This window comes from Haliotis asinina, chromosome 6, assembly GCF_037392515.1.
Source record: "Haliotis asinina isolate JCU_RB_2024 chromosome 6, JCU_Hal_asi_v2, whole genome shotgun sequence".
Lineage (NCBI taxonomy): Eukaryota > Metazoa > Mollusca > Gastropoda > Lepetellida > Haliotidae > Haliotis > Haliotis asinina.
The window spans coordinates 43,090,981-43,629,528 of NC_090285.1; the positions used below are offsets into that span (position 1 = coordinate 43,090,981).

At 39.3% G+C, this 538,548-nt stretch overlaps 13 protein-coding genes and 2 pseudogenes across 22 annotated transcripts in view; 7 read left to right on the forward strand and 8 right to left on the reverse strand.

Moving 5' to 3' along the window:
- Positions 1–695, forward strand: part of LOC137287429 (mitochondrial transcription rescue factor 1-like) — a 6,011-nt gene extending 5,316 nt beyond the window's left edge. The window contains exon 4 of the mRNA XM_067819699.1: positions 1–695. This exon is cut by the window's left edge and continues 684 nt beyond it. The gene's annotated coding sequence lies outside the window, so the exon portion shown is untranslated.
- Positions 696–5,122: 4,427 nt separating this feature from the next.
- Positions 5,123–54,317, reverse strand: LOC137286399 (transient receptor potential cation channel subfamily A member 1 homolog). Of its 2 annotated transcripts, XM_067818243.1 has the most exons (26): positions 54,195–54,317; positions 44,510–44,548; positions 29,811–29,958; positions 26,931–27,099; positions 24,500–24,621; positions 23,603–23,809; positions 23,157–23,378; positions 22,529–22,622; positions 21,755–21,950; positions 21,016–21,199; positions 20,663–20,770; positions 20,012–20,100; positions 19,553–19,699; positions 18,317–18,428; positions 17,111–17,247; positions 16,477–16,598; positions 15,810–15,974; positions 14,101–14,201; positions 13,443–13,612; positions 12,689–12,821; positions 10,328–10,459; positions 7,659–7,859; positions 7,053–7,253; positions 6,714–6,782; positions 5,684–5,860; positions 5,123–5,428 (listed from the first exon to the last, which is right to left on the reverse strand). In XM_067818243.1, exons 1-26 carry the CDS (start codon positions 54,305–54,307, stop codon positions 5,210–5,212), a joined length of 3,777 nt encoding a protein of 1,258 aa, XP_067674344.1. In that variant the 5' UTR covers positions 54,308–54,317; the 3' UTR covers positions 5,123–5,209. The 2 variants fall into 2 exon arrangements, with proteins under 2 accessions (XP_067674344.1, XP_067674345.1); XM_067818244.1 differs by lacking the exons at positions 44,510–44,548; positions 54,195–54,317 and adding an exon at positions 39,575–39,888.
- Positions 54,318–68,939: 14,622 nt separating this feature from the next.
- On the reverse strand, positions 68,940–78,501 carry LOC137286785 (histone deacetylase 8-like). Its single transcript, XM_067818779.1, has 11 exons — positions 77,137–78,501; positions 76,785–76,837; positions 76,556–76,692; positions 75,403–75,544; positions 74,694–74,806; positions 73,593–73,670; positions 73,010–73,118; positions 72,415–72,587; positions 71,766–71,860; positions 71,348–71,453; positions 68,940–70,925 (listed from the first exon to the last, which is right to left on the reverse strand). The coding sequence occupies exons 1-11, from the start codon at positions 78,103–78,105 to the stop codon at positions 70,900–70,902; spliced, it is 2,001 nt and encodes a 666-aa protein (XP_067674880.1). The 5' UTR covers positions 78,106–78,501; the 3' UTR covers positions 68,940–70,899.
- Positions 78,502–78,713: 212 nt separating this feature from the next.
- Positions 78,714–85,846, forward strand: LOC137286899 (uncharacterized). Of its 3 annotated transcripts, none has more exons than XM_067818918.1 (3): positions 78,714–78,770; positions 82,921–83,364; positions 83,691–85,846. In XM_067818918.1, exons 2-3 carry the CDS (start codon positions 83,059–83,061, stop codon positions 85,500–85,502), a joined length of 2,118 nt encoding a protein of 705 aa, XP_067675019.1. In that variant the 5' UTR covers positions 78,714–78,770; positions 82,921–83,058; the 3' UTR covers positions 85,503–85,846. The 3 variants fall into 3 exon arrangements, with proteins under 3 accessions (XP_067675019.1, XP_067675020.1, XP_067675021.1); XM_067818919.1 differs by having other exon boundaries at positions 78,758–79,464; XM_067818920.1 differs by lacking the exon at positions 78,714–78,770 and adding an exon at positions 82,185–82,272.
- A 3,134-nt stretch (positions 85,847–88,980) lies between these two features.
- Positions 88,981–133,748, reverse strand: LOC137286408 (activating molecule in BECN1-regulated autophagy protein 1-like). Its single transcript, XM_067818261.1, has 17 exons — positions 133,418–133,748; positions 127,627–127,868; positions 126,203–126,339; positions 125,311–125,369; positions 111,878–112,061; positions 110,567–110,742; positions 109,987–110,085; positions 109,363–109,490; positions 106,785–108,545; positions 106,253–106,358; positions 101,878–102,041; positions 98,951–99,061; positions 98,476–98,661; positions 98,262–98,359; positions 98,025–98,081; positions 96,083–96,222; positions 88,981–95,426 (listed from the first exon to the last, which is right to left on the reverse strand). Exons 3-17 carry the CDS (start codon positions 126,326–126,328, stop codon positions 95,192–95,194), a joined length of 3,630 nt encoding a protein of 1,209 aa, XP_067674362.1. The 5' UTR covers positions 126,329–126,339; positions 127,627–127,868; positions 133,418–133,748; the 3' UTR covers positions 88,981–95,191.
- Positions 133,749–136,102: 2,354 nt separating this feature from the next.
- On the forward strand, positions 136,103–190,792 carry LOC137286487 (ATP-dependent RNA helicase DHX33-like). Of its 3 annotated transcripts, none has more exons than XM_067818382.1 (21): positions 136,103–136,189; positions 139,879–139,946; positions 140,368–140,531; positions 143,356–143,406; positions 144,609–144,680; positions 145,590–145,699; positions 146,448–146,565; positions 147,284–147,382; positions 148,837–148,922; positions 149,313–149,484; positions 150,317–150,414; positions 151,040–151,213; positions 154,125–154,215; positions 154,428–154,493; positions 155,561–155,649; positions 156,562–156,628; positions 170,689–170,793; positions 176,681–176,814; positions 186,178–186,244; positions 186,814–186,923; positions 190,124–190,792. In XM_067818382.1, exons 2-21 carry the CDS (start codon positions 139,898–139,900, stop codon positions 190,215–190,217), a joined length of 2,016 nt encoding a protein of 671 aa, XP_067674483.1. In that variant the 5' UTR covers positions 136,103–136,189; positions 139,879–139,897; the 3' UTR covers positions 190,218–190,792. The 3 variants fall into 3 exon arrangements, with proteins under 3 accessions (XP_067674483.1, XP_067674482.1, XP_067674484.1); XM_067818381.1 differs by having other exon boundaries at positions 136,103–136,175; XM_067818383.1 differs by having other exon boundaries at positions 136,106–136,145.
- A 3,103-nt stretch (positions 190,793–193,895) lies between these two features.
- On the reverse strand, positions 193,896–344,747 carry LOC137288283 (four and a half LIM domains protein 2-like). Of its 5 annotated transcripts, none has more exons than XM_067820774.1 (11): positions 344,673–344,747; positions 276,450–276,535; positions 268,632–268,812; positions 254,539–254,772; positions 252,584–252,799; positions 216,213–216,413; positions 208,761–208,772; positions 200,166–200,340; positions 198,494–198,663; positions 197,375–197,561; positions 193,896–196,494 (listed from the first exon to the last, which is right to left on the reverse strand). In XM_067820774.1, the coding sequence occupies exons 1-11, from the start codon at positions 344,706–344,708 to the stop codon at positions 196,349–196,351; spliced, it is 1,644 nt and encodes a 547-aa protein (XP_067676875.1). In that variant the 5' UTR covers positions 344,709–344,747; the 3' UTR covers positions 193,896–196,348. The 5 variants fall into 5 exon arrangements, with proteins under 5 accessions (XP_067676875.1, XP_067676871.1, XP_067676874.1 ...); XM_067820770.1 differs by lacking the exon at positions 344,673–344,747 and adding an exon at positions 321,873–321,973; XM_067820773.1 differs by lacking the exon at positions 344,673–344,747 and adding an exon at positions 291,274–291,489.
- Positions 344,748–369,924: 25,177 nt separating this feature from the next.
- Positions 369,925–380,164, forward strand: LOC137288284 (T-complex protein 1 subunit beta-like). Its single transcript, XM_067820776.1, has 15 exons — positions 369,925–370,166; positions 370,899–370,967; positions 371,479–371,647; positions 373,286–373,362; positions 373,856–373,968; positions 374,733–374,859; positions 375,161–375,236; positions 375,716–375,816; positions 376,383–376,510; positions 376,841–376,944; positions 377,250–377,357; positions 377,733–377,873; positions 378,116–378,219; positions 378,696–378,795; positions 379,674–380,164. Exons 1-15 carry the CDS (start codon positions 370,164–370,166, stop codon positions 379,844–379,846), a joined length of 1,593 nt encoding a protein of 530 aa, XP_067676877.1. The 5' UTR covers positions 369,925–370,163; the 3' UTR covers positions 379,847–380,164.
- A 280-nt stretch (positions 380,165–380,444) lies between these two features.
- Positions 380,445–429,775, reverse strand: LOC137288282 (centrosomal protein of 290 kDa-like). Its single transcript, XM_067820769.1, has 57 exons — positions 429,715–429,775; positions 424,592–424,714; positions 423,440–423,581; positions 421,842–421,897; positions 420,838–420,996; positions 420,531–420,584; positions 419,698–419,850; positions 419,234–419,347; positions 419,058–419,126; positions 418,600–418,689; positions 418,048–418,170; positions 417,650–417,767; positions 416,253–416,359; positions 416,036–416,107; positions 415,261–415,328; positions 414,660–414,852; positions 414,143–414,216; positions 413,420–413,567; positions 412,958–413,123; positions 412,669–412,733; positions 411,757–412,071; positions 410,999–411,124; positions 410,745–410,837; positions 410,360–410,509; positions 409,770–409,850; positions 408,746–408,919; positions 408,175–408,286; positions 406,724–406,920; positions 405,866–405,926; positions 402,846–402,943; positions 402,345–402,477; positions 401,262–401,578; positions 400,516–400,710; positions 399,767–399,847; positions 399,524–399,631; positions 398,843–398,977; positions 398,027–398,257; positions 397,215–397,436; positions 396,619–396,773; positions 396,255–396,468; positions 395,199–395,336; positions 394,631–394,745; positions 394,364–394,473; positions 393,820–393,948; positions 393,503–393,642; positions 388,153–388,297; positions 387,131–387,256; positions 386,495–386,638; positions 385,890–386,000; positions 385,459–385,623; positions 384,986–385,108; positions 384,558–384,779; positions 383,703–383,795; positions 383,284–383,366; positions 382,958–383,045; positions 382,249–382,374; positions 380,445–381,513 (listed from the first exon to the last, which is right to left on the reverse strand). The coding sequence occupies exons 2-57, from the start codon at positions 424,682–424,684 to the stop codon at positions 381,352–381,354; spliced, it is 7,482 nt and encodes a 2,493-aa protein (XP_067676870.1). The 5' UTR covers positions 424,685–424,714; positions 429,715–429,775; the 3' UTR covers positions 380,445–381,351.
- A 6,316-nt stretch (positions 429,776–436,091) lies between these two features.
- On the reverse strand, positions 436,092–440,314 carry LOC137287892 (toll-like receptor 4). The gene is made up of 3 exons (XM_067820270.1): positions 440,074–440,314; positions 438,068–439,047; positions 436,092–436,409 (listed from the first exon to the last, which is right to left on the reverse strand). Exons 1-3 carry the CDS (start codon positions 440,312–440,314, stop codon positions 436,092–436,094), a joined length of 1,539 nt encoding a protein of 512 aa, XP_067676371.1.
- A 12,048-nt stretch (positions 440,315–452,362) lies between these two features.
- On the reverse strand, positions 452,363–454,907 carry LOC137286330 (toll-like receptor 4). Its single transcript, XM_067818120.1, has one exon. The coding sequence runs from the start codon at positions 454,905–454,907 to the stop codon at positions 452,397–452,399; it is 2,511 nt and encodes an 836-aa protein (XP_067674221.1). The 3' UTR covers positions 452,363–452,396.
- Positions 454,908–499,699: 44,792 nt separating this feature from the next.
- Positions 499,700–502,168, forward strand: LOC137287893 (toll-like receptor 4; annotated as a pseudogene).
- Positions 502,169–503,688: 1,520 nt separating this feature from the next.
- LOC137286489 (zinc finger MYM-type protein 4-like) lies at positions 503,689–505,381 on the forward strand. Its single transcript, XM_067818384.1, has 4 exons — positions 503,689–503,959; positions 504,191–504,440; positions 504,685–504,920; positions 505,167–505,381. The coding sequence occupies exons 1-4, from the start codon at positions 503,761–503,763 to the stop codon at positions 505,364–505,366; spliced, it is 885 nt and encodes a 294-aa protein (XP_067674485.1). The 5' UTR covers positions 503,689–503,760; the 3' UTR covers positions 505,367–505,381.
- Positions 505,382–513,754: 8,373 nt separating this feature from the next.
- On the reverse strand, positions 513,755–514,536 carry LOC137287894 (integrase/recombinase xerD homolog; annotated as a pseudogene).
- Positions 514,537–522,723: 8,187 nt separating this feature from the next.
- On the forward strand, positions 522,724–523,737 carry LOC137287895 (uncharacterized). Its single transcript, XM_067820272.1, has one exon. It carries the CDS (start codon positions 522,724–522,726, stop codon positions 523,735–523,737), a length of 1,014 nt encoding a protein of 337 aa, XP_067676373.1.
- The last annotated feature ends 14,811 nt before the right edge of the window (positions 523,738–538,548 follow it).

Genomic DNA, 538,548 nt, shown 5'->3' on the forward strand with positions numbered 1-538,548 from the left:
CTGACTGACTGTGTGAGGTTTGACATTGCTTTTAACAGTGGTTCAAGAATATCATGGTAGGGAACACCATTAATGGGCGTGTGAGGAATTGAACCTGGGTCCTTGGAGAGTGAGTTACACTGCTTTTAGCACTATTCCTACAATATCATGGCAGGGGACCCAGAAATGGGCTTCACACATTTTATGCATGTAGGGAATTGAACATTAGTCTTTGGCATGACAAGCAAACACTTCAACCACTGGGCTACCCCCAACATGTCTTTGTCACTTGTATATAGGACTGGCTGCTTTATGTTATGCTGGTCACTTGCATCTAGGACTGATCATCTGGATGTGCAACCTCACAGGAAGTGTTGACCCACTGTCTCAGCTGTGATGACATTAATTTCAAATCTGTTCATGGGGATCCAAACATTTCTTGTTGAGTGATTCCGTTTTAGAGCCATTTTGAAAGCATTGCAGTTTGTCTGCATACCTGCTAATAGGTAGCACTGTGCATGTGTGTGTTACATACAGTCTCGCATGTGCTTTTGGAGCTGCTGTTGTATCATTACTGCTAGTACTGATCTGACACACATGAAATCATACATTATGGGCATTTACAGTGTTAATGTGAATTTATTCCAGTATTATGCAGGAAATTTGAGATTTTTGTTAATTTTATAGAACTTTTATTAATAAAATACTCATTGTTCTGTTAATTTTTTTTTTCACAAGTATGTGATATGCTTGTATCAATGGATGTAGATGTACCATAGTACTTTTAATAAGTGGTAAGGGGCTATTAAATGGGTGTCTATATACTGGATGTTTATCATATGGCCAAGGAAGATCTGAGTTAGGGTCTTTTATGTTTCATGAAAGATGCTTGTAAGAAGCCACTAACAGGATCGGGTGGTCAGGCTTGCTGATTTGGTTAACATGTCATCCCAGTTGCATTGACTGATGCTCACATTGATCACTGGAACGTCTGGTCCAGACTCAATTATTTACAGACCACTACCATATAGCTGGAATATTGCTGAGTGCAGCATAAAATGAAGCTTGTTCACTTTTATCATATACATCCTGGGACAGACTAGCAGGTCTTCATCATTGCTAAGGTCAATAAAACCTGTGTTGGGCCAAAACCTTACCTGTGTAATGTGAAAACACCAATGTACAAACATAACATTATAAAACACCACAACAAATGATGAGAGTATGTAAACAGACTTTAATAATATATGATTAGTAGTAAAATCAATATTAACACAATCAAAAACAGACATAACAAATATCTTGTTCTGAATGCAAAATGGGCATTCTCAATAAATTTAGATGAAAATATGCAGTACTTAAAAATAATAGTACTAACAATTACCATATTATACGTTACAAACGTCTTCCTTGAAATGTATGATTACCCTACTCTCAGTATAGCAATATGACAACTCTCATTTCAGATTTTTAACAACTGACAACAAAACCTTCAATATTATGATCGGGTCATCTAACAAACTACTTTCAGATCCTGCCACATCTATTCTGTTTTCAAGAATAGATATATATTCAAAATAATTGTGTAGCCTCACTTTTATAGACATAATAAATACCTTCAAGTACTCTGATCAGAAATATTTCAAGTCGTATAAAAATTTAAGGCCCCAAAGTATATTACATAGCCTGGTGGCACTTATGATGAATATGTTTGTCATGATTTGAATGTAAGTGCTGCAACAACATATACCTGCAGTTCGAATCTTAACACAAAGTTTCTTTACATTTCTTAAGTACAATGTGATGATCATAAAATAACTTCATATTCCAGAAATGTTTAGTATGTAAAAGATGCACATGTCAAAATCACACGTGCAAGGAATATATACTTCCAAATGGTCTAAAGGTTCAAAACAAAACTAAAACACTTCATTTGCTTACCCTTGACGAGAGAAAACACAATTTCTTCAAGAGGTAGTAGGGTTTTGACCCTTGACCCTATGGTGAAAAGTTCACATACATATATAGTTTTGACAAGGATCATGCATGTGAAAATACTGACTGATGACAAGTGATTGTTGAATATGCTTAGAGCTGTGACAATTGTTAGTGATAACATTTCTCAAAGTAATTACTTAGGAAAATTCAGGTTAAGGTTGTGCCAAGGCATGAGGAAGGGTTAAAAAAAGAGGTAAGATCGAGGTCACCTTCCAAATGTTAAGTGTAAACGTTGATAACTTCATCAATATTAATCCCAAAGGTAAACATTTCTGGCCAATTACAACATTATTTTTTAACTGAACTCAAAGAAAGACTGATCCCATGTGTCACAATGAACTTGTTCATTTCTTTTACCTTGCATCCAACTAACAAATCCTGAAGGACCTCACATGGATGATTTCCACATGTCATTTTCATTTCAATATGTTTTGTATTTTATAAGTTGTTCACTGGTCACGAGGGAGGCATGGGTTGAGGTACCTGTGATGCTTGGATACATTGTAAACAACAGGACAGTGTTCAGCCAATCAGAAAACAACATTTATGTGTGAGGTAAGATAAATAATTCTCTAAACCTCATGAAAACAATATCTTGGATAAATCAATTACTAACTGCTGAATACAAGTCAACATATCTAGAGAAATATTCTGTGTACATGTCCTACCAAGATTATCAGCAGTTTACAAGTTGAGTGTATAAAAGTCTGAATTAAATCGACTAATTGTAAAAATGCAAAACCTTGTCATATTACCCTATTAATCGAATGCAAAAGACATAAATTGTATGACAGTTAATAGGACATGATCACAGACATATAAAACAGCGTAATGGGGGGTTACTTGTCGTATTTTCACACAGCACTGTAAACAAGGGTAGCCTTTATCACTGGTTCATGTTATATATATATACAAATACATGCAAGTAAAATCTGAGCAAATCAGGCCTCTACTTATTAGATACCAGCTGACAATGTGTCAGTATTATTTTTTATACAAAAATACACGAGCTATTTACAGATGAAAACATCAGCAAATGACGGCCAAGTGTTAAACCTTAATCAGCAGTTATTCAACTCCACTAAATAGATCCACTGAAAGTAGAAAGGTCTTAAGACTGCTGTATTACCCTTTTCATCAAATGCTGAAGACGTACAATGTGTGACACTTTCTGATCACAGACATGTATAAACAGTATAATGGGGTTAGGTTATGGCCACTGCACATGCCCACCCTCACACTGGCCAGTCCTGAATGTTCCATATCTTGTTTGTGGGATCAGAACCATGTGCTTCTCATCTGAACTCACATGACCAAGGGGGGTTAATCCTATGAGCAAGCTGACAAGGCAAGGGCTTCATCTGAAGGATGACTCGCATCCTTATGCAACAGTAATAAGATAACTCAGTCCCTTGCAGAGAATCATGGTAACTAGTAATGTTATCCATATACACATGACCACAGAGGGTCAAGAAGCTAACAACATGCTATCATAAAAATCAACAAGCCTACCTACCTGAACCATTTTGACACCTGACTATCAGTAGACTGCAGGGGAACCATTCTTACTCGAAATCCCCATGAATTACATACCGGTAATTCAAGTGTATCCATTTGCCATAGCCTGCATGGCACAGAACTAGAGTGTACCTGAAGTGATCTCCAATGACATAGCATATGGTCCCTGTGAGTGTCAAAGGAGGACTATATTATCCTTCAAAAGTATGATTTTATCAACTCAATGTAAAACTGAATCCTGAGTTGCAAACTCAACAACCATGAAAAAAAAAGCACATTTCAAACTGATTTTCACAACTTGTAAATTATACAAATTCCTTTCTTGATAGGCATTTAAGAAGTTCAGGTGATTAAAAATAATGATACTTTTTTAAGGATTACAACTTCTTTACCGTGAAAGGTGATGTTTTTACATAGATTCCCATAGAATTCATAGAAACTAAATCAGAATGTCACCTTTCACAATAAAAGAGTATATATCAACATATCAACATTATCAACATTAGGATCTATGTTGAAACAATGCTTTTCATGATATCCATAAAAAGCATCATTCTTTTGACAAATCCATCCTGAAGAACTAAATGGGTATTACAGTTTCCTTACTGAAGGATAGCATTCAGTTGTATGATACCTGAATATTGAATATTTACAAGGCATTCAGTTGTATGATACCTGAATATTGAATATTTACAAGTGAACACAGGTGACTGCCTGTCGACAGGTAGACATCAGTAACATGCATGTACAAAGGTAGGTTATGGGTTATCAGTATATCAGCAAATATAAGTAAACATAAGTAATCACTATCAACTCCCCACAACATGTAAGTAGTTCTGGAGGGCATCAGTACACATGAATGTAACACAAGAACAGTTTCAGGGTTAATCAGTTGACAACAAGTATAAACAGATCTTCCAAATCAGCTAATTCAGTCCAGTGCAACTAATGAAATGAGAATAGTCTTCTGAGGTGGTGTGTGTATGAATGTATATTTACACTATGATTTGTTTGTTTTCTTGCCAAGAAACAGCTTCAACTGGATGCAAATCCAAAGTTATCACTAAAAAATATTGACAGTTTCCTCATCAGACACACAGTAATATTGTACACTTTTTCAAGTGGTTACATAACCATACCAAGTGCACAACTTATTATATATTGCTGTGTCCAAATAATACCAGTCATGTGCATATCATAACAATATTTCACAGGATTACCATTCAAAACAATTCAAGCATATCCTGCAGTATATCACTGGATTATTAATCAGAACTATTCATTAAGCAACCAAGATGAGAGCATAATCTTCACTGATATTCCTGCAGCTGAATGCAGAATAGCTTGAGATCTTGATACATGCGATCAAATAAAGTCTCTAAAGTATATTTACATTAATGAGACCTATGCTACCTTATACACAGGTGGGATTCTCATATTAAGGTACATGTACATGTATTTACAAAACTGTAAAGTGCCAAGTACACTGGTCAGATCTGAGAAGCAGTATTGTGGTCTGAGTTTTCTAAACAGTCAAACATTAATCCTGGATAATGTAAATTTGACTTCAACATGGGTTACTTCCAACCAATGCACAAAAGAATGATTGTTGTGTATCCATATTTGGTCAAAACTGATTATCTAGCAAATAGAGAGAAAGAGGAGGTTAATCTAGCGAAGAGAGATAACCCAGCAAAGGGGGCAATCCTGCTGTCTAGGAGAGCGAGTTCTCAATATTCTGGTGATCCAGTTCATCCTCATCCTCCTGATAATCCTCCTCCTGCCAGTGGATGTTTTCAGTCTGAGTCACAATGGCTCGCAACATGCTCTCAATGCGAGAGTTCTGTTCCCGAAGCTCTTTCACAATTCTCTTCATCTTCTTCATGTCTCCATGCAGCTTTTCCTGACTCTCCTGAACCTTCTCAATCTCATCCTGGGGAGGAATATTTAATATCAAGGAGTGACAATTCTTTTCACATGTCTTTGTTATTACAAAACGTTTTTTGAAGCACATACCAAAAGAATCTGGTTATTCTTTATAAGAAGGTCTAAAAAGTGGTATTAAAGACCTTGGTGTTTATTGAGTGATGTTAAATAATGTTGTCAAACACCTCATAAATTTGGTAACTAGTTCTCCAAAGAGTATTCCTCTGTCAGTATATTTTTCTACATCCCTCTCTCTACTCACCAGCTCTGGATTGAGTGCCTTTTGAATGGCCTGAGCTGACATAGAAGACTGGTAGTTCAACAGTCTCCTGATAGGGTTCGACAGCCACTGGTTTGGTCTGAATGTTTTTCGTCGGACATATGACTTTCGTCTGATGAAGTCAGGCAGGATTCTCTCCACATCTAATGCCAACTCAACCTAAACAAAGCATGCAGGATAAATTTTCAATATGAAGGTTGCTTTACCTGGATCATGTAAAGTACATTTTTTATTTCCAGGTATGCATTGTAGTCTGTATCAGATGCTGTTTCATATATTTACACCAGACCAGTTTTGTTTCTTGTTTCACAGATTTTTATCCTCAGAAAACATAAAGCAAGGAGGAGGGTTTAAAGTCTCTGAGAACAGATACCAGTGTTCTAGTGTTCAATAAACTCAAGTGTATAGTCAAAGTCTCACTTCTGTGTACTTTGACACTAGGGGTTTCATTCATATTCTTGAACAAATATTACTAACGGATCCGTAAAACAAGAAATAAAATTGGTATGGCCTGAAAAACAAAATTGTGAAATGTGACTCTGATGCAGACTTGATACCATCATAAAATCCCTAAACCCCAATCACAAATACGTTTCTCTGATAATCCTACGAAAATGATTGATCCAAAGTAGTGACAGACAAGGAATCTCGCCTCTTTGTCTGAGACAAATAACAATCTTGATGGGCTGGCTGTTTTAACATAAATTTTCATAATCTCCAGTCCAAGATAATGGTATATTACATAAGCTGATTTAAAAAATAAGCTTCACCTATAAGATCTATCCAAATGGCAAGCCTCGTATTTTGGAATTATCAATGGTACCTATCCTGATCCACCTGGTTGTTAATATTAAATTTTCATAATCTCCAGTCCAAGATAATGGTATATTACATAAGCTGATTTAAAAAATAAGCTTCACCTATAAGATCTATCCAAATGGCAAGCCTCCTATTTTGGAATTATCAATGGTACCTATCCTGATCCACCTGGTTGATAATATTCACCACCTACCTGCATAGCCATCCTCTTGAGGGCAGCCTGGTCCTGCACAGCCTTGATGTCATCTACAGCCAAACCAACCTGTTGGCAGACACCATTAAAATTTGCATCACTTGTAAATTTCAAATTTTAAAGTCCAAAATGTTTCCATGGAAACCAAGAAAAATAAAAATGACAATAAAAATCTGTAAACAGCAAAAACCACTACTTAAGGTTCTGGTTAATATATCAACTAATTTCTGTTGAATAATTTTGAATGTTTTTTTAGTTATTCTCCAGAAACAAAATGAGGCATAAACTTAATCGATTATAAAAATCATAAGCACATGAAGTATTATCATAGTTACTCACAAGCAAGTTCATGACGATGATTGACATGAGGATGAGGAAGATAACAAAGAGAAGGTAGGAAACTTCTGGAAACAACACTCGATCCTTTGGGTCTGGAGTTGGTGACTTGAATTGTTCATTGAATATATTATCAAACTCAAACTCTCCAATCATCATTACTCCTGTTTTGATCATTGCACTTGGGACATTTTGGAAGGCAATCTGAAACAAAATCAAACATCATCAGGTTATAGTACTCTAACAACACATAGTGGGTGTTTGTAAATAACATCAAATGTCATAAGGTTATACATCTTTAACAATACAAAGGGGATGTTTGTAAATGACATCAAACATCGTAAGCTTATGGTCTTTTAATAATACAAAGTGGGTGTTTGTGAATGAGATCAAACATTGTTAGTTTACAGAATTTATTAATACATACAGGATGTTTGTGAATGACATCAAACATAATTAGGTCGTAGTATTTTAATTGCATGTCAGGAATCTTTGTATTTCCTTGTTGAGAAACACAATCTCTAAACATCATTGTGTTGATGGGGAAAGCTGGTTCAAACATAAAGTGATGTCTGATATTTTACTAGGGAAAAGAGATTATTTGCAAACCTGGTTCTGGAACAAAGTGTAGAAGCCAAGTGAGAAGGCAACGATGAAGAGGAAGAAGACGACAAAGAACTGTGCGACGGTCGTGAGGATCTCTGTGAACATGACGACGTAGATGCCAAACCTGGGGAACTTCTGGATGAACAGCACCAGCACCATCCATGCCAGGAACACAGACACAGCTCCCAGTGACCACTGCCAGTCCTAGAACACAAACATACCCTGTTAGAAATGCAATTAAAATTGTGCTTCAGAATAAATATGCTTATCGGACGCCTCATTACCATTGCCACTTTACGTGCTGTTATAGACGATTCTATTCCATGAATACAGTTAATTCTTGCTGGCATGAACAGTCTGCCCAGGCCACTGCTGCTTGGAGTGAGTGAGTGAGTGAATGAGCGAGTGAGTGGGTGGGTGAGTGAGTGAGTGAGTGAGTGAGCGAGCGAGCGAGCGAAAGAGCCAACCCTGTCTTAGGCATGCAGAGCGAATGCTTTAACCACTAGGCTACCCCACCCAACCACTGCTGCTTGGAAAGACTACCTATTTACACAAGACATTTTGCTGAACATGACTGGGTAGCTTTGTGGTTCATGTGTTCACTTGTCATGTCAAAGGCCCAGGTTCGATTCCCCATATGGGTACAATGTGTGAAGCAAATTTCTGGTGTACTCTGAAGTGATATTGCTGGAATATTGATTTAAGTGGCACAGAACCCACTCACTCAATGAACATGGTGAGTGAGTGAGTTTAGTTTTACACTGCACTCAGCAATATTCTAGCCATATGGCGGCGGTCTAAATAATCAAGTCTGGACCAAACAATCCAGTGATCAACAACAAAAGCATCGATCTGCGCAATTGGGAACCGATGACATTTGTCAACCAAGTCAGCGAACCTGACCACCTGATCCCGTTAGTCACCTCGTACGACAAGCACAGTCACCTTTTATGGCAAGCATGGGTTGCTGAAGGCCTATTCTACCCGGGGACCTTCACGGGTCTCAATGAACATGGCACCATATAGATCAAAATATGGATCAACATTGTAACAGTACATACCATACATCATACAATAAATGTGCCACCAAAATAAATGTCAGTATTGAACCCATGTTTTACAGATGTGACGGGAAAGTGATGTGAGTAACCCTGCCTTTGCTTATAAAACCTTATCAGCAAACAATAACACAAAAAGCCTGTAGATCTGCCTTAGTGCAATATGGAGAATACCAGTTCATTTTAATCATGTCATTTGCAATATTCATTGATTGTTTCACATGTGATCCGATGTCCACTACACCAAATGGAGGAAATTTTACATACACATTGAAAAGAGACCAATGGTGAATGTACACTTTCAAAGCGTTGTTATATGAGTCTGCCATTCGTTAAACATATGACCAGTGTGGAGCATTCACGTGGCTGCTGGTGTCACTCATAATAATTAATAATATAATAATAATAAGTTTTTATCATCGTTTTGTTTATAATTATATGAACATTATCTTTCAATGCCAAAAAGAAGAAAGGTGACTTCTATTTGTTTACATCAGTTCATCATACTTTTATGACAGTCATCAATTGTGCAAGTTAATTAATGTCATAAAAGTTTGAACTCAGCGCAAACAAACTGTCCACACTAGATGCAAACTGTTGTGTAAAGCACTCAATATGCACCAAAATATCCAAAACCAAAAGAAGCGATTTTATCAATTATTTGAAGGGATACTCATATTCTTCCTTTTACTTTTATCAAGTTTTTCAAACATCTACAAGTACAAAAGTATGTGGGAATGAATGACATTTTAAAAATAATTTCAGCTTAAATTGTGAAGAAAGTCTGAAGCGTTACATAGTCTTGAAACTAATGAGTGAAACCCACAAGCTAAGTCCAGCACTGACACAACACAGTCTAAGTAAACTTAGTCTCAGTATATTTCGTTACACTCCACCACTAAGTCTAACAAAACCTAGTAGAAGGTCACGTCAGACAACCTCTGAGCGACCAATGACCATCCAATCAAACACAAGACGGTTAAATAGATTTAACCAATCAGACAACGGCTACTATTTCGGATCAGAGGGACTTTCAAAATATTCAGGTCACTGACACCGATCTCTCCACAAATAAAAATCTGCATATAACACAATTATTTGACCTGCAGAATATATACGCTTTGGGGTTTCTGTTGACATGGTTACCATTAGCTAATATTTCCACAAGATGACATCCTTGAATACTGCCAAAAACACCATTTTCAGCGACTGTTTACTCACCGTTGTCATGGTTGTATGTAAGCAATGTGCATCACCTGGAAGCTAGCGTAAGCTAAACAGCATTCGGAATCGTTTGGGTACGAACCTTTTTGAGATAAAAAGTTGAAAAGGTATGTGCTAAAATCCACTTTCGCGATTTGGTAAGCTGTGATCTGATTGGTCAATCTCAAAGGTTACCTGACGCGACATCCCATAAGGTTTTGTTAGACTCAGTAGTGGAGTGTAACGAAAGGTATTGAGACTAAGCTCACTTAGACTTTGACAGAACAGGAAGTCATAATCACACATATGTTAAATTTAGAAACCAGCAATTTCAGCATATATTCATAGATGCGTATTTGCAAATCAAATGTGTAAAGAATTCTGGGTCAAGAATAATGACTGTGTCCTCACCATTCTATAGCCTGTGTCCTTCTGACAATCATTGAAGTCAATCACAAGGAGTAGAGCTGAGACATAGGTAATCCACTCAATCAGATTTGTCCAGCCAAGGTATGACAGCTTGGCTTGATAGATTTGTAGAAGCTGAAGCAAACATGCTTACATTATGGCATTACACAATATATACAGAATACAAGTCAAAAACTATATGTAGGATTTGTGTCTGTGAATGTGCCTTAACATAACAATGATAACAGACACAAATAACAGTGTTTTATAAATATGTGTGCTGAGTTGCACCCTATGTGTCTGCCGGAGCTGTTCCACCAGGCGTTTGTCACTCACCTCGGTGTGAAGAGTGAAAATAGGACAATGTTACATATAATCCAGTGAAAGATCTTAACAGGGTTAATGCAGCCCTGGGACAAAGAGTATTCTGGGTCACGTTTAATAAAAAAAATAGTAATGCCGAGATTTCAAAGAAATACTTCTATATATACCTCAATAACAGAGGGAATTTAAGGTAATATTTCCTAATATTTCATAACTAGAGCATATACTATTGAGCATATATACATATGGAAATTAATTAAGCAACACCAAATTCAAAGACACATAAAAACTTAACAAAGTTTAACGAAGTAATTTTGATGATTGATTATTCAATTTTGATGTATTGACATACAGCATGAGCTTTTCATGGGTTGATATGACGCGCGTGAAGCTTGCACAGCGCACGTGCATTGCTTTAACCTCAACTTTCGAAAAATGCACTTTTTCCCTGGGGTGTTTACAAGCGCAGGTTGTCGATTGCATTCGGTTTTTCATTCATTTCAATGTCATGGCACGTAGGAAATTATCAGAGGCCACTCGTTGGCAAATAATCGGCATGAGGAATGCTGGTATGTCTCTAAGACAAATCGGGACTCAAATCGGACGACATCATTCCATAATTTCAAAACTTTTGAAAAAATACCGGGCCACTAATGAAGTTAAAGACCTGCCTAGACCAGGAAGACCCAGGAAGACCACAGTCCGGGAGGACAGAGCTTTACTGAGACTTGTACGGCGCAGGTCCTTCGACTCGAGCTCTCGGTTGAGACAGGAGTGGCTTCCAGGGAGACCCATCTCGAACAGGACTGTTCGGAATCGTCTGAAAGCTGCAGGATACCGGGCAAGGAGGCCAATCAAGCGACCCAGACTGTCTCCAGCCCATAAGGCAGCCCGACTGGCCTGGTGTAATGACCGTTTGCACTGGAACATTGCCTCTTGGAGGAAGGTCCATTTCTCAGATGAGAGCCGGTTCTTGCTGCACATGGTGGACGGTCGTACTCGGGTCTGGAGGCAGAGGAACACAGCAATGGCTCCACGGAACATCCAGGAGACTGTGGCCTTTGGGGGAGGTTCCGTTATGGTATGGGGGTGCATTTCCATGAACTGCAAGTTGGATATCATTACCATCCGTGGCAACCTTAACGGTGTTCGTTACCAACAGCAGGTTCTTGACAGGGCTGTGGTACCTCATTTTGAGAACCATCCTCTGGCAACGAGACCCATATTTATGGACGACAATGCTAGACCTCACAGGGCGCATGCTGTAAATGATTTTTTGCGGCAAAATGCAATTGACAGAATTCCATGGCCTGCCATGAGCCCTGACCTCAACCCCATTGAACATTTGTGGGACTTTATTGGCCGTCGTGTGAGGCAGAGAGACCCACCAGTCCATAATCTCAACGAATTGACGGCTGCCCTGCATGAGGAGTGGAACAGGATCCCCCAGAATCAGATCCGGAGACTCATCCAAGGAATGAGGAGGCGTCTGGAATCGGTGGTGCGTGCGCAGGGAGGACACACTAGATATTGATGAAAGTCGGTGTGCAGACTCTCAGATGACTGTTCTTTCTTTCCATGTGACATTTGTGTTAATACACCTGACAACAACGTCTGTGGATGAATAGTAAATTGTGTCCATTTTTTCATGAATTTAAGACAGTTTTAAGAATTTGGATTTCGTTGCAATAAAGCAAAGTCTTGATACTTTTTCCCTTTAAGTTGTTTGTCAGAGATCGTCTGTTGAATAAAAAAGTGTCAAACTATATCAACCCGGCATATTTTGATTGTCAGAACACTTCAAAGTTGCTCCAATAGAAAAAATTGGGGTGTTGCTTGATTAATTTCCAGGTGTATATATAAAGAAAGTGATGAGAATACCAAGCCTACAGTTGTAGATATATAAGAAGTAGTTTCACTTCTCCCTGAAGATACACGATTGAAACATGCAGGAGAAGATCTGTGTTGCGTTATTATTTCGGAAACTATTTCTTTATATAATATATATGATAATAATATAGTATGTCAACATAACATTACCTCTTTCAACAAGTTGAAGGCTGCTAATCCTATTATGACATATTTAGCTATGACAGTAACCAATGGCTGTTGATATGATGTTGTCAGCTGGTCACATGATCCTGAGGCAATGGCAACGGCATCAGTTTTGTTACTGGAACAGAAAACAATTGGTCAGTGTAGAACAGGAGCCATGTCATCACATCAACCATGGCAGGTACTTCCATTCCTGTTTACAGTCATCTGTTCTGCTGAACATCATAACGCAAGAACACAACAGTCTGAAGATACTCACACATGTATTAAACATATGCATGATGTATTAAACATATCAAAAGCTACCTTTTTAAAAGGTCTAGTTTGGTGAAATGGGTCCCAAAACTTTGACAAAGTTCTACTTTCATGCTTCACACCAAGGGGTGACAGACAGCTGGTGGAACAGGGCTGGAAATTTCCTGACTAGATGGGGGGTGTGCTGAGTTGCACCCTAAGTGTGTACCGGAGCTGTTCCACCAGCCATTTGTCACCCCTGCAGTGTGAAGAGTGAAAACAGAAAACGTAACATGATAGCTTCCTTAACAACTTTTTCTTTGATTGACCATAAAACATCAGATTTCAGATCCTGTTGGGTACAGTGGTTTCTCGAACATGTGTACTATTTATGTTTTGTGTACTTATTCCTATTTTGAGTTATTAAACCAGTCATCATTCCCATTAGAACCAAAGTGGACTGTAGGTCATGGTTAACAGAGGATACTTTGTTGTCTGGACTTACAAGGTATAGGGTGGTTTGGTCTCGATGATGTACGCTGTGAGGAACGTTAAGAACACCAGGTAGAGGAGGAAGAAGAGGTAGTAGAACACACTGCCAAATGTGTTCCACTTGTGGTTCAACATCGACATGACAAGAGGGTGAGCCAGTAGGTCTTCTCGACTTGATGTCACCTGAAGATACAATACCAGTGTTAAATGCACCTGAATGTTAGCTTAGATAATACACAAATTTTTTCCATCTGTTTTTGTTATAGAGCTTTCAGTGTGAGCTAACCAAGGTTTTGGTGACTCATGTATGCATCCCATTCAGTTGGACACTCCCCCCCCATTCAGTGGGTCACTCACCCCCTTTTAGGGGCTCACTTACCCCCATTCAGTGAGTCACTTACCCCCATTCAGTGGGTCACATACCCCCTTTCAGGGGGTCATTTGCCCCCTTCAGTGTGTCACTTAACCCCCTTCAGTGGGTCATTTACCCCCATTCAGTGGGTCATTTATTCCCATATCTCCATTCAAAATGGTATTCATTTCAGTTTCAGCTTATACAAATCCCATTCAGTGAGTGCATTCACATCTAATAAGTCGGTCAGTCAATGCAGTTAAATTGTACATTCACAAACATTCAGTGTAAGGCTTCCACATCCAACATGCCTGCCTACCATTATCATGAGAGGGTGGTTCTTCTTGAGCATGTTGGAGTCCGAAGTGTAGGGCGTGGCACCTGACAGTAACCTGTCATCTTCATCATACACACCAAAACCTGCAAATCACATTTTGAGTAAGAATCATCATATTTTAGTCAAATATCAGTATTCTGGTTAGTTGAAGTCCTTACTCTTAGACAGACCATGCAAAAATAAATTTAAAGCCATGTCTAGTAAGTCTGCAGAACCAATGTAAGCAATTATTTTGAAAGTCATGCGACATGGCCATATGTGCACTATACAATTTTACTCAATTTTACAAAATGAAATGTGCAAGTATGGATGATACAAGTGTTGTGAGATAATGTTTAGTATGAACAAGTCATCATGAACACATGTTAGATGGGACATCAGTGATCCAAGGCTCAACATGCTCAAAGTGACAGTAAACAAACTGTGAACATGGTTACAAATTAAGAAAAAAAAAAACTGGTAAAAACAGGGAATTATTGTTGTGCATTCACATTTACCGACAAGCTTTGAGAAGTTTTACAAAAAAGTTAATATGCTTTAGACACTTTATTAGGAATCTACTGAACTGGGAACTAATGATGAACTGCAACTGACAAAAACTATATAAATAACAAGTGTAGATCTAGATCTACAGGAATAAACAATGTTATGCTACTGCTTTCTCCATATTTCTACAAACTGAATTAAATTTTGGCCATTATTTCTCCATAGAACTTGGAATTAGCTTGTATATAGTAATCAGTGCCACTGGCAAAAACATTGCAAAGTTATTAAACTCTGACTACAGTACACTAATGAACTAGAAGACTTGTGTGATGCACTTCTACAAAACAAATCTCACTTGATTGTGAAGCGGGACCTCCTTCAAAAAAATTCATCATAAGGTGAAAAAGTTAATGAAAACAATTGTACTACATTCATTGCAAGGATCATAATGGGTATCACTGAAAAAAGATTATACTGAGATGGAGGTGTAGGCAGCTCCACACCTGCTGCCGACCTCATGGCCCCAGCGAGATCAATTCCATGTAACTGCGGATACGCGGAAAACACTCATCCCCGTTGATGAACTGAATACTCCAATTAAAGGTGTCCAGCCATCCAGTACAAACACAGTATTTAGCATTGGAACATTATCAAACACTATGCCTAACATGGTGATGTCCAAACAAATGGAAAGTAACACCTTGTCTCCTGATGATATGGTGCAGAATGTGATCTGTGATAAAATGGAAGTGTAGTGTAAGTTTTAACAGCAGTGTTGCCATTTACAATGTTGGTTGTTTAAGGGCACACTAAATAATTCTGGTCCAGACAATCCAGTGATCAACACTATGAGTATCGAACTACGTGACTGCAATATGATGATCATTTACAATGACATGTGAACTTAGGTTATGGTCGGTAGTATTAACACCCTTCCATATCATGTCAGTATATATTTTTTTAACTAAACCTTACACAATGACCAAATTAATAAGTCAGAAGGTCAATGTGGCCAGTCATGTATTTTGGGGGAAATGGTGCTTATGATTGTAAAGATCTTTCCCAGATTACCAATTTGGTAGAGCATATGAGGCCAGTTCTGTCCAGGTTGATCTGCAAACTCTCTTGTTAAGATTTATATCACACTTGGTTCATCTCCCAGCTCACACACACATCATCCTCTGAATCAAAGATACATTACACACCTGAACTTGATCCAGATTCGCTGGAGGACTCTCTCTTTGTGTCCAGCCAATTTGCATAAACATCATCCAAGAACTCATAGTTGAATGTGATTTCATATTCAGGTCGCTCAGGATTCTTCTCAGCTCCATAGCTCAGGCATCGATCGAACACCCGCTCAGCCACATCTGGTTTATGAAAAATAACTGCTGATCAGCTGGAAAAGTCACTATCAGAAGGGCACAGTCAGAGTTATGAACCTTCCATAGTTTCTGGCTATGGGGCATGATGATGGTGCTGAAGTTGGTTCACTCATTTCGTTCTGGGGAAGTGTGTACGCGTGTAGTCATCAATTTTGCACATGCAGATGTTGATTAATTATACTTTCCAATTATGAGGGGGATGGAGGTCTATATACTTTGTACAAGACATGAAGTGTGATTCACTTACTTTGTACATATATTTTTGGGGGTGGGGTTGGGGGGTGGGGACTCACATTGTACACGCCCCCCATAAAATCATCACCATCACTTCTAGCAAAAAGTTATGAATAGTCCCTAAAAACGCCTACTCCTAATAACCAAATATCTAACCAACTTCATTTACAGTCTGCTCCAAACACAGTTAAACAAGCTCAGATAGCCTTGGTCTTGTGCACATGAAGCAAGATAGAAATGGAATGAGCCATACCTGGCATCTTCCGGATGAGTTTCCTCATGGGCGTGTCCAGTTGTCCTGTGACTAGGTCTAGTGATGCGTGCCGCAAGGCATCCTCCCACACGTCAGAGTTGATGATCACCATGGCAACATCACTGACAAAAACAACAGAACTTTACACCAAACTTAACAAAATAAAATAAAATGGAAAACAAATTCCATATAACAATAACTCTTAAATGAGGTTGCTAGCCCATTCTGGATTCCATTATTTCAGGGGGATTTAGAAAATATTCAGGACCATGGTCCCATGTCTTATGTATATATAAAACTGTATTTCTTATGCAAATTCAACATAATTTCAACACGGATGTGCATAAATATAATTTTTTCTTAATTTCATCTTATTTTATAAAATTTCATAGCATCAACAGTAACACTGTCAATGCAGTCATCAGAGCTACTGCACCAAGTCAGTTCCACCTAAAGTATGTGTTCTTTTAATAGCAAAATTTTAACAGGCATTTGATAAATTCTGACACAAGCTGTGTAATTTGTGTAAAGTAATAACTGGGATTCAGCAAGGGAAATTCAGACCGAAACATTTGATGGACCTAGAACTTATCATCATTCAAAACTAATAAGCAAATTAGTAGGGTGAACTCACATGTTGTGGTTTTCAATGGCAATATCAAGACTGTTCAGACCATCAGCGTCTGGCAAAGTCACATTTGCATCCCACTCAAGGAGTAGGCTTACCACAGCAGGGTGACCATTGCGACATGCAAGATGAAGAGGTGTGGTCTGCAATAAACAAAGAGAGTGAGAGAGTGAGTGAGTGAGTGAGTGAGTGAGTGAGTGAGCGTGTCAGCCAGCCAGCCAGCCAGCCAGCCAGCGAGTTAGCAACAAATGCTGCTGGGTTGTCCCAGCAGGGACACCTTAAATATAATGTATTACTTGTAGATGACTGCACAATTTTATGTGATGTCTAACTGTAACCGTTCCAAGAAATCTTTACATGCAACAAAGCTTGAAATACATTGATACTTTATCCAAGTCAGGTGTTTCTTGACTGAAACAGTGTTCAACCCTCTGAATCAAATGAGTTAATGATACCAAATCATTAATGAGTTTAATAAAAATGATATTTCACGGAAGCGAGTTTAGTATTCCGTTTATTACTTGCCAACATAAATTGACAGAAACTGCCGTGAAATTCCCTACAGTGTGAAGAGTCTCAGCTTTCTGCGAGTCAAGCAAGGTCTCGTAAAATTGCAACATCGGCATTAGCATTGTGATGTCACAACAATGAACCATTTTGATGTCATACGTCAAGCGGTATTACACCAGTGCAATATTGCTGTAAAAATATCACACTGCAGTATCTTCAACAGGCGAGTAATAATAGACATGAGCTTACACCCACGCACTTAAACCAAAGGGCTACACCAGTGACCCAAATCATATCCTGAACCAGATTCATTGATTACATCCTAATTACATTTGTGTCTGAACTGCATTTTTCAGAGTGTCAAATGTTTTGCTGAGTGATTTTTATTTCTTGCAAAAATTCATAGCAATAACACCAATGATGCAGTACTGTAATTCAACACCACACTGTTAAAATATTATGCTACTTTCAGATTTTTACATAACCTTCCAACTGATCTTACAGCTAACAAGATGAATCCTTAAGGAGCAACAGTATCCCACAGTACCCCTCAGACAAGTTTTTTTAGACCTGACCCATATTTCACAAAGAAATTGTAGCCCTTAGGTGATAACTTCCAGTTTTAACAGTCTTGGTACACCACTATAGCACTAAGACCACTTTGGGGCCCTGATCCTTGTACATGAACATGCTTGGACTGACCTGATTTTTGTCCATGGGGTCAATGGGAGCATCATCTTCCAGTAGGATTCGACATGTCTTCAGCCATCCCTTGGATGCAGCCAGATCCAGAGGGGTCCACTGACTGTAATTCCTGGAAACAAGTGAAAGAGGTATGTCAGAGGAAGTCTCTCACAAAAGAGTTACCAAAAGTAATTTCTCAGAAAGGGGAGAATTAAAGTAGTTTAAAAAAAACTAGTTTCTCAAAGGGGTGTTCAATATGTCTGTTTCCAAGAAAAGTGTTAAAATGGTTTATGGAAAATAGTCTCTATAAGAGCCAACAAACTGGAGGTATGTGACAAATGGGTTACAGAGGACAGGGAGCAGAAATATATATGCAGAACACTTATCCGGACCCTCGGATGTAAGCTTTTCATGAGTGCATGAAAAAGACACACCATAATCTTTTCCACTGGCCATTGTCAAATTCATTCACTGCAATCTTTTGCATGTCATTAAATTTGTTTCCTGAAATTTGAATGATTAAAAAGAAAACCTGACCACCAAAAACATTATTGGCCTTACATTAAATCTTTGACAGGCAGGTGATTTTTAGAAAAGAGAGACTGCTAATTAACACTTTTGACTGTAAGGACACAGGATGTCATATACATAGTGTATGAAATAATTTTTCAGGATCACTAGCAAACTGGCCTAAGGAGTTTAAAAGATTACCAGCCTGAATGAAAATGTACTAGCCAAACTAAATAAGGATACAAAAATCAAAAAAGTAGTCAATTAGTACATCTTTCATAAAGTTCAAACATCGACGTTACAAATTGTCAGGACCAGATAATGCAGCACAGGTTTATAACTATTCCAACAGTGACAGTCCAGTTAGCACTCAGTCAGTCAGGATGGAAATAACATCATGGTGCCATTTGCAAACGATGAAGGAGGAGTCGGCAATTTTGATTATCTCTTAACACTTCTTATCACGACATGTCTTAGAAAGGATTTCAGCTTCATGTGTAGTTTCAAGAAGCTCTAAGGATTTCAGTTTCATGTGTAGTTTCAAGAAGCTCAGAGTTGTCGGTTTGAATTCAACACAAAAAATACTAAAAGAATGAGGTCATTTTTATTGAAAAAAGGCCATGAAGAGAATTTTCCAGTCTGAATATTTACACTGGTAAACCGGGCTACCACCATACTAGCCCAAGGATGTTTTACCTAGCATCAGGGTACCAGTCGAGTGGTTACTGTGAATGCTGCATATACCTGCTGGCAACATCTGCTCCAAACTCTAGGAGGAGTGCTACTGCCTTGTCATGTCCCTGCATGGCTGCCAGATGAAGAGGAGTGTTGGAGTTCTCATCCTCGTCATTGATTGATGACTTGTCACGTTTCACCAACTCTCTCACATTGCTGAAACAAGGAAACAACTCGCTGGTCAGAAATGGCAAAAAGCAAATGGGTACCTAATTCATTGAACAGGATACTACAGTTTTTCCTGATTTCACTGAAGTCAGTTCTTTGAATGGCACTCAGAAGTGATACACGAAAACAGTTTCATGGATGTCAACTTCTTTATTATGAGGAACACAATGTTTTGGCGTATTATAAATCATCAGGTGAGGGACTTTTTCTAAAGTCATATCAGTGAAACCTTGAGTCTAACCAACAATAAAATGGCTTAGTACTTAAACCATCTCTTTCCTGCAGATGTCAAAAACTTACTTTGTTCTCCCGAATTTGGCAGCGAGATGTAATGGCGTCTGCTCTTCCTCATTCTTGCTGTCAAGATCAGCTCCATTATCCAGCAATGTCTAGAGAATATGAATAAAATGAATTGTTTGCTCAAAAGGATTTTGAGAAAATAATTCCAACAAATCTGGGATATACATATAGATAATATACTAATTTCTAGTGACATTCTATAACAAAAGCAACATGATACAGAGTTAGGTCCCTTCCTCTCATGTGATGACTACACACACCTGCCTGCTTATTTTGACCTTTTTTCACATTAGTTGGAAAACTTGAAATTAGTCACTTTCAAATTTTTTTGTCTTGTTCCCAAAATTCAGTGTCATGACAGCTAACCTGAACATGAACAGCAAGTTAAAACTGCTATCATTGTGATTTTAGTATCTTGTGGGAGTATTTACATGACAACAACTTGTGGCTGTGAATGTATTGCCAACTGAGGTTTCCAGACATGACAGTAATACATAAAGCTCTCCTGGTCTGCACAGTCAGCAAATGAGCAAACCAAATAATCATAAAATGGAAAAATACACCCAAGGGCTATTAATGTTCTTTCCTTATTCTCCCATTCTACAGTCTTATTTGATAAATTCTGAGAAGAAGAAGGGCAAGATATCTCACCACTAAGATCTCGCTGTAACCACTTTGGGCCGCAATATGAAGAGGATCGTTGTCATAGCGATCACTTTGATTGATCAGGCGCTTCACTTGTGGGTAAGACAACAGTTTCTGACAAACAAAAACATAATGACCTGCAGAATGTACACCACACATTGTAAGCTAATGTACTTTCAAGTTTTATTGATAAACCAATCAAGATCTTAGTGTAACATGAAACAATGAAACCAGATATAAAATCGCAGTTCTAATTTGAGGCATGATTGTTTATGAGTTCTAATAATATTATTGCAAGAATATTTGAAAGTCAGTTGGAATTTTACCTAAAAGTAAATCACCATGAATAGCCATTTTACCTTCAACACAGGAGCTTTGTTTTCCTCAGCTGCAAGGAAGATGATGGTTTTGTCATTTTTGTCGACAGCAGTGTAATCTGCACCTTTCTGCAGCAAGAGCTCCACAGTTTCCACGTGACCATATGTTACAGCCAGCAGAAGGGGCGTGTAGTTGTCTTTGTCTCGTCGATTAATCTTTGCTCCCCTGTTACCATGGAAACATAATTGTTTTCCAGCAAAATGCACAGAAACTTGCACTTCCTGCACTACAGTGATCCAAGAAATGGATAATCAACAGAAAGCCAAACCTACACTATCATTACTGGCCTCATTAATACTGGAGTCCCACAACAACACTACATTGTATACCAATAGCATGGTGCTATTTAAATCATAAACAATCAACAGTCTATTGGACACTATCCTGATGGCATGCGGCTAGTTAAAATACACAAGGACCAGCCCTTTGTTGTGGGACACTATCCTAACTATCATAACCAACTTATGTTGCACAATACGGATAATTCATTCATTGTCAATCTTTCCATTAATGTACTTTTGCAAACTACATAAACAAGCCATATGTTCAAGTAGGCTATTTTGCAATATTCTTTAATCAGCGTAAAGTTGAGTGGTCACCTAGCAACTATTTCATGGAAAAGGCCAACTGACACTTTTATGCACCTATTTACAAGAAACTCCCTTGATGTATCACTGGTAGGGTGATCCTAGCAATACAAGAAGGATAACTCTTACTTACTGATCAACGAGATACTTCACAACATCCAGATGATTTAACTGGGCAGCTTTGTGTAGAGGTGTTGCCTGCTCGTCATTCAACACGTCAATACGAGCATTGTTTTCCACCAGTAACTTGACAATGCGGATGTCTCCTGACATGGCAGCCAGATGGAGAGGATGCATATAGTGTTTCCGTGGGACATTCACATCAGCACCTGCAGCACATCAGAGTACTCATAAAATGGTGTTTAAGAGCAAAATAAAAATCAGCAAGTTCCAACACTTTGTTTGGAGTTGAACCTCTTACTTTTGATAAGTAACCTCAAAGGTGATTGTCACTGACAGTATCATTAGTGAGTGAATGTTGTTTTACTCAAATGTCAGCAATAATCCATCTCATATCACAGCAGTCAGCAATATTCCAGCTCATATCACACCGATCAGTAATATTCCAGCTCGTATCACACCAATCAGTAATATTCCAGCTCGTATCCCACCAATCAGTAATATTCCAGCTCGTGTCACACCAATCAGTAATATTCCAGCTCGTATCCCACCAATCAGTAATATTCCAGCTCGTATCCCACCAATCAGTAATATTCCAGCTCGTGTCACACCAATCAGTAATATTCCAGCTCGTATCACACCAATCAGTAATATTCCGGCTCGTATCACACCAATCAGTAATATTCCAGCTACCAGTGGAGATTTATCATAATGTATACCCTTGAGATAATTGAGGATGCTTGTTCAGAGAGAGGTTATATCAGATATGTGTTAATAGCCAACTCACGTTTCTCCAAACAGAGTTTAGCCACATCAAAATGTCCATTGTCTACAGCCAGATGGAGGCATGTGCTCTCCTCCACATCGCGATCAGTCAGCATCTGGATAAGGAAAGAAGCACATTAACATAATACATCATCATCATTAACTTCACACATGAACAAAGTCAATATGTCTTACTAAAGGCAACATTTTTCAGCACTTTGATGGCTAATCAGCTCTACAGTGTGAAAACTGGCTACATCTGTACATAAGGCTATGTGTTGTGAACCAAGATCTAAATCTTCAGTTCACCTTGGTAATAACAATTATATTTCTCAGTTTGCCAAACCCATATCTGGGATTGCAAGAATTTATGCCCATAAATAAAGAGATTGGGTTGTTAGACATATTTATCATCCTATATGTGACATGATATGTAAAGATGTGATCATGCTTTCTTTCATTACAAATACACTATTGTGTATAATAGAGTACAAGTCTTAGACCTAGATTTTCAATAGCTCTCTTAGCTCTAGTTGTAAGTTGATGTTAATGTATGGCACTTACAACTATTGCAGCGCTAAGAGTGCTTCAAAATGAAGGAATGAAGGCATTATTTCTGGGGACTGAAATGACTTTGATGAGAGACTCACACTTGAAACCATGACCCAGCCTTCTGGACTACGGGCACCAGCATCAAACAACATCTGCACAAAGGCAACATTTCCCTCTGAACATGCATGATGCAATGGGGTGGACTGTTCATGGTCCACACACCGCAAGTTGGCACCCGCCTCGATCAACATGGCTGCCACACCCTCCTGGTTGTGAATAGCTGCCATATGGATGGCTGTGATACCTTGCTTGTCTTGAGCCTGAAAACAAAAAGTTGAAATTTAAAAAAAAAACAGAAGTAACATTAATGTAAGATTGTGAATTGAGTTCATGACTAGCACATCAATATTAGAAATATGTAATCCATCTTCAAACACTGACCTCAGTTAAGCCTTTGCCCACACTGACACTAAATTGTACAGGAGAGCTGAAAATTACCACGTTCCCAAATATTAAAATGCTGATATATCAATAGTGAACTCACTTCGACATTTATTTCACTAAAACTGAGCAGATCCCTGGCTGCAATTTCATTTCCCCTCATGGCAGCAAAGTGTAGAGGTGTTTGTCCATAGATATCCACAACATTGACTTTGGCACCATGCTTGACAAGATATGATATGCAGCTGTCTCCAGCGTTCTCAACAGATTCCAGGTACTCCACAAGTTGAGGGAGGCCATTGGCTGCAATCTGACAACAATCAAAGACAAACATTAATGTAAGTTTCAACACACTTCTCAATATGCTTTGTAAATGATAGGTGAATGAGTATGGTTTTACACTGATTTTAGCAATATAATGGCATTGAATATCAGAAAAGGGATTCACACATTGTACCCATGTGGGGAATGGAACCCAGGTCTTTGGTGTGACTAGTGCATGCTTTAACCACTAGGCTACCCCACTACCCTTGTAAATGATGAAAACAATACAAGACTAGACAGAAGTATCGAACAATGCATGCATTGGAAAACTTTTATGTTCAGGCTATTGATACACACTTCAAAAACTATATATTGAAAGAAGTTTTGAACCTTTTTTGTGTTTTGCTTGTTGTTTAACACTGCACTCGGCAATGTTTCAGCTTTATGGTTCGTAAATAGTGGAATCTGACCAGACAAGCATGGGTCGCTAAAAACTAATATCTACCCCGACGATCACAGGTAAGGTTTGTCTTGTACACAGGGACAATGTGGATTTTGTTTGATCCACAAACAAATCATCACTGCTAATGTCAACAAATCTATAGTGAAGCATGCCAGTTCAGTAATTACAACATTTTACATTACAAATGTTTAGTGTTTTTGAGGCATTTGATTAAAACTAATAATTTGCAAAGTGACATGTGAATTGCAGATCCATAAGAAATCTGGTACACACATTTAAATCAGCTGTATCATCCTCCTCTGGGCTGTTGGTATCTTTCCTCTTGTTCTTCTCTCGGCGATATCGGGCCGCCGTGTGGAGAGGGGTGACCTCATCCTCACCTTTCGCATTTGGGTCTGACAAAAACGACAGCTGAGTTAGCTAACAAAGTTTAAGTTTAAACACTGCCAATGCATTTAACATCATGATAATCAAACTTTGCACACTTTAAGAATATTGAGTGTAAGGTAACCCGAGACAGCAGCTTAATTGGCAGGTCATTGGTGAAAATAGCTATACCACATGATTTTTTCATATTGCAGATAACTGAATATAAATAACATTGATAGCTTGCATTCTACTGATTTCAGGACACTTTTCCTTTTGAAAATTGGACCATGAATAAATATTTGAAAAGGAACCCACATGATATTTTCAAAATTGGACCTTTTTACTGTTCTCATTTTTGTCAATTTGGAGGCATTAGGAAATCTGAAATTCAAACAGTGATTTACACCTGTATTACAGTAGAAATTTGAGGCAAATATCCATCTGTGAGCAGGTCTGGATACATCCCTTGGAATCCTTATCCTATAACATTTATTCACCAGTTAATAATCACACCCTGAGACTTGTTGGAGGACCAACTCTGTCATTTGATTATCAAAGATACATCACTCGGTGCCATGTGTAAAGATAACCTCAAGATGTGAATAAGGTGTACCGTTCAGCTTGGATATCACCATGATACACCTCTGACACACTAGCTCATACCAATAGTCATGTGATTACTGATAAAAGTCTTTTATCCAATAAGCGTGCTAAGGACACACACTGACATCCAACAACAGTGTAATGTTTTGTGTAACCACATCAAATTCTAGCAAGACTTTTAATAAAATCCCACTGGTTAAGGGACCTTTAAAAAGTGTAGAAACCTACATAAAACACCAGAGTGAATTTGGTAAATAATTCATTACACTGCTATACTCAGTCTAAAAAATATGGTAGAAGGTAGTGTAAGCTAACCTTTTAAATTGATCATTCAGAACACAGCTTACTGAATCATGAAGTTAACATTCGCTTGTATGGTGTAAATGTTTTCCTCAAATATGTATGTACATGAATGATTCTGAATGATATTTTCTGGACGATCGCTACTGAATAATACACGTGGAGGACCTTACTATTCACAACAGTGAGTAAACAGTCGCTGGAAACAGTGTTTTATCAAACTGACGTTTCCAGGGTGTCATCTTGAAGAAATATAAGCTAATAGTAACCATGTCATCAAAAATCCCTAAATGTAAATACTGCAGGTCAGATGTCTGTGTTTTTAACAGATTTTCGTTTATTGAGAGACCTTGTCAGCAACTGGGGGAGAGACAATCAAAAAACATTTTTAAGCCCCACCTAACCCTAAACAATAGCTGTTATCTGATTGGTTAAATCCATTTGGCCATCTCATTTCACTGGATGGTCATAGGTCGCTCGACAGTTTGCTGACACGACCTTCTACTAGGGTTTGTTAGAGTCAGTATAGCAGTGTAAGTGTAACCAATAATACTGAGACTTGATGAGGCTTACTGAGCTTAACACAGTCAAGTCTTATCAGTCTAAGTAAACTTAGTCTCAGTGTATATCGTTACACTCCACCACTGAGTCTAACAAAACCTAGTAGAAGGTGGCATCAGGTAACCTTTGAGTGAGAAATGGCCGTCCAATCAAACGCGAGACAGTTAAATAGATTTAACCAATCAGACAACGACTACTATTTAGGGATCGGAGGGACTTTCAAAATATTCAGGTCACTGACACAGATCTCTCCAGACACAAAAATCCGCATATAACACAGTTATTTGACCTGCAGTATATACGCATTGTTGTTTCTGTTGACATGGTTACCATTAGCTAATATTTCTGCAAGATAACATCCTTGAATATGGCCAAAAACACTATTTTCAGCGACCGTTTACTCTCCGTTGTCATGGTTGTACATACGCCATGTGCATCATCTGGAAGCGAGCGTATGCTAAATAGCATTTGGAATCGTTCGGGTATGAACCTTTTCGAGATAAAAAGTTCAGAAGGTATATGCGAATGTCCACTTTTGCGATTTGGTTTGCTATGTTCTGATTGGTCAGTCTCAAAGGTTACCTGACGCGACCTCCCATAAGGTTTTGTTAAACTCAGTGGTTGAGTGTAACGAAATGCACTGAGGCTAAGTTTACTTAGACTGAAGTCTCATTAACCTGATATCATTCCTTTGAACAGCAAATTGTCGAATTAACATTATAACAAGGATGTCGGATTAAATAAATGAGACTAAGATACGTTTACTCAATTTGTTACCATCAAAAGCGTCAGACAAAGGTAACTGTCGGAAAAACAGAGGCTGGATAAAGGAGACTTGCCCATACTAGGTTTACTTGGTCTGTAACAATACCTGCTCCAGCCTCCACTAGCAGCTTGACAACACTGAGATGGTTGTAGCGAGCTGCGTAGTGCAATGGGGTCAGGTCTTCATCATCTAGTGCATTCACTTTCTTCTTGAGATTGCCGCTGATGTTCTTCAGCACAATCTTCATGTTTGTCTCGTCTCCATCACGGGCACACTGGTTTGAAGAAGAACAGGATGGATATTTATCATTCAGTATGTATTAGTCAGTATTGCTTTGAGTCCACATTAATAACTGGTTTGAGAAAATCAAATAGGGACTGATTCTTAATCAACATTGTTTTTCAACACTGCATTAAGTAGGATTCCAACTGAACGGAAGTCTGTAAACAAGTGTGGCTCAGAGAAGACGGCTATTAAAACAAGGAATGCTGATAAATATAGCTGTGGTATAACAACATGCATCTACCAAGTCTGCAGGTGGACCTTCGTCCTTATTTTAATTAGTACATTGCTGAAGATAAATTCAAGAATATCCTTCATTTCCTGCTGTTTCTATCAGCAGTATCCTGATATTCAGTAATAACTGCTCATATATAAGAATAAAATTGCAAAACCCCTATACATTTGCGGTAATTTAATCTCAGTTTCCTTCACTTGAATCAAAATATATAGATACACACATGTATGCCATTATGATCTTTTACACACCAAACACTGAGACATATTATGTTTTATATCTACATCATACCTTTATTTAAAAATGACCAATAGTAATACCCTCACATAATCCCCAAATACAGAAATGAACACAAAATCTAAAACTTCTTTTATGCCTAAGACCCTTACCATGAGGCTATAATACTATGTGTGCACTAAGTGTTACCTTTAGTCAACCTATCAGTCCATTTTATATTTATCATGTTTAATATTCAATTAAGAGATTAGTAAGTGAGCCTGTAGTTTTGAGCTATTCTGAAGAAATTCTGCAAGTTACTCCCATAGAATAACTCCTTGTCACTGGAATTTGATCTAAGTACTAGTGTTAAAACCTTTACGCAAGGACAAGCTACAAATAGTTTGGGGCTGAATAAAAACTCTTAATGAAGACGTTAGATCCTAAACTGCAGTCTAAATTCTAAGGAGAGAGATGGATCCAAGTCATCCAGAAAAGGAACTTGCCTTATGAATAGCTAGGTGACTGAAGGAAGCAAGCCCAAATTGGGCCTCTTTTCTAAAGCACTTTAACTCACTTGAATAAAACCAGTTAAATCTATATTCACTAACTATATATATACAACTCTTGCAGTTGTCATGCTTGCTTTTGCATCTACTGTAAAGATTTTCCATAGAAAGTTGGCAGACACATAGTAACAGATGCCAGCTTACATTTCCACTGGCAATAACTGCATCAGAACTAAAATGTTATTAAAATTTCAAACTTACTGTCAATAAACGTCTCCCAATATTGTCTATTATCAATGGCATTTATTTAATATCCACATGATCAGTGTAGGACCCACTCAGTATACATTATTTTGAACCATTATTTCGCAGTCTTCATATAACAAGATCTTTTGAATGTCAGTGGTATAACTTTAACATGTTTACATTCTAAAAACAACAATAATCTCTTCTTTACCACTGCTATCCTGGAAATAAGATTCTTTCACAAACTGAGTGATTGTGGATGACATCTCAAATAAACCTCTCATATAATTTCCCTTATGAATTATAGTAATTATACCATTACGGTAAAGTGCATTACGCCCAGTAGCGTCGCCATAAACATGCTAACTATTGTACACAGAATCAATATGAAATGCACACAGCGTAGGCTCTAAGTAGGTCAGCTGAACTGGGCAGTCAGATTTAGATTTATGATATTTTGAAGTATGATATTGCATTCCGTTCCGTATTCACTGTGTAATAATGTATTCACTGTGTAATAATATCCGGTGCTCATGCTACTGGATTTATATTCATTTTTCTGACAAATCTAGCACTGATGTTTACAACTTCATTCACACCTAGAGTGTAAACCAGAGACGCTTTATCATGTTAATCAAATCCTGTTCCTTGTCAGTTACATGGGGTAGCACTGTACTGTTTGTCTTAAGTCACCAGGACAAAATGTACCGCTAATTATAACAGTTGTTACGGGTGACTATCGAGAGGGAAACCACTATTGCAACATAGATAGTCTATTGCTGCATACTACTGTGATAGTGATAGTCTCTTGTAACCAATCAGTTTTTCTCTCCTTGAATTATCTCATTTGAAGTCATTTCCCAAATTAATGTATAGTTTATACGAAATAATAACAAGCTGATATTGTTAAGTATCTAGTTAACAGTTAAAACATAAACTCAGTGAAGCGTCAAATCTGCACCCAAACAATAAAAAATACAAAACATGAATATTTCAAGGTGAACAAATCCAGTAATTTCATGTAATTTGCGCTGTACATTTATGAGATACAAAACTATAGTTTGAGGTATCGTCACAGCCTGAACGATTATACTGTGAGCTGAGCATATACTACTGTATGAAGAGATGTTTTGTGAAAATGTACAAATTATTAATAATAGTGAAGTTAAGAACATTAATCATTTTTCAAATTTTCAAATTTAATTTTAAACTAATTCCAAAACTGTGAATTTCTCATAAGAAACAAAGTGTGTACACTGCTGTAAATATTTAATGAGTAGTTGTAGGATCTATAAATGATATTTTCTGTTGTTGCCATTGAATTATGAACACTAGTGAACAAGCATAAGAAAGTAATGTGAAACACCTACATTTTCGTACAATCATTTAAGCAGTATTCAAACGGGAAACAAAACATTAAAAGTGGATGCTGACATTTTCCTAGGCTACTAAACGAGCGGTCCCTAAGTTTGAGCAGACGACAAAATGTATACTCACTTGGTGTAGGGTAAGATTGAGTGCCTCGGAACTGTCGGCGCGCTTCATACCCGAGGCTGGGAGGGTCGCCCCCGGTACATCGCCGGGGTTTGTGATCAGGTTTGCCATTTCCATAACAGCCTTGTCTGCAGAACTATCTGACAACCGTCTGAAATGACCGAGAGCAAGGCTGTCAGCCATTCTGTTTTCACGGTTATCCAAGTGTACCACGTTTCCAATCCCGACCTTGAATGGTTTGCAATTAGACACTGTTCACATTCCAAGGCTTATTACGAGGTTGATGTGTTCCATGTTTGGGCGTGTTAGATTAGTGTTGATGATCCAGTTTGCAACAGGTCCCTCCTGGTATCAGTGATTGTCATAACAGAACACGAGGGGCCGAACACGAAACACGTAATGTGACGAACCCACGACCAACCATTTGTTTACTAAAAATGTCGCTAACTCCTGATGGCCGCTTGTCACGTCCATCCACTGTACGGAGTTCAAAGCGAAGCACCCAAAATGACCTAAAAATACACGTTAACATTGATTGGCCAGATTGAGTCACGTGGATTTTCTCTTTCACAACATGCACCCTTTCCGCTTTCGATTTATTCATGAATTAGTGACATGTGTTCTAAACGACTTGCGTAAGAGTTCGGTGGTTCACAGACGTGAAATACTGACCGACCATCCCAGTGTATAAAAGTTGTTATTAGGCAACAAATAAATACTATTTATAACACTGCCTCTAGAATATTAAAACACTAAACTGGCATATAGGTAGACCAGGGGGCTGGTGTCCCCTGGATTTTGTGTACAAATTACTTATATATGTAACAAAGTATTGATATAGGGTTCCTCTAACGTTGATATTTCCCCCCTCCTTTTTTAAGTAAAGTTAACTACGACCCCGCACAATGTTCAACAAAGTATTATCCCTTCTTTATCCATACTTTGAGTGGCATTTAGAAATTGGTGTGATGAACAGGACACTTCTGTGGATATAGAACTTCTATATTCTCAGTGTAAGCGACGTTTCGGTGTAGCTACTAACACCATAATTTGCATGCTACACCGAAAAGCGGCTTACGTTGATAATAAAGTAAGAAGATGTACATGTATATCCATAGACCTTTCCTCGTAGATCAATTTCATCTCTATTGCACCAGTAAAGATATAAACAACAATAAAATTAAAATGATGTTACAAGTCGTTATGAAATGAGTCGACATGGATGGGAGGTGAGAGCATGTACAGCAGGATGTTGCCCGTCGATTAATGAGTCATGCATAGAAATGCTTCTGATATCCGGCCTAATTGTGATTACCATAACTACTGCCTTTCAAACTGGTTCGTTTCCTTCCAGCTAAGGCGTTTACCGTGAGGTTCGCATGTACTAACACTGCATGAACAATGTACAACGGTGTAACCTCGTACGACCTATCCGTACAGAAACCAGACATCGTGTTGGAAAGTATCTATCAGAAACCTTTTTTCCATTGTCGATTGTCGTAACATGCGACTAACGGGATTGGGTCTGAAGGATCGCTTACTTGGTTGACAAATGTCATCGTATCTCAGTTGCGCAGATCGATGTTCATGTTGTTGATCAATGGATTGTTTGGCCCAAACCCGATATTTACACACACCGCAGGAGTATTGTTGAGTGCGATGTAAAGCTAAACCCACTCACTCACGCCACGCGTAAGAGGCGACTAACGGGATCGGGTGGTCAGTCTCGCTGACTTGGTTGACACATGTCATCGGTTCCCAATTGCGCAGATCGATGCTCATGTTGTTGGTCACTGGATTGTCTGGTCCAGACTCGACTATTTACAGACCGCCCCCATATAGCTGGAATATTGCTGGGTGCGGCGTAAAACTAAACTCACTCACTCACTCACGCCATGCAGCTAAACCTCGTTTATCCAGGTATACTCCCCAGGGAGTTGAGATTGATAATATGATGTGATATTGAGAATGACATCGAATGATCGAGGGAAACAAATACCAGCGCATTGAGCAAGCACTAGTTGCATGCATGTGGGCTATAAGAATATCATATAATAATAATAATGCTACATCTCCATTCTGTAAGAAAAACACTAATGGAGAACTAAGAAGACCGGTGATCGAGGACCACTGTCTATACTTGGTGACATCTCTAGTCAAGTACTACTGTCACTAAGCGATAGGCAGTCAGGGGTAATATATTAGCTTATGTAGGGCATACTGAGACGCATTTCAAACGTTTACTTTCAATACAAGTACACCTGTTTGCTTTCGCTCTATTGGAGCTGAGGCTAATAAGGAAGGGTGCATCTGTGCATAAGGGTGGCGTATACTGTTCACGTAACACCGTAACCACTCACTCACTGACTCATTCCCCAGATCACTCACAAATCGTGGTCTGTGCACAGGTAAACACACGATTAGACGAATTAAGGGACACAATTGGAGAGATGCCAAGTCAGGTTAGAGCATGTCATCATGGCCTTGCTACGTCTCAAGTCAACAGGCCTATACCTCACCAACCTTGCATAAAGGGGTTAGCTAGGAGATTACCGTAAAACCCCTAATGCAAAGGTAAAGTGTAATGATTTCATGAAATAATATTTTCTATATTTTTAGATGATAATGTTCCTGTACAATTCTAGCGTCCTTAGACGGTAAACGTAAGCTAAAATTACCTGTTATATTGGGAGGGAAAAAAATTCACATGTTTGGATTTTTCAGTCTGTAGAGACAGGCTTGACATACATTACAATTACATGAATACGGTACGTCCTACTTTAAATCATTCATATACATGCTCCGTTTTCAAACATAACGAACCAGTGTTTTTGAAGTAATGTAGAAGTTCCGAGCAGTAATCGGGAAATTCGGATAAAGAGGGCTTCTTTGCACAGTAGATCAAGAAGATTTTTAACAAAACCAACATATCACTTGGGAAACACGGTATTCGATGTTTGGTGAAACATATTCATGAACACTGGCAAATGTCATTTGTATACACAACAGTGTTTTTTGTAAGAACATCTGACTTGCGTTGTTGTCATGTGTCCACATAAACATCACTACCGCATACATGACTTGTTTACACCCTTGGGAAATCCTGGTAAGACCTATGTCTGTCCAAGGGAACTCGAGCTTGTCGAAAACAACTAATTAGATAGAGATTCCTTTTTGGTGACTTAGTTGTTGCATCCAAAATGCGTGCATCGATACTCAAGATGCCAATCACTGGACTATCTGGTCCAGTTCATAACACGAAGATGATCGTACCTCAAATAACTCTTACATGGACGTACCACAGTCGCAGCGCCATATGGCTGGAATATTGCTGAGTGCTGAGTTAACACAATTTGTGCTGTTTCATGACCCAAGCTTCATGAAGTTGTCTTCCTCGTTAAAGAAAAGAGGTATTTTAACTGGTTACATAATGTGTATATTCATGTATGTCCGACTATTCTTATACAAGCAAGGGAAACTGGCGTAACAGCCACAGGTTACCTATTCCATAAACAGGTTGTACATTGCTCCTGCAGTGGTGATCAGCATGCGAGTGAATGAGTGAGTGAGTTTAGGTTTAAGCCGCACTCAGCAATATTCCAGTTATAGGGCGGCGGCCTGTAAATTATCGAGTCTGAATGGGACAATCCAGGCCTAGATTTTTGAAGCTATCAGCGCTAAGATAGTCGTAAGTGCCATACATTAAAGGTCGCATGCAACGTAAAACACAACTTTGCAGATTCTGATACCTTTCGGTACGCATTTACCGGAACAAATCATCAAACATGCCAATTCAGCCTTAAAGCGTTCAAACAATTCACTAATTTACCCCTAGCGCTGGGGGAAAGTGGTTTCAACAGCTATGCGCTCATAACGCATGCGCAGTGATTAGGTTCGCGGAACTTGAGACAGTATGCCTGTCCGGAGGATGTGGTCGTGAGGAGTTGTGTGCACAAACAAGTAAATCATGTACTCATTACATAAACAACATGTTGACTGTGATAAGCAGACTCTGTCACAGAGGAAACTCAATGTCTGGTTTACTGACACCTATATGTCTGTCTGTCTGTCTGTCTGCTAATGACAATATGCAAAGCACGACTTCAGTCACTGTCTACGTACAATTTGGATTTGACACCTATCGGACTTATAAGCCATAAACAAAGAGCCGGCTTAGCATGTTGGCAAATGAACCAGTGGCCAATGAAAAGGCTTCGTTACACTTGAGTGCACACCCACAAGCTCTGACTGGGTTCGACATAGCGGCAGCATCGTTTCGATCGAGGTGAACTCAAGTACAAAATATTGCGCTTTGATTTGCGATTATATGCTTATAAATTTGTTTATAACTGTGCTATAATTATGTTTGTTTTTTGGTTGCATGCATGTGACCTTTAACATCAGCTTACGTCTATCTTAACGCTTTGACAGCTTCGAAAATTAAGGCCCAGTGATCAACATCAAGAGTATCAATCTATGCAACTTGGATACGATGACATGTGTCAACCAAGTCAGCGAGTCTGACCACCCGATCCCGTTAGTTGCATCTTAGGACAAGCACGGGTTACTGAAGATCAATTCTAACACATATCTTCACGCGGGTTGATCAACATGTACATTCCTTCGACACTTCGATGTAACACTGACTCAGGTTTATCTTTGCTTTGTGTGTAAATCCAGTGTCACAGAATAGAGCTGTGTAATCCTGCATTAATTAACAATGGCATCAGATAATGTACTCATCGGAACCTGACAGCTGGAAAACGTTTACAAAATAACACATGTGTGTTGCCATGGTAATCTGCGTCATTAGTGTAATAATATCAGTACCAGCTTCTCACAGTGACGCAGGGGACAGTCCACTAACTATCTTCATATCACTTAAAACAGTATGTGATTCCTACTACACGACGCACAATAGCATTTTAGAAACATCACGGCGTTTTACACTTAAATAAACGAGGCTTGTCATATTATATTTTAAACATTAAAGCTGATTGGTAGTTGAAAAGACTATCTATTTGTTTTCCTATCATATTACTAGTAATTGTATATAATCCTGTCATGATACTCGCCCAGCGGCTTGTCGGCCGCATGTGTCTGGTCACCTTTTAAAGCATAGGTCCATTTACCATCACATCAGTACGCGGTATAGTATGGCGAATGATTAGTTTAATATTGGCTGAACAATGAGATCATATTCAGATCGTAATGAATAGATCCATACGCCGTAAATCAGCCATGCTACGTGTAGATCGGATCGGCTACCCCATGGGCGTTGTCGTCCGCTATTTACAGCTATTCACGTGATCTTTACCATTCGGCGACCTACGTGGACTGTCGGTCTAAGGAATTCGGCCACACGTTGGGATTAACAGTTCCGTGTTGTAGTTAACTACGGATGTCAACGGATGTTTGTCAAATCCGATTAGATTAAATTCGTTAAATGTTAACCAAATGATTGTATCTTTATAACTTCAACTGGACGAAGATATTGACAATTTTCTTTTTCAAAACACACTCGGCAGACGTGTATAACCTAGCGCATTACGCTCATTTGATATTAACACGAGAAAGGCTAAGTTGGTACCCAACAATTTATCCGTATAAAAAACAGGAGATTATCGCGGTGAGGGAAGGATAACCAACCTGTTCTTCTTGAACGTCCCAACAACGGTGACGACATCGTGGCTGAACCGGTAAAAACCTTTCTTGGACATGATTATCCAGTGATCCTGGTGGTACTAATCCGCACGTTAATCCCTTAATCGCTCAAGCTTCCATCACAAATGTTGCGGGCAATCACACAGACAACAGCATCCCATCTGAGTAAGTGTCCACGACAGAGCCACAACGAACTCACGTACGAGCGACGTGGAGCGAATTCTTAATCAGAGTTACCATGCGGCTTACGACGTGTCCTTTGCTTAAATAGGCAGCTCAAACTGAGGTCTGAACTCAGCATGTTATAAAAAGAACGCTGCAAGTCTCAAGAGGTTGTAAACGTCAAGCCTTTCAGTTTTATTGAGTTGCATAATGATAGTTTCATGGCCCCCCTGTAAATTGAACCGTGCGCCATGCTGATTGTAAAACTGTAGCACCATGCCTGGAAACTGGATGGATGATATCATCGTTACATTATGATATCTACCGAACACAACTAACACCTGCTGCTTGACATGCCATGAGTAATAACACACCGTGACTGAAGGCGGTTGTTGGAGATTGACATTAGCTCTTTGAAGACGGGCACCTGCTGAGGCAGAGATTAGCGCGATGGATGTTGATGATCTGGCTAATTTTGTCACAAAACTGCATGATCGGATTTTTCTAAAAAGGTTAAAAAGGTCATTGACCAACAATTTTTAATTTAAATTTATTATTTCCGCAATACAACTAAAATACAATTCTTCGTTCTTATCAGAAAATGTTGCATTTAAAGGCAGGTACTGAGACAGTTTCACATGTTTACATAGTCCGATATACATTGTATATCAGACCATACTACATGTATGTATGTATGTACATCAGTAAGCGAGGGAATACGGTTTTAAGAAAAGACGCAGGTTCTAGCAATATTCCCGTAATATCACGGCGGGAGACACTAGATACGGGCTTCACACCTACGAATCGAACCCGCATTATACATAATCTGCCTTGGGGTATATGTTGATCAGTCGTCAAATTCGTCGCTGCTTGCTGTGTAGAGTTACGTCCCTTCACTTTGATAGAAATCTGCCATAGTTGGCCGAATCTTCTATATTGGTCAGTACATATCTGTGCCCGGTATATAATATCACCATAGCAATAAACTTCGGCCTTTCCCAACACGTTGCTTTCACACGCCACGAAGAAAATATAAACTTTCAAAGGACGCAAACTCACTCACTAGCGGATGTGGGGAACGGGTGCTCAAGGGTGTACACCTCGAACCCCTCCTATTTTCAAACAGACAACTCACACGTTAAGCGCCACTTAGGTATAATGCATACAAAGTCCACACACACCCAGCCCCACTTGTTTCTAGTCCTTGGACTCGCCTGTTTGTATACTTTCATCAGTCTTGTGAAAACAATTCAACAATGTTGCGTAATCAAAGGTTTGTTCACGAAGCGGTTATGTACTTTCCGTGTACTGCTAAAAGATAATATCATGACTCATTACATATATCTTCCTTTCTGTGCCCATAGTCCAGAAAGCTGTTTGTTAATTAAAGTGAATGAGTTTAGTATTACGCCGCACTATGCAATATTTATTCCAGCTACAGCCAAACCCCTATGTGTCGAACTCGTCGGGACCAAGGGAAAAGTTCGTCTTATCCTAACATCCGTTAGCATGGTCATGATAGGTCGAGGAAAAAAGGTAAATTTGTACTCTTAGGGTTTGTGAGGACCAGAAAATGAGATAAACAAGACCGGGAATTCGACACATGTAGTTCGTGGCTTTAGGATAAAATTGTGATTAACACAGAATCAGCAAGGAACTAGATATCAGTTCGACACGAGCGAGAATTCGTCTCAACCTAGTTCGAGACACTGAGGTTAGACTGTATATGGCGGACACATATAATTCAAATAATCGAGTCTGGACCAGACAACCCAGTGATCAACATCATGAGCATCCATCTACACAATTGGGATGTTAATTGATGAAACAGATCGCAGTGACGTGTAAAGATTTCATTCATATAACACTTGTAACGACAACATCAATATCATATCTATGACTACGTAATACAAAGTTCATATTCAAGAATCGTGAGTTTCTTCACCAAATATATGGGGGCAGACAGTGGCGAATCTGTTTATCGGATCACCATCTTTCAGTTTTTTTCCTGTGGAAGTAATGCGTTCACTACTTTGACGATAGTAGAATCGACAAAACCCTCACCACAAATGTTAGAAATCTCTGGTAACAGCCGAGTCGATTGTACCATTCCGACTGTACCATGGGTGTGTGTTTGTATGACGCTGTATTTTAGTTTTAGTAGTGATGCGGCTGCATGACGTCTGAAAACAACTACAAATGAACCAGTCAATCCAGTGACTGATACCATCAAATGGGTTGACAGAGCTTGTGTTTATGATTCACTATCAAGTGCAAGCAGTGACGATAACAGGTGTTCGCGGAAACGTGAACTCATCCAGCCCAACGGGGGCACCCGGCATAAACATGCAAATACAAAGAAACTGATCACCTGAAACAAATCCGGAACGTACATGTCAAAATATGGAATTCCTTCGGACATCGTTTTGGTCACTGTTGCATCACATTTGGAACTGTCTTTCACATGTCTACCAAAAAACGTTTTGAGCACAAGTATGGCGGTAACCAAGAAACAGTACCAGGCGAACACGGGATTAGAACTCACGATTCGCGGATCCGGGCATGGAGACGGGGTGTAACTTGTCACCATACAATTGAACGAGCTAGATGCCAGTTTCAGTCATGAAGGGGGCGATGGGGTAGCCTAGTTGTTAAAGCGTTTGCTCGTCACGCCGAAGACCCGGGTTCGATTCCCAGGGTACAATATGTGAAGCCCATTTCCGATGTCCCTCAGAAATTTGATATTGCTCTAATATTGCTAAAAGCGGCGTAAAAATTATGAAGAAGAGCACGCGAGTTCTTACCTTAGTTAATTTCATTCAGCGATGATGGATTATCTGGTTCAATCGTTCAGTCTTGTGCAGTAAAATGCTAATATTGGACTAAAATTATCAATTTATCATCAGCATGTATATAAAGAAACATTTATCTATGACGTTTGTACGCTGATCGTATATGTTCGTTTTGGCTTTAAATGCTTGATTAAACTAAACTGTTCAAACCCATGGCCATTGACATTTGAGCGTGTCCTTAATACTAATAATCACTCAAGTTACTGAAATATAGATGTACAAATGAATTCTTAAATACAAAAATGAATCTGGTGAACTGATCTAGCTTATAACAGGAACATCTGTACAATAAGACCAAAGCATTTACTAATAACATATCAATGTTTAATAGAACTTCTTTATTCTCCCTCAGTCAGCGGTGGTACAAGAGTACAAACTATCGGACTGCATAGAAAATGACAAGATAGAGCACAGTTAGCGTTTCAAGCGTGATAGTATACTATTAATAACATCGAGAGCTTTTTTCAATTCAGCTGTTTCCTAGAACACATTAGCTGCGTGAAGGTAGCCAGACTTTTCCATTAGGGTACTGTGAAGGAATACATTTTATACGATTGGTCGTTGACATCGTTCGAGTACATCGCAGTAAATAATGAAGTTCATTGGCTACTGCAGGGGAGTCGCAACAGCCGGTCTCAATAGGTAGAAGGTGGTTAGTTGTTCTGTGTTTCGGAATTGGCTTGTAAACGTTGGTTGGAAGAAAAACGTAATGAAAGACTCATTCTAGCTGTCTTATTTTTGCCCCACCCTTACTGTGGGTTTTAAAGTACAGCGTGACGGTTGAGCGACCACAGCAACGAGCCATTTCTTACAGCAATGCATCAAGTCACGTACAGAATGGCTTCTCAAGTGACGATTTAGCAGCAAACAGTTGTTGCCTATTACATCAGCCCAATAACAATATAATACTCGAACCCAATATAACAGAACAGTATTCTCATAAATATTTCACATTAAGACGTCGCTTGTCAGACAAGTGTACTTGTTTCGCGGTATCCCCGTGACTGCAATTGGGTCAAGACATGTATCTAGGCGTTAGCAAATGACATGCAGAAAAGCACATCGATAATCTATAATCGATCGACTCACCCGTCGAAACTCCAAATTTCCGGGTTAACCGCTGACAGATGTCCGGTCGACGATGAATCAGGTCGCTGGAGTGTCCAGTTCGGACGGTCTACTTCGTCGGACATTGTCTAGCGAACATTGCCGAGTTTGTACTGACTTGGATTATATCCGAGCCCCCAGTACAAACACAACGACCCCCGTGACACATCTACGCAGATGTAAGCCTATATTGTACACACATACACACAGGTATTCCTTAAGGTAGCTGGAATTTCACAATAACCGATTCGCTTGGCTGTATGTCGTGTACAGTCCGACCAAACTCAAACGGATGTCACATCCCAACCTGTTTGACCAGGTATATAAGGTCAAGGTCGCTTGGTCATTCGGCTTTGATATCACACCCGCAACAGCTATTCAAGCAGTTCGATGAATCCATATGACAGCTTGGGTTAAACACAAGGCCATTAGCGTCCATTGTTAAATGGTTTAAGTGTACATGGAGAACAGACAGTGTTTAAGACGTTTAAATACATTTAATGCCTCGGCTTTGTACGACACGCATGGATGAGATATATGTAAACGAGGAATTTTGCGGTTGAGTAACTTCAGCTTTTACAACGACCGGCCACACCCATGCAAGGTGACACGGAGGTATAATAGGCCAAGGCAGTAGGTCCCCTTAGAAAAAGCTACGGTGGTGTTCTTGTTCTTTATGAGAATAAGTGTACCAAGAACAGATACAGGCCCTCCTGTTCGCGTCTCTTCAGTATTACGTACACACAGGGGCAATGCTCGAACATATTGCAACAGACTTGATTCTAGTTTCGTAAGTGTCACTTTTCGTTGCTGACATTCTCTGAGTGTTATCAGGGAGTTCAAACACACTGACAGTGATAACGCTAAACTACAACGCAGTAATGGTTATGTGTCACAGAGCGCCAACCTCGGGAAAATATGATCGTCGATGTCGAATGGAAATTAGTGAGGGGGTTTAGTTCTACGTCACGCTCAGCAATGTTCCAGATATATGGCGGCGGACTGTTAATAATCGATTCTGGACCAAACAATCCAGTGATCGACAACATGAACACCGATCCTCGCAAAGGGAATATGATGCCAAATGTCAGCCAAATCAGCCAACCCTTTAGTAGCCTCTTACGTATTGGGTTACTGAAGATCAACTCTAACCCCGGATCTTCACTGTGATGGAAATGAGATTGATACAAGGCACAAATACAACGTCGTGATCATCACAGCGTGGACAACAGACTATGTCTTCTGAACTGAGAGAGAGAGAGAGAGACACCATGAATGGGCGTCACACATTGTAGCCATGAACTGGGAATTGAACCCAGGTCTTCGGCGTGACAAATGAAGCTTTCACCACTTAGCCACCCCCATCACACCTTAAGACTGAGTTCAGATTTCCCCCGCTTTTATCAATATTCCAGCAATATCATGGCGAGGGGCAAAAGAAATGGTTCCACACATTGCACTTATGTAGGGAATCGAATCCTTCCATCCCTTCACCATGTTTTTATGTTTAACCTTAGTATGTCAGTTGTGTTGTGGCATGTCTCAGTTGTACATGGATAGTACGACCTGGTAGATGAATCTTAAATTCGATGGTAGACTTCGTTAAGAAATATATCATTACCAATAATTAACTTCTTTTTTTTCATTCATTCAAATGTAGAAGTGTGGAGTTTTCCTACTTTAAGATTGAGGAAAACATAGCGTAGTTATTCAGTCTAAGTAAACTTGGTCTCAGTGTATTTCGTTACACTACACCACTGAGTCTAACAAAACCTAGTAGAAGGTCGCGTCAGGTAATCTTTGAGCAATCAATGACAGTCCAATCAAATGCGAGACGGTTAAATAGATTCAACCAATCAGACAATGGCTACTATTTAGGGATCGGAGGGGTGGGGGGGGGGGGGGGGGGGCTTTTAAAATATTCAGGTCACCGACACAGATCTCACAACGAACAAAAATCCGCATATAACACAGTTATTTGACCTGCAGTATATACGCTTTTGGGTTTCTGTTGACATGGTTACCATTAGCTAATATTTCCGCAAGATGACATCCTTGAATATTGTCAAAAACACCATTTTCATCGACTGTTTACTCACCGTTGTCATGGCAGTACGTACGCCATGTGCACCAATCGGAAGCGATCGTACGCTAAATAGCATTCGGAATCGTTCGGGTACGAAACCTTTTCGAGATAAAAAGTTCATAAGGGATGTGTGAATGTCCACTTTCGTGATTTGGTAAGCTGTGTTCTGATTGGTCAGTCTCAAAGGTTACCTGACGCGACCTCCCATAAGGTTTTGATAGACTCAGTGGTGGAGTGTAAAGAAAAGTACTGAGGATAAGTTTACTTAGAGTGCGTAGTTATTTTAATGGTGAGGTGATGTCACATTACTCGTTCGTCACAACTCATTCGATATTTGGCCTCTTGTAACAATTGACTGACAAAATGACCTTTTCACAAGCAACGACAAATATTCTTTGTACATATATTTATTCCCTTTTAATTTACACAGTCGTGCTGTGTTATTTAAACTGTATGACAATACTTACTTCACTTGAGTGTAATGTGTTATTTGTCAACTAAATGCATTGTGAAAAGAATAATTATTTACAGGGTACAGTGAAAATATTTTGTCAATTCTTCACGAACAGTGTGAATTCTGCTTATTGCAGATTTGCTAATTTACGCTAATTTCGACATCATTTCGTTGTTTGAAAAGAGGCCCGTATGAGCGTGACGCCACACCAGCAAGGCCGTTGCAGATAGGCCGATTGTGTTATCGTGTTTGTTTAGGACTTTATACACCATAGCAGGTGAAGTCATTTTAAGAGTAATTGAGTCTAGTTGTACGCCGCATGTAGCAATATTCCAGAGACACAACGACCGGGCACACCAGAAACAAGCTTCACACATTGTTTCATGTGAGGAATCGAAACCGGGTCTTCGGCGTGACCTGCGAAGTGCTTTAGCCACTGGTCTACCTCACCGCCTCGTCTCTTTAAGAGGGACAGTGGGGTGGCCTGGTGCATAAAGTGTTCGTACTATCCCCAAATAGGTACAATGTGTGTAACCCGGTTCTTTTTCTGGTGATATAGCTGAAATATTGTTAAAGGCACCGCAAAACGTAAAGAAAAATACCGACCGTACACTGGACGCAGTTTTACATCTTGGTAGTCGTCTGCCATTTTGTTGGATGTTGCTATGGTCACAGAGCATGCGTGACCGACAGTTCATATACCGAACGCGGTCGAAAAATTCTTTCGTGCGAACGAGCAACGTAACATTACGGGTTAACAGGATTTGTGTTAATTCCGATCCTATGGCACAAGGCTTTCAGCATACTTTCACGAAGGACAGATACTCTGTGTGCCAAATAACCACTTGTCCGCTAACCCGTGACTAGTAAAAATCCAGTCGGGCCAGTAAATCCCGACAGTCACTGGCCCGACTGGTAAGTGAATTTTCATGGGGTCATTTTGCAAATATATCACACTCTCCGTCATGTCAAGTTACAATACACTCTCCGTCATGTCAAGTTACAATACACTTATATATCATGCAAGATTATTGTCTGATAAAAATATTCATTATATTACTGCATCTGTATGATGAAACCTGTGCCTACATTCAGATTTCGGGCTAGTGAAGTATTTTGTGGGCTAGTAACTTTCAGGCATAGCTAGCCCGACTGGATAGCATGTGGAAATGTAGAATGTAGAAACAACAGTAATACTCTGCTGAGATACTCCTAACTTACGTTTTTCCAGTGGACCACTCTTTACATTACAAGCTGACATTTTAAGAAAGAAATTAATACATACACTATATATAGGTGGATCCAGAGGGGGAGAGGACGTGGGGTAATACAATAAAATTGCCATTGAAACTCTCCAGAACACTGATGAAAATGAATTGATGAATTGGTCATACCCCCTCCCACCTTTCTCAAGCTGCATCCACTCCTGTACACGCTCGCGTAGACTAACATTATTGAGTTTGGTCTGCTGTTGTGAACATTATTAGCCTTGCGTTATAGTGGTCTGTTGTGTGTGGGAGGGAAGCCTGACATTGGTGCAGGTCTCAGACACTTACACCATGGTAAAACCTACGACCATGGGTATGGTATTGACAAACGTAGAAACACTTCGGGGCAAACCGGGATTCGAACCCACGATCATAAGTTCTCGGATCTAATTTCGTGAACTTTGTATATTATTGTCTTTCAGCCTTGTAGACGACCTCTCTCTTACCCAGGGACTGACAGAGCCTTTGTCGGCAATATCCGAGTCTCGAACGACGTGTATGACGTCGATGGCCGACCAGATTTTGTATAACGAAGTTATTAAGTCAGAGCTCCAGATAAGCCGCGTATTTGCATATTCTACTCAGTAAAATCACAATTACTTAATCAGTTACAAATCTGAGTGTACACACACACAAAAAAACGCTTTGGAGTCACTTAAAACCCAGTAGGTCTATAATACCTTGCGTTGTTTACTCATTTAACTAAATTAAATCGACTTGCGTATGATTCGTCGTGGCGCACAGACTCTACAACAGCATTAGTTGATGGCAGGCGATGCCTACACATACATATCCTGTTATAGCTCTAGTCACTGTCCGGGGTTTACTCTAATAGACACATGACTTAAATTTAGAGTATGACAATAACTAAAAACCTTTAGTCTATTGAGAGGCATTGATATTTATATATTTAGAAGAGTTAAGTACTCAATAAGAATAAGAAGGTCTATGTAAAAGTACTCAATTCTCTTAACTAGTGGGGGTATACAAAATGCTAGTTACTTCTCAAAAAATGAAAATATTCATACATAAACACACATGGGAGTAAAAACTCAATTGCTTGAAAAATTATCTGGAGCTCTGTTAAGTATTGAAAAATGAATACTTACGTTTCCTCCGGTTCCTCTTGTGAGAAGTTTTTCAGAGCGCTGAAACACAGTTGACGGTTATACATGAACCAAGGACATGGAAACACAAGGTAACTGATATTGATAATTCATTAACACCACCATCAAACCGGCCTTCCTCATTGCTGTGTTTGATGCGCCTTGTAACGAGAACAACCAACAAACAGACCCACGCTTCGACCGTGTACAGTTATTCCGGTTTTCCTATTGAGATCCCGATCAACGAAGTGTTCGTAGTGTTACGAGCTATCGTAAATACACATTGTATCTCAGGTTTACGGATATCGTAGAGCTACAAACCTTCTACCGACCCTCTGTCAATCGATTAATTAAATTCTGGTTTTCAATAAGTTGCCATACCGGCATGTATAACATGATTTTGGTTGAAAAATGTAAAACGTGACAACTACTATAGTATTTATTAACTTTCGTTAATTATTTCGTCAAAATACGGGTATTTTCTTATTTAAAGATGGACAAGAACTGTAATGAAATTCATTTATATTTGTAAGGATACATATGTCAATTATTTCGCGTGTCGTTTCGTTTACGAAACACATTTCAAGTTTTATGGAAGTTATAGTTTGCGACCAAAGATGACAAATAATTTAGTACTCAGAAAGCATATAAACATCAAGGTGACTTTGACAGACGAACCCAAGAGACAACTAGTTTACGCCGCGTAAAGTTGCAGGAACACACTCAAAAATTCCTGGGGAAGGTGTTTGGGAGGGATAGAGTAGGTTAAGAACTATTTTCATTCTCAGAATTCAAGGTCAAATTTACGAATATGAAATAAAATAAGTTTGCCGTGTTGATGAGTTCATTTGCGCCAGAAAGACGCGTGCGTGCGTGCGTGCGTGCGCGCGCGCGCGTGTGTGTAGGGCGGAGAACGAAATTTAAAGCCTTATGTCAAATTATGCACCACAGTATTCCTTTAGCATAAATAATAATATAATAATAATAAATAATATAGTCAAGTCGATTACGTTTACATTTTTTCAGCCGCCATAGATGAGCAGATCAAAACAATATTATATTTTTGACAGGGTTTTTACATATTCTTGTTCATCAAGCAACAAGAAACGTCAACCGTTTGTAACAGAGAAGATGTAAAACTGGAGATGCCGCGTTTCAAAGGAAGTAGGTATCCAACTGTGATGATATAACGCATTCTCACGTGAGATTAATGTATCATGCAGTCAGTGTAATTTCCTTGTTATATTTCATAATTTAAAAACATATTTTACATATTTCAAATGACGATAAACGATCAACGGATGACGCTGAAATGTGTTGCTGTCGTTTGTTGTTTGCCGCCGGTATCAGTAGAATTCTAGCAATGTGACGTGGCCTGTTAATAATCCAGTGTCGACCAGATAATCCTGTGACTGACTGATATACACTATCATGTAGGGTGACAGATGTCAAATAAGTCAATCTAACCACTCAATCCATTTGGCCACTTCTTACAAACAATTAAGGGGTGGCGGGGTAACCTTGATGTTTAAAACGTCCGCCCGTCATGCTTAAGGCCCGAGTTCGATTCCCCACATGGATGCAATGTGTGAACCCAATTTCTGGTGATCCCCACTGTGATGTTGCTGGAGTATTGTTAAGAGAGGCGTAAAACCACCCTCACTCTCTACAAGCACCTCCGGTTGCCGTGGTGACCTCATTAAACAAAGAACACATTCGCACCGAAACGAATCCCCCGTGAGTGGGATATTCCGACCCTCTAGACATATACACTTACGTGTATAGATCTGAAACATTACAGTAAGGGCTGGGTGTGAGAGAAACTATGTGTGATACTTCATTATCACTGATGTACAATATATATACGGCCATTTAAAAGGGACGGAAACAGCCGTCTTAACAACATGGCGTTTGCCCTGACCGTGCATGCGCACTGGTGTGTTATGACATGACAATACAGAAAATGCAACGTGGTTACCAGGCAAAGCTGATATACAAATGAAAACCAGATTACAAAGTAATCAAAGCACTACCAGGCTCAAAACAGTCCCAAGAAACACTACAGACATAAGGTGAAGGACGATACTATGATACTCTTTCACATGCAGTTAGTTGTTTAAAGTCAGTCTCGTGAATATTCCCGCTATATGGAAGCGATCTGTAAATAATCGATAATGGACTAGGCAATCCAGTGATCATCCGATCACTCGATCCCGTTAGCCTCCTACCACAAGCATGAGTCGCTGAAGATCAATTCTAACCCAGATCGTTACGGATTTATCAATTACACCACTATGGACACAACATTTCTAATAGGTTTCTTGTCTAATCCTCATTAACCATGGGCGTGTACTTCCCCTTTTATACATCATACATATAAACTTACCCGTTATCGTCATCAACATCCGTGGATGTGGCCAGATTGGGCTCGAAGTTAATAGATCCCTGCGTGTCCCTGAAATGATACTTCACTGATAACTACATAACGCATTAAACTGCGACATATAGTCACAGAGATCTTCTCAAAGTGTTTTGTGAACACAGACAAAGCTCAATTGCATTTTCACTGGTGCCGAGAAGTAACCGGGCGTATTGTCAGTGTTTATATATAGCTCCCCACAGGCACCGGGCGCGGCATCAAACGACATTGTAATTGTGGTCAATATTTTCACAAGACGGAAGCACAGACTAGCATGACTATAAGCTTTAATTAACGTAAGAAATGTGATACTACTAATGTGCATGGGGTTTCTGACCGATATCTTATAACCATGTGGTTAAATAAGTTGCATATTCATGTTGTTTCTTTCATAGATACACAATACATCAATGACATGATGCTGACAGTGAGTGCGAGTAAAAAATATTTTAATTTCTCTATAAATTAAATCATTTTTACAGTTTGCGAGTTAATCTTCACACTTCTTCTTGTTCGGAATATATTGTTCTTTTGTTACCTAATTATATTTTAATATTTACTTTTGAAGAGGTGGAGGAGCAGTTTCGCGATTATTATTTTTTTCTTGCTACCTTGGTTGATTCACTATGTGTGAAATACATTGGTGTCATCCATCGTGATAATGGCTGACGTATGTTTAAAACGACCACTAACTTAACGCACTCACTCCATATAAATTGGAAACCTTTAATTGATTGCCCTCGAAATCATATCAGTATTTTTTCAATCTCACAATCTCGGTAACTGTTATGTGATCCATTTTAAAATACTGATACTTTCAGTCTGCCGAAGAAAAGGTGTATATTGGATATAGCCATGTCCAAATGGTTGTATAATAACAATACAAAACATCTAGGGCAAACCCGCGAAGACCTGGGTTAGAATCGATCTCCAGTAGCCCAAGCTTGTGGTAAGGGGCAACTAACGGGATCGGTGACCTGGTTGACACATGTCATCGGGCCTCAGATGCGTTGGTCGATGCTCATGTTGTTGATTACTGGATTGCCTTATGCAGATTCGATTATTTTACAGACCGCAGCCATACAGCTGTTGATCACTGGATTGTCTGGTCCAGATTCGATTATTTTACAGACCGCAGCCATACAGCTGTTGATCACTGGATTGTCTGGTCCAGATTCGATTATTTTACAGACCGCAGCCATACAGCTGTTGATCACTGGATTGTCTGGTCCAGATTCGATTATTTTACAGACCGCAGCCATACAGCTGTTGATCACTGGATTGTCTGGTCCAGATTCGATTATTTTACAGACCGCAGCCATACAGCTGTTGATCACTGGATTGTCTGGTCCAGATTCGATTATTTTACAGACCGCAGCCATACAGCTGTTGATCACTGGATTGTCTGGTCCAGATTCCATTATTTTACAGACCGCAGCCATACAGCTGTTGATCACTGGATTGTCTGGTCCAGATTCCATTGTATACAGACCGCCGCCATAGAGCTGGAATATTGATGAGTGCGGTGTAAAACTAAACTCAGTCTCTCTGTCTGCGGCTTCTCCCCCATGCGTTTACTTCTTGGTCATAAAGCCGTTTTTCACAGTATTATACTTACGTAAGGTTCTGTCACCTTGATACAGGAGGTACAATATAGAGCATGGCTCTTACTATTCATTGTGAAACCAAAGCGTTTTTGTGAAACTGTTGTCAAACTGTCAAACCTTGATACATAATCAGGTGGATCGGAATTCGAACCCGAAATATGGCGTGCTAAGCGAACAAAGTACCAGAGACCATGCATTAGTGGTCTATTATATGTTCTCTGCGGAAGCCAAGGGTGGGGTACTTAATGGCATATTACACACTGCCAAATCAAAACAGAAATCAATAGCCGTATATGGAATTACGCCCCAAACATTGATCTGGTTTTTCACATTAACAGAACGGTGGCAGCGCTCGGTTAATATAACTGTACGCGAATCAGCTCGATAATACTTAACATACTGTCCAGGGAATACTGGTCACCTGGGACGTTAAACGTGTAAAGCAATAGCATGACATTATATATTCAGCTTGTTGTCAACTTGGCAAAATGTCAGCATCGTGCATACGATCTACATTTTCTCCTCATCTAAGCCCTGTGTGTACACAGCTCACACTCGCTAGTGTGTTAAGTTTTAGCAATAATTGTTTTAGAATGTAGCATATAGAACTAATCGATGAAAGGGAGATAACTTCATGCTGCCAGTTTCATGTGGATCCCATTTTTACACAAAGATAAACCCTTGCATCACGATGCCCGTACACTTCCGATCATAAGGCAATATAGAATGACCGACTCAGTACACCTTTCAGTAGGTATTGATTAATGCGGTATTTCCTGAAAAATATATTTATGGAACATAAATTAGATATAATATCAACGAATCTCTCTCTAAATGGAATACAATATCTGTTTTGAGCTGAGGAGTACAATATGCTTTATTTACTGTGGTCCTGAATTAACACCGATCGCTGGTGGCAAAAAATCATCGATGTTTCATAGTTTAAATCATGCAGGTGGTTCTTTTTTATCCACCGGTACATTCATATAGATACAACGATAGAGTATTATCAAGTGATGTCAAGTTTGAAATTTTGCAAATTTGTAAACAACACAATTAGAGAAAAAAAATTTTTGAATATTTTGTTGGTTTGCGTTTGGGATGACAACTAACATACCGATGGCCAGAAATTGAACGGAATATCTGCAAAATGACGTTGTTTTTTCTCTATTTACACAACAGGACATGAAAACATATTGTTCCATCGGCGTGTACAGAGCACAATATGCAAGCCTGTGGGGTTTGTTTTCACACAATAAGCTCGTATGCATGATCCCCCATGTAGTCAAGGTGTTTCATCAATAACTACATGTATATTGGCCGATATCGCTAGTGTGCTTTTCCAGTGTAGATTTCATCAGAAAACAGTTTGTTATTAAAAGGTAAGGCTTGCACTACATATAATCGATCACACCAGATTCTACATTTTTATATGAACATTATGAACAAGTAAGTATTTCAATAAACGAGGAAATTGATTAAAAAACATTCCGTGTGCATATTGTTTCGAATCAAAACTAACCTGGAAAAACGCAAACATGAAAACTAAAAGTGATGGTAGTCCGTTGTGATTACAAGAAATTATACCTATATGTTTAATGGAAAAGTATGTCATGTACAGATCTGATTGACATCCCTTTTATACATCTGTATAAAACTGATGCACCCCACCCCCATCTACTTCCTCAGGACAACGTAGGTGACACGTACACCTATGCCCACGACCACTACCCACCCCCACGCTCCAATGTGTTGAGTGTATAAATACCAGATATTTATTTTTTATGATTTTGTTAGTATAAATATTCACAAAAACAGTTCATGTTCTTCAAGAATTAAATTTATACTTCCTCAAACGCTTTGAGTCAAAATGAAGATTTATACCATATTAGATGAGGTTGAATTAAAAGCTAAACTTCATCAAGAGCATAATATACAGACCTTTGAAGCAGCAATTACAAGTGAAAACGAAAGGAATTAGCCAATTATAAAATAGAACCATCCAGTTTTTTTTTCTTCTCATAACAGACAGTTTATTTCCTCTTCACAGACATAAACATGTTTTCAACAGGAAAAATATGGTGGCATACATCATATTCGTGCCAGTTAGTTGTGTTTTTAACAACGCCGCTGTTAATCATACCCCGTTATATCACGATGTGTCAGCTTTATATCGCGCATAGCTCAGAGTTATATAGGTCTCTGACGTTTACCGGAGCAGGTTCGTTGGTTGTTTAACACTGCAATATTCCAGCTATATGGGGGCGGTCTGTAAATAATCGAGTCTGGGACAGAAAATCAAGCAGTCAACAGCATGAGCATCGATCTGCCCAACTGGGATAAGATGACATGTGTCAACCAAGTCAACGGGTCTGACCACCCCATCCCGTTAGTCGCTTCTTACGACAAGCATGGCTTGCTCAAGACCAGTTCTAGCCTCGGATCTTCACGGGTACGTTAAAAGAGTAGCTCTTGAACACGGATGTGGGGGGTTAACGGTACATTGTCATTGTAATATTACAGGCAAGAGGAATGAGGTGCAACTCCTAAACGTTAATTTCTACTTCAAAAAATGATTAATGAAGTCACCCCAGTTTGTACTAAAGCAATCTATTTCATATTTCTCACAGATTATGCGCAACAATATTGCTATCATTTACAAGGTATATGTATTATATTTAAGCATATAATTGATATAAACTTCTAATCAGATACACAAGTAATTCTTTCATCCTGGTTGTACAATAGGACCTACAAACTTCGTCTTTTTATTTTTGTACATATTTCTGCCATCTTTGAATGCATCATCATCACCTATCATTAAATATCTAATATCTGATATTTTCCCAGTTACTTTTCTGTCGCACTATTGTGTCGCAACTTGGCAAGGGTGGCAATGAACTTCATATTGGAAAGGCCAGGGATTTGGTTTGCCTATTGTGATACATGGTAGATGATGGTGATGAAACCTGAAACATTGGTCAATGTATAGCATGACATTAAACCCATGAAAATAATTTAATCATGTGTTGAGAGACTTACATTTACATACATATACACTAAGTCATCGGGGTTGTTCTGGTATTTGACGCGTTTAACCAAATATTACTTAGCTTCTTAGACGTCGAGACAGGACACTGTGTGGCTGTATTCCGTTTATATGGTTCATTCGTCGTGGTTGATGAGTATTTAGAACAGTTAGAATATGCAATCACAGCGGTTTTAGTTAAGCTATTAAGCACACTTTCTCATTTATTTGTACATGTAAGCGTCCATTCTCCTCCCACTGAGGTCACTTGTCATATGTTACTTCTGTGTCATGACAAGTAACCTTTGTAGGAACAGAATGGTAAGCGCCAGGCCTTGGCAGCTTTGTCACTGGGGTATGAGACTGTCGTCAAAGTTCAATAATACATTATTTCTGTAACTACCTCATAAAGCTACGTCAAAAGTTTACCCAATCTCCATTATATAACCTTAACAACTTGATTTGGGGAATCGGTGCCATCTCTTGCAACAAAAAAGCAGGTTAGCATTACGGCTCAAACAGTTAGTAAGTTAAAATGTATTGTCGCACGGGCGATTTTAGCCATACAGGGACCAGATAAAGTTAGCACATCTACAAAAGCGAAACATAAACACAGTGTTATATATTGACAGCCAATTATCAAATTCAAACGAAATAATATGTTTAAAATGTTTAGTCTCCGAAACGACTTCCAGGTAAAGGATTATTAAGGTATCTCTTTGGAGAATTTAACGCCATAGAAACGAAATATTGTAAAAAAAAATCGAATGAATTTGTCAGTCCCCTTATAATTACTCTACATTACAACAAATACTGTCTTGAGATATTTTGTTCAAATAATCGGTCCTGTATGGGTATGTGTAAGCAGGACAGTCCCTTCAATATAAAATATAAGAAAGTGTACGCTTCAAATGTGTGGAACCAGTCCGACTGTATATCACTACGGACGTTACCTAACCTGGTGCGAAATCGGCATTGCTGGAGGCGAACTGGTTAATCTTTAACAGAACACACGTCACCATTCGACACCACTCGTCCGTTTTCGTTAACTAAAGGTCGGAAGGAGACAAGTGATGACAAACGGTTCTGGTAGTAACAAAGAACAAAACTGTGTTCAAACCTGTGGGAGATCGGCGGGAGTCGAGCTGGCAAGACAACGTTTGGAAGAGGCCTGGTGTAAATAATCAGAAAAAAACAAAACTGCAAAATAAACAATAGTAAACAGGCAAAAGATGAACATAAAATAGTAAACAGAGCAGAGAAAATATCTTTCCGTAATTAGTAAACGTATCAGTTCCTACACCACGAACCTTAGGACTCGGGGACAGCAACCATAATGACGGGTGCACTGACCCGTGTCTCCCTCGAGACCAGTGGCCAATTATATAGATATATACATAAGTGCCTGGCATGAGAAAACTCAGACCTTATTTAAGATGGGTCTTTTTCACATTGCAAGGTTTTTCGTCGACTATTTCAGCCAAGTAACGTTTAGATAACGTGTATAGTGTTTATATATATTTCTCTCTCTCTCTCTCTCTCTCTCTCATACACACACATTTCCAAATCCAGGCGTGAAACAAACAAACAAACAAACAGCATGTGCTTAATGTGCTAGCAACATTTCAGTGATTACCTAGGGTTATTTGTTTCAGGTTGACTAGAGACGGTTTGGCTAGGTTTCAGTCTGGACGACCTGTGAAGGGTGATAACCAAATATGCAAAATAATGAAAGGGAAAAAGAAATACAGGTGAGAAAATAAAGAGATAAAACATAAAGAGAAAAATGAAGACCATTACAGCCACGGTTAATTCAAATGACGAACTCGGCGATTGCATGGGTGCTGATTGTTTTTATTTACACTTTCCGAAATCCTTCCCGAAATCTACTTCTAGGAAGTTAAAGAACAACCTTCACGGCACATTAACTTATACCCACATAAAAGCATCGGGAGTCATGACGAAGTAACTATTGTCATATGACAAAATTGGATGTTCTTGAATTTATTTTCACATGTGATCTTGATGATGGTAATGATTCAATTCACGAATGATTCATGTGTTTCTCGACAGCTTAGCACTGATACAGCCTCAAATCTGAATCCGTAATTACCGACAAGCAGTTTTTCGAGGGACCGTCAGTGCAGATTGAATAATCTGACAGTTTTAATTGGATGTTTGCGTGTCTTTTGTAACAAAATTGCATTCATGGCGTGATGAAAACTTTAGACTGGTCATATTTTAAGATATTTAGTGCTGTCATTTTTAACATGATGACTTGTGCTGAATGTAACTACACATATTTTCAAGAGGGTAACATTTTGTGTAGAACAGTGATTTGTGCAGAACTGTGATTGGTGTTAAATTTGGCTTCCTGTTCTAAGGAAAAGGAGCTGCCTGAGATGGTAAATATTGACCAGACTAGACACACAGGTATACATATGTCATAGCTGTTGGTGGCTCAATTCGGTTGTTTTTGTTTGTTTTTTTAAATATAACATTGCTATAGTCAATGGAAATGGGAAAATATTTGTGTTCGTGAAACCTACATAAGCTTAAACTCCTCTCATCTCAATCGACAACAAGAGACGAGTCTTCTAGACTGATAGATAAAATAAATGAAGATAAACTCACTCATTGTCGTCCATCTTCTCGTACAGTTCCCCTGATTCCGGTGCTGGTTCAGGAGAAACGCTGTTCCTGTTAAGTAACCGTTGAACAGGAGAACTAGACTGGGGCCGGAACATCACATACGGCAAGCTGAAAACACATGTTAGAATTAAAGTATCCAAGACTGGTATATAAGTACAACGATAAAAGTACCAGTGCAGGAGAAATACATTTGCGAACACCGCAACTCCACGCGGCTGGAAACGATGTTCATTGTCTAACTTGAAAATCGGGCGTAGGTGGTTGTTGAAAGTCGAACGTCGAAGTGAGTGAGTGAGTTTAGTTTTACGCCTCACTCAGCAATATTTGGCCTGTAAATAATAAAGACTGGACCAAATAATTCAGAGTTCAACATCATGAGAATCGATCTGAGCGATGCTTTGGAGAAACGCGTTCATTTATTATAGCTAATAATTACCAATACTCGCTAGAAAAATATCTTAAAACATAAACGGTATCGAAACGTAGATAATATCGGTTTCAGAGCATCTGATTGTAAAGATTTTCTGGTGTGTGGTCGAGGGTTGGTATCTATCGCGCCCTCACACACTGACTTGCAGTTCAAAATCATGTTTCACGACGTCACTCCTTGTACAAGTTTAAATTCATCCTCACTGAGTCTTGAATTGGGACGTTCAAGGTACTGAACATGTGATTAGCAGCTACCGCTGCATCACTCATCAACTCATCACCATGGTTACGTGGTCCATGTCATGGCACCGGCAGGATTGAAGATAAAACGAAACGTGAATTCAACCTCGACGAAATCTACTGAACCTATACTGCCCCCGCACACGGAACATCGTCATTGAAAGAATGCTTGCTGGAGATTACCAATCTTCTTTGCCAGGCGTCATGCTGCCACGATATCATGGCTTGCAGCTCGTTGCAACCAAACACATATAACAAATGGTCGTGCTACGTCGTCACCATCACGCTCAGCGTGTCCCTTATGTAAACGTCACCACTTATATAGTAGTATAGACATTACCTTCTTCTAAACTGGTGTAAAACACCATGCACTAACGTCTATCTGTGTACGAGTTATACATGTTTGAAAATGCTACAGATTTCTCGTCTATGCGTTTCCTTTTTGGGGGGATGGTATATTAATGTCGAATTTAAATATAGTTTTCGGAAATCGCTGCCTTTCGCTAAAACATACACCAGAATCGCCATTTGTGATTGCCTTCTATGGTGCATCTGTATGTGTATGGTAAGTGTTATGGCAACGTCCGCGTGATCCCAAACTGGTATGTTCTGTATGCTGCGCTTCCGAGGCTGCTGCCACAATGAGATCCATTAGAGGCTAAACAGTCCTCAGATGTAGAATAATACTAGTTTGAGTGGTAAGGCAACTTAGGTTATATTGACTCCCTGGCAACAGCGATCGATCGATTAAGACTGTTACACAGGCAATTCCACATTTGTCACCACAGGATGACTGTCGGGGATTCCATCCATGTAGGTCAATATTCAAGTTTCCATCTTAAATGTCATACAGTTCGATACGTGTCAAATATTTACTATCAGCTTCTGTCGCTACTTACTGGAATGGTTGTTGAAACTCGCCGCAAAATGTTTATCTGTATATAGGCGGCTCCTTAAGTCAATTATATGGAACTCAGACTGATTTCACGTTATGGGGATTTGAGGATTTACATATATCGCCACTTAGTCGAAGGGGAAAACATACTAAACTGGCAAATATTGAAAAGTCCAGATCAAGTCAGTTTAACTTAACGGCGTTGGCGCTAAGAAGGTTGTGATACCAATATTTACGCATCTGTAACAGGTGCGTGTGGCGTTTTGAGGAAGAGGTGCAGTTTCTGTAACTGTAATATATATTCGGTAAAGCAAGCGAAAATATAGAGACAAAATAAAAATACATAAACCACATAATTTTTCGGAACTTGCATCAACTTCTGAAAACATACATTGTTTACAAAAACGGAGGTGGAAAAGACTACAGAATATGACCTAACAACATTGTGGATCGCTTAGTTTCAAGTAGATCATTGTAGATGGACACGAAAAGCCCGTTTCACACTGGCCCTTGTTTTCATGACTTCGTGTTTCATTTCGCTAATGGAGACTAGACAAAGTGTATTAAATAAGCTAGACAATATGACGTCCCGGGCTCTCATATTAGACATTATTTAGTCCCGTTATCGTTCCCAATGGTACTGATAAAACGCACAAGCACTTACACTATTATCGCTCTGCAAAACACTGAACTGTCATTACTGCCATCGTGAAACATTATCTAGTTAAACAGGAATTATTCTAACAAGGTTAGGTGCAACCGACCACGGGAGCTACTATACAATAAAACACTCAAACACTAAAATCCTTGAATTAATTGTGAACGAGCACGCTTTAATGTTTACTCTGTTTCGTTGTGTGGATAGGTAAAAACGCGCAGTATTGTATGTAGTGGGTTATGCTATGTTTGGAAATGAGACTGAAATTCGCCGAGCTGAATATGATATTCAACCATTTGTCAAATCATGAGCTAAACGATTCTTTCAAGTTGAATTTATCCTGGATAGTCTCGGGATTTAATGCACACACACGCACAAACACACTAATGTATGTATTATTGTTAGCTCATCTGACCTGATGCCAAAAGAGCTTAAGGCGTGGCTTGTTTGTCTACTGTTTATTGAGGATAGTTCATTTTCTCAAAACCGTAAGTAATGAAGGTGTTAGACTTGCTTGTCGTGAAAGGCAACTAAAGGCATCGGATGATCAGACTTGGTCGATACATGTAATCACATCCCGATTGTGTAGATCGATGCTCATGCTGTTGATCACTGAATTGACGCCCCCCATGTAGCTATAATATTGCTGAGAGCGACGTTAAACCAACCAACCGTTACAGATTTGAAACCATGAAATGATTTAGAGCTTTGAATCCAATTCAATTTCTGATGCTGCTGCTATTAACAGGCCATGGTTTTGTGGGTTTTGTTTTGCCAATTTGTAATGACTGAAGATTTGTTGGAAAATAACTTGATGTAATACATGCATTACATTCACACATCAGTCGCACCATGTCTATGACATTAATGCATCAGTGTCATATCACATACATGCCGTTAATACGGCAGTGTCATATAACATCAAGACATTATTACATATGTCATACCACATTATCACTTCTGATACATCACGCATACAACATTATCACATGTATGACACCGGGTGCAGGACATTATTACATCCCTGAAACCACATCCAAATAACACCTCCATTTCTCATCCCATCTGTGATACCACGCACACAACATTATTACATCCGTAATGCCAAACACGTTATCATGTTAAATATCACATCTACATCTACATCCACAACATCTGTACATCCGATAAACCACATCCGACACATTATGCATGAGTTCAACACACCCATTTCCTTATCCCATCTGTGATACCATACACACAACATTATCACATCCGTAATGCCAAACGCGTTATCATGTTAAATATCACATCTACATCTACATCCACAACATCCGTACATCCGATAAACCACATCCGCCACATTATGCATGAGTTCAACACACCCATTTCCTTATCACATCTGTGATACCACGCACACAACATTATCACATCCGTAATGCCAAACGCGTTATCATGTTAAATATCACATCTACATCTACATACACAACATCCGTACATCCGATAAACCACATCCGCCACATTATGCATGAGTACAACACACCCATTTCATTATCAAATCTGTGATACCACGCACACAACATTATTACATCCGTAATGCCAAACGCGTTATCATGTTAAATATCACATCTACATCTACATACACAACATCCGTACATCCGATAAACCACATCCGCCACATTATGCATGAGTACAACACACCCATTTCATTATCAAATCTGTGATACCACGCACACAACATTATCACATCCGTAATGCCAAACGCGTTATCATGTTAAATATCACATCTACATCTACATACACAACATCCGTACATCCGATAAACCACATCCGCCACATTATGCATGAGTACAACACACCCATTTCATTATCAAATCTGTGATACCACGCACACAACATTATTACATCCGTAATGCCAAACGCGTTATCATGTTAAATATCACATCTACATCTACATACACAACATCCGTACATCCGATAAACCACATCCGACACATTATGCATGAGTTCAACACACCCATTTCCTTATCACATCTGTGATACCATACACACAACATTATCACATCCGTAATGCCAAACGCGTTATCATGTTAAATATCACATCTACATCTACATACACAACATCCGTACATCCGATAAACCACATCCGCCACATTATGCATGAGTACAACACACCCATTTCATTATCAAATCTGTGATACCACGCACACAACATTATCACATCCGTAATGCCAAACGCGTTATCATGTTAAATATCACATCTACATCTACATACACAACATCCGTACATCCGATAAACCACATCCGCCACATTATGCATGAGTACAACACACCCATTTCATTATCAAATCTGTGATAGGTACCACGCAAACAACATTATCATATCCGTAATGCCAAACGCGTTATCATGTTAAATATCACATCTACATACACAACATCCGTACATCCGATAAACCACATTAGCAACATCATGCATCATGCATCATTATCACATCTGTGATACCTTGCACATGGACAAGATTATCAGATCAGTAATATTATCACGTTTATACCACATCCCATAAACTACATCTGCGACACTATACATCCATATCACACGCCTGTTCATCCCAACACGTTGTATTGTGGTTGAGATTAAGCGTGAGGATCGCGGACAGATGAAGATACGGGGTGTTGATTAGGACTTAACTTTTATGAGCGTTCTTATGTGTCTTCCTGCTAGTTAAAAGCAGAGATCCACCGACCCAGTATATCAATAACATTGAATAAACACAGATACATTACAAATCACAATGACATTTTGCCTAATCAGATCAGTATTGATCAGGGAGTCTGGTAAAATCCCCAACCAGTTTGTAAATGCGTTATATAAGGGTATATGGCCTGGGTTCTTTGTGTAATTCTAATATAAAACTCACAACGCATGTAACCATAGTTTTTTTGTAAACAACAATGTAACTAGTATAGCAAATTTATGTTTCCAGAATTAAAAAAAAAACTTTTCACACAATTAAACATTTATGTTTAAAGCCTCCAACATGCGGTCACCCTGTAGATTAGTCTGTCTCGCAGTGCCTGAACCACATGCATCTGCAGTGATAAAGCCCTAAATGAAGCAAGCTTTCCTCGGTCCGCCATCGGACTCATGTCGTCATCAGTAGCGACGCAATGGCTACTCAGCTCTGTCTGTTCTTGTACTGATAGTATTGATCGTCGACAAAGGATGAGGCCAACAGTGAATTAGACATGTATGTCTTCTCCAGTCTCCCTCATAAACTGGGCACAAAATTGGCAGCCTCAGTGAAACGTCACCACTGGGAGATACGTGACTTATCAGATACATATGCTACTTGGTCTGGGTGGGTGGGGTTAATTAACATCACAGATTCAGACAAGTCCTCCAAAATGGCCTTTGACCCTTGGTAATCTTATATACGTCCACGTATAACAACTGACCAGAGCATTACTCGGCATATGCATTTCTACATTTATATAGGGTTCTTACAGAAACACCTGCAAAGGGAGCGTAGTATGACAGGGACCTGAGCTACAAACGATGAAAAATGAAGTATGTCTTACTACTATCATGAAGTTACATTTCACAAATGAAGCGGTCATGTTATAAATAGGACAATACGATCCACTCCCTTGTGACTACCATACGTCTTCCAACTGAACCCACCACAAAAACAGCTAACAACCCGTTGTACACACAGCTACTGATCATCTTTCACCCGCAGTACCCACCAGTCTTAAACTCAGACTACCACCTATAGCACGCCCAGTCACAACACCCATCCTCTTTTGCACCTACAACCCAAACTCCCAACCTTCAGTTGTTTCATCCCAACCTTCAATCGCCTACAACCCAAACTCCCAGCCTTCACCCACCCAAAACCCACATCCCTTATCCACCAACAACCCAACCTCCACCCACCCACAACCCAAACCCCCTTCCCTTATCCACCCACAACCAAAACTCTCACCGATCACCCACCCCCAACGCAAACTTCCACCCTCAATCCACCCACAACCCAACTCCCCATCTTTCACGCAACCAAAATCCAAAGCACTCTCCTTGACCCACCAACAACCCTATCCTTGACCCACCCACAACCCAAACTCCCATCTCCCATCCACTCACAACTCCCATCCACCTTGCACTACCAGAGTATGAAAAATGTGTTCGGTAATTCAAACACGTATCATAATCAGCGGTGCTGTACGTCTCAGATCAGACATGTATAAACTTGTAAGTCTACCAAATACGTAAGACATACAAGCAACTTTCTAGAGGTGATGGACAGGAGAGGTGAATCTGTTTTACATCGGCAATACATTTGCCATACAGCCGTACGCTATTTAACAAAACAGGATCTACATATAACCCTTGCCATCATTACTGACGTTTTTCAACGAGACGGGGATTTTGGCGTTACAGTCGGTGTTACGATTACACCAATGGTAACATTGTACTAGATACTCAGGGACATACAGATGATGGTTACATCACAGAAGGTGCACCGGCGGTGATAAATGATCTATAACTCACCACCATCTTGTGATATTGCCTGACCACTGACCACTCAGAGCAGGATGGACAAGTGCTGCCTCTCTGTGATGTTACTATCGATCCACGGCTACAGTTGGACCGCCTCCCATCACGTGGTAAAAATTCCTTCATCAGCTAATCTTTTCCTCGTTTACTGTTATACGAGGAGATACAGTCTGTGTGCAGTGAAAACGTAGCGGTGAGGTTTACTTTAAGCAAAAAAGTAAACAAAATCAAAGTGAAAGTAAGATTGCGAATTGTCTTATTTATACCTTGCCAATTGATTATTTAAGTCTCAGAACTTTATTCAACTCGGACTAAACGTTGTGACACCATAGATTCAAATCGCTATTATTGGTTGTATGACAAGGAGGTAAGCGCAGCAGTCAGAACACTGAAACAAATGCACGCACGTTACGTGATGAACGTTAATTTAGACAAACCCCGTTCTCATTGTTTCATTTAATGTACATACCCCCTTTGTAATACAAACCTATACTCTTAATTTCACTCTATCAGATTAACTTTTTCGTTTAAAGTGGAAATCATCGATACGGTTTCACTGCGAACAGACCACACCGGATTGCTTGGTGTACACCTTCCGAGATATATTCAAGCGGATACATGGCGTACAGCTAACTGAGGGAGTGAACTGTACTCCGAATTGTGGTTCTGCTCATTAGATTTGTAGTATACGAAATTGCATCACTTTGGTGATCAACACTAATCGATACAAGCTGCATGAACTGGGTCATGGTTGAGAAGAGTACTAGAAAGGCATGGATGCCGCATACAGAGTCGGTACAAAGCCCTAGCTGTGCATGCTTTAGTGAGTTGGTATATACCTCCAAGTTACATGTTTACAACTGTGTCGTATACACAGTTATGGGATGCACAGTTGTCTGGTATGCAGCATTAGAAGTAATAGAACTATTTGCTACATTCTGTTAGAAACATTCAACATATTTATCATATACCATTACGAAATAAAGTTTTAATATGCTCATGTTGTTGATCACTGAATCGATTATTTACAGACCGCTACCATATAGCTTGAATATAGTTGAGTGCGGCGTTAAACAATATACAAAAAACAAAGTTATTAAGAACTGATCCGTTGTTACACAGACAGTTTATAAATTGACGCATTTACCATCTTAAATATGATCTGATAATGCTGAAATGAATGTGTGATTTAGCAACCAGGCAACAGAAAGAATACTCTTGAAAATGAGATTTGACCTAAAACGTATGTACGTTATCAAAGCGTTGCAGGGGTGGAAACAGTATTTAAAAAATTAAAAAAGCTGGAATATTGCTCAGTGCGACGTAAAACAACCAAGCAGCCAAAACACTTCAGACTTAATGGACCAAAAATACCGGTGTAATTCCAGGGCTCGATTTAAGAGATGTTAAACGAAATGCATCAGGTGCAATCTAAGACAAAAAACCCAAACAAACCAAACTAGTTGCACCAGACAAATTCAAGATCTTTATTGCAATGTGCAATGAAAGAAATATGCTTTTGAAATATTTAGATGTTTTATTCAAACGTTTACCCACACAAAAACTGACCTGCACCTGGTGCAAGTTTGACTAATAAGTGGTTGGCATTATTTAATATTGGGTTGCACCAGTGCAAGAAACAGCACTAAATCTAGCCCGGAATACTCATACCAAATACTTCAAAATCGACAATCGTTTCTGCTCTTTTGTATTTTATGATACCATCAGACATGTGTCTTTACTATCAGTTGCACGTGACTCCGTGTGATTAAACCACTTGAGGGTTACACACGCGTGCAATATTAATGGATATACACCGCGTGAACTGGGTGTTCAAGTGTTGATGGTGCAGCTTGGCGGGTCTCTCAGTAATATCGCGTCCTTGTAGGAGGAATGCCCAGGTGATGCAAATTTGAAACGTTTACCCTTAAAGTGAAACTGATGATATTCTAAACAAGGAAGTATGTGTGAGTGAGTATTGTTTTACGTCGCTTTTAGCAATATTCCGCTAACGTCACGGCGGTTGACACCAGAAATGGTCTTCACGCATTGTACCCATTTGAGGAATTGAACCTGGATCTTCGACGTGACGAGCGGACGCCTTAACCACTAGGCTGCCCCACTGCCCATGGGGTTCGAACCAAGACAATGCCTTTCTTCACGCTTAACGGGCCCCACCTGTACCAAAGCGTCTCATGTGACTAAACCGCCACTCTATGGGCTTTAAGTTGTTTTTGTTTAAAAAAAGGCGTCTTAGGGTATACGTTCCGTCAAATCGACACGACACTGTACAGGCAGACACAGCGCAATGTATGTAACGGGTATATGAACGGGTACAGATGGCAATACACAACAGGATTAAATGAACTAGTAATAACGAAGGCAGTCACAGTTTCCGATCAAAATTTGACAATTTAAGCACATTTACAAACACTTCCCCACATATTACAACCAACGATGATTAGTATAAACAACTGGTGGCATATAGAGATAGTAATATATCACAGCATTAAATGAACGAGTCAAGACCTGGCTATAGTCACAGTCCGATCAAAGTTTGATAATACCCTCATATTTACAAACACTTCCCCACACACGACAACCAACGGTGATTAGCATAGACAAGCTAGCGGCGTGACAAGACTCCATGTCAGGTATCAGCGTCTCGTGTAGCGGTTCAGTGAGTCCGCCTTCCTGAACAGGTCTTGCAGTAATGCCGACAGAACTTCGATCAGATACCGATTCGCCTGCCCTATGTACATTTGTAACAACAACACCACATGTCACAGCCGTACACACTGCAACATACAGTCTCACCTGTAAGTCAAGGTAAATCCACAGCTGTCATCTCCACGTTCATCCTCACCGAGTGTCGTTTGTTTTTACGTTCTCTGCTATGGCGATGCCGTGTTTACGTTCTCCTAGCCGGTTCAGTGAACGATCTCACTCCCCTATTCTTTCATACAATGAAAGAATCGATCAGTAATGGAAATGAACGAAAAGACAGGTAAATCGAACATTCTCGGCATGATGAAGTTCATCTCAGTTGCCAGGTTAGTGATGCAGTGTCATTTCAATATTGGTTTCGGTAACCCTCACCCCCTTCGTCACTTTACTGTATTGGTTTTCCATATCTTTTGTTACCAGTTATTTCAGCGTGTACGCACATTACGAGTGCTGCGCAAGTCTATGCAGGTTGTCCCGGGTGATATCTTCAATGGCTCACACTGACTTGTGTTTATATTCGAGTGGTCAGATATAGGTGTGTGTCATAGGGTCATTACCATAATAAATGATAGTACAAATAAACTGCCGCTATACCCGTCTGACGAAACTGCACCAAACTCTAAACAACACGTATGTGAAATCACGGTATGGTATTGATTGTGTAAAACTTATGCTCTTGCGAAATCTTGCGAACAGAATATTTGACAAGAGTCTGTTTGAATAGATATACCAATGTACACCGTTATGGACAAAGTCAGTGTGTCCTCTTGGCGACAGAGATTTATGGTTTGCTATTCAAGGCTAAATGTTTCCACACAGTATATCGAAACAAAAGTCGTTTCTGTGCTGTGTTACTCTCACGATCACCCGATTATAGCTTAATGTCTGTAGAAATCCTGGCCATGACCGCGAATAAGCTCATTAGATATTTGGGTAGCTGTTTTCATGTGAACAAACAATAACAATACAAATTTTAGTGAGCCTTGATGTTAAGCGCCATTTCTGGTAGAAGTATTGTATGGTGGTGGGAAGGCACGTGGCAAACGTTAGCCTCTTTGATGAACCCACGAATACAAGCGTAGAACTATAATAAGACAAACAGGGATTCGAACTCGTGCCCAAGGGGCGCAACTCTTTACAGCAAATTATGGTGCCTTCGAAACTGGCCTGTCATGGCTCTCACAGGGAAAAAGTGTTAAGGAAACATTAAGTTCCCTTTTAATGTAAATATCCTATTTCAAAACAATTTTCTAAACCGTCCGCGTCATGCTGAGATTTACAAAATATTATTCAAAATGCAATACACCGCCATTGTTATAGTTATTGTGTTTTATTACAGTTTGTCTATGCATTACACGGTCCTGTCTTATATGTCCCAGAGAGGCGAATATACATGTGCAGTTCACGAACACAACAGTATCCATGATGCTGAGGAGACTCAGACGTGTCACTGATATATAATCCATAAGGCAATACATATACAATGATAGCGTGAATGAGTCGCAAGTCGATAATCCAATGTTCAGTTACCCAATATATGCATGAACAGCAGAAGGCGGATTCAGTCCTGGATTCTCTGGGGGACTGTTATGGAATACTTTCCATATCCACCATGCACGGCGAGTATTAAATGTTGGACTTTACCGGTCTATAAGAAGTATACGCTTGATGGTGGCTAGAAATTAAACGAAAACGGAATGTTTAGTCCATGGTTATATATTTGATACGGGTACAGCATTATGGGTCCTAAGTTTGTGGTGTTTCGAGGAGAGGTTTCAGTCTAATGTCGCTTTAAGTTTTTAGCTGAATCCAATTTTCCAGCGTCCATATACTTTTGCTGGATCTGCGTGTATCAGTGTTCGTAGTCAGACGACTTACAGTGAGGGAGTGACACCGATACTGACAATATATGTGTGAGTGAATGAGTGGGTGAGTTTAATTTAAACGTCGCTTTTAGCAATATTCCAGTAATATTCCGGCGGGGGCACCAGATATGGGCCACACACATTGTAACCATGAGGGATCTAACACGGGTCTCCGGCATGACAAGGGGGGCGCTTTAAGCGTTAGGCTACACCACCGCCCCACCTATTTCAACGGTATAACCGTGCTTCGACGATATCAAAAGTAGCTCGTGGTATTGACCATTCGTTTGTTGTCAACTTGATGATATTAGCAGGGCAGTGGGGGTAGCCCGGTGGTTAAATCATTCTCTCATCAGGCCGAAGACCCGGGTTCGATTCCCCACATGGTAAACTATGTGAAGCCCAAGTCTGGTCCCCCGCCGTGATACTGCTGGAATATTGCTGTATGAGGCGTAGATCTACACTAGCTGACTGATCATGTTAGCCACGTTTCGCGATATTCTAGCCCCATTCTTTCTATGAACGTCGAAATAATATAATTAATCAAATATAGATCTCGTTTTACGTCTATATTTAGGAACAAACCTGTCCAAAACAACTACAAACTGTCTGTTGCTACTACAACCGCATATTAAGAGCAATGTAAACACAATCTACTTCATAGCAGCTCTGTTCAATGTATGTAATATGACTGAGGTGTGCTTGCTTTCTGAGCAGATCAAGACATCGTGTGAACTTAAGGAACCAAGCAATATTGGCAAATGCTGCTAACTAAAACACACTGGTTCTGAAAAATAAAACAAACTGAATAGCAAAAGAAACGCAAGTTTCGTAATAAAATGAAATCTCATAAAAGTAAACGTCCATGTTTATGTCTTCTATTTAATAAAGAGACAAAAAACAAAAAAACAAACGAGAGTTGCGTTTATTTTGCTGTTCAGTATTTTCAGCGAAAGAAGGTATACACTTTACAACCGAACCTCATGTGCCTTGTGTTGCCATTTGCACGTCACCTGTTGATAGGAACATTTTGTCGCAACTGACACCTAGACTGAATACATAAAATCAGGGTTTAGTTAGTTACAAAGACTTTTTAACCACCATCACGAGTGTATCACTCACTGACTAAACACCATAATTAGGGTGAATCCGTGATCGCGAATAAACGATTATACCACCCTGGCGCATAATACAGCGACTGCTTTAGACATCCGTGGGCCTGTAACAACTTTGGGACAAAACGGGTGATAAAACAAATCGAAAACAGACAGAAAGAGCAAATGCCGAAACTTAAAGGAACTCGGACATAATGAAAGATAGAAAGCAGGCACAGAAGTATAGAAGAAGAAAAGATCTAATGAGAGTGTGAAAGAGTTCCGTTTTACGCCGCACTCACCAATATTCAAGCTATATGACGGTGGTCTGTAAATAATCAAGTCTGGACCAGACAATCCAGTGATCAACAACAGGAGCATCGATTTGCACAACTGGGAACCAATGACATGTGTCAACCAGGTAAGCTAGCCAGTTAGTCGCCTCTCACGACAAGCATAGTCACATTTTCTGGTTTGCTGAAGGCCTGTTCTACCCCGTACCTTCACGGGTCAGATCTATAGAGAAGGCAGAAATTTAAATAGAGCAGCAGAACGAAACTGAAACAGAAAACAGTAACGGATATTTAGAAACGGAAAAAAGATCGAAAGATATGTGTCATAGACAGAAAAATATTGTTAAATATTTCTCTCTCACTCACTGTCTCACACACACGCGCGCGCACGACAAAAGACTGAACATCCTTAGCACAGATAATTTCTTGTATTAATATTCGAATCTAAGGAGAAGGAAGAAACGGATATGTAGAAACAGAAAAAGAACACTGACAAAGAGATTTCAGTAACTGATAGGCGAAAAAGGAAAGAGATTGAATCTGAATACAGTAACGGGTGTATACTAATAGAAACAGAACTACATCACAGAAATGGATATTTAGAAACGGAAAGAGACTGAATCTGAAAGCAGTAACGAGTATGTAGAACGGAAAGAGATTGAACCGGTAGGTAGGAGCTGAGAGGGGTAGAAACCAAAGACAGGAAAAGATCTAATAAACAAGACTGGAAATAAATGACACATTCGACTGCTAAACAGATTTCATCACTGCCAACTGCCTGCTAACAATACATTTCCTCACTCACACATTTCAGCCGAGCAAACTCAGAGACCCTGCACAACACAGTGAAAATCTAGCATGCTTAATATTTGATAATTCACATTTTAACAACCACACTTAACCCCTTAACCATGATGACACGTGAAGAGTACTGAAGGACTAAACGCCCTTTTCTTGGCATTTCTAAGTTCTTGCACTATTTCAACTCAAAACTCAAAATAAAATCGAAGATTCAACGGAGCTCGGAAGAACCCAAAGGCCATTCATTATTGACTACCTGAAAGACAAACTAGATGACTGTCTGAATGTCTTTATTGTCTTAGTCCCAAGGACTACATTTAACCTGTCACACGCCATTCTTCTTTCCGTTTTGTTTTTAGTGTGTATGTTTAGTCAACTGCAGTGCAGTGACGTATTTTTCTCTTTCCAGGTCAGCAAGCAGGAACTTGAGAGAAAGAGAAAAAGAGATCCCCTCGATGGCATATGTGCGTTTTACAGCATAGTCTCCTATATTCACCCAGTCTAAACCAGCCTAAAGAACTTACTTGAATGTGTATTATACGCGTTGCCAAAATATTTCTATGCAGGAACAGTCGCTGAAACACAGCAGACTTAAGGTTCAAAACACACAGATGATACAGTATCAAATATATCATTACAGAGTAAGGCAGTGGGGTAGCCTAACGGTTAAAGCGTTCGCTCGTTGAAGACCCGGGTTCGATTCCCAACATGGATACAGTGTGTGAAACCCATTTTTGGTTGTCTAACAGCCATATTGTGGAAAACAGATAAAAGGGGCTAAGCGAAATACTGTTACTCAGAGAGAAACCACATCTTTAAATCCACCATTATGCAAGGTACATGCCAGTTTGTTTGATAGATAGTTAGACGAGTGGGAGGACACTGTCGCCATTGTGACCACCTGAGCTACGTGGATATATAGTCGACCTTCAGCATACAGCAGATAGTGATGGCCTAACCAGTGCCACAAAACCATCCTTTAAACAATTGTTATAGGGTATGTTATTTAAATATTTAAACCTATAACAAATCCATCCCACTTGTGGCATTGTTTTTCAAACCATGGTGATATAGATCTGTTTGTACAGAATACTCTTGGCTTTAGGTCTTCATGTGTACCTTGCAACAATGCACTTCCAAGGCTTGCCATTTGAATAGTGCAGTAAAATCGAACAGAGATGGTGGCTCCATGCATCAAAAACAAAGAGTTTATTTCTTAATGAGTTCCTTCTTCTTGAAGAGGGGGAAAAGGACGATTCATCTATTGGAACTCCCATGATTCAGAGTGTATAATCTGAACATAGCCTGTAGACATAACACCAGTGAAACCAGTATGACCAGTTTTCATATTTAGAACTATACACATGATTCAGATTTCAGAAGGACGACTTCATCTTACAACATGGCAACTTAACTTAAATTGATTTAACTTGTCTGGTGTGGAACAATGGTCTCACTAACAGTCACTAATATTCCTAATATTCCAGGGCAAGATTACAGAATACTGGACACCTTCTACCATCTTTGAAAGCAAGCGAGTTTACATTTGGTAAGGATTAGGGTAAGATGTAGGGTTTGCGTTAGGGTTAGGGTTGGGGTGATGTGAAACAAGGCATCTAGTATTCTGTAACTGGTCTGGTGTGGTGTGGAACAATGTTTTCACTAACAGCCACTGATCTTTCTTGTCTGGTGTGGAACAATGGTCTCACTAACAGCCACTGATCTTTCTTGTCTGGTGTGGAACAATGGTCTCAGTAACAGCCACACATCTTCCTTGTCTGGTGTGGAACAATGGTCTCACTAACAGCCACAGATCTTTCTTGTCTGGTGTGGAACAATGGTCTCACTAACAGCCAGTGATCTTTCTTGTCTGGTGTGGAACAATGGTCTCAGTAACAGCCAGTGATCTTTCTTGTCTGGTGTGGAACAATGGTCTCGCTAACAGCCACTGATCTTCCTTGACTGGTGTGGAACAATGGTCTCACTAACAGCCACTGATCTTTCTTGTCTGGTGTGGAACAATGGTCTCCCTAACAGCCAGTGATCTTTCTTGTCTGGTGTGGAACAATGGTCTCACTAACAGCCACTGATCTTCCTTGACTGGTGTGGAACAATGGTCTCAATAACAGCCACTGATCTTCCTTGACTGGTGTGGAACAATGGTCTCAATAACAGCCAGTGATCTTCCTTGTCTGGTGAGGAACAATGGTCTCAATAACAGCCAGTGATCTTCCTTGACTGGTGTGGAACAATGGTCTCAATAACAGCCAGTGATCTTCCTTGACTGGTGTGGAACAATGGTCTCAATAACAGCCCCTTATCTTCCTTGTCTAGTGTGGATCAATGGTCTCACTAACAGCCCCTTATCTTCCTTGTCTAGTGTGGATCAATGGTCAAACAGCCATTTATCCTCCTTATCTGATGTAGATCAATGATTTCACTAAGGTACTCATCTACCTAACTTATTTAATGTTCACAATGAAAACAAAATATCAGCATCATTAAATTGTTATAATAATGCAATATCTTAAGACTGTACAAAATGCATCATTTGTAATTGAAAACTGAACATCTTGAAATACTCCAAACACTAAGGCACTCCAAACTCATAATCACAGAAACTGATCAATAATCAGAATATTGTCAGTGATGTGAATCATTGTTGATTCAAGATGAAACATCAGTCATCGATAATATCATACATAAACTGCGATGAGATTTTAATTTTAATTTACTCACACAATGCACACAGTCCATTGACTTCAGGATGATGTTTTGTTTGTAATCCATGCATAATTATGTCCTATCTCATGAGTGATGTTGATTCCTTCCATACATTTTGGGCACGTTTGCTTTGAGTTTCTTCTCTGATAAGTAACCATGAGCCAGTCAGACACTACTGATTGCATCTTATTGGTATACATGAATCTGATATCACTTCCACACTGAGATTCTCTAATTACTAATTTGAGAATCATTGAGTACGCATGTATGTTAATCCATTGGCACCACACTGAAGAAACTATCCCAGCAACGGACATAAATAATGGATGCTGCCTGGATGTGGCAGTGTGGTAGCAGTTGTCTCCCTTCAGCTGAGGTCACATTACGCACATTCATGCACAAGAGGCAAACAAGGACAAGTTAATCAACTTGTGAGATGATTCAAATTCTCTGAAAAAACAATGTTTTCTGATATTAAAAACTGCAAGAGTATGTAATGTGGTGTTGATGAGGCTGACTACAGCACATAAGAAGATTGGTCTGTCACATGTTTATCAAAAATGAAACCTACAACTTCATGGATGACAACTCCACTCCTTATTTATTGCATAGAACGACGTTTTGCTGCAGATTCTTCCATCGTTATCAAGCCAAAAATAATGTAAAAATCTACATTGAAATGTCACTCTGTACAATAAATAAGAAGTTGTCGTCTATAAGCTGTATGTTTCATTTTTGAGTCACCACCTCCTAAAATGCTGATCATACAATTAGTACATAGTCATAGATTAGTACCCATAAGTTGAGTTTATATCTTTGGAGCAATCAGTGACAGAAGTGAAACAATACAACAAAATGTCCATCTTACTGACCCATGATCTGTCTGTAGACCTTGGATAGGTAGTCACGAGAATTGTTGTCTTTCCTGTTGCCAACAGAGACACTCAGATCATAGTCAGGGCCATATTTCATGAAGAACTGCAAATACAGTCATACAGAGTTAAGGATCACTGCCCAAAACAGCAGATTAGTCTCGGTAGAATTCAGTGTTATTTTAAGGGGGTCTTGGTATGATTAAAATGTTGAACACAATTTTACACGAGCCTTGTGGCAGGAGTCACAGATGTAAGGTACGAACCAATGACAAGTTCTCAACTTGACAGACAATAAAAATATATAAGGGAGGCAACTCAAGTTACAAAGTTCACATGGCAAGGATCCACATAAACTTCAACACATGCCATACCAAATTTTGAGTAAATAACAAGAATTTTCACGTGATGAGACTACCTTGTGATCAGGAACATCTTGAGGTAGTTTCTTCCCAATTGCCAGGGAGGTGAGGAACGCCCAGCACTTGGCAGTGTTCACATGGTTGTAGCCCCCTGGTGGCAGTCAGTGCAGACGATGGATGAAGTGATTCATAAACAACATGGATTCATCAAAGACTTCAGCATCACTGCTCTTGGCAGGCAATTTGGAAAAATTATTGCTGTGTTCAAAATTTGGTTTGAGTTTAGGTTTTTATTTCCCCAAAATCATGAATATTTTAACAAGGAGTTGTAACATTAGACACAATGCAAACATGTTACACTATGGCGTTTTGTTATCTGTGTAAACAAATCTGTCAGTCTACAGAACCACAGCATTAGTTAGAACAAATAGCAAGAACGAGGGAACTGGGACCCAGTATTGGCCACTGAGTAGACCTAGGAAAGTCCCAGAAGACTGAACAAAAACACTCAGGTTCCTGAGAGAGAGTTTTGCACTACACCTTGGATACACGAGTTACGATGCAGTGATATTTGTTAGTGTCAGTCATCAAAGAGGTGCAAAGTGTGGACATAAATGAAAGAGCAGGTGTTTATGTTTTTCTTGGTAATATCCCAGCAGCACCACATCAGCAGAACCAAAGTCCCTTTTCTGGGTGAGCACTTACCTCCACCTAGAAGCAGTAATGGAACCTTCCAGCTTTGCAAGGTATACACACATCTCCCAAGTCCAAGGGGTGTGAGGTTAAAGGACTCCATTGGGTCTCCTGCAATCCCATCTGCCCCACACTGACACACAACAGCCTCGGGTCGGAACTTCTCCTTCACTTTGGTCATTACTCTGAATAAAGATCAAATTCTTTTCAGAATCTTTAAGAATGATATTGTGAGTAATATTAAACTGCTGACAAGTCTAACATTGGGGCCCATTGGGGTAGCCTAGTGGTTAAAGCAGCCGCTCGTCATGTTGAGGACCCAGTTTTCCGTTCCATTTCTTTTGTCCTTTGCGATAACTTACTGGAATATTGCTAAAAGCTGTGTAAAACTAAATTCACTTACTCAGTGTAACCAATTGTAACAGGAAATCAGACTCCAACAGGCTGACCATGCAATGTTATTCCATAGCAAGGAGGCAAAATCAAAGGATCTGACTGTCCATATTGTCGCCATGTCGGCAGACAGAACTGTTCTCTGCCACAAGAAGCAATGAAATAACCACCAGGTTTCTCTCCTGCCCATGTTTACAACTTCACAACAAGTTACCTGTTAAAGAGAGCTGTGAATTCTGTGTCCTTGATCCCATCCAACAGGGGAACATTGACAGAGTAGTACTTGCCTTTACTGATTCCCACATCCCTGAGAGACCCCGTACCTGGCAGGACATGCAACAGAAGTAACCAAACTTTGTGACATCTCAAGACATGTCAGAATCTTAGGCTTTAACTACGTCAAACCTCATTACCAGTTATTTGTGTCCCTTATCTGTACTATCAGTTATAACCAGTGCTCACAGGTAAATATGATGGAGGCATCAGCAGTGTTGCTATGCGAAAAAGACATTCTTCTCCAAACAATTTTGTTATTAAACGCTTGCATATGACAAAGTCTTGAGCAACTGACACTGACAGTTTGATGCTTATCAGTGAAACTATAATCATGTTTATGGTGTAGACATACAAAGGATCATCATCAGAATCATAAATACTGAGATTCAAAACATGAACACTTAACTGAACTCAAAGACCATTGGGCCATCTGTGCACCCAAGTTTGAACTGTCGTAAGTATTTCATCCTCTGCATCACGTGCCAAATAAACGTTACTATGCACATCCTAGAAACACTCACCTGGGAAGAATCCAGACAGGTACTTATGGAAGGACACTGTGAGGACCTTGGAGGTTGTACAGAAGGCATCTTCCACTCCTAGTGGCAAAGAGTGTCACGTCAAAAAATGTTCAAACACTGCCATATTTCAAACAATATTACATGTCAAACTGCGTCAAACGTCAAACAGCGGTATGAGTCACAAGTGTCACATGTGAAACTTTGCCACTTGACAGAAGAACAAACAGCAGTGTCACAAGGCCGTTGACAATTCAGGTTTGAATTGATCTAAAGTAACCCATGCTTGCCGTAAGAGACAACTAACAGGTCGACACATGGCATTGTGTCCCAATTGCACAGATCAAAGCTCATGCTGTTGATCACTTGATTGTCAGGTCCAGACTCGATTATTTACAGAAGGCCGACAAACAGCTGTAATATTGCTAAGTGTAGCATAAACTAATAAACACTATCAATTAATCAATCTGTCAATCACAGTGTCACAAGTCAAACAGTGGTACGTTTTTCTCAGCAAGTCGACTAAATCAAGTAGAAATGGCAGGAATACCTAATGTGATGCATCATCACTGTATATGTTTACCTCTATCAGTGTCCATAGGTACACTACATACCTGCGATTATTACCAAGGACCATAACTGAGCAGAGATTTGTACAAGTGGCTTGCATCTAGAAATACTGTGATGGCAAGGTCAGGAAAACACATTTGCCCCAAGAAATGGGGTCTCTCAGATGACATAGCTATCCTACCTTGCAACCCCGCAATTACAGAGGCCTATCCCCTCATCTTGAGTGCATGTGAATGTGGGAATGTTTGCATGTGTTATCTAGAAAGTGATGCACATAGCATTTGCAGGGGCGGTGGGGTAGCCTAGTGGTTAAAGCGTTCGCTCGTCACCCCGAAGACCCGGGTTCAATTCCCCACATGGGTACAATGTGTGAAGCTCATTTTCTGGTGTCCCCGGACGTGATATTGGTGGAATGTTGCTAAAAGCGGAGTTAAACTAAACTCACTGACTCACTAGTATTTGCATTTCACTGGGCTTATCTCCCCTTACTACACCCTTCAGAGAAATATGACAATATCAAGCACCCACACCTACCATCGCCATGGTGAAGGTCAATATCAACATAGAGGACACGTTCAAAGCATTGTCTCAGCTTCAGGATGCCCAGGACGATGTCATTGACATAGCAGAAACCTGAGGCGCTGTCTCTGTAAGAAACGACATCTTACACATAGAGATATTCATGTGATATCTGTATTGTGACAACACAGTGCACATTCCTTCTGTATAATGCTCTGTGCATAGACAATATCATTTTGTTCATTTATTAGCATTTAGTATATGCTAAATGCTACAAAATTGCACACTATTAACTTTTATCAAATGAATAAATAAACATACAAATGTTAAACTTCCTCAGTCTGGTAAGTTCATAGGAAAAGAAGTCATTTACAGTGCAAGGAACTTTGGGAAGATTTATCTAAACAAGTCAAAATAAGGTAAAAATATTAAATAATAACATTTTGTAAACACTGGTATACATCTAATACACCAATGAAGACAGGTCTGCTTATAATCAGAGGTGACTACTTGGATTGGGTGGTCAGGCTAGCTGACTTGATTGATATATTGACCTGATTGACATATCCAAATTATGTAGATCAATTCTCATGCTGTTGATCACTGGATTATCTGGTTCAGACTCAACTATTTATCATTTAGTTGGAACATTGCTGAGCAATGAGTTAAACAACAAACAAATTTAGTAATGCTGAGGCACTGCCTGCTCATCAGTGCTCATCACCTCTTGGCATGATGCCATCCCCCACACCAGTTCATGGCAATGTCACAAGATCCATCAACCAGTAACTCTGCAGCACAGACTGTTGCCCCGGCAACCAGTACAGCATACTCATACACTCCCACATGGACAGGGCAATCATATGCTGAAACATACAATCAGACATATTCCCAGATAAAATAACACTGAAACACACAAAGTGAGGTATACATTACATCATACTGAACTCAAAATGTACACATCAGTACACTAAACCTTAAATAATCTGAGACCAAGCAATATATGACTCTCAACTGTCAAAGGTCTTGGTGAATACAATGTATAGTAAATCTCATTAAATAGCCATATAAAACAGAGCCATCTGTATTCCAATCTGATACCTTGGAGAAAACCAAGTTTCCCATTTTTCAAAAGTGAAGCATTTTACTATATAGCATTAATCATGCATTCAAATGAAGATCCACCTTCAGTTTGTTTCAAAGACCCCTGAAGGTCCTGGGGTAGAATAGGCCTTCAGCAACCCATTGCTTGCCATAGAAGGCGACTATGTTTGTCGTAAGAAGCGATGAACGGGATCGGGTTGTCAGACTTGCTGACTTGGTTGGCACATGCCATCAGTTCCCAACTGCACAGATTGATGCTCATGTTGTTGGTCACTGGATTGTCTAGTCCAGACTCAACTATATACAGACCGCCACCATATGGCTGGAATATTGCTGAGTGCAGCGGAAAACTAAACTCACTCACTCACTCAGTATGTTTCAAGGTTTGTGAATTTCAAGGTTTCATATAAATCATCCATCATCAAAATCTTCCATCATAACCATTCATATTTTAAAGGCTTCTATCCTCTTTAGTTTTATGCCGCACTCAGCAATATTCCAGCTACATGGTGGCGATCTGTAAATAATCGAGTCTGGACCAGACAATCCAGGGACCAACAACATGAGAATCAATCTGCACAATTGGCATCTGATGACATGTGGCAACCAAGTCTGAGTCAAGCGAGTCTGACCACCCGATCCCGTTAGTCGCCTCTTACGACAAACATAGTCTTTTATGGTAAGCATGGGTTGCTGAAGGCCTATTCTACCCCAGGACCTTCACGGGTCTCATATTCAAGATGCACACAGCATAGAATACAGAAAACACTGACTGAGGCCAAACTGTTCTGCTTCTTGGTCATATTTCTCTTCATCCTCTTGGTCACTGATCTTTTCCAGAAACTGGATGTACTCCGGTGAGTGGAACTGAAGCAATTCAGATGCAGTTGCCTCCCTTGGTGGTATCAGTCTGAAAGACATGCATATGTAAAGGAACAGTCTCTTGTTCACTGTACAGTTGTTTGATTTTAAAGGCCTGTGTGGTAAACAACAGTTACTCACTTCATATACTTGACAAGACCATATGCTTCTATCAACCTGTGAACCATACTTGCCTGAAACAAAAAAAAGACAAAAAATGAAAATTGGATATAAAAATAATAACTTATAACGGTACATATGAGTCAGTGTTACCCAGTTCCCATCTTAGCGTCAACTTTTGAGCATTAGTTCTATAGTTCAAGGAGTGACTACTTACATAAAATTTATAATGCATCATATATACTTAGCAAAACAAATAAGGAAACACATCAAAGTTCAAATGTCCCTTTATCCTTTCCAGGTTTCTTCCAAGCTTTGTACTGCAGTGTGGGTGAAAATCTGAATACATAAAGGAAAATGAAGCATGACCTACCCTCTGTTCAACCCTAGGCATCTTGTCACAGACGTCAAGATAAGCCTCACTGTAAATATAGCCTATTCTCGACGGCCCATTTCTCGAGCCAACTATTGCAGCCTCTTTGCTGTCATCACAGGCAGAATCTTTCATTTTGGAGGGGCTGTTGGGTTTAGAAACATCCTCATTCCTAGCTTGCAATACCCTCTTCCTCTTGTGCAGGGGAGTCAGGGGCTGGCTGTGCTCATCACAGTCTGTGATCTCATAAACATCAACACTGTTTGAAACGTCCTGTGGTTCTGAATTGCCCTTGCTGGCATACATTTTATCACAGTTATTGACTTCTAGTACTTTGGATGTCTGATTTATGATGCTCCCACCTTCATATCCATCCATATTCCTCACATCAGCTTGAAGTCTTAGATTACTTTGTGAGTTACTGAGATGGCCTTGATGCTCTTGGTCCTTGGTATGCACTAAGTAAGCTCCATCATGTCTCACTCTTTGAATGTCTGGTCTGTTCTCATCATTATCTTTATCACACACATGAGACAACAATTTTGAAGGATGTAATATTTCTGATTCTACCCTGTCTTCAGAGGCAGTAATAACACTAGCATTTTGTCCCTGGCTCATTTTATCCTCTGAAAAACAACAGTTCCCTTTCACATCTGTCAAAGACAGTGGACTTGTTTGATTAGATACACAAGTCACTGTACCACAGAGTCTGCGTTTCTTTGAAGGATTTTTCGTTACATCTGGATTATCATTTACTGAATCATTTTGTTTTACTGAGACCATATCATGACAATAGTTTCCTGTCAAATCAACAGAATTCTGAGAGTCATCATTATCGATGTCATAAATGTCTATATTGTTACTTCCTTGTGGTGGATTAGCAGATATCTTAGCCATGTTTGGGAAATGATCACTTTGATCTGTACCACTTTTCCTTTTCGTCTCTACCTCTTGCGCAGTTCCATTCATCTTATTTTTCTACAATAAATGCATCAATCGGACATGAATCTTGCCTTTGAATGTTTTCAGTTTCATTCTATTGCTGTTCCTGTTAAAATGATAGTTCTTGGTGAGTGGTTCAGAAATAACTGCCACCATTCTCCCTTGATGGAATGAACATTTTCAACACTGATTCTGAGAGATGTGTAATGCAATAGATAAAATTTGTATTTCCCGCCAGACAAAATCACATTCTGACTGTTGTTTACCTAAAGAGAATATTGCAAGGACTGATTCATCCTCCTTACTACGAAGTGGCAAATTTACACACGGCAAAGCATCGTGATTAGTTCTGGCTAATTTTATGACTATATCTATGACTATTTCTGAGGCTGGGCTTGTTTTCATCTCGGATATTGGTAGTACAAAAATAGAGGTTTAGAAACTCCGAAAATATGAATACATGTATCGCCATTAAAACAAAATCCGTTCTGGTTAATATCACACTCACCAGTGTTTGATTAAAATAACTTCATTTTATTTTCATGTATCATAAATTTTTTTGCAGATTCTATCAAATGAAGTTTGTGAAAAACAAGGTAGGTTTAATGTTCGTTTAAAATTCCTCTCAGCTTTTAGTGCTTTCATATTTTTCCTCCGATCCTAAAGAGTCGGCTCGAGTAATTCTACTTCCGGTAAGGAAGCACCCTTTTTGATGAATAATTTGATCTTTGTAAGACGAATAAGTTCTGTTTTAAACATTGCACGTAGTGTGCAGGAAGATAATTGATTTAACTTTCGAGTTTCCTTAGAATTTGCACCAAACGTGGCTTACTTTTCTGTCAAGTATGATGTCCCGATTTGTCATTATTGAAAATAGAACCACGACGGATTAACCCCCTGGATGCCGAGTTTTTTTTTCAGGCGCACATCTTCATAAAGTTTGAAAAGTGAACGTTGTGCGAGATTTGCTCTCGCGTGGTCCTGGATCTGCGTACGGCTATGAAATTGCACAGACATGTAGAATATTTGATTTCCTATCCGTTGGTATGAATATAATTGCGGCTACCTCAGGGGTTTGAGAAATAGACACTGCTAAAAGTTGTCCAAAACTTTTGTGTGTGTTCAAAAACAGTAAATTTCTCAGTTTTTTATCGTGCACCAAGAGAAGCACTCTGCTACGAGTTTTTTAATTTGGCATCTTTACGGAAAGTGTGAGCGAAGAAAATACAGCTTGATATCTGCACGACATAAGTGTATATGAAATGGATGTATGTGCTAATGCATAACGTCATACTCACAAAATCAAAAATGACCCGCAATAAATGTCAAAAATCGATTTTCTACTATGACGCCAAACGTCGACAGAGAGGTCATGCACGTATAAAGGTAAGGGGGCATAACTCAGCTATGGTTTACATTTGGTCAATGTAACTCCGATCACATGGAAAGAATTTGCTGTGGATATGGACAGTATATTTTCGTGATGTTTTGTTCACAGTGAACCAAACTATTCCAATACAAATTTCCCCAATGTGAGAGGATACCTTTTGGTAGTTTCACAATTTGTAAGAAAAGATGCAAGTGTACTACATCAAAATTCAGGCTATAGCGATTTGGATGTCCCTATCCGATACATATTTTAGTTCTTAGATTCCAATATTCTCCTGTTTGTGTATATGTATTTTTATTAATTTTCCATCATTATTAACGGAGTAACAGCCACATTTTCAAACGTAATGAAATAACTGAAAATAATGCGACGTTTTAGTTGACGTCACAGCATGTTTTGTGCATTTTGTGACGTCGGAAAAAGACTACTCTGGTTGCTGATTAGTTTATATCTAACCTAATTTCCACTCAATGTGTAAAAGATATCGGCTTCTGCGTCAGAATTCAACACTTTTTTGCCAAAATATAAAATGAATGGTTTTATCACTGAAATAGTGTCCTGAATATATCAACAATTACACGGTTTTACTACATATCTTATTGTGAGCAACACGCGCACCTGCCTAGCATCAATTTAGCTTAAATGAAAATTTCACAACACCTGAATATTCATTGAGTATTCATTTAGGAAAAAGACTTTTCTTCTCATGATTATGAAATCAATTCCCTTCATAAGAATGCAATGAGAGGTACAAAGAGATCGCTTTTTCAGTAAAGAAGTATTAGAAAATGGACGTAAGGCTTGTCCAAATTAAGACTTGACCTGATGTATATATTTTTAACAATTTCCGTATAAATATTGTTTGAGTTAGACATTCTGCCATCAGATATATTTTAGATATATTTTAATCGCATTTGAATTGACTTTATTATCGAAAAACAATGATAATGAATCATGAAACGTTTTGACAAACTCGCACCTGGTCAATTAATATTCATAATAGTTTTGTCTATAAAAACGACACAAACCAATACAATGAACAAGACAATTCCTTTAAATGGTAGTATGTGTGCCCCTACATTTGATAAAATGTACAAATCATTTTCATTAATACTATCCGTTTTACTTATAAGTTGGAATTAAATCGCTGTTTATTAACCAGTTCATATGTAACTGCAATATTTGTCCCAACGTATTGAATATTGCACATCACGGGAACTAAAGCACATGTTGCAGTAATGGCTACGTGTGATCTTCCAACACTTGTGCAGAGGCTTAAAATGTGGTATAATACACTTACTGAGTCAATTTCCCATGTAAATATTATTCAAACAATCAAAAGCTTTCAAGGAATAAAAACGGATACCTTATATCCACACATGCTATGGTGTTGAACATGGATATATGTAGATACTGAAATCAGTTTCATGAAAAAATATCTGAACGATGCGCAAAATATACGTCACAATACTACAAGTGCAATCAGAATGGTATGGGCATTGTGTTTACTCTTGTTCAACCGACCTTCTCCTCAAAGAAATTGCCTAATATGTGCAACAATGTTGACGTATGACATCACTACCGATGACCGATTTCTTTCAAAATGGCGGCTTCGCTGAGAAGGGTACACAGGATTTTGCGATGACTTTTTGCTTGATTCAGGGATCTTTTGTATATAAATGTGAGATGTAAGTAATCAGAATTATTCTGACTATCTGTGTATTGTAATATGTTCTTATCGTTTACATTGTAAATGACGGAAGAAGCCAGAAATGCCGATAAGTACCTTTGTCGTTCTGCGTGATTTTGCGTCAGTCATGGCGTCACGCTACACTCAAAGTTTGACAGTTTCTTATGAATTACCAAATTATTTCATTGTATCTATTTTCAATTTGCAATTTTTTGCCACGATACTCTTCCCCTGAATATACTAAGCGTATTGAGCCATTGTAAGCAATGATTAGAGGGCTGGATGTTGGGAAATTTCCGAAAATGCTAGGCAGTGTAAAATTGGAATTTTTCTTTGTTTACATTCCAGTCAAGCGCTGTCTTTCGAGCACAGCGTTCGTTTTCGTACAAAATATATTTCGTTTCGTTTTGTCTAGACAGTTGGTATTGGTGACAAAGACCATTTGTAATTTGATTCTAAGATATATGGGGAATTCAATGATGCATTTGTCGCAGCTAACTATGAAGTATACATGATGTAATGGGCTTCTCAATACCGGCCTTCTCGAAACGTGATTTTGTAAACACTATCCAATATGGCGGAAAGCGCGCTTCGGCGTTCGTGTATGTGTATTTTCGAAAACATCCCAACCGATTCTGGGTACATCGGTGACGTTACAGAATTATCATTCCTGGTTACATGAAAACTTGATATCAGTGATCATTAATATGCTAATTTTGAAATTCATTACTCCCAGTAATTATCCGATTTTCACATTTCAAAACATACTGCAAATAACGCTGTGAATCTCGATTTTGTACAGTTTGAAAAATGGCGACATTTACGAAGAAGCCTATTTTGAAAGGCAATTTTCAACAGTTTAGCTTGGTCTGAGATGATAGTGGATGGTATGGAGAAACTGGGAATTTTCCGCAGAATTCAAAACTGTGAAGTATTTATATATGCGTGGTATATTTAGAATTTTATTGGACTTCCAAGTGAGGTATGTAGAGGAAGGACATATATGTCCCTGTGGCATCCAGGGGGTTAAGCTAGTCCTTATTTCGATCATAATCATCTGCTTCTCGAGAAGAATACTTGAAGAAGGGAACGGTACAGTGCAATTGTGCCAAATGTAATTACTATATGCTGCTTAATAAGAGGATACAGTGAAAATAACAATTTTGTTGTCTTTTGCAATTTTCATCATCAGTTCATTTCGACCATGATTCGTACAGTCCACCTCTGGAATACAGCACCACAAACTTTTAAAAAAAACCACACGTAATAATATACTCTTTTACGTAATTGTAGGTGGTTAGGGTTAGGTTAACCTAAGGTTACGTTAACCAAACCCTAACGTCCTCAAGAGAAGCTGTGGTGCTGTATTCCAAAGGTCACCCATTCGTGCAACTGCAGTATAACTTTGAATCACCGTTTGTACATATAAATTGTACTGTCTGGTTGAACTGTAAATAAGTCAGCTATTTTGAGTTGAGTACTGTCTAATTTACAGACTTAATAGTACTTTTGATGTGAGCTTGGTCCCATCTTGTCAACACTGAATACAGGACTCGTAGTTTGCATCAGTTTGAGTTTTCCACGTGAACTTGATCCTGCTGATCTGTATTCTTGTTGTGTATTTTCATAGTGGCTAAATCCTATGACTAGATGAATTACTGGTTGCAAAACGGTAGATGAAGCAAATACATAAAGGCACCATCTGGTTGGCAATGATATACTTCATTTCATGTTGCATTTGACTAATATTGTGTTCTTTCAGATGTGCATTGAGACAAGTGACTAAAGTTTGGAAATTATGGAAGTGAAATCAGCTGCTACGACATATAGTATCTTCAGATGATATTGATATTTACTGTGATGTAATAGTCAAGGCCATTCAGAGGTTGCAACAATAGCCATGTCTTCACCAACCTCTCCAAAGCCCTCAAGAAAGAGGGGTAACAAACGACCTCCTGTAAAATTAACTGTGAAAATTCCTAGCCCTGAGAAGAAGAGGAAGAAGATGAAACGTGAAAGTTTGGACTGTGATGATCATGATTACACTTGTACAGTGTGCGACTTTTGTTCCAAATCATTTGGAGATGGAGCCAAATTGTTAAGTCATATGAGGAAGAGTCACCGCCAGGGATCGCATATCTGTATGTGTCACGGCAAGCTCTTCAAGACTCGCAGAAGCATGCAAAGTCATGAAGAGAAGATGCAGGTGAAATGTTACCAACATTTCTTAAAAACACATTCATGTACCATTATTCTTGTCTGTTTAAAACTAAAGAAATTCATGAAGTTCATATCATACACTACATTCAGAAGTTTTTTCAGGTCACTTGATTCAAATACTGTAAGAAAAAAATAAAATTGATAGAGCATCACAAAATTTTTCCATACACTGTATAGTAATGGTGTAACACCTACCATTATGATTCAAGTCAATTTTGAGCAGTCAGGTTTACTACCTGTTAAACAAGATCAAGTGAAGTAGACAAAAGTAGACATCTTTACTGCACTGTAACGCATACTGTGTGTTTTCAGGACGGTACAATGGGTCAGAGAAAGAACTATCGTAAGTACACTCAAGAGGCCTTGCTCAATGCCTACAATGCTGTAAAAGAAGGGAAAATGTCAACAAGAAAAGCTGCTAAGAAGTTCAGCATCCCTTTCACCACCCTCCTTGACAGAGTTGCTGGTCGGTTTGAAGTCAACACATATATGGCTACTTCAGGGCCAAGACCTCTCATAAGCCGAGAGGACGAACAAAAACTCTGCCTTCATGTACAGTTCATGGCTGCCATCGGCTACACATACCTTCGGACCACCGTCACACAGCTGGCAACAGAACTCGCTACTTTTAAGTGTGTCCTTGATGAAGGCAAGTCTTTATCTGACAACTGGTACAGAAAGTTTGTGAATCGTTGGCCTGAACTGGCAAAAAAATCCAAAGGAGCTAATGTTGTGTCTTCTGCAAGTACAGAAGTTGTGAAGAAGTATTACCAAGAGTATGTTCAAACACTGACCACTCATGGTATAAAAGATAAACCTGAGAACATCTATTGTTTGACTGTGTATGAACTTAACATCCAGAAGTATGATCAGAGTGGTGGAAAGAAGAAATCATCTGGCAATAAAGTTTCTGATATGGTGTCCATCATCTTTTGTAGTAATGCTGCAGGGTCATCCATTGCTCCTTTCTTTGTGTTCAGTGGTGGTGTTTACAGTGACAAGCTCATGGAGGGTGCCCTGCCAAACTCCCAAGCTCGTGTGTCACCTTCAGGGGTGATGGATAGCTCAATGTTCAAGGACTACTTCAAGAACCATCTTCTGAAACTTCTGAAGGCAGACGCAGATGTTAAAGATGGGCCTGTGTTGGTAACATACAATGGCCACCTTATACACTTTGAAATAGAGCGTATTGAATGGGCAAGAAAGCATGGAGTCTTACTTTTTGCACTGCCACCAGTAACTGACCATCTCAAGACATCACTGGACTCAGAAATGAAGGACATGTTCCACCAGTTGTTCAAACAAGAGGCCAAGAAGTACCAAAAGAAACATTTTGGTGATCCACTCACAAAGTATAATGTCTGGAGCGTTGTTAAGAAGGTGTTTCCCCAAGTCTTCACAAAAAGAATCCTCATCCGATTCTTCAAGAATGCTGGAATTTATCCTGTTGTTCCTGAGCTTGTGGACCCGGAAGTCACCTTTGCAGATGTTGAAGATGTGGACGAGTCTGTGTATGATGATCTAGAGAGTACTGATGCTTTCCTTCAAGTTCGGCTTCCATTTCCAAATGTAGCAAACAGAGTCCTTTTGAGGAGAAATGGGTTGCCACTTCAAACCTCCAACAAGATGCTTGAGAGGTTTGGTCGACCTTCAAAGAAGGATGAGAAGGCACCTTTGAAGTTGGCCACCACTGAACATTCTTATGTACATGGAGTAGTGTTGAAGAGTGATCCAGATGATAATGTATCAGTGGAACCAGTCATTGATGTGCCTCATTCAAGCGTGTCTCCCTGTGTACCTGATCCATCCACAAGAGGGGTACAAATAGACACTGTAGAAAATATGATGAGTGAGGTCACTGCTGTCAGTGAAGTGGATGTTGAGGACACTCTCTATGTCATTGAGACACAAGTCGTATCATCAGTGGTGGAGGTGGGAACCACGGAGCTCATCCCAATGGGTGCTGATGCAGGTGAAAGTCAAGTACAAGAGGTCACATTGAGAACCTCGAGTCAGGAAACTGCATCAGAAATAGATCATGATCAGCCAGTCAGCTTACCTCAGTATGCTTATGTTGTAGATCCAGCCACAAAGATCAAATACAAAATAATGTTTGCCGAATAACTCGACTAGCATCACAAATCCTGGCATGAGTCTCAGCGAATTTTGTTTCTCCTGACATCTGATTTTGTGAAAAGTGTGATGGGTGTGCATATATTTTTGGTATGACTGCATTAACCTATTGATAAGAAATAACTAACCCTTTATCCAAAAGGAAACATACAATAGAACGTGGAGGGTCACAAATGTAAGCTGTTGATTCTCTGTGTGCAGGCCTACTCGTAGTTCATAAGGGCTATGTGTATGTGAACTCTGATGTACAGTCAGCCCATTGTGTCCCTTGTGCTCCTTGGCCGCATCTCATCATCAGCTTGCATAAGTTCACTTGTAATAAAATGATAACAAAACATTTTCTTGGGGTTACTAGTTTTTATTGCACTCATTGCCCTTTTTTTTTCGTCCTCAAAAAATTTCTTTATGTTTTCAAAGGTGTATTTAGGAATGGAACATTAATTACACTCACTTCCAGTGGAGAAAAGTGCACAAGGTCTGTTTTCAACCTTGTACTGGCTGACCAAGTTTGGTTTTACACCTCTTTTAGCAATATACCAGCAACAACACGACTGTGGGAGACCAAAGTTCACACTTTTTACTCACACCAAGAATCAAACCCAGGCCTTCGGTGTGACGAGTGAACACTTTACCTTAAGGCTACCCTGTCACCCTGCTGACAGATTAATTCCAACTCAAGTCATATTGCAGCGATTAGTTGTCAGTGTTATTTTTTAACAATTGGGGATATGGCATCCTCAATATCTCACGAGATAGTGGAGAATACTGGAAAGTATAGCCTGGAGATGGACATGGGTGTCAACAAGATGTTAGATGTCTCAGGTGACGCAGTTTGACTTGCAGAGTTGTGTTCCTATGGTAAACCAGAATCTGATGTTTTGGGTATGGCTCCAGATTGCTATACTGATTGGCAATGATTATGAACCTTAGTTTTTCAACATAATCATGATAATAGAAATGAAAAAATATTCATAGATTCATACTTGCTGCCACTGGAATCAAACCTGTGTGACAAACCAATGCTTTGTCTGGTTTTGAAGTTATACCTCCTTATTAAACTGGAGAGAGTGTTTGACAACAGCTAGGGAATAAAACTGTCAGACAACAGCCAGTAAATAAGAGTCCTGATGATCCAGAGACTGATAATAAAAGCAGACCATGTCATCACATCACAAAAATGACACAGTTTCTAGCATGTTTTTGTTTTATTCATAGGACTGAGCAAAATAATTACCCACATAAATTGAACATATTTTATGTAGGTTTAACAATTTCCTTCAGGTGGACTTTCTTTCGGCAATCTTCCCCCTGCAAGGAACGTTTTCAATAGGCAAATCTACAAATATCTTCAAAAACTGAAAATGCTCCTCATTATGCTCACAGTCAAACCACCCTACCACCCCCCTTTCACTCTATCACACTCAACACAAAGCATACATTCTTTAAAATTATTCAATATTTACATCAAAATTCAAATTGTAAATACATTCTAAAAAAAGGTGAATGTACAAGGTTTTTACATATAGTGCACAGGTACCCTGAAGCTCTGAATTCTCTCTTAAAATTGACAATGTACTGAAACACATATTTCATGATGTTTATTAAAATTTGCCTGGCAGATTCAATTAAAGATTCAATGAAGTACCAATCAGGTATCGCTTGTGACAATAATATTGTATTCTATATCCTTCTAATAAGACATGTCACATACTTGGACACAAGTTATAATAAATATTGTTTTGAAATAAGCACCTCATATTACTAACTTCTCCAACCAAGAATATATCCATGATTCCTTAAGAAACTTTCTTCCTCTGCTATTTCTAAAATATAGCTAAAGAAGAATTCACATACATCACTGAGTACAAAGTTTTTGTATTTTAGGTTCATATCTTCATAAGTGTTCTATCCTACTCACTGCTGGTGATATCCTGTTTATAAATTGTAATCTCAGATAAGCACACATTGATTGCTAAAAGCAGACCATGTCATCACATCACCATCACCATCACCATCACTTGTTTCAAAGTGTTACAGCCTGAACACCTGATCTGTTTCGTTGCTGTTTGACAAATAAAGGTTGTTGGGGAGTTGTTCTAACCAAGAATTACCTGCATTCCATACCAGAGAATGACCAGATGTGTATCTTGACAATATGTGTGCCATATGCTTCGTAGACAGATTCAGTACATTCTGTTTCGTATGTTCAGTCTCTCGTTTTCTGTAGGTATATGTCAACCCTGAATAGTTTATTTTCTTAAATCTCAGACAGAAAAGATATGATTTTGTAGAAGAGGAACATAAGCTTGAGGTAATATGAAGATTCTGTTTATTTCCAACCAGAAAACACAAGAGAAATACCTTAAATAACTTTTTGAACACAATCCACTGTTCACATTTGTACACCTACATAACTTGCAATGTTCTGGATCTAAAGTATTAAGTAGTGTTAGCCTTGAACATTCTCCATTATTATTTGCATCTTTGCACCAATGTAACTTGCAGTGTTATTATATAAGTATTGCAATAAAGGGGTTAAGGTATACTGTAGTAGTACCAGTCTTCAATTATTAGGTCAGGTGGTATATCACAACTAACATTACTTCTATGTGTGCAGGTAGTCACCCACTGATGTACTTGACGTGTGGGCACCATCACAACGTCTGTACTGTGTAAAACACTTATTCCAAATTGCCATACATCAGGGGTAGAAAATACTATCAGCTGTTCGACATGGGAGCGTGAATATACTAATAAAAACACTGAACCTTCACTGGAGTTACATAAAAAAAATCATGGAAGTTCTGAGTTCTGTAAAAATATTGACAGGTGTTGATCTGCTCTTGTCCTGCATAAACTTGGTATATGTAATCCCAAGTATAATGTTAGATTTGACCACTTTCTAGTATTGGACACTGTGAATTCACTGGGACCTGGGAGCCAGGCCAGCTTCCATTTCCAGCAGTTTACTGTAAACAAGTGACGATTCTGGAACTTCAGCCTGATGAATATCCTGGAACTGTATGTTTCTTGTTTACTGTAGCATCAGTACTTAGCTATATGAGGCAGCCAGTAAATCATCATTTCACCAGATGAAGCAGACAGTCCAGGCACTGAAGCAATGCGAACACAAGAACAGACTGTAGCTGAGCTTTGATTGTTGTTTAATGCTGCACGCTGCAGTGCTGCAGCTATATGATGGCAGTCTGCAAATAATCAAGTCTGGAACAGACAGTCCAGCGATTGGCAATGTGATCACTGCTTTAAGTAATTGAGGATATGATGACATGCACAGTCAAGCTGATGAGCATGACCACCCTATTTTGTTAGTTGCCTCTTATGACAAGCATATTTTGCTGCAGACCAATTCTTAAACTGATCTTCACATGACATCTTACTGACATCAGTTCAAATCCAGTGTTCCCATGATTACAGCATGCAGAATGTTCCTGACACAAAAATGACACAGTTTCTAGCATGTTTTTGTTTTATTCATAGGACTGAGCAAAATAATGACCCACATAAAGTGAACATATTTTATGTAGGTTTAACAATTTCCTTCAGGTGGACTTTCTTTCGGCAATCTTCCCCCTGCAAAGAACGTTTTCAATAGGCAAATCTACAAATATCTTCAAAAACTAAAAATGCTCCTCATTATGCTCACAGTCAAACCACCCAACCACCCCCCTTTCACTCTATCACACTCAACACAAAGCATACATTCTTTAAAATTATTCAATATTTACATCAAAATTCAAATTGTAAATACATTCTAAAAAAAGGTGAATGTACAAGGTTTTTAAATATAGTGCACAGGTACCCTGAAGCTCTGAATTCTCTCTTAAAATTGACAATGTACTGAAACACATATTTCATGATGTTTATTAAAATTTGCCTGGCAGATTCAATTAAAGATTCAATGAAGTACCAATCAGGTATCACTTGTGACAATAATATTGTATTCTATATCCTTCTAATAAGACATGTCACATACTTGGACACAAGTTATAATAAATATTGTTTTGAAATAAGCACCTCATATTACTAACTTCTCCAACCAAGAATATATCCATGATTCCTTAAGAAACTTTCTTCCTCTGCTATTTCTAAAATATAGCTAAAGAAGAATTCACATACATCACTAAGTACAAAGTTTTTGTATTTTAGGTTCATATCTTCATAAGTGTTCTATCCTACTCACTGCTGGTGATATCCTGTTTATAAATTGTAATCTCAGATAAGCACACATTGATTGCTAAATTGCTAAGTGTCTCAAAAAGCATGATGTACCTGCTGTGTTTAGTAACGCTATTATCATCACTCACTCAAAATCTGAACTGCCAAATAATCTTAAAATCCAAGGTCAAATACTTAAAAAAATACACACCACAGAGCCCAGTAATCACACACACCAAGAGCAGTCCTTCAAAGCTGAAATTCACTTCAACCATATTCACATAATATTGACTGAAAAATACAAATAATAGGACTCCCTTTATCGAACACTTGCTTTTGGGCCTGTATAATACGTTCTCAATCTGTCATAAACCTGTACACTCTCAAGCACTCTTCTGACAGAATTGTTGGTGTACAAGGATCACTCCTTCACAACAAGCAGATTGTTTAGAGATCATTTTCACACTCCAACACACTCTCAAGAGCAGGGCACTCTCAGTACACTCAACAAACCAGTCTATAGAGCGCAATTCATTTCACCCATCGAAAACAATTGGAGAATCAGCTGGCATAATGCATTTATTAAGCACACATTGAATGCCAGCGCAATGGCTTCAAATTGCTTGTGTGATGATGGTACCAGACCCCAAAATAAGATTCCAAGAGGAACCACAACCACCTGGTGACCATTGTGAATAATGTCAACCATGCTTGTCAAAAGCAAAAACATAATCCTGATCTGAAATGGTTCCTTTGATACATACTGACAAACCCAAATGGGAAAGAAAACGTCCGTCACATAAGACCTTACAATCCCATCAACTACACCCAAAGCCTTCTACATCCAAAACCAAGAAACACTGTCAAAGCATCAACAACAGTATTATTCTCAAATTACAGATTACACCTTCACCTTTAAGGTTAACTCATGATTAAACAAAACATTCCAGTATGTACACATTGGTGACCTACGAGTTGATTTACAGCCATCTTTTCATACATAATTGTTTAGAGCAAGTTTGGTTTTGTTACAGTGGAACGCAAGAATGTGTGGCACACTGTACCTAATACTTTCAAACCATGGCATTCTGTACTTTTCACATACCACTAAGGTATCCACCTTAGTTTCTTGGAGTTTAAAGGACCTCCTGCACACCTTATGTAAAGGCAGTAAATATCATGCCCACATAAGAAAATGAGTTTAGTTTTACACCACACTCAGCAATATTCCTGCTTCATGGTGGCAATCTGTAAATAATCAAGTCTGGACAAGACAATCCAGTGATCAACAGCATGAGCATTGACCTACACAACTGGGATACAATGACAAGTGTCAACCAAGTCAGTGATCCTGACCACCCCATCAAGTTTGTCATCTATCATGATAAGCAAGGGTTTCTGAAGATACGGGTATGCAACTACACAAGGTATCTTCAGTTGTATTGTACCTGAACATACACATCAAGTAAGTGTCAAGTTTGGTGGTGAACCAGACTACAACATGTCTTTATCAAGAGGCCACACAAGTCTCCATAGTAACATAGGCAAACAGGGCAATGAGGTCAGTAAGTACGCCATACAAGAATAGTATATTTAAGTGACAATATCCAAAGCTGTATTTGATTAACAATACAAAATGTACAGCTGCACAACATGGACTTGGTGTAGTACAGTATGATTTGCTGCAGCAGGTATTCTGTAGACTTCTGCATTTCCTGCAGTGTTGCACAGGCCCCATGGTTCTGTTTACAATCTTAACCTTAATGTTCACTTACTTGAGTATTATTTATTATCTCTATAAAAGAATATGCAACAAGTGCAGGACCAACAAAAGCCTGAAGTACATGAGTTCAGCAAACAAGGACAACATGCTTGACAAGAAGATTACTATCAAGAAATTCAAAAGGTATTACATAATACTGTATTCATCATAAGTGCTAGGATAGGTTAGAAAGTTAGAAAAGTCATAAAGCTACTCATTAAAACCACACATAGTACAATTTGCTCTCGGGGATTGAAAAAAAAGTGGGAAAAAATATATCAAATATTGATGAACTTTTAACATTTTCAGCAATATCTCTTCTTTGCTTCTGTTGTATGTAAACATAGCTATAATCTATTGAAATTCACACCAGTTCTCTTTGAAGAAAGAACTTACAAGGATAAACTGCAGCTTCGGTTGTTTACTTGACCAGGTGCTCATTACATCTAACGCTGCATGTGTCACATTTCATCCCATGTGGCAGTGAAGTAAAACATGGTACCAAACTTATTTAGCACAAGTTAACACCCTGTGACAGTTATCTGTTTCACATATACATATAGCATACAATAAGTAGTGTGTGTTGATGGCTCATGCAGAACAGGTCCTCTAAGTCTAGCTTTCCGAAGAACAGAGATCAGTTGCATTTAAAAACACTAGAAGACTTCATGACAACATACAGGGAGCTAGCTACATGCTGTGTGTGAGGTGGGATACTGACAAAGATATTGCCTAGTATTTCACTTTCCATACTTCTGTATATTTCAGCAAGCCAAGATGTATTCCCTAACTTAATGGTCTGCTTAATCAATGAATAGTCAATAATGCAGTTAGCTCATTGATATGCAGAAGTGATATCAACTCTCCCTGAAGAGCGAGTCTTCTTAAGTCGATCCCCCTCACTGATACCCTGGACATGTACACAGAGGACAAACACTTAAATACATTTACACAGTAATACCAAGTAAATGCAGAATGGTACTTAAAGAAAAATGACAATATCAAGCAAGCTTTGAAAAGGAAACCAAGGTAAAATGAATACACTTGAAACAAAATATACAATCATATGCAAAAGCATAAAAATTCTCAATGTCAGAGCTGTTGCATCTTGTGATTAGTTTGGGCTTACCTGCTGCCAGAGATGATGAATGACAAAATTTAATATATATTAGCATGATACCACCATTCACATAAAAACCTGACGTTTTCTCACGAAGAATGGAAGTGTATCTGATGTCTATATTGGTAAGAGGCGTAAGAACCAGTCTGTTCCATTTAGTGACTACAACAGTTTTTACTCTGAGCTCAGATTGGGAGTTCCAACTGATGTAACCCTACAACCATTCAAGAACATTGCATGAAGTCAAACTGGCAAGTGTCTGGATAGGAGAAACAATGATCAAGACTGGATTATTGCAAGTATTTTGTTAAAGTAAAGTCTGCAATATTATAAGAATGAAAAGCAATGTAGATTAAAAAGGAACTGAAATTGTGAACTTGAACCTCTGTACAATGTTCACACAAAGAGTAGAACTAAGTCTTCTGTAGCTTGTTTAATCAAACAAGTTCTACAATTTAAAGCGAGAGGAAGACTATTGTTGGACAAAGGTAAAAACAGGTATTCACTTTGTAAACTAGTGTTTTAACAAGGTTTTACAAAGACATGATAACAAGAAGACAAAGTCATCAAATATCCCTTGCAATGGCAAAATACATTTCATGAATATGTCTTCTTGTTATGGACTTATGTCAGTTGTTTTGGCATGTATAGAGCGAAGTGGAAGGAGAATATTGAAAGGTTTCTAAGTTCTGCTAAAGAAAGGCGCAATACCACCAATGTTAGTTGAAGCCTACCTTGTTGCCAAGGAAACACAAAAAAATATTTTAATCAGAATTCAAAAACCAGTTCACCACTAGATATGTGTATGTACAAAACTTGGTGACCAAACAGTGAATGGTTTTAAAGTTCTGCTTAAGAAAAGTACACTACCACCAATTTGAGTGAAAGTCAAACTTGTTGCCTTAAGAATGCCAAAATTATTTAATTCAGGATTCCCGAACTATCAAAAGGCACAAGTACACCAGAGGACATCTATGTGCCAAGTTCAGTGAAGAAATACTAAATGGTTTTAAAGACCTGCTCTGGAATAGACAAATGTGCATGGATGCACACCTTTAAGGAGTCCATTTTAATATCCCACCACCAACAAGAACCAACCCCCCTCCCTGCAAAACATGTTGTGGGCGATAAAAATGGGCATAATTGTTACTCACAGTTCATGCCATTTTAAAATTTGTGAGAAATGAAAACATTTTTTTTACTTAAATAACTCCATTATTAATTCTAAATAAATAAAGAGCTGAAAAATCATATCTTGTGATAAGATATCCTTTGCTGTGAGTTATCTGATCCAGCACATGGATACTGTATTTGGTGAAGTTATTTCGATACACTTAACACATATTTGAAAAAAATAAGCCAGCTGTGACTAGTATGCAAATATTTTGGGACTATTTGTCAAAAACTACTGAGTCAAACACACAGGAATTGACAGCACGTAAAGCCTTGGTTTTCACTAGGTAGGAAAACGAACAGTCCTTCTCATAACCATAACATTACAATTGTCATTCCATTCCAATACTTCAGTTGTGAATCTAAGCCACTCCTGTTTTTGGAACACTGGTTTGAATGAGAGGGTGAGTATGGTTTTAAGCAATATTGCCACAATATCATGACTGGAACCACCAGAAGAGGCCTTCACACATTGTACCCACAGGTCATACCAAACCCAGGTCATTGGTATGACAAGCCAACGCTTTTACCACTACGGTACCCTACTCCCTGTTATAGTTTGACAAGACAACGGCTGTCGTACCATCTGGGAGGTGACCTCTGGATAGTGTTGATTATAATTCAACCTTAAAACTACTGAATTCAGGTTTGGCAGCTGTATATGCATAGTGCAGTCTTGTATGAACCTGCCATGAAAAAGTTACTCATTTGTCCATGCAACCAGTACACCATCACAATGACTAGTAATTCTGCCCTATTTCAGTGTGAATATACAAGATATCATTTTCAAATTTTAGCAGTCCAATTATATTTTCATGCACTGTCTCAAACAGACAAAGGATCAACATGTTAGGATGTCATGTACGTATGAACACACGCCAAAAGCAAAGAGTCAATTGTTTTTCATGGTGGCATTAAAATCACATCATATGAATATTCTCTCCTCTGATATGGCTTTATACACATGGACATTTATCTCTGCTACAACAAAGACACATCTTTGACACACCAAGAAAATATCTCTGACATACCTGATATTTCTTTGATATGTCATGGACATATCTCTAATATATCAACACACTTGATATACCAAAGACACATCTTTGACACACCAGATACATCTTTGATACACCATGAAAATTTCTCTGAAACATCAGAGATTTGATACACCAAAGACTCTTCTTTGACACACCAAATACACCTTTGATACATCATAGATATATCTCTAATACATCATATTTTGCCTTTTGATGTATACAGAATGTATTTTGACACCTCATGGACACATCCTAGACAGGTTATGGCGTATCTTTGATAACCACATACTTTTGATACACCATGAACAAAACTTCACTGTACCACAGACATATCTTTGATTCATCAATGTCATACTGTAAATGGGTATGATAAAGAAAATGTGGTAACTACAAAATAATTGCTACAAAAATATTATTCATTTTCGTCTTCTGAGGGCTCACTGTTTCCATCAGTCTGTGTGCCGGCAGTGCGGCGTATCCCACGGGTAAGAGTCTGTGTGGCAATGCTGCTGGTGCGAGACTGTGGAAGACCCAACATTGACATGAGATTCATTCTTATTGATGAACCCTCTCGACCTGCACCACTGTTGCTATTGTCAGAGTTTTCTGGAAACTCCTCAGAAGCTCTAAGAGTTGCCTTCTTCACTCTGAAAAGAAACATTGTTATTCTATTCAATTCAATCTGCATAAGATTGTATTCAACCATCCCCTGATAATATCTTGTGGGCATAGAATGGTTATGATAATGTCACTGAACCAGCATGCTCTCACCCAGACAGCCTAAGAGTCATGGTTAGCATTTACTTCTATTGTTACACAAGTTAAAAAAAAGTTTTGAAAGGCGAATTAAAACAACTTGTCCTCACCCGGAGAGCCCACGGAACATGGCTAGCATTTCCTTCTATCGTTAGAAATGGTTTTCTGAGGGTCATTTGATCCGCTTGGCCTCACCCAGAAAGCCAGTGGGCCATGGTTAGCACTTACTTTAATGTTAGCAATGGTTATGAGGGGGTCATTTGATCAGCCTGCCTTCATCCGGAAAGCCAATGGGCCATTGTCAGCATTCCTATATTCAGTTACCAAACAGGCCTAACACTGTGATCTGTATATTACACATGTAGGAATAACAAGTTATTACAAGTTACAAGGATACTGGATCGTGGTTTGAACTGAACACAGTATCAAAAACTGAGGTTTCCAAGAGACTAACAATCCATAACAAATTGTTTCAAATACTTGACTTAGATGATTAAAAAGGTTGATACTGATATAGTCAACTTCCTGACTGATAGTCTCCACTTACCCATGTCTACAGATGTGCAGGTCTCCCCTGTTGGTACCATACACCAAGCCTTCCCCAACTCCACGTAGCCATCGGGCCGAGTTGACACTCACATGAGTACGGATGTCCATATCACACGGGTGAAATACATCACTGACATGCTGAAATATGTTGTAAAAAAAGTCACTAAGATGCTGAAATATACTACAAATTATAGGTTTAGACTCACTAGTGTAAATGTAACCTCTTACTCCTGTCTAAACAAACATTGTCACTGAGGTGACATAATCCCCTGCAGCAACATGATGAAATCATCAAAGGGTCTCCGTGACCTTGAACATTAAGTGAAGGTCACCAAAATCTACTGGGCCCTGCACCTTCCCTAGATGAAGCTTGATATCGAATGTGAATAAAATCCAGGGAAGAGTTCTTGAGATATCTTGCTGACAAGGTTAACATGTAGCTTAACATGCTGAAATCTTCAAAGTGTAGCCATGACCTTGAAAACTAAGTGAAGGTCACCAAAATCGACTGGTCCCCGCACCTTCGATAGAATAAACTTGGTTTTGAATATGCAGAAAATTCTGGGAATGAAATTTCTAGCTGACAAGGTTAAAAGGTTAAAGTCCCCTTGTGTCCTAGAAATGAAGGTCTAGGTCACCAAACCTGACTGAGACCTGTCTTTCACTATGATGAACCTAGGTACCTACGTATATGAAAAGAATCGAGTGAATGGTTCCTTTTATATTCCAATATGTACCTACGGATGGACAGACGGAGCCTAATACTATATCCCCATTTGTAACTACTTGTCTCTTTACGTGACCTACAAGAAGACTCGTACCCTTCTCGTAAGCCATCTTTGCCAAGAATCGTTGCAAACCAGTCAAATCATGTGTAGTAAAGCGCATTTCAAACCATGAAAATGGCGGGATCATTAAACTTTTAAACTTCACTAAACTATACCAAGCACAATTTAAACATAAACTTTGAGCTTAAGGATGAACAACTTTCAACACTAAAACATATATGTACAAGTAATGACCGTATTGCTGTTCTGTCCACAGGATGTTGGATATTCTAAGAGCCATGTTTGGAAATTCAGAATTATCTTTCCTTGAAATAGTACTAGACAATTTTTATCTCCATGCCCGTTTGCGCTTAGACAGGACCCAGTCTTAAACATGGCCACGAGAGGGGTATGAGACGCCATCCAGCTCGCCGGAATGACACAAGTAGTTACGAATGACTACTGTAAACACCCATTTTCGCAACCGTTTAATTTCCGCGAACTTCATGACGCGAGAATAAAAACATGCGATAATATAGATACATCATACACTCTGTTCAGGTAAGTCAAAAACACAAAAACAATACAGGTGTCATTGCTCAATCACGTGTCACCGCTGGGCTAATCTGGATTAACACGGCTCAATCACGTTCTATTTTCATTGTTCTAGCACTTAATTAAAAAGGATTGATTCTGAAATCAATTACATTAATTTGTTGTCAGATTACTAGGCAAATCTGTTTACAGATCAAAGGCCACGCACCTGCATGTTGTGTAAAAACATTCAGAGACGCCCCTGTAACAAGATCACCTCATGAAAAAAAGAAGGCGCGAAAAGGTTTAGTGACCATTACTCGCGAAAATTTAAAGGCGCAGAAATAAGACAGTTTACAGTATATCTCCTGCTTTGCAAGAAACACACAGTGGGGGGATAACTAGATTTTGCAAAATATTCCATACAGTGAAAGGTACTGTTTACATTTGAACTGATCAGGAGACATAGTTTTACTTCATTGTTCAGAGAGAGTATGAAGAGTATGTGTGATATAAGGAATAACTCACTCAACTCAGATTAATGGCTTATCTGTCGTTTCTAAAATAACAATAAAAGTCAGACTCACATAACAATATACACAATAACATGTATGTGAGTAAACTTAGCGGAAGTCTTACCCTCATTGAGTTCTCCCCGGCACTCTTCTTATCAAGTTTGTACACTTGGGCAACGAGCTGAAACAGACCAGAATAGTGCACAAAGTCAGGGAGTATCTTTATGTGTTTATTGTTTAATGTATTTACATTTAACCTATCAGATTCATAACAGATGGTCAGATTCCTTTTAATGGTCATTTTAACAGAATGGAAACACAGTCTGATTAAGTTCCAAGTGAGTTAGTTGCTGTGCCATACCTGGTTTGATGTGAACACCCATGAAAGTCTCTTGGCAGCAAGTCCCACCATTACACACTGGTTACGAGGAGACATGCTCACAGATATAGCATTGGGCCCTGGAACATTTCAGAACATATTGCAAACTTCATCATTTCTGGTTTCAGGTAATAGCTGGAGTCTGCACAGAAGTCAAGTTTATTCAAAGCATTTTGCAACTGACACTCTTACTCACCAAAACTTTTAGTAAAAAGACACTGAGCAAAGGAGTCAGGATGTAATGAGAAGACAGCAAGGATGTTGTCATCAGGGAAACCACGGTGACTGGGGACGAAGGTTGCAAGGAAGGTTGCATCCTGAGATATATCACAACTGGCATCATTATGAAGCTTGCAGTGAGGCACCACAATGTTGGCTTTCGCTGAAATCAGAAGAAAATACAGGCATCAGTGAAAATATAATGAATCACAAAAATAGGGACCATGACTTTCTAACTTTTCCAATAATATCAGAAAAATCAAAATGTTTTCTTTTCTACTGTGTTTGGATTTAGCAGCACTTTATTCAAATGATACATACTGACGCTTGATTCTTCAGAAAATATTCATAATATTAGGATTTCATAGTCTTAACAGTATTGTGAAGAGAGTCATGAGGATATGTACAGTATGGTTGACACAATGTCCGTGGAGGAGTTGTGATGTACTCACACTGACTTATGTCAGGGATCTCACACTTGGTGAAGTCCCATCGCTGTATGCGATGTGTCTGTGGGATGATGTTACTTGCTACTGCAGGCTCCCCTGTTCCCATGAAAGCTCCTGAAATGTTCATTCCATGTCCCATGAATTATGAAACATAGAAGCAGCTAAATACACTGAATGTCTTAATATAATCTGCTGATGATGAAAATACCATGATGTAAGCTTACATCACGGATGATTTAAACTATATGATAATCTGAACTGATTTCAGTTTAACAGTTTAACTGCTGTTGCTTTTAAGGCCAGACACTGCACCTCAAATATGACAAAATGCTTATGAAGTATTTCTTAGGTTTAATTAGTTTCAACTTAGAGGTATACATGTTAACAATTGATAAAGAGTCTTTTCCAGGTAATGATGCCACTGGTTGCCATGGAAACGTCCAAGATGGCCGCCGAAAGCCTGAAAAATGATGAAAATTAGTGAAAGTTTTTCTCTAAAACTAGTAAAGATATCTAAACAATTTCAACTTTACATCATAGCTTTGGGTGTGTAGGGTGCAATGACAGAGAGAAAATATTTTAAAAAGACTGTTATGTTATTTAAAATTTTGTTTTAAAAACATCACTTTTTGGAGTTGATTTTTCACTCATATTTTATTTCTTAAAAAGAAATCGGGGAAGAAAATTTAAAAAGTCTCTCTGTTATTGCATAAAGTAATCAACTGCCTATATGTATACAAAATTTCATTCAAATTGGGTGACTAACAACCGAGAACTATGTGCACTAAGATCGCTAATGACGTATAAGGAGAAAATGAGGAAATAAGTTTGGTCATGGTTTTTTCTACTTTGACACCAGACAAACACATTCAAAATCTCACTTTACTGAAGGGATGTATTCCAAATACATGAAACAATTCATATACAAAAAAAATAAAATAAAAAAAAATTAAAATCCAATTCACATTACAAAAATTACTTAGTTGCCTCAACACAAACTCGGTCCCTTCGCACCCATTGGTATGATCGATCAGTTTGACGTACATTGTCACAGAAATGAGATCGAAGGTTTTCAAAAGATTTAAATTTTGAAAGTTTTATACGTGAATATCCATTCTTACCTTCAAAGGCTCCAGTGGAATATCTTCCTCAAAGGCGTGGTCCCTACATGTTTCCAATGCATCGAAAATGTCAAAGCTGTCAGAATCTAACACAAGCTTGATCGCGCTGTCAACCACTGACACTGTATTTGAAGCATGTCTGCAGCAACTGCGCCTCGTATTCTTCACGTAGCCGTGCTTTGACTTTGTTAATCTCATTTTTACAGAATACAACAACCGTTAGTCAAGAATATCTCAAATACGACGTTTCTCGGTCAATATTTTCGCTAAGCAGACGCCATTTTGAATGCTACCGGGAAAGGGCGAAGTTTTGTTGATTTGCCGAATGGTGCATTGTGGGATACGTTCTGCCATATAAGGAAGTAACGAAGATTGCCGAATGGTGCATTGTGGGACATTTCGCCTTGCCGAATGCTGCACTGTGGGATACTTTGCCTTATAAGGATGTTTTCGTACAGAATACCTATCGCGGGAAAGTGAAGATATCCACACGTGGAATGTCTATTTTTAGAATGTTTTTGACCAGCAACATGGCGGAAGCGATCAGCTTTCTAGCGATGTATAACATGAATGGGTTCGTTTACGCTAGAGGGGCATGGTTACGGGTGAAAGATCAGTGTTTTCAGAGTTTGATTACACACATATTTAACTATTTCCACAGATATGATGACGTTTTTAGAGGTTTATGTCAAATTTAAAGACATTATATCGAAAACAGCATGTTGTATCGCGAAGTACATGTGTTGAATAAATGAAAAATATCAAAATCTCGATTTTGATAGATTGAAACAAAAATGTCAATTTAAGGTGCCGTGTCTGGCCTTAACAAAATGTAAACAGTCACAGTATTTACAAAGAGAGCAAACTCGGAAATTCTATAGGAAACTATAAGAGAATTCAGTCTAAGTAAACTTATCCTCGGTACTTTTCGTTACACTCCACCACTGAGACTAACAAAACCTTATGGGAGGTCGCGTCAGGTAACCTTTGAGATTGACCAATCAGAACACAGCTTACCAAATCGTGAAAGTGCACATTCGCACATCCCTTATAAACTTTCTTTCTTGAAAAGGTTTGCACCCGAACGATTCCGAATGCTATTTAGCACACGATCGCTTCTGGGTGATGCACATGGCGTATGTACTGCCATGACAATGATTCGTAGAAACATATTAGACCCTGTGACTTCTTCAGATTTGCCCTTGCAGTATTTGAATCTAGGTATCCCATACACTATCATGTCTTACAATTAAGGCTACAACAAGGATGATTTGATGGTCCTGTTAATTTCCTATCACTGACGGATGAGGAGGAACAGGGTATTAAACCCACATCCAGCTGATCTTATCAACTTGACTTGGGGCTATAATGTCACATTCAATGTGCATGGATATGATTGTGTGAATGGCTGCTTCTACTAGCCCCAGACATATGTTGGCTTTGTGTTAGTTCACTGAAATACCATACCACAGCATAACTGAATACATACAGCATAAAGTTGGTGCATTGGTTTTTGTTTAATGCCACTCTCAGAAATATTCCAGCTAAATGGCAGTAGTCTGATCCAGTGATCAACAGCATGAGCATTAATCTACCCAATTAGGATGTGATATGTCAAAGAAGTCAGCAAGCCTTAACACTAAATCACATTCGTTGCTTCTTGCAGCAAGCATTTGGTTGCTGCAGACCGGATCTTCCCAGGTTTTCAGTATAAAGACTTCATAGTCCTGGCAACTAGGAATACCACAGAAGAAGACATTCTTAAATGTAAGCTTCAGGAAAGTGCAACCAGTGTGTTGTACCACACACCTGCTATAGCTCTGTTGATGGCAGCATGAAGGGCATCATTTGGTCTGTTGAGGGTGTCATCCAAGATGCTGACAGAGTAGTGTGGGTGTAGGTGGCGCTGCTGTAGGGCATGCCAGCTCCTGTCTTCCTGGTAAGCATCCTCTCGTGATGGAGTCACACGAACACTGTAGAGACAATAATTAAGTTAGTTCACACTAGCAACTGAATGCAGGGCTGAACAAATTTTGAAAACTTCAGTCACCCTGCAGGGCAAGTATTTTTTTTTTTTGTACTCGTCCTGCAAGATTTTCACTCGTCCTACTTTTTAACTGAAATAATCTGCAATCTCACCATGATCATGATGTGTTTTCTTGAACAAAAGATATTGATTCCTATAGATTGTGTTATTGTCTTTTATATAGTCAGTGAACAAACATTATTCTATACCTTCTGGCTAGGATCCAAATGGAATTTCAAGTATTAAAAATGACAACAGATGTGTGAGGTAACTGGTTTTTAATTGTCATGAAATTACATCACTGTAGTGACAATGGGATTGAACCAACATAAAACTAGAGCAGATGTAAATTAAAAATAAATATAAATTAAAATACTTGAATAAACTCAACAAAAAGCACTGAGAATGTTCCACTTGAAGTTGTGTACTTAAATGGCACTGACTAGAAAAATGGACTGAACTTGAGTACTAACTAATAACTTTCATTTTCCTCAGTTATTCAATTTCAATCGTGAATCTCATCAACAGGGGTGACGGTCTCTTCAGACACACTGACGTTTTCTGGCTTTGGTTCTGGACATTTATGTCCATGTACATGTCTAATGCCTTTTCCACAATGAAGCCAGTTGATTATTGACTTCTGGGGTTCAAATTCTTCAAATGATGGCCCATCTATGTTTATCCGCAACAAGTTACTCAATGTATCTTGGTTCATGGAAGTTTTCAGATTTGTTTTCAGCCTATTCATGCGACTAAAGCCTCTCTCACAGTCAGCTGTGCTTGGTGATACTGTCAACATGATGTTAACTAGAGGAAAGATGTTGGTAAGGTTGCTTTCTCTATCAGGACCACTGCAAACTAAAAATTCATAAGCATCAATAAGTGATTGGTTCACTAAGTCCTTCATGTACATCTTGAGGTCAAGCCACTCATCCACAGCCTTTGTTTTTTCTTCATCTGTCAGGAGAGGGCTGTAGACCTCGTCCTGCAAGATTTTCACTCGTCCTACTTTTTAACTGAAATAATCTGCAATCTCACCATGATCATGATGTGTTTTCTTGAACAAAAGATATTGATTCCTATAGATTGTGTTATTGTCTTTTATATAGTCAGTGAACAAACATTATTCTATACCTTCTGGCTAGGATCCAAATGGAATTTCAAGTATTAAAAATGACAACAGATGTGTGAGGTAACTGGTTTTTAATTGTCATGAAATTACATCACTGTAGTGACAATGGGATTGAACCAACATAAAACTAGAGCAGATGTAAATTAAAAATAAATATAAATTAAAATACTTGAATAAACTCAACAAAAAGCACTGAGAATGTTCCACTTGAAGTTGTGTACTTAAATGGCACTGACTAGAAAAATGGACTGAACTTGAGTACTAACTAATAACTTTCATTTTCCTCAGTTATTCAATTTCAATCGTGAATCTCATCAACAGGGGTGACGGTCTCTTCAGACACACTGACGTTTTCTGGCTTTGGTTCTGGACATTTATGTCCATGTACATGTCTAATGCCTTTTCCACAATGAAGCCAGTTGATTATTGACTTCTGGGGTTCAAATTCTTCAAATGATGGCCCATCTATGTTTATCCGCAACAAGTTACTCAATGTATCTTGGTTCATGGAAGTTTTCAGATTTGTTTTCAGCCTATTCATGCGACTAAAGCCTCTCTCACAGTCAGCTGTGCTTGGTGATACTGTCAACATGATGTTAACTAGAGGAAAGATGTTGGTAAGGTTGCTTTCTCTATCAGGACCACTGCAAACTAAAAATTCATAAGCATCAATAAGTGATTGGTTCACTAAGTCCTTCATGTACATCTTGAGGTCAAGCCACTCATCCACAGCCTTTGTTTTTTCTTCATCTGTCAGGAGAGGGCTGTAGACCTTCACAAGCTTCTGAATCTCAGCATCTCCATATTCCCTGAATTCATCAGGCTGTTTCATAGTTTGGCCACTTCCTGAAATCAAACACAGTGAAGAGAGAGTGTGGTTCTCCACCAAGGTGTTTGATGAACCTCTCCTGAAGATCAATATAAATTGAGTCAAGAACACAGTCTATATCCTTGTTGAAGTTATCATCATCATCACCATGTTGTGTCTGTTTTGGTCTTCCTCTTTTCTCAGTTCTGATCTCTTCACCTCTGAACTTTCCTTCCTTGCTTTCTTCAAGAAACTTTTCAAACATTGGTCCTTTCTTTGACTTCATTTTCAGAAATTTCTCCCTTAGTGTCTCTATTCTTCTTTTAACTTCAGAAATGAGTGACTTTTTCATTTGAAAAGCCTTGGAAACTTCACTTACAAGATCAGTCAAATCAACCATGAAATGTAACATCTTCAGAAATCTTCTACTTTACAACTCTGCTAAGTAGTTTCTGGCTTTTGGTGAAGATTCATCCTTTCCAGAAGCAATCTCACCCAGATGTACAACAGTTACTTCAAAATTGTCAAGCAGAGATTTCAAAGCTCTGTGCTGACTTGCTACCCACCTCACTTCTTTGATTCCTCCATAATGTTTCAGTTCCTTGTCAAGATTTTCTGCAATAACATAGAGTTCTCTTCTTCTTTTGGGAGAATAATAGTACAACTTGAAAATTCCTTTCAGAACATCTTCAAAATTCTTCAAATAATTGCACTCCTTCTTTGTGTCACAAACTGCCAGCTCCAAATTATGAGCAATACAATGCACAACCGTAATATACTGCTCACAACCAACAGCGTTATACTCCTCTTTCAGCTCATCAATAATCAGTTTTACTGCTCCTCCTTTCTTTCCAAGATTAACTGAAGCACCATCTGTGTTGATTCCGACTAACTTTCTCGAAAGATCTTCTTTTGACAGTCCCACAGAACTAAGCCCCTGAAAAATTCCATCTTTTACACCTTTTGCATGTCCATGTTCAAGGTCAACAATATCTGCAAGCCTAGTCTTCAGTACACCATCATAAGTGACGTACCTCACATATACAATCTCTTGTTCAGTTATAGCACTGTCAGTTGAGCCATCTGATAAGACACTGACAAATCTACACTTCTCAAGTTCACTAGCTGTATTTTCCTTCACTACATTTGCTATGGATTGTACAAAAGTCGCACAAGCATTTCTATTCAAATCGTTTGTGCCAAGGGAGAGGCCATTCTTGGACTGTAATTGGCAAAAACTCGCAAATTTTGAAAAAGGTTCCCCTTCCATGGCAACATAATAAGCTGTTGTAAAAAGGTTGTTATAGATCACGCTGTTTTTTTCGTCAACTTTCTGCATTGACTTAGTGTATTGTGCTGTTTGTGATTTTCAACGACTTTCTCATGTTAACAACACTGAATGTGCTTCCTACTTTTGTCGTGGAATTTCAGTGTCTCCCTCCTAAATTTATCTCTAAGACCTATCACAAGTCCACATTTTGGATCTGACAGTTTGGGGTATTTTCGGCATGGAATACAAAATAATTCATCTTCCGACTTAGCCGAGAGCCGCGATGCGGTCCTATACAGTCAAGACATGACCCTGCATTGTCATGTCTTGACTGTATAGGACTGCATCGCGGCTCTCGGCTACTCCCGACTCGCTAAATTTCGCCCACTTACATTCCTTAAACCACGTTGGTTGTACTAAACGTTTTCGTTTTTCTCTGTTATATTTCTTTTGACTTAGCTTTCTTTGTTGAATTTGTTTTTCTTCCGTTTTCTTTTCCCCATCTCCTGCCCCTCCCACATACTTTCGAATGTCCATGCTGGCGTTTGTTAATGCTAGCAAAAAGCCCTTTACATCCACGACAATAGCAATAGTAGAATTACCTCCCCTCCTTATGTATTTAACACTGTTATTGATTTATTATTGGCATAAGCGACACGATCAATATTAGTACGCTGTTGTTGATCAGTGCACATTTTCGATTCTTAAATGGCTTGTAAAATACTTTGTTTAATAAATTGAAGATGTTATATGCTTTATTTGACAGCAAAAAAATGGTACTCGCCCGATAGGACGAGTAGTTTGTATTTTTAACTTGCCCGACATGAGGTACCACTCGTAAATACGAGCGGACGAGTGGATTTGTTCAGCCCTGTGAATGTATTACTGAGAGACCAACAGAGAAAAAGTATGGTATAATTGGGAATACTGTTTTTGTCAAAAAGTTACCTTGAAACACTTGGAGGTGGTAGTGGGGGTTGAGTGACAGTAGATTGCTGGCTGTCTCCTCTCAGGAACATCTCAAGAAGGTGTGTGTTTTGGCCACTTCCTCGAGCTACACAAACACAAATCGCTCTAACATTTACAGTTATCAGTTTTAAGGAATTCCGCAGCCTTAACCAAAAGACATGACAAAATAATCACACGAAGTCATTGTGCTTATTACAGTACAAATAAAATGGTATGATACTTTTCTCAGAGTGTCTCAATATGAGATTAGAGAACACCAACCCAACCATGTGGTTATATGCACTTTATATTTGGCAGATTTCTAACCAAGGGCAGGTAACTATATTACTCAAATCTCTATTTCAATGAATGTACAAACTGCATTTGACACATTATCACAATATTACAGGTGAAACCAAAAGGCATTTTTCCTGGTACTAGCAGCTTTTTCTAATGAGTGATAGCACAAAAGTAAGAAGAAGCCTTAACAGCTGAACTTAATAAAGTGGACATGTTTCTAAGGTGTACTAACCTGGTGTAGAGTTATTATAAGCAGACGGTGTATGAGAGAAATCTCCCTGGTCTCGTGGCCTGGTGATGGTGATAAGAGGAACATGCTGTGATGCCTGCCCTGATGTCACTGTTGGTGTTGACTCTGCACCTTCAGGAGAAGACTGGTTGGAGATTCTACCTCGAAGGTTGAGAATCCTCTCTCGATCTTGATGCAAAGCTCGCAGTCTTTCTGTGAACCTCTCCCTCAAGGCAGTGATCCTTCGATCCAGTTCAGTCACTTGTCTTTCTAATCTTATTGTAAGGGAGGTTAAATCTTCTCTCCGAGAACCATCTGCAGGAAGGTCACGAGTGATTCTAGAAAGAACACTTGATGTGGTTTGAGACGGGTTGTTGTTTTGATCACTATCTTCCAATACATTTCCTATATCATCATGTCCTGTAGCACCAACAGGTGACTCCACACCAGCAGCCTGGTCAGACTCATCCTCCACTAAACCTTCTACACTCTCCATAACAGAGTCCTGCTCGGTCATAGCTTCATCCTCATCATGTGGCGAGTCCTCTATTCCTGGCAAATCAACAGGTCTCCGAGCATCTTCACTGAGACCAATGACATCTGTGCCCTGGTCAGAACACTCAGGGAGCTCCATGGTTCCACTGGTCTGACTAGTGCCATCTGTGGTGAGGGTCCTCTCCTGGTTGCGAGAATTAGAGTTACGAGAAGACAGAGAAGTTTGATCGGCAGTGGAATCAGATGAGTTGCGATTGTGTTGAAACATCATCATATTAAGCAGCCTACTAGTGGAGGCCACACTAGGCCTACTTCTGGGAATGGCAAGTCCTGCTGAGGTCGGCACTGCAGTAGGCAAAGACCAGGTTGTCTGATGACCTGGTGCAGAAGAACTAGTTATTGTTACTGGTTGGCTGTTGCTGTTCGCTATGCTGGGATTCAGTGTTCTACATATTGCACAAGGGGGATGGGAAGAAGAGTATGAGGAAGGGGTAGTGTTTGTCTCAGTCATTCGGCTAGTGCGAGGGACTTCACGGAATGCACTGCCAGAAGGTCTTGAGCGAAGTCTGTTCAAAGAAGACACATAAGGGGAAGACACAATACTATTAGGTCCTGAGACTGGTCTTAAGGAGCTTGAAGATAAGTGTTCAAATCTTAGACCAGATCTCAGATTAGCACCAAAACTCATTGTTCGAGAGCCAGCTCCAGATGTAGGGGGGTTAGAATCTGCAGAACCAATCCTTCTCAGATTCATCCAGTTACTCCCACCAGAATTTCTTATAGAGTTCAAAGACATGGCACTGTTGTCTTGGGTGTAATCATGTGGGAATAACTGAGGACGTACAGCACTAGCACTAGTAGTAGTAGGTCGCACTAACAAGGGCCGTTGAGCACCAACTTCAGCCATCTCAGACAGCTGTGGAGGAGTTGTTGACCCTGATGTTCCCAATCGTATGTCCATATCCTCCTCTTCAACTGAAGGCCATACTCTGGGTGGAGGACTCCATGTCCCAGGCTGCAGACTATGCATTGTTGTGAACCTTCGCAGCTCATGAAGGGGATAGGGGTTATTTCGTCGTCTACTGGAAATGCTGGATACAATGTCCCGAGCATGCCTGGTGGTTTCAGTGATGGAGGAAGCATAGTTTCCTGCCCGCCGGAGTCTCTGTTCGACCTGTGAGGAATAGTGCCTCCCCAGTAAGGAGCTGCTCTCTGTGGAAGAAGAAGGACCCTGGCTCCCACTGGAGCTGTCAACATCCATGCTGCTTTCTGGAATGACAAAGAAAACCATTGCTTATTTATGCAGATATATCTCTATTACCAAGTACATAGTTAAAGTTCATAATTTGTATTGACTGTACTCAGAGAATGTCTAACTGCAGTCCATTAGTTTAACCATTGGAAACCTGAGCCAAGCCCCTTTAATTCTTGTCCACAAAGTAAGTTGAAAATCATCCAAGATGATGCTATGCCCTATACTCTGGAAGAGACAAAAGTTTTGATATTTTGTGTTTTAATACCTGCGCACATCTTACTCAGTGTGTATGTATGTCAATCATCATCGTACTTTATTTTCTTAAAACTGATGAATAAGAGAAATGTATGATTCTTCTGTTTGCTGATAAACAGCTAGAGCAACAATCTTTGTCACTGGGATACAATGACGTGTCAACCATGTCAGCGAGCTTGACCACTTGACCCATTAGTTGACTCTTACAACATACATGGGTTGCAGAAGATCAATTCTAACCCAGATCATCAGCGATGAAAAAGAGAAATGGTATAGGTAGTAGGTACAGAACCACTACTATTTTATTAAAACAGCCATACAAATAAGTGAATGCGTAACATTAAAACATTCTTACAACCAAGGGATTGATGAACTTAAATGATCAGAACAACTGTCTCTCTTCCATGGTGTTCGTCCTTCAGAAAATAGCTCCACATAAACTAACAATGCCTTGTAAACAATAATACATTCTCAAGATTGGAAGTCTTCTTCAATAAAAGCAGCTTGACAAAGAAAACGTATCTTATGGACAAAGAAACATGTAGAAGTACATTAAACATAGTTCTTCTTGTTTACCTTCATCGCCCCTGTGGGCATTACGTAGCCTTTCCTGCTGGTAGTCATGAAAACGCTGAATAACCTGCTGATACCGCCTCCTATTGGCATATTGTTGAAGTCTGTTGGGATGTGGACCATTTGTTTCACTGCAGAAAAAGTTACATTTTTGATAATTCACACTGTTTTATGCAACCATTTTCACAACATCAGACATAATGATGCTGACTTCAACCCAAAATCAAAGACTTATTACTATGATGATATGAAGATGCTACGGCAGCTCTTGCAATACACTCATTGTATTTGAGCATTAAAACATGATCAAATATTGAAATCAATTGGTCAAAAGTCGCCATTCCACAACATGCTTATGTTCAAGTACCACAGTTACTATGGTCTTTGTGCTGTTCTTTGTGGAACAGGGCCAAATACCCATGTTCATCCAAAAGACTGGTGATCTAATCATCAAGACACGTTTACAGGCTGACATGAGACGGCTCTGGCATTGCTGACTGGGCCCCATACCCATGTTCATCCAAAAGACTGGTGATCTAATCATCAAGACGTATTTACAGGCCGACATGAGACAGCTGTGATATTGCTGACTGGTGTTTACAACAATAACCCCTTCTCCACTCTTACTTGATGTGCAGGACATTGCCTGGCTCCTCTCGGTGCACCGTGGTGTTATTTGCAATGCCTGTATACAGGTAGTGGCCCAGAGGATCAAACCGAAGCCATCTGCAAACACAGATGCCATCTAAGTTAGAATGTCAAGAAAGACAACCATTATTGAACAGTTTGCTTCAATTCAAAAACAAAACTTAAGCTTTATTCAGTTTGCAAAGATCCAAAGGTTTCTTCATTTTCAGCTACTTCAATATTTTGACATGCTGAAGTATTCTGATGTTAACAAAGGAGTGACTTGTTCCAACCTTGGATCTCTATCCACTATGAGCAGTATTTAGTAACTGTTTCGCTTTTTCATCTCTTTTCACCTGATTCCAGTATATATTCTGATTTCGATTAGAATGAGAGTTCAAACAACCTACAAATCGGTTACCAGCAGAATACCTATTCATTTAATCAAACTTACGCTGAGTTGACCTGTAGACATCTAAAGTAAAAGAGCTAGTTTGGGTGCCCATCAAGATAAGTGCCTATCACGATCTTCCAGTCAAAACAAAATGCAGACTCAAGTAAATGGGTACATTATACCCACCTTATTCTTTCAAATTCATAGTTTGTCCTTGAGAATGCAAATGGTTCTGGCTGGCTCCAGTCCCAGAAATACACAGTGTTGCCAGTAGCAAACACCAGCACATGGTCCATGGGGTGGAATGCTAATGATGCTATCACCCCATTGGTGGGGGAATGCCAGACCTCACTGCCCCCTCCCTGAAACACAACACAAAACACACTGGCCACCTGGGACACTTGAAGGAAATCTAATACACACGACTAAAAGAAGAATATTGACAAACTTGATGGAGGTTTCAGAAGAGGTTTCTGAAAGCCATGTATGCAACAAAACAGTCACATCTTTCATTATCTTACCTCACACATATATGTTATTTTCTGATCGGCTAAGCCAGTCAATGTACCCTGGTTATAAGTGAGAAAAAGTTTCTATGTTACCCATTGGGAATGCCTAACTGATGGAATTTGTTAGTAGTGTTGGGCTGTTGCCTAACTCTGGTTCTCCTTATCTGGTGATCCCACTGACCGGCTTCAAACAGTTAAAGTATTAACACTTAGGTTTTCGTTACGATAAATACGTTGTTCACTGGTCCCTCAGGGCCAATGGGTTGATGCATCTTCTATGTCACAGAGGGTACCTCAATCCATGTCAACCTTGAGTCCATTCAACAACTTATATATACCTAAAGTGTGCTTCTCACTATATATTAGGTCATCTCTTCTTTTCCCAGAACCACGTTTGAGGTTTTTGTTTTAGAGGGTTTCACTTTTCATTAGTAAGACCACTCCCCAAGTTTTACTTCTGGAGTAAGACCGCTTCCCAGGTTTTACTTTTCCTACCTTTATATGAACATTTAACATTCAAATGGTACATGAGTGTTTGAAATCAACTGAAAAATATCTTTCAACTCACAATGCAAATGTTTTCCCAAACAAGATTGGAACCACAGTTCTCTCATCCGTAGGCAGACACTCTACCGTATGACCGCATGGCCACCGGGTCGACGAAAGTGTGTGGGGTAACTTATCTATTTATAGTTACTGTCAATAAATTGATTTTACGAGCGCCTCAGTCATTGTTATGACTACGTTGTAATTGATCATCATTCACAGCCTGTATGTTAGAGAAACCACTTCTCCTTGGTTTTGGTATACAATGTAAACCCTCAGAGGAGTGTTTTCTCCTCTATTACATCAACTACTTGCCTGGAAATATCCTCCCAAAGTTTTTTGCAAAAAAAATCAGAATCAGTTTGGTTCTTGAATAATATCAAGGTCATAGTACCCGCAGTTTTTCAAATAATGAGCCTTGGTTTTGTTCTCCAATACTTACATGCAAGTCCCAGATTCGGACCTCTCCCCCAAGACAGCCTGATGCCAGGATCTCATTGGATGAGGGATGGAAGGCCACACACCAGGGTGTCCGGGGATGGCCAGTGAGCACGTGTGTACACTTCCCTGATGCGATGTCTGTCACACGCACTGTATGGTCACCATGAGTTGAAGCCACCTTTGTGCTGAAATAAACACAATATCAGTCAAACACCTGATACTACTGTATGAGAGAGATTAATGGTGACACTTCTCAAACAAGCTTGATTTTAAAAACAAAACACACACAAAAACAGCAAAATTTTCTCATTACTGTAATTATTCAGTTCTTTTACCGCCAAATATGTTTTTGCATGTTTTATTTTTATCCCCATATTTTAAATATCAAATTTCTTCTTGTTAGAGTTATTATTTTCTCAAAATTTCCATTATTTTTCCAGTCATTCAGTTACTTGCTCACCCACTGCTCATGACATCAACTGATCACACTGTCATATAAGCAACTGGCTGCCTACAATGGCAGTTCTCAACAGGGTTGATATCACAAAAATGTAATTTTCAGAATAAAATTGATATTTTATACTTATCCTGACTCATGCTTAATTGCTTACTCTCATCTTCCTGGCAAAGGTAGTGGAACACCTGAAATCCCTTCAAGTGACCTTCTAAAAGAAGGGAACGTAAAATCACACTCACCCAAGTATTACCTCCCTTTTCGTTCCACATGGTCAGCTGACCTCAATGATACTTCACTCTCTCCTGTAATCGTCCGACATGAGAATGCGAGAATTCAGCGTGCCTGGGAGGGGCAGCTGGGAGGGCATTCGCCACGAGTCAGGATAAGCAAAATATCAATTTTATTCAGAAGATTACATATTTTTCCTTATCGTGACTCATGCTTACAGAATCCAATGAAAACGGCGGTGAGTCAGGCCACGCTGGATTCTGCTGTCTGTTGTTAATTACATCCAATAATTCCCCACCTAACGGGAACTTGTAACAGCGATAATTCATTCTTCTCATATTCATTGTTAATTTTGGGGAGAATCACATCCAGTCGGAAAAAAGTTTTGTTGACTGGTACGTGATGACACTAATATACCTAGTGTCTTGCTAATTTCTAGCAACTAAAAATCACGATACAACAATCGAAACTAGTTGCGAACTTTATTCATGTTCAAATATCTTCATAATGAATATAAGGTCATAATCACTTATGCTAGTCTGTTCAAGACGTGTGCATAGACTTTCCACCAAAATACTCTGCAGCATCTGGCTTCCGTATGTCACGTGATTAATCGCGTGAGTTAAGTCAGCGTTGTCGGGAACTGTTAGTTGCTGAGCAACGACAAGTGGTCCAAACTAATGAATGCCAGTGACATCCTCCTTGGCTATGTCTTGCAGATAATGTTTTCAAACATGTCTTAATATGGTCCATACGTGAAGACGGAATATTGATGGTTGGCCGTGCACTTGTTTTGTGTAGGGATGAATGTGAAGATTCTTCCACTCTGGTAACTGTAGTGTTGGTTGTCCTAGCTCTTCTATAAGTGTTGGAAACCAAGTGTTGTGTTGGCCAGTAAGGCGCGACCAAAATCAGTAGTAACCTCTTTGTTCGTCTGATTTTCTTGATGACTTTTGGTAACAGTACTGGAGGGGGAAACGCATACGCGTTTATTCCTTCCCATGGAATGCTGAAAGCGTCTTTTGCCCAGGCGAAGGGATCTGGTACTGGCAACACAAAGGTTGTTGTCTGTTTGTTGAATCTCGTTGCAAATAGGTCTATTTGCGGAGATCCGAAAGTTTGACTGATTAGTTGAAACACTTCCCAATGCAGCATCCATTCTGTTGGAGATGGACGCAGGGGACGAGATGAAGTGTCTGCCATGATCTTGCAGGCTCCTGGTATGTGACATGCTTTTACTTGAAGATTCAGACATTAGGCGTTGCAGAGATAGTGATCTTGGTGACCTTTGTTTGTTTATGTAAAACGCTACTGTTGACTTGTCCATGTGGATCATTAATAACTTGTTTCTCAATGCTGTCAACCAGTGTTGGATGGCATGAATGACCGCTTTCATTTCCAGCTGGTTGATGTGAAGAGTCTGTTTCTCTTTGTTCCGGATTCCTGATGCTACCTCGTTTTCCAGATGAGTTCCCCATCCTTAGAGATGCGTCTACGTAAAGGTGGTTGTTGAATACCGGCTCTAACATATAGGTTCCTGAGCAGACATTCGATCGGCGAGTCCACCACATCAGAAAAGGCTTCAGACTGGAAACGGAATCTGTCCTGTAGATTAAAAAATCATTGTAAGGGACGCAACTGCAGTCTTCCTCTTCTGGTCATATCTTGTGCTGACGTGAGGAGGCCTAGTAGACACTGCCATTGTCGAAATGTTCGCGGAGAGAGTAGAGCTTGCGTTATTATTTCTTGAATCTTGACCCACCAGTCCATTCAACAAGAATCTGATGCAACATAGTGATGAAACGAATCCCGAGGAATTTGATATCTTGTTGAGGTTCCAATTCCAACTTAAGGTGATTTACTAACCAACCCCGTTGTGTTAGTAGCCTGATTGTGAAGTCTAATTGTAGTCTGAGGTGACTTTTCCGTTGATGCGTTTGTATCCCCTCATCCAGATAAAAAGCACTGCGTAGCCCCAAGGTGTAGCTAATTGACGATGGGCTTGGTTATCCATATAAATAGCCATGGGCCAAAGATATTCCAAACGGCAGGACTGTCCACTGATAATGCTGGCCATTGATAAGGAAACGTAGATATTTTCTGGATTCTTGATGTATCGGGATATGCAGGTATGCATCTTGTAGATCTATGCTGGCTAGATAGTCTGCTGGTCTGATGAAGAGTCTTAGTTGAGGAAGATGTACCATCTTGAAATGTTCTGGCTTCAGTAGAAAGTTTTTGTTGAATTCCTTCATGTTGTAAATGAGACGGAATTTCTCTCTGGAATTCTTTGGTACTAGGAAAATTGGAGAGTAAAATCCGGCCATTAGATTCTGTGGCTGTATTACTTCTACTGCTCCCTTCTGCAAACAGTGTTGATATAGCATCGGCCAACTTGTCTAGTTGATTGTTTGCGTAGATGATGGGAGTTGGTTGTTTTGTGAGTGGTGGTCTTGTAGAATATTTATGACATAGTTGTCGTTGAGGATCCCCAATTTTCCCAGTAGCATTAAAGACGTCCACCCACTTGAGATGGTTTTATGGCAACGACTGGGAGTGGAAGACTCCAGTCGTTCTGAAACGTGTAACGTGTAACGTTGATTTGTCTGTTTAAGGACAGAAGTCAAAGTGTCGGTGGATTTTATCATCATAACTTCCCTTGAATCTTGGGTAACTGATCTTGCTAGCCCTTCAATCCTTCTGTCGAATACTGTAGGTGCAGACCATGGGGCTTGATACAAGGGCTTTGTGAAGTTCTCACTCCATAAGGTGGTGGACAGGAGAACCGGACTACGAAGTAGATTAATTCCCGTGGTGGTAGAAGCTACATGTTCAGACATAAACTGCTGATCCTTCCTCTGTGTAATGAGTGCCGACATGATCATCCTCTCTTCCTCATTTACTGGATTGCTAAACTTAGCGATGAATCTCATTGATGGCTCTAGATCGAGCTAATCGGGAAAAGGTTCACCTTGTAGTAACTTGATTGCTGTCTTGAACGCTGTAGACAAAGTCTAAGGTATCGTAGATACAGGAGGTATCGGTGGAAATGTTAACATATCAATGTCGTCATTCTTCATCTTGTATGTGTTGAGCTCGTTGGTATCCTTAGATGGGGAAGCCAGGTTTAAAGCATCTGTGATCCATGATGTGATTTCCGAATCCGAAAATAAGACTAACTCTGGTGACAATTCATGTTCATGTCTAACTTCATTCTTCCTAGAGAAAGACAAATTCATAGATCGCCGACAATCCCGACTGCGCGAGTCTAAGTCCGAAGGGGAGGATGACTGCATACGACGTCTTCTATGAATAGGGGAGACTGATGGAGACCTTCTGTGCTGACAAGTCCATCCACGAGTGCACTCACGCGAGCATGTCACGTCACTCACCCGAGTATAGCTACTCGTGTGAGTGCACTCACTTGGCAGGTATATCCTTCTCTGTGCTGCAATCTGATGATGGGGACCTGGGTCTTCTGGAGTGCGTGCATGCATGCACCTCCTCTTCATCCTGAGACGTGAGTGCATGTCTAGATGAATGCTCTTGCTGATTCACAGTCAACATCGTTGATGAGTGCAGTCGTCTTTCCTTTTCCAATCTTTGTTCCATAAAGTTCATCATCTGCGTTGTAAATTGCTGCATGAAGATGCCTGTGTCGAATGCATGCAGTGCGTGCATTGACGACTGTGTTGAAGAGTTGTCTGCGATGCCTGTGAATGCAGTCGACATCTGCGATGTCTGTTGCAGCTGAGATGTGTTCTGAGGTGTTGAAGATGTCGTTGGTGATGCATGGTGTCTTCACTCATTAATGGAGACTCGTCAAAATATTGACGTTCCTCTAATGGGACTATCTCCTCCCCAAATGACTTCTTTACCATTACTTCTTAATTTTCTTAGTCTGAGATGGTCCTGTCTAAACAGATGATCTCCTCCGAGTCTTGGGAGAAGACTCGCCCGACCTCGGACACAACCTTCGTCAGGCAATAGGGAGAGAGTGAAGTATCATGGCAGTCAGCTGAGCATGTGGAGGTAAAAGGGAGGTAATACTTGGGTGAGTGTGATTTTACGCCTGCTTCTTTCAGAAGGGAACTTCAAGGGACTTCAGGTGTTCCACTACCTTCGCCAGGAAGATGAGAGTAAGCAATTAAGCATGAGTCAGGGTAAAGAAAAATTTTTATCTTCATTTTCTCTATCCAAATGTCATCAAAACAGTGGTGAGTGAGTTTAGTTTTATGTCGCTTTAAGCAACATTCTAGCAATATCACAGCAGGGTAAAATGAGCTTCACACATATATCATTATACCCATGTAGGGAATGGAAGGACGGTCTACAGCGTGACAAGCAAATTCTATTCCCAGTGGACAACCTCCAATCCTCAAAGTCATCAAGTAATACAAATGAAACAGAAACTGGAATTATGGATTTCCCATCCCTTGTGATGGACTGTGACGGACTGTGACTGACTGTGACTGACTGTGATGGACTGTGATGGACTGTGATTGACTAAAGGTTCAGAATCAACACCATTCATTTATTTGGGACAGAAATTATGTAATCTCTCAGAACTCATAGGTTATTCTCAAAGCACAGATGGCAGTTATGAGTTTATGTGATGTGTTAGTTACACATCAACAAATACAAGTTTGAAATGAATAGAAACAACATGTAAGCAGAATTCTCCAACAAGGTCTACTCATGGGTGTAAATGAGTCCAGACAAAAGGGAATAAACTATACTGAAAACACTAAGATATTCATTAAAGAGCAATGTGAATGAAAACATATATCCAGTGTACATGGATAGCGTCAGACCCTGGGATTCGCACACTGTAGATGGAAGTCGACAGCCTGCCAGCCCCAGTGTCAAACTGTAGTTCACTGAAGTTATTACACATGACATGTCACATTTGTGTGCTGTTCATAAATTTTATGTATGATTATAATTTCAATGGCAATTATAAGAAATATTAAATGTGTGTTTTTGATTATTATCCCGTGGGTCCTTGGAATTTTCAGTGGGTCAGCCAGACAGGACCCAATGTCCTGTTACTTTGAAACACCATTCATAAACACTGGTACACAAATGAGAATCTGGTGCACTATGTTAATAGTCAAAATGAACTTCACTGTATGTGAAACACAATGTTTCAAGTCTTAAGGGGTCACTACATCAAATTAACTACCCTGCTAATAGCATAGAATATGAGACCCCCCATAATTCTAAACACAGCTTATGCAAGTTTCATCTTGTGACACCTTTAAGTTCACCAACATCCTCCCTTGAATGAATTCTTGTTCAAATGAATTCTTGTTCGACAAGCTCCTGTTACTTTTGACAAGGTCATGTCAAATCAAATAAAGATAACAATCACTGTCCTATACCTCCTGGCTAACAGACACCGGCAGACTAATTATTCCCCGTCTTATATTAATGTCCCCTGACTTGAGTTGGATTAACAGGACCCTGCCACCATTCATCAGGGTGTTACTTGGCCAATGTTCCTGTACAACTTGTCACTCTGTCAATATTGCACCTCAAATTTGACACTGAACCATGGAAAAAAGGACAAAGTATTAAATACAGTAACTCAAGTAAATGTTGGGGTTATTTGGTCATTTGATCAGTTTCACATAACGATAGAAGTGATGCCAGTTGAGTGTCACCTTGTGATAATATCTTTCCATTTTCAATAAATTAAACATGATGTTACACAGCCATTGATATGATGAGGTTTGGAGCATAATGAGTTGGTTGCTTTCATACAGTGAGTAAATTTGCTTTAATGCCACTTTTAGCAATATTCCTGCAATATCACAAAGGGGGACACCAGAAATGCTCTTCACACATTGCACCCATGTGGAGACTGAATCAGGTTCCTCAGTGTGATAAGTCAACATTTTAACCAGTAAGCTGCCCATTGCCACTTGCTTTCCTACAAACTATGATAAACAAGTCAACATGACACAATTCTTTACTCTAGGATATATCGTCAGCCCTGCAAATCCCAGCTGAAGCTGTTACAAAGGAAAACCAAGCTCCCATTCATACAGGTGTGTGACCTGTTACCATTCGGTACAGAGAACAATGCCTGGTCAATCTCTCACACCCTGGACATAGTCCACCATCAAAAGTTTGTCCTGACCTCTGACTGGACAGGGAAGACATCTGTTGCTAGCCACACATCAACATCCTGTTAGAAAGATGTTTACAGTAATGCAGATAGTTTTACACTGCTTGTAGCAACATTCCAGTCATGTCTTGCCAAGGGTCACCACCCAGGTCCCAATAGATCTGACATATTACATCTCTGAGGGGAAGGTCACTTCATTCCCAGTACAGAAAACATAATCTTTGCACTGATCCACTTAAGTTCAATTTAATTTCAATAATTTTAAAGTCCAGTTAGGTATACTGTAGATTTCAGCATACTGAGTGAGTGAGTGAGTGAGTGAGTGAGTGAGTGAGTGAGTGAGTGAGTGAGGTTTAACGGTGCTACCATCAATATTCCAACACAATCACCACAGAAAAAGGCTTCATACATTGTACCCATGTGGGGAATCTAACCCAGATCTCAGATGCTTTGACCATAAGGCTACCCTTCCAACTCCATACATGAAGTGGATTGTTATCAGTGTTCACAAAAACCTGCATGTTTCACACATATAAATATACATTTCACACACTATATTTTCTACCTGCATGTTCTGCATGCAAAGGATTTTGTGTTTGGGTAGTTACATCTCTAAATTACTTCTTGAATTCCATGATACTAAAATGTAACACTATCTGTTTTAACATGGCGAGATTACCTGAACTTGGAATTTCCATTCCTTATGCAGTAATGTGTCTGTGTACGTGCATCCTGTTCTAACTGTTCGTAAGTATATTTCTACTTCACACTGGATCACCAAATCTCTACTTCTATCAATTTATCTATATGGAAGGACAATTACACTGAAAATATAAGCCTGGGGCTAACTGTCAGATACAAGGTCACTGTGACATAGGTCGATGACCTGGAATCCCTAAATGGATACTGAAATTTTTTATGCGCTTAATCACATTACTCTCCTATGGCGTTTTTCAAAACTATATTTTCATTAACATGTTTTTAATGATTTATCTTGATTGGAACTGCAAAATTTAAACATCATTCACTTTAACATTTAAGCAAATTATGTTTTGGTAATATGGCCAAATATCACAACCCTTCTTGCCTAGAACAAGAGATGTTCGTATTTATTTTCGATGAAAAATGGCTTTAACAATTTTTTTCAGCATGTACATAGTAAGCAATATGTGTATGGTTGTGTTAATTGTTACCAATGTCAAAAAATGCCTAGATGAGGTATCAGAAGAGGCAAGCAGGGCTTTAAGCTTCATTTGATACAAAATGTTATCAAATTTTAAAAATAAACATAAAATCCTGGAGAAAGAAACAAAATTTAAAATTGCTAAGTTTATCATCAAAACTGTAACCATGACAAAACCATATTATATACAATAAATGTCCATCATCAGAATTTCTGCCATACCAGGCAATGGTGCTGATGACATAGCTCCCAGCTGCATACTTTGCCTTTTATCTACAGTAAGCAGAATCAATATGGCTTGTGTCGTGACCCCGTCGCAGATGCTGGCACAGATAAATGTTGGGCAGATTGAGTACTTATCCACATGGAATCATTTCTCTCTGGATATCTAATATATTCTCATTCCTTTATGCCAGTACGGTTTGTATTTAAGCAGTGTAAGAGATGTAATGAAAATAATTTGACTTAAATTGGACCTTCAAGTAAATTATTTACCAGTGTTTAGATGCAACGATAAACAATTCTTTTCATACTTTCACCTCACTTTCAGCAATATTCCATCAATATCACAACACCAGAAATGGGGTTCAAACATTGTGCCTATGCAGGGAATCAAACCTGGGTCTTCAGCAAGACCAGCCAATGCTTTAACCACTAGGCTACCCCACTGCCCCTTCTGTGCTAATCTAACCTTGTACCAAGATGTACATTTTATGATTCAAGCCGTTTACTACTACTAGCCCACTTGTGAAATGTATGTATGGTTCGTATTAGTCAAATCACTGAACTAAAACCAACATCATGAATCAGCAACACACATATTGACCCCCAAACAATGTTTAGCTGCCATTTTGTTTCTTATTGACCAATGCTGTGATTCTCACTTTTACCTTGTGTACAAGTATCACAAGTATCACACCTGCCTAATTACATAATATGGCAGAGACAGGACTTGGGTGCATGAGTCATAAATCAGTTTATTTTGTTTATGGTGTATAGCCTGATACGTGTTAAGTTCAAATTGCATGTGGTCAATGATTGAAGCTGTGTATTGCATATTGTCTTTAGACAGGCAGGCAGACATATAGGTTTCAATAAACCAAACATTGTTTCTCTGCAACAGAGGCTGCTTACCACAATCAACAAATATTTTTTTAATGTAACGAGTAGATTATTTACTTGTTTGTGTACACAACCAAGATTAGACCACTGCTCACGACCTCATACTCTGGGCATGCATACTGTTTCAAGCTCCGCGAACCTTTTCACTGCGCATGCATTACGGGTGCAGAGCAGCACAGCTGTTAAAACCACTTTCCCCCCCAGCACTGGGTGAAATTTAGTGAATCGTCTGCACTCCAATTTCACAGACTTTTTTTTTCATCACATTTTGTTTCAACTTGATAGGTTGCACTGACATTTTTTATGATTTGTTTCGGCATATACATACCAAAAGGTATCAGAATCTGCAAAGTTGTGTTTTACGTTGCATGTGATCTTTAAAGTTGCAGTAAGTAAGAAGGGTTCATAAACGCACTATGTTCTATTATGTTCTATATCCTGCCTTCATCAATCAGTAACGTAATAGAACATATGAGAAGACACAGCCACACTGGGTAATTACATTCGGTAATTACAACATTCAAATTATACCACTGCTCCTTCCTTTTTAATACCAGTATCTGAGCAACAGGAAAATTACAATGCAATTTTTTACTACTTTTGTCATCTTATACAGATGCTCGGCTGATAATGACTTAAGAAGCTCATGGCAGAAGTTTACACTGAAACTGCTGCCCCTAATACTTCAACATATCCTAATGTGTAGGACACTGGCCATATTCCTTGAGTCTTAGTGAAAATAATGGTCTACCATGATCATAACCTCAAGCATACTCAGCATATATTCAGCATATACTCAGCATATATTCAACATATACTCAGCATATAATACGCAAGTTCATATACAAGACTATGTCACTTTCTTCTTCCTAATGATACCATGTACAAGAGAAGCGTACCTCAATCTAAAATGGGAAGCTTGTCAAGAGTTTGAAACTCACTTTCCCCAAGCAAAATTACTCATAAGAAAAAGGTTCTCTCACAATCTCAAGAAAAGGAAAACCTTTTGTACTTCAGCTATGAAAGTCTTCACATTTGGCTAAAAAGTACTGTAAGTCATATAACATTAAATTATTTTTTTTTAAACCAAAAGGTACTTCAAACATGAATATCAATATCATACTTAGTTTCAAATTATAATATTTAAACTGCATCATTATTTCATACATAATATGGTTTCATTTTGCCAGGTTGTATCTAAATGATTTCTTTAACATTTGACTCCACTTCACCACTAGTGACCACCAACATGTCACTTTAAATTCTTTCCCACTGCAGTTAAGTCCCACAATCCGGCTTCACTGCTTGCTGTGTTATTAAATGGCATTAACCCCAGGCTCCTAATCATTCCAAACTTCTCTTAATTTGAGCAAAGTCTAGACATGGGACAGCGTGACACAGCAGCAGCGCCTCAGGCTGGTGACAGCCGACCGTTGACTGGCCACTGACTATCAGCAAGAGGACTGGCCTTGACCATGTTCATCAGTGAGTGACTGGGCCACAATGGTTCTCATTGAAAGCAGGAAAGTCAGAAGTTCATGGACTCAATACAATGCATGTAATTTCATGTGCTTTGGGAACTTATCAGCATTCATTTTGGAAAAGTTAGTCATGAGACCTGTTGCTAAAATACAAATACAAACTAGTTCTGTTACGATTCATCTGCGTATTAAAAGAATCAAACTATATCCTTTCATGAGCTCAACTCAATCATGGTTCCTAGAATCAAATATTTATCAAAATTTTTAAGAGAGTGTTTTTAATTGGAACTAGTAAGCTGTTAATTTAAATGAGATATGCCAAAACAAAATATCCATGCAATGCAGTTGTGTAACGTGTGACATTTTGCCAAGGCTGCCTTACAGCACTGTCATATGTTTTTTTTTGTTTCAACCTAGGTGACTTACATGACATGTTTGTTATTTTTACTACTTGATAGTAAACTAAGTATTTATGGACATATACTGAAAACCAGGAAATTTTTGCGTCAATAAAATTTTGCGATTGAACAGTCAATACCATAAATGTGACGATAAAATTTTGCTGTTTTATGCTATGGAAGTAACAACACCGAAGCGTCACTTCACATACGGTGATTCCTTCCTGTTGTGTTGTAATGCCACGCTAGCGATACACAAGTACTGTTAATAGTGGGCCCGATAGCTATTGTTTTGTTGTTTGCACAAGAACTTCCAAGAAGTGGGCGATTATTGGAGTAGGGGCATTCATTTGTAACATGTCATTATATTCCCCAGCTGAGAGCCAAGAAGACTCGTACCCCATTCGTACGCCATCATTGCCAAGAATCGTGGCAAACCAGTCAAATCGCGAGTAGTAAAACGCATTTCAAACTATGAAAATGACGGGACCATTGAACTTTGAAACTTCGCTAAACTATACTAAGTACAAATTAAACATAAACTCTGAGCTTTAGGATGAACAACTTTCAACACTATGCAAAAGTAATGACCGTATTGCTGTTTTGTCCACAGGATGTTGGATATTCTAAGAGCCATGTTTGGAAATTCAGAGTTATCTTTCCGTGATCATAGTACTAGACAATTTTTATCTCCATGCCCGTTTGTGCTTAGACAGGACTCAGTCATGAACATGGCCACGAAAGGGCTACGAGATGCCATCCGGCTTGCCAGAATGACACGAGTAGTTACAAATGTCTGCTATAAGGATTGTGAGTGGTCAAAATCAAACATGTGACCTAAGGCAGTCAATCAGCAAAGGATAATGTTCCTGTAAACATAGATTCAGACGAAAGTTTTGGGTAAAATTATTTTATTCTGAACATGTTACACAACACACCACCACCTATACTTACTTTATGGACCTTACGGCACACTATCGCCCAAAAAGATGGAAGTAGTAAGTTAATATGTTCATTTGACAATTTTTACAAGTACTGTTGTTGATTGTATTCTTCAGCTTATTCACTTGGATTAATCATCTCCCCGAAACATCACTACACTGCTCTTTGACAACTTGATGATATGGACCTGTTTATGATAAAAGCATGTGTACGAGAAACATACATCCTGCTTGTTTGAATCACCAAAACTAATGATCGTCGGCATGAGAAAGCAGCGTTAAATAATTGCAACGATTTATTAATGCGACACAATAAACATCGCATTTTTTGCATTGATTTATCGCTTGCCAAAATTTCCTGGTTTACAGTATTGCTTAAATCAATAAAACATATCATGTGACATTAAATTTTAACTCACTCATAAAACACATCATATTATCCTCATGTATTTGCTGAATCTGTGAAACAATTCCCTTTTCAGAGTTGGTATCAACGAACAGCATCACAAAAGAAAGATAACCATAGTGATATGCCCTATGCCTGTATCTAACATCAATGAGTTGGAGTTGCTCATGTAATAAATATTCTAATAACCTGATAATGACAACAAGAATATGTGATACTATGTACTTCAAACATCAGTGGCATATATATATATATATCTGTTTCAGAACCTGAATGACTGTCATTAACGGTGAATTGTAATGTTTCAGTATAAAACACTTCAATGATTACAACCTGTGAAGGTACTGGTTAGAACTGATCTTAAGTAACCCATGCTTGTCATAAGAGGCAACTAAACGGATCAGGTGGCCAGGGACACTGAGTATGGCATAAGACTAAACACATTCACTCAATGATTATATGAAAAATCAAGGGAGTGTGTGATATAGTATCATGCCTTACCAACCAAACTATTTTGGAACTTCAAATTATATCACAGAATGGGCTCCACGGTGTCAACAAAATACTATTTATCCAATCACTAGACTTCTTCGTTTGTGATAAATTTTAGGAATGATCAATATTTTAAAAACTCATTCATTCAGCAACATTCCAGCCATATGGCGGAGGTCTGTAAACAGTCAAGTTTAGCACAGACAATACACTGATCAACAGCATGAGCATCAATCTACAAAACTGGGATATGATGGCGTGTCCACCAAGTCAGCAAGCCTGACCAGCCAATCCTGTTACCTGGCTCTTACAAGCGTGAGTTACTGAAGATTAAATCTCATACAGATTTTCACAGGTCATGGATTACAACTACAAGGAGGTCCAAGTAGAGAGACCACACCCTGCTATTCCATGTGACCTGGACCCATTCCATGAAACAAAAATAGCACTACAGCTGTCATGAGTCGTGTTAAAGAATGGCAGTTCTAGCTACAATCACTTCATGGGACAGGATTTCTGTTAGATTTGGTCCCCAGGATCTATAAATCAAAACCAAAATTATGTAGGAAGAAATATCACAAAAATACACTTACCCATCCGGACTGAAGTCCATGAGGAAAGTAGCTCGAGGTAATCCTGAGAGCTCACAAGCCTGGAAACAACAGACAATTTCAACTGATTTTCTTCATTTCATATATGTACCACAACATTGCTTCTCTTGTAAGAGTCAACAGGACAATAAACAATAAAGCAATACTTTTTCAGATAAATACGTCCATAAATGATTCTAAGACCTTACAACATTGTTGTGGTGTGTATCTGTTACGTTTTCTGAATTTTCCCTACCATATCATGCATATTTTTCATCCGTACATACCCCAATATGGCCCTTATCTGGTGCCCTGCAACTCATTCTATTTAACAGTCTGTGATAACAGTATCTCCAGTGTTGGCTCAAGAGAGGGTTTTGGAGTGTTTTGACTCATCAAATTCAGTGAGGACCCCCTCTATTTTACATCTGCTAATCTATTTAACATTGGAGGGGGTGCAGAAACATTATTTTCATCAATTTGGACCCACTCAAAATTTCACCCAAATCTAACCCTGTATCTCTTACATTTACTGGTATAAGTCATAAAGACTCTGGACTCAACACAGAGAGTAAGTCTAGCATTATATAACACCTACTCTCAATATATGAATAACCAGTTAAACATCTACTCAAATTCAATAAACAATCACACTGGCGACATACAAACAACTGGCAACATACAGACAACAGGCAACACACTGATAATCACACAGGCAACACACTGATACTCACACAGGCAACACACTGATACTCACACAGGCAACACAGGCAACACACTGATACTCACACAGGCAACACACTGATACTCACACAGGCAACACATGGGCAGCATGGACAACACTCATTAGACAGACACATGGGAAACACACTGACAACACTCAGTCTATATATACCTGGTTCTTGGTGAGTGTAGATGTCCGGTCTTCAACCAGCGTACCCAGGTTTTCACCGCCACTAGCTTTGGACTTCCTCTTGGAACACCCATGCTCACGGCTTTGAAGAAACTGGATGACATTCATGGTTCTGTCACCTGGATCAAAATACCACTTTCTGTGAATTTACTCCAGCAGTACATTCCAGCAATATCTGACTCTACACACTGTACAATGAGGGGAAACGACTGTGATTCAGATATTCAGAAGGCTTCTTAAGCCATGACATACTGGACTATTAGACTGATATCATTCTTAATGATACTCATATCAAATTTGGACACACAGACAGTCACATGAATTTGTTGACAGCACAGCAGTTTTTGATTATAGCCACTAGTCCAAACCGTTAGTAACAGGCTACTAATTTCTCTTCAGGTCAGGTAAGAGCAGCTTATTCCATACATATATTGAGACTGAAATACACTGAAAATAATGGGGGAAAATATGTTCTCTTTGTAGATTCAAAAGTATCTGGCACAGACTGGAACAGGAAGGTAGAGTTAATATCTGTGCTGGAGTGAATATACATTTGGTCAATAATATTGCTGCTATTTCCCCATCACCATAGTAACCATCATTCCATGTCTTCAGTAATGTTACGTCAGCCAATATTATGGTAGCTTCTAAACGGTAAATCGGCCTTAAACCTTTTAAATTTGTTCTTGAAACCTAAAAACTCATTGCAATTTATTATGTTTGACGTAAGAGCTCCAATTATCACTTGGCCTGATTCTAAATCTAGCAGTGGCGTGATTGGCCCAATCGCCGTAGGCACTTCAATTATCAGCTCTGAGTTGCACTCCTTAGTCAAGGCAGAATCCGGTAAGATATGATCATGACTTCAACACCAGATCTGCTCTAATTGAGATTCCTCTTACCGCCGTGATAGTCAAGAGGCTCAGCAAAGCAATTTAACATTAGAATTACAACAAATACAGTTAATTTTGATACTTACTACAAATATTGGATCATGGGATTTCATAACAAGAGTCATCAGAAGATAACATACCCCCAGCAGCTTCCCTATATTTCAAAGAACAAACCATCTGACAGCTTGATTTTTTTTGGACAAAGTCCAAATCAATTTCATGGAAATAATGAAAAATATGAATACCATAACTCTGTAAATAGCAAAAGGCACCATTTCAAGATCTGCTTCATAAATCTGCTAAGTACTGTTGAAAGATATTTAAAGATTTTCAAGTAGTGCTCCAGAAACGAAGCCCACCCCATGCTTTTGAGACTAAATCTGAACCGTTTCAATGTAAACCAGGAAAAATAAAAATGACAAAATGCTGGGGGGATAAAATCTGATAATCACAAAAATTATATCAATATAATAATACAAGTTACATCCCCAATATATACATGACGTAACATACCTCACTCCAACTGTGCATACAGACGTAGGGGGGCAGTTCCCGCTGCACCCGATGGTGCAAACAGCGACAGACACAGGAGATTCATGGACAGCCTATGTCCTGTCTTCCAGGCACACCATCATGTAGACGTGTATATACAGAAATCAATCAACAAAGTTCTGATTAATTCCTCATAATGGGCTAACAAGTCCAGGTAATCACATCCAGTTTCTGATGACTCATCTCTTTTCTTCTTCCACAGTCTGTGAAAATAATTGGTTTAGCTTTAATACAAGATTAGTTTCATCAGAGTATATCAGGTACAGCATCTCACCTTTATTCAAACATATAAAATCAAAGGGTTGAGGAAATGCAAAAAATGTTCCTTTACACTAAAGACCTACAATCATAAACTTGAAATGCTTTACGCGAACTTGTTTCACTGACTTCATAATTTGATATCAAAAGGTATTGTCTAAGTACATTATAATTATATCACATCAACACAAGATGAAATATAATATTATCGACGACAGAAGTTTCATATCAATAACCATAAATAATATTTCTTATTGGCAGTATTTCTGATTATGTATCAGATATCGATGCTGATAAGAGCTACAAGGTAAGTAAGTATTTACTCAAAGTTAAAATTCCTTGATTTCTCTGATTTTAGTCAACTTCATGTACACAGATATGTATCAACATTAATACTAAAAGTCCACAGAGTATTAATTACAGTATTAAGTACTGCTTAACATTCTTTCACATTAAACATCTTATATTTTTATCCATCTGATTTCTGTTCAAATTTAAACAACAAAGTCTCAAATGGTCTACCAATGAAAACATCATTCTGTGCACTATATTACTTAACATGAACATATTCCTATCAGATTTGTTGCTATCTGTTAAAGTGACATTTCTTAAAACAGAATGATTTTACACTTAGACATGATTTCAACACATTCAATGTCCAGCATTTACCGGTTAAAACCACCAAGTGATAACTTAACACATCCAAATGGCATTTCTTGAAAACTGTCATTAAGATTATCATAAAGCATGCCAAATGTCATACCTTATCATTTGAGTGAGTGAGTGAGTTTAGTTTTACCCCACACTCAGCAATATTCCAGCTATATAGTGGCGGCCTTGTCATATGCATAATTTAATTAATATGTTTTGATTGATAATGTTGCGCAAGCTAACGGTATACGTGAAAAACCTGTTTTTCACATATAGAAGGTGATATTGATGGGCTCAGAGATGTAGGGAAGGAAGACATCTTTAGTTTCAGTGCCAACAGGTAGACAGACAATAGCTCAAGGCCTGTAATCAAGCTCACGCTGACAGTGTCACAATTACAATGGTGTAGAAATTATGTACAATTTGCATGTGCCAAATATAAATGTATTGAATACCACTGCCTAATTCAGGTTATTAAGACATGGTTATGACTTTTCTGAAAAAGAAAAATGTAATGACTGTGAACTCAACACCTGAAGCACTGTGATTAAAGCCACAGTGTACAAATTCAGGATGCTTATTAGGTACGTCTTAAAAAAAGGAGAACACAGCACAAGTTTCTCTTGAACATGCTAAAAATGGTTTAAAAATTGCATGGTATGTGGAAGTTTAAGTTCATTAGGACAGGTACATTTTTCTACTTGTACCAGTTACTGGCCAACATGGCTCTGTTTCTGTACATGCTCATTTCTCCCACCACAGGACATTGTTATCATGGGAACAGTTTAGCATAAGAGTGTTTCTTTAACATCGTGAGCCTGTTCAGCTTTGTTTCCTGTGCATGCTGAGTAATTGATGACAAGTATGCACTTGGAAGTGTGCCTGCTCAGATACTCCACATGCTACACAGCCTAAACAAAGCTAAACACGAAAACATAACAATATAACCTACCACTCACCACTAAAATCTGTTTTGTCTCTTTCACAAGAAAGCTAGTCTAAACAAGCTGTATCAATTTCAATACAAATTATTGTCACTAATCAGATCATAATAAAATGTGATTACTTCATCTAATCATGCTAACAGATTCCAGACTTATGACTTACAGTTAAAGATGCAGATTATTGTCTAATAATCTAATTACCTTATTGAGGTAATCCTAAACTGTCTATATAACTCTGGGGTGGTGGCAACCTAGCGGTTAAAGTGTCATGTCGCTTATGGTGTTGCTCGTCATGCCGAAGACCTGGGTTCGATTCCCCACATGGGTACAATGTTTGAAGCCTATTTCTGGAGTCCCCTGCAGTGATATTGCTGGACTATTGCCAAAATTTGCATGAAGCTAAACTCACTCAGTCTCTATGTATCCTTTAGGATCTATGTTAACACTGGTCCTCAACAACCAATACTTCTTGTAAGAGGCGACTAACAGGACCAAGTGGTCAGACTTGATGGCTAGGTTGATGCATATTATCATACTGCAATAGTGTGGATCCATGTTTATGATGTCTATAACTGGATTGTCCGTTCCAGCTTGATTAATTACAACCTGCCATCACATAGCTGGACCACTGTTGCTTGTGTCATTAAACATCAAACCATCAGTGTTTATGTGCATGTAATTTCTATATCCTTTAAGTCCAAAAACATGCCAAATCTTGTTACATGGAATTTAACTGCCAGTACTATTTAACTGTCTATGAAACATCATGTGTGCATTGGCATATGACTGCTTCTTCACATGCTACTTGTGTGAGCATCTCAGTAGATAGTCTTTTGTCAGCATATGTCATGTTCTATTGATTATTCTGTCAGAGCTATTAACCTATTAGTAGGCCCTTGTAACATTATCCCAAATTCTAAATTTTAGAATGTTATTGTTGTGTAACAGCACTAGCTACATGTGGATAGCTAGTTGATAATGCTGTCATTATATATGACATCATAACATGACATCACTTACAACGTCACCGCTCCCTCTGTGCTGCGTTTTACCTCAGTGAATTAATGGTTGTCTATCTGAGATGTGTTTATGCTGATATGCTTTTAAAGTCCAAGTTTGGACACAACAGTTACCATGTTAACAATTATGATGTGATATATAGGTCATTGACAGCAGACAAAAGAGACCTGGATTTGACAGCACCAGGGTTCGTGATTAACACTTTGAGGTAGCAAAACTGCTATTCATCATCATATTTTGTTACCTGAATAAAACACATAGTAGCAACAACTTGCTACATGGGCTTTTTGGTGTGAAACCGCTTACATTCATTAATTAGCCTTCATTTTCAAAGGAACGATCTCCACTTTACACTTTCACTAGTGAACTTACCAATACTGGTATTTTAATTTTAAAAAATGCTCATTGTAGCTTTTCTTGTTCAGTTACGCATCACAGTACTCGCACAACTGCATCAGCTCAGTGCACATGTGCAGAAGTATACCATACAAGAAAAGGTAATATTTTTGTACAACATGAAAATGTGAGTATGCAGAGCTACTTAACACACTATGAACTGATTATATGATGTATTGTACTCAACAGGAAAACTTTGACCAACAAACTCTGATAAATAGCCAAACAGCCTGTGATTAACAACATGATCATCAAACCTGTGACTGACACCATGATCAGTGTACTGTGTCTTTCCAAACCAAACTCTATACACAATTATGCATGGTGGCTAATGAGTCCAGAACCTTCATTACAATAGAAAGAATAATCAATACTACATACCACCCTGGATAATCTATGATGCAGATCATATTACTGCTTTCACTATTGACTATGTCTGAACAGACATTGCAAGATACCCCATTTAAGTCATCACATATCACAAAATCATAAAAATTATGGCCTTATAATCTATTCATAGGGTTTCCATATGATTTTCACAATTCGGTGAGGAAGGAATTAAGGTACCTCTTTCCAATAGACGATTTCTTTAGGATCATCAAAAAGCAAGCTTAGGCACACCCTTTAGCTCTACATGTTACCATGGCTAGCCATGATATACATGATATACGGTTCATGAGTGACCAATTTTAACAAATAAGTTCTTTCAATATGGGGAATCTCTGTCCATTTTTAACAAGTAAATGGCCTTTGCATATGTGCAGAAAGGTAAACAATCACTGATTATTTGTGATAATACCTGAGGTCCTTTGGAAAGATGGATGTGTGCTAATTTTGCTTACCTTTAGAATTCAGCAGCACAAATTTACCCTGTGACATGATTAGTGAAATACTGGCAAAACAATGCCTCATGACAAAAGACTGCTGCTGGGTCATCAAGTTGCATAAGCTCCTCTCAGACAGCTCAGTGATCTACCATCTCTACATGTTCTGTCATTGTATAAAAATTACAATGTTGAGAGTTTTCAATATTTGTTTACTAAATATAGAGTATGCTATACATTTCATATCAGGACTTATTTATGATGCCAGATGGCATTCCATTTTAAACAAATTTAACATTTCTGTCTCATCAAATTGGAGCTAATATATATATATCCTTTTTCTGATTCAGTAATTTCAATTTACACAAGATGTTAACAGTTATGTATTTTCTTCTGTAAGTAATATTAGAGCTTCACATCTCTTAACACTGATGTCTTTTGCAGTAAATAGGTTCTCTTTATACATCCTGGTTTTGTGAAGAATGTGCTTGGGGTTTAACTTCAAGGTTTCATACATATTAAATTAATAAACAAACCTCTCTGTCCAGTACTGCTCTTAAGTTTTCCCATTAATTGACTATATGTTTCACACAAAAAGACTGAAGAGAAAAAGATGTTAATATTTTGTGCCAAATATTTTGGTTACTTTCCCCAAGCCACTTTCAACCTTAGAATTGTTCAGAAATGAATTAAAAGCCGACTTACCCTCATGATGAACCTTCCTGGTTGTTAGTCTGATCAACATTATCCTAATTGTGTTCTCTACTCATTTCTGTCACAAAAAAATCATCTGACAAATTACTGAACGTTGTCTCATTTATACACACCTGGGTACGGGATACTTGATGTCCAACAGCTGTTATACATTTACGCAATACAATCTAATCCCAGACCACTCAGCATCTTGAAGCTTACTGGATGGAAGAAACAGGTCAAATGGCATTGAGATCCCTTGTAGGAGTATGTAGAATTAAGTGGAACAGTGGATAGCACTTGGTTAGCTCTCAGGCTACCAATCTGAAGGTCACAAGTTCATGTCAGTCAAAATTCACACAAACCTGGTTGCTAATCTCAGTGACATGTATCCTACAGCAGAGATCCTCCTCAAAAGACATTGTAACACTGTATTTCAAAGTTGCTCCAACAATTAGATAACTCATTAACAAGTTAGTCTGCAAGCTGCTAAGGTGGGTTTGATCTTCCATGCAGCAGTAATCAGAAAAAAGTGTCCCTAATAACACCCTACTCACACACAGCACCCTATGTTTGTGACAGGAAATCAGTGACACTTTGAAGAGGAGCTGTTTTAACTTGCACATAGCATTTGGGTCCAAATATTTAATGACATTCATTCTATCATTTCTCTCTGAAGATATTATGTAAGATGACGAATGCATTCACCAAAGGATGCATGACAACATAACTATGATCGACATAAAATTAAGCCCTAGATTATTGTCTTCAAATTTCTGTACATGAAGAGAAAACATGAATTGACTGACAAAAGCACTAAGCATGGTATTTTCCACAGACATCAGTTGATTCACTTCGGTTTCTATGGTTAACAACTCGTTAACATGGTAAAGCAATCAAAATGCACTCCCAGTTGTGACGCAAACAAAGAGACAGTAGACATGTATATTCACGTTGAACACTCACCAGAGTACGTCGCATGACTTCTTAAATGTTAACTTCTTGCATCCGTACTCGTTCTATCATTCACCAGACAAGATCAACACAGGGTCCAGTCACACTGACTGAGATGAAGCACAGGTCTGCTGGTTCGCGACAGAATGTTGCACACAAAATATGTCACTAAGTGCAAACACAAAAGTTTAGATTTTTCGCAGGTAGTAATGTTTGAGATATGGTCATTCGATTCCCGTCAAATAATCCGTAAATTAGCGAACACAACTTGAACCATTTCTGATTATATTTCAACGCGATGCAAGGTCTGCACTTTTGACCCCGAGCGCCGCCATTGTGAAAGGACCCGTATGAAGTATGTTCGTGACGACTGCTTTTTACTACAATCAGGGATAATCTACATCATATATAGGCTCCCTGCTACAATCAACGATAGTTTGGTGTGAGATGGTGAGAAATATCACGAAATGAGGCCGATCGCCCCCAGGTGTATCGTCCAGATGACCGTCGACGGGAAATCTCTCAGGATTAACAATTAAAATGGTTATCAGGTCAGCATTTTTGTGATATCTGACAATACATTATGAAATAGATTGCTCCAAGACGAACATCAAGGGTCTGAAATGAACACTGGAAGATACATCGTCTAAATTATCTTTATGAACAGCAAAAGAAACACAGATGTGAAATATCATAAAGTATGCGTTCATGTTTATGTCTTCTATTTAAAAGTTTGACAAGAAACCCAGATTTGGGTTTCTTTTGCTGTTCAGTATATCATAAAGAAAAGTTCAGAGACTTTCTTCGTTTTCAGGAACTGTAACTGTGGTAATCTAGACCTGTCACGTGGACTGAACATACATAGGTTGTGTTGGGAGTATTTCTTTCGGGGTCTGTCTGAGTACGAGTGCTCATTCTACATGAAATTTCACGGAAGTCCATTTCAACCAAAAACGTTGCCTTCAGTAATCCACGAATAAAAGACTATGGTCTGTTATTCAATCAGTGGTCCGTAGGGCGAAGTTATGGACGTCGGTGTGTGAAGGAGCAAGAATCAACTCTGAAACGAAGTGTCCTTCGTATTACAGAAGCTGGTATTCATAATTTCCCAACTTACTATGCGTCACTTCTAAATGCCGTTAAAGCCGGGAATGATTTGGCAAGTCTAGATTGCCCCTGCTCAGAAATTGTGCAATATGGTCTCTTTTCAGTGTGTAACTTATGTCAAGATAATGGTTTGAGTAAATGCTTGTTAACAGGTCCGTGTAGTACCGATTTCCAGTGAAACTTACCGTGAAGATCCGGGTTAGAATTGATCTTTAGCATCCCATGCTCGTCTTAGGAGGGGACAACAGGGATCGGGTGATAAGGCTCGTTGACTTGGTGACACAATGCCATGTTATCGTATCCCAATTGCGTTTATCGATGCACAGGCCCTCGTGTCTTTTCTAGAGTTAAAGATTCGTTTAACATATATATATAAATGTTTCACAGTACCATTGCACTGTGAAGCATTTCGTGTCGGGGGTCATCGCAACGCATCCCAACAGCCGTGAACCTTGCTTGCAGTCTTACAGTGTCAATAAGGGGTCATAGTACGAGGGTAGACTAGACTTTATTGATTACAGGTCACGATAGAGAGATCATCGTGATTAATTATCTAAAGACAGATGGACGTAACTTTGTGATACCGTGTTTCTCTTTTAATTTCTTTCTATTTTTACAATCAATTGTATAAACATCTCACTCTCCATTGTAAATCATTTCTCTGTCCAGTTATTATCAAACCAGAACTCATGGACTCACCGATACAATGTGAGGACTATCCTCTAAGATTAACTGCAAACAGATATAGTAGTAAAGTGGTACAATTGTAACTATCAGTTTGGGTTCGAATGTAGATTTGTTTCAAGTTTAAGACAACACTGTCTACGAAATGGACAATTCCCGTTATGAATTTGGTATGCATCATGTCAGTATACGGAGAAAACAACTCTATTTCCTCAGTACTTGCCCAAATAAAGATAAGTTAGCGCCAAAACAATTAAACAAGCGAGGAACGATAACTTCTAAAAGAAAAGTGCTCACATATAAACTTCAAGATCTTCTCTCCGTTCCCCATGTTCATCTCAAACACTTTGGCTATAGGTCATTCAAATTTGCAGCACCAACCCCGTGGATCATCCTTAGAGGCATTAAAATTGTGAATCGAAATCTTTCCCTAACAACATGTACAACCTATAACTGCCAAATATTCTCACGATCATTTTAACGAACTGTCACATTTTCCTCATAAACTCTAGTGATTATTTCGATATGTAGCGCATTGGGAATGTCCAGGGCGCACAAGAATATCCATTTATTATTATAAACCATTGGCGTCCTGTCACGGTCGAGGAGTAAACGGTCTATTATTTCCCGCGAGATACACTCTCCTTAATACATATAAGCGGAATCTGCTTTGTTGATATACTCAATACAATTTTAGTTGGTAGACAGTGGCAGTGAGATGTGACTGTTGTGACATATTTGATTCAGCAGCGAACCGAGTAAGGGTTTTGTCGGCGATTGAGCAACTGAGAAATACCTTCACTGAAAAATCACAAAATCGTGAATACGTTGTCATTGTTTTCACTGAGGCAGATGCTTTGTGTCGACAGATGCCTGCACAACTATTTAATCATAATACTTTGTTTTATGGAAAGCAGTATGTTTACCAATATGGCGTAAACGTGAACACGTGCGTTTGTTTTGGAACAGTTCATGGGGTGTATGCTACATTTGGTAACATGTAATTCATTCGTCATTAATGACAAAACACACCATTATACACTTTTCAAACGCGTAACTGCTAACAGTTAGATCAAAGTTGATTGAAAAGACATTTTGGACATGAGTAGCTTATACAGTGCTCAGTACTCATATCATTTCCGACATTGGAAACGATTTGTCCTGATTTGACAATCTTCACACTATGTGTTGTTGCATGCTCGTGCTGTTTACACAATGATTGGTAGTAGTACAGTTTAACCTAAAGTAGTTTGGCTGGGAGCTTTGAAACAGTATTGCGGGCGTTAGATACTAGCTACTGTTACAGTGGTTATTTTGGACATCATAGAAAATGCAAAGGGATTTGTCAAGTATCCCAGTGTTAGGGGTTTTCGACGGTATAAGACAAAAACGTAATTTTTATCCTTAATATCATTGTAAGTTTTGATTTGGCTAGAGTGCAGTTTACCGGGCGCGCGACCCGGGACTGCTGAGCGTTCGCTAATGAGCGCGCTATAGCGCGCTGTAGAGCTACTGAACTGTCTCACTTTACCGCGCTGATGTATCCTTAGGGTTAGGGACCCCCCTTCTAGATCCTTAGGGTTAGGGACCCCCCGTCTAGATCCTTAGGGTTAGGGACCCCCGCTTCTAGATCCTTAGGGTTAGGGACACCCCCCTTCTAGATCCTTAGGGTTAGGGATCCCCCCTTCTAGTTCCTTAGGGTTAGGGACCCCCCTTCTAGATCTTTAGGGTTAGGGACCCCCCTTCTAGATCCTTAGGGTTAGTGAGTAAAGGTTAGAGTTGGCAAACCTTAGATGCGATTATATCCATCCACGAATCGAAAGTCAAACGATAAACGTCATCATATATCATAGCTTCGCTGGATTGGCTGCACAACATCTTGAAAACAATGCCTAGGTGTGGCTTCTCGCTTTGATGAATGGGTAGGCGGGGCCTAGCTCTGCGCATGCGCAGTAAATGAAAACAAACCATAATAGCTTGTTTTCATTCACTGCGCATGCGCAGAGCTAGTGGGGTAATGACCCGTTAAACAAGCACTAACAAATTGTGATCGCACCGGTGGTCCCGAGGTAGCGTGTCCGCTAATTAGTCTAATTAGTCTAATTAGAATCCCACGACCCCTGCTGAGAGCGTTCGAGCCCCGCCAGCACAGCGAAAAAAATCGGAAAAAGCGCGCCCGGTAAAGTGCACTACTCCCTTTGATTTTGGTAACCTTGAGTGATAAAGGTATATTCATCTATTTCACAAAAAAGTTTCATGTGTTTCCAACAAAAATAGCGTTTTTACATCGTATCAGCGAAACTGCAGTCGCTTGTCACCTCCGGGTATTTTTGCATGTGTTTTCGACGGTGAGCCATACTTTTCCCTCCGCACTGCGAGAGAGTGTTTTGATCACGTGGCTTCCTGTTTCATACATAACCTGTCACTTGCAGACAACTGATCTTGTTGAATTTTGCTCGCTCTTTTTTGCTATATAGGCAATTGATTTTGCATCTGAAGTGGTATTAACGATCGAGGGTAAATAATGTTGTTTATTTGCTCTTTACATAACTTAATTTCTTGATTTCAATTGTCAATAAAACGTCTCATGACAGGAACTGATCATTCGCCCAACCGATGAAACTGTTTGTGCACTCCGATCGTGCACGTACTTCCTCGATATAATGCTAGCAATGCAATTGTCGAAATCACCAGAACGTCGAATTCAGCTCGCTTTGGGATATTATACATGATTTGTATTCTTATGGCGGGAACCATAGCAAGTCGGGACCACCAAAGTGGTTAATGTCATATTTTATCTTGCATTCATGTAAAATGCTTAATTTTCATGGTCAATGACGCTTTAACTTGCTTCCATGTCGCCCCAAGAACAAATATTACCTGCTATGACAGTAGCACAGTATATTGCTAGTAATTGTTTGATGTCATAATATGATGCATGCAGTGCACAAAAGTTTGAAAACCCTTCAGTTAGCTATTTCTGCGTTCACTATGTACGCATTTATTTTACCGACGTTCACTGATTTAGTTTAGCTGCTTTATACATTGAATTGTTTGTACATTCAACTTGTACATTAGTAACCATTTTTATAGCAGTTCGAAGCTTGTCAAAGTATGTTTCACTGATTTTAAAAATCCAGTCAAGAAACAGATGTCATTTTTTTACATTTCATATAGTCCAAAGAGATCTTCGGAAGAGAATCAAATCATATTCTGTACATTTAACATGGCAGTAAGGTAATTAAGTTGTATGCTTCTCCCATGGGAGGTGTACACCTGACTGAATTACCCATGAGAGAAGCATACAGCTTATATTCATATTCATAATACAGAAACACACAAGGGAAATAATGGATGTTTAAGACATACCTTACCTCAAATCTGTACCTCTAGAAACTGCATATAAATCAGTGCTCAACTTCAAAACTGCCCTGTTTATAATATGGCCCCACGACATAAATGGATTTTGAAAATAGTTCCTGCTGAAACTGATCTGTGTATTTATCCAATCATGATACAAAATGTTTCAGAATATTTTATCGATAACTCTGTATATTAGAGAGTCAGTACATAATAATAATGATGATAATTTCTGAGGTTATACATGGCTGAATATTTTAACAATTACAATAGCCCTTAGAGAGGCAGTTACCAATAATAAATACTGAGATCATGTATGGCTGAATATTTTCATGTGTGACTGTATCATAACCAGAGGTTTATTAATGATTATAAACTAAATAACCCTGGCAGGCCAGTTGGGGGAAAAACTGTTTGAAAATGGGTTTTCTAATTTTCTTAACATCTGCTGGATACATAATATTGAAGTTCCAGCTTGTATTTTCATCATGGAACTTTGCTAATATGACATAAGTATTACATTGCTTAACAACCGATTGCTATACTCCATATACAAAAGCAGCCCAGTCTTTTCAGGGTCCAAAATGTTTCCCATGCAGAATTGCTTCCCTTTGGTGTTCTATTATATGGTCTCTGGTGTTCCAGAGTCTTATGGCTACAGATCCCTGATTCATTATTATATGACTTTTAGTTTGTGGGCACCATAGCAAGTCTGGACAACCAAAGTGGTTAATATCATAAAGCCTGCATAATTTCTGGCTTTCTTCCTCTATCAAGGTAACAGGCCATGATGTGACCAAAATATTGGGCTGAAGCAATTGACTCACCTGCCTAAATGTAGATCCCTGCAGAGAGACCCACCAACACACCAACCAAAGACCAGACCAAGTTTATTTCTTGTTTTACAGATCTGCCAGTCATATGTTTTCAAGAAAAAGACCAAAAAAATATCCCTGCTCCCAAAAAATGAATCCTTGCGTGGTTACTGTAAACTTACAAGAAATTTGTTTTGGACTGTGTTTTGCCTCATTTTTGCTTCATAAAGGCCAGAAATAAAAATTAAAATGCTTGAATATTGAGATGGAAAATTACTTTGACTTGTGATTTTGTTTTTGTCCTTTGTCTCTCATTCCTTTAAGCCTAAGCTTCAAGATCTGTAGTTCGAGGAATGGATGTCACACCATTGAAACACAGGGAGGGACTTACAGAAGTTTCATGTGTAGCCTCTAGTGATCATGTTCATTGAGATCACATGTATTTTCTCTTGTCCTGACCAGCTAGGACATGCTAGGACCAGCTCATGTTTACATGTGTATTTTCAGGTGAGACCCTCTTAAAGGTATGAGGATGATGGATGAACACCCGCCAAGCAAGAGGCGAAAGTTTAACTGTAAATATGATTATTTGATACAAGTTCTCTAAAAGGAAGGGGTAGCCTAGTGGTCAAGGCATTGGATCATTGCGCTGGACCTGGGTTTGATTCTCCACATGGGAACAATGTGTGAAGCTCCTTTCTTGTGTCACCTGCCATCATATTGCTGGAATATTGCTAGCAATCACACTCACTCACTTAAGATCTCAGATCATCATATTTCTGGATTATTGCAGACTGCAGCATGAAACAACAAACATTTAGTTCTGGTAACTACAGAATGAATGAGGTGATCACAGTTTGCATTGTAGTGTCATGCTTTATATTTTTTAAGATGCAGTATTCAGAATGAAACATACAAATCATAGTCATCATTCTTGTATTGTACCCTCTGGTTTGATTGCAGGAAGTGTACTAACCCACCTTTTTTCACTGACAGTTACGAGTGTCCCGTTCAAAGATAAAGTGAACAAGCTACGAGAAGAACGAAAAAAACTCCCAATTTTTCCTGCACGTTCCCGCCTTGTACAGGAAGTGAGGAAACATGATAGTGTCATAGTTATCGGTGAAACAGGAAGTGGCAAAACAACACAAATACCTCAGGTACTTCGTGATTTTGTACTGTGTCAGTTAGGGATGTGGTGGTAGACTTTGTTATTATGATAACACCATACATACAGACTGACATACACATTACCATACACACCTCACTAGTCAGGTTAGAATCCAATAAACATGTCATTTATAACATATCAAACCAGTACACACTCAATAGTTAAGTTGCTGTCCAATACACTTCTAAAAAAGTCAGGGTTAAATCTGATACATATATTGGTGATAAGGTTATTATCTAATGCATTGTTACTGTCTAACATATACTGAACAGCAGAAGAAATGCAAGTTTATAAAAAATAAAATCTCATAAATGTAGACATTCTTACTTATGTCTTCTATTTAAAGACTTGACGAAACAGTTGCGTGTCTTTTGCTGATCAGTATATATCTCAGTAGTGAGGTTAATAAGTTGCATATCTCACTACACAGTTTAAGATACCATGTAGGTCTCAGTAATGTGGCTGTGATATGATGCATCACTCTGTATCAAACAAGTTAGGTCCCAGTATGATACATGTGGTTCAAAACTTGATAGTGTGGCTGTGATATGATGCATCACTCTGTATCAAACAAGTTAGGTCCCAGTGTAGTACATGTGGTTCAAAACTTGATAGTGTGACTGTGATATGATGCATCACTCTGTATCAAACAAGTGAGGTCCCAGTATGATACATGTGGTTCAAAACTTGATAGTGTGACTGTGATATGATGCATCACTCTGTATCAAACAAGTTAGGTCCCAGTGTAGTACATGTGGTTCAAAACTTGATAGTGTGACTGTGATATGATGCATCACTCTGTATCAAACAAGTGAGGTCCCAGTATGATACATGTGGTTCAAAACTTGATAGTGTGACTGTGATATGATGCATCACTCTGTATCAAACAAGTTAGGTCCCAGTATGATACATGTGGTTCAAAACTTGATAGTGTGACTGTGATATGATGCATCACTCTGTATCAAACAAGTTAGGTCCCAGTATGATACATGTGGTTCAAAACTTGATAGTGTGGCTGTGATATGATGCATCACTCTGTATCAAACAAGTGAGGTCCCAGTATGATACATGTGGTTCAAAACTTGATAGTGTGACTGTGATGTGATGCATCACTCTGTATCAAACAAGTTAGGTCCCAGTATGATACATGTGGTTCAAAACTTGTTAGTGTGGCTGTGATATGATGCATCACTCTGTATCAAACAAGTTAGGTCCCAGTATGATACATGTGGTTCAAAACTTGATAGTGTGGCTGTGATATGATGCATCACTCTGTATCAAACAAGTTAGGTCCCAGTATGATACATGTGGTTCAAAACTTGATAGTGTGGCTGTGATATGATGCATCACTCTGTATTAAACAAGTTAGGTCCCAGTATGATACATGTGGTTCAAAACTTGATAGTGTGGCTGTGATATGATGCATCACTCTGTATCAAACAAGTTAGGTCCCAGTATGATACATGTGGTTCAAAACTTGATAGTGTGGCTGTGATATGATGCATCACTCTGTATTAAACAAGTTAGGTCCCAGTATGATACATGTGGTTCAAAACTTGATAGTGTGGCTGTGATATGATGCATCACTCTGTATCAAACAAGTTAGGTCCCAGTGTAGTACATGTGGTTCAAAACATGATAGCAAGATGCCAGTGCATTACACAGTATATAATTGCAATTATGCTCTTGGTGTGAAGTCTATATGTTACATTTCTCAATTGTCTATGCATGATATGATTCAGCTCTCCATAGTATGTTGGAATATGATACATGTTAAAATACAATATATGAAAACTTGATTTTTGGTTGTGATATGTCATTATAAAATACAAATGATGAAGCCAAAGAAGAAACATGGTGAAGAGAAATTACGGAAAATGTGACCATTCCATTTCTATGGAAATGTTTCGTCTGTTTATGCATTGACATTGGCTAGTGGTATGCCTGCAAAACAGAATATCCCTAATTTTATTATCCCCCACAACACATTATGCAGGGGGTATTAAATTGCCCTCCGTCCATCCATCCATCCGTCTGTCCATGCACATTTGTCTTTTCACTTAAAAGTACCGTTCACTATTTGTTCACAAAACTTGGCACATAGATACATCTGGTGTGTACTGGTGCCTTTAGGTAGTGTTGGATTTCTTGCTTTTCTGTGGTAACAAGTTTGACTTTGACTAAATATGATGGTGTGTTCAATTCAGAACCAGAACTTCAAAACTGTTCACTATTTCTTCACCAAACTTGGCACATAGATAGATCTGGCAGCTGTGAACTGATGACTTTTGGTAGTGTTGGATTTCTGAATTAAATATTTTGGCATTTCCATGGCAACAGGTTTGACTTGGACGGAAGTTGGTGGTTGTGCTCCTTTCAGGGGCAGAACTTTTAAATACCTTTCAAGTGCAAACTTTATGCAGATGAATTTGTTTTACAATACGTCAGTTCATGTGGAACAGTACCTCCAGACAAAATGGAATATTTTGTAAAATCTTGAAATTAAGAACTTTTGACTGAAGTAAGTGACTATTTTCACTAGTGAAACTACACTTTTGATGGGTAGTATCCTCAGTTATGTGTATCTGGGTTAAGTAGCAGAAGTTTTGCTAGAGAACCCTAGTGTATACTGATATATTTAATGACTCCTTATTCAGTTATATGAGACATGTCCCTGGAATATCATGATATTGTCTATATGTTAAGTTCAGTACATATCCTTACAATGAGATACTGTTATTGTGGCATCGAGTATCATAATGTTTGAAAATGTTGTTATAGCACTAGTCACTAATGGCAGTATATATTTGCAGTATCTCCTGGAGTGTGGTGTACAAAATGGAAAGCTCATTGCAGTTACTCAGGTAGGTGTTCTTTGGTGGATCAATACATTCATCGCCCATGGGTTTTTTCAAATAGAATATTGGTCCTGATTACCTATGTTGGTCCGTCATCTGTTTGGTTAGATTCTGGGACGTAGGTTATAGTATTTCATCTTAACCAGACTGTGGGGATCAGGTGGTCAGGTTCACTGACTTCATTGACACAGGTCATCATATCCCCATTGAGCCAATTTATTCTCATGACAAATCACAAGATTGTCCAGTCTAGGCTTGAAACTATTGCCATATAGCTGGCATATTGCTGAGTGCAGTGTTAAACAATAAACAAACAAATGTCTGAGGAAATCTGTGTTTGATTTTGTATATTTTAGCACTTAATTTAAACTCACACATTTCTTGCTCAAGCTCTCACCTCTGGCATAAAGCTTTATATCACTGAACAGGAACTGTATGCCAACCTTACAAAAGAATAGGCAGATTACTGTGGTGGCCCACATAAAACCTTGCATTGACAAGTCGAGCCGAACAATACCCGATACTTACGACTACACTGATGATTTCACTCAACAGATAATTGTCAACTAAGAGAACTTTCTTGTGTCCAGTGAGAAGCTGAAGTGAGAAGCTGCAATCATCAGATTTTACTTATAGGTCACTGTGCCCCTAGTGTGTCTCAAAGTCCTTGAGCCACATTATTTTCCTTGCTTCCAAGCCCTCTCCAGACCCGTGAAGGTCCCGGGGTAGAATAGGCCTTCAGCAACCCATGCTTGCCATAAAAGGCGACTCAGCTTGTCGTAAGAGGCGACTAACGGGATCGGGTGGTCAGACTCACTGACTTGGTTGACACATGTCATCGGTTCCCAATTGTGCAGATCGATGCTCATGTTGTTGATCACTGGATTGTCTGGTCCAGACTCGATTATTTACAGACCGCCACCATATAGCTGTAATATTGCTGAGTGCGGCGTAAAACTAAACTCACTCACTCACTCCAAGCCCTCTCTGCAATGCTGAAGCCTTAAATGAAGCAAGTCTACATTTCCTCAGGCTCTGAATCAGTGGTCCCCAGGGGCTTCTTTTCAGTTTATATGGATTAGTGTTAGTTAGTGTCAAAATTATATCAATTCAGAGACTATGCATCAGTCCATGTTTGTCATAATATAGTGAAGAAATGGAGCCATACAGTTTTCTATACAGAAGCATTACTTGTACACTGACTTCAGCCTCGCCGAGTGGCCGCCATCACAGTGTCTCAGAGGGTCGCGGAGGAGAAGAATTGTGACGTAGGAAAGTTGGTATGTATCATCGTCTCAGTGTCTGTTGAATGTAGAAATGTGGTTTCATTATTCTCAGTGTGTGTTGAATGTGAAATGTGAGTGTAAGGAAGGATTGTTTTCGTTTGGAAAAATGGATGTTATCCAGACACCTGTTCCAGCCCTTTTGAATTTGGTTTATGATATACGGTGGAAGCTGTCAAAACTGGCAGCTGTCCAATATAGCAGGTTGTCAACACTAGCATAAAATCTCAATTCCCTCCATGGCTAGTACATTTGTCATCGTTTAATAGCTCTGCAATCCGGTAGCTGTCAATTCTAGATATTGGTATGAAATGAACTGTCTGAATATGTGTTTATACAGTAATCACGGCTGTCTCTAATCTGGTGTGTGGTAAGGAGTCAGCTAGATGTGTATTGTCATCAGTTAATTCTGTGTTGAAATATGACAGGATTGTGAATGTGCAGCAGCCATAACATGTTAATTATCTACATTGTTGTCAACAAAGATAAGTTTATATTATTTCAGTACGGGCATACATCTATATGTAATTAGTAACCTGACATGTATCAAGGGATGTTAAATAGAACTTAGAAGGAGTTGTCAATAAAATTGCTCTTGAATTGTCCATTGAGAAAAAACAAACCAAAATGTCTGATTTTTTGTGTTGATTTATCATGTTTATGCTATTAAGTGAATAAAAACGAATATGTGTGTGCTCAGTACTAATCACAGGTATTTATGTTAGCTCTACAATATGGCATGCTGTTAAAACTGGATTATCTCTGCAGTCCAGATGAGTGCTGGTTTTGACAATTTCCACTGTATTTCTCTGGTCAAACTGATTGGTCATATCTATTGAGACGTTTGCCTCCCTACACGCCCTGTTTCTGCCCTACTCTGATGTATGTCTTCCCTTTACCCAATAGGTTGGCTACTGTGTCAGGTTTGATGATATGACGACAGATAGCACAAAGATCAAGTACATGACAGATGGCATGCTACTGAGGGAGGCCATCTTGGATCCACTCATGAACAGGTAACCAGTTTGGAGATAAACAGTTCATCTTCGTAGTGATGCATATTTGGAATGAAACAGTACCCAGATGTATCTCTTGTAATGTGGAGCTTATGCTCTTTCAAACGACTTCTTTTGGGGATTGATGGACCGTGTAAGTGTTTCGTGACAGAAAATATTGTGTCTTTAAGTTCTTATTTATGTAATTTATACCCAAACTGTACCTTTACTACACTCGATATCCAGGGGTTTATACTGATATAAAGAAACCATATGATGATGTCACTGAATGTTTACAGCCCTCATTTCTAGTATGGGCAGTGGGGTTGCCTAGTGTTTAAAGTGTTCAGTCAACATGCCAAAGACTTGGATTGGATTCCCTACGTGGTTACAGCGTGTGAAGCCCATTTCTAATGTTCCCTGTCATGATATTTCTGGAATATTGCTAAATGCAGAGTAAAAACATCCTCACTCATTCCAGGGATGAGAAATGTTTTTTTACATCCCCAGGGTCATTTTTCTGAAACGTCTAAATATATATACAGTGTTAATATTGATTTTAGAAGCCATATTTAGTGTGTAAAGTGCCAAAATCCCAGGAGCTTCCGGGGGGCTTCGCCCCCCTGGGCCCCCGACTAGGCTCCGCCCTGGACCTGGCTGGGGGCCGGTGGCCCGCAGACCCCCGACTACTTTTAAGCTGTAAATGAAAATTTCCATTCTCATCCCTGTCATTCAACTTCTCTTGTATGTAAATGGTTTGACTGGTCAGGTACTCTGTTGTGATCCTGGATGAGGCGCACGAGAGAACAATACACACAGATGTATTGTTTGGTGTAGTGAAAGCTGCTCAGAGAGACAGAAAGAAGAAGGGGATGAAGCCATTAAAGGTAGGTTTTTGTGATACAGCTGTGTTTGATGCCTATGTTGGCATTGATATCTGTATTATAATGTATTGTTAGGAAACACTGTGCATGGTACATGTCTTTGATTCTTTTATGTTTTTGGCATTGTTCCAGTTATATCTTTGCTTGGGACACCAAAAATTATCTGTTCACACTGTATCTATTATGCTGAAATGTTGCTATAGTTAAAATAAAGAAGTTGATCATCTATAAAGTTGTGTGATCTCATGAAGACTGGGCACTCAGACATGCTTACAGTGTGGAGCACTGCCCCAAGATTTGTTTTCATACGAAAGTTTCACAGATATAGTCTATTGGATTTTGGAATATGCTTTCTCCTAACTATTCTTTAGAACTGACTCATGAGGACTGGGCACACAGACATGGTGACAGTATATAGCAATGCCCCAAGGTTTGTTTCATATAGTTAGCAAGTTGAGATTCCCAGCTGTACCTTAGAACCGAATCATGAGGACTATGCAGTCAGACACAGTGACAGTATGGGTCTCAGCTCATGCTTTCCTCCCAGTGTTCTGTTCTGGTGCAGATTAAATTACATGAGTTCGTCTGTGACATTCATGGAATATTTCTGACTGTGGCGTTAAACATCATTTCCTTGCTTTTGGAGAAGAATGGTTGTTTGCTGTATACAAGAGATATCACCTGTAAGATAACCAAGCTGCACCATTGATTTTGTTTTCAGATAATAGTGATGTCAGCCACAATGGATGTGGACCACTTCTCTGCCTACTTCAACCAAGCACCTGTTCTGTACTTGGAGGGTCGGCAGTTTCCAGTCCAGGTACACAAGTAGAACTCAAGAGTGTCTCATCTCATGCTCTGGGGTTGAGGCATATTTAGCCTGTATTTCCCTTGTAATTGAAGACTGGGTTGCACTGTTTAAATGTCCTTGAATATAGATTCTACCTTCAAAAGGACTTGAAGATTTTTCTGGAAATGTCTTGAACTTTCCTGTATGATGTTGATCAGAAGAATACTATCACAAACTGCTCATGGAGTTTGATCTTGTTGTTGCTGAAACTGTTTTTCAAATTTAAACTAAATGTTAAACATGTTTTTCAAATTTAGTGGAAACAATTTTGTGAGATCTATGTTTAATGAGTAAATGAGTAATAAGAGTTATGGCCCTTTGAATGATGTCTTCTTGGTTTAGAACTGACTATGCTCTTTTCAACAACAAAACATATTTTCTTGTGTAAATGGTTGGATGGCTTTTGAGTTTACACAGCTTACTATACTGAAGAATAATGGGTGTGTATCAAGAGAGCGGCTAGTAACAGGATGGTCCACTTTGGTTGTAGGCCGTCTAGAGTTATGTAATATCATTATGTATTGTGTGAAGATACTTACTGTTATACCATTTAGAATTGAGGGGTATTAGGTCACAAGTACTCTTCTAGAGGTAGTTATTGACATTTAGTGGATATGTTCCATAACTGACAACAGTACTGACTCAACAAGGACGAGGTCGCACAGCAGGGGTTCAAAATGTTTTTTAAAAGCTACATGCCACAGGGCAAGTGACTTCAAGAAAGTGACCTGTCCTGACTAATTTTCCACTTGCCCTGATTTTATGTTACATTCTTATACTGGACTGTTTACTGAAGAATGATAAATTTCAAAGAGTGATAGCTCTAAATTATGATTATTGGAAATTGTCTAGTACTCCACGGACAAGTAAGATACCATTATTTGATTGCCTGAAATGAAAACTGACTTGTCCCAGGTGTTGGGCAATGGGATTGTTGAACTCCTGCACAGATAAACAGCTTCTCCCCTATATGTGATGTGCTTCATGAACATGCACTGAAAGATCGCTTTAATTGGGTTACAATACAGAATACCAGATAACTTATTGGTATAGATTGTACACAAGCTTCTTTAGCAACAGTTTACAATTTTTTCACTTCCATTTTGAAACATGTGGTAAATAGGGTTGCACAACAAAGAGAAAAATGACTGCTCTTCTTATATGCTAAGCAGGCAAAGGTTGGAAAAGTACTTTGGTTTGAAAAATATTTTTAATGTCCAAAGAAAATGTCATCACCATGAAAGGAAGACACCCATTTCCTGCCAGAGTTGTGATTTTGGATTTCTAATCTCATATTTAATAATCATGTACATAAAATATTCAAATTCAAGGGAAAATATCTGATTCTACTGTTGGCAAATAAGAAAGTGATTTCATGAAGGGATAAGGTTGGAGTCATTGAATACATGTGTAATTCATGGCAGGTGCTGTACTGCTGCGAGCCCCAGAGTGACTACCTGTTTACGTCCCTTGTTACACTCTTCCAGATCCATAGGGAGCAACCCACAGGGTGAGATAACATCACCAAGCATTATTATTTAATACTATATGTATAAAGTATCAGTTAAAGAATTTCATGTTTTTTGTTGCGTCATTTTATACATTTCTGCTGAAATCTTTTTTTTTTTAATAAGTATAAACTTGTTTTTAAAATATTTCTGACACAATCTTAATTGCAAATTTATTCTCTTCTCACATGTTCAATGAATAGCGTCCAGGTTCTTTTCAAACTGACCATTTAATATCCAATTTAAAATGTTATTATTTAATTTGGCGAATAAATGCCAAATGTTTGCTCATCATAAGATTGGAGATGGCACGCAAAAAATATTCTTAATTCTTTAAGGATTTCTGGTTCTGTGTTAAAGATTCCTTACACATTCCTTGCTTTTCTCTATAGTGAGGATGTTCTGATGTTCTTGACGGGTCAAGAGGAGATTGAATCTACTGTGAAGTCAATACATGACATCTCAAGGGATATGGTTGGCGAGGCCCCACCTCTGGTTGTCTGTCCTTTGTATGCAGCGCTGCCAGCACCTCAACAGCTCAAGGTTTTCCAGCCAACATCAAAGGTAAGCTTCTATTTAATGCAATCAAGAGATGTATTTTCTGCAATTTTTTCAAGTGCCCCACATGTTGTGGACTACTGAGTTGTACCCCTTTGCATTTCATGAGATATTTCTAGATTCTTGTGAGGAACATGGTTCAAAACAATCCCTGATTTCATTCTGTCTTTATTTTGTATGTGTATATATTTTGTTGTATTGTGATGTAATTAAATGACTGTAGGTAGCAGTAATTATGGGGAAACAAGCACTGAAATTAAGGGGGTTCCCTTCATTGACCTAATTTTGTCTTTATGCATGTATCTAAATGTGTGGATGTTCCTTGGTACTGTTAGCACAACAGATCTGTGAAAATCCAGGTTAGTATAGGTCTTCAGCTCAGTAAGAGGTGACTAATGAATAAAGTGGTCAGACTCACTGACCTGGTTGACACATGTCAAAGTTTGAATCAAAGTTGCAAGGATTGATGCTTATGCTGTTGATCACTGGATTGTCTGGTCCAGACTTGGTTATTTAAAGATAACTGCCATATGGCTGGAATATTGCTTAGTGCAGTGATAAACAGCAAACAAACATAATCGCATAATAAACATATCCTGTCTGAATGGATGGCAAGAAAGGATCATACCCAGTTTGTCTTCTTCAGAACTGCAGGAGGTGATAACGTCTTCGAAAATATCTGAATATGTTGCATTCTTTCAGTTTAGCTCATGTAGTTTCAGGTATTCCCGAAAAGAGCTCTGATATCTTGAAGACCTTGCTTGTGGCTGTTTTCTCAGTACTTATTAGCTGAATTATGATAATGAAGCAGATATTATTACCTTTTTTTATTTAACAGGGGTCAAGAAAAGTGATTGTATCCACCAATATTGCAGAGACATCTGTCACCATCCATGGGGTGAAGTTTGTCATCGATTGTGGTATGGTGAAGGCTAAGTAAGTCGAACTGTGAAATCTGTATTAGTTTATAACTTGGAGAAGTACGGATCAGTGTTCTCTTGACCACAGACATATCGATGTTGTGATGATGATATCAGAATATTGTATCATGATGTAGAGAAGCCTTGCCCTCTTGGATTCCAGGGCAGAATGGCCGTCAGTAACTCAATCTAGTTTAAGAAGTCGAAGTGGATTGATGGTCCTGCCTAGGGATTTAGCCATTGTTCCCGGCTAATAACTTAACAATGACTACAAGAACTATGTTGTTAAGCACAGATTCATTTATGTCCACACTGTCACTGGAAAATTGCTGACTCTAGCACATAACAACATACAAAGAAAACACCAAACATGTTCTTTTTTTTTTTTTTTTTTTTAAAGAAATCTGTTCATATTGTATACACATTCATTTAATCAGCAACTCTGTGTATAACATGTACACATACACAGCAAACTAAATGCCGGTGAGTAATCAAACTGGGTATCATACCGACATAATAACCTTTGAATGTGTTGATACTCATTGGACTTTGGGGTTAAATAGAGCTACAGATGGCTCAATTGTTTCATGTACTGCATTTTGTGTACGAAGTGTGACTACAGTTTGTTCTTGTTGCTCCAGAGTGTTCAATCCCAGCAGCGGTCTGGATCTGTTGAGGGTGGTGCGGGTGTCTAAAGCACAGGCACTACAGCGGACAGGCCGGGCTGGTCGAGAGGCTGCTGGGTCATGCTACCGCATCTTCACAGAAAAACAGTTCGAGTCCCTGAAAGACAACACAGTACCAGAGATCCAGAGGTAGATGGTGGTTTGGGGATTGGGTGCTCAGACTTGCTGACTTGGTTGACATGTTGTCGTATCCCAATTGTGTACTGCTTACATGATGTTGTTCAGAGGATTGCCAAATCCCAAATTAATTGCTGGCTGACTGATGCCCTTATTCCTGGAATATTATGGACAGGTGTGTCAAACAACAAACATTCAAACTATCATGTCCAGTGATTAACATGTGACAGTCTGTTCCAGGTGTAACCTGTCCCGTATTTAACATGTGGCAATCTCTTCCAGGTGTAACCTGTCCAGTGTTTATCATGTGACAATCTCTTCCAGGTGTAACCTGTCCAGTGTTTAAAGAATGAATAAACTAAATTTTTTGGTACTCTTTTTTACCACTGCATATGAAAGACTTCTGGTTAGTCATAAATGGAACACCATTTTTTTAAAGAAAAAAACCTTGTGGTTAATTAATACCAAGTGCTGAAAAGTTGTTAAAAAGCCGTCTGCTTCTATCTCGCCTGCCAACGAAACCACAGACCGTTTACGTAACTCTATCGCCAGAGCCCTGCAGTGACGTCTTAGAAGAAACGATTTTCAGTTAGCTGTATAGAAAACGTGTATGAAGCTCATCATATTGCTGATTTCTCGATGTCATCAAAGACATCTGAGTTACAACCCTTCCAATGGTAACCTGTCCAGTGTTTAACATGTGACAATCTCTTCCAGGTGTAACCTGTCCCGTGTTTTACATGTGGCAATCTCTTCCAGGTGTAACCTGTCCAGTGTTTAACATGTGACAATCTCTTCCAAGTGTAACCTGTCAAGTGTTTAACATGTGACAATCTCTTCCAGGTGTAACCTGTCCAGTGTTTAACATGTAACAATCTCCTCCAGGTGTAACCTGTCCAGTGTTTAACATGTGGCAATCTCTTCCAGGTGTAACCTGTCCAGTGTTTAACATGTGACAATTTCTTCCAGGTGTAACCTATGTTTTAACATGTGACAATCTCTTCCAGGTGTAACCTATCCAGTGTTTATCATGTGACAATCTTTTCCAGCTGTAACCTGTCCAGTGTTTAACATGTGACAGTCTCTTCCAAGTGTAACCTGTCAAGTTTTTAACATGTGACAATCTCTTCCAGGTGTAACCTGTCCAGTGTTTAACATGTGACAGTCTCTTCCAGGTGTAGCCTGTCCAGTGTTTAACATGTGGCAATCTCTTCCAGGTGTAACCTGTCCAGTGTTTAACATGTGACAATTTCTTCCAGGTGTAACCTATGTTTTAACATGTGACAATCTCTTCCAGGTGTAACATATCCAGTGTTTATCATGTGACAATCTCTTCCAGCTGTAACCTGTCCAGTGTTTAACATGTGACAGTCTCTTCCAGGTGTAACCTGTCCAGTGTTTAACATGTGACAATCTCTTCCAGGTGTAACCTGTCCAGTGTTTAACATGTGACAGTCTCTTCCAGGTGTAGCCTGTCCAGTGTTTAACATGTGACAATCTCTTCCAAGTGTAACCTGTCAAGTGTTTAACATGTGACAATCTCTTCCAGGTGTAACCTGTCCAGTGTTTAACATGTAACAATCTCCTCCAGGTGTAACCTGTCAAGTGTTTAACATGTAACAATCTCTTCCAGGTGTAACCTGTCCAGTGTTTAACATGTGACAGTCTCTTCCAGCTGTAGGCTGTCCAGTGTTTAACATGTGGCAATCTCTTCCAGGTGTAACCTGTCCAGTGTTTAACATGTGACAATCTCTTCCAGGTGTAACCTGTCCAGTGTTTAACATGTGACAATTTCTTCCAGGTGTAACCTATGTTTTAACATGTGACAATCTCTTCCAGGTGTAACCTATCCAGTGTTTATCATGTGACAATCTCTTCCAGGTGTAACCTGTCCAGTGTTTAACATGTAACAATCTCCTCCAGGTGTAACCTGTCAAGTGTTTAACATGTAACAATCTCTTCCAGGTGTAACCTGTCCAGTGTTTAACATGTGACAGTCTCTTCCAGCTGTAGGCTGTCCAGTGTTTAACATGTGGCAATCTCTTCCAGGTGTAACCTGTCCAGTGTTTAACATGTGACAATCTCTTCCAGGTGTAACCTGTCCAGTGTTTAACATGTGACAATTTCTTCCAGGTGTAACCTATGTTTTAACATGTGACAATCTCTTCCAGGTGTAACCTATCCAGTGTTTATCATGTGACAATCTCTTCCAGGTGTAACCTGTCCAGTGTTTAACATGTGACAGTCTCTTCCAGGTGTAACCTGTCAAGTGTTTAACATGTGACAATCTCTTCCAGGTGTAACCTGTCCAGTGTTTAACATGTGACAGTCTCTTCCAGGTGTAGCCTGTCCAGTGTTTAACATGTGGCAATCTCTTCCAGGTGTAACCTGTCCAGTGTTTAACATGTGACAATTTCTTCCAGGTGTAACCTATGTTTTAACATGTGACAATCTCTTCCAGGTGTAACCTGTCCAGTGTTTAACATGTGACAGTCTCTTCCAGGTGTAACCTGTCAAGTGTTTAACATGTGACAATCTCTTCCAGGTGTAACCTGTCCAGTGTTTAACATGTGACAGTCTCTTCCAGGTGTAACCTGTCCAGTGTTTAACATGTGGCAATCTCTTCCAGGTGTAACCTGTCCAGTGTTTAACATGTGACAATCTCCTCCAGGTGTAACCTGTCCAGTGTTTAACATGTAACAATCTCTTCCAGGTGTAACCTGTCCAGTGTTTAACATGTAACAATCTCTTCCAGGTGTAACCTGTCCAGTGTTTAACATTTGACAATCTTTTCCAGGTGTAACCTGTCCAGTGTTTAACATGTGGCAATCTCTTCCAGGTGTAACCTGTCCAGTGTTTAACATGTGGCAATCTCTTCCAGGTGTAACCTGTCCAGTGTTTAACATGTGACCATCTCTTCCAGGTGTAACCTGTCCAGTGTTGTGCTCCAGATGCTGGCTCTTGGTATATCAGACATTATCAAGTTTGACTTCTTGGATAAACCATCCACTGAAGTATGTATGATATGTATCCTCACTTTCTGTTGTAAATAAGTCATCTTTGTTTTGGTAACTTTTGTGGTAATGATACAAATTCTGTCATTGCTTCAAATCAAATACGTCAAAACCATCTTCAAATTTACAAGTTTGACACATTCTTAAACATGTACACATACACATGAAGTTGCCTACCGTTGGTAAACTATATTTGCTTCTACTGTTTTCAGTCAATAATCTGTGCCTTAGACAACCTTATTTTACTGGGAGCTATTGAGAAGAAAGACAAAATACAGGTAATGTTTCTTCACAATTCACATGTAGACAGTTGCCATTTAAGCAAATGCTAAGTTTAGTTCAGTCCGTCCCTGAGTACTTGAAATGTCATATTACCAATGGGAATCAAGGAAGAGTAGCTCGCCCTCAGTCAGTGAAAATTGAGTGTTGTATTACGTAACCACTAGTCCAAAATGAGCAGCATGGTAGCTGGATTATGGGCAATAGCTGAAACCCTTCCAGGACCCACCCTAGCATGTTGTACCTTGCTTGGACCAGATTCCAGAAATATACTGGCTATACAGTCACACCTGTAACAAAACAGCAAAATATGTGCAAATTTGACTTCTTTGATTGGCACCAAGGTTGTCATTGACCAGAAATGTGATGTTTGCCGCTCTTCAACAGTACTCACTGCATTGACCTTTGACCTGTATCAAAATCTAAGGTCTGTTGTCGGTGATGTATCTAAACACAAAGTCTATCATGTCTACCGCTTATTAAAACATTTTACTGACTGCTAGTTAATTCATTATTTCTTGAATATTTGTCACAGAGCATATAGGTTAATCAGAGAAGAAACAATAAAAGCTTGACACTGAGTTGCTTTGTTTTCACTTGTAGCCGACCACCTAAGTCCTGATTCAGATATCTGAATGATTCGTTTGTCAATCAATTCAATAAAAAAACAAAGTGTTTGGATAAACGAGGTCTGACTGTATTCACTCACTTACCCTTAGGTCTTGTGTCTTTTAGCTGCGTTACAATTGCAGGAAATTTGAAAAAGGATTCAAATATGGATTTGCTCAGATTATGATTCTTGGTTTACATAGTATTCTTCAAGTGTATATATTGCGTATATTCCATCTCTTAAGTTAGCTATCATGCATGTAAACATGACAGTTCTTGAAAACTCTGTAGTTAAAGAAAATGCTAGAGTTTGATCAATGGAAGGTTTCAAGTGACAGAGATAGCTTGTGATTCAAACAGCTGATTTGAAATTTACCCTAAATGTGATGTCTCAAATTTTTTATAAGGAGTGTGTCAGTCCTTTGACTCTCTGACATGTTATACAAACTTCGAACAGCTGACCCCGGTTGGGAAGAAGATGTCTGCCTTCCCTCTGGAACCACGCCTGTCCAAGGTCATCCTCATGGCAAAGGAATATCACTGTCTGTGAGTAGTTTTCAGGAGAATATCTGTAATCATCTTTGTGAGTAGTTGTCAGGATAATATCAGTGATTATGTGTGTGAGTAGTTGTCAAGAAAATATCTGATTATGTCTGTGAGTAGTTTTCAGGAGAATATTAGTGATTATCTCTGCAGAGTTGTCAAGAGAATATCAGTGATTATCTCTGTTAATAGTCTCGAAGGTTACTAGTATTAATGCATATAGCTGTCTGGATAAACAGCTGAGAACACATGTCAGTAAAATGTTGTATTCAAAACAGCAAGACTATCACCATTTGTGCTAAAACTGTTGTCTGGATAATTACAGAGAACATCATTATCTGTAAACAGTTTAAGTTAAAATCCAAATATCTGTGAGTCCTCACAAATGGAAGCCACACTTTTTTTTATCTGCATCAGTTTGACAGGATGTGTCATTATCCCAGAGTGTGCAATTTCTTCATGCTGTCTTTGGTTCAGATTGGATTTTTAACAATTAGGGGTGACTTAGAATATCGCTGAGTGCACCATGCACTTATTGTTGAAGTCAGATTATTCATATCCTGCAAATTGCAATAATGTCTATTCTGCAGGATTATGTAAAAGTGAAGTGTTTATTGATCTTTTTTTTTCTGAAGTTTCTGTCTCTAAAGTTTGGTTTCACCCAACCTCTGCCATTGTATGCCTAACCTCCTACTGACTGTGACCACTTTCATAGGCTAGATGTTTGGGGAATTTGAAGTATTAGGTTTGGCAAATTCTATTCTGTGTTCAGAAATAATGGGAATTTATTATGTTGTCTTTATTTCCAGTTTTTCTTTTATTGAAATATTATGTTTTGTTTGCTCTGGAATACTTGTCCAGAATAAAGATTATACAATTCATGGCTACAAACTGACTGTCCTCTGTATGTTGCAGGGAGGAGATACTGAGTATTGTGTCTTTGCTGTCTGTGGACTCCATCTTGTTTACCCCACATAGCAAGGTATGTTCACTGCTGTATCTCCTGGCTTTATGTCTCACAATATGATGCAGCATATAAGTACCAATTGCTGTTAGAAACAGGTCTCAGGCTACCATCTTGTTTTGCTGAAGAGAAATATGTCTTACACAATTTTCCTTAGTTGTTTGATGCCAGTCAACATTACTCATGCCGTGTGACTGTAGTCTTTTCAACTGAGTATACCGCAACTAAAAACTGTAAGTTATTGTTGAGTGTATCGACTTTGTTCAGGGGTGATGGGGGAAGCCTTGTGGTTAAAGTGTTGGCTCGTCACGGCAAAGACTCGAGTTTGAATCCCCACATGGGCATAATGTGTGAAGCCCATTTCTAGTGTTCCCTGCCGTGATGTAGCTGGAAGATTTGCTACAAACTGAACTCAGTCAGTACATTTTGTTCAAGTGGAGAGATTCCATCGCTAAAGAGTAAATCAGCACGAACATTTCAGGGGTAGTTGATCCAGCTCTAATGTACAGGATAATCTATAATATTTACCCTCTGTACATATATTTACTATCGACAACGTAGTATTGGTATACTAATTCCCGCGGAATCAGTTACACTGTCCATGCTCTGTTGTTCCATGCCAGTGCACAGCAACATATGGTTTACCATGATCTTTGTGTGGGAATTATTATGTAAAACAGAGCCAAACCTTCTGTACACCTCTGATGTGTCATAATTTATTGAGCGTCTTTGCTCTTGATTTATGCCACATCAAGTTTGTTATGTCTTGACATGGGCGGCACCATGGTGTGATGTTATAGAAGGTGTTTAGAATGTTTCTTATGTAGGTTTTACATCACAAAAAAAATCACAAAGATTAGGTATTCTTCAGTTACTGTTGAAGAAAAAGTACCCACTTTTGAGATTTGGACAGTGGCACTTTCATTGATCGGAAAAGAACTATGAGTAACCTGTTAGTTACACCTAACTTGCTGGAGGCTTGCTACTCAATGAAGCGCCTGTAAAATCTTGCCTTTTTAGCTGTTTATCGATGTAGCTGTACAGTTAATTTATTAGCTGGCATACCACTTTGGAAAATGTAATTGTAAATGGTAATTACTGTTAGAAGTTCTATTGTATATAATAAATTTTAATATTGGTAACTTTATTACTTGTGAAATTATTTACTAGTGAAAACTGTTGTGTTGCTGTGATTGGATGAGAGAGGTCCTCATTATCCAAATGTCTTAGAATCCATACCTCTCCAATCACACCGCCTACCGTTACACAGCATTGCTTATAAATGCTTCAAAGTGTGTTAGCACTTCTTTGAGTCCACACACTGAAACATCTACCAAGTTCAAGTAAACATAGAACATTTATGCCTGAAAAAGTACCCAATCATCCCCAGAAACAGATTCTCTTCTGCATAAAATTTGAAATGGCATCCACTACAGATGACCCTCATGTTTGTAGGTTTGTCACAAAGGTTTCTGTAAACTTGTAAGTCCACATTAAGGCGTTGGCGTTATGGTCATTTTGTGAAATAGGTTTCATGACTTCATCTTGCATTGCTCGACAGGAAAGTATGTATATTTATTTGAAGAAACTATCATCTCGGTTGTTGATCGTTGATTTGCTTGATTAATGCTACTGAGGTCATTATGAAACTAGGGGACTTTACAGAATCCATCTCCAGGCTCAAGTTTATTTGTAACATGAATGCCAGAGAATTGCCAGTCTAAGTTGTCTGCTGAAACAGTTTTCTTTCTTGAAATGAAAAATAATGAAAAGAAGCTATGTTTCCCTTCTGAAGACTATTTTGTGTGATCCAACTGTGTTGCCACCAGTGTTGCTTGTTTTATATGGCTTGTGTTTGTCACTTTGCTGGCAAAAATCAGATGGCCCAATCACTTAAATGTTTTACAATATCATTGTGCAGAGTTCTGTGTTTGGTGTGACAGAAACTGATTATTATGGCTTGTAACTCTGGTTCTCCCTGATTGTACAGTAAGTTGACATACACTACTCATGCCCATGAGTTTGACCAGTATCGACCTGGGTCACTTCGCTCTTTACAGCTGATCTTACACTGTGATCATACTTCAGAGCTTACAGTGATGATTTGCTTTCACTTGGGACATATCTCACTGATCTTGCTATGACATTGAGGTCATGTAGCTGTTACATTGCTGTGACAGTAAGCTCACATGTCCTTCATTACCTTCAAGACCTTCTTTTTTGACAATGAAGTCATATTGCTGTCAAATGCTGGGAGTTTGCTGGGACATTGAAGCAATGCTGTCACTTTGACATGAAGGCTACATTGCTGGTAAACCCCAGGTCACATCCACCAATAACTGGTTTTGTCTAAAGTGACCTAGAAACCTACCCTCTGCCTGTAAGAAAGTAGTCATATTTTATCCCTTACTCTGAAGCACACCTAAAATCATTCATAGGTCATGTATAAGCAGCTGAAGATTAGTAGCACACGGCTACCATTTTCTCTACAGAAAGTTGTCAGTAATTTTTCAGCGGCTTTTCCCTCATGTTGTTTGTTGCAAAGGACATCTATGATTTAGAAAGAATCAAATGGGGTTTTGAAGAATATCTAAAGATTGTTTACAACTTAAACCCTTTTGTCACTAAACAGGCATGGAAAAACACAATATTTAGATCTAATTAGCAAGCAAGAATTTCAAGATCGATTTACGAAAGAATGTATTGAAGAAAATGTTATGAATTACCATTCCTGCAATAAAACTACTCTAAACTTATACTGACAGTTGGATACATCATCATCCATGAATGTCACAGGTTCAGTCACCTGCCGTTTTCATAAAAATAGACATCAAAATATGGTACTTGTTGGTCCCTGCCTGGCGCCCAGCATTATTGGGAAAAATAAGAACTGGTTGGCACTATAAAATCAGCTTCAGTCTGGGCTACTACAAGCAGCCCCATATACACGTGCATCCATTTTGTCATATGAGGTAAATATTCTTAAGTACGATGTTAAACCCCATTTCAACATTGCATAACACTACTGCTATAACTTTATAACTCCCAACTCTCTTCCAGTATCAGTAAACTGCAGTATTGCAGTCATTGCACAATGAGAACTTGCCAAGGATAACATGACATATGGTAAACCTGTTGTACCTGAGTAGCGTGCTGTGACAAGCGGGTCTGGTCTGTTCCCAGTAGAACCTCATCCTCTGCTGTTTACGGTGTCACTTAACTGCAGCAACAGAAATAACCAAGAATTACAAATACGATCTTCTTTGTCCTTCATCTTACTTTAGATGTAGTTGTTGGTGTAATACAGTGCTGTCTTGGTAAAGGTGCACTGTTGATCACAGGATTTTTGGTCCAGACTCAGTTATTAAACAGAAGCTGACATGTAGCTTTAATTTTGCTGAATGTAGCAATTATCTACAAGCAAACAAAACTGTTCCCTTTACTCTAATTGAATTATTGCATCAAATACAAAATGATCTAATATTTGTAGAGTTAGCCATATTGTCTGTGCTTTTGCCAACAGGGTGTAATATTTATTCTACTTATGACTTGTGATGTTTTCATTCCCAATAAGATGGACTATTAGATAAACAGACTGAGAAGCCTGACCCTTTCTGCTCAACATGATAGGCAGATGAAGCAAAGGTACCCTTTTAACACTTTAGTTGTGTTTACTTGCGGCATGATCGTCCACCATCCGATACCTGTGTGTATGTCCCAGAGCTGTGTTTGTGTGCATTTGTCGGTGACGTAGTGCAGGGAAGCTTCACATATCCTGCTGATAACAGGATATTGCTGTTCTTTGTAATATTAATAGAATTTCATCGCTGTATGTGAATGTGTTTGATCTTTGTTGATATTTGACTTTACCATCTTGAGTCTGTTGAGATGACAGGGGAAATGTTTGACTGAGATGAATCATGTCAGGGTATCCTGTCTGGTGAATTAAACACTGAATGGATAATGGCTATATATTTCTTGTCCAAAGAGGTTCCAGTCGAAAACCCACGGTTAATAAAGGCAGCAATCGGATTTTCCAGATAACTGCCCCTGTGGTGTCAATTAAACATCCTATGAATAGCTGTTACTTGGCCATTATTGTGTAAGATTGCATAAGGTATGATATTTGATCAATGTCCTATATGGGATTCCAGACATTTTCCTTTGACACCAGTCTTTTAAAGTTGAACCTTTTCATGGCCTTTCTTTTGTGTTGTGTTCGGATGTTTTTTAATTTTGTATATTTTTTAATATTGAATACACAATGCCATTTAGAAAGTGCCAACATTTGTTACATTTTGGTTTACAATTTCTCAGTAAGGACCAGATTCAAGTACTTCTTAGGGTTCCGACCCATGTGGGATTTGAACCCAGACTCTCAGGCACCTATAATAGCAAGGAGACAAAGTCAGTGGTCCACTGTGACAAATAGTAGTCTTGATCCCATACTTTGTGTATCCATCTGACAAGGGTTTATTGGCACAGCTGCCAGTGCTAAAACCATGAATATACCATACCATTTAGAAAGTGATAAAAATCACGTATCTTATAGTATTGATTATAATTTCTCAGTAAAGGGCAAATTCTAGTGCTAGTACTCAATCTCCAAATGGCCTAGAAGTGTATTTTACTGGGAAAGTGTAATCCACAATATGTCGTATGTTGTTTGAAATTGAATGACTGCAGAAAGTGAACTTTTGCTTGTATATTGCTCAATGACATCTAGTTCATACAATTTTGTATCCTCAAAATTTACCGATGTGTAGAAACATTTTATTTCAGCAGTGACTGAATTTGTATTATTGCTGTCTTTGGGGACTTTTTAAAAGGATGATTTTGTATGCAGGTGAGCTACAGTCAAATCCCTATCTTGTCTAAGTCATAACAGTCTAGCGGTTCACGATTCCGACATTACTGGACAGTGTGTTCCACACAATAACATCTGTGCCAAGATTTGAAGTAGGGTTCAGATCATGCTTAATGAACACGCATACACTCAGTATAGAAAATACTGTACCCTCTAAAGTGTTGTGTTCATGCTTAGATGAATGCAACTACTATTCAAATCACTTATGATGCTCATGCTGCAGATCCGGGTTTTATTTCCACTTGCATTCGGTGTGTGGAGTTGATTTCTGGGGTGCCCTTCAGATGATATTGCTAGAATATTGTAATGAGCAGAGTATAAAACCATTCTCTCCCTCTCACTCACTCACTCACTCACTCACTCACTCACTCACTCACTCACTCACTCACTTACTCATTGAGTGGCTATTGAATCTAGACTCATGAAGATTTGCTTAACAGTTTATCTTCAGTAACCCATGTTTGTCGTAGGAGGTGGGTAATGGTTGGTCTGACTTGGTTGACACCAATCATTGTATGCCAGTTGCATAGATTGATGCTCATTCTGTTGATCACTGGAATATCTGGTCCAGATCAAATTTTATTGAAGACTGCCACCATACACCTGGAATACAGCTGAATGTGTCCCAAAATAAACTCACTCACATGCTCGTGGAATGGGGAAAATAATTAACCATTACATTTTGCATGTAACTTAACAAAACAACATTTCTTTCATGTAACATTCTTTGGCCTAAATATGGACTTAGCTGGTTTGACTCAAGCAAGAAACTTGCTGTTTCCATCAGATTACATAATCACTGAAAATGATGTCAGTTTGGGGGTTTGGAAATTCCGTTGAACATTTCAGTGAATTCAAATCTGGATAAGATCAAATGAGCCATGTTTTACTGAAAGTTTACTTTCCACAGCTGGCTACTTGGATGAATGTTTACAAGAAGTCATATTGTGGCAGGTGTATACACTTTGTCCTCTACGGATACTGCAACTTACTGGATACAAAATATGATGTATTGACGATCATGTATATACAATAAAAAATACTAAAATGGAATAATTGATCTAGAAGGTAATGTGAAACTGATGTGAGTGTGTCGGCCATGTTTTTCCAGTGACACCCAACACAAGTTGTAAACACATTATTGAACTAGCCATGTGCTAAACCTGGTGCATGAGTGAGTGTATTATGACATCAATAGAAAACAGATGGTAGGGAGTTGTCCGCCCATAGCTTGCTTCCTTCTCAGAAGTCGTGACCAAATTTCTCGAGTGTTTATCTGTTTTGACAGGTTCATGGGTAGAATTAGATGAAGCATTTTATGACCATTTTAGATGTTTAGGTTTATTCTTCATAGAGATGTTTTTTAATTGCTATATCTGTTTACAAAAGATGAATCAAGTTCTGAATAGTGTTGTGACTTGCTGATATTCAGACACAGCAGAAAACTGCATTTGTTGTAGGGAAATGTATCTTTCGAGCTGAAATTGTCTGTTGTGGTGAAGACTACATGAGGGGTTTTGGAGCTGGTTACAACCTCAAGAAAGTGGTTTTGTTGAAACGTAGATCATGCAGGAGTTTCTTGTGTGGAGTTTGGTTGTTGTAGCTGACAGACTGAAGGGTCTCAGTTGGCATACCACTATGATCACAGGTACATTGTGCGACTATGCTTGTCGTAAGAGGGATTGGGTGGTCAGGCTCGCTGACTTGGTTGACACATCGTCGGTCACTCATTCATTCACTAACTCACTAACTGCTTTAACAGTATTTGCAATACTTTAATTTGCCAGTTGTCCTTCAGGGCCTGCTGCCACCTACAGGTTTTAAAATCTACAGGCCCTAAAATCTACAGGCCAATTTGGTTAAAGTCAAACCAATAAAAACAAAATAGACTGCAATCAATTCGCAAACCCTATGGCCCAGAGAGAGGACTTTATTTGTTAAAGACTTGTATTGACATTCCTTTGAAATTCCACTAAAATACCAGGAAGTGAAATTGTAAGTTATTGTAACGTTATGGATTATTCCTGAACATTAATAAAGAAAACAATATGGGCAATATTCCAGCTGAAAAGACAGGTAATTTACTGAAGACCACAAGGGCTTGCTAATATTTGAAACTGCCAGCCGGATACAATAACCTTCGGGCCAGCGATTATTTCTAAAGCTGTCCTCTGTCCACCCAAATGCCTCTTTCAATCACCCATCAACACACAAAAAAGACCACCCATCCACACACTTTCACTAACCAGCCCTTCACCCACTCGCACACTCCCATAATCTCACCCTGATCTAAATCCCACCATCCCTATACAGACTCTTGCTCATTTGCTTACTTGGTATCAATAATAACAACTGGTCTAATACAGAACACCTGAAAACACTCGCATGCTATTGCAGCTTACATGTTTACTGTTAGTTACTTCATGTACTTGAACATGGTTGAACTTGTACAATACATGGTTGAATGGACACCGATTGACTCTGACTTATCTGAGAGATGTCATGACTTTACATGACTGATCATATGCAGATCTGAGTTCACTTGTGCCACTTGTTGTTAGTTCATTTGACTGATATTACTGGTGAACATCTACTCATGCAGATTTTTACAGACAATCATTAGGACTATTGCTATGTCCAAGCAGGAAACATTAAGTGTTGTTGATGTTCAAGCAGGAAGCATTAAAGGTCACGTGCAACGTAAAACACAACTTTGCGGATTCTGGTACCTTTCGGTATGCATTTACCGAAACAAATCATAAAAAATGCCAATTCAACCTATAAAGTTGAAAAAAACGCTATGAAAAAAAAGCCCGCGAAATCGGAGTTCAAACGTTTCACTAAATTCCCCCCAGCGTTGGGGGGAAAACTGGTTTCAACAGCTGTGCTGCGCTGCGCCGGTGACGCATGCGCAGTGAATAGGTTCGCGGAGCTCGAAACAGTATGCATGCCCAGCGTCTGAGGTTGTGAGCAGTAGTCTAATCTTGGTTGTGTACACAAACAATTAAATAATCCTCTCGCGTAAAAAAAACTTGTTGATTGTGGTAAGCAGTCTCTGTCACAGAGAAAGCTCAGTGTCTGGTTTATTCACACCTATATGTCTGCCTGCCTGTCTGCTAAAGACAATATGCAATACACAGCTTCAATCATTGACCACGTGCAATTTGAACTTAACACCTATCAGACTATACGACATAAAGAAAATAAGTTGATTTATGACTCGTGCACCCGAGTCCCATGTCTGCCACATTATGTAATTAGGCACGTGTGATACACATGACAGGTTTTTATGTCTTTGGGTTGCAAACATACTAAATTCATTTTTTTCGGATGACTGGATCTGACGGAAACTGGTGCAAACTCTTGTCAGTTTCAAGTCCTGCTTTGTACTTGGACGAATGACAGATTCCAGTCACGCAGTAGTTGACCATCTCTACTGACATGATTTTTAATTGGATCGAGCGCAAATTCAGAGAACATGTATTTTCCAAACCCAACATCTTTATATACATTCTTCATGGATAACGACTTCTTTTCGTGTATATGATTTTGTTTGACAACAGTATATGAATCCACACTGAAACGACGCATCAAGTACACAAAAAGAAGTTGTTATCCATACAGAATCTTACTTTCCTGTGACTCGCTATACTATAATGCCCATCAAACAGATCATCTTTCTGTACACACAATGAACCCTCAGCGTATCAGCAAATGAAACATCCAATCGGAAGCCGTCATTACACTTGAGTGCATATCCACCTGGTATGACTGGGTTCGGTCTCCCGCAGGCTTCGTTTCGAGGGAAATAAGCCCAAGTACAAAATATTGCACTTTTGAATCGCGATTGTACGCTTATAATTTTGTTTATTCGTTTTTTTAAAAGCAGCAATGTATATTATGTGTCATGAATAAGTGATAAATGTGTTTTATTAATGTTTGATTTTTTGGTTGCATGTGACCTTTAAGTGTTGGTTATGTCAGTCAGGAAGCATTAAGTGTTGCTTATGTTCAAGCAGGAATCTTTAAGTGTTGCTTATGTCCAAGCAGGAATCATGAAGTGTTCCTTATGTCAAGCAGGAATCATTAAGTGTTGCTTTATGTCCTAGCAGGAATCATTAAGTGTTCCTTATGTCAAGCAGGAATCATTAAGTGTTCATTAAGTGTTCCTTATGTCAAGCAGGAATCATTAAGTGTTCCTTATGTCCAGCAGGAATCATTAAGTGTTGCTTATGTCCAAGCAGGAATCATTAAGTGTTCCTTATGTCAAGCAGGAATCATTAAGTGTTCCTTATGTCCAGCAGGAATCATTAAGTGTTGCTTATGTCCAAGCAGGAATCATTAAGTGTTCCTTATGTCAAGCAGGAATCATTAAGTGTTGCTTTATGTCCTAGCAGGAATCATTAAGTGTTCCTTATGTCAAGCAGGAATCATTAAGTGTTCATTAAGTGTTCCTTATGTCAAGCAGGAATCATTAAGTGTTCCTTATGTCAAGCAGGAATCATTAAGTGTTGCGTATGTCCAAGCAGGAATCATTAAGTGTTTATATCCAAGCGCATGTCACAAAGTGCATCTTCTAAGCCAGATATCACAAAGTATTTGTCTTTAAGCCAGTTAGGTCACCATGAAGCATTGTCGACTATTTTTGTGTCATGTCACCACCAGATCTCTTAAATGATTGTTGATCTTCAATAAAACTATGATTCTTGTGGCATCAAAGATGTTCACTTTGACTTTTTTCAAATGCATGTCTTAACCTTGTCTGTCTAACTTGAAAAAACAGTTCACTTCAGTAATTTTGTCTGTAATGTTGTTGACTGTAAAAGGAAAAGAAAAACTTCTTGAAGGAGTGAAAGTGTGGGCGTACATAGTTAAACAATCAACTGATGGTGATCCACAGATAAGCAATAGGCAACAGTGTGCTGCGTGTTACATAAACACAGTGCTGTGCTGCACTGTAAAGAATTCAGTTAGACGTACATCGTGTATTATCGCAATGCCAGTGCAGACAGCTCCAGAACAACCACGAATGTGCCAAGATAAAACAGACCACTTGTGAATGTTTACAGTCCTTGTTGCAGAATAGAGGTCTAGGACATTCATCAAGGTGATCTGACTTTTTTTCAAAATACTGGTAGGCAAACATTGGACTGAGACTGTTGTTGATAAATCAACAGATGCTGATGAATCAGGGTGGGCAATAATGGTGAATAGCATTCCAACAAAATATCTACATTGAATGTTCAATGGTGCCTCGACTTTTATGTGAAAATACCACAAATGTCAGTTTTTGTACGTGAGCAGTTCTAGCCAGTGGAAATGTATGTTGCACTTTCATCTAGGATTTGTTTGCACTGTGGTGAGACAGGGATTTTGCAAGGTCCTCATTATCCCATGGGGCCTGTTTTGAGTGTCCCTAAGTATATCTAACTCACAAACCCTACTAAGAAACTATCTACCACCCTTGTGTGGGACTCTGAATCATTACCTCATGTTTTGTAATGGAAAAGGAGGCTGGAGGTTGATGCTTTGTGACCATACAGATCTCTTTTCCTCATACGCTGTGGTGTGAATCTGTGCTCATGCTTTCAGTCACTGGATTGCCTTGACATAGAGCAAATATGATAATGATTTAATGATTTTACATGGTCATTCAGATGTTTCACACAAGGCCATTTAGTTTTTGATAGAAAGGGAGGTGATTATGACAGGACACATTAATTATGGATTGAATGAATTCAAGTCAGCTTGTTATCCCCCACTGCACATTTATCTCAAAGCAGGGGATATAGTATTACGTAAGTACGTAAGTACGTACATGCGAATTGGAATATCTTAAGAACCAGTCGTTAGATTCTTTTCATATTTGGTACCTAGGTTCATCATAGAAAAAGACATATCTCAGTCAGGTTTGGTGACCTTTACCTTCATTTCAAGGTCACAAGGGGACTTTAACATTTTACCCTTTTCAGCAAGATATCTCAAGAACCATTCCCAGAATTTTCTTCATGTTCAGCACCAAGCTTATTCTAGAAAAGGTGCAAGTCCCAGTCATTTTTGGTTACCTTCACATAATGTTCAAGGTCATAGCAACGCTTTGAAGACTTCAGCATGTTCCCTTGCATGTTAAGCTTGTCAACACGATCTTAAGAACTGGTCACTGGATTTTCTTATTCATCACCAAGCTTTATCTTGGGAAGGCGCATTTAACTTCATCTTAAACTGCTACCTACATTTTCAATACTTTTTAAGTTTAACTTGATAATTTGCGGTGGGGGATTATGTCACAATGCATGGCCGTAATTGTAATGCAGTCAGTAATATGACATAGAACTCACTACATTTTTCCCCTGTATTTAACAGATGTTAATGATTTCCCTGACTTGAACCATCTTGTGAATGATATTTAATTTGTATTTGCATATTTTTTCATCTGTATTTTGTATAAAGAAGTACAAAAGACACACAGGCAAAATAGCCTGGGTAGCTTCAATATTTGTTATGTTACTCTATCTCAGTAAAGCACAGCTTCTAGAACGTTTTTGGCTTTCTGTGTTCGTAACAGTGGCTTGAGATCATATTAAGGCATATATTTCATGAATGTATTGTTTTAAACCTGGAGGGTTAGGTTTACCATCTTAGGAGGGAGACATGTTTACAACTGCAGCCATGTTACTTGTCAGGAACCAAGTAAGGCCTTAAGAGTCCAAAATGTTTCTCTGTAGCAGGTGCAGCAGCTATGTAATAAATGTTCCAGTCCATTATTTGAGAAGAGATTCGTTTCCGAGCTGCCATGATGACTTGTGCTGTGAATGTTTTGATGTGTGCTAATATTGCCGCTTGCAGACAGGGACAGCATCTCAGTCTGGGTCTCTATTTATCTCCTATTGTAGTGTCAGAATTCAGAACACCAGCCTCCATCTCACATCCCACATTCATTGGCCAGGCAGAAAGGTTCCCAGTTCCTTAGTGATAGCCAATAAGGATTGGATGGTTACTTTGACTACAACTAGTTCACTTTGAGGCGAATATGATGCAGATATTAATCATTGATTAATGAATAATGAATATCAAATCTAATAACAAATCATTTGTTATTAATGTATCTTTCCCTATATTCAGTGGAACAAGAAGAAAATATATTCTTTGTTTTGACTGTGTATGAAGTGTTATGTGTTCACAATGACCAGTTGATTACATAGATGTCATATTCTAATATCAAGAACATCAATTATCCTGCTTGGATTTATCCATTTTTGTGTTTTCACTGTGACAAATAATACCCAAAATCAGATGAAAACCCACTTTTTTAGAATGCATGAATAATAGGTTCTAGTGTTTGTGTGTTAGTGAATGAATTTAGATTTACACCGCACTCAGCTATATTCCACCTATGTGGTGTAGGTCTGTACATAATCAAGTCTGGACCAGGCAGTCCAGTGATCAACAGCATGAGCATCAGTCTACACAATTGGGATGTGATGACATGTTAACACATCAAATACACACATGGTAACTTGATTAATGGTGTGACACAGTGGAGCATTCTCATGTCACACAGGGTTTATAGTCCAGACTCCTCTACCTACAGGACACATTAATTACCATATGGAGACACAGTGGAACATTCTCATGTCACAGGGTTTATAGCCCAGACTCCTCTACCTACAGGACACATTAATTACCATATGGAGACACAGTGGAACATTCTCATGTCACAGGGTTTATAGCCCAGACTCCTCTACCTACAGGACACATTAATTACCATATGGAGACACAGTGGAACATTCTCATGTCACACAGGGTTTATAATCCAGACTCCTCTACCTACAGGACACATTAATTACCATATGGAGGCAGGAATTGTGCAGGCTTCTGTGTAATATATCCTCTCAAACCTAGGAATCTCTCAGCCTCATGCATTTCTGGCCATAGTTTAGGGTGGAAAGTTTTTTGGGCCTCGTGTCAAAACCATTTGGTTGTTCGAACTTCAGATGCTGCTAGTCTCAGTGTTAGGTGCCATGCATATCTGTCAGTGAGTTTGAATGTTGCCCTGTCTGGATGCCTCATGAAGCAGTATTATATAACCAACTGGTAATTAAATAAAGTGCTTCTGTGGATGTTGGCTAATGGACATCAACTGTAAAGTTAAGGCATGTTTTCTTTCAAGATGACTCATGTTACATTTATGCTCACCTCAGTTAAGATGCTAATTCAAAACACATTCTCAAACTATGATGGACTTTAATCTCGACGCAGAGATGTTTTGTTTTTGCTGTGATACACACCCACTTTTGAATTGTACGATTGTTGCACTCTGTAATATTATAGCTACAGAATTGTTTTGTTTAATGCTTAAAACATACATATAGATAATGCTAATATTAACTGAATAAATACTTCTGCTCCCAAACAGTGCCTCGTCTGTGGAGAAGCCAGTGTTCCTACTTCAAAACAAAATATTAATGCAGACTTTTAGGGAAAATCCCATAACTCACAAATAGTTTTTGTTTTACAGTTTTTATTTCTTAGACTTACCTGGTTTGTGAAACAAGTGGGGAAACTACATAGCATATGAATGTGTACTTTTTAAATTTAATTTTTAAAAAATTTAATTTTTTTAAATTAAATAAACACTTGTATGTTGATGATCTACCACAAAACAAATCCACAATGTCATGAAGAAAGTGTTCAGATATGACATGTTATGTTTGAGATTAGTCTTTCTCAGGAGAGTACAGGTTCTAATACATTTTAGGAGTTGAATCTTGTCAGGATTTTAACCCATATTCTCAAATTGAAATACATGTTGCCACCTAATCTCTTTAAAAGTCATCTGTACTAAACTGAGAAAGTGTAACCCCAAATTCCCATTATTGAATAGCACTGAACCCTACAATTTTTCAGATTTGTACTTTACAGAGAGTTCCATCTGGATCCACCAGAGTCTTTCATGTTAATGTAGTTCAAAACAGATTAACTATGGCAGTACTGAATGATCTGGTGTCCTTCATGCCTTTGGTGAACTGTCAGGCTGGAGAGTTTCAGTAGCACCTTGACAATCATTCATGATATCTTTAACACTGTTGCTGATTTGACTTTACAATGCACCAGTACTCCACTAATTGTATAGTTTTTCTTTAACATAGAGTGGAGAAATGGAATTTTCATTTGTGATGTTATTGTACATCCCTGTTATTTTCCCTGACAGAGAGAAGAAGCTCTTGCAGCAAGGAAGAAGTTTATCTCAAGTGAAGGAGACACCATCACTTTGCTCAACATCTACAAGGCATACAAAGGTGTCAGTGGAAACAAGGTACGAGAATATTGTGGCTTTTGCAAGTGCATCTTAATCATATCCAGTGTTATGAACTAAATTGAACTGACTGATGTCAGTAAGGCATCTGAGATGAGTGTTGATTGACTTTGTAAAACAAATGCTAGTATCATGAGTGCTGGCATTGTCAGTGCTAAGCTGCTGTCTTGACCAGAGGTTTTGTAATCATGCTTTATGTGCTGGTGACATCTGTACTGTACGGGTGGCATGGTGGCTTTCCTGTATCAGTGGATAGGGAACATGGTTGCGAGTCTTGTGAAATGATAAATGATTATTTGAATCATTTACCTAATTTAGTTTTGTTATTATTATAGTAAGTAGGAAATACAATCAGCAGTCAGACCTTCCATTTTCCTGTTTTCTTCACTCAATCCTCGTTTAGTTACTTACATGGAAATATTATGAGTCCCAGATTTTGGCTGTAGATGTGTGTCGTGATCAGCTCCTGATGTGTGGAATAGCTAAACATAGTATATGCAGACTATCAGGTAGACCATGTAAATATTAGACTGAGGAACAGTACACAAGAGACACACAAGAGAAGTCGGTGAAACAGGTGTTAGCTTCTTGATTTATCAGTGTTTGGGGGGTTTGGTTCATTCTGTATGTGTTCCGGTTCAGACAGTGATCAGTGGAGAGTAAGGTGATAACGACGTACATTTTATTGCTGTAGCAGTCGTTGGAAGGAAATCTAATCAGTAGTGATTAGAAGAGAATTAATTCAGGCTTTGTTTGCCTTGTGATGTTCACATAACAGTACGTGTGACATTTTGTGAAAGGTTGTGCACGTGGTGTTGATTTTGTTGTGATCTGCGATAAGTCATGGAGAGCCAGTATGATAAAGGTAATGGTGGTGTTGACAGTGAAGGTACAGAGAAACGCACAGGTGTGAATCCAAGTGTAAAAAGTCAAATAGAACTCAATTGGTGGTGAAGTTTCCTGATGATCGAAAAACTGTATTCCAGATTCATAGAAATTTCATGCATGCTGTGCAGTGGGGGTAGCCTGATGGTTAAAGCATCCACTTATCACACTGAAGACCCGGGTTTGATTTCTCTTGTGGGTACAATTTCAGTTGTCTCCCGCCATGATATTGCTGGAATATTGCTAAAAGTCTAGAAAAATCACTCCCCCTCTCCCTCCTTCACTCACTCACTTACTCACTCAGGCCTGGAAAGAACCACTTGGCTCAATGTCAAACTCTGGAAGTTAATCCAGACATCACTTTCATAGGGAAAATAACACCAGACCACCAGACACCACTTGTTGATAAACAAGGGGGCTGGGGGGTAGTCTAGTGCTTAAAGCATTTGTTCATCACGCTTAGAGACCTGATTTTGATATCCCACATTTTAGAATGTGTGAAGCCCATGTGTCCAATTTCTGGTGTCCCTCACCATGATACTGTTGGAATGTTTCTAGAAGCGGTGTCATAAAACCAAGCTCATTCACTCACTAAGTCAATCAGTCGCTCACTCACTCTAGCCAATGCTTCAGTTCTCACTGATTCCATGAGACTGGCTGCCATAACTGATGAAACTGATGAGCCACTCACTCACTCATTCAGTCAGTCCATACAAGAGGCCAGCTTATGTAACGAGGCTGATGTTTCTGTGTTAACTCACTAATAATATATGATATTTGAAAGACAAGGGCAGCTGAAAAGAGGGGGATGGCGTTTCAGTATTTCTTCTTTTTGTGTGAGAGGCACAAAGAAAAGCAAGAAGGTTTTATCTTGAGGAACAGAATGCTGAAAGTATCTATGAATGCTGATAGCCATGTTTATTTGTTATAGCTTCTGACTAACACATATGAGACACTGACACTCGTATCATGGCAGAGGTAACATCATAAACTAATGCTTAGTCCCTGGATATATCTAATATTGATGGTAACAAGTAAACCCATTTGGATAAAATAGGAGCCCCAGTGAGGTGGGAAATGGAAAAATCTAGATTTGCCTCATTTAGCACTTTAGCATTGCAGGGAGGGTTAGGTATTAGGGAAAATGATGTGGTTCAGTGACAGTGACACAAACTAGTAAAATCAGTATTGTGTGTTATTGGTCACACGCACAAAACAAGATGGCCACCATCTGTATAGTTGAGGTATGATGACACTAATCACATGGTGGTAACATACATGGCCAGAGCATGTTGCTCACAGACAGGTAACTGCCCAGCTGGCCCTTGTAGCCATGGCAACTGTTGTCCCTGGCGCTACAGTGTTATTGAGATGGTGGATGTGTGTGGTGGCGATCAGTTTCAGAGCAGAGTAACTGCTTTCAGACAGGAGGAGATGTTTTGCTTGGCTTGCCACCAACAGGCCAGGTTTGAATCCCAGCAGATGTCGAGTCATGGGGATCTCTACAAAGTGATTGAGTTAGCAATAATAGATTAAATGTGCTGTAGCCACTGTAGACACAGGTCTGTCAGTAGGAAAATAATGTCAGCAGCTGCTGGCTGATATAAGCCTGGCAGGTAAATGAGTTCACTGTCAGGAATATCAGTTACAGTCTGATGAATTCTGCTTTTGTTGAAGTTATGTTCTGAAGGTCACGACTACATATAAGTTGTAACTTAAGATAGTACACATGTATTTTACTGGATTTAATAAATTTATACATAATATTTTGTACAACTTCAGTAATGAAACATTACACTTGTTTATGTATACTTTCTTTCCCTGAAAATATATTCATGTTTATTGATAAAAATTCAATAAAATATAGAAATTCAGCCAATGGTTTGTTTCACGGAACATTTCTTTAGGACTGCTTGGATATGAAACAGTGTATGACACTCCGGACACCAAAATGTTCCCAGCCCAAAATGGATTTAACTAGACTAGACACAAGATATCATGAATTTACTTGGATGTATGGAACATCTAACTTTTGTGCCAGACCATTGGATTGGCTGTCTGTAAATTTGGACAATCCATCAGAAATCTAGCCTATCTCAGGCGGTCAGAAGGTCTTACACACTGATATGAAGTCACACAGAGACATGGCCCCATGATTGCACTGGGGTGATCACATGATCTGGTTGTAATGGTCTCTCCTGCACATGTAGTTCCACCCATGCATGGCCCCATGATTGCACTGGGATTACCACATGTTCTAGTCTTAGTGGACTCCCCTGGAGATGTAGTTCCACCCATTTATGGCCCCATGATTGCATTGGGATGACCACATGATCTGGTCTTAGTGGACTCCCCTGGAGATGTAGTTCCACCCATTTATGGCCCCATGACCGGTGTTTGATGACCACGTGCGCTGGTTGTAGTGGACTCTCCAGCACATTATCTGTGTATCATGCTTGCCAGTACTATACAATCACTACATTGTCCTGTGCCCATACCTCAAGCTGAAATAATGTACCCAGTAAATGTGATTAGTTCATCAAGGTCTGTTTCTATGTAAACTTGTACTTAAAGCTGTTGTGTTTCTGTCTTCAGTATTTTAGCCCAGTGGTACCTGTTTACAATCCTTTGTGCAGATTTAGCTGTAGTTATAAGATGATACAGTAAGAAAACATACCTCAATATCTATTTTTGCATCACAGCAGGTTTAATTTTATATTTCACATACACAAAGGCATTTAACAGTTTCTTTTTTTAATCAATGAAGTTTATGTGTATGCTTACCACATCTGCATTTCTGGGATATTAAAACAAATATGAACTGCTACATGATTGTAAGATCTAGCAATGCACAAAGTATGGAACAGAATCTACAGGAGTAATACTAAGAAACTGAATCTTCCGTGCATTGTTGGTTGGATATATACCATCTTGTTGACAGCCAGCTTGTGTGTTGTCCTTTGTAGCCTGCAGACCTTCTTCTGTGTAAACGTGTGTGGCACTTACATTTTGCAGATCCATCAACAGACGTCACATTTTTTATCTATGGCATAAGAATACATGGAAAACACATGTACAGGACACTGAATATATCATAGGCATTTAGCTATTACAAGTTTTTGGTGGAGCTCTTGTTGCACAGTTGTCTCCCTTAATTGATTTCTTATACTTTTGTCATAAGTCTCATTACTGGGTATGTGCTGTTAGTTTAGCAGATAGTGTTTCCTGACACTTTCCATTGATTCACGTGTCAGGTGGTTGTGATCAGAACCTGCTTCCCTCAAGCTATCTTTCGGGATACTTTGATTTCTGCAAGACGTGTGGAAACAGAGCCTGTGATACTTTGATTCCTACAACATGTGTGAAAACAGAGCCTGTTCATAGCAGTTTTTTGGCCATAAAATCTATGATGTTAACATTTTTTAATACATAAACAGTTGTCAACTATTAGCAGAGACCGTCTGCTGTACGTCAGAACACACAAGACTGTTTGCATCAATCTGTTCCTTCAGCCCACATGTCCATTATAGATCCTACCTGATGTTGCTCCTTGATGTTACTATCAGTGGAGGTTTAAGGTGTAATCAGAGACCATATCTATTATATGGTCTCTGGTGTAATTAAGAGCCGTGGTCATCGTTTAGCCTGGTCCATGTGCTGTTTATCCACAAGATGAGAGCTGGCATGCATTGCCTCTCTGGGGTGAAGTCTTGATGGAGCTTGTTACATGCTGGGTGAAGGTTTCCATCACCACTCAGTATGGTTACCTAGGTAGTTAGTTTCAAGACACTACCGAAATATCAGATAAACTGTTACATTGCTGTACATAGTAAACACAGTATGTCTACTCCATTTTACACAATTTGGGGAGAGCATTTTGATGAACGAACATATATTGAGTTAACTGGATTGGTTGAGTGTAAGGATTTCAGCTTGATGAAATGGTATAAGCACTGACTTAAGGATGGCACAACAACCAGCAAGTAGTAAATCGACGTGGTGTTTGTACATTATACTTTTTCAGCCAAATCCAATGAGTGTTATCTGTGACTTATGATCCATATGAATGCAAGAAATACTAGAAAATATCAGAAGACATTATTGTTTCGATAGAGCACTGGGTAGTTGTGGAACAGAACAAGCTTGATGACTGGTTCAGAGGCAGACTCTATACAGCATGCAAGTTGTAGAATGTAATATTGAACGCCCTTTCATCATCTGATGCAGTGGTGAACAGGGAAATCAGTGGCCATTCTACATTGCTTCTAAACATGACATGCAAGGTTGTAGGTTGGCTTCTCTTGACTTCGCATGTGAAAGAAATTGTGAATTTAAGCCAGAGCAAAATCAAAATTAGATCAAGATCAAAATCCTGTTTATGAAACTCAACTGTAAAACTGCCACAAATCTTTCAAATTAACAACACCTCAGCAGGCCTGTTTTGAAAGAAAGTTGCATGGTTACCGAAAAATAGCAAGATGCCAGTTATTTGTATGGGCAAGGGTGGCAGTAGGTTATATTGTCGTTTATTGTCTTGTAAAGAGTTTTGCAAAATGTTGACTGGCCAGTCACATAGCCAGTGTTGTGACAGAGCAACAGTAAATGGTAATTTATATCATTCAGTGTGCCCTGTGTTGATCCCACTACTGTTTGTTGGTGTTAGGATTTCAACATCTGCAGGAAATCCATTTCCTTCAGATTTAAGTAACAAATACAAAAATGACTTTCAACAGATAAGATCAAAGGACATCCACCCTGGTGCTTATGCGAGCATGTGAACGTATTGTGCTGATTTGAACTGTTTGTTGTGAATGATTGCAGAGTTTGCTTGCCTATTCTCACACTGCCCTGGGTGCCTGCTGAAGAGCGTTTGAAGAATTTTGATATCTGCTTTGTACAAACATTTAAAAAACATAAGTGCACTTGATGCTGGATTCTGCTGGCTATTTATGCAACAGATGTGGACTCAGTGTTTTCATTCTTCAACTGTCTTCTGCTACAGGATTGGTGCCGGGAGAACTTCATCAACATGCGAAACATGAAGACAGCGCTGGAGGTGCGTAGGCAGCTGCGGGACATCGTGCTGCGTCAACAACTACCGATACAGTCGTGTGGACAGGACACCACTGCCATTAGGTGAGGGAGTTTAATTCCTTCATAATGATGATGTATTTCCTGTGTAAGATATGCTTATTATTGCCTGACTCTTCGACTGGATAATGAACAGGGAACCTGCACCTGTAAGACAGATGGAAAAGGTGTCAGCACAGCATATCCGAAGACTGCATGTGACACGTAAATGTCAAGTGCTTTCCCTTATGGAATTGCTGGGATATATTCAAGGAATGGGTACCCAGGGTACCAGTGGATACTTAGTAGAACCCAGATCCCATAGACAGTCAGACATTAGTCACGTGGTATTTGTTTTGTGGCAATAACCATAAAACTCCAGATGCATCTACTCATTTTTTTTCTGTTAGTATTCAGGCATTCCTTGTGATTTTTACATGTAGTGAAGATGAAACTTCCATCAGATTCAATGTATGCAAGATCAGATCGTTTCACGTGTATCTAAACAGTTTTTTGAGGGCGCTGGTAAAACAATTCCCAGTCTGAAATACCGACTGTACAGAGGGTAACTGGGCAGTATCTTTGGACTTACTTACTTACTTACTTACTTACTTACTTACTTACTTACTTACTTACTTACTTACTTACTTACTTACTTACTTACTTACTTACTTACTTACTTACTTACTTACTTACTTACTTACTTACTTACTTACTTACTTACTTACTTACTTACAAGACAGTAAAACTGACCCATTACAAGAGGATTACTATCCTCTATGTCAGTAAGATAATAATGTCATTAGAAACCTGTTATATCAGGACATGTTGTCAGATTGCAGTGTATTGTACTTCAAAGTGTATTACCCTCGAACCCCATTTATCCACATGTTTTTGTTTCACTCGAAAATCGTCCGGATAGCGAGACTTCCAGTTAACCTGTTCAAACAAGCAAAATGTGAAAATTTAGCAAACATTTTTCATGTACGTATATCAATAAATCAATAGTCAATAGTAATAACAGTAAATCATCATAACATATAAGTGTACTGATAATACATGGTAGGCGGAATGCAGGTTACCATTTGTCAGGTTGTCTCGGACGCAATCATGTAGCATGTGGAGCTTCAGGTGGTAAGTTAGATGAAAAATGTAAATCAATGACAAAAAATCTCTATTTTGTCAATTGCATATTCTTTTTTCAATTTTAAATGTCCTAAAATCATATGTCGAACTTAAGCTGTCCACAGAAAGTAAACTTTTCATGAGTTAGATCATGTGTCAGGCTATTTTTAACTTGCATCGTGACAGATAGTAGGGATCGTTTTATAAGTGTTATATACAGTACAATTACAGTGTATTTTACCGTAACCCTACTTAGCATGTCTTTTCATTACTAATGAGATGTCCTCACACCTGCCAAATCCTAATGAAGAGTGTTATGCATCCCTAGTGTTTTGATGGCTAATTAATCAATTCACATCAAATGCCTTCTGATAGATTAAGAATGAAATCACATAGTCATGCTCTAAACGGTATTGATGTGACACATACGCATGCATGTTGCACAGATCTCTCTTTCTGGGTAACAGGATAATTTTTCAATGGAAGTCTATGGGAATGATTTGAAAATTCACCGTATGGGTCCAGAAGCGCAGGGTCCGGTTAAGTGAGTACAATTAAAAACGTAAGTTTTGATGCACATAAAAATCATCTGGGAAGCGGAGTTTCCAGATATATGGGGTCCGAGTAAACAGGGTTCGACTGTACTTTATAACCTACTACAGACAAGGTCTAGTTTGGTTCATTTAGGCATGACATATACTCAAAAGTTTGGAGATTAGAATTAAGAGGATATCTGTCATCATCACGTCAATTATGAGAATTGTTCATGGAACACATGGAATTTTACTTATGTCCTCCTTTGCATAAAAGTAAGGTGAGCTGTGACATATACTTATGCATTAACAAAACTAACTATTTGAATCAAGTTTGTTTATGTCCATTATTTATTTTTGTAAACTTTTGATATCAAACTTTTTTTCAAGATGTCATACAATTCAGAAAATGTACTGAATTATTTAAGTAATAATTTATGTATTCTTCAGAAATGAAAATTAATAAACTGTAAAAATATGTAAAGCCATATCTGATATTTTACCATTAACATTAGGTGTAAAAAGCTAAATGAAAAAGTATGTATGAAACTTCCCACAAATTAGTACTACGTTGAAAAGAGGATTCATTGCAAAGAGCAACATGATATAGTGGCTGATGTGTGTAGTGGTGAAAACCAATATGGGTTTATTCCCTCCTGTATGACAGATGGTTGTGTGGCTATCTAGACAGGAAAATAGCAGCATACATGTCTCGTGAGTGTGCTTGAGGGGTTTAGATTCAGGAAATTTGAAAATTTTATAAGAAAACTTCTATTTTGACTGCCAACATGTCGCTTTGAAGAAAAGAAAGGTTCAAGCTACCAATATTGTCTCACCAAAACAAGTTCCATTGACCAGTGTATATATAGCCTTACAATGGTTGATACAATGTAAACCTACAACAACTAAAACAAATTTACTGAGGTTTATCTTAATTCTCACATAAGACAGATCAGATTGAACATCTACTTTCACCTTTCTTCATGTCAATGTATGTACCATTTATCTCCCTGTAAGTGTTGCAGGTGAGCACCAGTGCCTTGGCAGTGTCATGTTAAACTATTGTGCTGATACCCTAGATTTTCAGGTGATAGATTGAGCTGTAAGTCTGTCTTGAAAATAACGGCAAAATAACCTGATCATTTTATCAAGCACAAGAAAGAGTTGTCTGTTTACATACATCTTTCACGGGTTGTTACCCTTTGAAAAGTTTGTACAAATATTTCCGTGTGTCTCAACACCAGTTAAACTTAGCACGGTAGATATATACTTCAGTTAATATGAGGATAATGTATAAAAGTTTCCTTATGACTAACAGACTAACTGCAATATCATGACAACTGTCTAGAGAGATATAGCTGGTGATAGTACAGTGCTGATACATGACGGATAACCAGTTTTGTACCTTTGGATTTTTCAGTAAACTGGTCTGTTTTTCTAACCAACACCATAACATACTCTGTCAATGTGGATTATACAAGTAATGAATCATTGTATCATAGGTTCTTTTTTCACGGGATTCCCCTAGTAGATAATGCTTGCTGGCTTTACCATCCTTGGATAGTGTTATCACCCACCTAGATGTAATGTATTGTTGGTATATCATCACCCAGGTAATGTTCTCCCTGTCTCTGATTTATATATATTTATCTTATCAAGTCTTTATTTCCACATGCTTGTTAGTATTCCTTATGGCAGTGAGCTCCTTTTATTCAGTAGCCTGTTCCTGTTAATGCTGTGATTACCGTAGATATTCTGAAAATGAAGTCCACTTAAAGGGGCACTGATGCGGAGCGAATAATGTTTCTCACCAACAGTCTAATTACGAAACCAAGCAACAAATTGGTCAGCACCCGCTCCCTCGACCGTGACGGACACAGGGACTTTTCTCCTGTCGACATTAGCAGAATTTCTTTACCCTAAAATGTGAGGAGGCCGGATGCCCATTACATGCCGTTATTTGAAAATATACATGGTATTCCTTGTCTTATTGTAACAAAATATCCCAGCAGTGTAGTTTTTTTCTGATGCCTGGATGGTATAGTGACTGATCCAATTTGATCCTATTTCTGTGTTTTTTACCTCGATATTTCATCATATCATGTGAAAATATGATGTCTACATACACGTAGCAAGCTATTTGTATCATATAAAGTCTGAAAGATTGCAAAGCTTTATATTTATATAGTTTTGAGGGTTGGCCCAGCTGTCATAGCAAACATCATACGTAAATTTTGGTAGCTATGACCCTGGTTTATTATCTATGATAATAAAAACACACAGTTGATGTATCTGAATTTGTACACTAATAGCGACTTAGCCATTGGTAGAGAAATCTGAAAATTCTGCTTACGTAAACAATTGATTATACCCATTTACCCAAGTACAAAGCAAATGCCTCTGTCTATTTCTTATGTAACAACGAATTTCTGTTGGTATCCTCAAAACAGTTTCATCCCATAAGTGTTTTCAGACTGCATGCGAGTCAGAGATTACATCTTCCTTGCTGTAACTCGCGTTTGATGGTGTAAACCTACATGTGTCATTTGTCTTCATTCACTTGATATTCAGTTAATGAATTTATAACGGGTATGATTAGTGGTAACACCACTAAAATTACTTGACATATGTTCCCATTTGGCATTTGGACTAAATAATACTCAACTGTATAAATTAAGGTCTGTAGTGGCAAATGTATTGTATGTTATGTAATATGTGCATGTAAGTGATGAAAGAGGGATTATCAGCTGAGTTACAAAAACAAACATCGATCAAAGGATTAACCGCTAACACACTGATTGATTAATTAGTTCCACAGCAGATTTGTCAAAAAGGCAGTGTTTATGAGTGTAGATTTACTAATCTATACTGAATGCACCCTGTCATAAAGTACGAGTGTAAAAATAACATCCTTCCTACAAAGAATTAATCACCACTGCCTTGATATTGTTGCTCATTATTGGCTAACTAATCATACATCATACAGATAGTTGCCAGGTGTGCTGTCCTGTGTGACCAATGAGATTAGGCATACACCAGTGTGGAAACTACCGAAATGATGTGTCACCTTTTCGCATATTAGACTGTTGAAAGACACAAGACATAGAGCAGGATTATTTAGGATGCAGATAAATGGAATATCATTCTTTTATATGGATATTGATGGATACATTCCTGAACGAGGTGATAGCCTGACATTGTTGCTATAACTTTTGTCTGTCTTAACTTTAATATATGTATTTTGTTTTAATTTATATCTTGTAGCATTCAGCAGAATCTGTATTGCAGAAAATATGCACTAGGTAGCGAATAGGGTGTGTATGAAATATGATTCATGTTGGCAATCTATGCAATGTTTAGATATTAAAATAATGTTAGGAATTCACTGTAAGTATAAGCAGACCATGTGGTTTTTTTTTATTAACTTTCAAGATACATACAATTGTGACAAGGAACTAATGAGGTTTACAAGACAAAATATAAAGATGCACACTGACTTCGTTATTTTTCAGTCCCAACATTTTTTATACTACTGGCAGATGATTAAACTTCAAGGTGTTTCATTTGTTTTTGTAATAACGAAGTAAAATGACTTAATCTTTGTTGATCAGTCTACACATAAACTATCAATATAGCATATGGGTGGTGCAGCAGAAATCACAAACCAGTCACAAATTCTGGGATATCATCCGGGTACTCATGGGAGGAAAACAATAACAAAAGAAACAACCAGTCCACAGAAATTGCTCAGCATCAGTGCCCCTTTAACAAGTTCTTATGGTATTGGAAAAGTCGCCTAGTAGCTAAAGTGTTTGCTCATCACACCTGATGACCAAGGTTCTATTCCCAATATAATTGCAGTTTGTGAGTCCCATTTTTGGTGTCCCAACACACCTTCATACTGCTAAAAGTCTTGGGAAACAAATTTTCTTTTCGAATTTGTAAGTATTTTTTTTTCAGAAACATATTTTGCAATATATGACGTAATTAATAGAAAAAGGATGTTAAGTTCACTTTATGTCAGTAAGAGGGGTAGTAGTGTTTTTGAGGTTTCTTGCTTTCGCATTGAACCTCTAAACATTAATCTTGACATGGGTTCTGCTTATGGCCCTGGGACCTTCATATATCATTTTGATGACTGGCTTTCATGTCCAGGGTTGTTTTTTTTTTAAGTTTACGGTACAGGAGTCAGCATTCTTGCAATGGATGTCAGGTTGTTGGGCAAGTGGTGATGATTAGCCAGCATCCACATTGCTCCTGTTGTACCTTTGTTGCCAATGGGGAAAACAAACGAGGACCTTCTGATAGAGAAATGTGCAACTTGTACCGTACAGCATGGAAATTCATTCTCTCACCAGACTTCTGCTTACAGTCATGAGTGCGTGACGCAAGATTCAACCTTTCTGTCTTTATTTTGAGCATGTTATTTTGGCGGGTGTTGTTGTGATGGATGGCAAGCCGCCAATTCGACCAACTGTTGGATGTCCTAAAGGTCAGAGTTGATGAGCATGCTCTTTACAATGGTATCAAGTTCGGAGTGTGTTTGGTAAGGAGTGAGGTGTGTTTTAGGTATGTGAAAACACACCTCACAGCAAAGTGCACTGTTGACCACAATCAGAAAAAGTGATGGTCTCCAAGGTACATTAAAAAGATTAGTGTAAGGTTTAGAAGTTACAGCCTTTTCTCTCATGCCTTTCTGTTTTCTGCTATCATTAAGATTATTTTTGTTTTTAGGAACTGTTTAAGAAAAGATTAAAAAAAAACATCTGTCATTTAAGATCGTCATCATTTGTAATTGCCAAAATAGCTATGTTGTGTTTAGGTATTAAGATTATGTATTGATTGCATTCTATTCTTTGATGGGGGTTTGAGGTGACTTGGGAGAGTGAGAGTGACAATAGTTTTACACCACACTCACCAATATTCCAGCTGTGGAATTCAAGACAACTACACAGGTATGTGCAGGCAGGTGTCAATGTGTAGCTGCTTGGAGTGGTCAATACCCACTGAGATACCAGGCCACAGTTTAACATAGGTTCTACTCTCATATAGTCTGTATTGACGTTATGAGCATAAGGAGCAGAGGAGCTGCCTGAGAGTTAGTGTTTGCTTGTCATGTCGAAGACCCTTGTTTGATTCCCAAAATGGGTACAAGGTGTGTCGTCCATTTCCAGTGTCCCCAGTTAAATATGTGTACGTATGGGTGGCTGGAGTACTGGAGAGGAAATGAGAATAACTTTGCGTGAGAGGAATGCACATGTGCAACGGTGTCCATGAGGAATCATGTGCCGGCTGACATGGTTATGATGGTGTACACTCAAGGGAGAGCAATCAAGTACACTTCTTTGTAACCATGACTTTGTGTTTCATCACCACAAGTCATAATTAAACATACCCTGCTGTGATATTGCAGGAATACTGCTTAAAGGTGTAAAACCATTCTCACCAACTGAGCTATTAAACTGGATCCATGTCAGGTTAGGTTTCGGGAATCGATGCTTTGTTATAGGAAGCCATTGCCTTATCACACTAAAGACCTAGGTTTGAATCTCTTTGTTTGTAATATGTGTTTAAGTTTGTTTGAATATTGCTGCTATGCTGGAGCAGATATTCTGAAAGGGTTTTGAATGAATTGACTGATTTGCCTGCTGTTATCTGAAATAGTTTCAAGGTCGCAGTCATGTTTTCAACTTCAGTTCAAGTATGATTGACAGCAAATGTCAATTCTCAGCAGAAGTGACCTAAAGAATGTGACACTTGAAATCTTTCACACGTATGGCGGTTGTTAATCTATACCACTTCAAATAAGTTCATACAAGTGTACATGAAGTGCTGGCGTGCAAACCTAGCACCTTCCTTTCGTAAATACACATAAGTTTCTCATCATGTGTACACCCACACACATCAACACAGACAAATGTCACCTACATGCAGTGTTGCTCAGCTCTTGTATAAATGAAGTTTGTAGTGTATGAAATTCTGGATGTATTTCACTCACTGTAGCCATGCAAAGCCATGACATATCTGCAAGGTTTAATAAAACTTTCTTCATTGAGCATTTTAGTCCCCTAACTCACCATACAGAGTTACTTCCCTTGGTCAGGATCCTACCCGATCTTGGGTTTGAATCATGAAATCACTGTGAGTCTACTCTTGGTCTGTCATCACGGTATCCATGTTTTTAGGTTTCACAAAAATTGCCAAAATCACTTTTTCTAGTTTCTAGAAAGAAATACTTTAGGACTATTTAAACCTGGGTTAGAATTGGTCTTTAGTAACCCATGCTTGTTGTAAGAAGCAACAAATGGGAATGGCTAGTCAGACTTGCGGATTTGGTTGACACAGGTCATTATGTACCAGTTGTGTAGATTGATGCTTGTGTTGTTGATGACTGGTTGGTCTGGTCCAGACTTGATTATTTACCGACCACAGACATGTAGCTGGAATATTGCAGTGTGCAGTGTGTACCATATATTACCGTGTATAAGACGGCCCAATAACTTGACCCCTAAAATCAGTGTCAAAATGTTTCATGCATAAGGTGACCCCCACGATCGGTCGTGGTTCAACTCACACCAAGAGACATCAGGCAGTTACAGTCTAGGATGTAAAACGTAAGTATGGTCGCGGTCAACTCACACCACAACTATAATCGCTTGCTCACTCACTCACTCACTCTTGTAATGTCTGGCATTATGGTATATACTGCTGATTGCAACCAACCAACCAACCAACCAACCAACCAGTCATTACTATTTAAATCATCTTTACCACATAAGTAAATAAACAATGATAAATGTTTTTCCTGCTTGAATAAGTATCCGAGGTTAGTTGGAGTGATACATCAATCCAGGAGGTGTGTTCCAGCAGGCCACATGTCTTGTGAGCACCTCTGTAAACATGAAGTAGCCAGTAAGGCATGTTTATGTTGTGTGGGGTCAACTGCAGCACCCATGTAGGTAGAAGTGATGGTAAGGTAGTGTGGGATCTGCACATTCTCTTGTCTGTATGTCAGCTGGAAATAGACCATAGTAAAGGCAACAGGAAAGATGATCAGGTGCCAGGTGTTGCTGAAGAGTCAGACGTGGAAAAAACAGTCTTGACTGATGTTTTTATTTCAATGTGGTTTAGTAGCACTTGGAAGAATTCAAGAGACTCAATAGTGATAGCTTCCATAGGCTTTTGGGATTAAGGGTTTTGGTCTGATTTTTCTCGAGATTTTGCTGATGATAGGAGCATTCATTTTCCCGCCAAATAATATTTTTTCACTGACCCTGAATGTTGGAGGAATTTTATTGGATTCTATGCAAAGGTATTTAGGGAACAGTGCTAAGGGTTGTGATTATTTTCAAAACACTTGTTACAACTGTGAAAGCTATGCTTTCATTTTGTTGCGCATTTTGTTAAACAACGTCAGCCATTGTTCATGACAGTGTTCATGACATTGGTCTACATTTACTGAGTGATGTATTGTGTTGTATGTACATGTGCAGTGTTCTTGTTAGTACTATAATGATATTCCTGACAGAATTATACAGTTTGAATATTGCATAAAACAATGTTGACTCATTCCCAGTGACTGCTTGTCAGGCTGAATCAGATCCTGGACCTAGATTTTCGAAGCTCTCTTTGTGCTAAGATAGTCATAAGTTAATGTATGACACTTACAACTGTGTAAGCGCTAAGAGAGCTTCGAAAATCTAAGCCCTGTCCACGACCATGTTGGATGTGTACTGTCCTGGTGAACAGTTACAACTCTTGTACTCCACAGACGTTGCCTGTCCACGGGGTTCTTCATGAATGCTGCAGAACTGCAGAAAACAGGAGACTACATCACTGTAAGTGTATCAAGAATCCACTAAATGGAGACCAATGTCCACTGTACACAGCTCCACAGTATCTTCACTCGTCACAGTTTTCACTGTATGTATAGCACCTGTATTCACAATGAGGAACGAGTGGGTGGGCTTTAGGCTTATGCTACTTTTAGCAATATTTCAGCGATATCATGACATCCGGCACCAGAAGTGAACTTCAAACATGGTACCCATGTGGGGGAATTGAACCCAGTTTTTCAGGAGATGCCTAGTTTTTAAGGCATTTGCTTGTTACACCAAAGATGGGTTTGATTTCCCCACATGGCTACAATGTGTAAATCTGATTTCTGGTGTCTCTTGTGCTGATACTGCTGGAATATTGCTAAAACCATACCAACTCACTGACAGTCTCACTCGCAGTTCGGACTGATGAGCAAATATGGTGTTCAACCCATTGCGTTCTCTCACTCATGATGACAACAAGTTGGCATGTTGATTCCAGAACTATGAGATTCTGCACAAATCCATTCTCTTTGTCATTTTGTATGAAAGATGTTTCCTGGAGCCCTGATGGTCCAACTATATTCCAGCTTTCAGTGAGGAAGACTGTATCAATCCATCCGTCCTCTGCACTGTTCCAGTGCAAGCCTGCGTATGTTCTGTATAATGAACTGGTTCAGACATCCAAGTGCTACATGAGGTAGGTAGAGACACTGACTATATCACATACTTTGAAGATGAGGCAACATTGCTAGACAAGTGGACACACTGACGTTCTGACCTATTGACATCACTAACATTAAATGTTTCATTATATATTTCAGTAAGTGTATGGTTTGTGGGAGGTTTGGGGGTAAATGTGTTGTTTCACTACAAACCATGGTTCTGCAATATTTGATGCCAACTCGTCTTGGGTTTCCACTGCAGTGGTTTGACTAGATGTTTCTGAAGACAGCATGTTCGTCCACACTCACCAAAACAAAACAGTATATAGTGTGAAGATTGTCATCAGAATGGTTAATTCCTTTGCTTGTCACATCAGGGATGCACATTTGATTTTGGCCATGAGGGTCATGTTTAGTACTATACTACCCATCAACAGTCTAGACTCACTGAAGGTACTCACTATGTGTTATGTATATATACATGGTTACATATCAAGACAATTACTGCATGAGGATCATGTTTAGTACTATACTACCCATCAACAGTCTAGACTCACTGAAGGTACTCACCATGTGTTATGTATATATACATGGTTACATATCAAGACAATTACTGCATGAGGATCATGTTTAGTACTATACTACCCATCAACAGTCTAGACTCACTGAAGGTACTCACCATGTGTTATGTATATATACATGGTTACATATCAAGACAATTACTGCATGAGGATCATGTTTAGTACTATACTACCCATCAACAGTCTAGACTCACTGAAGGTACTCACCATGTGTTATGTATATATACATGGTTACATATCAAGACAATTACTGCATGAGGATCATGTTTAGTACTATACTACCCATCAACAGTCTAGACTCACTGAAGGTACTCACTATGTGTTATGTATATATACATGGTTACATATCAAGACAATTACTGCATGAGGATCATGTTTAGTACTATACTACCCATCAACAGTCTAGACTCACTGAAGGTACTCACTATGTGTTATGTATATATACATGGTTACATATCAAGACAATTACTGCATGAGGATCATGAATCAAATTTGCTGAAAAAGTATATGAAAATATGGTGCATATGAAAAGCTGGTGTACATATTTGTTAAGAATTTGCCAGCTTCATGACAATAATCATTTCAACATTACAATTTTTTTACAATACATCAGTTCATATGTAAACAGTACCTTTAAACAGTATGGAATATTTTGCAAAATCTAGTTTAGAACTGACTGGAGTTAGTGGCTATATTTGTACTAGACTGTTTATAGAAGGTACAGTTAGTTCCACCATTTGAGCCTTGTCTACAGGCAATCACAGCCTCTCATCATGAAACAGTCAAATGTTGCCTCATGTTTACAGTGAATGTAAGATATGAGATGTCCGGGAGCGTCAAGACAGAGACTAATCTGAAGAATATAAGCAGGATGGCCTCTTGGATCTGTATTGAAATGATATTCTACTAAATAATACATATGAATGTAAACTGGAAAAGTTTTTCTACTAATTAACTAATATGAATATAAATATGAGAAGATTTTCTTCTAATTAATTGAAATGGCTGTAGATATGGAAACACCCCAAAAATTACAGACATGCACCTAGCTAATGTATAGGAGGTGGGTGTCAGGAAGTGTAAACACATGTTTATGTCGGTGGCAGGTAGAGGTGTGTAGTCAACCAGTCAGCCACACCTCTCCTGAGTCGCTCCTTGGCATAGATCTCCGACCTCCACACAACCCTACCACATTTAGACAGACAGGAGCTGGGTTATTGGCTGTACCATATGCCAGGATACACTCTTGTGTGGGTTGAACCAGCTTACCCAGATGTCCCTTGTATATGTATGATACGAAAAAAATTTTTTGTGTTTTTTAAATTATGTGTGTATTTATTATTTATTTGAATTTTGTCAGTGCAGCTTAAGGCTCAGATAAAATGAGAATTCTGGAGTCCTGGTGAAAGATTTTCACATGAAAATGTTGTGTATTTTATTTGCACTCAGTGCCTGACAATCTTGTTTGAAAATGTTTTCATGCTGGAAATAATGTTTTGATTAATTCTCAAGCTTTAAAAATTGACATGATACCTCACTAAATCAGGAGCTGATAGCAGTCTGTACATATATTACGTCCCTCACAAGTAGATGATCGCAGAAATAAGGCACTTGTACATGATGAATGTTGACATATAGTTTCCAAGCCATGTGCTAGACCAACCACATTTCTCTTCTTATGTAGCTTTTTTGAGACAGGTCTATCTCTGACTTCAGCATTCCCAGGTCTGTATCTCTTGTCAAGACATCTTGAACTCACCATGATAGTCTGCCTGATTGGCAGCAGTACCTTCGAAGTCGGTAGTACCATGGGAAAGTGACTGTGACTAACTAGCTTCTGGTATCTGTGATAAGACACACCTTGATCAGATCTGACAGGCCCTTGCAGACATTGCATTACATTTCACAAGGAAAGGATGTATTTCACATGTTTTTGTATGATAATCACGATAACTGAACTTTCATCTTGGCACATGTTTAGGTGATGGGTGATAGTTGTGTGAATTAGATCCGTAGCATCTGAAGATGTGTGTTATTACATAGAACAACAACATCATTGTATGTTCTTGGAGGAGAGTGGTCTTTGATTTCAGAAACTGTGGTTGCATGTACAGGCAGGACAAGACTCTAACATCTGCAGGAACTTACTACGCAATAACTTTCTTGATTTAAGACTATAATCTGCTTTATTTTTCATATAGTGGAATCCAACTAGACATACCTATTTTAGGGGTGGTGTTGTAGACTAATGGTAAAAGCTTTCCCTTGTCATTCCGAAGACCCAGGTTCGATTCCCCACATTTGTATTATATGTAAAGCCCATTTCTGGTGTTGTATGATGATCATTGTGCTTGTCCACTGTCATTACATTGTTGCTACATTGCAAAAAGATGTGTGTGAAACGCCTACTCATATATGGGTACAATATCATTGACTTTAATACCTTTTATTGACAAATTTGTTTTTTGGGTTTGAAAAGGTTTTTAAAGCAATTCTAACTCACAATCCAATTGAATGAACTGTGATTGAGTTCATTCTGACAGTAAATATCATATATTGAATTTAAATAGTTATTGTAACTTTTGAGCATATTCCTAACATTTTATGACCTCCTTGCAATCAGAAAGGTAACATTTGTGCCTGTTTGTTTCCAGAGATCTGACAGTAGTTGATCCTGATTGGCTGTCCGAGGCAGCACCTGCCCTCTTCAAGAAGAAAGCTGCGGCTGTTGCTGCCTCCGTAACATAATACATCCCATGTGGGGGATACAAAGATGTGATACGATGTGTCAGGGTGGTACACCAGTGACTGGCTGATAATACTGAAAGAGATTGAGATGGGATAGGGTGAGGGTAGGCTTTGTGGGGTGGCAGAGAAAATAGGTGATGCCATCTGTGGGTTTGATTATCATGAAAGATATATGCTTGATGATGTCAAGAGTGGAGAGAGATAGAGGGAATGACCAATACATCCAGCCCTAGTGGGACTGATATCTCATGTTACATGATACACACTTAAAGTCATCTAGAGAAAGTGAAGAAATATATTTGTGGGAATTCTTAATCATCTTGTAAATATTTTCTCAATGCAAAAGAGTAAAATGTTTGTTGTGACAAGATTTTTCTTAAGATAAATAATCAAGTTGGAATGACTTGAATGTAGGTGGAAATGTTATTCAGGGAAATCTCTGCTTTATGAAACATATGTTTGGGTAATATGTTCTACAAGAGATAAAACACACTACTAGAAAGGTCATTGTTTTAGATATCAGAGTTGTCAGAATGAGTATAATAAAAATGTAAATAAAACATGTACATATGAAATGTTTCTATTTTGATAATTTGTTTCTTTTTTGTCTGTGTTACGTCATATTTTGTTATGTGCAATGTCACAAGTAGCAAAAGGTGTTTTGTAAATTATTTGCACAATTTAGCAACCATATTTTATGTTTCGGTTGTAAAAAATCACGTACCAACCGGAAGCTAGTAGATGAAATAGCATTGCTGTAACCTTTAATCTGAAGGTTGGCCTCAGATGTGTTGTGTTACAGTATTACAGACAGTGTTTCCTGGTTTGAGGAGTACATGCTGAAATGATCATTGCCGAGACGCTTTGTACATGTGAGCCCAACTCTTAACGGCACATCTGGGCACGGAAGCTGTTTTACAGACATGTAGATTCTGTAACCATAATTGTTAACTGATGCAGGAATATTGGCCTCAAGATAAACAGATTATTGCTCAGTGTGCATGGGATAGATTGTGGGTTTGATTGGACAACGATACAGTATAAGCTACATTTTCAAGAGAGATAAATTGTGTAGTGTGTAGTAGAAAGTAAGAGGGGTCCTTAAGGTTTTCTTTAGTAGCTATTACATCTAGAGGGCCCCATTCGTTTTTTATTTCCTGAGCTGTTACATTTACTACTTAATATGCCTTTGAAAATGTGGGTTAGAATTGATCTTAAGTAACCCATGCTTTTGTAACCGGCAACTATTTGGCTTTGGGTAGTCAGACTTGCTGGTTGACACATGCCATCATATTCCATTGGTGTAGATTGATGCGTGCAGTTGATCATTGGATTATCTGATTCAGACTTGATTATTTAGCAGTTGCTGCCATATAACTGGTATTTTGCTGAGTGTGGTGTCTAACAGCAAACCAAACCATCCACTACTGTACTGCCCTCTGTTCACAATGTTTGAAATTACTACAATGCAGGTACGTTGTCATTTGTAAATTGAGAGAGTTAAGGTGGTGCTTTGCCTTGCTCCAAGGCTGTACTGAATGCTGAGCCCATGGATGTACAGTAATTCTATCCCTTGAAGAGGCAAATCTAGATAAGTGGACAGTACATCAAGGAAGCCAGTCTGTTGTGTATTTTTTTTCAGAAATTACCATTTAACCTATTATATAATATTTACTTTAGAGACTTGTGCAAGTCTAAGGCGGTACTTTGTTCCACTAGATACAGTATGTATGCACCACAACCGATGTGCACTGAAGAGCCTTCTGGAGGAATCTACAGTCATGTGACTGAGATCCATGCCAAATCTTGATTCTTAATGTAAGTTCCAGACGTTAGTCGACAGTTTTGCTTCATATTTTCATACTCAAGATTCACATTTTAACCAAAACGTTTATCTTTTTGAATTAGACATCTGTGACATATAACAGCAGACACTAAGAAATTGGCATCACTTTTGTTCTCCAGATCCTGTTGTGTAATCACTAGAGAAAAAGGTTGCCAGCAGTTCTACCCACAGATCCAAGATAGGACTTTTTTTTGCATGGCTGTTCACATTCTGAGGTTGTTGCTGACTGGAAGCTCTCTTCGAGGAGATAAGATCTGTTACACATCTCCTGCAGATGTTGTGCCAATGTCATCAACATGGCTGACCCAAGCAGTTTTCCAGCAGTTGGCAAATTGAAAATTTCAAGGGAGTGACATCACTGGTCTATATGTTACAGGGAAAGACATTCCTTAGTTGACTTAACGGAAACAGCATTAACACTACTACGTTTGATCTCATGTTGTTGGGTGATAAACATATGTTATTTATGTCATTTTTAGGAGCCATGCAATAACAATCTGTATCTACAGGTGTAGAGAGTGATTTTAAACCAGAGATCATAGTATCTATAAATATTTAAAGGAAGACTTTTGCATGCAGGAAGGTGATTTTCTTCAGTGGCTGAAAGTCTTTGAACAATGTTGAGGAGGAATACACTTAAAAGGGTGGGAATTATGCTTGTCAAATTCTTTTACAAGCTCTTTAAGAGTATATTTCTATTCCTTCACCAGGCCATTCACCTGATTGAGGAGGAAGAATAAACTACATAATGTTACGTTACTCTTAATATAGAAGTTGACATCCTAAATTCTAACCATTTAAGTAAAGTGTTTGTAAGTACAGTCTTTAAAAGTGCCTCAAATCTTGTAATTCGTTTCAAATGTGAAAAAATTATATGCAAATGTGTTGTTTTGAATGGCATTGGTAGTTGTTGGAGACACTCCAACTGTTGTATTAGAAGTTCATGCTCAACTGAGTGTTGTTTTTGTAGGTCATGACAATCAGAATACAAATTAATATCTCTAGAGAATCAAAGGTAGGAGGTCAGAGTTGCCCCATTCATATTTGTAGTTTGGGTTAATTATTCTAATAGTTTGGGGTTAATTATTCTAACCTTTGTTTCATACCATTTCTGTAAAAATACACTGTCATATGTGTGAGGGTGCACAATTGGAAAAAACTAGCTATTTCATCTAAAGGATTTCTAGCTCAACTGGCCAACAATTCTTTTTGTCATTTGCATGAGTTAGTTCATCATAGTGCAGTATGCAGTACTCCAGCAATATAAATGCTCATGGACAGGCAAACCAATAGTTGATAGTATAGGGACTGGGCAGTTATCACTGTACTATGTTATTATACTTGTTACAGCAATACCCTTGTGTGTACTGATGTGGAAAACCAAGCAAACATTTGATTCACAGACACCTTAAGTATTTTCATTTAAATTTGAAGGAGTGGGTGAGTGAGTATGGTTTAACATCGTTTTCATGAATGTTCAAGCAATATCACGGTGGGGGACACCCGAAATGAGCTTCACAAATATGAAGAATCAACCCACATTTGCAGTTTAACAAACGGACGCTTTAACACAAGGCCCAGAAATTTGAAGGAAAACAACATATATATGTACTTCTCATCCTATATTTCACTCTGACATATCAGTTCAAGTGTGAGGCTAAATATTTGTCCATTTGGTTTGTCATTTAACGCTGTACCTAGAAGTATTCCATATGTACGGTGGTGGTCAGTATGAATCCTCTGACAAACACTCTGTCCATCAGAAGTTTCGAAGGTTACTTACTTTTCCATCTAACTATAGAATACATCAATGATAAACAATACAAATCATATTCCAATAATAAAAAGTTTATTGACTAAGATTTATCTGCATGTACAAGATATTGTAGCTAATGGGATCACATTGGTGGGCCTTCAAGCCACAGGACATGATTGCATATATTCTACAGTCATTCTGTTGTGTTACAGTACACATAGAAGCACACAGGCAAAAACAGTCCAGAATCATGCGCAGACAAAAATACCTAACCCCACTGGAAGACGTGGCCACTCACTCGAGTTCTAATTTATGATATTTATATGATTTCAATTCCTTAACAGATTCTAAAATAACTTTGGTATCTGGTCGTGTCTGATCTGTGAAAGAAGCCCTTTCAGCCCAAGTTAGGGGGGAACGTGTATCGGACACTGACCTATGATTAATACGACATTCAATGCCTGATTATTCTTTTACTGTGTTAAATATGTTTCATAATGACTGAGAACAGTGGTTTGTAAAATATGCAAACAATACACATCAAGGCAAATAAATAAGACATGACAATCTGTAACAAAACAAGCTAGAAGAAAGAACGGCAACAGATTTCCAAGTATTTCAAAGACTTTAGTTTTGCTGATACAACAAAGAAACCATGGCTCTTGTATGTCCAGGAAACCAGGTATCAGTAGACTTAAAAATACACATAAGACAAGCAGATACATTACTTGGCTGTGAATAGCACCAGAGAAATATAAGGAAATGATGTCTATATAATAGACTAAGTTATTCAACAATATATACTTGTACTACTTTATAGCACTGTAACAAGGTAGGGGGGTTGCGATACCATCTGAACTGCCCTACAAAGATTGTGATATGGTACATATTGCCCTACAAAGATAACTGCACTACATTTATCATGACATATCCTACTGACAACTCTGGTTTGCAAAATGAAAGAATATGCCTAACTTAGGGCATCATTCTAACCAATCACAATGGTGTTCTCACAATATTCCTTGTGCAGCAGGTATGTAGTACATGCCATATCAGTACACCCCTATTCATTCACTATTGGCTGAGAAGAAAATTAGTACATGTATATACATTACCAACCTTGTGCAGTGTTAACATTTGCAACCAACTCATAACAATGCAAGGTAATTACGTAGGCTGTCTATATATGTTTATAGAAAGGGCATAGCAAGTTGGACAACTTTTACCCAAACCTTTAGACTTTTCAATGTCAATTCAACATGTTTAAAAACAAAACTGATCACTATGTACAGGTTGAACAGATATGAAGACAAAGCTTTAATATTTACTACCAGCATCTGGAAATAGAAATAATATTTTCAGATTTGATTCTTTACTCTGAGCAGTCAACTTCTTGTTCCAAGTAAAACATTTATTATGAAATTTTACGCACTAATACTGAATCTGACCTCTGCTTTGTCTTCAGATCAGTTGTGTAGCAGATAGTATTCAGCCCTGAATCCATATATGGAATATATAATACAGGCATAACAGACAGGTTATATATACAGCATTTAAGACTAGAATTGAAGACATAACATACAGACATATGTAATCATATGATTAACACTTTATGAAAAAATGAAATATGAATTTTCCTTCCCTATATTTGATTAACCGTTTCCCTAATCATTGACAATTCCAATAATATGGAAACAAAATGGTGAACAAAAAATCAAACATTTGTTATTCTAAGTAGGGCATCACTCTACCTAAACATCAGCCTCTTAAAAGTTTCAGTCCTTGATACTATCCTGTTGATATGTATAAAATTTGAACCCACAACGAAAAAGTGTAAAATATTCGATAAAGACTTTTCAGTGAAAGCAAATCCATGACTTTCCAAAAAAGTAAAACTGTTAAAACCAAGTATTTTACACAACTGGCACACAAAATATGTTGCCTTCAACTGACTGGCACAGATAAATAAAATATAAATATATTTCTGTCATCCGGTCTCCTTTTCACACCTCTCGCACCTCACTAAAGCAACATCAAGCCAGTTGAGAGATTCCTAGGCCACCTACTGTCTAATTATGCATTCCCCTTGCATCCATAAGGGATAGGTAACAATGTAGCAAGTTGGTTATCATTATGTTTTAGGAAAACATTACTGAATGCAGCTGCACCAACCTTACAGTCTTGATAACATCACAAGGTATTCACCATCCTCCTAATTGGTAATGTATTGAGAAGTTGGACATCCACATGTTTGGCAGAGGGGATTTGACACTAGTAAATTTGCCTATGCAGATCGCAATGTCAGATATTGGTGTTGCTGCCTGTTGGATGGAATAGTGTTCTATTTGGCTATGTTTTGATAAAATCTGCACAATTATTGAAATTGGTGACATCCCATAAGATCTGTGGAGTTGAGAGGTGAAGCAGATGGTGTAAACATCCTTGGGACACCGATACAGTGCGTGTTCTCCTCGAGAGGTGTCTTCTCCCTTGTCACATTGTTACCCATCCCTCAATTATGGTATGTAGTTAGCGTCCACACTCTGGGCACACAATGTCGTCTCCGTTCATCAAGAAGCCACGGCCCACCATGGAGGCGTTGCACTTGTAGCATACAAAGCAGTCACTGTGCCAGTGACGTTCCTCGAAAGAAATGAACTTTGTGCCACCAATACCTGCAACACAAGTTTCTACTGTCAACACCGGAAAATGAAATATAGTTTCACTTCATGCAAATATTTTGCTTGGCACATTAAATGCTGTTAAATGCAGGTCTGTTCTTAATCTGATCATGTTAAGTCTTCATTTACTTTGATTTTTCTGACTGAAATGTCTCGTATGTATCCAACAATAAGATATTCATGCATACGTCAGGGCTGGAAACGTTTCAGTGGAAATGCAAATGGATTTCCAATGTGCAATGTGAAATTAATCTGCAAATATCTGAGAGTCTTAATGGGTGAGTGAGTGGTTTTACGCCACTTTAATCAATATTCCAGCAACATCATGGTGGGGGACACCATAAATGGCCATGGGCTTCACACATTATACTCAGCTTGGGATTCAAACCTGGGTTTTCGGCATGACGAGCCATTGCTTTAACATTATGCTAACCCACTGCCCAGATCTTAATGGATCTTGATATTGAGGTTGTGGAGGTGAAATGGGGTTTTACATCATATTTAAGATTATTTTGCTCATATGACGACATGCATCCTGAAGTATATGTGGCTGCTTGTACTACCCCTGACTTCAGATGGTTTTATGGTGCTATCTCTAGCATTACTATGGAAATGCTCTGTTGCTATGGAACAACTATCACAAATGAAGCAATTTACACAAATAGATTCCTTCAAAACATTACACATCCACAGTGGAAATACTTGTCAAAGGAGGTTGGGGTAAACAAAAATGGCCTCCTTGTTTCCACAGAAAGTTGAAATATGAGTTTATTGGTTGCTTTGAATATCAGTCAGTGAATACGACAGTTTTATAACAGTTTATAGACATAAACTCTGTAACTTTCATCCTGAACAAGTTGCATTATAAGCCCACCTGTGATGGGCTGTGTGCAACGACAACACTTCTTGGCGAAAAGTTCACCATAGCAGTCTCCACAGAATGGTTTCTCGTCCCTGGATGTGAACTTCTCTCCAGAGAGCATCTTGTCACAGTTGGAGCAGGTGAAGCACTCCTTGTGCCATGGTGTGCTCTTGTAGGCAATTCCACCCTTGTTGATCACCTGGCCACATAAAACATGAGTGAGTGAGTATAGGTATACACCACTTTTGGCAATATTCCAGCAATATCAGTGGGGAACACCAGAAATGGGCTTCACAGACTGTACCCATGTAGAGAACTGAACCCAGATCTTCAGCATGACAAGCATGAGATTCTATTCTTTTCTTTTGTGCATCTCTGAAGACGGTTGCCATTAGACTTGCAGTGCAGCAATGTCATAGCATTGTGACATCGTCAAGTTCATGATACCATAGCATTGTCAGGCCACTGTACAAAATCTACTGTCGAAATGATATCTCCTAGGACATATCATTTCTTCTCACACAAGCATTATCTCCTATAGAACACAGTTTTTGATGATATATTTGTTTCAGGGTCTGTACGACTACAGCACCCTTTGTGCCCATGTAGGCAACCCATCCTTACTCATCACCCCGCGACAGGACTGGTCAACACAGGTTCATGGGATGAACTGCTCTATGCCAACATCGACATAAAAACACTATCAGAACTATGTTAGGTACCATTGCCTGCTGTTGAAAGTCTTAGAAGTCAGTTGTAAAGTGCCAAGTTTAAGTCCGTGATTGCCTTCATTAAATAAAGATAACTGTTCGCAGAAGCTGGCAGGTCCAAGACCTTGGTCAAAATAGGGCAAAGACATTTCAGACATATCAGTCAAATTCCTGAAATTCCTCTTCATGGCATTATTGTTTGTAGTTCTTATGTTTATCAAGTCCTGATGTCACCATGTTCAGTAAATTGGTAGCAAAAAAGCTATATGACCTTGACATAGTTTTACATATGGGTAATTACTGCTGATTTCTTGATCAAGGTAATCTCAGAACAACATCTGGCTAACTGCAACAGCTGTGGAACCAAGACTGCTTTGACACACAAGGCTTATTAGTTGAGGTTGAGGTCTGACCAACTTACCCCAGCACATTTTGTACACCTCTGTGCATAGTTGGCCTCGTAGCATGGGACGCAGATGACGAGTTCGTCCCGAGGGATGAAGCTCATGTTGCCGATTGGCTGTTGACACTCACTGCAGGTGAAACAGTTGTCATGCCACTGCTTGCCCTTGTACTCAAACTTCTTCATGCCTGGAACATGAGCAAAGCCATGTGAGTCAACAATGCACATGTCAACAATGCTTTTCACTGGAGACAAAATTAGTAATGTTTGTGTCAAAAACCTCCGGATTGCTAACCAAGGGCAGTTACAAGATTGACTAAGTCTCAAAATATATTCATTTAAACTCCTGTTTCAGCCAATGGCGATATGGAAAATTCCAAACATCAGGCACTGTCACAACACATCCAACCCTGAAAAAGCAATGGTTATATTCTGACTGTTTCTAATGAAGGATCCTCTTGAGGGCTATCAGTTTTGCCTTCAAAATATAGGTAAGAACTACTACTTGTACCTGGACAGCTACAGCTACCATATCAACCATTTTGTCATGATACATCAACTAGCCTTCACATTTGGGGCTTCAAGTATATTAGGAACTACCATCTCATCGTCCAAACCTGATATTATTTTCGCTCTTATAAGGACCCTTCAAATGTCATTTCAGAGAAATAATATAGACATATGGCAATGTCGAGATTTTAGACAGACAAGGTTATGCAAACTAATGGAAGTGTTAACCTTGTATACAGGGATTTAAGAATGTGGTGCAAATTCTACAGTACACACTGGCAGCATCTACCCAGATGTGACATACAGAACAGCTAATGAATGTTGCCTGATGTTAAGGGCAACTATCTAACGTTGCACCACATCAACAATTTGACACCAGTGACAGAGTTCTTTCTGGGATAAAACACAGAAAGAACCCCAAAGACAAACATTATTTTAAACTCTGCAGCCTCTGCCAGTGTTTGTTGGTTGCAGTAGGTTGCAGTAGGCTGCAGTAGGCTGCAGTATAGACGAGGTACATAAATTCTGTTGAGTTGTATAAAAGGTCCATACAATAACAGATACATAGACTCTAGATCTGTCAACATTCCGCCCCAAATTTGATGCAACTGTTTTAAGTGATGGTACCTTTGCTGAGTTAATTTTGCATTTAACAGATAACAGGGCCAAAAGATGAATGGGTGGATTGTTTAGTTTCTTATTTTGGCATTGAATAATAAGTTTAAATACCCATTAATTTATGAGGAAGGATGCACTAGAGAACGTATATGACATTTAACAAGCTTTGTAAGAAACATGCTCTGTCAGTGAATCATGATCATGGAACCATGAGACTACAAATACAAGTTAAACATTCTTCTAAATTTATTATCTTTCAAGGTGTAGGAGATCATCTTTACATGCACTGTTCATCCTCTACAGAAATGTTGTTGACATTTCTCTGTGAACAATGAATAAATAATGACAACAGGCAAACCAGACAGTTATAATATAAAACCGCCATCTCTTGAACCAAACAATATCACTGACTCTCATAAATGCGCTCATACATAGAGCAGGTACAAGTTTAATTAATTCATGATAACTAGGATAATGATGATAAAAAATCATATGAAAGTGAGATAAAGTATGACAAGTTTTTAATGAAATGATTGCACTTTTTTCTTAACTGTCTTGTTACCTCCTCTAAAGGGCTGTTGGCAGCCGTCACACCGAGCGGCAAAGTTCTCATCATGGCAGTCTGCACAGTAGATGGCATTGTTCTTGGGGGCAAATGGCTGATCTACCAGTGACTTCTGACAGCTCACACATTTGAAACATTCCTCGTGCCAGTGGTAGTCCTTATATGACAGATCCTGGAACAATACTACAGAAACTTGTCATTCTTGTTACCCCAACATGGAATGTCAAATGACGTCAGAAACTAGTTATTCACTGCTGTTTTCGGTTCCCAAGGACCGGGTTCTAATAGCTGTTCACTAACAAATGCATGCATCTATATGATGGACATTTGCTGCTAATTTAATGATATCTATTGATATCTCATGTGATGCATTTGCCTTAGGTGCCCTGGACACTCCCAAAAATTGACAAAGGGACTGGTCTCGGCAAAGACAACTATTAAAATCTCATAAATTGTTTTTGTAAAGAACAAACCAAGTAAACAGAACCTTTGGCACGGGGGTATTTATGCAGCAGAGCGCTATATACAATATATACCACACTTGTATTTTGTGTGCATCCTATTGGTTGCATCATTGCTGTCTGCTCTTCCCAGGTTATATGTCCATAAATCTTAGAAGTACTGTAACTCCATTATGTTATACAGTTATTTCCGAATCCATGGCAGCAGTCCAGGCCTTGATGCATGTATTAACAGTATTATTTAACATATCCTTGAACAGAGGTAATGCTGTATTCAACCATGACTTGATAGGAACTAATTATCGATAATGATCAGAAATGAGTGAGTTGAGTATAAGTAAAAATGAATGAGTAAGGTCTTCAAATAAATTAGATTGAGTGAGTGAGTTTAGTTTTACGCCGCACTCAGTAATATTCCAGCTATATGGCAGCTGTCTGCAAGTAATCGAATCTGGAACAGATAATCCAGTGATCAACAACATGAGCATCGATCTGCGCAGTTGGGAACCGATGACATGTGTTAACCAAGTCAGCAAGCCTGACCACCCGATCTCATTAGTCGCCTTTTGTGGCAAGCATGGGTTGCTGAAGGCCTATTCTACCCCGGGACCTTCATCGGTCAAATAAATTGGATGATGTTGCAGAAATGTCAAACCAAAGTAGTACTAAAGGCAATGATATGTTATAAAATAACAACTGAAACAACTGAACTCAGTAAGTCTGGGGAGAACTTCAATACTGATTCTTTATTAATACACTGCAAAGAGCATGCTCAAGACAACAAATATTTCATGAAAGAAAACACTTACCAGTATTACCAATCGCTATTCAAATTATGATCTATCTGTTAAAAATGTCAGAGGTAATTATCACAAGCTGTACATTTTTTCTACAGTAAATAGTTTATGTGCAACAGTGCGCTTACCCTGAAACAAAGTCTGTACACTGTACTGTTTATAATATAACAGATCTGCATGGGCAAAAGGAATTTTCATTTTCTGACTTCTTAACCCAAAATTGTTTGGCTTTGTTTGGGAAAAGGGTAAAGGAATCATTTCCTTCCTGAAAAAAACACCTCAGCAATTTATAACGCATTACATTTTAAGAAACCGCAAAGCTGAAGGCATTATGGCTTGTCATTTCCCAAGCTTTCCACATAATCACTGCAACACACTCGTGTCCCTGCTCACTCACAACACATGTTGGCAATGTCACAGACTGGCTGCAGCCTCTGCCTACAAGTCTGCCACTGTGTGTTGTGGTGAAGTACCTCTGTTGTAACGGATAACAGAAACATCTGAGTTTAGGCAATCGTTCACTCTAGGGCTATTAAACACATGAGATGTATGTTAATAATATAGACAGGGCTTAAACCCTCAGAAGATGGGAAAAGAATAGACAGGAGAAACACTGGCTTTACTGAGTTTCATGGTGTTACCATGTGGGAACTGCGCATACCAGTTTAAACCAAGGTCAGCAATTTTCTGTAACTATAGATAACTAAATAACAAACTTGTACATATTTCAAAACAGTTTCCACTGTACAATAGATCTCATTTGTTTGTTGTTTGACAGTGAGGTATTAGATATTCACTCTTGCTCTGTTGCAAAGGTTTGTAAATAATCTGGGCCAGACAAACCTGTGATTGCTATCATGTACAGCCTCCCTGTGCTATAAGGTGATAATGACAGTCAAACATTCAACAGGTTAATGTCATGGACAACCAGTAATCAAGTTGTCAACCAAGAAATCAATGATATGAGTTAGACTGACGAAATGAGCTAGATGACCAAGTTGTTGTAGACAGTGGGATGATATGAACTAGAAAACTATTTTGTTGTAGACAGGGTAATGATATGAACTGGATGAGTATTTTATTGTAAACAGTAGGATGATATGAACTAGATGACTACTTTGTTGCAGGCAGTGGGATGATACGAACTAGATGACTACTTTGTTGTAGGCAGTGGGATGATATGTACTAGATAACTACTTTGTTGCAGGCAGTGGGATGATAAGAACTAGATGACTGCTTTGTTGTAGGTAGTGGGATGATAAGAACTGGATGAGTACTTTGTTGTAGGCAGTGGGATGATATGAACTAGATTCCTACTTTGTTGTAGGCAGTGGGATGATACAAGGTTACGGATTAATTTAGGACATACAGTACATAGTTTAGAATATGGGTACCTGGAAGGATGCACTAGAGAACGTATATGACATTTAACAAGCCTTGTAAGAAACATGCTCTGTCAGTGAATCATGATCATGGAACCATGAGACTACAAATACAAGTTAAACATTCTTCTAAATTTATTATCTTTCAAGGTGTAGGAGATCATCTTTACATGCACTGTTCATCCTCTACAGAAATGTTGTAGACATTTCTCTGTGAACAATGAATAAATAATGACAACAGGCAAACCAGACAGTATAAAACCGCCATCTCTTGAACCAAACAATATCACTGACTCTCATAAATGCGCTCATATATAGAGCAGGTACAAATTCCCAGCAAGACAGTTTGAAAACTGTCAGTACTCGTGCAAACTTCCTCATGCAATTTGGAAGTTTTTAGTTTATTAACGACAACTCCTGGCATCAAGCTGAGAAATTTCAAGATAAACCATATGTGAATCTGAGGTATTTTGACACAAAATGCTGAGAAGGAGAGTCCCAGGGTAATGATATTAGGAATTATGTGTCTGAATATTGTCAGACCTCCATAAACACAGAGAACTGTGAGTGTGTACAGTTATACATTTCCCCAGAAACATAGGTTTTTTTTATGTTGATTCCCTTTTTTTAGATGTTTAGCAAGAGTAGACAAAGACGCAACAAACATGTTCTGAAAACCTAGGTACCTGACAATTGAAATGAATAGTTTCATAGACCTAAATAACATTTTAGACAAGGTAACAACATGACCTTAACAAATTTCTGTATTGCTGTGCTGTCCTTGACTTTAGCCAGCCTGAGTCTTGTTTGATGTTTGGTAAAACTACAATTCCTTGAAAATCTGGATAAACTGCAAGTTTGATTGCAGACTTATAGATTATGTCATAGAACTACTATAGTCTAATCTTGACGCTGGTTTGTCTTAAACTACAGAAGACTTAAACAGCATCAATAGTATGATGATGATGGTAAAGTTACAGAGATCTCATTGTACCGTTTATCTACCGGTATGTCTTTTTTTACCAATTCTGTAGTGATGTTCAATTTGTTACTATCTTAATTGAAAAAAAAGAGAATTCCTTGTACCTGATAAAATTCCAGTTCATAGGTCACATTAGCTAGCTATGTGGTCAAAGGTCAGAGGTGATAGAGGTCATCCTAAACAAACATGGAGAATGTAACTAGTGTGAGTTGTTACATTTCACACCAAAGATCCGCATCCAAGTGCTGGCTAGTGATTGCCAACACATTAGGCTTATAAGTCGGACACACAACCTACAATTAGCAGGGAGGAAGTGAATACTGACTTGATTCAGTGTTGAATTAATCAAGGACTGCCAATAACGTTGTGACACAAGATCTCCCATTTAAGCTTATTATGGTAAGTCTGCCCTAGACAAAATTAGGTCTGTTTACACTGAAGTCAGCAATAGTCTACCTACACGAGTCCTGAAACAATCTAGTTTGGGAAAACATGTAGCTGTTGACAAAGCAGTGGTTGATATAATGAGCACCATACCACAGGACCTGCCCTGCCACACACTGTAAACATAGGATCTTTGTCAGGTCTCCCAGTAATAAGGCACAACTGAACCAAGCATGCAGTGATGCCAGACACAGTCCTGTGGCACCTTTGTCTGCCTGAACTCCTCTGGGGTAGCAGAGCATGTGGCAAGGTCAGTGCAGCCATTTCCACCAACATCTTGCTTTACATCATTCCCACTTCCTCCAAGAGACAGGTTTGCTCCCTGTGAGACATACCCTGACCACTGATGCCAAAGATGGACAAGATCTGTCAGTGGAACAATCCAGACAAGACTCTGTGAAGTATCAGTGTTACTTACATCGATAACATGCATAATATTTGGCTGAAGACTCATCCACTTACAGAGCCAACTGAATGAACAAATGAGGAGTGTAGGATCAAACACAGTGGATTGGGGTCCAAATTCAGGTACCCTGGATTGGATAGTCCACAACTCTCCTACTTTAATGCCCATCAACATCTTTATGATGTATTTTCCTATTCTGGAAGGACTAGAAAATCACTTGTGTGCAATATTTATCAGGGACTGTGGGGAGAATTCTGTTCTTATGGAAATTGTTGGTTGAGTGGGTTAGATCACTGACTGTGTGCAGGCAGTTACCAGGAGGTTAATCTATCTGAAGTTCGACTCCTAGATGGGATTCGATCCCATAAGTACTTGATTCTGTGCTGAGAATGTGTATTCCTGACTATAACATGTTACATTTAACCTCTTTCTGAGAGAGACACCAGATACAGGCTTCACACATTGTGCCATGTGGGAATTGAACTCAGATTTTTGGCATGATTAGTGGGTGCACTAACCACTAGGCTACACCACGGGCCTATACACATCGATGATACCAGGATCTCTACAAGAGACAGCCAAGCAATATCTCCTAATAGATAGACTTGTTCTTGGGGCCCCCAAACCATGACTGGCTCACATGTAGGGTACAACAGCCTTAACACTCCAATACTATACTGGCATCAAATACAATACTCCTCAAATAAGGTCACTGTACAAAACCCTTTCATGTGTCTACATAATTAATATTCCCAGCACCAAACTCTGACCGGAGGGCCAACCAGACAGGTGTTCTCATCATTCTTTTCCACTTAGCAGAAGAGGTCTCTGTCATGAAAATCGGCTCCTAGGTTTGTAATTGTATATACATATACGTGCAGACAACACTGTCTCAAGGACTTGTACCTCATAGTTTAAGGTGTCGGTCTGCACCCAGTGACATGGAACTGAATCTGGCCTCAAGAACTGTTTGTGTTGAAGTCCTGTGATGGGGTATCCATGTGTTAATCGGCACAATTTCAGATCTTTTAAAACTGGAATCAATTACCTTGTGTTTCAAAGAAATGTTACACTGCAAGGAAATCCCTTAAGAATAGACATGTAAACATTGTAAGTGACAAAAGGGAAGCCAGTGACGATACTCCGTTAAAATCTACACATGGTTTCAATTTCTCAAAAAGTGCTACATTATTTTCTAAGCTTCTTTGAATGAGTTTGACCTCAAACCATATGAAAACGTTTCATTTGTAAATTGTTATGAATGATCCAGCCTTTCTGAAATGAAGAAGCCATATGGAAGTTAATAACATACTTCCAGCGCTAAAATCTGTTTTAATGTTTCCTGCTTTGTGAATCATGTGGAATAGAAACATATTTCTATCTTTTTACATATGAGTCACACCTTGATTTAGTAAATGAACCCAATTCTGCAGATGAGTGGAACAATGTGAGTCAATCCACAATACACACCCAAAAGACTCTTAAAGAATTATTGTATTCATCAGTGACTTGTCCAGTTAACAAATAATACATTCTTTCTTCACATTTTGGTCCTTTTCATGAAAATATGTAAGATATTATACCTAATGCTAGTATACCCAGTTTATTATAGTTTATGACCTTTTCAACACAAATTAATGTTTTTCTAGAAATACGCTTCTCAGTTCTCATAGCGTACAGTGTTTCCATTATGTGATCAAAACAAAAATGCCAGTAAAACCAAACTAACTCAATGAACAATGCTAACATACTTCCAAAACTAATGTTTTAACACTTATAGCCAAGTTTAAGTCAAATTGCACTCTTAATTACTGACTTTGACTTAATTAATTGGTCATTATCTCACAGGAACACTAATAACTTAACCATTCTTCCCTCTCCTTGAAGCTCAGTTTTAAGTTGGAGTAAGGAATGACAAAGATAAGTTATCTACATTCCAGCAGTTTTCAAGTAAACAGATTAGCAGTCCCACAGCAAGTGCCTATGTTTGGACTATACATGTAAACTGATAGTGATCTGTTTCAACAGTGTAGACAAGCTGTTGTCATGTTGGAGTATTTCCTTCTGTGACACGGTTACATTGCCAGCATAACAAGGCTGATCGGGCATGTTCAAGTACCCATTGCTTCAATGCAGTTGTGACATGGGGAATGTAGTGTCATCGCTGATGCCATCTTTTGGCATTTATGGATAGAAATCAATTCCAGATTTTTTTTTTCCCTGATTTTTTAAAAAAAGATTACTTAGCTGAAATGTTTTACATGTACTGAGATTCATGTGTTGTATGTTCATATTCATAAGTTAAATAACCAATATAGGAATATAGATGTTTTATTCCATGATAGGAAATATATCACACTCTTGTACACAATCAAGCCTGTATGAAGTTACTGTTACATGCCAAGCCTAACTACCAGGACAGGACAACAAACTGAACATTTTAGTTGACAAGTTACCAAGTTGCTGTTTCATCTCTTTACCTTGAAAGTGTGTGAGGAAGTGTGGTTTTAAGGCACTTTTAGAAATATTCCAGCAATATTATGAGCATGGTGGGGACACCAGAAACTGGGTTCACAAATTGTACCCATGTGAGGAATCGAACCTGGGTCTTCGGCGTAATGAGCAAATGCCCTAACCACTGAGCTACCTCACCGCCCCTGAAGGTTCAGAACTGAAACGAACTCTAGGTATACTGTGGTATTATTGCCACTGCTATGTGCTGAGTCTATTTTGTTCGTCAGTATTTTAATTACATCATTTAATTAGGTATATTATTTTCATGTTTTGTTTCTATTTATTCAACATTTATGAAGCATAAAGTTATCGTCTCATCAACATAATCATCTGAAACTATAACCATATTCAAACAATTGAACTACTTCAAGTTAAGCACAATGTAGACAGATTGCCAGGTGACTCTTAGACTGTCACATGCACTCGCAGCAGTGACTCAGACATAGACAGGCATGTACTGAGGGTTAATAAACCTAATGGAACTAACTTCCGTCCACTGTATATCTCTACTTCTCAGCTGTCACTTGAGAGTCCTTGACATAAATAGTCATGGAAATATTTATGCAGACACAATGAAGAACTGATGGCTTAAGCCGTATGATACTTGAAATTGTTTGTGCAGCTACATTGCATAATTCCTGTTTCTTTGTACATTAAAAAAACAAAAACTCATAATATGGGATACTGTTCATTATGAGCCTCTCACAGGAAGTACGTAGTACATTATCAACCTTTCTTTGTGGACCACTGTCACCTGTACAAATATAGTCAAGTATCTTACAAAATAATCTAATTTACCAAATATCCCACAAACTATTACTAATGGACATTACTAGGCTACACTAAAGATATTTTAAGTCAGAAAAACACTTCATTCAAAAGTTAATAAAATTAGTGTTTAAATCAACACTCAATCTTGTCAATATAATTATTGTGTGAGTATATATACATGACATGGGTAAATTGCAACCACAACATAATGACCTCATTAGCCATATGGTTATATACACAGTTGCTGTATTCCATGACTGTCAATAGATTACATGTATAATGACTGGAACCTGTAAGCAGCTAGCTACCATACAAGGGTATGGTGAACTGCCTGCAGCATGCTGGAGGTTAATGAATCACTGTCAGTTTGCCATATGTTATGGAGATATATCACACGTCTGCACAGGACACTAGCTGGTGTAAGCTAATAATTAAGTATGTTGATGACTTCAAAAACTCCCGTGTCACTTCTAAGCAAACTGTTTGTCGATCATAAAACGATTTTGCTTACATTCAGATGTGAATAACTGGCAGTTACATTCAAAATATTTTGACAGCTAAAGTGAATTTATATTTTCAGAGAGCAAAAATTCTTATTTCCGGTATATGTATTGAGATATATATGTTATGAGTTTACACACATTCATATTTGAAATAAACGGATACAGGTGTTAAATACCGATGCATATTAGTCTTCATTTAGTCTTTAATAACATTTATTTCCATGATGTATTCAAGATGCAAATACTTGACATGTATACATATATGTATATCACTTCCCTGTGTCATGCCTACCTAAGCTAAAATTGTCAGTGTAGATATAAACTTTACTTACATGAGTCTCCCCCTAAAATATGAAAACACAAATTATGAAAAATATTAAAACAAGCATAAATATCTCTACCTTACTGATGTAGCTGTAAGGGAAGCTGGGCTAAAAGCATCAGTATGACTGTAATCATAAGTGACCAATCAAAAAAAGTATGTGTGAACAGTATACTTCATATCATCCTGGGTACTCTAGTGAGGTATACGTATCCATATGTAATGAATTGCGTGATACTAACAAGCAGTTGGAAAAGCATCTATGATCAAAACAGGCAAAACACTGTTCACCACTTAATGTGATGAGGTCCAACAGGGGCTGGCTTTTCCAAAGATGAATCATTCTTTTCAAACCATTTTGAAAAACTCCGAAGGCAAATGCATGTTTGTTAATACATACTTATGGTTTCTGAATGAACATTTACAGATACTGTGTTTGTTTGTTCATTTGAACATAATACTCAAAGACATGTGAGATCCCAAGCTTTCAGACACCAGGCCTTCATTAGGTACACTGTTCTTTACTGGAGATGTTTCTTCAACCATTGCTGATGAAATGAATTAATTCTTGACATGTGACGAAGGCTGGGAGATCGAAAGCTCAGGACTACACATGTAAGCTCAACTATTTCAATGAACACATCAAAAAAAGAAATTACTCAATGGTGAACTTAGGTATCCTGAAGTTTGGATTGTACATAGATTGAACCATTGGTGCCAACAATGCTCTTCATGCAATACACGTAATATATAGCAGCCTCAGTAATAAGCACAATCTGTCTGTGAATCAAATTGTCAAATACCATGGGTGCAATTGCATTACTGACAGATAGAGAGAAGTGCAATCTATTATGTGCTGCAATGTTCTGCATCATTACCAAAGCCTATAACCTTGTTGGAGCAGTGTGAGGAAGAAATGCTGAACGATCTATTAGTTATTCATCGTTTGTTGTGGCAGAAGCTGTGTTTCATGCATATGGCTTCGGTTTGTATCGGAAACACATTCATTTCACTTGGAGCCAGAAGCATCACTACTGGGACATTTTCTAGGAGTGAGTTTAGTTTTATGCCGCTTGTAGCTATATTCCACATATCACGCCAGGGAACACCAGAAATGAGTTTCACACAGTGTCCATCGAGTGGGGAATTGAACTTGGGTCTTCGGTATGACAAGTGAATGCTTTAACTACTAGGCTACTCCACCGCGCCCAGTTTCTTTGGCTTTCAATGACATACTTTTACCGCAGAGCATGTTGACTTATCTTAGTTATTTGTAGCTGAAAAGAAAATTCATGTAAACACCAATCTATTATTTCTGATTAAATTTACCAAAGGTAAAATCTGTGACACATTGCAGGACACTCATCCATGATTGCATGAGATAGCTGAGATATACCACACTACCCAGCTTTGCAATGTGATAACTGAAACAAAAATATTATCAACAATACACCATATGAAACAAAAGTATTACAGCAGTTTTATAACACAAAGTTATGAAACAAGTTCATTCTTGTAGTAAGTGATTCCATTATCCTCTTCACACTCTTACCAATCAGACATAATCAGCTGCAATTCTAGAAGGACATTATGAAAGAACATTGAGCTCAAAAAGCTCCTTAATACTTAATATCCTCCACAACCCAGAGGTAATGCCATGGAGGTAGCCAGGTTAGCTGTCCTGATGCACGCTCCTCACTATACCTTGGTGCTACCATTTATGGCTGATCCGTTCAGCAGACAACACAAGCTGAGTAAGCATGCAGGTATTCTGTTACTGTAGACAGAGCGCTTGGATTAGGCATACTGTGTGATAAGAGTTTATATCTCCCGACTACATGTGTGCTGACATCACCACAGGGGTGAACATAACCTGTAAATTAAACAATGTTACTCAACTTAAGAGGACACAGTGTCCTGGTATGATATTCAGGTAATACTGTTCAGTATGATTCTTTCAACAGCTATGTGGTATATCATGTCGTTGTCATCAAATAATTCAGACTTGAATCAAACCTTTTGTATCAAGGTGCACTGGTACAGATTTTCAGCGACTGAGGCCACTGAACCTTCATGAAAATATTGGAACTCTTTTTCTGAGCAATACATTTCTATTTCTCATGCCTGACATCAATTTCTCTGGTAATGGGTGATTTAACCCATTCAGTATGTAAGTCAGTTTGCAACGCTGAAAACTCAAGAAAGTTTTTGTTAAGATGAAAATGCATAAAATACCCACAATTCATAACTACTTTCACAATGGACAAGCACATCAGGAGACCTAGCACACCAATAGTACTATCACTGCTAGACACAGAGAAATGCAGTGATCAGAAAGGAGTCTATGACATAGGGAACAAATTGATGACTTGAAAGTAGGGAGCTAAAAGGCAGAGTGTCATGAAACATTCCTTCAGCATTACACTGGGTATTTAAACCAAGAGGACACAGAGGTATGGGATATAGGCTGTAACACAATGCAAGCAGGTACCAAGAAGATTTTGAACAATGTTTCTGCCAGTATATACCATACTTAACTATGACACTGGGTTGAGTTGATGGAGATGAAATGCATAGGAGACATGGTAAGGCTTAACACGGTGAGCACCAATGGAAGTCATGTCTTCAGTATGAACCATTCCTTGCCATAACATAGGGGCATAGCTAACAAAGAAGTACAGATGGATGCAGAAAGGCATACCACACACAGTATACACCAATGGATGTCATACTTCAGTATAAACCACTCCTAGCTATAACAAAGGAACATTTAGACTGAGTTGGTGGATACGTCAAGACAGATATGGCAAGGCCCTTCGCACACAGTGAGTATCAAGGATATAAAACTTTGGTACGAACTACCTGTGGCGCTAGAACGGGGGTATTCAGGTTGTTGGAACTAAGCATTGCTAATAGACACAAAGGATTGTCACCTAAATGTTTCTCCCAATATGAAATGACAACTGTGAGTGTTCTCCTTAAGAAAGAATATTCCCTTATGTTACAGAAAATGTTTCAGTTTCGGCTGCTGCACATGTATTGTTTTCCTAGTGGTATGTCCTACATTGTTACACTTGAAAGCTTCTTGGTTATGAAGACCTGCTCTGCTGGCATCAGCTCAATGTCTGATTACGTGACATAATCAGGCAACTCTGTAATTTATAAATGGTTACCCATAAAGGGTATAGAGCTTCCTAATGTACACTATCGTTGATGTTGATGCTTCATAAAGTTCTAAGATTTGCAACAAACATTCCTCTGACACAATGCCAAGTTCTGACTGTGAACTGTTTACATTCATTTCCTCTCCAATTGAAAACCAGAACTATCTAACAAGCTTGAGTCACAGAAAAGGCAAGATATTTGACTATTCCATATGGCCAGTTTACTTAGTGAAGGAAATAACTGTTGTTAGTTTTGATACAGTACAGGCACCTCAAATGCATCATTTATCAAAGTATTGCTAATGCTCACAGCCAGAACTAAGAAAATAACAATTTGAAATTATTATCCAAGAGGATTCAATTCTGCTTTAGTTTAAACCAAACTATCTGTAAAACATCATTTTTCAAATATAATTATTTGCTATGTAACTTCTATTCCTTGGCTGTCATTTTAGATTGGGAGAAACAAGGATGCTATTCTGTTGACAGTAGAGTGACAACAGGTGCTTGTTCTGGTATTCCAGTGCATCACAGCACATAATGCTACTGTATTCTCCACACAGGGCAGCAGTAATCACTTGTGAAGAGAAAGGACTTTTTGGGTCTGCAAGTTTTACTCACTGGTTTTGCAATCCGGAGAGACTGAAAAGTGCAAATGCAAACAAAACCAAAATGAAACAAATTTGAAATTTGTACAGAAGGGCTGCCATGAAATAAACAGGAAAGAGACAGAATTCACTACAGAAATTATAAACAACTAAAACAAAAACATAAGAACATTAAGGTTTTAGTCCCAGGAAATGTTGTATTCCAAACCTTTCACCTGTGTCATGAAGACCTAGACGCATGTTTAGAGAATGAGGCCGACCTTGATGCAAACACTTCTCCAGCAAAATAGTAGTACACTATATAACATTACCCCCTAGCTGAGTTATGTCCCCTTTGGTCGCCATCCAATGATGATCCAATTATAATATAATTATATGCAAAAACAGTTTTATTATACACCTACAAAGTGGGAATCATAGGCTGTACAAAAAAACAATGGTTAAATGGTTAAATGAGCTTGTAAAGGTGAAGTGAATTTGGCAATTCATTGCTTCAAAGATAAACATGGCCTTCAAATGGTATTTACCAATGTAATGTTTTTAACAGGAAACACTCTCATTTCAACTGAAAGTTCAAATACTGTGACCAAAATAATTTGAAAAGATTTTAAATTTTCATTTCAACTTGGAGGTAACATTTTTACATCTTCATTCAAAAGTTCATTTTTGTTTGTGCTTGTAAACATATTATATTTGCACTTGAAAACATAAATTATCTGACATGTCTACATAGGACTTCGGGCAGTGAGAAAAATATGTGAAAATGTGGAAATACATGCATATACTTCACATACTGAACTTCTAAACCTTAATTTACTGAGAATAATATTAACAAATGTAATACTAATGCGGGTACTTATACTGAGCTATTCTCTGCACCACAAAGGGGAATGCTCAAAGCGCGCACTAACATTCAAAAACATCCACATCACAAGTCACATGAATCAGTAAGGTAAAAGATAGTCGTAAACATGAGCTTGGAGAGAGTTACTGTTTGTATCAGCTGAAAAGTGTGTTTTGAGGTTAAGCTTGAACACTTGAAGAGATGGAGCTGTACATAGTTTAAGTGGAAGTAAGTTCCATAGTGCAGCTGAAGCAAAAGAGTGGGCATCAAATGTCTTGAGGATGAATGGTGGAGGATGCAGCAGGTGTTGGTTACTGGATCTGAGGGGGCTAGCAAGAATGCATTGCGTGATCACACAGGTATGAGGGAGCCATGGAGTTAACACAGTGGTTGGCGAGAGTGAGTACCTTGTACCTTAAAATTGTTTCTTTCATGGATCTGTAACCTGTTTCGTATTTTCATTCATTGATTTTACAGGATGCTGTAGATCCAAATAATTCTTCATTTTCTTTTGGATGCTTACCAACAGAAAGTCCACTTCATGCAATTGTAGCAAACACAGTGTAACATGTAGCCTTTGACATTCAAAACTGCGAACGTGCCCTCTCAACAGAATTAAGACCAAGTCTGAAAGACAGTCTGATGATCTGTGATGAGGTGTTTAAAGTTCGACCTACAGCCTATACAGATCACTGTTGTTATTTGCAACATCACACAGTTTTAAGGTCAGACCTAGGTGTTTCGGGGTGACACCTCTCTGTGAAGTTTGCTTGCAGTTTACTTACATACTGACTGGAAGACAGGTGTGAGGAGGCTAGGGCTTAGCACATGCAGGTGAAAACGTGATGTATTTTTAGTTCATGTTCTCAGGCTTGGGCATGTGTTTACAAACTCTTCTACTACAAAACGTTTGGTATATCTAACTTTGAAGGTTTGCTTTTTCTGCTCACCATTCCAAGTATAAAGGCGAATGTTCTTTAAGTTCTTAAAGTATGTTCTGTAACAATATCAGAGCAACTTCACGACAGGGGCTTTATACAATGTATCCATGTGGAGAGTGAACACTTTAACCACTAGGCCACCTTGCCACCCCACCATCCCTTCATCAACCCTAACAAACTAAATTTACTTTTTCTCCCCAAATCAAGGGCAATGCAAATATGTAAATAAATATGTAAATAAGTGAGTGAGTGAGTTTAGTTTTATGCCATACACAGAAATTCCAGCCATATGGTGGCAGTCTGTAAATAATCGAGTCTGGACCAGACACATGAGCATCAATCTGCACAATTGGGAATCAATGACATGTGTCAACCAAGTCAGCGAGCCTGACCACCTGATCCTGTTAGTCACCTCTTATGACAAGCGTAGTCACCTTTTATGGCAAGCATGGGTTGCTGAAGGCCTATTCTACCCCGCGACCTTCACAAATAAATAAAGCTCTACAGTGATGTGCATATGTATGTTCATTTTTGGCAATAAGACAAACCTAATCCAAACTGCGTATGGTAATGCAATATTAGTGTGCATCAACAATTCAGGTCTATCGTGCTGTGTAGGACTAAAACATGCTGAATGTGCAATCCTTGTGCAGTGTTGGAACCTGCATGGCAAATCTCCTCAATCTCCACTGAGCATTCCTGATTTATCATTACGTCTGAGTTAAATATATACATTCAGTGTGACCTTGCCTAGCTACATCTGACTGTTTTTAGGCCTAAGGTTATACAATTTTACAATCTCAGTGCCCACTATCCATGTCATATTTAAGGCTTAAGTGATGCAACTTTACGACAACATTCGGATCCAGATGAAACGATACCACACTTTTGAATTAGCAATCAACCAAAAATATACTTGATAATATTTTTTCTCTCAAAAATAACAATCACACCACAATACACATCTGGGTAAAACACGAACACAGTTCTTTAATACCATGTCAAACATTTGAGTTTACATATTTCCCTTCATGGGGCACTGGAAATCAAAATCAATTTTGTTTGTTGTCAGTAACTTGCATGAGGAACATTTTCAACTTTTAAGCAGTTGCTTATGTTGAGCAAGTAGTGCTTCCTGATTGTTTAGCCACAGAAGGGAACAAAGACTCAGAATTTGGGTCTTTGTCATGGGACAAAACCTTAAACAATACACTACCAAAATGCACCATTAACATCCGTCTACATTTCTGTGCTTATCTATCACAATGAATGCATTATGTCAATCTATGTCCTGGTCCAAACTTACACTGTTGAATATGCTTATATATGCATTGTGTCAATAATTGTCTTAGTTACAACCTATGCTGTTGAACAGAAAGCCTCTATGAGCACTATGTCAGTATATGTCCTTGTCAGCCCAATGCTTCTGCATAGATGGTCTCCATGTGCACTGTGTCAGTCTGTGTCCTTGTAGATGGCCTCCATATGCCTTGTGTCAATCTGATATTGTCCTATTCAGCCTATGCTGTATAATAGATGGCCTGTACATGCATTGTGTCAATCTGATATTGTCCTAATCAGCCTATGCTGTTGAGCAGATGGTCTGTATATTCATTGTGTCAATCCTACATATGCAGTTGAAAATAAAGCATCAAAATCCATTGTGTCAATCTGGCCACAATGAATGATACTGAATATAAAGCCTTTACATGAACTGTCTACTTCTATGTCCTCCATCACAACCAGTGCTGTTGAAAAGGAAGTTTCATCATGCACTGTTTCAATTTACATCCTGTGCAGCTGCATAACAAATTATGATATTGATACCACTGATCTATCTCCAAGTACCTCTCCATTTGACAAATATACAGGCCCATCTGTTATAAGCTGGGCCTTGCTGCCTACCTTGTAGTCGGGCCCAATGGGCTTGCTGCACTCCACACAGTTGTGTGCGAAGAGCTGCTGGTAGCAGGGGATGCAATAGGGGTGCTCCTCCTTGAGGATGTAGCGACAAGCCACTAGCTGCTTGTCACAGTTCCAGCAGGCCAGATGGTCAGTGTGGTAGTTCTGATCCATGGCCTTGGTGTATTCACCAGAAAATATCAACTGAAAGAAGAGGAAGAAACATCTCATTATTCTTCGATATCAACAAAGTTTTCAGGATAAGACTTTCTTATAACAGAAACTGGTTCACCCAGTTAGCATTTCTTCTTAAATATTTTGTTAAACCTTTGAAAACATCTAGTTTTCGACAAACACATTCTGGTTGTCCATAATACAGAGGTGACTATTTCTGGGGTTTATGTGAATGTAATTATCATTTCCACACAGTTCTCTCCTACTTCATGACGTCTGAGGCTATAATGCTTCCCCGAAATGCGTTTCAATGCTGTGGTCTGTACTGCAAGACGTTTGTGCTGTACAAGTACCTGTTCCTAACATGGCCACCAGTACATATGTATTTATATCCTTCTAAGGCTGCATATGCATCATGGTAGCATGTTGAACAGATCTGTCAAACTATTCCTTTCAGAATGTAAATGACACTTACAACAGGTTGGTCCTGTAGAAACTGGCACAACTTTCAGACAAAATCAGACCTTCAATATGACGTGTGATTCAGTAATCTTGTAAATATCCTTCAGTATGTCAAATAGGAATCACTTATGAAGTTTGCTGTAAGCACTGAAAATGGTTGCTCTCCATTATCACCAATGTCTTAAGCAATGTTCAAAGGTGGCCCAGATGACATGTTTTGTTGTGCAGAGTAATGTTTCTTGGGCATATCAGGAACCTTTGTCTGTGGGTTCAAACCTTGGTGCAACCTACGTTTCTAGGCTTGTTTGCACCATACTCATGTTCACAGGCTTTGCCAAGGTGGTAAACATCTCAGAACTTCATCACTCTACTCCCACACAAAGCTTATTGCTGAGACCAAACTGGAACACCGTTAATCCCAATTCTCTCCTTGTTTAATACAACTCCCATCCTCCAGAGCTCAACATTTCATGTCATGAACACCACTGCACGACTCCATTTAGACTGTGAACATCCAGCCTTTGATGTAACACTCAATCCATCATGCACATCTTATTGGATATAATCCACCATATGCCCCTCTGAGAGATTAGGGAAATGTCATCGCCAAGATCATAAAATGTTCCCATTACATAATGCAGAGGCAAATCAATCCTTGGATGGGATATATTGATTCAGAGCCTAGCAACTCTTTCCTTATCGCCCACATGGTATGATATTTATGATATTGCATGTTTGTGGTATACATAAGAAAAATACCTCAACAGTTCTTAAAGGCACACTTTGCCAAGCTATGTCTTCTTTTATTTAAACATAAATATATAATGAATCTATATATACCACCAGCCAATGACTCTTTCGTGACAAATGGTGTATAAGTCACTCATAAAAACATTCTTTGAAAGTAATAATATATAACTTTCATCCCTTTATGAAAAGTGATACTTTTTCAAGTCATTTTTCACCTAAGCAGAGTTAGTCACAATGGATAATGTAAGCCAAGATTCCCTTTGAAATCAATCATACTTAAACATAAAAGTCACAGATGTGCAACAACAGTCATAACACCAATATGCTTCACGGAAGCTTCACAGACATAATACCCTTGAATGATGGTACGTAAAACCACTACTTTAATGTCATTAGAAAGCGCTCATCAGTTCTAATAGCAGTTTGGTAGTTACATCCTGCAGAGTTGTATTAATGTATCAGTTACATTCATATGTTGCATACATGCATTATTTGTTGAATTCATGTGTAGCATACACATTGGATGATATCAGAGCCATATGTTTTTAAGTGAACTGATATGGGCAAAAAATCAGCTAGATTGTCACAACAATCAGCTCCTAATTACAGGGCTCTTACAAGAAGCCTGGTGTACTATGAACCAATTCTGTGTCCTATAAGAACTTTGTCTGCATGTTATGACTTACTATACCAACATAGAGCCAGCTTCATCTTCCACAGAGAAGTGACTGATTAACCCTGATGCAAGTACACATAAACAACACAAATCCATGATATCAGAGTCCCAAACACTGAAACAGATTCAAGAGCTGATTACTTGCCTCCATGGATCATGACATCATCTACATTGACTAACATACTTCTTGAATAGATGCAGGACCTCCTACACACTCTGATCTCTAATTGATGCTGGGCCATCACCCCTTCCCCTAAAAAGAAACCACCCTGGTGTTTCAGATGCTGGGTGAGTGATAGTGACTGTTTCTTCCAAATACACCATTCTAAAGATTGTAGAATTGTGTTATTCTGTTAGGTAATGAGTGGCCACTGTGCCAGCACTAAAGAAAATATGTGCCAGCACTCACGAAAATATGTGCCAGCACTAAAGAGACAGATCCTGCCTGTCAAATCTAAAGCACATGTCAGGTGAGCCAGAAAGTAGCCCCTACCGTGTAAATCTACCACAGTAAAGAGTGAGTAAGTGAGTTTAGTTTTACGCCACACTCAGCAACATTCCATCTATATGGAAGCAGTCTGTGAATAATCCAGTCTGGACCAGACAATCCAATGATCAACAGCATGAGCACTGATCTGCACAATTTCCAACCAATGACATGTGTCATCTAAGTCAGTGGGTCTGACCACCTGATCCTGTTAGTTGCCTCTTACGACAAGCATGGGAAATATTCCAACCTGGACCATCAAGGGTTCCTAACACTATAAAGTGCAGCAATCAATAACTGCAAGAAGTAACTGTAGAAGATTGTTTCAGGTCTGTCGGACACATCAGGTGAAGGGAATATTGATGAAACATATGAAAATTGGCTTTCAGAACTTGTGTGACTCACATCAGAAGATCAATGAGAATTGAATCTTCTGCTCAAAACAGTTTGCTTGTAACTTGATGTGAAAAACAGCAATATTCCAGCTGTATGACAAACCAGGACCACAAATCCAGTGATTAACATCATGAGCACCAACTGACACATAATGAAATATGACTTCATATATCAAGCAAGTCAGCCTTATCCTGTTGGTCACTTCTTACAACAAGCCATGATGACCAGTTCAGAGCTAGTGCCTTGAGTATGCTAACCCGTCTGTCTCACAGTCCCTGAACCACATTATTTTCCCTACTTTCTAGATTCACTTAGATTCACTTAGATTCAGAATCCCCAGTCTCCCTGGGGTTCCTTTTCAGTTTAAATGTGCTGGATTGTTACCACCAAAATTATAGATATTCAGAGACCAAGCATTAGTCTTACCAGGCTGATCACCTGTGCACACAATCTGCAAGTGAGCTTTGGAACTTACAGTGTATAGAGATCCCTGTAAACAATGGACCAGGACCACTACATTGTGCCTGATACATGCACACACCTTATGTCAGCAATCAATCCCTTAGATCAATTGTGGGACAGTGGGGTAGCCAAGTAGTTAAGGCAATCACTCATTACCCTGAAAACCCTGGTTCAATTCCCCAAATATGTACAATGTGTGAAGCCTGTTTCTGGTGTCCTCTGCTGTGATATTGCTGGAATACAGCTCACTCACTTCCTCACCCTCACACACCCACAGTGTGTTACTACTCTTAAGTGATGATGGCAGACCATGGTCAATATAGCTGGCTTCATTCATTTCAAGTTAGCTCTCTGTAAACTTTGATATAAGTAGAAGTCTTGACCACAGCAATGGCGTGTGCAATTTCCAGTGTTTGAATGTTAAAACTGGTGCTAAAAATGAGAGAGAGTTGTTTGTTTTTATATTTCAGTTGTTATTTCTGCTATTCAAAGAGATATCAAGCTATCAAAGACCACTTGCATTTTTGCACTTAATTCACTCTTGTAATAGTGTCAAGACTGAATGCTTTCAGCCAATTGCTTTTCAAAACACTACCTTGACTGGCTCCTTGGTACCCATGCTGTATTAGGGACATATCTGGAAGACTATAGAGTGTGACTGAAGAGATTAGACCTATTATTTATAACCTGATACATACCAGTGCATCAAATTAAGACTGAGCTCAATGAAACCAATGCCATCAATACATAAATTCTTCAGAATATTCCAGAGCACTGAATGATATAGAGAGTAGCACAAAAAGTCATTAACAGCTCTGTTACAACAAATAACATGATACCACCCTCAAGGTAGCATAGAACTACTAATAGCCTCTTTCTCTGGCTAATTAATTTGGTTCAAAAGCAGTAGTTTCACCAACAGAAATCACAAGGTGTTAAATGTGAGTAAACATGCTGGCATGGTTTCCTTAGGGCATGTAACCCTGACATTTAAGCATGTCAGAAAAAGAAAAAGTCCATCTTGCTCATTGCAAACGTTACCTTCTAATCCAATATAAGATGCCAGATATTTGAAAGTGACAGCCAAACCTGTATCCAGACAGAGCTGAACCTTGCAATGTCCCATGCAATGCAGACACTGGGTAATACTCAAGCACCATCTGATGGACATGCCACCAAACCAACTATTACACAATAGACAGATAGAGTTTCGCAGTGCATTCAATACTACAGAGCATAGAGCCATCTCCACTTCACTAACTTCCTCTAACAAGTGGTAGGGCAATATTGGATATATACACAGAGTACCAACTTGGTCAAGGACAGATCTACTTGACAGTACTTGATATGTCCAATGTAAAGGAAAAAGGAAATTGAATGTAGCAAAATTTATGCACAAATGAAACCTTTTTCCATTCTTGTATCTATCAACATTCCATATTCAGATAAAATATGGCCTTGATCAAGATTCAATATTGCATTTAGCAACACTGTAACCACTTATGGAGAGAGAACTCAGAATTAGTAGGAAATCAAACCCCGACTGTCTGATGAACCAACACATTAACTGCTTCGCTACAAAAAATTGTTGTAGAAATGTAGATGACCTTCAACTGATTCAACTTAATATTATTAACTTCAACTTCTCTGAGTCAATTTCACTTTCTGGAATGTTCTGCTACTGAGGTATTTCCAAACTGTGGCTTTAACTGCTAAAAGTCCTTGGTGCCTGGACTTGCACATGTCCTTGATGCTATGATTTATGCAGATGCTTGTGGTTGCGACGTACGTCAATTCTTGTTTTCAGGATGATTTTAAAACACACAATGCATGATTCTTACAAAAAAAAAAAGCAACCTTGCTATTCACTACTAGTGATGTGAATAAGAGCTAGTTGTATTGTTTTCAGTGAAGGTTTGAGTACGTTTTGACTGGGTACACTGTGTTTATTATGTCAACAGGAAATTTTCTGGTACATTTTCTGGTTTCTGACAATAATGGCATGTCAGCTCAGAGGAACCAGAGGTCATCGACATCTTAGTAACTGCATCACATGCAGAGGTGCTAACAATACACATTATCATCATAAGAAAACAAACCACTTTTTAACAAGCACAAAATACTCCACACAAATTCTTTAAATACCCAGTGCCCCGTTGTTCAAAACAACCTTATCTCTAAGGTCAACCTTATCTCTAAGATTTCAACCTTAGACCTTTACTAAGGTTAGCCTCCCGTTGCACGAAACAACTTCAACTAAGGTTAACCTTAAGTTAAGGTTGATAACTAAGGTTGGTTCGACCCAACCTTAGCGTCTCTAAGGTTGGAAAGGGAATATGGCGGCTGTTTTTATTTTCAGGAAGCAGAGAGTGTACAGAAATGGGAATGTCAAAAATAGCATATTAATGATCACTGATATCAAGTTTTCATGAAAACCAATAATGATAATTCTGAAACGTCGCCGATGAACCAAGAATAGGTTGGGATGTTTTCGAAAATACACTTACACTAACGCCGAAGTGAGGTTTCCACCATATTGGATAGTGTTTACAAAATCACGTTTCGACTAGGCCGATATTGAGACGCCTATTATATCACGTATACTTCATAGTCTGCTGCGACAAATGCATCATTGAATTCTCCACACATCATAGAATCAAATTACAAATGGTCTTTGTCACCAACACCAACTGTCTAGATGAAACGAACGAGAACGAACGCGGTGCTTGAAAGACTGTGAGTTTCAAATGTAAACAAAGAAAAAGTCCGATTTTACACTACGTGGCATTTTCGGAAATTTTCCATCATCCAGCCGTGTAATCATTGCTTCCAATGGTTAAGTACGCCTAGAGTATTAAGTTGAAGAGTATCACAGCAAGAAATAGCAAGTTAAAAAAATATACAAAGCAATCATTTAATGATTCATAAGCAACTGTCAAAGTTTCCGTGCAGCGTGACGCCATGACTGACGCAAAATCAAGCAGAACGACAACGGTACTTTCTGGCTTCTTCCGTCATTTACATTGTAAACGATAAAAACATATAACAATACACAGATACTCAGAATAATTCTGATTACTTACATCTCATATTTATGTTGCAAAGATCCCTGAATCAAGGCAAGAGTCCTCGCAAAATCCGATGTACCCTTGTCAGCAAAGCCGCCATTTTGAAAGAAATCGGTCATGGGTAGTGATGTCACACGCCAACACTGTTGCACATATTAGACAATTTCTTTGAGGAGAAGGTCGGTTGAACAAGAGTAAACACAATGTCCATATCATTCCGATTGCACTTTCATCAGTATTGTGATGTATATTTTGCGTATTTTGACCAGGTGCGAGTTTGTCAAAAACGTTTTGAAACATATTTTGATAGCAACTAGGATATCTAACTCAATATTTATACGAAAACTGCTTAAGAATATATAACAGGTCATGTTTTAATTTGGACAAACGCACACAATCTAATAGTTCTCTCTTTTTTACCTTTCATTACATACCTATGAAGAGAATTAACATAATCATAAATGTTTATATCCTAAATGAATATTCATTTACGCTACATTGATGCTAGGCAGGTGCACATGTTGCTCACAATAAGATACGTAGTAAAACCGTCTAATTGTTGATATATCCAGGACACTATTTCGTTTTGTCTAAAGTGTGTTGAATTCTGGCATAGAAGCCGAGACTTCGGACATATTCAACGGAAATTAGGTGAGATATATACTAATCAGCAAAGCAGTGTCGTCTTTTTCCGACGTCACAAAATGCACAAAACATGCCATGGCGTCAACTAAAATGTTGCATCATTTTCAGTTATGTTATTATATAATGTCATTACATTTGAAGATGTGTCTGTTACTCCGTTAATAGTGATGCAAAATTAATCAAAATACATCTACACAAACAGGAGCATTTGGGAATCTAAGAACTAAATTATGTATTGCCATCCAAACCGATTTCTCATGTAGTACATTGGTATCTGTCCTTATAAACTGTGAAAGTACCAAAAAGCCTCCGCTCACATTGGGGAACTTTGTATTGAAATGGGTTTGTTCACTGTGTACAAAACATCACGAAAATATACTGTCCGTATTCGCAGCACATTCTCTCCATGTGATCTTAGTTACACTGACCTGATGTAAAGCATAGCGGGGTTACGCCCCCTTATCTTTATGCGTGCACCATCTCCCTGTGGACGTCATAGAAGAGAATCCATTTTTGACATTTATTGCGGGGCATTTTTAATATTGAGCGTATAACGTTGTGCATTAGCACATAACTCCATTTCATATACACTTATGTCGTTCTGACATTAGGCTGTATTTTCTTCGCTCACACTTTCCGTAAAGATGATGAATTTAAAAAATCGTAGCAGAGAGCTTTTATTGGTACACGATGAAAACGGAGAAATTTAATGATTTTTAACGCACACAAAAGTTTTGGACATCCTTTAGCACTATCTATTTTCTCAAATCCCTGAGGTTGTCGCAGTTATATTTATACCAATGGACAGGAAATTAAATATTCCACATTTCTGAGTAATTTTATAGCCGTACACAGATCCAGGACCACGCTAGCGCAATTCTCGCACAACGTTCACTTTTCAAACCTTATGACAATGTGCGCCTGAAAAAAAACTCGGCATCCACGGGTTAAGGTTACGGCTAAGGTTGGAGCCCAAGTTAAGGTTGCCCTAAGGTTGTTTTGTGCAACAGGCGTATCTTTTTCTTAAGGTGATCGTAACTCTAACCTCAGTGCTTAAGGTTGATCTTAGCTAAGGTTGTTTCGAACAACAACGGGGCACAGAACCGTAACTAAAACCTCTGAGACTAAATGAAGATTAGAAAAAGCAAAGGTCTCCACCTAAAATGTGAACAAAAAATATCAATCATGCTTTTCTTCTTGAGAAATGACTCAGTACCCGGTAGTCTACTGTTTCAGAAAAACTTAAAACCTGCCTAACCTAATTACTTAAGAGGCAGACCCCCTCCCTGGGGAAATAACAAGCTGTTTACTTAGAGAGAAATATAAGAAGTAGATTATGGTCTGTCCGCCATCAGCTAATTAGGTATTCAGATTATCTGTATTCCATGCTTGATAACATTAGGGGTATCTCACACTTGAAATGTAAAAACCTGACATTGATGAATTGAACATTTATTTATCTATGTAAATGTTCTCATAAGTCTTTGCTCTGAGTTCCCACCCTTTTCATGTACACTGGTAGTTAAACATTTCAAAGAAACTAAAGACTTACATGTCAAAATATACATGTCGCTAGCCTTGCTCCAAGGCTGTACTGAATACTTAGCTCATGGTTGTATAGTAAGTCTATCCTTTAAAGAGGTAAGTCTAGATAAGCAGACAGTATACATAAGGATGTCAGTCTGTTATTTAGAAATTTTTTTAGAATTTTTTTTTCAAACTATCAGTTTCTACCTTAGAGACTTGTGCAAGCCAAACGTGCACAAAGCACAAGTTACTCATTGCTCAAAATGCCTTGTGGTAATTAAAATCGAACGGCTTATGTTCATGAATTTTGTTAGCCCAAATTTTCCCCATAACATTGTATATACTGCTGTTTTATTTTCACGATGCAATGTTGAAATGGTTCTCAAATTTAATACTAACACATAAATTGAATTTGACAATACAATATATATTATATATACTACCGACAGAAAATAAGGGAACCAAGAAATTGAATGTAGATGACTTTGACTGTGACAGGGTCCGTTATTGTTGCGTATCTCCCAAACGCAACATCCAATGACAATGGAATTTCGCATAATGCATGCCCAGCACGTGCTACACGTGCATACAGAAGTTAACTCCAGTAAATGTAATGGAGAAGTCGCAATCACTAATGCAATAGAGATTGACACTTACTGACAGAAATGCCTCCGAGGCAGTATCTCGGTGAAGCAACAAAATGGAGAATTGTGGGGATGATAGAGGCGGGGACATCATTATGTGAAGTTGCCCGGCAGATGGGTAAATCAAAAAGTGTAATTTCACACCTGTGGGATAAGTACCGTCAAACGGGTGGGGTTGCAACAAGACCTGGGCGTGGTAGACCAAAATCAACGACACCACAACAGGATCGTCTCATTACGTTGATTGCTCTACGCGATAGGTTTAAATCGGCCCCTGCCATCAATAGAGAATTGCGCACACTCACTGGAAGACGCATTTCAACCTCAACCATTAAAAACCGACTCTATCAAGCTCGTCTGAAAGCAAGACGGCCTTTTAAGGGTGTCACCCTTTCAGCTCACCATAAGCGCCAAAGATTGGCATGGGCTAGGCAGCATCAGGAACGGGCTATGCGCCACTGGCGTTACACCATGTTCTCTGATGAGTCAAAGTTTTGCCTATGATTCACAGATGTCAGAAAACGTTGTTGGCGTCGGAGCGGGGAGCGATATGCCAGAGCAGCAATTCTTGACCATGATCGATATGGAGGTATAGTGTCATGGTGTGGGGTGGGATTACACATGACAGACGATCAGATTTGGTCATCATTAACGGAGCCATGACTGGTCAGCGATACGTTGACCAAATATTGCGTCCTGTTTTGGCTCCATTGGCTAGAGTTATTGGCCGAAATTTTGTATTCCAAGATGATAATGATTATCTCCGACAAGAAGGTATCCAGACATTGGACTGGCCCTCTAAGTCCCCAGACCTGTCCCCAATTGAACATCTCTGGGACATTCTTGGTCGAAGGGTGTACGCCAGGGACCCAGGACCCGCCAACCTGGCCCAGCTTGGTGCAGCTCTCCAAGAGGAATGGCGGGCAATACCACGGGCAACCATCCGGAAATTGATTAACAGCATGCCAACAAGGTGCCTTGAATGTGTTGCCCAACATGGTGGACACACCAGATATTGAACTTGACGCCTAAAATTGATTTAGTGGATATTTAAAGCAGTTCCAAATTCACTAATATTTCATTAGTTCCCTTATTTCTTGTCGGTAGTATATATTATACATATTAGTAATATATATATATATACATCATCCTGTGTCAGTTCAACACAGGGAAAAACCCTAAACTGTTTTTCAGGTTTGTGAGTGAGTTTAGTTTTATGCCGGTTTCAGCAATATTCTAGCAATATCACTGACAGGTAGACCAGAAATGGGACACTTATTGTACCCAAGCTGGGAATCAAACCCGGATCTTCAACATGATGAATGGATCCTTTAACCATTCATAGGCTACCCCACCACCCCTACCCCCCACTACCCTAAGGGCATTGTGCAGATAAACCAGAATAATAACCAGATTAGACGTTCTCCAAGTTATTATTCCTTAATTTTGATATTTTGAGCCTTATGAATATTATCTGAAACTAGATGGAGTTGTAAAATATATGGAAGCTACACTTATCAGATCAGCGATGTCAAATTTATAAAAGAAATGCCATTGCTGTGCATCCGAACAGTTACAAATTAGTTATCAGAAGTGAGCAGTAATGTTAAGTAATAGAAAACTCATTATACAGTAAGCATGTTGATTACTCCCAGCTGTGTGCGTGTTAGGGAATATGAGGCTACTGCCATACTTTCCACAAGATAGTCTGATACCCTTGCACCATGAACTAAATATCATGCACAGAGGTTGTCCTGGTTGAAACATGGCCACTTGCACGTGATAAACTGAATGTTCACACACAGCACCAGCAATACAGGATTATCACAGAGTGTTTTGGTCTTTTTTCTCACATGCCGAAATGTAACAGATTTCCATTTCAGATAATGCATCTATGTCAGCAAGAAGGCCTTATCAGGAATCTCAATAAATTTTCTTGCATTGTGAATTTCATATGCATGACAGTGAGGAAGCCTCAGAATACTTTACTCAAGTCAGTTACATGTCAGTGTTGATCAAACATGGCATGAGGTCCTGCAACTATGTGACTGTAAAACTGCCATGTGACTGTAATTGTCATGACCATGGAACTTCTCATAGGCCATAGAATCCCCCAGTTCATTCCAAATGCAGAAAGTAATAACAATACAGTATTTTGAATGCAGCACTGTGTCCTGACACCCACGATGAAATGTCCTATGTGAATGCAGTGTTTTTACTTGTCTATACAATCTGACATTCCTTGCCTTCTGCAGCTCAAAGTCCTCAGCCCATTAGGCACAAGACTGGAGAATAAAAGCCTACTTCCTGTAGAGATTAGATGACCAGATGACTAAATAAGTAACACAACAAGATACACCCATAAGAAAACATTAAAAAAATTTCTTAACAAAACAAGAGGATGTTATTTCCAAAAGATCTAAATAATCAACACAATGAGAACGACTGATTCATTACCTTTTGTATAATTTACTTACAAGGAAACACAATTCACAGTGAAAATCGTTAATTAATCAAATAATATCTTTTAATGAAGTGTAAGAGAGTGAGTAAGGTTTCATGCCTTTTCTTGCAATGATGTCCAGCAGTATTCTGGCAGGGACACCAGACATGGGCTTCACTCATTGTATATAACAATACAGACTAAGGCTTAAGTCTCTGAATATACATAATTTTGATAGCAACAAATAAACCTATTTTAATTGAAAACGAACCCAAGGGAGACCACAGATTCTGAGGAAATGTAGACTTGCTTCATTTAGATTCAGCTTTGCAGAGAAGTCTTGGCAGGAGGCAAAATAATGTGGTTCAGGGACTGTGATACAACACTAATAACAATGTGGACACAAAGACACCGTCATCAATATCCCCCGATTTCAGTCAAAGTCAAATTTGTTGCCATGGAAACGCCAAAATTATTGTATTCAGAATTCCAAAACTATCCAAAGGCACCAGTACACCACTAGACCAATCTATGTGTCAAGTTTGCTGAAGAAATATTGAACGGTTTTAGAGTTCTGCTCCGGAAAAGATAAATGTACACAGACGGACGGACGGACGCATGGTCAGACAGGGTGCATTTTAGTACCCCCTGCAAAACGCATTGCGGGGGATAAAAATGAACCTTGGTGTTTGGCATCATGCACTAAAGCAGTGGCTACTAGAATACCTACTCTGTCATACAGACCCTGAAACAAATATATTGAAGAAAGCCTGTGAAAGTCTAGAATATGTTCCTTGACTAGATTTCCACAGTTTCAGGCATGAAGAATTTCTGGGCTCCTTTTTCATTATTCTTCATGATTATTTTTCAATTTACATTTCTTTTCTGTAAAATATGTTTGTTTCAGAGAAAAGATGTTGTCTATAGGCTAACCTACTGTCCTTGATGAAATCTATACGTTATTGACCACACATGTCAAAGTAACTGCATGACTGTACACTGCAGGCATCTGGGAAAAATCTGCTTGTGCAGCTATTGTTTGTGAAATACGACACCATTACAACACATCAGGTCTACTAAATGACATTATCTTATAAGGTTGGGCTTTCAAGCATGAAGAGTTCACTATGCTATCATTGGATCTCTAAATTATGCACTGGCTTGTAGAATAATTCTTGGTCAGAAGTCATGTAAACCATAAAGTTAAAAATCCATGAGCTGTTATCAAGAGCTGAAGAAACACAGAAGATGTTACATCTTGATTGATTTTACAAAGTTACAATGGATGAACAACTAAAGTCTGATAGAACATACAGATATTATGTAAGTCATGAGGTACATACAAAACATACTATGGCTGTTGTAACTAATATACACAAGAAACAATTCACAGAGCTACAAAAGTCAGTCACAGAGCTACAACTATTGCAACACCTACTTAACACTTTAGGCAGTCATAGCGCTACAACCATCATAATACCTATTTAACACTAAATGGACGTCATAGTGCTACAATTGTAGTAACTCCTACTTAACACTTACAACAGTCATAGAGCTACAACTATTGGAATACCTACATAACACTTACGATAGTTATAGTGCCACAAGTATTATAACTCCTACTTAGTACTTACGATAGTCAAAGTGGCACAACTTTTGTAATGCATATTTCAACACTTACGGCAGTCATAGAGGTACAACTATTGTAATTCATACTTAACACTTGCAGCCATCCCAGTCCTACTACTATCTTAACTCTTATTTGACACTTACATCAGTCACAGAGCTACAATTATCGCAACTCCTACTTAACACTTTAAGCAGTCATAGTGCTACAACTACCATATCTTAAAGCACACATAACAAGAGCTTGCATCACTTTATGAACTACGGCCCAGGGCCCCATTTCACAACACTCTCGTAAGCCTAAGATCTTGTAACTTTTCTCGTAGCATCCGTAGCTCCTGTGTTACAGTATAGGAGGCACAATGGCTACAAGAAAACTTAAGAGATCTTAGGCCTACGAGAGCTTTGTGAAACGGGGCCCAGACCTGCAACTGACGAAATGTTTTCCCCTACCTACAGGTACTCCTGCAGTACACACAACCTCTCACAGATGCCAACCATACACGTAGTAGGTGTTTTACAACCTCCACCCTAGTGGGAATCTAACTCTTTGTTTAACAGAACACAGTGCATGTTTTCCCCAGTATTTAATTATGACTTTGACCCAAAATAACACACATATCTGGCACCATATGAGTTTTCTGATGCAGCTGAAGGCTTTACCTGCTCTCAAGAACTTGGGCTGTCGGATACATCCACTATGAGCATTGACTGATGGGCCACCATAAACATCCAGATAATCCCATACAGATCCTCACCTCTATGCAGGAGAAATCACTCTATCTCAAGGACATCAATCTTACACTCTTAAATCTCTACAGCATATATCTGCTACACTGAGGTATGTCCATTGTCAAAACAGCAGGCACATATCACACATCATATCTAAAGAATTTGAAACACTTGGAATATTCATACCAGGATTATCAGATTATAAAAGTGAGTTTTTTAAATGTTCAGAAGTATAATTTTTTAGTACCATCTCACATTTAACCATGAAAATAGGATGTGTTTTGCAGCTGAAGAGGCATAATAGTGTAGAATCACTTATATAAAACCAAGTTTGTTCATCTCTACCTGTGCAGGGGTGACAGGCCTAGCTTGTGCTTAAGGCCTTGGGCCCCGTTTCACAATGCTCTTGTAAGCCTAAGATCTCGTAACTATTCTCATAGAATTCATACGTCGTATACTGTAACATAGGAGGTATGAACACTACGAGAAAAGTTACAAGACTTAGGCTTACGAGAGTTTTGTGAAACAGGGTCAAGGTTAGATTCCCAGGGACATGAGTACAACGTGTGAAGCCCGTTCCAGGTGTCCCCCACTGTGATATTGCTAGAAAGCAGTGTAAAACCTTACTCACTCACTCACCCTGCCAAAATGATATCTGTGACAAAAAAATTAAATTTGGATAGTTAACAATTAATTTAGCTGTAACACATTGTTTCTAAATTTCATTATTTTGACAAGAACATTTAATAATTCTCTACTGACACAAACAACAGTATTGAATCAACAGAGACCCATACCTAAAGTTTATTTGTCCTTGATTATTCTTGACCATACATAGTTTTAGACTCTGTTGGCGGCAGGGAAAAATAAAATACTGCCAAATCAGCTTGTTTTTTCAAACGATCTTGCCTGTATATCAAGGTACAATCTGTCCAAGATAAAAACTCAACCAAGGAATCCTGCCAACTTAACATAGCTGTCAGTTGCACTGCACCACTCCTGGCACCAGCTGACATTCACCTCTATCCTAGATGTGATGCATCAACACATCCTCCACAGATATAATGTCAAAGTTCAGCCCTTTGATATCCACTGTTATCCACTTTCATTGATGATATAAATAGACTTCTCTCACTCCAAATATGGGCGCAGGTAATCTATTTCTGTCTATGAGTAATCACTGCTTGCTATTTGTGCCAGATGCTTGGCTGAAGGTCAGGTTACAGGGGGTCTATTTGATAATCACCTAGCCTGGGGGTATTGGTTTTCCAATTTCCAGGGTATACACAGTGGTCTGTTATGTCATCTTAACAGTGATCACTGGTATGTTACACTCTGGTAGGTATAGTTCAATTTGAAATAATTAATCATGGCAGCTTCAGTAAAAAGCACTTCAAAATATCAAATCAGTAAAACGTGAGTTAAATATTACATATGCAGTGAATTTACTTCTGATTCCATCTTATAAATATTCATGACTAAATACATAACATCTGAACATTTAATGTACAGCTAAAGCAATAATTTAAAACTGAATATTTTTTTTTCAAAATGCCAAGCTCAGTTCGCCACCTGGAAAATGAACACAAAAAAGGTGAAACTGTTTTGTCAACAACTCAGTAATTTGACACAATTTAAGCTCTTGAACATACACTTACTCCATTTTGGTCTTCAAACGCTCCACACACCACACAAACAGAGGCTCCACACTGGTCATCTAACACTTCACACAAACAGCGGCTCCATTCTGGTTCTCAAACACTCCACACTCAATACAAACAGTGGCTCCACACTGGTCATCTAACACTTCACACAAATAGCAGCTCCATTCTGGTTCTCAAACACTCCACACTCAATACAAACAGTGGCTCCATTCTGGTCCTCTAGCACACCACACAAACAGCGGCTTCACTCTGCTCCATGTTAACACCCCCATGTAACACTTTTCATACATCTTACCAAGGTCATATAGTGGTAAATAGAGGAAATTCAACACATCTGGACGCTCACAGGGGTTCAAATAGCTCATATGAAAAAACTAGGAGCAAACTTTAGACAAGCTGTGGGAAAATACTTGCATAGGGAAATGACTACAGTCTGTTCATCTGTGCGACACAAACAGTCAGATTCATATCAATAACACTAGTGGCCTTGTGGACTTGTTTAGTAGAATTAGTTTAGAGATTTTAAGAGATTTTCATTTTTAAACTTTTGATATGTGTACATGTAATAGATATCTTCCCAATATTACAACTCATTTCAATCATTTTCTCTGGTCTCTAGTCTCTTAGTATATACTTTTGACTGTAACAAATAAACACATTTATATTGAATAGGAGCCCATGGGAGACCACACATTCAAAACCTGAACCTGAGGAAATCTAGATTTGTTTCATTACGGGCTTTAGCATTGCACAGGGCTAGGCAGTAGGGAAAATATTGTGGTTCAGGGACAGTGAGGCAAACCATATTTTTGTACCAAATGCTTCTTAAACACACTGAAACTTAAGTTCCCAGTGATTACTAGATGTAAGCAAGGAATTCTAAATTTTCTGTCTAAAGATAGAATCTGACCTGAGTCAGTAAGGCTTGGCCTGCCTGTTGGACCTCTGAACTTGTCACAATGTATGTTAGTATAAAGCCATCCTAGTTCTATTGCTTATGTGAGTTCACATTCGTTAGACAAGCAGCTAGTCTTAGCGCTAAGTTCACCTTGTGAATGTTGGCTCTCCTTTGTAAAGGCACTTTGTAGGATTAAGCCTTTAAGGAGCTTCTCATACACTGGGAGACATCAGCCATTAGAAATATTCTTCACAAAAAGTCATTATTTTAAATAACCATAAATCATATCAGTCAATTTCCTTAACCCGTTTCCTTAACCAAAGAGTGACATTGCTTCACATTAGGCACTAAATATCAATCTGGTTGGGACAGGAACTGGGCATGAGATATACCTACTTCATCTGACTAATACAATATAGTAGGGCTAGTACACCACTTGTAGATAATCAACATGCAGTCACATTATGAAGACTACTTACATGTTACTAACTCACAAGCAAGACAGGACTATATAGCTTGAATTCATGAAATGAAATATATTTCTAATCAATATCCCAGTTTTGTTTAACAAAACTGAACAATGAAAAGAAACATCAAGGAAACTAGGACACTAAAAACTGCATTTATTTTTTTCTACATTCCTGTACTGTACAATTACCAATCTAGCAACTAAGCTTACATCTGTACAAAGACGTATATACGTCTTTGATCTGTAATACATAACTAGGCTGACATCCTGCTTGAATTCCTGACTAAAAGTACATGACACATCTACTATTGAGGACTAACATTCAGTGTTTAAAGTAAAATGTATATAATTAGCAACAAGAAGAAATGAAAGATCTTCTAGCCACCATGACCCAGGCAATGAATCTCTCCAACCCTCATTTCCTCCATCAATACAAACAGTTTACACTGACTCAATTCATGCTGAGAGGAAAATTCTAAACGTTCCTTATCAGTAGGTATAAGACTGTGTCATTGCTTCCTGTTTACTGGCAACAGACAAAGGTCCTACTCATTGACGAGCTGGTCTCGCCCAGCAACACTTGAAAGATACACATTACGCAGGCTGATACAAGAGACCTCTCACCTCACTCTCTGTAACTGAATGTTGTTTGATGCCAGTTTTAGCGAGTGAGTTTAGTTTAATGCCGCTTTCAGTAACATTCTAGCAATATCAGGGCAGGTGACACCAGAAATGGGCTCACATATTGTACCCATGTGGGGAATCAAACCTGGGTATTTGGTATGACAAGCAAATCTTTTAACAGCTAGGCTACCCCACTGCCCTTATGCCAGAAGGATAAAATATTTCTACATGTATTAAGAAGGATAAAAAAATTATACATACATTATGATGATCTGTAAATAATATTTACATATTTCCAAGCCAGTGGTTTAATTTGACTGAATTCACCAATGAAAAAATATGTTTTAGACATGGGAGGAATGATGTTTCTTAAACTTTAAAGGAATACTTTCACTTTGAGGTAAATCTCAATATTGCAGACAGAATATTATATATATCTCTTGAAAAATAACTAGCTGCTAACATCAGGCTGCTACTTTTGACAGGGATTAAAACTCATGGAAAAGTTACCCTATGGTTATGATATCTATAAACAAAGCAAAAACTTTTCTTATAAATCGGCTGCGTTTAATATCCACATAGACTGAATGGCAGTTCAGATTTTGAGTGATATATATTGTAGTAAACTATATATGTAGTCAACAAACTGTGATGAAAACTGAACTCTTCTGACCTTGACATTGAAATTGACATCAGTGTCAACTTATGTCTGGACACTTTATAACTTTAATAGTAACAAATACACTCATTTAAATTGAAAAGAAACCCCAGCCAGATGGGAAATTCAGGACCTGAATGTACACTTGCTTCTTTTAGGACGTTAGCATTCCAGGGAGGACTAGGCAGTAATAAAAACAATGTGTTTCAGGGACTATGAGACAGACAACCTGACATATCTCCACAATACCAATTTACAGCTACAGAAGAAAATAACCAGAATCCAACAATGACAACAGTTACAACAGATTTCCTGTCTCTAGCTATCCCTGAATCTACTCTATCTTTATGGGTAAGATTATCCCAGCCTCCATCTTAAATGCCATCAATCTATCATTCCAGAATTACTTTATGGGTGCCAGTAACTCCAGGGTGAGATGGCAATCCAAATCCATGTGCCCAGAGACGCAGGCAACTTACTGCAATTAGTTGTCTGGAAAACCCTTTCCTGGGAAACCTCAGGGAACCGGTGTGTTTCAGCTCATTTGTTTCAAGGAGTAAAGAGTGCAATGTATAAACAAACAGATGCCCTGTCTGTAATGGAGGCTTTCCTTTTAATTGGAAGGACATTTAGGCAAAGTATACAAAAAATATATAAAGGAAATACATAGATTATGCATATAAACATTTCCATCTGTTTTCATATACAAACTTGAAATTATGTGATATAGAACAACACTTAACACTAACAACTAGTATCTGAAAGGAATATATACTGCTAACATATTCTTCTTCATTTTCAGGATGAAACTGGAAATCTAAACTTGTGACAAATTCAAGATTTACATGGGCTTTCTTGGATATATTTGTGTCAGGGTCTGTATGTCAACACACCACCTGACATGATGGTTACATAAAGACTCCAAGACAGTTCCCATTGAGGCATCCCAGTATGCACAATTTCCAGTGAGGCGTCCAAACTTCCAAATCTGAACAGCTTCCATTGAGGTGTCCAAACCTCCAAGTATGCACTGCTTCCATTGAGGTGTCCAAACCTCAAAGTATGCACAGCTTCCACTGAGGCATCCAACCTCCAAATCTGAACAGCTTCCACTGAGACATCCAAACCTCCAAATCTGAACAGCTTCCACAGAGGCGTCCAATCCTCCAAGTATGCACAGATTCCATTGAGGTGTCCAAACCTCCAAGTATGCACAGCTTCCATTGAGGCATTCAAATCTCCAAATCTGAACAGCTTCCATTAAGGCATCCAAACCTCCAAGTATACGGACCTTCCATTTAGGTCGCCAGACCTCAAAGTCAGCAAAGCTCCATTCGAGGCATCCAAACTTCTAAGTATGAACAGTTTCCATTGGGACGTGCACTCTTCCAAGTTGACACAGCTTCCATTGGGACACCCAATAATTCATGAAAACACTGTGACATCCAATCCTCCTAATATACAAAGCTTCCACTGTGACCATCCAATGATTCAAGTACACATTATATCAGCCACGTCTGCTCAGATTCCACTGGGATATCCCATCATCCAAGTCTGCACATGTTCAAATAGGACATCTAATTCACAAAGTGTAAACGTCTTCCATTAGGATATCCAATCATCCAAGTCTGCACATGTTCAAACAGGACATCTAATTCACAAAGTGTAAACGTCTTCCATTAGGATATCCAATCATCCAAGTCTGCACATGTTCAAACAGGACATCTAATTCACAAAGTGTAAACATCTTCCATTAGGATATCCAATCCTCAAAGCATGTACATGTTCCATTGGGACATCCAATCCTCAATATAGGTAGAGCTTCCATTCTGACACCCAATCACTTAAAGAATGCACAGCCTCCGTTCTAAAATCCAATCATCTGAGTATGCACACTGGGACATCCAATACTCCTAGTATAACCTCAAAATATATGTTTTACCACTGTGACCTTGCAATTCTCCCACTAGTTTCATTCGCCAGATATATAATACTTTATTATAGCACACTGCCGCTTTACTAACAGTATGTCCTTAGTGAAAGAATACCAGTTCACACTACACTCATTGTAACCATCCTGATCTTCTAGTCTCTCACAACAATTATAACTCAGCAACATAATGATTCTACTCTTTCAAAAACAAAGATCTATTCATAAATGAAACTACACAAAATAAACATTTGTTCATGAAAAGTTATAAAAGTTAATTTGACACTTCAACATACTGGCTTAGCTTATGCACTTTTTCCTGTCCGCAACATAAGGAAGGGATCCAATTACATATTGCCATAGGCATATTTAATCAGGTCTTTGTGTTGAACAATCACTCATAGACATGTCTCTTGACATCCAAGATATTTTCCTGACTTCTTGTGGCTAAAACGCTCTATATTTGGAATGATATATTGTTGGAAGATATTTCTAAACTCCTGCAACAAATCATATCACCATTAACTGCACACCTTAATGGATATATACTCCCTGACCCTGTCTACAATACAACTGTCAGCTGCATTAATGGTACTTTTGAAGCTCTTAAGTCTGAATTTTGAAGTAAGTTGCCTACAGTTATTCACTTGTAACACTGCAGGTGTTTCATGTCACAGTAGTGTCAAAGGCCATCAACAACTCTTTAAAGTAATTTCTGTCAAATATTGTAAGAGCAATCATCTAAGATATAATCATTGTCAATTACACCAATAAAACAGAACCCTAAAGTTAAGGAGCAGCAAATATACTAGACAATATATAAGTAAGGGATACTGTCATAATTTACGCTGCATTGAACACAAGTCACTTATTTATCACATTTTGTGGTTTAATTCTTTTGAAAATACTTTAAACAAAAATAACTGTAGATCTTGAACAGTATGAAACAGTATCTATTGATATGTCCATGCTCTCTGGACACTAAAACTATCACTATCAAATGTGGATGTACATCTAGTGATACTTCAAAGATGTAGATACCTGCAAATAACATCTTGCAGCTTGATCATTATAAAACAATTATGAACTTGTTAGATGTTATTCTATACAGCAACATGATTGAAGTAGTATTGATTGTGTTAATGTTCAACAGTCTTAATGTTCATTGTGCTAGTCACACATACAGAAATGAATCAGAATTTCACACAAGAAAAACTTTTACAGCCCAGTATAAATCAGCTAGACTCTCATTTAGCAATAAATCCCTATCCTTGTACAAGAAAAAAAATAATTAAAAAACTCCAGATTATAAGGGTTGCTGATATGTCACTGAGATAAACCTGACGTCTGACATTAAAGTACTTCTTGACACAGTCGCATCAAGTATGTGGGAGGCATGTCTGTTCACAGAACCATGGTATCTCTGCTGCATCATCTAGCCAGTACGAGTGGTATATCCCACTATACAGACCACTCCCCTTATGTCACACACATCCTGTACAATAGGGGATCGTATACCACGCTTTCTCAGGTGTGGAGACTGTCGCAACTCCTCAACGCAAACAACATCACGCCACTCGTATGAAATACCCCTGTGACTAACAAGTGTATCTGGAACAGGAAGGCAAACCTTCCTGCAGTTCTACATAGGTTATCAAAACTCATAGTAGGAAGCTGCCAATAATATCGTAATATTGCTTGATCATATCCCAGAAATGAACATGTCATTATTAAGCATACATTTTCAACAAATAATTAATATAAAATAAAAAAATAGTCAATGACCACGAGCAATGTACATAGATGGAATAACAAACTATATATTCCCACAATCTGCATATATTAGCCACTCATAACAATACACATGTACCATTTACACACTGGTAAATTGAACACATAACATTTTATCATAGTTTGCATGATATACTGTTTTAGTCATTATGAGTAATCAATGAATCTTCAACACAGCTCACAACTACATACATCAACATGTAAAACTCATGTAAAGCTCTGTCTAGCATGGGAAAAAAGAAGCACAATAAAAATTTTATGGAATAGAATAAAATATCCTTTTAATCTGCATCCTATAAAGATATATCATAAATTATTTATATTTTTTTGTCAAAGAGGGAAAAATATTCGAAAGATTAAAGACAAATTCATTAATTATCCATTTGTATGAAAAAGTATCTTTCAGTTTTGGCCTAATGAAAGGCAACCATGGCTGCTCATGAATTATGTGAGGTAATAACTGTGTTTAATTATACGGGCAATTATAAAGCCATTGAGTCAGCATTCCTATAGGCTGCCTCAGTGTACATGTGCTGCCTAGTATGCAGCAGTACCACGCCACATCATTTAGAGTTGGAAGGGATTGAACTGTTACAGCTGGTAGTGCATCACCATCTGTATTTGCTTTTCCTGTTTGGGAAATTACATCTGCTTCATAGCCAGTCATTTGCAGTGTCTGACTATCTTGAGTGAGTGAGTGAGTGAGTGAGTGAGTGAGTGAGTGAGTGAGTGAGTGAGTGAGTGAGTGCGAGTGAGTGAGTGAGTGAGTGAGTGAGTGAGTGAGTGAGTTTAGTATTCCAGCAATATCAACAATTCTGGGGACACTAGAATTGGGCTTCACACATTGTTCCCTTGTGCAGAACTGAACCTGGGTGTTTGGCATGAGCGAATGCTGTAACCATTAAGCTAACTCAATGCTCCCTATCAGGGGAGAAACAGTCATAAAAACGAAAATGTTCATTCACACAAAAATCAATTTTTTACAGCATCATTGCATGGATTTTCTTTCATCATATCTTAAAATTAATAAACGTAGTTGTGTCTGTCAGCATTGAGGAATTACATATCAATATATCTCGGGCTCCTCCTTGAAAACCTGGTGTTTAATTTGCTCTCAGCCATCATATCATAATTGGATAGACAGACTTGCTGAAAAGGTTAATGCATGTTATTATATCACAACTGCATAGATCTATATTCCTGATGTCAATCACTGACATGTCTAGTCCATATTGACTGTAGTCATATAACAGGAGTATTACAGAGTGAAACATTATACCAAGTATGGACTTCACTGTCACACGCTGAAAAATCTGTCAGCTTCTAATAATTCTAATAATGCAGTAATTACTGAAATGACTCCCCTGTTAGTGGAACAAGAAAGTGTATTCCTCACTACAAGAGCCCCCCAACAAGTGGTTAACTGCATGAGCTGGTTTTTACCAGCACTTAACTTCATAAGGACTGAGTTTGGTTTTAGCAATATTCCAGCAATATCATGGCAGGGAACAACAGAAATGGGCTTCATATATTGTACCCATACTTCATAAGGCAGGAATAGAGAAAATGTAACAGAGGTTACCTTCCACTTTCATGAAACCATAGATAGAGCAATGATGATGACAAGCAAGGATTACTACGTGGGCTATCTTGGATAAAGCATCAGCCAACAGTTCCTGGCAGCTGTACACAGACAGTTGTTCCTTAACTTCCAAGAGTAATCACAGCAAAATCACTGGATAATTGATTCTGTCATTATACGAACAAGTCCCCAAATCACTTATCAACAACATTTGTTTTTTTCATCTGTGTCAGCCTGACATGTACCAAGCACGCCCGGTAGATTCAGCAAGGACTTGCACAAAACACTGACATAGGTAACACAGGTAGATTTATACCCATGTACTGATTAATACTCAGTTCAACAAAGACATACTGCAGGTAGATATATACCTATGTTAGTGAGCAGTTCTCTCATACAGGTAGATTCAAACCAGTCTAAGTATGCATATATTTCACATATGTATATGCACACCTTTGTACAGTATGCTGACAATTTATACAGGTAGATTTACACCTGTGAAAGTGTCCAGTGATGAGTAACAAGTTAGGGCCATGAAAAGGTCAGTAGTAGATACTATTCTCCTTCATCACGTGTCGTGAGTGTTCTCAGGATAGAGGAATACGGTGTGGGGTGGGCTGTGATAATAAAGCTTACACTTAATACCTTACACTTCAGGTCCATGACCCCTAACCTTGAGAAAAACATGCACATATGTCAGCTAATCAACCGTAATTATTTGTGTCTTGCTGTCTGTTTGAGCTAACTTGAAATTCAACAAAGCTTCATTTAAAGTATGTATAATTAATGTCTTTTGGCAGGCGGTATAACTGAAATTGACTTAAAACAGTATCACATTTCTAGAGATTTGTATTTAACATAATGAGTATCAAATTCTTATTTAACTGGGCAACATCCTTGTACTGAAAAAAACCATTAGATTTTATTCACCACAGGGGTTCAAAAATCCCATGGCCCAACACCTGGGACAAGTCAGTTTTCATTTCGGGCAATCAAATAATGGTATCTTACTTGTCCGGGACTACTAGGCAATTTCCACTCATGGTTTTGAACTACAAATAAACTTGGGTTTCATTTCATATCTGTTCATAATGTAGCTGTTGAATTTCACAATAATTTCAAATTAGAGCTATCACTCCAATAAACATTAAGATCAAACACTGTGTCATTAAATCAGGGAAAGTGCAAAATTAATCTGGACAAGTAACTTTCTTGAAGTCATCTTGCAAGTGGCTTTTAAAAAAATTTGAACCCCTGCACCAAACTGCAGTGCCCCACACACCTAACAATGAACCAGAATTGACCCGTGCAGGTTTATATCAGCTAAATACCTTTAAACATTCAGATATTTATCTAAGTATATAAGTACATTATACCCTCCTCTCCAACTTGTCTTATTCACCTCCATTAAGGGCCACAGTTCATGGCTTTCTTACATTAAACTATAGACATCTCTCCATCACAACATGTACTGTATAGGGTCTGAGTGTTGGGTTATGCTACTTAAAGGATTCAGCCGTAAGGACTTGGAGTTACCTGTACAAATATTCATCTGATCTGTATTAACTGTCTATTGCTTCTTGTAGAGGTGTGTCACCTACAGATTACTTGAACTCTCGAACACCTTTGGTATTTGGTGCGAATCACGATTTTTGTATAACCTTCATATGTTTAATCCAGCATTCCATTGCTTATAGAGCTCTCATTGTGTTATCAATGAGTGGAACTTTCAGGATGGTCTGATAAGGAAGGGGTATGGTCTCAAGAGGTTTTCCAAGCATAACAAACATTTGAAATATGTGTCATAGAGTGTCATCAAGTGCAATTGGTCAGGCATTAATTGATACATAATAAGATGAAGTTAATCTTACTAAATACATTAACAGAATGTTGAGAATACATACAATACAAGACCAGTGTGGTTTTTGCACAAAATAAGTTTTAGACCAATTATTTTATTTAGCTAAGATGGCATAACAGAATAACTGAAGTCTTATGAAAAACAGCTTTCAAATTCTTTCAGTAGTATGTTTTTTTCTTTTCAGTAGCATATTTGTTCTATAGAAACTATCATGATAGGACAGTTAAAACACACTAAGGCCAGACCAATTCTATTTCTTGTTTTACAGATTTTTGTCCTCTAAAAACCTAAAGGCAGGCGGGAAAAAAAATAAAAATATAATTTCCATTCAAAATAATATTCCTTCTAAATACTCAAAGTATTTTACTTTTGGCAATTTATGAAGTGAATGTGGATAAAAAAAAAAGTAGTTTCTTGTGAGTTTACATTTTTAGCCAATAAAAACATTAGTATTTAATTTTTTGAGCGAAGAAAACTAAGTTTTATTTTTTGTCTTATTCTTGAAAAAATAGGGCAGGCGGATCCGTAAAACAAGAAATAAAATTGGTCTGGCCTAAACATGCATATAACTCTATCAGGTAATCAGATCCAATCATTTTAATACCAATTTAATTAATTATACCACAACATATATATCAATAAATATCTGTCATTAAGATGACTGAGAGGTATGTAAACAAAACAAATATAAAACACATATCTTCCATTAAAAAACAATAAAAATTGCTTTCTCTAAAATACCGGTATTAATGTATCTGATTATAGTTGAAAGACATTTCTTTATTATCCCAATAAACATGTAGATTTTCAATACAAATAGCTGACATAAACACCTATATGTGTTGATAGCAAACATGACACATAATGAAAACCATACATACATCATTCTGGGACTCCTCTTTTTCCTGGAGATCCCCTGGCTGGATAATTTGTGACAGAATTCTGTCAAATTCCTCAGTATCTATATCCGCCATAATTATTACTCCATACGGTCACACAGCTACAAATAAAATCCACTGGACACTCACTGAATTGGAGAGTAAGGTGTGGAAGGTTTAACTACATTTCAGTTGTACAGACCTAGCCTAGGTCAAAAGCACTCCTACTATATCCACACCAGCGAGTCAGCGAAGCTTGCGACATAAGGACAGCCCATAAGTTTTAAGATGACAATTTCAACCAACCAGCTCACTGAGGGGCGGGAACGCATTTCTCAACTAAAACAAAATGATGACATCTCACTTCTCCTCAGTCAAAGTTAAACCTGTCAAGGTTTTTTTTCAATGGAGTGAAATTATATAGACTTAGAACAGGACTGGGTTTGTGGTTTTCACGCAGGGGAAGGGAAATTGGAGCTATGGCAGTGATAGAGCAGACGTCAAAATTTCCAACTCACCCAAAAGTACAGGAACAGACGACACAACTACCTAGGAGTGAAGAGGAGAGAGTCTTGATGAACTTTTCTACATATCTTATATATATTGGGGGGCAACTTTAGGGCTGTGTGCAAAATTCCATTACTTTGGTAACCTCACTATAACACTGGAACTTTGGTCATCCTCAAGCTTAAATTTCTAAGTGTCCCAAATTCTACAAGTCCTTCCAACACTGTGCATGAAGATTGAACAAATCAGGTTACATTTTAGTCTCAGAATACACCTAAAGGTCACATATTAAGGAACTTTTAGTGACTTTTGGTAGTGTTATACTGAAGGGACACTGAGTAGATGGGGTCTGATGCATATGTGCTTGAGATCCAGTTACAGTTCCCTCCAACTTGGAAGACCACTAACAGCCTGTGATGGCCTGTCAGAGGAGCTATCCTAGCTGGGTCTAGTAGTAACAAGCTGTGGGCAGTTGAGGATACCTTTACTGCGTGTTAGCACCATAGGCTAGTGCCGAGTGCAAACAACCGCTACTGTTTACTGGGAGTATGTGTTTGTGACACATCTATGTACCACAAATACTGAAAGGAGTGAGTTAAACATAGGATGCTTTCACCTGGGTCTTGGGCTGTTTATACTATAGTGTGTACACCTAATATCCTCATCAGTCCACTGTATTAAGCAAGTCAGGTTCACAATAGTCATAAAGTCTGGGAATAACAAATGTGATTATTTTGAGCCAGTTAGAGAAATAACTGACCCAAATAATACTTGCTAAACACAAAATATCTTTTTGAAAAAAATTTAAAAACAATCCTAAAATAATAAAACATTTTTAATACATTCCACTGCATTTCTTATAACTGTTAACTCATTACTGATGTATGCTCATTACTGATGTACCACTTTATGCTTGTGGCCCAAATCATACTTTAATATGGGCATCCTAATGAGACATAGAATACAACTCTGTTCTGGCCAATCACTGTTTCATAACATTTAATAATGACAACCATACTATGAATCTAAACACCGAGTTTCCTGTCTCAAGGCAGATTCACTATCCTTTATGACAGAGGCAGCCCATCACCCTGAAATAACTTTACATGTATGTTCATAAAAACCAGCGGATGGTGGTTCCTGTGACTGTCAGAACTAAACACATTCTGCGCTGTCAAAGGAGAGAGGCAGAGAAAAAATGTACCAGCAGTCCCTCTGCTGCATCAGCTGGCAGAGGACAAAGTTCCCATAGAAAAGCACAAAACCTCCCAGAATGAGCAACCCACAGTAGTTGGTGCCAGCTTATGTTTATCTCAACACTTGGAGGAATCCACAGTTTAGATACACACCACACTGCTGCACTGGATGCCATCTTTAATATGCATAACAACAGCTTGCGCTCATTTGGTTACAGTTTCTGCAACAACACACAAAACTTGCCATATTGTAAATGTTTGATATGGTTGATTGAAATCATAACTGTGTGTCACAATCTTGTTAATAAATCTGCAATAAAGCTTCCCAATGGCTTATTTTGTCTGGGTTTTTCATAATGTATCCTCTGTGATACTACATTTGGTTGTCAGGGTTAAATATCCATGTTAAATGGAGCGTGCGTGTGCATGCGTGTGCGTGCGTGCATGCCATGCACATGCATGTGTGCATGCGTGTGTAATATTACATCACCTCATCTTCCAATGGCCTATGTTTACATATTCTAAAAAGAAAATTATTTTAATTGTCAATAATAGATTCTGTTGGAGAATTAGTCTCCCATGAAAACATAAATATATGTTTCAATTTTACAGAAAGGAAAGGATTATTGGTTTAGATCATAAATCCCTGATTATGCAAATAACAAATTATCTCATCTAAAATACTGGCGTTTCTCACTTTTTTGAACATCTACTTATCTAGACTTGATCATTAAAAGAAAAGAATAATCAGACACTCATGGACTCATCATGTAGCAAGGATAGGAGTTGCCATATTGGGTGACTTTTTCAAAAGCAGGGATATTCCATGTAAGGATTTTACTAGTGTTTCAACAAAGTTTCATCAGGCATAGGACAGCCATTTTATGAGTTATAAAAAAAATGCAGGAATTCTTGTCCCAGCTCAGTCACATCAATATTTCATCAAATTTGTTGCAATTTTTCAGCCCAAGACGGAAATTAAGGCATCATGTTTGTATATCCATGTTTAATTGTGGACAAATATATTCAGATTTTTTATTACAGTCCTTGCAAGGGCTAAAAATGAGCTGTTTTCACTGTCCCTCAGTCAGGGTGTTGTTCGTTTTTCATATCTCTTGATACAAATTCACTAAATTAGTTAACTTTCAGGGGCTGATTTCACGTGTATGAACTGTTTAGTTCACACACATAATGACTGAATGATGTTTGATGCCATATTTTTTTAAATAAGACGTTTTTTAGCTGTCCCTCAGCTATTGTTCTTTCACGTAATGACAGCCTCAAATTTGAAATGATGTATGATCCCTGATGCCAAGACACCCAAACTTCTGCGTGCTCTTTGGCACCTCCTGTGTTCTCATGATGACCCAAGTTCCAGGTGTTCTATTGACTGAGGGCTGCAGGTAAAGGGCGTAAAATATTAGGACTTGGAGCATATATTTATTAAGCATCTTTCCTGTAACAATACTGTTGCACTGACATGTACAATATTGCAAAATTTTGTTTCCATGATTGCATTTGAACTATGAAACATTTGAAACTTACAAAGTCCAATTTTTGCGAGGGGGCATTAATTTCCTCATAATGTAATTTGTGTTGATGTAGTTCTTCCCTGTAACATTCTTTCCTGTAACGCTAAAAATTGTAACAGGAAAGAAAAATCAGACGTTTAAACAGGAACTGTGTATAATATAAACTTGTATCTGAATATATTATTAATATAGAATGAAAAAATAACTTTTAAATCATTTCATTTTGTCATCTCTTTAGAACTAAATGTTGGCATATTTTGAAAACAACTCTTATACAGACTGTCACATAAGGTTTTGTTCTCAGATTACACATTTTAAAAACAACAGAAGAATTTCTCTAAATAAACACAACTTCACATCAGATTTTTAATCATGACTCTCTTCCACATACTACAATGACACAAGTGAAGCTATGAAATCCTTTAAGGTAATGTGTAGAATGTGTTAGACTTACATGGAAAAGCGGTAGTACTGAAGCCTCAAGAAGACTCAATATATTATAATTACGACTCCGAAACATGTACAAATGAATAGGAAATGAGCATCTCTATGTTAAAAAAAAAAAATAAATTTTCAAGCTGAAACAAAAACTTATTTTTTTCTTAAAAATGTAGTTTGTTTCATATTTGCGTGCAATGTAGAAAATGGACAATCAAATCTGGTTTGCATGAAGACGAATTATTTTTCAGAAAACCTTATGATGGGTCAACTGTTTTATATCTCGTATATGAACATTTTGACATTTTGGACTCCCAAACCAGAGTTGTCTCCCTTGATGCACAAACCTTAATTCGTTTCTAAACTACAGAAAAAAACACAATCTTCCTACCTACTTGAGGATGATTTTAGCCATGAAAGTGTGACTTACCAGTGATAGCGAAGCTTTAAGAGGGAAAGTTCACTCTAAATACATCCCTGCTTGTTCTGACCCACCCTAGCCAAATAAGCTTACAGTCCATTCTAAATACATTGATGATAATCCTTGAACAAATGACCACTCTCAGATACCATGTGTACTTTTGTGTCAGGAAGCGGAGTCAACATACCACAGAAGTGAAAAAGGTTATGTGCAAATTAATCACAGAATATTAAGACTAACTTCAATAATCAAAATAAATATTGATAAAACTATAGTTATTGAGTTTAGGAAAGGGTGAAAAGATTAAGGAAGTATGAAAAATTGTATTTGAACCAAAATGTTCTTGAAGTGATGTCTTCACCTAAACAATTAGGTGTACATTATGCAAGTTCTGAATCTTAAAAACCATTCTAAAACAACAAGCAAATAGAGTATTATATATAGTTTTAACTTTCAAAATTTGCCACTAAATATTTTATGACATGCTTCTGATGGAAAAATTCTTCCTGTATCATCAAATACAGCTGAAATTTAGGCATTCCATCCTGCATTTAATATCAAACAAGTTCATGATACATGAATCTTAAGGAAAACAACTTCTTGAATTTATTTCTCACAAAGTTTTCAGGGCTTGTTCTCGATCCATCATCACGCTGAACTGAACAGGTTTAACTTTTAACTCTGCCCATGACGCCACAATACTCATTGTAAATACTGACAAGGGCACCCATGTATAAACAATAACCTCTATGTATGTACTGCTATTAGTATTACCTTACATTTTATACCTTCATAAAACAATCTCTGTACATATCTAAATCAATCAACAATTTTGTATAATAAGGATCAGTACATTTCTAAGTTAATTCAACAATATTTTATTTATTCATAATAACAGGTTTTCATTCCATTAGCCCTGTTAGCCATAACTTGTATAGAAGTTAGTCCACTTGTGTAGAAGGTTTCTGCTATGGCACTTTATTAACAAACCATAAAACGAATGGTTTTCATGTTATCTAGACAGTTGGTATTAGTGACAAAGACCATGCATTTGTAATTTGATTCTAAGACGTATGGGGAATTCAATTATGCATTTGTCGCAGTTGAATATGAAATATACATGATGTAATTGGTGTCTCAATACCCGTCTTTGCGAAACGTGATTTTGTAAACACTGTCCAATATGGCGGAAAGAGCACTTTGGCGCTTATGTTTTTGAAACATCCCAACTGATTCTGGGTTCATCACCAACATTTAAGAATTATCATTACTGGTTACATGAAAACTTGATATCAGTGATCATTAATATGCCATCTTTGAAATTCAATATTCCCAGTAATTATCCAATTTTCACATTTCAAAACATAGAGCAAAAAAAAAAAAAAGGCGACATTTACGATAAAGCCAGTTCTGAGAGGTTATTTTAAGCACATTAACTATGTCTGATATAAAAGTAGATGGTATCAAGAGGCAGGGAATTTCCCAGAATTCAAAACTGTGAAGTATATTTGTGTGCGTGATATGTTTAGAATTTTACTAGACTTGAAAGTGAGGGTTGAATAGGAAGGACATATATGTCAGTGTGGCACGCAGGGAGTTCCGCCTTACTCTTCAGTTCAACCTGATGATGGGGTTAGAACAAGCCCAAAAATGTCCTGAGAAATAAATGATGGATGGATGGATGGATGCATGCATGTAAACATAATTAAAGGTCACATGCAACGTAAAACACAACATTGCAGATTCTGATACCTTTCGGTATGCACTTACCAAAATAAATCATCAAAAATGCCAATTCAAACTATAAAATTGAAAAAAAAAAAGCCCATGAAAAAAAAGCTCGTGAAATCGGAAGTCAAACCATTCACTAAATTTCCCCCAGCACTGGGGGAAAAAGTGGTTTCAACAGCTGTGCTGCGCTCATAACACATGCGCAGTGAATAGGTTCACAGAGCTTGAAACAGTATGCATGCCCGGAGTAAGCGGTTATGGGCAGTAGTCTAATCTTGGTGTGTACACAAACAAGTAAACGATCTACATAAAAAAAACTTGTTGATTGTGGTAAGCAGCCTTTGTCACAGAGAAAGCTCAATGCCTGGGTTATTGACACCTATATGTCTGCTTGCCTGTCTGCTAAAAATGATATGCAATACACAGCTTCAATCTTTGACTAGATGCAACCTATCAGGCTATATGCCAGAAACAAAATAAATTGATTTATGACTCATGCACCCGAGTCCTGTCTCTGCCATATTATGCAATTAGGCAGGTGTGATACTTGTACACATGGCATGTTTTTATGCCTGTGGGTTGTAAACAAACAACATCCATTTTTTCTGGGATGACTGGATCTGTCAGAAACTGTTGTTTCAGTTTTAAGTCCTGCTTTGTACTTGGACGAATGACAGTTTCCAGCCACGCAGTAGTTCACCATCTCTACTGAGATGACTTTTGATTGGATCGAACGCAAATTCAGAGAACATGTATCTACACAACCCAAACTCTCTGTATACATTCTTTATGGATAACAACTTCTTCTAGTGTATATGATTTTGTTTGACAACAGTACATGAATCCATACTGAAACGATGCATCAAGTACAACAAAAGATGCTGTTGATATCCATAAAGAAGCACTTTTGAATCACGATTGTATGCTTATAATGTTTTTTATTTGTTTTTTTCACAAACAGCATTGTATATTATATGTTATGAATAAGTGATAATTGTGTTTTAATTATGTTTGATTTTTTTGGTTGCATGTGATCTTTAAATTTCCTGTATCACTGTAGCTATGGATATGTTTACATAGAACAAGATGTTGACTTAATTCCTAACTCTACAAGTGCTCTCAAATAGGGATGTATTTTTCTTAATAGCAAAATGTGGACAGCAGATTTACAAAAGTATTCTAAGTTAAAACTTCTCCTTACTGTCCAACAGCATCTTACTTCTGAATCATATTCATTACATATAAAGATGAAAGCATGCAGAATAGTGGATGTAGTATCCATGGATTAATGACTGAAGTTAGAAAGCAAATGATACCAGTTTCCGAAGGGTTGTGTAGAGTATATATTCTACCACAACCAGAAAATAAATATAATTTTATGTTTGAATGATCATTTTATGATAACTTTATCTGTGAAAAATATCCTTTAATATTTCTGTGAAAATCATTCATTAGATAAAATGCCAATATAATTTATGCCACAAATTTCACCTGTTTTGAACTACCTGGCCATGTACATGTTTCATAGTATGAAGAAGCTTGCTGAAGTTTTTAATGTTTAAAATCATGATATGTAAACAAGTATTGATAAGACTTAATCATCATTGTAAAACACTTCAACAATTGACCGGGAAATAAAAACTACATAGAAAATAATGTAGTATGCATGGTTGTAGCTTCATGTGAATACTTTACAGATTACTTAATTGAATACTTTATAGATTACTTAATATGTAGTTTACCATAATGTTAATCAGTTAAGTGATTACAATTAAGTCAATCATGATGCTTTTTATGGAGTAGGTTAACATTTATGCTATATCAGCAAGTTCACCCGAATGTATTGTTAAACTGCAGTCAGCAGTAGAACAATCAAAATTGGTGATTCACTTGTAGATCATCATGTGGACCTGCAATTCTTCTTCTTCAGCCACCTTAAAGAATCTGGGTTAGAATTGATCGTCAGTGACCCATGATTACACAATGCCATTCAGAAAGTGGTCAAATGTAACATGTCATATTTGGGATTACTTTCTTTCAGCTAAGTACAAATTCTAGTTTGTTTTTGGTCGAGTCCCATTTGAAAATCGAACCCGCACCCCATACTTGACTCAGAGGGTGCGGGTTCGAATCCCAGATGGGACTCACAAAAGTACTAGAATTTGCACTTCAGACCATCGCTTGCCAGGAAAAAATGTTGAAGTTTAAAGGTGTACTGGTGTTCTAGTCATGCAACCTTTGTAAGGGGAATAGAAGTGTAATAGGCGTCCTCTGAAAGGCAGCCCGGTCACAGGAGTTCAATGCAGAATATACCTTGGTGTTTCCCTGTTCATGGTTTTATTATTGACTTTACGTTGTGTACTTTTAGTATATGTTGGAAACCTACAAACCAGGAGAACAGTGTACACCCTTCTTTGGTTCAGTGGCATTTGTCATCTCTTCAACAAAATATGACACAAGGCAGAGGTGTAAACAATAATAATAATTTATTCTGTTAAAGAAAAAGTAAGAAAAATAAGCAAAACAAACTACAACAAAAACTGAACAAAAGTAGCTCTCTCTCACTCACTCAGCAAACCTATATCCTACACCTACTTAATTCCTGGCGCTATCTTCTCCCCCAACCCACACTACCTACATATTAATCCCATAAAATATAATCATAATCGAATTATCTATAATCATAATCTATTTTTCCCACCCGACTACAGTATAAAACTACTCAGCAATACGAGTCCTAAGAAAACAAACCAACCTTAATGAACCTGAGGGAACATCCCCTTTATAGGCAGTTGGCTTACTTGCTCAGAACACCAATATGCAAGACAATGATATCAGTCGCATCAGGTTCTTATATACCCTGTGAGCTAACCTCTGAAAGGTTACAACGAAGTGTTTTGATTGGCTACGCAACAATAAACAACTTCACTGTGGCACTGCAGACTTCCGCTTCCAACATGGCGGACAGCAAAGGGATACGACAGACACCCAGCTATACTATATGACCAACAAAGGAAATTCCAACGGAATTTTACTGCCAAACGTGAATAATAAGTAGAATAAATGACTACAAGATAACAACTCCAATACTAAGATGTATCTATAAGCCACCTAACCTATTTGTTTATATTAACAAAACCACGTGTATAAAAAGCCACCCAACCCGATGATATATAAACACAAACAACCCAAAACACCATAACACTATTTTATTCCACCCAACATCCCGCTTCTAAAACATATATTACCCGATCTCCTACAGAAGACAAAAAAGGTGACAGTTACATACTGTATTTGCCATCAAAATGAAAATCTACTTCTCACCTCAATGTGATAAACATTCAAAACAGAAGAACATTCTGAAGAAGAACTGATGAGTACCGATTAGACATTTCTAAATTTTCTCTTGTCTAGTTTTACAATTTTGAGTTAATAATTTAAACAGTTTGGAGATCTTTCAAATCATGTATTGGAATGGTTAGCTTTGGGTGTTATAATACAGCTTTCAGCAATATTGCAGCCATATTGTTGCTGTATGTAAATAATCAAGTGGGGACCAGACAATCCAGTGAACAACAGCATGAGCATGGATTAACGCAGTTGGGATACGTTGGCATGTCTCAGCCAAGTCAGCCAGTCTGACCACCCAATCCTGTTAGTCCTCGCCTCTTACAACAAGATCAATTCTAACCCATATCATCATGAGCACATAGATTGGAATGGAAGTTAACAGTTTGACACTAACACTGTGAAGGTAAAAAAAAACTGCTAGGTAATGTCAACTTTGGCCAATCATTTCACTGGTCATCAAAGTTTGTGAAATGTTGTTCTGAAGGGACTGTTCTCTGATCTTTGTGCAGTGGTAACAAATATTGTGACATGACATTTATTTGACTGTTCCAACAGTTGTATGATTCCAGGGAGTTGAGACTGATAATGTGATGATCTGTTGAGATTGACATCCAGTGATCAAAGAAAAAACAAAGTATCTTTGAGCAGCTGTGTTGGATATCGGTGTTCTACAATGTTAGTAGAATGAATGAATGAATGAATGAATGAATGAATGAATGAATGAATGAATGAATGAATGAATGAATCTCACCTCATCACAAGCAGGGCATCGAGGTCGTATAGTCTCTGCATAGTGTCTCTCACAGTATATGTGTTTGGCGTGGTAGCAGTACGTAAGGTCCACAAGGAGTTCTTCACACGCCTCACACACAAAACATGCAGGATGCCAACACACCTCATTCCCAGCTTTAGATGCATACACTACTAGGTCATCTACATCGATCTCCCCCTTGCAGTAATAACAGTTCTGAAACACGTCATAAATACACAAGTGAGTGAGTGAGTTTAGTTTTACGTCATATTAGCAATATTCCAGCAATGTCATGGCAAGATACACCAGTTATGGGCTTCACACATTGTACCCATGTGGGGAATCAATCCTGGGTCGTCGCCGTGAGAAGCAAACACCTAGGGTACCTCCACTGCCCCGTAGCCTCTTGCGACAAACATAGGCTCACAGTGACCAATATTCTTCTATGGCTACACTGGTGCCTATGTGGGGGATCAAACCCCTGTCTTCAGCATGATGAGAGAACACTTTGACCACTAGGCTACTGATCTACCCTGTATTAAATACAGGTCTCCTTAGTGATGAGCACATGCTATAACCACTAGACTACTATACTACCCTGAATACCTACTGTAATACTGTTTGTTCCTTGTGCTTTTTTGAGTAATACATGACACCAAATTTCAAATGTCAGTGTCTGTTCACTACGGATTATGTCAACTATTTCCAAGGTAAGGAAAATGTAAATATTTGTTTGATAACCTTAGCTTAATCATAATATGAAATTGGGAAATTACCTTCAATTAGTGAGTGAGTGAGTGAGTTTAGTTTTACGCAGCACTCAGCAATATTACAGCTATATGGCGGCTGTCTGTAAATAATCGAGTCTGGACCAGACAATCCAGTGATCAACAACATGAGCATCGATCTGCGCAACTGGGAACCGATGACATGTGTCAACCAAGTCAGCGAGACTGACCACCCGATCCCATTAGTCGCCTCTTACAACAAGCTGAGTCGCCTTTTATGGCAAGCATGGGTTGCTGAAGGTCTATTCTACCCCGGGACCCTCACGGGTCTACCTTCAATTAATTATCTACAAGAAAAGGCATATTCTGTATCACAAATGCTATCACTATTACAATTTCTGCATTGTAAAGGCCAGTTAATCCCAGTTAATTTACTAATGTACTCTCTGTGATACACCAGTCTCCGGACTTTGCCTTTTCAGGATGACAAGACAAACTGAATCTGAGAACACTGAACCTATTTCCATAGAAGCATTCATAAAATCTCTTAACACCATCTGCAGTGTTCAAAAAAAGGGCAACTAAAAAAACATTGACATGTGCTTTGGAATTAGAGGTATTTGGTGTTTTTTAAATGTTTTTTAAGATGTATTTAAAAACAATATGCCACAGTTATTCAAATTTATTCTCATTTCTTAAAGAAAGCTATTTTCAACCAATAAAACTGATACTGTAGAATATAACAGATCGCTTCCACGATCGCTTTCTAAATTTCTTGACAGCATTTAATTTCAGCATTGGATTTGTCTGTCATATATATTTTTCATATTTTCATATCTCAACAATACCTATGAATATCTAGACTCAGTTCTAATCTGTAGAGAACTCAATCAATATCTTGTCCATGTGATTGCACATTCACGTAACAGAAGACCTTCTTGCATGCATGACCTTTGGAAATTTAAAGGAACTTGTAATTGTTCAATTTGGGGTTTACTAATATACATTTTTGACATAGTGATTCAGTTCCCTCCTCAACAAATGAATCCCCTGTGATGTGCTCCTAATGCCGATTTCAAACCAATCATCTCACAAGACAACTGCACTACATTGACCAGTGTAATCTCCAAGCCTGCTTTTGTTGTATGTCTAAGAACTGTGTACACATAGGCTCTGCCCTCTCTCTGGTTTCCCCTTCAGAAGACCATGATGCATCTGTCCACTCACAATTGCCACAGGTGAGTCTTTCACCATGCCGATATCCATGGCAACCTGATCACGGAGATCTCGGAAAATCTGAAATTCCCTCTTCTCGATTTCCTCAAACATGTTTTTGTTGTAGTCGATGGAGAGGTCTTGCTTGGGAAGTTGGCGGATGAGCTGCATGTCGCGATACTTCTCCCCCGGTGTCCCGATCCGTGGCACTTTGTGGTTGGGCAGCTGGTCCATGTACTCCTCAATCTGTCAACACAAAACACACTACAGTGAACGCAATAAATCATACTCATTACAGGACAGGATCTGATTTGTTCCAAATGTCACCGCTTCCTTGGAAATAGAAGTTCAAGGAACAACCCAGAGACACTGGATTCCGGAGCAGTAGACTCTGAATATCATGGAAAATCCACCTAATTCCAGTGTGGGAATAAGGGACTTTGGCTCAACACTTCTTTGAAAAATATTAATTTTGTTTCACAATGTCACCTTGGTAAGGGAGGTAAGCCCAAAGTCTTATATATCTTAGGGAAACCAACTAGGGTGCAGCTGCAAATAAACAACCTTATTGCTAGGAACATTTTACATCTATGTTAAGATACGTGAGTTACAGTCACCTTAGCACTAAGTTCGCTTTGTATAATGGCACCCTGACTGATTAAAGTACTTAAACCTTATGCTACAATGTTAAGGTTGATTTGAGATCATTGAACAGTCTTCAGTTCTCATTGGTACATTTGAGTTCGCTGAGAACCAATCAGATTGGGTCCATATTGTGGGGCAATTCAATTCTCATTGGTACATTTTGCTTTCACTCTAGTCTGCTAGTTGGAATGACTAAAATCTGCAGAAGGAATGGTGGTAAACTAGAAACATTTGACAGTGACCATTCTGAAGTCAATCAATGTTTCAGTTCAAGCAGGACTAGATACACACTCTCAGGGTTAGTAAAACAAAGATTAAACTAGTGATCTGAAATAGTCTGGAAATAAATGAACTCCTAAAACTGATGAGTGAGTGAACTGGGGATAAAGACCATTTTCTCACGGAGGCACAGTGCCAACACTTTTGAGCTTAGTGGTGATATCTACATTTACATGTTAAGGCATTATTTGATGACTGCCATCAGATCCTGGCCGTGAGGAAACATGTCACTGTACGCGAAGATGAAGTGTCTAAGAAAGGCCTGAAGATACAGTGTCTGAGAAAGGCCTGCAGATGCCATGTCTGAGAAAGGCCTGCTACACTTCACACTAGTGGGTGCAGTACTGACAATCTCACACATGGTACCTTCATCATAAGTTTTATCATTCCTGAAAGAAAGTCAAATACCTTTCCACAAACAAGATATTCGTTTTTAAAGTCATGAATCGTGACCAGCTGTCCAGTTTCTGTTGTAAATAAATAAACAACTTCCCAATAACAGTAGAACTGGTGTTTCTAAGCAACAACAGTATAGGGTATTTGCATGGGTTTAACATAGGTCAATGTACACTTTCACCTTAATACACTGAGTGAGTGAGTTTGTAGAAAATATCACTAAAAATTCCTAAAGATTCCAAATTCATGTTGATATAGTTGTGTATAATCTGATGGCTTGGTCTGACCAACTTGTATTTCGTCTATACATGAATAATTAGTGCCAATAACAATGAATAAGTTCATGAGTGAGTGAGCAAATATGGTTTTACACTGCTTTTAGCAATACTCCAACAAAATCGGTGGTTACATGTTAAAACATTCTACATTCCTTAAGTATGACCATTTCTGAAGGAAAGTTAAACACCTTTCAAGAAACAAAATATTTTTTCATCATGCCTATTTTCTGTTGTAAATAAAGAAATGACTTTCAGTATGGCTACTTGCATAGGCCTAATGTATGTCAATGTACACTTCCACCTGTGCCATCATACAGTGAGTATGGTTTTATGCTGCTTTTAGCAATATTCCAGGAACATCATAAGAAGGGATGGGCTTCATACAATGTGGGAAATCAAACCCAGTTCTTCAGCATGACAAGAGAATTTATATTATATTATATGTAACCCTGCTGCTACACCTTAACACAAGACTGATTGTTAAGTCAGTGTCATCATATTATTTCGATCTTACAAAAGCATTGCTGACAAAAAAAAATATCTGAAAATGCAAATGTAGCATTAACACACATATTTTAGGATAGCCTCACAATAACCAGAGCACTATGAATGTTTGTGAATGGGGGCCAACCCTGACATCACTGTAATCAGTGAATGAACGAGTGAGTTTATTTTTACACTGCACTCAGCAATATTCCAGCTATATGGCGGCGGTCTGTAAATAATCGAGTCTGGACCAGACAATCCAGTGATCGACAACATGAGCATCGATCTGTGCAATTGGGAACCGATGACATGTGTCAACCAAGTCAGCAAGCCTGACCACCCACCCTGTTAGTCGCCTCTTACGACAAGCATAGTCGCCTTTTACGGCAAGCATGGGTTGCTGACGGCCTATTCTACCCCGGGACCTTCACAGGTCCACTGTCATCAGATAAAGCCAAGTTACTGCGGCTAAGTCTACAGTACATGAATACTGTGGCATTGTTTTCAGTTTGTTTGTCCCATATTTAACACTGTTTTTGAAATTTATGATAATTAGTTCATAGATTTTGGAAAAGAAAAGAGAGAGTGGCCATTCTTAAGATCACAAAATCAACTAGATAAATATGCTATTACTTTTTTTTCTATAAACATTTTACACAATAATAGCCTGGTTAGGATTAATCAACTTCATGTCATACAATCCGCTAGACTTGTGACATAACACAAAGTCTATGTACAAATAATCAATATTGTGATCAATTTACAGTTATAGGTGCCTTTGAATATTGCTGTTTTGAAAGAAGTCCTGCTGATGAAAGTGCTCCTGGAATGAAGATCATCAGACAATTGATTGATATATTTTCACAACATTATTTGCAAGTCTTAACAAGCAGCACCATTAAACATTAAAACATTTCCAATAGCCACAGAATCTAAACATCACTTGAAGGTATATTTCCATAACAAAACTGGTCTGGCTTCATATCCTAGCAACCATATGGCTATTTGACTGGGCCACACGGAGAAGTTTACCGAGCATGCTCCAGCGACAAAGTGTTCTCACCTGTCCTGCTACTTGAATGAAGGTGGCTAGTCACAGGGGAGTCCCCACTGATCGTCAATATTGAGGTTCTAGGTTCGGTCATGTAATTCGGACATACAAGCACAAAACACACCTGGATCAACATCCCAGAGATTCATGTTCTCTGCATGTAATAACATCCCATTCTACAGAAATAGAGGAATGGGCCAATATAAAACTTTCAGAAGTTCTTCAGGGAATACAAATCAATGCCAAAGGTCATGCAAACTGTCTTAGTCATATGAAATGAATGAATTCAGAGTGATTGAGTTTAGTTTAACAATATTCCAACTGTATGGTGGCAGTCAGTACATAATTGAGCCTGGACTAGACAATCCAGAGATCAACAGTTATAAGCATCGTTTAACACAATAGGTACAACCAAGTTAGCAAGTCTGACCACCCAATCCCTTTAGAGGCCTCTTATAGCAGCATGGATTACTGAAGATCAGTTCTAACCCGGATTTAACAGGTAGAAAGAATTCAGAATATAAATCGATTTTTATAAAAAAATTAAACTATGGAATCTATGACTGGGTGACTTGGCAATATTTTTAGTTCCTTCTGTCTGTGTTTGTGCCTTGACCCTGCAAACCAGTGGATGACAGTGCAAGCAATGGTACACCATGTCATAGTATGCTGAGAACAGGTCAGGATGGGAGCTGTTGGTATCTCGTTGGTATATACATGTGTACAAGAAGGGTTTGCAGAGACGGTCAGTTCATATATAGCAGGACAGTTAAATTCTCATTGGTAACACTGGGCTTGCTGAGAACCAATCAGTTTGGGTCTATACATATATAGCGGGACAGTTCATTTCTCATTGGTAGATTTGGGCTTCCTGAGAACTAATCAGGTTGGGTCCATATATTGTGGGACAGTTCAATTATCTAATGGTACATTTACAACATGGCTTTCCTGGGAAAAAAGCAGATAGGTCTTATATTGTGTATGTATTCAGTTCTTAAAGGTCACATGCAACCCAAAAATCAAACATAATTAAAACACATTTATCACTTATTCATGACATATAATATACACTGCCGCTTTAAAAAAACCAAATAAACACAATTATAAGCGTACAATCGCGATTCAAAAGTGCAATATTTTGTACTTGGGCTTACTTCCCCCGAAACGAAGCCCTCGGGAGACCGAACCCAGCCATAGCGGGTGGATATGCACTCAAGTGAAACGACGGCTTCCGATTGGCTGTTTCATTTGCTGATATGCTAGGTTTCATTGTGTGTACAGAAAGATGATCTGTTTGATGGGCATTTTAGAAGTATAGCCAGTCACCAGAAAGTAAAATTCTTTATGGATAACAACTTCTTTTAGAGTACTTGATCCGTCGTTTCAGTATGGATTCATATACTGTTGTCAAACAAAATCATATACACTAAAAGAAGTTGTTATCCATGAAGAATATATATAGAGATGTTGGGTTTGGAAAATACATATTCTCTGAATTTGCGCTCGATCCAATAAAAAAATCATGTCAGTAGAGATAGTAAACTACTGCGTGGCTGGAATCTGTCATTCGTCCAAGTACAAAGCAGGACTTGAAACTGACAAGAGTTTGCACCAGTTTCCGTCAGATCCAGTCATCCGAAAAAAGTGGATGTAGTTTGTTTGCAACCAACAGACATAAAAACATGTCATGTGTATCACACGTACCTAATTACGTAATGTGGCAGACACGGGACTCGGGTGCACGAGTCATAAATCAGCTTATTTTCTTTATGTCGTATAGTCTGATAGGTGTTAAGTTCAAATCGCACGTGGTCAATGACTGAAGCTGTGTATTGCATGTTGTCTTTAGCAGACAGGCAGGCAGACATATAGGTGTGAATAAACCAGGCACTGAGCTTTCTCTGTGACAGAGACTGCTTACCACAATCAACATGTTTTTTTCACGTAAAGAGCAGATTATTTACTTGTTTGTGTACACAACCAAGATTAGACTACTGCTCACGACCTCAGAATGCATACTGTTTCAAGCTCCGCGAATCTATTCACTGCGCATGCGTTATGGACGCAGCGCAGCACAGCTGTTGAAACCAGTTTTCCCCCCAGCGCTGGGGGGAATTTAGTGAAACGTTTGAACTCCGATTTCGCGGGCTTTTTTTTCATCGCGTTTTTTTCAACTTTATAGATTGAATTGGCATTTTTTATGACTTGTTTCGGTAACTGCATACCAAAAGGTAGCAGAATCTGCAAAGTTGTGTTTTACGTTGCATGTGACCTTTAACATTACTTACAAAAACACAGGATTGTTGAGACCACAGCACTTGCAGCTGATCATGTCCCCTGACTGCTATATTCTACTGAAGCCATTCAGCAACTGTTATGACCACCACAACCTCAATAGTGAACTGTTACAACATACATGTCCAGTGACGTACACCTCCCCATACCACTGGGCTACTTAATATACTCTTCCCAAAAAAAGTAGATATTCATTTTTTTTTTTTACGTACGATTAAAAATATTTACGAGATTTATCAGAGTCAATCAATGTTGATATCATGTTATTAAATGTTTTGAGAGAGCATCACCAGTTGCACTTCCTTACATCCATAGTAATTTGGAATGTAGTTTTTGAAAGATGATTGGTGTATGGCATGTGATTTGCATGTATACAATTTTCATTTTAAAACAAATGACTAGAAATAAACACTAACAAAACATGAGCGCCAAAATTAATGTTCTAAGTGATTTCTTGACCTTCTTGAAAAAACATAAAAATTAAGAATGGGGCCCCATGCACGTGTATGGGGCTACTGCGTTATGCACATGCATATCATCTGGCCCCGATTTCTCGAAACAAACTTAAGTCTGAGTTTTGACTTAAGTCTGAGATTTTACTCAAATTTGAGAAAACGCATGTCTCAGTATGAACTGTAATCAGCACAAAACTCAAACTGTAGGAAACAATTTGAGTTTCGTGAATAGATTACTTAATTTGTTTGGGTTTTATATGTCAAAAATGCAGTTGAGTTAAAAATTCATCTGTTTCAAATTGTGAAACTCAGTTTGAGATTTGAGTAAAAACTTAAGTTTGTTTCGAGAAATCAGGGCCTGTTGTGTTTAGGGGTGGTAATAGAGGGAAATAGTGGTGCGTTCATACGATGTCTGTCTTGAAACATTTGTTAATTAATGTTTACACTTCCTATCCAAATTGAAAGTTCATTATCCCCTATTTTTTTTCAAGTGTATAGTTGACAGCCATTTGAAAACTTAGAATCATTAACTTCTGGCCTTCTTAAGTTCTTGCATGCTTCTTGACACTCCCTGTTGTAAAATATTTGAAGGTTTAACTATACAAAGAACAAATAAACCAACATTTTGCACATTTCTTCCAAATTGCTATAAAAAGTATTCTGACATTTTCAAACATATTGAGATTAAGTATAAAGTGAACCCAAAGTGTACTGTCCGTGGCAATTTCATCTACTGGAATTAGCTGATTCAATGTAGAGTGAGTGAGTGAGTGAGTGAGTTTAGTTTTACGCCGCACTCAGCAATATTCCAGCTATATGGTGGGGGTCTGTAAATAATCGAGTCTGGACCAGACAATCCAGTGATCAACAACATGAGCATCGATCTGCGCAATTGAGAACCGATGACATGTGTCAACCAAGTCAGTGAGTCTGACCACCCGATCCCTTTAGTCGCCTCTTACGACAAGCTGAGTCACCTGTTGTGGCAAGCATGGGTTGTTGTCGGCCTATTCTACCCCGTGATCTTCACTGGTCGATTCAATGTGGAAAGCATATGACTTAAATAACTTGTTTAAATTGTTACAGTATGCTTTCTGCACTTATAGAGAGACAGCCTTGACTAATTACAAAATGTCTGTCAACTTCACTACAAGTCTGATAAATAGACCAGGGGAATGACAAAATCATATATTTATACTCTGAAACCGAAGCTGATCAATCCAGGGCACTGTCACCACTGGGGAGTATAAAAGAACAGCTGGACTGACTATCTCTCTATGCCCACAGTGCAACCCCTTCACCAGTAGGGAGTACAAAAGAACAGCAAAGCCCCAACTAGATCAACTATCTCCTATTGCCCTCAGTGCAACCCCTTCAATTTCTATGTGAATTAAAAACACAAACCATAATGCCCATCCATGAGGACGTTGGGCAGCTGAAGGTGAAGCAAATAGGCTATCTGTATCAATATAACCTGTGCACAGAAACACACATCCTCAATACGCTCAGTAAGTCATTATGGTTTTTATCAAATTAATTTGCACAATTTATGATTCTTTTACAACTTGGCCCACAGGCTCCCAGAATACTTGGGACTTAGAGCAGTTAGAGAGCCATTGATTTACTCTTATGCTGGCACCAAATGGCCCAAATTACTGTTGTTTCATTGGATACAGGAAATGTAATTCGCTACATTGTTGGTAGGCAAGTGTATGGCTTTCTGATCTGCATTACAAATGGAAACTTAACAATATTTCTTTCACATCATCTTTGGTTAATGGTGATTTAATATCCTCAAAGGGTCCGGTTCATCTTGCTTATTGTGGTGGAACTACAAAAAGAACTGCAGTTTTCAATTGATCATTTGGCAAGGCACTGTTTTATGTATTCATTAATGGAGGTCTGACTGAACTGCTGAGTAAAATAGTCATATTTATCACATATGTGATAGGTGGTCACTCTGTGAAACAGCTAATCTTCACATCTTCATAGAACCAGTAAGGCTGCATAAAAAAATTATATGTTCCTCAGGCACATTTCCAGTAGTGTATGTAATATACTGAGCACTTCCATACATATTTCAATACTTCTTTCAACATTTCTATTGCTAAAAGAGGTGTAAAACTACACTCACTCATTCAATAACTCACTTCGTTCGTAGACCGTTCAAATATCTTTCACTGGAGGGGCAGTGGGGTACCACATGGCTACAATGTGTGGAACCACCCATTTCTGCTGTCCCCCAACTCTGTGATGTTGCTGGATAATTGCTAAAAAAGTGTAAAACCATACTCACTCACTCTTAGTCTGTCGTACAGACCCTGAAGCAAATATAACCAAGAAAACTCATGCAGTCTAGAAAATGTGGCAAGTCTACATTTCCACCAAATCTGAATACCCAAAATATTGCTTTGTATTGCAATAAAATATTTCTTATTATAAAGATTTTCCAAATGTTTCTGTCAAACTCCCATCACTATGTCAACTCTCAGTGAGTATAAAAAACATTTATATCATTATAGATTTCTATTTCAGAGTTACAACACCATTCAAGACGCAGGGCTCAGTGATCCTGATAGAGAAGCCTCGCCACATGTCATGTCAAACTGACTTATATGCAGCCAAATCAGTCTGACGTGAAGACATGCTCAGATGTTTTCAAATTAGAGCTGACAGTGTTTACTCTCCTTTAAGAGAGCATGACCTGGAGCATGATAACTTCATTGAATTCCTACAGTTGTAATTCAATCATTCCCTGCCACATGCCAATCAAGGGCCATTGATATAACATTATATTCTCCTAGGTTGGTCTGTAGTGAGGTACTCAGAAGAGCAGGCGATGCCATAACAAGTTCGGAATGTCTAACATAATTTGAATTCCATGAGAAAATAATGTTTCAGGCACATATTTTCTCAACAATGTTTGAAAACAAGTCAATAACAAGGCTGTTTGCACGGTAATAACTAAATCCTTCCACAAATCTATCAAGGTTTTCTTCGATGCATCAAAAAGTCTCACCCAACAACTCAAGCCAACATATGAAGAATTCAGAAAACTAAACCCTACGATCTGGCCGACAGACATGATTAGGGCCGTATCTTGTTGCAATTCTAAATATCAACATTACCACAAATTGCACTATTTCATATAATGATGTACCCATGTACTAATGTCTTAGGCAATAAAGACTGGTCACTAATACCACACAGAAAAGACTCCTATATTCCAGCATTCATTTTGATCTCACATGTACGCATGAAACTATGCCAAGAGACTGAGTCTTATATTTGACTGGGTTTTATAGTATTCCCAGAAATTATTGAGAATCATGTTGCGTCATGTAACTCATTACGTTTATTAACTTCTGGCGTTTTACTTACATAAACATGTTAAAACATCATCCTTTTACAGTCTCAGTCTTGTTTTAGTACTTTGTTAGACCTCCTCGCTCAGCAATGCATGCCTGAATACGCCTAGGCACACTACCCATCAAAGTTTGTAGGTAATCGTGTGACAGGGTATCCCAATATTGGACCACCTCGGCCTTCATATCTTCAATATTTCTCAGTCCCTTTTGGTTTATTCTGTCCTTCATGACTCCCCACACATTCTCAATTGGGTTTAGGTCTGGGCTGTAACTGGGCCAGTCTAAAACTTGAACATTTTTGCCCGACAACCACTGTTTTGTGTAGCGCGCAGTGTGTTTTGGGTCATTATCATGCTGGAAAATCCAATCATCTTCATACAATGTTTGTGCTGTTGGAAGAAGGTGACCATTTAGAATGTCAACGTATCTTTCTTTTGTCAAGTTTCCCGTGAAAACACACAATGGCGTCACTCCGCGAGCCAATATGCCACCCCAACATGTGAAACTTCGGGCTATGTTTTGGTCGCTGGTAGATAGGTTTGACAGTATCTTTGGTCCAAATTTTCACACAATTAGGGAAAAGCCAAACAGAACTTTCATCCGAAAAGAAAACATTATCCCAATCTTGATTTTCATGAGCCCGACACCAGTTTAAACGTTTTTCCTTTTGTGCATCTTTCATCAACGGCGAGGGAATTCCACGTTTTTTCACCCAATTAAGTCTCTGTAATTCCTGCCTAACTGTTTCATTGCATACCTGAGGACTTCCTCTGCTAATCATTTCATTTCTGATGTTCTCAACACTTTTCAATTTGCCCCTACTCACAATCTGCCCAAGTCTTCGGCGATCCACAACACTGAATTTCCTAGGCCAACCTGCCCCTGCTTTGTGCTCTATCCCGGTTCCTGTTTGAATATTCTTCAAAGTTCTGTATACTGTAGACAGAGGAATACAATGTCTACAAGCTAACACTTTAGCATCAGCCTCACCCCTTTCAAAATCATCTAGAATGAGCTTTCTTTTCTCTCTTGCTGTAAATTCTGCCATGTCAACACAGGAAGCCGTCTGCTCAGACAAGGGAGATAACTCTTGACGTAATGAGCTGCCTTCTAAGCCTTCAAGAGTTGTCTCCCTTATTTAGTATGCTTAGTGCATAGTGAAAGCCCTTTTTCCAATCTTAGCATCATTAGAAAAAAACAAAGATTTTCTCAATAATTTCTGGGAACACTGTATATGTCACTTGGTTATATTACTGGGTTATACATATTACAGGGTTATATATGTTACTGAGTTTTATACACTACAAGGTTATAAATGTTAGTGAATCATTTTTAACTTACCTCACACATAAACGTCGTTTTCTGATTGGCTATGTGCTCTTATATTTTTTTCAATGTACCCCACTTACAAGTGAGATATATTATAATGTCAATGAGAACCCTGTACTCTCATTATCGAAAGGGGCTTTCTTGTTTGAATAAGTGGTCATATGTTAGAATAACACTTACAACTTCCTAATTAAGTACAAATCCAGTGATTGACATCAAGAGCATCGATCTATGCAACTGGGATACAATGACACCTATCAACCAAGAAGTACGCCTGATCACCTGATCATTTTAGTTGGGTCTAAAGCATGAGTTGCTGAAGACCAATTCTAGCCCAGATCTAAGACGGTCTGTCAGGTAATAGTACAAAGTAGTTCCCTGAGAATATAAACACACTAATTGATGCCTTATGTAAACAATAGCCTTCAAATACAGGCTAAGACAAACATGGCAGACAATGGTCAGTCTGATCTGGTAAGACTTCAAACAGTTTGTGTGTCATCCTGATTGTGAGTAAATACTGGCAATCCAGCTCCATCCCTGGGAAAACATCCCTACCTGCATGCGTAAATTCAATTGTCTTCATCTTGCCATGCACACTCTGTGGATTTTACTCCCTCTGACTGTACATAGGATTTCCCCTAGATGAGCTATTGTGAGCTCTGGTAAAACTTTGTACATCAACTTATTAAATTTGATAATTGGTTTACAAGCAAGTACCTCAGATATTTTATAGTTAATCCATTATGACAGCTTGATAAGAATCATTTCTGCAATAACAGCAAAATTTACTGTTGCCATGAAAGTGAGTGAGTGACTTAAATTTCATGCAACACTCAGTAATACAGTCAGGCTGCATTAATCCAGACACTTCTGTTTTTCATGAAAAACATTCGGATAGTGAAACGTACGGACTACTGAAATGAACTTTTATGAACACAACTACAGTAGAGTTACTTCCCTTTGACATGGAATACAAAAACATACAAACGTATACAAGTTTCAAAAGACTTTATTACAGTTTGTAGACATTACAACTTCAATATTCATATAATGACCAATCAATGCATACAATCATGTCTGGACAGATTATACATACACATAACAAGACTCACTTGTGAAAGAAATCTACATGACGGTAACAATTCTGAATGGTAGAGCTTTTCACTTCAGACCAGGCAGTTTTCTCAGAGTTCATGGGAGATTAAGTGTCTGTGGCCAGTCGGCACACTGGATGAAAAGCTTGACGAGATATTTCTTGTAATGGGCCTTGAAAGTTCTCATGATGCCAGCCTCCATTGGCTGAATGTGCGATGTGGTGTTTGGGGGACAAGAAATGAACTTGCACGTTGGTCAGTTTGACATTGGCACACATGTGACTGGCAGCATTGTCACATAGTAAGATCACGTGTCAAACACGTGATTGCATCTGTCTGTCAAGTAGCCAATCACAAAACATATCCGATGTCCGAAATTGTGCTTTTGCCAATAGAATGTCTGAATTCTTGACCAAAATGTTTACACATAAGATCAAAACTGGCTCTAGGGTTTTCTCTTTGTATCTGCAAATTTCTCTTTTTTTTGTGCGGCAGTAATTTCACAGCTTTTATGCCTAGGGGTGTGACTTGCCATTATGACTGACAAGAGTCAGCTGATCTCATTTTGACACGATCAGTGTTTTATACAGGAAGTAAGCATGATAGGTACTACTCCAACTAATGAAAACTGAGACCTACTAATTGATCAAAATCACAAACTAACGACATCTTCAACTCGGAAGTGTCACTTAACAATTACCACTGAATGGGGCTCATGGTGTGAAGGGATTACCCGAACCTTTTTGATGTACCGCCAGATTAATGAAGCAAAACTACTTGTAATTAGCTAATCTTTTACCGCTGATTAACGTCCGGATATGGAGAGTGAAGCACCGGATTATTGAATCAACAGGTAATGAGTTTACATAGTAAACAAGATTGGTTACAGCTAGTTATTGTTCGGATATCGCAGGAATCGGATTGTCGGGGTCCGGACTAACGCGGCCTGACTGTACTCCAGATATGTGGCGGTGGTCTGTAAATAACTGAGTTTGGACCAGAAAATGCAGTGATCAACAGCATGAGCATCTATATGTGCAACTGGGAACCAATGACATGTGTCAACCAAGTCAGCGAGCCTGACCACCCAATTCTGTTAGTTGCCCCTTATGACTAGCATAGTCACCTTTTATGGGTTGCTGAAGGCCTACCCTGTAGTTTCATGGGTCTGAGCTGTGCAAGATATTTTCAGTGATGACATGACTGTTGACATGCTCTTTTTGATGACTGCTTTATTATTACAAGGATATATTTGTGTTGCATTTGAATGGATGCACATGGGTCAACTGCTATATTATCCCAATATATGCATGATATATAAAATATTGGCTCAAGACTTCTCCATAAGCACACAAAGAAGTCACCATACTACAGATTCCTGAATGCTGTTATCTGACTTAATCATTATGTGTAATTCTGAGGTATTGGTCTGTAAGGTACATTTGCAAGTCTGGAAATCAGTTTTAAATTTTGATAATACACAATTGAACAATAATGTAGCTGTAGAAATTGTGTCATTTTCTGTCAGAAAATGTCTGCAGTTCCCACAACAAAACAAGATCTCTCTCGTATGTACATTGATTAAAGATGAACTGCTATTATCAATTGTGCAGTCTAGTGTACATCACTCACAATGAGCGCATTCTCTTTTATACCTAACTTTGCATGAAGCTCAACACCTGTAATCATCATCTAAGTTTCATGTCTTACATGCTAAGGGTGACATTAGAACAAGCAAGATCATCTTTTAACAAAATTGAGAAAATCAGAATTACAAAATTACCATAATAGCAACAAACCGTGCCTATCTACATGGAAACAAAAACTGAAATAGAATCATTTCCATATCAAACAATAGGTGTTATAAATATACTGCTGTTTCTATCAGGAACACATCAACTTAAGCTGTTAATATAACAGCATGAGGCATGGAGTGGGTAATAACTGCCCATATCACCAGTGGAGATAATGGGAAAAATATGCATTTAGTATCAGTTCATTGGGTAAATCTGTAATCCATGTCTGTATTAATATTAAGTGGATCCCAGTGGACTTTTACTACACTGCCAATGTGATAAGGACATGACACGGTGTCAGTCTAATATCCATGTCAACAAATTCAAATGCGAAGACAGCAAATTGGCAATCTCACATGAAACTAAAACTTAAAGGCCAACTGTATTCATTAACAGAAAAAGCCTTAAGAAAATAATCATACAGGTTAAGTATTATTTTTTTCATGTTAACCAATCAAAACAAAATAGAACATAAATGGATACATACAAACTGCCAAATTTGAACATTTCAATTGAATTGTTTTCCTTGGTCTTAAGCATCAGCATCAAAATATAGTTTAATGCAAAAATAGTAAGACTTTCCTTGCTTTCTTAATCCTTTACTCTACAAACTCTAAGCAACAAATGTACCTTCTGACTGGAGAGGCCTGGTGGCACCCAGGTAAAGCCCTCCCGTAATGTCTTCTCCTTGGACACCTGCAGTGAGGGGTCATCCTGCCGCTTCCACCCCAATCGATCACGTACATTGACGAAGTTCTCATTGTACACATCATGGAGCTCACGGGGGCACTTGCAGTTCTGGCAAGTGTTTCTGAAACAGACAAAATGCATTATATCATCTGAGAAAAGAGTGGACAGATTCTTAATGTCTAATCTGTTTTTAGTATGGGAAGGCAAGAAGCAGTACACTGAACACCTTTTGCCATACTGTGTAATGAACAGCAAAAAAAAAGCAATTTTCGAAAAAAATGAAATCTTATAAAAGAAAGCATTCATGTTTATATCTCCTATTTAAAAACTTTCAACAAAAAAATTATGTTTCTTTCACTGTCCAGTACATTATGCACAGAACAAAATGTGGGATTTACATCTTCAGCAACCATGGAAGTGTCAGCAATAATCTGCAAGGTCTGCAAAGTGACCTCGATAGGGTTTGAATTGTTTTTGTTTGTCCTTTAGTGCTGAATATTCAACCTATATGACAGAAATCTGTAAATTAACAATTCTGGACCACACAATCCAATGATTGACATCATCAGCATCAACCTATGCAACTGTGATACAATGACACACATTGAACAAGGTGGCAAGTTCAATAAATCACATCCAAACGAGAACATTTTCAGACATGATGATTCATTCTAGACTTGACTGAACTGATTTTTCAATATATGTTATAGTTGTGGAAGGCAGACTGTCTGTAGAAAAGCCTTACTTGGAATAATTTATAACCAACTGTGGCCCTAAATGAACCAAGTAGACATAAACTGTACCAGACTGAGGCTTTGGTCTAGCGATAAACACAGATGCTGAAATAACGTAGGAAATATTGATCTCTGTGTTTCTTGAAAGTAGTTATGTAAACTAAAATAGTGTGCATTACTGAACTGGAACTAAAGTAATTGATCACTGTCTACCTAACGAGGCAAATCAAGAGCATCTGTGCATCTTGAATTTGAGCATCTTCCAACTGAGATTGCAGGTGCATTCTTGTCAAGACCTGAGTTAATGCCTTCAAGTAATTTTTTCAGAAGGAAGGGTTTATTGAAAGCGATAGGTTCAGCACAGGTTCAATATTTGCTTTAGTTCTTGAAATGATGAATAGGTTTTGTGGAAAAAGAATGCAAGATGGGCTTAGCCAATGTTGAAATATGACAGACATTCACAGAAAATAGCATTATCAAGGAAAATGAAATTAATCTTTCAATTCAGCTTCAACAGAAAGTTTTTGACTTGAAGAAAGTCTATCAATGAAGTGGTCCCTATACCCAATGGGGATTATGGACGGAAAACATCCCCTGCCTCTGAAGACAAATGGTGAGTGTGTTGCGTTTACTCTACGATTAATTACATACTGCCGCCAAGGCAACCACCCAACCAACCAACCAACCATGGTTTCATAGATGTTCATTCCAGATATGCCAGGACAATCTGATTTTGAAAGAACTGAAGTTTAAAGTGATGGAGAAATGTGGAGCATACATGTCCTTTACTAGATTCCTGTCGAGCGAGTGAGATTGGTTAGGATACATAAAACAAAATTAAATGTTTCTTGGGCACATATTTTTTAAAAGTGACAAGGGAGGTAGGACTTTTTAAAAATAATTATTTAAAGAAAAAAAGTGATGAGGGAGGAACACATTTTTATTTGTTTTCTCTCTCAGAAATATGGCTTGGGAAGTTTAGCCATGTGTTGAGATTCAGTCACACCTGTTTTTACAGATACTCACCCTAATAGTGGACAAATGGATGATCGGGAAGTGGCAAAGTCAAAATTGCTTTTTGTAAATGGCAATAAAAACTTGTTACGTACACAAATAAAAGTGACACTCCAATGACCAAGAAACATTTAACTTTTCTTATTTAGCCTCATATATGAGTAAGGAAGTGAGCTTTGTTTTACACCACTTTTAGCAATATTCTAGCAATGTCACAAGGTCACCATAAATGAGCTTCACACTTTGTGCCCTGAGTATTCAACTGAAAAAGAATAATTCTTAACAATTTTCAAGAACAGGAGACCTGAAATAATTTCCAAATTATGTAATCCTATTTACAGTTTTGTGTATTACCACATTACATATAAATTGTAAAATTGTAATAATGTCCTTCATTTATGTCTGAAATTATCTGCATTTCTTGTACCTACTGAGTTTATATTTGTAGCCAGCAGAATAATGCCACATTTTCCCCATGGAATGCTATGCAATAAACATCTTTAACCACTAGGCTACCCCATCATATCATGGCATGATAAACACAAGGTGACCAATTAAAACTAACTCTGACTAACCTGAGAGCTGCTCAATTAAGCAACTTTAGTGCTCAGAGATTAAAACTTGATTTCCAGAACACTGACTTCATTTTAGCATAAGTAATGATAAACAAGTTCAAGGCCCTTGAGCAGTTGAACTAACTGGATATCAGCGCTATACAAATATCTAGTTGTATTTTAAGTCAGGCATATCACTGTTGCTATTAAAGAGTCAAATTACAAAGATATTTAAGAAATACATAACATTTTGTTAGACATTCAAAACTATTACAGCATTGAAAAGAACCACATGAACCAAGAACTGCAAGGATCTGATCGCCACGCTTCCAACTCTGTATGACAAGTAAAGGGTCCTTGGTTGAACTAGACACATTGAGCTGTTTTCCTGTCTCTTGTATTCTGGCACCATGGGCTAGTACTCTCTTCCATGGATGGTTTCCGCCCTGCTAAGTGCTCATATTTCAGTCCAAATTAAACAGATGGCTGGCTGAAATAACATAACTTGGGACAAAAACAACTGCTTCTCTCTTACTCGAAAGATATTGAACATAAAACTGTCATCCTTTGACAAGCCATATATTTCCTCAAATGTGATTAGCTGCATTTCTCAGGTCAAACAATAAGCACATAAACCAGTATGTCTAACAGAATGTTAAAAACCCAAGGGTGCACTTGTTTTGATGTAGCATTCATCATTTAAGATTTGGTTGCCTTGTTTTTTTTCTATGGTAAAAAAAAATAAACATCATATCCCACGCAAAATCATAATTGAATTGTAAGACTCAATTAGGTATTTTTTCATTTACTTCCTAAAGAAATGGAAACTAAAACATCTCTGAACCTTGCTTCCAATGAAATCTAATTACAAATTATATTAATTCTTTGATCGCCTCATCTGAAGATAAGGTTAAAACAAGTACTGCTTATGGATGACCTCTAGGTGCAGATGATGGTACCAAAATATTATTACTTTAAGCTTCAGATTTAATTACAAAGAAATCCTACACTTTGTCAGGATATTCCTTAAATAATCCCTCATGATCCTTGTATGTTCAGAAAATCATGAAATCCACCAAAAGCCATAAAACATCCAATTACAACACTGCTTCTAACACAATGAACACTGATCAAAAACCATGAATCATTCACTGACAGAGTGTTTTGTCATAAGCCTTTATCATTTGTGATAGCACTTCATAATCCTGCTAAAATCAAACAATCCACAGAACCTGTTAACCAATGGTTAATCTATCAAAGACGTGGTATTAAAGGCTGTCTATTAATACTTCCCAGTCCTTGACACACACCCTGTGCCTATCATTTGATGTGCTCCGTGCAGGAAAGCCCTGTCATAAGCACTACATTAAACACACCTTGTTAGCAACTGAACCATCAAGTATGTTGCCATGATTGGACACTGTGCAGACATGATAGCTTGTCAATCATGACGATCAAATAAAAGTAATTATTGATATGAATTCACACCAACTACTACAGTGACTGCTGACTATAGCAAATCCAGCTTAATGAGAGGCTCATGGCATAGTGTCAGACACAAAGAGCTAAGTATCATATGACTGAAAACATGAATGAATGCTTAAATACAATGAGAGCTGGTTTAATGCGCCACACACAGCAATATTCCACATATATGGTGGCGGTCTGTAAATAATTGAGTCTGAACACAACAATCCAGTGCATCCAACATGGGCATTGATCTGTGCAATTGGGAACCGATGACGTGTCAACCAAGTCAGCGAGGACAACCACTCGATTCCATTAGTCGCATCTTACATTAAGCATAGTCGCCTTTTATGGCAAGCATGGGTAGTTGAAGGCTTATTCTAACCCGGAACTTCACAGGTCAGAGCCACTTTGAACTGTATTGACAGCTTGATGAGGGAGAACAGTAATATGACAAATTTAGAAATATTTCTTTAAGTAATTTTGGAACTGCTATCACCACTAGGTTCCTGGCATGCTCAAGGGAGACAACTCAAACAATAATATAGGCTACAAGGAGACAACCATGGTATGACTGCAACACAGACTACATGTTCTTAAAGCATCCGATATTTCAACATTTCTCCATGTGAAAAACATCTCAAAACTACTTTTTGAAGGTAACAATGGTATACAAACAATGGTAACAAGGATATAAAAAGTCATATATCTGTAGGTAAATGACAAAGATATTTAACACATATGAGTCCCTTCCAACAAGTTAGAACACATAACTGCTGAGATGAAGCACTCCTTTAACACTTGAACCACTTTCTCATGAGCACAAAAGGGGCCTTGTTGTCTAACATCCTGGGTTTTTGTGAGTTACATGTAGATGAATGCACTGTCAAATAGAACATGCAAGTCAGGCAAACATATAATCCCTGCAAAATGCACATTCCGATCTACAGGTCCCTGTCCTTCCCTCTCATTGTGATGGAGGGTCAAAGCTCACAAAACCACATGTAAGAACCGGTGGGAAAGTCAAGTTTTAATCCATTTTAGTAGTATTCCAGCAATATCATGGAGGGACACCCCACATATGAGCTTCACACACTGTACCCTAGCCTTGCTTAATGGCTGAACAGAATGATGAGCCCATGGATGTATAGTAATTCTATCCCTCGAAGAGGCAAGTTTAGATAAGCAATCATTTGAAAAATACTCCAGAGTGTTGTTCATTATTTCTTATAAATTAGTATTTAATCTATTACCTGTGTAATTGTATAAATGTACCCCTATGGGCAGTGAAAGAGAGGAGTGAAAGCTTTAACATCTAGACTACCTCAACTCCCTATGTGAGAAGGAAGTCATGTAAGCACCATATGTCCAGACATATGAAGAGGAAATGTTTGCTTGACTTCTTTTCATCAAAATTCTTGTTTTATGTTTGCAGCCTAGACAAGACAATCCTGTGATTGATGTTATGACCAGTCTTCCTTTCCCCTGGGACTCACTGATACATAATCAGTCAATCTACAAATCCATTTTGTTGTCTCTTTAGATAAACACCGACATCTTATCCCTTGGAGAGTTAATACACTGGGCATAGTCACATAAGTGCCAAGACAATATGGTATCAGGGACTATCTAGAGAGTCCAGGCTGCATCTGAATGTTGCATCCCTGATGATACTGTCTCCTCAATGCACCATCTGCCCATGTCAGCATCAGTAAATAGGGCATCAGACAGACCAGGTCCTAAAGGTATCACTGCTGAAAACTGCCTCTGAAAGTTTGTTTCAATCACACCATGCTTGCTGGCCCTCAGCATACAAAAATGCTTCCTAGCATGAACAAAAATGCATTACCACACTGTCTATGAATGCACAATGCCATTTAGAATGTGGTCAAATATACGACGTTTTATTTGGGATTACAATGTCTGGATCATCCACTTTCTAAATGGCAATGTGTATTCATAGCTTTCGGGATACATAAAGACTCTGATCTAGACTACCAGTTGTCAGATGTTTTGGAAGCTGTAGTGACTGAGTGGGTTAGATGGCTGATATTGTGTACTGGCAAATAGATGCCTGATGGTGTGGGATTGAATCCCAGAAGGGACTTAACCCAACAAAAGTTCCATACCTTATGAAGAAAGTGTAATCCCCACTATAATGTCATGTGTTCATCTAACATCAGACAGGTTCACCCTACAAGCCAGAGTTCTGGACTGCCAATCTAAGGTGACTGTTATGTGTGAGTGAGTGGATATGATTAATGATAGAGGCAAACAGAATAGCAAAACATGTAACTATTTATACAACCAAACTCACCATAACAAATAAACCCATTTAACCATTGCACTACCTTACTTTCCTAAAAACTTAACATCACCACAAACATTTCATTTCCAAATTCTGTTCTTTCAAATTTTCTCAAACCCTTTTATGCAAGCATCAAGCACTCCTATGAGACAAATCTCAAAACATCTGTCTACAAGAGTTCAAAATCTTTCTAGGAATGTTTGTCTGGTAAATTTCGCAGTAGACATTCCTAGTCTGTCTCACTGTTCCCTCAACTATATTATCTTCCCTTCTGCCTAGCCATATCTGCAATGCTGAAGCCCTAAAGGAGGCAAATCTAGATTTCCTCAGGTTGGTGAAACTCTGGTCTCCCTGGGGCTCCTGTTCAAATTAAATCGGTTTGTTTGTTACTATCAAAATTACATATATCTAGGAACTAAGTGTTAGTCTCAGTTCCTCATCAGCAACCAGCTCTCCTATGTATGGATTATTCAAAGGCGGCACCACATTCACCATTGGGACAAATATTCACTTCAACTTGGTTATCTAAACCCCACACAACATAATTCCAGGACAGAAAATCCATAGTTTACACATACACAAATAGAACTGTATGCCATTTAAGTGGCTTTGGGAAGTCTCCTCTTGTCAGCATCGTGGCATTTTCCAGTCACGGTTCTAGGTATCGTAGATCTTTCAGCCAATAAACCAATAACATGATGTATATAAGAGATACATTTGTCAGATTTATGGACACTGAAGAACAATATACTTATCTTGTATCTCACCCCTCTGAGCATTTACCTCACACCATCTATCTAAACATCATCCTGTTAGGATTAGGATTTTAAATTTTCTCAATGTATTCTTTAATAGGAAATGTCCAATCCTCTTGAGTACTATAGTCAGAGTATGGCTTTTACGGTAAATGCTTCCTTTTCCTGTTAATTACAGTTCATTTCAATGCACCAATAGCAGCTGTCTGACTGTGTGTCTGTTTTACATGGTATTAACATGCAGCTATATATACATTTATGGCCATGAACATACAATGCCATTTTAAAAAGGTATACAGCATATGTTACATTAATGGCTTTTTGAAGCAGAACTTACGCTCACATTTTTCTCCATAAACATTTTATACACTTAAGATTAACATCCTACAGTATTATACCAAGAAAAGAAGGTTAACTGCTAGCCTGTTTCAAAGATGTGAAGCTGTGTTGGGCTGAACTAACTAGGAAGACCAATCCATTATTTAGAGAAGGTTCATCTGGTAACTGAGTTAGGGATGTCATAATCATTTGTATTTACAATTAAATGAAATATTGTTACAGATATGATGACACTGCTTTTTAAAGCAAAATAACTATTCCTGTTGTGCTTATACAAGACTACTAAATTTAGGTTTCACTTGTTACCACAAGGACCTGCAATATCTATTGATGAGAGTCTCAAGGTAAAAGCACTGTTATAGCATGCCGCAAGGATATAAATTTGTAGAGCCTTCAGGACCCATACCACCTCTGGAAGACATTCAGAGACCAATGGCATACATACCATGTCACAGTAGAAAAGTGAAATGAAGCCAGCTATGACAAACACAGAGCCTTACATCTGAGGAGATGAATCTTCAAAGCTGCAGCACTAAAACAACTGGAGATCCCTTTACCTGGAACATGACAAGCCCTGTTCAACTTACCTCCAAACATGGAGGCTGAAGCCAGGACAGTGGTCCGTACATGCCAGGCAAGGTTGACCCTCGTCGACTTCCTGGACCAATATGCCCTGAAACAGGAACAAAAGTTTAGGCTAAAAAATCTGAGAGAATGTTTGAGTTGATACAAGAACAGTACTTGACTATATGAAAAATTCAAATGTTTCTCGCGAACATATTTTTCAAAAGTGATGAGGACAGTAGGACTTTTAAAAAATAAATTCATAAGAAGGGACAAGGAAAGAATACATTTTTATTTTTTCCCTCAGAAATACAGCTTGGGAAGTTAAGCACATGCTAATGAGTTGTAGATTCAGTCAAACTCGTTCTTCAAGACACTTATCCTTATAGAGGACAAATGGATGATCAGGATGCGGCAAAGACAAAAAATGTTTTTTTTGAAAAAGCTATAAAAAATTGTTTTGTGCACAAATAAAAGTGGCACACCAATGCCCGAGAAACATTTCACATTTTAATTTAGCCTTTCACAATTTTTTATTTAGTCTTACCCTAATAGAGGATCTGTGTCAGGAGAGAATGAGTGAGTGAGTGAGTGAGTGAGTGAGTGAGTGAGTGAGTTTAGTTTTATGCCACAATATTCCAGCTTTAAGGCAGCGCAGTCTGTAACTAACCAAGTCTGGACAAGACAATCTAGTAATCAACAGTCTTATCATCAGTATGAGCAACTGGGAACCAAAGACTTGTGCCAACCACCTGATCCCGTTTTTCACCTTTTACGACAAGCAGGGGTTACTAAAGATTAATTCTTACGCGGTGATCACGGGTGATCTGTGTCAAGACATGATGACACTTTCATCAAAGGTATCATTTGGCATCACTTCTTTACCCTAGACAATATAATTCCACAGCTTTATATTTTTCCATCCAGAACACCTCTGTTACATTCATCTCTCAGATATAAAATCTGATATGCTTGTCAGAATGCAACCATGTAGATCTTGGTTAGAATTTATCTTCAGTAACCCATACTTGTCATAAGAAGCAACTAACAGGATCGGGTGGTCAGGCTCGCTGACTTCTTGACAATGCTGACCATGGTGTTGATCACTTGATTGTCATGTCCAGACTCTATTATTGTCATGTCCAGACTCTATTATTTACAGACTGCTGGAATACTGCTGAGTGTGGTGTAAAACTGAACTCACTCACTCACTCACTCACTCACTCACTCACTCACTCACTCACTCACTCACTCACTCACTCACTCACTCACTCACTCACTCACTCACTCACTCACTCACTCACTCTCAGGCTTGTCTGAATGCTTTGTTCACTTGTATAGACCCAGCCTGAGATAAAACTGACCTGATGTGATCTCTCTTAAGGTATCATCACATCTTCATCAGAGCAAAAGATCTGTACTCACACTGCATCAAAAGTGTTTATCTACATTTTCTCATGCATACTTGTCTCCTTAAATCCTAGGCATTTTGGCTATTGCATTTCTTTAGTTATTTTGTTTTGAGGTAAGTGTGATGATATACTAAACAATGTTTGATGAGGATATAGCTTTATAGTACCTGCATCTCAAACACTGATTTTTCATATTTTAAACATCATATCTTTTTTCAAAGGGATGATTCTGATGTCTCAGTCTTATTGTGCTACATCCTGTTTCTCTGATCACCTTGATTTCTCTGCTCTCTAAACTCTCCAATAATCATTCACTTTATATCTTTCTTTAACCCTAAATACAGCTTGGCAGTGATTTCAGACTGCAGGTCAATCTGTTCTCCTTGCTGTCAGTGAATTCTGGGGCAGTTTAATACCAGGTTACAGCCTCCCACCTTGTGAGAAGAAATGGTATAAAACATAACAGACTACATAAAGTGTCTAGCAGTTGATAGCCACAGTGTCTGGTCCTGTCCTGATACATCCAATAAACTGATGACAGCCAGTCATTATAGCGTATATGGACCACCAGTGTCTGAGGGTTGTATGATCACTGCCTGCTTTAGTAACCTGGCATTTCTATCATCATAACCTTTCATCATTTATAGTGAACTTTCATCACATTTACCACTTTTCATAACTTAATAAGCATCTGGTGTCTTATAAATATGAATATACCATCATGCATATTTATGTATTTATTTCCAAATTGCAGTAACTATTAATTGCCTTTGACATGAACTGACAAAGCCAGCACAAATTTCTGTTCTCATCATACATGTAAGAATGCTTCAGTTATTTTATCTGCTGATTAAATCACACAAGACACACACAAAATGTATTGAAGGTTCTGTGCCATGACCTGAATCCAACCTACATTCAAAAGGAGTGCATGCTACTAGTTGGCTAAACCCTAGAAAACAGTTAGTGTTGACAAATCACGTTCAGATTAGTGAGTGAGTGTGAGGTTAACTTTGCTTTTAGCAATAATTCCAGCTACATCTTTACAGGGGACACAAGAAATGGGCTTCACACATTGTACCCATGTGGGGCATTGGATGCTTGTCTTCAGATTCATGAGCAAACGCCTTAACCACGATGCTACATCACTGCCCTTTGTTCACACTAAACATTACTCCATCAAAGAAAAGATAATTTGGGTGTATATATTCTGTGGGTCCAATCCCATAAAGCCAGAATAACACCTGCAATTGATCCACCAGCAAACACAATAACCATTGTGCAAACCTGTAGCAGCAGCAGCCAGAACCTACGTCTCTGTCTTTAAACTAAAACTGCTGCAACAGACACTTCAAATTATACTGATGGCCAGAGTCTGGTGAAATCCAGCATAACAGCCAATAAAACCTGACAGATGGGCACTTACAACATACAACAGCCCATATCACACGTCTCTTAGTTGATGGATCTCCAGCCATAGTGTTTTATTCCCCGTTCATGGGACAGGTGCTTGTTAGCCTTGTAATAAAGCTATCCTGATTACTGCTCCAGGAAATGTCAATGAGCAGTGGCCTGGCTCAGTGAAAGTGGGTTTTATTCCATGTCTAACGACGGTGGGTGTACCCATGGCCTGACTGAGTGCACTCACTCACTAACCAAATAAAAGTTTGACCAGGGAACATTATAACCATTAATCTTTAATGCAGCCAGCATACAAAACAAGATTGCCATGTTATGATGTTACAGCTTGAATATTGCCGCTCTTTACTCTTAACTGGTACAATGATGAATTGTCATTAAATTGAAGTGCTTATTGGAGGGGTTGGGTGAGAGTGCTTGAGAAGGGGTTGTCCGGTTTTTCTAACATATATTGGTTCCACTGAACTGCAAAATGTAACACTGAACAGTTACAGTTATGGTACAATCATACATACTACTGAATATTCTTGATGCATTAAATATACTGACAACTCACTGAAACATATTTGGTCAATCTAGGGATCCTGAGGACACTGGTATATACTGACAAACATGAGTGAGGTACTTGTTGAAAGGAAAGAATACTTTGTTTCTATAAACTGAACTCAGACAAAATTCCAATAAGAAAACTCTCAAGAGCTATAAAATTCCCCTCGAACTATAAAAAAATACCCCCTTTCCACATTTCATTACAGTTTTCTGAACATACTGAAAACCAAAAATCACATTTCATTTTTGATGAAATTCCACGCAAAGTAATAATACTATTTCATGTTTGATTTCCCTTGGTGATAGACACAAACCAAGTAATCACAAGAAATAGTATTGAGTGCATCTATGCAGTCATCTTCACTGCAGCTTCAGCGGGCAGGTGATGCAGGGATCACGGAAGGTGAACACCTTGCCTGCTATAATACAGTTTCCATTGATTGACACAAAAACAGACCTGGACATAAACGATTGCACCGTACTGGGTAGCCATGTGCTGAGAAATGAGGAACATACATGTCCATCACTAGATTCTTGTTGAACGAGTGACGTCGGTCTTATGAGTGAGTTTAGTTTTATACTGCTCTTAGCAATATTCCAGCAATATCACAGCTGAGGACACCAGAAATGAGCTTCACACATTGCTAGTACCCATGTGGGGAATCTAACCCTGGTTTTCAGCATGACAAGTGAATGCTTCAATAACAAGGCTAACCCACCACCCTTTGTCTTACCAGACCCAGAGTAATCATAGGGAAGGACATCCGAGGATCATTTTCAAACATCCTTTTGTGTTTAATCAAACCCGGATTTTGAATTGATGAACCTTTCACTTTGTCAAATAGGCCACCAAACTGACATCAAGACATACTGTCAGTCTTCCACTTCTACCTTTAAAACAAAACCCTGGTGACGTAAAATCAATTTTGGCTTCGTTAGGCTGACCTGTTGTCAAGACTTACATTTCAGTAAGTTTGAGTTTAAGTTTGGGTCACTTTGTGTGCGAGTTCTATTTATGCCAGTTTGAACAGTATAAAACAGCCTTAGATATTGATCACTCTGGGGTGAGTGAGTGAGTTTAGTTTTACGCCACACTCAGCAATATTCCAGCTATGTGGCGGCGGTCTCATCACTCTGGGGTAATCAAAAGCATGAACATAGCATGTATGCTGACAAACTCAGAAACAAATTCAGGTTGATTTGAACCTTGGAGCGTAGGTACAGAACTGAGCACACCGATTTGCTGCTAGTTAGACAACTGAGCAGTTTGTGCAACTTGGTAGGTGTGTGAGTTTGTTCCAATCCATTAACAATCCAGATGCATTTTGAAACTGCATAGATCGATGCTCATGATGTTGATCACTCTATTGTCTAGTCCAGATCAATTATTTACAGACCGTCGCCATATATCTGAGTATGGTGTCAAACACAACGCATTTTGATCTGTTCTGCCATGGAAACGGGGACCTAGTAAGCCAGTACTTAAAACAGCCTCAGTAAACTTGTCAATCAGTCTATACCAAATGTGACATGTTGTAATCAACACCACTGTCATGTCTAGCCAATTTTCCTGGCTTCACTCCTAATACAGACTGTAAATAATTACAACACAAACATTTCCCATATTACAATGCTGACAACTGATTGGCATTCTGTCATCTGACATGTAACTGGTCTGATTACATAAACAACACTCCGGCTTTTCATCAATTTGTTAGCTGTCAAGTATCAGAACAAAAATCCAGTGTTCCAAGAGTCAGCGAGCTCACTCCCTTTCTAACAATATTCCGGAAATATCACAGTTGGAGACACCATAAATGGGCTTTAGAAAATGTACCCATGTACATGAACATGGAACATGGAACATGGAATTGAACATAGGCCCTCATAGTGACAAGCAAATGCTTTAATCAGAAGGTTACCCACTGCCACAGGTATTCAAAGAGCAGATACCAATGAATAATATTGATCCAGTATTTGAGACTGATCAAAATATAGGGCCAGGCCTAAGCTCAAGGATGTTTTTCCTGGAATCCATTTTCTATAAGTTATTTCATGGTAATAACCTGCAGCAATAATCTGACAGTGGGTGTTGTCAAAAATGAGCCAATGCAATAACTCAAAACTTTTTTGTTTTCAAATTAAAAAAATAATATGGTTTAACATTATGAGTGAGTGAGTTTAGTCTTAGGGCGCAATCAACAATATTCCAGCTATATGGCAATGGTCTGTAAATAATAAAGTCTCTACCAGACAATCCAGTGATCAACACTGGACTAATACAGCAGTAATGAAACCCATATGATGGGAAGGTAACACCCAAAACAACGTAAACTAATTGTACCCACATGGGGATTCAAACCAGTGTCTTCAAGGCTACAGCTTAACCACTATGCCAGCCCTGAGACTGCTTCCTACTGAATAAGTGAGTTTAGTTTTATGCTGCTTTTAACAACATTACAGTAATGTAACAGTGGCAGACCCCAGAAAAGGGCTTCACATACGGAACGAATGGGGAATCAAACCCAGGTCTTCCTACTGAATAAAGTCTATCACCAACGCCAATCAGGATGATCTAATGACTTGACATAACCTACTCCCCTAGTTTGGCCCACAACTAAAGCTATGACTTGTCAACCATTCCAGCAATGTCCCCTGACACCACCTTCCTAATTTCCGCGTCTATTTCAACATGACCTTTATTATCCCAGCAGAAAGGTCACAGCATCTTCATCGAGATGGAGACAGTTTTCCGCTGAATCATGCCGCAGAACATGGTGCCCTCAAGCCCTTTGCTGAGAAGATACAGCCATTCTTGAAATGTTATATGCTTCTTCAAATATCATGTGCTCATGTTAGATGTCAATATAAACTCTCTGACACTGCTATTCAAAACAGAATTTATCTGATATTGTGTTGTGTACTCCTTAAGTAGGATCAACGTGCACCCTGATCCATGTGTTGAACAGGTTGTGGAATTGATACATCACTAATATGCACAGTAGTAGTAGTAGTAGTGGTAGTGGTAGTGGTAGTGGTAGTGGTAAAGGGATGATGTGGCAAGATAAGTAGTAGGTACAAACTACAATAATTTACACACACACTGCACACGTTTTTTAATTGAATCCTTGCATTCAATGTGATGAGGAAAAGTTAATAACCCTGGGCAAATGATAGTAGTAGCAGCAGCAGCAGTAGGGGTGGTGGTGGTAGTAGTAGTAGTAGTAGCAGTAGCAGTAGCAGTAGCAGTAGCAGTAGTAGTAGTGGCTGTGGTAGTGGTAGTGGTGGTAGTGGTAGGAGTGAGTGAGTGAGTGAGTGAGTGAGTGAGTGAGTGAGTGAGTGAGTGAGTTTAGTTTTATGCCGCACTAGTACAGCTATATGGCGGTGGTCTGTAAATAACCGAGTCTGGACCAGACAATCCAGCTATCAACAACATGAGCATCGATCTGCGCAAATTGGGAACCGATGACATGTGTCAACCCGATCCTGTTAGTTGCCTCTTACAAGTAGCAGCAGCAGCAGCAGCAGCAGCAGCAGCAGCAAATATCTCAATTAAGCAATGACATGTTATTTAAGAAATACAGTTCGTTCTACCACCATGTATAGTGTAATAGAGCACACTTTCGCCCTGAACTATTATGTTGTTAAAGCACTCGGATGCTATACATGGTGGTAGAACGAACTTTATCTTGTAAGAATGTCGAGTTTTGATTGGTCCATGTGACTGATAAAATACCATGTACATCCATCACGATCCGCCAGCAGGAGTATAAAAGTCGTATACTCCCACTGTGAAAGTCATATCACCCTGCTACGCCTCGGTGATGACGCGAAGTGAGAAAAGCTTGCATCGACAAACCTTTAGTAATGTTTGCATTAAGGTCAAACAATCAGCTGGTGTCAACATGGCAGCAAGTCGATTCGATGCGTGTTGTTTTGTTTTGATTTAGTGAAAACATTCAGCTAGACAAATGCGTTATCACATCGTGTCGAGGGAAATACAGGGTTTTATCAGTTCCTTGTAAGGTTGTATTCCCCGAGCCGGACTGATAAAACCCTGTATTTCCCTCGACACGATGTGACAACTTATAGTAATTCTTTTCTAAGATGCCGTATTTAATAATTTCTAAGCCTAATTTCGATTAATCTATGGCAGAAAACAAACGACAGTGTCTGTGACCTAACTTAAGGATCCTCACACAGGGCTAACTGATGCGCTGTTCTCTTGACGTGTCATCCCCCCTACTTTAAGACAAACGTTACTAGAAAAACAAACAGTTTGGTGAAAGTTTATGTTCGGGTTAAATATCTTCTCTAGATCATTTTAATTACATCTGTGATTCTCTTAAACCATGAAAGGGAAAATGACTGTCTCATTTCTACTACCAGTAGATCAGTACATTCAGCTGAAGCTGATTAGTTATGCGACATTCCACGATTGCATTGTGGGAATGTAAACACTGCAAAATTACTGTGTCTCTGTAAAGTTTTGAGTCGAACTACGAGGCGTTTTATCCCTTGGAAAACATAAACATAATGTTTCCACCGGTGATGTTAACTGTTTGGTGCAACTGCAAACCAAGAAATGGGATGCCACAAAGCAGTTTATTCTGTGTGGCTGTACGAGGCGATGGCAACTGACATCCATCGTGACATTGGTTACATTGTGACGTAATGCAAAAAAGTTCAATTACAAGGGGGCAGACTGGAATGGCGCAGCGACGTCAACACATTGTGATGTAATGCAAAAAGTGCACATTATCGTCTGATAAAGCATTGTTGGCGCCTTTGATCTTTCACAGAAGCATATTAGAAAGTATTATATTACATAACTTACACATTAATATATAGACCATCCCAATAATACTGTTCGTTATAATATTTCATGAGAGGGTTAAAGATACTGTTAAGATGGGCACAAAATATTTTTGTTGTGATGAAAGCAAGGAGTCTGTGAAAGTATTTCCACTACCAAAATCACAATGTCTTAAATTCTCATTTCCTTGAACACCTTTCTACGGACATATCTCAAACCTGCAGCACACATAGAAATTCTTTATCACAGCTAACTCACAAGCCATTTCCTCCAACACTGCTGCCACATGAATATCAGTTATATCCTTCTAAACACAGATAAACTTCATAGAAACACCATTAGTCACAATCCCTGGTATCAGCAACTCACAGTGGGAGTATCTGTGTGAAATGACACTGTGAACACAAAAGGTTTTTACTGTCTTTAGTAATACCTTAACAGCTTTTTTGTTGAATGGTTTACATGCATTGATAAACTATCTTTCTTAGCTTAACAGTGACGATTAATGTACTAAAATTGTAAACCTGAAAACAAGCTTCTGTTAATAGATATCCTATCACAAGAACATCTTCCAGGGTGGGCTCAATGGTCACACCTCACTGCATTTCATTCTCACATAAAAACACCTCAAGTGAAAGAGACTACCTACGAACACAGAATAATATGTAAATATATAAGTGCCAGTCATTAAATATATTAAATAAACATAAATCTACCTCTGACAATACAATGACATACAAGCATAAATCTGATGCATATGGGAGGCAATCTGGTACTAAAAGGGGCATGATAATTATTCAAGCTTCAACCAATTGGCCCCACAGCATGTGTCATATCAATATGCACAAAAAAGTGACAATGGTGCACTCTGTTACAATTTCAATACCTCATACAAGTGCATGATGACAAAGTAAGCCTTGTTTGTTACCTTCATCAATTCATGCAAGAGTAAACCTGCACTCTTGCAACTACAGTGTTGTATAGTTTGAGGGCAGGGTAGCAGGAGCGTCAGCTGACTACTTACACACATGACTGAAGGCTATAATATGTATGGTATCAATTTGAAGTTACATATCTTGTTCTGGATTTGACAAGGAAATTTTTCACAGAAACAGTCTTCAGCTGATAGTAAGAGCTGAAGCCAAGCAAAGATCTCTAAATTACTCTCATAAACTAAAATTACAATCTGCATAAAAACACAAAATTCTACTTAATCATTCCAGGAGTCATAAAATAGACTAATGTTTTAGGCATAAACTGCAGATTTTCTTCATCTGAAGCTCGGAATGAATCTTGCACTAATTTAGAATCTAGAAAGAACTCGGTCTTATGTCAGTGCTGAGCAAACAATTTATATTTTGTTTCATTTTCCATGTTTTTCATGCCATATCGAAATTCAGAGTTAGAAAACAATCCTTGAAAAGACAGCTTAAAAATCAATGGAGTGGATAGTATCAGTGGTTTGTATCTTGGCTCTTGTTTTAGTAGTTGTTTGGGCAAGAATTCAGAATACTGGATAGCTTTTGCTATCTTTTAACGCATTAGCGAGTTTACTTTTGGTTATGGTTAGGGTAAGGTTTTGGGTTAGGTTTAGTGTAAGATTTAGGGTTAGGGTAAGGTTTAGGGTTAGGGTGATATGACACTTAACAATATATCTGGCTGATATTCTGTAGTTGTGCTGCTGTTTGTCAGGCATGGACTTGACACATGGAATGTTGCTGATGGTGGCACAAAACACTCAATACAATCATATAATGATATATATCCATACAGACAGCCACATTAAACTGTATTAATACAGTCACACTGAACTGTATTAATACAGTCACATTAAACTGTATTAATACAGTCACACAATATGAATACAGACAGTGATATATATATATCAATAATTTGACTATCCTGATTTGCAACATTCAGTGGAATGCACCATCAATGCTGGCGTCAAAGCCATTCTCAGAAATTAGGTCATTCATATGTCACCATTTGAATAAAACCAATCAAAGTTGTCCAGATTGTATCTTGCTTCTCAGAATGCCATAGTTTGCATTATAATAAATAACATGTTAGAACTGAACAGAACTGAACAAATGCAAAGAAGAAAAGAACAGAAAAATTAAACTGCATAATAAACACTGAGGGATGGTGCTGAAAGCTTCAAACACTATCACCTAAACCAATGTAATCGAAATAATCTGGCCTGCCATCTTCAAATGAAAGTCTTCTCCACTTTGCAACAAAGTGTAAATTACCCAGCTTAAAACATAATGTAAAGTATTGAATAGATGTTTTGCATGTACTCCTGTACTAGTGATAAGACAACATTACTACTCAGTCCAACACTTCTTTTCACTTTGTAATAGCCAGTCTGAGACAAACCCTTAAACCTTTTTGATTGACAATCACTGAATGTCTTTGAAATTGAATTGATCTAAAAACCTGCATTCATTTATCTGAACCATCAGAGAATAATAAGAATCAATTCCTTGTTTACTACAAAACTCAGTATATGTGCTTAAGATAGAATGGTGTGGTGGGGTAGCCTAGCTTGTGCACTCTTTGTGCCAAGGACGTGGGTTTGATTCTTCACAAGGATACAATTCATGAATCCTAGTTGATTCTTCGCTCATAAAACCATGAAATTAGTAGTCAACTAAATACTTTAAATCATGATGGATTTTGAGGAAGATATGACACTAATCGAGTGAAGTTTTATTTTCACATATTTCCAATGGCAGATTTCCAAATTATCAGCATTAAACTTCTTGTCAAATCTTTTTTGCAAACATGTATTTAATTGATGAAAAAATATGCTTTTGCCTATACATCGGAATTTTAATGAATTTTCTTCAAATTTCATAGAATTTCTAATGCAATTGCATAATTAAAATATGTAGCGACGACAGCAGAATCACAGAGGTTGGCATCTGTGCAATGATGATGGCAGTTACAATGGTTTAAATGCAAAGAACACCTTTTCAAACAGTTCCCTGAGCATTTTGTACAAAATCGTCAAATTTAATACATATTTTTTATTAGCTTTATTTGAGATCTTTTGGATTTCAGATCTTTTAAGTGTTGTACAAAAACAGTAAAAGATCGTCTATGATCAGTAATCAATGTCCTCCCTTTGTATTGCTTGGGTGTGATTGAGTTTGCAAGTTTTTTTTAAACAATAATAATACAGTAATTTGTGAAAAATATTAGGTATTTCTTGAACCATTTGATCAATTGATGTTTTACTGAGTCATAGCTATGCGTGATCGACAATACAAGATTTAATATTCAGCTCTTTTGATCATTCTATTAAATCTAATTGAAACAATATGGCCTAAACATCAAAACCATCATACATGTCTGCTCCACTAGGTATCAAAGCGTAAAAATGACGCCTTCAGGTTACACAACAATATTTATTAAACCTGCTGACTCGGCATTAAGTGCAGAACATTAGGATTACAGCTATAAGGATATGAAATCCTATTTCCACATACTCATGTGCACACACCACACATGGAACTAACCTTGTAGGCGCAACACACAATCAGTTGTCACCTGTGAAGGTCTTGCTTGAAAAGTAATAAAATATATTGTTTGTTGAAGGTTCAGTAACGCTGTAGCAATAACAGCTGACAAGTCTCAGGCAAGTTACTTAAATAGGACTTTATATAGGAGGTCAAATTACAAGCTCCAGATTTGGTTGTAGGTATTTACTCTAATACAGAGACAATGTCTCTTGTCACTATTAATTACAATATCTACACTCAGACTGGAAATGGACATCCATTGATCCTGCTTCAAAATTACGTTATTTATGGAAACACCATAAATGAGCTTCACACAATGTACCTATGTAGGGAATTGAACATGGGTCCTCACGGTGACAAACAAATGCTCTAATCATATGGTTACCCCACTGCCATGGGCGTTCACAGAGCTGAAACCAGGGAATGATGAGAAAGAGAGTGAGTGAAAGATTGAGCTTAAGAGTTTTACTCAGCTTTTTAGCATTATTCCAGCAATACCGTGGTGGGGGGACACATTTAACCAAGCAGGGAATAGAATCCAGGTCTTCAGCGTGACAAGCTAATGCTTTGACCACTAATGCTACCCTACTGTCCTTATTTAATGATAAATGAAAGTGAGTGAGTGAGTTTAGTTTTATGCTGCACTCAGCAATATTACAGCTATATGGTGGCGGTCTGTAAATAATCGAGTCTGGACCAGACAATCCAGTGATCAACAGCATGAACATCGATCTGTGCAATTGGGAACCGATGACATGTGTCAACCAAGTCAGTGAGCCTGACCACCCGATCCCGTTAGTCACCTCTTACGATAAGCGTAGTCGCCTTTTATGGCAAGCATGGGTTGCTGAAGGCCTCTTCTACCCCGGGACCTTCACGGGTTTGATAAATGAGAGAATCCATGAAATACTATTGTTTCATCTTTCTGTACATGGATTGCACCTATATCTCAAACCTATTATATTTGTTCTCCAGATATTAAAAGAAATCAATTTGTCAGTACTGGTAAATTGTATTTTGTTGGTTGAATGAATTCTGCATTTAGTATTATTTCAGATATCATACTTATCAGCTGTAAGAAATTTGGTTCAGAGAAATCAATCCAGTGATTGTGATCACATGCATGATCATGAAGACATCACACAATCAACTATGTCATGAAACTGACTACCAGATTTGCCTCCTGCTTTGGTGCAGGAAATCAGTCTAAATAAATGACAATTAAGTGGCTGGCAGTATCCCTTATAGTCATTATGTAGGCTGTCATAAAATTCAGTGGCAGTGTATGATAGCCAAGTGGGTAAAGCATTCGCTCATCAAACCGAAGACCAGGGTTCAATTCCCCCATGGGTACAATGTGTGAAACCCATTTCTAAAGTCCATGTCATGATAATGTTGGAATATTGTTCAAAGCGACATAAAAATCAAACCCACTCTCCCCATGCTGTAAGAAATACAAACATACAATTAGCCAGGTAATATACTGTGCCATCCTCTTTGATGGCTGAAACATTAAGAATCACATACTGTGATCTTTTCTAACTTAAAACCATTTGTGGATTCATTTAGAAAAATAATTTTTAGCATTCAGAAATAACCTTCAAGCATTATACTTTTTATTCTGAAAACATCTTTATAGAAAATCCTGTGATCAACAACATGAGCATCGATCTGCACAAGTGGGAACAAATGACACGTGTCAACCAAGTCAGCAAGCCTGACCACCTGATTCCATTAGTCGCCTCTTACAACAAGCATAGTCGCCTTTTATGGCAAGCATGGGTTGCTGAAGACCTATTCTACCCCGGGACCTTCACGGGTCTGTGCTACTGAGAGTGAGAGATCTTATCTATATAATCTTATACTGATTCTAGGATTAATGACACCAAGGATGCTTTCATATATTGTGCAGATGTAACAGCTGAAGTTAGAACTCAGAAAAGCAGCTGACGTCTTTGACAACAGCTAGTACTACTCACTCAAATATCCATAAAATTTAAAACAGTTTTATTCTTTTAAAGTTCAACAATTTGGGTCATCAGATGCAATTACCAAGAAATTAGAAGTACCTGGCCTGAATACACCTGTAATGTGTATTCAATATACTTGTGTATGCACAAATAGTAGAGAGGGTTACTAGTATGTGCGTAGAAGGAGAGCACCATAGTATTCCATTATTCAAACAGTGACCCACTTGAAGTGTACAACAATTGCAGTATTTAACTGTATGCTACAGGTTATCAAGGGATGTATAGTTCATATGCAAGAGTATTTACATATGGATATTAACCCAACCAGATACCTGTGTTAATATTTACTATGTAGGCAATGTAAAGCTGAATCACAAGCACTTGCCGACTTCATAATTTGGTACAGCTCTCTCAGTGGAACATATAAATGTTTCAGAAATGACTAGCATCAAGTCTATGATGTGATTATACCAGTCTGCAGTCCTAGGATTTTCACCTGTATGCATGCTAAGCCTAGTCACATAATCATGTCGCTATATTCTTTCAGCTGCTAGGTCAAAGGCTTAATCAATACTTCCATCTGACGTGTGAAAATTTATGATGGAAAGTTTTGAACAATGTCTCAGTTGCCTGTTGTGTTATAAGGGTAATAATTTGCTTACAAATCTGTCAATAAAGACAATTATGTCACAAATGTGAATATTGAGAGAGAATTACTTCTCCTTTTGTTTCAACACATGTACACTGGAGTACAATGTGAGGGAGGCTATGCATCATGGTCAGTAAATATGTATTTCTCCTGTTGACACACAACAAGCAAAATCAAAGTACACATTTTTGACAGTATTTTGTCAAAATTCATTTAACAAAAAATATTATTTAAAGAAACCAGCTTGCATTCAGACAGCCATTACACACGGTAAAAAACATGATTAAACTCTGAACTAATCTGAAATTTGAAACTGAATTTATGTATAACTACCAATATGTGATATATATCCCAGCTTGTCTACTGAGACCAGCTACTGTCTGCTAATCAATATAGGTGTGAATCATGGCATGCACAAGACTCAATTAAAACAGCTGACAAAGCCGTAACTCACTGCATAATGACCCATATACCCTGGTCATGATGATCCTATGCCGTTACTTACGTCTTCACATGAAATGATGATCTGTGGAATTGGAAGACTCATAACACATCATTAACGTGGGAACCAGTCTCAATATCGGCCTTTTTCCCCGGTAGAGTAACAAGCTTGGCCAGCGTCACAGCCCGACAGCATTCACTCACACAAGAGGCTACTCCATCAAACGACACGAGTTTACAGGTATTTAGGTGTGCACGTCGACCTATGTCCCCCACTAATGCTCAGTCACTGAATCCAGCACAGGTTGAACCAGATCCGTTTAATTTCACGAGTCCACATGTTGATACACTGTCACAGTCCAAGTTTGTATGATTAACAATGTAGATCACTTGAAAAGCAGGACATTTTTATCAAAATTCACACATTTTTACACAAAAGGGATGAACATGCTCAAACCCTAATGCACCACACACACTGACCAAGGAGTACTCTGTAGAGCCTTTGAAATTTATGTTCCCGCTGAACATATGTGACATGATATCAATACTGGCAGATTACCCGACCTGAATGAGACCTCATGCCGTCTTTGCATTCAAGTTTTTATCATTTTTTAAGAAAGGCATTTCCTTTTGGCGTGACAAGAAATGACTCGTCTCTTATCTCATTAAAGATACTCATCTAAATGAACTTGACATATCTGCTTGAATTAACAAACTCTTACTAAGTCCAAACATTATAAAATCAAAGAACATTTTCACAAAAGACTGAATGAAACACTTCATTTTTCCTAGAAAAAAAAGACAAACACAATCAAAGCCAGAAAACAACAGGATGTATGACACAATGCTATAGTACAGCAATTTAACAACACACACTGAGAGTTATATTTAAATATCAGTCTCTTCAGTCAATAAATAAACAGTTATAAATAAGTTCATCTGAAACCAATGTTGTGTTGACCTGCTCAATAAGAGTGAGTGAGTGAGTGATTGAGTATGGTTTTAAGATGCTTATAGCAATATTCCAGCAACATCAGAGAAATGGGGACACCAGAAACGGGGCTTAATAAGAGAGTAACTTCTAACATACTAAAGTCAGAAAAGTAGGTGTTTTGGAATATCATTACTTATAACAACTGTTTTCAGTAAATTGGAAATTTTTTTACAGAGATATCCTTTCAAATTTTAGAAATTCTTCAAGCGGTGTCATTTCTCAAACTTGAGGCTATGCTGAACATAATCCATGCATGATTATCCACAAAGGAGATATCAGCTAATCAAAGATCAAGGCTGACTGGATCACATCCGTAAAAATGAAATTTCCAGTGGTTTTCAAAATCAATGAAATACTTTCCATCCAGATCTGGACATATCCTGAGCATTTGACCAGTCTTCTCAAATTGGATAGAATTTCTTCTGGAGTTAAGAAATTGCAGCCACATAGTCCCAGCTCATCCCGTTTGAGCAAACATACCGGACCTGTCAGTTCACTGTTCGTCGACAGATATGTCAACAAGGTGTGACATCACCTGGTTCAAGGAGACGGCCAACAACCTGAGTCTATTCATGACCACTACACTCCAATCTCAATTTCAAAATGTGAAAAACATAAAGACCACATTTCCACATTCACAATTACTTGAAGTCTGTTCATGAACTGAAAGCTTTGATGTGAACTTACATATTGAAAAATTTACAGAACACATTTAATTTTCCATGTCTATGTTCAAAACATGAAAAATACACAGCCCTTATTTCCAAGTTAGGAAACAATTTCAAGCAGGCCAAATCATGTCCGCATACCTACACTGGTAACCTTTTGCCCTCTATTGAAATCCAGCATTCAATCAATGTTTATACAACGATCAGGACTGATTGTATTACTTGTGTCTCAGTGAACCATTGGTCAAGAATGTGTACCGTTATCATTTCAAACAGTGATAAAGCGCTATAGTGTAGCTAATTAATACAGGATTCCATGCGACCTGTTCCCATTTTGACTGTAATAAGTTCATCCACAGTGGTCTCGGGCTTTTCAAATTGGACATTCATATAGAAGATACTTGAAGAAATGTTCACACTTGAAGCAAGCATTTATTAACATACAGTTACTTTATCCTGTGTGTATTGATTCTGTTATTAATGCTCATATTCTGGGCCTCTGCACATCTTAGCACAGACTCATAAAAATCCATTAATAATCTTAAAGTCTGTTATCAATCGTGATTGATGTTATCAATTATGCTGAGAACATGTCTGGCACATCTATCTGAGTTTCCACTCGTGCAACAGGGCCAATGATCAATTAACAAATTCACACGTTTCATCTGTAAGAAGACTTTGTGAAACAGTAGAGGTGATAATACAATAATTAACTTCCTGTTTCTTCAGGAGCAGCTAATATGTGGAGAAGTGGTTTTAAGAGATTCTATTCTTTGAAAACGAGGCTGGAATGTCTAGATAGCTACAGAGCCCAAGAAATGTATGCAGACACATTAATGTTGACATTACTTGCATATCTAAAAATATTTTCAGGTTAGATTTAGGGATATTAACATGTCTGACTGTTCATCCAGAGCTTGATTTGAATACCAAATGGTCCAGTCATTCATAGCCTGCAGGGATTTGTGTAGCTCTGTTTACAGGTTGTATTTGGCTCAAAGTATGCAGAAAATATCACTAAAATTTCCTAAATTGCAATTGAAAGATTCCAAATTCATGTTGATATATTTCTGTATAATGTGATGGCTTGGTCTGACCAACTTGTGTTTCACAAGTACATTAATAATCAGTACCAATAATAATGAAACATGAATAAGTGAGTGAGATAGTGAGTAAGTGAGTGAGATAGTGAGTGAGTGAGTGAGTGGTATTTTAGGCAGTATTCTCTCAATACCACTAAGCCACCCCAACCTAAACAAGTAGGAGATATGCTTTGTCAAAAGATTATGTCAGGAAAACATTCTGGGCAGAAAACACACAAAACATTTGCCGTTTAACTGTGAGCTTGAAATGATACAATGACTGATCAGAATATACTCTTCAAAAGAAGTAGGGGATTTTCTTTTTTTTCTTCTTTATCTATTTATCAGAGAGAATCACTGTTAATATGATATGCATCACCATTTGTATTTCCTTACAACCATAGTTATTTGGAATGTAGTCGCTTTTGAAAGATAATTGGTATATGGCATGTAATTTGCATTATACGATTGTATACGATTTTCACTAGAAACAAACACTAACAAATGTGTGATGCAAGATGAGTGTCAAAATTAATATTCTTGGTGATTTCTCGACCTCCATGAAAAAAACCCCGTCAAAATCAAGAATGGGACCTAATGCACATGTATGGGGGTACTGCATTGTGCACATGCATATCATGCGTTGTGTTTATGGGTGGTAATAGAGGGAAATGGTGGCGTGTTCATTTTAAAGATATCTGTCCTTCAAACGTTTGTTAACGTTTCCACTTCCCATCCAAACTGAAAGTTCATTATCCCCTACTTTTTTTTTAAAAGTATATATTGATCAACATAATTGACAACTGTGTGTATGTAAGTTTGTCTGACTGTTTTATCTTTCATTAAAGATGATGGGTCTGTAAATAATCGAATCTTAACTTCACAATCATGTGATTGACCTGAGCACATTTGGAACAAGTTTGCATGCATCAGCACAGCTTAGACAGCTAGACATCATGATCCCATTACAAATGTACTTGTCTCTTACAAAAAGCATATGTTGCTGAACACTAATTATAATTTGTTTTGCATTTTGAAAATGTTTCAGTCATTAGCAGTTCACATATATATACTTGGTAGTCAAAGATAGCTAAATACTGGTACTTGTTATGACAGACTGTGTGTTTTTGAAATATCTAATGGGAAAGAATATACATAAATAAATATATATAACATCTAAAGAACATACTGAGGCAAGTAAAAAGTTTTGTTCAGTGTTCCTTTGAAATAGTACTTTGGAAGTTATTGCCACTTTCACAAAAAAGCAAGTGAGTGATTGCTTAGCAGCACTGCTAATGCTGCATCAGCTATCTTGCAGCAATTGTCAGAAATACATTTATTTGAACGTATTTACAAGGACAGCATGGTATATATTTTTCAATTTTCTTAAAATCTTCCAAAATTAAAAATTAAAATATCCCTGTTTTCACCTTCCATGCATACTTGTCCTCAGTGAACCATCTGCATGACCAGAAAATATGACCAAGGTCAGAAATGTTAACTAGAAAGAGAATAAATAGGACTTGACTGAAACAGCCAAATACTCTTCTCTTCAAGTTTACACTGCTGAAATAGAATTGAAGTTGCAGTGGTTAGTCAATCAGATGGACTGACTAGCTAATAGAATTTGTTATCATGGAATTAAAAAATTGTCATTTGAAATCGTGACATTATCTTCAAGAAAAAGAAGCCTAAGTAAGGAAAATCAAGAAACAGGAACAATGAGCATTGGATGAGAAAAAATGAAGGGCATTGCTACTGTCAGCACCTGTGTAGGCTTTGACAATCTGATCTACTTTATCTAAAGATATACCTTCCAATGTTTCTAAAGGCAGAACCATTTTATTACATTTTTACAGATCCATGATTTAATTTAGCCATCTGAACAAACATTAATTTCTGTGATGTGATATAATCACATTATTTACAGACACATTTTATCACATCTGACTGACCACTAAGGTATTTAAGACGTTTCATTATTATTATTAAATTTAGTCATCAAACCTAATTTAACTGAAAGGAATATATTTTATTTTTCTCACTTGGCTTTTAGCATTTTTGAGAAAAAATCAATAAAACAAATCATCAGGCTCGTCCTTAATTTAGTACCCATGCTAATGAGGTTTATGGCTCTGGTACTAAAGTCCAAGTCCAAGCATCTAAAAGTCCATGTCCATGCATCTCAATGTCCATGCATCTTAATGTCCATGCATCATAAAGTCCATGCCCATGCATCTTAACCACAACAGGCTCTAGCACACATGCACTACTTCGGCCATTATTTTATAACCTAGAAATGTCAGCCAACAATAAATGAAAAGAAGTGCTAACGTTTCAGTACTAGCTTCTGCAATGACAAACCAGCTGCTCCAATCAGAGATGGTTTGACTTGACTGACCAATCAGAATTGAGAATTTTTCAGATTCATGTTAGAATAATGAATATTCTTCATATGAGCTTTTGGCATTTCTTGTATCCATTATGTCCTACAAATCCAAGCCAAGGAAAGATTGATAATGATGTTGAGAAATGATTGCTCTGAAGGGGAACAGCTGACACAATAGTGACATACTGCCCATATCTCATCAAAGGTAGCTGTGATTACACCATCACAAACCAATGCTTCTGGCACTCAGGATAGGATTAGATTGTGTTCCTAGTGATTTATCATGTTGATTGTAACACTCTCAAACAGATTGATTTACTGTAACATCAGAAAATGTTGGCACTAAAAGGATGGTTCCATAAAGCCATAAACACATGCAGTTGAGTTGTTTGTTAAAAAAATAAACATTTTGAGTAGATACAATGCCATAAAAAATCCAGCTTCATTCACAGGAAAACTGTAGGTGAGTGAGGGAGTTTACATTGCTTCTAGCATTATTCCAGCAAATGTCACAGCAGGAACACCAGGACTTCACACATTGTACTTATGTGAGGAATCGAATCTGGGACTTCAACTATGCTACCCCATCGCCCTGGAAAAGTGAATGAAACTGATTTGAGTAGTTTGGGTTTGCAGTGTGCTGAACCAAATATAAGACAGAATACTCATATGAGATAATGTCTGGACAAGATCGAATATTTAGAATATTCTTCACTTATGTATCTGAAGAAATCATTGGGTGTTCATTAACTTTTGTTTTAGAACTTGGGGAACAGGCTGAAACCTGTGATTGTGGATCTAATACTGTACTGACTCTTTCCATGCTTGGCAGTATCATACTGGTTTCTACTGGCAAACAAGGATAAGTTGGTTTACGAGAAGTAGAACGGTGCACGACAATAAGCAAACTCATTTTATTCGTGAAAGGAAGAGCAGATATAGGCTAGTGCACGATTCTGTGCATGATGATGAAATTGATTCCACTTATAGCAGCACACAACTTGTTCATAAGACACCCACACTTCACCCACTGCACTATACTTTATCACGGTCAAGCTGGCGGCCCCTTCGCTCACAATAGCATCTGCCTGTGGACTGCACTCATACATGCTAAAAAGTGTCAATTGTCGCGTTGGTGCTCAACTTATCCTTGTTTGCCAGTAGTGACTGACAGTATGAACAGTGTATACTGAAGAAAAAAAAAGTTAAGGATCATCAATATTTGAAGGCATTTCTTTATCCCCATATTGTTATTTCCTGGAATTTGTCTGGTTCAGAATGTACATATTCAGGTACCTTTATCAACATCACCTCATCGGTTCTTAGTACAGGAATGTACTGTGAGAATAATGGAGTGAGGGTGAGTGAGTGAGTCTAGTCTTACGCTGCACTCAGCCATATCCCAACCATATGGCGGCAGTTTGTAAATAATCAAGTCTGGACCAGACAATTCAATCATCAACAGTATGAACATCAATCTGTGCAATTGGGAACCAATGACGTGTCAACCAAGTCAGCGAGCCTGACCACCCTATCCTGTTAGTCGCCTCTTACTCTCTGAAGTATAGACTCACGTCCTACAATTTCATTCAAAGCTAGCTACATAAAAATACTAAGCAACATTGATATGCACAGGCTTGACACATTTTAACCTTAATAAATGTAATATTTCCCATATCAAATAGAAAACAACAAACTCTCTGTTTTCTCGCAAAGTCCCTGACATACACTTACGATATTAACATGACGCTAAATTTGTCATTACATACTGATACATATTTAAGCTTATTCATTTGCATTCTACTCAAAACAAGTCAAAACCATTGAGTGAGCATGTTTTTATGATAACTTTGGAAAATATTCCAGCAATATCACTGCAGAGGGCACCATAAATGTATTTTACACATTGCACCCATGTGGAAAATCAAAAACGGCCCTTTGGCATCACAAGTGAACACTTTAACCACTAGGCTATCCCTGGTCGCCCCACCACTACAAACTTTTTGGGCACATGATTTTCTTTAGTGATATTAAAAAAAGATCAAGTGTTTTTAAAATTTTGATCAATATCCTCCCTATACTATTATACTATAGCATTTAGTTCCATTGATCAATGTCAATTTTCCGCTGAAGAAATATACACAATGATATATTAACTCTTTCTTAAAGCTTAAAACAGCATCTGCAGCTGGCAGCATTAGTTTAAACTAGCTGTGTCAAACAAACAAATCACTATCTCCCTTTACAAATGGGGGAATATATATGAAAGAACAATCATTGTTAATGGCTATATATCAACTTACATTTAAATAAAACCCCACTTTTCATCAGAACATGCAATATAGTAAGAGGTTCCAGAAGATAGAGAACTAATCTTACATCCATGATTAACACCAACACATATTGCTGTTTGCTTTTCTAAAATACATGTAATTGCCAAGTTACCTGCATGGATCTTTTATTCCATCCTAGAGACTGGCAGATTAATGCCTCCAATCTGGAGTGTCTATAGACAGGACCTTCCACGAAGGGTTATTTCATATAACCTCAGGCTTCTAATGCAGTAACTCAGCATAGTTAATTTGAACCGACAGCCCTCACACACAGAGCAGAGGAAGTATCTACGATTTAATAAATGAGCAGTCAAAGCATTATCAATGGAATACTTCTGCTGATAAAAATCTATAGCATGAATTGATGCATCAAAGCATCTATAACATTTCAACCAAATGAGCACTTACCTTATCAGATTTCCCAACTAAATCATCAGCACGAAAAGTAACACTTTTTCGCTTTGGTTTTCCAATTTTCTTATCCATGATTAATGTTGTATGGACTTTTCCTGATCATTCAGGAACCATATCATACTTTAACCCGATAGTCCCATTTACATGGAACAAATTAACAAAAACAAACCGTCCTGAACACAAGCTGGTCCGGGGAATGGAACAGGCCGCGTAGGTTCCGAGCCGACTCGGCAAATCTTGAGAATCATGGATGATTGATTGGTAACGAGCGAGCGTTCTGATCCATTACAAACACACATCCCTAGAAATTTATTCAAGTCGTGTGATTTCGTAAGGCTATAGACTGCCATCATAGCACCGACTCCTATCCACAAACCCCAATAATCAGTTCCAAAGGCTGCAGTAAAAGTTAAAGGAGCTCTAACTCTGGTTTGCATGTAAGTTGTAACATTTAAAGGTGCTCTGACCTTTGAAATACATTGGGAAAACTTGATGGAGTTAACTCCTTTGCAGCACTGCAGTATAAGGCAAAATAGAATTCACCTTGGATCTGAAATATTTGAGAGATAGAGTTATCGTCATAACTTTAAAAGAGTTTGACAGCCATTTTATTGGAGTCAAAAGAAAGAGGTTCTCTGACTCACTGTTAATATCAGATGGGTGAGTTTAACGTCTACTCACAGATCAATAGGATTGTTCGAGCCAGGATAGACAGTAATCTTCGTAAGTGCCTCAGCAATGCGTGAATCTGCATTAAAGTAGCATTTCCCTCCAATATTTTCTGATCATCATCATCCAATCATTATATTATCAACACAAAATCATCATCTTTTTAATCATTCAGGTTCTTGAGTTCATCATCATGAGACTACTGACCAACATGTGTATTAAACATAAAGCACTGTAACTATGCGTCCCTGACCACCCAGCTGTGAATGGGTACCTCATATGGATGAGAAAGCCACAATAACTTCATGCCCATTTCTAAAGTCCTAGCTGTGATATTGCTGAAATATTTCTGTAAGTGGTAAAAAACCACACTCCCTCACTCGCTAACTCACTCATTCCTTGTGGAACTTCCAGGACATCAAGATGCTTGTGCCCCTTTCTTGCCTCCGTCTTCATGTCTGCATACATTTTTTCAGGTTTAGAGACAGCATGTTTCATGAAAGGGAACAGATCCAATCTAGTGACAGTCCATGAATCATGATAAATCGATCTTAGTATGGGCAACTGTGGATGTGATTTTCGTTTTGCATGTCAGTTATGATTGACCTTTACAAATGGAATGAGAACAACTTGTAAAATTACAGGATTTTGAAAAACATTTTAAGAATTGTGAAATTCGTGCATGTATGAGACTGATGTCTGGATTCTGAAGTCCGAGCTATGACTGGATCTGTGTAATAGATTTAGATGCTTTTGATTTGGTTATTTTGACATCTTATTGTAATATAAAGTGGACAACAGTATGGCTATGGTTTGATGTGATGTGCGAATGATGTTCATAATTACTGGTGATGGATGAGTATTTGAAAGAGCGTATAGTTTAGGTAAGGCATCAAACTTAATGTTCTGTATGCTGATATGCTAACAGTAGGCCGTACACAGTCTGAAACAATAAAATGGAATCAACACTGGCTCTTGTAGAACATAGTATGGTTTGATTAGCGTTCCAAGGAATATATTGGTTTTATAACACTTGATTATAACCCAAGATGATGAGGGTTGAAGGAGACAGGATCAGAAGAAATTTCCAGTCATGAAAGATTGAAGGGAAGTGTGTTTCAGAAATTACATTTGTGAGTCCTCAAAAAGATGTTAAATGCCATTTTGTTGCTTTCATGATGATAAACTCTGTGGAAATTCAGCAACATCAGTGAATGCTAAAACGTTCTGTATCCATATATATCCTAATCATGCAACCCATGCCTGTAGTGTGAGTGTGGTTTTAATATTCCAGCAATATCAAAGCTAGCTCAAAAGTGGGTATCACACATTGGAGTGAGTGAGTGAGTGAGTGAGTGAGTGAGTGAGTGAGTGAGTGAGTGAGTGAGTGAGTGAGTGAGTGAGTGAGTGAGTGAGTGAGTGAGTGAGGTATTGCCTCCTTTGGCGATATTCCAGCAATATCACAGCAGGGGAAACCAGAGTCTGACACATTTTACCCACGTGGGGAACTGAGCCTAGGTCTTCAATGTCAGACCCGTGAAGGTCCCGGGGTAGAATAGGCCTTCAGCAACCCATGCTTGCCATAAAAGGTGACTATGCTTGTCGTAAGAGGCGACTAACGGGATCGGGTGGTCAGACTAGCTGACTTGGTTGACACATGTCATCGGTTCCCCATTGCGCAGATCGATGCTCATGTTGTTGATCACTGGATTGTCTGGTCCAGACTCGATTATTTACAGACCGTCGCCATATAGCTGGAATATTGCTAAGTGCGACGTAAAACTAAACTCACTCACTCACTCACTCTTCAATGTCACTTTAACCACTATGCCAACCACTATGCCAACCACTATGCCAACCACTATGCCAACCACTAGGGCAGTCCTAGCAGCTCTACTGACCACTGGGCAATCATCTCAACATTATCATTGTCATCATAATCTGCGAGGATAAAGAAAACGCAATGTTAAATTGTAATTCACATCCTTCCGTCACGTTGGAGTGTCACAGTCTGTAAAACAACAGACCACTCTGAGCTAAAGAATTAACATAAATCCAGTAGAGAATACAGTTTGGAAGCCATAATTTCATTTGTAACTGAAATAACTCAATTGTATGAATCAAGAATGAAACAAAATGTCCAAAATGTATTGGAAGTAAGCCACTGCTAATGGATTGAAGTTTGATAAGTCATCGACATGCTTCCATGGTCTGCAGTAAATCTGATAAAACCACAGACCAGGATTACATTAGCTGCTGACTTTTCCCTCCATCATGAGGAAATTGGTTTACTTACCGCCTGACAAATGCAACAAATATAAGGAAGACATGCCGTTTATCATTAGTTACAATTTTTAATCTGATACATTATACTATGTGATCACTTTATAATGCAATAAGAACTTGAACAACATAACAAATATTATTATAATAACTGTGACGAATTGAATTTTGGAACAGTATTCACATATTTCAAGCTTCCAGGAAGCTAATTAAATCTGTAAATCAATTTTCATGTTGCATGATGAAATATTCTTCATGTGACCAAGGTTGAGATTCGTGATAGTTCTTCGAGAAAAGTGAGTACAAGTGTCAGCTAGAAATGTTTAGGTTTATCCCTTCAAAAGTTTCTGAATGTGAATGAGAGAGTGATTTTTACATTGCTTTTAGCAATATTCCAGGATTTTCTCATCAGGGGTCACAGGACTTGAGCTTCATACATTGTACGCAAGTGGGAAATCTAACCCGGATCTTGAGCATGATGAACGGATGTTTAAGCCACACGGTTACCCCACTATCTCATTTCAGAATCTGAATGACTGGATGTTGTTTTAGGTCATGCATCAAATCACTGCTGTATCAGGCAATTACCAATCACTGAAGCCCTATGCAAGTATTCTACACATTCACACAATCCTCCAGTCAAAAAATCTGACCATCTAAACATCAGTTGGGGACCTGTTTGGCTGTAGACACCCCACAGGTACACACACTAGCATGTAGCTGGAACCGTTTTATGGAAAACAACAATGAGGCATGTGTAACACATTCTCCACAAGAAGAGATGAATAAGAGATATTCTGCCCTAATATCCCCACAGGGAGGCAAATATGAGACATTCTGCACTAAAATCCCAAAAAGGGATACAAGAATGAGAGATATTGCTGCACTAAAATCCCCACAGGGAGAAAAGCATGAGAGATATTCTGCACTAAAATCCCCACAGTTACACAAACACAGGATATGGTCCGCCCTGAAACTGAATGGAAAGAAAAGCATGACATATACTCTGCACTAAAATGGTGCGACAAGTATGAGACATATACTGTCCCAGAATCTCGAACTGGGAGACAAATTTGGGACGTATTATGCCACAGAATAAGGCAGAACAAGCATGAATGAAATAGTGATGCAGTCACAGAATCCCCAAAAGGAATCAAGAAATGATCTATTCTGCATTGCAATCCCTGTAAGGAAAGGCTTATTGAGGATGATACTGAAACTGCATATACATGAAACCTAATCACATGCGCCGTAGGTTTATGGTAAGCACTAGCTGTGACTGCCCTGAGATGTAATAAATCCAAATACAAGCTGATTGGTTGGTACAGTGATTCATGATGTATTACCCAAAGTCACGGCAATTTCAAGAGGCAATCTTCCACCTGCTGCAATGTCATCATGGGTGGCTCAGTCCAGCTTATAAATATTGTGTTTAACGTGTAACAATGAAATGTAAGAAAGTTTTTTCAACACATCCAACAATAACACAGTCCTTTCACATATATTGATTTTTACCAAATGTCAAGCAAGATCCCTACAGGAATTCACATTGTTTGAGATCAGTATGTTGTCAAGGATATATTCACAAGTCATAATATCTCTCGATTGCCAGCCATACACTGTTCATCTGAGGACCAGCTAAGCAACTTTTGACAAACTTTACTGCAAGTAGATGCCGAGGTGAAAAGGTCACTAGTATCACATGATACAAGGCAACTAAATGGGAATTTCCAGTTGTAAATGTAAAATTGTAATGGGCTGCATGGATTCCTGTATAGAATCTGTCTAAGGTCTAGTATTTCCAGTATGTTCTGGTTGTACACATTTAGATTCACAGGGAGAAATAACTCAGTTCCTTAATTAATTAGTTAAATAAAAACCAGTTAATGAGGACATGTTTACGATGAGCATTCATATCAAGATTAGTTGAGTTTCTGCAAGACCTGGTAAAGCGACTTCAACTGATTCCTGAATTGGACCTGGGTACTCATGTTCTCATGACAAAAACAGTGAGTGAGTTTGATTTTACTCCCCACTCAGCAATATTCCAGCTATACGGTGGTAGGACTGTAAAGAATCAATTATTGACCAAACATCCAATGATCAACATCATGAGCAACTACCTGCACAATTGGGAACTGATGACGTAAGCCAACCAAAGGAGAAACACAAACAAACAAGAATGATCTGAAGATGACACATCCCCCCAACCCCTACATATCTGAAAGGACAAATCATCTGACAGTTACTTAATGTTTTTTTCAGACTAAGTTTGAACTGTTTCAATGGAATTCAGGAAAAATATAAGTGTCATTTATCTGTAAACAGCAAAAGGCAACACTTCAACATCTGTCTCATATGTGCCATGATCTGCTGAACGATATGAAATGCTTTTCAAGTTGTGCTCCGAGAAACGAAGCCCATCTGTCCATTTCGAGATTTCATCAGAATCGTTTCCATGGAAACCCAGAAAATGATAAACCACAAAAAACTGCAAATAGCAAAAGGCACCACTTTGGGGTCTGCCACAAATATCTGGCAAGTTCTGTTGAAAGATATTAAGAAATTTTTGAGTTCTGCTGCGGAAACGAAGGCCATCCCTCCATGTTGAGACAAAGTCTGAAACGTTTCCATGGAAGCGAAGAAAATGATAAATCACAAAAACCTGTAAACAGCAAAAAGCACCATGTTGGGGTCTGCCATACATATCTACCAAGTTTTACTGACAGATATTAAGAAGTTTTTGAGTTGTGCTGCAGAAACGAAACACACCTGTCAATTTGAGACTACGTCCAAAACATTTCAATGGTAACTGAGAAAATCATAAATCACAAAAACCTGTAAATAGCAAAAGGCACCATCTTTGGTTCTGACTGATATATCTACCAAGTTTTGCAGAAAAATATGGAACGTTTTGAGTTCCCCTCTGGAAATGAAGCCTATTATAAATCACACAAACCTGCAAATAGCAAAAGGCACCACTATAGGTTCTGACTGATATATCTAATCAGTTTTGCAGAAAATATTTTAACAGTTTTTAAGAACTGCTCCGGAAATGAAGACCATCCCTCCAATTTGAAACTAAGTCTGCAACATTTCCATGGAAACCAAGAAAATAATAAATCACAAAAACCTGTAAATAGCAAAAGGCACCACTTTAGGTTCTGACTGATATATCTCACAAGTTTGGCAGAAATATATTGAACTGTTTTTGAGTTCTGCACCGGAAACAAAGCCCACCCCACCATTAGACTAAGACCAAAACATTTCAAGGAAAAACAAAAAAAATAAAAATGCCAAAAATCTGTAAATAGCAAACGGCACAACCATAGGTTCAGATTATAATATCTATCAAAATACTGAAAGGTTTTTGAGTTATGCTCCAGAAACAAAATGATAATGAGTGGACGGACTTATGGGGAATCTTTATAATGACATGTATCATCCAAGTCAGTGAGTCTGACACCCGACCTCATTAGCTGCCTCTTACAAAGACCTTAGTTGCTTTTTATGGCAAGCATGGGTTGCTGAAGACCTATTCGACCCGGAACATTCAAGGGTGCATAACAATAACAAAGAACACAGTAACAGTTTACAAGACACTAATGTTTCAAATTTCTCTCTGACTATGCATGCATCCCTATGACTTTCCATTGATTCTTGTGTCTGAATAAACATAAAGCTTCCCTCAGTTTTATAAGTGAATACACAATCAGATTGTGTCTAAATAGTTTCATTACGGATTTCATAAATTCCTACATCAGACCTGTTGTAACAACTTATGAGACATGAGAAGGTATGGCAGTGTGGGTTGGTTGATAGGATGTCAGGCATTAGGGTGCTTGAATCGTAATGTCTTGTTCCATATTTACTAGTTCCTGTGTAGCAGTATATTGCTGACTCAGCAAGCTATGCTTGTGGGTGCTTTCATCAGTATTTCAGCAACACCACGATGGATAGCCCAGAAACAGCTTCACACAGTCTACACACTGTTGCAGAGCCTAAAGATAAAGTCATAGTTTTGTGTCCTCAGCTTTTGTTACAACCCAATGTAAAACAGCCTAACTGTCTGAAAAAAACACCATGTTTGGTTGAGTTGGGAATATGGAAATATAGCTGACTATAATACCTTGTCTCATTGATCACCGTTTCTGAATGAACTTGAAGATTTCTTTCTTTGTATGTTTCCTTGAATGGTAATGAAAAGATTAGGCTGACATTGCAAACTGGATCTTTGTATGATAATCAGGCCATTTCCAAATATTCTTGTTCCAACAGAAATAGTTTTAATGGATCTCACAACAGACAAACCATGCAAGATATGAAAAATATAATGATCAACTGAGTTTTGCTTGGATCACACTACCATCAAAACAGCAACTGAATGCTGTACGTGTAATTCACGAAGCCAAGGCAATATTTTCCAATCTCTACTCAACGAGAGTCATCAGGCAGCTAGTTTATTCATGTATGAAACAATGGTTTCTGGCAACTATGATGCAGACTGGTGATTACCCAGCATGCTTTGTGGCTCTAAATGTGAAGCTAATCATCCACTACAGGTCATCTGGAATGTCTGCACAGAATCACCAGACAATCCAGTCAGGAAGCACACTCCCCTATCTGAATTCCATCAGAAATATTGGCGTTTGCTTACCTTGGGACAAGACAAAATGAAATCTGATGCCTATCTATACGTAGCCATTATAAACTCTTTTGATGCTTCACTCATAACGAGAATACTTAGAAAGACTTTTATCGCTTTAACAATTGTCCAATAATACTACTCACACTGCACAAAAACAATTTTGATGAGAAATTGTTACAACTTATCAGCTTCAAACATGAACATTTCTAAAACTTGCGATTGTGTTTCACAGTTAAAAGCCCATTGTCATAACAAGACAATACAGGAATAGATACATGCGAGCGGAGGCTTTTCATCAGGTGTATCGTTCAGCATCTATGCATCATAAACTCCATCAAAACAATGAAAAGTAGACATGTTTGGATATGCAACATCCTTCTGTCTACCAACTGGAAATATCCACATCATCCTAAATTGATCATAAGATTCAACTATATGGGTTGGCAAGTGAGTTTGTTCATATTTACACCACACTCAGCACTATTCCAGCTATATGGCAGAGATCTGTAAATAATCAGGTCTGGGCCATACAATCTAGTGATCATGAGCATGAGTACTGACTGATGTAACTGGCATATGATGACGTATCAACCAAGTCAATGAGTTTGACCATCCAGTCCTGTTAGTCACTTCTTAAGATAAGCATGGGTTATCAGGCCATGGCTTGTGAGAGAGGCTTCACACCACTTTTAGCTGTATTCTACAAATATAAGACCAGAAGACACCAGAAATGGTCGTATCACATTGCCAATTGAATTGAGTTCTTCAGAATGACAGGTGAATGCTTTTACCATTATGCTATCCACCATTTCTTCAGTTAATAATTTATTTTATCTTACCTCACACATGAATGTCGCTTTCTGATTGGCTAAGCGCTATTCTATTATTTTCAATGTACCCCGCTTACAGGGAAGTATTATTTTCAATGTACACCCATGTGGGCTCGAGGAACATAAACAAACCTCGAGGGTACATGAGCCCATGACCCCCTTGTGACAAGTGAACAACTTATAGTGTCAGCTTATCAAGATAATTATCAGAGTTTCATAATAGCAATGATTGGGCTCTGGTTCATGCTAGGTAATCTACTTGTTGCGGTCACTTTGTTGTAAGGGTCATGTTACATAGATTGATGCTCACGATGTTGATCACTGGATTGTCTGGTCCAGACTCAATTATTTTCAGACTGCCGCTACATGTCTGGAATATTGCTCTGTGTAGGGTTTAACAATAACAAAAAAAACCCATTGTATTAGTGATGAGTGATGCACAACTAAAACAGAAAAATGCATTCTTCAAGTCGCAGTCAATCATGGCACTGATCACATCACTCATTTAAGCCTTTTTTTCAAATGTTACTGGCTCGAAGGAGTTGAATTAAAGGGGGTCAATTTCATATATATCTTCACATATTTCATTTATTATAACTTACAGGATGATTTAGTTATGTTAAGAGGATTTATTTACCAAAGTATCGCGCTTGTGGTCATTACCTGTGCTACAGTTTATGGTAAAGAACAATGATCAGAAATTTTTCTTATAGACTACATAAACAACAAATTAATTTTTGAACATGGAATAAGAACAGGATCTACCTTCATCAATGAAATCCTATCAATATTGATTTCAAGGCAAATACACTTATAGACCAAGCAGCTATTAACATACACCGTTTATCAAGCCGGAGTGAGTGAGTGAGTTTGGTTTTGCGCCGCTTTCAGCAATATTCCAGCAATATCACAACAGGGGACACCAGAAAATTGGCCTCAAACACTGTTCCCATGTGGGGAATCAAACCCGTGTCTTTGGCGTGATGAGCGAATGCTTTAACCACTAGACTACCCCACTGCCCCTTATCAAGCTGGAAGATGCAACTAAAACTTAACATAAATTTCAAACACCATGAGCAGAGCATAACAAACATTTGAATTACATTTCTGGTAAATGCTCCACAGAAGAAACTGTTAGTCGAGCAAACTGCTGTTTGAGAAGTCAATATTTCTATCCTCAGTTTTCAGTCAATATTCTTCATTTGGCAAATCAGTACCACAAAGCTACTTAATGCTCAGTTGAAACGCTATCAATTCATTAGATTACCCAACCTGTGGCAAATCCAAAGGTTCGTTAAACAGTTCAAGTTGAGAAAGTGCAGATCTTCAGAATTCCAGACAAGGGTCAGCATACTAACGTCTTGTGTATGAACCAAGGAAAGACTTACATGCTACTGTGAGAAGTTAAGGATGTCTATGGTCAGCAGCTGTTAAACGTAGACACAAGAAATACCTCAATACAAATCTAAACCATGAAGTAATCAGAAATTGACATATATTTCAACTTGAAATCAGGAACAGCACACACTTTCTGCATTGTGTTCATGATGAATAGTTTTGAAGTAAACATGGTTTTGTAGAAAATACATGTCCGCGAAATAATCCTTAATTTTCAAACCCCAAACAACAGAAAATCCTATTCAAACTTCACTTTCACATGTTTCATAATATATCATTTTACACATAATAATCAAACGTATAATAACAAACATTTCATAAAATTTGCTAAAACTAACAGCATCAGGGTTTATACAGTTTGATAGTGAGATAAACAAACTAGTTTTATAATGATACAAACTGATACAGAAGCAAGCATATCATGTATTGAATGAATCCAATCTTGACTTCCAAGGGTGCATCCTTAATGCTGTGTTATGTATACAGTTTATAGATGCTATCATTATCTCCAGAGAACTGATATCACTGAATCTTTTCACCACTTGTTGGACATCCAAGAGACAGCAAAATTAACCATTTTAAATTTAGCCATAAGTGAATTGCCTGTATTATCAATTCAGAAAAATGAATTAAAGCAAGTATTTCATAAAATAACTTAGAAAAATGTTACATAGGTAATTTATAAATAAACACAGAGTTTTTTTTAACAATACATACATCATCTGGTCCACATTTCCTTGCAGCTCAATGACAGCAGTCACAGTGGGGCAAGCATATCAAGGGAGGTAACTCAACTGTACCTAATATTCAAAGCATAACATTTGGACCTGAACATCTGGTAGAAGATGCAACAAGCATTTTCCTTCATTCTAAAGTTGTAACTTCACTTTCAGATATGAGAAAATAGTGACAGTATTTGTACAAAATGAACTCCTATTGTCAGCGTGGTATTTCAAAAACTGAACTGATGTGGATAGGTTCATTTTATGGTAGAATGTAATACTTATTAACTTAACCTCTTCAGCTAAAAAAGAAGCTACAGTTTTCTGAATCAAGTCTACAGTTATGTATAATCTAGAGAAAAAACGCTAACAATGTAAACCAGTCAAGAGGAGTTCTCAAAAGCCAAACAATTCTTCAACGCTGAAAACAAGCTGAAAACTTTATCGACAAGAACTTTTTGTATTTTGTGAGTGTGACATCTTGGTACAGATTCTTACAACATTGCATCAAGCATACAGCAACATCTAGAGTCTGTAAAACTTGCAAAATGGAAATTGATATCAATAGATTCGTCAGTATTGTACTTTCAAACTCTAACATCAAACAACCCTAGAAAGTATGTTTTTCCTTAAAAATGTTCACATTAACTCAACAACATGAGCATTGATCCATGCAGTTAGGATAAAATGATGTATCAACCAAGTCAGCAAGCCTGAACATCTGATCATATTCATCACCTCTAACGGCAAGCAAGGGTTACTGAAGATAAACTCTAATCTGGATCTTTGCAGGGGAGTGAGTAGGTTTAGTTCTGTGCTGCTTTCAGCAACATTGAAGCAATATTACAGTGGGTGACCCCAGAAATGGGCACCACACAATGTATCCATGTGGGGAATCAAACCTAGGTCTTTGGCATGATGAGCGATGGCTTTAAAAACGACGCTACCCTAACGCCCGAAATCCCTAAACCCCTAAGCAATACAGGCATAACACATTTACCACTTCAGTGAAACCCACACGGAAGGGTACAGTGCAGACAAACCAAGCAACATATTCATGACCAATCTGGGATTCAAACAAACTCACAAAAATAACTTTACAAATATGAAAGTATTTAAGCACATTCCTACATGCATTATAGTCAAAAGCCAACAATAATGTCTTTCCAAAGTTGTTTTTGCATTTTAAGCTCTGAGTGAGTAAGTTTAGTTTTATGCCCCCTCGGCAATATTACAGCTATATGGCGGTAGTCTGTAAATAATCAACAATCCAGTGATCAACAATAGAAGCATTGATCTGCGCAACTGGGAACCGATGACATGTGTCAACCAAGTCAGCGAGCCTTACCACCCAATCCCATTAGTCGTCTCTTATGACAAGCATAGTCACCTTTCATGGCAAGCATGGGTAGCTGAAGGTCTACTCTACCCTGGGACCTTCACGGGTATTTAAGCTCTGAGCAGTGGGCAGACTAGTGGTTAATCATGCCGAAGGAAGGGTGAAATGTGTGAAGCCCATTTCTGGTATTTCCTGCCAGGATATTGCTGTGATAATGCTACATTACTGCTAAAAACCATACTCACGCACTCACACACACACTCTCACTCACACTCTTTCATTTCTATGTTGATGCTGTTTAATCGGCAACAAAAGCCATACCTTAGATAAGATAAAATATAAATCATATTAGAAACATCTTTGTAAAATAACTGACAGTTTAACTCATAACAAACCAATCCTGTCTCTACAATGTCAGGATAAATTCATCTACAAGCCTTCAAGAAAGACAATTCGCCATCAAACTGTCGAGGTTTGATTACAGATTTAGTAACAGCATGTCAAGTAAATCTCTGTTTGTAGGACTTGTCTGTGCAAATAGAGAGAGCTCTAGACTTTGAAACTCAATCCTCAAGTTCCACTAACACAAACTGACTTGACATAAACTACATACTTTTGAAGTAGCATGATATGCTCTGAAACACCACAGAAAGGCTAATCGAGTTGGCTCAGATCACCTGCAGATATTTATGTAACATTTGCTGCTAAATGTTTCAATTGTACCACTTTCACCTTTACCATGGTTAAAAGGCTTTGTCAAGATTTATGTAAACCTGTTTTAACGTTGTCCTGATCTTCAGAGAGAGAGAGAGATAGAGAGAGGGGGGAGAGAGAGAGAGAGGGGAGGAAGGGTTACATTGAGGAATGATTTCTCAAATACATGTAACTGCAAACTTTATCCAGCTTAATTGCATGAGGATCATGTATTAAGTTGCTAATAAAGCATGTGCAAATAGCATGCATGTGAACAGCTGCATATTGGTGTAAAGTTTTGTTTTGTTTTGTTTTAAATAATTTTATAATAAAACTGTCAGAGGACACCAGCTATGAAGGGTTAATTTTCAGTACATGCAAGTTCCTCTCACCGAGAGAAGACACATTATTGATCACAAGGTATCTTGCCTTAACATATTTGAAGATTCCTTGACTTGATCATCCTTACTTGCGTGCTTAAAACATGTTTGGAGGTCAGCTTTGTGTGTAACTGTGAGATAGATGTCCGAGGATCGAGTGCATTTATTAAAGCTGACATAAGTTTGTGATTACCCATTGGTGTAAAATATCTTGACATAACAATCACATCTTGCAAAACCCTTAGACACACATATTACACATTGTAGCAACTTTACTTACTCATATTACATGTCACAGGACCCTAATACACCAATATTACACACCTATATTGCACCTTTATCTCCCTTACATATCCATATTACCTCTTGAGTCATGCTTCAAGCCCATATTATACCTCTTATTACACCTCATGCATTCAGTGTTTGCCCTTGATATGAACATTAAGGAATCATCATGACTTCCTGATGTCATGAAATATTTCTGGGAGTCAACTTAAGTACGGAACTTTCATGAGCGGTTACCTGGCAAACAATATACTCAATACTTGTGAACAACAGCAAATTACAAGCTTAGATTATCTGAACTAAGGGATGAGTAGCATCGCATCAACAAAAACACAAGCTTCTAAATTCACTGCGTATTTGAGATATATTGTGCATCAGGGCAAAACACCAGTCACTGTAACCTTATACACCAATATTACACCTCTTATCACCCACAATACACTTTGTACATAGTACTCCTTGTAGCAACCTAACAAAGCAATGATCATTCCATATCAACTAAAATTACCAAATAATCTATGTCACAAAACCATATTACACTCGGTAACATCAAATTCCCATTTCAAGTCAATAAACATGTTATGCCTCTCCGTCTAGAATCCCAATAGCTATACAAGCCTGTGGGAATTTTTTCTTCATAGAGAAAACATTCTAAAATAAAAATAAAATACCGGGTAAACAAGTGTTTGCTACTAAAATGGCAATGCCCCCTGCCGCCAAAGAAGAATGAAATATTTACATGATATTCATTACTCTTTACTTTTTTCTCACACACAAGATGCATAAAATGACTGGTGTCTGGATAATCACCCAATGTATGCTGTCAACAAAATTGAGGACACTGGTTGCAATGTTTTATGGAATATTCCGTTAACATCAGTTCAAAAAGTGGACAAAGTGTTGTGGTCATGTTGAAAATAAGATCAAGGTCACCCAAATCAGCTAATGTTTGCACAATCCCCCAATGCAGACTCACCTTGAAAAATAAGCTCAAGGTCACCAAAACTGACTGGTGTCTGTGTAATCCCACAATATAGGCTGTCAACTATTTTAAAGATATTGGGTACAATAGTTCATGAGATATTGCGGTAAGAAGAAACAGAAAAGTGGCCAAAGTGTCATAGTGACCTTGAAAATAAAGTCAAGGTCACCAACACTGACTGGTATCTGTGTGATCCCCCAATGTAAGCTGTCACCAAAATTGAAGAGACCGGGTACAATAGTTCATGATATATCATGTTAACAAGAATGTAACAAAATGGCCAAAATGTTGTGGTGACCTTGAAGATAAGCTCAAAGTCGCCAAAACTGACTGGTGTCAGCGTACTCCCTCAGTGCAGACTGGCATAAAATTTGAAGATATTGGGTACAATAGTTCATGTGATATTGCGTTAACAAGAATATGAACTGTGGCCAAAGTGTCATGTTGACTTTGAAAATAAGCTCAACGAAATATAACATGAATGTCAAGCTGGATTTAGACCTGATTACTCAACAGTTGATAATATGTTTGTTCTGCAAGCATTATGCCAAAAGTATTTAAGAAAACCGAAACATCAGTTTTACGCAGCTTTCATAGACTTTCGGAAGGCTTTTGATTATGTAGACAGAAACAAGCTTCTATATGCTCTTATCTCCAAAGGTATAAATGGGAAAATAATACGAATTTTAAAAAGTATGTATGATAAGGTATCTGCTTGTGTGAAAATAGGTAGTGTGCGCTCAGACGTATTTTCGACATCATCGGGACTACGGTAAGGAGGCATTCTAAGTCCTGTTCTATTCATTTTCTTTATTAATGAATTAGTTGATGAAATGAATACATGTGGCCTACGAGGAATATTCGTGAAAAATGGAATGAATGATACACTTTTACTGTTATTTGCAGACGACGTCACTCTTATCGATGACACAGTAATAGGTCTACAAAGAAAATTGGATACGTTAAATTCATTCTGTATCAAATGGGGTCTAGCGGTTAACTTGGATAAATCCAGCATTATTGTTTTCAGGAATGGTGGTTACCTCTGTAATAACGAAAAATGGTTTTATGACGGTACAAGCATGAATGTTTTACCTCATTATAAATATCTTGGCATTGTCTGTACATCAAAACTGTACTGGTCTAAAGCATGTGAAACATTAGCTTTACAAGCTAGGAAGGCTTCATTTCCTATCTTTTCTCTATTCAAGACATATCAAAGTATATCTTTGTCTCTGGCATCCACTATATTCGATAGCAAAATTGCACCAGTTTTACTTTATGGTGCAGAAATATGGGGTTTTACTTATCGTGAAAAAATTGAAAAAACGCACAGCTATTATTTCAAAAGATACCTTCGTGTTAGCAAAAATGTATTGTCAAATATTGTACTCGGTGAAACGGGTAGAAGCCACCTTTGTGTGCAGTATTTCACCCGTTGTATAATATACTGGTGTAGACTCCTGGATATGGAAAGTTATCGCATCCCAAAGGCATGCTATGAACTGCTAAAAAGATATGACGACAGTGGTGGTCACAATTGGGTATCCCATGTACGTTTACTTTTACTTCATTCTGGATTTTTTTGTGTGTGGCTATCGCAAGATTGTGGCGAGGTAACAAGTTTTATAAATGTTTTTAAACAGAGATGTAAAGATATAGATTTCCAGAATTGGTATGCAAAAATCACTTCTTCGTCATTCTTAAATCATTACTCATCATATAAATCTGTACTTGAACCTGAAAAATATATATCAGAGTTCTGTTACGAAAAAGATCTTTTACATGTTTTATTTAAATTCAGATGCATGAGTCATAAACTTAAAATTCAACACCGTCGCTATAATAGGATAAACTCTGATTACATTAAATGTGATAAATGTAACTGTAATTTAATACAAGATGAGTATCATTTCTTGCTCGTATGTCCATTTTACTCACAACAACGTTCTATGTACATTCCTGATTTTTATATTATATCCCCTACCAGATCCAAATTTACTCAGTTGCTTGCAACAAAGAACGTAAAACTACTAAAAAATATTGCAATTTACCTGAAACTATGTCTACCCGTATAAACTTGTTCACCTGCCCATGTGCTATATTACGCTCATTTAATTGTACTTTTGGTCATGTGGCCATAAATACCGAATAAAGCTCTTCCTTCCTTCCTTCAAGGTCACCCAAACTGACTGGGTGTCTGCGTAATCCCCCAAAGTAGGCTGTCACCAAATTTGAAGATACTGGGTACAATAGCTCATGAGATATTGCAGTAACAAAAATAATTAGATGGTCAAGATGATTCAGTAACATCTTATCCCTGTGCTTTTGATCACTTCTCTTGCTTTTGATTATTGGTTTGCCTGGTCCATACCAGTGTCATGAGAGTGAGTGAGTGAGTTAGTTTAGTTTTACACCATTTTTAGCAATATTCCATCAATATCACAGCAGTGAACCCCACCAATGGGTTTCACCCTTTGTACTCATTTGAGGAATCAAACCTGCATGATAAGCATCATATTCACTACAATTCCAAGACCAACATGACACACCTTGAATATTGCTGACAAAGAAGCATTCACTCACACTAATATACACACATTACTTTACTTATAGCTCACTGACTTTTTATTGGCACTCATCCAACCTTAGAAGCAGCATTTGTATTCCCTTGCTTCAAACCTAACAACCCCCTGCTTAAACACATCAAAGGAACTATGACTATGACAGTAGCAATCAAGGTAATATCTGTAACTGACATGGCTGTATGCTCCATACACCTGGAGTGTGATAGTGTTCTGGTTATATCTCACACACACACACACACACACACACACACACACACACACACACACACACACACACACACACACACACACACACACACACACACACACACACACACACACACACACACACACACACACACACACACACACACACACACACACACACACACACACACACACACACACACACACACACACACACACACACACACACACACACACACACACACACACACACACACACACACACACACACACACACACACACACACACACACACACACACACACACACACACACACACACACACACACACACACACACACACACACACACACACACACACACACACACACACACACACACACACACACACACACACACACACACACACACACACACACACACACACACACACACACACACACACACACACACACACACACACACACACACACACACACACACACACACACACACACACACACACACACACACACACACACACACACACACACACACGAGGTACATTCTTTTTAAAAGGTGGCTCTATTGTTCATAATCACCTATTATGTGAGCATATACACTGAACAGTTTCTAGGTCTGGGATTGGGGTAGACAGTATAAATGTTTGATTAAAAGGGAAAATGTATTTCCATTATCCAGTATGCATTTTTATTTGATCCATCAATAGCTGACAAAGACTGTTTTGGACATAACAAATGCAGTGAAGAACAAAAAGAGATCATTACATCTCTTTACCTAGTCGGTCGGCGGAGGAGATACAGCTTTACAGTTACCTTGTCAGAATATAGGGGTCGAGGCGATACCACTGTGTAGTCATCTTTTCAGGGTGTTTTTCGATACACAGGCTCGGGGAAGAGAAACAAACCTCAAGGCTACATGAGCCCATGGCCCCGCGATAAGTGAACTTCTCTTTCTCTCTCTCTCTCTCCCTCCCTCTCTCACTCACTCACACACACACACACACAGAGTTTCTAATCTGGGCGTATTGTGGGATGTGATACATATGCATATTGTTATCAGTCCCTCCTGGATTCCGCAATTCCACGGTTTGAGAAAACATCGCAGAATTTACCATTCAATGTAGAAAAACATCTGGTCTGCAGAAAACGCATTTTCTTGCAGAATCCGTGCAGAATTTGCCACTTTTCTGCCGCGGAAATTTGCTTATTTTTAATTTGAGTGAAAACTGACTGACAGCCAAAATGAAGTAGAATTAATGTGAAAAGTAGGATTGGTTATACATAAAACGAACTGACATATGTATAGACTAACAACTAGCCTCTGAAATGAACATATTTTACTGAAGAAAACGTTCATAGTGGGAAAAAAAAATATAATGAAATGGAGCCCTGAGACTTTCTTTATTTTCAGCAAAGGAAATCTAGACTTGCCATGTTTTTTAGACTTGTGTGGGCTTTCTTGGATATATTTACTTCAGGGTCTGTACGACAGACTAACATATGTATTGTGACAACATTTTCAAAATAATCATGATTAAAGATACTTTATTAATAGAGTAAGCTTTAGGCATCTTTCAAATAATATTATGTGAATTTGACACTGTAATTACGTTCTCAAAATCGATCATTCTGAAAACTGAAATTATTTCAGATTTAGTTTAAATATAAAATTATTTGCATGAAGCCGGAAGTAGTTCGTCTTCATCAAAGTTACGAATTCTCAAACACAGAAATAGGTGTTGGTACTTTGTTATCAAACTTACTCAAGATGTGATGTGTACTGTTGACTTAACTTTATATCTGTATTTGAGAATTAAACTATGAAGGTCTGTATAATGTTTTTGTTGTTTTTCCTAAATATTTTAACCGCAGAATGTTTTGCAGAATATTGAAAAATAGGGTACAGAATTTGCTTAAATTTGCCGCAGAATTCTCAAAAAGTTGCCGCAGAATCCAGGAATCACTGTATTATCTAGAGAAGTGACTTGGTGGAGGAGATACAAATGTATATTATTACAGAATCAAAGTGCATTGGAATAGGAGATGAATATCTATACTATTATGTAGCAAAGGTGTATTGGGAGGGAGGACAAATATCTATATTATTATCAAGTCAGGGTGTATGTCAGGAAAATATCTATATAGTAATATAGTCAGGATGTATTGAGAAAGGAGATACATATCAAAATTATTATGTAGTCAGGATGTATTGGAGGGGAGGAGATAAATATCTGTATCATTATTATGTCGTCACACTGTATTGGAAGATGGAGATAAATAGAGACTACTACAGGAGGTCTCATTACATATGAACTATACGAAATGAGTGTCCTTGCTACGGTACCTGACTGGTATCTTACTTTCGCTCAGTCAGATACCATAGTTAGGTCATGAGTTTCACATAATTCATATAGAATGCGTCCAAGTGTGGTATTTTATTTATTACCCACATCTTACATGCATTAAATTGACAATATAATGTATTTGTGTCATATTTATGGTTTCAAACCGAAACCAGCTTCAGAAAGACATTGCAGAAGAATGTTCTACTGTTGTACACTTTTAGCATTGCGTCAAACGGTAATAATGTCACTGCGCATGCCCCCTTCCCCTTGGTAACCGATGTCACTTGTCATCACCTTGTACACCCGCCTATAGTAGACTACATCCCAACAAACCATTTCTTGCTTTGCAGTTGCTTCACTTCACTAACATCACTGGTGGAAACACTGCACGTTTTTCCACGGATAGGTCAGTTTGACTCACAATTAAGCAGTGACAAGGCAGTGTTCGCAATGTTTGCATTCCCACAATGCATATAAGTTGTAGAATGAATGAATTCATGTGTTGGTTATGAATGGACATAGTTCCATCACAATGTGACATAATTGACAGGTCTTTGGTTATCTAATCAAATCATTAGAATCTCAGGTCAAGTCGTTATGAATCTGGTCAACACAATATGACACTCATGTAACGCACGAGATGAGTATGTAGCTACCAATACTTTGAACATGTGGGTAATAATTATCTGTATTATTCGCCTTTGAAAGATACTGCAGTATAATATTATTATGGCAATATTACACTAGGGTAATACCGCTAGACGCATGACATCGTAACGCTTCACAGTTATGACATCACAATGGTAATGACATTGCAATGGTACTAGACCTTGCTTGCCTCGCAAAAGCTGGGAGTCTTTACCCTGTAGGCAATTTCACAACAGTTTCTATCAATTTATGTTGGCAAGTAATAAACTGAATACTAAACTCTCTTTTGTGAAATACATGTACCATGTTATCAAACATGCTTTTGCTCATTTGATACCAAATCATTAATATTAACTCGTTTAATAAAAATGGTATCACACGGAAGGTCATTTAGCATTCTCTATATATTATGTAGTCAGGAGGCACTGGGGGAGCTACATATCTATACCATTATGTAGTCAAGGTGTTATGGGGGAAGAGATACATATTTATTTCATTATGCAGTCAGGATGTATTGGAGTAGGAGAAAAATATCTGTATTATTATGTAGGCAAAGTCTATTGGGGAGGAGATAAATAACTATATTATTATATAGTCAGGATGTATTGGGGGGTGGGGGAGGGACGAGATAAACATCTATATTATTATAAAGTCAGAGTGTATTGTTTTAACACATAAATATCTGTATTATCATGTTGTCAGGGTATTTTGGGGATTTGGTGTATTGCTTAATACCCATACACTAACCAAACATAATCTCATTTATTGAACACATTCTCAGACCTGCTAGACCACCTTTATTTTAAACGTTTAACTGATAAGCATCTACATATCCAGTAGCAGTACAAACGCACAGTATGGACATATGTTTTGTGTCAGCGCATGACTAGACCCTAATTCAGCTGGGTCGCACAACTGCTGGTTAGGTTGATGTGACCTAACAATATGGCAACGCATCCAAGTGTTTGACATGCACAATATCCTGGTAGTACCCACTCCTTGTAGTAGATCAACATCACATGCTTTTACTGGCAAATAGATGTGCACATCCTGTTTAAGCCTTTCAACACAATGTTACTTGCAAATGTGTCTCCTAACAAAGACACTCTTCTTATTAGTCAGATTCTATAATAGTAATTACCTCCGGAAGCTGGACAGGGAAAGTTGCCCTTATGGCCATCTTGGAAAATATCTTACAGTGCATATACCTGAAATTGTACATTTGGAAAAAGGACATACACATTTTTTGATTACAGAATTGAAGGCAAATGACTGAAAATTATGATACATCATAACACAATGTAACTGCAGACCTTATAAAACAGGAGTTTACTTTTAAACCACAATGGATATCATAAATACATTGATATTTACTTAATTTTGGGTGGATTTTGTACTTAAAAGAATGAGTGTTCAGGCAAAAAAGAAAGAACTTTGAACTATGTTTAGTTTTATATTATTGTGGCTTGGATTTGTTGAGCCGATAAACAATACAAAACTAGCATCACCAACTACAAAACAAAGGAGATAGCTTCTGCAGAATACTGGATTGTTCTGTTCTTAGAAAAAGGATTTCTGATGGGCATTTCAATCTTTTCAATCTACAAATAGTGATATGATGTTGCTTGTACTGTAGCCAAATGTGTCACCATGAACACTGGACCAAAGAAGGCGACAACCTCTGGCCTCTGTATAACAAGTAAACACATGAACCACTGGCCTACCAAACTTATAGTAGCCATTGAATGGTTAATATTGGTTTACATGATATTCGAGCATGATCACAGCCACACATAACACGCTGGGAATCAAACTAGGACAAACAGTGAGATGAGCAAACATTTAAACATGTAGGCTATCCCACTGCAAAGGTGACTGAGTGGCATACAGGTGGTATGTTTCTTCATACTAATATACACAGGTTACAATATAAATTGAGTCTCATATACTGTGACTGTACTATCACAATCCAAATGTATTGACAACAATTATCAAAAAAGGAGTGAGTGAGTGAGTGAGCATGGTTTTAGACTGTTGTTCTCAATATTCCAGTAATATCACGCGGAACACCAGAAATTTATCTTTACACATTATACCCATGTGGGGAATCCAATCTGGATCTTTGGTCTGAGGAGCAAACTCTTTAACCACTGGGCTACCCCATCACCAATATTAATGAAGGGATGATAATGTTAAGGAGAATTATAAGGAGGAGGAGGATAAGGAGGAGGATACTTTTGTGTATAAGATAACACTGAAGCTTGCTGCCAATGCTGCTGCTAACATTACGAAGAGAAAAACCAAGGCAACATCAAGCACCATGACGTAACACGACAACCCAAGCGCAGACATTTACCAATATTGTTGAAACTGATCAATGTTGACAGACAAGTCAAAGCACGTGACACTGAACAGAATCTTGCGACAGCAAACAGGTGTCTGTCAGGTTGCCACGAACTCAGCGAAAGTGTAGCACGTGCATGACCTACACTGGGCTCCAAGCTGTATTTACCATTCGTGTCTACAAAATTAACGTCGAGTGACATATACCACCAGATAGCGTCGTAGCCATGGAATAATGTCCATTCAAGCTGCTGTCAAGTCGTGTCAGTTTCTGATACACCTGTTGGCGACAGAAAGGTGTGAGAGGTTGGATCGTCTGCCCGGCATACCGAACACTTGCTCGTGGGATGAATGAAAACGTCCGCTAATTAAAACTGAAAACGATTTCACAGAAAGATTATAAAAGTTACTGAATATTTATCAAGATCTGGTTTATTCCTACCTTGGCTCTTGCGATAGTGTTCACATCTAAAATATCCCCGAAATCATCCGCTAAGGACCCATTCACCTGCACAGTTATATCGTCTGCCATGCTTGTGACGATAGTGCCGTGTGCAAAACTGAAACTTGTCCGTCGACAGTGTTGACAGAGCCAAAAGATAATGTTTCAAAATCCAGCAAGCTTGTTTATTTCTGTTAACACTTTATATTCTAGAGTAATAATGGGCCACATTTCATCTTCTCTAATCAATAAACTGTCTTTTATGTTCGTGAAGCACAGATTGACTTGTGATCAATTAGGTTTGCGATGTAACATTCATTAACCCCGTGGTATAACAGCTGCCTTCAGCCGGAAGGGGATTGCCCACATACGTATGTATACATATATATTTGAGAATATTCAATATGCAATATGACACATATTATCAGTCACATCTAGCATGTTAATAACTACGGATAGGATACCCATTCTGGCCCATGCACATAGTACTTCGCTTATACATCTTGCAAACGTTGGTGGCCGACCCGTTGAGTCTGTTCTCACTTCACCTGTTATTCGGGATGACGTCTATATTGGCGCTGAACATTTTTACAACGGTTCTGGGACGTTTGCAAATAGAATTTGCATATAAATGAACGAACGTTGATAATAATTAATGACAATTCTCAAATACTCTTTACATCTAGACAACGAATTTAAATCTTTAACAATCACATATCGACATGAAAATAACTTCACTGAGACGATATAGAAATATCTCATCTACGGAACAGTATCAAATCAGTGAAGATATTAATGGGCTATAAATTATTATAAATAAAAAAGACCTATTGATTTAACCCTAAAACTACACCTTTAAAATATTACAGATATGGGTATTTGTACGAAATATTTACAAAAATTCATTCCATCACAGTTTCAACAGGTGTGTTCACAACACAACTGTCAACTGCTCTGAAGACCGCACTCAGCCCCCTGAACAAACGGTCACTCCAACAACGTCCCAATCTATAAAATTCGTCAACGTTGCCCCCGTTTACGCACTGCATGGGCCCTCTCGCTGCAGTGGTCATTATGAAAGGACAGTTTGTTCCCTACGTCAGACATCTCAGGTGAGTGGACATTGACAGTTCAGGTGTAAACAGCTTACTTCAGGCTTCCGCCCACGGGGGATCGGGTAACATCATCGGATGTGTTGGCGCCGACGTTGCTAACCACAAGCTATTATATTATTAAGGGCGGTGGTGTAGCCCAGTGTTGAAAGCTTTCGCTCGTCACGACGAAGACCCGGGTTCGATCCCCCACATGGGTATAATAAGTGAAGCCCACATCTTCTATTTCCCCACCGTGATATTGCTGGAATATTGATAAAATCAGCGGAAACTGAACCCACAAAACGCCCACAACAGCTATTATACTCACTGTGTGAGGGTGGGTGACTCAAGAGAATCCGGTCAGTTGTGGAGGGAACATACCGCTGCTGCACCAGAGACATTGGAGCAAGTCTTATGTTTCAGGCGGATGGATAAGCGGAGTTTGTGAGTGAGTTTAGTTTTACGCCACACTCAGCAATATTCCAGCTATATGGCGGCAGTCTGTAAATAATCGAGTCTGGACCAGAAAATCAAGTGATCAACAGCATTAGCATCGATCTGCGAAAATGGGAACTGATAATATCCTCTCAGCGATCCTCTCCGCCAGATCCCGTTAGTCGCCTTTTGTGGCAGGGATGGGTTGTTGAAGACCTATTCTACGCCGGATTTTCACGGGATGGATAAGCAGATCAAGTGAGTGTCCGGTGTTTTGATTTTGACGACGTGTGCAGAAAGATTCTGTTGAAACCGAAGTGAACGTCAGTGTCAGATTGTCCCCACATTTGTAAGGACGCATAGTCTGTAATTAAGTGGAATAGCTCTGTAAGAAGAGTACACAACACAGAAACGGATTCAAAATAATAGGTCGTTTTTTTCCAATCTGCCTTTGGAGGAATCCGGTTGTTCTAAGTTCTTAAGTGACACACCACGGGTGCCAATGTCACACTGTACTGACATCATTTCTAGTGCAAGTCTGGAGCAACTGACAGACAGTTGAGCGCCATCATAGTTAGGAACGATGTTTATAAACTTTTAGTGTCGTCAGATTCATTTATATTCGCATGGAGACCGAGCAACCGAGACCGAGTCTCTGTAGGTTCACCCTATCAACGCCGAGGGAGGATCACTCCAAGACAACTCCCGATACACGAGGAGGAACCAGTTGGTGAGTCCCCCGTCTTATCTAGATGAAGGACACCAAGAACTGGTTTCACCAGTAGGTACCGATTGTGCTCCCGTCCTTGCTGATCTACTGTTTACTGCATGAATTGGATCGTCTGCCTGGATTGGCAAGGTCAAAATAAGAAATTGCCCAAATAGTCAAATAGCCCATTCCCCTCACTAAACTAGAAATAATTAGGCCAAAGATAACCATTCGTCAGTTTAATATTTAAATATATGCAAAAGGTTTTCATGTTGTCTGTACCATGCGCGACCGGCTTTCAGGAAAGCGGTAAACGTCGGAAGCATGCATAACTTCGGGCTTTCCACACACATTGAGCTTCAACACGGTGATATAACTGAACGAATTTTAAAAAGGGCTCTAAAATCCAACTCACTCATAAAGGTTCATGGTGGCGGAAAACCCTCTACAAAGTGAGGGATGACTTCAAAATTAACTTAGTTTCAAAGACTTGAAAGATTTCAAACGACTCTTTCTTAAAACATGATTGAACTATACTAAACTGCAAAAGATACGCAAGTTTCGAAAAGAATTAAATGCAGTAAAAGTGAGCGTTCATGTTTATGTCGTCTGTTTAGAATCCCGACAACAGCGTTGCGTTTCTTTTGCTGTTCAGTATACATTCCTTGCATTCCATTCAAAGATACGCCCGCTGCAATTCCCCCCTCAGGAATTATACATATGTTCCACTGTTTTGCAGGTAAAATTTGACTAGCCTTTTCATGTGTTTGTGACATCGATACGGATCGATAAGAATCGTACAGATGACTGTTTTGGCAGATATTTCTTGTGAACATTGCAAAGATTCTGTGACTATTTCAAACACACTTTGTGAAGACGTGGGGAATCGGAACCGGGCGGACAGAGCGATGCTTTACCCATTAGGCTAATCTACTTTTCCTCTACGACGGAATGACCACTCGAGGATTAGGTTTCTTGACTACTTCCTCAGTGACTCTATACAGTTGTTGCCGAGGTTTTAAAAAATTGCTTTACTTCTGAGTAGTGAAACTATTTACCAGTTTTTCAGCCATAACAGAAACAGAGGTTTTCCCATCAAATTCCCTTTATACTAGTAATTCAACAAGAGCAATTCAACAAGGTTTACTTTTCAAATACTTGAAATTCAAAGTAGTTTCGTGTCCTTTGTAACGGTGCGCCAAAATAAACAAATTTCGAAATAAACCCGATCCTTTAGCCGTATGCTGAGTCAGTGTTGATAACGTACAGGACACCTTCCTACTTCCTGTGCACAGTGGACCTGTTCTGAAGACTCGGCAGTAACTGTACCAGATCTATTACTCTTTGAAGAACAGCCCGCCTAATCATGATCCTGAAGCGGAAAGAGACCCCCTACCCCCAACCCCTAGTACTCCCTCATTTATCCAATTAAAACACTTAAACTTAAATATTACGTGTTAACCTGCACACTTACGTTCGTTATATTATTCACAAGAATTATGCGGTGGGTTTCAAATCACGTTCTAAACACCCTGGGTCTGGTTACGAAACAAGCTTAGCGTTACGACAGTCGTAAGTCTATGTTAATGTACGGGAGGTAGGGTCACCCAGGGTCGCTTTGTACAACGGCACCCCAGCACAATAAAGAGCTAGTGTACTTGAAAACTGGTAAGTGCATTCAGATATCAACAACTGCTTCCTGTTTGGGTGGGCGTTGGGGTAGCCTACTTGTTAAAACGTCCGTCCGTCAAGCGGAAGACCCGGGTTCGTTTCCCCTTATGGGTAAAATATGTGAAAGCCCATTTCTGGTGATCCACTTGGTGATATTGCTGGAGTAATGCCAATTAAGAATTGACTGTCTGTTTCTTTCGTTGCATTGAGGTATGAAACTAAAAACCAATGTGCAAACTGTATCCGCGTAGCGGATTCTTACAAAGGTTTGTACACTTGTTTTTAGTTTCCTACCTCAATGCAACGAAAGAAATACACAGTCAATTTTTATAATTAAATTCAACAACAAATACTATAGGCTTTGAACAATACTTCTTTAAACATAAACAAATTCATCGAAACAGGAATCTTTGTTTTTCAAACATTTGAATTATTACCAGCGAACTAAAGGACTCAGTTTGAAAAGTGAGAATTGGAAATGAAGCCCGATGACATGAAGTTAGTGGAACTGAGATTGTTAGTGGCAGCAGTATTTGCGCAAGTGGAAAGAGGATGTGATGTGACTGGGATTGCGATGCCATGAACTGATGTTCCATCGTGCGCATGCTCTAGTCGAGGCGTTACAACGTTATTAACGCTCACGGATAATTTTGAGTTGTTTGTTCATGTTAACCACAATGTATCACTTCAATGTTTATCCAAAGTTCATTAGGGTACCTGAGTGAAAGGGAATTCCATCGCCGTGTAAAGGTATTCCCGACATTCCTCAGGTCCGAAAGTAGTCCGGTTCGGTGGGCGTGGCTTAGCTTTTTAGATTCATTGGGAAATGAAATTAAAAGAAATGTTCCCAGTTAACCAATCAGATTGCCAGAATTTTAATGAACACAATAAAAATAAGCAGTGTAAAACCATACTCACTCACTGTTTAAGTAATGAGAATGGTATCCTTACGTCTGGCAAATATTTGAACCCTCAAATTATTTTGACTGATATTAAATGTGGGTGGCGTCATATATGACGAATAGAAGATTGTAAAGTTGTAAAATACGTTTTGATAATTTACAAGAAAAAATACTGAACGTCTGATGATGTAGTTACATAAACACTTGTCATTTAAAATGAAGTCATTCGTATTATAAGTTGCAAAATATACAGAGAACTAATTTGTTATAGCCTAGGATCGCTTTGCCTGAGCATGGCCCAGTGAAAATTGAACTTTATGGCTCATATACGTAACTATCTACACGGCTGCAGGGTACGTGTAAACGTGGATGTGTACAGGTAACACAGGTGAACTTTCCTCCACTGACAGGTACATGATATATAACGCTGATATGCAGTATCACCTCGGGCTATGGATTCAGGTCTTGAAAACAAGTATACTGACAGTACCTGTCCCTTTAAAACTATCTGTAGGTCATTTAGAGGAGCACATTACTGTCTCTAACTGTTCTTTTGCGCTTACTCAATTACCTGTCGTAATTTATTTTCTATCATACTTGTAGACGATTAGACACTAAAGTGCAAAAAGAATCTGCAGTTACAAGCTTATAAATCTCTTGCTATTATAATCTTTACAAGGCATTTACACAATTTTGTGGACCCGTGAAGGTCCCGGGGTAGAATAGGCCTTCAGCAACCCATGCTTGCCATAAAAGGCGACTATGTTTGTCGTAAGAGGCGACTAACGGGATCGGATGGTCAGGCTTGCTGACTTGGTTGACACATGTCATCGGTTCCCAATAGCGCAGATCGAAGCTCATGTTGTTGATCACTGGATTGTCTGGTCCAAACTCGATTATTTTACAGACCGCCGCCATGTAGCTGTAATATTGCTGAGTGCGGCGTAAAACTAAACTCTATCACTCACACAATTTTGTGAAGATGGTATTTGCAAGATATTTACAATTTTGTAAAAATGAGGTTTAATATAATTATTGTTTTACAACTCTTTCACTAAATCGAACTCAAACGGTGTATGGAGTACTGTGTAAGAGATAAGGTGAAACGAGTGGAAATTGTTCACTTGAACTTTCCCATGTTCTACGGCCACCTGTTGTGCCATATGTAAAGCTTTCTGAGAATCACCAACTTTCAGAGAAGAGTATAGTATATAAGCCAGGCTCAAAATAATTGATTTAGAAGGGTTATATGACACGAATGAGATACTGTTCCAATGCTAATGTACCATAATAATGTCTAATCTAAAAAATGAGTTGATATGTGACGGTGTCTTCATTTAACGCTATATATCATTCAGTAATAACTGCTACCTTCTATTATTTGGCCCAGTGACAATATTGTATTTTTTTTTTCATTCAACTGGGTCACGTCCAAACCAATCATCACAACTCGTGAAGATCCAGGATGGAATAAGTCTTCAGCAACCAATAGTTATCATACGACTGACGAGATTGGGTGGTCGGGTCCGCTTAATTGATTGGCTAGTGTCATCGCATACCAACGCCGTAGATCGACGCGCGTGATGTTAATCACTGCGTTGTCTATGTTTCGATTATTTGTAGACTGGACCATAGAACTGGAATATTGCCTGGTGCGGCGTTAAACAACAATACACCAAACAAACACCAATCATCACATGACACGTCACAATCTGACGGAGGGCCGAAAGGCGCAAATTCCAATGAACATTAACGAACTGAACTGTAAAATGTTTTGGTGGTAATACGCAACGAAGGGTGTTTACAATCATAAATGCACCCACCTCTATAGGTATATCCATAATATACACTTTGAGCCCGTATATGTCTTATTTCTCTTAAAAGGTTCTAAGTGAACAGGGACGGTGGAGTAGCCTTGTAGTTAAAGCGTTCGCTCATCCCGCCGAAGACCCGAGTTCGATTCCCCACATGGCTAAAATTTGTGATGCCCATTCCTGGTGTCCATCCACCTGCCGTGATATTGCTGGAATATAGCTAAAAGTGGCGTAAAACTGTACTCACTCTAAGAAACCATTTGGTGACATCTAAACACACATGCACTTGTCATGACTTGTGAACACAAAGCCACACACCTTTGATGCTTTGGAAACGGTGTTAATCATTGCTATGCTACCAGACACAATAACTCCCTTCAGTCTACCTGTATCGGAAGTCCATCATCCACCATTCCGCTGTCGTCCGCCATCTTGTCTAACATCTGGGTTACTTCAATAATTTCATACGTTTTGCATGCCATCGTAACAATTTTATCGGAATATTCAACTGATAAATGTTGTCTCTGATACCACCTCCTGAGACCTCAAGACGATATCTCATATATTGCACCCATAGATTATACAAAATACCTTTTTGATAAATTCGAAACTCACAATAAGCTTACGAAAGCAGTATCAATTGTGCGAGCTCAATAAATACAAATGGTATTCTCCAAAATGCACGAAGCTATAAGAAACAGATCCTCAACTATATTAAATCATTGATAACAGATTTTAGAGTGTGCAGTCTGCAATGCATGACAGGGTGCTGCCTTTGATGCTGTAAATACTTTTCAAGTTTCTTTACAAGTGTGGAGCCTATTTTTGATTATGAAACGAAACTGACGCTAATTAAAGACCGTCTACCGTGACCAGCTTACATGCAGGCGGTTGTCAGGATGTGTTATGGTTTATGTACTCAGCTGTTTACCTTTTTACTACATTAGTTATTGCCTCCAGTCTCCGACCAGGTGTTGTTTTCCTGTACATATATGTTTCATCTAAGTGTATATTACATTAAGAAAGGAAAAAAGCTTTCTAAGAAAGAGGAAGTAGGCCAATTCTTTTCCTATCATAAGAACTCGAAACAGCCTGGTCTTACTGATGACACCAGGTGTTCACAAGAAGGGTAAATATGTCTTTGAATGGCATTTGGAAGTAATACGCACAAGGAAGAGCTAGGGTCTTTTATGGATGTCAACTTCTTTATTATGACAAACACACCATTTCGGAGTATATCAGTACTCCTTCATTCTGTTTAAGTGTGAGCATGTCTTGCCTTTCCCGTTGCACCCATCACTCACCTGCATAAAAGCAGATGAACAAAGAGCCTGATGTGATAACGTAATGAGTGACACGTGTATCAACTGCTGACACATACACACGGACCGTGAAGATCTGGGTTAAAACTGGTCTTCAGCTATCATGCTTGTCGTAAAAGGCTACAAGCATGTCATGATGTCATCGTATCCTAACTGCGTAGAGGGATGCTTATGATGTTCATCATTGGATTGTCTGAGCCAGGCTAGATTATTTATTATGACTGGAATATTGCATTGCAAAACAAACAAAAAGCACATTTACCATTCATCATAATTAGGTTTACGTAATTCTATGTGATTTGTTAGTCGAATGTCGTCAAGCACAAGGGATTGCGTGTATACGAACAATGGCCCAAGCCGACGTGGTCTGAAATACACGCTTGGGAATGTAATACAGCCATACACTGATTAAAAACCAGACCAAATAAATCATTTACATCGCTAAACTCAGACTGTGAAAGTATGGTTTCACGCCACATGAACATTATTCCATTAATATGAAGATATATCAGTTTAATGTGGGAGAAAAGCCCGAAGTAACATTTATCACCTCGCCCGGATTGTATTGTAATACCATCCCGTTCGGTTTCGCCAAAGCTAAGAAAATAGTGAATGTAACTTTTGTAGAATCGCCATTAATGTTACATGATTTGCCGTGATTTAAACACTGACCGTAAAGAACTGGACGAGCGTGCGGGAAAATTCAAAGGGGTACGTACACTCCAAATACTTCGTGATTTTAGCTGAGTGTAACATACTGTTTGAGACGCATATTGTGTATTTGTAGCGGTCATATTTATAGAGTCCCAGGCAGAAATTCGAACCGCGGATCAGAAGGTGTAGGCCTTGTCCACATGACAAGAGGTTAACCCCTGACAAAGAAAGGATGACTACGGGATGACTCTACGCCCTGCTACATTTTGTTTAAGACCAGTTCGTTGTGATTACTACTAAAGTGTACCACTTTATTTTTTGAGAGTGATACAGAATTAAAAATGAACCAGGTACTTTGATATTTTTACAAAATGCCATAAGTAGCCATGCCAACCAGCCGCATGCAGTATGTTTTCCGTTATCCGAAAGGAGCTTGCTAAATTTATTCCGAAAAAGATTAGTAAAAATCTCAAAGAAAATATGTCTAATATAATAAATACAACACATTGGTATCAAGATCAATGTTGTTCCTGTAATGTTTCATATGATATACATGTACCTAAATCTGTTCTAATGACTAATATGACTCCATATACGATGAAAATAAACGCACACATGTATGCATGCATGCACGCAGGCACGCAGGCACGCACTCACTCACTCATTCTTTCATTCATTCATTCATTCATTCACTTTGTCCATGAACCTATGTCCGGTGTCCCAGTTCTAGGGCTAGTGTACTTGGTACTGTACCCGGCGCCACCAACACCAGAAATAAATTCCCCACGGTACAGCGTGCAAGTCTACATACAATACATATCTTGTCGCCTTCTCGCAGTCACGTAATACAATGAAAGCGGAACAGACTTATCTGTCTCACTCTCGTCATACATCGATTCAGGTTTATTTAACACTATCTCAGTAATATTTTCGCAGCCTTCTGACGCTGGTTGCTCCAAATCCCCACAGGGATGACGCCTTTGGTCTACCTCCAGCATGATGTTTTGAGATCCCCAGCAAAGATGAAAGGAATGAGAGTTTCTGAAGACCGCAAGATGCCCACGACCGATATACCAGTCATCCTTAACTAGCAAATCTGGCTTTTACTATCACAGCAAGTTGATAAATACCTTCTCCAAGAATAGAAGACCCTAGTTACGGTTTGACCGACATACATGTACAATGGGATGAATTCTTTGAAATTATTTACTTCCAGCCATTTGGTCGTCAGTGCTTTTCAGTTACACGCCTCATTACTTGTTAACATAAACTGACGTACAAAAGAAACTATACACCTGGAGTTTCGCGTATAACCTGAGTGTCGTTGTTATATAACTCTGTCTCTCGGGACTTTTTGGTGCGTACGAGTTTGTACACGTTGGTTTTATAGTGCTGGGCCACTGAGAAACAATCTTGCAGTTTAATTAACGCTTATATCTACCTCAGGCACAGTATACAAACTCTGACCCGCCCAATTCATGTTCTGTCCCCTTATTGCCGAACGACAGGCAGGTTACAAACAAGCAGCATCTATAAGCATCATTTGGTACGGCACGGCAGGGGATCGAACCACCGACCTTCAGCTTTCCAGGCAGACGTGTTGTCTACAAAGACCAGTGGGATAGCCTCATGCTCACAGCACTCGAAGACCGGGTTCGATTCTCCACATGGGTACAATGTGTGAAGCTCATTTCTGGGGTCCCCGCCCTGATATTACTGAATTATTGCTAAAAGCGGCGTAAAACTAAACTCACTCACTTATTCGTGAAGACAATGGCGGAGATCTCAGTGTAGGGGGTCTGCAATACAGGACCAAAATTGGTTTATTTTTTTCCCAAAACAGTCGTCATCTGTTGAAGCCAATGGATTCCAAAGGCTACAGCACCAGAAGTTCATGTCTAAGATTTGCATAAAAAAGTATAACAGTCAAACGATGTTTGTAACTTGTTAAACAAGCATTGTCACTAAACATGACGATTCAACCTCTCTTCATATCTTGCGTTTATGAAAAGAATCTAGTCCACGGTTCTTAATATATTCCAAATCGTACACACGTACGGACAGACGGGACCCACAACTACATCCCCAGTTTCGCGATAAACGCGCGATGGGGGATAGTAATAAACTTAACGCTAAACCCTCCCCCACACCCAGTCACCTCTGGCAACACATGACGACAGGGATGCGTGGTTTTAACATGACGGGGACGTTTGCGACCCCATGAGGAGCTACTTCACCATAAAAGCAATCAAATCCTTTTCAGGCACCTGGTTCCATCGACATGCGCTAACGTAGAGTAAATGAGAGTCTGGTATAAAGTATGTTTTGGTAACAATCAGCACCAGGTTCATCCTTGTGTCGGATTTAAGGCGATTTGTAAAAAAATATGGCAGGCTATCTGTTCAAAGTCGTCACTTACTTCCAGCTAGCTGAGCAAGGTAAAAGTAGCACGCAATAATTTACATATAGCTGAGGCTTGCGTCTTATAGGGGTATACAGCGAGCAATATATGCATACACTTTACTTGTGCAAAGTTATACGACTTACGCATATAATGTTATTTGAACTGTGTATTGAGGTCATACTTCTGCAAGCATATATACCTCGCACAAGACAAGGTCAGTAGCACATGATCATTTTCTAAACTTTCATCGTTATTCTAGCTAATATTTTCTAGTTAATATATATTACTCATATCCGATCAAACGATCCAACAAGAACATGTCATGGACCAAAACAATCAAAAGTCATGCCCACATATTTGTTTCGCGGACTGTCCACAGCAATGCCGTGAGCGGCATGGTCACGCAATATGTGTTCATCTTGAATATAGACTTAGTAATTTTGAAGTTCAAGATACAAGCAGTTTGTATGCGTATATGAACGTGTACCCATGGCCGAAACAGGCTTCCTTGCCCGTGTACTTTCTTGACATCCACATCAGACGTTTGTTGTTGGTATGTCATGATACCAAGCAGCAGTGTCGTCACGCTTAAGACCGGGTTCGATTCCCCACATGGGTACAATGTGTGGGCCCATTTCTAGTGTACCCCCTGATATTGTTGGAATATTGCTTAAAGCAGAATAAAACTAAACACACTCACTCGGATTTCGGAGAGTTTCTTTTTCAAACCTTACGCAGTGCACTCGCTGAGCCTTTTAGTCTCCTAAAATCCTCTAACAGTTAGAAGTATACGCATGAAAAAGGTGCCTCATAAAACCCGTGCACCTTTGGTCGTTTGTAGGGGAATTTTACTCTTTAAAACATCCAGATGGAAGAACTGGAAAGCCATAAATCTGTGAGACTAAAGAGATAACAAAAATCAAATGGTTCATCCTATTTCGTCAGTTTATGTTTCGATTCATCTGACTAATATATTCAAACTGGCAGACAAGTATATACCTCTGGTACACATTCTCATGTATTGGACCCGTGAAGCGCCAGGTAGAATAGGCCTTCAGCAACTCATTCTTGCCATGGAAGGCGGCAAGACGACTAACGGGATAGGGTGGTCAGGCTCGTTGACTTGGCTAACACATGTCATCGGTTCCCAATTGCGCAGATCGATGCTCACGCTTTTGATCACTGGATTGTCTGGACCAGACTCGATTATTTACAGACCGCCGCCATATGGCTGGAATATTGCTAAGAGTGGCGAAAAACTCACTCACGTGTTCTCAATCCTATTAGATAACAATATGCATTACTAAACCTTGCCCTTTTCTAACGAAAGCCACACGTGCATATTAGCTTCACTGTGTTGCTGTAAATCCAGTTTACCTTAACGTGTAACTGAAAGTTAAACAACCCTAGAGTTCTGTGCAATCAGCGTCAGCGTCTGAAAGAGGTCATTATGAGGTTGAATCAATTCCGATCAACTCAGACAGCCATATAGACGGTTACTAACATTAACGAGCCAACATGTGCACTGCAGTCGAGACGGGCTTTTTGTTGCTGCGGCAACTAAATTCATGAAATTTAATTAGGAAAACACTGAGGATGATTGGACGAGGCAATCAGGACTTAAAAGTGAAACTTCCTACAATTATCCCCATACAGCATGTGTGCAGGCGCGTGTATCACATTCACCTCGCCACAGCGTCACTGGGTGATCGTCGTTGTCGGAGCGATGATGTTAGTGGTCGTAAACGAAATGTTCTTCATGCTTTCAGCGTTTCAGAAGTACCTAAGATGCTTTTTGTTCTTTATGCATTAGTGGTCGTAAAGAAAATACTTTTCATACGTTCCACATTAAACGCCGAAGGCCGAACTCGAAATGTTTATCATACGTTCCACATTAAAGGCCGTACAAGAAATGATTTTCATGAGGTCTGTATTAAAGGCCGAACTTGAAAAGCTTTTCACACTTTCTACAGTAAAAGCCGGACTGGAAATACTTTTCATACGGTGTGCATTTAAGGCCGAATTCGAACATTACTGGTTTTCATACGCTCTACATTAAATGCCATACACCAAATACCATTCATGCGTTCTCCGCATGTTAAGTTGTAGTTTCTTTAGTCCAGAGGTATGTGAGTACAGGATGGTGTTTATAGTGCAAAGAAAAGCATTCCGTGAAAATCAGTTCGCGTATATACAATTCTAAACTCTTAAGACCCGTAAGGTCCTGACCTGGCAATGATAATATGAAACGTATTTACTGTCATTTTGTTCAACACAATCACACATGATCTCAGTACATTGGGTCCTGTGTTTCTCCACAATCATTAACCTAACCCAACGAACCATAGATAGATAGATTCATTTTGTTCAACACAATCACACATGATCTCAGTACATTGGGTCCTGTGTTTCTCCACAATCATTAACCTAACCCAACGAACCATAGATAGATAGATTCATTTTGTTCAACACAATCACACATGATCTCAGTACATTGGGTCCTGTGTTTCTCCACAATCATTAACCTATCCCAACGAACCATAGATAGATAGATAGATAGATTCATTTTGTTCAACACAATCACACATGATCTCAGTACATTGGTTCCTGTGTTTCTCCACAATCATTAACCTATCCCAACGAACCATAGATAGATAGATAGATTCATTTTGTTCAACACAATCACACATGATCTCAGTACATTGGGTCCTGTGTTTCTCCACAATCATTAACCCACCCCAACAAACCATAGATAGATAGATAGATAGATAAATAGATAAATAGATAGATAGATAGATAGATAGATAGATAGATAGATAGAAAAGACTCTATTATCTACGTAGGACATTGGTTTGCATCCGTAAGAACTCTTGAGCATTTAACGTTCATGAAAACATTGCACTGACAGTACACAAATGATTAACAACAGCGATGTACATTATCAACATAAATACTAAACATTTCAAGGTCCTCAATGACTTCTTCATCCGTCTCGAGTTCTGTTTTGATGTTATGTTCCAGTATAGAATCAGAAGTTCGAGTGGTCTAAAAGTGGAAGATAGGCATGGTTAGGCAGCATCTTGCGTCCACAATCCCGACTTTACCACTGAAGGACACCCTTTCCAACTTTAAAGGAATCACATGCTTCCACTGTATGCTTTAACTTTTTGTCTCAGGTGAACCGAAGTGGACCCAAGTGACATCATGAGTTACAACTAGGTCTGCCTAGTATTCTTCCAGAATGGTGACTGATTCTCACCTTTTCCCGCTTCTGGTCAGGCAAGATTCTTGCGTTCGGCGTTTAACCTCGAGACGCGCTGGGACAATGTTCCGAGAGTACTGATTTGACTGAGGTGGACGGTAGCTAAATGTCTGGTAGTCACACGCCTGCCTTTCACATGGCATCGAGACCATCACTGTCGACCACAGCCTACCTCATCTTCAGAGCTCTTTCTTTGCCGTCTAAAATCTGCACACCGACCGTCAACTGTATCTTCTTGTGCCTGTGACATGTCTTTATGAATTTCCATTTGGGATGTCCTTTTTATTTCATATCAGCTTTATCTCTGATTTGTCACAGTCCATCTTGGGAGCAAGTGGGCGATTAGTTGTACGTAAGAAGTGTATGTAAGCTTTTGTAAACGAGGCAGTATCATCCAAACACATGGAATGAGATCAAGAGGTCAGTACCTTTAACTATTTACCAAGGTATTGACATACTTTTCATGGTCAGGCCGGAACACGGCACCCCTCGTACACTTACAGACGCACAAACAATAGTAGAGTGGGTTAGTGAGTGAGTTTTCGTCGCTGTCGCAATATTCCAGCAATATCACACCAGAAATGGTCCTCACACTTTGAACCCTGTACGAAATCGAACTTTGGTGTGATGAACGAACATTTTAAGTACTAGGCTACACAACCACCCCAGTATTGGTAGATGAAATAGAAAACTCGCAGTGGTAATGTTTTTGTTGGCTGTATGACGTCGATCTTTAAAGAATTCTGTCTGGACTATACTATGCAGTGACCGACATTATCAACATCAACCTATGCAATATTAGATAATGTGATTGAGTCAGAAAGGCCTCTAGCTCTGACTAAAAGGAGGCTAAAGCTGGTAAGACCCTATTATTACATGTCCATGATTCGCGTTCAGAGGAACAGTGTAATAGAAGTAAAGGTAGCTAAATAGTGTTAGGTAACGCTTCGGAGTTAGAACGAGGTTACCAGATCTCAAAGACTACTGCATGGGTTCTGGCAAGTAAATTACAGGGATAACTTGGACCTGTTTGGTGAGTCAGAGACATTTTGAATTTTAAGTGAGTGATGCCATACAGAGTTATTCAAAGTATATGACTGGGACTGACAATACCAGCCAAGTCCGCGATCTGTATGGTCACGTGTAAAGAAAAATGGTCATTCGACTTTTAACAATACCAGTCAAATTTGAAACCACAGATTGTTTTTACAACTTACATCCGTGTTGGCGCCGCGTTGATTCCTTGCCTCGTAGCTTCCATGCTAACATCCATCAAAGGTACGGCTTCAAGAGCGTAGTCACAGAGCAACAACAGAATCTGTCCCTGCTATATATGTAAGCTATTGATTCCAGAGCCGTTTCAACATTCCAATACAAAAATACAATATAATAATCTAACTCAAAATGATTATACGTTTCTAAGAACAGTGGGAACTTCAACAGCCATGAAGCCGAAGCGTGTTGGATTTTCAGTCGTGTATTTCTGATGATCACAATGAAATTTATACAGCGAAGCTCTTATGCAACTTCATTCTCTGAGTCACCACTGTACAGGGTACAAATGTTTAAAAAAATAGAATTACTTTTTTTTGTAATTTACAGTTACAATTTCTTCACACTAACTCCAACCAGTTCTACTTTCGCCGGCGTCAGCAACGGTGCGTATTAAAGTGATGAATCGCCCACATGATATGTGCCTAATACATTACAGTTTGTGTATAATACTCAGACATCTTCACCACTGTCATAATCTTCAAGTGCTGATCCTTTTAAGGATACCCTTTTTACATTATGCCCTCTCAATTTCAGTGTTTCAACTCACAAACATGCCGGTATCTATACATGACGTTTAGTTATAGACGCACAGATTTAGAGTTTTGCTGGATTTCTTCTCGGAACCCCACATCAAGTTAGTTACGGAGCGCTGTCAGGGGAGCAGTTAGTCGCCCAGTCCAAGCGATTATTTCTTTGTTAACATATTGTAGACTGGGATAGATGTATCTGCCAGATTCGCCTCCTCTTTGCGTTCCGCCATTGACAAGCCAGTGTGTATGAGGATGAGCGCCGATGTTTGGAACAACATGGCAGTAAACGCTGGGTGTTTATACTTGTTATTTTAAGACTTTTGCTTTTTCTGCCGTTGCCAAGTGGCGCGCATTACACATACCACAGTTAGTGTGTAGTGACGACTACGTATGTTCTTGTATCGTGAAACATAGATAAACACTTGGCAGTTTTGGTAACATGGTTCCTTTGTTGAACAGAGGATTGAGTTGCAGGACTGATTACAAGATGAGGATGGTCTGTTTCTTGCTGTTCAAGGTACTTTCAGCAGGAAGCCATCAATCTGAAGGCGGAATGTAAATAATCCAACGTGGATAAACAAACCAGTGATTGATATCAAGAGCATCGCTGTAATCCCTTCAGTTTCCGTTACGCATGACAGCTTATTGGACTTAAAACAACACCTAATACGACTGTAAGGGTGTGATACGAGACAAAACAGTTTTACATAGATCTGGTATATAACACTGGGTACTAATAAAGCGCCTGTTTCCATGCACTTGTGCATACTCAAAGCGCTCACGTGTTTTTTCCATGGATAACCCAAGCTGCCCGTGAAGCTTTAGAAGGTTACCAGTCACCCTTATCCCACCAGGTACCCATTCACTGCTGGGTGAACAGAAGCAGCTCTTGAACAAACTCATTTGCCTAAGGTGAGACCTCATGTATCATGTTTCGTTGTGGGGCAGGGCGGAAGCCCGAGAAACTCTTAGGAGTCAAAGCTGCCGAACACGGTCACCCATTCATAAACTCTCCACGACCAACATTGCTTCTGTGCGCTTCTCCTGACTTGATAGCCTTACAAAAAATCCATGGGTTTAGCATTTCAGTACAGCCTTGGAACAAGGCAAGCTGCATGAGTGAGCAAATCCCAACGTAATACAGGTCTCAGATGTGTTCCACTTTGGCATCACATGCAAACACAGGCATGGTACATCAGTCTAGATGAAATCATCTTGCTCATATACATATAAGAGCAATCCCATCTACCTTGTTCATCGGAATTTGGCCACATACCAGCCATACTTCAGAACTTGATATCGATATGTTTTTAAAAATTCGCTCACATAGCAATATACTTGTCGTCATGGTAACACTAACCGTACATCAATAACTGGCACCATATTCATTTTAACTTGTTTTAGATTTGGCACATCCGTGCAGTTGGCAAAAACAGAAACCTTACCATAACGGACCCACTTCCAATCTGTCCCTAAGCTTATTGATTCCATAATAATGGTATGCAAGGGAACAAACTCTGCAATTAAAGTTCTGTTACTGGAAATAGGTCCCCGGTCGTAACTCGGTAAATGAGTCTACCAAAGCATCAGCTAAAATTATACATCTACCGAGACGGAGAATGCGCAATGACCTCCCTGAACCCCACTTGCTGTAAATAAACAACGACTGCTTGTGTTAGTGTCTATCATCGCTAACCTTGAGTGCAGATTAGTTCTAGATAATACGCCTGTGGTAACATGCTTACCAAGATGTTAGTCAATTTCTCCAGATAGGTTCTTACTGTTGTTGATTTAGATTGAAGCTGCTACCTAGAACAGATTGAACCTGTGATTTGCTGTACCGTCGTGCTATATTGGACATTCCCGGACACTCCACAAACAACTTTTCACCTTGGTGTGCGAAATGTCTTGCAGGGACATGGACCCCGTTTCACAACGTGATCGTAGCGCTAGGGTGATCGTAACTCCCATACTTCAACATAGACCTACGACAGTCGTAGCGCTAGGGTGATCGTAACTCCCATACTATAACATAGACTTACGACAGTCGTCGCGCTAGGGTGATCGTAACTCCCATACTATAACATAGACTTACGACAGTCGTCGTGCTAGGGTGATCGTAACTCCCATACTATAACATAGACTTACGACAGTCGTAGCGCTAGGGTGATCGTAACTCCCATACTATAACACAGACATACGACAGTCGTAGCGCTAGGGTGATCGTAACTCCCATACTATAACATAGACTTACGACAGTCGTAGCGCTAGGGTGATCGTAACTCCCATACTATAACATAGACTTACAACAGTCGTAGCGCTAGGGTGATCGTAACTCTCATACTATAACATAGACTGACGACAGTCGTAGCGCTAGGGTGATCGTAACTCCCATACTAAAACATAGACTTACGACAGTCGTAGTGCTACGATCGCTTTGTGAAACAGACCACAAAGTGATCTTGACGCCTTACTATCGCAAGGTTACGGTAAAGGAATAACGAATAACATCTTCCACATAGAGATCGTAGAGTTGCGACTGTCGTAAGTCGGTGTTCAATAAAGAAAGTTACGACGGTGTTAACGCTAAGATCCTTTTGTGCAACAGGGCCCTCGCTATTGAAAGAGAACTTCAATATATCTTCAGAGTCAAGTTCAATATATCTTCAGCAAGATTTTTTTATAGCCATGCTGTTATGTTTAGCCTGCTTAGAAGAGAAATTGCTTAGAAAAGGACATGTGTAGCCTTTGCCATCTAACTTGTCAACTGAGAAAAAATAGTGTTATGTGTAGGACAAAAGCATGGATGAAATTATAAGAGGGGTTAGCAATTGCATTTTCGAGACTGTGAAATGGAATAAAATATAAAACGGCTCGGAAAATGTAATAAATCTGTATCTGTATGATACGCATGAAATATTTGACACTTTTATTTCCGATGTTGTAAACGAGTGTTTTCTGACATATTTGGTATTAGAAACTCAATAAAGTGTTTTGAAGCAAAATTACTCAAACAAGTTTGATTGCCTAGTTTGATTTCAAATAACCTTAGTGAACCAAGGTAGCGTTATACTTCGGGCGACTTGAGTCGCCTGTTTTGACAGTTGTTGGCACAAGTGATTTATAGTATTGCCTTGGTATCCTCATTAAACATTCGTTTTATCAGATTAAATCATCCATGACTTCAGCAAACTTTATAATCTCAGTCAGCTGTGGTCACTCTAATATTGAGAAACGAAAGCAGTTGTGTAGTGAGACCCGTTCTAATAAGAACTGCACGCCAAGATAATTCGACCGTAACTAGCAAGTCGAGTAAAACATATGTTTTGATAACTAAAGGAATTGGTGTTTGACGCGGATTAATGCCTCGCCAGAAAAGTTTTACTGAGGTGCTGGTCATAATACAGTGTGTATCACAGAGCCTGAACCGCCTTCCAGCTAGCCCTTTCTGCAACCCTAAAGCCGTACATGAAGTCTTGATTTTATCAGACTCTGAATCTCCCATCTCACTGGAGCCCCTACCCCATTTAACAGGAATTATTTGTTTCTTTAGAAACTAGACATATACAATGCATTACTGAAGCATGTGTGTAAAAGAGATCGTAAAAGGAGGACACTCTTTACAAGCTACTACGTGCTTGGAGCGTTATGACCTGAATGTTCGTGAATGTATTGATGTTCGGATATAGCGATTCGATTCGGTTTATTTCCCTAACGTGCATTTATAACATTCGAAAGTTGAAATATTCATGTTGTATATAAGAACAACGTATTATGTCTATTTCTGTAATTTCAGTGCAAAGCCGTCCTACGCCTTCCAGCTAGCCCTTTCTGCAACCCTAAAGCCGTACATGAAGTCTTGATTTTATCAGACTCTGAATCTCCCATCTCACTGGAGCCCCTACCCCATTTAACAGGAATTATTTGTTTCTTTAGAAACTAGACATATACAATGCATTACTGAAGCATGTGTGTAAAAGAGATCGTAAAAGGAGGACACTCTTTACAAGCTACTACGTGCTTGGAACGTTATGACCTGAATGTTCGTGAATGTATTGATGTTCGGATATAGCGATTCGATTCGGTTTATTTCCCTAACGTGCATTTATAACATTCGAAAGTTGAAATATTCATGTTGTATATAAGAACAACGTATTATGTCTATTTCTGTAATTTCAGTGCAAAGCCGTCCTACGCCTGTTGGAATCTATTTTGGCGGCCGCTCGAGGTTATTTTCTGGAGTAAATATTGATATCAAGATTCCGTGACGTCTATTACCAGGGGAACTATATACATAGATTAGTTGTATATTATTCCTGGTGTTACGAACAACGTGAACAGGATAGGATCAAGTGAAGAAGTGTAACTTTCGCTTTGATACAATGAAATCTATAAGCAGGAAGTGTGAGTTGTATTCGTGTTGTAAGTGTGAAAAAGTAAATGTGTATTAATCAAGAATATCCTTTTTCTCAAGAAAATATATCACTTGACGAAATTTACGTTATAATTCCTCCTACTTACATGGTGCTGTTTTATTGGACATAACAAGAACAGCGTGTACTATTCAAGATGCACGGCATCGCACTTATACTTATTGAAAAAATACGCACTCTTCAACTGGCGTGAGAAAACTTACGTCTAACACCGATTTCTATCAGCTTTCAGATAAACCACATTGGAGTCTATAAATACGTTTCAACAGACACGGTAAAGTGTTTCGGGGCTGTTTGGAATGTGAAACCTACACCAGGTTTACAGCATGAACTAAACAAGACCTAGCCCAGATCTGCGGACACTTACCACATGCACAATGTCCGGTATACCCTAACTTGCCATGGTTTATGACGTGGTATTACATACAGATCAAGAGGCAAATCGAGAGGCAGATACTTTCCGATAGTATCAGAGGCAAAGTGGCAGTTTTGAACTATTACCAATGAAAGTACCATCTCTGAAAATTCTACTTCGTGTCATGATCGTGGGGTGAGTAACATGACCCAGAAAAATATTACTAATGGTACACTAGATTCAAATGGTGATAGATTGTCTTTCTTATCCTGAATTAAAGACAATTTTATATATGAGCAGGAAAGTTTTTCGCCCCTTTGAACACTATTTTGGCGGCAACCTTTAACTAGCAACCTTTAACTAAGGCTGAAAAGGTCATGTACGTGTGGCGGTTAAAACGGGAACGACGTATATTCAGAGAAAACAAGTCATAATCGGAGCTTCTGAGATTCGAATAGGTTATCAGCGGATACTACCTCGACCAAGAGAAGCAACACTGCACAGCGAAGTTCAAGTTCCTTGCTTCCTAGTTGCGGTAGGGGCACAGAATAATAATGAGAATATTCAAAACGCATCTTTCCCAGGCTAGGTATGTTGTTCAAGGCTCACAATCTGGTCATAAGTACACGGATAACCCAAGGTGCCTGTTAGGTGATAGAAGGTTAACAGTCTTATTTCACTGGGTACCCATTTTCTGCAGGCTTAACACGGGCAGTTTCAAACCAGCTCACTTGTCTGAGGTGAGACCACATGTATCACATGTGCTTCGTTGTGGGGCAGGACTGAAGTCCTAGAAACTCTCAGGAGTCAATCTGTCAGACATGGCCACCCACCCAAAGACTCTCTGTGTCTAACATTGCTTAACTTGACCTGATTGTGACCAGAGGTCCATGCTGTTACGGAATTGAATGAAGTAAAGACAGAATACAGCACTATAGAAATTTAGGCACAATACAGATTAGCAATTCCATCGAGCATTGATTCATTACCTATTTCGGCTTTCTTCCTCAACCATTTAAGAGAATAGTATTTCACTATCATGATCAATCTTAAGCAAGGTGATGGTCTGTAGCACTAGTCCTTGAACCACATAATTTTCCTTACTACTTAGCTCTCCCTGCAATGCTAAAGGCCGAGACGAAGCAAGTACTGATTGTCTCTGGTTTAGGAAACCTCAGTTTCTGAATCTCCCATCTCACTGGGGCTCCTTTTCAATTCATATGGGTTTTTTCCGTTGCTATCACAATAGTATATATTCAGTGACTAAGTGATCTAACTAAGACCGTAAGAACTTCTAAATGAAGTCTTTGATCTGTGGTCCAGTCACGGCAGTCTGCTATTTGATCGCGTCTCTTAACTAACACATCCCGCTAAACAATGGCTTGATTCTTAGATGATAATTTGGTTTGTGACCACCAAGGCCTGCAATTCTAACAACCACTAACAACCAAACGTATTCGACTCTGGTTACGTATAGCTTTCCTCATACTTTATGCTAACCCCTCACTACATCGCCAATGATCTAACTCACAGTATATGCCTTTCATACGACTGAGATCATAACATCAAGTACAACGCAGTTACGTCCCTTTATCAGAGAACTAAACTCGTTACACCGACTCGCAACACACATAGACGTCATACGCCTACGTCATGGTTATGAACCTCTGTTGGCGCTCTTCAGTTACTTAGAAGTGATGATGGACATTAATCAGATTGTCATATCGAACTTTTGAAAATAAAAATGCCCAGCATATATTGAACGATCTAGAACCTACTGCCCTTTGGGTTTTATTACCTCAGCGAACTTTATAGACCCATTCTCAAGTTTGGTTGTACACATTGACTCGAAATTGCCTATATTATACATCTCATGATGGACAAAAATCAATCTCTACCTCCCCTCAACGAGAAAGATCAATAAAACATGCGTGGTTTACCGTTGGTGCAACCATCTGCATGCGTACAGCCGACATGATGGTAACTCCACACACAGCCTGTACAAGAGCGCGTCCTCAACTGAACTGCACGGAGGGAACTTGGAGGAATGGATATTTCCAGCCTAACAACCAACAGCAGAACAGCACCAGAAACTTGAGCGTCTTCTAACGATGATTTTTCGCCCATAGTAGTAAAACATGGTCTTGGGAAAAAGACGAAATTTGATACATTGACTGATAACCCTTGCACTGATTTGAAAAACGGTCGTTTTTTCTCAACTTCCTTTTTGCTGAAAGGCTATTAATAAAAATTCAGTAGAAATAGAAAATGTTTGAAACACCACCCATAGAAGTAATTACTCGGATGAGTCAGAACCTTCGTCTTCGTTATATCAAAGATCTTGTGATCTCATCATGGTAACAGATAGTAGGTTGTCACAAATAAAAATGCCACAGCTATTTGCTGTAAGCTCACATCCAGATGTCTATATTTGTATAAAGTACATAATAGCACTATTTGTGAAGGTTAATTTAGTACAGGTTCTCAATAACTGTGAATATGCGGAAGTCAAGCAAATGTGAAATGCGTGTCTTCTGCGTACGAGCGTTGATGGGGAGCGAAATGGGGAGCTGGGATTGTAATGTACGCGTACTGGAGACTGTCACGATCTCATCCTTACTCCTCGGAAGATTTTAAGTTATCTGTGGAAAGTCGTCACTTTGGTATCTGGTTTGTCATTCTTACATTCCCCGAACAATATTATTTTCCATTCCGTTCGCCCTCACTTTAAGATAACTTAGACTCAGTACTATTCGTTACACTCCAAAACTGAGTATAAGCGTGTAACAAATAGTACTGTGACTAAATCTCTTCAGACTGGCTCACCCTCAATGATCAGACCTCAATGAATCAAGACTACATTGTCCTAAGGCCAGTGGTATGTTATTTCACTGGGACGCCCATCCATTTTTATGAAGCTGCTTGTTTCTTTCAAATTCATCTGTTTTTACGGACTAACGCCTTCTGGACGTTTTTACGGATTTTCAAGAAGGGTGTATTTCGTCGACAGTACAAGATTGGATCAGAAAGAAATGTGAATTCGATTCGCTTTAAACATTTTTGTTAGTTTTTGGTTTACCAAGATGGTGCTTGTTCAATTGAAAAATGGCGGATACAGATTAGATTCGAAGTATGTGAATCGCTTTCGTCTTGCAGGTACATTTGTTACAGTGAGTCACATACTGATGCATGCTGCATCCACCATCTGTCAGACCTCGAGGCTCCTTTTGTATTTGGAAACAATTATTGCTGGGGTAAAAACTGTTGACAGTGATATAATGTTTGTGTTGGCCATTATTGTGTTGAAGTTTGTTATCTTTTCGAAATTTGTGCTGTTTCAAAGACTCGTTGATAAATAGCAAAATCTCACGTAACTTACAGGATGCGACGTGCTCACATTTATCACCGCATAGGCACTATTTGATATTACACATGTTAGTGGTGTAACCGGAATCATAAAATACGTGTTCTTTGCGACAGTTTAATGTCATCACATTCGGATGACAACAGCAGACAGGGGGAAATAACCCACATCCGCTACATGGGTGGAATCTTCGTGAATAGTGAGTGATATAGTTCCGCTTTTTGCAATATTCCAGCAATATCACGGCCGGGGACACCAGAAATGGGATTCACACAATATACCCATGTGGGGAATCGAACCCGGGTCTGCGTCGTAACGAGCGAACGCTTGAACCACTGGGTTACCGCTGCATGAATGGGGCCACCTGAATCACAGTAAAGCTGTAGCTATGACGGTTTTTTGTGACATGGAAATATTTAGTATTTGTATGTTATCGTTGACTTTTTGTATACAGTTTCGTAACAGAGAACCTACGGGAGTGAGTGAGTTTTATGCGTATTTTTACGCCGTTTTTGACAATATTCCAGCAATGACGACAGAGGCCATCAGAAATGGGGTGCACACACAGTACCGATGTGGGGAATCGAACCCGGGTCCTCAGCGTGATGTTTGATCGCTTTAATTGTTAGGTTACTCTACAGTCCCAGTTCTCTATCTCATTTACCCAGTTTGTATTAGTCTAGAGAACAGAGTCATGTATTTGTATTGATTTCGTGTCGATTCACTCCATTTTGTGAAGATAAGCCAACTGCAATTCTAAAAATAATTCCACGTTCAACAATTCGATCATATTTATAAATGTTTAATTAAAAGTTTTTAAACATCCTTCTATCAACCGCGGCACGTGAGCTCATTTACAGAACTCACATAGACTATACAATTGATTCTGGCTCAATATACACTATACTCCTATATAAATGTCGCTGCCTTGGCCCACCCACTTCATCTGACTGGTCAATAGACTAGGATGCGCATCCGTCCTAAAAGTTCATCTTTTTCCTAAATCGAGGAAAGCTGATTGTAGAGGCGGCCTTACCGTTTTAGATATTATGGCTATTTTTGAGCTATTAGGACGAAATCGAAAATAGAATGATATATAAAGCGACAGATCGTGCAGTTGTGACAGAGAGGGAGGGAGACCTGGCACTGAGGATCCTTGTAGTGGATTTGGTAATTTCAGTTTGTTAGGCCAACTGAAATAATTCGTCGAACTGTTATCTTATTATCGCCTCACTGGAAAACGTCGTACCTGCTCTAAAGAGTTTTAAATTGTTTTGCATTCTAAATTCAGTTATTCTTGAAAGTTCATCAAGCTTACGAGGCTGAATTCGATGTAAGTAGTGGATCGAGACATTGGTGTGCATATTTGAAGCCTTAAATTGGACGTCACATTTAAATTTATCTAGGTTTAATCAATTAATCAAAATAGAAAAACAATATTTTAATTTGCACTTATTGCTTAAATAGTCTAAAGGGCAGTTTATTACTATACCGTTCGATTCGCAGCATGGCAAGAAAGTGTGAAGCTACACTAAACGCCCCCCCCCCCCAAAAAAAAAGACACACACACCCCAACCCCCCACTCCCACCCCCTCTTTTTAGCAAAATAACAAAATTTCCAGTATAGACATGTGCAAGGAGTATTTGCTTTCATTTCACGTCTAGAATGTTTCTGTAGGCTATAACGAGAGTCTACAACGAATGATACTATACACAAGTACGAGAAACACACCACGACTAACAGTTTAAGAGAGGGAAAGAGCCATTGGGATTGTGCAGATGAGGTCGACATACAATAACGTTGCCAGCGCCCTCGGACGCCAGCGTATCACGTTTATAAGACTTATTCAGCGCGTCAGGGAGTGAGTGAGTTTTGTTCTACGCCGCACTCAGCAACATTACAGAGAATATCACTAGTGAGGGTGCCAGATGCCGTAGTTAGTACACCTTAGTTAGTACATTGTGTCCATCAGGGAAATGGAGGGCATACACACTGAGGAGGACAAGAAGATGTTGCAATCACTATGGAATCATAGGCGGATCCACAGAGTGGTGGCAGGGGTGCGCATCCCCCATTATGTCATCATCATCATCATCATCATCATCATCATCATCATCATCATCATCTTCAACAACAACAACAACAACAACATGCAATGCACTCTAACGCCGCTAAACCATGTACATTGGCTGTCAGAGAAACACTCTCGGCTCGCCCAGATTTAAGAGTACATTGTATCTATGGCTGGGTACGAATTGGTCAACAGCCCATGCTTGTCGAAAGCGGAGACTGGATCGGTTGGTCGGGCTTACTGGCGTGGTTGATACGTATCATCGTGCTCATGATGTCAATCACTGGCTCAAACAGAAAGTAAACATTTAATCACGTCAGTGTCATTAACATGCGGTTCCCGTAGAGGGATCGTTTTATGTCCAGTGCGAAAGGATGGGCCGCACTATCACATGTAATTTGACGTTCTCTGATATGATGACCATCTGTGTGAACGGAACTCTGACCAACCAGTCTAAACGCAGGCTCTATGGGTACTTGCGGACATCAGCTGTCAGCTGGTTAATACCATTGGACGTCATATTTTACGGCGTCAATTTGGAAGGCTGGTTTGTACAAATAGGAAACAACACATAACGGAAGTGCTATTTTTGTTTATTTTAACATGAAGCCTATAAACGTCAGGATGTATTAGGCTGCATAAAAACAAAATAAAACTAAATGTTTCACAGGCATATTTTGTTCAAAGGTGACGGGGGCGGTAGGACTTTTCTTAATTTTTTTTTTCGATAGAAAAAAAGTGACGACGGAGGAACGCATTTTTACTTTTGTCCTCTCAGAAATACAGCTTGGGAAAATTAGTAGGTGTTCATGAGTTGTAGATTCAGTCGTGCTCGTTCTTACAGGCACCTATTCTTATAGTGGACAAAAGGATAATCGGGACACGGCCAAAAGTCAAAATGATTTCTTTTAAATGGCAATAAAAAATGTTACGCGCACAAATAAACGTGACGCACCGATGCCCGAGAAACATTTCACTGTTTTTATTTAGTCTTACATAAGGGCAGCAATATAAACGCGTCGCTTTCTGCAGTCAGAACTTGTCGTTTAAACTTGCTTTCGAGATACGTAAACCGCGTTTGCTGGTTAGAACAGTTCGTCCTGTCACCCTGAAAAGGTAGGAGCCTCGCCGCCGGTTTGCTGATAAGAAAGTTCACCCGATGTTACCCTAAGTGCCCCCTGAGTGTCTATAGGCAGAGAGATATTGTTTCGGAGTGAATTACTTTATTTTAACCCATGCTTGTCAGAGGCGACAAACGGGATCGGGTGGTCGGACTCGTTAACTTGGCGGACACGTTATTGTAACCCATCTGTGTAGATCGATGCTCATACTGTTGATCACTGAATTGTCAGGTTCAGACGCGATTGTTTACAGACCGCCGCCATTAAACTGAAATGTTGCTGAGTGCGGCGTTAAACAACAAACCATGTTGTTTCAGCAACCACGCCACTTTAAAACGTCTTACATTTCGGATGAACGTCACGTCAAGGTCTGTGTTTATTAGCTCACTTCTTTAGACAGACATCTGGTTTGAATCACTTCACGGACTGATTATGTATGCCTATACAAGATAATTCGTGACCTAATACTCTTTTCGCAAAGTGACGTTACTTCCATACTTCAACATAGGCTTACCATCACGCAGTGTTAAGATGGCCTTGGGGAGAAGGGTATATATATAACGCCATGTCGCCTCAAACTCCCGATATACAGGTTACGTTAGGGTTTACGAACGTCAGAAACCAATATCTACCCACTCACTTGTTGGTCATTCAGTAACCTGTACTTGTCAGAGAAGGCGACAAATGGGAACGGGTGGTCAGGTTCGCTGATTTGGTTGACACACGTCATCGTAAAAGCGGCGTAAGGCCATACTCACTCACTCACTCACTTACTCAAATGATTAAACTTTGCTATTGTTTTATCACATGGTATGAGTACAGGAAGGAGTGAGTGAGTGAGTGAGAGTGAGGTTTAACACTTTGGACAGTCTGTCATTGACAGCGGCGTGATATCTTCTTGATGGGGGAAAACGTGATACAGGTCACAAACGTCTACCACATTTGCGAAACCAAATAGCACGGTCCCGACAAAGCTGGAACCATATTTGAGAACAATCGAGATTGGAACACACAATCATAAGATCCTGGCCTGACCAAGAGACGTAACACCGCACAGCGAACTCACGACTGAGCCACATGTACCATCGATCAAACCTTCCTACAGTGTTACCGCAGTGTAAACAACATTATGAATATATTGTCCAGTGTGCTGAATGAGTGAGTGAGTGAGTTGGATACTACATCAATTTTAGCAATATTCCAGCAAAAGAGCTTCACACAATGTACCCGGAAGTGCGCTGAATCGCCCCAATGAATCTTAACAGAACCCTCATACGAGTGGGTAAGTACTAAGTGCAAATTACCTAATCAATATCTCTTCATGGCGTTGTCAGCGTTTCTCTGTAACTTATCTGTACACATGGCCTATCGTTTACTTGATGGGGCATCTGGTTGCAGTGAGGAAAGGCGATGGTTCGATCATACCAAAACACGTATAAGGATGGTACATGGCATTAGCCTGTCTGGGTCTCGGCGTATACCGGTTCCGGGTGGGTGTCAGTGTTAAACTACTGCGTCGTATAGTGGCAGCAGCAGGGGCTGCAGCAGCAGCAACAACAACAACAACCGTGTGCGAACAATCATGCACACAGAGTACACACATCGTGCTATTGAAGTTGAAAAATCTGAACGTGAAGTTGAACCCAATTCAAACCACTCCCTTCTTGAAGTCACCTCTGCTTGTATCGGAGACGCACGAGTGGTCTCGAGAGCCTCTGGGTGCTCGCTCAACCTGTAAGCCATAGTAGTGATGATATTCGTGCTGTGCCCAACACCGGCAACAGCAGGTGATAACCTTATCTCTCCTTATCTTCACTGTCTGAAGACAGCAGACGGACAGGTTCATACTGATTACAGAAGCATTGATAGTTTATTTTCACAGATGGACTGACAGTAGATTGCAAAAAACATCTGCGTATCATTCCAGGTCACTTGATGTCCTGACACGTGCAGCGCACGAGCATAAACGTTACGTACAAGTAGGGTCAAGGAGCCAACGAGAATTACGTCAAGAGCGCAACAACATTTGGCAGTTCCTGAAATTTTGTTGTGTGTGATTCACTAGAAACACCTGAACTTGCCAGGAACATGTGCTATGTTATTGATGTAGCGATAAGTGATATTGCTGCAACGATTTAATGATGTTGCATCTTCAAAATCTCCCCTTTGAAATGGTTTATGCTACATGCAATCTTTTCCTTATTTTCTTCTTCTATTACGCAGCGCGTAATCTTTATTGGGCATGGGTTTTTTTTAAACTGAGAGATAAGGAAGTCTTATCAGAGTGTGTAAATCTCAACTCTTGAAAACAGATTTATTGTAGCGGAATGAGCCATCACAGGGCGCTTTCTTAGATCTGACGTCTCGGTATCAAATCCTCATCCCTGCATATGAGCAATTTGTATGAGTGAGTGAGTTTAGTTTAACGTCGCCTTTAGCAATATTCCAGCAATATCACAACGGGGGACACCAGGAATGGGCTTCACACGTTGTAACCATGTGGGGCCCTTTAACGCTTTAACCACTAGGCTACCCTCCGCTCCCATGATGCATATAATGTACAATCAGGTATGTCGTCGGGGTGATTTCGATCGGGTATTACTGTGTAAAGCTGTGTTAACGCTACTCATCTGCTATTAACTGAATATCCAACATCTTTATTTTGTTTACCGGCTATTTGATGCAGACAGTGCCCATGTGTTTTCTATCAGTAGATCAGACCATGACACCGGGTGGAAATAATAACAAAAACAAAAGAAAGCATCCTTTGTTCATGCATTCTGGCCTTTATGAAAGGATAGGTTATATTTCAAATTACTTATTTCCTTTCAAGTATTGTTTGATTGCGTAAGGTAATGCTGGAGACTCGTTACATTTCATGATGACAATATCATGTATGGCGGCTGCTCTCTTGGTCTGACCTATGAGTAACACTACACGTGTAGTTTACATGCTTCAGTACCTACACCTCGACTAGCTGGAGGTTCAAAGGCTGTGACTAGGCCTGTTGGATGGCCCCAGAGCTGTGAAAAAAAACACGTTGTGAGTGGAGAAACATTTTGGAACTGCATTTCCTTTAAGGAACAGTATTTTCTAAAACAATGTTTTGTACATACATCATCATAGTGGACATGCGTGAAAAAACACGTGTGAAGTAACTCAGTCATTTCCTAGAGATCCCGAACTCCCGATCTGTACGGGGACGGGCTGAAGGCTTTGTTCGGATGTGTGTGTTGAGAAGAGTTATGCGTGTGCGAAAATAGCACAATAACGGGATGAATGATGAACACAGCAAGACGTAAATGTTGCACAGCGAACACATGTATGTCACCGGGTTTCCATTCAGTGCGCTATCGTCTGTTGGAACAGTTGGTATTCCGTTACGACTGTCAGAACACATGATCGTCTGCACCAGGTGAGGCTTACCTTCGGAACTGTCGGGACAGCAGTCGGCCACACTCGTCACTTTCCGGGAAATTGTCTCACCAAAAAGTGCGAGCATTCAACTTGGCCCCTTATGTGTTCTTACAAGAGATTCACTTTGAAGAGGGTTATGGTAGTTTGATTGGAAACGCAGTTTGTTTCGTTAATACGCATAGTAATTTATTAGGAAAACCCTCTTGTAAGGTCTCTTGGAGTTTGGAGAATACATTAACCAGTCTTGACAGAACCACATTAACTATATCAGCAGAACAAAGCATCTCCTGTACAAATCTAATACATTCAGACGATCCACAAGCACTGAAACGATAACTCATGAATGATGACCATAGAAAATGAAAATGGGAAAATTCAAGAATTCCATGAATAAATTACCGTTTACTTTACGCACATACATTGGATGTGGCATTTCCTATCAGCTGTCATTTAGCTGGAAGAGTATAACAAACTTACAACCACTATCTATAATTACAAAGGCAAAAACAATAATTAATGAGCAAGGTTTTGTTAAACTAGTGTCTTGGAATCTTTTTTCATGTTATGGTGATGGATATTTTTACTTTAAAGGGCGAAGAAGACTTTCTGTGAGTTGTTCAGTCATGACGTACTCTCGATTTTCAATTTAGTTCATGAAGGAAGAATCATTAATCGGAAGAAAAAAAGCTAAACACAACCTCCAGTCTCATCTACACCCGAGCATTTACTCCTGGGAGATACCCCTCTGCGTGATGATCTGGTGTCAGATGAACCGCCCGATCAAATACTTCAAGCTTCCAAAATATCGGTTAATGTGATCACAGCCTTCAGATCAGGGTAACCGAAAGAGACAAAACTGTTGTCTCCTTATGCTTGACCACTCTCGTAATCATCCACTCATAGTCCGTTTGGTTGAAAGGCGGCTCGACGAATTGCATTTTAACTCAAAAACTAAAACACGTATAGTGGTCATGTTCAAAACATCAGACCAACTCAGTGAGGATTTTGCAGAATTTATGTTCTAAAAAATAAAAATGTTAAATATTGACACATACTGCAATGAGGGAGGAGTGCAGAAAAGGAATATCCACTCTTTTTGTCCTTTGCTGGTCACATTATGATGTCATAACTTATTCTGTCATTTCAAGAAACAGTTCAACCTTGACCTTGACTTATGAGATGTGTCATGACCGACAATGACACGACACCTTTGTTATGATGTCGAATGTGACGGCGAACACGCTGATGGAAGACGCTGCCTGTGTATATCGGTTGTTCTACTGACACGTCTGTAGAGCCCTTACACACACGTCTACATGGTTCTATATGGAGGCGAACATCCATTCACGTCATTCTCACCGGGGTACAGAGCTACTCGTGAATTGCTGCACTGCTCTGTCTAGGAACTGAAGCGAAGTGAAAGAGAGATATAGCATTCAGGAATTTTGCACCTGTATCTCTGCGTGTGTGTGTTTGTGTGTGTGCGCGAGTGTGTAGACAGTTAGACTGGTTTTAAGCCTGACCATTCCTTTTCTCCTGCAATGGTCCAAAGCATACTCCTTGTATTTGAAGAATTTAACTCTCTACTTTGTTCGATAAAATCTAGGGCCACACCCACAACATGAAAGGTGCCGTGCAACTGACGAATCTGGCATCTTAATGAAACAGAATGTTGGATTTCATACAACAATCACGCATCTGACGCAACGATGCGCAACGAATTGCGGAGGGAGATATCGCATGACGAGACGTTATCAACTGACGCATTGACTCACTGTTACTTAAGGAGCTGTGAGAAAGAAACTACAGATAATTCGCACTTGATGAGGCTGTTAAGATATAATAAATTTATCATTCAGCTGATTCTCTTCCGACAGAGGTTACTCAAGTCATATGTTCCCACGTAACGTAACAGAGCGACCTCTGCATGTGGGGAGAGAATGCATACAGCTTGGGTGAATACATGTCGTAGAGCATGTCGTAACCTATTAGTTACTTTTGAAATAATTATAGTTTCAAACATTTTAAGGTGTGTAAAAAATGTTTGCATTCTTATTAATCTAAAATAGCATATATATTTATGTTGTTGCTTCCTCAAGTGGAAATAACTCGATTTACAAGAACATGTTTTGCGTTTAAATGCCGTGTCAACACTGAGTAATTTTCCGGGTATTATTGTTATACGTATTTAAAATTCTGTATGCATAGTCTGCCTTTCCCTCGATTAAATGAATAAAATTCCTCTTCCTCATCCACAAAAACAGATAATATAGAGATGGTAAGATTACCATACTGGACATTCGGATACAAAGTACTCAGTCTGTTATTTAACGTCCGTTTTGGTAACACTTGTAAATTTCCTACCAGAAATAGCTACAGAGAATAAATCTTGTCTGGTGCCAATATTTGTTTTCTAAAATAGTTCCCTATATCCTGGCGATAACTGGTTGTATCGGTACATGTTGCGAGCACAGTCAGCCGTATCCTGGACACTGCATAATGCGCCACCCCATGTCACCAATGGATCTGATAAACAGTACCAGGCACGCGCCAAATGTTGCTATTTGTTTCCCACATCTCTCGTGTTGTGTTGACATATGATGGATGCTAACACAAATGGTCGACGTCGCCGGACGTGCATGTGCTGACTGGTTGTGTGAATGCGCTATCTCCAGTATGTCATGGCTGTGATACTGTTGTTCTATGACTTGTGCGAGTCATTTTCAACTGGCAACTACCTTGTGCTGCTACTGCTACTGCTACTGCCACTGCTGCTGCCGCTGCTGCTGCCACTGCTACTGCTACTGCTACTGCTACTGCTACTGCTACTGCTACTGCTACTGCTACTGCTACTGCTACTGCTACCACGGGGCCCGTTAAGATTCGCGTTAGAAATGAACTGTAGAAACCCATGTTTGCCGTAAGAGGGATCGGGTGGTCAGGCTTGTTAACCGACTAGTCGATGCTCTTGTTGGTGATCACAAATAAACCACAAATAACAACAACCTACGACTGGGTATATTTCCAGCTACTACTGTATCAGCTATTACGCTGTTAGATCATCACTGGGCTGCTTCTAATTAAAGTTCTATGATAAAAACGTCAAGTCTAGCTTCTGAAGTCAGGACTAGATTATATGAGAGGTTTTACCGCACGTTTTGACCAGAGCGTTCTACTTATGCCGGTGCTCTCAATTTTGTTGCTTTAATTCCTCCTAATTCTGCTGACATTACTACAGTCACTAAACAACCTGCACACACATTAACGAGTAAACGCGTGGCATTCCATGACATTCTACGAGAACTTTTTTGTGGCACCAATCCTGCTATTTGACGTTGGTCTGTAAATCTGGATCAGACTAACCGCTGATCGATATTATTAACAACTACCCACACCGAGAAAGCATGGTGACATGACAGCCGAACACCAACACCCAATGACGTATGTTCCAGCCATGTCATTGTTTCTTTACGTTCGCTATTCTATAGGATAGAAGTCCCGGGTTCGATTCCCCATATAAGTACAATGTGTGAGGCCAATGCCTATTTATAAAGCCGGGGTACTGGTAAAAGCGGCGTAATACTAAACTCACTCTATTTTCCGCCGCAACTAGCAATATTTCGGATACACGGGAGCGGCCTGTGAAAATTTAGACGTTAGCAAACAAATCAATGAGTGAAATTATTAGCAATGACCCACGCCTTCTTTGTACGATGACAGACAATCACATTCGTCACCAAGTTTGTCAACCGTGTCTGTTTACACGCAACGCACGACAATGTGATGTTTGCTGAAGACCAACACCAACCTTCTGCCCTTCACGTCTTGTCGTGGATATATGTAGCAGATATGTTAAGCTAGTCGAAAATGTCACCAGTTAAGCAGATTATGAGAACTGCCTACCTTAGCAGATTGTTCGCCGTTGAGCTGTCTCTAAAAGCAGACACGGTGGGAGCCGGCAGACAGCGGGAAGAGCGTGGACAGACCAGCGTGTCCTTGCCACGGACAAGGAGGGACGAACATTGGGCAGCCAACCTGGCACATGTGCTGCCTAAATTCCCATTGTCGTGTTTTCGAACTCTGTTTAAACTGTTCTGCCGGTACCTTGCCTTACATACCAACAATACACAAAAATAGCCGTACTACCAGAATATAATCAACCATTCTTTGTAGGACTCGTGTTTTGATTGAAGAGTGCCAGAACTGTTATAAGGGTGCAACGGGACACAAAAAATGATGATGATTATTCGCCGCCATTAACAGACTTACAACAAAGTTCTTGATGGTGCACAAGGGTGGACCTTAACATGATATCATTATTGCAAAATTTAACACCCAAGGCATACCACGTCTTGGCTGGGAGTTTTCCAAGAATAACAGAAACCAGAATTAATACCTAATTTAGCACATAAACAATTTCATATCGACAGTATTCGAACATGAAACGCTGTCTGGGGCGCCTCGTCTGGACACTGTATGGAAAATATGACTTAAAAAATGTGTACTGTAATGCGTGGAGGTCCGATGGCCAATTAGTGTGCAGCGTTCCATAATTAACTTGCTACTCTCCACCAGTTCATAGCTCCAATGTCTTTGGAGTGACAGATATAAACCACCAAATACGTGACACTACACAACAGAAACAACACTGATGTGTGAGAAGGGATGTTGTGTCTTAAACCAGAAGGCAGAAAGAGGATATTGTCATTCGAGACAGGGATTCTTCCATCTGCCATTGTGGGCACAAAGTGGGAGTGAATGGTCGGGCCATGTTGTAAACATAACCCTTTAACGGTTCTCCGATATTACATCGGTCAGTGTGCGTTAGACCAGGGAACGGAAAGGGGGTTGTGTCACTCATTTGAGGATTTCCTGATTATTGTGCATTAAATACGTATCCAGAAATGAGTTTGTATTGCCATGATGTGCTCATAATCTTTTATACTCCCATTCCACAGAGATATTTGGCTCATCGGTCACTCATCGGAAGCAAAGTTTTTCTCTTCCGGTAACCCACCGAAGAGTATCGTATCGCTGTCCGATGAGATCCGATTTGTGCTTGTCGATTATCAGGTCAGTGTTCGACGTGTCAGGCGTGATCCGATGAGGCGAAAACGTTCGAGGAAGGAACTAAGCTTAGGATTTAGTTCGCCATCGAACGGTATTTCCGGTCGCAAATCGAGTCAGTTCGGAAGAACGTGTCAGATTCGTGTTGCGCAACTATCGGACGTGTCTAGCCGACGGCAGTCTGATAAGTGTCCAATGATTAACAGTCATTTGGCGGTCATCTGATTGCAGTCAGCGGTCAGCCCGTGGGAGACTAATAGCCGTCCATGTCCAGTTCGATTCTCATCAGAGGGTAACGTCCGACTGTTGTCCGCATAGCAAGGTGTGACATTTGATGGTCAACGGACTGTAAAAGGAGGGTCAACAGACACTCAATGTACCCTCAGATTTTCATCGGGCACGTCATTGATATCACCCTTCGTTAGTCTTGTTGCGAGTCTCTGGAGTAATTCATTAAAATAAATCTATCGTAATTTATAAGGAATTGATGAATGCCGTTGTATCCTCCATTCTCAGTCCATTCATAAGCCTGGTGTTGTGACAGCCTTCTATCAGTTTGGTCGAACCCAATAATCCCAATAACGACCTGGTTTTATGTCTCCTTGTCAAGCCTCCTTCTCAGGACCTCAACTCATTGCATCTTGTTGCAAAGTTTGGTGCTGCATCATAAAAATATAACCCAAGGCTGCAATGTCGCGAGGAAGTTGATCCAGTACTAGTACCACGAGGAGAAATCTGTCTCACGGTCCCTGAACTACAATATTTTCCCTAATGCTAAGTCCTCTCTGAGGTGCTTTAGCCTTAAATGAAGCAAGTCTAGATGTCCTCACAATCTACGAACACTCTGGGGCTCCTTTCCAATTTAAATGGGGCTGTTTCTTACAATCAAAATTATATACATGTATATTCAGTGACTAAGCGTTGGTCTACATCAGTTAGTGCATCCCTCTTTTATACTCGACAATTCTTCACCACCTAGTATCTGATCTGTTAAGAAACAGATCGAAGAACAATGTCTGATTTTGAACTTGCAGCTAAAATCATCAATGACACAGTTACACATCAGCATGCAGGTGCATGTTGGGAAATTTCCTGACAATAACGGGTGTCTGCTTGGAAACATGTTACAGTTGGAGGTAACTGTTCACTTTTTATCAAGATTTGTTTTGTTTATTTTACAGTTATCAGCCGTAGGTTCATAAGTCACCGCTGTACAAATAAAGGCGCGATTATGCACACATACATCGTGCGTGTATTTCACATCAAAAGCGACTCTGACATTGGATCTCGGATAGGGAAAGGTCAAGTTGTACTTGTGGCGCTCCAGGCGCTGACGGTATTCTGTGTGACATGATGAGAAGGACAGGGTTAGGAAGAAAAAGGTCAAGACTTTTTGATTTGGAACTTGTGCACAAGTACACTGGGCCCACTAACTAAACCTTGAAAACATCGTCCGGAATACAGTGATGAGTACACGCCACATGGTGGCTGAATAGGTCACTGACGTACCACATACGTCATGATGGGAGGCACTGGGCGCGTGTGTAGTTAGCTTGTTTCTGCAATATTGAAACAATGTTACTGATTGCATGTGGGTGAGTGGGTGAGCTGGGTTTTTAGGCCATTTTTAGCAATATTCCAAAATTGTCAGGGCATGGGACTTCAGAAACGGACATCCATGTGTGGAATCGAACCCGGGTCTTTACTAGAGAGTACGTTAACTACTAGGCTATGGAACACTATTGACGATCTATGCACATAAATCAGCTACACCCATATGCCGCTTGATGAAATGTACCAACCTATCGCCTACATCGAGGTCACACGTGCTAATAACACATATCATATTCATATACAACAGTAAACATATTTGTTAAACACATGCATCAGCTCCACAAATATATCACCTACACACATGTGACATTTGTTAAACACACATATCAGCTACACAAATATACCACCTACATACATGTGACATTTGCTAAACACACATATATCAGCTATACAAATATATCACCTACATACGTGTCAGTAGCACGCATATATCAACATGTAAACTGAGGGAAACAATTAAGGGAACATCACTTGATGGTAGTGTTCCTTTATTGATTCTCAGATTTCCTCCTACAGCGCTATTCACAGCGGGTGATGAAAACTGGAGCAACTGAATTTTCCTGTATTCCTGTTTTGTTTCCCTCAGTGTATTAACAAAAACTGACGTGCAAAGGAAGTAAACACCTGGTATTTTGGGAGAGAGGACGTTCAGCTGAACGTGACAAGTCATCATCAGACAAATGTGACGGGTTATCCAGACTGGCCAGACATTTCGGCAAGATTACCATCACGTGAGCATTCTCCATCTGCGCAACCGGATGCTCTCAGTGACATCAGCAGCAGCGTTCGATCACCGCTTCAGCAGCAATGCAGACTATCGACCACTTCGGGGCACGTTATTAACCCGTCCACATCATGAATCAGTTCACACATTCATCGGTCCTACTTATTGGTTACAGAAATATATTGAACTTTTCGTACTTATGAAAAAAACGGAAAGTTGGAAGTTTATGATTCTATATTTAAATGTTATCTTTTTACAGCTAGATAAGCTTTGATTCTTTGAGAAAATTCTTGCTAAATCTGTTGTTTTAATAGGTCCATGCCAGTATGTATTTTATTTACATAAAACCAATTATCGTGTTTCTCCAAAGTTACATCCCAATAATAATCCCTTGGTCTATCGGCGCTCGAAGCGCTTCTTTCAACGTTAGTCTGTGATTTAAATGGCATGATGTTCCGCGCGTCTATTTGTTAATTCTAAAATTAGAGTTAACAAATCTATTCGACAAATTATTTGGGAACTGCCATACATGGTAATATTGTTTCAAAAACAGATGCCCAAATCCGACATTGCCCAGTGGCTCACTGACAAGTGACGTCCTGTCCGATTGGCTGCGTGCAAGAATAACCCATAAAATCCATACTTAGATTATTTTTAGCTTGAAAGTTTGCACGGTAATCGAATAACTGGTGTCTGTTAGGATATACTCTTAAGACAAGATGCCAATTTTGCAGTAATTGTGATAACCATGCGTGAAACAGGGATGTAGGCCAAACCTGGATAACCTTGCTTGTTAAACAGTTTGCTGTGAGCAGACTTTAGTTGGGCTGACGACGGAGTTATTACTTTGACATGCTTTGCCTTGTTAAGAAGTACGCCGTGTAACTCATTGGTCTAAAAGATAAGACATGGACAGAAAGTGATGCAACGTGCCCCCTGATGAGATGGATAGTTAAAGGGTTAGTAAGCTCAACATGTCGAGCAAGGGATAGTGATACAAGCATACCCACGCTTCCAGTGCACGAGAGAAACAAACCGATATTTCACTTGGAAGGGGTTGGGGTGTTGATGTAAGGCGATCTGAATTCGTCCCCTTTACATATTCAGAATTACAGTGAAACGTACGATGTATACCATAGGACGTAGCCTTGCAGGGGTGTTTTAGAATGAAGCCTACTGTCCGATTATAATATTAGACATGTCTCTTTAAAGGATATAATTACTATACTCGGACTCGGTACAGTCTTAGAGCAAGGCTTCGTGGAACGTTTCGTTCCAAGAGCTTCACCATTTTACTGAAAAACAGATGAATTCTCAAAGTCCGCACGAACAGAGCTGCATCGCATCATTACGTCACGTGACTTGCTGTCACGCAGACAGCCTGCAAAAATAGCTGACCGGTCATTTACCTCTTCGTCCAATGGTTTATGGTTTAATTGGCGATCATAATCTCCACAATAATTGATTCAAACAACATCCCTGAAAGGTTCGTCTGTCATAAACTATAGAAGGTGGTATTCGTTCCCATAAACCGGTATATTATAGCCCAAATCTGTTGAAGTCCCGTTGTGAGCTGTTGGCCTCTGGCAGTGAGAGTTATCGGCCTTTGTATTCTGGTCAGGGTTCTGGCTCGTATCGTATCGGCGAGCAGACGACTGGAGCCAGACGAGAATGAGATTGAAGGAATTCACATAACATTCCTTGAAACTCTGAAAAGGAATCAATAAGTAGTTTAAAACAGCGTGACGCGCGTGATAAAGTTTTACGATCAATGATTTAAACTGGGAGATTTTTTGTCCCTTTTTTGAATGAAAAACATCCAGTGCCTTATCATGGCAGGGTTATTAGGAAGACGAATAGTCACTTCAAGAGGAATGTACAAATGCACAGCCTTTCAGTCGAACGGTGTAGCATACGAACATGGATGCATTCATATGTTTTGTAACCACACTTATCACGATGATATGGTGTTCGCACCTGAATGAATCCACCACACATGCCTTTCTCATGTTCATGAGGCCCAGTGCCGCTCGGCTCTTTTCGGAATGAACACTCGGCTCTATTCGGAACGTCATGCATGATGTAGTAGAGTTATTGATATGGTTTGAACATATCCATAACGGGTCTTCCAAACGAGTCATTTGCCAAAGTAAGTTATCCATATCAATTCACGTTAATCATCCCTTCAGTGGGGTAAGAATTAAACAACCAATATCTCTCAATGGCTGCCCATTTCTGAGAATATATTGCAGGATTTACCATTCCCAGACACGGCTGTATTGCTTAACGATAAACACGGTACTAAATTCTTACAACAGACATGTGCATCATATAAATTATCACATATCCATGTGGATCGTCAGCCTTGATTTAGTATTAGATTTATTGCCATTTACTGTGTATATAGCCCCGTAGGTCTACATACATGTACTGTATTAAAGCAGCTACTCTGAATACAACATGTAAACGTTTAGAAAGAGTTGGATAATTACTATTTAATCTGAACTGTGGTATTTCTTGAATATGTTCCTGACCGCCATAACGTCTTCGTAACGTCTCCATTACTGCTGTCTTCTCACTGGGAAGTAATGACCATTAGGACCTTTGAGACTGCAGGGAGATGAAGTTAAGATCATTGACTTGGTGACGTTCACTCAATCTGGCCAAGTACTAGGCGACTGAGCAAGGTTAACGTTTAATGATGTTCGGGCATTGTAGTCCCGTTTGAAACGGTTAATGTTATAATGACAGAAGACAGTAATTCTGGTGAAAATTATCCCACATCAATATAAACGTTTGGCGACAAGATTGTTTTCTGAGATGCAATGTAGAAGGAAATGGCTAAACTGGGTAAACAAGGACGTTATCCTTCTTTAACAACGTTTGCCTGAACAATAACAACAACAACGACGACGACGACAACAACAACAGCAACAGAAACAAACAGCATCGTTCTAGGAAACGCACATTAGGTGAGGCGCACACAAGAACACCCACTCAGGGTGCACATGTACCTGAAGTACTAACAAGTCATGGTGCCCAATAACACCCACTCAGGGTCTGAATGTACCTGAAGTACTCACAAGTCCTGGTGCTCAAGAACACCCAGTCAAGGTATACATGCGCCTAATGTACTAATAATGCCTGGTGTTCAAGAACACCCACTCATGGTACACATTTGCCTGTTGCACTAAGAAGCCCTAGTGCTCAAGAACACTCACTCAGGGTACAGTTGAGTCAAAGTCAAGTTCTCATTCACATAACAGTTGATGCATGCATGGTTTCTCGCCGAATGTGGGTCAACGTACTCGTGAAATTGTCTTCAGTGAGAAGTCTATAGTTGATTTGTAAACGGCGTGTAAGTAATTCATTCCATATGCTTTGCAGAAAACACTCTGTAACTCGTTTGTCCCAAACTGAGATTAGACACAGATTTTAAATTGGCATTTGAATGTCGAGATTGTGCTGGAAGTGATTCCCGAACAGGATACTGAGGCAGATACATGTATAAGGTAAACTGTTATGTACAGCCAACCCATCGATGATGAAGGTTAACGGGGATCTTCGTTCAGTTTCCTTACGTAAGTCATTAACGTTCTAGGCCGAGTCGCGGTAGGGGTGAAGACACACGTCACGTCGAACAAGGGACAGTGTTAGGAGTACAACTACCTGTTTGTCCTACGCACAACAAACAACAAGACTTCAGCTAGCTTGCCTCACGGAGCAATTGTTGGGAGAGGGTGTGTTAGGCATTACCACAGGTGCAAAATATAGGCATATTATTCAGTGAAAAACAAAATGATAAGCACAAACAATTTCAAAGAAAAACTAAACTGGTGTTGGTGATTTATTCATTTGTTTGTTTGCTTATTTGTTTGTTTGTGTGCGCTTTTGTTTTGCATTTGCATTCTTCAGGTATAAAACTTTATGGGACATTAAAGTGAGCGATTGTAGTTCCCTTAAAGAAATAAATTATGAATATGTATAGCTGCAGATCACAAAGTTGTAAGTAGCTGTAGACTAACTGTCCATCAAACATTTAGACTCGTCAGTGTAAATGTAGCCATTTACTTCAGATAATTCTTATAAACTACATCTATCTGTCAATCTATCTATCTATCTATCTATCTATCTATCTATCTATCTATCTATCTAACTATCTATCTATCAGTCACCAGTTCCCAACTGCGCAGATCTATGCTCATGCTGTTCATCACTGAATTGTCTGGTCCAGACTCGATTAATTACAGACCGTCATTTAGTTGGACCTTTGCTGCGTGAGGCGTAAAACTCGACTCACGCACTCACAAACTCACTCACTAGCTATCTGCCTAAAACACGTATATTGAGTACTTTCAGTGAGTCTAAACTTTTCATGGTTAGTATGTATAGAACATTATAATGTGTGGGTGTTGGGAATGGTTACATAGAATGTGTTTGTGTAGGCAGTAGGTAAAGATGGATATATACCACATGTTCATGTGTAGGCAGTAGGTAAAAGTGGATATATATACCACATGTTCATGTGTAGGCAGTGGATATAGGTGGATATATACATGTTCATGTGTAGGCAGTGGATATAGGTGGATATATATACCACATGTTTATGTGTAGGCAGTAGGTAAAGGTGGATATATACCACATGTTTATGTGTAGGCAGTAGGTAAAAGTGGATATATATACCACATGTTCATGTGTAGGCAGTAGGTAAAGGTGGGTGTATTCCACATGTCCATGTTTAGGCAGTAGGTATAGGTGGATATATACCACATGTTTATGTGTACGCAGTAGGTAAAAGTGGATATACATACCACATGTTCATGTGTAGGCAGTAGGTAAAGGTGGATATATACCACATGTTTATGTGTAGGCAGTAGGTAAAAGTGGATATACATACCACATGTTCATGTGTAGGCAGTGGATATATATATGTGTGTGTGTATGTGTACCACATGTTTATGTGTAGGCAGTAGATATAGGTGGATATATATACCACATGTTTATGTGTAGGCAGTGGATATAGGTGGATATATACCACATGTTTATGTGTAGGCAGTGGATATAGGTGGATATATATACCACATGTTTATGTGTAGGCAGTGGATATAGGTGGATATATATACCACATGTTTATGTGTAGGCAGTGGATATAGGTGGATATATACATGTTTATGCGTAGGCAGTGGATATAGGTGGATATATATACCACATGTTTATGTGTAGGCAGTGGATATAGGTGGATATATATACCACATGTTTATGTGTAGGCAGTGGATATAGGTGGATATATACATGTTTATGTGTAGGCAGTGGATATAGGTGGATATATATACCACATGTTTATGTGTAGGCAGTGGATATAGGTGGATGTATACCACATGTTTGCGATGTACAATGTGTTTGTAGGTAGACAGTGGGTATAGTGAATATTCTATTTAGTGGTGCTTTAAACACGATATCAGGTTACATCAAGGTTTCGCTTGATGCCGGTGCAAATCATAATATGATGCAGGTCACAGGCCGCGTTGGTGAAACTCATGAACGTATGAATGGTGTTGACAAACCTAGAACTATGAACTGACGAGCATCGGGTTTTATGCACGTCAAAGTTTTGGGTTTGTTAGTGTTGGCGTGTACTATATGGGTATTAATAAATAGACAGCGTGTAGGTGTAAAGTATACATGTACGAATACATGTAGGGTCTTATGCGGAACGTGACTATCTATAGTGCATGCTGCTAGCAGACATGATCTGTAAACACGGCGACTGGTGACGGTAACAGTGGGTCGAGGTAATTGTTTGTTGCTCAAGGCAAAGGTTACAATAATCAAAGAACAATCAACAAAGAAAGTGAAACTTCTTTTTCTGTGCAAACTCTCTGCATGTCTACGTTATTTTCACATGTTGTTGTGTACTTGTTTGATCTGTGTTGGGTTTAACCCTTCCTGGGCTTAAAAGTTGTGAGGAATGCGAACCTGTACACTTTCTTTCGGTGACAGGGAAATTCTGTCAGGGGATGTTATTAAGACGTTCACTTTGACATTACTGTAACCAGCTTTATATGGTTCTTAACAGCTACTTTTGTTCGGAAGCCGAACCTACTCCCCTATACGAAATAAGACCCGCAAAATGGGACAACACGTAAATGACGTACTGTCAAAATGACGTCAAGGTGTCTCCATGACATTTGAAATCAGCTTAGGTTCGGGAGAATTTACATATATAGATTGGATAGAATAGATCACTTTGACACTGACAACATCCTGAAACGTGAGAAACTGAAGTCAGTGTCCCATGAAGTTTACGTGTGCATATAACATGATATCACTGCGTTCCCACTGTGTTATCGTTTGTAATTGACGCCACATGCATGTTGCGTTTGAACCGTTTTGTACCCAACAAAGAGGTCAGCGAGAAGAGGAAACAACGATTACCTGTGTGTGTAACTGGAAATTAGGATCGTGTGTTAGAATCCTGATTCGCCCTGACTGTGTTTCTACGTTCGTCAGTGCCATGCCATTGTCTGTGGGGCATCACTTTAGTGGCCTTTCCCCTCATACCAAGTTGCCCTGACGTTACTGACTCACTCACGCTAAAGCGTAAGTCAAGATTGCCAGTGTGTATATTTTACTGCAGCTTCGTAGGAAAATGGTTTCCCTGACACTGATCTTCGACTGAATAAAATTGAAGAGAGATTTACACACCATTGGGCCTGAGTGAGTTATCGGTTCATTTCAGCAATACATGAAAAGTAACCCAGCTGCCATGTGGAGACTCGAACCAGCTGATACATGACGAGTAACACTGTAACACTCTGTTCAGGCTGTTCCACTGCCCTATTTACCTGATCTGTAGGGTGGCGGTTTGGAATACATGAAGTTAAGCAAAAGTTTAACGTTAACGTCATAGGCTTGCAGTTGTTTATGACTTTGGACTTAGCTGCTTAGATGCCAGCACTTGATAATAATTATAGCAATTCGCTCTGTGCAGGTCCCTTGTGCTACCCGGAAATATATGATCGTGGTTCGAATCCCGGATGACCCAGATAGTGCTTCGAGGCTTTTTATCTCGTTACAAATCATGATTTTCACCTCAGTCCAGGACCTGCATTACTTAATGTTGTACGACAGAAATTTTGGCCGAAATAATCTCAAATCCACTTATTCACTGTTAATTTTGATTTAAAATATCTTCATCAAGTAATGAGGAAGACCCGTGAATGTCCGGGGTAGAATAGACCATCAGCAACCCATACTTACCATAAAAGGCTACTATGATTGTTGTAGGAGGCGACTAACGGGATCGGGTGGTCAGGCTCGCTGACTTGGTTGGCACATGTCATCGATTCCCAACTGAGCAGATCCATGATCATGATGTTGATCACTGGATTGTCTGGTCCAGACTCGATTGGAATATTGCTGAGTGCGGCGTAAAACTCGAGTCACTCACTCACCCACTCACTAATGAGGAAACGTATGAAAATCAATTTGGTGAATAGGTTTGATTTTTATGTTGTCTAACGCCGCACTCCGCAATATTCCAGCTTTCGTGTTTCAGCAATATACAGTGAAGTCACATGCCATGGGATGTAGATGGCAGAATATGGATCAGACAAACCGATCATTTATTCGGCAACGACCCATGTCACTGGACTGAAATCTTGACAAACCTTTCCCTATTTTCGTGAGGGAACTATTATTTCGTGGGGGGCCCCGTGTCGGTTTTGAGTAATAAATGAAGCAATTTATTTTTAAACATACAATTAAAAACAAGATCAGTGGTCTTTTAACTGGACTCGTAGCACCTGCTTTCACTAGTAAGAAATTCAAGATAATTCACATGAACAGTACTTTGATCAGACCACAACAATGAGCCATTATCTCTACTGAATCGCAGATATTACATCTTAAAAAGGGGTATTTAAGAGCACTTTGTGTGCTGAGGCGAAGAATGTATGTTGCGGAAAAATTATTGCCTAACAGAAATAACTCCTCTCCAAGGGTGCCAGTCAAATCGTCCCAGCGACAAAACGCCCCAGCAAATTTGGTCAAATCGCCCCAGATATTTGGTCAAATCGCCCCAGGTTTGGTCACATCGCCCCAGGAGGGTGGTCAAAGCGCCCCAGTTTATTCAAATGGTCTGATATATACTATAAATGCATGGTTTTATCAACTTCCATACTAAACTGAAAGCCAAAAGAAATGTTACATCTCTTCATATGTAAATAATTTCCCTACCATGTCAAGTTGAAGAACCGATTTGAGTGTGCTACATAGACTGTTCATTTAAGAAGAAGAGTAAGTAATGCTGTTTTTCGTATGACGCTCGTGGACAGTGTTAAGCCCATGTGTTTAAGAGTGATATCAATCGTTCAGTTTGCGATCAAACACAGAAAACAAAAGAGACTTTGAAAAAGGCAGAATTCAATGAAATAATCTTAGATTAGTATCTGGTGTGTCCTCCATTGGCATTCAAACATGCCTGAACTCGCCGTCTCACAGAATATGTCAAACGTCGGATGAAAGCAGCTGGAATCTGTCTCCACTCGTCCATCAGAGCAGCACTAAGTTGTTGACGTGTATGTGGTTGTTGCTGACGTAACCGGATCCGACCATCGAGGTAATCCCAGAGGTGTTCGATGGGGTTCATATCCGGTGATCTTGCATCACTTAGTTAACATGTTTTAATAGCCTGTTTATATCCGCACTATTTGACAAGATGTATTTACAAAAGCTCTAAATTATTTTGATAAGTATTATACCATACTTGTTGACGAAACCTATGAATTTACGGCCTCACTTTTTGACAAGAGTAATTAAAACAAACCCATCAAATTGTTTTCATACAAACAATTATACATTATACTGTACTTGTTGAGGAAACCTATGCATTTACGGCCGAACTTTTGTGACAACAGCAGCTGTAGATTGTTTTGATATGTATTAAGTCCCATACTTGCTGACAAAAACTGTGCATTTACGGCCAAAAAACATTTTATACAAGCCTTTCATTTAATTCTTGTAATTTACAAAAGCATAGATGACATGCAAATAATTGGTGTTATAAGTGTTGTCTATACATGAATATTACTTTTGCTCTTATCAGTTTACTAGTTAAATATTTATCAGAAACATTACTACATAGTATTATGTGAAGGCTGTAACATGGAAGTTTTATACAGATTGTAATTCTTTACCAAAAAATTGGTATTACGGTGTTACCTAGGCATGGGATATTACTAATAATATAACACATAATATTATGTGAAGAATATAGTATGGAAGTTGACAAAACCAAGCATTTGTGGCATATATCAGACCATTTTGAATAAACTCGGGCGTTTTGACTACCCCACTGGGGCGATTTGACCAAACCTGGGGCGATTTGACCAAATATCAGGGGCGATTTGACCAAGTTTGCTAGGGCGTTTTGTCGCTGGGGCGATTTGACTGGCACCCCTCTCCAAGAAAAGACAAAATAAATAATGTCTAAAATGTCAACACAACTTGGGCCATTGTGTATACAGGCATACTTGGGCATTTCAATGAAATAACTGTCATGGTTTTGTAATTTAAGGTTCTGCAAGCAGTACGGCTAATAAATAATTTGTGATTTTACTTTAAAAGGTAATAAGAAGATGAACAGTTTGTAAGATGAACGTGTGACTGACAGCGTCAAAATGGCATACAAACGTCCATAAATAAGATTAAAACGGTGACCACATTTGCATGGGAGCTGCACTTAATTTCTTAGGATATTATGAGGTACTGTTCGCATGCCATTGATATGCATTTTTCGTTTTTCGTTTTCGTGTCTTTCTTATTCCATACTTCAAAACTCCCCAACGAGAATGCATCGCAACTAGATTTTCTGTGCAAATGCGATACCGCAAGAGCCTATCTGTTTCTACAGCTTTTCGAGAACGAGAACCAGTTTGTCGTTAAACGAGACCAAACGAGACTTGGAAACGGCATGTTTTAGCCTGAGTAAGACGAACATTCGGGAAGAATTCGTGACCATATCTTGAAAATCGGTGTCTCCAGGTTTCAACATGGTATGTGATATATATTTTCACTACTTCAGTTTGGTTGATATGTGTGTCAAGGTAATAACCGGTGTGCATGTTAGTTAAACATGCATTTTTCTACGGATCCACGTGCGCCGGCAAAATCTGACATTATCTGAGTTTGCCATGCGAATTCACGTGTAGATCTCGCTTTATTTTAGGTTCAGGATTCTCCTGGGCAATCATAATCCATATCGCATTCTAAAATTGCCCAGTTCTGTCTTTGTCAGAATGAAGGGCGAGATCTTTATAAAAACTTTCTGAATGTTAATAAACCAGTAGAATTGCTATCGTGTCTTGTCACACAAGCGTTCGCCCTCAAGTTCAACTCCTACAGAAAATTTGTATACCGTTTATTATTTCTTCTGAACTGCTGTCATTAGAACATGGTGATTAGTTTCAAGGTTTTCCAGTTCTCCACTGAATGTTTTTTAGGCCTGGTTCTATTGTGCATAAGTGACTCTTTGTTGTGCCAAGTTGAGGTGTTTATATTCTGAGAAAACAGTGTCAAGGATTGTGGGAAGTAATCCAATATTTCAGATATAATTAATTAATTAATAATTAATAATTAATTATGATATATTTCTTCTGTTGTAATCACAGACTAGTCTCCATTGTGTGAATTCAGTATGCACTATGCAATACCTAGGATACCATTTTATGTTTAATTTTAACAAAAAAAATGATCATTTATAATTGTGTATCACAATTTCTTTTAAGCTCTCACTGAATCCTGTTCAAATCCTCAGTGCTGGCGCAGAGGAAGAAAAATCAGAAACAGCTCGTCTGGTGAGTGGTCATTGTAATTTGTGTTAAAGTATAATTAGTTAATGTTGTTGTCTATATTGTGTCCATGTCTATGTGTCATGACATGGAAGTATTTGGAAGTGAAGTGATTATCTGTGTTACTTGTTGGATTGTATGTATTGACAAGTGACCTGTGAAGGTCCGAGTTAGAATGGATCTTTAGTAATTTGCTTGTTGTAAGAGGTGACTAATGGGATTAGGTTGTCAGACTTGATGACTTGGTTGACCCACATGTCATTGTGTGCCAGGTGTTTAAGTATATGCTCAAGTCTTGTCTAGACTTCAGATGTTCAGTAAATTTACAGACTGCCATACAGCTAGAATATTGCTGAGTACAACTTAAACCTAACTCAATCACTAATCACAATCTGAAAGTTTCAGCCTAAACAATTAAAAGATCTCTTTGTTAGTTTCATTCCTTTGTATTAAACATAAGGAATTTGTGAATAAATATTGAATGTAACTTTGCTGGATAAGTTGTCTTTCTTTGTAGTCTTCATTTGTTGGAGCCATTGCTATTGGTGACCTGGTAAAGAGCACCCTTGGTCCCAAGGGTATGGACAAAATCTTACAGGGTTCCAACTCAGTGGAAGTCACAAATGATGGAGCGACCATCCTTAGAAGTATTGGTGTGGACAACCCAGCAGCGAAGGTTCTTGTAGGTCAGTGGATGTCATCTCATGTGTAGCAATCAGAGATCATGATGCAATACATTAGAGACATAGTGGGACAAAATAAGCTGTTCTTGAATTTTATAATAATGACAGAAAGTCTCACTGTGAAAGACCTGTGAAGGTCCCGGGGCAGAATAGGCCTTCAGCAACCCATGCTTGCCATCAAAAGGCGACTATGCCCAGATCGATGCTCATGTTCTTGATCACTGGATTGTCTGGTCCAGACTCGATTATTTACAGACCGTGGTCATATAGCTGGAAAATTGCTGAGTGCAGCGTAAAACTAAACTCACTGTGAAAATAATCATGTTCAAAGACTACCTTTTTTAAATAAAATGTCATCTCACAGTATCTTGTATTAGAGAAGGGGTAGTGATTCAAATGTTAGCTCGTCACGCCGAAGACCCAGGTTTGATTCCACCCATGGTTGCAATGTGTGAAGCCCATTTCTGGTGTCCCCAAGCATGATGTTGCTTAAATGTTGCTGAAGCGGTGACAAACCATATTCTCTCACTCACTTGTATTGGAGGAGTTGTATTGTGTCACTTGTCATTGTGTCACTTGTATTGTGTCATAAGTTATTTACCTTTAATGGCTAATTTCATTGAAGAAAAATCAAAATACTGTGTGTCCTCCAGATGTATATAGTTGTAATTTATCTTACCTCACACATGTCGCTTTCTGATTGGTTGAGTGCCCTTCTATTATTTTCAATGTACCCTACTTACAAGTGAGGTGCATTCCAATGCACCCGGTAGCCAATGGCAACTCATTCGGTTCTTCATGGTTGTACTTCTTTATGTTGAATGATATTGACTAATGTATGATGTATGGAAATTACCAGTGTTGCAAATGGGGAGATGGCTCGAAATCTGTTTTCCTTGTGTTGTCTGCAGAATCTAGTGATAGCTACGAAAAGATTTGCCTCACATTCCAATGAATATATTTTGACAAAACGTTCACATTTAGTCTGTGTGAATACTAAGAAGAGATACTAAGACAATACCCATGGGAAAAATAGCAACATGCAAGATTCAAATCATTTTGTTCAGATAGATTTGCTGAAGTGTACGATCCGATAACATTGAGGTGATCGGTAAGATGAATATCTTGTTCACTGGTCCCTCCAGGCCCATGCCCTTGGGGCTTAGGAAACATAAACAAATATCAAGGGTACATCAACCCATGATACCCTCGTGACAACTTATGATGTTAATCTCTGTTCATCAGTGATAAATGCAGTGTTTGCCCTGGAGCAGAGAACTTGTGTATTTGACACACAAATTATCTCAAGTACACAGTGAATTTAAAAGCTGGCATCATTGTTGACCCAATGCTTCTGGTCTCTAAGCTAAGTTAAGATAATCAATGCTTTTGATTTGCTGTTGTGTAAATCTAGTTAGATTTTGTTTGCCAGTTAACTGCTCAGTGATTAAATTTCTGACCTGCTTTACCATTGTTTTTATCATTATTAAACAATTGCAGGTGATGTCTTGATAAAAGTTCCATACTGAAGTTGACTCCCCCAAACATGTCCATCACTTCCTCTAAAGACACCAGGGAGTCGTGATAACTCCTATATTTTCATGTCTATGGCAGACACTGAGACTTGTTTGTGTTTTTCAGATATTTCCAAGGTTCAGGATGATGAGGTTGGAGATGGAACCACATCGGTTGTCGTGCTCGCGTGTGAATTGCTCAGGGTATGGTCTTTGTTGTAATAAACACCAGAGTCAAGCTTTTGTATTGACACTTGGACCTCATTCATTTGTCATTTTTGGACATGGAATGATTACATCCTTGTGTTTGACATTCACATCAAACATCATTGCAGTTACCAATACAGTATTCTCCCAGGATTTCAATGCCACAATGACAAATCTTGGTCATGCTAGCTACCCACTTAATTACTTGAAAACCATAGAATTTTCAACCCATTTGATACTCAACATTAAGTGTCTCCTCAAGGTGAAGGAGTGAGAGTTCTGTGAGAGTTGAAAAAAAAATCTATGTTCGTGTCCTGTCAGGGTAAGGATGTTTGTTTTTGTTTTACACCTATGCCCAGTTTGACATAGCATGCCTTTGTCCCACATGGACCAGATATCTACAAATGGCGGTCTCGGCTAGAAAATTGAGAGCGGAGAAATACAGCAGAGAAATCATGTTTTGATGGCGTGCCATATGTTGTAATTGCAGGAAGCTGAAGGGCTGGTCAGTCAGAAGATCCACCCACAGACAATCATTGCTGGCTGGAGAAAGGCTGTGGATGAGGCCAGGAATGCACTGAAGAAAGTGGCAAGGGATCATGGGTAACAACCTCATGTAACTTGTCAATGCTGATCAGTGTTTAGTCTCCATGGTTTTAGCACTCTACAGTTCACAGCTAGTTTGACTGAGTGTGCTGAAATATATTGTTAAGGGGTGGTGGTTGTGATGAAAAGACGTGGTTTTGTTTGTACGTTTTACAAATAGGGGATAACAATGGGGGAATATTTTTGGTAAGAGCATTTACATGTCATAAACAACAGTAGGTTTGCCAGATGCCAGGCAAGGACAGTAAGGGTTGAATTGAAGCATTTCTGCTCAGTTTTTATTAGCATATACTTGAGATGCATTTGTACTGCTGCTTACTGTTTCAAAAACAAGTAAAAGGAACTAGAGGTCAGTATTCAAAATTACAAAGAGATTGTGTTTAGACGACAACCTGGTTTTTGTTGGAGAAACTAGGGATGGTGCAGTATCATGTTTAAAGCATCCACATGTCGCGCTGAAGACCTGGGTTTGATTCCCCAAATGGGTACAACGTTTGAAGTCCATTTCTGGTCTCCTTTGCCATGAAATTGAAGGAATATTGCTAAAAGAAGCAAAAGATCATACTTACTCAGAAATATCCCTTGAATATGTTGATATTGGAATTAGCATAGACATATTCTTATGATCAGATTAGAAGTTTCCTTTGGTGCTTTGGATACTACAAAACTCACAGTAGCTCTAATTATGAAAATGCACCAACAATACACAACTGTAGCTATAACAATTTCACAGTATTTCAAAATAAAGTCTTTCCTTTCAGCAAAGATCCTGCTAAGTTCCGAGCAGACCTGATGAACATTGCCAGAACCACACTGAGCTCCAAGATCCTCACACAACACAAGGACTACTTTTCCAACCTGGCAGTGGATGCTGTCCTCCGACTAAAGGTAGGCCTCACAACACAGCACTTAGAGGATGTCTCTCCACCAAGTTCTATGTGTAAGTGCTGTAGTAGTAAGTCATACACTTTCTGATAAGAAAGTAAGTATTAGATTGTGTAGTTACCAGTTTGTAAATGCAAGATGTTACTGTACGCATTGTTTTTCATTGCGGAATTCCTATTATGCGAGTAATGTCACCAGCTTCGTGTCCATCAAGTAATCCAACACTGAGTCCGCTGCTGCTGCAGTCCTCCAAAGGTAGCACTTATCATTACTACATTTAATGTAAGGCTTTGTGTGTGTACAGGGAAGTGGCAATCTCGATGCTATCCAGATCATAAAGAAGCTCGGTGGTCAACTCCAAGACTCCTATCTAGAAGAAGGTACATATCTCTCTTAAGTATATACATACTTGTCATGGTTACAGTGTTGACAGAGCACCTGTTATTGTCTTATCTGAATATGACTTTCTTTTCTGCAAAGGCAGTAATTGTCATTACTACATATTTCACATCATCCTTACAATAGGGTGGTGCAGTAGCCAAGTGGTTAAAGCTTTTGCTCATCACGCCAAAGACCCAGGTTCGATTCCCCACATGGGTACAGTGTGTAAAACCCATTTCTAGGCCACGATATTGCTAGAATATTGCTAAAAACAGTGTAAAACCATACTCACATTATTGTAGTGTATATTGTATACAGACTATGTCTGGCAAATATGGGGAAGACCAAGTACCAAAGCTTATCACTGCACTGGTTTTATTTTCGTTTCAGATATTTATACAGATAGGTTCACAAAACATGTGTATAAACTTTGCAGATTTGAATGTTTTCTATAAACTGATGTCATTTTAAATTACAGGGTTTTTGCTTGACAAGAAAATAGGTGTGAATCAGCCAAAGAGAATTGAGAATGCCAAGATCCTGATTGCAAACACACCCATGGATACAGACAAGATCAAGGTCAGTCTAGACGTCCAGATTGTCTTTCATCCCTGTTTGTTGTGATTCACACAGTTAACTGTTAGACACTGTGTCCAGTCCAGTTAGTACATGTGGGATTACTAAACGCAAGAATTAGGAAAATGTGTAGCTCGGTCTGACTAATTACGTCTTGCTCTAGTAGCCTATGATTGTCAGAATTATGCATGATAGGTGCATTGTGTTTGTAGGAATATTCACATTGAAACCACTTTTGTGTAAGGGCGATGTATTTTGCAAGACCTGTAGTAGGGTTTAGAGACGGTTAATGATTAGTGGATTTGTTGAAATAAGAGATAAACCCAAACAGCTGAAGCTTGTTATTGGAATATTACCGATGTCTTTATGTGAAAGCTGTGTGCAGTCAAGACCATCTCTGTGAAGTAGTCTTTCCATGTTTATAGCCTACATTCATAGACACTAGCACATGTCCTATGACCTGTTAAAGGCTGACGAAACACTTTGTTATGGAAAACATGTCATATCAGACCACACATTAGACTGGTGTACATGTCCATGTCATTACATGAAAGTCCGTCTTCTTTTAGGTGTTTGGAACAAGAGTGCGTGTTGATGCTGTGTCAAAGGTGGCTGATTTGGAGATAGCAGAGAAAGAGAAGATGAAAGAGAAAGTCAACAGAATTGTCAGCTCAGGCTGCAATGTCTTCATCAACAGGTGAGGCTTAGGGGTGTTACCAAACAGATGGCATTTTGTGTTGCCTGGTCTTGTAATTGTGCTGTTCTGCTTAGTGGTCTAATTTTTCAAATGCTGCTTAGCTGTTTAATGTTCAGGTAAGACTCTTTGGAGTAGGTAGTAAGTGAAGCTTATTGATATTCACCAATATATGAGGTGGTATTGAGATGAAAAAAACCCCTATGTTTTGCCATATGTATAATTTTATCATATCCTGACTCGTAAGCTAGTGCAATTAGTATGAGTCAGACTATAGTAGATATATTTATCCAGAAAATACATTGTCTCACTTGTTCATGTGATGTTTTGCAGGCAACTCATCTACAACTACCCAGAGCAGTTGTTTGCTGATGCGGGAGTGATGGCCATTGAGCATGCTGACTTCGAGGGTGTAGAGAGACTGGGCCTTGTCACAGGTTGGTAGAGATTCTCATTTCTGTCATTGGAACTTCTCAGTCTTTCCCATATTACCATAAAAATGTTTGTCATTAAGGACCAGCCTGTTTTCATGCCTGTGATGCTTACAAGTAATTAATATTATGATGATTATTTGCCTGCCTGTATACAGATTGGAAGACAAAGTAACTGACTGTAATTGAACTGAAGTGTGTGTCAGTGAATTGCACTTTTATCATAAATGTATGGCCACTTGTGATTATGTCAGGTCCAGCTGAGTATGTCTTTTAGTGCCTAGATTGAGTCAGATGTGCTTGTCTTCCAGGTGGTGAGATCTTTTCCACATTTGACAACCCTGACACCGAAAAACTTGGTAGATGTGATCTTATTGAGGAAATCATGATTGGTGAAGATAAACTCTTGAAGTTCTCAGGTAAATCAGCTGAAAACGTTCTTATTCATCTAAGAAAGTACTATATTTGACTTTGGGACTTTAAGACCAAGTTCTGTGTTAAAATAATTTAAGAAATGGAACCGTATACTGTCATGTCTGTGTGGCTAAGAGAGCTACTAAGATTTTTGAAGGTAGTTAATGGTGCACAGCGTGTTCATCAAAATACAGATTATTTGTCTCAGTAAGGCCACCTACAGTTATTAGACGCCAGTTTTGTGGATTACACTGTTATTTGTGACGTGCTTTCAAGGTCATATTCTATGTGATCTGACAATACTGTGTATTGACCTTCTAACAATAGGATGTGGTTTTTCAAATATCCGTAATCCTTTTGTAAATGTTTATGTTCTATAGGTGTGAAGTTGGGTGAGGCATGTTCCATCGTACTCCGAGGAGCAACACAGCAGATTCTGGCTGAGGCAGAACGCTCCCTCCATGATGCCCTCTGTGTGTTGTCTCAGACTGTGAAGGAAACACGCACAGTGTTTGGAGGAGGTATGCAGATGTAGATGACACAGTTGCTCAAGAAAGTTATACATTAGTCTCTCAAGGTTTCTGTCCACAGCCAGTATGTTAAAAGACAATCTTGTGAGGATAATGCCATGTAACGTGTTGGGAAATGTTAATTCTGGGCTAATTCTGGTAATGGAGTTTGAGTTCACAGTCTCCTTTTGATATTGATCAGACTACTGTATTTGCAGAATTTGTGGTTAAAGTTATGACCGTTTCAATAACAGGAAGCTCAGAGATGCTGATGGCTGATGCAGTGAGCAAGCTGGCTGCTAAGACCCCAGGCAAAGAGGCCGTGGCAATGGAATCCTTTGCCAAGGCACTCAGGATGGTAAGCTCACTGACGGTGTATTGTCAGATGTTGAGGGCTTTGGGTGGCTGGTTGTAGAAACTGCCATATTTAATGTGCAGAGTTGACAGTTTCACCAGCATATGACATTGGGCTTATCTGGTCTTGATGTATTACATTTTTCAGGTGTATTGCTGACTGTTAATGCACAAAAGACAAGCTCTGTTCATCAAAATCATCATTGCTATTTTCCTGGTGGATAGTACATGTATCTTCATACAGTGAATTTAAAGTCAGCTCAGAGTTAGTACCAGTCTAAAGCATTATCACTGCCCCTATACCTGGAAGATTGTGAAGTGTGGCTAGGAGTTAATACTTAAGTTCCATCTCTTTGCTGAGTGTCAGGACAAGTGAGTCCATGCCATATTTCAGATTATTGATTTCGTGTTTGATGACGTGCCATAGACAGTATCAATGTGATCTTGTTTGTTCATGTTTCATGCCTCTTTTGTTTACAGCTGCCCACAACTATTGCTGATAATGCAGGTTACGACAGTGCCGACCTTATTGCCAAACTGAGAGCAGTCCATACAGAAGGGAAGCACACATACGGCCTCAGTAAGTTGCTGCAGTCACATCTCTGATAGTGCTAGCAAACGCCTGATATTTTGTGAACAATTTGTGACCTGTATTCATAAGAAAGTTAACCCTAGACCAAACAAAATAAAACCTTCCCACCCTATTTTGTAGATTCTACAGTTCAATGTCACATAGAATAAGTGTATATATGGATGACAACTTCTTTAATACTTGAAAACGACTTTTCAATACAGGTTCTTGTATCATTTTCAAGTGTAAATGATACAGGGAGAGAACAGGCGATATATATTCAACGGAAAACTAATTAACAAGTGATAACAAAAAAGGGGGTTAAAAATGGATACAAGGATAAACATAGAAGCCAGTGGAATACAAGTTAACAATGTGATGACAACTAAGTAAGCCAGTGAGGTACACAGAGTGGATTGTTTGTACAGGAGGCTAGAGTTAATTAGTTTTCCATTGTATATATGTTGCCTGTTCTCTCCCTGTATCATTTACTCTTGAAAACGATACAAGAATCTGCATTGAAACGTTGTGTTCTAGTATTAAAGAAGTTGTCATCCATATACACATATTCTATTTGATTTCCAACTTGCTAAAATATACCACTCAAACAAGTTCAGTGTCTGTTGTTTCTTTTGGTGTTTAGTGAAGTAGATAATTAAGACTGTTGGATAATGAAGTATAATTTTGTTTCCCTAACCTATGCAGGCAGTAGTGTTTGTTTGAAGCATTCCTGTGTGGCTTTTGTGTAGGCAGGAAAGGACCTTGTGCCACAAGTTTTGAAGATTGTATCTTGAATGTTGGAGAATTTCAGAAGGTCCAAGATGAATGTAGTAAGACCTAGCTTTTGAGACAATATATTCTAAGGTTGTTTATGAATATTTTTTCAGATATGGACCAAGGTATAGTTGATGACATGGAGAAGAATGGAATCACCGAGTCGTTCCAGGTGAAGCGGCAGGTGTTGTTGAGTGCTGCCGAAGCTGCTGAGATGATTCTACGAGTAGACAACATCATCAAGGCTGCTCCCAGGAGGCGGGACCCAGATGACCGGTGTCATTAACTGACCTGGATATTATCATATCTGTGACATTATTTCACTGTGTCTCTCATGTCTCATTTTGTTATGAGCTTCATGGTGAATGGGCTAGGAGTTGGTACTGAAGAATCAGAATCAGCGCTCCAGTGCAGCACCAGTGTCAAAACAGGATCTTCTCTGAGGAAACGACACTGTGATACACCTATTCACTTGAGATGGACACCTACCAGGAAGCCCAGATTGTATGGAAAGTGCTATTCGTCTGCTTTATTTTGTGCTATATAAATTATGATCTGTCATCAGTTTTCATATTCTGTGTAATAAAAGATACACTTACAGGGACCAACTTGTCTGAATCTCTCATTGGTGACAGCCCTGCCCTGACATCATTCATTAGGTGTTTTTACTCCATAAAGTAGTCTTCATGACTTTGATGGGTCTTGTTTTTGGACATTTATCATTACTAGTATGGCAAGTACCATGTGCTGAACATTTTGGCACTCTAAGGGACTACATGTTAAAGTTTGTTGAGTAAAAAAACCCCCAAATCCTGTGGTGATTGTGTCGTGTCCTGTCATAGTGGTTTCATCATGGCGTTTTACACAAAACAAGATACAGTCAGTTCACAATTCATTAATATTTTAATACAAAAATAGCTTGACAAATAAATATGTAAATATTTTCTACAGTACAAGAGGACGGCAATATGACATCTTTACGCAGCATTAACAATATCACAGGTAGTTGAATGAAACTGACTGGAGGCACATCATATGCTTGACCAATGGAGATGTTCACAACACTGACATGACACACTAATGTCGCTGAGTGTGCATACATTTAACAGGATAATTTTAAAACAATTCTTTAATGACTGGTACTTTCAGCTAGAAAACGGGATGTTTGTTCTCAAACAAAAGCTCTCTGACCGGTTTCATTAGTCAGCTGTCAGAGGCACATCACACGCTCAACTGTATATGGAGCCAGTCTGGATGCTTACCACATTGTGGAACATGAGTGTATTTTGTATCAATGTATATAATTGGACATGTTTAATTAATAGACTTGTTTTTGCAATTTTCCTGGACAAGCGTAGGGCATGGACATTTCTCGTGCAGCTGTCATTCACTTCAGTATTGTTAGAAAAAAAAATATAGATTTTTCTCAAACAACAGTGAAAACTAGCCCCATCTTATATTTCTGCTCTCTTACACACATGTAGCACTTGATGTTTTTCAGTCCTCAGTTAAATACAAAATAAAATGCAAGCAGGATTTACATACATGTATCGACTCCTCCAGAATGAAATGACTAAGTTACTGTTCTCCTTAATGATAACTTTTAAGATGTGAGCTAGCCATGTGTTGTCAAGATGCTCTCACTCTAACACCCAGCTAATGGAAAGGGGCACGTGCTGGCAGTGTTGACTAATGTGGATTTCCACTAATTGCTAGTTAGAGACACTGATGGGACATATTCAAGCCTGTATATACTGAGGTATGTAGTCATGGAAGTGGCAGATCAGTAGTCTACAAACCAGGCACTTTCACAGAGATTCCAAATTGTGTAGATATTTGTTGCAACTTCTCTTCATATAGCACATTTTTCTGGACAGCTTGTTTATAATTGTACTTCAGATCTTCGATCTCTTCGAAGAATTCAGGACCAAAGCTTTCAAGTTCTTTCTTCAGCTGAAAGGAATATTGAATATGCAATGACAATGGAGAGGAGGAGAAATGGACATTATAAGCTGTTCTCCGGTCATGAGGGGGACATGATTTGATGTACCCTTGATGTTTGTTTAAGCTCCCTGAGCCCAGCTCCGGGAATATAAATTAACATTAAGGGTACATCAACCATGGTCCTTAAGGATCAATGTATTTTTCTTACCGAACACCTCAATGTTAATTTTGAAATGTTTGAAGCAAGGGTACAATTCTTCTTGTGGCCATTGCTAGATTTTGCCAAGTAAAACAGATTTAGAGTTATCTCCCTTCCATCGATTTGCCTTTGCTAAACACTGGTAGTTTTCATACATCCATCATACATGATTCAAGGTCATATTCGCGATAATGAATTAATACCATGAAGTACCAAATGATTCGGCATTCCCAGTGAGGTACATAGAAAATGTTACTTGTAAGCTGTGTACATTGAAAATAATAGAAGAGCGCTCAGCCAATCAGAAAAGCGGCATTTATGTGTAAGGTAGGATAAAGACATGCAGACAACATGAAGGGGATTGTATGGCAATAATGGTGAATACATATTTACAGCACTATCAGTAACTAGTTTGCTGCAGTTGCATATACACATCCTGCAGTTGTTAAACTGAACGTAGCATAGCCAATCTTGCTCACAGTATTGCATTATAACGTGATGGACGTTTCAACCCATTAACGTTGTAGCGTTATATCGACACTCACCTTATCGACTTCCAGTCGTAACTTATCCCGCTCAAGCCTGACTCCTTTGAGATCCATTGTCACCTCCACATTCTCCCGAAGAACTCGGTCGTAGTTACCAGCCTTCGTCAGGATGTCATCATCAAGCTGACAACATAGTAACCACTCTTTCACTTAGCTAAATTTCACTCTCATTAAGCTCCACTTGTAAGTCCCAACTACTGCCTCTTATCCAAGTAATGAAAGAGTTGCTAGTAACAGATTACAGACATCAGACCATGTAACCGGCAATGACTACCTTCTAGGGCAACAATGGGCCACTCGTGCATGAGACTCAAATGTACCTTGCCCAACCTGTATGTTTCAGCACCAGGGTTCTCTTGCACATCAGACCAGTGTTTGAAAAAATTGTTCAACTCAACTTGACAGCCGGCTGGTGGCGCATAAATGTTGCCTGCCCATCTTGAAAGTTGCCTGCCCACCTTTAAGTAACCCTCTCTTCGATTGGTTCTTGTTGAACCATGTTTCGGGCTGGTGGAGAGAATTTCCAGGCAGCCCTACTCAAAATTTACCTGCCATGGGCAGTTGGGCAGGCCGTTATTTCGATCACTGCATCAGACTCAAATGTAAGCTGAGTGTTCTCAAACACCAAGGTCGTGTACAAAACAAGTTGCATAGTACAATGCAAACACTGAATGTCATGCAAGATTGATGTGACTGAGGAATTTACCTGTGTGGAGCTGCCGCCGGCTGGTCGTCTACGTCGCAACTCACTCATAAGTTCCTGCTTCTGTTCTTCCAGCTGCTGAATGGTTAACCTGAGAGACATAAAAAACATGCAGCGTCTTTTTCACAATTCTAAATGTCTGTACTAGAGGATCAACATTTTGTCTTTGTTATTTTTCCACGTAAGAAAACAACCCTGTTTAACAGTTGTCTGTCATGGACACTAAATTTGGAATCCCAAAGGAACCTCTGTTTAGTTTCTTCATGCACAGTCAGTCTTCCCACTTTGTGCCCCGACTGATCTGTCTCGACTGATCTGTCTCTACTGACCTGGCCTGCTGGTACTCCCTCATCAGGTTCGCATCACTGGTGTGAGCCTGACTGCCGACAGGAAACCTCTCCAGGACCATGATCTACAGCAGTAGGAACAAGCTGTATCACCTACAGTCTACTAGTTATCAACCACATTGTGCCTGGTGATTGTTGCAGAACTGTGACAATTCGGTAAACTAGTTAACATCATAAGACAAATCATTTGGAATTACACATCGATATTCAGGTTACTACAGACATGCTTGCTGTGATAATTCAAAACGTAAAACTATTAATGTTTTCTTATGGGACTGAGCAATAATGTTAACTCTACATTATAGTCTGTAAGAATTTCTTTCAGGTTTGACAGTCAGTTACCAATCATCCTGCTGCAGATTAAGGTACACTTGTAATGTGTTGGGTATACTATTGCTCACCTTCTTCTGTAGCTCGTCCTGGTTCCTGATCAGGTCCTGCTCCCGTTCAGCCGCATCCTTCAACAGCTTCTTTGTGTCAGAGACTATCTTGTTCTGAATTGGAATAAAATAACTAGTGTAGGAACTCATGGTAACACTTTGCAAAGACATAGGAGGAACACATTATCCCTTAAAATCAGAGCAAACCCTGTCTGCCCCAGTCTCTTCTCCAAACCACCCAGCTTCTTGCCACTATTTCAAGAAGCCAAATATTCCCGACCATCACTTTCTCCACTCATCTGGCTTCTCCACACCATCTATAACTCAAACAACTCTTTCTTTGCCATTATTGTTCTTCTCTCCACCCCTCTTCTCCACTTCCCTTCCTTCCCTACCAGTCCAATCATTATGATCACCTCAATACCATCATCTGTTATCTCCCCACCACCTTTCCTCAGTTAACTACTCCCTTAACCTTCCTTCCACCACACCTCTTCTCATCACTCCTCTCTCCAGCCACCCCTTTCTTCTTGTCACCTTTTCCTCTCCCCATCCATCTTACTCTCACCATACCTTTTTGTCCACAAACCAATTCTCCCCAGTCCATCTTTCACAACCATCCATCTTCTATATATCCCTCTTCTCTTAATTCCTCTTCCTGAAACAATGCACCCTCTACTCATGCTCCTTCTCAAGACCCTTCATCTGACCACCCATCTTCTCACCCATTCTTCTTCCCAATAAACATTTTGTCCACAAGCCAATCCTTCCCCCAATTCATCTTTCTGAACCGTCTATCTCCTCTCTACTCCTCTTCTCATCAAACCATTCCTTCAACAATCCATTTCTCCTAACCCTTTTCCTCCCTAAACGCACCTTCTTCTCCAGGTCCTGCTCAAGTCCCTTGATCTTCTCCTCATACATGCGAGTGACGACAGCTGATTTCCAGCCCTTGGTGTCGCTGGACATGGCATTGGGGCGTTTGGCCTCCTCGATCTCCAGCTTGGTTCGTGTGTCAGTCAGCTCTTTGTGGTGGTGGTCAGACTGTAACTCTGTTGACCGTAGTTGTACACGCAGCTTCTCTGACGTCTCCTTCTCCTACAACAACATTCAAAACATGATTGGGGTTTGGTGTATCAAGGATTTCAAAATTTTATAAAAGTTGAAATGTTCTTTAGGTCTGTCTTTTTTTTTTCAATTTCTGAAAACTTTACAGGATCTTGTCATAAGTGAAATTTAAGTCCCTGCAAAACCAACAATCACACCAGTGGACAACTGTTCGACACAACATGCATTTGGCTAACCTTCATCAACTCCTTCCTCATCTTCTCATAGTCATTCATCAACTTGGCAGTGCCCTTCTGTTGGGAGGTGTACCTGTCACTCAGCGTGGCACCCATTGTCTCACGCAACTCATCCAGTTGTTTCTGTAATATCAATCAGACAGATTCTATGCTATAATCCTTAATTTGATCAGAAAAACAGGCAATTCACAGTATGCTTCCCAAAAGTCACTGAAACATCTTAATATAAACCTTGGTACACACATGAAATCCTTAATTTACACAGTTCTTGCATTAGGGAAATATCTCCCCAAACCTTATACTCACAACATATTTAATCTACATACTTATGCTCATGTTTTCAAAAATAAAAGGATGAGGTTGGTCCACTGCATGAACCAAGAACACTTCTACCTAAATATTAAAACTTTAGGCTCAATATGACTAGCTATTGACAGTCAGTTGGCTGTATTCAACACAATCATGTCCTTCACCTTGAGTGCCTCATTCTCCAGTTTAAACATGGCTGCCTGGTCTGTGGCATTGTAGCCTGGAGCCCTCTTCAGCTGCTCATTCTCCATCTGGAGTCTCTCAACTACTCTCTTCAGCAGGGCAATCGTCTTCTCAAGTTCCCGGTTACTCTTGCCACTCTCACCAATCTATAACAACATTAACATAACCTACTTAATATCAACAATCCCAACCCTAGCATCAATCTAACCATATTTACAATCAATATAACCACACCCAGTTTACAGTCTGGCATCAGCATAAACAACTTTACACCTTAAGATCAGTGTGAAAAACCTCACACCCCAACATCAATATAAACAACTTTACACCAGCTGTAAACCATCTGTACTCCCCAACACCTACAAAACATCCATAGAATCTATGTCATCAGCATCAGATTCCCACTGCTCACCCTCCTGATGCTGGTGTTGGAGGACCCAAGGGATCTGGCTGTATCCCCACTCAGCTGGGCGTTCTCCATTTTCAGGGCATCTGCATATCGCTGCAGGTCCTTAATACGATCCTACAGATAACACACAATATAGGGATTAAACACAAATATTAATGGCAAAAGATTTGGAAACAAAAGACAATTTCACTCATACCTGAGAAAGGCAATCCGCAATCCAACCATTAAACTGAAAATAATCCATAATCAAGTATCTGACAACTTGTTCACAAATCATTATCACCTAATCCCTATTACTTAGATAGCTTATGACAAGAGATTCCCTACAGGAATCCCCACAATAGATTACACAGATATTTCAAACTACAGTCATCCCTCGCAATAACGCGCTTCGCGATACTGCGGATTTGGTTAAACCGGTGGGTAATCCATGCCTCCCATAAAAAGGTTGTACTGCGATCACACCCCTTCACGAAATCGAAAATAGCTCATCAACAAATCCACTGCTGCGCTCTTATAACTTGCGTAACCTAGTGAAATTCAGTGCGGATGGCAACTGACAGTGTTTATTGTACATATCCATTGTGTTTCACATGCTTCACATGTACCTTCATCCTGGGCAGGTCTTTCCGAGCCTGCTCTGCTTCGAAGCGGAGTTCAATGTTTTCCTCTGACAGCTTCAGGACCTGGCGCTGGAGGTCCTGGTTCTTCTCAAACAATTTCTGATACTCTATGGTTGTCACTCCGCCACTCTGGAGGCAGAAATACGGGTTTGAGATAGAATGATAGGTGTAGGTTGTTCATCTGTAGGTTGTTTGCTAGGCTATATTGCATTAACTTGCTTACAGTAGTATTACCATTTTACAGCCCAATGAAGGTATAAATGAATCAGTGAGTTTAGTTTTATGCAGCTTTCAGCAATATTGAAGCAAAACCATGCCAGGAGAAACCATAGATGGGCTTCAGACATTGTACCCATGCGGGGATTTGAACTTGGGTCTTCGGTGTGACAAACAGACGCCTTAACCACTAGTCTTCCCCACCACCCCTGATGGTACTGAGTACCAGAGTGAATGAGATCTTTTTGTTAGAATGATCTTTTATACACATGCATTTTTTATGTATCTGGATGTTTCCGAGCCATCTGACTACACGAATCATCCTGATTTAACCATTTTCTACATGAAAAACCCTGCTTTGACTGACAAATATCATTATTGTGTTTCTTCCGAGGCTGGACATACCGTGGAGCAATGAGCTAGTGCCCTCTCCAGCTGATCCACCTGCTCAGTGAGCTGCTGGTTGCGGAGCTGAGTCTCCTTGTAGGATGTATCCCGGTCCATCACCAGCTGGCGCCGGAGGTTGGCCAACTGGAGGACAGATGCAACAACATTCAACAACTTGTGGCTAACTGGTGGACAGATACAACATTCAACATCTTGTTGCCACCTGGTGAATGGATTCAGCAACATTTAAAATCTGGCTAACTGGTGGATGGAGACAACAAAATTCATCATCTTGTGGCTATCTGGAGGACGCATACAACATTCAACATCTTGAGGCTATCTGGGGAACAGATACAACAATATTCAACATCTAGCAGCTATCTGTTGGACACTGTGTGTGCAATACTTTACTTTCCCAGGTGGCCATCAGGGCCTGTTGCTGCCAACAGGCATTACAATCTACAGGCCCTGAATGAAATGTGCAGGCCCATTTTGTCAAAATAATAAAAACAAAATCTACTACACTGTACACAGTTTCACACTGTTTCTACAAAATGAATTAGCAAACCCTATGACACAGAATTTTAAATTTCAATCGCTGTTTGGACACATACAACATTCAACATCCAGTGGCTATCTGGTGGACACATACAACATTCATCATCCAGTAGCTATCTGGTGGACACACAAAATTCAATATAGTAGTTATCTGTTGGACACATACAGCATTCAACATCCAATGGCTATCTGGTGGACAAATACAACTACATTCAACATATCAGGTCACTGTTGGACACATACAACATTCAACATAAAGTGGCTAACTGGTAAACAGATACAACAGTATTCAACATAGCAGCAATCTGTTGGACACATACAACATTCAACATCCAGCATCATCAGGAGGACAAATGGAGTATCAGGTTCATAGACTGTTAAGTGCAATCCTTACACATCCAATATCTGTTTCTCGTATCCAAAATATTCTTCCCACATTCATTCTTTTCACTTCCATGTTATTAGAGTGTTACAAGAGTTACCTCCTCCTGCAGCATGTAGTTTTTGTTCTTCAGCTCCTCCGACTCATGTCCAGCCTTTCCAGGGGGCGCTGCACTCACATGTGACACGGTGGTGCGGGAAATGGCACGAGACCTTGCCTCTAGACTCTCCTTCTCACGGTTAGCTCTGTGGGAGACAGAAACACAAGCAATCATCTAGGTGTGCAGGGAACAAACTGTCAGATACAATCAGCCCATACTGACCCCAGTCAGAACAGTCAGTATGTTATCATCAGTTGTGGGGCTGTAAGCATCACATCATTCAAACAAATGTCCTACAAAATGACAGGACGTCCAAAACCGATAGTTCATACATACAACAGATATACAACATACAGGAAGTGTTTATCGCACATGCAGTAAACAACATCTATACCAAACACACTTACCAACTGATAATTACAACTTTTCTTGTCCCTGACCATTTCCTTTATGATTAGTCAAAATGAACATACCACCTACAGTGATAATTAAACCTGTTGCCTCATTATATCTGCAGTTTCCTGTATGTCCAGAACACCTAATTGTTTTTGTTTCCTATCTAAGAAAAGCAAAACTGAAAAGCAGCTTGTGAAAATATGTACCAAATCCTTTTGTTTGTCAACAACATGTAAAATCAAATCACCAGTTTGTGCCCTCCAATAGAGCAGGGCTGTACACAATTTTTGACATATTTTTGACACAGGAATAATTTCTCTGGTAAAAAGTAAACAGCCAGAAACTTAGCAGATCTATTAAGAAAATTCACACAACTTATAACTCCCCATCTGTAAAGATATTCAATGAGAATGATTAGATGTGAATAATTAAACAATACCTCACAATATTACTGATGAAAATGAATCAATACTTTCATGACTAATAAAGAATGCAAACTGACTGGCTAGAGAGTGCAGAGGAATACCAACACCATTTCTCAACCTAAATTCCTATCATGTACAGATTTCCATTTCAGTCCGTCTGAATTTTAATCATTACTGTGTTACAGTGAGTGAGAGAGAAAGTATAGCTTTACGCAACTTTTAGCAATATACCAGCAACATATACACACCAGAAATGTGCTTCACACATTGTACCCATGAGGGAAAATGAGCCCCTATCTTCAGTGTGATGAGCAGACGCTTTAACTATTAGGCTACCTCACCCACCACTGCTTCCCACCACCGCTACCATATTACTGAAACAGAGCTCACAGCACATCACTATACAATGCACAGACTAATCAATATTTCACTTCAAATCAGACTGTCTCTCATAAATCAATGATATCACATTGGAGTCTCAAGTTGCAAAAACAGATCAAAGGAAACCATGAATGGGCATGATGTAACCATCTATTCTGAATATGCCATGTAGACCACATACAAACTGTCATGTCAATGCATATACATACAAATCAGCTGGTGCTCTGTTTTCACAGCTAGTCCCAAGTCCATGTCCCTATGCCTATCAACTCATCACTGAGTTGTGTATAGCAATGTTGACACAACCACCTGTCTGTAAGTGACCGACAGCAATGTACAACTCACTCACATGTCTGGACATGTCATGACAACCTCATACACTATAGTCAGTTTCAGAAAAGTCAGCTCAGGGCAAGCTCTTGTTGAATAGTGGGAAGTGGGGTGTGGGGAGTGCACAGTTAATTTTCACCCATTTTCATGAAAGTTTTAATGGTCATTCAATAAACTAACAGGACAAAGAGGGGTGGAGTGGTCACCCCCTCGGGATCCACCAATGGATCAAGTTTGTTGTAGTGGTTGGAGTCTAGCTTGGGAACATGTCCATCAATGTGATTCTAATCTGTGACCATTTGTTAAACAACTTATATCCAAAGTTGAATAAAATTAACCATAATATTTTACATGTTTTCAGGCAGCATCAGACTTATACACAATAAGTACATTAAACAGTATTTTCTACAGTTATTCTCTGAAGATTAAATGGACAAAAACGGCAAGTATACATATGAGCATTATATAAGCACCACCAAAAAAAATTGTCGTAACAAAAGGGATCAAAACAGAGAAGTCAACCAGTGATATCTAAATACAAATGCAGTTAGCATAAAATTCATGTGCTGACTCAAATGCATGCTTTTCATGCTAAAGTTCTGTCATGGTACAGGCAACTGAGGGGTATAAAAAGGTGAAATGAAGCATTCTCATTGCTTCCACATGCCAAGGCGAAGGCTTTCTGAAAATACCAGATGGCAGATTACTGGTATGCATGAAGCTGGTTTGTCCTGTGGCAGCATTGGATCCAGATTGAATATCAATTACACTGTCAGTAGTCGCCTTGTAAGGAAACATGCGGCCACTGGTTACATCAAGGATCGTCCACGATCAAGAAGGCCAAGAAAGACCACTCCCTGTGATGACCGTGCCCTAGTTTGCCTAGTGAGACACAGGCCTATGACAAATGCCAAAGATCTCAGAGAACAATGGAGAGTTGGTCTTTTTCTCTCAATCAGGACCATCTGAAGGAGGCTCAGGTTAGCTGGACTCCATGCCCGTTGTCCAATCAGATGTCCCTTACTCACTGATAGACACAAGGCTCAACGTTTGGCGTGGTATAATCAACGACAAAACCACATCCTGAGGACATGGTGCAAGATCCATTGGTCCCATGAAAGCAGTTTTCTTCCTCGTGTTACTGACGGCCGTTGGCGAGTTTGGAGAAGGAGTAATGAGGCTTATCAACAGCGGATGATCCATGCAGCTGAACCCTTTGGTGGTGGCTCTGTAATGGTGTGAGGGTGTATCTCCTATGACTGTATGCTGAATCTTATCACCATTCAAGGGACACTCGATGGTCAGAGATACCAACAGGAAGTACTGCAAGCTGCTGTTTTGATAACCACCCCCTCATTACTGTCACCATTACTGTTTTTTTGTACGTTGGACCACAGACATTGCCTGTGTGACCATAGTTCTGGACATGATTACTGATAACGCTTTTAGTGCCCCTATATGACCGTTAATAAATTACAGCCGAAAGCAGCAGCAGTGTCGGTAGTTGATAGATTGACACTCTAGATGGTTCATTTAACGAAATTATAACCTTGTGTTTGGTTCCCATATCATGAATGACCAGTGTGTTGTGTTAAACACAATCTTGTAGCATGAAATGGGTGGTGCTTAATTAATGCTCATGTGTATAGTTCCGTCTGTAAGGGTTAACTCCTCAGAAAGCCCATACAGACATTATGTAAACTTTGGGGAAGTGCTCCTTTCCATGCCACTGCTAGGAGGTGGATAGTGGCGTTAATGTACAGAAAAAGAGCCTTAAAGATGATCCGAAAGACCTTTGACATCAGTGACCAGGAAAATGTGATTGAAACACAATAAATGATAATTGATGACTGACACTTCACCACAAATCACACCACCAATACAATAGCCATCTTTCATATGACTTCTGACAACATAATCTAATGACATAAAAAGGTATTAGCCACTCATCATTATAAGAGAGTGAGTTTAGTTTTATGTTGCTTATAGTAACATTCCAGCAATATCAGAGCTACACACATTGTACGCACATGGGGAATCAAACCTGGGTCTTTGAGTGAATGCTTTAACTAGTAGGCTACCCCACCAGGCTACCCCACCACCCTGATTAAACATGTTTATGATAAAACACTGCTTATTGTTGAAGCTTCCAATCAAAAGTTTCAGGAGTGAAAACTCAGATACACAGTGTTACACAGTGTTACAACTTGGAAGATTGTTGGAGTATTCTGTTGATGGGTATTAGTTCAAGTTTATCACTTCTTTTCAAAATCATTTTAAATTGAATGGAACTGATATATAAATGTTGGAATAGATCTCGATTTGGTTTATCTTCTACCAGTATTGCTGACCTTAGATGTTTTGGAAGTTAGTAAACTCATACCAGTAAGTACTAAGTGCTAAGTACTATGGTTTGCAAGTCACAGCACTTCGACATGACCCGTGATATTTTCAAAATGAATCACATAACTGAGGACAGGGCCCACTTTTAGAAAGGCTAAGATGAACACTGACTGATGTAATGTCATACAGCCCCATCCTGTGTAATGTCCCACATCATCTCTTTGTGTTATGCTATATGCCACCATCCTGTGTAATGTCCTATAACACCATCCCATGTAATGTTATTATACACCATCATGTGTGATGTCCTACAACACCACTCTGTGTAATGTCCTACACAACCACCCTGGTGGGTAATGTCCAACATCACCACTCTGTGTAATGTCCTACACCACCACCCAGTTTAATGTCCAACACCAACACCCTGTTTAATGCCCTACACCACCATCCAGTGTAATGTCCAACATCACCCCCCTGTGTGATGTCCCACACTGCCACCCTGTGTAATATCTCGCACACCATCCTGTGTAATGTCCTACTCCACCATTTTGTTCAATATCTTACACCACCCTCACGTGTAATATCTCACACCACCACCCTGTGTAATGTCCAATACCACCACCCTGTGTAATGTCCTACACCATCCTCCTGTGTATCATCTTACACCACAATCCTGATTAATGTCCTACACCACAATCCTGTGTAATGTCAAACACCACCACCCTGTGTAATGTCCCACATTGCCACCCTGTGTAATATCTTACACCACCATCCTGTGTAATGTCCAACATCACCATCCTCTCCAAAGTCTCACACACCATTCTGTGTAATATCCTACTCCACCATTTTGTTTAATTTCTTACACCACCCTCACTGTACTATCTTACTCCACCATCTTGTTTAATGTCATACACATAATATTGTGTAATGTCCTACACCATAATCCTGTGTGATGTCTTACAACACCACTCGAGTAATGTCCTACACCACCATCCTGGTGGGTAATGCCCAACATCACCACTCTGTGTAATGTCCTACACCACCCTCCTGTTTAATGTCCTACACCACCACCCTGTGTAATGTCCTAACACCCTATGTAATGTCAAACACCACCATCTTGTGTAATGTCCTACACCACCATCGTGTGTAAAGTCCAATACCATCCTCCCGTGTAACATCTTACACCACCATCCTGTATAATGTCCTAAACCACAATTCTGTGTAAATGTCCTACACCACCTCTCTGGGTGATGTCTTACACCACTGCTCTGGGTAATCTCCGACTGCACCATCCCATATAATGCTCTACAATATCACCCTGTTTAATATCCTACACCACCATCCCGTGTAAAGTCCTACACCACCTTCCCCGCGTAATGTCCTTTCAACATTGTGCCAGAGTATCACCATATCCATTGTCGTGTCACAGTAATCATATAAAATGTCAAATAAAACTACTCTGTCAAATGTCTTACCTTTCTAGTGCAACCTTTGACAGCTCATTGGCCTTCTTCATCTTGTCGAGCTCTACATCCTTCTCCCTGATCTTCACTTTCATCTTCTCCACTGTCCTCTGCCACTTCTTACTCTCCTCCCAGCGAGAAACTTCCTCTGTCTGAAAGCAGGAAGACATAACTGAACTCTGATATACTACAGTTATTTTGAATGGTTACTATCGACCTCAAAAGCATATTCATAGTGCTACTGCTAAATACTTTGTTGGTCATGTCCTATAACCCCCAAACTCATTCAGCATGACACCTTGAGTCATGTAGTCCAGAATATGTCTTACCTTGGCACGATCTTCTTTTTGTTCATATGGCTTTTCTGCTGTCTGGCGCTTCTTCAATTCATCCTCAAGAAGACGTACTCGGCGCCGATGTTCATCCAGTTCCTGTTGCTTCTCAAACTCTCCAGCTCTCTATAAAATAACATCCAGATTTCACTGCATTGTGACCTTACTAGACATATCCTTCCACATACCTTTCTCATCAGACAGTCCTATAAAACAGCCATCTAGGATTGTACAGCTTGCTGTAGGATTACCTGCTGCCCTAACCAAGGTCCATGTGTGTTCCCAAGTCCTACTGTTCTTCATCCCACCCATGTGTCTCATGGTGTTAAAGATCACCATTCCATTGACCTGTGTTCTCATGGTCTTCAAGCTCACCATCCCACTCACCTGTGTTCTCATGGTGTTCATGCTCACCATCCCACTCATCAGTGCTCTCATGGTCTTCAAGCTCACCATCCCACTCACCTGTGTTCTCATGGTGTTCAAGATCACCATCTAGGCCACCGGTGTTCTTGTGATGTTCAAGCACTATCCCACCCACCTGTGTTCTCATGGTGTTCATCCTCTCCACCTTCTTCTCCAGCTCCTCCACTTCATGTTCCAGCCTTTCCTTCTCCCGCTTGTACTTGTTGCAGCTTCGCTCCTTCTGGGCTGAGCACAGAAAACATCAGTAATGTGAGAACTCACCATGTTAGGCCAGTAGTATAACAGATCATGCTACAGCACTTTGGGAACACATCATGTGCTATTGTCTTCTGAGTCAATGACAGTGTAGGTCATGCAGATCAGTTAGACTGAAGACACTTACCAAACTCTTCCCGCACATCCTCCAGGTCAGTCTGCAGTGTGTGTTCATTCTCCTTCCTCTTCTTGATCTCCTTCTTCTGTCTCTCCATCTGCAGCTGAAGGTCCTCAATCTGCTCCTGCAATACACAATCAATCTACACTGTACCTCACACAGAGGGAGAATGTGGGGTTCCATGACAGTCATGTATTCATCGACATACCTCAGCAGCCTGGAAGGTAGAGATGTCACACAACAATAGTTGTGCCGCAATCTGAGAGCTACTGCCCACTATTCATGTTGGTCTTTTCAGCCTGTAATTGGCTTGCCAAGGGTTTGTTTCTGAATATTAGCTGTTTTTATTGTTAAATGCATCTGCAGTGAGTATTTGGATTATAAACAATGCCATTCTAATTTTGCAGAATACAGCTGGTCAGTATGTCACCTACCTTCATCGGCTTTGGGTGCTGGGCTATAGTTTCAGTATGTCACCTAACCCCATCTGCTTGGTGTGCTGGTCTATAAGTCTCTGTATGTCACCTACTCCCATCTGCTTGGTGTGCTGGTCTATAAGTCCCTGTATGTCACCTACCCTCATCGGCTTAGTGTGCTGGTCGATAAGTCTCTGTATGTTCTTCTCCTGATTGGCATCCTCAGCATGAGCTCGGACATTATCCTGTGCCTGAGTCACCATGTCTGCTCTCAAATCTGTTAAGGCCTTGCCGAGGGACTACAAATAGAAACAAGTATGGAACTAAATGAAAGCTCTAGTATCTTAATAATCAGCCACGAGTTTATGTTTTAAATGCAAAAAAATTCATTTTCACCAAACACGAAACATATAACATTTAAATGATCTAAGTCATATGAATTTCATCCTCAATATCTCCAGGGTATACACTCCCATGAATCTCCACTTTACCCTCAGGTCGGCCTGATAATTTTACTACCTCCCTCTGCTGGCTCTGCATCCTCACAGTAGCCAATCAGCTAAACCGCCGTCACAACTGAGCTTGCCAGTGTCAACAAAGTGCAGCTCAGATTTGGGGTAAATCATACAGACAAAATGATAGGTCTGAAACTTTAAAAAGATATAGGCAAGAACTCCTTCTACCTCTCTAAGAGAACCTCTGCATGGTGTGTGATGCCAAGCTTAAATGGTCAGATAATTTAAAAAGCAAAAGTGAGCTGTGATTGGTATGCTTGACTTCCAACTACACACCTGAAGATATAAAAAGCCAGCCAAGGGAGGTAATCAGTTTATCGGGTTGAGCCATAGATGCATCCAGGGAACAGTGAAAATTAATCAGAATCTAAACCCTGGAGATATTGAGGATGTGTGAATTTCAGATTAGATGAGTTATGTATTAACACTGCGCTTACATTAAGATCCTATGGAAAAAACAAATGTGCATGATTTGTCATTTTCTATATTTAAATCTTAAAAAAGCTCACTTGAGACAAACAGAATATGATAATGCTGTTCAGTTTCTCCAGAACACACTGACCCATCCTTCTGACTGTCAACTGATATCCATTATTTTACTGTTAAATGTTATCCAAGTATCTACTGAACTGACCATTCAGCATCGCCCATCAGACAGCCAATAACAGAACAATAATAGAAGCTGGTCTGTGTTCTACTCACCTGATGCTGTTTCTCCTTGAGAGCCAGCTGGTTCTTCAGCCTCTCTACCAGGTTCTTCATGGTCTGTGTAGGAGCCTTGGAGTTGGAGTCCTTTAGTACAGCAATCTCGTCATTCAGGATGTCCATCTCCTTCTTCTGTTCCCCGAGCTGGCGGCGGTAGTCATCGATCTCTGAGTCCTTCTTGGCCAGCTCTGCCTTAACCTCCTCACTGTATCTGGAGATAAAACAAGGTGATAATCATTAACTGACCTGAACAATGAAACATCTTTGGACTATCATTACTTGGAGCATAAGCTGCCAAAACCTCCCTCATGAAAAGCATCTGAAAGTTTGTATAACTTTGTTGACCGGCTGTGGTGTGTACCTCTCTTTGTCTGTGCTGTGCATTCTGTCTGTCTGCTGCAGTTTGGCTCGCAGTGAGATGATCTCCTCCTCCTTGAAATGCACCTTCTCACTGAGAGCTGCGATGGAGTTCTCCTGCTCGGCAACCATGTCCTCCAACTCCGTCAGACGGGCCAGCTGAAGCAGACACCAACATACGTATCAGGCAACATACACAGTAAAACAGATCCCCCTCATCTGCTGCACCTACATACATCATAAGCATGTTTATAACCAAGCTTACCATCTACTGATGGAGGATGATATTATTCTCTTTTGTGACAAGCATGGGTACTGGGGACATATTTCAAACTAGAATCCCACAGGGATGAGATTCACATGCATTAATGTAGTGCTTTTCTTGAACTGAACTCAGAGTTACTGAGAGGAAGTACAGTTTAACCTTATTGACATATATTCTAACAGTGTTTACATGTTTCAGAATGCTCATTCCAAAGGTAACATACGTACAAAACAATTGTACCTGTGAATAACATGTTGAATAACATTTTCTCAACTGATTCAACTAATGTCAACACACAGTGACTCTTCAAACTGAGGAGAAACATGGCGGCTGACCTGTTTGCTGGTCGGTCCCTTGGCTGTGGTCTGTCTGCTCATGAGCTGCTGAGCTGCCTCCTTGAACTTGAGGAAGGTGGCATCAGTGTTGAGGTGTATCTTCTGCTGCATGGCCTTCAGCTCTTGCTCGTGACGTCGGTTCATGTCCTGCATGTCCTCGCGGGCCTGGTTCAGTAGCTCCTGGTACTTGTGTATCGTCTCCTCTTTTTGTTGGATGCGGGCCTGGAGAGGCACAGAATGGGTTTATTGTTGAACAGTACACCAGCTGGGGACACACTGTATGTTCAGACAGGACAGACACAGCATAGAACTGCACATAGACTGTAGGCCCTAAGGACACAGTGAAGTTCTGTTTAAAGATTGGATGGGCACAAAAGCTGCAGGTGGTAGAAAACATGCAGCAACCAGATGGTCATAGGAGTGAGTGAGTGAGTGAGTTAAACCGTGCTTTTAGCAATATTCCAGCAATATCAAGGTGGGGAACATCAATCAACATTGTGCCCATGTGGGGAATCAAACCCAGGTTTTTGGTGTGGTGAGAGAACACTTTAACCACTGAGCTACCCCACTGCCCAGAGTCACATGAGCAGCACAGTGTATGGCAGACAGTTCAGTACAGTTATAACTCTGACACAACAAGGGTCGATTTCAGGGTCAATGGAGGCAATGAACAGGAAATACAGCAAAGGGAAGCAGTGTCACACCAATTATAAACTACTTGGTCAATTTTGACCCCCAGTCTGAGGGATGAAACATCATCAACAGGTCAAGTACTGAAGAACATGTCTTGTAACCATGGTAACAAACAGTACCTGCAAGCTGGACATGGTGGACTGGGCAATCTTTAGAGCCTGTTGACTCTCAAAGTCATGGTCCTCTGGCTTTTTCTTCATGGCTGTTGTGACCTTGGATGTGGCCTTGAGGATGATCTCATCCCGGTCGGCAGTGGCTGGCATTCTTAGCCTCAGCTCTGAGACCAGTTTGTCCCGCTCAATGATGGCACGCTCTGCATCACGTAGCTGCTGCTCCAAGTCACTGTTCCTCTGGAACAATAACAGACACCATGTAGCTCACCTTCTTTCACACTGTATGTTATTTTTTATGATACGCCAATCATCTGGGGTTTACTAACAGGTTCCGGTGATATCAATTCTGCAGTTTGTTTCAGGTTGTATTTTTGTTGGATGCCCATGATGCTAGTCCTAAATACTACTGACAACATTATAGCTGCTTGCATGACATCATACTCTTTCTACAATTGTCAGCACTGAATTATGACAACCTGTTGTGTCAAGCTGAATCAATTACTCAGTTACATCCATGACAAAATATACTCACACTGACATAAAGTATTTGATACATATCATAATAACATTGTGTACAATACACATAATACCCTCTGACTTTAATTTGTTCCACGACATTGTAACAAATAATACTTCATATTGCTGAAATATACAAGTGTTATTTCAACATATGCTGACTGAACATTAGGGTCTGCAAGTCTGTGTTTGCCTGGGACAGGTGAAAATGTAGAGAGGCTTGTTGTTTTTGGCCACAGTCAAATTCTCTAATAAGCTGTGGAGGTGGGGAGATACAGGTTTTTCTCAAGTGTATTCTGCATGTACCTGTCTGAGTGTCTTGGACTCAGCCTTAGTGTCCAGGATGGTCTTGACGTTGCCCTTGATTGTGGAGATGGCTTGTTCTAGCTGACTGGCTACTGGAAGATTGGAATCAGGAAGGCTGCCCACGGCCTGCTCAAACTATGGGGTAGAAGAGACACAACAGAAATGTAACAGATAATACAATGCTTCCATACCAGATGAACAATGCTCCAATTGGGATATGGTGACATGTGTCAACCAAGACAGCAAACCTGACCATCCCATAAATCACCTCTCCTGATAAGCATGGGTTACTGAAGATCACTTCCAACCATATTTAACAGATCCTCAGAGGGGTTTCACTAAGGAATAAATCTGGTCTCATCTGAAAATGTTACTTGGGATTGTTGGTAACTCTGTAGTTTCCATCCTCTACACCACATTGGCGTCTGGATAGATGACAATTTAATAACCTATTTACATCATGCACTTGTAGTTTAGCAGCTTGCAGATGGTGGTCTAACAAAAGAGATTACATTGGCTGTCTTGGTTTGATTTCTTTAAGCCATGTTTTTGATTACTCTATCTTGGACTTATGTTGTTGAGCTTGGAAATCCTTTGTGCAGCAATCATTAACATCTTGTGTCTGCGGAAACATGATCCAAAGTCTGCAAATCCCAGATCAACCTCCCACTATCCACCTACCCTGGACGCAGCTCCAACTATCTCCTCCACTTGTCTCTCCAGACTGATGACGGTTCTCTCCAGCTCCACCTCTCTCTGCTCCCATCTCAACTGTCTCTCCTCATAGTCCTGCACACAGATGCAATATCAAAACAATCAGATCTCTCTGTGACATTATTGTCTCTCAAATATGACATTCCGTGCATATTTTTCACAACAAACACCAACATATCTCAGCAATGTGTTACAGTCCAGATAACTTGCCTTGATGACTCGAACATTGTCAGCCTCGAAGTCAGCTATCGTCAGTTCATGGGATTGGATGATTCCTTCCAGGTACTTGATCTGTAACAACACAAGATGGTCATGCATTGTCAGAAAGACATGGACCAACACCAACAATAATGACAAGACTGCCAAGAAATAGAAAATGTACTTATTTCAGACATGTCACAAGAGTCTCTCTCATGATGTCTTCGCGTGGAAACAGAAAATATGGTTTAAAATTAGTTTGATTTCAGTCCAATTTTCCATATTTGGGTGCAATATATCTATGTAAAATGCAACAACTAAAGCTTATCCTGGAGGTTGCACACCATTTGGACCTAATGACTGTCCCACTATAATGGCCACACATAAATTGCAGCACTTATTATGAACTGTCAAATGAATTCACTGCCAAGTAAACCGCCAGAAAACGATCAAGACTATGTTTTTTTAGTTTTTGGCAGTCGTAGTGACTGAGTTGGTTAGACGGCTGAGTGACTGCGATTTGGTGCCTGAATTTGGGAGTGCGGGTTCGAATCCAAGATGGGACTCAACCCTGCAAAAAGTACAAGAATTCATACTTTACTAAGAAAGTGAAAGCCCCAAAATAACATGCTATCTCAAGATATCTGAAAAAATACCGATATCCCCAAATATGATATAAAAAACTGAACTTAATTTACAGCAAGCAAAGTAAATACTACTTTTCTCCCCTGACAAGTGAATGCCGTCTCCCTGGTACCCACCTGTTTATGCAGCTTAGTGTTGAGTCTCTTCTGTTTCAGCTCTTCCAGACGAACTGTCTCAATCTTGGAGTGCCACTCCATCACCTTGGCAGCTCCCCGCCCATCCTTCAGTGTGGAGATCAGCTCCTGGAGGCTCTCCTTCTGCAGCTTCAGCTCTGCCACCTTGTCCTGCATACTCTCGCGATGGTCCCGCACCTGGAGTGAGTGAGTAAGTGAGTGAGTGAGTGAAAGTAATGACACTGTGATCTCTAATCCTGTATCATAGCTGATCACAATCACTATGCAATCCTTTAAAATGCTTATCAACCCTTTATATTTTGCATTCACAAAGGCAGTGAAAGTTGTGGTATGCCACAGATTGACACTCCATGTAAAAATCTGAGCCAAAAAATCCAACAGTTGACATCATGAGCAAATGAGCCGTCTTTGATGAGCAATTAAGCAAACCAGTAAGTCTGACCATACAGTCAAATCCATTCAAGCTATCCAAATCAACAACACAACTAAGGCAGTATTGTCAGTGCCTCAAACCACAGTGCTCATCCCCCATTACAATGAAGCTAAGGCATTACTGAAACTATCAGACCTGCAGTTTTTTCTTCACTATAAATGAAACTAATTACTGATGAGACTATCCAAATTCTTTGCGATCGTCCACCATAATAATGTACCTAATCAGAGCTGAGACCATCTCAACTCTTTCAGCCACTATGATTAAGAACTAATCAGTCCTGTGACTACCTCACCTCTCTGAGTTCTTCCTCCAGCTTTGTCTTGTCCTGCCTCAACTGCATCATATTTTTTGAGAACTTCTCCTGTTTGGACAGCGGCACAGCTCCTGCAAACTGTAAGCGCAGTTCATTCAGACTCCTCTTGAGGTACCTGGCTTTGTTCTGTGCCTCGGCCCGGTTGTGTTGTATGGTCTGGTTCTTGTCATCGATGCGGTGTTCTCCCCGCAGCACCTGGGCCTCAAGCTTTGTTACCTTTTTCCTGGCCTCCTCGCACTTGCGTACGGCTGTGCCCTCACTCACCTGCAGCTGAACGATGGTGCGATGCAGCTTACCTGGGACAATAAACAAGGCTGATTAAAGCCCCAGATGATTATTATTGCATGTTACATATCACACACATGTGAAGGTCTGTAATCTGGGTTAGAACTGATCTTCAGTAACATGCTTTTCATAAGCAGCGACTAATAGAAGCAGGTGGTCAGGTTTCCTCACTTGGTTGACACATGTTATTGTATCTCCTTGCACAGATTGATGCCCATGCTGTTGATCAATGGACTGTCTGGGTCAGACTCAATTATTTACAGTTTGTCGCCAGTTGGAATATTGCTGAGTGTGACTTGAAACTGAACTCATTCACTCACAACTCTGTAATGAACAACTCTCATATGCTAAGGTAAGAAATCCAAAGTTTGATCCTACAGTTAAGTAACAGATGGATAACAGGTACCACTTCTCTGCCCCAAATCCAATTTTCAGGATATGTACATTAGTGAAGAAATAACACTGTAATTGCCATTGTTCAAACCTTAAGGAATTCAAGTTTTCATTCAACACTGCACTTATAAACTGTTCCTCACAGCTACAAAAAATAATCCTATTTCACACATCATCATGTTTGAAGCAAAATATATTGAGTCCAAAAATATTTACCAATAATACATTTCTCAGACTAAAACTAATTCACAAAATGTTTTGGAGGGTTTCACTTCCCTAGGATTCTATATGTCCCTTAGTATACACAAAACAAATTATTCTGCACTGTGACAGGCACTGGAATTGAAGATTTCCAGGTTTTCAAAACATTCAGAGAGCACTGACCAATGATGGTCTTTTCATCACTCTGCATCTGGAAGTCAAGGAGCTGTTGCCGTAGCGATTGAAGTTCCTTGTCATGTGACACCTGCTGTGTCTCGTAGATCTTCAGCTGGGATGTTGCAACTTCTGCCACTTCCTGTAACCAGAGAAAAACTCTATTAAGACACTACAACAAATCACTATCCTAGTTAAATGGGGCACTGACATGAGCAAAAGTATATCTTTGACTTCTGCGAGGCCAAGTATCTATGTATGTATAAAAAATTTATCTAGCTATCTACTGAAAGACTGTCTAGTCCAGACTAAAAAATTTACAAACCGGCATACAATTGTAACTTTGCTGAGTGTCGAGTTAAACAACAGACTAACTACTGAAATACAGACACAATTCTTATACCATGCTATCATGTCAGTTTGTAAATTAGTTGTACTGTAGCCTGACTTGTCGAATGATGATGATTATTATTATTTTAACAGCTACTGCCTGTCATGGTACCTGCCTACCTTCAGTTTGGAGATCTCATGTTTCAGAGTCAGCTCGCCTTCCTCCAGCTCGGAGATCTTCTTCCTGTCTGCATCACTCACAGACTTTGTCACAGAATCTAGTAAAATAAATGTTGTTTTTAAAATACTACCATAAGAGCTTGTTCAAAATATGAAAGGGACTAGGATTTGCTGAAATAACAATTCATCAAAGACAAGCATAAGATACATACTATTCCACTAACCACAGGCAAATTGTAGTGCAAATGGGGTTGCACAGCATAGAGAATATGACAAGTCTTCAAATATGCGAGCGAAGCGAGCAAAGGTTGGGAACGTACTTTCCTCGCTTCTAATATTTTTCATCTCAAAAGAAAATATCGCCACCATCAAAGGTACACTCCCATTTCCTCACTTGGTTGTGCTCTCACATTTCCTACCTCATGTTTAATAATTACTCACGTGAAATATGTTTTATTCAACACTTTAAGCACCACTCGTGGTACTCAGATTGTTCTTCGCCAGTTTCCAGCTGAATGGAGCGACGGAACAAGAATTCGACGGAGAAATTGAAAAGAAATAGCATATTGCCTAATTTTATCATGAACCTGTTGGGGTTTATTTGTCTTATCTGTCGTCGCTATTGTTAGAATTTTCGTGACATATATTGTACATAAAAATACTTCTGGCGTAATGAAGCAGGGGAGGCAACTGTAAGTATTCCATGTGGAATAATACCCTCCTATTCCTTCACGCCTTTGAACCGGAAGATGGAAGGGGGAATGGAGGCGAAGAATGGTCTGATCTACCACGAGTTGCGCTTAAATTGTTGAATATGAAACACCTCACATGATTAATTGTTCAACATGGGGTTGGAAATGTGAGAGCACAACCAAGTGAAGAAATAGGTGTATACTTTTGATGGTGGCGATATTTTATTTTGACATGAAAAATATTTTATGAACTGAAGCAAGGAAAGTTCGTTGCCAAACTTTGCTCGCTTCGCTTGCACGTAAGAAGACTGGTCATTTTCTCTATGCTGCGCAAACCATTTTGTCTGTGCACTAACTGATTTTCACAAGGTAAACATGTCAAAACAAGTATCCATGAGGTGTTTGGGTCAGACATTTCAAAGGATATGGTCCAAGATAGGGGTTAAATAATGTATGGCAGGGATGGAAATAATTCTTGAAATGTAAATGTGCCCTGGTACAGTAGCACTTGTAAAATCACTTGCCCTGATATGTTGCCCACTGTACCAGCCGATTTTCTTGTTGATTATTTAAAAGTCACATGCAAAAAAACCCCACAAATTCTGATACCTTTTGGTATGCACTTACCAAAACAAATCATCAAAGATGCCAATTCAACCTACAAAGTTGATAATGTGATGAAAAAAGAAAAGCCCGCAAAATCTGAGTTCAAACGATTCACTAAATTTCCCCCAGCGCTGGGGGGAAAAGTGGTTTCAAACTCTTGTCAGTTTCAAGTCCTGCTTTGTACTTGGACGAATGACAGTTTCCAGACATGCAGTAGTTCACCATCTCTACTGAGATGATTTTTTGGATTGAATGCAAATTCAGAGAACATGTATTTTCAAAACCTAACATCTGTATATTCATTCTTTATGGATAACAACTTCTTCTAGTGTATATGATTTTGTCTGACAATGGTATATGAATCCACACTGAAACGATGCATCAAGTACAATAAAAGAAGTTGTTATCCTTTAAGAATCTTACTTTCTTGTGACTCGCCATACTTCTAAAATGCCCATCAAACAGCTCATCTTTCTGTACACACAATAAGCCCTCAGCATATCAGCAAATGAAACAGCCAATTGGAAGCTGTCGTTGCATTTGAGTGCACACCCACCCGCTACTACTGGGTTTGGTCTCCCGAGGGCTTCGTTTCGAGGGAAGTAAGCCCAAGTACAAAATATTGAACTTTTGAATCGCGACTGTACGCTCATAATTTTGTTTATTTGTTTTTTGCAACTGGCGATGCATAATATATGCCATGAATAAGTGATAATTGTGTTTTAATTATGTTCGAATTTTTGGTTGCATGTGACCTTTAAAAACAACATAATTAACAACGGAAAGTCCACTGAACACCAGTACAGCATGATATACAAACTAGCATGCCCAACAGAAAAAAACCAACTCGACTGAGAATTCGGGCAACGGGTTATTTCCACCCCTGTAAGGTGATATGTCCGGTGATATACATGATATGAAGTACTTTTGTCTCACTACCACTGGAATTGCAAGATTCTTAACAAATGTATAAGAATCCCTCTTGTTCTGTCACAGATATATAATTACTGAATGACTTAAGACTGAATGAATTTTGCAAGCACAGAGCCGAGATGAAGGACTGAAAGTTAATTTGGATGAGGCACATGCCGAGAATTTCCAACTGATTCTCTGATACAGATGTTTCCTTACTGTTGGATATACTAGAGAAATACTGTGGTTTGATTACACGATGCCATTCAGAAAGTGGTCAAATGCAACATATTTCATATTTGGGATTTCACTTTCTCAGTAAAGTACAAATTCTGTTGCTTTTGACTACTTTCTAAATGGTATCGTGTAATCATAGCTTTCGGCCGTGGGAGCTGTGCCAATTCACACTTATCAGAGGGGTACACAAAGTATGCAGTCTAGACTACCAGTTGTCTAGACTTTCATTTTTGTGGAAGTCGCGGTGGCTGAGCGGGCTTAGATGGCTGACTTTGCGTGCTGGCGATTAGGTGCCCGACTCTGAGGGTGTGGGTTCGAATCCCGGATGGGACTCAACCCAAAAAAAGGTACTAGAATTTGTACTATACTGAAAAAGTGAAATCCCAAATATGACATATGTTGCAACTGTGGTTTGCTGATCATAGAGACAAAACCAAACTTTAGTGTTATAGTACCAATACCATAATCTTACAATGTTTATCACAATACACTTAATGTGAAGGCATATCCCTTGAAATTTCTTTGCCAACATTACAGGATGACAAGAACTGCTCCTCTGTTATAGACACTTACCTGAAAGTTCATCTCGCAGATCTCTCTCGGTTTTCTGCATCTCAAGGTTTAGCTTAGTAACCTGTGAATAATAAGTCAATGATTAAAAATCCAACAAGAATGGTGTGAGCTCCACCTGACCCAAAGTGGGTGCCCCCTATTGAACCTTAGACCCCTAGATGCTAGTAGACAGGTGTGAGCTCCACCTGACCCAAAGTGGGTGCCCCCTATTGAACCTGTGACCCCTAGATGCCAGTAAGCTGGTGTGAGCTCCACCTGACCCCTAGTGTGTGCCCCCACATTTAACATGTGTCCCCAACTAGCACGCGCTTCACCTGACCCCCAGTGGGTGCCCATATTGAATCTGTTACCCCCAGATAACAGTAGATTGGAGTAAGCTCGACCTGACCCAAAGTGGGTGCCCCTATTGAACCTGTGACCCCTAGATGCTAGTAGACAGGTGTGAGCTCCACCTGACCCCTAGTGTGTGCCCCCACATTTAACATGTGTCCCCGACTAGCACAAGCTTCACCTGACCCCCAGTGGGTGCCCCTATTGAACCTGTGCCCCCTAGATGCTAGTAGACAGGTGTGAGCTCCACCTGACCCCAAGTGGGTGCCCCCTTTTGAACCTGTGACCCCTAGATGCCAGTAAACTGGTGTGAGCTCCACCTGACCCCTAGTGTGTGCCCCCACATTTAACATGTGTCCCCGACTAGCACGAGCTTCACCTGACCCCCAGTGGGTGCCCCTATTGAATCTGTTACCCCCAGATAACAGTAGATTGGAGTAAGCTCGACCTGACCCTAGTGGGTTCCCCCTACTGAATCTGAGACACCCATATGCCTGTAGACTGAACTGTGTCTCCAAGTGTGCTAACCTCAGAGAACTTTTCTTCCAGGTCCTTGTTGCGAGTCTCTAGTTCCCGAAGGATGTCTCGCTGCTGCTCATACATCCGAACTGCGTGCTCTGCCCGCTGTCTCTCATTCAGCTCCTTCATCTCCAGCATTGTGATCTTCTTGGAGATGGAGATGATATCTCCATCTGTCACCTTCACATCCACACCCTCGGTCACACCTGGCCATGCAGATCAATAGACACTATTGAGGTGATCAGGGAAAAGAAGATTATTATTATCATGAGCTATACAGAAGGGAATAAGTTCTCCTGTATCCAATGGTCATCTCTGAGGAACCCACTTTGGCTGCTGTGTAAACTGTAGTTAAACTGGCACCACCATAAACAGTAGTTATGCTTAATAATTAAGGAAGCTGAAAATCCTGCAGGCCATAGACATTTACTGGCTTGGTTACACTCACAGCCGCTGACAAACCCAACGGTGTGATAGGTGATAGGCGATAAGCGATAGGCGATAGGTGATTAGTAGTTGATGAAGAGTGTAGGCGGTGATGAGTGATGAGTGGTGGATGATGAGTGAGGGTGTTCAGTGGTAGGTGATAAGTTATGGGTAATGATGGGTGGGTGATGAGTGATGGGTGATGAGTGGTGGATGATGAGTGAGGGTGTTGAGTGGTAGGTGATAAGTTATGGGTAATGATGGGTGGGTGATGAGTGATGGGTGATGAGTGGTGGATGATGAGTGAGGGTGTTGAGTGGTAGGTGATAAGTTATGGGTAATGACGGGTGGGTGATGAGTGACGGGTGATGAGTGGTGGATGATGAGTGAGGGTGTTGAGTGGTAGGTGATAAGTTATGGGTAATGAGGGGTGGGTGATGAGTGATGGGTGATGAGTGGTGGATGATGAGTGAGGGTGTTGAGTGTTACGTGATAAGTTATGGGTAATGACGGGTGGGTGATGAGTGGTGAATGATGAGTGGTGGATGATGAGTGAGGGTGTTGAGTGTTACGTGATAAGTTATGGGTAATGACGGGTGGGTGATGAGTGGTGGGTGATGAGTGGTGGATGATGAGTGAGGGTGTTGAGTGTTACGTGATAAGTTATGGGTAATGACGGGTGGGTGATGAGTGGTTCGTGATGAGTGAGGATGATGAGTGGTAGGTAATCAGTGGTGGGTGATGAGTGGTGGATGATGAGTGGGGGTGTTGAGTGGTAGGTGATAAGTTGTGGGTAATAAGAGGTAAGTGATAAATGGTGGCAGATGACTGATGGTAAATGAATGGAGGTACTGAGTAATGGGTAATGAGCAGAAGTGATGAATGATGGCTGGAAGTGATGGGTGATGAGATACATGCTGAGCAACAGGGGATGAGTGGGGTGATGAGAGATGGTGATTAGTGATGGGTGATGATTAGAGGTGTAGGGGTGAAGAGTGGCAAGTGGTGAGAAGTACGTATTCTCAGTGACTCACCTCTTCTATGTAGTTCTTCCATGGCTGCCTCCAAGGCATGTAGTTTCTCCTTCTCCAGACTAAGCGTTGTCTTCAACTCCTCACTGTCATTTGTTAAACGTTTCACTTCTGCCTGTAGAGCAGAATGTCAATCATAACACATCACAGAAAGAGTAAAATTTTGCTATAAAAATTGAAGTCATAAAACTCAAATCAACCAAGCATTTGAGAAACTAAACATTGCCTTTTCCTATCAATCTCAGTATTTTGAAGGAATGGTTATTACGCTGGGTCCTGATGCACAAGGCATTTGTCATAACTCAGCAGTTTTCCACAGGCTTACAAAACCCTACGAAGAATGAGGAACCTGGAATCTACAAGAAAAAAAGGGCTTCCATCACTGTACCTCGGTTGGGATTTGAGTAGAACATTAGAATGCAGCATTTCTTGAACAAATATGTAATCAGATAATACATTGTGTGTTATTCACAACCATATTAAGGGACTTCACTTCAGAGGACCAAAAGGCCATTTTATGAGTCTCATCAAACCATTGGTGGTGAAAGTGGGGTATACACTGATGTTGTCTCACCTCCAGTCCAGTGAGGGCCTCAGCTTTAGACACTAGGTTATTGCCTTTCTCGAGGAGGTCGCGGTACTTCTCCGTCAGTTCATGGTAGCGTCTGTTCATTTTATCCATGTCACTCTGTGGCACAGAGTCTTCCAGTGTCTTCTGCAGCTGGTTGATCTTGAAAGTTGACATGTCCTGGACAGACAACATTCATGTCCTGGTGACATTATCAGCTGTCAACTAATCCCAAGGGGTTAAAAGTATCCTTTTCCCTGTGTAGGAGTCTAAGTGAGTGAGTGAGTGAGTTTAGTTTTATGCACTCAACAATACTCTAGCTATATGGAAGCAGTCTGTAAATGATTGAGTCAGGACCAGACAACCCAGTGATAAACAGCACGAACATCGATCTACACAATTGCGAAAGAATGACGTGTCAACCAAGTCAGCCAGATCCTGTTATGACCACACGATCCTGTTAGTTGCGTCTTACGACAAGCATGGGTTACTGATAATCAAATCTAACCTGGACCTTCATGGGTCGTGGGCCTATGTATCATCAGGTGATGGAAATGTGGTGTCATGTACCATGTGTGTGAGTCTAAGTACCATGAACCATAAGGAGAGCAAGAATATGCATTCAGGAAAGAAAACTTCATTTCAGAAACTCAACAATACTTATGTGAGATAAGCAAAGTTACCAAACATGTGTTCAGATTGCTAATTGTGAATTAGTTACGGACTCCTTAACCAAACACATGATATTATTTCATAGAATGGTAAGATAACAGCACATAGCCACTTAACCTAGGACAAATTCCCAATGAATAACTAAAAAAAATACTGTGATCAGGTTAAATCTTGGATTCAAACCCACAGTCAGAGGATAACAGCAGCAAAATGACGAAATTCTGCAAAATTGATGCTGTTCTTAGACTACTGACCTACCTGTGTTCCCCTTCCTTCAAACCATTCAAATCATTGTGGTGGTAATAAGAACTCATCTGGAAGCAGTAATGTTCATTCAAAAGGAGTTTAACATACTGACCTTGAATCTGGACAGGTAGCCCATCCTTTCAGAGACTGCAGATTGTATCTGTGTTATTTCATTCCTCTGTTGATGCAATTCCTGAGATTGACAAAAATTATAATTGATAAAACCTTCTTGACCTGATAGTAAATTCACTTTGGAAGAATAATTGTATTCAATCATGTCTTGAGATAACCATAAATCATCATGGCTGTACAGTTTAAAGCCTGCAGAAGCAAAGCAAATTCTTGTCATATTGTCCAATAATACATGCAATATCCATCCCAAAAAAAAGCATTCAACATGCTGAAAACAAGGTTAATACAAAAAGTATACAGCATGACAGTCAAAGGACAGTCTATTTTCCACTGCACTAACATTGTGCTTTAATGCCACATTCATGTATATTCAAAGTATGCAACAGTGATTTCTAATCTTGAGTCTGAACGAGACAATTCAGTGCCTGATATCAATCGGGGATGATGAAATGGACCAAGTCAGCAAGCCATTTTATTCACTGTTTAAAAAAAGCATGAGTTGATGAAGACCAATTAAAGGACAGGTCTTCAAGGATCTGCTCATATGTGCAAGTTGTATCTGTGACTGACCTTTCTAAGCCTGGTGTCAATCTCCTCCATGATCTGGTAGCGTCTTGTCAGTGCCTTTTCATTGACACGGAGTGTCGTGATCTTCCTGGTCATATCTGCTAGACGCCGCCTCACCTCTACGTCATCCTTGCCAAGTGTGTCTATCAGCCTCTGTGTGGGGAACAGGCATCATTAACTTGTTATAGGGTACAATGTACCCACTCTCCCTTTCAAATTTCACTATCCTTACATGCACTTCATATCAAAGCAGAATTGTAAATGATAACACTACCATATCTGTATATCTAGTCATTGCCTTCCAGACAAAACTAAAAATCATGTATTATTTTGGTTGAAAATATCACTAACACCTCAGGTAGTTAGACATAAAGGGGAGACAACTCACATCAAATTCCTGGATGCGAACAGAATCTTCCTCTCTTTCTCCATGGACTTTCTTCAGCTGATCTTTCAACTTGTCACATTCTGCCTCCCACTCCTGTCAACACAGCATGGATGGACATTTACTTCAATTGCTGAAGCGATTCCTGTCACAACCATATTTGTCTTGTACGTGACCTCATAATACACTAAGTGGATTAACTATATAAAGCTTCTACTCATAATAGCCACATCAAATTTGACAGTACAGCTCCATACCTTCTTTGAGGCAAGGAATTCCTGGTACACCAGTCCCTGCTGGTGTCTCATCACAGCAAACTTGCGCTTGTAGTTCTCCAGAGAAATCTCCATCTTTTTCATGCTTTCCTCCTTCAGGGACATCTCCTGTAGAAATCAACATCATTTCCAGATCATCGTTCCATCCACAACAACATGGTCAGAACACAAGAGGTTCAATGAAACGTCAACAAAGAGGGTGTATTTTGATATTTGGTGTCTGTGTTTGTGTCAGATTTAACAATGTTGGGGTTGTTGACAAATTCCTCTGAAATTCAACGATACAAAGGTATTATCTTGGACTCATGCACTGATGATTTAAAGGGGGAGTTTGTCGATGGGGTGCATGTCATGCACCGCCCACATGAAACTGCCACTGGAGTACAACAGTTATCAACACACAAGTATAAGTGTATGTCTCCACTCCATCATACTGAACCTATTACTTACAAATACTTAAATACTAGTCTCCTGGTTACTTAACCACTGAAAACTACCAACTAATAACATGGAGGGCATGTGCTAAATCAAGGATGTATATTATCTCTCGCCAAAGTGAGTATGGTTTTAGGTCACTTTTACTAAGAATAAAGCAATATCACAGCAAGGGACAACAGAAATGGGCCTCACACGTTGTACCATTGCATAGAACTGACCCCGCATGGTGGGCAAAATCTTTAACCACTTCCCAACTCCACTGCCCACAAAACCAAATGAGTGATAGAACTGTAGACACTAACCTGCAGCACCACCACAAGATGCTCATTGAGATTAGAGATGATCTCAGTGCTGGTAACAGCCATGCCCTCAGGGAGGGGAAGGGCCTTGAATGCCCCGGGAGCGATGCCGGACTCCTGGAAGGCCTGATGGTCCTTCTCCATCTGTTCTATCTTGTAAAATGCCTTGTCTCGCTCCATCCGGTTTTTGTTTCCTTCAACACGTGCTTCTCGAAGTTCATTGCGGAGTTCATCATTGCGTCCTCGCAGTACATCCACTTGTTCCTTGAGGTACAGGGAGGTGTCATAAGAACCAATCACCTTCTTAGCTTCAATGGCCTAAACAGAATCAATACAAATTTCTTAAAAACAGGTTGAGCAAACATACTTTGAAAGTCTGTGATGGCATTTATATGATGGAGGGACACAAAGACATGAATGTTTGTAGACAACAACTTTCTTATTGTCTCTAATGATGTTTCATGTCTACTTCCTGGTACTTCTTCACATGAAGGCAAGGTGAAGGCTACTTCAGCGATGGAACGTTGTTTAATGCCACAGTCAACTATACTCAACAAAGTCCACAAAGGATCACAGGAAAATTCAAATCGAGCCTTCTTTATAATTTTTCAGTTATCATCACCAACGCTATTCAAGGCTGGTGATGAAAATTGGAAAATATTAAAGGAATGCTTGAATATTCCTGTGATACTTCTCTCAGTATATATTCCACATGATGACAGCTGGGTCAGAACCAGTCAGGGCACAGACCCGACCTCAGATAAACATTGCCTGGGCCTCCTTCACAGAGTCACTAAGGTAACCTTAGATCAATGTTAAAGAATGGGAGTTAAGGTTAACCATTGTAAAGGTTACTTCATAAAAAGAGTCCTGGACAATAAACAGTGGAGCAGAGTATCACTGCTGTACACTTACTGCCAGCATCCTGTCTATACTGGGGAACTGTCCTAGCTGAGACTGTACCCCATCACGAGCTGAACCTGAAATCCCCAATAATCATACGTAAAGCACCACAAATGTAGATATCCGATTACTGCTGACAGCTGAAGGTTCATAATACTTTGTTAATTATATTTCTTTATATGACATTGAGTAATATATAGTGCAATCAAAACAAAGTTCAAAGTTATTGATTGTGGTCCAACATGAATTTATTAAGTATGTGTTTTCAAAGTTCCTAATCTCGTTACTGTGACTGACCCACCTGGAGGCTGCTGCCTGACGGCCTCCATCAGCTCTTTGAGAGCCTCTTCCTGAACTTGGTTGTGCTGTGCCATCTCTTTGTTCTGTGCACGGAGTCGAGCTACTTCATCCTCCATGTTGCTTATCTCGCGCACATTCTGCTTGTACTCCCTACCCAGCTCCTCATCCTGTACACACAAACACATATAGACACACACATACACACTCACCCCACCATGTACACGCACAAACTTTGATATTGACAATAATTATGATTCTGAACTGTTGTGTCCCTTGTTTTACTCATAAAACACAATCAATAAGAACAGATGACTAAAGATTGTTGTAAAGTTAACTTACTTTCAACTTTGTATGAGATACTTACCTACAGGACAGCTAAGTTACCAATCCCAAAATACAAAGTGAGTTATCTACCCTGAAGAAGACTATCTGTCCTAATTCAAGGTCTTACAGAGTTACATACCCTGATATAGCTCTCCTTTCTTTCCACCTCCTTCAAAATGGCAGCTGCTGTAGAAACTGGTTGACCTTGTGTCTTGCGTATCTTCAGCTCTTCCTGATAGTCCTGAACTGCCAGCATGTCCTCGGCTGTAAGACCCAGTGCCACAGCTCTGAAACATAGGCATGGATGTCAGTGTCACCATCTCTTTGAAGTCAGAACTATGGCACAAGATAATTACCATTTCCTTCATAAAAGCACATAGAGCTTAGCACAAAACCATCATTGTTCCCACACTTCAACTTTCAACAGTTTTGGGGCCAAGACTGTTTGGTGTCAATTTTACAAGTGGAATTATTTAAAAGTGAACAGAATTGACCGACTATTTTCACAACTCCCACAAGATGTACTGCCTTAGATACTGACAGGGCCTTTCTGCTCAATGCAGTAAGCAGTGATTTGTTTGATTGGCATTCTTAGAAGCTGGTGAGTAATAAGAGGGTAAGATTTTTTATGGATAACAACTTTTTTATTACATATGACATGATGTTTCGGTATGGATCCTTATACCGTTGTCAAGCAAGAGTGAAGTAATACAGCACAGAACAGACTTATCAGAACAGTCGCATCACATGACATTGTAATAAAGAAAGTTGTTATACATAAAGAATTATACTTTTTCGTAATAAGCAGTGTTTAACAAATCAGCACATGTTTGACAGAGAAGTGCTTTGACAAGACCCTAACCTTTGTCCAGTTTGCTGAGCCATCTTCCTCAGTCTGTTCTTTAGGACCCGCCTCTCTTCTTCCAGAACTTCAATCTGTACAGACCAATACACAACAGATTAGGACACACCAGGGTTAATGGGGCCATTCAAACTTATCAGTTAATCAGTTCTCCTAAACCAGTCTAGCTTGTGATACAAAGTGAATGACTGTATTAAGAAACATGAATATGTTCTATGACACCTACAATATGTACACATATATTTCTGTTGGGAACAACTGCCAGTTTTATACTGATATAACCATTGAGAGCAATTAAGGTTTTAATGTTGGATAGAAGTAGGGCAAAGAATCTTGGATACAAAGAGATACTTGAAAACTTAAAACTTAAAAAAGGACAACATACACCAAAAATGCAAATTATTCAAAGAGAAAACCTAAACAATCTGACATCAAACATTAATTAGAAGAATATTTCAGTGTAAGTTTACTATCTAACAAGACTCAAGGCCACAAAAGGGACATAACTTTACCCTACCTCATTCTGGAGCTGGAAGTTCAGGGCTTTGGCTTCTTCTTGTCTGATGGCCTTGTTCTTGCGAAACTCTGTCAGATCCAGGGGCTCCTTGGGATCCAGCTTCAGTCGATAACGAAGCTCCTCATTCTCATCCAACATGTCATTAATCTTCATTTCAGCTTTGTTGATGTGCTGAGTCAACTCCTCAATTTGTCTGAAATGTGAGTGAGTGAGTGAGTGAGTGAGTGAGTGAGTGAGTGAGTGAGTGAGTGTGTTTAGTTTTATGTCGCTTTTAGCAATTTTCAAGCAATATCACACCAGGGGACACCAGAAATGGGCTTTACACATTGTATCCACGTAGGGAATCGAACACAGGTCCTTCACGTGATGAGTGATAACTTTAACCACTCGGCAATTCCAATGAAAATCTGAATGGTAAGGATTTGGGCTCATGCTCATGAAAGCTCAAACTGTATGACATGTAAGTCACTGGCCAAACACTGTTTCTGACGAAATCAATACACAAACTTAATACACAAACTCAAATCTGCTATTTCATTAAGTCTTTCTGTGCCTGAACTGTGGTCAAAAGACTATAAGGAGGTAAATAACCTCTACTGACCGATCTCTAACCTTGACCTGGTTCTTGAATTCCTTGATCTCTGCAACAGCCTCCACTAATCCATATCCCTGTACCAAAATCATCGTTGTAAGCCGATAAAATACAATACAGGTAACAATATAAAAAAGATTATTATTACAAAAAGGTTTCGCAATCAAACAAGATTTTATTCACATACACTACTTCAATAGAAGATGGAGTGAGTGAAAAATTATAGTTTTCATGTTGCTTTTAGCTATATTCCAGCTTCACACATTGTACCCATGGGTAGGTCTTCGGCGAGACGAGTGAACGCATTAACCACTAGGTTATCCCACTGCCCCTCTTGTTTAGGAGAATAGTGGAGATAGTGAATAAGATTATGAGAATTTGCCATTTTCTCATGATTCAGTATTTGTTCCAACATTTTGACAGCATATCAAACTAATTATTGATCGCCTGTTAGCACTGTGTGGTACAAGACACTGGACATGACTGCTATCATGCAACAATATCTTTAACAGACGCACACAGTTTGATGCATTACCTCTCACTGAGGTGATCCTTATCAAATTCTGAATGGTATACACGCATCACTTTGAGAACACAACATATGAAAGGCTGCTCTCACGGATAAGACACAATGTTCCAGATCTCAAATTCAGTCAGTTTTCATTTTTGTCTAAACTGAAAGTGCCTAACCATGGACCCTAAATATTGCATCAAGTGACCTTACTTGTATGTAGTTGATGTCAAGAACATGGCATCTGATGGGGTACCCTTGTCTCTAACTTACCGCCTCATACTCCCTCATTCTTTCAAGCGCCTCATTTAGTTCCTTGTCTTTGTTCCGAGCATCCTCCTCTGCCTGGAAATACAATCATCTCAAGTTCATATCTTAAAAACATGGCAATAAAATAGACACAAGGAAATCATCAAAAATGAATTGAATGGAAACAGTTGCTATACTGTAGAAGTAAGCTAACATAGTGAACGTAAAATGGCAGGTGTACCTTCTTGGCCTCCCTTTCAATGTCTCTCTGCTGCTCCTTCTGACTCTTGAGTGTGCTCTGGAGCTCTCGGACCTTGGTCTGCATCCGATCTCCTGGACCACTCCCCGCTGATGAGGAGAACACCATGAGAAAAAATGTTAAAGCACAGCCAGGCTAATAATTGAATGATTTTCACAAAAAAAACCCCAATGTCTACAATAACAATGTGAATATAGTGGCAGCTATCTAAATTGTCACTCTGAAGAAACTTATGGCTAAAAACTGACCTCATATTCACTTATATTCACTTAATGGCATAAACATGATAACTAAAAACATTTAAAAAATCAGACATTTTGGTTTGTTTTGCTGCCTCATGCTCATAATCTCTTGTTTCAATCACACTATTAAATGCTGACAGTACACATATGGCTGATTCCCTGCCAAGCCCCAGACAACTAATTTCATGCTGAGATGCGGAAATGACAGCTGCGGGATATTACAGCTTTTAGATGATGATAAATGTACTAGATAGGGACAGAACATTTTATGCTGATTTCGACAACTTGCCTGTTTGGACACTTCCAATGTATTTATAACAGGTCTCTTCCAGGTGAGATATCCTGCTCAAGGTGCACAATCTGATCATTATTACCCAGGATAGCTAACAACTCATTTCACCGGGTACCCATTTTCTGCTGGGTGAACAGAGGCAATTTTGAACAAACTCACTTGCCTAAGGTGAGACCACATGTATCACATATGCTTCAATGTGGGGAAGCACTGAGGTCCTAGAAACTCCCAGGAATATCCCATTCATGGACTCTTCGCAATCAATGTGGCTTAACTTCAACTGATTGTGACCTGAGCTCTCTGCACAGAACTACTCGCTACGTGTGATGAAGGAGTATGAATATTAGCTGTTTACACTTATGGTCTCAAATGGTGACAGCAACAGTGCATTAATACCCATTATAGCTAAAATGGATAGAATTATCATCAAAATGCCCGCACGTTATCAGAAATAAGCGGGCCACTGTAACTTGATAATGCCTGCAAAATACTTGATGCCATTATCAAGCCTGCTCTAAGGTGACATCATGAGTAGCTCAGTATTTGATGTTCAATCACTTGCGGCTCATTTGAACTTGTGTTCATTATTGACAATATTTCTGACACGCATGAACCTGTGTTTAAATGCCAGCTCAAGTCAGCACTGTTCTGGCAGCATAAAGGTGGACCCTTGGCATGGTGTGCAAACACTTGTGACTGGGTGACTTTAGGTTATCTACCTGTAAAACGTTAACGATATCCCTTTCCGAACCCAATCCTTTCGTGACTATTCATTTAACATTCCCCACATAGGATCCATGATCCTTCTGGAGACAGAAATGTGTATCCACAAGTGTTTCGCTCACCTCTATGCAGCTCCTCACGCAGGTCATCTATAATTGCGGTGTTTTTATCCATCTCATAGATGTACTGGTTCACTTTCTCTGTCAGTTCCTCAATCTGCTTCTCTTTCTCCTTCAGAACCTACAGCACAAAACAGGTTTCTTCTTACAAACATTCCAGTCACTTGAGACCACAATATATGAACAATAACATTATGACAAGGAAACCTTCTTAAGACTGTAGGTCCATGATGACATGCATATACGACTTTCAGGAGGCCTTTCTGCAGAATGTGGCATATCCAGTTACCAAAAAATAGTAGACAAATAAAATCTTCAACAGTTGATCAGCTACAGAAAGACACACAAGTCTATGAAATATCCTAAATCAGCCATAATCAGTTCCAATTATTCAAACTCACCTGTCCAAGAGCTGCCACTGAAGCCTTGTCAGTATCCATGTTGGCAGCTATTAGTTGATCCCGCAGTTTGAACACCTGATCCTGTAGCTCCCCGATCTGCTGATCCTTCTCCCCCATCAGGATCTGCCGGCACACATTATGTGTATTACAACACACTGACCAGCTGATCCTCCAATTTGTACACATGTACGGACAAGCACAAACGGAGTGCAAGCTTTGATCTCTGTTCTTTCATGCCACATTTCACATCTATGACTTCTATATATTATGGTTGCTAACCAACCTTTAAATGATGATGATATTCTGTGATTGGTCAGGCAATTCTTTTTCAAAATGATCTGGTCTAAAGTACACTTGAAACTCAAAACATTGTTTCAGACATAACATCCAAAATATCTGCTGGGTGGAGAGCAATTATTAGAACAAACTGGCAGAATAACGCAAATCATGAAATGCACTTAAGTAACACGCTACATGTGTTAAGTACATGCACCGCTGCATGTATTAGTGAAAAGAGAATAGAGTATTCTTTATTCTGAACTTAATTCCTACCTTCCATTCCTCGATTTTGTTGTTGACGGCAACCATGATGGCATCATCCGACTCTCCTCGTGACTGAACCTGCTCAGTGAGATCCGACACCTGCAACAGAAGCATGTGTCAGATATAAGACAAGTGGCAGTGAAGGAACACACATGCCAAACACGACACTTATGGCTATTTACATGTATGGCCATGTTAAACGATAGATCCGGCAATGTTACTGATTTCATCAATTAAAACTCACTGGCAATAAACTTGCAATGCACCTATCTGCTTGGCAATAATAATAGCCTAGAAACAAGAATCTTTCAATTCATGCTGGGGCAGAATCTACTGTCATAAATTAACCTCACACAAAATTATTTTTTGTCATATATGAAAATGTCTTGTGTTTCAAGAATCATATACATAAACAGACTTCTAGATATTAAATTGATCTGAGATGTTGATATATGGTTATACTTCACCTGTGCTTTCAGAATCTCGTTCTCCTGTCGGAGTTTATCTGTTACATTGTCTGTCTCCTGCAGGACGGCCTGAAAACAGAACATACATGTGGCATAACAGAGTTGTACTGGATGGACGTGCCTTTTTTTCGTTCCAGATGAAATGGGAACACCAACTACAGTTAGCGTAGACCGACCTTGAGTTTGAGGTAGTCCTCTGTGGTCCTGTCCATCTGTGTGATGGCATCCTCCATCTGGTGCTGAAGGTCTCCGCATCGCTTCTCCAGGGCATCATTGGCATCTGTCAGATTCTGCAGCACAAACACAAAATGATGATAATGATGATGACTATCTGTGTTAAACAAACACCCAGGATAGAAATGGTGATGATGATGACGGCACAAACTTCAGACTGAGAAGCCCTTGATATCTCAATGACACCTTGGTCCTATTTCAATTACAGACACTGCATCTCTCAAACAGTGCCAACCCGACCTTGATTAATGCAAAATTGTACTTTTCCTTTGTTCTTATGCACAGCACTAATATCACAATTAACAAATCAAATTACAATATTGTAAACTATAAAGTCTTGAACCAGACAATCCTGTGACTGATATTGTCAGTATCTATGCATGCCTTATGAAGATTCCGCGATTACCTGGAGCTCCTCCATTGCCTCGGCCAGTTCGTGGTTCTTTCTCTGGAGCTTCTCCCGGAACTCCAGGTCGTCCCCACGCCGAGACACGAGGTTCTCTCTCTGGGACTGCATCTGCATCTTGTAGTCACTGATGTCCTGCCGCATCTGGTCATTCTGTAGAGCGAACAATCTTAGTCAGTACATGTACTCACCTTTGTGCTATAGATTCTGATTCTTGATCATCATGAGGTGAAAGAAGACCTACTCAGGTCATAGTGATCACATCGAAGACTACTGACATTAACTTGGACCCACTTAAGTTCTCAACCCATGCTTGATACATGTCCAAGCACCTGCACTGAACATTGCATGGAAAGAATCAAGATTTTAGTATTTAGTCCAATGTCTTCTCCAGGATTACACCTTTTCAAAGGCCAATTTTATCACATTGATGACACAACCAGCATCTAGTTTGTTGGAATTGTCCACATTCGTAAAATCTACAAGCATGTTTACAGAGCTGACCATCTCATAACCTTGATCAGCATGATTTTAAGACATGCACCTCTGGTCACAAATGCTGAAGAGTCTAAGGGACACAACTCTGCACAAGCAATTGTTGTGTCAGACAACTGGAGTACCTCATGTCCCTGTGATGTCCACAGAATCGTGCTTGGATGCCTTCATGACAACACCGTAGCTCAGAACCTTCTTTGGATGCCCTTGTGACAACAAGCTTATCCAGAATCTTCCTCCGATACCCTCATGGCAAGAAACTTATTTCTGAATCTTTTATTTCTGGTATCTCCCTTGGACAATATGAATCTTCCTTTAATGCCCTAATGACAACCTACCTCGTCTCGCAGTTCCTTGAGTTCCTTTTCCACCTCACTGATCCGTTCACTATACTGTGGAGAGAGAACACTAATCATAACATACATCTTCAAGTTCCATCGAGGACCACAGTAAACGTTTAAATGGTATGTATAAACTGATCCTGTTGCTGATGGGAAGTATGCTATCATTTGGATCTTCTTCATCAAAGATTTGGCTTCTTACAAGAAGTAAGCAACAATTTTATGATAATAAATCAATGATATTCAGTTAAATTACTACTCTGAAACTATTGACGTTACTTTTGATTTAGATAATGAGACAAACCTTCTCTGCTGCACGTTTCTCATTGGTGAGATCTCTTTGAAGATCCTTGAGCTCATCCTTCATCTGCTGGTTGTGTTCCTCAAGCTCACGGATCTCATCACGTAGGTACCGTGTGTCACGGGTTGTTCCCCCACCACCGCCACCATCCCCACCAAATTTCTGCAACAAAAAAATGCATTGTGTGAGTGAGTGAGTGTACGTGTATGTGTGTGTGTGTGACAAGTGAGTATGCTCGATGCCAGATTCATCTTGGTGCAGCCATATAGTCACAAGATATAGATAAAATGAGCCAGTGAGCACTGACCCACACCATCAGGGTATGGTGACACACAGTTAGTCAACATCACAGCCTCCTGAGGTAAGCTGGTTCTGACAACAAGCATAGGTAACTGACAATTACTTTGATTAAACATCACCACTTGTATACAATACTGAACAGCAACAGCACAGCCTCATGACCATCCAATCCACCTATGCCTCTGAAGGCCAGCATAGGTTGGTCTCTAGCAACTGAATAATGGCAAGTAACTGAACCTGACCACACAATCCCCTGAGTTGTCTCTGAAGGCCAGCATAGGTTGGTCCCTAGCAACTGAATAATGGCAAGTTACTGAACATGACCATCCAATCCCCTTGTTGCCTCTAAAGGCAACCATAGTTTGGTCTCAAGCAACTGAGTAATAGCAAGTCATTGAAAATGACCATCTTATCCCCTGGGTTGTCCCTGAAGGCCAGCATAGGCTGGTCCCTAGCAACTGAATAACAACAGCAAGTCACTGAACCTGACCATCCAATCCCCTGGTTGCCCCTGAAGGCCAGCAAAGGTTGGTCCCTGCATCTGAACAATGACAAGTCACTGAACCTGACCCCAATACCCTGGGTTGCCTCTGAAAGCCTATAAAGGTTGCTGAAGACACACCGTGACAAGGACTACCCACAGGGAATATCTATAGATGGTATGTCTATGTTGGTACAGCCCTACAACACTGACAGTAAGGGCAAACCTTCAAGTCATTGATCTCCTTCTTCAGCTTGTCTTGTTCATTGACCAGTTCTTGCTCTGGAATGGAAACATACAGAAGCAATATTAGTCTTGATTTCTTTGGTGTGCAGCACCACATCAATCCATACTCCAGTTACACAACAAACTTTGGCCTACTGACTGATCCTGTGATTAATACCATAAGTGTTGATCCATGCTGTTTGGGTATCATGCGTATTTAGCTGTATTATCAACCAGGGTGCAGTTGTACAAGATATCTTAATGCTAAGCTGATTGCTAATGCCAATACCTTAAAGGCACGATGTCACACATTTTCGACAATACTTCGGCCTATACTATAGATATTGGGGCATATGCACCCACTTTAGCTTCCCAATCATGCAGTAAAAGCAGTGACGGAAATGTAGAAAATCTAGCCTGTCCACAGGGGTTGCTGGTTAAACTTTTACCAGTCCTGCCAAAATCTTGCCTGTCCTTCAAATCTAAATAAAACATCATTTCAATACTTAAAACTGGTTTGTTTGTATTTTAAGCTATCACTTATTATGCACACTCAGAGCTTGGATTATTTAATCTCTCCTAATGGAATCATCTGGTTACATCATTACAGAACTAGTCTTCAGTCAAGTCATCAACATCTCTATCAGGATCTGAAAAGTCTGTCATAGTCTGAATCTGCATCCTTGCTAGTTGTGTCATTAGTTTGCTAAAACTACCTCGACATAAGGACGGACTAGATTTTTTTAACTCGTCCTCTGCAAAATTCACTTGGCTCAGAAGTCGAAACAAGCTATCTTTCATACACTGCTAAAAGCCTTATTATCCCTTACGTCTTGCTTGAAATTGATAACTGAAACTTCAAGGTGAACAGTTTCCAGAGATCACCTGCCATATGTGGAATGTAAACTATTGCTCAAAACATAAAAAGACTGTTGGATGCTGTACTGTCGGTGTTTGCTGAACTGGCTTCATTCACAAGTTGTGCATGGAAGACTATGATATACGACATAACTGTATGGTGATTCATTTAAAATAATGTTCAACTGGTGGAGGGCAAGAAAGTTGACTTAATGCAAAGGTGCATTAACTCATTCGAACTTTTTAATTTAACATTGTAATCTAAATATGTAATTTTATTTGGAATAAATAACATAGTAGCTTCCCTGAGGACTAATGGTTAGTTGTATTGAGAGAAATCCATTATTATTGTCAGAGAAGAAAGGTGTAATATAGTGCTTTTACATTAGACTTAACATCAGATGCTACAGTTGTTCTGTACAATGGGACTTTGGTCAGGAGGCCTAAACCCTGATCTGTTGAGTCACACCATACAACTTGCATACATAGGTTGCTTCAGACCTGTTCTGTCCACATTAGGCCAATATTAATCAAGAAATCATCACCCACATATCCAAAAAGAAAGAGCTCAGTGTTAATTTGTGTAAATTACTGCAATATGCATACAATGCATGTATAACCAAGTACGTGAGACTGACCATTGTATCCTGGTAGTTGCCCTTTACGACAAGCTTGGGCTTCTGGGCACCTATGATAACTATTCTGACCTGGATCTGTTGGAAGGTCTATTTGTGTATTTACCTTTCTTCTTGGCAGATTTCGTCTCCTTCTCCATCTCCTCCATCATCTCCTCACACTGCTGGTTGCGGTTAATCATCACAGCCTTCGTCACCTTGAACAGCTGCTGCAGCTTCCCCCCATCCGTCTCCCCACCAGCATCCCCCTGGTAAAAACAACATCACCATTACACACTACTGGTTGACATAATTTTGTGAGAAAAATGATCATTGCAACACACCAGGTGTATGATGAAAGGGAAAGAACGGATCCTTTGTGATACTAGGTACCAAGAGGCATAGACTAAATACACCAATAATCCTCATACGTGTAATTCAGGAGAATAAACTAACCCAGACATATATAACCCATTCCAAAAAGGTAGGGGACATTCCATTTTGTGAGCATACCACTAGCCAGAGCCAGTGCATATGAGAAAAAGTAATATATATCCAGATGAAACAAAGGGATGGAATGTCACCTTTTCCCATATTTTCTCTTCACCATCTGTTTCTTCCTTGGCTTCATCATTTGCATGTTATCAATCTTGTAAATACAACATCTCTTTATGTTTTTAATGGTATACATAATATAACTGATTATGTGATTGTTGAGCTATATGGATCAGTCTGTAAATAATCAAGGCTTGAAAAGACAATGTGGTGATCAACAACATGAGCATTGATCTACACAGCTGGGTTACGAAGACATCTGTCAACCTATTAAGTGTGTCTAACAATCCCATTACATTAGTCATCTCTTTCAACAAGCATCTGCATGGATATACATACTACTGGATAGAAACTGAAACAAAACTGTCTACTCCTATTTTTAGTTTTTTAGTTCCAAAATGTAGTAAAGTATAAGAATAGTGAACTGTTTCTGAACTAGGGTCATCAAATGCTACCTGCCAAGGTAACTACTATCATTGAACATTTCTCTGTCCTAAACACATCAGGCCATCAGACTAGGATACATTTCACAAACTGGCAACATATTGTCATCAAATGCTACCTGCCAAGGTAACTACTATCACTGAACCTTTCTCTGTCCTAAACACATCAGGCCATCAGACTAGGATATATTTCACAAACTGGCAACATATACTGCAGGACAACAGAATACATCTCCTGAACATGCTGCTTACTTGCCCTGAATGTGCTGCATTTCACTCACCTCACTTAACATCTCGTAGAAGGCGTCAGCATCCTCGTCAGACAGCTGGGAGGCATCAGCCGCCATGATGCGATCCCACGACAAGGGAGGCATGGTGATTGTTGATGCTTACTCAAATGGTATCTGGCAACAAAAACGTAAACAAATACAAGACAAGAGAAGACAATCGTTTATTGTGTTTTAGGCCACCAGCCCTTATATAAGAGAGGCACATACAGCATTGTGATACATGTTGTAGGGATATACTTTAGGACATGATCAATTGTAAGTGCTCGTCATGATGAATAAATGCATACTTAACACAGATAGCTAGGTTACGAAGGGTGGATCCATTATTAGTTGTTAATGTACTAGTAAAAGCTATCAAAGATGGTTTTGATAGATAATATTCTGGGATATACTTGTAATGTAAATCTTCATTAAATGGATACTCAAGAGTAAAATGTACTTCACCTTCCACTGAAGCATTGCATAAAGGACAAGATCTTCCAGATTTTGGGATGGACAGTTTTCTGCATTTATTTATCACTAAGTCCAACAAACCTATCCTGTGTTTGGCAAATATGTTTCTGATCTGAGAATTGTTTAGATAAATACAAGTCAGGTTGTATTAGATTTATAAATGTTCTATATAATTCATAATGAAAGCTACTTTCTACAGTGAAATGCCATTCCTGATAAAATATATTTACCGCTCAGTCATGAAATTCTTTCAAAAACATAAAGACATCCCTAACACCCTGGCTTATCCATACCAGTCCACACCCTCGAGAAAACAGAAAATTTCTAATATGCGATGCCCAAGACATTTTACCCATATTATCTAGATGAACCATCATATTAATATTATTATACAATATTTTTGGTAAACGACTTTTATGCATTATCACTATCAGAATCTTAAACCAGTATTTAAGGCATCTTATTTCTGAATTAATATACATGGCGTGCCTCCTGCATTCACTGAAAAAAGTACAATTTGGAGTAGCGGGTCTGACACATGAAAACTTTTTGCAAACCATAAGATGTAATATGTCCAAGTAATTGTAATTTTGAAATCCCCACACTTCCCATCCATATTATACAATGGGCTGTATCTGGGCATCAAACATATAAATTTATTTGGAAAAATATATTTGGAGTAAAAATTCCACATTCCTGGGAGACAGATAAAACTGAAGTATAGCTTTCTTTGCACGTAGGATCAAGTCACAGACACAACATTTTAAATTCATCTTATGTGAAAAGATTATTCCCAGATATTTATATTGATTAACAACACCAACAAGTTTTCCTTGAAAAAAAAATAATCTCCTTGGATGCTACAGCGCCACCCCTTCTAAAAATGACTATGTTAGTTTTGTCTAAATTAACGGATAGTTTCCAGTTTTCAGAATAACTTTCAAGAATATTTAGCTGATTTTGCAAACCAGTAACAGTTTCAGATGTCAAGATGACATTGTCTGCGAATAGAAGCATAAATAGTTCTATCATATCTGGAAACATCTGCACACCATGTTTGCCATTTTGCATAACATCGTAATAAAATTACTTATTGCAAAATGAGAAATCAGACTTACAATTACAATGCATCCTTGTTGTAGTCCCAATGGACAGTCAAAATAATCTGTTACATCAGAGCCACATTGTACACAAGATTTTAGATTTGAATATATTGCTTTTAGCATACTATGTAAGCAAAACAATAGTTTCTGTATATCTACAGAATCAAAATCTTTCTTAATATTGACAAAAACTAGATACACTTTCTGTTTTTGACAGAATAAGCATTTCTGAATCAGTGCATACAAAGTAAAAATATTATCAGTTGTGGAGCATTGCTTATGAAACCCAGCTTGATTCTCAGGAATCTTGTCCCTCATGTTTGCCCATTCAGAAAGTCAACTATGTAGTATAGAAGTGAAACTGACCAACTGCAAAGAAATACTCCTTTTGAGGACAAACTATTAAAGCATTTATTGAGAAATGGAAGAATTTCTGTAACAGAACGTTTAAGCATTTCAATAATGATACTGTCAAGACCAGATGCTTTCCACATTTCAATTGTGAAATTGAATTTGTGATTTCATCATCAGATGTAGGCTTGTCTAGTACAAATTCATCTATACACCTCATCAAAAGTAATGCACCACCCAACATTAATTACCCTAACTTAACAATTTTTCCAGTGATGATTTTTATGATAGGTTTTTATGAAAAAACGTTGTTCTGTGCATACTTTCTGCCTGAAGCATGCACCTTGGGGAAATTCACGTGCACGTGAAATGCACGGGTAACAGGCCACCATCTCAACACGAACATGCATGTTTACCCTCAGAAAAATTAGGCTGCGTTTTTCATCCCAATTGACTTTTCAGTTAAAATGGCACCCAAGGTGTCCATAGGACTAAGATGGCAGATCATTGGTATGCACAGGACCGGGATGTCATGCCGTGCTATTGGCCAAGAATTGAATCTAAACCACACAGCGATTAGCAGGTTAATTGCCAAACATGGTGCCACAGGAGAGGTTAAGGACCAATCCAGGACAGGGAGGCCACGGACAACAGATGCCAGGGAGGACAGAGCATTGGTTCGAATGGCTAGGCATAATCCACTCCTCAACAGTGTGCAGCTACTGAACCTATGGTGCCCTTTCCAAAGACTGTCCACCAGCACTGTCTGGAGACGTCTTCATGCTGCAGGTCTGAGAGCAAGACATCCAATCAGAAGATCACTATTGACCCCCAGTCACAAACAGGGTCATCTAAATTGGTGCACTGCAAGGCAGGGGTGGAACATTAGATCATTCATTGGTCCGACGAAAGCCGGTTCCTCCTGCACATTACAGGCGGCAGTGCGCGAGTCTGGAGGTCAAGAGGAGCAGCATATCACCAGGTAAAAAATCAAGGTTGAGGTATCCTTTGGAGGAGGTAGTGGCATGGTGTGGGGTTGATGTTCCCTTTGACAGCAAGCTTGATCTGGTCATCATTCCTGGGAATCTTAATGGACAGAAATACCAGAATGACATTCTGAATGAACATGTGGTGCCTCATTTTGAAAAACACAATCTTGCAAGCCGACCTGTCTTCATTGACGACAATGCTTGACAGCGTATCAGAGTGACCATTGCTGCCAGAGGTGGATACACAAGATATTGAAGACATTTCTCTGTGTGAAACTGTCCCATATAAGGTTCAGTTTCTATGCACATTCGATGTCTTGTGTTCATTTAATAACTGTGGGTGGCAATACTTTTCAGGGGCTTGTTTTGGCTGGTATTGTTGTCATTAAAAGATGTTGCCTCAAACTCATGTATTACCATTTTTTACAGGTGATTTGCCAATGAAAACTCAGAAAGATACCTAAAGATCCCAAATATCCCATTCAACAGTCTTTGAATACCATTTCTTTCGCACAGTCATCTTCGTGTACACAACTTTCTTAAAATGTGGGTGGTGCGTTACTTTTGAGGAGGTGTATAGTTCATCATAGCGCCCAGTGAACTCATCTGAAATTTCAAAACTTTCTTGGTCCGGGTAAGACTGATCGAGCTCTGAATCATTTGACAGAACATTCCTGAAATGGATGAGCCAATCAGTGTTGGAAACTGAAGTTTATTGAGACGGTTTAGGTATGATATGTCAAATTTCTTTCCAGACTTTAGACTGACAATACATAGAAGTACTTTGTCTGTTTATTTTATTACATTTGAGTTCATGTTTAAAGTTCCGGTAACATTTCTTATACCTATTTTGCTCTTTACAGAATGTTCGTCTGTGACGATCAGTGCACTAACGTCGAAACTGTCTTAAGCTCTATGTGCATTTCTCTTGGCCAATTTACATTCTGTGCTAAATGGTTGATATTTAGGACACTCTTTGTACGCCTTTTTCATACATTCAGCAAACTTCAATATCTTATCATCAAGATCATTAATAGCACTGTTGATATCAACCTTAAGTTTAATCAGAAGGTTTTCACCAAGTTGGCCTCATTCCTGATGTAGAGTATTTAGAAATTAGTACAGAATGATTCATTCCAAAACATCTCCTCTGTAATAGTTGGGTTGTTATTAGACACATTTGATGTATGCGTCATTTCTGGGAAAATAACAAATACATGTACCAAGAGACAGTTCATGGGGCCTGAGGTGTGGTACAGAATAGGCAGAGGAAGGAAAGCAAAAATGGTGATGATTTTAGGGGATGAGGTGGGGAGGGGTGGCATGGGTTGTCACCCATATTTGCTTTTGAGGAGGTAGGGGGTCAGCTATTTTGGACTCATGAACTGACATGTTTCATGTAAGTTGAATAAAAAATGAAATACAACATTCAACGTTTTCACAGGATTGATTGCAAAGAGTCTGAGCTCACAATAGTTACATTTGATCATGAGTTGATACTCAGTCCTGCATCAGTGATGACGATTACAATTTATTGCAGGATATATAAGTTGCATGAGTGTCTGTTTGTTTCTTGTTAAACACCACACCCAGCAATATTTCAGCTATATGTCAGCATTCTGTAAACAGTCTATGCACACGACAAGGTTTTTATTGTTTTATTAATCATGTATCAAATGATATTAAAACATGTAATGTTGCGTTTTAGGGTTTGAGTCCAGGAAAAAGTATATCTTGATGTTCCATGATGACATCCCTTCGTTTGCACATTGCTTTGAATGACGATATAAAGAATTTTACTGTGAATCACACGGTTTTGACCACAGGGGCTTGTATTGCTGAAAATAATACGTCCTCGGTACAACAAGCCTGCACCGACTAATTAGAGAAGCGTTAAAAACAAACACACACACACCACGAAAAACTACAAGATAATCTTTTCCAAAACAAAATCAAAACTTCTTTCCTAATGCTGGTAATGAGAAAGTGTCGATTGATACGTCTACACACACAAAATGCAACAATATCGATGCGTGTAAACAATAACAAATGTTTGACATGTCCAATCACGAATACCCTATTTCTATCAGCGCTATCGGACTATCTGTCGCGTTCCAACTTAAGTGCAAGTGGAAAATAACACAGAAACACACTGTCTTTACTTCGCTGAAAATGCCAAGAAATGCAATGAACTTATGAATTAACAATAAATACTTACATTACAAATCACATAATAAACAACTTTGGAATGTCCGCCATATTTCTGACGAAGTACAGTTAGGTGCGCGCATATTCAAACAGGAAGTAGAATTAGCAGCTGGCTCATCCATGGAAACGAGACGCTCACCCAGCGATAACGCTGAAAGAAGGGATATAAGTGTTATTGAGCTTACGAATTAAGGATGGCATGCCATAACCAAAACAACAGTTTAGAGAACATAATTATAACCCAGAAATTGACACCGGGATCATTGCCTCAGACGTTTTAAAAAATAATGAAAATAAAATTTGTGAAAATAGATGTGATACTTCCAACCTTGTATCCGAAGCTGTCTTCAAAGTGAAAAAAAAGAAAAAGAAAAGAAAAAAAAGAAAGAAAAAAAGTATCATTTTCATGCATTTAACATCTGGCTCATGTCACCATTGCAGTATATATAATATATCAGCAATCAGTTGCTGAGTGCCAATGGGGACACTGTCAGTTCTGTCATCAAGGGTTGGTAAACAAATGTGGTTAATGCTATTTTCTTTTAAAAAAATGAATTGATCAACAACGGCTATTTGAAGATCTCTCAGCGACAGGAATATTCACATACCACAACGCTCATACAGTGGATAATAAAAGGTTAGCATTACGAGTGTAGAACGATGTGTAGCATAAATGTACTTAAACAGTTTAAAGGCTGAATGATTCCAAAGCGTTTTTACAGCGTACACAGGGCATGAAAAGAATTTATAACAGCCTTAGTGTCATAACCGGTTACATCGAAGAAACAAGTTGATCATATATCCGTATATATGTCACACTGACATAGATAACGGAAATTGTCTTCTGAAATAATGATAAACTACACTTGGGATCACATTTATGCTCATCGTGATCACTGCAGCTGAGACTGATGCGACAAAGTATTATTTGCTTTTTAGAACTATTATACTGAAACTACACAAATAAAAAGCAATGTTTGTAATTATTTTTAAATTGTAAAAATTCACTACATATCAAAGAGTCATGGGTATTACGTGTGAAAGCCAGTTCCCCCACCGTGTTATTGCTGTAATATTACTAAAGCGCCGTAAAACTCAGTCACTCACTCACTCACTCACTGTGGTCATGCTTTCATGAATATACATGAAAATCTGGAATAGGGGTTACTGATTTCTCGATATGATTCAGTTTGTTTTGTTCCATTTAAACTTTCCTTTCTAAACTTCAGTCCATCATTTCTAAATCCCTATCTGAATATACACTTTGCCACTCTGTCTTAAATTATGTCAGCAATTATTGGAAAATTGACAAATACGTCTTCAATTATATCAATAATGAATATGAAAAATAGAAGTGGTCCCATCACCGAACCTTGAGGAACGCACACAAGTACAGATTTAGTATTGGATATACATTGTATACCCATCGACATTAGCATATCATTTTTATTTGGTTCAAACCGATCTAAGAGTGGTCCTCGTATTCTATTTTGTCGAGTGAGTGAGTTTAGTTTTACGCCTCATTTAGCAATATTCCAGCAATATGGCGGCGATCTGTAATTAATTGAATTTGGACATGCCAATCCAGTGATCAACAGGTCGAGTATCGATCCACACAATTTGGATACGATGACATGAACCAAACAAGCCAGCGAGCCTGACCAGTCTTACGACAAGCATGGGTTACTGAAGACCAATATTCCAACCTTCAAGGGCATATTTTGTTGAAGTCACAATGATATTTTGATTTTGTTCGACTGTATGTATGGGGCATGGCGAAGGTGGTGGAACTGTAAGTGATTATGAGATTAAAGCTACACAAGTTGCAAAGATTCCATGCTCTGCCTGATGTGTATATGCAGTCATCTATTGGGCAATATTTTATGACCATTCCATGCAGTCACAGAACATCTTAGGCTGTCCAGGATTATGCGCCCTGGTTGCACACTTTGGTTGGAGTGATGCCTACGGCTTTAGTGGCGCCAGGGTTATACTTTTAATACCTACATTATGTGTGTGGATACTGTTACATTGTATGTAGAGCATGCCGTCCATGACTTTCGTCTTTTCCCCGCACTTGGTCCGTTTGGCGTAAAATTCCCTCAGAGCGATACTCTCTACACGCCAAAGAGTTTGTGAAACTTGGACATCTCGGACTGGTAAAATGTACCTTGTACGGGGTCTGATTGCAGGTCTTCGACCCTGTATATAGGAATACCACCGTTCTCATTGCGTTACTCTGAAGACCTCTTGCGTCCATTTCTCTTCCTATTCCTTTTCGAAGGTTCTCTTGTTCGTGGATATATACCTCGCAGGGTGATGGCTTCATTCATTGTTTCTCTTTTTTCATTATAAGTGGTCGATGGAATTTTCCTACTGTAGATATTCAGCCAGTTGTAGCTTCGTTCTTGTGATTAACCGCCGCTGCAGCTCTAACTTTCAGTGAGCTCTGTGAGCTGGTTATATTTGTACACGATGTCTTGTATCACATCCGTGTAGCTGTACGTCCTCTTATATGTGAAATATCTGTATAGCATGGTTCTCAGCGTTCGGATGAAACTTTCTGCATAGTTGGCTTACATATCATTATTCTGTTTGACAAAGTGTTTGATATGATATCGTTTATACTCTTATATACTGTTTTACTGCTTTATCCCGGAATTCCACGCCCTTATCGGTTATCAGTGTGAATGGCACCTCTCCCATGGTTGCAAATAAGCTTTTCATTGCTCCGGCCATGTTTTCCGAAGATTTGTTTTTCACGGGTTTAATCCAGATGAATCTTTAAAAGCAATCTATAGTAATAAGCAGGTATCTTATACCGTGGTTGCTTTCAGCGATGTTTGACTCGTCGAATAGATTTTCTTGTTCGTTAACCCCGCTGGCTGACCCGATTTCTCTTGAATATTGTTCACGGTGTTTTGTGTAGGCTATATGGATCTTGCCATGTTCTCATTGGTGTTGACTTGATGTTGGATTGTCTTCTTTTCAGAGACTATAAACTTTTGAAATCCCCCAAACGCGCCTGGTTATTTCGGATCGTTAATTGTTGCGAGCTAATGACTGTGCCATGTTTCCCCCCTCTGTATCTCTTACTCTCTAGCGGTGCTTTTCACTGTCAATACATACTGATATAGCTCTACTTCCCACTGGTCTGTTATAAAACACGTAGCCCGGTAGTCCCTGCATTGATATTTTAGATACTACAGGGGCAATATTGCGCGCAGTCTGGAAAAAGTCGCTTATGAACCTTCTGCACTTGGCAATGCCTTCGTGTCCTGATGCCAGTGCTTGTTGGACTGTGTCACGTTTCGCTGATTTCATGATTTGGAAAAAGACGGCGAAGTATGCTAGTGACAGAAGACTATCCAGTGTTCGCGTAATTAAAGCCGATTCGACCATGTTAATGTAGTGTAGTATGTACCATACTGCTGTCGTTTGAAATATGTAGATTGTGCGGTGTCCTTTCGTTAATGAAAATAATGGACTGTCCCCACGAATCTGGGATATCGATGAGTATTATGTTTAATGTGAACCAAAGATCGTTAACGCAAACCGATCTGGTTGTGAATCTGATTGTCGATGTTATAATTTCAGTTTCTTGACCGTAACGACTGTTGTGTCAAGGCGGTGGTGTACGTATCACGATCCACGAATATTGAGACATTTGTATAAAGGACAAGGAAGGAAGAATGCTGGCGGTAGTAACCCTTGTAAATAAAGAGTCCCCACTCCGATATGTACATTTATCTAGCCTCATGTAAGAATATCGACTTTTGATTGGTCCACGTGACTCTGATAAAATACCATGTACATCCTTCACGATCCGCGAGCGGGAGTGTAAAAGTCGTGTACTCCCGCCACGAAAGACCCGCGAAGGTCCCGGGGTAGAATAGGCCTTAAGCAACCCATGCATGCCCTAAAAGGCGACTGTGCTGGTTGTAAGAGACGACTAACGGGATGGGGTGGTCAGGCTCGCTGAATTGGTTGACACATGTCATCGGTTCCCAACTGCGCAGATCGATGCTCATGTTGTTGATCACTGGATTGTCTGGTCCAAACTCGATTATTTACAGACCGCCGTCATATAGCTGGAATATTGCTGAGTGCGGCGTAAAACTAAACTCACTCACGCTACGAAAGTCATAGCACCCCGCTACGCCTCGGTGACGGTGCGAAGTGAGAAAAGCATCGACAAGCCTTTAGTAACGTGCGATGCATTGAGGTCAGACAGTGGCATCTCACGTATATAAACACAAGTCGATTCGATGCGTGTTGTTTTTTGTTTTTTTGATTTAGTGAAAACATTCAGCTAGATAAATGCGTTATCACATCGCGTCGAGGGAAATACGGGGTTTTATCAGTCCCGAGTAAGGTTGTATTCCCCGAGCTGGAGACCTTACAACCTCACTCGGGACTGACAAAACTCCGTATTTCCCTCGACACGATGTGATAACTTATAATATGCATAGGCTTTGCACAACTTCGTGCCAAATAACCTTTCATGCAGTAGATATGTGAATACATGATTAGTATGGAAGTGATGTGTCTTGTTTGTTACAAGCGCTGCTTACAGTTACTACTCAAACGCTGTTCTTCAGTAGGCAGTATATGGCCCCTCTCTTTGTCGCTGGTGTTGATGACCCTCTAGATGTTTCCGGCACGAGTGGTGTGAGTTCACTGGGTCAGTTAGTTCCGCTTGACTTGGTGAGGTAGTAAGTCCCACGTTAAATCTCCGCAGGGAAATACCCGGATAAAGGACTGTCCCCCCGTACTGCTGTTATAAAGCGTTCGCTAGTCACGCTGAAGACCCGGTTCGATTCCCCACATGAGTACAATGGGGCAGGCCCTTTCTGATGTCCCCAGTCGTGACATTACGTGAATGAGCGGCTTAAAACAAAACTCATTCACGCACTTAATATCTCAAACTGAGACAGTGTATGTCATGTGCCGTGTTATTTAAGCATCAGTGAGTGAGTAGGTTCATATTTAACGTTACATCGGCAATATTTCAGCCATATCGTGACGAGAATATTTAATACTGTATTTAAGCATCAGTTGTGAAAACAATAACCTGTTCTGCCAATTTGTCGCCAAATCTGAATAATGATTTGCAGGATATCTCAAAGTCGGGAATAGTCTATTAAATGTCGATAATGGAAATGTATACACTGTAACCAATAAAATTTCCTGCTTGTTATTTGTATACCCATTATTGGAAAAAATAGTTCAAGAAACCATCATGTTATGATCTATAGTGAATGAGTATAGGTTTATCCCGCACTCAGCCATATCCCGGCTATGTAATGGCGGTCTATAATTAATCTGGAGTCTGGACCAGACAACCCAGTGATCAAGAGCACGTGCATCGATCTATGCACGTCCACTGAGATGCAATGACATGTATCAAGCGAGTCTTACCACCCGATCCCTTTAGCTGCCTCTTACCATAAGCATCGGTTCCTCACGATCAATTCTAAATCTGGTTCTTCACGGATCTTGCGATATTCAAAGAAGTGGGCACTAACGGTAGAGGTGATAGATCTGGATATGAACTGTGGTTGAAGATGGAAGGGTAAAGGTGAGACCGTCATTTGAGACAGGTGTTTGAACAGAAGTGAACATGTGCGGATATAGAAAGGAACTTTGTATGTAAGGCTTTCGTACCGACGATATTTTGTGCAATTCCTTCGCGAACTCATCTAAGTTGATGTGTCGTGTTGCCCGTAGCAATGACTACGGAGGAAAGGTGCCAGAGAGTTTGCTCTGCTTAAATATTTAGAACTATCCAGACAGTTGAAAAGGTATTTCGTCTTGAGAGTGGTGTGTGTGTGTGTGTGTGTGTGTGTGTGTGTGTGTGAATGTGCCTGACTCGTCGAGACCTGATGTGTTTGTCAAATAATTGGCTTACGCTGTATATGTGTGTGTGTGTGTGTGAGAGAGAGAGAGAGAGAGAGAGAGAGAGAGAGAGAGAGAGAGAGAGTGTGTGTGTGTGTATGTACAGTGGTCGGTAAGTTCTAACCCTTGTATAAGGAAGAAGATTGCTTGATATGTGATCTGTCCTGAACGGCCCACATAAGGGCCGTTCAAATGACCATGAAGTCTTATAGTCCTTACATCACCGTTGGCAGAAATGGTTATCCAAGGGAACATCAATTGAACACTGAATATGTTAAACTGTAGAACTGTTATCTATGTTCATTAGCTTCAAATCGGAGACAATGACGGTAGGTTGGATGAACAAGGACGCGTACAAAGACATGTTGAAGGTTAAGATTCGCCATCCAACTCTCCTTTTGGCGTCGTTATTGTCTTGTTGATCTCGTTTTGGCTGCCTTGATGAGGTTAGTAAAGCTATAGCGTGACAAGCAGCCCTAACTATTTGAACTACAATTTCTGTATGTGAACATGTGGACACACAGGGAAGAATGGATGGTTTCCCGCTTTGCGGATGAGCCGTTGAATTTCCTGCACAGAGTATTTTTTCTCTATTGGAATGGTGAAGGCATACAAGTGATTGCCAGCACAAACGTAGTACCTTGTGGAGAATGGGATGACTGTAGACTGTTGGAGGTGGGTATGAGATGGCTGTAGGCTGTCGGAGCTGAGAATGGAATGACCATAGGCTGCTGCGGCTGAGAATGGGATGACTATAGGCACCTTGAGCTGAGAATGAGGGAAATAGATGACTGTAGGCTGCTGGAGCTGAGAATGGGATGACTGTAGGCAGCTTGGGTTGAGAATGAGACAATAGGATGACTGTAGGCAGCTGGAGCTGAGAATGAGAGAATGGGATGACTATAGGCTGCAGGGGGTGAGAATGAGATGACTGTAGGCTGCTGGAGTTGAGAACGAGATGACTATAGGCTGCTGGAGCTGAGAATGGAATGGCTGTAGGCAGCTGGAGTTGAGAATGAGACAATGGGATGACTGTAGGCAGCTGGAGCTGAGAATGGAATGACTGTAGGTTGCTGGAGCTGAGAATGGAAATGGCTGTAGGCAGCTGCAGTTGAGAATGAGACAATGGGATGACTGTAGGCTGCGGGGGCTGATAATGAGATTACGTAAACAAACATGTAATGGGGATGGCTGTATTTATTGTATGGCCCGGGATTAACAAGAGAGAAAGAAAATTCCCCAGATGTAGATATTACGACCCGAGTGTTTTCGTATCGTAATCATCCCATTTTAGGAAAACAATGTGCTAGTCTCTTGTCACACGTGATGGGGTACAGGTGAAATATTCCGATTTGACGTAAAAACATATTTCATTCATTCATTGATGATACGGACACAAACTTAATATTTAAGAATTTATTATTAAAAACCATTTTGACAAATAAAAGATCATAAGCTATATTGTTATTTACTAAAACAACTTTGGAAATCCTGTGTAAACCCGCTGCCTCACACAAATACCTCATTAATCAAACAGTGTGAAAATATTTTCGACCATTATTGTTTACTTAGGTAAACAACAGAGAAAGCTTAACCTCTAGAACACGAGCAGCGGGCTTCACACTTTGTACTCATAGTCATAAGGAGAATCGAACTTGAGTTTTAAACGTGATGGGCAAATGCCTTACCATCTCTCTCATTACGCACTCACGGGTACATACGCACCCATGCACACAGAGAGTACCAAGTCAGTACCAATTAACTACAGTGCACCCAGGTTATAATGCCAAACTGGATATAATGTCACGTTTTTGGCTGAACGGAGTTTCTGCCTATATGACAGCCTGGTTATAGTGCCAAACTGGATATAATGTCACGTTTTTGGCTGAACGGAGTATCTGCCTGTATGATAGCCTGGTTACAGTGCCAAACTAGATATAATGTCAGGTTTTTGGCTGAACGGAGTTTCTGCCTATATGATAGCCTGGTTATAATGCCAAACTGGATATAATGTCAGGTTTTGGGCTGAAAAACGTGTAATCCCAGATAGGATGGTACCGAAAATAAGTGACAATACACTTCCTACCACCTAGAACCTGCTTCCTTGTTATGTTTCCACCTTATCTTGTTACATCTGTTTTAATCACGTGAACATATACACTTTGCATCCAAGCTTAAAACATAACGTTCTGCTCCTTATACTAAGCACCCATTGATTTACCTTTTATGTGAATCACTTCCATATGCTAGTGGAAGAAAATGCAGGATTCAGTTTTACCTATGCTAATGTCATGACATCGATCTATTCATACTTACACTTAAACTTGTCTGGAAATATAATTTATGTTATTAATATACAAAACCCCCATATGTACAGGTATGGCAAAGAGAGATGGTCTAGAAAAGGCAAATATGCTTCAACAACATTAAAAGGTTAATTATGCAATACCATGTTCTGTATTCACCTTGATGCATTGGCTGACCTCATCCCACAACCTCCCTTCATCGCCCCTGTATCTACCCACACTGAAGATGTATCTCTCTTCCACAATGTTCAGTAAGGTTGGGGGGATGTCACCTCGTCTCACGTCCTCAAACAACACCAGAACAATGCTCCCTGTGGTCATTCTCGAGGAGGAATACACAACACGGTTGACAATGAAGAGGCACCACTGGTCCTCAATAAAAGACTGGGTGAGAACGAGGACTGTTTTCCAACTGGAATCAATTCCGCTGATGATGTCGTCGGCTATTTGTCCTCCAGGGATGGTGTCTCTGTCCTTAAGGAAGAGTTTGACTCCGTGTCTATCTTCGAGGTGGTCTCTAACAGTGTGACAGACATACTGGTAATCAACGTCGCTATAGCCGATGTAGGCGTCATTCGGGAAGTCAAGCCTCTGTAAAGGTCGGACTGTAGTTCTGTAGCCAAACAATCGCAGCACCATGTTTACAAGCAAGGTTTTTCTTACAACAGCAAGGTACATTCCAGCCATAGTAAGAATGGTCATGGCAAACACTGAAACTGTACCCGCCAGCACCAATCTCCCGTAACACGTTCTCCAGACCTTCTCATAATTTGCTGCATAGTTGGACGTATCATCGAAGGTGCCATCTTCCAGAAGACAAGTATATGTGCGACTTGGGGCTAGGGTAACGTTGGTGTTGGACAGCCAGAGAATAAAGTCCAGGTTATGACAACCACAAGAGAGACGATTGGCAGTCAGGTTCAGAGTTAAGTTGTTGTTGTAGGCTAAGTCATCGAGGAGGGTCATTTCAATTTTGGATAAATCTGCCACTGAATTATAACTGAGGTCCAGATTACGAAGGTTTGGGGTACTTGTCAAGTCGAAGGGTATGCTCTTAAAACGATTCCTTGAAAGAACAATTATTTCCAGAGGTCTATCAGCAAACATGTGTTTGTCCAAAGACACCAAATTATTGTCAGCTAAAACAATGTGTCTTAATCGCTGCAAAGGCCGGAGCAGTCCCTTCCCATTTTCAAGTAGGAATTGTTCCGGATTTCCAAGATCTGAATTAGTCATGTCTAAGTATGTTAAGCCGGGTAGGTTGTCAAATGAATGTTCTGCGATACCCCCTAGCGGATTTCCAGATATATCTAACTGTGATAGATTTGTGAGACCAAATATATTTTGAATTTCATTAAAGCCGTTGTATGCAAAACTTACATATTCCAAAGAAGATGCATTCACAAACAGAATATTAAGCTGATGAAGTTCAACTGGAACCGACATAATAGCAGGAACATAAAGAAGACGAAGTGTGTTTGGTAAGTAAATATATATCCGTTGTGTTCCGTTATTCCGCTCTTGATTCAGTGTCTCCTGTAAGTTAATATCAATCCGAGGTGGTCCGAGAGTTCGCGCTTGGCGATGTAGTGCCTTTGTTAAGTTATCAGTTCGAGGTTGTCTAAGATTTTGCCCTTGAACACCGAGTTCATTCAATGCGGCTTTCGTTATCTTCAGAGAGATGATGCTCGGGAGTAGTGACAACATCAGAAATAATTTCGGACTTCCAAAGATGTAATTTTCTGATAAATCAAAGTACTGGATACACCCACAAAACGTTCCAGACAAACAGAGGTTGTCAGCAATCCATATAATCCTATTTCTCGTCAGGGAAAAAGAAACAACACACACGTCATTTAGAACGTTCACTATCGACTCAGAAAGGATCTGGTTTTCAACGCCAAGCCATTTTATAAGATACCCATCATATGCGGAATTCATTGCCACTGTCGACAAGTTTCTACCCTTAAGTCCATACATAGATTGTATTGCTGTAGTCGGGGGCAAATATCCTGAATGCGATATATAAAGGAACTTTAGAGACACAAAATGCGAAAATGCATTGCTCTCAATGTCTACAAGTGGACAATGATCAAAATTTAGAGTTGCAATGGGCAGTTTTGAAAAATAGATGAAAGTGTCATTTTTTAAGGTGTTTAATTTACAACCACGGAATCCGAACAATAGTGTCGTAAGATTGGTCATATTTGCAAAGCTTTTACCGAATGTAGCAGTTTCAAATGTGTCAAGACTTATTTCCTTGACAGATCTAAGTTTTCCAAAGGCCTTCGGGTAAGTGCCTTGACTTCGGCCATCATTGTTCTGCAGGTGGATCTTCTGAAGGCTCCGTAGAGGAATGAAGACGTCTTCTCGAAAGTCAGCATAGCTCAGCTTGTTTCCAGTCATAATGAGTACTCTCAAGTTGGTTGTGTCATGGAAGACATCCACACTGAGTTTTGAAATGTTACTGAATGAAGCATCAAGGTATCGTAACTGAGGCAGAGGCAGTGATGTGTTGTCCAAGAAGGAAATGTTATTGTGACTTATATCCAGGATGGTTGTGTTTCTGGGCAAGTCATTAGGGACCTCAGTCAGACTGAGGTTACTGCAATTCACACGAGTTCCATGATGAACACGATCAGGCCACAGACTACACCCACAAGCTTGGTTAATGTTTACAAGTGCAAGGCTGAGAACTGCCAACAGAACAATGGCCATTGCTTGTGTTGGTTTTCTGCGAACAGGACAGAAAAGTAAATTTATTGTATCAAGTCTGAAAAATGCTTTGGGTATGTGTTGAGTTGTTGACAGATGTATATGCGAAACTAATGGTTTGTTTTGTTTAATGTTTAACGCCGCACTCAGCAATTGTCCAGCTACGTGGCAGCGGTCTGTAAATGATTGAGTCTGGACCAGACAATCCTGTGGTCAACAGCATGAGCATTGGCCACCCAGAATTGAGGCATTTGCTGGAGGACTGTAATTCGAGTCAATAATCACTTGAGATTTATAACATCCTTATCAGACACTAGTGACATGTTTTGTACCGTCTGGGATTTCTGTGCAGGTAACTGATACGTCCTGTCGAGAAAACTATCAGTCTTAAAAAAACGTGCATGGCCTATATTCACTATTCACTAATGAATGGTCTTATACGACATATGATTTGAATTAATGCTTCTCACAGGTAGGAACAGTTACTCTGTAAAAGAAAGTCTTGTCATTCGAAGGAGACAGATTGTTCTGTTATTTGTTTTGGCAGTAAATATACCTGCTGATGATAACTTAAAATGCAAACCAAATAAAATCCAGTGTTGGAATTGGTATTCATTAACTGTTGCTTGTAACAGACATCCTTAATCCTTAATTTTGCTCAGGCTTATCAAATTTAAGATGACCACTGGTTGGTTGGTGAGCGCTGAACAGTATGCAGCTATGTAGCGGCGGTCTGTGATAACCGAGTCTGGATCAGGCAATCCAGAGATCAGCTTGAGCATTAATCTATACAGTTGTGATATAATGACATGTGTTGACCAGGTCAGTGAGTCTGACACCCGATCCTGTTAGTCGCTGATTACCTTGCATTTGTCGGACTGATTACCCTGCATTTGTCGGAACAGACGACCGTTTATCTAGCACTTGTCCGAAGATGCCTCTTGCAACAAGCATGGATTGCTGAAGATCAATTATTCCAACACGGATCTTCACGTGTGTAAAGTAGGTCTACTCAGACGACATTTGAAACTTCACAGGTTTGGATGAATGGGAGGAGTTTGCGGGATACCAAGATGCCGAGTGCCTGACTGCAAGTACCTTACAAAATAGTTACATTCGTCTTAACAGACGACCGATTACCTTTCACTTATCGGAACAGACCAATGACTACCTTTTATTTGTCGGACCAAGCGACTAGTTACCGTGCATTTGTCGACACAGGCGACTGATAAACTTGCATTTGTCGGCACAGGCGACTGATAAACTTGCATTTGTCGGCACATGCGACTGATAAACTTGCATTTGTCGGACCTGACGACTGATTATCTTTCACTAGTCGGTACAAATGTCTGATTACCTTTCACTGGTCGGCACAGACGGCTGATTGGCTGTCTCTGGTCTGACCTGACGACTGATTACCATTCAGTAATCGGTACATGTGACTGATTACTTTCACTGGTCGGACCAGATAACTGATTACCTTGTATTTGTCGGAACAGATGACTGAAGGAAGACTGTGATCCAAAGTTTCTCCTTCCAACACATTAAAAGGGAAGACGGGACTGTTTGCTGCAGACAGACTTCAAATGACTTTTTCTGTAATCTCGCTTCCTAGCGTGTGCTCCTATATCAGTGTCATATCAGTGTCACATTTACTACTATCATGCATATATCTCAAAATGAAAGAGCAGCATGACTCGTTTCCATTGTATAATACCACGTATGTTTGCAGTAATGATTTTGTAATTACTGCGCAGCACTCAATGTCAAACACGGGTGTTGTATTAGCATAATATCCAGGTAAACTCTATATAGGCTCCCTGGTTACACGAACAAAGCGTAATCCAATTTCATATAAAAAGTACTTAAAGGCCACATGGAACCAAAATATCAAACATAATGAAAACATATTATCACTTATTCATGACATATAATATACATTGCTGCTTGTAAAACCACAAATAAACAATAGTATAGGCGTACAATCGCGATTCAAAAGTGCAATGGGCTTACTTCCCTCGAAACGAAGCCCCCGGGAGACCGACCCCAGTCATATGGGTGGATGTGCACTCAAGTGTAACGACAGCTTCCGATTGGATGGTTCATTTGTTAATACGCTGAGTATACAGAAAGATGATCTGTTTGATGGGCATTTTAGAAGTATGGCGAGTCACATGAAAGTAAGATTCTTTATGGCTAACAACTTCTTTTATTGTACTTGATGCCGCGTTTCAGTATGGATTCATATACTGTTGTCAAACAACATATCATATACACTAGAAGAAATTGTTATCCATGAAGAAAGTATAGAGAGATGTTAGGTTTTGAAAATACATGTTCTCTGAATTTGCTTTCGATCCAATCAAAAATCATCTCAGTAGAGATGGTAAACTACTGTGTGGCTGGAATCTGTCATTCGTCCACGTACAAAGCAGGACTTGAAACTGACAAGAGTTTGCAACAGTTTCCGTCTGATTCAATCATCCGCAAAAAATGAATGTAGTTTGTTTGCAACCCACAGACACAAAAACATGCCATATGTACGAGTATCACACCTGACTCATTACATAATATGGGAGAGACAGGACTCGGGTGCACGAGTCATAAATCAATTTATTTGTTTGTTGCGTATAGCCTGATAGGTGTTAAGTTGAAATTTCATGTGGTCAATGATTGAAGCTGTGTATTGCATATTGTCTTTAGCAGACAGGCAGGCGGACATGTAACCTATTGATTACTTACTTGTTTCTGTAGACAACCTAGATTAGACTACTGTTCACGACCTCATACTCCGAGCATGCATACTGTTTCAAGCTCCGCGAACTTATTCACCGCGCATGCGTTATGGGCGCAGCGCAGCGCAGCACAGCTGTTTAACCACTTTCTCCCCAGCGCTGGGGGAAATGTAGTGAATCGTTTGAAATCCGTTATAGAGGGCCTTTTTCATCGCGTTTTTTTCAACTTTATAGGTTGAATTGGCATTTTTGATGATTTGTTTCGGTAAGTGCATACCGAAAGGTACCAAAATCTGAAAGTTGTGTTTTACGTTGCCTGTGACCTTTAAGGTTTTCAAGGAAAATTGATGTTATGAAATGAAAAGTGTTTTTCTCTCTTCCACGGCCATGTTTTCGTGTGGACCCAATGTATGTTGTTGGAAGAACCCAGGGTTACTGTTTAAAAATATGTAAAAAACATATTGCTAGCTTGATAAAAATTAGGAAATATCTTTATCATCACCAGCGGCAGCGGCAGCATCGTCATTGGTCTTAACTCACAGTGACGTTAGTCGTTGAATGTAGTATGACCCTATATTTTATTACATCACTGACTCATTCGCCCCACTGTCCATCTAGTCATCCGCCAACATTTTTATGACAGTCACACAATCTATAAGGCATACACATAGTCAACGTCCCTTGTCAACTAGGTTCCCTCCATTCTCCCAGATATGATGGTGATGTAGCCAAGCTGTTAAAGCGTTCCCTCGTCACACCGAAGACCCTGGGTTCAATTCCCCACGTGTGTACAATGTGTGAAGCCCATTTCTGATCTCCCTTACTGATACACTGTTGGAATATTGCTTGAAACGGCATTATACTAAACGTTTTCCTAACGACCACTGTCGAACGCTTGACACCAAAGACGTGGTAATGGGGAAAAATAACTATCAGCCCGGTTCCCTGGGTCCGTTGCGCCTGCGCTAACGGAGCGTTAGCTCAAGCGCAACAGACATAGGGAACCGGGCTGAGAGAGGTATGTGAACATCATTGTCCATTTGGGACGCAGTTTGACCACGGTTTCGTAACGGTTCCACTACAGTATATCAATACATGCTCCCCGAGCGAGGACCGTCTGGAAACAACTCAAACGGGAGCACCTTTAGAAATCAGCACCACTCTCGTGAGGAAGTCCTCAGCCGTAGGTCACATGTCAGTGAGACCGGCAACCAGTTTGTAAGAACCCGTCGGACGCGAACCTCCAGTTCTATGGTCCGACAGCTAACCGACAAGTACGTCCACATTGTTGCACATTGTGCACATTTAGCCAGCCATTCCTGTGACGTCACGGAAATGAACGGAAAGAGTCGAGTTGTTTGCGGACAATTACGAAGGTTACGGGTAGACTTGGTGCCTCCATTCGTAACTACTCGGGTCATTCATTGCAGGTTACGGAAAGAGGCGAGTAGTTACGATTGTTGGTGCCTCGTGTTTTCAATCTACTGACGGTTGCCGAATGGTCCCGATATCATTTGGCACGATCGTCCTAATCTACAAGATACCATGTTGTGTGGAATGATCCCATATGGTTCGAACTGAAAACGGTTGTTGACGTCAGGCGTCGGACATTGATTTCACGGTGCATGAATCATTGTGTGCTTTCGTAACAGAAAAGTGTTGTAGGGAACACGGTAAGGATAATGTGGATCGCGCTGAGGAATGAGTGAGACATGGGCATGTCTAGTGACGGCACGGGGGTGAGTTAGACTCCGAATCATTGCTGAAAATATGTAGATCTAGAGGTGAAAGTGACCGGAGTGCAAGTTCGAGGCCGATTTCCACTAGCCCAAAATTTCTACATTAAAACATTTTATCGTTTATTTAACTTTTGACGTTTTTGGTCTCCCGTGTGGGAACAAAGTATTAAAAATGCAAAAGGAAAATAAATGGTATTGCATGCGTTCAGATCCCTAACCCTATACCCTAAACTTAACTCTAACCCTAGACCTAAACCCTTGAAATAATTCTAATATATAGAATACGTTGACTTAATCGGCATGAAAATGGCTGACGTGTTCAGTGTAATGCATTCTTACCGCTTCGAAAAATATATACGAATAAACTCCATTTCAGCGTATTGGTGCAAATTACTGAATAACAAAGACATATATGCATCTTAGTTTACATTTAAAATTAATTTAATCCAAATAATTAGGTATGAAACCAAACTATAAAATATATTTAGATTATTTAAATTGACCAAAACTGTGAATAATAGAATATAGCCAAATGTGTCTAGTGTAAGGCATTCTTACTAAATTTAAAAACTACAAAATATTTAAATACACAAAAGATAACACCTCAGCACCTTTTAAGACAAAGAAATATGACCATATTAGTAAAAAAAATATATATATTTAAAACTGGTGCTTGCGAAAAACTGCGCATCCGTCGGTGAACTACTACTGGAAACTCGCAACATCGTTGGGTTTCTGTAATGACATGGCTGGTAGAGATGAAACATCAGTGAGCGGAGCTTATACGCACTCGCTGAGCTTGACGACCTTGTTGCTATGCCTGCGTCATAGGGCATTGTTTGAAGAATTAACGTGCTTTTGAACAAATCACCTGCAAATTACGTAAAACAGTACTATGACGTGTCATTAAAGTATGTGGTGCTGCATTCTAAAGGTAGGCCGCACATCCATCCAATTATTAAAACTGACCACAATTTTAAGTATTCAGTGCTGTCATATTTTATCACCATGACTTATGCTTATGTGTGCACCGATATTTTCAAGTAGGTGACATTTGGTGCGGAATGGAGGGTTGATGTGTTTCGCTTCCTGTGCTGGGAAAAGCAGCAAGACAAGTTGGACAGAATTTGTGTTTTATTGTAGTTTAAAGGACAGGCTGTACCCCAGTTTACATGGCTTGGCTGTTGATAGCCTGAACATTTTTTAAAAAAATTATAAAATTACTCTAGAAGTCTATGGAAAAACATTTGGTGTTTGAAGGCATTTCAGTAATTCATACTTTACTTGCTTTCCTGTGTTTATTTCACCATGGAAACAAGTAAGTATTAATGTAGATGCAAATTTAAAGGCAATGGGAGTAAATATAGGGCTGTTTTGAGTGGAGTAGATTGTTCTAGTGTCCAGAATATGAATGTTGCTTCGTTTTGTGGCCCAACAATGGTAATAGATCCCCATGGTGAGCTCTACCCTTAATTAATGGTTGCCTGTTTATCTAAATTTGTTGGAACTGATGAATTTGACAACAAAGCAGGCCAAAATCAACACTGTTATAAGAATGTGAGTGTCTGAGGTAATCCCCTGAGGGTCAAATTAAAGTCAAATGATAAGAAAATCATGAAATATATGTTCACTTGACAGCAGAACATGTCAGAAACCCTTGTTTTGAATGTAAACATTGTAGCATGTGGTCAGTTCTTTCTGTCTGTTCCCTTCTGCATTTGAATCAACTTCATTTTCTTTACTTTGTTTAAAAAAATACCCCTTTTTTTAACACATATGACATTCAAAATGATATTTTGTTTTATCTACAATTGTCTCATTGCTGTTTTGGATTTTATAATTTGACATTTAATATAATCTCAACATTATTTTCAGCTTGCAGAATACTTGTTGATTAATGGGGAAGTGTATATGCACACATACAGCAGAAACAGAAACCTTCACATCCAATGTGGTATTTCGACAAGCCGGTCTGAAGTCTGTCGTTGACTGCATCTAATCAGGCAGACGCCCTTTCCTTTGATATGCCTTAGCACCTTGTAGAAGTTGCAGTACTTGTACATGTAGGTACATACAGTACATTTAAGTACCCCAGTCCAGTTAAAGCACCACAATGTCTGACTAGCAACTTCCACCACTCAGCCATCGTCATCCACTGGAAATTTCTGACCATGCTCTCTTAATGCCTCACTGTGCAGTATTTCATTGTTAGACATGAATTAAGGGCTGTACATGAACCCAAGAAACTGATTAGATGTAAATAATAACAACTGACCCTTGTGGAATGGGTCTGACTTCATATTTTATTGACATGAGAGTGTGTGATGTTTTTAAATTATCTCCCTTGTTTACCCAAATACACTATGTCATAATAGATATGTTGGACAGGGAAAAGTATTGAAGTTTCATGCAATTTTATTTTTTTTGTGAGACGTTACATGTATATACAGTACATAATCACAGATTTGCCTAGTGAAGATGCAGACCATTTTTTCTACAGGGTTTGAGCACATTTCAGTAATTCATACTTTACATGCTTTCCTGTGTTTATTTCACCATGGAAACAAGTCAGTATTAATGTAGAGGCAAATTTAAAGGTAATGGGAGTAAAGATAGGGCAGTTTTGAGTGGAATAGATTGTTCTAGTGTCCAGAATATGAATGTTGCTTTGTTTTGTGGTCCAACAGTGGTAATAGATCCCCATGGTGACTTCTACCCTTAATTAATGGTTACCTGTTTCTACATTTGTTGGAACTGATGAATTTGACAACAAAGTGGGCCAAAATCAACACTTTTATAAGAATGTGAGTGTCTGAGGTAATCTCCTTAGGGTCAAATTAAAGTCAAATGATGAGAAAATCATGAAATATGTTCACTGCACAGCAGAACATGTCAGAAACCCTTGTTTTGAATGTAAACATTGTAGCATGTGGTCAATTCTTTCTGTCTGACCCCTTCTGCATTTGAATCAACTTCATTTTCTTTACTTTGTTTAAAAAAATACCCCTTTTTTAACACATATGACATTCAAAATGATATTTTGTTTTATCTACAATTGTCTCATTGCTGTTTTGGATTTTATGATTTGACATTTAATATAATCTCAACATTATTTTCAGCTTGCAGAATACTTGTTGATTAATGGGGAAGTGTATATGCACACATACAGCAGAAACAGAAACCTTCACATCCAATGTGGTATTCGACAAGCCGGTCTGAAGTCTGTTGTGGACTGCATCTAATCAGGCAGACGCCCTTTCCTTTGATATGCCTTAGCACCTTGTAGAAGTTGCAGTACTTGTACATGTAAGGTACATACAGTACATTTAAGTACCCCAGTCCAGTTAAAGCACCACAATGTCTAACTAGCAACTTCCTCCACTTGGTCATCGTCATCTACTGGAAATTTCTGACCATGCTCTCTTAATGCCTCACTGTGCAGTATTTCATTGTTAGACATGAATTAAGGGCTGTACATGAACCCAAGAAGCTGATTAGATGTAAATAATAACAACTGACCCTTGTGGAATGGGTCTGACTTCATATTTTATTGACATGAGAATGTGTGATGTTTTTAAATTATCTCCCTTGTTTACCCAAATACACTATGTCTACCTGTCACCCTGTAACCCATAAATTATTGCAGAGGAACACTGTTCTTAGATGATATTGCCAAATACTGTTAACTGTGATTAGAAATATTCAGTTTAGGGCAGGGTAACCAATAAATTTCCAAAATTATGACGATATTTTCACTTTGTACCCTCTAAACTGGCTTATACATGAAACTATCAAGTCTAACAACCTCAAAACAATGTACTGTAAATAGTTTTGATTTCCTGGAAGTTTTTTAAAGTCTTAGCTTGATGAATACAGTACATAAATCACAGATTTACCTAGTGCAGATGCACACCATTTTTTCTACAGGTTCCACTACAGTATATCAATATCACATGCTCCCGGAGCGAGGACCGTCTGGAAAGAACTCAAACGGACAGGGGCCTGTGACAGCTGTGATTGGATGAAATAGTGTAAGATGTTTGTGTGTTTTAATATGTTGATAGCCTGGATATTTTTTAAAAAAATGTAAGGTTACGATAGAAGTTTATGGGAAAACATTTGGTGTTGTGTAACCTAACGCTGCCATCCTATAGTCTTATGCAGTAGTAGTCTCCCTTCATCAACTTTCCTTGACTAGCGATGCGGTGATTTATCTGCTAACTCATCGTGCCTACCTCCAACAAGCCGGATGCACATATTCTTCACTTACAAAACACCACATGTCGGAATACGCTTAACTGAAGTTTTGCCAGTGAAATATACAGTACCACACTGACACATTTCAGTGTGAAATTCGAATAATACCCCGACTGGGCCACCCTAAGTAATTGAAGGAATTACAGCAAATTTGAAGGAATTGCATCTCAAATGTAAACAAACGGAGCCATATCAGCAATTTAGCGGTAATAACAGAAACACATTGTTCCTATGGGAAGCAATGTCGTTATACTGGAAACACGTTTGGCCATCTTCGCAGATTTTTCAGCTCCGTTCCATGATTTGTTGGTCGCGAGTGAAAACTCACGCAGCAAAACATGGTGTCGTTGGCAGAAGCACCCGTCTCGGTGAGTTTTGTGTTTAGTTCCTACTATTACATTTTTATGCCCTCGGCATGTAATGCGGGGGTATATAGTCGACGCCTCGTCTGTTGGGGCACCCCTCCTTCTAGATCCTTAGGGTTAGGGTTAGGGTTAGGGTTAGCTCTTGGGCACCCACCTTAGAGATCCTTAGGGTTAGGGCACCCCCTTCTAGATCCTTAAGGTTTGGTTAGGGTTAGCCTTTGGGCACCCCCCTTCTAGATCCTTAGGGTCTGGGCACCCCCCTTCTAGATCCTTGGGGTTAGGGTTAGGGTTAGCCCTTGGGCACTTCGTTCTAGATCCTTAGGGTTAGGGCACCCCCCTTCTAGATTCTTAGGGTTAGGGCACCCCCTTCTAGATTCTTAGGGCCAGGGTTAGGGTTAGCCCTTGGGCACCCCCTTTCTAGATCCTTAGGGTTAGTGAGTAAAGGTTAGGGTTGGCTTACCTTAGATGCGATTATATCCATATATATCCATCCATTGTGCATTTGAAACACGTTTCATATATCATCGCTTGATTGGCTGCTCGACATCTTGAAAACAATGACTAGGTGTGGCTTCTCGCTTTGATGAATGAGTAGGCGGGGCTTAGCTCTGTGCAGTAAATGAAAACAAACCATAATACTTTTTCATTCACTGCGCATGCGCAGAGCTAGTGCCGTAATGACCCGCTAAACAGGCACTAACTGTGATCGCACCGGTGGTCCCGAGGTAGCGTGAAATCCCACGACCCTGCTGAGAGCGTTCGAGCCCCGCCAGCACAGCGAAAAAATCGGAAAAAGTGCGCCCGGTAAAGTGCACTACTTCCAACATTGTCACTGCAGAAGAGTGTCACAAGCCATGTCCCTGGAGGACAGATCTTAAAGTGATCTGATGATTACGAACGTGCGCTAGACACAACATCATGAACGTGAGCCATGAAGTAGTTTATGAGCCAAAATTATTCTTCCTGTGAAGTGCAATGGACAAATTTATATAAGTATAAAAATGTAATAGTAGGAACTAAAAACAAAACTCACCGAGACGGGTGCTTCTGCCAACGACGCCATGTTTTGCTGTGTGAGTTTCCGCTCGCGACCGACAAATTGCGGAACGGAGCCGAAAAATCTGCGAAGATGGCCGAACGTGTTTCCAGTATTTACCGACATTGCTTCCGATAGGGACGATGTGTTTCTGTTATTACCGCTAAACTGCCAATTGCGCGAGTGACTGCGTTTACATTTGAGATGCAATTCCTTCAAATTTGCTGTAATTCCTTCAATTACTTAGGGGCGCCTGCCGATCCTGTTCACGTTCATCATGAACAATGTTTGAACGAAATTGGCGTTTTAGCACGAAGTTCAAAAGACGTTTATCCATAGATCATTTTCTTAATCTGTATAGGTCACAATCTGGGGTCTCAAATAACATACCCCAAAACAGGATATCCCCTGTATGTGTTTATTGGTATACTCAAATGTACATAAACAAGAGCATACATCGTTTTCAAGCTTGGAAAGTGACACTTCAACCAGTTGATTTCCTATTACGTTTAACCACCCTCAGCTCAGTTGATATTGATTCAGTTACTGCTGACGTCTTCTTTTCTTCTAGTGGACAGAGCGTCTGCTCGTAAGGTCGGCAGTTCCATCCCCTATCTCTTCATACCAAATGACGTTAACATATGGCATTTGCCTGACGCTAGGTATGAAAAGAATATAACATGGACTAATCGGGTAGGGTATCGATTTCAAAGTCTGGCATGGCATGTAACTAAAATAACGACAGTAGCCCAAAATGATACAAACGGGCGCACACTTAATAAGTGCAATAACGTGGAACACGACTTTTAAAACCAATTTCACCTCGTCTCTGTTAAATGCAGTCGCCACAGATGTCCCACCAAATTCATATTTCGAAGATTAACTTTCTTCATATTTACAGAGAGTGTTTGAGAAAGATGGAATTAATACCACGTGAAGTCGATTAAATCCAAAACGATTTGCTTGATGTCTTGCAAGCAGGCTCTTGTCTGCTAAAACATTCTTTTGTACACTATTATCCCAAACTTCGAAATCAAAACATCCACGTTAAAACTGAGGGTAATACATTCAGGCGTGAATCCGGAAAGGACAGCATGGGCACCTTTTTTGTCCCTCTGTTTCTCGATCTGTTTCTTCATGCATGAGTGAGTAAAGTTTTACGCCAGTTTTAGCCACATTCCAACAATGTTACGTCGGCGGGCACCAAAAATTGGCTTCACACATCGTGTCTATATGCGGAATCAAACCCAGGTCTTCGGTTTTAACGGGTGAAAGCCTTTACCACAAGGCTACCTCACCGCCACTGAGAATAATACAATACCCGTTGTAAAACCCGTGGTAAAACGTAAGTAGCTGTAGTAGAGATTGAAACTAATTGTCTTTGTCTATCACAGCACACTGACATACATCGTTCCACAGTATCAAAACCTCAAATGCGGTTATTCTGGGAAAACAAGGGATGACGTAATATATGATGAGAAGCACACTTTAGGTTTATATGTGGAGAATCAAACCGAAGTCTTCGGTTTTAACTGGCGAACGCCTTTACCACAAGCCTACCTCACCGCCACTGAGAATGATACAATACCTCTTGTAAAACGTAAGTGGCTGCAGATGAAAACCTTATGTTCGAGGTTGAAACTAATTGTCTTTGTCCATCACAACACACTGACAGACATCAGCCCACAGTCTCTCTTCATCGCCTCTGTACTTCCCAATGTCGAAGATGTATCTCTGCTCCACAACGTTCAGTAAGGTGGGAGGAATGTCCCCTCGTCTCACATCCTCAAACAATACCAGAACAATGCTCCCTGCGGGCATTCTCGAAGACGAATACACAACGCGGTTGACAATGAAGCGGCACCACTGGTCCTCCAGAAATGATTGGCTGAGAGCAAAAACTACATTCCAGCTGGAATCTATGCCGTCGATGATGTCTTCAGCAATTTGTCCCCCAGGGATGGTGTCTCTGTCCTTGAGGAATAGCTTAAGCCCATTCTGGTTCTCTAAGATACGCCTAACAGTGTGACATACATACCTGTAGTCGTCCTCACTGTACGCGATGTAAGCATCGTTAGGAAAATCATTTCTTTTCAGTACTTTCTTTGATGTCTTAAAACCAAACATCCGTAAGATAATATTTATAAGAAGCGTTCTTCTTCGATGAATGACAAATAATGCAATGATAACCAATACAATAACAGCATAACAAACAACGCTGATGGAAAGCCAAAAGCTTCCAACGCACTGCTTCCAGATTTCATCGTAATGTTCGTGTATGTAGGACGCATTTGTCACTGATCCGTCGTCCCTGGAACATGAAGAGTTCCTTGCCCTTGTATTCACATTTGTCTTAAACAACCACACGACGAAGTCTAGCGTTTTACACCCGCACGACAGGAGATTGCCATCAAGGTCTAAAGAGATGTTGTTCCTGGTGGCCAGTTCATCGAGCTGTTTCATTTCCGTTAATGAAAGTGCAGCGATTGAGTTGGAGCTGAGGTCAAGGTGACCCAGGTGTGGTGTTGTGGAAAGGTCAAAAGGTATGGATGAAAATCTGTTGTTTGACAGAATGACAGACTTCAGTGGGGCTCCTTGAAAGGATGGAGCACTGAGCAGTCGAAGATTGTTCGAGCTCACGTCCAGTGTGCGTAAGTGAGGGAGATATGATAACCCATGTTGCACGTTAGATAAAGCCTCTCCCAGGTCAAGGTTGGTATCGGACATAATCAGGGTATCAAGCATAGGGAAGCTGGATAACATACCCGACGATATACCCGCACAGTTATTGCCGGATATATCTAAATAGGTAAGGTTACGAAGCCCACTGACTGTACTGCTGAACCTGTCAAGACCCGCATATGTCAGAGACAGATATTTCAGCGACTTGGCGTTATAGATAGTTACATTAGCAAAACAGCCAAAGTTCTTACCACTAATGACCAAAGACACCAGGGTCTCTGGAAGGGTGAGGCCTAATGTCGGGATTGAGATACCACACACCTCTACAATTTTCTGTTTAGTAGACTCCTGTGTTTTGCTGTAGGTATCTGACAAATTGAGGGAGACAAGATTTGGCATCAGGGATATTTCAAACAATATTTTAGGATCTCCGAACCAATCGTTACCAGAAAGGTCAACAACCTTAACACAGGACGCAAATAGAGACTGGTCATTAATAACTGAACTGTCAAACCACAACAGTTTACAGTTGATCATTTCAAATCTCTCCACGCAGACATCTTTCAGATTTGCTACGATGTTTTTACCTAATATTCGCTGATTCATTAATCCTATTTTAAGATTAAACAATTGAAAGATGTGATTAATTTTGATGGAAGTTATGTTTTTTCCTCTGAGGCCATGCATTGCAGATACTGCCTCAGTTGGAGTTAATGTAATTGCATTTGACAAGATGACGTTCTTTACTGATCCAAGGTATCGAAAGGCATTTGGTTGTATTCTGACCAGAGGACACAGGTGAAGATCCAGGGTTTCTATGTGCGCACTGTACTGAAATGACTGGAAGGTATTATTATATAGAAATGAAAGTTTGCACAGGCTAAATCCAAACCGAAGGCGCTTCAAACTTTTAAGCTTTGAAAATCCCGGACCAAAGGTGGTTTCGGTGAAGGTGTCAATTTTCAGTTCTTGAAGATGTTTTAGCTTCTCTAGGGCCTTTTCGGGATACGATCCTTTATCTCGAGGATCGTTGTTGTGCAGGTGAAGGATACGAAGCTCCTGTAGAGGGTGGAATACATCATCTGGGTAGATGTTGGAATCAAGCATCAACTGGTTGTCATTTAGATAGAGTTCTTGTAAATCAGCAGTTTCCTTAAACGCTCCTTCGTCAAGTTGTATTAGTTTATTAAACGATATGTCTAGATATTTTAGGTTCGGTAAATGTAGGAATTTCCCCACAAGGACTGTAATGTTGTTGTGACTCATATCTAAATGTGTTGTGTTTTTGGGAAGATTTTCAGGGATGCTTTCCAAGTTTCTGTTCCTACAATCGACAGATGTTCCATGATGGCGTAGATCAGGAGACTGGATGCAGCCAGGTGTTGATTCGACAGTCAGTGATTCATGGAGCAAGACAAATACCATCACCAACACCCATGGGTCGTACATATTTCTTCCGTATTGCAGCATCTATTGGTTAGAACACAGATATCTATATATCTATATATGTATATCTGATTAAATAAGAAAACAAAATACAGCGTGTGTACTTAACCCTGCAAAGCTGCAGACCCTTACGGGCCCAGAATCATGAAACATTGTGAATCCTGATCAGAATGTGTAGGCCCTATATTTTAGCTACAATATACGTAATTCCCCCCAAATGAGTCAACTAACAGAGTTACAGTGGAAGCCGACAAAACCGGCATCTGTCCAATCCAGCAAGTTGTCAACACCGGTATAAAATCTTAGTCCCATCCATAGCTTGTACATTTACCATCAGTTCGACAATCCAGTAATTTGTCTAAACCGGATGATTTCTTTAGTCCCAGTGAGTGCCAGTTTAGACAGCTTCCACTGTAAATAGTTTACTTTAACTGTGTTGAGTAACTAGCGTTCATTTACAACATAATCAACATTCATGTGAAGATCCAAGTCTTTTGAAAAGTCTGTAATCTAAATTGTTTACTGCAAATGATAGTCATTTCACATACACGAGGGAAAAAAACCTAGAAATTACAGAATGATATTTGCTGAAAAATAATACTTTTAGTTAATGGGAATGACGAAGCTCGTAGAATCAACTGACGCTTTGCAAATTCTGACAACGGATCCAAACCTTGAAATGCCTCGTCTCTCATCCTTTCACGATTGTTGTCTGTCATAATATCTGCCATACATACCTTACTTGCGGTTGTATTGTGTTCCCAGTTCTTTCATTATCATCATGCATCTATTACTAAAACATACATCCTTTACCTTTTTGGAAATCTTAAATTATTTCCGGGTCTCCCTTGATTTTTAAAAAGAGAATATTGTCAGTTTGGGGTTTAATCATATACATGTAATAGGATTGTTTGGTCTGTATATAAAGATTGGCTTTAAGATTATGCTTCAGTGAAGATGAGATTTTTAGCATATATTATGATCCAGTAGGTTGCCTTATCTTAGAGCAAAAGCAAGACAGGGTCGGGTAACAACCCCTGAGTTTTTATGAAATATGCTGCTTTTTGAGATACCTTCTGCGTAAACTATACCTGAAAAAACAACAACTATGGAATATTTTGCAAAATTTAGTTTGGAACAGTTGCCTGAAGTAAGTGGCTATATTTACACTGGTGAGTGTAAACTTCTGATGAGAAGTATATATTGATACCATAAATAATATGGTGTGTTGCGGGTACCTTTTCCCTTGCATATATGTTAACAAGATATTTCTGCGCTAGTGTTAATTAGAGGATCTTTGAAATAAGAAAGAAACAAAAACAAGAAACCTTTTAAGGCGTTGCATCAGTATAGCGTCAAACTCTTTGAAAATCAGATTATATTTACATTATAATATTGTCCGAAAATATTTCATCAACACTTGCAAAATAAACGGCATGAACAAGACAGTTTCCCGGTTTACATCTAAAACTGTGCGATTAACTCCCTTACATATTGAATTTAATAAACATGACATTCTGTATTAACAGACAGATGCTACTTAAAGATTGCTGCTTGTAATGAATCGACACATGCTCATTGTCTTCCTCTATGTTTTGTCGCAAACTTTTAAATAAACGTCGTGCTTTTCGGTGTGTAAGTAAATACATCTGGCCAACTTTCAACATAAATATGCATAGTATAAACCATTAGAATGACTTCTAAAGTTGAGTTTAGAATTATAAAGTGGTGTGACATGTAAAAATAAGCTCTGTTACATGTTAATAGAACTGCTGTGAATAGTGTCAGGTATCTGAAATATGAGACACTTGTGGCAATTAACATCATATTTAGTCCCTTACCTGGGTTATGAGATTTAACATGCGCTTCACGGCCGACCTTACTTCGGAGACGGTTCTATGTTTAACCTTCAGTGTTTAAAGTCCGTTTTGCTTAAAAACTCGAAAACTAATAAACATATAATACTCATAAAACATATGAAAGGTTGATCATAATTAAGACATATCTGACTTTTTTGGAGAAATAATTTGGAAAAAAACCTCAAAAGTAGTTTAACAAAAATATTATTAAAATTTTGACACAGTTCACTACTTGTTACGAGGGAGGGGTGCAGAGACAGGGACAGCCAGATGTGCGAGAGTATTCCGTGACTATTTCCTTGATATAAGCATGACAACAAATGAAGGTAAATGTGACGACTTATTCAGATACGTAAAACCGATAATATAGACTCATTTATATATTCGATTTCTGGGTGGTAGGTTAATGGTTGCAAAGTGAAGGGAAACTGATCCTGCGTATTCCTGATGAGTTATTTCATACATTAATCACTCTTAATGGGTGAAGTGTCACCTCACCACTAAAATGACTTATTTTTATCAAGGTAATGTTCTTTCGTAATAGGGCAATCCCAGGGCAATCTATTTATCAATAAATGTGCTCGAGCAGGTCCGAACCCAATTACCTCCAAGCCCCGGATATGCACTTCACAACTTGAGCCGTCAAGCGGAACGTGGCTATGTACGAAAGGAAAGTTGAACGAACACATGACACACGCTCTCGGATGGCAAAGCTTTGTCACTATCTAGGAGTGGCTTATTCATCCTTACATAGGTTACCAAACAATGTTAGTTTTCAATATGTTAGTTAGTTACATATTATTTGGTTGTTCACTCTTCGGTCTTATGTGATGTTATCAACGAAACATCAACCATTTTCAGTGTTCTTGCCGGTTTGAACCCCAAAACAGCATTGAATGATATCCGCGCTTCGGAGTTTAACAAATACAATTATAGATGATAGTGGTATAACCTAAACTTTGTGAACATTAGAATGCGTTACCTCAAGACGTTACTGAAAACACACACACATACGCACGCACGCACGCACGCACGCACGCACGAAACAACAAACACACAAACACGAAGCAAAACAACAAACGCGAAGCAAAACACCAAACACGAAGCAAAACAACAAACACAAAGAAAAACAACACACACAAATACATTTATAGATGAAAGTGGTGTAACCTAAACTTTGTGAACATCAGAACGTGTTACCTCAAGACGCTGCTGAACACACATAGACACGCACAGCGACACAGACAGACGCTCAGACACACAGACACCAACCACACACACACTGACATGAAACAACAAACACAAAGCAAAGCAACACACACAAGAGAACAATAGACACACGAAACAGCACACCCATCACACGTACAAAACAACACACAAAATAACACACGTACACGAAACAACACACACACACACAAAAACAACAACGCACACACGAAAGAACAACGCACACACACACACATATTCTCACTATATATTCGTGCACGCACACAAACACATGCACAACAACAGCAAACAACATAGAGTAGATCACAATACTTACATGGATGTTACTGCAGCTGTGTATCTGGAGTCGCAGCGTCCACGGTGTAGATGTCTGTACGAATCTGATCACTCACGACATCCTGTTTACATCTGTACACGAAGATAAGTAGCATGACTCACAAGAACGTGCAACTATTACAGTTCATTTCTATGCTTTCCTAAGGAACTGCCGGCGTTTCCTAAAACTCTTAAAACCACCAAATCATTATTAACATGACGATCTCAATGGCCGAGCGATGGGTTGGAGTGTTCGGGACGGAGCAAGTAGTATCACATTTCCTTGTAAGCAATGTCACTTGCATGAATCATCAAAAACACAACAAAAAAAACCAAAAAACCAAAAAAAAACCAACCAAACCCCCCCCCCCCCCCAAAAAAAAAAAAAAAAAACCAACAAAAAAAACAACAACAAAAAACAAACAAGAAAAACAAAAATACACAAGGAACACAAGGAATCTCGTCCTAGTTCGATAGTATTAAGGATAATTGCCCCCAAACCGGAAGCTGCTTAAAAGAAGTATTGAAATACGTTTACTTCTCATCCAGTTGATGAGCGAATGCCCACAGTCCTAAAACATGCACAGGGAAATTAGTCACTGTAGCAGGAAGTTTAAAAGGTCTGTTATCTGAAATCCACTAATCCATTTAATTTAATATTTCCCCCAAACAGGATATAGCCAGTGATAAACTGGTCACGGTAGATGTTAATTGCGGCATTATTACCATCAATATGACAACACGTTTTCACACTACCTTAAATTTGGACCATCTGCAACGTTGATACATTTTACATTTGCCTCTTACTACCTTTTGCATTTTTAAACCCCGAAGACATCCGAACCTTCCTTCGAAAATTGACTCAGTTATTGCTGATAATATATAAACAAGAGGCCTGGTGACAGGTCGTGATTTCTTCCACAGTGAAAACAAAAGTTATGTTGCATTTACACAAACGACTATCAATGAGATTATGAATATACGAACAGGTTTTTGAGAAAACATTTCTTTGCGGTTGTTAACATGAGGAATATCAGTAATTAGACAAAGAATGTGATGTTCCGTGCAAATCTGTGGGTAACGTACACTCTTTGGTTGTTGTACACATGAGAGATATTAAACAACAATTACTCTTTATGAAATACTAGCCAGTTTTCTGTGTAAACAATATCCTGTGCTCATTGTGAACATAAGGAATATCAGAAATAGAAACAGATGCTAATAAGATGAGTATATGGATGACAACTTCTTTCTATTGTCTAACACGAAGTTTCTGGGTTACTTCTTCAGATGACATATGGATGTAAGATTATGGCGACAAGGTTTCTGGGTAATACAATCTCTGTGGTTGTGTAACAGATTACAAAACATAACACACACAATAAGCATTTCTCGAAACTTGCATTTTGTTTTCCTCATAAAGGTTGCCTCTTTTTGAAAAGTGAAAATCAGAGGTGACCTTTACAAGGTCACATGATTGTCATGTTTGACAAGTGAAGCCTAAATTTAATAGTGTTGTATAAGCAGGATAGAAATAGGTATTTAGCTTTAAAAAGCAGTGCCATCATATCTTTTACAGCATTTCTGTTAACTGTAATTACAAATAATTATGATTACACGATGCCATTTAGAAAGTGGTCAAATGCAACATATGTCATATTTGGGATTTCACTTTCTTAGTAAAGTACAAATTCTAGTACTTTTTTCGGTTGAGTCCCATCCGGGATTCGAACCCGCACCCTCAGAGTCAGGCACCTAATCGCCAGCACACAAAATCAGCCGCCTAGCCCGCTCAGCCACCGCGACTTCCATGACAAATATGACATATGTTACAAATAATTATGATATTACTAAATCAGTCACTAGATGAACCTTCTCTAAATATGGATTGGTCTTCCCTATTACTTTAGCCTAACATTTCCACAGCTTCACATCTTAGTTTTGAAATAGGTTGGCGCTTAACTTCATATTTTCCTTATTCATCATACTGAGGAACTACATTGACGAGCGCCCTGAAATATGACGATAACGTACCGTGTTTACTGGAAGTAATGATGTTGTTCTCGGACATAGAGCATCTAATTCTCGTATCGTAGCTTTCGTAGCGAATGTTTGTTGCTGAACGGTGTACATAAATACTGCAAGAAGTCTCTGGAATCACCCTATTATATATTTATAAAACAAAAAACGTTATCTTCATAATATTCGATACAAAGGAGTCCACATTTTTCTGAAATTGCGATAAACCTTACATGCATGGGCTGCACAGGGTATATTCGTTTCGGGGTCCGTATGCACAGACTTGTAAACCCCTTGTAAAATTCGGCAAGGTAGCGATTTGATTAGAGTCTAATTGATAGACACACGGGGTTCTAACGTAGGAAATACGGTATCCTTAATCTGTGCATGAGCATATTGCTGAGCAGTCACCAGTCAAATCGAGGAAGGAAAAATATACATTACTGACACTAGGTCAAGAACGCACATGCATACACATGTATGTCTACCACATTATATTGTTGTTATAGTGCTACCCCACTGGAATCCCATGCCGTAGTTGACACAGTGTTAACAGGTTGAGAGACACCCAGCCCTTGTTCTGTCTTCTTTCTGCAGGATGCATTGTAACAACAATGTACATCGTTTAATGTGTTTTGTAGGACTGCATGGTAATACCAATACATCGTCATATGCATTTCAAACGGCACGTTTGGCAATAATTTTCCTCAGAGACGGTACATTGGGGAAAAAAACATATGTAAACATTTTGTGATTGTTAAATTATTACGATATGCACACAATTTCATTCATAACAAATGTTTTCCTTCGTTATTCAATGACAAGACGGCATACTAAGCAGTGTATAAAACGGAAACAGAATTCCTAACTATGCAGCCTAAGTTTGATATTGCTGTTATCAGAACAAAAACATATATGTTTAGGGACTTATAATGTAGAAAATGTATGGTCATGCACAAATAGTGCCACTCACAGTCACACATATTTGATATATTCCAAATATATCACAATGCGTATAGCAATATGGGTACCTGAGTGAGTGAGTGAGTGAGTTAAATTTTTACATCGCATCGGCAATATTACAGCCATATAGCGATGAAAACAAGGTAATCAATCTAAAATATCCATCGACAAAGGACAGTAAAACTAACTAGATTATCACAGATATATTGATGTTAAAACTAATCATGAAATCTAAAACATTTAAACTAGAGAGGGCAATACAGAAAATAAAAACAGGCTACAGATCGCCAACAACTGAAGGTAGGTCACCATACTAGGGACCATGGGGACTTACAGTACTTTTGCTACCTACATGGACCCTAGCTGGATTTATATCATCCCTTCAACTGCAGGCGATGAAGTGAATTTTAGACAAAATTAAAATGACAGGGATACTACAATTAAAATAGACGGTCAATTTAAATTACCTTTGAATGCCTTGGGACTTACGTACCTTCTCAGGAGGACAATAATTTTACTCTACTTCAACCCCCCTTGAAGGTACAGCCACTAACAATCCCAGTTACTAATCCAAATGACCACTTATAAAATATTTATCTATTCACAAATCGGATAACAAATGTAATAATTATTCTTTTAAATATGCAATAATTAAATGATGATTTACTTTACTAAAAAGATCCTTCATGGTTCGTGTTTTAAAATACTTATCCCTTGTGATGGAATATTCAACACAATCAAGCAAGACATGCTTGACTGTGATTCTTTCATCACAAGGGATGCAGAACGGAGGATCCTCACCTTTCAATAGATATTCATGGGTATATCTAGTGTGGCCAATACGACATCGCCTTATGATGACCTCTTCAAATCTAGACTGACAACCCAAGTAGGTATAACCAATGTGGGGTTTAATTTCATGTAATTTATTGATACCTACCTGGGTGTCCCAATTCTTCTGCATAAGATCCCGGATGTAAGATCGGATGACATCTTTATAATCAGAGTATGGAATAAGTAGTGGTGTCATAGATTTGGTGAGTGCTGCTTTGGCAGCCAGATCGGCAAGTGTGTTCCCAGAAGTGCCAACGTGGCTGGGTAACCAACAAAAGACGACGTCGTATTGGCCAGTAGCAAGATCATTGTACACTTCAATAATCTCTACTAAAAGTGGATGTTTGGTAGAAAGACTCTATTAAAAATAGCTTGAAGGCACGAAAGAGAGTCTGAAAAGATTGTATACTGCTTATATTTGGAATGTTTATTGATATATTTTAAGGCTGTTAATATAGCGTTTGCTTCAGCTGTGAAAATTGAGGTATGATCCGGCAGTCGAGAAGATACTGTTTTGGATCCAACGACAGTGGCACAAGCCACTGCCCCACCATCCTTGGACCCATCTGTAAATATGGATTTATATGTACTATATTTAGTTTTTAATTGATTATATTCTTGTTTATATTGTAATTCATTCGTTTCTGATTTCTTAAATATAGTCAAGGTTAGGTCTACTTGTGGCCTAACCAACTGCCAAGGAGGAGAAGACAGCAGACGAGAAGGAGAAATATTTTCTAGGTCAATGCCAGCAGCAGAAAGGAAAGGTTTAATCCTTATCCCTAGAGGTGGAACGAGAGAAGATTTTTTGTTGTACAGATCCTCATTGAGGGGATGGAATACACAGTTATATGCAGGGTTCGTCTGATTCGAATATAGTTTAGTAATGTACTGCAAAGATAATTTAATACGTCTTTGGGTCAAAGAAGGCTCATCAGCTTCAACATAAATGCTGTCAATAGGAGAAGTGCTGAAAGATCCAAGACAAAGTCTTAAACCTTGGTGATGGATAGAATCAAGCAGTTTCAAGTTGCTTCGACAGGCCCCGCCATACACGATGGAACCATAATCAAGCTTTGATCGGATTAGTGATCTGTACAAATGAAGGAGGGTAGTTTGATCCCCTCCCCACTTTAAACTGGACACCACTTTTAGGAGATCTAATGCTTTCAGGCATTTGGTCTTCAAATACTTAATATGTGGTAAAAAGGTCAAATGTTTGTCGAAAATCAGTCCCAGAAACTTGGCTTCCTTTACAACGGTAATTGGAGAGCCATCTAAAAACAGTTCAGGATCTTTATGAGGCTTATATTTCCGACAGAAATGTATACATTTGGTTTTTATCTGTGAAAACTTAAATCCATTTTCAAGTGACCATTTATGAATTTTATTTAAACACATCTGTAATTGTCTCTCAATGGAATGCATATTTTTACCACGACATGAAACATTAAAATCATCCACGAACAATGACCCATCTATGGAATCATGTAATACTTTCGATAGACTATTGGTTTTTATGCTAAACAAAGTAACAGACAAAATACTGCCTTGTGGAACCCCCTGATCCTGATTATAATGGTCAGACAGCGATGATCCGACACGAACTTGAAATTGTCTGCCTGCTAAAAATTGAGATATAAAATGAGGCAAACGGCCTCTCAAACCAAAATCACGTAATTCCCTTAAGATACCATATTTCCATGTTGTATCATAAGCTTTGTGAAGGTCGAAAAAGATTGATACAGCATGCTGGTTATGGACAATGGAATTTTTAACAAATGATTCTAGTCGAACCAAATGGTCAATAGTGCTTCTATTTTTGCGAAAACCACATTGGATGTTAGTAATAAGATTATTGGATTCTAAAAACCACACTAATCTATTACTGACCATGCGTTCCATGGTCTTGCAAACGCAGCTAGTTAGTGAAATAGGTCTGTAGTTTGATGGATCTGTATGATCCCGACCAGGCTTAGGTATTGGTACAACAATGGCTTGACGCCACGACGGAGGAAATTGGCCTGTTGTCCAAATATGATCAAAAATGTTCAGAAGAATTTCAAGACATGTATTGGGTAAATGTTTCAGGAGCTGATAGTGGATATTATCAGCACCTGTTGCCGTATCGTGAGCTTGCGCTAGGGCAGTATTCAGTTCATGTAGTGAAAAGAGTTCATTATAATCTTCACCATTATCAGAATGAAAGTTAATATCACGTTTTTCTTGTTGATCTTTATATTTCTGAAACTTTGTATTATAGTTTGAGGAAGAAGAATGTTTAGCTAAAGTTTCACCCAACTTGTTTGCAATGTCAATTTTATCAGTTAAAACCTCGGGTCCATCTTTTAGATGATGAACACTGGAATTTCTACCTTTACCCTTGATTCTCTGTATCATGTTCCACACCTTTGTCATTGGTGTACGTGAATTAATATTTGATACAAAGGTCTTCCATGACTGGCGTTTACTTTGTTTAAACGTACGTCGAGCCTTGGCATTGTTTATTTTAAAAGTATTTAAATCATGAACTGTAGGGTGGTGGCGAAAATATTTTTCTGCCTTCTTTCTACACTTCCTAGCTTGTTTGCAACTGTCAGTAAACCATGGTCTACGAACATGTGGTTTAGCAGAGGCCTTAGGAATAGTTTCATCGGCAATACTTTTCAGTTTGTCAGAGAACAACTGAATCGGATCTGGAACATTAACAAAAACGGCAGAGTTCAAGTTGTCAGCACACATTGTCTGAAATAATGGCCAGTTAGCCTTATTAAAATTCCACCTTGTGGCAGATGAGTCATCACTCTGATTTATAGCGGAAAGTATTGTTGGAAAATGGTCACTTCCACACAGGTCATCGTGAACTGACCATTCAAATTCGTTATAAACAGTTGGGTCTGCGAGGGACAGATCGAGTGCAGAATAAGTTCCCGAACCAGGATGTAAATATGTGACAGATCCATCATTAAAGATGCATAAGTTATTGTTTGAAATGAAATCCTCGAGGAGTTTTCCTTTATTGTTGGTGTCGGTACTTCCCCACAAAGGATTATGTCCATTAAGATCACCCATGATTATATATGGTCGAGGAAGTTGGTCAAAGAGATCCTGAAGATCGGACTGTCGAAGAGCTGTAGAAGGAGAAATATACAAAGAGCAAAGCGTAAAGGTGATCTGTAAAGTGAGACGGACAGCAATAGCCTGCAGATTGCTTTTGAGAGGAACCGGGCTGTGGATAACATCCTGCCTCACGATAATAGAAGCGCCACCGGTGGCTCTGTCACCTGGAGGTGAGAAGGAATGGAATGAATTGTACCGACGCAATTCAAAGTTATCAGTACTTTTCAAGTGTGTCTCTTGTAAACTAAAAACCGACGGATTAAAATCTTGAGCTAATAATTGTAGATCATTAAAATTATTCCGAAGGCCTCTACAATTCCACTGAATTGAATTAATAGTGCTGTTCATGGCGGTTCAACCGGGGATCTTGAACGCGAGGAACGTCTACTCCCTCGTTCTGGCTGTGAAGGAGTGACCTCCATATCAAGAGGTCCAAACGGATTATGAACCGTCACTGATGTTGGTGACGTTGATGGTACCTCTAAATGCTGAAGAGCCTTTGCCCTTCGCAGCTGTTTCTTTTCTTTATTGGACAACTGACTAACCTTTCCTGGATTAGTTTGTCTCTTTGGTTCTTGTTCAGTCTGTGAGGTAATTTGTTTGTCGTTTACCCAAGATATGTCTGTCTGGCATGAAGTGGAAACTTTGGTTACAGGAGGATGAACGAGGGAAGAAACAGTGGCTGAATATGTTCTGAGTGGAGTAATTTGAGACTCTGCGGATATCAACTTTTTGGCGTCTTGGTAGGAGAGGTTATTAGTGATTTTGACTTTAAGAATCCTTGGTTCGAGTTCAAAATTAGGACATGATTTTGACGATGCCATGTGCTCACCGTTACAGTTAGAGCATCTGATGTCTCTTGTGCAGTCAGTGTTGTCATGAGACCCACTGCAACGGGAGCATACTGTTTTACGAGTGCACGACTTGGCACCGTGTCCAAATTTTTGGCACTTAAAACATCGCAGCGGATTTGGGATGTATACATCCACTGGGATGTTAAAGTAACCAGCTTTAATGGCTTTTGGTAGAGAAGACAGTCCAAACGTAAACATGTAAGTATTAGTTTTAATGATATCTGCATCCTGCTTCCGGGTAAACCGTTTAACAGCAGTTACTCCTTGGAGTTTTAATGCATCAACAATTTCTTCTTCTGTCATGTACGCCAGACAACGAGATCGGTCACGAACAATACCTCTGCAAGAGTTCAATGTCCTGTGCACAGAGACAACAACCCGCGTATCAACGAAATTTTGTAATCCTAGCAAGTTTACAGATTGCTGCCTCCGGGCACATTCAACAAGAAGTGAGCCAGAACAAAGGCGTGTAACGTTGGCTACCTCTCCGCATATGCCTTTGATACCCATAGATATAGCAAAGGGATTTAATTGCAATGGACCTCCATCTGCTGTTTCAAAGACCAAGAATCTTGGCCATGAATCCACTACTGCTGAAGAGACTTCATCATCAGAAGATGTTGAAAGATGTCTCCGTTTATTCTTTTTTGAACCAGGGGGAATGTGTTTAGCCATGTTAATAAAAGGATGTTCAGCAACCCTGATCTCCACCCGCCATCGAGTGTCAACAAGGACGATCCTGAAGTGGAAACCAAACCGCAAGATCAGAGCTAATACTTTCTTAATAAATAGCTAAGAAATCAAAAAGAAGAAATATCAGGCTGGTCCGGCCCATGACAATCTTCCTAAGAAACTTAGAATTCAGAGGTCTATATCACCAGATTGGCCCATGAGCCACCGCCTTCTGGCACAAGACTCTAGGCAAAATATAAGATCAATTAAATAAAGTTGTCACAATCTGTAATCAAAATTTCCATGCTGTGATGATTCCAAATAAACGTTGTCCATGCACAGGGCATGACGTGACCAGCCGATTGATAGAATCGGGCCAATTCTACCTCCCGTCTAGGTGAAGTCAGGGCCAAAGTGGTGTGTTGAGCAACAGGAACACGGTTGCAGGTTCCTATTGCCCTCAACCACCAGGATCCCCTCCTCCACCGACACGGGCCGCAACCCACGGCCAACAGGTTGGTGGACCAAATATGCCCCCGGGTCCACTACGGGGGTGTCGGCGAGCTCCTGGCGTTACCCAGCACCCACCACGAGGAGGTGGCTCGCCACGGGTGCCTATGGGTACCTGAATCGAAATATAATGCAGTACAATTTATTTGCCAAACCACAGCCCTGGTGGTTTGGTATAAAACCTATACTTGTAATAGGTCTCTAACTTGATTTAGTCACGATATGACTGAAATACTGCCGATGTTGCTTAAAATCTTAACTCACTCAATCAGTCACTCGTATGGAACCATCGACTTTCGCTCACCAGTGAGACGCTTGATTTCAGTGATAATGCCGCAGAGATTACGCGCGCGTCCAAAACACGAACTGACTTTGATGAATCTTACAGCTTTTTGTAACAAGAAGGTATGCTTAGCTCATGTCACCCCGGTTATGACGCTATCCTTTGCCGGGAATATTTTGGCGCTATAATGAGGACTGCTTTGTAACCAGAAAAACCATTCTAGTCGGTCAACCACCCAGGTTATATGTGAATACATGCACATTACATACAAATCACTGGAGTGCAGCGATATCTAAGGCTGAGTGCAGTAGTGTTAGAAGCGCAGTGATGAAAGTGAGTGAAAAAGTATTTAGTAATAGTTTAGCAATATCAGTTGTGGAATAGAAGAAAAGAAAAGATGTGCTACAAGAAAACTAGACTGCCTCTAAATACAAAATGAATTCAACGTACACAATGAAGGTGAGGGACATTGTTGGGAAATCACCGACGGCCCAGTGATGGAGTGGAAACTATCGCCATTTCCAAATGTATGATAGCTGTCAGTAGCACGCTACTCCCGACTGCAGCTGTAAGTGCAGTCTAAAACATCTACAACAAGGAAATGTTAGCTAGTAGTAAAATGTATAATATTGCGAATTGTGTCTCAAGTACTGTTGAGGCATCATACTGGATGAGGAACAGCAGAAACCATAATTATTGTGTCGGGAATCAAACCAGGACTTTTGCATTTTCATGCCTTACCTTCTAGGATACTCTCGTCTCCTTAGTGGGAGAAATAAGAAAATGTAACTTACGTTATATCTGGAATTAAACTGTAATGTACAGATTGAACTACTTTTAAGAGTAAATCCCAGCTGGGATTCGAGGCAACGTGCTTCTCATTTGCAAGTGCTGCTGTGACGAAAAACATTTGAGAAAGATTGTAACTTATGCTTTGTTAAATTAAAATCAGCAAATTTAAATATTTCAAAGAGGCATATTATTTCATTGAGAAAACACAAACGTAGAAACGAACTCCATCACAGCTGGTTGTTGAGCAATTAGGTCTTGTTCTGGTAAACCAGGAGACAATCAGCTGTGTCGACGAGTATGTACATGGATTATATCTCATGAAGCCACGTACAAGACGCATGACACCTACCAGCACAAACATGTTATGGCCGAAGACCATTATGACTTAAACTGTATATTGTTACGGTTAAGAATTTACCGTGACAACAATTCAAGAAATTCCCTGTGAACCAGCAAAACAGAACAAAGACAAGTCGTTTACGTTCAAATTATGTTATTGTTATGTAACGAGAGCAAGGTATCTAAGTCAGTGGGTCACAAAAATACAATATATCAAACTCACCAAAGTGTTGGTGTGAGAGGGAACAGCTACGGCAGAATGTCAACACAGCGATATGTAGATTTAGGCGTTGACGGGATTTCAAGTGTGGCACAGATGCAAATGAGCATGAGTGTGAGTGTCGCCCTCAACCCGGCAACCAGCCTTTTTATAGATATTTAGGCATTTCTCGAAAGTTCGGGCACAAACAAACACCGTCAACACTGTAGAATGCCCTAGAGTAAGTCTCCTGGAAGTAAACATCAAAAACTAGGAGCAGATAAATTCCGGAAAACCAGAATTCTAAAAGTGTTGACCAGCTATTAAAACGAAATGCGACCCATCATATTTAATATTCAAAACACTAAATGTTGTGACACTCACCCCCTTGGGGAAAAGAAAGTTTCGCAGAAACTTTCTGTTACAATTATAGCAATAATAACATGACATGTAATACAATGAGTAATATGAAAACCTTCCTGCAGAATTACTATGACAAAATGTAGATACATACATACAGCATCATCAAGTCATCATACACGTATATCCTGGAAAGTGCATCAGTACAAACACTGTCTTTGCCTTTAATGTGTTTAATCACAAGATTGAACCCTTGCAAGGTCAAAGTCCACCTCATAAGTCTTTGATTTTTTTTCTTCATTTTGCGAAAGTTCAGGGATTGTGATCAGTAAAAACTTCAATTGGCAAAGTGGTGGTACCAAGGTACACTTCAAAATGCTGTAAAGCTAACGAAAGACCTAATGTCTCTTTCTCAATGGTAGAATAATTTCTTTGGTGCTTGTCAAATTTCTTTAAAAAATAAAAAAAACCTGGATGTTCAATCCCTGAATCATCCTCTTGAATAAGGACAGCACCTGCACCAACATCACTTGCATCGATTTGCAACTTAAATGCTTTCTCAGAATTTTGTGCCTGCAATACTGGAGAATTCATGAGTATGGCTTTGACTTTTTCAAATGCAGTCTGACAACTGCTATCCCACTGAAATGTTACCTTTTTCCCCGAAAGGTTAGTTAGTGGAAATACATCTGAGAAGTTTTGACAAAACTTTCTGTAATAGCCAGCCATACCCAAGAATCTCATGAGTTCTCTCTTAGATTGAGGTACTGGAAAATGTACAATTGCCTCAACTTTAGCATGAACTGGTTGTACCTGGCCATGCCCTACAACATGCCCTGAAAATTCCACTTGTGCCTTTCCGAATTCACACTTGGCGAGATTCACAGTTAACTTCGCCTCAGACAGTCTTTTGAAGAAAGGACGAGTCCTTTTAAGATGGTCATCCCACTCCCTGTCATAATCGATGACATCATCCATGTAAGCCTCGACACGATCAAGGTCTGATGTGACATTGTTGACGACTCTCTGGAACGTCGCTGGAGCGTTCTTCAGACCAAACGGCATCACTTTGTACTGATACAGGCCATCCAGCGTAGCAAATGCCGATATTTTCTTTACACAGTCCGTATGTGGAATCTGCCAGAATCCCTTCAGTAAGTCAAACTTACTTATATATTTGGCTTGACCAATGCGATCAATGCAATCGTCCACTCTCGGAATAGGATACGAGTCAGTTCGTGAGAGTGCATTGACAGCTTTCATGTCAGCACAGCAGCGCCAACCATCTCCACTCTTCGGCACAAGAACACATTGTGAACTCCACGGACTCTCCCTGAGTTCAATAATGTCATTGTCCAGCATATATTTCACCTCTTTCCGCAGAATTTCATGTTTCACTGGATTCATCCGGTAAGGGTCTTGTTTTACAGGCACAGCATCACCTACATTTATATCATGGCTAACAACATCAGTTCAACCAGGCACATCAGGAAATAAGTGAGCGAACTCATAAATCAAATTTGACATTTGAGCTTTCTGCTCAGGGGATAAATGTGATAGTTTCTTATCAACTTTCACCTCACCTCGCCTCCTCATTTGAGGAAACTGTAGCCTGATTTTTAAACTGGAGTTTGTAACATGCAGACACCAAATGACCTGGCTTCTTACAATACGCACAAACAGGATCAGAACCACTGGTAGTGTTAGGCTTAGACTGAAAAGTATGTGACTGCTTGCCTGTTCTAACAGCACTGTAACCTGCATGTCCTGATGTCTTAACCGGGGAAAAGCCCATTTGGCCAGAAAACTATGTATTACCCCGAGACCTAAAAGAACTCTTGTGAGTCAAACAATAATCACCTGCCAACATTGCTGCCTTATGTAAGTCATCAACCTTAAGTCAAAATCACCACCTATCAAACTATGTTTCCTTTTCTCTAGCAAACTCTACAAAAGTCTCATTGTCCCTTTTGTGAGCATTTCTGAAATTTTGACGATAAGCCTCAGGTACTAACTCATAAGTTTTCAAAATTGTTTTCTTGACAAGATCATAATCTGAGTTTTGCTGTACTGACAAGGCTGAATAAGCATCCTGAGCTTTACCCTTCAAAACAGGTTGCAGTATCATAGTCCATGACTGTCTAAGCCATTTGAGATTTTCAGCTACTTTCTCAAAATGTAGAAAACATTTGTCTACTTTTTTTCTCATTAAAAGGGGGTACAAGCCTAGCATGCCTTGCAATATCAAATGAGGAAGAATCTGAGGTCTGAACCTTCCTCTGGCACCATTTCCAAAACATCATCTTCAAAAATTCCCTCATCAATATAATGATTCAACACAATTTTCAAAATCTGAAATTTCCTCATAACAGGTTTGGCATCAAGTTTGAGATGTGAAGAAATTTGCAGTAAATCTGATTTCCTCAACTGACTAATTGTCTCAGAGTCAGGGGACAATACAAACTTCTCAAGTTCAAACACCATTCTGCTGGTTCTACAATTAACTTGTGCAAAATTGAAAAAATGTGGAACATATTTCACAAAAAGGCCTCAAATGTCAAATGAATTCTATCCCAGACGAGAACCCAATTTTGTTACGGTTAAGAATTTACCGTGACAACAATTTAAGAAATCCCCTGTGAACCAGCAAAACAGAACAAAGAGAAGTCGTTTACGTTCTAATTCTATTATTATTATTATGCAATGAGAGCAAGGTATACAAAGTCACAAGTCAATATAACAATGCAGATTTCAGGTACAATTCAAGAAAGACAAAATCTAAGTCAGTGGGTCACAAAATACAATATATCAAACTCACCAGTCTTGGTGTGAGAGAGAGAGTCAACTATGGCAGAATGTCAACACAGCAATCGTTGTGACAGCAGATAATGTAGGTCAAGCGTTGACGGGATTTCAAGCGTTGGCAGTGATGTGAGTTGAGTGTCGCACTCAACCCGGCAACCAGCCTTTATATATATATATATATATATATATATATATATATGTATGTGTGTGTGTGTGTGTGTGTGTGTGTGTGTGTGTGTGTATATATATATATATATATATGTATGTATGTATGTATGTATGTATGTATGTATGTATGTATGTATGCATGCATGCATGCAGAATGGGATGCATGCATGTATGTACAGTGGTCGGTGAGTTCTAACCATTGTATAAGGAAGGATATTGCTTGATATGTGATTTGTCCTGAACGGCCCAAAGCAGGGTGTTTAAATGACCATGAAGTCTTATAGTCCTTACATCACCTTGCATCACCGTTGGCAGAAATGGTTATCCTAGGGAACATCAATTGAACACTGAATATGTTAAACTGTAGAACTGTTATCTATGTTCATTAGCTTCAAATCGGAGACAATGACGGTAGGTTGGATGAACAAGGACGTGTACAAAGACATGTTGAAGGTCAAGATTCGCCATCCAAGTCTCCTTTTGGCGTCGTTATTGTCCTGGTGATCTCATTTTGGCTGCCTTGATGAGGTTATTAAAGCCATAGCGTGACAAGCAGCCCTAACTATTTGAACTACAATTTCTGTATGTGAACATGTGGACACACGGGGAAGAATGGATGGTTTCCCACTTTGCGGATGAGCCGTTGAATTTCCTGCTCAGAGTATTTTTTCTCTGTTAGAATGGTGAAGGCATACTAGTGATTGTCAGCACAAACGTAGTACCTTGTGGAGAATGGGATGACTGTACACCGTTAGAGGTGGGTATGAGATGGCTGTAGGCTGTCGTAGCTGAGAATGGGATGACTGTAGGCACCTGGAGCTGAGAATGAGATGGCTGTAGGCTGCTGGAGGTGAGAATGAGATGACGATAGGCTGCTGGAGGTGAGAATGAGAGAATTGGGTGACTGTAGGCTGCTGGAGCTGAGAATAAGATGACTGTAGGCAGCCTGGGTTGAGAATGAGACAATGGGATGACTGTAGGCAGCTGGAGCTGAGAATGAGAGAATGGGATGACTATAGGCTGCTGGGGTTGAGAATGGGATGACTGTAGGTTGCCAGAGGTGAGAATGGGATGACTATAGGCTGCAGGGGGTGAGAATGGGATGACTGTAGGCAGCTGGAGCTGAGAATGAGATGACTGTAGGCTGCCAGAGTTGAGAACGAGATGACGATAGGCTGCTGGAGCTGAGAATGGAATGACTGTAGGCAGCTGGAGTTGAGAATGAGAAAATGGGTGAGAATGGGAAGAGTATTGGCTGCGGGGGCTGATAATGAGATTACGTAAACAAACATGTAATGGGGATGGCTGTATTTATTGTATTGCCCGGGGTTAACAAGAGAGAAAGAAAATTCCCCAGATGTAGATATTACGACCCGAATGTTTTCGTATCGTAATCATCCCATTTTAGGAAAACAATGTGCGAGTCTCTAGTCACAGGTAATGTGGTACAGGTGAAATATTCCGATTTGACGTCAAAACATATTTCATTCATTCATTGATGATACGTTAACAAACTCAATATTTAAAATTTTATTATTAAAAACCATTTTGACAAATAAAAGATCATAAGCTATATTGTTATTTACTAAAACAACTTTGGAAATCCTGTGTAAACCCGCTGCCTCACACAAATACCTCATTAATCAAACAGTGTGAAAATATTTTCGGCCATTATTGTTTGCTCCGGTTTCACACTACGGAGAAAGCTTAACCTCCAGAACACGAGCACACTTTGTACTCATAGGGAGAATCGAAACTTGAGTTTTAAACGTGACGAGTTTCTGCCTATATGACAGCCTGGTTATAGTGCCAAACTGGATATGATGCCATTTGCTTAAGCTTTTGGTGACAAAAGTCATTTTGACAGTTATTTCCCCTGGTTATAATGCCAGTTACACAGGCTGCCAGTAGTGTATACACCTAAATTGGTTAATTGACATGACTCAAATTAATTGATCCAACTCATCATTACTTTAAGTAGTCTTGTAATCCCAGACAGAATGGTACCGACAATAAGTAACGATACACTTCCTACCACCTGACCCGTGAAGGTCCCGGGGTAGAATATGCCTTCAGCAACCCATGCTTGCCATAAAAGGCGACTCAGCTTGTCGTAAGAGGCGACTAACGGGATCGGGTGGTCAGGCTAGCTGACTTGGGTGACACATGTCATCGGTTTCCAAGTACGCAGATCGATGCTCATGTTGTTGGTCACTGGATTGTCTGGTCCAGACTCGATTATATACAGACCGCCGCCATATAGCTGGAATATTGCTGAGTGCGGCGTAAAACTAAAACTCACTCACTCACTCAATCCTACCACCTAGGACCTGCTTCCTTGTTATGTTTCAACCTTAACTTGTTACATCGGTTTTAATCACGTGAACATATACACGCTCTCTGCATCCAAGCTTAAATGTATAACGTTCTGCTCCTTATACTAAACACCCATTGATTTACCTTTATGTGAATCACTTCCATATGCTAGTGGAAGAAAATGCAGGATTCAGTTTTAACTATGTTAATGTCATGACATCGATCTATTCATACTGACACTTAAACCTGTCTGCAAATATAATAAAAAAATACATATGTACAGGTATGGCAAAGAAGGATGGTCTAGAAAAGGCAAATATGCTTCAACAATATTAAAAGGTTAATTATGCAATACCATCTTCTGTATTCACCTTGATGCATTGGCTGACCTCCTCCCACAACCTCCCTTCATCGCCCCTGTATCTACCCACACTGAAGATGTATCTCTCTTCCACAACGTCACCTCGTCTCACGTCCTCAAACAACACCAGAGCAGTGCTCCCTGTGGTCATTCTCGAGGAGGAATACACAACACGGTTGACAATGAAGAGGCACCACTGGTCCTCAATAAAAGACTGGGTGAGAACGAGGACCGTTTTCCAACTGGAATCTATTCCGCTGATGATGTCGTCGGCTATTTGTCCTCCAGGGATGGTGTCTCTGTCCTTCAGGAAGAGTTTGACTCCGTGTCTGTCTTCCAGGTGTTTTCTAACAAGCCTCTGTAAAAAGGTCTGACTGTAGTTCTGTAGCCAAACAATCGCAGCACCATGTTTACAAGCAAGGTTTTTCTTACAACAGCAAGGTACATTCCAGCCATAGTAAGAATGGTCATGGCAAACACTGAAACTGTACCCGCCAGCACCAATCTCCCGTAACACGTCCTCCAGACCTTCTCATACTTTGCTGCATAGTGGCACGTATTATCGAAGGTGCCATCTTCCAGAAGACAAGTATATGTGCGACTTGGGGCTAGGGTAACGTTGGTGTTGGACAACCAGAGAATAAAGTCCAGATTATGACAACCACAAAAGAGACGATTGGCAGTCAGGTTCAGAGTCATGTTGTTGTAGTCTAAGTCATCGATTCCTTGAAAGATCAATTATTTCCAGAGGTCTATCAGCAAACATGTGTTTATCCCAAAACACTAAAATTATTGTCAGCTAAAACAATATGTTTTATTCGCTGTAAAGGCCGGAGCAGTCCCTTTCCATTTTCAAGTAGGAATTGTTCCGGATTTCCAAGATCTGAATTAGTCATGCCTAAGTATGTTAAGCCGGGTAGGTTGTCAAATGAATGTTCTGCGATACCCCCTAGCGGATTTCCAGATATATCTAACTGTGATAAATTTGTTAGACCAAATATATTTTGAATTTCATTAAAACCGTTGTATGCAAAACTTACATATTCCAAAGACGATGCATTCACAAACAGAACATTAAGCTGATGAAGTTCAACTGGAACCGACATAATAGCAAGAACATAAAGAAGACGAAGTGTGTTTGGTAAGTAAATATATATCCGTTGTGTTCCGTTATTCCGCTCTTGATTCAGTGTCTCCTGTAAGTTAATATCAATCCGAGGTGGTCGGATATTTTGCGCTTGGCGATGTAGTGTCTTTGTTAAGTTATCAACTCGAGGTTGTCTACGATTTTGAACACCGAGTACATTCAATGCAGCTTTCGTTATCTTCAGAGAGATGATGCTCGGGAGTAGTGACGACGTCAGAAATAATTTTGGACTTCCAAAGATGTAATTTTCTGATAAATCTAACTACTGGATACACCCACAAAACGTTCCAAACAGACAGAGGTTGTCAGCAATCCATATGATCCTATTTCTCGTCAGGGAAAAAGAAGTGACACACACGTCATTTAGAACGTTCACTATCGACTCAGAAATGATCTGGTTTTCAACGCCAAGCCATTGCCATTGCCAGAAGTTTCTACCCTTAAGTCCATACATAGATTGTATTGCTGTAGTCGGGGGCAAATATCCTGAATGCGGTATATAAAGGAACTTTAGAGACACAAAATGCGAAAATGCATTGCTCTCAATGTCTACAAGTGGACAATGATCAAAATTTACATTTGCAATGCGCACTTTGGAAGATAGATGAAAGTGTCATTTTTTAAGGTGTTTAATTTACAACCACGGTATCCGAACAATAGTGTCGTAAGATTAGTCATATTTGCAAAGATTTTACCGAATGTAGCGGTTTCAAATGTGTCAAACTTATTTCCTTGACAGATCTAAGTTTTCCAAAGGCCTTCGGGTAAGTGCCTTGACTTCGGCCATCATTGTTCTGCAGGTGGATCTTCTGAAGGCTCCGTAGAGGAATGAAGACGTCTTCTCGAAAGTCAGCATAGCTCAGCTTGTTTCCAGTCATAATGAGTACTCTCAAGTTGGTTGTGTCATGGAAGACATCCACACTGAGTTTTGAAATGTTACTGAATGAAGCATCAAGGTATCGTAAGTGAGGCAGAGGCAGAAATGCTATTGCGACTTATATCCAGGATGGTTGTGTTTCTGGGCAAGTCATTAGGGACCTCTGTCAGACTGAGGTTACTGCAATTCACACGAGTTTCGTAATGAACACGATCAGGCCACAGACTACACCCACAAGCTTGGTTAATGTTTACAAGTGCAAGGCTGAGGTCTGGCAAAAGGACAATGGCCATTGCTTGTGTTGGTTTTCTGCGAACAGGACAGAATAGTAATGCATTGTATCACGTCTGAAAAATGCTTTGGGTACGTGTAGAGTTGTTAACATATATATTTGCTAAACTAACGGTTAGTTTTGTTTGATGTTTAACGCCGCACTCAGCAATTGTCCAGCTACGTGGCTGCGGTCTGTAAATGATCGAGTCTGGACCAGACAATCCTGTGGTCAACAGCATGAGCATTGGTCACCCAGAATTGAGGCATTTGCTGTAGGGGTGTAATTGAGTGAATAATCCCTTGAGAGTTATAACATCCTTATCAGACACTAGTGACATGTTACCGTGTGGAATTTATTTGTAGGTAACTGATACGTCCTGTCGAGAAAACTATCAGTTTTAAGAAAAAGTGCATAGCCTACTAATGAATTTTCTCATATGACATATGATGTGAATTGATGCTTCTCACGGGTGGGAACAGTTACTCTGTAAAAGAAAGTCTTGTCGTTCCAAGGAGACAGATTGTTATGTTATTTGTTATGGTCGTACAGATACCCGCTTCGATCAATTTCTCGTTACTTCGAGTATTTTCTCGTTGCTTCAAGTTTCAGTCAAAAACTTGAAATTTCGAGTATTTTCTCGCGGCTTCGATTCCTTTTTCTTAATTTCTAAGTTTGATGGAGGTAGCATGTATATTTTAGGAGATCTGCTCCGAGCAAGATGACATCCTCATAGTCACAGCCTAAGTCACGTGTCCATGGATACAGCAAAAAATACAATTCATATCTGAGTATAACCATCAAATGGCACATCTATGGATTATGCTTGGTATGTGTGCCAAATTTCATGAAGCTAGCATGTATAGTTTAAGGAAATCATCTCCGCACAACATGACATCCTCATATCCACAGCCTAAGTCACATTTGGGTGGAAACCGCAAAAGGTTTATATCTGGGTTTAAACCCCAAATGGCAAACCTATCTATCATGCTTGATACGTGTTGTTAGTCTGATGAAGTTATCATGAATAGTTTAGGAAATATGCTTGGGACGGTATCGACCCCCCAAAAGACAGACCACTAAAAACAACACATTTTATGGTTGGTTGCACAAGGCTTAATTAAGCTGTGTCGTTGAAAATTGTGGTATGTGTCCTGATGAAAAAAAGACAACATTAGGTTTAGAAATGGTTATACGACCTCTGGCCATATGAAACTTTAAGTGTTATTGAAATTGTTCATTTAATATTTTCAAGAAAACTGCTTCGCCACATGTTGTATGTGGACACTGGAAGCAAACCAATTCGTACTGATATTCATACCAAAATGGCATGCTTTTTGAGCAAATTGACTTCAGTCAAATCCTCAAAGTTATCGAATATATGGTATCATTTCATAGTTAAGTTTTGTTTGCGGTTCACTCCAAAATGACAGACCTCCTGTAAGATAAATTCAGTGAGTACACTAATTAGCTCAGCCATGCTCTCCACCCTATTCCATTAATGAGTTCACTTGCAGTCAGTACATAGTATACAGTCTGTTCAATCTTGGAATTCAAGCAATACTCAATCATCAAAAGGATTTCATCTCACAATGTATGAAATTGCACTTATTCCAGAACCTTATCTTAAATTAACCTTACAAAGTAGAATTTCACTGACAAAATTTAGGACAACAAATCATAGGTTACCAATGGAAACAGGGCGCTGTCTGAATGGTTTGAAAGAAAGCCGACTTTGTAATCTTTGTAGTCAAGCCATATGTGACGAATTCCATGTTTTACTAATATGCCCCCCACTTGTCGAACAACAACGAATATCATTTTCAACAAAATATTTCTGTGTGAATCCTTCTACCTGTACATGTATGTTTTTCATGAAATGTGATTATCAACCACTCACTCTCAAATTATCCAAATATATGACACACTGTGTCTTTTCAAATGATATCATGTAAATATATTAATTATATTCACATATACATGTATGTTCTATGTTTCACCTTTTGTGTTTTTGAGAAAAGAATGAAAATTCAGTTTGTTCTTCTACCAGTCACTACAGAGTATCGTAACAACACATTTCCATCTTTCTTAGTTTACTTGTAATTAGAGTGAAAAGTAGTCGAGAACTGAGTTGCTTGAGAAGCTGAGAATGTTCTCAAGCACTTTTAATATAAAAAGTCTTAATATAAATCATAATTCATTACATGAATTAAAAAAAGTATAGTGTCCATATCTGGGCACATGTTATTATTATCAGCTTAATTAAGCCTTATGCAAACAACCCTAAAGTGTGTTGTTTTAAGCGGTCTGTCTTTTGTGAGGTCTGCTTTATGGGAAGAATCGTGGTTGCAAGGGTGCGCATCCTCCCTATTGAACTGAAAGTTTGTTTTATGACCACTGAAACTCGGGTGGTGTAGGGTGTAGGGTGTAGGGTTTAGGGTGTAGCTTGTAGGGTGTTTGTGACTATGAGGATGTCATCTTGCTCGGGGCAGATCTCCTAAAATATACATGCTAGCTTCATCAAACTTAGAAATTAAGAAAAAGTTCAAGTTTTTGACTGAAACTTGAAGCAACGAATAATACTCGAAATTTCAAGTTTTTGAAAGAAACTTCAAGCAACGAGAAAATACTCGAAATTTCAAGTTTTTGACTGAAACTTGAAGCAACGAGAAAATATTCGAAATTTCAAGTTTTTGACTGAAACTTGAAGCAATGAGAAAATACTCGAAATTTCAAGTTTTTGACTGAAAATTCTCGAAGTAACGAAAAAGTAATCGGAGCAATGAAAAAATATTTGAAATAACGAGAAAATACTCGAAGTTACGAGAACATTATTGAAATAACGAAAAAATACTCGAAGCAACGAGTAAATAATTGAAGTAACGAGAACTGTCTTTGAAAAAAAATATTTTGTGCTACAAAAGTGGCAGCATTAGGCTTTCGTACAAAATAAACAGCATGAACAAGACAGTTTCCCGGTTTGCATCTAAAACTGTGCGATTAACTCCCTTACATATTGAATTTGATAAACATGACATTCTATATTAACAGACAGATGCTACTTAAAGATTGCTGCTTGTAATGAATCGACACGTGCTCATTGTCTTCCTCTATGTTTTGTCGCAAACTTTTAAATAAACGTCGTGCTTTTCGGTGTGTAAGTAAATACATCTGGCCAACTTTCAACATAAATATGCCTGGTATAAACTATTAGAATGACTTCTAAAGTTAAGTTTAGAATTGTAAAGTGGTCTAACATGTAAAAATAAGCTTTGTTGCATGTTAATAGAACTGCTGTGAATAGTGTCAGGTATCTGAAATATGACACGCTTGTGGCAATTATAAATATATTTAATCCCTTACTTGGTTTAAGAGATTTAACATGCGCTTCACGACAGACCTTACTTACCAGACGGTTCTATATTTAACCTTCAGTGTTTATAGTCCGTTTGGCTCAAAAACTCTAAAACTAAGAACCTTATAATACTCAGTGAAATGTTGACCATAATTAAGACATCTTATTGTTTGGTAGAAATAATGTGTAAAAAACTCAAAGTCGTTTAACAAACTATCATTAAAATTTTGACACAGTTCACTACTTGTTACGAGGGAGGGGTGCAGACACAGGGACAACCAGATGTGCGAGATTATTTCGTGACTATTTCCTTGCTATAAGCATGAGAACAAATGAAGGTAAATGTGTTGACTTATTCAGATACGTAAAACCGACACCCACTTCTATTTACGATTTCAGGGTGGTTGGTTAATGCTTGCAAACGGAAGGTCTACAACCGAGTGTGTGTATTCATAATGAGTAAGTCCATACATTAATCACTCATAATGGGTGAAGTGTCAGCTTTTAACTCAAATGACTCATTTTTATCAAGGTAATGTTCGTTCGTGACAGGCCTTTGTCCCGTGGCAATCTGAATATCAATAAATATGCTCGAGCTGGTCCTAACAGAATTACCTTCAAGCCCCGGATATGCAGTTCATAACTAGAGTCGTCAAGCGGAACGTGGCTATGTACGAAATGAACGTTGAACGAACACATGACACAGGCTCTCGGATCGCAAAGCTTTGTCACTATCTTGGAGTGGCTTATTTATCCTTACATAGGTTACCAAACAAATAGGTTGGTTTTCAATATGTTAGTTACATATTATTCGGTTGTTCACTCTTCGGTCTTAGGTGATATTATCAACGATACATCAACGATTTTCAGTGTTATTGCCTGTTTGAAACTCAAAATAACATTGAATGACATCCACGCTTCGGAGTTTAACAGATACAATTATAGATCAAAGCGGTGTAACCTAAACATACTGAACACACACACACACACACACACACACACACACACACACACACACACACACACACACACACACACACACACACACACACACACACACACACACACACGAAACAACAAAAACGAAGCAAACCAACACACGCGAAACAAGAAAACACACACGAGGCAACAATGCGCACGAAACAGCCCACGCATAAATCAACACACACACGAAACAACACTCGCGCAAAACAACACACACACGGAACAACAACACACAACGTATGCGCAAAACGACACACTCAGCACACGCACAAAGCAATACACAAAATAACACACACGAAACAACAAAACACACACACATACCTGAAACAATACAAAACACACGACAACACACACAAAACAACAACACACACGAGAGAACAATACACACAAAACAGCCAACCGATAAAACAACACACACAAGAAATAGCACACACGCAAAACAACACACACGAAACAACAGCACACAACCTATGTGCAAAACAACACACAACACACAATACGTACATGGATGTTTCTGCAACTGTGTATCTGGAGACAGCGTCCACGGTCTAGATGTCTGTATGAATCCTTTTTACATCCTGTTTACATCTGTCATAGTACACGAAGATAAGTAGCATGACTCACTAGAACGTGCGACTATTACAGTTCACTTCTATGCTTTCCTAAGGAAATGTCGGCTTTTCCTCAAACCCTTAAACAATTAAATCATTATTAACAAGACTATCTCAATGGCCGAGCGATGGGATGGGGTGTACGGGACGGAACAAGTAGTATCACGCGTTGCATTTTCCTTGAAAGAATTGGAACAGGAGCTGCGCTAGCCAGTGATAAACTGGTCATGGTTGTTAATTAATACGAGGAAGTTGCTGCATTGTGAGTATTAATATGACAACACGTTTTCACACTATATGCCGTGGTTGTCGTCGTACACCTTAAATTTGGACCATCTGCAATGTTCATACATTTTACATTTGCCTTTAACTAAATTTTGCATTTTTGAACACTGAAGACTTCCGAACCTTCCTTCGAAAATTGGCTCAGTTATTGCTGATAATATATAAACAAGAGGCCTGGTGACAGGTCGTGATTTCTTCCACAGTGAAAACAAAAGTTATGCTGCATTTACACAAACGACTATCAATGAGATTATGAATATACGAGCAGGTTTTTGAGAAAAAATTTCTTTGCGGTTGTTAACATGAGGAATATCAGTAATTAGACAAAGAATGTGATGTTCCGTGCAAATCTGTGGGTAACGTACACTCTTTGGTTGTTGTAAACATGAGAGATATTAAACAACAATTACTCTTTGTGAAATGTTATCCAGGTTTCTGTGTAAACAATATCCTGTGCTCATTGTGAACATAAGGAATATCAGAAATAGAAACAGATGATAATAAGATGAGTATATGGATGACAACTTCTTTCTATTGTCTAACACGAAGTTTCTGGGTTACTCTTTGAAATGACATATGTATGTATAAATATGGCGACAAAGTTTCTGGGTAATACAATCTCTGTGGTTGTGTAACAGATTACAAAACATAACACACAATAAGCATCTCTCGAAACTTGCATTTTGTTTTCCTCATAAAGGTTGCCTTTTTTTTGAAAAGTGAAAATCAGAAGTGACCTTTACATGGTCACATGATTGTGAAACCTAAATTTAATAGTGTTGTACAAGCAGGATAGGAAAATACTATGTTGAATTTTCAAGATAGCAAGTTGAATTTTCAACATGCTAAGTTGAATTTTCAAGATACAAGATGCTGAATAATAGCGGAGCGTGGTCCTGATAGGCTTCCGTACTTGTTACTCTTCATCGAAAATAATTCTACGCACACGTCTTTCAGTATGGCCTTCGTCAGGAAAAAACTATCCAAGTTGCCGTAGTGTAAGTCGCTAAATGATTTTTCTTAATAAATGAAGCTTTTTCACACCTTGATTCTACAGTAATTGTACCACCTGTATTCATTTTAAATAAAATCAACACTAACGTTTTCAAATTAATATTGTCATAGTTTCTACTGGTCATGTTGGTCAAGAACGTCTTTTGTCTCCAGCGTAACTTCATCCGGAAGCCACCTCCATTACCTCCCTTTGTCCCGATCATAGCCGGCTTCGTGTGTGGTCTCGGGGTGTTTTTCGTGAGGGAAAGTAGACGGAAGGACCTGGCGTCGTTCCTCGTTCCCCATTCCCTACATGTACTATAGAATATGGAGGTGAAGTCAAAGGTGAAGGTCCTGTCCCGGAGTCCCCATTCCTATGTAATGTTATATTCGATGTCAATGGTGGTTGTCATGCATGCATATGAACGCCAACCAGAGTCACTCACTCCACTCATTAACGGATTATTGCGTTTCTTTGTTGGTAGGCGAAAAGTGGACTGCAAGAGTGAGTGAGTTAACATTTAACGTCACATCGGCAGTATTGCAGCCATATCGTGACGAGAGCATTCTTAAAAAAGGAATCTATGTATATGATAAAAACCTGTCGACGAAGGACAGTAAAACAACTAGAATATCACAATAAGAAATAAAACTAGCGTGAAAAGTTAAAACTAATATTCCTATTCTGACAATACAATATAAAAACAGACTATATAGATCACCAACAACTGAAGGTAGATCACCATACTAGGGGCCATGGGGACTTACAGTACTTCTGCTACCTGCATGGTCCCTAGCTGGATTTACATCATCCCCTCAGTTGATGGTGATTGTAAGCAAGATTAGCCACAAATTAAAATGACACATATTCTACGGCTAAGACAAAATGGAAGATCAAATTTGACTTCAATGGACTGCAAGAAAGCAAAAGAAGTATAATGTGCTTCCGGTTTTATACCTACGGTTTTGATACCGTTTAATGGCTTTGTTTGGCTGTTGAGCTGACGGTAGTCCCAACAAGTGTTGTTATCATGAAGATTCCTATAATTCAATGCAATCTAAGTGCTACGAAATATGTACGTCAGTGTGTTATAACATTTATATTCGCTTGATGTAACTCAAAGAGGGCTGGGCATATTGTCCTACTGACCAAATATGAATATTATGCTCACGTTGACAGACTCTTGCAACTGGTCGTACATATCATTTTGAATACGTTAAAACTGGAACCGTTCTCTCACTCTTGTATATGAACATTCATTCACACTATACAACGCGGTTTGCTTCACGTTGGACACGTTCGGTTCATCATGGAGATTAAACTCGTCCAGCCTTGCATGGAGAATAATGCTTTGAATGAAATACTGGAGCAAAGTTTCAGCATTCACATGTTAAGCACAGCAAAACTAACTTCGTTTCCGTTTTTTGCGGAAACTTGATGGATACTGGGTCATGGAGGTATCCGCTAGGCTTACGTTTCAGGAAACGCACAATGAAAGTTTTCGCATAGTTTCCAGAACTGAAACTAACAAGTCATGGTTTCCGTAATGTTTCCGCCAACTGAAACTGTAGTTGGGAGTTTCCATTTAGTTTCAGTTCAATGAAACCTTTCTAGCTAGAATAAGTAAATTTCTGGTCTTGCGGAAACCTTGTGGATCCTGGTTAATATAGGTTTCCTCTGGGTTTCTGTACAGGGGGTATGACAATGACAATGAGAGTTCCGCTTAGCTATTTATATTTATTACATATCTATTTGAAAAAAACCCGAACTCTGGAAATGTTATGATTTAACTGTTCTATTTCTTGGAATAGCTCACATTTTAATGCATCAGGGCAGCTGCAGTAGTACACAATTCGCTGTATTCTTTTAAGAAACTGAGGCGCTGAGAGGAGAGTAACAGAAATTCTCTCTACACAAGCATTGCTCAAGATGTAGGTACACTGAAAGAAGACGATCGACTTTGCAGCGAGACACTGCACAAAGTTCTTTGTTCTGTAGATGTTTGTTGGTGTATGCGAATCATGATTGATATCTGGCGAAACATCTGAATCCGAATCAATCAGGCTCTCACTCACACTTTGTGGTGGTGTTAGCTCGCAAATATATGTATTCAGAGTGATACTGTAGTTTACTTGGATGTATAATTTTCACTGTCGATCTTTTCTTTTAATTAGACGTTGAGTTGAAAGAATGAATGAATGAATGAATGAATGAAGTGCAAGGAAAATGACATTTGTCTTTATTTCAGGAAAGCCGATAACGAGGACTCTATGAATATAGTAGTCAAAGAAACAAGGAGACTATATCACGACCACGGATGGTCATTAGGAGCATGTGAATGTAATTTTTACTCACCCACCACTCATTATTAATAGTTAATGATTTAATTAATAGTGTAAAGATAGGCAGAATTACGGATGTTACGGATGTATATTAGATGGAAAAGACGTAAGCAAGTCAGCATGGATTATATAAATACCTTTGACTAACTAAAGGTGTGAAACATGCTGTATAGTACTTTAAGCATTTATTTAAAACATTTATTTACAGAAGCGTTTTGGAGAGTGTGGTGGAACAGACGCGACGATCTCAAGAGACAAGAAACTGGAAAGAAAGCGTCACACAGAGCAGCAGCAAAAACCAACGAAAGAATCAAATCCGTAAGTATATCTATTCAAATAACATGTAACAATTCTTTTTCATCCCAATGTCTGATGACAGATACTAAGTTCAAGAAATATACATTTAAACGTTTATGGATTTTTGCCTTTTACATTCTTAAGATATGTAACACATGATTCAGATGATTATTTCATAAGTCGTAACATAAGAAACATCGCTATTGCATAATCCCTACAGTCTCTATTCACACAATTAGATGAAGATGATTGTGCGAACAATATTAATGTGAACCATGTGAATGATATATAAAGATGTTACTACACTTCAGTGACTACATGTCACTTCAGAGCAACAGATTGTGTGTCCATAAGAAAATAAGATATGTCAATAAGTGTGAACTGCATAATTTGTGTTGGGGGTGATTATTCATGTTAGTAATTTATCACAACGTCCTTTTAATAATTTGCAATCCTTCTTGGCATTATGGTTTTTCTGTTGATTGATTTTTGTGTAATATACATTTTCAGAAACGTGCACAGCGCATGAAAAGCCCGGAAACCACTGATGGGCAAGATCGAACATGTTTCCTTGGAAATGACTTCACCAGTTGTGAGTGATGAAGAAGATGCCAATTTATTACTCTCGATCCCCTTTACCTGGGAATACAGTAAACTCAGGACGTACAAGTCTGCACTGGACACAGCCACAATTTTCAACGCCACCACCCGAGCTAAGACCAACATGAAGACCAGGATGAGGCACCCAAACCAGAATGAGAGGGATATCCTCCCAAGGATGCCCCTGAGTGGGCTATTAAATAGCTAATCGATCACATGAAGGTATTTTCTATGTTCAATTCAATTTGATTTATTCTCAATGTAAAACTTTACTAGTTTTGATCTTTAAAAAAATATTCTAATTTTATTTCAATTTTATTCAATCATATTTTTTTATTTATTGTCAAATATGCCTATATTTATTTGAAATACACTTTTATTTTTTTTCAAAGATCTTTATTGCATTTTATTATTGCATTGTATTACAAGCTGTATGTCATTATATGTTTACTGATAGTAGTGACAGACGTGGGTGTGTTTGTCTCTGTCAGTGTGAGGATGACTGTCAAGGGGTGCAAGTGAATGTTAGCTGTATGTTTTTGGAAATATTTTTGTTGTAAACGTTGATCTGTGAATTAGTGCTATATCTTTTTATTAGTTATATGTTTTATCTCTATTTGTCTCAAAATAAAGCAGTGAATCTTTTTGTATCTTTTGTTTTTTTTATGTATACGTTATGATTGTACACAAAGTCCTTTTATTGTCTTTGCCAACCAGGAGTAACAAGTGTGTGACATACAATGACGCACAAGCGACTCTCGTGAATCCGAGTAAATGAAATGCTGTGGAAGGTTTTCTGGTAACAGAAACTCTACAGAAACTATGTAAGTTAGTTTGTTACTGAAACTCTGCGGAAACCTGATGGAGTCTTGATAACTGTAACTCTGCGGAAACCTGATGGAGTCTTGATAACTGTAACTCTGCGGAAACCTAATGGAATTTTGGTAACTGAAATTGTGCAGAAACCTGATGGATTCTCTAAACTGAAACCCAACGGAAACCTGTTGGAAAGTTGGTAACGGATACTGTGCGGAAACCCTTAGAAAGTAGTTAATTGTAAGTTTCCGTTATTGCGGAAACTCAGTGTGAGTGAGTGAGTGAGTGAGTGAGTTAATATTTAACGTTACATCGGCAGTTTTGCAGCCATATCGTGGCGAGAGCATTCTTAAAAATGGAATCTATGTATATGATAAAAACCTGTCGACGAAGGACAGTAAAACAACTAGAATATCACAATAAGAAATAAAACTAGCGTGAAACGTTAAAACTAATATCCCTATTCAGACAGTACAATATAAAAACAGGCTCTATAGATCACCAACAACTGAAGGTAGATCACCATACTAGGGGCCATGGGGACTTACAGTGCTTTCGATACCTGCATGGTCCCTAGCTGGATTTACACCAGCCCCTCAGCCGCTGGTGATTGTATGCAAGATTAGCCAAAAATTAAAATGACAGAAATACTAGAAGATCTGACTTCAAATGTTTTAGGAATTACGTACCCTCTCAGGAGGACAATAATTTTACAGCGCTTTAACCCCAATCGAGGATACAGCCACTAACACTCTAAGTTACTAACTTCTAAGCATAACATATTTATCTATTTACAATTCATTTAACAAATCTAATTCTTTTAAAAATGCAATAATTAAATGAGGGCTAACATTATTAAAAAGATCATTCAAAGTTCGTGAATTAAAATATTTATCCCTTGTGATGGAATATTCAACACAGTCAAGCAGGACATGCTTGACTGTGATTCTTTCCTCACAAGGGATACAAAACGGAGGATCTTCGCCTTTTAATAGATAATCGTGAGTATACCTCGTATGGCCAATCCGACATCGTCGCATAATGACCTCCTCAAATCTGGACTGACAACCCAAGTAAGTATAACCGATGTAAAGTTTTATTTCATGTAATTTATTTATACCTACCTGGATGTCCCACTTCTGCATCAGATGACGGATATAAGATCTTATTGTAGCTTTATAATCTGAGTTGGGAATAAGAAGTGGTGTCACAGACTTGCTGAGTGCTGCCTCAGCAGCAAGATCGGCCATTGTGATACCAGAAATGCCAACGTAACTAGGTAACCAACACAGGACGATGTCGCACTGGCCAGTAGCAAGATTATTGTACAATTCAATAATGTCAATTAAAAGTGGATGTTTGCAAGAAATATTTTTAATAGCCTGAAGGCAAGAAAGAGAGTCTGAATAGATTATGGACTGTTTATGTTTAGGGTGTCTTTGTATGTATTTAAGAGCCGTTAGTATGGCGTTAGCTTCAGCTGTAAAAACAGAACTATTATCTGGTAATCTAGAAGATATTGTTCTGGATCCAGTGACAGTGGGACAAGCCACTGCGCCACCGGCCTTGGAACCATCTGTAAATAAGGGTTTGTAATTGCTATATTTAGTTTTTAATTGATTATTTTCTTGTTTATATTGTAATCCATTAGTTTCTGATTTTTTAAATGAAGATAATGTTAGGTCGACTTGTGATCTAACCAACTGCCAAAGAGGAGAAGAAAGAAGACGGAAGGGAGCTATGTTTTCCAGCTCAATACCGGGCGAAGAAAGAAAGGGTTTAATTCTGTGCCCTAGAGGTGGAACAAGAGAACACTTCTTGTCGTACCAATCCTCATAAAGGGGATTGAACACACAGTTATATGCAGGGTTAGATTCATTAGAGTGTAATTTAGTAATGTATTGTAAGGATAATTTTATACGACGTTATGTAAGAGATGGTTCGTCGGCCTCAACGTAAAGACTGTCAATAGGTGAAGTTCAGAAAGACCCAAGACAAAGTCTTAAGCCTTGATGATGGACAGAATCAAGAAGTTTAAGGCTGCTTTTGCAGGCTCCACCATATACAATGGAGCCATAATCAAGTTTAGATCGTACCAATGATCTGTATAAGTGAAGGACAGTAGCTTGATCCCCACCCCACGTTGAATTTGAAACAACCTTTAACAAATCTAGTGCCTTCAGGCATTTGGCTTTAAGGGATTTAATGTGTGGTGAGAAGGTTAAATGAGAATCGAAAATTAAACCCAAGAACTTGGCCTCCTTGACAACTTTGATTGGAGTGCCATTTAAAGATAGTTCAGGGTCCTTATGCGGCTTATATTTTCTACAAAAATGTATACAATTTGTTTTAGATTTAGAAAATCAAGACACTATTTATTTATTTTATTTAAACATAACTGCAGCTGCCGTTCGATAGTACGCATATTTTTACCACGACACGAAATATTAAAATCATCCACAAAAAGTGATCCGTCAATGGAATCACTTAAAACCTTGGATAAACTGTTCATCTTAATACTAAATAAATTTTAAAGTGACGGACAAAATACTGCCTTGTGGAACACCCTGATCCTGATAATAATGGTCAACCAGGGTTGAACCCACTCGGACTTGAAATTGTCTGCCACTTAAAAACTGTGACATAAAAAGAGGTAAACGACCTCTCAACCCAAAATCATGTAAATCCTTTAAAATGCTATGGTTCCAGGTTGTATCATACGCTTTCTCAAGATCAAAGAATATCGATACAGCATGTTGGTTATTTACTATAGCATTTTTGACAAAGGATTCTAAACGTACCAAATGATCAATGGTACTTCTACTCTTCCGAAAACCACATTGTATATTTGTAATGAGGTTATTGGTTTCCAGATACCAAATTAATCTGTTATTTACCATTCGCTCCATGGTTTTACAGACACAGCTGGTTAATGATATCGGTCTGTAATTGGAAGGATCAGTATGATCCTTACCAGGTTTGGGTATAGGGATTACAATGGCATTACGCCATGAAGGAGGAAAGTTTCCAGATGTCCATATTTTATCAAATATTTCTAAAAGTGTGACAAGACATGGTTCAGGCAAATGTTTCAGCAGCTGATAATGAATGTTGTCATCACCTGCTGCTGTGTCATGAGCTTGCTCAAGAGCAGTATATAGCTCATGTAATGAAAACACTTCATTATAGTCCTCACCATTATCTGAATTAAAATTGAGTTTTGTCTTCTGTTGTTTCTGATATCTCTGAAACTCAGGGACGTACTTTGCTGATGACGAATTTTTGGCAAGAGTTTCGCCAATTTTATTTGCAATTTGACATTTGTCAGTAATTAAATTATCACCATCTTTGAGATGGTGAACAGCAGATGTTGAACCTTTGCCTTTAATTCTTTGAACCAAGTTCCATACTTTGGACACTGGCGTGCGTGAATTACTTTTGGAGATATAGTTCCTCCAAGATTGTCGCTTATTTTGTTTAAAGGTACGACGCGCCTTTGCATTCAGTATTTTAAATCTGTTGAGGTTATGGACAGTTGGGTGATGGCGGATATATTTCTCTGCCTTTTTCCTTGCTTTTCTAGCATTTATACAGTCTGTCGTAAACCATGGCTTTCGTACAGGTGGAGTTGTAGAGGATCTTGGTATGCACTCATCAGCAATTACATTTAAAACGTCAGAAAATACCTGAATAGGATCAGCAATATCACTAAAATATTCGGGTTTTAGTTTAGATGTGCACTGAGTTTGAAATAAGGACCAGTCCGCCTTGGAAAAATTCCATCTTGTATAAGATGAAGAATCAGTCGGAGAAGATTCAGATAATATCGTTGGAAAGTGATCACTTCCACAGAGATCGTTGTGAACTGACCAATCAAATTCATTAAGTAAATTAGAGTCTGCAAGAGATAAATCCAGAGAAGAGTAGGTGCCGGTTGCAGGATGCAGATAAGTGCTTGAATCATCGTTAAAAATGCACAGGTCATTATTTGAGATAAAATCTTCCAGTATTTTACCTTTAGTGTTAGAATTTGTACCACCCCAGAATGGATTGTGACCATTAAGATCACCCATTATAAAGCATGGTTTCGGAAGTTGATCATAGAGAGCTTGGAGATCAGTTAATTGAAGTGTTGAAGAAGGCGGAATATAGAGTGAGCATAATGTAAGGACAACATGAAGTGTAAGTCTCACTGCAACGACTTGGAGATTAGTTGAAAGTGGTACATGGCTGTGGATAACATTCTGCTTAACAAGGATTGAAGATCCACCAGAGGCCCTATCAAACGAAGGTGAGAAATAGTGATATGCATCGTACTGACGTTAAGTAAAAGTATCTGTCTGTTTCAGATGAGTTTCCTGCAGACAAAATGATGATGGTGCCAGATCTTGGACTAACAGATGTAATTCATTATAATTAGTTTTCAGTCCTCTACAGTTCAATTGTACTATGTGTTTTGAAGACGTTATCTTTTAGGTGGGTTGATTGGGGATCTACCCCTCACTTTCCTGGAGGGCGACAAGCTCTGTGCCCTGTGGTGGATGTTTTCTGACACATCCATCTCTTCGAGTGAATCATATTTATTGAATAATTTTATACGATTCTCTGAACCCTTGGGTGGTCTATCTGTCTTTTTCCCATTAGCTGTTCTCGGTTTGGCAGTACTTTTAGACTTTGAATTTATTTCAGATCGAGTATGTTCTGTAGATTGCGACAATCTGTGTTCTTCACCCTGAACTGTAGATTGCACACGGACGTTCACATTTGTTTCTATAGTCTGAGTAGTTTGTTCAGGCGTGAAAAGTTTTGGATTATCAGTTTTAACCCAAGTCAGGTCTGTTTGAGTCACACTTGATGAAGTGGATACTTTTTTGGTCATGGTTTCAGAAGATAATCTGATGACAGATGCATAAGTCGTATTAGGTAGTGTTGATTCCACAATTTTTTAGCATCTGCAAAGCTAACATTTTGAGTGAATTTCACTTTGTTTACTTCCATTTGCTTTTGCCATATTTTACATTCTTTGGAAAAAGATGAATGAGTGCCTGAACAATTTGTGCATTATTTGACAGTGCTAGTGCAGTCTTCCGTTACATGACACGTTTCACTACAATGAGCACATGTCACTGGCTGTGTACAGGTATTAACTCCATGACCATAATTTTGGCATCAAAAACACCTCAATGGATTTGGGATGTATACTGCAACTGCGATAGTACAGTAACCCACTTTAACTGACTGAGGGAGACTTGGAGACGAGAATGAAAAAAATATGTGTTTGTGGATATCAGTTCATTGTTTTCCGGGTAGTAAATCGTTTAACATATGTCACACCTTGATCTTTCATTTCAGACGCAATGTCCAGTTCTGACATGTCAGCTAACAAGCGGTCTCTATCTCTTATGATGCCTTTGCATGTGTTCAAGGTTCTATGGGCAGTGACTGAGACAGGAATGCCAGCCAATGTTTGCATTGACAATAGGTTGGAGGCCTGTTGTTTTCGATTGCATTCTATCAGTAGAGATCCTGAACGCAAGCGTTTGATGTTCTTAACATCGCCTGCAATGCCTTATATACCCTTAGAAATAATAAAAGGGTTCAACTTCAGTGGAGTCTTGTCAACAGTGTCAAGAACAACGAAACGTGGCCAATTTTCTGTTACAGTGGATTCATTCTCTTCATTGTCATTATCGAGTTGACGTTTGGTCTTTTTCGAGGGAGTTTGGTAAGCCATAGTGAGTTTATAATTGTTTCATCATCTGAGCTCCCCACCCACCACGGAGTATCACAAGGACAATGCTATAAACAAGCGGATCTCCAGCTTGCAGCGCCAAGGATACCCGGATGATATACGCAGAAAAATTACAAGCATAATCATTCCATCAGACTGGCCCATGAGCCACCGCCTTCTGGGCATAGTTTAGACTCTAGGCAAAGTTTTTGAAAAACGTATCACGAAGTAAAATCTTTTTCTATAAATAAGGGTGACAAGACCATAATCTCAAAAAGTTCAAGTAAAAAGGTTGTGCAATGATATAACATCTGTGCACAGGGCTTGGCATGACCAGCCGATTGGTTGAACCGGGCCAGTTCAACCACCCGTCTAGGTGGAGCAAGGGCCGAAGTGGTGTGTTGGGCAAATGGAACACAGTTAAAAGCCCAGTTGCCCTCAACCACCAGGATCCCGTCCTCCACCGACACGGGACGCAACCTACGGCAAACAGGTTGCCCAATCTAGTCGCCTCTTACGACCAGCAATGGGGTGCTGTGGACACATTCTGCCCCGGGTCCACACGGGAGAAGAGCACTTGGCGTTACCCAGCACCCACCACGAGTAAGTGGCTCTTCATGGGTGCCGAAACTCAGTGTGAAAGAACGGAAACTCACTGGATTCTAAGTGGAAACTTAAGTTTCAGTCCAGTTTCGGCCATAACATGTGTGTGCTTGCAGGTGTCATGCGTCTTGTACGTGGCTTCATGAGGTATAATCCATGCGCACAGGCGTCGACACAGCTGATTGTCTCCTCTCCTGATTTACCAGAACAAGACCTAATTACTCAAAAAACAGCTGTGATGGAGTTGATTTCTGTGTTTGTGCTTTCTCAATGAAATGATATGCCCCTTTGAAGTCTTTAAATTTGTTGATTTTAATTTAACAAAACTTTATTAATATAAGTTACATCTTTTTCATTTTATGCGTCACAGCAGCACTTGCAAATGAGACGCACGTTGCCTCGAATCCAAGGTGGGATTTAATCTTAAAAGTAGTTTCCTTATTTTATGCGCTATTTGTGCATGTCTATACATTTTCTATATTATAAGTCCCTAAACATATATGTTATGGTTCTGATAACAGCAATATCAAACAGGCTGCATAGTTAGAAATTCTGTTTCCTTTATATAGACTGCATTGTATTGTTTGTCATTGTGTTTCGTCATTGAACAGTGAAGGAAAGCATTTGTTATGAATGAAATTGTGTGCACATCTTAATTTAATAATCACAAAATCTTTTTGTATGTTCTTTACCCAATGTACAGTCTCTAAGAAACATTATTGCCAAACGTGCCATTTGAAATACATATGAGGGTGTATTGGTGTTACCATGCGTTCTACAAAACACATTTTACGATGTACATTGTTGTTCCCCTGCATCCTGCAGAAAGAAGAAAGGGCTGGGTGTCTCTTAACCTGTTAACACTGTGTCAACTACTGCATGGGATTCCAGTGGGCTAGCACTATAACAACGACAAGAATGCGGTAGACATACACGTGCATGCATGTGCGTTCTTGGCCTGGCGTCAGTAATATTGAGCTATTCCACATCACGTCCTGATCCAAAGTATATTTTTCCTCCCTCGATTTGACTGGTGGCTGCTCAGCAGTGGGCTCATGTACAGATTAAGGATACCATATTTCCTTCGTTAGAACCCCGTGTGTCTATCAAATACAGGCAAACCTCTGACAGTGGCAAATCGCCTCCTTGCCGAATTTTACAGGTGGTTTACTAGTCTGTTATACAGACCCCGAAACGAATATATCCTGCACAGCCCAGGCATGTCAAGAAGGTAAGGTTTATCGAAGTTTCAGGAAAATGAAGAACATCTCTGGACTCCTTTGTAATGCAAATTGTGAAGGTAACGTTTTTTGTTTTATAAATATATAATTTAGTAATTCCAGAGTCTAGATGTTGGTTTAGACTTCTTGAAGTATTTATGCACAGGTTTCATATATGCGTACATAGCCAGCAAAGGTTCACAATGTACTTACCTCGCTTCGGATCGAAAAAAAAATTATCTCAAAATAAAATATCGCTACCATCAAATGTACACTCCCATTTCCTCACTTGGTTGTGCTCTCACATTTCCTACCTCAAGTTTAATAATTACTCACGTGAAATATGTTTTATTAAACATTTTCAGCGCCACTCGTGGTCAGATCGATCTTTGCCTTCATTACCCCTGCCAGATTAAATTGAGACAGGAATCTCGTTTTGGTTCGATAGTTTTAAGGATAATTCCCCCCAAACCGGAAGCTGGTTGGTAGTAAACGTAATGTATTTTGTCCAATTGGATATTAAAAGATTTTTTCAAATACATTTACTTCTCAAACAGTTGATGAGCGAATGCCCACCGTCCTAAACATGCACAGGGAAATTAGTCACTGTAACATGAAGTTTAAAAGTTCTGTTATCTGAAATCCACTAATCCATTAATATTTCCCCCAAACAGGAGATAGCCAGTGATAAACTGGTCACGGTAGATGTTAATTAATACGAGGAAGTTGCTGCATTGTGAGTACTAATATGACAACACGTTTTCACACTACCTTAAATTTGGACCATCTGCAATGTTGATACATTTTACATTTGCCTTTTACTAAATTTTGCATTTCTGAACACTGAAGACTTCCGAACCTTCCTTCGAAAATTGGCGGTTCCTTTGCGGTTGTTAATATTTCCCCAAACAGGAGTTAGCCAGTGATGAAATGGTCACGGTAGATGTTAATTAATACGAGGAGGTTGCTGCATTGTGAGTACTAATATGACAACACGTTTCAACACTATATACAGTGGTTGTCGCCGTACACCTTAAAATTTGGACCATATGCAATGCATTTGTCTTTTACTAAATTTTGCATTTTTGAACACTGAAGACTTCCGAACCTTCCTTCGAAAATTGGCTCAGTTATTGCTGATAATATATAAACAGGAGGCTTGGTGACAGGTCGTGATTTCTTCCACAGTGAAAACATAAGGTATGCTGCATTTACACAAACGAGATTGTGAATATACGAACATATTTCTGACAAAATGCAAGTGGCATTGCTTACAAATTCTTTCAAGGAAAATGCAACGTGTGATACTACTTGTTCCGTCCTGAACACCCCAAACCATCGTTCGGCCATTGAGATGGTCTTGTTAATAATGATTTGGTGGGTTTAAGAGTTTTAGGAAACGTCGACATTTCCATAGGAAATCATAGAAATGACCTGTACTCGTTCTGTAATCTCATGCTACTTATCTTCATGTGCTATGACAGATGTGAACAGGATGTCGTGAGTGATCAGATACATACATACATACATACATACATACATACATACATACATACATACATACATACATACATGTTGTTGTTTCGTGTGTGTGTGTGTTGTTTTATGTGAGTGTTGTTTCATGTGTCTATTGTCTCGTGTGTGTGTTGTTTCGTGTGTGTGTGTGTGTGTCTGCGTGCGTGTTATTTTGTGTGGTGTTTTGTACGTGTGTTGGGTGTGTTGTTTCCTGTTTGTTGTTTTGGGCATGCGTTGTGTGTTGTTGTTTCGTGTGTGTGTGTGTGTGTGTGTGTGTGTGTGTTGTTTTATGTGCGTGCTGTTTCATGTGTCTGTTGTTGTCTCGTGCGTGTGTGTTGTTGTTTCGTGTATGTTGTCTTGTGTGTATTGTTTTGCTTCGTGTTTGTTGTTTCATGTGCATGTGTGTGGTTGGTGTGTGTGTGGTTGTCTGTCTGTTTGTGTGTCTGTATGTGTGTCCGTGACTGTGTGTGTGTGTCTATGTGTGTCTGTGTGTGTTCAGCAACGTCTTGAGGTAACGCATTCTGATGTTCACAAAGCTTAGGTTACACCACTTTGATCTATAATTGTATTTGTTAAAGTCCGAAGCGTGGATGTCATTCAATATTATTTTGAGATTCAAACAGGCAAGAATACTGAAAATCGTTGATGTATCGTTGATAATATCACATAAGACCGAAGAGTGAACAGCCAAATAATACGTAACTAACATATTGAAAACCAACCTATTTGTTTGGTAACCTATGTAAGGATGAATAAGCCACTCCTAGATAGTGACAAAGCTTTGCGATCGGAAAAAGTGTGTCATATGTTCGTTCAACTTTTCTTTCGTACACAGCCTCGTTCCGCTTGACGACTCAAGTTGTGAACTGCATATCCGGGACTTGGAGGTAATCAGGTTCGGACCTGCTCGAGCACATTTATTGATAAATAGATTGCACCGGGACGAAGTCTTATTACTAACGAACAATACCTTGATAAAATAAGTCATTTTAGTTAAAAGCTGACAGTTTACCAATTAAGAGTGAGTAATGTATGAAATGACCCATCATGAATACACGGGCAGAGTTGTAGACCTTTCCTTTGCAACCATTAACCTACCACCCTGAAATCGCAAATAAAAATGGGTATATATTATCAGCTTTACGTATCTGAATACGTCATTACATTTACCTTAATTTGTTGTAACGCTTATATCAAGGAAATAGTCACGGAATGCTCCCACACATCTGGCTGTCCCTGTCTCTGCACCCCTCCCTTGTAACAAGTAGTGAACTGTGTCAAAATGTTATTGATAGGTTGTTAAACAACTTTTGAGTTTTTGTACACATTATTTCTACAAAAAAGTCAGATATGTCTTAATTATGATCAACCTTTCATTGAGATTTTTTGTTTATTAGTTTTCGAGTTTTTGAGCCAAACGGACTATAAACACTGAAGGTTAAATATAGAACCGTGTGCGAAGTAAGGTCGGTCGTGAAGCGCATGTTAAATCTCTGAACCAAAGTAATTGATTAAATATGATTATAATTGCCACAAGTGTCTTATATTTCAGATACCTGACACTATTTACAGCAATTCTATTACCATGTAACAAGGCTTATTTTTACATGTTACACCACTTTACAATTCTAAACTTAGCTTTAGAAGTCATTCTAATAGTTTATACTATGCATAATATTTATGTTGATAGTTGGCCAGATGTGTTTACTCACACACCGAAATGCGAGAAAGTGTAAAACAAAACATCGAGAAAGACAACGTGTCGATTCGTTAATATAGATTGTCACTGTTTATCAGATTCAAAAACACCGCTTTAGATGTAAACCGGGAAACTGTCTTGTTCATGTTGTTTATTTTGCAAGTGTTGATGAAATATTTCCGGACAATATTATATTGTAAATATAATCTGATTTACAAAAAGTTTGCCGCTACACTGATGCAAGGCATTAAAAGGTTTCTTGTTTTTGTTTCTTTCTTATTTCAAAGATCCTCTAATTAACACTAGCGCAGAAATATCTTGTTAACATATATGCAGGGAAAAAGGTACCCGCAACACACCATATTATTTATGGTATCAATACAGTCGAACCCCGGAAGCGCGGGGTCCGGTTAAGCGAGTACACCTAATGAACATAAGTTTCGTTTCACGTAAAAATCGTCCCGAAGGCGGGGTTTCCGGATATGTGGGGTCCGGGTAAACGGAGTTCGACTGTATATACGCCTCATCAGAAGTTTACACTCACCAGCCTAAATATATTTACTTAAGACAACTGTTCCAAACTAAATTTTGCAAAATATTCCATTGTTTTTTAAAGGCACAGTTTACACAGAAGATATCTCAAAAAGCATCACATTTCTTATTTTACCCGAACCTATCTTGCTTTTGCTCTAAGATTAGGCAACCTACTGGATCAAAATATGTGCAAAAAACTCTCATCTTCGCTGGAGCCAATCTTTATATACAGACCAAACAATCCTATTATGTCAATAAACCCCAAACTGACAATATTATCTTTATAAAGGCAAGGGAGACCCGAAAGTAATTTAAGATTTCCAAAAAGGTAAAGGATGTATGTTTTAGTAATAGATGCATGATAATAATAAAAGAACCGGAAACAACAGCAAGTAAGATATGTATGACAGATATTATGACAGACAACGATCGTGAAAGGATGAGAGACGAGGCATTTCAAAGTTTGGATGCGTAGTCAGAATTTGCGAAGAGCCAGTTAATTCAACGAGCTTCTTCATTCCCATTAACTAAAAGTATTATTTTTCAGCAAATATCATTCAGTAATTTCAGGTTTGTTTTATTCCCCTCGGTCAGTAGCTTTATGTGAAATGACAATCATTTGCAAGAAACAATTTAGATTACAGACTTTTCGAAAGACTTGGCTCTTCACATGAATGTTGATTTTGTTGTAAATGAACACCAGTCAGTCAAAAGAGATAAATTAAACTATTTAACTCTGTTAGTTGACTCATTTTGGGGGAATTATATATATTGTAGATACAATATAGGGCCTACACATTCTGATCAGGATTCACAATGTTTCATGGTTCTGGGTCCATAAGGGTCTGCAGCTTTTCAGGGTTAAGTACAAACACTGCATTTTGTTTCATTATTTACTCAGATATACATGTGTTCCAGTCAGGCTGACATACGGAAGACATGTACGACCCATGGGTGTTGGTGCTGGTATTTGTCTTGCTCCATGAATCACTGACTGTCGAATCAACACCTGGCTGCATCCAGTCTCCTGATCTACGTCATCATGGAACATCTGTCGATTGTAGGAACAGAAACTTGGAAAGCATTTCTGAAAATCTTCCCCAAAACACAACACATTTAGATATGAGTCACAACAACATTGCAGTCCCTTCCCGAATCTAAAATATCTAGACATATCGTTTACTAAACTAATACAACTTGACGAAGGAGCGTTTAAGGAAACTGCTGATTTACAAGAACTCTATCTAAATGACAACCAGTTGATGCTTGATTCCAACATCTACCCAGATGATGTATTCCACCCTCTACAGGAGCTTCGTATCCTTCACCTGCATAATAACGATCCTCGAGATAAAGGATCGTATCCCGAAAAGGCCCTACAGAAGCTAGAACGTCTTCAAGAACTGAAAATTGACACTTTCACCGAAACGACCTGTGGTCCGGGATTTTCAAAGCTTAAAAGATTGAAGCGCCTTCTGATTGGATTTAGCCAGTGCAAACTTTCATTTCTATATAATGATACCTTCCAGTCATTTCAGCACAGTGCGCACATAGAAACGCAGAATCATCACCTGTGTCCTCTGGTCAGAATACAACCAAATGCCTTTCGATACCTTGGATCAGTAAAGAACGTCATCTTGTCAAATGCAATTACATTAACTCCAACTGAGGCAGTATCTGCAGTGTATGGCCTAAGAGGAAAAAACATAGCTTCCATCAAAATTAATCACATCTTTCAATTGTTTAATCTTAAAATAGGATTAATGAATCAGCGAATATTGGGTAAAAACATCGTAGCAAATCTGTAAGATGTCTGCATGGACAGATTTGAAATGATCAACTGTAAACTGTTGTGGTTTGACAGTTCAATTATTAATGACCAGTCTCTATTTGCGTCCTGTGTTAAGGTTGTTGACCTTTCTGGTTCGGATTGGTTCGGAGATCCTAAAATATTGTTTGAAATATCCCTGATGCCAAATCTTGTTTCCCTCAATTTGTCAGATACCTACAGCAAAACACAGGAGTCTACCAGACTGAAAATTGTACAGGTGTGTGGTATCTCAATGCCGACATTAGGCCTCACCCTTCCAGAGACACTGGTGTCTTTGGTCATTAGTGGTAAGAACTTTGGCTGTTTTGCTAACGTAACTATCTATAACGCTAAGTCGCTGAAATATCTATCTCTGACATATGCGGGTCTTGACAGGTTCAGCAGTACAGTCAGTGGGCTTCGTAACCTTACCTATTTAGACATATCCGGCAATAACTGTGCGGGTATATCGTCGGGTATGTTATCCAACTTCCCTATGCTTGATACGCTGATTATGTCCGATACCAACCTTGACCTGGGAGAGGCTTTATCTAACGTGCAACATGGGTTATCATATCTCCCTCACTTACGCACACTAGACGTGAGCTCGAACAATCTTCGACTGCTCAGTGCTCCATCCTTTCAAGGAGCTCCACTGAAGTCTCTCATTCTGTCAAACAACAGATTTTCATCCATACCTTTTGACCTTTCCACAACACCACACCTGGGTCACCTTGACCTCAGCTCCAACTCAATCGCTGCACTTTCATTAACGGAAATGAAACAGCTCGATGAACTGGCCACCAGGAACATCTCTTTAGATCTTGATGGCAATCTCCTGTCGTACGGATGTAAAACGTTAGACTTCGTTGTGTGGTTGTTTAAGACAAATGTGAAGACAAGGGCAAGGAACTCTTCATGTTCGCGGGACGACGGATCAGTGACAAATGCGTCCTACATACATGAACATTACGATGAAATATGGAAGCAATGCGTTGGAAGCTTTTGGCTTTCCATCAGCGTTGTTTGTTATGCTGTTATTGTATTGGTTATCATTGCATTATTTGTCATTTATCGAAAAAGAACGCTTCTTATAAATATTATCTTACGGATGTTTGGTTTTAAGACATCAAAGAAAGTACTGAAAAGAAATTATTTTCCTAATGATGCTTACATCGCGTACAGTGAGGACGACTACAGGTATGTATGTCACACTCTTAGGCGTATCCTAGAGAACCAGAATGGGCTTAAGCTATTCCTCAAGGACAGAGACACCATCCCTGGAGGACAAATTGCTGAAGACATCATCGACGGCATAGACTCCAGCTGGAATGTAGTTTTTGCTCTCAGCCAATCATTTCTGGAGGACCAGTGGTGACGCTTCATTGTCAACCGGGTTGTGTATTCGTCTTCGAGAATGCCCACAGGGAGCATTGTTCTGGTATTGTTTGAGGATGTGAGACAAGGGGACATTCCTCCCACCTTACTGAACGTTGTGGAGCAAAGATACATCTTCGACATTGGGAAGTACAGGGGGGGATGAAGAGAAACTGTGGAACGATGTATGTCAGTGTGCTGTGATAGACAAAGACAATTAGTTTCAATCTATACTACAGCTACTTACGTTTTACCACGGGTTTTACAACGGGTATTGTAATATTCTCAGTGGCGGTGAGGTAACCTTGTCGTAAAGGCTTTCACCCGTTAAAACCGAAGACCTGGGTTTGATTCCGCATATAGACACGATGTGTGAAGCCAATTTATGGTGCCCGCCGACGTAACATTGCTGGAGTATTGCTAAAACCGACGTAAAACCTTACTCACTCATGCATGAAGAAAAGAATCGAGAAACAGAGGAACGCAAAATGTGCCCATGCCGTCCTTTCCGAATTCTCGCCTGAATGCATCACCCTCTGTCTTAACGTGGATATTTTGATTTGGAAGTTTGGGATAATAGTGTACAAAAGAATGTTTTAGTAGACAAGAGCCTGCTTGCAAGACATCAAGCAAATCGTTTTGGATTTAATCGCCTTTACGTGGTATTAATTCCATCTTTCTCAAACACTTTCTGTAAATATATGGAAAGACAGGAATTTGGTGGAACATTTAACAGAGACGAGTTGAAATTGGTTTTAAAGTCGTGTTCCACGTTATTGCACTTATTAAACGTGCTCCCGCTTGTATCATTTTGGGCTACTATCGTTATTTTAGTTACATGCCATGCCAGAGTTTGAAATCGATACCCTACCTAGCGCCAGGCAACAGCAAATGCCATATTTTAACATCATTTAATATGAAGAAATCGGGGATGGAAACGTCGACCTTACGAGCAGTCCACTGGAAGAAAAGAAGGCGTCAGCAGTAACAGAATCAATATCAACTGAGCCGAGGGTGGTTAAGTATAGGAGAAAAAACGCCTCCGAAGTTTTGGTAGAGAATGTAAACCTGAGGGGTAGGGAAATCCCGAGGGGCGTAGCCCCGAGGGATTTCCCGACCCCCGAAGGTTTACATTCTCTACCAAAACTTCGGAGAAGTTTTTTCTCTTGCTTATAAACCGTCATTTTAAATATTGCGTTATAAGGAATTAGGACCTCACTATACCGCGAACATTCGGAATGACAGCAATGTCGCAACTCTAATGCACAAGTTAGAAAACGCACGGGATTTTCACGCAGTGCACGTGTTTTTTGTGAGTGAGTCAGTTATATACCACGTGGTTACTTGAATCCGCTCATTGCTAACCATGGCAAACCAGAGCGAAGACGAAATGTTTTTAACACAGTCGCAGTTTAAGAAAGATGATGACAATGCTGCTGCTGCTGATGATGATGATGATGATGATTTTCTGTTCCGTTTCGCGGCACCTTTGACTGAGGAAGATATTGAAAGGAAATTATCTCGATGTGTTCCAAGAACGACAAGGTACAAAAATGATTGGGCGAAAGGAGTATTCAGGCGATGGCAAGAAGAGCGTCGGACGAGGTCAATGGATGCAAACATCGCGCTGTCGTCGTCCGTCTTGACTGAAGACTTGCTGGATATGACTGCTAAAGATATAAATACAGCCCTAAAGTATTTCCTATTCGAGGCGAGGAAAGTGGACGGGACTTGCTACCCAGCTGTTACTGTGTATGGGCTATTCACGGCAATAGCGTCACACTTGAAAGCTAACAAATCTCCTTACAATCTGATGGAAGGCGAAGAGTTCCAGGACAGCAGACAGGCACTGGACGCATGCATGCGTGAGAGGTCCACAGCTGGTCTTGGAGCAGACGTGAGAAAACCTACAGAGGTGATAACTCGAGACGAGGAGAACACTCTGTGGGAGAAGGGGGCTCTTGGAGAAGGCACGCCGCAAAAACTCCTGGACACAGTCCTCTACTTAACTGGTGAGTTGCATTTTGCATTTGATTTCCCTGTCGAAAAGTCGGATATTAGCAATTTTGGCATTTACAATCAAACCTTCACATCGAAAATAAATGTGATTAACTGGAACAAAATGCCCGACTTCACTTTGAGGCAAACCAAACCAAACAAAGTTTGGATGGATATTTTGAATCCCGTGTTAAGACCAAAATAGATAAACATTATATAATTGTGTACGGAATTTTATTTTCCAGGACTTAACTTCGCCTTGAGAGGTGGAAAGGAACATCGGAGTTTAAGACTACACCAACAACCTCAGATTACAGGCCCACATACAGACCAGAACGGCCGCAGGTACCTGCAGTATGTGGAAGACGTCTCTAAGACAAATGCCGGGGGAGTGAAAGACAGGAAACTGCAGAAGAAAAAGGTGCGAGCGTATGAAAATACCAAGAACCCGGAACGATGTTATGTGCGCCTTTTCATGAAGTACAAGTCACTTTGGTATGTATTAGATGTTTTCTGATACATTTCTGATACATGTTATACATTCTTTAGATATACCACTCATTTAATCACATCATGCGGGTGACTTGACCCATACTGCATGTAAATTGTCTTATAATTTTACTCCCTGATGATGATTGCACGCATTGGTTTAGCCTTAAAAACTTTAGGGGCATATAAATGACAAATGCAAACATTTCATACTTAATTGATTCTATGTCAACACAATTTAACTTTCCAGCCTACCATCTTCAACTCGAGCAAATGCGTTTTACTTCACCCCGATGAAGAAACCTAAGGATGGAAAATGGTACCTAGAGTCGCCCATGGGCCACAACACAATCCAGACAACGGTGAAGAGAATATGTGCTGAAGCCGGAATTGAAGGAAGGAAAACGAACCACTCGCTCAGATGCACTGCTGCTACCCGTCTCTACGAGGCAAACATAAGCGAGCAACAGATTTGTGAACAAACTGGTATGTAACTCAATGAATATCTGCAAAACACGAATGAAACTTGAAGTGACTGGGCCAAATTGCAATTTGGCGATTTTAAATGCTAGAACTTGTGATGTCAACATGTGTTATGGTTAACATGCCAAGATCCGGGTTCGAATCCCAATGATGGCCCCAAGCAAAGCGATTACAATATCATATAAATTGCTTTTCAAACGGTTATGTACAATTTGAAATGAGTTATCAAGATGAATTCTTTTATTGTAGGTCACAAAAGCGAGGCAGTGAGGGTTTACAAGAGAACCAGTGATCAACAACAAGCAATGGCGTCAGATGTTCTCTCATGTTCAGCTCCAAAGAAAACTCAGACGTCTGCGACAGTGTCGGTTCCTACTTCAGAGGGAGATTCCGGTACAACACAAACTGTCGCTCACGGAAGTGTTACAATGACGTTCAATTTCAATTAAAACACTGTTGTCAGAGTTTTTGTTTTTCCTTTCCTGTGAATGCAGATTTCGGTGGCTGATCGCTCCAAACCGGTACTTTCGGGACGAGGGTTTACTCCTAGTAAAACCTGGGAATAGGTTTTACTTAAATCTAGTTAAACCTATTCCCAGGTTTTACATTGGGAGTAAAACCTCTTACCGGGTATTGGTGCAAGTAGAAAGGATAATGACCATTAAAGGCAGTGATCAGAATTAGGTTTATAAATGTAATAGGAAATCAACTTGTTGAAGTGTCACTTTCCAAACTTGAAAACATCCATACATGCTCTTCTTCATGTACATTAAGTATACCAATAAACACATATAGGGGATATTCTGTTTATGGATGATATTATTTGACAACCCAGATATTTGATTAAGAAAATGATCAATGGACTCCCGTCTTTTGAATTTCGCGCTAACACGCCAATGTCCTTCAAACATAGTTCATGGTGAGCACGTGAACAGGGTCGGGGTATTATTCAAATTTCACACTGAAATGTGTCAGTGTACTACTGTGTATTTCTCTGGCAAAAACGCAGCTGAGCGTATTCCGACGTGGCGTCTGTTATGTCAAGAATACGTGCATCTGGCTTGTTGGAAGAAGGCACAATCAGATACAATCACTGTATCGCTAGTTGGGGAAGGTTGATGAAGGGAGACAACTGGTGCATATGACGACAGGACGGCAGTGTTACGAACCGTGGTCAAAGTGCCTCCCAAATTGGCAGTGATCTTCACATAGCTGTCTGTGTTAGAGTGGGTGGATCGGTCGTTGTGATCGACTACACAGGTGGAGCATGTTATCCCACGTGTTATCCCCCATTTACACGTCTTTGGTGTCAAGCGTCGGACAGCGGTCGTTAGGCAAACGTTATGTTTTCGGGTGAATGGCTACGTTTGGTATAACCCCGTTTCAAGTAATATAATTCTCCTAACCCCTTCATTCCACAACATCACAACACAATGCAGTTTACTGGAATACGCTTGTGGCTGGTGCGACCGGTTTATTTAACGACCCTCAATACACTTCAAACAACTTGGTATACATTATACCCTATCGTATACAAAATGATGCATACTTAACGAAATATAACAGAATGGATGCTGAAACCCGACACGTAAAACCAGAGATAAAAACTCTTGCAGAAAACACCCTGGAACCGTGTTCCCTCTACGAATGCAGGAGCATTATACTGGAGGGTTTACAGTACTCACCAATCTTGTATAGATATGCACTATACAATGCAATACATAAGCAGTAGAACACTGGAACACACAACATCACAACTTAATGACGTAGGTAGATTATAATAGCTTACCAGTCCAACAACATTGAATATCGCAATTACAGATTCTACACACCTGTATGTGAGTAAGTTAATATTTAACGTCACATCGGCAATATCTCAGCCATATCGTGACGAGAACGTTAAATACTGAAATGAAATATATGGATACTATAAAAACCTGTCAACGAGGGACAGAAAAACTACTAGAATATCACAACTGGGATTAAAACTAGTGTGGAAAGTTAAAACTAATATCACTATTCGGACATTACAACATAAAAACAGGCTATAGATCGCCAACAACTGAAGGTAGGTCACCATACTAGGGGCCATGGGGACTTACAGTACGTTTGCTACCTGCATGGTCCCTAGCTGGGTTTACACCATCCCCTCAGCTGCTGGTGACTGTATGCAAGATTAGCCACAATTTAAAATGACACATATTCTACGATTAAGAAAGTGGAAGATTAAATCTGACTTATACTGTTTTGGGACTTACGTACCCTCTCAGGAGGACAATAATTTTACGGTACTTCAACCCCCTTCGAGGATACAGCCACTAACAATCTTAAGTTGTTAATTCAACTTCCAATTATAAAATAGTAATCTATTTACAAGTCATGTAACAGGTCTAATTCTTTTAAAAATGGAATGATTAAATGAGCACTAACATTACTAAAAAGATCCTTCATAGTTCTTGATTTTAAAAAGTTATCCCTTGTGATGGAATATTCCACACAGTCAAGCAAGACATGCTTGACCGTGATTCTTTCATCACAAGGGATACAAAACGGAGGATCTTCACCTTTAAGCAAATATTCATGTGTGTATCGTGTGTGGCCAGTACGACATCGTCGCATGATGACCTCTTCAAATCTGGACTGACAACCCAAGTAGGTGTAACCAATGTAGGGTTTTATTTCATGTAATTTGTTGATACCTACTTGAGTGTCCCACTTCTTCTGCATCAGATCACGGATGTAAGACCTAATGATAGCTTTATAATCAGTGTATGGAATAAGAAGTGGTGTCACAGATTTGTTGAGTGCCGCCTTAGCAGTAAGGTCAGCCAATGTGTTCCCAGAAATGCCCACGTGGCTGGGTAACCAACAGAAGATGATGTCGTATTGGCCAGTAGCAAGATCATTATACAGTTCAATTATTTCAATTAAAAGTGGATGTTTACAAGAAATATTTTTAATGGCTTGAAGGCAAGAAAGAGAGTCGGAATAGATTATATAGTGTTTATCTTTAGGGTGTCTTTGAAGATATTTAAGAGCCGTTAGTATGGCATTAGCTTCAGCTGTAAAAATAGAACTGTTGGCTGGTAATCTAGAAGATATTGTTCTGGATCCAATGACAGTGGCACAAGCCACAGCGCCACCGTCCTTGGACCCATCTGTAAATAAGGATTTATAATTGCTATATTTATGTTTTAATTGATTATATTCTTGTTTATACTGTAATTCATTAGTTTCTGATTTTTTAAACGAGGTTAATGTTAGGTCGACTTGTGGCCTAAATATCTGCCAAGGAGGAGAAGAAAGAAGACGGGAGGGAGCTATGTATTCCAGCTCAATGCCGGCCGAAGAAAGAAAGGGTTTAATTCTATGTCCTAGAGGAGGGACAAGCGAAGATTTCTTGTTGTATAAATCCCCATAAAGGGGATTGAAAACACACTTATAGGCAGGATTAGATTCACTAGAGTATAACTTAGTAATGTACTGTAAAGCTAACTTTATACGGCGCTGTTCAAGAGATGGCTCATCAGCCTCAACGTAGAGACTGTCAATAGGTGAAGTTCGAAAGGACCCAAGACAAAGTCGTCGGCCTTGGTGGTGGACAGAATCAAGAAGTTTAAGGTTGCTTTTGCAGGCTCCACCATATACGATGGAGCCATAATCAAGTTTTGAACGGACGAGTGATCGATATAGGTGTAAGAGGGTTGCTTGATCCCCTCCCCACTTTGAGTTGGAAACAACTTTCAACAAGTCAAGAGCCTTCAGGCATTTAGTTTTAAGGAACTTAATATGAGGCAGAAATGTTAAATGGGAGTCAAAGATTAGGCCCAAGAACTTGGCCTCCTTTACAACTTTGATGGGAGTGCCATCTAGAGATAGTTCAGGGTCCTTATGTGGTTTATATTTTCTGCAAAAATGTATACAGTTAGTTTTGGATTTAGAAAATTTAAAGCCGTTTACAAGACACCATTTATTTATTTTGTTTAAACAAAGCTGCAGTTGCCGTTCAATAGTATGCATATTTTTCCCTCGACAAGAAATATTAAAATCATCCACAAATAACGATCCATCAATTGAATCGTTTAAAACTTTTGATAAACTATTTATCTTGATGCTAAAAAGAGTGACTGACAAAATACTGCCTTGTGGAACACCCTGATCCTGATTGTAATGATCAGACAGGGTAGAACCCACACGGACCTGGAATTGTCTGTCATTTAAAAAGTTGGCAATAAATTGAGGCAAACGACCTCGCAAACCAAAGTCATGTAAATCCCTTAAAATGCCATGTTTCCAGGTTGTGTCATATGCTTTTTCAAGATAAAAAAAGATAGACACAGCGTGTTGTTTATTAATTAGTGCGTTTTTAACAAATGATTCCAGTCGCACTAAGTGATCGATAGTACTTCTGTTTTTACGGAAACCACACTGTATATCTGTTATAAGATTATTTGTTTCCAAGTACCAAACAAATCGATTATTTATCATGCGTTCCATGGTCTTGCAAACACAGCTAGTTAGTGAGATAGGTCGATAATTGGACGGATCAGTGTGATCACGTCCAGGTTTAGGTATTGGTACTACTATGGCGTCACGCCATGAGGGAGGAAAGTTACCCGATGTCCAAATATCATCGAAAATATTGAGAAGAGTTTCCAGGCATGATTCCGGTAAGTGCTTCAGGAGTTGATAATGTATGTTATCAGCTCCAGTAGCAGTGTCATGAGCTTGATCAAGAGCAGTATGGAGTTCATGAATAGAAAACGTTTCATTATAATCTTCCCCATTATCGGAATTGAAATTAATAGTTTTCTTTTCTTCTTGTTTTTGATATTGCTGGAATTTTGGTACATAATTTGAAGAGGAAGAGTGTTTAGCAAGGGTGTCACCTAGTTTATTAGCAATATCTGATTTATCAGTAAGCAAGTGATCTCCATGTTTAAGATGATGGACAGTAGATTTAGTACCTTTACCTTTGATTTTCTGGACCATTTTCCATACCTTGGACATGGGTGTCCGAGAATTTATTTTGGACACATAATTTTGCCAAGTTTGGCGTTTGTTCTGTTTAAAAGTACGCCGTGCTTTAGCATTTAAAATTTTAAATTTATTTAAATTATGTACCATAGGATGGCGACGGAAATAATGTTCTGCCTTTTTCCTTGCCTTCCTAGCTTGTTTGCACTCATCGTTGAACCATGGTTTTCTTATGTGTGGAACTACAGAGGAATTTGGTATACACTCATCAGCTATCATGGAATTCAGTTGATCAGAAAAAGATTTAATAGCATCGGGAACGTCAATAAAACGTTCAGGTGTAAGTTTTTCAGCACACAGTGTTTCATATAAAGGCCAGTTAGCCTTTTTAAAATTCCGTCTTGATGATGGAGGAACATCAGATGGAGTTACAGCTTTTAATATAGTAGGAAAATGGTCACTTCCACACAGGTCATCGTGGACTGACCATTCGAATTCATTTAATAGTTCTGAATTTGTCAATGACAAGTCGAGAGCAGAATAAGTCCCTGTACCAGGGTGTAAATATGTGTTGGAACCATCATTATAAATACATAAGTCATTGTCAGAACAAAAGTCCTCCAACAATTTGCCTCTAGTTTTTGTATTAACACTACCCCAGAGTGGGTTGTGCCCACTTAAATCTCCCATTATAATAGAGGGCTTCGGGAGCTGATCATATAGAGCTTGAAGATCGGTTTTGGCAAAAGCCGAAGACGGTGAAATATAAAGACAGCATAGCGTAAACGCTACATGTAAAGTAATTCTCACTGCAACAGCCTGCATATTAGTATTAAGTGAAACAGGGCTTTGAATAACGTTTTGTTTGACTAGAATGGATGATCCGCCAGTGGCCCTATCACCCGGAGGTGAAAAGCAATGATATGCATTAAAATGACGAAGGTCAAATGTATCTGTTTGCTTTAAATATGTCTCTTGGAGACATAACGCTGAAGGTGTGAAATCTTGGACTAATGGCTGTAATTCATGTAAATTAGTCCTCAGTCCTCTGCAGTTCCACTGTACAATATTATTGGAATAAACTATCTTTTAGGGGGATTTATTGGGGATCTACCACGCACTCTTTTGGAGGGCGACAAGCTATGTGCCCTAGAATGGACGTTTTCAGAAACGTCCATGTCTTCAAGAGACCCATATTTATTGTACAACTGAATTTTATTTTGTGACCCTTTAGGAGCTCTGCCACTTTGTTGTTTTGAAGCATCAGGCTTAGGCTTAGGTTTGCCTTTAGCAGTTTGTTGTCTATCAGCTGTCGATTGAGACTCAGTGCGTGACTGTGAAGATAATTTATGATCAGAAGAAGACTTTGATGTTCCAGGAAGTGATTCCTCAGTCTGTGATGACATAGCTGGGTATAAAGGTTGTGGAGAGTCACAATTGACCCAAGTCAAGGTAGTTTGGCAGCTTGTAGATGATTTTGTTATCTTAGGGCTGCGCACAGACGATGTGTTTGCTACTGTAGCATAACTTTCTGTAAGGTCAGATCGCTTCACCAGTTTCTTTGCTTCAGAAAAAGAGATGTTTTGGGTAAACTTTATTCTGTTTATTGCCATTTGCTCTTTCCAGATTGGACACTGTTTCGAAGAAGAAGAATGCTCGCCTGAGCAGTTGGTGCATTTTTTAAAATCACTGTCACAATCTTCCGTTGTGTGTGTCTTCTCACCACAGTGAGCACACACAACAGACAATGTGCAGGTATTTACACCGTGTCCATATTTCTGGCATTTAAAACATCTGAGTGGGTTGGGGATGTACGTTTCAACTTGGATATTGCAGTAACCTGCCTTCACTGATTTGGGAGCATTTGGCGATGAAAAAGAAAACAGATAAGTATTCGTTTGGAATGTTTCATTGTTTTTTCGGGTTGAAAAACGCTTCACATACAGCACACCTTGATCATTTCACATGCTATATCAAGTTCGGTCATGTCAGCAAACAATCGATCCCGATCTCTGATGATACCTTTACTCGTGTTCAAGGTCTTGTGAGCAGAGACCGTGACCGGAATACCCACAAAAGATTCAATACTCATCAAGTTGATTGCTTGTTGTTTCTTGCTGCACTCAATTAGTAAGGCACCCGAACGTAAGCGTCTAATGTTCTTAACATCTCCTGCAATACCTTGAATACCCTTTGACACTGCGAAAGGGTTCAACTTCAATGGTGTCTTTTCCGGAGTCTCAATAACGAGGAAACGAGGCCAATACTCAATCGATAGAGACGGTCTATGATCAGCATCAACAGGATCAATTTCAAGTGGACGTTTGGTTTTTTTGGTTGGTATTTCATAAGCCATGATTGGTGTCATATGGTTCATCATCCGAGCTCCCCACCCTCCACGGAGTATCACAAGGACAGTGCTAAAGCAAGCGGGCCTCCACCTTGCAGCACCAAGGATACCCGGATGATATACTCCAGTAGAAGAATTATAAGAAATTAATCTACCAGATTGGCCCATGAGCCATCGCCTTCTGGCATAAGACTCTAGGCAAAGTTCATATTATCATAATTTACAATCAAACAAGTTACAAATCACCAGTATTGCCAAAGCCGAAATTTAAAACAATTCCAAATCAAATTTGTGCAATGGCAGATAGACAGTCCATGCACAGGGCTTGGCATGACCAGCCGATCGGTTGAATCGGGCCAATTCAACCACCCGTCTAGGTAAGGGCCAAAGTGGTGTGTTGGGCAAATGGAAAGCAGTTAAAAGCCCAACTGCCCTCAACCACCAGGTTCCCGTCCTCCACCGACACGGGACGCAACCCACGGCAAACAGGTTGCCCAATTTAGTCGCCTCTTACGACAAGCAATGGGGTGCTGTGGACACATTCTGTCCCGGGTCCACACGGGAGAAGAGCACTTAGCGTTATCCAGCACCCACCACGAGGAGGTGGCTCTTCATGGGTGCCCACCTGTATGTACAATGTAAACGCTTACGAAAACAGATAAATAACAACCTACAGGTTTACATATATGTGTGATATAGAAAAACGCAGTGATAAAACGGCTTACCATTATTCAGATATACATTCCATACAACAACGCGCAATATTCTAATAGCTTGTCAGCCCATTACTTTCACATATACATTTTATACAGAAATGTGCAATATTCTAAAGGCTTGCCAGCCCATTACTTTCACATATACATTTTATACAGAAATGTGCAATATTCTAAAGGCTTGCCAGCCCATTACTTTCACATATACATTTTATACAGAAATGTGCAATATTCTAATGGCTTGCCAGCTCATAGCTTTCACACTTACATTTTATACAGAGATGTGCTATATTCTAATGGCTTGCCAGCCCCAGAAAGAATAAACTGACGCACTATTACAATGGCTTACCAGCCAAAACCTTCATAGAGAACCTATGTATTATTATAAAGACTTGCCAGCCCAATGAGCAAACACAGCATTTCATACGTATTCCTTCATCTTCACCCCAAGATCCACCAATCAAACCAATAACCTGAAACAATAAAATATAACAAATCACACGTAAAGCACATTACATGATACACATAATATAAACTTAAAGATGCACGGTCTTGTTGCACAAGCGAGAGAACGAATTTAAATTCACCAAGCCTATATATACCCTTAATCAGCGCCACCTGGCGGAACAGCCAATCACGTGACTATAGTTACACACCGCTAGGAGAAAGCAATTTCCCACTAATTCATACTTCAAACGTTGGAAATTTCATTTCTCCTAACCCCTTCGTTCCACAACATCACAACACAACGCAGTTTACTGGAATACGCTTGTGGCTGGTGAGATATGCAAAGAAAGTCATAGGCCTAGGGAAAGTGAAACTTTCATCCTTTGCTCCAAACTATCTTTAATATACCCGTCTTTAGCTTTTTCACTTCTCCATCGTCCATGACGTTTAAACATTCGATCTGGCAATCCGGTATTTGCAGCCGCTGTTGCTCCGCCACTACGCAAGCTATGCAAACCAAACTGTTTTATGTTATCAACATAAGGACGTAAAGCATCAATGAATATCTCTCTTAGTCTTGTATATGATAAAGGAACATTTCCTTTCCTGAGAATATACCCAGAAGCACATTTCGTCACACCTCTGAATATGTACCGATCAGAATCAGAATCAATAGCAGCCATATCAAGATAGCGCTCTAGACAAGCTACAGGACAAAGTTTGGTGTGTGTGCGACCTATAACAACACCCATGCACCATCTCTATAAATATCTGTCTTTGATTTTTCAATGAAAACAAAGATATGAGATTGACAAAATACAAGATCAGAACGTGATATATACAATAACTCAGCTGAAAGCAAAAATCCTGCATATGCCAATAAACAAATAGAAAGCAATCTAATCTCTGGCAATCCAGCTCCTTGTATTTTATCATCATACATACGTTCCAGAATAGATGCCGTAATAGGTTCTTTCTTAATTACAACTTTAGCCAGCTTTCTCTTAGCTCCTTCCAAGACATTCTTGACAAGACCATTCTCAGTGGGACTCACAAACCCTAAACGTGAATGCGCATAACACAGGCTATAAAAAGCTGTCACCACAGATGAAAAACTTTCACTTTGTTGCATTACTGATACAAGATATAGTGCACAATGCAAAGGCGATACAGGTAAATCACAAGAAATCTCATTACATATCGCCCACCTTTTCCAGGCAAAAAACCCATACTGATACTTTCTGTTTGTCGAATCGGCTCTAGCTCCAGACAACACCGATGGGATGTCATCAGCCAATGCTCTAACATTTTCTGGGAGATCACTCAACTCGTTTCTGTAGACATGCTGGAAAACCTCTGTAAACACATAGAGCGTAAATCAAAGAAAGTCAATAAACAGAGCAAGCATAATTATTAAAATCTAAATCTTTCTCGCCGAACAAACCGCCTTGTATCCTAGAGGCAGTGTACGCGTCCTTATCGGTTGGAAGGTACATCCGAAGTAATCCTTTTGTCATCGTCAGAATCATCAGCGAGATCATTCGCAACATAATTTCTCACCGTTTCCCAGCCTCCTTCACTAGAATCCGCAATTTTAATGTGCTTATTTCTCTTCTGTACACTTTCTATTGCCGACGTCAGAACCGTTTCAACCTCTTCATATCGCTGATTCTGAACCGCCAAAAGGACTGTATGCAGAAAGTCTAATGTCTCACTGTTGAAATCATATTGTATCTTATTCCCCTCCCTCGACCACGTATAATCCTTCTCGGCTTTGAGTTTCTTCAAATCAGAAGAAGCTTGACAGAACTCATGTCTCAAGGCACCAATTTATGAGTTAAAGGATTCTTCCAGTTCGTCTTTATTAGCATTCAGCTGTTTCAAGATGGCATCCAATTTGGCGTTTGTGTCCATTATAAAGATGCACGGTCTTGCTGCACAAGCGAGAGAACGAATTTAAATTCACCAACCCTATATATACCCTTAATCAGCGCCACCTGGCGGAACAGCCAATCACGTGACTATAGTTACACACCGCTAGGAGAAAGCAATTTCCCACTAATTCATACTTCAAACGTTGGAAATTTCATTTCCAACAGTGTATCAGTAAGGGAGATCAGAAATGGGCTTCACACATTGTACCCACATGGGGAATCGAACCCAGGGTCTTCGGTGTGACGAGGGAACGTTTTAACAGCTTGGCTACATCACCATCATATCTGTGAGAATGGAGGTAGAGGGGACTGAGGGGTGAGGTTTCTTTCAACAACATAAACTGGGTCCACGAAAACATGGCCGTGGAAGAGAGAAAAACACTTTTCATTACACAACATCAGTTTTCCTTGAAAACCTTAAATATGTTCTTATATGAAATAGGATTACGCCTTGTACGTGTAACCTAAGCTAAATGCATTTTTTCCCATGCATAGTAATTCTGTCGTGTTGTTACAGAAAGAACAGGTAAACATAGTCTGAACATTAAGTCAACATCATGACTCTCCACAGCACCACAAACACCAGAAACTGGGTCATAATACTGTTCGTGAGCCAGTGATCAAATGAGCTGACAACTAGGGCTCCGTTCACAAAGCACGGAGGTGATCGCAAGTCACTACAGCAGCCTTTGTGAAGTGTTAAACGATGTGTGTTAAGGTTAACCTTCGTAAAGTTTTCTTCGTGAAAGGAGCCCCTGGATATTATGTTAATAGAACACACATGTTTGACATTGGGTGTTGCGCGATATTTACAAACTCAGAACTGCAAACATACATGATATTATACAATGGAAACGAGTCATGCTGTTCTTTCATTTTGAGATATATGCATGATAGTAGTGACTGTGACTTAACTCATTGATATAGGAGCACACGCTAGGAAGTGGGATTACAGATAAAGGACTTTCGAATTTCACACTTCCTTTTCTGATAGCAGAGCTGTGAAGTTTGTAATCAATAATGCCAGTGAGGTTTCTCTACACGGGGCCCAAGACATTTGTGCACATTTGAAGTCTGTGTGCAGCAAACAGTCCTGTCTTCCCTTTGAAGGTGTTGGAAGGAGAAACTTTGGATCACAGTCTTCCTTCAGTCATCACTTCCGACAAATACAAGGTAATCAGTTATCCGGTCCGACCAGTGAAAGATAATCAGTCATTTGTACCGATTAGTGAAAGGTAATCAGTCGTCAGGTCCGACATCTGCACGTTTATAAGGTCGTCTGTGCCGACAAATGCAAGGTAACCAGTCGTTTGTTCCGACCAGTTAAAGGTAATCAGTGGTCTGTTCCCATAAGTGAAAGGTAATCAGTCTGTTAAGACGAATTCAAGTACTTGTAGTCATTCAATCGGCATCCTGGTATTCTGCAAACACCTCCCATTCATCCAAACCTGTGAAGTTTCAAACGTCGTTTGAGTAGACCTCCTTTACACGCGTGAAGATCCGTTTTGGAATTGATCTTCAGCAATCCATCCTTGTTGCAAGAGGCCTCTTCGGACAAGTGCAAGGTAATCAGTGGTCTGTTCCGACAAATGCAAGGTAATCAGCGACTAACAGGGTCGGGTGTCAGACTCACTGACCTGGTCGACACATGTCATTATATCATATAGATTAATGCTCAAGCTGTTCTCTGGATTGTCTGATCCAGACTCGGTTATCACAGACCGCCTCTACATAGCTGGAATACTGCTCAGCGTTCACCAACCAACCAGCGGTCATCTTAAATTTGATAAGCTTGAGCAAAATTAAGGATTAAGGAAGCAACAGTTAATGAATACTAATTCCAACACTGGATTTTATTTGGTTTTCATTTTAAAATAACTTCAGCAGGTATCTTTACGACCATAACAAATAACAGAACAATCTGTCTCCTTGGAATGACAAAACTTTCTTTTACAGAGTAACTGTTCCTACCTGTGGAGAAGCATTATTTCAAATCATATGTCATATAAGACCATTCGTTAGTGTTATGTCATATAGGCCATGCACTTTTTCTTGAGACTGATAGTTTTCTCGACAAGACGTATCAGTTACTAACAAAGAAATCCCAGACGGTATGCAAACATGTCACTAGTGTCTGATAAGGATATTATTAAGCTCAAGTGATCATTCATTCGAATTACAACCCTCCAGCAAATGCCTCAATTCTGGGTGACCATTGCTCACGCTACTGACCACAGGATTATCTGGTCCAGACTCGATTATTTACAGGCCGCAGCCATGTAGCTGGACAATTGCTGAGTGCAGCGTTAAACATCAAACAAACCAAACCATTAGTTTCGCAAATATATCTGTTAACAACTCTACACATACCCAAAGCATTTTTCAAACTTGATACAATAAATTTACTATTCTGTCCTGTTCGCAGAAAACCAACACCAGCAATGGCCATGGTCCTGTTGGCAGTTCTCAGCCTTGCACTTGTAAACATTAACCACGTTTGCGGGTGTAGTCTGTGGCCTGATCGTGTTCATCATGGAACCCGTGTGAATTGCAGTAACCTCAATCTGACAGAGGTCCCTACTGACTTGCCCAGAAACACAACCACCCTGGATATAAGTCACAATAACATTTCCTTCTTGGACAACACATCACTGCCTCTGCCTCAGTTACGATACCTTGATGCTTCATTCAGTAACATTTCAAAACTCAGTGTGGATGTCTTCCATGACACAACCAACTTGAGAGTACTCATTATGACTGGAAACAAGCTGAGCTATGCTGACTTTCGAGAAGACGTCTTCATTCCTCTACGGAGCCTTCAGAAGATCCACCTGCAGAACAATGATGGCCGAAGTCAAGGCACTTACCCGAAGGCCTTTGGAAAACTTAGATCTGTCCAGGAAATAAGTCTTGACACATTTGAAACCGCAACATTCGGTAAAATCTTTGCAAATATGACTAATCTTACGACACTATTGTTCGGATACCGTGGTTGTAAACTAAACACCTTAAAAAATGACACTTTCATCTATTTTTCCAAAGTGCCCATTGCAACTCTAAATTTTGATCATTGTCCACTTGTAGACATTGAGAGCAATGCATTTTCGCATTTTGTGTCTCTAAAGTACCTTTATATATCGCATTCGGGATACTTGCCTCCAGCTACAGCAATACAATCTATGTATGGACTTAAGGGTAGAAACTTGTCGACCGTGACAATGGATTCCGCATTTGATGGGTATCTTATAAAATGGCTTGGTGTTGAAAACCAGATCCTTTCTGAGTCGATAGTGAACGTTCTAAATGGCGTGTGTGTTGTTTCTTTTTCCCTGACGAGAAATAGGATCATATGGATTGCTGACAACCTCTGTTTGTCTGGAACGTTTTGTGGGTGTATCCAGTACTTCGATTTATCAGAAAATTACATCTTTGGAAGTCCGAAATTATTTCTGATGTTGTCATTGTCGCCAAACCTCATTTCTCTGAAGATAACGAAAGCTGCATTGAATGTACTCGGTGTCCAAGGGCAAAATCTCAGTCCACCTCGAGTTGATAATTTAATAAAGACATTGATTGATATTAACTTACAAGAGACACTGCATCACCAAGCGCAAAATCTCCGACCATCTCGAATTGATATTAACTTACAGGAGACACTGAATCAAGAGCGGAATAACGACACACCCCGGATATATATGTACTTACCAAACACACTTCGTCTTCTTTATGTTCCTGCTATTATGTCGGTTCCAGTTGAACTTCATCAGCTTCATGTTCTGTTTGTGAATGCATCTTCTTTGGAATATGTAAGTTTTGCATACAACGGCTTTAATGAAATTCAAAATATATTTGGTCTCACAAATCTATCACAGTTAGATATATCTGGAAATCCGCTAGGGGGTATCGCAGAACATTCATTTGACAACCTACCCGGCTTAACATACTTAGACATGACTAATTCTGATCTTGGAAATCCGGAACAATTCCTAGTTGAAAATGGGAAGAGACTGCTCCGGCCTTTACGGCGATTAAGACATATTGTTTTAGCTGACAATAATTTGGTGTTTTTGGATAAACACATGTTTGCTGATAGACCTCTGGAAATAATTGATCTTTCAAGGAATCGTTTTAAGAGCATACCCTTTGACTTGACAAGTACCCCAAACCTTCGTAACCTAGACCTCAGTTATAATTCAGTGGCAGATTTATCCAAAATTGAAATGACCCTTCTCGATGATTTAGCCTACAACAACAACAACTTGACTCTGAACCTGACTGCCAATCGTCTCTCCTGTGGTTGTCATAACCTGGACTTTATTCTCTGGCTGTCCAACACCAACGTTACTCTAGCCCCAAGTCGCACATATACTTGTCTTCTGGAAGATGGCACCTTCGATAATACGTCCAACTATGCAGCAAAGTATGAGAAGGTCTGGAGGACGTGTTACGGGAGATTGGTGCTGGCGGGTACAGTTTCAGTGTTTGCCATGACCATTCTTACTATGGCTGGAATGTACCTTGCTGTTGTAAGAAAAACCTTGCTTGTAAACATGGTGCTGCGATTGTTTGGCTACAGAACTATAGTCCGACCTTTACAGAGGCTTGACTTCCCGAATGACGCCTACATCGGTTATAGCGACGTTGATTACCAGTATGTCTGTCACACTGTTAGAGAACACCTGGAAGACAGACACGGAGTCAAACTCTTCCTGAAGGACAGAGACACCATCCCCGGAGGACAAATAGCCGACGACATCATCAGCGGAATAGATTCCAGTTGGAAAACGGTCCTCGTTCTCACCCAGTCTTTTATTGAGGACCAGTGGTGCAGCTTCATCGTCAACCGCGTTGTGTATTCCTCCTCGAGAATGACCACAGGGAGCATTGCTCTGGTGTTGTTTGAGGACGTGAGGCGAGGTGATATCCCCCCCACCTTACTGAACGTTGTGGAAGAGAGATATATCTTCAGTGTGGGTAGATACAGGGGCGATGAAAGGAGGTTGTGGGATGAGGTCAGCCAATGCATCGAGGTGAATACAGAAGATGGTATTGCATAATCAACCTTTTAATGTTTGCCTTTTCTAGACCATCTCTCTTTGCCACACCTGTACATATGGTTTTTTTTTATATTAATAACATAAATTATATTTCCAGACAAGTTTAAGTGTAAGTATGAATAGATCGATGTCATGACATTAGCATAGGTAAAACTGAATCCTGCATTTTCTTCCACTAGCATATGGAAGTGATTCACATAAAGGTAAATCAATGGGTGTTTAGTATAAGGAGCAGAACGTTATGTTTTCAAGCAAGGATGCATAGAGCGTGTATATGTTCTCGTGATTAAAACAGATGTAACAAGATAAGGTGGAATCATAACAAGGAAGCAGGTCCTAGGTGGTAGGAAGTGTCCCTTAGTTTTGGTACCATCCTATCTGGGTTTACAAGACCCAGTAATGATGAGTTCAGTCAATTAATTTGAGTCATGTCAATTAACCAATTTAGGTGTATACACTACTGGCAGCCAGTGTAACTGGCATTACAAGCAGGGAAAATGACTTTTGTCACCAAAAGCTTAGGCAAATGGCATTATATCCAGTGTTTTCATTATAACCAGGCTATCATATAAGCAGAAACTCCGTTCAGCCAAAAAAGTGACATTATATCCAGTTTGGCATTATAACCAGGCTATCATATAGGCAGAAACTCCGTTCAGCCAAAACCGTGACATTACATCCAGTTTTGGCATTATAACCAGGGAACACTGTAGTTAATTGGTACTGACTTGGTACTCTGTGTGTGCGTGGGTGCGTGGGTGCGTGGGTGCGTGGGTGCGTGTGTACCCCTGAGTACGTAATGAGAGAGATGGTAAGGCATTTGCAAGTCACGTTTAAAACCCAAGTTCGATTCTCCCTATGAGTACAAGAGGTGTTCTAGAGGTTAATAAGCTTTTTCCGCTGTGTGAGACCTAAGTAAACAATAATGGCCGAAAATGTTTTAACACTGTTTGATTAATCAGGTGTTTGAGTGAGGCAGCGGGTTTACACAGGATTTTCAAAGTTGTTTTAGTAAATAACAATATAGCTAATGATCTTTTATTTGTCAAAAAGACTTTTAATAATAAAATTTTAAATATTTAGTTTGTTTCTGTATCATCTATGAATGAATGAAATATGATCACATCGGAATATTTCACCTGTATCCCATCACCTGTGACAACAGAGTAGCACATTGTTTTCCTAAAATGAGATGCTTACGATACGTAAACACTCAGTTCGTAATATCTACATCTGGGGAATTTTCTTTCTCTCTTGTTAATCCCGGGCAATACAATAAATACAGCCATCCCCATTACATATGGGTTTACATAATCTTATTATCAGCCCATTTTCAACCCCAGCAGCCTATAGTCATCCCATTCTCTCATTCTCAGCTCCAGCTGCCTACAGTCATCCATTGCCTCATTCTCAATCCAAGCTGCCTACAGTCATTCCATTCTCAACTCCAGCTGCCTACAGTCATCTGAGTCTCTCATTCTCAGCTCCAGCAGCCTACAGTCATCTCATTCTCAACTTCAGGTGCTTACAGCCATCCCATTATTAGCCCCAGCAGCCTATGGTCATCTCATTCTCAGCTCCAGCTGCCTACAGTCATTCCATTCTCAGCTCCAGCTGCCTACAGTCATCCCATTGTCCCATTCTCAACTCCAGCTGCCTACAGTCATTCCATTCTCAGCTCCAGCAGCCTATAGTCATTCTATTCTCAGCTCCAGCTGCCTACAGTCATCCCATTCTCTCATTCTCAACCCAAGCTGCCTACAGTCATTCCATTCTCAACTCCAGCTGCCTACAGTCATCTGAGTCTCTCATTCTCAGCTCCAGCAGCCTACAGTCATCTCATTCTCAACTCCAGGTGCTTATAGTCATCCCATTATCAGCCCCAGCAGCCTATGGTCATCTCATTCTCATCTCCAGCTGCCTACAGTCATTTCATTCTCAGCTCCAGCTGCCTACAGTCATCCCATTGTCTCATTCTCAACTGCAGCTGCCTACAGTCATCCCATTGTCTCATTCTCAACTGCAGCTGCCTACAGTCATTCCATTCTCAGCTCCAGCAGCCTACAGTCATCCCATTGTCTCATTCTCAACTCCAGCTGCCTACAGCCATTCCATTCTCAGCTCCAGCAGCCTACAGTCATCCCATTCTCAGCTCCAGCTGCCTACAGTCATTCCATTCTCAGCTCCAAGCTGCCTACAGTCATTCCATTCTCAGCTTCAGCTGCCTACAGTCATCTGAGTCTCTCATTCTCAGCCCCAGCAGCCTACAGTCATCTCATTCTCAACTTCAGGTGCTTACAGTCATCCCATTATTAGCCCCAGCAGCCTATGGTCATCTCATTCTCAGCTCCAGCAGCCTACAGTCATTTCATTCTCAGCTCCAGCTGCCTACAGTCATCCCATTGTCCCATTCTCAACTCCAGCTGCCTACAGTCATTCCATTCTCAGCTCCAGCAGCCTATAGTCATTCTGTTCTCAGCTCCAGCTGCCTACAGTCATCCCATTCTCTCATTCTCAACCCAAGCTGCCTACAGTCATTCCATTCTCAACTCCAGGTGCCTACAGTCATCTGAGGCTCTCATTCTCAGCTCCAGCAGCCTACAGTCATCTCATTCTCAGCTCCAGCTGCCTACAGCCATTCCATTCTCAGCTCCAGCAGCCTACAGTCATCCAATTCTCAACTCCAGCTGCCTACAGTCATTCCATTCTCAGCTCCAGCTGCCTACAGTCATTCCATTCTCAACTCCAGCTGCCTACAGTCATCTGAGGCTCTCATTCTCAGCTCCAGCAGCCTACAGTCATTCCATTCTCAGCTCCAGCTGCCTACAGTCATCTGAGTCTCTCATTCTCAGCCCCAGCAGCCTATGGTCATCTCATTCTCATCTCCAGCTGCCTACAGTCATTTCATTCTCAGCTCCAGCTGCCTACAGTCATCCCATTGTCTCATTCTCAACTCCAGCAGCCTACAACCATTCAATTCTCAGCTCCAGCAGCCTACAGTCATCCCATTCTCAGCTCCAGCTGCCTACAGTCATTCCATTCTCAGCTCCAGCTGCCTACAGTCATCTGAGTCTCTCATTCTCAGCTCCAGCAGCCTACAGTCATCTCATTCTCAACTTCAGGTGCTTACAGTCATCCCATTATAAGCCCCAGCAGCCTATGGTCATCTCATTCTCAGCTCCAGCTGCCTACAGTCATTTCATTCTCAACTGCAGCTGCCTACAGTCATCCCATTGTCTCATTCTCAACTCCAGCTGCCTACAGTCATCCCATTCTCTCATTTTCAACCGAAGCTGCCTACAGTCATTCCATTCTCAGCTCCAGCTGCCTACAGTCATCTGAGGCTCTCATATTCAGCTCCAGCAGCCCACAGTCATCTCATTCTCAGCTCCAGCAGCCTACAGTCATCCACTTCTCTCATTCTGAGCTCCAGCAACCTATTGTGAACTCATTCTCAACTCCAGCAGCCCACAGTCATCTCATTCTCAGCTCCAGCAGCCTACAGTCATCCAATTGTCTCATTCTGAGCTCCAGCAGCCTATCGTCATCTCATTCTCAACTCCAGCTGCCTACAGTCATCGTATTATGAGCCCCAGCAGCCTATAGTCATCTCATTCTCAGCTCCAGCTGCCTACAGCCATTCCATTCTCACCTCTGAGAGCCTACAGCCAACTCATACCCACCTCCAACAGTCTACAGTCATCCCATTCTCCACAAGGTACTGCGTTTGTGCTGACAATCACTTATATGCCTTCACCATTCTGATAGAGAAAAAGTACCCTGAGCAGGAAATGCAAAGCGGCAAACCATCCTTTCTTCCCTGTGTGTCCACATGTTCACATACAGAAATTGTAGTTCAAATAGTTTGGACTGTTTGTCACGCTATGGCTTTACTAACCTTATCAAGGCAGCCAAAATTAGATCAACAAGACAATAAGGACGCCAAACGGAGACTTTGACGGCGAAGCTTGACCTTCAAGATGCCCTTGTTCGCGTCCTCCGATTTGAAGCTAATGAGAATAGGTAACAGTTCTACAGTTTAACATATTTAGTGCTCAATTGCTGTTCCCTGGGATAACCATTTCTGCCATCTAGTTTGGAAGGTGATATAAGGACTATAAGACTTCATGGTCATTTAAACGCCCTGCTGTAGGCCGTCCAGAACAGATAACATATCCAACAATCTTCTTCCTTATACGGTGTCTAGTGCCGCTTGAGCGTAAGACATTAATTTCACAAACCCAAGAAGTCTCCACGTGTCAGGCACATTCACATCCCCCCCAACTTGTAACATACTGAGACGGACTAAATCAAAGGCCCAAAATGTATAAGCACAACCTTAATGTGAATTATGTCTGAAGACGTACTCACAGCCACCCTATTCCTCTCCTGAACAAGCATGCACTTTTGAGAACTCTCAGATCACAAGACAACTATCACCTCTGCGTGAAACCAACCAGAACTAATATTGTTGGTTCTCCTTTTCAGTGTGCTGTCACATTTGTTTTTGACCATCTTCCATTCAACATCAAGCCTTCTCCTTGAAACATTCCGCCTAGAACAAAAAAAAACCCTATTTCTTTTCTCTGCGATTCTACAGTTTTGTGTAACCGCCATGGAGGTTATCATCTATTTTCTTTACCAGAGAGATATACTAGGGGTAATCAACATCAAAGTGCCATGCCGGGTACACCTGACATAGCCCAATCACCTCACCAGTATATGGAAGCATCAATCAAACTTAGGGTGCTGAGGACAACGTTTCTAAATATTTAAGCAGAGCAAACTCGCTGGCACCGTCCCCAGTAGTCATTGTTACGGGCAACAAGACACATCAACTTAAATGAGTTCGCGGAATTGCACAAAATGTCGTCGTTACAAAAGCCTTACATACAAAGTTCCTCTCTATATACGCACATGTTCGCTTCTATTCAAACCCGTCTCGAATGACGGTCTCACCGTCACACTATATAGCGCTTCCATTTTCAACCACAGTTCATATCCAGATCTATCACCTCTACCGTTAGTGCCCACTTCTTTGAATATCGCAAGATCCGTGAAGATCTGGATTTAGAATTGATCTTCAGTAACCCATACTTGTCGTAAGAGGTAACTAAAGGGATCGGGTGGTCAGACTCGGTTGATACATGTAATCGTATCTCAATAGCATAGATCGATGCATGTGCTCTTGATCACTGGATTGTCTGGTCCAGACCCCAGATTAATTATAGACCGCCGTTATATAGCTAGCATATAACTGAGTGCGGCGTAAAACTATACTCACTCACCATAGATAATAAAATGATGGTTTCTTGAAGTATTTTTTCCAGTGATGGGTATACAAATAACAAACACGAAATTTTGTTGGTTACAGTGTATACATTTCCATTATCGACACTTAATAGGCTATTCCCCACTTTGAGATAATTTACAAATCATTATCCAGATTAGGCGACAAGTTGGCAATGCAGGTCATTGTTTTCACAACTGATGCTTGAAAACTGTATTAAATATTATCGTCACGATATAGATGAAATATTGCCGATGTAACATTAAATATGAACTCACTCACTCGCTGATGCTTAAATAACACGGCACATGACATACACTGTCTCAGTTTTGAGATATTAAGTGCGTGAATGAGTTTTGTTTTCAGCCGCTTATTCACGTAATATCACGGCTGGGGACATCAGAAAGGGCCTGCCCCATTGTACCCATGTGGGGAATCGAACCGGGTCTTCAGCGTGACTAGCGAACGCTTTATAACAGCAGTACGGGGGTACAGTCCTTTATCCGGGTATTTCCCTGTGGGGCTAACTACCTCGCCAAGTCAAGCGGAACTAACTGACCCAGTGAACTCACACCACGCGCGCCGGACACATCTTGAGGGCCATCAGCACCAGCGACAAAGAGAGGGGCCATATACTGCCTACTGAAGAATCACGTCATGTAGCAGCGTAGTAACTGTAAGCAGCGCTTGTAACAAACAAAAGACACATCACTTCCATACTAATCATGTATTCACATATCTACTGCATAAAAGGTTATTTGGCACGAAGTTGTGCAAAGCCTATGCATATTATAAGTTATCACATCGTGTCGAGGGAAATACGGAGTTTTGTCAGTCCCGAGTGAGGTTGTAAGGTCTCCAGCTCGGGGAATACAACCTTACTCGGGATTGATAAAACCCCGTATTCCCCTCGACGCGATGTGATAACGCATTTATCTAGCTGAATGTTTTCACTAAATCAAAAAAACAAAAAACAACACGCATCGAATCGACTTGTGTTTATATACGTGAGATGCCACTGTCTGACCTCAATGCATCGCACGTTACTAAAGGCTTGTCGATGCTTTTCTCACTTCGCACCGTCACCGAGGCGTAGCGGGGTGCTATGACTTTCGTAGCGTGAGTGAGTTTAGTTTTACGCCGCACTCAGCAATATTCCAGCTATATGACGGCGGTCTGTAAATAATCGAGTTTGGACCAGACAATCCAGTGATCAACAACATGAGCATCGATCTGCGCAGTTGGGAACCGATGACATGTGTCAACCAATTCAGCGAGCCTGACCACCCCATCCCGTTAGTCGTCTCTTACAACCAGCACAGTCGCCTTTTAGGGCATGCATGGGTTGCTTAAGGCCTATTCTACCCCGGGACCTTCACGGGTCTTTCGTGGCGGGAGTACACGACTTTTACACTCCCGCTCGCGGATCGTGAAGGATGTACATGGTATTTTATCAGAGTCACGTGGACCAATCAAAAGTCGATATTCTTACATGAGGCTAGATAAATGTACATATCGGAGTGGGGACTCTTTATTTACAAGGGTTACTACCGCCAGCATTCTTCCTTCCTTGTCCTTTATACAAAAGTCTCAATATTCGTGGGTCGTGATACGTACACCACCGACTTGACACACGAGTCGTTACGGTCAAGAAACTGAAATTATAACATCCACAATCAGATTCACAACCAGATCGGTTTGCGTAGACGATCTTTGGCTCACATTAAACAAAATACCCATCGATATCCCATTGCTTTTATTAACGAAAGGACACCGTACAGTCTACATGTTTCAAACGATTGCAGTATGGTACATTACACTACACTGACGAGATCGAATCGACTTTAATTACGCGAACACTGGATAGTCTTCTGTTGCTAGCATACTTCACCGTCATTTTCCAAATCATGAAATCAGCGAAACGTGACACAGTCCAACAAGCACTGGCACCAGGACACGAAGACATTGCCAGGTGGAGAAGGTTCATAAGCGACTTTTTCCAGATTGCGCGCCATATTCCTGCTCTATTATTTAAAATACCAATGCAGGGACCACCAGGCTCCATGCTCTAAAACAAACCAGTGGGAAGAAGAGCTCTATCAGCACGTGTTGACAGTGAAAAGCACCGTTAGAGAGTAAGAGGAAAAGACGGGGAAACATTGCGCAGTCATTAACTCGTAACAATTAAAAATCCGAAATAACCAGGCGCGTTTGGAGGATTTCAAAAGTTTATAGTCTCTGAAAAGAAGACAACCCAACATCAAGTTAACGCCAGTGAGAAAATGGCCAGATCCATATAGCCTAAACAAAGCACCGTGCACACGATTCAAGATTCAAGAGAAATCGGGTTATTGTCCGCGGGGTTAACGAACAAGCAGACGTCGATCTATTCGATGTGTGAAACATCGCTGATAGCAACCACGGTATAAGATACCTGCTTATTCCTATAGATTGCTTTTCAAGATTCGTCTGGATTAAACCCGTAAAAAGCAAATCTTCGGAAAACATGGCCAGAGCAATGAAAAGCTTTTTTGCAACCACGGGAGAGGTGCCATTCCGGGATAAAGCTCTAAAACAAGTGTGTAAACGATATCATAGGAAATGTGTCAAACGTTTTGTCATACAAAATAATGATGTCAACGCCAACTATGCTGAAAGTTTTATCCGAACGCTGAGAACCATTCTATACAGATATTTCACATATCAGAGGACGTATCGCTACACGGATGTGATACACGACATTGTGCACAACTATAACCAGCTCACAGAGCTCACTGAAAGGGAGAGCTCCAGCGGAGGTTAATCACAAGAACGAAGCTAAAACTGGCTGAATATCTACAGTAAGAAAACCCCATCTACCACCGGAGTGAAAAAAAGAGGAATAATCAATGAAGCTGTCGACGCGTCATCATCGTCACCACCCTGCGAGGTATAGATAGACGACCTCGTACGACTATCCACGAAGAAGAGAACCTGAAGAACTTCACCGGAAGAAGAGACTAGGAACTGTCTCGAAACGTTGTGACCTTGTATAATAAAGAAGTTGAACCATAAAGCATATTTAGTTTCATTCACTCACTCACTCACTAAAGACTTTCAAAATATGGTTTGATTATAACTGGCCTACAACCGTGAAGATCAGGGTTAGAATTGGCTTTCAGCAATCCATCTTTGTCATAAGGGGCAACTAACGGGATCGGGATGTGATGCTCGGTAACCAGGTTAACACATGTTCTAACTGCTTAGATGGATGCTCATGTTTCTCATTCCTAGACGGCCTGTTCCAAACTCGATTAGTTATAGACAGTCACCTGTAATAGCTGGAACAATGCTGAGTGCGTATAACAACAAACACACAGCAGCAACTACTTAATGATAGATTTTCGGTTTTAATCTCCTCACTAGCCCTAAATTCTAACCATGTCTGCAAGTTCACACTTCACGTTTGAGGGAGACATATTATATGGACCTTCCGTACGAAAATGGAAGAAAAGCATCGTTTTACCAGAATCAGTGCATGACTGGATATGTGAGTGAGTGAGTGAGTGGGATTTTACGCCGCTTTTAGCAATATTCCAGCAATATCACGGCAGGGAAAATGGGGTTCACACGTACTAGTAAAACAGGGAGAGATTTGAAGCTGAGGTCAGTGTCACGCAGGGAAAGTATGGTTACCAAGTCGAATGGAACAGTCTCAAAACGATTGAATAAGCGGATTATCAGAAAGTATCTTCCGATCCATGACTGTGAGATCATTGAAACTGAGAACGATAGTTTCTAACATAATTAAGAGACGAAAAACTTCATTTGAGACATCTTCAGAATTTCAAGGCTTGGGAAGTAGGTCATAGTGTTGGGTTTCATTTGTCCGAAGGATTTCCAGAAAGGTCAAACTCTGTGAGGTTCTCTGAGCCATAAACACCAGGCTGGAATGCTTCAAGTCCATTGAAAGCAAATATAAATCTCCTGAGCGATACTGCATTTAAAATCACGAGTTTACCTTACAAGTTCCCTATGTCACTTGACGTACTGTGGATGCACGGGGATTTGGGGGAAACGAGAACAAGAAAGTTGGTGAAATATCTTGAAAATTCAACTCGGTTTCTAGAAGATTCAACTGTACAATCAAAGAAATCAGCCAGTCTTTTCCCCCAAATGAAATTGATTTATTACATGACATTATTTCTATGAAACGTTTTGCGGACTGTTCATTACATGAAGTTAATTGCTGTGTCTATGCTGCCACTCGAACCTTGGAGGAACTTCACATGGTTTGCGAAGAAAAATCTTCTTCTACTAAGAACAGTAAACCAAAGGAAAACTTGTTCCAAGTAAAAGTAAGAGAAACTAGAAAATATATTTCCTGGATAGAACTGCGTCTGAAATTAAGATCGTCAGGGAATCCCTTGTCAAAACGAAAAAAAAAAACAATTTGGAGAAAATTTAAAATGACAGTACTAGACAACGAACGAAAAAGTACTTCTCCAAATTGTCGATTCCCTTAAGGCAAAAATAAAAGCTTGGACTGAAATAAAGAACAAATGGGAAAAGAAAAATAAATTCTAAAACAAAGTAAACTCTTTAGAAACAATAACAACCAATTCTACAGGCAACTGAAAACAAGCGGTGAAGATGATCATGATAAACGACTTCCCATGGATGATAATGAAAGGTTCTGGAAACAATTGTGGTCTGTACCCGGCGACCGTAACTTGGATTCACCGTTGGTCACGCAATGCATGAGAAAGTAACTAGGTCGTTTGCCTGTTACATCTCACCAGATCGCCTGAAACGTGTCATAAAAAAGTCCAAATCAATTACAGTTTCAGGGCTTTATGGCATTCGAAACCGGTACTGGAAATTGTTCCTTTGTGTCCAAACACCATTACGTCACTGTTTCAACTCTCTTGTGAACACAGGTGAGGTTCCTCCATGGTTTTGCAAAGGTTGCGCGATACTCCTTCCTAGAAAAGGAGACTTGACTGATCCCCAAAACTTCCGCCCTATCACATGTTTGAATACTCAATACAAATTATTCACAGTGTATTTGATAAACCCCGTGTCATCTTACTGCTCTTCCAATGACATAATTTACAGAGAGCAGAAGTGGGCGAGAAAGGGACGTTGGGGGTGCAGGGATCAACGTCTTGTACAGAAAATGATCACCGTAACCTCTCCATGTGATGGACTGACTACAAAAAAGCATACGACTCTGTCCCTCACTGATGGATTCTGAAGTCTCTTTGGTGTATTGACCTCCCTGAGCTACTGCTTTATTTACTCGAGTGTTAATGTGTTGCTGGTCAACTCAACTTGAGATGTACTCGCAAGGGCAGGTGCTGACTTCAGAGTCTATTCCAGTCAGAAGGGGAATATTTCAGTGGGACTCCTTCAGTCCTTTGCTTTTTTGCCTGTCTTTGAATCCTTTGGGTTTTCTGCTCAGTAGGGCTAACATCACGGACCTCCTCAGCAAAGATCCTCAACACCTCTTGCTCATCTCCTCTACATGGATGACATCGAGCTCCTTGCCAAAGGAGATGCTAATTTGAAAGAACAGATTCTCCTTGTCTAGTCCTTTTCCAGTATTGGCATGACATCTGGACTCGACAAATGTAATACTCTTCATTTGAAACGTGGCAAGGTAACCAATGATGGATCGGTCAGATTACAAGGGGGAGGAGTTATTGAGCATCTTGTGGAAGATCAGGCCTACACCTTTCTTGGAATGCAAGGTCGAGACAAACTCCAGAATACCCAGATTCAAGATAAACTTCGGGTCGAGCATAAATCACGTTTAAAGAAAATCAAATCTGGAGCTCAGAGCTAAATGCTCGAAACAAGGTCAAAGCCTCCAATACTTTTGCTGTGTGAGTCCTTTCTGAGTTGTGAGTTGATCTGACAAAACAAGACGTCCAGAGTCTTGAGCGCATGATGAGGAGGATCATGTCTGATAACAGCGCACACCAACCTCGTTCTTCTCTTAATCGTTCATATATACCAAGTCATGTCAAGACTCACAATGAAAGCAACGAAATCCACAGCTACTTCAAGCGTGCCAAGCTTGTTGGAAATAATCTGAAATATGAAGTTGATTTTATTGATGGTGATGTACTGCTGGACGGTACGGCGATAGGAGTGAACCAGGTGAAGTCCTTTACCAAGTCTGCCCACAGTCGGTCATTTGTGGAGAAGCTGTCTGAGAAGTCATTGCATCGTGTGTACATGCAGTGTGAGAAACAGAACAGCAATCCAACCGATTCCTTCGCTTGGATGAAGTCGGCTGGTCTCAGATGTGAAACCGGGGGCTTCCTGTTTGCTGCTCAGGATCAGTCACTTCTCACTCTCGATTGCCAGAATGTGATTCTTAATCAACATGAAATGTTGATTATGCAATGAATTCACAGTGACAGTCCAACACCTTGTCAGTGGATGCCCTTCCTTGGCATAAACAGCATGTCTTAAAAGACATGATGGCATGGCTTGATGCTTTTATTATCGTCTCCGCCATGCCTATGGCTTTGACCCCGAGGTCCATCCATGGTACGACCCTGAACATGCCCAGGGTGTCCTGGAAAATGATGATTTCAAACTATACACAGCCTGAGACGAATTCCAGCCAACAAACCTGATCTTGTCCTTTTTGATAAAGCTAATGAAATTGTTTATAACATTGAATTTTTGTGTCCCTTGTGACAGCAATGTGATTTGCAAGATTCAGGAAAAGCATGAAAAGCATGAAAAGCTTTTGAAATGTCTCACTTGCATTCCAAGAACACTGTTGTCAGGCTCCCAATTGTTTTCGGAGCCCTTGGTTTGGTACCTCCTGATCTCCTTTCGCAGATCAGGAGAGTGCCCGGGTTCTCCACCGGGAGCACAGCCAATCTTGGGTAATGCAGAAGGCTGCAGTGTTGGGGATATCCGTCCACGTGCCAAGTGCATTTTGGTCAGCTGAAATGTAACGGCGGCGCGCAAGGAGGGGTTTCTTGCGATTGCTTACTCCTTCTAGGTCAATTAGGTTCAGAAGTATCAAAATGGTTTCCTTTGAAACTATGAGTCCGTTCTCCTGACATTTACGATGCATCATCCACCTGTAACCATTACAATTTCCGGATGTGTCACACTGTTGCAAAATGAACAAAGCCACTTCCATATCAGAATGGCCTTTTCTAGTGAGAAGTTTGCATTTGGACAAAATCCTTTTCAAACTCCTTATACTTATCGCCATGCCATGATACTGTGCAAGAAAGCATAGAATCTCGGCGTTAGATGATCCCAAAGAAAATTACATGGAGATGATATTATCTCTGCTTTGGTCCATTGTCATCGGCAAGTTCGTTCAGTTCATGTAAAGGAAAGATTGAAATGCATACGGTGAACATAGAACATTTCACTTAAATACTAATTATCTTGAACTTTCAAGACACTATGTTGAATTTTCAAGGTACTAAGTTGAATGTTCAATATCTTACTTGAATATTCAACAAAGGTAAGTTGAATTTTTCAATATAGTAAGTTGAACCTTCTAGAAACCGAGTTGAATTTTAAAGATATTTCGTTGAATATTCAACAAAGTTAAGTTTAATTTTCAAGATGGGATGTTGAATTTTCAAGATAGGATGCTGAAATTTTCAAGGTACCAAGTTGAATGTTCAATATTCTTACTTGAATATTCAACAAAGGTGGGTTGAATCTTCAAGATAGTAAGTTGAATTTTCAAAACGCTAAGTTGAATTTTCAAGATAGTAAATAGAATTTTCAAAATACTATGTTGAATTTTCAAGATAGCAAGTTGCATTTTCAAAATACTAAGTTGAAATTTCAAGATACAAGATGCCGAAAAATAGCGGATCGTGGCCCTAATAGGCTTCCGTAGAATCCTCAACCAAACCTGTACTTTAAATGCAATAATAAAATGTTATGTCCGGTGAAATAACCTTTCGAAATATCATGAATTTTCACATTCACAAAACTGACTTGAATATTCAAAATACCGACTTGAATATTCAACAAAGTTAGGCTGACGTTTCAAGAAAAGATGTCGATTTTCAAGAAAGTATTTTGAAATTTCAAGAAAGGATGTTGAATTTTCAAGATATTTAACTGAATATTCAGCAATGTTAAGTTGAATTTTCAAGATGGGATGTTGAATTTTAAGAATACTAAGTTGAATCTTCACGATACCGAGTTGAATATTTATAATAGATTACTATCTTGAATATTCAACAAAGGTAAGTTGATTTTTCAAGATAGGATGCTAAAACTTCAAAATAGGATGTTGAATTTTCAAAATACTATGTTGAATTTTCAAGATAGCAAGTTCTATTTTCAAAATACTATGTTGAATTTTGAAGATACAAGATGCCGAAAAATAGCGGAGCGTGGCCCTAATAGGCTTCCGTAGTTTATCCTTTGCGAAACGTGTTTTGTTTGTCAACAGTTCAAAGCATTTCAGGAAAAACGAGCTGATTTCGAAGATTCGAAAATTTCGCATTTCCTACATCATCACCAACTTTCTTGTTCTCGTTTCCCCCAAATCCCCGTGCATCCACGGTACGTCAAGTGACATAGGGAACTTGTAAGGTAAACTCGTGATTTTAAATGCAGTATCGCTCAGGAGATTTATATTTGCTTTCAGTGGACTTGAAGCATTCCAGCCTGGTGTTTATGGCTCAGAGAACCTCACAGAGTTTGACCTTTCTGGAAATCCTTCGGACAAATAAAGCCCAACACTATGACCTACTTCCCAAGCCTTGAAATTCTGAAGATGTCTCAAATGAAGTTTTTCGTCCCTTAATTATGTTAGAAACTATCGTTCTCAGTTTCAATGATCTCACAGTCATGGATCGGAAGATACTTTCTGATAATCCGCTAACCAGTATCGATCTGTTATTCAATCGTTTTGAGACTGTTCCATTCGACTTGGTAACCATACTTTCCCTATGTGACCCTGACCTCAGCTTCAAATCTCTCCCTGTTTTACTAGTACGTGTGAACCCCATTTTCCCTGCCGTGATATTGCTGGAATATTGCTAAAAGCGGCGTAAAACCCCACTCACTCACTCGCATATCCAATCATGCACTGATTCTGGTAAAACGATGTTTTTGTTCCATTTTCGTACGGAAGGTCCATATAATATGTCTCCCTCAAACGTGAAGTGTGAACTTGCAGACATGGTTAGAATTTAGGGCTAGTGAGGAGATTAAAACCGAAAATCTATCATTAAGTAGTTGCTGCTGTGTGTTTGTTGTTATATGCACTCAGCATTGTTCCAGCTATTACAGGTGACGGTCTATAACTAATCGAGTTTGGAATAGGCCGTCTAGGAATGAGAAACATGAGCATCCATCTAAGCAGTTAGAACATGTGTTAACCTGGTTACCGAGCATCACATCCCGATCCCGTTAGTTGCCCCTTATGACAAAGATGGATTGCTGAAAGCCAATTCTAACCCTGATCTTCACGGTTGTAGGCCAGTTATAATCAAACCATATTTTGAAAGTCTTTAGTGAGTGAGTGAGTGAATGAAACTAAATATGCTTTATGGTTCAACTTCTTTATTATACAAGGTCACAACGTTTCGAGACAGTTCCTAGTCTCTTCTTCCGGTGAAGTTCTTCAGGTTATCTTCTTCGTGGATGGTCGTACGAGGTCGTCTATCTATACCTCGCAGGGTGGTGACGATGATGACGCGTCGACAGCTTCATTGATTATTCCTCTTTTTTCACTCCGGTGGTAGATGGGGTTTTCTTACTGTAGATATTCAGCCAGTTTTAGCTTCGTTCTTGTGATTAACCTCCGCTGGAGCTCTCCCTTTCAGTGAGCTCTGTGAGCTGGTTATAGTTGTGCACAATGTCGTGTATCACATCAGTGTAGCGATACGTCCTCTGATATGTGAAATATCTGTATAGAATGGTTCTCAGCGTTCGGATAAAACTTTCAGCATAGTTGGCGTTAACATCATTATTTTGTATGACAAAACGTTTGACACATTTCCTATGATATCGTTTACACACTTGTTTTACAGCTTTATCCCGGAATTCCACGTCCTTGTCGATTCTCAATGTGAATGGCACCTCTCCCGTGGTTGCAAAAAAGCTTTTCATTGCTCTGGCCATGTTTTCCGAAGATTTGTTTTTCACGGGTTTAATCCAGACGAATCTTGAAAAGCAATCTATAGGAATAAGCAGGTATCTTATACCGTGGTTGCTATCAGCGATGTTTCACACATCGAATAGATCGACGTCTGCTTGTTCGTTAACCCCGCGGACAATAACCCGATTTCTCTTGATTCTTGAATCGTGTGCACGGTGCTTTGTTTAGGCTATATGGATCTGGCCATTTTCTCACTGGCGTTAACTTGGTGTTGGGTTGTCTTCTTTTCAGAGACTATAAACTTTTGAAATCCTCCAAACGCGCCTGGTTATTTCGGATCGTTCATTGTTACGAGCTAATGACTGCGCCATGTTTCCCCCCTCCGTATCTCTTACTCTCTGGGGGTGCTTTTCACTGTCAATACATACTGATATAGCTCTACTTCCCACTGGTGTGTTATAAAACACGTATCCCGGTAGCCCCTGCATTGGTATTTTAGATAATACAGCAGCAATATTGCGCGCAGTCTGGAAAGAGTCGCTTATGAACCTTTTCCACTTGGCAATACCTTCGTGTCCTGATGCCAGTGCTTGTTGACTGTGTCACGGTTTCGCTGATTTCATGATTTGGAAAATGACGTTGAAGTATGCTATCGTCAGAAGACTTTCCAGTGTTTATTAAAAACATTTATATATATATTGTATAACTTCGTGCAATATAACCTTTTGTCCGGTAGATATACATGAATACATTAGTATGGAAGTGATGTGTGTTCTGTTTGTTACAAGCGCTGCTTACAGAAACTACTCAAACGCTGTTACATTGCGTGATTCTTCAGTAGGTAGTATATGACCCCTCTCTTTGTCGCTGGTGTTGATGGCCCTCACGATGGTTCCAGCGCGAGTGGTGTGCTTCATACAAGTTGTACTGTGAAGTGTTGAATTCCAGACTTATCAAATTCAGTGAAGAGCGTGAATTGATCAGTGACCTACAAAACGGGTTTAGACAGGGCAGATCAACAACGGACCACATCTCCAGTCTGACTTCCATCATAGAAACACGAAAGAGCATGAAGAATTCGACGTTTGTAGCATTTATTGACTTTCGTAAGGCCTACGAGTGTATTGATAGGAATCTTTTATGGAGAAAGCTTCTCGATCAAGAAGTCAGAGGAAGGATGTTTGACGCTATTCACTCATCATACAAGAATGTCCAACGTGCTGTGCGTATAAATGGTGCTTATACTCCCTGGTTTGATGTGTGATTTGAAACAAGGGAGTCTTTTCTCCCCACTTTTATCTAATATATTCATAAATGACCTTTCAACTACAGTTGCCTCTCTTGATCTCGGAGTGTCTGTTAATGACTCAAAAATCGGAATAATGGCCTATGCAGATGACATAATCCTTTTAGCAGAATCTGAAGCTGAATTGAATGAAATGTTGGAGTGGCTTAACGTGTGGTGTCAAGTTAACAAGATGACTGTAAATAGTGAGAAATCCAAAGTAATGCATTTCAGAAACTGTTCTGTGCCAAGAACCTCATCCCTGTTTACATGTGGTGATGTATCTTATACCTAGCGGAATGCTACGGTTACCAAGGACTACTCTTCACCTAGACTACAGCAGGATGGCTAAATCTGCAGCCAGTTCGGCGAGTCGAACCCTTAGTCTGCTAATCACAAAATACAAGGTGGTTGGAGGTATGCAGTATCAGACGTATACGACGCTTTTCGACACCATGGTCTGGTCTGTTACAGTATGGAGCAGGCATATGGGGTACCAGTCAGTATTCATGCATCACTGCGGTAGAAAACAGGGCCAAACGTTTCTTCCTTGGACTGAGAAAATTTGCCCCAAATGGAGCGGTTGCAGGCGACATGGGTTGGACCCCGCCCATCGTGAGACAGTGGTGTTCTGTCAGTAGACACTATATGCGACTTAGGAATATGGACAGTGGTCGTACGACACACCAGAACTGGCTCTGGTCCCAGCGGTGGACTGTAAGACGGACACGTAACTGGACGTACAGAGTTCAACACAAGTTCAGCGACCTCGGTCTCGGCCACCTTATGCATCACAGATACTGTCCCCGACACGTGGTGAGAAGTGTAGAGAGTAAAGTGCTGGAGGAGTTCACTACACAGTGGAAGAAGACAGTAACACAAACCCAGGGTGTGTCAGGGAGGGGAGGGAACACGCTTAGATTGTACGCCCGCTTCAAGGACTCTTACGTCACAGAACCTTACGTTACAGCACAGATCCCCAGATCACATAGGAGTGCATTAGCCAAGTTCAGAAGCGGAGTTGCGCCTTCAAGAGTAGAAACCGGCCGATACATTAGTACGCCACTCGAGGAAAGAACATGCCCTATTTGTACAGATGAAGTCGAAGACGAATATGTCATGTCCTTTCAAGATGTCCACTATATGACGATATCAGACGTGAGCTAATGGAACGCTATGATGCACTAGACAACTTCTGTGAACGCCAGGATGCAGAACGTGCTAGTTTTATACTTTCAGATCCTGTGATATGTCCTACAGTTGCCCAAACCTGCGCTCATATTTTGAAGCGTAGAAAATCATTCTTTTATCACTCTTAATGATTTACAAATGTCCATACATTTATTGTACATATATATATCATTGGTGTCTTTTACCAATGTATCAGTATGTATTTTACTGTAATGAGGTGAGACTCAAATAACTGTCTGTGAAGTCACTAGGTCAGTTAGTTACGCTTGACTTGGTGAGGTAGTAAGTCCCACG

Excerpts from the sequence above, each read along its gene's own strand:
- LOC137286399 (XM_067818243.1), bottom strand. The coding sequence starts at position 54,307 with ATGTTCCGGCCCCAGTCTAGTTCTCCTGTTCAACGGTTACTTAACAGG. Across the intron at positions 21,951-22,528 it reads TAAACTCTGTTTGGAGAAAC|GTGCTGATGTGAATGTCCCA; the intron begins GTGAGTTGGCTA and ends GATGTGCTGCAG. Across the intron at positions 19,700-20,011 it reads GCCAAATTCGGGAGAACAAA|CAATGTGAGAGAGTTGGTGA; the intron begins GTAAGTTTTTGA and ends TCCTTGTTTCAG.
- LOC137286785 (XM_067818779.1), bottom strand. The coding sequence starts at position 78,105 with ATGAATGGAACTGCGCAAGAGGTAGAGACGAAAAGGAAAAGTGGTACA. Across the intron at positions 75,545-76,555 it reads AGCAGAACAGTTTGGCCTCA|CATATGATTGCCCTGTCCAT; the intron begins GTCAGTGTTTTC and ends TGTATGTTTCAG. Across the intron at positions 71,454-71,765 it reads AAGATGTTCCTGATCACAAG|TTCTTCATGAAATATGGCCC; the intron begins GTAGTCTCATCA and ends CTGTATTTGCAG.
- LOC137286899 (XM_067818918.1), top strand. The coding sequence starts at position 83,059 with ATGTCTTCACCAACCTCTCCAAAGCCCTCAAGAAAGAGGGGTAACAAA. Across the intron at positions 83,365-83,690 it reads GTCATGAAGAGAAGATGCAG|GACGGTACAATGGGTCAGAG; the intron begins GTGAAATGTTAC and ends GTGTGTTTTCAG.
- LOC137286408 (XM_067818261.1), bottom strand. The coding sequence starts at position 126,328 with ATGAATGTCATCCAGTTTCTTCAAAGCCGTGAGCATGGGTGTTCCAAG. Across the intron at positions 112,062-125,310 it reads ATGGACTTCAGTCCGGATGG|CACAAAGGTGGCTTCAACTC; the intron begins GTAAGTGTATTT and ends TGTTTATTTCAG. Across the intron at positions 110,743-111,877 it reads TCCGAATCTGGGACTTGCAT|GGAGGGGGCAGTGAGGTCTG; the intron begins GTAAGTATTGGA and ends GTTGTGTTTCAG.
- LOC137286487 (XM_067818382.1), top strand. The coding sequence starts at position 139,898 with ATGAGGATGATGGATGAACACCCGCCAAGCAAGAGGCGAAAGTTTAAC. Across the intron at positions 147,383-148,836 it reads GTCGGCAGTTTCCAGTCCAG|GTGCTGTACTGCTGCGAGCC; the intron begins GTACACAAGTAG and ends AATTCATGGCAG. Across the intron at positions 151,214-154,124 it reads ACAGTACCAGAGATCCAGAG|GTGTAACCTGTCCAGTGTTG; the intron begins GTAGATGGTGGT and ends CATCTCTTCCAG.
- LOC137288283 (XM_067820770.1), bottom strand. The coding sequence starts at position 321,962 with ATGGCAGACGATATAACTGTGCAGGTGAATGGGTCCTTAGCGGATGAT. Across the intron at positions 198,664-200,165 it reads CCAACAGCCCTTTAGAGGAG|GCATGAAGAAGTTTGAGTAC; the intron begins GTAACAAGACAG and ends CTCATGTTCCAG. Across the intron at positions 197,562-198,493 it reads GGTGTACAAAATGTGCTGGG|GTGATCAACAAGGGTGGAAT; the intron begins GTAAGTTGGTCA and ends TTATGTGGCCAG.
- LOC137288284 (XM_067820776.1), top strand. Across the intron at positions 377,358-377,732 it reads TAAACTCTTGAAGTTCTCAG|GTGTGAAGTTGGGTGAGGCA; the intron begins GTAAATCAGCTG and ends TATGTTCTATAG. Across the intron at positions 378,220-378,695 it reads TTGCCAAGGCACTCAGGATG|CTGCCCACAACTATTGCTGA; the intron begins GTAAGCTCACTG and ends TTTTGTTTACAG.
- LOC137288282 (XM_067820769.1), bottom strand. The coding sequence starts at position 424,684 with ATGCCTCCCTTGTCGTGGGATCGCATCATGGCGGCTGATGCCTCCCAG. Across the intron at positions 413,568-414,142 it reads GCTCAGCAAACTGGACAAAG|AGCTGTGGCACTGGGTCTTA; the intron begins GTTAGGGTCTTG and ends CCTATGTTTCAG. Across the intron at positions 402,478-402,845 it reads ATGAGATCTCCAAACTGAAG|GAAGTGGCAGAAGTTGCAAC; the intron begins GTAGGCAGGTAC and ends CTCTGGTTACAG.
- LOC137287892 (XM_067820270.1), bottom strand. The coding sequence starts at position 440,314 with ATGACTGGAAACAAGCTGAGCTATGCTGACTTTCGAGAAGACGTCTTC. Across the intron at positions 439,048-440,073 it reads ATTGTTCGGATTCCGTGGTT|CTGACAATAATTTGGTGTCT; the intron begins GTAAATTAAACA and ends ACATTGTTTTAG. Across the intron at positions 436,410-438,067 it reads AGGTCAGCCAATGCATCAAG|CTCCAGCAGCCTACAGTCAT; the intron begins GTGAATACAGAA and ends TCCCATTCTCAG.
- LOC137286330 (XM_067818120.1), bottom strand. The coding sequence starts at position 454,907 with ATGCTGCAATACGGAAGAAATATGTACGACCCATGGGTGTTGGTGATG.
- LOC137286489 (XM_067818384.1), top strand. The coding sequence starts at position 503,761 with ATGGAAGGCGAAGAGTTCCAGGACAGCAGACAGGCACTGGACGCATGC. Across the intron at positions 504,441-504,684 it reads ATGAAGTACAAGTCACTTTG|CCTACCATCTTCAACTCGAG; the intron begins GTATGTATTAGA and ends TTAACTTTCCAG. Across the intron at positions 504,921-505,166 it reads ACAGATTTGTGAACAAACTG|GTCACAAAAGCGAGGCAGTG; the intron begins GTATGTAACTCA and ends CTTTTATTGTAG.
- LOC137287895 (XM_067820272.1), top strand. The coding sequence starts at position 522,724 with ATGGTCATCTCATTCTCAGCTCCAGCAGCCTACAGTCATTTCATTCTC.